Source organism: Tursiops truncatus, chromosome 8 (genome assembly GCF_011762595.2).
Source record: "Tursiops truncatus isolate mTurTru1 chromosome 8, mTurTru1.mat.Y, whole genome shotgun sequence".
Classification (NCBI taxonomy): Eukaryota; Metazoa; Chordata; class Mammalia; order Artiodactyla; family Delphinidae; genus Tursiops; species Tursiops truncatus.
The window spans coordinates 39,112,080-39,591,224 of NC_047041.1; the positions used below are offsets into that span (position 1 = coordinate 39,112,080).

Consider the following 479,145-nt stretch of genomic DNA (forward strand, 5'->3'; position numbering starts at 1 on the left):
TTCAGAGTCTCCAGGAAGGTGGAATAAATGCACATTCCCAGGTCCTACCTCAGAGATAGGACTGATTCAGTGGGTCTGTGGAGAGGCCCAGGAATCTGCCTTTTTTTCTTTTTCTTCTTTTTCATATTGTATTTTGTCCAGTTTATCGAGCTATAATTGACATATAACATTGTATTCGTCCAAGGCACACAACATAATAGTTGATATATGTATACACTGTGAAATGATTGGCACAAGTTTAGTTAATATCAATCACTCACGTAGTTACAAAAATTTTTTCTTGCGATGAAAACTTTTAAGATGTACTGTCTTAGCGACTTTCAAATATGCAATACAGTGCTGTTGACTGTAGCTACCATGCTGTACATTTACATCCCCAGAGGTTATTTATCTTATGACTGGAAGCTTTTACCTTTTGACCACCTTCACCCATTTCCCTCACCCCTCACCCCCTGCCTCTGGCAACTGCCAATCTGTTCTCTGTTTCTATGAGTTTGGTTTTAATAGATGAAATGTATAAGTGAGATCGTACAGTATCTGGCTTTCCCTGGCTGACTTATTCCCTTAGCATAACGCCCTTAAGGTCCATCCATAGTGTCACAATGGCAGGATTTCATTCTTTTTTATGGCTGAATAATATTCAATTTATCTGTCAATGAACACTTAGGTTGTTTCTATATCTTGGCTATTGTAAGTAATACTGCAATGAACAACCCAAGTGTCCATCAACAAATAAATGGATAAACAAAATGTGATATATCCATGTAATGGAATATTATTCAGCCATAAAAAGGAACAGAGTTGTGATATATGCTACAATATGGATGAAGCTTGAAAGCATTATGCTAACTGAAATAAGCCCGACACAGAAGGACAAATAGTGTATTATTTCACTTATATGAAATATCTAGAATAGGCAAATTCATAGAAACAGAGAGTCGATTAGAGCTTACCAGGAGCTAGGTGGAGAGGATGTGGAATGGGGCGTTATTGCTTAATAGGTACATATTTTATGTTTGGGGTGACAAAAAAAAGCTCTGGAAATAGATACCGGTAATGGTTGCACAGCATCGTGAAAGTAATTGACACTTCTTAATTGTATACTTAACAATGGTTAAATTACATATTTATGTTATATGTGTTTTATGGCAAATGCAATAATTTTTTTTTTTTTCTTTTTTGCGGTACGCGGGCCTCTCACTGTTGTGGCCTCTCTTGTTGCGGAGCACAGGCTCCGGACGCGCAGGTTCAGCGGCCATGGCTCACGGGCCCAGCCGCTCCGCGGCATGTGGGATCTTCCCAGACCGGGGCACGAACCCGTGTCCCCTGCATCAGCAGGCGGACTCTCAACCACTGCGCCACCAGGGAAGCCCAAGTTTGCTTTTTGTACTGAAATCCATGGAGAGTCCCAAGGGATTTAGAAGTGGTGGGGCTGGGGTGGTGATGAGGGTTGGCATTATCAGATCTGCTTCCCATGAAGGCCACTGAATGCAGAAGAGGCGTTAGACACAGAAGGACCATTAGAGGAATTCAGGGAAGCAGTGACAAGAGCCTGAAAAACAGTGTTGGGAACGAGCGCTTCAGAAGGGTGCGGGGTAGGTTAAACCATAGGCTCGGAAACAGAGAGGCTGGGATTTAGGATGACTTCCCTGGCAGGCAAGACACTAAGGTGGCCCCCGTGATTCCCTGATGTTCACGTCCTGTGTAATCTCCTCCCCGAGTGGGGCAGCACCTGTGATTCGCCTCTAGGCAGCAGAACAAGGCAAAGGAGGAGGGATTTTGCAGATGAAATGCAGCTGCAAAGCAGTTCATTTTGAGTTCATCAAGGGGGAGAGGCTTCATCAGGTCAAAACCCTTAAGAGGGACCAGGCCCTTCCTTTTGTGAGAGACAGTCCTATGGGCTTGACTTACGCAGTCATGTTAGAGAAACTCACATGCCAGGACCTGTGGGTGGCCTCCGGCGAACGGTCAGAGAAAGCAGTCAGACAATCGCAAGGGAAATGAATTCTGCCAACAACCGGAGGGAGCTTGGAAGCGGCTCCTTCCCCAGGGTCGCCTCCGGATGAGAACGCTGCCCACCCACACCTTGACTGCAGCCTTGTCAGACGCTGGGGAGGGGACCCAGCTCAGCCATGTCCAGACTTCTAACCTAGAAAACTTCCAGATAACAAATATGTGTTGCTTTAAGCTGTCGTGATTATAGTAAAGAGTTATGGAACAAGAGGCAACTAATACAACCTCCAAGGTTCCTTGTGGGGGGCACCCTAGGAAACAGTGGGGGAGCTAGAGGAGGTGATGACAGTCGCAGCTAGTACTTACGGAGTACTCACTATGCGGCAGGCACTGTATTAAGATTTCATGCAGCATTTATTACCCACAACAGTCAATTGTGTTAATTGACCATTGTACAAGGAAGTCCCCTTCTTAAGAGAGGGAGGCAGGCCAACCCATGTTTGGCAGTAGACAGCCTCTATTCCTTGCTCTCCAACCCCAGGCAAACAATTCCCAATCAGAAAGCATCTGATTTCTGCTTTAGAAATTCCAGAATCTGTGGGCCCTTCATCAAGGACTTTCTTCCTTTAGTTACTGACAAATGGATTTTAATATGTGCCATGAAGCCTACTGAATGTTGTGTATCCAGCAGAGAGGAATGAGCCTCAAGACATTTCAGAACTGAGCTTCTGCTACATCTTCCCTGAAGAGAAGGTGAGAAATATTAAGACACATTTTTCATTAGAAAAGAAGTTTTATTTAGGTAGACAGGCCAGTGCAGAACAAAAACACTGTTTCGCTTGTATGTATAGACACAGCAGCCTTGATTTTCAGTCTTTCAACTCTCCTTACACAGAAGTCAGCGTGGTCAGAATGTAGGACGTGGACAGGTGACATATGTGGAAATATGAAATATAACAGGGATAACCACCCAAATGCAGAGCTTTCAAGGTTCTTGGTTTTTTTAAAAGGTCATCTTCTAAGACCGTAATTTGTTCCCATCCTTCAACCTCTGTGGAATAGAAACCAATCATTCTTACCAAATGACACAGCAGAAAGAACGTACTTATTTTTCATTAGAAGTTTTGAAGAAATGCAGTCATTAGAAAGAATTTACGCCTAGCACCACATTATAGAATACCATCAAATTGTCATTCTGGTGCTTTAAAAAGAGCCAACTTGTTAAAGAGGAGCAGATGGCTTCAGTTTTTGTAGGAAACGCTTGTGACATTGTGGAATTCTTTCTTCCTCTTCTGGTGGGGCAGGGGGAGGCACTCAAGGCATAAGAAACTTTTATAAATTTCAGGAACTTGAAGAACAATGACTGATCAAACCGCATGCTGTAACTGACAAAGTATTTTTACAGCTAAAATGAGAACCCAGAAACAATACATTTCATCTAAAGCAGGCAGGACAAATCAATCACAGACTCATATCTATTATATTCCACAAACCACACAATATCATCTTTGCCAACCTTTTTCGAAGGTTTCACTTTACTTGTGAAAAATAGGGCAAAAATGCCAATGACTGCCCAGAAGGAGCCATTTCATCCCAGTGCCATCAGATGAAACCTCAGTTACTCACAATTGCACATTTCAACATCCCTTTTCAAGAGGTTATTTTGGGAAATTACAGAGACAAGGACCTTTATAATTTCAATTGCCTTAATCACTGGGAGGCAACACTGAACTTGTATTGAACTTGGAAAGTGATCACAACTTACTCCACAATAAAAAGCTAAAAATCGTCACTACTTACATGCAGAAACCTATTCATTTGCAGAACTACTCCTCTCTCCACCAAGAGGCCAAATGACCCCCCCCTCCCTTGCAGAGGACCATTTGCCTTTTAAAAACAAATTACAGTTGCCCACAAACTAGGATTTATTATAACGATGTGTTCATTTATTCAAATATTTACAGAATGCCTACTACACGCCAGCCACTGTTTTTCAGGAGCTTGTGATATAGCAATGGGTAAAAACTCCCACCCTCCTAGATCTTCGATTTATCCCGGAGATAAGCAAAAGAAACCAACACGGACGCATTTTAAATGCTGTGCAACAATCCGCTTCTAAGAGCTGAACGGTTCTCACAGGGCCAATGCCCACGGTGCCCTGCCATCCCACCTTAGCTCATTTTTGGAAAGGAGAGGGTACTCGGAACAGGACAAAGCTTCCACACATGAAACGCAAACATGCAACCAGACCCGCCATACAATGGGACGTTTCTCGCGTTCTCCCAGGACGACTACAAAGTAGGACAAAGCACCTTACAGGTCAGGTGTATGCCCTCTCTCCCCACATTCCAGTGAGGCTGGCTGCACAGGGACGATGACTTGGGCTTGGAATAAGATCACTTCTGGTGGCCAGAGAGACAATCGCAGTCCATGCCAGCTCCCTGATCACTCCAAGCTACTGCCCCCACCCCACCGCCTCTTTTAATTGACTTTTTCAGTCTGACTCTAGGAAATGATGTCAGTTACTCAAAGGGGACGACAGTTCATTCAAAAGTGTGCAAATGTGGTTTCACTAAGTAAATGTACAGCTGAGACTTACTGTCGAAAGCAGACGCTTTCCACAAGGGTCACGGGAGCCTCCCTGCCATGCGGCTCGGTCCCCAGGCGTTACAGCACAGCTTCTTCACCTGGGGTGCGTGGACCACCATGACCCTTGAAGGTGTATGTAGTGTTGTGTGTATATCTGAGGAGCGGGTCCACAGCTTTAAAGAATATACTTACAAGGGGGGCTTGTAACCTCCCAAAAGTTTAAGAGCCTCCATGTTAGAGGGTCTCTGCCTGTCCCTTGGTGAAATTAAGTGTGGAGCTGGACACGGCTGTCAGAACAATCAGTCCCAGCCCCCGCTGTAATGCTGGTGTTACAAGTCTGGTTTGGAGGCCTCGTGGTGGTTTGTTAGGAAGATACAGGCCAGAAACAAGGTCAGCTACTACTGGCGGTGGTCACTGAGGGTCTGTTTGCCCCCTTTTGTAAAGCAATGATGACTCCTCATCCTTGGAAATCTGCCACCTCAAACGGAGTCCTCCCTCTAAGCCAGCAGTGGATGGAGGAGTTAACTTTCCTAATAACACTTTTTCTCAAGCCAAAATTTGTGACCAGACATCCACACCAGACTCTTAGTGCCATGACTCTTCATGGACAGCATCATGTACCCCAAGGCCTGGGTTCCCCAGACCCTGCAAGTAAGGTACAAAAGGTGACTGGAGCACTTTCTGTTCAAAATCAGTCTGTGTTATTGTTTTGTTTAAGCTTCAGCCTGGGGGATACGTGGCTCAAGAACCTCTGGGAAGAACTGTAACTAGACTCTCGAAACCATCAGCTACAGAAATGATGGGAAAGAGAAGAACAATATGGTGTCTCCTGAGAACACAGAGCATTTGCTGGGAGTTTTCTGGAAGGGCCTTCAGTGTAGCCACTCTTCCTCTAGATACCTGCCTCTGTCTTCACTGCCTTTTATTAGTCTCTAAACTCCTCAAAGATGAGGACCTGCCTTATTCACATCCTTATAGCCGGTCACTAGAGTGATGTCCGGGACATCACAGATGTTATTGGAACTCAGAGAGTAGGGATGGGGGGATGCAGAGGTTAGGGGCTCTAATTAAAGAATTACATGTGACAGGGCTTAGAGAGTCCCTGGTCCCCTAAAATAATGTACCTACTTTTACCACTTCAAACTATAAATTAGGGGCTATCTATAAAGAAGTTGAGGCTTTTTGAAAAAAAAAAAGGATAGCACAGAAAAATATATTTCAGAAAATTTTCAAATTATAAAAAGAAACCAGTGTAGAGAACTGCGATATAATATCTCAGATATAGTGATATAAAAATGCAGCAAATTGATGATTTAGGTTACTGACATTTCTAAGTCACACTATTATTCAATGGTAATAAATATTATGTAGTAAGAATAATTTAAAACACTGATTGCATCCTGGATGTTTATCATTAGCTTTCCATCTCAGAAACCATCACAGAAGCATAAATAAAATCTGCTTTTGTGAATATTCTGAAAGGTGGAGAGCAGCTTATGTAATTAGATCAGGTAAACAACTGTCCCTAAGAGCCATCCATAAACTTTGAAGCTCCTGAGGATTATTCACTAGCAATGTATTAACTTTCTAAGAATAAAAACAGGGAGGTCCACAGATGTCTTTTTTTTTTTGGCGGTACGCGGGCCTCTCACTGTTGGGGCCTCTCCCGTTGCGGAGCACAGGCTCTGGACGCGCAGGCTCAGCGGCCATGGCTCACGGGCGCAGCCGCTCCGCGGCATGTGGGATCTTCCCGGACCAGGGCACAAACCCGTGTCCTCTGCATCGGCAGGCGGACTCTCAACCACTGCACCACCAGGGAAGCCCCACAGATGTCATTTTTAAGAATTTTGTATAAAATGTAAACATAGTTAGGATCTATTTACATGATCAGAATTGGAAAAAGGGTTTTCATATTCTGGGTCAGCCTTAAATGTTTATGAAACAATGCTTGGGTGATACACTATATACCCATTTGTAACATTTATTCTATAATTCCCCATCAATGCTAGAATGTTCTTCCCAAATGCCTTCAATTTTGACATCACACGATTCTAAATTTAAATGAATTTTTAAAAGATGTTCTTAAATATAAATAAACTGCGAAGTTGTTCTGGCTCCAAGCACACCCATGTGGCAGATGTCATTTATACGTTCTGATCGTAATAGGCGAAACGTCCCTCACTTTAAGCCTTCTGTGTTCTGTGAATTTGTTTAAGTAACATCCTGTCTCAAATGCTTTTGACCATAGAGGACTTCCCTGCAGACAACCTCTTCCAAAGTGATTGGATCCCAAAGTCCTTGCTTTCCAGTAGCTCTGAGGCTCGTTGCACTATCTGTACATAAAGGTGTTTTTCTCTGAGGCACTAAAAGGTCTCTTACTCTTACTAGGATTAGTCTTTCCACCTTCCGTCTGATGATGACGTACACATCTACGTTTGCTGTGGCTTACTTGTCTCCACGTTGTCTCGTAGGAAGCTCACGAACCATCCTCCACAACGTTTTGTTAACCATCGTTTTCACCAGGGACTCAGTAAGACATACCCAGTATCTCTGCTGAGAACCATCTACTGCGAACCAGCTGGGTACCTGCCAGAGGTTCTTCAGCCAAAATGAATCCCATGTTGCCCAGGTCGCTGATCTGAAGTTCACGGGAAAAAAATCGTCAGCAAGAAGTATCCAGAAGCCTCTGTCGAGCATTCTGCTCTCCGTTATTTATTTTCGTTCCACTGTGTCCATTCAAATCTGTCAAAATGGAAAACAAGCATTTATGACGGAAGTCCCTCGGCAGGACCCATTGGCGCTAATGAACTTCTGCTATAAATCTACCTCCTGGTCTTTGCCTTACCCAGTTAATCTTAGCCTCGTTGCAGAGCAGCAGAAGTTGGGTCAGGGCGACAGTTAAATCAATAAACTGTCAGTCCCTTTTGTAAGCGTTGGAGAGTGACAGACAAGACGATCGGCAGTATAGGGAGAAAAGCCGGTAAAACAAGACAAAAATTAGCAAGAATGACATCAGAGAAGAATGCTTGAGCAAGAGATGGAGTATGAGAAAGACAGAGAATGAGGAGAAGGAAGACAGCACAGCCCAGAGAAAGCACAGATGCTTTCCTTTGGAAATCTGGGGCAGCACCAATGCTTTCCCCTCTCTCTCCCAGCACTGAGGGGTTTCACCTAAAACCACACCAGGAAAACGGTTTAACAACGGCGGGCAGGGGTAAAGACTGTCGGTCATTCATAAAAGGCGGCTGCAGAGGTGCTCCGTGGGCTTCCGCAGCTTCCACCCTGAGAGCTAAGCCTACCTTTGAGATCTGCCGTCTGGTCCCCCTGCTCCTCTGCCATCATCTGCACGGGCTCAGGATTTTTGCCATCAACCACGTCCATCTTGATCATGCCGAGGTTTGTCAGGAGAAGCATGGGGTCAATGCCCTGACAACTGCTTTTAATATTCTCCAGAACCTTAAGACACTTGTACGACTTGAGTTCACTAATATTCTCCTCCAAGAAAAGAATGTAGAGGCTCAAGTCGTTGTACCCTTCCGACTTGAAATGCAGAACATCAAAAGTGGGCAGGATTTCATACACTTTGAGAACATCCGTCTTCTGTCGGAATGGAACAAACAGCGTGTAGACCACCAGAGGAGCCAGCAAGACGTACACCACGAGGTTGATGAAACTGAGCAACTGGAAGATGCCGACGGCAATGAGTTTGCACTGGAATCGATCGGGGACAGTGCTGTCATTTTTCAGGATGCCAGATTTGATGTTGCAGATGAACTCATCCGAGAGGGAGGAGAGGCTAAAGTAATAGCCCAGGTAGACGCCTGCTAACAGTATAATGCTGAGTGACAGCACCCGACAGCTGATGTACTTGACAATTAAATTTTTGGAGTTTTTCTTTGTCTTTAAGTACTGCTCCACAATTGGGTACTTGAAGTGGCTTTCCGATATCTCCCACAAACTGAAAAGAAACAAATAAAAATAATTTAAACCCTTAACCAAGACTGTCAAATAGAAACACATTCAACAGTATCACACCGAAAATCTCCAATGCCTTCCCTCCCGTACTTCTCTACCTGTAACTTCACTAGAGTACCAGGGAATAAAATCAGGTTGTTTTTTTTTAAAAAAAAAAAAAAAAGGAAAAGCAATAATAAATCACTTTCCCCCGCTTAATTTTTTTTTTTTTTTTTGCGGTACGCAGGCCTCTCACTGCTGTGGCCTCTCCCACTGCAGAGCACAGGCTCCGGACGCGCAGGCTCAGTGGCCATGGCTCACGGGTCCAGCTGCTCCGCGGCATGTGGGATCTTCCCGGACCGGGGCACGAACCCATGTCCCCTGCATCGGCAGGCGGACTCTCAACCACTGCGCCACCAGGGAAGCCCCAAGGGAAGAACTCTTGATGTGACGACAGGTGCTGGGGCAGACAGGTGAGGGTGAGATTTGGGGCAGTGGGCCTTCCTGGCTCTCAAAGGGGGTCACCAGGTGGATGACAGCTCCCCATGTACTGGTAGTGAGAACCCTAAGCCCAGATGGGCAAGAGCAGGGCTGCTAACTCATACTCCCAAATCCTGATGGGCCAGCGGCTGGGGGCTAAGTTACCTTTGCCCCAGGTTCTCATTAACTTCTTGAGCTGGGCAGGCACCGTCTCTCAAGTCAAGGTCACGCACGCTCTTTGCAGCTCTAATTGCACGGTTGTAAACTTTGTCAAGTTCTTCCATGATAAATTTCAAATCTGAGCAAAGATGAGGAACAGCTGCGAAACGCCAGAACAGGGAGGGAAGGTACAGCAGGATCGCCACCAGTAACAGGATGTAGGGGAAAAACTGAAAAATAAGAGAGCGAATCACGGGATCAACAGACCACCCCCTGAAGTAACCATGTTAAGCACTGCTAGCGGTTTTCTCCAACAACTACTTCTTATGGCTAAATTCACCTGTCCAGGTAATACGTGACACTGGTAACTACCTTTCCCCTCCACTTCGATAGACTTTAATTTGAAATCGTTGGCAGCTACATGGTGACACATGGTGTCTCCTCCCTAATTATAGAAGGAAACAAAAAAATAAAATTATTTCCCTGTCCTTTAGAATAATCCCTTGACAAAAGCGCAATTAAGGAACATGTAAATGTCACAGTGGCCTCTGGGTTCTTCTTCTTCTTTTTTTTTTTTAATTGCTATGGTTTTAGGAGGTCACCAAGGCTTTTAGAACTCTGTTGTTTTCCTCTCTGGAATTTGGGAGAATGACAGAAATGCATAACGTTGCTCAAAACAAATTAGAAAAATGTTGGCTTCAGTGATCCTGTAATCACCCCCATGAAACAGCTGAAATAAGCAGGTAAAATTCACAAAATGCAGAACAGACTTCCATAGTGGACAGACCGTGAGGACCACCCAACATCCTCATTTTACAGCCAGATAATCTCAAGCCTGGAGAAGCCAACCACAATGGGTGACAGTCATGAGGGGAGCAACCCGATCTCGATGTACATTCAGAACAAATGAGAGGGGATTCAGAAGTCAGAGAGAGCGCAGTGCCTCCAGTAACCAGGTCCGCGGGGCGGTAAGGAAAGGCTTAGCCTCAGAGAAGACCAGGAAGCTGCAGCCAGAACAGATCTGAGACTAAACTCAGCTGAGCGGTCTTCGCAGAGAGGTTGCTGAGCCTCTGACCTCAGTTTCCCCATCTATCAAATGGTCGCGTAATACAGGTGTTATAAAGATTAAATTAGATAATTTATGAAAAATGCTTTGCATGGTGCCTGGCACATCGTAGGCACTAAAACACAGCAGCTAAAACCAACGGAAAGGCTAGTGAGTGAGCACGTTATCTTCAGTCCTCACAGTGACCCTGGCAAAGCCGTTGCCGATGGCCTCACTCTGCAAAGAAGACGCCCAGAGCAGTTTCTGGCCACAGAGCACAAAGCTGGTGATAGAGACAGAATATGAAGCTTGACCTTTCTGATCCCAGAACCATGCCTCTTTCACCATAATACACTGCAAATTATTTTACTTCTCTGGAAAACTCCTCCCTACCTTTGGATTGGTCTCTCTCCACAGCTGCTCAGAGCTGTCACAGGAAGAGGCTACGATGGCCTTGAGTTGACACAAAACTCCCACCCCGACCTCTCTGGGAGCCGGCAGCAGACCAAGTAAGAGTGTGACTCTCACTATAGATCAGATGTACAGAAAAGTTGCAAAGATGGTCCAGCGCGTTCTCGAATAACCGTCATCCAGTTTTCCCCTCTGTTGACATCGGACATCTCCATGGCGCACTTGTCAAGACGAAGGAACCATCGTTGGCACATTACCACTAGCTACATTTCAGGCTTTTATTTGGATTTCTCCAGTGTTCTCATTATTGTCTTCTTTCTGTTTCAAGACTCCATCCAGGGTATGCATTGCATTTTGTTGTCACGTCTCCCTAGACACCTTGGTTCTGTGACAGCTCCTCAGTCTTTCCTTGTTTTTCGTGAAGAATAACGTTTTTAAATGCATAAAAGAACACATAAATTCGCAAAGGAAATGGATGATGTTGACATACAGCTGTCACAACATTAAAAGACAAATTTGTATGTGCGTCATTGTCAACACATTTAACGGGATCTAACAGATGGTCCAACAACACAGTAACTCTGAAGTGATGAAGAGTAAAAAATACTCTAAGATAGCTGCGATTTCTGTTGGTGACAGTCACACATGGAACTAATACCACTATAGATTCTTGCCTACTTACATACATATTTTTTAATGTTAAGTTTTAGCTTGAGGTACATAAAAAATAAAGCTGCCCTGTGTTTTCTTATCCTAGTTCGTGGACTTCCTGATGCTATCATGGAGCCCACTTTAGGAATCCCTGCCCCAAGGGCAAGAGAAATAGCACAAATGGCTCAGAAACTCCGCAAAGCCCTCACCAACGCAGCTGCTTCCCTTTGGGGTTCTGGCATGGGATGGGGTCCTCAAAACTATTAATCCGGGCTTCCCTGGTGGCGCAGTGGTTGAGAGTCTGCCTGCCGATGCAGGGGACACGGGTTCGTGCCCCGGTCCGGGAAGATCCCACATGCCGCGGAGTGGCTGGGCCCGTGAGCCATGGCCGCTGAGCCTGCGCGTCCAGAGCCTGTGCTCCGCAACGGGAGAGGCCCCAACAGTGAGAGGCCCGCGTACCGCAAAAACAAACAAACAAAAAAAACCAAACAACTATTAATCCAATTTGCAAAGAGCTGCTACACAATGACACACACAACAGGCTGTGATTAGCTGCATTTTGGCTACATAACTCATAGTTGGCTACACTGAAACGCAGTGTTCCTTCAATCCTAGTCACTCTGAAGGGTGCTCATTAGTATAAACATTTAACTGCGTGACGTAGAGTTTGTGCTGCTTCCATAACGGAAAGAACCAGACACTTCCTTTGGGAACCACAGAGGGAAAACTATTCCTAACTGGGGACTGTGGAATATGTGTATAAGTCACTTTTGGTTCAAAGCTATTTGAATAATAGTATTTTATCTCGAACTGTTCTTGTGAAGTAGGAAGTGACTGTTTACAGTCTGTAGCAATTTTTCTAACATGCCAACACGGTGTAATAATTAGCACCAATGAACAGTTCAACACAGCTCATTGAAATCTGATAAATGAATGTTTAAAGGTATTACATGAATGTTTAAAGGTGTTTGCTTTCTTCTAAAATATCCTTGCACCTTGATCGCCTCTAGGGGAATGTAGTTGAATGCCCCGTTTCTTAGTTTTTCTCCAGAGTTAAACCTCTTTTTTCTTTTTCATCAAAAATAAAAAGGTGATTTGCAGTGAATCTGCAGCAAGATGGCTTTAAAATGAATTCAAATGAAATCAGAATCCAAAAAAAAGCATTAAATTATAGTCTTTAAAATCCTTTGTCCAAATAAGGAACATGGAAAAACTACCGAGCCTTACGAGTACATCTGCTGGATGGGAACGGCTCTGTTTCTAAGCTCTGTCTACGCCCAATGAGTTCTGAGACGCTTGGCATCTTTCAAAGCTATGACTGCATGATTCTGTACGATGCCCATGTTAGTTAGTGCTGAGCTATTCCAAAGTTGGTGAAGTTTCTCACAGCAAGGTGAAACCAAGAACTTGGTACACTTTTCAGTCTCTGGAAAGAGACTGAAAAGTCTCTTATTTTATCTGCCTTAAAATCTTGTTTTGTTTCTGGAAAGAGTTGTAGTTAGAACAACAGACCCTCCAGATGGCAGGGACCTTGGAGGGGATCCGCCCCAGCCTCCCTCCATGTTCAAATCCCCTCTAGCTCATCTAAGGCAAAGGAACATCCAATTAGGACGGAGCAACTCCTCCCGTGAAATGGATGCGATCACACGTCTTATGGGATTAAATGCAGATGGGTAAATTCATTCAAAAACATCTCCTGGGCACTTGCCAGGTACTAGGCAGTGGGCTGGGAGCATGGCCCCAAAGAGGAAGTGCACAGTTTGCCCCAGGACCACACAGGTCAGGTGGGAATACCAGCTAATAATTAAATAATCAAAACGTAAAAGTGATGATCACAAAATATGTAGTACTGAGGGAATAGAGATGTCCTTGGGGAGGTGAGGCAAGGCTTTGTAAAAGAGGTAACATCTGAGCTATGTCTTAAAGTACAGTGAGGCAAAACAACAACAACAAACAACCCATAAAGCACTATTATGGGGAATTCCCTGGTGGCGCAGTGGTTAAGAATCCGCCTGCCATTGCACGCGACACGGGTTCGAGCCCTGGTCAGGGAAGATCCCACATGCCGCTGAGCAACTAAGCCCATGCACCACAACTACTGAGCCTGGGCTCTAGAACCTGCGAGCCACAACTACTGAGCCCATGTGCCACAATTACTGAAGCCCGCAGACCTAGAGCCCACACTCCACAACAAGAGAAGTCACTGCAATGAGAAGCCCGCACACCACAACGAAGAGTAGCCCCTGCTCGCCGCAACTAGAGAAAGCCCATGCACAGCAACAAAGACCCAATGAAGCCAAAAAAGAAAGCACTATTATGTTAACACTCAGCTCTCTGTGGCCCTTCAGATATCCTCTTTCCTCTGTCTAGAATTCTTTCTCCTTGTCTACCTGGTGAATTCTCACCCATCCCGGGCACCAAAGGAAATGAGCAAGCCCACAGCTGAGGAAGTAGTAAGAGCTGAGGGTGGAAGGGTGTGTAGTAGGTTGAAACACTCATGTCCACCCCGAACCTCAGAATACGACACTGTTTGGACATAGAGTTTTTGCAGATGTAACTAGCAAAGATGAGGTCATACTTACTTAAGGTGGACCCTAATCCAGTGACTGGTATCCCTCTAAGCACACAGAGACACACAGGGGAGACGCCACGTGAAGACAGAGGCAGAGACTGGAGCGATGCTTCTACAAGGCAAGGAACGCCAAGGACTGCCGGCCACCACCAGAAACTAGCAGAGAGGCATGCAATGGACCCTCCCCTCTGAGCCCCATAGAAGGAACCGACTGCTGACACCCTGATTTCCAAATCTAGGAGAGAAGACATTTCTGTTCTTTCAAGCTACTGAGTTTGTGGTCATTTGTCACGGCAGTCCTAGGAAACTCATACAAAGGGGAAGCAGGGACCTTATTATGAAGCTCCCACAGTACGGGAAGCCGCCGGTGGAGGGCATGATGGGAATTTATTTTAGAAAGATTATTACAGCCGTGGAGAAAGGAAGACACTGGAGAGGAGAGACGAGGCAGGAGCATCCTGCAGCAAAGAGGGGGTAAGTGATAAGCATTAACTAAGGCAGCAGCAGTGGGGAGAGGAAGACAGACTTGAGACTACACAGAGGGGGAACATACCTTCCAGTGCCCAGTTGGAAGTGATGGATGGAAAAGGGGAAGAACTAAGGCTAATCCTGGGTTTCTGGCTTACATGAGGGCATGGGTGGTGGTACCAGTAGTTGAAATAAAGAAACAAGGAGGAAAAGATTCACAGCAGAGGGGAGTGAGGCAGACCTGAGAAGATGAGAGTCTGAACGCGAGATACCTGTAGTTAAGGCAGGGGTGGTGGAGGTGTAGTTAAGGCACTGCCCTGGTGGAGGTGTGTCTACATAACTAAAAAAAAGAAGACAACCTGGCCATCCTCGCAAGGATTTTGTAGGTTATAGATGGTCAAAGCCAAGAACATGGCTGGGATCGTCCAAGGAGAACACGGAGAAGAAGACAAGAGAACCAGGGAGGACATGAGACCCTAACGTTTAAGGGTCAGTTAGCGGGAAGCAGGTAAACCAAGAACAAATTCCATAGGGGAAGCGACATATAAGGATTCGTGAAAGATGTGGGTTCTTGAATGCATGTTGTTTGGATAGTGGTGCATTTCAAGATAACCTCAATTGTGGGAAGTCCAATGAGTGAAGAGCTCCCCAGAAAGGCTGATGCATTCCATGGGCAGTTTACAGAGGAGAGAGAATTAAGGGGGTATGTCATTCTATTCTGCACTCAAGGGAAGACACCCAAGGCAGCAGGCTTCGTGCTGGGTGACATGCTGGAACGGACCTAACAGGAGGAGAGACCTGTCAAAGAGAAGATGGCAAGCAGAGCATTTGTGTGTGAAAGAAGAAAAGACTCCTGTCAAGAGAATTAGAACCAAGTTACAAGGAAGCAAGGAAAAACCTTCCTAAAGATCTGTACGAACATGATACGGACTGTCGTATGAGGCAGGGAGTTCTCTTTCACTGGATCATCTGGGAGGGCTTCAGAGCTCTAGATCAGGGATGGGCAAACCTTTTCCCGCAAAGGGCCAGACGGGACATGCCTGTGAGCCATAGGGCCTCAGTCACAACTAGGCACCTCAGTCATAGTATAAAAGCAGACACAGGTAATAATGTGTAAATGAATGGGCATGGCTGTATTCCAATAAAACTATCTGCAGAAACGGGTGATGGGCTGGATTTGGCCGGAGCGTGTATGTCAGTTTGCCAGCCCCTGCCCTGGACCTTTGCTTTGCAAAGAGTGGTCCACAGACAGGCACCCTCAGTATCACCTGGGAGCTTGTCAGAAATGCAGAATGCAGGCCCCCATCAGACCTGCTGAATCTGAGTCTATATTTCAGTAAGATCTCCAGGTGATCTGCGTGCACACGGAGTTTGGGAAACCCTGGTTTAGATGAGTGGTGTCTACACTGGAACCCAAGCTGGCCCAGCAGAAGCAGACTCTCCTAAAAAGTAGATAAAAAACCACATTCCTGGCCTTAACCCCACAGGTTCCAACTTGTGTTCTGGATGGGGCCTAGGACACTGTGTTTTCACACAGATGATGCTAAGGTTTGAAAAACTCTGGTCTGGAAGCCTCAGAGAACCCCTGCAACTAAGTTTCTGTGAATCCACTTAAAGGAAATACAGCAAGATTTGACAACTCTGTTCATTTTATTTTCTTGTTGTTTTAAGTTTTTGTTTTTGAGTCAAAAACTGGCTTTTCTGTTTCAGGAAGAAATCTTGCCTAACAGTTGCTTACTTTATGAACTTGAACAAAGAGACCAGAACACCCAAAAAAGGCTGGTTGTCAAACAGTCCTAGAGTGCCACCTGCTGGCCCCGTGAATGCACCCATATTTCCACCGGAGACGACTCCTCAGAGATACTAGAGGCTACTAGAAATAAAGGGAGCGGGAGAGAAAGGGAGGAGAAACAGGACAGGAGAAATGAAAGAAGGAGGTGGGGAGGGATGACAGCATGAATTTTACCACTGCCATAAACTACACCAATACCTACTTCAATATTACACCGAGAAACTTCTTTGGGGAGGGGAATTTGGGTCTCCTGGTTTTAACTCTGGCATCGGAAGTGCGCTGAGAAGTGTTCACATAAACCCTGTGCCTCTAACCCCCTCATGGTGAGCACCAGTCAGAATGCTCCTAGAGACCTAAGTCTGGCTCAGATCATGACCTGCAAGCTGCCTCATTCCTCTCCTCCCTTCCATATGTGTGTCCTGATCGCCCACTGTGGACTGTGCATTGCTTTCGGGGTACAGTGATGAACAAGACACATCATGGTCTCCGCCTGCGTGGAACTTAGAGTCTTGGAAATAAAGAATCAATTAAGGAGAATTAAGGCAAGTAAGGACCATATCCCAGGGTGATTCCAGGAAAAGTGCAGGCTGCTCTGGGAATACACACCCACGCAACACAGACCAGCGTGGAGTGCAGTTGATATTCTGCTTGGCCAGTGGCCCATTTCTAGGATCTGAATGTCTGAGGCAGGGCATGCAGTCTACGGTCTACACAGCAGGCCCACAGTTTTATTCCTGGACGCTTCACATTGGCCCACCTGGCCCTTGAAGCAGTCTGAACTGGCAACAACCCTCAGTCTAGAGGTTTAGAGGAAGCTTCTAGGTGGAAATGATATTTAAGCTGAGACTGGGAAAATGCATTGGGAGTTCACCGGATTTGGAAGTGAGGCTGCGGCGGTTCACAAGGGCCAGAGGGAGACTGAACCTTGTCAGCCAGAATAGTTTTGTTTTGTTTTGTTTTTTTAAAGAAATAAAGACATTTCATAGGGACACTGGAGGGTTTTGTTTAGGGAAATGACAGTCAGGCAAAAAAGAACACCTGTGATTATGTGGAAAGGGGTAGAAGGAGAGTAGGAATGACAGCGGCAAGATGGGCAAGAGGACGGCCGCTGCCCTAGGGGCTGGAAAGAAGGATGAAGAGTTTAAGAGCTCCTTATGAAGACAGACCCGATGGGGCCACTTTCTCCATCCCCACATGACTGACAGGATGTGGGGGTGGAGAATGAGTCAGAATGGCCCTCAGGCTTCGGGCTGATGTAACAGGGTGGCTGGTGGTGTCATTAATTGAGCTAGAGGTCACAGTGGGGACAGGCAGGAAACAGAAGTTCAGCTCTGGACAAGCTGTGCCGGAGTCGCGTGCCAGACCTTCAAGTGTTCAAGTTCAGGGTTCAGCTGGGTGTGTGGATCTGGAGCTCAAGAGAGAAGGCTGGGGGCTTCCCTGGTGGCGCAGTCGTTGAGAGTCCGCCTGCTGATGCAAGGGACACGGGTTCGTGCCTCGGTCCGGGAGGTTCCCACATGCCGCGGAGCGGCTGGGCCCGTGAGCCATGGCCGCTGAGCCTGTGCGTCCGGAGCCTGTGCTCCGCAACGGGAGAGGCCACAACAGTGAGAGGCCCGCATACCGCAAAAAAAAAAAAAAGAGGGAGAGAGAGAAGGCTGGGTTGGAGACAAAGACCTGGCTGTGAACAGCCCATGGAAAGAAATTGAAACCAGGGACATGGAATGGTCCAGGGAGGGGGTGCAGAGGAGGTGGCCTAGGACAGACCTCCAACTTCTCAGAGATGGACAAAGGGAGACTCTAACCGGAGAGTCAAGAGAGCATCTGCAGGAGGGCGTGGTCCACCAGACTGGATGTCAGAGAGAAGCCAAGTAGCACAAGCCCCTGAGAGTGAGAATTAACTTAGCAACAGGGAGGTCGTAGGTGACCCTGGGCAAGACCAGTTTGGTGGAGACGGACATGCTAAAACGTCAGTGGGAAGAGAGCCTGCGAGAAGGGACGGGTTGAGGATGCAGAGGGGAAAGGTGGGGAGGGGGATCCAGAGCACAGTGGGTCACACAGGAGAGCAGCTTCGCTCGGGAGAAGGGGCCTCATCCATTCACCAAAAGGACAGAGAAGGCTGGTGCTGCATGGGGACAGCAGGGACGTGTGATGGCAGGGAGCTGAGGGTGTTCTCGTGTCCGAGCTTCTGTCTGCTCTGAAGGGGGTGGCGGAGGGCCTTGGAGGGCAGGAGGTGGCAGTAGGGAGTGGGATGTCCTAACGTAGCTCCAGGTAATGAGGCACACAGAGCGAGGCAGCCGCCGGAACGGTGACAAGTGGCAAGGGGGTGAAAGTCCTCGGAGACAGAGAATGGTGCATCAGATGTGTATCTGGGAGGACGCACCCTAGGGTAATGAACTCTCACCAAAGTCCTGAATGAATGAGGGGGTGGGGATGATGTAGCTCGGTGTCGAGAACAAAGAACTAATCTAAGGAGGCGGGTTTTTACATGACGGAAGCACAGACAGAGTGAGGAGTAAAGATATGGGAAGACGACACACATCTCCACGTCCACCCTGAATTAAGGACCTCCTGGGTCAACAGTGGGCTCCCCCACTGGACAGCTCTTCTGCTGGGAAGACCCTCCTGGTGCCGAGCTGAAGTTCACCAACTGGTAACTTTCACTAACAGGTGAGAGTCTAGATTTCTGAAGCCGCACAAATCAAACCTGTACCTTTTCACATGTGAAAAACACCTGAAATCTGACAGAGGCCATGTGCTCAACCCGTCTGGCCATGGGACTCTGGACAAGGACTTTGGACAATTGCCTGCCGTTGTCCTCTGCATCCGCTCTGTGAAATGAGGAGCCTGGAGGAGATGGTCCCAGCCAGCTGAAGATTCATGAGTCCATTGAGTGTGGAGAGGCCAAAAGAAAACCAACAGGAAAAGCTTTCTAAACTTGAAAAAGAATCCAACAACCCAACATTTGGGCATGTACTCAAAAGAACCGAAAGGAGGGACTCGAACAGATATCTATCCACCCATGATCACAGCAGCATTATTCACAAAAGCCAGGAGGTGGAAGCAACTCAGGTATCCACTGATGGATGAATGGCTAAACAAAATGTGGCGTATACATACAATGGAATATTATTCAGCCTTTAAAAGGGAGAGGATTCCGACGCATCATGCTACAACACGGGGGAAACTTGAAAACATTATGCTAAGTGAAATAAGCCAGACACAACCGAACAAATATTATTTGATTCCACTTATATGAGGTACCTAGAGTAGGCAGACTCAAAAAGACAGAGAGCAGAGTGGTGGTTGCCAGGGTCGGGGAAGGGGAGACAGGGGGTTAGTGTTTAATGAGTACAGAATGTCAGTTTGGGAAGACGAAAAGGTTCAGATGGATGGTGACGATGGCTGCACAACAATGTGAACGTACTTAATGCCACTGAACTGCACACGTAAAAATGGCTAACACGGTGAATCTTAACGATGTGTGTACTTTCTCACATACACACACCACTTGAAAAGGCATCAATGTGAAAATAAGGCAGCTGTGATTACAGAATCTGGCCTGGCTAAGAAAGTCACACGTATCCAGGTAAGGTCCTCCTACCTTATCTGGATCTCCTGTGGGTCTGTTTCTAGTTCTGGGTTTTCTCTCGTGCTCTGGTTATTTTTGATTGAGTGCTGAACATCACAGGTGAAAAACCGGAGCGAGAATCTGAGGCTCTGGATGAAGTTACTTCCTCCAGGGAGGACTGGCTTGTTTCTGCTTCTGGCTGGCAGGTGGACTAGAGACACTGACAATCCCAAATCTTCTTCATTCAATCGATACTGAAATGCTCTGAACCAAGACTCTAGACCCTATGAGGGCTGGCTGAACTCTGGATCACCCCTCACTCCTCAGCGATGGCCTTTCAAGCCTACGGTGTTGACCAGGGTCCTTCCGACTTGGGCTATTCAATCTTTGTCTCCAGCCCTGTGAACCTGGCAAGAACTCTGCTCAGATCCTCAGTCAAACTTCCACCAAAACAAGCTAGACTACCATCACCAGAAAGAGAGCTCCTTCGTCTTTCACTAACATCGAAAACTTAAGCTTGACTACCCGCGCTGCTCTACAAGACTTCCCCTCTATCCTGCAGGGGCAGTGGGAGCCCAGAGACCTGATTCTCATCTTATAGCCAGCAACTAGTCCTGTGACTCCTGGGCGTGACCTCTCAAGGTGTCCTTATCCTCACGTGTGAAATGCATTCGTGGATCACAATCTTTGAATTTCTTCCTGCTCTAAAGGTTTTGCAGTCTCTAACGTCCCTGTCAACTCTTACATTGGACAATCCCAGAATATACGTTCTTCTTCCGTGGATCCATCAATCTCCAGCCCGGCCACTGATTACAACTTTCCATTCTCAGAAGACCATTAAAACCAACAGATTTAAACTACAACAGCATGCATTTAGATTTGCAAACAAAGATGTTCAGTTTCTAGAACTGTGCCCATTCATACAGAAGATCCTTATTACTCGCTGCCTGGGCTACTACGTCATGCAAAGTTGATGAGGACCCAACTGACGCTAAGGCCGAAAGTCAAAGAGAAAAGCCCAACCCCAAAGAAGAAAGGAGTCAGTGTAGGGCATCATTGTGCCAAATGGCACGCAATACATAAACATGAGGGAAACAAGCCTGAGTCAGTTTAAGCAAAGGACTTAAACTGTTCTTTTTAAAAAAGAAGTATGCTGACTGTTCAGCAACAGGTCGAGGCAGGAGAGAGTCAAACAAACATCAGTCTTTGGCTTTTTAGAAGCTAACACACCGGGACTTCCTGGGTGGCGCAGTGGTTAAGAATCCGCCTGCCCATGCAGGGGACACGGGTTTGAGCCCTGGTCTGGGAAGATCCCACACGCCGCAGAGCAACTAAGCCCACGCGCCACAACTACTGAGCCCATGTGCCACATCTACTGAAGCCCGCATGCCTAGAGCCCGCTCTGGAACAAGAGAAGCCACTGCAATGAGAAGCCCACGCGCCACAACAAAGAATAGCCCCCGCTCGCCACAACTAGAGAAAGCCTGCACGCAGCAACGAAGACCCAACGCAGCCAAAAATAAATAAATAAATAAATAAATAAATAAAAAAGCTAACATTCCATGCTTTCCTTGGTGGACGCTGAAGATGCACAAACATTCTATTCATTTGCATGATGAACAAAAGAACCAGTGGCTGAAAGTAATGACAGGCTGAAACAAAGTCCTACTTTCACAAGTATGGAGAAGACCCAGCGGAGCTGCCTCATTACGCAGAGAACGTCCTGCTGCACAAACCTGCCAAATCTGGCCCAAGTTCCACACGGCCCAGCCTTTGTGAGCCCTGCCTCCACAATCCCCCGACCACGGAGCTGCTGACCTGCTCCTCTTCTCTGCAGGACATTGGTGTCTCCCAGGTAGCATCTCCCCTTCCTTGCAGCATGTGGACCCATCAGAAAGCAAAGGCATGTATTCCAAAAGCTGTGCTGCGATCAATACCCCCAGATGGAATCATCCCTGGGCTTCTCGATGCTGCAGTAACACATGCGCTGGAAGCTACTGACCTCTACGTTGGTCCTTACTTTCTCCAAGAGACCCTGTGTGTGGTGGAATAGGAGCTGGCCGAAGCTCTGAGTCCCAACTCTGCTGTTCTCTAACAAAGCTCACTGAGGCATAAAAAATGTACTGAGAGCCTCGTATGGTTCAGACACCGCTGGGCATCAAGGGTAGAAAGGCCACCGAGACACATGAGGTGCCGGCCACTATGGAGCTAAAATCAAGGAGCGCCTCAGTTTCCCATCTCCTCAAGGAAGGCGCTGGACCAAGTAATCTCTGAGGTTCCTTCTGATTTTAACGTGCTACAGTTTTACGATCTGAGTTACAGCCCTGGTTGGCCACATGCATCCCTGTGGCTTTGGACTGGTGCAGCCTCTCTGGGCCTCAGTTCCCGCGTCTATAAAGCAAACAGGTGAGATTCGCAATGTCCCCAGTTACCTTATGCAGACACAATGGAAGGTTTCCAGAGTCACCCTGCAAGGAGTCCTTCTGCTGGACGGCTGCCCAGCAATAAGAGTCCACGAAGGAGGCCTGACGCCACGAGAAAGAACTGGGGGAGAAGCAGCTTATTTGGGTACCTGAGAAGCAAGAACAGATTGTTCCAAGTAAATCAAAGTGCAGGTGTCTGGACCCCTCCTGCCCCACCCATAATCCCTCCCTCCCTGCCTCAGACTTTCAGGTGTTTGCTAAGTCACCAAACACCACTACAGGAGCGAGGCCAGCACCAAAACCAAACCCCCAAGTCTGCAGTAAAGCAGAATATTTGCGAGCTTTCTGGACAACACTGGTCGTGACAGCAGCTTGGGCTCAGGTGGGGAAAAACCCTTGAAAGAAGTGAAACCATCATAAAGGAAAAGTGCAGAGGAAACACGCTGAGTTGGTTTAATTTGGGGTGAGGATTGAGAGAAAGGAAAGGGTTATAGGGCAGGGAGTAGGAAGCGAGGAGGAGAGTCAATGCAGAAAATTGAACCAGAAAAGGAGTCCTTTTTAGAGCAAAGAAACAAAGGACATTCAGCCTGAGGACGAGAATGCTGATGGAACATTTGGTAATACACCACTGGACGGCAAATCGACCGTTTTCCAACTCCTCTAAGAAAAAAGAAGGCACAGGCCCAAACTGCAGTCCAAGTGGTTTCCATTCAGAAGGCAGATGCTCCAAACTGCGAGCCTGCAGGCAGGGAGATGGGCGCAGGATGGGAAACCAGGACAGCTGGGTCCCACTCGAGGCTCTGCCGTTAACTTGCTCTTCTGGGAAGGAGCTCTGGACCTCGGTTTTCTCCTCTGCAAACTGAGAACTACATCGCTCTGCAAACGCTACCGTTACTACCTGGAAGATTCTTCATGCCCCTGAGTGCCTCCCGACTCACATGGGCCACCGTGGAAAACAGGCCAGTAGGACTTGCAGGGTGCAGGGCTGAAGCCGTGTCTCCCCTCCTTGCCGGTACGCAGAGGGCCTGGCGCTGAGCCTGTCCTGACAGCCCTGAGCCCAGCCCCACTCCCCTGCCCCACCAAGCAGGTACAGGAACATGTGTCCCTTCCAGGCACAGGGACCAGCTGCTGGGGGACAGCTGACACACTCTCTTCCACAGCCTGCACAGCGGGAGAGTGCCAAGTGCCTGGGCTCTGATGTTAGCTGCATCTAAACCTAACTCTGACCCTCACAGCCGGGTGACCTCAGGTCACTTACTTACAAAGCCAGGGAGCTCCAAATGGGGATGACGTTAATGTCTAGATTCTGAGTAGTGTTACCTGGTTCCCGGCAGTTGCACACGGGACATCCTTCTGTACCAAGTGGCTAGCAGATTCTGTTACAGCTTCAGAGATGGGGGAGGGGGTGCCCACCATTCTCCCTCCCACCCTGCAGAGAGGACAGGACAGTAGGAAGACACTGAGCTGGACTTCCCTGGTCCCTTTATGAGGGACATAAAAAGCCTCAAAGGGTCGCCCTCCTCTGGTGAGGGGTCGGCCTTTATACTTGTGACCGGAGAGGGTAGTGATGGGTATGTTGTCTAGAGAGTAGATTCTTGTGGTGAAGGGGGTGCAACAGGCCAGGTTCTGAGCACCCCCTCTTCTTCATCAGGTGCCTTTATGCCCACAGACGTCAAGAAGGGACTTCTCAGAGCCCTTGGAGACGACTGTGAAAAGTCACACACTTTCTGAAAGCATCCTCTAATAGGGTAACTTCTTGCCAACCAGGAATGGTTTAAATATGAGTTGGGGGTGGGAAAGACATTTAAGGTCCCTTCCAACTCTTATCCCATTAAACTTGAGTTCCTACGTTTTATAAAAAATAGAGCAATCAGAATAGCACAGGACCCCGGGGCTAGCCTCACTCTGCTCTTGCATCAGTATTCCTCTGTCAAATGCTTCTGATGAGGTCCAGACACCAAGGCTTACTGGGCATAAAACAGCAGATACTGTAAGAAGGACAGACAGGCCCCAGGTTATAGATGGATGGTTTCTGGCAAGCTGCTGTCCAAACACATTCTCCTGAAAAGGGACAATGCTGTTAGGATTTCATGGAAACCCTTCCGGCCTGCAGTCCTCGTGCGTGTAGCCAGCATCTAGTAACCTTCTTTCCATAGGAAAAGTACTTCGAGTTGTCCTGGGACGTCAGGGGCCTCCCCCAGGGCAGTGATGGAAACTGCTGGAGCATAAATAACTCAATTTTTTCACACCAAAGCTTTTGCAAACGAAGAAGAAAGGAAATTTAACAGAGTCTACAGACAGAGGTTGAGCACACATTGAGCTCCTAAGTAAATATTCTTCATCTGGAATGGAAGATGAGAAGAAAAGACAACCGATATTCACAGGACACCACGCCACCTTTAAATCATTACATTACCTCATTTAAACCTCACAACCAAATCGAGGGAGGGGAATAGACAGATAGATGGGTCTTATCTTCATTTTACCCTGGAGGAAACCGAAGCTCACAGTAATTCAGCGATCCCTCACCCAAGGAAGTCAGTGGTAGCATCAGAATTTGAATGTGTGTCTAACTCTCAGTCTCTTAAAATGCTCCTCTCTGGACCAGTCACTCCAACAAGGCCGAGCTGGAGGAGGTCCCAAGAGCCTGGTGGAGCAGGGTGGTTTGAACACTCGGTTACTCCAACTAACCAGCATGGGCAGAGCTTCCTAGCAAGGGTCAAGGTCAAATCGGAGAAAAGGAGCAGATCAGGCCCCGGGTATTGGATATTCCCAGGCCAGAAGCGGGAAACAAAGGAAGTCAAGAACCAGGCAGGGGCAGGAGTAAAGGGAGGGACCTGCAGGAGATCCAAGCGGGAGGGTGCCGGGACCTGCCCGAGCTGGGCTGTGCAGCCCTACACCTTCACCCAGGGCCTGACAGCCTAGCCTGGCCTAAAAGCACATGTCAGGAGGCTCAGCTGCAGCCATGCGGCTAGGATGTTCGGGACCTGGACCATCGTGATTCATCTCCAAATGTGAACTCCACATCCTTTATCTCATTTACTCTTCAAAATGATATTGGGGGGTGATGATTTTGTGATGGATAAAAATGTTGAAATCGCCATGTTGCGCACCAGGGATTGTACTTCACAAACAAACTCATAGAAAAAGAGATCCGATTTGTGGTTACCAGAGGTGGAAGATGGGGGGCGGGGGAACCGGATGAAGGCTGTCAAATGTACAAACTTCCGGTTAGAAGGTAAATAAGTGTTAGGGACGTAACGTGCAACGTGACACATAGAATGAACACTGCTGTACGTTCTATATGAAAGTGGTGAAGAGAGCAAATCCTAAGAGTTCTCATCACAAAGAAAAATTGTTTTTCCTTTTATTTTGTATCTGTATGAGACAATGGGTGTTCACTAAACTTACTGTGGTGATCATTTCAGGATGCATGTAAGTCCAATCATTACCCTGTGCACCTTAAACTTATACAGTGCTGTCTGTTAATGATACCTCAGTAAAACTGGAAGAAAAAAACCAATAATTTTGGGAGGCAAACAGGTGTTTTATATATTTTCCTAGCAGTCTTCCAGTAAGGAGAGCTTCTGGTCTCCTTCGTCCACCTTTTTAAACTGTTGCCAGATCACTGACCCTCAAGCTCAGTTCTGATCTTGACACTCCCTTGACTCAACGTTTTTTCATTGGTTCCCCGCCACCCAGAAGACAAATCCAAACCGATGCTCCAGTCCAACCCAATTATTGCTGTGGCTTGCACAGGCCCCATCTGCTCCTAAATCTGTGCCTTTCCTCACATCAATCCCTCTGCCCGGGGGGCCCTCTCTCCAATACTTGTTAAAGTCAATGTCCCTCCATGTCCACCTCCATGGCCCATCCTTCAAAGCCCAGCTCAGATATCACCCTCTGCATGAAACTGTCCCCACTCAACTCCCAGAGCCCTTTAAAGCCATCAGAGACAGAGAATCACCTTCAACCATGTTGTACAGACATGCACGTCTTATCTCCTCTAGTAATATCTCAACTCTTGACTAGCAGAGTGAACACACACACACACACACACACACTCCCTCTCTCTCTCTCTCTCTCTCTCCCTCCGTCCCTCCTTCCCTCCCTCTCAACTTCATAGAGCACCCTGTATCAAATAAATAACACCTGTCTGAGTGCTTTAACCGTTCCCAAGTACTATGATAAGTAGTATCTCAATTAACAGTCAAGCTCTCCCTGTCAGATACCACTATCCCAGCTGAGGAAACAAGAGTCCCTAATCCACAGTGATCCTCCAGCCTGGGTCCCACGCCCTTTCCACTCCGCTCTGCCGCATGTTGGCTGAAGGAGGGCACTCATTTCTCTCTAGGGAGTAGCTTTAAGTGAGATCTGCATCGCCTTTCACAACTGTACAGAAACCAAGAAATAAGTTTTGGCTTTACACCAAGAACAATACCACCACTTCTGTCCAGCTGAGAGTGCAGACCGAGCTGTGGGCTTTCCATATGTGTCTGGCCGGATAGAATGAAAGATGGGCAGGAAACATGTGCTCCGGGGGCTCCATGGCAGCAGCTGCAACATCTGCTAACAAGTGACCCACGTCACAGACATCCCTCCACCCACTCTCCGGGCCCCGGTCTGGAGCCTAGGGCACGGGTCACCCCTTCTCCTAAGTGTCAGCCCAGCTAAAACCTGTTCCTGTACCACAGACGCAGCTGGTGGAGAACCAGAGGGTAACACAGCCTGAGGGGAGACAGGACGGGAGCCAGGGAGGTGGGCCAGCCCAGCAGCTTCTCCGTGGCACCAACACTAGCTAGTGCAAGGCTAGTGCAAGGCTCTCTGTTCCTGGTCCGACCCATCCAGAGGGGCTTTGGCCTCGTTTTGCTGTCCCTCTTTTTTTGATAAGCTTTCTTTTCATTCTTCTCATTATTATCACCCAGTTGGTTAGGAGGGCCCACATCTGAAGGGCTGTGAGTTCTGAGCCAGCCCCTAGCATCTTCTGACAAACATATGCATCCTCCCTCCCCGGGTGTTGTGTGGGAATAGGTTATCTGCGTTGCTTCTGCATTTAAATGCTACATGCAACTGTGAGGGTAGCGCAGGAATCAGGCTTCCTGAGAAGTTAATGCAACTCACCAAAATCGCAAGTTTAACAACACACCAATAGAAAGATCTAGTTAACTGCCTGGGAGGACATTAGAGGAATTTTCAAACGGAAGAGATTCTAACCTGGTAACCAGCACAGTGAAGAGAGTGAAGGGGCAGCAGAAGCAAGAAAAGGGAACCACCCCTTGCTGTGTACTCTGACCCCATTTTAAAATGGGGAAAGTGAGGATTTCGTGACTAGTGCGTTATAGAGATGGGGTATCAACCCAGGTTTCCATCTTTACCTTCCAAACACGAGGAAGAGGAGGCAAGAAGCACAGGTTATTGAAGAAAGTTGGGTCAGAGAAGGTCGAAAGAGAAGGAGGGAGACAGGAAAGTTTCTTTGAACAAAACAGTAAGCCCTGGGCTTGCTGTTTCTGGGAGGCAGAAAGGGAACACAGCAGTCATTACTATCGATAGAATATTTTAAAAGTTTGCAAAATGTTTTTATTTTGCAAAACTGAAACTCAGTTCTATTTCACTTTAATGTAAATGATACCATTCACACATATATATACACCATTCACACATATATATACACATACCCAGGGGATCCAGGTAGGTCATAATACAACCTATGAAGCACTGAATTTGAAAGTTCTTGCTATATTTTAAGGTTGCCAAAAAAACTGAAAACAACTGTATTATAAACTCTCAAGTTCAATGGGAATAATCACATAGAAAGGGACCCTGATTGTGTGGTAGAGAAAGAGATGGGTAGTGGTCAGCGCTTAAAAATAAACGTGAAATAGTAACAAGAACTCATAAGGATGAAACAGGCCTGAATCTGTTTCAAGCACCTTCGACACCAACATAAGACCAAATGAAGTCTGTCCCAAAGGATCGCTTCTTGCCATATACTCAGAGAGCCCAACCCTGATAAAATAGAGTAAAATTCCAAGAATCTCAGGACTACTTCTCTCTCTAAAACAGAAACAAATTCCTCCCCTTTCACCTCTCCAGGCGACTTCAAACCAACCTCTAGCTTCAAACACAAGCAAATAAATAAAGTTCCAAATGGTCCATTCTTGCCTTCACTTTTGCTTTGCGGGAACTGACCCCAGGGCACAGGTGTTTTAAACCAGTGTGAAAATATATAAGTACTCTCTGTAGCCCAAACTGAAAAAACTGAATTGGAATGATAGTTTTCTTTTCCTTTAAACCAAGTTAATTCACCAGTTCTCTTTTTTCCCACAGCTAAGCCTGGCTTTTAAAGACAACCCAACCAGAGCTAATATCTGCTCCTTGATAAAATGGGCATAATCTAGTGTTATCTTCTAAATGAGTGCCAAGGAGTCCCCAGATACTTCACTACCCATCCCAAACAATAAACTGTTTGGCATTTCTGCATTAATAGTTTTCTGCTTTAGACAAAGGCCCATCAGTGCACAGTGCTCTCACGTATGGAGGGGAATAACAGCCTGGACCACGTGGTCCAGGACTTGTGACTACAGGGCAGAAAGCCAAGGGAACATAGGTTAAGGTGGCGAGCCTCCGATGGAAACTGCAGGGCTCCTTTAATTCAGTCAAGAATGATGGCATAAACAATATAATATTACACAGCCTGCTAAGTGCAAGAGCGGAAGTGAAAAGGGAGCTAGACAGAGACCGCTGCTTGAAGGAACCACGAGGCCAGCACTATACCCAGAAGAACAGACTAGACAACTAAGCGGCAGTCTGAAGTGTCGCTCTCCTGAGGTGGAGAATCCAGTCCCTTAGTACATCCAGAACGTCTAGACCACACAAAAGAAGAACTTGTATTAATCCAATGTAGAATCTGACAACTGTCCAGTGAATAAAGTTTCGATGACCCGGCTACCAGGGAAAAAAGATATGAGAACTTAATGTTCTAGTAAAGATGCAAAAAAAAGTACTCAATGTATTTAAATATTATTTCTTTTTAAATTTTGATCATCTGAGATTAACTAGCTCAAACATACAGAAAATTACAGAAAATAATACAACAGATACGTAGGGGTTTAAAACAATATTGACATTTTGCTTTGTTTACCTCATCTCTTCTTTAAAATTAAACATTTTATTTTGAATTATTTTCAGACCTATAGAAAAGTTACAAGAATATTACAGCGATATTCAGCTATAAAAAAGAAGGAAATCCTGCAATTTGTGTCAACATGGATGGACCTTGAGGGCATTATGTTTAGTGAAATAAATTAGACAGAGAAAGACAAATACTTCTGATCTTATTTATATGTGTTATCTAATAGAACTGAACTCACTGAGACAGAAAACAGATTGGTAGTTGACAGAGGCCAGGCATGGTGGGGTGAGGGAAATGGGTAAAGGTGGCCAAAAGGTAAAAACTTCCAGTTATAAGATATATAAATTCTGGGATGTAATGTCAGCACAGTGCCTATAGTTAACCATACCGTATGGTATATTTGAAAGCTAAGCAAGTAGATCTTTAAAGTTCTCATCATAAGAAAAAAAAATATAACTATCTGAGGTGATGATATTAATGAAATTTACTGTGGTGACCATTTCACAATAGGTACATATATCAATTCATTATGTTGCACACCTTAAACTTATGCAGTGTTATGTGTCAATTACAGCTCAATAAAACTGGAAAAAATAAATAAAATTTGTAAACATATAAAATACAGCATCACCATAAAAATAATATTACAATGAAATACCACATTGTCAACATTCTGCCACACATCCTCCTTTTATACACATGTATGTATAATATATACCTTTTTTCTGAACCACTTGCAGAGGTTATGACCCTTTCCTCTCAAAGTGTGTATCTTCTAAAATAAGATATTCTCTTACATAACCCAGTCCAATTACCAAATTAAAAGCAGCAACAAAAAAACGAAAACACTACTGCTATCTATATTCAGATTTCCCGAACTATCCTTTACGGCAATTTTTTTTTTCCCCTCTACTCAGGATCCAATCCCGCACCACACACAGTGCATTCAGATGTCACATCTCTCTAGTTGCTTTATCCTGGGAGGGTTCCACAGCCCTTCTCTGTCATTCAAGACCCTAACGTGTGAAGAGCACTGGCCCTCTGTTTTGTGCGACACCCCTTCATTTGTGTTTGTTCATTGTTTCTCCATACTCTGATCTAGGTTCTGCATTATTGGCAGGGATCCCAATAAGGGAAGGGTTGTTGGTCATCCACAGGACACCCCCGGAGGCGCCTGACAACAGTTTCCCCCATGACAGGTAATGTCACCTATGATGGTCACTTGGTTAAGGTGCCTTCTGCCAGGGCTCTGCTGTAAAAGTGGCTTTTTCCCTTGAGAAATAAGTGGTCTATGGGGAGACGACCCTCCTAGACTGTAAGTATTCTGTTCCCCAACAAGCTTTCATCCAGTGGTGAATCAAATACTTCAACTGTGGTTGCAAAGTGAAGATTTTCCAACTTTATTCTTCCCTCTACATTTATTAGCTGGCATTTTACTACAAAAAGGAACTTCACCTTCCCCACATTTTTTTCTTTTTTAGCATAAACATGGACTCAGGTAGTCTTTTGTTTTTCAATATTTTATAATCCGTTACTTTTATTTATTTTGATGCTTAAATTGTTTCAAACTAGCTCCTGTACCTAATATGTTCCCTTTGGTTTTGAGCACTTCCATACTTCCTGGCACAAAATGTTCTGGGCTTATCTTGTACTTTCCCTGCCCCAGCCCTACAATTGGCCATTTCTCCAACGAACCTTCAGTTCCTTTAGTCGGTAATAAAAAAAAAAAAAAATTTTAATAAATTTAATTTTTGGCTGCACTGGGTCCTCGTTGTTGCGCGCGGGCTTTCTCTAGTTGTGGCAAGTGGGGGGCTACTCTTCGTTGCAGTGTGCAGGCTTCTCATGCGGTGGCTTCTCTTGTTGCGGAGCACAGGCTCTAGCCTCGCCGGCTTCAGTAGTTGCAGCACGCAGGCTCAGTAGTTGTGGCTCATAGGCTCTAGAGCGCAGGCTCAGTAGTCGTGGTGCATGGGCTTAGTTGCTCCGCAGCATGTGGGATCTTCCCGGACCAGGGCTCGAACCCGTGTCCCGTGTCCCTTGCATTGGCAGGCGGTTTCTTAACCACTGCGCCACCAGGGAAGTCCCGGTAATAAAATTTTAAAACGAAGATTTGGATGCTAGCTGTGCTCACTGCTACTGAGATGTCATTGCTCCCAGGCCCTTTCGACAGACACAGATAGGAAATCTATTTGTGTGTGTCTGTGTGTGTGTGTGTGAGTTTATGATGAGACTTCTAATTCCAATCCAACACCACTGGGATCTTCCTTGTCTTCCCTCATTCCATGTTTGTATCCTTCTTTCATTTAGACCCTTAGCTCCCAAATACATCAACATAGTTACTCATTGGCTCAATCCTAAAAATCCACACAAAATAATTTCAGAACTTTTAGGGACTTCCTTGGTGGCACAGTCGTTAGGAATCCGCCTGCCAATGCAGGGGACACAGGTTCGACCTCTGGTCCGGGAAGATCCCACATGCTGCAGAGCAACTAAGCCCGTGCACCAGGACTACTGAGCCCGCACGCCTCAACTACTGAAGCCCCACGCTCTGGGCCCTGTGTGCTGCAACTACTAAAACCTGCGCACCTAGAGCCTGTGCTCCACAACAAGAGAAGCTACCGCAAGGAGAAGCCTGTGCACCACAACGAAGAGTAGCACCCCCCGCTGTAACTAGAGAAAGCCTGCACGCAGCAACGAAGACCCAATGCAGCCAAAAATATAAATAAATAATAATAATAATTTCAGAATTTTAAAAGCAAAGACATCTTCTGGTATTCATTTTAAAAGGTTCACGCTGGATGCTATGTCAAAAACTGGCCATTCAGGGTCAAGAACCGAAGTACAGACCAGTCAGGAATCTATTGCAATAGTCCAAGTGACGTAAAAAAGAATGAAATAATGCCATTTGCAGCGACATGGATGGACCTAGAGATTGTCATACTGAGTGAAGTAAGTCAGACAGAGAAAGACAAATATGATACCGCTTACATGTGGAATCTAAAAACATTTATAAAACAGAAGTAGAGTCACAGATGTAGAAAACAAATTTATGGTTACCAAGGGGGAAGGGGGGGAGGGATAAATTGGGAGATTGGGACTGACATATACACACTACTATATATCAAACAGATAACTAGTAAGAACCTACTGTATAGTACAGGGAACTCTACTCAGTACTCTGTAATGACCTATATGGGAACAGAATCTATATATCAAATAGATACTAATAAGAACCTACCGTATAGTACAGGGAACTGTACTCAATACTCTGTAATGACCTATATGGGAATAGCATCTAAAAAAGAGTGTGTATGTGTATATGCATAGCTGAGTCACTTTGCTGTATAGCAGAAACTAACACAACATTGTAAATCAACTATACTCTAATAAGAATTAATTTAAAAATAATAAAAATAACGATAACACAAATAAAAAAAAATAGTCCAGATGAGAGAGAGTATGAAGAAATAGTCACAGCACACGTCTGCCTGAAGTCTCTTCCATCACCTCTAGGTCCTAGCCTGGTCCAGGGCAAAGGTTTTGCTTCTATAAAATGAAGATTAACACAAAAGGTAGACGAAAGGTAAAAAGGGAAATTAATACAAACATCTCTGCAATAATACAATTTGTGTATTTAAAAAAAAAGTAGTATTCTGCAAAATCACTAAAATAACAGAGCTATGGAGTATATAGGATTGAGGCAGATCACTCCAAGTCTCTGCAGATTTTGTACCTTGAGCACTAATCAAACAGCAACAATCCTGATTAAAAACACAGTAGTGTGGGCTTCCCTGGTGGCGCAGTGGTTGAGAGTCCGCCTACCAATGCAGGGGACACGGGTTCGTGCCCCGGTCCGGGAAGATCCCACATGCAGCGGAGCGGCTGGGCCCGTGAGCCGTGGCCGCTGAGCCTGCGCGTCCGGAGCCCGTGCTCCGCAACGGGAGAGGCCACAACAGTGAGAGGCCCGCGTACCGCAAAAAAACAAAAAACACAGTAGTGTGATGGAGGGTGTGTAAGAAAGGCTGCTGAGTTATGCACCCAAGTAAAAAAGTGAAACACACAAGGACCAGACAGAACCGCCTGATAGCACCTCCGGAACAGGGCATTTAACCAACGTGCAGCCAAGAGGAAGAGCGTGGGGTTAATGGGCATCATGTGCGCCATATTCCTCTGAAGCTTGCTTCATCCAGATCTTCTTTGGTGGCACAAATCACTCACATGCTGAAAAAACGTATGGGAACCAATGTGACTCACACATGATGCTGGTATTCCCTATACGCTAATCACACATAAGCTACTTTCCATCACAGAATCACCAAGGACAGATGTCATTTACTAAATACTACGAGTAGATAGGAACTAGATGCTCTCACTCAATCGAATAAAAGAACTGTGAACTAGTTATCATTTAGTGTCATTTGTCAGATGTGGAAACAGAGGCTCAGAGGGGTTAAGCAACTTCCAGAGGCAGACAGCTAATACTTGGTGTAGGTTCCAATCAATCCCAAGTGTGTGGCCCTCCTCTTTCCCCAATATGATGACACCCTGAGAACAAGTGACCAGGGGAAAGAGAAGGTGGAGGGGGGGGCGGAGTGGAGAAGGACAGGCGCTGTGGACAGCAAGGCCAGCCAGTAACACAAGCAGAGCAGGAAAGGGCCAGAGGCCTAATTTGTGTGAAACAACATGGAAGTCCAGTTAGGAGTGGGGAAGGGATTTTAGCCTAAAGGGAAAAAATTAGGTACATCTATAAGAAGAGGTTCTAGAATCTTTATTTCCTGAATATTGCTTTAAGATCCCATTATATCCAATAGTTATTAAGTTTTCTCTTTTACTTGCTAGTAAGTTACTTAACCTCTCTGAACCTAATATTTCTTGTTTGCAAAACCTCATAGAATTCCTATAAAGATTAATGAAATATCTACCACAGTGCAAGCAGATAGTAAGAACTCAATAAATGGTAGCTGTTTTTATTTCTATGCAGCGGGCGCACCATGGTAAGCTCTGGAGATACAAAGGTATACGGTTCCTTTGTCACATCCTGTATTATTTTCTTCAGTGCACTTATAATTATTTGAATTTCACCGTTCTTACTGGTTTACCTGTTTGTCTTATCTTCTATAAATCTTGAACATATGCATTGTGAAAGCAGGCCTTGGATAATCGGGATTTGAGATTTAACGGGGCCCCAGCCTGAAACTAGACCCAACTTTGTTAAGCCCTTTTGTATCACCTCTCCCTCAAAGTTGCCTTTTAAGAGCTAGATCTTGTAGTTCCTGCAACAAAGAAATCCTATTGTGTTGTAGAAGGCCTTGAGTGTCTAAATTTGCTATTTAACGTCACAGAGCTTTTGTGCCAGCAGCGTACCAAAAAAAAGCCAAGGACCTTGCTCTCCCCAAGGGCTGTTCCTTCTGTTTCTCTTATGGTACAACAGAGCACAGCTGTTCTCCCGAAGGTATGCAGGCCTCGATGGCGTTGCACTCCACCCAAGAAGCATTTATTGGGCATGACACCACGGGGGATTCAAAGACAAAGAAAGCGTGGTCCCTGTCCTCCAAGAGCTTGCAGTGCAGGAGGAGGCCAAGAATATGAACCACTAACGATAACAAACAAAAAAATTGCGTAAGGTAATGGCTGAGTCATGGCAGACTTTCATACTTGAAGGGAGGAGAGGAGAAAACCCAGGCTGGGAAAGAGCAGGAGAAAGGCTCGGAGTCTTTAAAGTTCACCGCATATTATGAAGGGGAGCACAGCACTGTGCCTGGAACAGAGTCCAGCTGGGAATCAGATAAAGGACGTCCTGGGATGACATGCTGCAAAGTCTAGACTTGATGCTATGATAATGGCAAGGAGGTGTGGCAGGATGGGTGGAGGGACTGTGTTTTAATATCCTTAGGGCTGTAATTCATGCACCCATGGTCCTGATGCCCTGCTGAGGCTGCAGTGCTGGCCATGATTCTAACAGAGAAGGCACCCTCCCCAGCAAGAAAGCCAGGAGTGGGGAAGATGGTCCCGAGAGTGGGGAGGATGATCCCGTGGCAGTAGGGCCGAGACTCAGAACAAACTAGTAGCTTCTGTGCTGGGTACAAGCTCGTTCTGCTTTCAGTGCACTCCTCCTCATGCACAGGACAGGGAGAGGGCAGAGGACACAGCAGTGCCCGAGAATTCAGGCTTCAGAATCAAAGCTACAGTCCCGCTCTGCTCTGTGTGCCCTTGAGCACGTTATCTGGCCTCTATTGGCCTCAGTTCCTCATCTGTCAGAGTCATACAGTACTGGGGCGTGTTTAGCAGCTAACCTTTACTGTAAGGTTACTATGTCCCAGATATGGTTCTAGGGCTCACGTGTGTTAATGCATTTAATTCTCACCACCCTGTGAGATAGGTTTTACTATTACCCCATTTATTGATGAGGAAACTGGGGCACAGAGAAATTATGGAACTTGCCCAGTGTGTCACAGTGTATGTGTGATGCACCAGGATTGGAACCCAGGCAGTCTGTCTCCAGACTCACATCTTAACCAATATTCCACAGTCTCCCCAGAATTAAAATATACACCTGTTTTGAAGAATTTCTGCTGGGAAAAATATCATGCTAGAAGGACCTAGCACACAGGCAGCGTCAATATATGGTGGCTTCATGTGATAAAGGACTGTTATTAAATATATACAAAGAATTCCTTGGATATAGAAGATGTGGTGTATATATACATAATAGAATATTACTCAGCCATAGAAAAGAATGAAATAATGTCATTTGTAGCAACATGGATGGACCTAGAGATTACCATACTAAGTGAAGTAAGTCAGACAGAGCAAGACAAATTTCATATAATATCACTTACATGTGGAATCTAAAAAAATGATACAAATGAACTTATCTATAAAACAGAAACAGACTCATATACAGAGAAAACAAACTTATGGTTACCAAAGGGGAGCATGGTGGGGTGGGGGGGAGGATGAATTAGGAGTTTGGGATTAGCACATACAAACTACTATATATATAATAGATAAACAACAAGGTCCTCCTGTATATTCAATATCTTGTAGTAAATTATAATGGAAAAGAATCTGAAAAAGAATATATATATCGCTGAATCACTTTGCTGTGCACCAGAAATGAACACGACATTGTAAATCAACTATACCTCAAATAAAAAATACATATACAAAAAATTCTTAAAACTCAACAATAAGAAGCAAACAACTCAAAACATGGGCCAAAGATCTTAACAGACACCTCACCCAAGAAGGTATGCAGATAGAAAATAAGCACATGGAACAACAAGATACCAGTACACACCTATCAGAAGGGCCAAAATCTGGAACACGGACAACACCAAGTGCTGGCAAGGATGTGGAGCAATAGGAACTTTCATTAACTGCTGGTCAGACTGCAAAGTAGTACAGCCACTTTGGAAGACAGTTTGGTAGCTTCTTACAAAACTGAACGTACTTTTACAGCAAATGTCCTCCTTGGTATTTACCCAAAGGACCTGAAAACTCATGTCCACACAAAAACCTGCCCATGGATGTTTATTACAGCTTTGGTCGTAACTGCCAAAACTTGGAAGCAACCAAAGACGTCCTTTAGTAGGTGAATGGAAAAATAAACTGTGGTACATCCAGACAATGGAATATTATTCAGTGTTAAAAAGAAACAGCTACCAAGCCATGAAAAGACATGGAGGAATCTTAAATGCATGTTACTAAGTGAAAGAAGCCACTCTGAAAAGGCTACGTACTGCATGATTCCAACTGTATGAAATTGTAGAAAAGGCAAAACTATAGAGACTGTAAAAAAGCCAGTGGTTGCCAAGGGTTATACAGGAGAGGGCTGAACAGGTAGAGCACAGAGGATTTTGAGGGCAGTGAAAATACTCCATATAATACCATAATGATGGATAATTATACACTTTTCCAAACCCACAGAATGTACGACTCTGGTGGGGAATGTTGATAACAGAGAAGGCTGTGCATGTGTGGGAGCAGGGAGTATATGGCAAATCTCTGTACCTTCCCCTCAATTTTGCTGTGAAACTAAAACTGCTCTAAAAAAGTAAAGTCTTAATGAAAACGTACGCGTGTGTGTGCACGTACACGCAGCAGCTATTAACATCGCTCCTAAGGACAGCAGGGGAAGGAAGGCATTAGAAGCAACTGCCTAAGTGCAGAGGGGAGAGGCAACATTTCCCTCTGGACACCAACCCCTCTGGCTGGTCACCTGCAGGGCCCCGGCCAGGCCCTTCCAGAGCTGCAGCTTCTCCCAGGCCCTCAGCGGACAGGGCTTCCTGCTGTGCCAGGCGATGAGAGCCGGCTGCTGGGGTCTACCCTGGACCAGGCTTCTGCATGGACCCGGCCCACCCCTGCCAGGCACAGCCTTCCTGACAGTCCACTGCTCCAGGCCAGGCTTCCACGAGACCGTGGAGCCCCAGAGCAGAACCGCTGAATGCAGCCAGCTTGGGGCCTTCCTAAATCAGCTCCAACATCCCAGAACAACGGGAGGTATCGGGTGTGCCCGCAGAGCTCCCAGCAATGGCTCCCGATAAACTTTTATAAACTATCTGCCCCATACAAAGCACCATGGTGGGGCTTCCCTGGTGGCGCAGTGGTTGAGAGTCCGCCTGCCGATGCAGGGGACATGGGTTCGTGCCCCGGTCCGGGAGGATCCCACATGCCGCGGTGCGGCTGGGCCCGTGAGCCATGGCTGCTGAGCCTGCGCGTCCGGAGCCTGTGCTCCGCAACGGGAGAGGCCACAACAGTGACAGGCCCGCGTACCGCAAAAACAACAACAACAACAACAACAACAAAAAACAGTGAGGTGACACCTCTGTACTGACACAGAAGGCTTCCCACACCTTTCCACACAGTGTGCTTTCCATACTAAGCAGGAAAATGCAAACCACTATGATGTGACTCAGTTTGGTTAAAAAAAAAATGTGTATACGTTATATTAATGCAGAGAAAGGGGATTTTATGTCTGTCCAGTGTCCACGGTGTTCACCTATACACATAGTGAAGGAGGTTTATGAATCCTTTACCATGAGAAGGTATTTAGGTACTATCTGTACAATAAAATACCAAAAAAAAAATTAACAAAGAAAAACACGTATGTATCAGTAGCCTCTCTGGATAGCAGGCATCTTTCTGGAAAGGGACCAGGAGGCTCCCTTGGTGCTTTGCCTTTAAACGTGAGCTGAGGATGTGCTGTTTTGGGACCTTTGCCCTGAGACCCTAAGTATTAGCCCATTGTTATAAGACACCCCTGAAGAGAAGAATCAGCTTTGCCACCTGGTACATGCTGAAGGGCAGCCTGAACACATTTCCCAAGATGTGCCTACAGCGGCCACGACAGAGCAGATGACTTAAGCCACCTGGCTGCTAACTCGGAGGAAACAAGAGGGGAACTGGGAACTGACAGCATTGGAAGCAGCTGCAGCTCTCTCTGTCCCCTGGCTCACTGGGGCTGGCCCAGCGCCTGCCCTGTAATGACAGCAGCAGAGCAGAGCTAACCCTAAGGGACCAAGTCCCTCTGTCCAGAACTACAGCTGCCTGCTGGGAGGGCAGCAGGGAGAGAAGGCTCCCTGGGCGGACCAGACACCCTTCCCCAGGGGTCCAGTGGCTGCCCCTGCTGCTCATCTGGTCCAGCCACCCTGGCACCGGGCATGAAGCATCCTGGTGGGACATAGGAGCTCTGCTCTCCCAGCGTCTCCTAAGACACCAGGCTAGGGCACCAGAGAGTCAAAGCAGTCCCTGAGAGAGGACATCTCGGTCCCAGGTCCTGAGTAGCCCTAAGCCAAGGGTACTGCTGACCCATCAAAAGACCCCAAGAATAAGAATCCCATTCAGAGTCTGGTCTGTTGAAAAGTAGCACGCTTAGGGAATTAGTTTCTTCAACAATTTAGATAAATACTCCTAGAATTTCAGAGTCTGCAGGCCATGTAGCCTAATTATGCTTGTATTCTACACAGAGTTGTCACTCAGCTATTTCCTAAACTAACTCACTAGCTCTCTCTCCATATAGATGCACCTCCAGGGGAAAGGGGCTGCACCTCTAGAGGCATCTGGGGACAGGTGTGGTAGAAATGAAGGTCCTTCTGTGGCACAGAACTCTGACCTCCTGCACCTACCATATGGCGACATTCATGTGGTCCATGCAGCCACATGGAATGACACTCATCCACCTTCCACTGAGCCTTTCAACATTTCAAACACAGCTTCTTCCTTGCCATAAAAATACCGCGAAAGGAAATGACTGCAAAAGGAAATTTGAGGTACTTGCAATACAACCTATGCTTATAAGTCAAGTGGGGCAACTGAACGGGGCTCATCATGAACGGTAACCAGTCCTCCCTCCTGGCATCAGATGGCTGCTCCCCCATGACAGGGTTCATGGCTCCCTGACTCCTGGGTCCTCAGTGCCCAGCACTGGGTCAGCCCACAGCTGGTACTCAAGAAACATTTGCTGAAGGGAAAGATTATCTCCAGGACCCATGCTACTTGGTGGTTTTCCTTCCAACCGGAAGCCTCAACTCCCGGCCATCTGGAAGGCGGAGGGAAAGCCTTGACTATATCTATGCCTGCCCAATGACAAGGAAAACTGAAGACTACCTTCCAAAATGAATTTGGCGGCTTCCTGCCAAGTTGAACAACTTAGTGGTGTGGATCACAAAATCAAGCTCACTGCAACCTTTTTCTAACCAACTCTTCCTTCAACGTCACCATTTCCATCAATATCATTCTCCAATCACCCAGACCTGCAGCCTTTCTGATACCTCTGATCAGTCTCGGCCCTTTGTGGCCGATGAAAAGCTAGGGGCCCAAGAGTGGATTATTACTCCTTGATCTTGGAAATTTCCCATCCTTTCCCTTCTAGTCTTGGCACCCACCCTCGCACAAGACCTCAACTGATGCCTCATCTTTATGGCATCCTCCCTAGCTCCAACTCCCCTCTTTCACAGACCCTACATGTACCCTCAGGTTATCACTTATGAAGAGCTGTTTTCAACCAGTCCAGCCTCTGCTCAAATAATAACTTTGTACTTTTTATTTATTTATTTTGCGGTACGTGGGCCTCTCACTGTTGTGGCCTCTCCCGTTGCGGAGCACAGGCTCCGGACGCGCAGGCTCAGCGGCCATGGCTCACGGGCCTAGCCGCTCCGCGGCATGTGGGATCTTCCCGAACCGGGGCACGAACCTGTGTCCCCTGCATCGGCAGGCGGACTCTCAACCACTGCGCCACCAGGGAAGCCCAACTTTGCACTTTTTAAACCATCAAGTCTGTACTCCTCTGTTCTCACTAACCCAGGCCCTTATTCACTCTCATATTCCAGGAACCCTGACTAATCCTCCTGCCTCAGTTAGGACACTCCTCACTGTTTCTCTCCTTCCAGGAACAGGTACCATTCTTTGACATCCCAAAATCTTGGCAAAGGTCTCACCTCTGCTTATCCAAATCCCACCCACGGGCAGGGGCTCAGGGCCAGCCCAATCTTTCACATAAGCTTTCCCCATTGTCCAGCCCCACCGGCCTCCGTCCCCACAGAGCTGTGTCTAGCCTCATACACGGCCTTCCTCTTGACTCACAGACACTCTCTCCTGCACTCAAAGTCAGAAGAGATGATGAGCAAGACCAGCGGCTTATTAGCCACGTGATCCTGACCAAACCACCCGACTCTCTGAATCTCACAGAAATGTTATTAGGATAAAGGAGAGTTTACAAGAAGGGGCTCGTTCATCTCACATTCAAAATAAGGCCGTCCAGGTAGAGGATTTGGGTATCCCTTCTAATACTGGCCAAGAGCAGTTATTTCCCATCACTCACAACCCTGCAGAGCTAAAGTCTCAGTACACATCAACTAAATGTAAGATAAGGGAGAAAGCACTTTTCATGGGCTACTTTTCTTCACGTCCTCCGATTAGCCACTCGGGAGCTTCTCTGATACAAATTTGGGGTGACCGCAGAAATGTGTGGGAGGGAAAAGAGAGGCAAATCTGGTGACAACGGCGCCGGTCTTAAGAGTGGGACTTGAACACTAAGCCAGAGCCGGGATCAGTGGGCAGCAGGGAACAGAAATGGGTAGCAGGGATGCGAGAAGGGTCCACAGCAAGGGGGGGGCGGGGAAGGGAGCACGCGAACAAAGAATGCTTCGGCCCATCAACTCGGGCTACCTTCCTTCCCAACGTTCACGCCCATGACAACGGCGGGCACCGCCAGGGACGCGCGGTTAAATCACTTCTCGCCAGAGACCCGGGCACCTCTGATAACGCCGGCCCAGCCCGCCCCGGTGCCGCTGTCCCCGAGCCTTACCTATCGAGATTTCCTGTGCGAAGGCCAGCGAGATGAGCAGCAGCGGCAACCCCACGGCGATGCACGTGACCATCTTGTCCACGGCCAGCTCCAGCCGCAGCCCCTTGAACTTGGGCTCCGAGGGCTCCTTCAGCAAAAAGTCTGAGAAGACGTACTCGGTGGCCAGGTGAGCAATGGCCATGGCTGCGGCGCACGGGGCTGGGCCAGGAAGGCTCGCAAGGGCAGGCCCGGGTACCGCCGGCGTCGGGAGGGCGGCGCGGTGCCTTCACCCGGTTACTGACTGGGCCCGCGGCTTTCGCTTTCCCTTTGCCGGCTCCCCGTTTGCTTCCACATCCCACTGGTCTTTGTGTCTCGAAGCGCCGCAGCTGTCTTCTCTGGGGGCCTGGCCTGGCGGGTCCCGGGATTGCTTCGGGCGCACGGGATCGCGCCTGCTCCTCCGCCGCGGGCCTGGGGCAGAGCCGCACCCGCAGGTCCCCGGGATGCGCGCGCCCGAGGGCGCGAGACTCAACCGCGGAACAAAGCGCTAGCCTCGCCGCGGCTCTGCCGCTGCGCCCTGGCGACTTGGAGTTTCCGGAAGCTGAGGCGACGCGGGGCGGGTGGGCGCGGCAGCATCCCGCGACACTGGGATCCACCCCCAGCAAAGGGAACTTCCCGGCGAGCGGTACCTCGTCAAATCCTCGCGCCTCTCCCAACCTCATTCTCTCCACTTCCTGGCACCCGGGATTTTTGAAATCATTTCTGAAAGCGACCTGTTACCCAGTGGACAGGATGGCCCCCTTTTACGCCTCACCCCCAACATTTCTACGTGGCGGAATCAGGTTAAAAGGAGGTGCAAACGCTTCAAAGAGCAACGGGGCCCTAAAGGGCTATCGAGCGGGTTAGACCAAGCCGGTGCGGAAGAGGGAACGCTGGACTCTTCCAGAAGCACTGCGGGACTGGGAGGCGCGGGGTCAGTGGTGGTGAGCCCTGCGTCTGACTAGGTCTCAGGTGTCTGTGCTTAGCCTCCTGCTTTCCCCGTGGGAGCCTCGGTCTGGGAGCCAGCAGTGGGTGTCTGCGGGAAGCGGGTGTTGGGGGAGAGCTACTTCTGAACGACTTTCAGGTAGTGGATGCTGAGAAATAGTCAAGAGACGCTCTAAACAGCAACATTTGGGGCAGACAGCACCTTTGAACGTGAGGGCTCCTTGGGGCTGGGCTGCGCTTTCTGCTCTTTGTACATGGGCAGGTCCGTGCACGCAAGCCTCTTCTTTGTGCCCTCAACTGCCATATGTACATCTCCACCCTGCCCTGCCCTCTGAACCCTCATCCAATGGCCTGCACCACTCTCCACTTAGATGACTCACAAGACCAGGACCACACAATGGCCAGGACCGCAATCCTTATGCTTGTCTCAACCTGAACTCCAGTCTTCCCCATCTTGCTCAGTGCGCCGCCATCCACCGGGATGCCCAAAGCAGAAAACTGGAGGGCCCTGTGGAACATTGCAGTCTCTCCCCAGGTGCCATAACCAATTTCCAAATGCTGCGGCGTCTCTCTCCTAAATGTAGAAAATCTCATAGTTTTTCTCCACCTGCGCTGCCAACGCTCCTTGCCGCCATCCTGTCTCCTAACCGCATACAGGTTATGTACCCTGCAGGCCCGCAAGCCATTCTCCCCCATGGCTGCCAGAGGGAGCTTTTAAAAGCTCCCGTCTGATCCTTTCACTCCCCTACTTAAAGTGTACATTGTTTTTAGGATAAGATCCAAATTTCTTACCATGGCCACTGCCTGCCTTATCAGCTTCACTACTTTCCAGTCAGTTCTTCAAGTTAGCCAGCCCCATGCCTCCTCCAGACCTTCCCCTGCCCAAAACACTTCCACGGTAGCCTCTTTGCCTGGCCAACTCAGATTCACCCTCCTGATTTCTACTGGTTGTCACTTCCCAGGAGAGTCTTCCCTGAAAATGCTAAACTAGATTAGGTCCCTTTGTTAAATATTCTTGTAATACTAGCTGTGGGCCTTGGGAAAGTTACTTGCCCCTCCTGTACCTCAGTTTTTTCATCTGTAAAGTGTTTATACTGCTTAGGATTGAGATAAAGATCAAAAGAATTAATATAGGGCTTCCCTGGTGGCACAGTGGTTGGGAGTCCGCCTGCCGATGAAGGGGACACGGGTTCGTGCCCCGGTCCGGGAAGATCCCACATGCCGCGGAGCGGCTGGGCCCGTGAGCCATGGCCGCTGAGCCTGTGCGTCTGGAGCCTGTGCTCCGCAACGGGAGGGGCCACGGCAGTGAGAGGCCCGCGTACCGCAAAAAAAAAAAAAAAAGAGTTAATATATGTAAAGCGCCTAGGACATTGCCCGGCAATTGATGAGTGCTATGTAAATGTTATCCATTCCTGTTGCCTTCTATTTTTCCTTCTTAATGAAAATCACAATTATAATTCAACAAATATGTGTTTGTCCATTTATTTAACGTTTGTCTCCCCCTTTATATGGTAAGCTTCATGAGGGCAGGTCTGCACCCATGTATACCAACCACTCTCATCTCCAGCACTTAGCACAAATGCCTGACACATAGTAGGTATTTTAATAAAGGTTTATTAAATGAAGGAAGATGAAAATCTTTCACTTTGAAAATTGTTTAAAAACAGGTGGCCCAACTTGCATTCATTTTGCCATACATTCAAGGCATGTATTAGAGGGTAGGGATGGGCCAGGTGTGGGCTCGATGGATGGGGAAGCAAAGATGAAGTGACGCATTCCATTTCCTTAAAGATCTCATGGCTTAGTAAGAGAAATAAGGTATGTGCACAATTAACTATGATACAGGTTAGAAAGTGTAAGTAATATTGAGAAATGTGGGGTATGCCGAGGGGTGTGCATAAAAAGATGGGGCCTGGTGGGATGCGTCCGTTTGTGGCAGGCAGAGCTGGCATAGGAACTTTCTAGGAGGGAGTGAAAGTGGGAAATGGGAAGTGGAGACCTTCCCATTAGGAAATGGGAAGTGGAGACCTCTGACACTGGTATAGGGAAGAGGAAGGTGAGGGAGACAAAAGTGAAGGGGTTGGGGCCGGAGAAGTTAGCCTGGAATTTTTTTTTTTTTCAGTAGGCATTAGAGAGGTTTTGGACGGGAGTAATATACAGAGAGCTGCGCTTTAAAAAGATGTCTTCCAGCCACATGTAGAGTGGAGTGCAATGCAGAGTGGAGGTGGAGAGGCCAGGTAAGAGGCTGCTGAGATTTTGCACATGAGAAGTAATCAGAGCCCAAACTGGCCCCTTGTCTTTGAGAACAGATATGAATGGCACAGAAAAGAGTGGTGGTCCGCCCCCAGCCTCCTGTCCGCATGCTGTGGGGCTCAGCACCTCTCCCACCCGGTGCCCCAGATGGCATCGTCAGGGCACTGGCTGGGCAGGGGCTGACCATGACCCTAGTGGAGCCCCTGGCCAGAAAGGCCTGGAGCCGCCCCTCTCCCCTACATCAGGTGCTCAGCTGAGAGAAGAAGAATTTATTTTTCTGGTTGATTTTGTCTTGGGCCTGGGATGCTGGCCTGTGAAGGGCCTGGGGGGTGGCAGGACAACTCAGGAGGGAGCTGGGGGTGGTGGTGAGATAGCCCTGGGACCTGGGACCCTTTGCTGCAGTGCTGCAAAGCTTGCAGGTGGACACACCTCTCCTCAAGCTACAAAATACAAAGAAACTCTATGGGACTAAAAATAACTGTGTGCATGCACAGTTGAGGCAAATTCTGGACCAAAAGATACAAAAGACAAAAACAAAAACAACTCAGCTGCCACTTCTGAAGAGCAGGGAACAAAAACAGGGTGTTGGGAGCAAAAGCAGGGTACTGCGCATGCCTCCTGCACACAGCACCACCTAAGGGATGGGCAAGCCACCCAAGCCACCCCTCTGGCCTGACCCCTGGACACACCCCTGCCCTCACCCCATATAAGAGCAAGCAAGCAAGGGAACCTGTGGTTTGCTCTCACTTCCCCCTGCTACAGCAGCGGCCGCAATAAAGCCTTCCTGAATTTCTTGTCTGGCCTCTAGTCAATTTCTATCGATTGGGGAAGGCCAAGAACTCTGGTCGGTATCAGTGGAATAACCAGGTCTCCTCGAAGCCAACCCCACCCCCCACCCCCAGGGCCTGGGCCAGCGCTGGGCGGGGCTCTCCCCATTACCTCAGCCACAGCGACAACGTGACCGTATTAACAAGGTACCGCCGAGCATATCAATAAAGATTATCCTGATTAAAAAAAAAAAAAAGTGGTGGTTAAAGGAGCCATTTTTCCTACTGCAAAAATCAGATCAAATAATCCAATGTGTGCCAAGTTTCTCTGGCAGGAAATGAGAAAGTAAGGGCCTGGGTTCAACTCCTGGACTGGCTACATACTTGCTATGTGACCAAAGGTATATCACTGAGAATCTCTAAGTCTCAATGTCCTCATTTGCCAACTAAGGGTAAGACCGCCTACCTCATTGGGTTGTTCTAAGGATTACATGTGATCATATATGTAACAGTGCCTGCCACATCATGGCAGTTTTTTTTTTTAACTTCTTTATTGGAGTATAATTGCTTTACATCGTTGTGTTAGTTTCTGCTGTATAACAAAGTGAATCAGCTATACGTATACATATATCCCCATATGCCCTCCCTCTTGCATTCCCCTCCCACCCACCCTATCCCACCCCTTTAGGTGGTCACAAAGCACTGAGCTGATATCCCTGTGCTATGCGGCTGCTTCCCACTAGCTATCTATTTTACATTTGGTAGTGTATATGTGTCCATGCCACTCTCTCACGTTCTCCCAGTTTACCCTTCCCCCTCCCCAAGGCACTTAGCTTTTAATAGCTGTCACTACCAATCTCAGGAGTTTAAGGTGTCACATGACAGTATGTATAATGTTGCTTTTTTAAAAAATAAACTTTAATTTTTGGAACAGTTGCAGATTTACAGAAAAATTGAGTAGATGGTACAAGACACCTGTAGTGGTTTCCCCTATACGGTACATTTGGTACAATTAACAAACCAATATTGATAAATTTATATTAATTAAAGTCTAGTTTATTGAGATTTCCTTAATTTTTACCTACTAACCTTCTTCTGTTCTAGGATCCCATACAGGGATACCATATTATTTTTCATTGTCTTGTCTCATTAGCTCCCCTTAGCCGTGAAAATTTCTTAGGATTTCCTTATTTTTGATGACATTGCTTTTTATAATTATAACATGCATTTAGGGATTAAATAACACATCCTCCTCCAAATCCTCCCTTCCCCCACTCCTTGTCCCAGTGTCAGTAGTTAGAAGGCCAAAGCAGCTGTGGGCTTCACAGCTATGGTGCCAGAACTGTTTTTTGTTTGCTTGGTATCCTCGACAATTGACATTTGAATATGAGATCTTTCGTGACCAAAATAGTCAAAGTCAAGATAGTTAAGCCCTGTTCTGCCTGTTCAGTTTATATATTCATTTATTCATTCAAGTAATATTTGCTGAGCAACTATTATGTATCTACACTATGGTCTGTGCTGGGGATGCAGCAGTGAGCAAAACAGGTCTGGGGTCCTTGCTTCCATGGAGCCTACATTTCAGTCAAAGAAGCAGACAAAAATCAAACTAACGAGTAAAATGGATATGTCCCGTGATATGTGCTACAAAGGAAAATAATGGAAATTGGAAATAACACTTTAGAAAGGGCAGTCTGGGGAGCTCACATCTGAAGTAGGAAAGGCAGGAAAGGGGATGAGGGTGCTAGAGAGAAAGCATTCCAGGCACAGAAAGCGGTAGGTGCAAAGGCTCTGAGGCAAGAAGGAACTAGCAGGCACAGGAACTGATAAAAGCTGGAGCAGAGAGGAGCCAGAGATAAAGTTGGAGAGGTGGACATGTTGGGCAGCCAAATCGGTCTGAGTCTTACTGACGAAGGTAAGGAGTGCAGATATTATTGAAAGTGAAGTGGAAAGACAGTAAAGGAGATTCACCAGGGAAGTGATGTGATCAGATGTGGAAGAACACTGCTGCAGCTGTGTGGACTGTGGCTGGAACGGACAGGAGTGACAAAGGGAGAGACTGGTTAGGGGACTGCTACCGTGATCTGCTTGAATAGGACTTGTAGTTTGCAACCCAAGGAGGAACACATTTTGAATTTATCAGCATAAAGATGGTTTTCAGATCCATGAGGATGAGTGAAATAACCTATGGAGAGGGTGTAACAAATTACCACAAACTTCGTGGCACACATTTATCCTCTAACGGTTCTGGAAATCTGAAGTCTGAAATCAGTTTCAATGGAATAAAATCAAGGTGCCAGCAGGACAAAGCTCCCTCCGGAGGCTCTAGTGGGGAATGCATTCCCATGCCTTTTCCAGCTTTTTTTTTTTTTTAACATCTTTATTGGAGTATAATTGCTTTACAATGGTGTGTTAGTTTCTGCTTTATAACAGAGTGAATCAGTTATACATATACATATGTTCCCTCTTGCATCTCCCTCCCTCCCACCCTCCCTATCCCACCCCGCTAGGTGGTCACAAAGCACCGAGCTGATCTCCCTGTGCCATGCGGCTGCTTCCCACTAGCTATCTATTTTACGTTTGGTAGTGTATATATGTCCAGCTTTTAGAGCAGCATTCCTCCATCTCCAAAGCTAGCAGCTCAGCATCTTACTTCAGTTGTCACAAAGCCTCCTTCTGTAGTCAAATCTCCCTCTGTCTCTATCTTATAAGAACATTTGTGATTACATTTAGGGCCAATCTAGGTAATCCAGTATAAACTTCCCATCTCAAGATTTTTAACTTAGTCATAGCTACAAAGTCTTTTTGCTATATAAGATAACATTCACAGGTTCAGGGACATGGAATCTATGGAGATATTATTCAGCACACCCCAGAGGGCAAAAGGGAGTAAAGGGCCCAGTTCAAGCCTTGGGTCATGCTAACATTTAAGTCAGAGGGAGAAGAAGGACCTAGCAAGAGACTGAGAGGGAGTAGCCACTGAGGAAGAAGCAAGGCTGGCAGGTCATGTTGGAGCCAAGGAACTAGAGGGGATCTAAAAGCAAGGAGCTGCCAATGGTTACTGAGATGTCAAGTAAAATAAAGATGGGGAAGAAGCCACAGGAAACGGAATCATTTCCATTATGATTATTACGGTTCTTATGGTTTTGATAACAGCAGATTGGGACGCAAAGTCGGGGTAGGGCAGGGCCCTCTGGATGGGAAGCCATTGGAATGGGTGGAGGGATGCATAGGGTGAGGTGATATAGACAATGTGTGGGCAGTACTTTCAGTTCTGCTATCAAGGGCCCAGAGAAGCTGGGTTGGAGGAGGTTATGGAGTTAAAGGCAATGGCTCTTTGTTTGTTTTCTATTTTTAATGAAGGGTATTTTTGATGACTTCATGCAGGAGGGAAAACTGAAAAGTGAGGGAATGAAGTTCTTGGGAAAACAAGAAGGGATGAGGTCCAGAGTTAAGGGAGAGCTTGGCCCTGCTAGGAGCAGGGACACTTCTTCTGTTGTAACAGGAGGAAAAGATGTGTATAAATGTGGTTGATTAGAATGAAGAAATGTGGTACATTTGAGGAAACAATGTTTGGGGAGAGTGTGTTATCTGTAGAGATATATTGTTACTTTGTTTCATTTCTTCTAACGAGTATAACTAGGATAGTTGCTAAATATCTAAAAGATAATTCTCCTTTAACTAAACACCTGCTCCAGGTAAAATAAATTACCTATCACTGTACCTGGGGTAGGGGGTTGGAAAAAAAACATGCAAATAGCCATCTTTATGATATGTGAAACTTTATTAAAAAGAGAAACGGTATAATCAAACTACTTTGTGATTTCATTTTCATTAAAAAAATAACCTAAGAGAAAAGGAAAAAACTTATAACTAAATAATTTGTTGTCTAGGTGAGTTATAAGTCTGTCATTTATCATGATTATTATTATGAAATTATACAGCCTACATATGTCTGAAAACTGTAGAGCACGTACTACAAAATCTCATTATCAGTGGTTAGCAGGCTGGAATTCAAAATCCTTGGGTGCCATGTTTGATATGACATTCAAGCAGATTATGAACAGAACTATTAGCATTCGCATCCTGTTTTATGTAAGACTGTAGCCTCTATCAAAATACCTGTTTCCCCTCACCAAGATGAAGATGAGAAGGTATGAAAAGTCCCTCCACCAGAGTATTTTTTAGGTCCTACTTGTTCACCTGGACAGCCAAATGATCCACTGTTAAGGCAGATGGACTAGTATCACTCATCTGGCAGCAGCGTGGGCTAAAGGCAATTTCTCAGTCTAGTAATAAATGTTGCTTTTATCAATCTTACACCTAAAGCTTAGGCATGCATATAGAGAGTATGGATTGCCTCGTAATGGGTTGAGTTTAGTTGTTCAATATTTTATTTTGTATTTGAGACTTGAAAACTGTAATACATATCTCAGAGCTGACTTGTTGGTTTGAAAAATTGCCACCAGGACAATTTTGCCTTTTCTTTTCTCTCCTCTTCCCATCAGAGGCTATGTTTTTAAGAGGCATGGACTCGAGGATTTTGTGAGATCCCTTCTCCTCCCAGCCAGTCAGCTGCATCGACTAATTCTTCCTGGTGTTTTTTTACGTGATGAGACTGTCTTTATTCCATAAAAGATGGAGACCGGGGAAGATCCTCCTAACTGAATGAAAAATCAGACTCAAGATTCAAGGTCAGACTTGCCTCCTGCAAAGTCCTCCCTCCCCTTAGAAGCTCCCACTAAACTCTCAGGGAGTGTCTTGACTCACAGTGGGAGAACTAGCCTGCTATTTCAGATCCCAGCCCTCCACATTCTGAAATACAAATACAAATTCTCCAGCTGATTTTTGAAAATACAAGCATTGCCACAGAAACATCTTGTAAAAATGTGTAACATGAAGTGAGTCGTAAACATTTAAGTATCTCTACAGGTTTGCATCTCTACAGGCAGAATTTTAAAAAATGCATATAACTCTGCCTTTTATAGCAAACAGTGCACAAGCTATTTATATGAAAGAGGAAAATGCCAGAGGAGCTGGCTAAAACCTCCAAAAATTTCATTTGGTCAAATTCTATCAGCAGATACTGATTTAGACATTTTCATGAAATCCTCAGAAAGTTATTTTTCCTGGAACCACTAAGGGAAGCATGTTACATAACAACGTTGAAAAATCAGCACCAGTCAAGTTAGATGTCTGACGCAGTGTAACTCTTTCCCGAAATTGTCCATCTAGAGAATTTGACGGTTTGTTAAGGAAGCACTATCTAATCTAAGAATTATGAAAGAAAGAAAACAAAGATATCTTTCAGAGGGTCTTCCCACTTCAGCGAATTCATTCAGAGAACAGACTGGGTCAGTTTTCTCAGTCATGCCCACTCTTCCTTTTCTCTGTTTTATCCTGAGGATTATTCACAGCCCCTTTAAAATAAATAAATAAAAGCAAATTGCTTTGAACGTGTTCCAGAGGATCAGAGCCTGATCCAGGAACAGAGTCAGACTTCCTTGGTGAACGAGACCCTGGTCCATTTTCCCTACTGAGGAAGACGAGCAGGTCACAGAGCATCCGTGGGGAGCGCACAGGACTGGACTTCCTGATATGCCACCCGCTTCCTTGCAGAGCACAGTGTAAGGGAGAGAATCACCGTGACAACCAGAAGGAGGAGTCCGATGATGAAAAGGATGACCAAGGCTGCTTTGGCTCCTCTGGGACCCAGATTCTTGCCGAAGAAGTAGAGCTGCTCCTTGCCAGGTTCTTCTGCACAAAAGAAAAGTAAGGTGTCAGGCCTCTGCCTTTCCCTGGGGAGTGAATACTGACCATTCACGTGCAGGATTGGGGGAGGGTATCAGTACCATTAGAGGGAGCTGTGGCCGGGTGGGACGCTCCTCCAGAAGGAGGCTTGGTGGAGTAAGGAATCCTGTTGTCTGGACAAAGAAGACAATTTGATGGTTTACAAACAATAGGAGTAGATTCTTTTCATGACATGAGTTGTTTCAGGAGTTATGTCATTTCACCAACAAAGACGTTATCCCACCAGTATCTGTAAGTCTTTGTTGGATACTCACTGTGCTACTTCATGCCAGTACACATGCTGTTCATACCCCATCCACATTGCAAGCTTCTGCTCACCTGTTAAGATTCATCTATGGAACCTTGGCTCATGTGTCCAAACTGTTAATCATTGCCTCCTGCTGCTGTCACTGAACCCTGCACTCTGCACTCTATCTTGGCATATGTCATATTCTATTATGGTTAAATGTCTGTCTCTCTTACTTGACTCTGAGCTCCTTGGGGAGCTCATGCCTCCTATGTTCTCATGCCTCCTATTTTCAGGGTCTACAGGAAGCCTGGTGCTATCTAAGTCAGCATCACCGACAGATAACAGTACCGATGTTTCGAAGGACGGTGTAGGTTGTCTCCATGCCAGCATGGATGTGGTCAGATACATGACAATGTAATAACCACGTCCCTGGGTGATCCACAAACAGTTCAATGGTTTGGAATGTCCCGGGAAAGAGGTCATATACATCTTCTCGGTAAGATTTATCTATCTGTGGAAAGAAGGGAATAATAAGGATAAGAGCAGAAATCAATAAAATCAAGAATAGGAACATAATAAAGATAAATCAAAGAAACCAAAAGCTGGTTCTTTGAACAGATCGATAAAATTGTTAAACCCTGTGGAAGCCAGCTTGTGATGGCCCCCAAGGATCCCTGCCTCCTGAAACTCATAACCTTTGTAGTCACCTCCTACATTGTCTGAGGGTTGGTCCTTGTAAGCAATAGCATATGGCAGAAGGCATGGCATTCTACTTCCAAGAGTCTTAGACCCTCTCTCTCACTCTCTCCCCTTGGATCATTCACTCTGGGGAAAGCCAGCTCCCATGTCATACCCACATGGTGAGGAACTGAAGCCTCTGGTCAATAGTCCTATGAGTGAGCTTGGAAGTGGATCATCCAGCCTCAGTCCAACCTGATGACTGTAGTTCCAGCTGACATCTTGACTGTAGCCTGATGAGAGGTGCTGATTCAGAACCAACTAACTAAACTATTTCCAGCCTAATCCAGAGAAATTGTGAGATAATAAGAGTGTGTTGTTTTAGGCCACTATGTTTTGGGGTGATGTGCTACGCAGCAATAGATAACTAATACAAACCTCTAGACAAACTGACCAAGGAAAACTTTAAAAAACACAAATTACAAATATCAGAGATGAAAGAGGAGATATCACTAAGACTTTATAGACATTAAAAAGGATAATAAAGGAATGTTATGAACAACTGTTTTGTCCATGAATTCTACAACTTAGATGGTATGGACAAGTTGCTTAAGATGAAAACTACCAAAGTTCACTCAAGAAGAAATAGATGACCTGAATAGATTATCTATTCAGATTAGATCTATTCAGGTTATCTGTTAAAGAAACTGAAATTATATCTATTAAAGAAACTGAAATTGTATTAAGACCTTCCAACAGATTAAACTCCAGGTCCAGATTGCTTCATTGGCAAATTCTACCAAACATTTAGAGAAAAAAATAATACCATTTCTAAAAAACTCTTCCAGAAAACAGAAGAGGACAGAACACTCCCAACTCATTTTATGAGGCCAGCATTAGCCCAGTTCTAAAACCAGACATATAATTTACAAGAGAAGAAAGCCATAACCGATATTCTTTATGAACATATATGCAAAAATCCTTAACAAAACACTAGCAAACTAAATCCAGCAATATATAAAAAAGGATAGTGCATCATGACAAAGTAAGGTTTAGCGGGGAATGAAAAGCTGGTTCAACATTTGAAAATCAGTCAATGTAATTCACCAATAGACTAAAGAAAATAAAATATGATCATTGCAATAGATGCAGAAAAAATAGGATTTAACATCTGTTCATGATTAAAACCCTCAGCAAACCGAGAATAGAAGGAAACTTCTTCAACCTGGTAATGGGGTCTACAAAAACCTACAGCTCACTTTATACTCAATGGTGAGTGACTGAATGCTTTCCCCCTAAGATTAAGAATAAGGCAGGGATCTCTACTTTTGCCACTAATATTCAACATTTTACTGGAGATCCTGGCTAGTGCAAGAACACCAAAAAGGAGCGGGGGTGGGGTGCATACAGATTGAAAATAAAGAAATAAAACCATCTCTATTCACAGACAACATGATTTGCCATGTAGGAACCCCCGCCCCAAAAAAATAACCGTCTACAAAAAGAAAATCTACAAAAGCTACTAGAATTTGTCAGCAAAGTTGCAGGATACAAGGTCAATTATACAAAAATCAGTTATATTTCTATATACTGGCATGACAATTAGAAATTGAAATAAAAAGAATACCATTTACACTATCACCAAAACCCATGATATTGGTAATAATCTAACAAAATATATGCAAGATCTGTGTGATGACAACTACAAAACATTGATGAAAAAAATCAAAGAAGTTCTAAACAAATAGAGAGATATGCCATGTTTGTGGATTGAAAGTCTCAATATTGTTAAGATATCAATTCTCTCCAAATCAGTGTACCGATTCAATGCAATCTCAATCAAAATCCCAGCACAATTTTAAAAGCTGATTCTAAAATTTATATGGCAAAGATCTAGAACAGCCCAAACAATCACCATCTGATTTCAAGACTTTTTATTACACTAAAGCAATCAAGACAGTGTGGCATTTAAGAAAGGACAGGCATATAAATCAATGTAATAGAACAGAGAGCCCAGAAATAACCCACATGTATATGATCGATATGATTTTGACACAGAGGGAGAAAGGATAGTCTTTTTGCTGAAAGGTGATGGAAGAATTGGACGTCTAGGGACTTCCCTGGTGGTCCAGTGGTTAAGACTCCATGCTTCCAATGCAGGGGGCATGGGTTTGATCCCTGCTTGGGGAACTAAGATCCCACATGCCGTGGTGCAGACAAAAAAAAAAAAGAAAGAAAGAAAGAAAAAAAAGAAAACTTGGATGTCTCTATGCAAAAAATAAACCTTGAACCACATATAAAAATTAAGATGGACCAGAGACCTAAATATAAAACCTAAAACCATAAAACTTCTAGAAGAAAATCTTTGTGACCTTGAGTTAAACAAAGATTTCTTAGACATGACACCAAAAGCATGATCCATGAAAGAAAAAAAATGATAATTTGGACTATATCAAAATTAAGGATTTCTGCTCTTTGATAGATAATGTTAAGGGAATGAAAAGATAAGCCACAGACTAGGAGCAAATATTTACAGATCATATAGATAGAAAGGATTTGTATCCAGAATATATACAGCCCTCAAACTCACCAATAAGGAAACAAACAATCCAATTTAAAAATGGGCATAAAATTTGGACATCTCACCAAAGATTTACAGATGGCAGGTGGTAGAAAAGATAATCAGTATCATAGCCATTAGGAAAATTCAAATAAAAAACGAGATACCAGAATATACTTAAATGTTTGGCTAAGAAAAAATAAAGTAAGAATGGAAGATACCAAGTGCTGATGTGGATGTAGTTGTGGTCAGGTGGTACTCTCATCTATTTCTGGTAGGCGTGCAAAATGTACTGCCTCTGTGAAAAACAATTTGGCAGGTTTCATGAAGTTAAGCATCTACTTACCACGTGGCCTAGCAATCCAACCCCTAGATATTTTCTCAAGGAAAATGAAAACTTATGTTCCCACAAAAGCTTGTACACAAAGGTTTATAATGACTTTATTTTTAGTAACCCCAAACTGGAAACAACCCAAATGTCCCTCCGTGGGGGATCGGATAAACAAACTGCAATACATCCATACGATGGAATATTGCTCAAAGATCGAATGGAAAAAATTGCCGTTACAACAAGGTGGATGCAATTCAAATGCCAATACAAAATGAAACAAGTCAGATTCATAATGCTACAGACGGTATGATTTCATTTGTATGACATTTCAGAAAAGGCAAAACTATAGAGACAAAAAACAGTTCAGTGGTTGCCAGGGGTTAAACATAGGGAAGTAGACGACGCTAGAGGGTGCAAAGGGGACATTTTAGGGGGTTGATAGAGGTGTTCCGTATTTTGATTAGTGTTGGTTACACCACTGTATGTGTTTATCACAACAGAACTGTACACTAAGTAGCGTGCATTTTACTCAGTGTAAACTATAGCGTAATTTAAAATATTTGTGGGGGCTTCCCTGGTGGCGCAGTGGTTGAGAGTCTGCCTGCCAATGCAGGGGACATAGGTTCGAGTCCTGGTCTGGGAGGATCCTACATGCCGCGGAGCAACTGGGCCCGTGAGCCACAGCTACTGAGCCTGCACGTCTGGAGCCTGTGCTCCGCAACGAGGGGCCACGATACTGAGAGGCCCGTGCACCGCAATGAAGAGTGGTCCCTGCTCGCCGCAACTGGAGAAAGCCCTCGCACAGAAACGAAGACCCAACACAGCCAAAAATAATAAATAAATAAATAAATAAAATATTTATGTATGTATGTAAAATAATTTTTATATGTATGTAAAATAATTGTATGATTTTATAAATTTTACTAAATTTTATATATTTTTAATATAATTTTAAAAATGCGGATTGAAAAAGCCAAGTTCTGAAAAGCAGCATAGCCATTTAATATGCGAAACTAAAATCATTGTAGGTTTAAGATACTTGGGATCTTAAACTGTGTTGAATGAATATACAGAGGGGAGAGGATAGTAGATGTTTCATTAGTCGCTGATCATTCCTGTATAATTGGAAAAGGAGCAGCGCAGGTTTTCCCTGCAGATTAGATGTGATTATTCTTTTCTATTCTACTTCCTTGTAGACTGCACAGCTCTTGAGATGACAGAATATTTGGACCTTATCCCTGAGATTCTGATTCATCAGGTCTGGGGTGGGGCCTGGCAATCTGCTTCTTCAATGGCTCCCCACGTGATTCAGCACAGCCAGCACCACCCATACGGTATAGCTTGATGCTCGAAAGGCAGAAAGCCACACATGGTCCAGCCCAGCCCACGAGGGCAAAAGTCAAGGTAAAATTTTGGGCCCAAGCCAAAGCTTGAAATATCTCCTTTACTAGAGAGGATTATTCTGTTGGCTAATCACATAGAAAAGAAATGGAAAAAGGGAAGGGAAAGAGAAAAGAGAAAAGAAAAAAATAAAATAAAAGAGGAAAAGGGACAAAATACTATGGGTACTTTCATATACGATACTCCAGGTCAGAATTATCCCCATATAACTGATGAGAAAACTCATCTGAAACTCAGAGGTTTTTTTACTGTTGTGGCCTCTCCCGTTGCGGAGCACAGGCTCTGGATGCGCGGGCTCAGCGGCCATGGCTCACGGGCCCAGCTGCTCCGCGGCATGTGGGATCTTCCCGGACCGGGGCACGAACCCGTGTCCCCTGCATCGGCAGGTGGACTCTCAACCACTGAGCCACCAGGGAAGCCCTCAGGGTTTTTTTTTTTTTTTTAACAAGCATAATAAAATACATATTAAGAAATATCTACCAGTGGAAGGACACAATCATATTTTTCTGTTCCATTCTCTAATATTCACTAACACCCCTCACAAGCCTTATTGCCAAATAACTCTCTTTTCACAATGGAAATATATTGAATCTGTTAGTAAGTCTTCCTCAAAACACTTTTCTTACACTTACCTTGAAAAGAAAGCTCTCAGCATGATAATGAATGGTGTGTATGTCCACTTCACTTCCTATTCCTAATAGATACCAGTTTGTCATTGTATTTTCATTCATGATGAGGCCATGGAGATTCCCAAAAATCTTTCCATTAATAGCTAAGAAGGTAAAAAGAGAACAGCCTTTGATTAGTGATGATTACTTAATCTGGTTTTAGAACTGATTCAAGAAGATCTTTAGGTCACCCATATTTTCGTCTGCCTGGTAAACATGTAATAATCTCACTCACACTTGCCAATGTCCCCACCATCTAAGACCCTAAATTCAGAGTACTAAGAAATCCCTATAAAAGATAGCCAGAAAAGAGAAATAGTAGTTTGCTTTTAAAAGCTATCTCTTGGGTAGCAGTACATGTTGGTTGGAACATGCCAAATAGGCACATTCCCTTTATGGGGTGGATTACCGCCTCATGTGTGAGGTCGCCAGATTTATACCGTTCTACAGTTGAGTGGACAAAAGCCAGTGAATTAAGTTTATATAAGTCAAAACTGAAGCAATTAAAAGGTATTTCCTTAATATTTCACTTTCTGAGAACTAGTTTGGGGCAAGTTCCTAAACCTGGCTGAATCTCCAAAAAAAGGAAAACTTCATATGGGCTGAACCCATGATCTGACAATTACTAAAGCAAGCTCAAGTTGGGCTGACATGGCGGGGACGTTCACTCCTCCGTTTTCTACTAACTTTTTATTCTTTGCATCATGACACAACCAAATGAGTTACATTCATTAAAAAGAGAGAGCCTACTAAGAAACCTTTGGGAGAGGGAGGCAAAATTGTAGGGGAAAGAGTAGCTGAATCAGAGATCAGGCTACTATATTCTAATCAATGTTAGCAATTAACTAGCTTTGTTATCTTGGGCAAGACCTATGTTTTTGCACACTTTTGGCCAAAGGTAGATCTCGGTGAGAGAGGATAGGTATGTCAATTAGAACACATTACTTACACTTAAAAAAAAGAAGTACCTTAAATTTCAAAGAATTAAATAACATAGACACATTAAAACAGAAATTTGGTGATGGTGTTTCATGTTCCAGAGACAGTTAAACCAGCCCCTCAAATTTGATCAACTAGAAGTTATCCTGTATTCTTACAGAAATATACCAAAAAGTGATAATTCATTTCCTAGGAATTACTTTACAGTCTGATAGTTTAGGGATCCCAGCATTCAGAGATACAGCTCCCTAAACAGTTGGTCCAAAACCTCATTGGATCTTGCGGGCAGCCAATAAATGGCTTGTCTGGTTCCCTCTGAAGGAAGGCTTTAGAGGACTTTCTTCAGTCCAGGTGCCCCTGGGAATAAAGAAGGGCTCAGAGAGGGAGGCTGGGACCTTGCACAGATTTCTATGAGCTTGTCTCCTTTTTAAACCTGTGATATACCATGCATTTTGTTGCTCTCCTCAAAATCATCAGAGGGTTTAAAATCTTGTGGATCTTTATTAAGATACTTCTTAATATTGTCATCCAGATACCAGGATTCATTCTCATTAAATACCAAAAACAAGAGAACAAATTCAGAGTCAACGTCGCTTCTTCTTCCCTTTTCATTCAACACTCCTTCCCTGCATGTAATCAGAGGACCCATCAAACCACTATAGGTATCCTGAAAGAAAAATAAACTGAATTAGAAGAGCCTTTGAATAATTTAATAACACTGATTATTTGCTTTTAAGAAAGTCATTGTAAAAATACTAAAAGACTATTGACCAAGGAATAAGTACTAAGAAATCCTGAAGAATAGGGTGATCTTTGTGAAAATTTAGGACTATTTCTAAAAATTTGCTAACAGTGAGCGCTTTTTTTTTTTTTTTTTTTTGCCGTACGCGGGCCTCTCGCTGTTGTGGCCTCTCCCGTTGCGGAGCACAGGCTCCGGATGCGCAGGCCCAGGGACCATGGCTCACGGGCCCAGCTGCTCCGCGGCATGGGGGATCTTCCCGGGCCGGGGCACGAACTCGTGTCCCCTGCATCGGCAGGCGGACTCTCAACCACTGCGCCACCAGGGAAGCCCAAGAGTGAGCTTTTTGAGGGCTGAGGCTGTGTCCTTCACTCATAGCTGAGTCTCCAGAGCAGAGCCCAATGTCTACTACATAGAAGGTGTTAAATAAATATTTCTTGAATAAACAAATGCTTATTTTTATTTTCCTGTGTGCTTTTCAAGTGAGACTGTATTTTTTTATAGAAGTGTAGTTCATTTACAATGTTGTGTTAGTTTCAGGTGTACAGCACAGTGATTCAGTTATGCATATATACATATATATATATAAATATATAATATTCTTTTTCAGATTTTTTCCATTATAGGTTATTACAAGATGTTGAATATAGTTCTCTGTGCTATACATTAGGTGCTTGTTTATCTATTTTATATGTAGTGTGTATCTGTTAATCCCAAACTCCTAATTTATCCCCCACCCCCGCTTTCCCCTTCGGTAACCATAAGTTTGTTTGCTATGTCTGTGAGTCTATTTCTGTTTTGTAAATATGTTCATTTGTATCATTTTTTTTAGATTCCACATACAAGTGATACCGTATGATATTTGTCTTTGTCTGTCTGGCTTACTTCACTTAGTATGATCATCTCTAGTTCCACCCATGTTGCTGCAAATGATGTTATTTCATTCTTTTTAATTACTGAGTAATATTCCATTGTGTGTGTGTGTGTGTGTGTGTGTGTGTGTGTGTGTGTGTGTGTGTGTGTGTATATATATATATATATATATATATATATACATACTACATCTTCTTTATCCATTCATCTGTTGATAGACATTTAGGTTGCTTCCATGTCTTGGCTATTGTAAATAGTGCTACTATGAACATTGGGGTGCATGTATCTTTTTGAATTAGAGTTTTTATCTTTTCTGGATATATACCCAATAGTGGGATTGCTGGGTCATATGGTAGCTCTATTTTTAGTTTTTTAAGGAACCTCCATACTGTTCTCCATAGTGGCTGCACCAATTCACATTCCCACCAACAGTGTAGGAGGGTTCCCTTTTCTCCACACCCTCTCCAGCATTTATTATTTGTAGACTTTTTGATGATGGCCATTTTGACTGGTGTGAGGTGAAACCCAAGTGAGACTGTATTTATAGGTATATACAGATGCTTATATTCCACATCGTATGGGTAAAAGTTAGCTGGATGATTTAGGAATTGATATGAGCCCATGGATGACTTCCATGTCAACTTACTCAGCCCTGAGATTTCTTTTGATGGAAAACTCCCACATTTTCAACTGCATATTAGCTATTCTACCTGGATGTACCTCTTGTAATAATTCAATCTGCTATACCTGGAGTGTGTTTTCTTTCCTGAGCCCTTTTTCACACATCAAAAACCATGGTATAAATTAAATTAAAATATATTTATTTATTTATGATTATCTATTTTACATATCCACTCTTGCTTCAAACTACCTTGTAAGTTCTAAATTTGGTAATTGAAACATTGAGATTTTATTTTTCCCCCTTATACTTTAGATCAAGTGTCGGCAAACTTTGTTTTTGTAAAGCACCAGATAGCAAGTATTTTTTACTGTGTGACCCATACCATTTCCATCACAACTACTCAACTTCATCATCAATAATGCAAACAAACGGGCATGGCCATAGTTTGAGACCCCTGCTCTAAACCAATACATCTCTTCACATATACCCACCATAGTTGTGATAACTTGAAGAGTCAGCTTAAAGCCACATCACTTTGAGCAATTTGGTGGCTCTCTCCACCTTACCTTCACAAAGTTTACTGTTGAATAGTAAACCCATGGAATACAATTTGGGTCAGACGGCCCTGGACCGGACCTTTTAGGGACATTCCATCTGTAAGTTTTTATTTCTCCTGAAACAAATGAGAAGAAATAGAAAAAATTTTTGTTCACGTTACCTCTGTTCCAGACAATTTATCTGAAGAACTACAAAGAGATTCTTCGTATATTTTGGTTAAAGTTTATTGCTGAGTAGAATTGCCCATTCATTAGAAATGTTCCCATTAAATTCACATCTTGATTTTATGCAGGTTCAAAATGATAGATTTTCATTTCAGACTATAGCCTTCCATCTTAGTTTGCCTTTTCTATTATCAACTGATGTTTATTCAGGAAATGAAGACTTATTTTACACCTCAATGTTTCTTTCCTCAAATTTTGTACGTTTTTCCTAAGAGTTATGCTTGAGCATGCTTGAGTTACTATGGGCCTCAGCCTTGGCTTCTTGTGGAATCAGCAGGGAGCTTTGTAAACTCTCACTGCTCAGGCCTTATCCCAAACCAATGAAATTAGAGTATCTGGGATCTGGTACTAGGGTACCAGTATATTCCTTAAGCTTCTCAGGTGATTCTAATGTGCAGGCAGGTGAGATCTAGTTGGAACCAGAGAGAACCAGAGAGGCCTAGTTTCAAATCCCAACCCTAATGACTTGTTTTCACTCAACCTTGACAAGCTACTTAATCTCACTGACTTTTAGTTTCCTTATTTGTAAAGTGGATTAGTTATGCCAGTTTTCAAATTGTTGTGAGGATTAAATGAAATAAAATACCTAGAATAGTGCCTCACATTGAAGGAGGTCAATAATTGCTAATTTGTATGTATACTAATAACAAATACATGCACTCCCTCTTGTGAGGCCCCATATCTGTGCATCCCCTGGGGCTGACCCAGAGCCTTGCAAAGGAGTCATAAACATATTCATGAATTATCAAGATAATCACATTGTAAAAGGCTCATTTAAATTGTTATCTCCTTTTGAACTGTGTCCCTTCCCCACCCTATCAGGACAAGCAACCTACAGCTGAATGTGAGCCACAAAGCAAAACAAAAGTAATGCTTACATGAAACTTTGCTCCAGGTTTGCTCATGCACCAGTTGGTTAGCGATATAATTTTAGGTCTAGTTTCCATGATTTTCATTATAGCCCCTATGTCTTGGTAATCACAAGATAAACAACTGATATTTAGCTTTCTAAATGCAAGTGACTACAGGGATGGTGTTAAAGTTGAAACAATCCATCGTCTACCCCAGCTGGGAGCCCAGCTCTCAACAAAAAGAGGATGCTAAGTAAATGTTTGTTGAGTGATTTAATAAAAAGGAGAAGAAGAGGAAGAAGAGGAAGGAGGAGAAGAAGGAGGAGAGGAAGAGGAAGGAGGAGAAGAAGAAAGAGAAGAAGAAGGAGGAGGAGGAAAGGAGAAGGGGAAAGGGAGGAGGAGGAGAAAGTGGGGGAAGAGGAGGGAGGGGGAGGGGAGGGGGAGGAGGAGGGGAGGGGGAGGGGAGGGGAGGGGAGGGGAGGGGTGGGGAGGGGAGTGGAGGGGAGGGGAGGGGGAGGGGGAGGGGAGGGGGAGGGGGAGGGGAGGGGGGGGAGGGGAGGGGAGGGGGAGGGGAGGGGAGGGGAGGGGGGGAGGGGAGGGGAGGGGGGAGGGGGAGGGGGAGGGGGAGGAGAAAACTGATAGGGGCTTACTTTTCTTAAAATGCTAGTTTGCTCTCTTCATCGCATGCATGCCCTGATTAAACTTTCTTCTCCAAGTTGCCTGGACTTCCTGCACAAGGTTAGTTTATTGCTCCTACATCTAATCTCTGGGTTCTTCCAAATCTTTCTGCCTTATTAGAGACCCTTGTGGGGACTGAATCCCTCTGAGTTCCAGTAAAAAAATAGTAAGAATTTCTCCTTTGCCATGCTCTAAACATTTTTCTCCCTACTCTCATAACCCTCACATCTAGGACTCTTGGAAGGCCAGTCAGCATAGAGAAGTTGTGTCCCTTGCCACTCCTCACCACCAGGGCACAACAGCCTGGGAGGGGTCACACCAGCTTGCCCACAGCCCTACCAGAGCTCCCCACTCCCCATAGCTAATAGGCACCTTTCTTCCTCCCTCTAGAGTTGCTTTCAACCATCAAAAATAAACATATTTAATAGCTTTTTTGATCCATTTTAAACCATTTCCCTCTTCATCAAAGCAAGACACATCCATTAGAGAAAACCTAGAAGGTATAAAAAATGTCCACCACAAAGATAAAACCATTATTAACATTTTGGCTTATTTCCCTTCTGGTCTTTCTTCTATGCTTGTATTTTGCTTAACAAGTCTTTCCCATGTTATTAAAACTTTCTTAAATGTCATTTAATGATTGTACAATGGTCCATTCTAAGAATATTCCAAAATTGACTATCTCTCTGTAGATAGGCATTTAGATGTTCATGAGAAGTTTCTTGAAGCAGCTTCTGATACTGGGAGTAGGGAGTGGCAGAAGTTGGAATAGTAGCCAATAATGATTTTCCTTCCCACAAGCCAACCTTGAATAGATACCTTGCTAACCTTTTCTCGTGATGCATTAGATTGTTTTCTTTTCTTTATACCTATTTAAATTTTTTAAAATTTATATGACCTTTATTGCAGTTATATAGGATTATTATAATGCTATTATGTATTCATCAGAGGTAAAATGGAATATAACTCCCCTGTAATTATACCTATGGTTGCTATCAATTTCATAACTGAAGGTCACAGGGGCTCTTGACATTTATCACAAGCACACTTTAACTGTGTAAATATTATGGAAGCTCCTTAAATTGTGAGCTCTTCTCTCCCTTCAATGCATCTTTTAAAAGCCAGCTGGAGTTCTATCTCCTTTATAAAGCCTTCCCTAATTGTTCCTAATTAGACAATCAGTCTTCACGGGTTTTCCTTCTCTGAAATTTTATCAACACTCTCAGATATATTCTTGAAATTCTTCAGCACTTAGAATTTCATCTTGCGTAATCTGCACTCTTGCTGAAATGATTCATCTTTTTTTCTATCAAACTCATTTTAAACATCTTGAGAGAAATGTGTGGTTAAGAGCTCAGGTCCTGAAGTCAAACAAACTGAGTTCCGCTATTACTAACGTCTGACGTGGTTAAGTTCTTTACTCCTCTTTGCTTCAGTCACCTGTTAAATGGGCATAACTACCATACTTCATCAATTACAGGATGCACATTTTTCACAATTTAGCACATCTGATGTCAGGATGCATCTTTCAATCAGTGGCATGTTAAAGTTTAATTGGCAGCATGTTTTTTCTTTTCTTTCTTTAGTAACAGGTAAAGTAATCATGGCCATTACAATTGATGGTATCAGGTTAAATGAAATATGTTAGTGTCTACCTCCCCGGGTTATTTTAAGGATAAATGAGTTTAAAAAATTTTGTTTTAAATGTAAAAGCTGGCACAGTGTTAACACTGAATATGTGTTAGCTGTTATGTCTTAATACCCTTTAAGGTTCCTAATGGAGCTGTAGGAACTCCATAAGCACTTGGTCATTGGGTGAATGGTGATTTCATATTGGGGTAATGGTTGGAACACATTGACATTACAATGAGCTCTCCAAAACCCTTCAGAGTTCAGAAAAGATCAGAGAAGAGTTGAGTCTGCAGTATTCATCAGGATGGAGCAGATCTGTGGGGTAAGTTACCTGGCTTTGTGACAGGCACTGGGAGTCCCTTCCCACTCTCCATGTCCTCCACTCCGTGAGCTGAGATGGAGTAGGGCCGACTGGCCTTGTTCATAAATATGATCAGGATGGAGTCGCCCACCTCAGCATGAATCATTGGGCCTGAAGGCAAAACACAGACCTGTGAGCATTGTCGTTGCTCTTTTCAACATTGGTGTAATTTACATGTAGGTAGTATTTGACAAAATAAACGAAGGTTAGCACTGTTATTAGTGTATTTCCTCTAGAGGGAGACATTGATAGCATTAAATATCACGTCATGTTTGGCGATTGCACCAGCCTGGGTTCAAATCCTGCCTCCTTTACTTACTTATTGGAGAGGTCTTGAGTAAGTTAAGTGACCTGAGTCAACTTCCTTATCTGTAACATGAGTTTAATAACACCTTTCTCAGAGGGTTACAGTAAGGATTGAAGCACAGTAAATACTCAATAAATGCTTAAACTTTTATATTGCTGAGACATACTCTCCAGGAAAAGCTATAGCCACAGGACATGGTGACTTTTTTTGTTTGTTTGTTTGTTTTTATTTCAGAAACAAGTGCCCGTTTTGTTATCATTAAGGGATTGGAAACCAAATGACTATGAAAATATAATGTCAATTTAAAAATTTTAAATTAAAATATATGTATATTTTATATATATAATTCCATGCATACTAATGATGTAGGATATGGTGACTTTCAGTTGTAATCCCTCTGTGTGTAACCTTTGGTAAGCCTAAAACTACTCATTATCTGGTTAATGGATATGATAGTGAGGATGCAATGAAATGATGTGTATAAAAGGGATTGCTAAGATAACAAAATTAAAACATATGTATTGATGTATGACCAATACAGGGATTTCACTAATGCATGTCCAAATGTCCAATGCTGTTTCTCAGTATTTGGATACCTGCATGAGACATGTGCTTTTCAGCACCTCATGTGTACACATTTCTGTTACAAGCAACCAGCCTGAGTGCCAGTGGAAATAGGCCCACACACCTCTGAAGAGGCCTGCACCCACGTTACTGTGGGATGACCCTCACCTATGACAGGTGCCTCTTGGTGCCCAGAATGTGCCACAAACCTAGTTTGCTCAGCCACACTGACAAAGTATCATACACAAAGGGGTCTGCACAAGGCATTGCCTGAGAGAGGTGGAAACAGACTTCCATCTTGGAAGCACATCAGACCCAATCTCAGTGGTTCTCAATATGTATTTGCATTCTACATTCATAGGGAGATATACCACGGTTGAGAGTCAGACCACACCCATCCATTCTTCACTGGTTCAAACCATGGTTTTAATTGCTCTTCTGAGAAATGTAGTTGGCTGTCCGTATGAGTGGATGCAGAGTCCATGAATACGGAGGGCCGACAGCACTAAGCCATTTAATATAAGAGACTTGAGCATCTGGGTACCCATGGAGGTCCTGGAACAAATCCCCTGTGGATACCAAGGGATAACCTTACTGATGAAAGGCCTAAATAAATCTAAAATTTGTTGGACTATTATTGTCTTCAGAAGAAATATTTAGTATGAATCAGAAAGTGTCTGAAAAGCACTCTTTTAATGATAAATCTAGAAAAGAAAAATCTAGGCATGTTTTTAAGCAGTAGTCTGGGGTAGAGTTACAGATGGGGCATGTGCATACATATGTTAAGATCACTATTTATGTATACACGACCATGTAAATTGCACATGCCTTGCTGGATTGGTGAGAGGGAGCAGATGCTTTCTGATTTACCGCCTGGTGGGTCACAGGGAACAGTAATGACCAGAGGCGGGCCTGTCCTGTGCCCTTTGCAGCTTCAGGAATGCAGACCTCTCCCTGAGCTGCAGAAAATGAATAGATGGGCCTCCCGCTCCACTGGCTGAAGTGCTGCTGGGCTTGCCTCTGATGAAGTCGCTGGTTTGTGTCATTTTACTGAGCAAACCAAACCGGGGCTCTTGGGGGGTGGGGGTGCAGCCCAGCCGCCTCCGCAAGATCAGCACCCTTTCTTCAGAGATCTGTCCACACACAGGGCTCAAAAGAAGGAATGTTCCCGTGGGAGATTACTCATTTGGTATGACAAACAAGCTTGGGAGCTGATGTTAATAGATGGTGAAGATGGACGGGCTGTCTCATAATTTATGAATCTAGTAACCTCGTGGTGCCTTATTTTAATAATAAAACACATTACAGCCTTACTATTTATATAAGTTGCCTTGTACTTTTAAAAATGGGGACGGATTTCTAAAAGTCCTCTAGATTAGCCCTCTGCTTTAAGATGGCATCTTCGTAATGGAGTCAGGTTTGGTGATGCTCAGGTGAAGAAAAGTGGGGAAGGTTAGCAGGAAGAGCTTATCTGATCTCCAGGTCAGGTAGCCCAGGGCATCAGACAGGCAGAGTCGGTTCTGAGAAGGCCAGGAGTTAGGGCCACTGGAACTGAATCTAGGCCGTTCACCCAAGCACCTCTCTTAAGTAAGGGGTTCCTCTTTTGTCAGAATGATTTTCATGGTGTGTTGGTAAGGCGCTGTGCATGGATGATTGAGAACTTTGGTGAAGTTATGCAAACACTCTGCCTGCTGTTCTGAGGCATCAGCTTGTTTCAGATGAAAATTTCCTGGCTCAGCAGAGGGGTGGCAAAGGAACTTCAGGGCAACAGGTACTGGTTAGACTGATGATATGAATTCCTGTTTGCGCATCATCTGGTAATCTTCTTACGGCTACTGTCTGTATGAGCTGATCATGCAGCACACTCCCTGATAATGGGAGAGCGGGAAGTTGTCCTACTTGGATGAATGCAGTCAGGCTGCTCTGTTCCTTCCATCCCTTCTTGGGCAGAAGTCTAACCAGACGTGTGTGTGTGTGTGTGTGTGTGTGTGTGCTGGCAGTGCACGGCTGCGATCTGTGCCATACCCAGGAGTGCCAAGTGTTCCTCTTGTGGCGGTTGGGCTTTGATCTCCACAAATTCTCCATTGGTGTATTCCCTGTAAACCACTTTCTTGTACTGAGAGCCAATCCAGTTTTCAGTGTGGTTCATAAATATATCTCCATGTCTGCAAATCAGAAGCAACAGGAATTAAAGTTGTTAGAGGGTAAGAAAATCCTTGAGTGCTTCTGCATGATTCGGGGGTGCACTGGAGCAGTGCTTCCCAAATTTGGCAGCAATCAGGATCTCTGTGGGGAGCTGGTTTTTTGCACCAGGCTCTCGGGGAGTGGGACCAGGATTCTGCATTTGAAAGCATCTCTGGGTGCTCAGATGTAGGCAGTCCGGCACTGGACTATGGTCCACTCTTGGGAACCATTGCTCTAAAGCCCTACTGGCACTCAATCCCCGACCAGCTTTAGTTAGAGACTCATAAGAGCCCTTTGAGGTTGCACTTCTCTTCTTGGAACTAACTAACCTCACCCACATGCTCACCCATGCACATACACACACATTCTACCACCCTGCATTCCTCCAGATTTTATATGTCTCATTCTGTACCTTGTTATGCTTTTCCATTTTAAAGAGCTCAAGAAAGTCTGTGGGTTGTGTATTGTGCATATACATACAAATAGATACATATATTTTGGCCACGTTGCACGGCTTGCAGGATCTTAGTTCCCTGATCAGGGATTGAACCTGGACCCCAACTGTGAGAGTGCAGAGTCCTAATCACTGGACCATCAGGGAATTCCCTAAATAGAGATACAGTTGATTCTTGTTATTCACAGTAGTTACATTCTAGAGAGTCACCCCAAACACTGAATGAACAAATACTGAACCATTTTTCCTAGGGGAAACACCGGGTTAGTTTCCTTCGAACCTCGGGTCACAATATTTTCATCAACAGATCAATATATAACCTTGTTTGATGTGTGTTTCTGTTTAAAGACATCTTATGCAATAGATATTGCTGATCCATAAATACTGAACTCATGGCCAATAGTACTATGACTCATGCCTGAATGAAGCTTATCTAGCACCTGTATTTACTCTGTAAGGGCACATTACAGCCTTCCCGTGCTAAGGGACCCTAGACAGCACTTCAGCCCCAAGCTGGGGGAGCCATTTTAAACAGCTAAATCACCAACAGAAAGCACAAAGAAGAAAAAAAAAGTGGCACTAAATAGACGACCAAGAGGACACTTGTTTCTGTAGGAGAGCTGAAACAAGAAGGCAGAAGGATGCATTGTTGGTTTGACCTCTGCTGGGAATGTGAACATCAAGGGACATACATTTTTTACTGCTTTATTCATATCTGCAAGTGACCACAAAAGCACCACAAGCATTGACTTGGGGGTTACAGATAAATTTCAGCGAGTAGGCAAATTCACACACATGGAATCTGCAAATAATGAGGATCAACGATATATTTTATCTAGCACCAAGCTAGATCATCACAGAAGATAGAAACAAATCTATGGACTTTATCTCCAAATATAGTGTGTCTCATATCCTTCCATTTCCCTACTATTAAACTGCCGACACTCTAAGCCACCTACCTAATCTAATCACTTACCTGTATTAACTGGAATCGTTCCTAGCCATGTTCTCGGCCTCCAGTGCTCCTTTCCTCTCTCTATTCTCTACTCCAGGGGTCCCCAACCCCTGGGCCACAGACCGGTACGGTACTGGTCCGCGACCTGTTAGGAACCGGGCCACAGAGCAGGAGGTGAGCGGCAGGCGAGCAAGCGAAGCTTCATCTGCCGCTCCCCATCGCTTGCATTACTGCCTGAACTATCCACCCGCCTTCCCCCTTCCGTGGAAAAATTATCTTCCACGAAACCGGTCCTTGGTGCCGAAAAGGTTGGGGACCGCTGCTCCACATTGCAGGCAGAGTGATCCTAAGCCACAAATTTGAACATGTTGGTCGGTCCTTGTGGAAAAGCTTTTTAAGGCTTCCCACTGGCAGACTCCTCAATTTAGCTCTCATACCCTTTCCCTATCTGCCTCTGCCAACCTCCCAAACCTGGTTTCCTATCATTGCCCCCCACATGCCCTATGCTCATGCCATTCTAAACATTCACTCTCTTGAGCTCCACGTGCCCTCCACTCCTCCAGGCACCCACTTGCTGCCTTCCTGTGCTGAGAGCACACTTCCACCTCTTCAACTGACCCTCTCTTCGTGTCCCAGCTCAAAGACTACTTCTTCCCAGAAGCTTTCCCTGATCACCTACCCTCTCCCCACCCTTTCCCCCAAGACGGGGCTTCCCTCCCCACAGTGACTGCATGACTCAGTGTGCTTGTTCTAGTGTCTGCCCCATGGACCATGAATTCTGTATGAAAAGGACCTTGTGTGCCCTTCTCAGCACTTTGCACAATGCCTAGCACACAGTAGGTAGTTAACAAATGCATGTATATCTTCTACCCACCACTGTGTGCTTTCCAAGAGAAGAGAATTTTTCTCCTACTTTTATTTTTTCCAGGAGTCCTAGTAACGTGTGGTGGTGACAAGCACAGACTCTCGAGCCACCTCTGCTGTTTTCCAGCTTCCCTTCTCTGCAAAATGACGTGATGATAATTCATCTACCTCCCAGGACTGGTGTGAGGATCATATAAGTTAAGACCCGTAAAGCTGTGTCTGTGCCAGACACCTATTAAGAAACACATAAGCGCTTGCTCTATCATCTCACTAGGATGTCACATGATTATGCTGGGCCAGAGCTGATGGAATGGGTCAAGTGTGTGGCGAGGGTCATATCAGATAGGGTTTGTAAAAGGCCTAGTAAAATGCCTCGCTCATGGGGGGTGCTCAATAGATGGCGAGTCTTTTATATATATAGATATATATAGATATATATATAGCTCTTTATTGGACTATAATTGCTTTACAATGTTGTGTTAGTTTCTGTTGTACAACAAAGTGAATCAGCTATATGTATACATATATCCCCATATCCCCTCCCTCTTGCATCTCCCTCCCACCCTCCCTGTCCCACCCCTCTACGTAGTCACAAAGCACCGAGCTGATCTCCCTGTGCTATGCGGCTGCTTCCCACCAGCTATCTATTTTATGTTTGGTAGTGTATATATGTCCATGCTACTCTCTCACTTCGTCCCAACTTCCCCTTCCCCCCCGTGTCCTTAAGTCCGTTTTCTACGTCCACGTCTTTATTCCTGCCCTGTCCCTGGGTTCATCAGTACTGTTATTGTAGATTCCATATATGTGCATTAGCACACGGTATTTGTTTCTCTCTTTCTGACTTATTTCACTCTGTATGACAGACTCTAGGTAGATGGCGAGTCTTGTCTGGAATCCCAGGTTAGTTAAATTACATGCATATCAGTCCACAAGCTCAGGAGTGCTAGGTATAACTTTATTTCTCTATAGCAACCTACTCTCTATTTTCAAACTCCTTCTCATTGCACAGACCCTGGCATTGTGCCAATGGTCCCATTTGTTGCCTTTCTGGGAAAGACTTCCAGGTTCCAAGTTGAAGCAGAGGGTCTGTGCTGACCAGGACAATAAATGTCTCAGGGAAAACACATACTGAGGGGTAGTCTGAAAACTAGAGGTGTCCTATGATATGGCCTTGGGTCAAACGGCAGAGGCATAGCAACTGGGGTGCAGAGGGGCATTCGTTCCTGGGCTCTGATCTACAGGGGTGCCACAGATTGCCACTGGGATGACTTGGCATTTCATTTCTGTCCTGCACTTTTATCTACAGATCTGTTGTATTTTTAATAGGTGAAAATGCTCTCATCTCACTTTGTTTTTATTTATTTATGGGCACAATCCACAGTGGCAGGGGCAGGGTGCAGACACACTCAGCACCCTCTGTCTATCTCTCTATGCAGCTTGGGAGACAATCTCAGAAGACCAAAGCTAGCTCTTCCTGCCAGCCCGGAGGGATGGGGCTGAGAACAGAAATTACACTGAGTTTCAAGAAAATAAATTTCTTACACACTCATGGGCTAAGATTGTACACGTGACAAAATTATTATACGATGATTTCTTCAGTGATGGCAGCCTGTTAATGAAATAATCATTTTATAAAAAGCAAAATTAATATTCATTTCATTTTCTACTGCAGTATCAGTGTTTAACTTGTATTGGCGGCACTGGTTTAGCAGGAGGGGTGTCTGGTTCAGCAAACTGGGTTGGTGAATCATTGAATGAATTTTAAACTGTCCTGTCCTTGAGGCAAATCTTTTAAAAATGGAGAGTCATTGTGTTTCTTCATTTGTCCATAAGGTGGCACCATTACATGCTTTGCATTAGCCTGAACCCTCAAAACCGGCCAAGTAAGAAAAACAAAACAGGTTAATACTCGGAACAGCTGGGTGTGGGAGAGTTGGTGGGGGGACATAACCACAGAGGATTAGTTCGAGGGCTAGGGAGGGGAGGGCAAGGGAAGTGTGATAATAAATATCAAAGAGGAAGAAGGGTGTGAAAGTCAGCTTGTATTGAGAACAGGATTTGTCCTTCAAAAGGTCTATGCTCAACTCCAACTCTGCCAGTGACTAGTTGGACCACTTAACTGGGCCGAGTCTCCTCGTCCGTATATGGGACAGTGATACCCAAGCAGAGGGTGTTAACTTTGGGGGAAAGGTCTGCAGGTCTGTGCCTGAGATGCTTCTATTCCTTTCCTCCTTGGCTCTACCCGGCGGCCCTGGTGGGCTCAGGGCAGTAGAGACCAAGTGCTCATCAGCCTGCAGGGGGCTTGCAGCCAGGTGAGGGAAGGGGTCTTGGGCTATGCCCCTTAACCCTTGGGTGTCTGGCATGATACGCCCGTTTTCTTTCTTTTTTTAAATTTATTTATTTTTAAAATTTTTGGCTGTGTTGGGTCTTCGTTGCTGCGCGCGGGCCTTCGCTAGTTGTGGTGAGCGGGGGCTACTGTTTGTTGCGGTGCGGTGACTTCTCTTGTTGCAGAGCACGGGCTCTAGGCGCATGGGCTTCAGTAGTGGTGGCTTGCAGGCTCTAGAGTGCAGGCTCAGTAGTTGTGGCACACGGGCTTAGTTGCTCCACGGCATGTGGGATCTGCCCGGACCAGGGCTCGAACTCATGTCCGTTGCATTGGCAGGTAGATTCCCAACCACTGCGCCACCAGGGAAGCCCTGTGCTGTGGTTCTTAATCTAGAATCTGCTATTCGAATTATTTGGGGAGCTTTTAAAAATACCAATGCCGGGCTTCCCTGGTGGCGCAGTGGTTGAGAGTCCGCCTGCCGATGCAGGGGACACGGGTTCGTGTCCCGGTCCGGGAAGATCCCACGTGCCGCGGAGCGGCTGGGCCCGTGAGCCATGGCCGCTGAGTCTGCGCGTCCGGAGCCTGTGCTCCGCAATGGGAGAGGCCACAACAGTGAGAGGCCCGCGTACCGGAAAAAAAAAAAAAAAAAAAAAAAAAAAAAAAAAAAAAACCCAATGCCTGGGTGTTACCCCAGCATCTCATTGCCTCCGCTCATTCATTGGTGCTTAGCATTGGCCGACAGTCCTGCCCAGGAGGGTCAATCTGGCGGACTTTCTGGGTACCAGGTCATCCAAAGAGAACTGCTTTTCCTGTCTCAACTCGGGGATCTCTGCCAATGCCTCCTACGTGCTCCCTGGTTGTCCCCCACGGTCAGCGCTCGGCCAACGGCCCCCGCGGTCCTCAATCTACAGCTGCCCATCCTCTCACCCCAGATCTACGCACCATCTCTGCCTCCCTCTGCATCCTTTTGTCCTCCCAGGATCACTGTGAGATGGGCCTCTTTGCCTAAACCCTTTCAGTCCAGACGCTCACTCAAAGCCACATTCGCTGGTTCGACAGCCACCCTTGAAACTAGCCAGCGGATGTGGACGGAGCCCGCCGCGGGAGCGCCCTTAAAATGACTTCAGACCCTTTCCCGGGACGCAGAGGGCAGTTTCCCTAAGCTTTCGTGCCCCTGAATAAAATCTCTTGTCTGCCAGAACTGGGCAGACAAAACCAGGGCATTTTTAGTTTCCACATTTGACAAACGTCCACGGAGCATGTGAGACCCCACCCGAGAGACTCCGCGGCGGCTTCGCCTGTGGTACCTTTCCCATCCTCCGTCCGAGTGCTGCTTTTCGAACTCCCAGTTTTTGTTAGGGGCATAATCCCATTCTACCTCTTCAGCGGCGATGTAAAAGGTTCTTATCATCCCGTACGGCTGTTCAGAAGGGTCCTTGTTGCCACAGCTGCTGACCTCATATATTTGATTCATGCCTCTCTGGAAGTGGTACAGGGTGGAGCAAAACACCCTGAAGATGCCTGGAAGAGAAATAGCTTGGCGTTGTGTGTGATGCTCGAGAATTTGATTTTGGTTTGCTAGCAAACCTATGTAATTTATTTCAAAATGACTGATAAGGTGGATTTTTAAAATATCATCTTTATATAGTATTTAAAAATCAGACACCAAGGGGAATAAATTACTCTGAATATATTTACTTATGGGGAAAAAATACCATCTGAAATTCATTTGTCATGGACAAATAAAACTTGCAAAGTCGTTGCCAACAGATGATTTCTCTGGGTCTTCCCTATTGTACACACCTATTAGAAGATGGTCACTCCTAGAAAATCACTGATAGGTGATGATTATCTTCGCCCCACCCAGTTTAAAAGGAACTCATTATCCGTAAGATGAATATTCTAGACAAAATTCAAATTAGGTCACGTTGCTGAAGTCATGACTTTTGCCCTAAAGGTGTTCATAAGCTGTAAAGTACAATACACAAGTAAGGTATTATAATTAAAACCAAATGTATTTCTTCATTAAGCCCTTGAGCAGAGGATGGTCTTGTTTCCAATGGTAAGTCTACGTGATGCCAGATGAAGAGAAAAACCAACACTCATGTCTGACTGAGAACAATATAATTTTTAAGCTGAATTTTCTAGATGCCTTGGCATCAGGTACACATATCTTAACTGAATTCACCATAAAATCATATAAAACCGAATTATTGGCAAGTATCAACTTTCAGTGAAATTATTGGATCAATAAATCTTCCCTTCCTCTAGTAGACTGTTCTCAGAGGTGAGTGAGAGTGCGGGTCTCGTTAACTACCTACAAAGCACAGAGATAGCTTCTATCATGCTACACATGTCTAAATACTGACAAGTTACCCCTTCAGGATGAGCCCAAACCACTGGTTCATGGGGTACCCTAGCACCCCGTGGTGACCGTCATGAGGAAGGGTCTCTATAAAACCAGAGAGAGGATACCTCGGAAGACAGACATGGTGAGAGCTTCCTCTGCCTATGTGGGTCTCCAGGCAGCTCATTATTGATGTGTTCATCATTCCTTCAACAGATGAGGAATTATCTTCTCTAAGAGGAGCTTAAGGCCTTGATTGTGGTGATGTTTTCACAGATGCATACTTCTCTCCAAACTCATCAATTTACATATATTAAATATACAGCTTTTTGTGTATCAGTCATACATCAAAAAAGTGGTTTAAAAAAAAAAGATTCAAAGAGAAAACGTTTGACTTGCAACTGACAGGCTCCTCTACCCATGTTTTGGGCACTCCTTTTGGCTTAGAGATATGGGACAGGAATTGGTGAAATAACTAAGCTTTTCAGCAATAACCGATTTATACTCACCACCAAATATAAACTGGAAAACATCGTCATGTAGCTCTTTAGAAGCCTGTAGGGCACATGAGTAAGTAGCCAAAACCCTAAAATTATTCCAGCCATCTCTAGTTTTGAATGCCTCTTTCTACGGGTTAAACCTATTTGGCTGTTTTCCTCCTCTTCCCTCTTTGGTCTTGAAGAGTGCATTAAAAAAAAGATCATTGTTCCCAAGGCGTCCCTTGGCATGATTCATAATTGATCAATTGTATTAATATAGAAATGTTGAATACTAGAAGTTTACAAGGCAAGGATTATGCAGCTCCTACTCTGAGACAGTTCTTAGGCAAAAGTTTTGAAGCTCAAACCTCAAGTTCTTAACCAGTGACACGGAGAGGCATCTAAACTGCAGTTCTAGTGTGGAGTAAAGGAGCAAATACCCATTCATAAAGGAGACAGAGCTGGCAAGTACTCATCTTGGGTAGAATATTGGTTTCTTCTTAAGACTAATGAAAAAGTTGGGTTGGAGAAACATGTTGAACACCCGTAGCACTTGCTATTCTTATTTTTCATGAGACAGCATATGCTGCCATATATTGTTCTATATCTTTTATTAAAATGCCCCCGTTATATAATTAGCTTGGGAATCTCTAAGAGAAGGGACAGGTACTGGTATTTCAATGGGCTCTCCATGAACTTAAGACCCAATGCAGCTTGCTTTCTGGGTGCCCAAGAGAATGAAAATAGGGAAGTCCCCATCTGGGACTCATCAAGAGACCACCATCAGTCACTAAAGAAGGCAGACAAGTTCATGTCCATAACCTGGAAGCAACCACTGGGCTGCTCATGCCTGGTTGATGCTTCAGAGCAGTAACTAAAATGATGTTTGTGCTTAAAGAGAACAACAACAAAAATTCCTCTTTCTTGGCCTGAATTGCTCACGGATATAAATCAAGAGCATTCTTCTAGGATTTGTGAGGCGAGGTCATTTGGAGTACTCCCACTTCTGCTTTGTGGATGTTATTTTAGACACCTTTCCTTTGTCCTTTACACTATATATTTGAAATAAAATAGTCAGGATTCTCTGATTCTAATCAGGACTATACCTCTTTCTGTACACCCAGTAGCGCCCTAATTCAAACAATTTCTTCTGGGGGAGGGGGAAGGGTAAGCTGGGACAAAGTGAGAGAGTGGTATGGACTTAAATATACACTACCAAATGTAAAATAGATAGCTAGTGGGAAGCAGCTGCATAGCACAGGGAGATCAGCTCAGTGCTCTGTGACCACCTAGAGGGGTGGGAAGCAGCTGCATAGCACAGGGAGATCAGCTCGGTGCTCTGTGACCACCTAGAGGGGTGGGATAGGGAGGGTGGGAGGGAGACACAAGAGAGAGGGGATATGGGGATATATGTATATGTAATAGCTGATTCACTTTGTTATAAAGCAGAAACTAACACACCATTGTAAAGAAATTATACTCCAATAAAGATGTTAAAAAAAAAGAGTATATGCCTGAAGATAGGAATTTGATCACCTGAGCTGGCCCTCAGTTTACCTGCATGGTCCGGCTGCATGAATGCTGTTGTGGAGACGTGGGGAAACAGGGCCAGGGAGTCGCGGTGAGTCCCTCGTAGGTGGATGGTGTTCCCTTGAAAATAAACTCCATGCATGTCAGTGTCGGTGCCCATTCCAATCATATGCCAGGAAACTCTATCCTTTTTGCACATGGTTAGGCCTGGCTGGTTGCCATACATATAGCCGTTAATAGCTAAATGGAAGGAAAAAGATAGCAGAGCCCACTATAATTCTGTAGATGTACTGAAAACACATCATCTTAGTGAAAGATTATCAGTGTGTGTAGGGGCAGTGGTGTTCAAGTTCAAACTATTTACAGAAGATCCTTATTATCAGAGAATAAATAGTCCTGGGGAAAAGTCACGTGGTGAATCAAACTTAAATGGAGAGTGAAATTAACAATGAATAATGAAAATACGCTAAAACTGTGAATCTGTTCTATTTAATAATGTATACACAGGGCTTTAATTCTAAGAATCAATAAGAAATAAACCAGGTTGTTTTCTGGAGTAATTTCTTCTGACAAAATTGTTTGATAGTATAATATGATATCCTTCATTTCACATTTTAGGTTTGCAGATTATAAAGAGTATCATCCTTGCAAAAATATTTACAGACTTCGTTAATTTTCTCGAAGTCTTTTTTAAAGGTCTTGATATGAAAATCATTTTCTTTTGAGGTTCTTATCCTGTCATCTCCCTTGTTAAGTGTCTTTTCCTCAGTTATTTATTTAATTTTGTCAGATCCTCATTTGCAAATGGCTTTGCATTTGATTCTAGAAGTTATCACACATCTCTTCACTGATTTCATGGATCTTGCATCATTTGAAAAAATTGCAGTTGATTGACATTATACTTGCATGTCTAGTCAGTGGAGAGGGATTTTGCGGTGGGGGGAAGGGACACTAAGTTATAAGAGGTTGGCCCTTGAGTAAATAATTTGGCCTTATGATAACTTTGATTTCCATTTACCAATAAAATAACTGACAGAACTTTGAATAATGATCACTTAGATATGAAAACATTTTGTATCTCCAGAAATGCAAATTGTTTTTCTCTTTTACATCAACCTCAATCCATCAATAGTGGTTACCTGGAGCAGTGCCTTGAGAAGAATTGAGAAACCACATTCCCACTCTGGCGGATGAAGGCCGTGATTGAATAGCACTGAAGGGTTACTGCACCTAATTATGTCTCATGCTTGGTGGCCCTTAGAGAGATATTCCCACTCCCACTCCTTCTAATGCCCATTCATCATGTACATGAATGATCTGTTACAATCTCATTGTCAAATAAAATTACTTTTTGTTTCTTTATCTGCAGAATGAGGGGTGCTTGGTAATTTTACTCAAATATCTGGAATTATTAGTAGAAATTCCAAGAAGCCCTGGGGCTGCTGAGAAGAATATCACGTTTTCTGAAAAAAATCTTTGATAATGCTCTTGCAAATAAACTAAGTCTTGTCTGTTGAATGTTAAAGAGATATCGTTGTAGATTGTGATGCTAATAATTTAGTCCTTGGCTGGCTGGTAGAGAATCCTCTGTTGCCTTGGAGCTCTAGTTTAAAGCCTCTCTTTCCCGGGAATTCCCTTGTGGTCCACTGGTTAGGACTCGGTGCTCTCACTGCCAAGGGCCTGAGGGCCTGGGTCAGGGAACTAAGATCCCACAAGCCAAACAGCATGCCCCCCAACACCCCCCAAAAGCCTCTCTTTCTGGAACATTCATTCAGACATTCAACAAACAGCGTTGAATATAGACTATATAATACGAGCAATGCAAAGAATTGTATGCCATATAAGGCATTTTCTCTTTGGTATTGTTGCCAACTTTCTTTCTCCCACTCATGCAGGCAAGACTGGAGACAAAATTTAATTTATAATTAATGTGAAATTTAAAGTAAAACACGTAATTTTCCTTGAATTTTGCTTGAAAAATGACATATTCTACATGTTCAAAATATACAAATATATTTCAAATTGCCAAACCAGGATGGGACTGGATTTGACATGGTCCATTAGATTGTTTTTTGTTTTCTATATACAGGCCTCTCATGATAAATTTCTTTTGCAACCTAGCTTCTCCACTAAGGAATTGTTATGTTTCCTAATTTATAGTTGAGTTTACCTTTTCTATTGGCTACTAGAGAGGTAGGAACTACATTTTGTATTCAGTTATAACAAAATTTTTCGTAGAAGATGATATTGAAGGTGCACTATTCCATGGTTTCCATTGGTCCAAGAGGGGACTCTGTTGGAACAGAACATCCAGGACCACAGGAGTCTGAGCTGGTGCTGTGCATCACTTGGAACCTTGAACAGTTTTTGGACTTCCTTGGGAGAGAGGGAAAGTGCTATTTCATTATTTTCCTATAATGTTTCCCATAATGTTTAATAAACATTTATTTATTGTTTCCCAATAATCAGATGTTATGCTTGGTCCTAAGACAAGGCCTGTTATCTCGCCATGCTTGCTTTAAGCACTGAAGAAAATTTTTATTGAAGTATATTTAATTTACAATATTATACTAGTTTTAGGTGTACAACATAGTGATTCAATATTTTTATACATTATACTACATTTAAAGTTATTACAAAATAATGGCGATATTTCCCTGTGTTGTACAATATATCCTTATAGCTTATTTATTTTATTCATAGTAGTTATTTTCTCTTAATCCCATAGCCCTATCTTGCCCCTTCACCCTTCCCTCTCCCCACTGGTAACCCCTAGTTTATTCTCTATGTCTGAGTCTGTTTCTATTTTGTTATATACATTCATTTGTTTTACTTTTTAGATTCCACATATAAGTGAAACATACAGTATTTGTATTTCTCTGTCTGACTTATTTCAGTAAGCATAATACTCTCTAGGACCATCCACATAGTAGCAAATGGCAGAATTTCATTCCTTTTTATTGAGTTTTATTTCCTCCTATATATATATATATATATATATATATATATATATATACCATGTCTTTATCCATTTTATCTCTTCAGGGACACTTAGGTTGCTTCCATATCTTGGCAATTGTAAATAATGTTGCTATGAACATTGGAGTGCATGTATCTTTTCTTTTTTTAAATTTTTTGACTACGCCATGTGGCGTGCAGGATCTTAGTTACCCTTCCAGGGATCGAAGCTGGGCCCCCTGCATTGGAAGTGCGGAGTCTTAACCACTGGACCACCAGGGAAGTCCTGAATGTATCTTTTCGAATTAGTGGTTTGGGGTTTTTTTGTTTGTTTGTTTGGATATATATATACCCAGGAGTGGAATAGCTGGGTCATATGGTAGTTCTGTTTTTAGTTTTTTGAGACACTTCCATACTGTTTTCCACAGTGGCTGTACCAATTTACATTCCCACCAACTGTGTAGGAGGGTTCCCTTTTCTCCACATCCCCGCCAACATTTGCTATTTGTGTTCTTTTTGATAATAGCTGTTCTGACAGGTGTGAGATGATATCTCATTGTGGTTTTGATTTGCATTTCTCAGATGACTAGCAACATTGAACATCTTTTCACGTGCCTGTTGGCCATCTGCATTTCCTCGTTGGAAAAGTGTCTACTCAGTTCTTCTGCCCATTTTTAATCAGGTTGTTTGCTTCTTTGATTTTGAGTTGTAAAAGCTGTTTATATATGTTGGCTATTAATCCCTTATCAGGCATATCATTTGCAAATATTTTCTCCTATTCAGTAGGTTGTCTTTCCATTTTATTGATGGTTTCCTTTGCTGTGCAAAAGCTTTTACATTTAGTTGGATCCAATTTGTTTAGTTTAGCTTTTATTTCCTTTAATTTAGGAGGCAGATCCAAAAAACTATTGTTGGGATTTATGTCAAAGAGTGTTCTGCGAATGTTTTTCTCTAGGAGTTTCATTGTATCCAGTCTTACATTTAGATCTTTAATCTATCTTAATTTTATTTTCATATATGGTGTTATAGAATGTTCTAATTTCATTCCTTTACATGTAGCTTTCCAGTTTTCCCAGAACCACTTATTGAAGAGACTGTCTTCTCTCCGTTGTATACTCTTGCCCCCTTTGTCATAGAGTAATTGACCATAAGTGCGTGGGTGCATTTCTGGGCTCACTATTCTCTTCTGTGGATCTATGTGTCTGTTTATGTGCCAGTACCAAACTGTTTTGATTCCTATAGCTTTGTATATTGTCTGATGTCAGGGAGCATGAATCCTCCAGTTCTGTTCTTTCTTGAGATTTGGGGTCTTTTGTGTTCCCATATAAATTTAAAAATTATTTGTTCTATGCTCAACATCACTAATTATTAGAGAAATGCAAATAAAAACTACAATGAGATATCACCTCACACTGGTCAGAATGGCCATCATCAAAAAAATCTACGAATAATAAATGCTGGAGAGGGTGTAAAGAAAAGGGAACCCTCCTACACTGTTGGTGGAAATGTAAATTGGTACAGCCACTATGGAGAACAGTATGGAGGTTCCTTAAAAAACTAAAAATAGAGCTACCATATGACCCAGCAATGTGACTCCTGGGCATATATCTGGAGAAAACCATAATTCAAAAAGTTACATGCACCCCAAAGCTCATTGCAGCACTATTTACAACAGCCAGGTCATGGAAACAACTTAAATGTCCATTGACAGGTGAATAGATAAAGAAGATGTGGTACATATATACAATAGAATATTACTCATCCATAAAACAGAAGGAAATAATGCCATTTGCAGTGACATGGATGGAACTAGATATTGTCATACTGAGTGAAGTATGTCAGACAAAGACAAATATATGATTTCGCTTATATGTGGAATCTAAAAATATGGTACAAATGAACCTATTTACAAAACAGAAATAGAGTCACAGATGTAGAAAACAAACTCATGGTTACCAAGGTGGAAAGGGAGGAAGGGATAAATTGGGAGATTGGGATTGACATATACAACTACTATAAATAAAATAGATAACTAATAAAAACGTACTGTGTAGCGCAAGGAACTCTACTCAATACTCTGTAATGACCTATATGGGAATGGAATCTAAAAATAGTGGGTATATGTATAATTTATTCACTTTGCTGGACAGCAGAAACTAACACATTATAAATCAGCTATACTCTAATAAAAATTAATTTTTTAATGTGATTAATTAAACTGGAATAAAAGAAAAAACAATAAAATTATTTGTTCTAGTTCTGTGAAAAATACCCTTCGTATTTTTATAGGGATTGCATTGAATCTGTAGATTGCCTTGAGTAGAATGGTCATTTTAACATATTGATTCTTACTATCCAAGAACACAGTATCTTTCCATCTGTTTTTGTTGTCTTCAATTTCTTTCACCAGTGTCATAGTTTTCTGAGTACAGGTCCTTTACCTCCTGGGGTAGGTTCATTCCTAGGTATTTTATTATTTTTGATGTGATGGTAAGTGAGATTGTTTCCTTGATTTCTTTTTCTTATAATGCATTGTTAGTGTGTATAAATACAACAGATTTCTATATATTAATTTTATATTCTGCAACTTTACTGAATTCATTGATGAGCTCTAGTAGTTTTCTGGTAATGTCTTTAGGATTTTCTAAGTATAGTATCATGCCATCTGCAAACAATGACATTTTGACTTCTTCCTTTCCAATTTGAATGCCTTTTATTTCTTTTTCTTCTCTGATTGCTGTGGCTAGGACTTCCAATATTTTATTGAATAAAAGTGGTGAGAGTGGGCATCATTGTCTTGTTCCTGATCTTAGAGGAAATGCTTTCAGTTTTTCACAACTGAGTATGATGTTAGCTGTGGAGCTGTCATATATGGCCTTAATTATGTTGAGGTATGTTCCCTCTATGCCAACTTTCTGGAGAATTTTTATCATAAATGAGTGTTGAGTTTTGTCAAAAGCTTTTTCTGCATCTATTGAGGTGATCATATAGTTTTTACTCTTCAGTTTCTTAATGTGGTACATCACATCAATCTAGTAGTTCTGCGTCTTTATTCCCATCTTGCCCCTAGCTTCTTCATGACCATTTTTTGTTTGTTTGTTTAAGATTCCATATATATGTGTTAGCATACAGTATTTGTTTTTCTCTTTCTGACTTACTTCGCTCTGTATGACAGACTCTAGATCCATCCACCTCACTACAAATAACGCAATTTCCTTTCTTTTTATGGCTCAGTAATATTCTGTTGTATATATGTGTCACATCTTCTTCATCCATTCATCTGTTGATGGACACTTAGGTTGCTTCCATGTCCTGGCTATTGTAAATAGAGCTGCAATGAACATTGTGGTACATGACTCTTTTTTTTTTTTTTAATTCTTTTTTTTTTTTTTTTTCGGTACGCGGGCCTCTCACTGTTGTGGCCTCTCCTGTTGCGGAGGACAGGCTCCGGATGCCCAGGCTCAGCGGCCATGGCTCATGGGCCCAGCTGCTCCGCAGCATGTGGGATCTTCCCGGACTGGGGCACGAACCCGAGTCCCCTGCATCGGCAGGCGGACTCTCAACCACTGCGCCACCAGGGAAGCCCCATGACTCTTTTTGAACTATGGTTTTCTCAGGGTATATGCCCAGTAGTGGGATTGCTGGGTCGTATGGTAGTTCTATTTTTAGCTTTTTAAGGAACCTCCATACGGTTCTCCATAGTGGCTGTATCAGTTTACATTCCCACCAACAGTGCAAGAGGGCTCACTTTTCTCCACAGCCTCTCCAGCATTTATTGTTTGTAGATTTTTTGATGATGCCCCTTCTGATCAGTGTGAGATGATATCTCATTGTAGTTTTGACTTGCATTTCTCTAACGATTAATGATACTGAGCATTCTTTCATGTGTTTGCTGGCAACCTGCATATCTTCTTTGGAGAAATGTCTAGGTCTTCTGCCCATTTTTGGATTGGGTTGTTTGTTTTTTTCATATTGAGCTGCATAAGCTGCTTGTAAATTGTGGAGATTAATCCTTTGTCAGTTGCTTCATTAGCAAATATTTTCTCCCATTCTGAGGGTTGTCTTTTCATCTTGTTTATGGTTTCCTTTGCTGTGCAAAAGCTATTAAGTTTCATCAGGTCACATTTGTTTATTTTTGTTTTTATTTCCATTTCTCTAGGAAGTGGGTGAAAAAGGATCTTGCTGTGATTTATGTCATAGAGTGTCCTGCCTATGTTTTCCTCTAAGAGTATGATAGTGTCTGGCCTTACACTTAGGTCTTTAATCCATTTTGAGTTTATTTTTGTGTATGGTGTTAGGGAGTGTTCTAATTTCATTCTTATAGATGTAGCTGTCCAGTTTTCCCAGCACCACTTATTGAAGAGGCTGTTTTTTCTCCACTGTAAAGTCTTGCCTCCTTTATCAAAGATAAGGTGACCATATGTACGTGGGTTTGTCTCTGGGATTTCTATCCTGTTCCATTGATTTATATTTCTGTTTTTGTGCCAGTACTATACTGGCTTGATTACTGTAGCTTTGTAGTATAATCTGAAGTCAGGGAGCCTGATTCCTCCAGCTCTGTTTTTCTTTCTCAAGACTGCTTTTGCTATTTGGGGTCTTTTGTGTTTCCATACATATTGTGAAATTTTTTGTTCTAGTTCTGTGAAAAATGCCAGTGGTAGTTTGACAGGGATTGCACTGAATCTGTAGATTGCTTGGGGTAGTATAGTCAATTTCACAATGTTGATTCTTCCAATCCAAGAACATGGTATATCTCTCCATCTGTTGGTATCATCTTTAATTTCTTTCATCAGTGTCTTATAAGTTTCTGCATACAGGTCTTTTGTCTCCTTAGGTAGGTTTATTCCTAGATATTTTATTCTTTTTGTTGCAATTGTAAAGGGGAGTGTTTTCTTAATTTCACTTTCAGATTTTTCATCATTAGTGTATAGGAATACAAGAGATTTCTGTGCATTAATTTTGTATCCTGCTACTTTACCAAATTCATTGATTAACTCTAGTAGTTTTCTGGTAGCATCTTTAGGATACTCTATGTATAATATCATGTCATCTGCAAACAGTGACAGCTTTATTTCTTCTTTTCCAATTTGTATTCCTTTTATTTCTTTTTCTTCTCTGATTGCTCTGGCTAAAACTTCCAAAACTATAATAGTGGTGAGAGTGGGCAACCTTGTCTTGTTCCTGATCTTAGTGGAAATGGTTTCAGTTTTTCACCATTGAGGAGGATTTTGGCTGTGGGTTTGTTATATATGGCCTTTATTGTGTTGAGGTAAGTTCCCTCTATGACTAGTTTCTGGAGGATTTTTATCATAATTGGGTGTTGAATTTTGTCAAAAGCTTTTTCTGCATCTATTGAGATGATCATATTGTTTTCCTCCTTCAATTTGTTAATATGGTGTATCACATTGACTGATTTGAGCATATTGAAGAAGTCTTGCATTCCTGGGATAAACCCCACTTGATCATGGTGTATGATCCTTTTAATGTGCTGTTGGATTCTGTTTGCTAGTATTTTGTTGAGGAGTTTTACATCTATGTTCATCAGTGATAATGGCCTGTAGTTTTCTTTCTTTGTGACATCTCTGTCTGGTTTTGGTGTCAGGCTGACGGTGGCCTCGTAGAATGAGTTTGGGAGCGTTCCTCCCTCTGCTATATTTTGGAAGAGTTTGAGAAGGATAGATGTTAGCTCTTCTCTAAATGTTTGATAGAAGTCGCCTGTGAAGTTATCTGGTCCTGGGCTTTTGTTTGTTGGAAGATTTTTAACCACAGTTTCAATTTCAGTGCTTGTGATTTGTCTGTTCATATTTTCTATTTCTTCCTGGTTCAGTCTTGGCACGTTGTGCATTTCTAAGAAATTGTCCATTTCTTCCAGGTTGTCCATTTTATTGGCATAGAGTTGCTTGTAGTAATCTCTCATGATCCTTTGTATTTCTGCAGTGTCACTTGTTACTTCTCCTTTTTCTTTTCTAATTCTATTGATTTGAGTCTTCTCCTTTTTTTTCTTGATGAGTCTGGTGAATGGTTTATCAATTTTGTTTATCTTCTCAAAGAACCAGCTTTTAGTTTTGTTGATCTTTGCTCTCGTTTCCTTCATTTCTTTTTCATTTATTTCTGATCTGATTTTTATCATTCCTTTCCTTCTGCTAACTTTGGGGTTGTTCTTCTTTCTCTAATTGCTTTAGGTGCAAGGTTAGGTTGTTTATTTGAGATGTTTCCTGTTTCTTACGGTAGGATTGTATTGCTATAAACTTCCCTGTTAGAACTGCTTTTGCTGCATCCCATAGGTTATGGGTCGTCGTGTTTTCATTGTCATTTGTTTCTAGGTATTTTTTGATTTCCTTTTTGATTTCTTCAGTGATCTCTTGGTTATTAAGCAGTGTATTGTTTAGCTTCCATGTGTTTGTATTTTTTACAGTTTTTTCCTGTAATTGATACCTAGTCTCATAGCGTTGGGGTCAGAAAAGATACTTGATACAATTTCAATTTTCTTAAATTTACCAAGGCTTGATTTGTGACCCAAGGTATGATCTATCCTGGAGAATGTTCCACGAGCACTTGAGAAAAATGTGCATTCTGTTGTTTTTGAATGGAATGTCCTATAAATATCAATTAAGTCCATCTTGTTTAATGTATCATTTAAAGCTTGTGTTTCCTTCTTTATTTTCATTTTGGATGATGTGTCCATTGGTGAAAGTGGGGTGTTAAAGTCCCCTACTATGCTTGTGTTACTGTCGATTTCCCCTTTTATGGCTGTTAGTATTTGCCTTATGTATTGAGGTTCTTCTATGTTGGGTACATAAATATTTACAATTGCTATATCTTCTTCTTGGATCGATCCCTTGATCATTATGTAGTGTCCTTCTTTGTCTCTTGTAATAGTCTTTATTTTAAAGTCTATTTTGTCTGATATGAGAATTGCTACCCCAGCTTTCTTCTGATTTCCATTTTCATGGAATATCTTTTTGCATTCCCTCACTTTCAGTCTGTATGTGTCCCTAGGTCTGAAGTTGGTCTCTTGTAGACAGCATATATACCAGTTTTGTTTTTGTATACATTCAGCCAGTCTATGCCTTTCAGTTGGAGCACTTAATCCATTTACATTTAAGTGTTTATCAATATGTATGTTCCTATTATGTTTTGGGTTTGTGATTGTAGGTCTTTCCCTTCTCTTGTGTTTCCTGCCTGGTGAAGTTCCTTTAGCATTTGTTGTAAAGCTGGTTTGGTGGTGCTGAATTCTCTTAGCTTTTGCTTGTCTATATGGGTTTTAATTTCTCTGTCAAATCTGAATGAGATCCTTGTTGGGTAGAGTAATCTTTGTTGTAGGTTTTTCCCCTTCATCGCTTTAGATATGTCCTTCTCCTCCCTTCTGGCTTACAGAGTTTCTGCTGAACAATCAGCTGTTAACCTTATGGGTATTCCCTTGTATGTTATTTGTTGTTTTTCCCTTGTTGCTTTTAATACTTTTTCTTTGTATTTAATTTTTGATAGTTTGATTAATATGTGTCTTGGTGTGTTTCTCCTTGGATTTATCCTATATAGGACTCTCTGTGCTTCCTGGACTTGATTAACTATTTCCTTTCCCATATTATGGAAGTTTTCAACTATAATCTCTTCAAATATTTTCTCAGTTCTTTTTCTCTTCTTCTTCTGAGACTCCTATAATTCGAATGTTGGTGTGTTTAATGTTGTCCCAGAGGTCTCTGAGACTGTTCTCAACTCTTTTCATTCTTTGTTCTTTATTCTGCTCTGCAGTAGTTATTTCCACTATTTTATCTTCCAGGTCACTTATTCATTCTCCTGTCTGAGTTATTCTGCTCTTGATCCCTTCTAGAGAATTTTTAATTACATTTATTGTGCTGTTCATCACTGTTTGTTTGCTCTTTTGTTCTTCTAGTTCCTTGTTAAACGTTTCTTGTATTTTCTCCATTCTATTTCCAAGATTTTGGATCATCTTTACTATCATTATTCTGAATTTTTTTCAGGTAGACTGCCTATTTCCTCTTCATTTGTTAGGTCTGGTGGGTTTTTACCTTGCTCCTTCATCTGCTCTTAGTTTCTCTTTCTTCTCATTTTGCTTAACTTACTGTGTTTGGGGTCTCCTTTTCACAGGCTGCAGGTTCGTAGTTCCCACTGTTTTTTGTATCTGCCCCCAATGGCTAAAGTTGGTTCACTGTGTTGTGTAGGCTTCCTGGTGGAGGGGGCTAGTGCCTGTGTTCTGGTAAATGAGACTGGATCTTGTCTTTCCGGTGGGCAGGTCCACGTCTGGTGCTGTGTTTTGGGGTGTCTGTGGGCTTATTATGATTTTAGGTAGCCTCTCTGCTAATGGGTAGTGTTGTGTTCCTGTCTTGTTAGTTGTTTGGCATAGGGTGTCCAGCAGTGTAGCTTGCTGGTTGTTGAGTGGAGCTGGGTCTTGGCATTGAGATGGAGATCTCTGGGAGATTTTCACCATTTGATATTATGTGGAGCTGGGAGGTCTCTTGTGGACCAATGTCCTGAACTTGGCTCTCCCACCCCAGAGGCACAGCCCTAATGCCTGGCTCGGGCACCAAGAGCCTGTCCTCCACACAGCTCAGAATAAAAGGGAGAAAAAAAAGAAAGAAAGGAAGAAGAACATAAAATAAAATAAAATATTTACTAAAATAAAAAATAATTATTAAAAATAATTTTTTTAAGTAATTTAAAAAAAGAAAGAAAGCAGAGAGCAACCAAACCAAAAACAAGTCCACCAATGATAACCAGTGCTAAAAACTATACTAAAAAAACCAAAAAGACGGATAGACAGAACCCTAGGAGAAATGGTAAATGCAAAGCTATACAGACAAAATCACACACAGAAACTTACACAAACACACTCACAGAAGGAGAAAAAGGAAAAAATACATATATATATCATTGCTCCTAAAGTCCACCTCCTCAATTTGGGATGTTTCGTTGTCTATTCAGGTATTCCACAGATGCAGGTACATCAAGTTGATTGTGGAGATTTAATCTGCTGCTCCTGAGGCTGCTGGGAGAGATTTCCCTTTCTCTTCTTTGTTTGCACAGCTCCTGGGGTCCAGCTTTGGATTTGGACCTGCCTCTGCGTGTAGGTTGCCTGAGGGCATCTGTTCTTCGTTCAGGATGGGGTTAAAGGAGCAGCTGATTGGGGGGCTCTGGCTCGCTCAGGCCAGGGGGACAGAGGGGGATGGAGTGTGGGACAAGCCTGCGGCAGCAGAGGCCAGCGTGACATTGCACCAGCCTGTGGCGCGCCGTGCGTTCTCCCGGGGAAGTTGTCCCTGGATCACGGGACTCTGGCAGTGGCGGGCTGCACAGGCTCCTGGGAGGGGAGTTGTGTATAGTGCCCTGTGCTCGCACACACACTTCTTGGTGGCAGCAGCAGCAGCAGCCTTAGCGTCTGATGCCCGTCTCTGGGGTCCACGCTGTTAGCCGCGGCTCGCGCCCATCTCTGGAGCTCCTTTAAGCAGCGCTCTTAATCCCCTCTCTTCGCGCAACAGGAAACAAAGAGGGAAGAAAAATTCTCCTGTGTCTTCGGCAGCTCCAGACATTTTCCTGGACTCCCTCCCGGCTAGCTGTGGCGCATTAGTCCCTTCAGGGTGTGTTCACGCAGCCAACCCCAGTCCTCTCCCTGGGATCTGTCCTCCGAAGCCCGAGCGTCAACTCCCAGCCCCCGTCCGTCCCGGCAGGTGAGCAGACAAGCCTCTTGGGCTGGTGAGTGCTGGTCTGCACCGATCCTCTGTGCGGGAATCTCTCCGCTTTGCCCTCCGCACCCCTGTTGCTGCGCTCTCCTCCATGGCTCCGAAGCTTCCCCCTCCGCCACCCGCAGTCTCCGCCCGGGGGGGCTTCCTAGTGTGTGGAAACCTTTCCTCCTTCACAGCTCCCTCCCACTGGTGCAGGTCCCGTCCCTATTCTTTTGTCTCTGTTTTTTCTTTTGCCCTACCCAGTTACGTGGGGAGTTTCTTGCCTTCTGGGAGGTCCGAGGTCTTCTGCCAGCGTTCAGTAGGTGTTCTGTAGGAGTTGTTTCACGTGTAGATGTATTTCTGATGTATCTGTGGGGAGGAAGGTGATCTCCGCGTCTTACTCTTCTGCCATCTTCCTCTGTACCCTGTAGATGTGTTTTTGATGTGTTTGTGGGAGGAGATGAGTTCCACATTCTCTTACTCCACCACCTTGATCTCTTCCCTCTAGGCATTTTTGTTGACTCCACACTCTGGTGGCCATTTGAGTTTGGACTCTTGTGCATTACTCTGCCACCTTGGGTAATCTCTCCAAGACTCACAAGAATCCCATGTTACACCAATTACAATGTGGGTTTGCTATTGTTAACAACTGATATAAAAGAGACAGAGAAGGATAATTAACTAATTTCTCCTACATGAAGATCTTGATAGGAATGGCTAATGTTTTACAAATTAACACTTTAGATAGTTATACATACAACTTGGTAAGAGATGCCTTGCTGGATAATAATTATCTCCAACTATCAGCTGGATTATCAGACTTAATGACATTATTGCAAACCCAAGGGAGGGCATTTTGTCAGTAATTTTCTACATTTATGATGTACTGTGATCTTTGCTAGTTCAAATTTTGTATTGCTTTATCTAAGGCTTTAGATGTATTAATTAAGTTTCACATCTCTAGAGACAGGGAGGTTTCACCATACCTTGTGCGTCTGAAGCCACAAAATATTTTACTCATGACCAAGAACAATACCCAAGAAACCAAACTTAAGATAAAGCATTCCAAACATTTTCACTTCAAATGCAATTATGACTTTCCTTTACAGGAGGGAAAAACATTTTTCATACCATGCATTCGGTTGGACTTCACAAACTCTTTGTCCTCCTTGTCAACACTGAAGGGACGCCAGGTAAACTTCTGAATATTTTCATCAAGATATCTGCTCAGATTCTCATCAAAGACTGTGAATAATAGGTAAAATTCCTTGTCTATTCCTTTCTACAGAGAAGAAAGAAATGAATGTATTAAAGTACAGCTTGGAGGACTTCTTAGCTCTACTTCTCTTTCAAAATTAACACAAACTGACTCTTTATTAATATTTATTCTCTAGCCATATTACTGATCTCTCTCACATACAACCCTGAGAAAAACTTGGTGACCTTTGATGGCCTACCTGTGTCCCATCAGCATTGAGAATGCCCTTCTTACAGACTAGCAAAGGCCCTACAAGGCCAGAGCTGGTGTCGTTGATTGGCTCAACAGCTGAGAAGTAAAGATAGGTCAGACAGGGGGGATCATCAGCTGTTGGGCTTATGCTTTCAGGCATCGTCCACCTGTATGTGAAAGTTTCACCTGGCTTAACGTGTGCCCCTGGCTTCAGAAATCCTGAGAAGATAAATGAAACAGTTATTCAAAGCAACAGCCAAGAACACTAAACTTGTCACACTGGGTCTTCCAGCCCTGGTATGTCTCTCTCTGATGATATACTTTGTGGAAGGACAGTTATTTTCACTGTATCCTACCAGGGAGGTCACTGCCACAATCTGCTGTTTCATGAGATAGAAGCTTATATCAAAAGATTATCTTCTTCACAGATTACATTTAAGATCTTCACAGATATTACTTCTTACTCAATTACCAGGTTTAGCAAATGTTAGAAGAGCGATAACTGCCCATTTATATATTAATATATAAATGTAAATTCATAAAATATCATTGAGTACCTTCCATGTGGAATATATTATACTTGGCCTTGCAGAGGATACCCCAATAAGTTAAACAAGAGACATATCTTTAAAGAGTTTGAAGTCTAGAAGGTTGAACTAGGAATAACCCAAATAACTACAAGTTAGAGGAGGTAAGCGAAGGCCCAAGGTAACAAAGCTGATAAATGGCAGGTCTGGGATTCAAATTCAGGGCTGTCTGATTCCAAAGACTTTGCACTTAGCCCTTACATTATATTGCCAGATGAACACATTGAATCTCTCCAACTAGACTGGGGCCAGAGACTTTCTGTATCTTGTCCAGAGCCTGGCAAAAAGGTGCCCAGTAAGTTTTCTAAATTAAACAATAGAAAATGTGGACATTTGTGCTGTCACTAGTGTTCTTCCTGCACACACACAAAAGTCATTGTGAGCATTTTGACCAAGGAAGAGACTGCAGGCACAGGAAATGTTGCTGCAGCAGGGGGAGGAGAGGGTGGGTGTAGAGAGGGGGAATACTCCCTCCATTCCTTCCTTCTCTGTCCCCTCCCCATCACCTGCTCTGGACTGTGACTGGCCTCATACTTGGGCATGAAGAAGTAAGTATCCCAGGAGTCATGATGTCTGTTGTAGTGATGGGGAAGGCTTCCAACGCAACCAGGAGTTTCCCAAAAGCAGTATAATGAATGGAAGGATAATTCCTGCAGCCACTGGGTAGAAGATGCCTTTATTACATGTAGAGAGCCTGTGCTACATACTCTGTGATTGGGAGAGGCCGTGTATGATGGTAAGCACATAATACTGGTTTTAAATAAATATTTGTCGATAGGGACAAAGCAAAGACCATGTGTAAGATTTTGATTTCAACAAAACATTGGAAATCAGAGTTCCCTTTCAGCCTTCAGCCACAGATTCCATCCAAATGTAGCAGAAAATCTCTCCATCTTAGAGAAGTGGGGGCGACTGTGAAAGTAGATCACTTTGAGATTTATTACATTACTGAGGGAAAAGGAAAGGCATTAACACTTCCTAAGTACCTACTGTGGGCCAGACCCTGTCCTAAATTCTCTCCATCCTTTCCCAAAGCCCTATGAAGTGAGTGTCATTATCTGCATTTGATAGGTGAGAAGAATAAGGTTCAGAAAGTTGAAATAGCTGCTCAAGCTCACAGGGCTGGTAAGTAAAGGGACCAGGATTTGAACCAGGTCTGTCCGGTTCTAAGTCCTTTGCTCACTCATCCTGTTTCCTACCAAGGCTGAGGCTGGGACTTACCATCTACATTTGGGGCTGCATCAGAGGCCTTGTCATAGATCACACCGTGAGGCAAAATACTGTAGACCTTGTCGGCTTTGTTAGCAAAGGTCACTAACAGAGTATCACCCACCTCTGCCTTGATGATGGGACCTAAGAAATATTAAGAGAAGGAGAGGTAAGAGGATGAAAAGAGGGAAGTGGATAGGAGCAGGAGAAGAGTCATTCCATGTTAGGTGTGCATGTCCTACTAAAACATTTCCCCTGTTCAAAACATGACAGATGGTTTCACTGTACCAAGAATTCCAAGGTGGGCTTCTGCCTCAGAGAGTCTTTTTCTTCGAGTAAAAGTTGCATCAACATACTCTATATACTGAGCCTTCCAATATTTTCCTCCTATTCTGTTGTCCCCTTGTGTGAAGTAGAGCTCAGAGTCACTGTGGAAAGAATAGGAAGTTGGCTGAGAGTACACCTCTGCATATCCACCAAGTGCCGTAATTATGGAACTTTATTGTACTGCCTTTAGCCCATTTATCCACCCTTATCTCCAGAAAAGATAGCACAGTCTTCAACAAAGTTCCCAGGAATAGTCAACCAGCCTTAAAAGTCTTCAGAAGCTGTTTGATGCTCAAGCTCATTTCTCTCTTAGCCATTGTACTTTCTTCCCCAGAGGTCCAGCTACTGAAGAAGGCACAGGCAAACTCCTTCATTATCAATATTGGTGTCCCAGAATGGTGTCCTACAAAGTAACCAAGAGCTAACTGGTTTCTTTGCAGAATAAGCATCCCTCTATCTCTTGCTGATGTCAATATGAATAGACTCTGCATAGAGTATGCTCTGATATCTGGCATGATTAAGGAATGGAGCGTCTAGTTAATCAAATAATTTAATCAATGGAATTACCATACAAACTATATACATGAAATACCAAATTTCAAAGTTGTGAAATACGATGATATAACATCCAATTAGTACTATCTCTATTCTATTTCTGTCAATCGTGCCGTCACTCTTGCAGATGTGCAGGCTTTGTCTTCTTTTTCTGCCTCAACTCCTTATCCTGTTCATCCTGACTTTGCAACCTTTTATTTTGCACCCTTCCTTTTCTTCACCTTCATTTCTCCATCTTTTCCTTTCCTTTCTTGCCACGGTCACAACCCCAGTACCTGCATGTCCTCCTCACCTTGTGCTTGGACCATTATATAAACCTCCTAACTGTGCACGCAGCATCCTCTATCTCACATTGGCTCACTCTTTTTTTACCTTTTTTAAAATTGCATTATTTGCATTTTTTTTTATATAGCAGGTTCTAATTAGCTATCTATTTTACACATATTAGTGTATATATGTCAGTCCCAATCTCCCAATTCATCCCACCCCCGCCCCCCGCAGCTTTCCCCCCTTGGTGTCCATACATTCAATTTTTTTCTCAGCATACACACCACTACTACATTAATCTTCAAAATAGTAATTTTTATTGTCATTTTACTTGCTCCAAAATCTTCATTTGCTTCCAATTGCCCATCAAGTAAAGTTCAAATGATTGGAGGACCTCTGCAATGGATATCCAGTTTACCCCAATTCTCTCTGCATTGCTCTATGTGAGTGCCCGTTCCCCATGCAAATCCCCCACACCAGGCATTCACTCTCTGATCTAATCACTCTGCTTTATGGCAGATGCTTTGCATTAACCCCTGCATCTAAAATTTCCCTCTCTTTACAATTCACTTATATAAATTCTACCATTCTTTAAGACCCTACTTAAGTTCCACTTCCTCTGTGAAATCTTTCTGGTTATCGTAGCTCTCTCTGAATGTGCAAAGAACTCACTGTCTGGACAACTCATCTAAATCTTATTTGTAACTTGCAAAATCACTTGTCTTCTCCTGTGCATTCAGCATCTTTCTCTACCTGAGATTGGGAACATTGTCTTAGACCTCCCTGGATCCCTTATGTCACTTAGTACATTGTGCTGTCCCATATTACATTAAATATTGATTGAATATAGCTTAATATTTCATATTTTATAAGGAGCTTCTGAATTCTGGAAGGCTTCTCAGAAATAATTTTCAATGTTAATTTTCATTATTTTGTTTAAGGAGAAATACTGGTCAATAGAGGATGTTCATATCAAAGAGTTTTTCATATATGGTTCACACAAATTCTTTAGGCAAGCCTCAAGTGCATTGGTTTGGTGGAAGAATGAATGAATGAATGAAATTTACAATGAAAGAAACAAAGGGTATCTTACTGACCACAAAGACAATTTTTAAAACACTCCCTCAAACATTAAAAGGATTATAGGATAGATTCTCGCTGGGGATGCGGGCCCAGATGGCCGCAGGAAGCCAAGGATACAGCATTACATTCAGTCTTCATGTCTCCATAGGCTCCTCTTGGCTGTGACAATTTCTCATACTTCCCTCATTTTTGGTGACCTTGACAATGTTGAGGACTACTGCGCTGTTCTAAACCCTCAGAGTCTTCTGCTTCCATTGGCAGAAAGGGAAAAAGACAGTGGAGGAGCCACTTCAGATTCATAAAAACCCCAGCTTAGAGGAAGTAATATCTTGGAAAATTTTGAACATTAAATAATACATGCTACTGGATTGTGAGGGAAAGAGTGAATTTAAAGAGAAACCTTGGGGGAGACCTTCAAGATGTCGGAGGAGTAAGACGTGGAGATCACCTTCCTCCCCACAAATATATCAGAAACATCTACATGTGGAACAACTCCGACAGAACACCTACTGAATCCTGGCAGAAGACCTCAGACTTCCCAAAAGGGTCTTCGTGCTCCAGTCGGGTGTCAGGCCTGTGCCTCTGAGGTGGGAGAGCTTAGTTCAGGACATTGGTCCACCAGAGACCTCCTGGCTCCACATAATATCAAATGGTCCACCAGAGACCTCCTGGCTCCACATAATATCAAATGGCAAAAGTTCTCCCATAGATCTCCATCTCAGTGCTAAGACCCAGCTACACTCAATGACCAGCAAGCTACAATGCTGGACATCCTATGCCAAACAACTAGCAAGACAGGAACACAACCACACCCATTAGCAGAGAGGCTGCCTAAAATCATACTAAGGTCACAGACACCCCAAAACACACCACCAGATGTGGTCCTGCCCACCAGAAAGACAAGATCCAGCCTCATCCTCCAGAACACAGTCATTAGTCCCCTCCACTAGGAAGCTTACACAACTCACTGAGCCAACCTTAGCCACTGGGGGCAGACACCAAAAACAATGAGAACTATGAACTTGCAGCCTGTGAAAAGGAGACCCCAAACACAGTAAGTCAAGCAAAATGAGAAGACAGAGAAACACACAGCAGATGAAGGAGCAAGGTAAAAACCCACCAGACCAAAGAAATGAAGAGGAAATAGGCAGTCTACCTGAAAAAGAATTCAGAGTAATGAGAGCAAAGATAATCCAAAATCTTGGAAATAGAAAGGAGAAAATACAAGAAATGTTTAACAAGGACCTAGAAAAACTAAAGAGCAAACAAACAATGATGAACAACACAACAAACGAAATTAAAATTCTCTAGAAGGAATCAATAGCAGAATAACTGAGGCAGAAGAACAGACAAGTGACCCAGAAGATAAAATAGTGGAAATAACTACTGCAGAGCAGAATAAAGAAAAAAGAATGAAAAGAATTGAGGACAGTCTCAGAGACCTCTGGGACAACATTAAACACACGAACATTCGAATTATAGGGCTCGCAGAAGAAGAAGAGAAGACAAAGGGACTGAGAAAATATTTGAAGAGATTATAGCTGACAACTTCCCTAATATGGGAAAGGAAATAGTTAATCAAGTCCAAGAAGTGCAGAGAGTCCCATACAGGATAAATCCAAGGAGAAACATGCGAAGACACATATTAATCAAACAATCAAAAATTAAATACAAAGAAAAAATATTAAAAGCAGCAAGGGAAAAACAACAGATAACAGACAAGGGAATCCCCATAAGGTCAACAGCTGATCTTCCAGCAGAAACACTGCAAGCCAGAAGGGAGTGGCAGGACATATTTAAAGTGATGAAAGGGGAAAACCTACAACCAAGTTTACTCTACCCAGCAAGGATCTCATTCAGATTCAATGGAGAAATTAAAAACTTTACAGACAAGCAAAAGCTAAGAGAATTCAGCACTATCAAACCAGCTTTATAACAAATGCTAAAGGAACTTCTCTAGGCAGGAAACACAAGAGAAGGAAAAGACCTACAATAACAAACCCAAAACAATTAAGAAAATGGTAATAGGAACATACATATCGATGACTACCTTAAATGTAAATGGATTAACTGTTCCCACCAAAAGACATAGACTGGCTGAATAGATACAAAAACAAGACCCATATATATGCTGTCTACAAGAGACCCATTTCAGACCTAGTGACACATACAAAGTGAAAGTGAGGGGATAGAAAAAGATATTCCATGCAAATGGAAATCAAAAGAAAGCTGGAGTAGCAATTCTCATATCAGACAAAATAGACTTTAAAATAAAGACTATTACAAGAGACAAAGAAGGACACTACATAATGATCAAGGGATCGATCCAAGAAGAAGATATAACAATTGTAAATATTTATGCACCCAACATAGGAGCACCTCAATACATAAGGCAAAGGCTAACAGCCATAAAAGGGGAAATCAACAGTAACACAATTATCGCAGGAGACTTTAACACCCCACGTTCACCAATGGACACATCATCCAAAATGAAAATAAAGAAGGAAACAGAAGCTTTAAATGATACATTAAACAAGATGGACTTAATTGATATTTATAGGACATTCCATCCAAAAACAACAGAATACACCTTCTTCTCACGTGATCATGGAACATTCTCCAGGATAGATATCTTGGGTCACAAATCAAGCCTTGGTAAATTTAAGAAAAGTGAAATCATATCAAGTATCTTTTCTGATCACAATGCTATGAGACTAAATATCAATAACAGGAAAAAATCTGTAAAAAATACAAATACATGGAGGCTAAACAGTACACTACTTAATAACCAAGAGATAACTGAAGAAATCAAAAAGTACCTAGAAACAAAGGACAATGAAAACACGACGACCCAAAATCTATGGGATGCAGCAAAAGCAGTTCTAAGAGGGAAGATTATAGCGATACAATCCTACCTCAAGAAACAAGAAACATCTCAAATAGACAACCTAACCTTACACATAAAGTAATTAGAGAAAGAACAGAAAAACCCCAAAGTTAGCAGAAGGAAAGAAATCATAAAGATCAGATCAGAAATAAATGAAAAAGAAATGTAGGAAACAATAGCAAAGATCAATAAAACTAAAAGTTCGTTCTTTGAGGAGATAAACAAAGTTGATAAACCATTCACCAGACTCATCAAGGTAAAAAGGGAGAAGACTCAAATCAATAGAATTAGAAATGAAAAAGGAGAAGTAACAAGTGACACTGCAGAAATACAAAAGATCATTAGAGATTACTACAAGCAACTCTATGCCAATAAAATGGACAACCTGGAAGAAATGGACAAATACTTAGAAAAGCACAACTTCTGAGACTAAACCAGGAAGAAATAGAAAATATAAACAGAAAAATCACAAGCACTGAATTTGAGACTGGGATTAAAAATCTTCCAACAAACAAAAGCCCAGGACCAGATAACTTCACAGGCGAATTCTATCAAGCATTTAGAGAAAAGCTAACACCTATCCTTCTCAAACTCTTCCAAAATATAGCAAAGGGAGGAACACTCCCAAACTCATTCTACAAGGCCACCATCAGCCTGATACCAAAGCCAGACAAAATCTCACAAAGAGAGAAAACTACAGGTCAATATCACTGATATGAACACATATGCAAAAATCCTCAACAAAATACTAGCAAACAGAATCCAAAAGCACATTAAAAGGATTATACACCATGATCAAGTGGGGTTTATACAAGAAATGCAAGGATTCTTCAATATGCGCAAATCAATCAATCTGATACACCATATTAACAAATTGAAGGAGAAAACCCATATGATCATCTCAATAGATGCAGAAAAAGCTTTTGACAAAATTCAACATCCATTTATGATAAAAACCCTCCAGAAAGTAGGCATACAGGGAACTTACCTCAACATAATAAAGGTCATATATGAGAAACCCACAGCCAACATTGTTCTCAATGGTGAAAAACTGCAAGCATTTCCACTAAGATCAGGAACAAGGCAAGGCTGCCCACTCTTACCACTATTATTCAACATAGTTTTGGAAATTTTAGCCACAGCAATCAGAGAATTAAAATAAATAAAAGGAATCTAAAGCAGAAAGGAAGAAGTAAAGCTGTCACTGTTTGCAGATGACATGATACTATACATAGAGAATCCTAAAGATGCCACCAGAAAACTACTAGAGCTAATCGATGAATTTGGTAAAGTTGTAGGATACAAAATTAATGCACAGAAATCTCTTGCATTCCTACATACTAACGACGAAAAATCTGAAAGAGAAATTAAGGAAAGACTCCCATTTACCATTGCAACAAAAAGAATAAAATACCTAGGAATAAACCTACCGAAGGAGACAAAAGACCTGTATGCGGAAAACCATAACACACTGATGAAAGAAATTAAAGATGATACAAACAGATGGAGAGATATACCATTTTCTTAGATTAGAACTGGAACAAAAAATTTCACAATATGTATGGAAACACAAAAGACCCCCAAATAGCCAAAGCAATCTTGAGAAAGTAAAATGGAGCTGGAGGAATCAGGCTCCCTGATTTCAGACTATACTACAAAGCTACAGTAATCAAGACGGTCTGGTACTGGCACAAAAACAGAAATATACATCAATGGAACAGGATAGAAAGCTCAGAGATAAACCATGCACATCTGGTCACCTTATTTTTGATAAAGGAGTCATAAACATACAATGGAGAAAAGACAGCCTCTTCAATAAGTGATGCTGGGAAAACTAGATAGCTACATGTAAAAGAATGAAATTAGAACACTCCCTAACACCATACACAAAAATAAACTCAAAATGAATTAAAGACCTAAGTGTAAGGCCAGACACTCTAAAACTCTTAGAGGAAAACATAGGCAGAATACTCTATGACATAAATCACAGCAAGATCCTTTTTCACCCACCTCCTAGAGAAATGGAAATAAAAACAAAAATAAACAAATGGGACCTAATGAAACTTAATAGCTTTTGCATATCAAAGGAAACCATAAACAAGATAAAAGGCAAACCTCAAAATGGGAGAAAACATTTGCAAATGAACCAACTGACAAATGATTAATCTCCAAAATTTGCAAACAGCTCATGCAGCTCAATATCAATAAAAACAAACAACCCAATCAAAAATGGGCAGAAGACCTAAATAGACATTCCTCCAAAGAAGAGATACAGATTGCCAACAAACACATGAAAGGATGCTCAACATCACTAGTCATTAGAGAAATGCAAATCAAAACTACAATGAGGTATCACCTCACACCAGTCAGAATGGCCATCATCAAAAAATCTACAAACAATAAATGCTGGAAAGGGTGTGGAGAAAGGGAGCCCTGTTGCACTGTTGGTGGTAATGTAAGTTGATACAGCCATTATGGAGACCAGTATGAAGGTTCCTTAAAATACTAAAATAGAACTACCATATGACTCTGCAATCCCACTACTGGGCATATACCCTGAGATAACCATAATTCCCAAAGAGTCATGTACCACAGTGTTCATTGCAGCTCTATTTACAATAGTCAGGACATGGAAGCAACCTATGTGTCCATCAACAGATGATTGGATAAAGAAGATATGGCTCATATATACAATGGAATATTACTGAGCCATAAAAAGAAACGAAATTGAGTTATTTGTAGTGAGGTGGATGGACCTAGAGTCTGTCATACACAGTGAAGTAAGTCAAAAAGAGAAAAACAAATACCGTATGCTAACACATATATATGGGATCTAAAAAAAAAAGAAAAAAAAGGTTCTGAAGAACCTAGGGGCAGGACAGGAATAAAGACATGGACGTAGAGAATGGACTTGAGGACATGGGGAGGGGGAAGGGTAAGCTGGGACGAAATGAGAGAGTGCCATGGACATATATACACTACCAAATGTAAAATAGATAGGTAGTGGGAAGCAGCTACATAGCACAGGGAGATCAGCTCGGTGCTTTGTGACCACCTGGAGGAGTGGGATAGGGAGGGTGGGAGGGAGACACAAGAGGGAGGAGATATGGGGATATATGTATAGCAGATTCACTTTGTTATAAAGCAGAAACTAACACACCACTGTAAAGCAATTATATTCCAATAAAGATGTTAAAAAAAAAGGATTATAGGATAATAGCAATACTTGTTGGTATCACACTGTACATTTTATAATGCTTTCACAGACATCTTTGCATATGATTCTACAATAAGAAGTCACAGGAGTCTGCATCCACTTAATGAATTGTTCGATTCAATTTGAAAAAATACTATATGCTGCAGGAGCCAAGAGAAAATTATTCAGGTGTCAGGGGAGGCTTTACTTAAGAGGTGACATTAGAATTAGAATTTGAAGGAAAAAATGGCATTATACTGGACAGGGAGAAAAAGGAATTCTGCGTAGAGGGGGCTTAAGTTATATCAGGCTGTCCTTGAGCCAAAAAGGTTAACCTTCCTTGACTAGTTCATCTCCAATGAAAGAGAGTCCTGCTGGGACTTCCCTGGTGGTCCAGTAGTTAAGACCCTGTGTTTCCATGTAGGAGGCACGGGTTGGACCCCTGGTCAGGGAACTAAGATCCCACATGCTGCGTGGTGGCCAAAACAAAACAAAACAAAAAGAGAGAGTCCTGCCACATTCCCTTTTCAAAACTGTCTTCTTCATATGTGCAAGCACCTTACTCTCTTCTCTGTCAGCTTAGTATTTCTCATGGCATTTAAAGCTGCAGCTTGCACAGAGCAGATGCTCATAAAATGTTTGATGAATGAATGAATCTAGTGCTTTGATTTAGCCAGCAAATCATGAAGCAATAAATACTCCTCCATGTCTCAGCCGTACACATTACAGGGCTCAGAGCTCCTTAAGTGAAGCCATTATGCTATCTATGCAGTATATGCTCATAAGAGCAGTGCCTAGCCTACAAATGAGATCACAGAGAAAAGCCTAATAGATGCCTCTCTTATGAGAGACTTAGCAACACCAGCAAAGAGAGCTTACCTGCCAGAGGCATTTAGGGGAAGACCACTGAATTTGTTATAGCCTTGAGGACCATAATCCCAAAGAATTTTTTCAGCTGCTATAAAATAGCGCCTCTGTTGACCCTTCATCTTGGGGTGAAAAATACCACTTTTGCAGTTACCAACATTGTATTGCCCCAGCATGCCAGCTGCAGAAGACAGGAAAACCATGAGCCAAGGTATAAATGCTCCGAAAGAAATCATACAGGAAAAGAATGATAGATTTGACTTCATGAACATTTAAAACTTTTGTACGGAAAACAGGACCATAAACAAAGTTAAAAGTAAAAAATAAACAGTGGGTAGGGGGGTATTTTAGCACATATGACAAAAGATTAATATGTAAATACCTTTGATAAATAAGAAAGAAAAAAGTAAATATCCCAATAGAAAATGTGCAAGGGACATTTATAGGTTATTCACAGAAGAAATACTACTGACCCATGAACAAATGAAGAAAAAAGAAAAGTTCAACCTTAATAGTAATCAAGTGATACTGTTGTTCATTTATGAGATTGGTAAAGACTAGAAAGACTAGTAATTATCAGTGTTGTCAGATGAACAGGGAAAAGGGAATGCTTACACACTATGAGTGAAGAGTAACAATTTCTAAAGGAGAATTCGGCAATATATGTCCATAGCTTAAAAAAAATTAAACTCTTCAACCCAGGAATTCTAAATCTAGTAGTTTTCCCAAGGAAATGTCAGACAAAGTACAAACATTTCTATAAATTGATGTTTATGAGTGTTTAGCAAAAAATAGGGAAAATATAAGTGTTAATAAAGACTGTTGGTTAAGTAAATTGTAATCTCCTTACAAAGGACACTGGAAGGATTAACAACGATGTAGTAGATCTATATTCACTGACATATAAATTTATTTCTGGTATATTAAAAAGTGGAAAAGGGCAGCATTAATAGATTGACTTCATTTTATATATAACATAAGCATTTATATATTAAGGTCTAGAAAATAGGAAGGATATTCATCAAAATGTGACACCATTATCTCTAGAGGTAATTACTAATTTTAAAATTGAATTATACGTATCTTCTAATTTTTAAACATTTTTTTCTGAGACTATGGACAACTTAGGAAACATTGTATTTCAGTAACGTATTCCAGCTTATGTCCACAACTACTGACCACATTTAGCAATCTTACTAATCTCAAATGGCTGCTAATGCCTTGATTAGTTTCTTCTCAGATTTAGGGATCGTGTGTGGAGAACATTTACGATTTACCCTTTTAGGGAGTTTCAGGTATACCACACAGTATTGTTGACTGTAGTCACCACGGGGTATATTAGATCTCCAGAACCCATTCATCTTGCATAACTGAAACTCTGTATTCTTTGAGCTCTCAAGTGTTCTCACCACCATCACTACAAAAATGTTTAACTACATGAGGTAATAGATATATTAATTGCTTGAGTGTAAGGTAATCACACCTTACAAGTATAGCAAAACGTCAAGTTGTACCTCTTAAATATATACAAATCCTATTTGTCAATTATACCTCAATAAAGCTGGGGGTAGGAGCAGGGAAGAATAGTAACTTTGTCTTGTTCATCTTTGTCTTCCCAGGAGAGTGTCTTATACATATTAACTGAGCAGCTCAACATTTGCTGAATTGAATTTAACTGGAATAACCCAGTGGACAAATGTGAGGTTTGCTTAAGGTTTTTGGGAACAAAAATGTGTTATGAAAGCAGCCCTGAAGAGCTGCATCCCTGACCTCATAGTGACTGTGTGTAGTTAGTCAGTATCCAAGTGGAATCACACATTATTTCTTCTATGTTTATCCCGTTGACACATTTTCTTTTTATATTCTTGTTTTTACCATGTTAGGCCAAACTTTTAATATGTCATAACTCTAATGTTGCCAATGCTTCTTAACTGGCATCCAGTAGCCAGAGTCTCTCCATTGTGTCCTTTCTGCACACAGACATCATATTTATCTTCCTAAACCACTGCACTGATTATGTCACTAGTGTGCCTAAGGATCTAGAAGCACTTACTCTTGCCTTCTAGACAATCCTTAGTCTTGCCATTCAAAGATGCTTTCCTGGGGCCCATGCTGCCTCTCTAAGGCTTCTCCTTCATCACTCCTCTGACATGAGCCTAAGGTCCAGCTAAGTAAAGACCTATTCCCAAGGAACCTGAACCAAATCATTCAACAGGTATTTGTCAACAAATGTTTATCATTCATCTTTCATAGGATTTTGTACCTATCATTGCATTGTGTCTCAATATAAGGAAGAATGTTCTCACAGAGCAGCCCAGAGATGAAACAAGCTGCTACAATTACTAGGTTGGGATTAACATATACACACTACTATATATAAAAGAGGTAATCAACAAGGACCTACTGTATAGCACAGGGAACTATACTCAATACTCTGTAATAACCTATATAGGAAAAGAATCTGAAAAAGAATAGATATAAGAATATGTATAACTTACTTTGCTGTACACCTGAAACTAACACATTGTAAATCAAATATACTCCAATATAAAATAAAATAAAAATTTAAAAAAGAGATGTCCAAAAGAGAATTCAAGAATTGGATGGGGGATTGGTCCAGATTATCTATAAATTCCTTTTCAGTGCTAAAAATTTATTATTCTATTTACAATTGCCCATGTGTTTTTCCCAGCTCATGTTGCTTCCTCTGCCTGGAAAACCTTTTTCCCCTTCTTCATCTATCAAATTCCTAACATTTAGAGGCTCAGATTAGGGACCACCTCCTCAGGAAGCCTCTCTGCTCCAGCAAAGTGATAGAGCACTTAAAGAGCATTTATCATTCTGCCTCAGGTTTTATTCATTTTGTAAATGTCTAACTATATTTAACTACTAGATTCCAGGTTCATAGAAGGTCTTATCATTTCTTTCAATCACCTCTTACCTGGTTCATAGGGATGTGATTAATAAATACCTGTTGATAAGATGCCAAATAGACATTATACATTTTTCCTATGTTTAATATTTAATTAAATATAACACGTACAAGACTCTATTCAACAGCAGGCACTGAATGAGCACCATTGATTGCGTGGTTTAATTGTACCATTGTAAGCATCTCTACACTGGTCTCTGTCCTTTTTACCTTGAAAGTGATCACTGACTTGGCAGGTTATCATCCACTTCCCAGGATTCTCAACTATCATTTCTGTTGTCAGGAAGGTGGCTGGGAAGAGGTTGACGACATCAGTCCGATGGCCTCTGCTGATGAAGGTGTTACCATAAAAATAGATGGAATGGATGTCTATCTCATTCCCCATTCCAAATAGGTGCCAGGACACCGATTCACCAACACACATATCAGGCTCGGGGAAGTTTCCAAAGAGGTATCCATTGAGCGCTGAAAAACAGAAACACTAGTGGAAGAGATTCCCCTGCAGAGGCGAGCAGATCCAGAAGAAATGGTAACACATGCTCTAGCACAGTTGAAAATTAGCACAGATTATTGCTTGCAATGTTTTTGTGCAGAAAGGCATGATTTCTTTGGTAAAATACAGTCCCCGAAAGGAATGAAAAGCATTAGTCTTTTCAAGAGAAAAGCACTCAATAAAAGTGATCAGCAACATGCAAACAGCCTTCGAGCTGTTATGTGAACACAATGAGATCAGGAGCAAACAAAAGCACTGTTCATACTTCCAGGACGGCTTGGCCACCTCTTACCTCCATCTCTATTTACATATTTACCTTCCCCAGCAGATCTGTTCCTTGTAATTAGAAACCCTGTCTTACCTCACAGCGGGACAGCTGACACATAGTAGCTACTTAAATGACAAAAGCATGCAGCAAGAAGAAAAGGAAAAGAACTGATTAGAAGGGACTTATGAGACATGTTACTTTTTTTTGCCATTTCTCCCATCCCCATCCCCTGCCTCTTTAACCACCAATTTGTTCTCTGGATCTATGAACTTGGTTTTGGGGGTTTTGTTTGTTTGTTTGCTTAGATTCCACATATAAAAGAGGTCTTACAATATTTGCCCTCAGTGTCTGACTTATTTCACTTAGCATAATGCCCTAAAAGTCCACCATGCTGTTGCAAATGGCAAGATTTCATTCTTTTTTATGGTTGAATAATATTCTATTATTATATACCACAATTTCTTTATCCATTCATCCATCAACGGACACTTGGGCTGTTTCCATATATTGGCTATTGTAAATAATGCTGCAATGATCATGGGGGGTGCATATATCTTTTTGAATTAGTGTTTTCATTTACTTCAGATAAATACCCAGGAGCAGAATTTCTGGATCATATGATAAGCTTATTTTTAGTTTGTTTAAGGAAACTCCATACTGGTTCTCATAGTGGTTGTACCAATTTACACTTGTTATTTCTTCTCTTTTTGATAATAGCCATTCTAACAGGTATGAGGTGATATCTTGTGGGGGTTTTTTGTTTGTTTGTTTTTAATATTTATTTATTTATTTGGCTGTGCCAGGTCTTAGTTGCAATGTGTGGGATCTTTTTTTTTTTTCTTTCTTTTTCCTTAGTTGCAGTATGCATGTGGGATCTAGTTCCCTGACCAGGGATTGAACCCAGGCCCCCTGCATTGGGAGCTTGGAGTCTTAACCACTGGACCACAGGGAAGTCCCTCTCACTGTGGTTTTGATTTGCATTTCCTGATGAGTAATGATGTTGAGCATCTTTTCACATACCTATTGGCCATCTCTATTTCTTCTTTAGAAATATATCTATTCAGATCTTCTGCTCATTTTTAAAAAATAAGATCGCTTGGCTTTTTGCTATTGAGTTGTATGAGTTCTTTATATATTTGGTTAGTTTCTTATCAGATATACAATTTACAAATATTTTCTCACATTCAGTCAGCTTTCTTTTCATTTCGTTGATGGTTTCCTTTGCTGTGCAGAAGTTTTTAGTTTGATGTAGTCCTACTTGTTTATTTTTGCTTTTGTTGCTTTTGCTTTTGGTGTCAGATTTAAAAAATCATTACCTAGACCTATGTCAAGGAGCTCACCACCTATGTTTTCTTCTAGGAGTTCTACAATTTCAGATCTTATACTCAAGTCTTTAATCCAATTTGAGTTAATATTTGTGTATGTGTGTAAGACAGCGGTCCAGCTTCATTCTTTTGTGTATGACTGTTCAATTTTCCCAACACCAATTATTGAAGAGACTGTCCTTTTCCACCTGTATATTCTTACATGGGTTTATTTCAGGGCTCTCTATTCTGTTCCATTGATCTCTGTGTCTGTTTTTATGCCAATATCATACTGTGTTAATTACTATGGTTTTGTAATATCATTTAAAATCAAGGATCACAATGCCTCTAGCTTTGTTCTTTCTCAAGATTGCTTTGGCTATTAAGGGTCTTTTGTGGTTCCATACAAATTTTTGGATTGTTCTATTTCTGTAAAAAATACCATTGGGATTTTAATAGAGATTGCATTGTGACTATAGATTGTTTTGGGTAGTATGAACATTTTAACAATATTAATTCATTCAATCCATGGATACATAATATCTTTCCATTTATTTGTGTCTTCTTAAATTTTTTTATTAATGTCATAATTTTCAATATATGTTTTTTTCACCTCCTTGGTTAAATTTATTCCTAGGTATTTTATTCCTTTTGAGGCAGTTGTAAGTGAGATTGTTTTCATAATTTCTCTTTCTGATAATTCATTATTAGTGTAAAGAACTGCAACAGATTTTTGTGTATTGATTTTATATCCCTCAAATTTACTTACCTTATTCGTTCTAACAGTTTTTTGGAGTCTTTAAGGTTTTCTATATGTAGTATCATGTCATCTGCAAATAATGACAGTTACTTCTTCCTTTCGGATTTGGATGAATTTATTTCTTTTCCTTCCCTAATTGCTCTGGCTTGGACTTCCAATGCTATGTTGAATAAAAGTGGCAACAGTGCACATCCTTCTCTTGTTCCTGATATTAGAGGTTTAGCTTTCAGCTTTTCACCATTGAGTATAACGTTAGCTGTGGGCTTATCATATATGGTCTTTATTATGTTGAGGTATGTTTCCTTTATACTCTCTTTGTTAAGAGTTTTTATTATAAATGGATGTTGAATTTTGTCAAATGCTTTCTTTGTGTCTATTGTGATGATCATACGATTTTTATCCTTCATTTTTTACTGTGGTATATCACCTTAATGGATTTGTGGAAGCTGAACCATACTTTCATGGTTAAAACCCCATGGATTAATAAATCCCACTTAATCACAGTGTATGAACCTTTTAATGTATTGTTGAATTTGGCTTGCTGATATTTTGTTGAGGACTTTTGCATCTGTGTTCATCAGGAATATTGGCCTGTATTTTTTCTTTTTCTGTGTGGCATCCTTGTCCACTTTTGGTACCAGCATGATGCTGGCTTCATAAAACATGTTTGGAAGAGTTTCTCCCTCTTCTATTTTTTAGAAGATTTTGAGAAGAATTGGTATTAATTCTTCTTTGAATGTTTGGTGGAATTAACCAGTGAAGCCATCTGTTTCCTGGACTTTTGTTTGTCAGAAGGTTTTTGATTACTGATTCAATCTCCTTGCTAGTATCAGTCTGTCAGATTCTATTTCATCCTGATTCAGTCTTGGTAGGTTGTATGGTCCTTATCCATTTCTTATAGGTTATCCAATTTGTTGGCATACACTTGTTCATAGTAGTCTCTTATGATCCTTCTTATTTCTGTGGTGTCAGTTATAATATCTCATCTTTCATCTCTGATGTTATTTATTTGAGAACTTTCTCTTTTTTTCTTAGTGAGTCTAGTTAAATGTTTGTTAATTTTGTTGATCTTCTCAAGAACCAGATCTTAGTTTTATTGATTTTTTTATTGTCTTTTTAGTATCTATTTCGCTTATTTCTGCTCTAATCTTTGCTATTTCCTTCCTTCTAGTAACTTGGGCTTAATTTGTTCTTTTTCTAGTTCTTTGAGGTGTACAGTTAGGTTGCTTACTTGAAACATTTTTTGTTTCTTGAGGTAGGCATTTATCACTATGAACTTCCCTCTTAGAACTGCTTTTGCTGCATCCCATAAATTTTGATATATTACATTTCCATTTTCATTTGTTTCAAGTTTTTAAAAAATTTCTCTTTTGATTTCTTCTTCAATATGTTGTTTGTTCAGTAACATGCTGTTTAATCTCCACATGTTTGTTTAAACAGTTAAACAGTTTTTAAACAGTTTTCTTCATGTAATTTCTAGTTTCACATCATTGTGGTCTGAAAAGATGCTTGATATAATTTCAATCCTCTTAAATTTATTTATTAAGACTTGTTTTATGGCCTAACATATCTATCTTGGAAAATGTTCCATGTGCACTTGAGAACAATGTGTATCCTGTTGTTTTTGGATGGAATGTTCTATAAGTATCTGCTAAGTCCATCTGATCTAACATATTGTTTAGGGCTAAAGTTTCCTAACTGATTTTCTTTCTGGATACTTACATTGATATAAGTGGGGTATTAAAGTACTTTACTATTATTGTATTGCTGTCTATTTCTCCCTTTATGTTTGTTAATATTTGCTTTATATATTTAAGCACTTCTGTGTTGGGTGCACAAATATTTTAAATGTTATATATTCTTGTTGGATTGGCCATTATGTAACACCCTTCTTATTATAGTCTTTGTTTTAAAGTCAATTTCAAGTCTGATATAAGTGTAGCTACTCCAACTTTCTTTTGTTTTCCATTTGCATGGAATAGTTTTTTCCATCCCTTCAGTGTCAGTCTACATGTGTCCTTACAACTAAAGTTTGTCTCTTGTACATAGTATATAGATGGGTTTTTGTTTTTTTGCTGTTGTTTTTTTTTTAACCCATTCAGCCCCTTTATGTCTTTTGAATGGAGAATTTAGTCCATTTACATTTAAAGTTATTATTGATAAGTATGTGCTTATTTCCATTTGTTAATTTCTGTCCATTTTTGTAGTTCCTCTCTGTTCCTTTCGTCTTCTCTTGCTCTCTTTCTTTGTTTTAGGTTCTGACAGGGATTATGTTTCATCGCTTTCTTATTATTCTCATTACGAAGTTATAAATCTTGGAAAACTAGGTTTAATATTTCTGTGTGTTCTGTATCCCGTGTAGTGCCAGATACACAAAAGGCAGTCAGTATGTACTTGATAACATGAGAGGCACTCACCGTGCATTTTGTTACTCTTCTGGAAAACAGCATCTTCTTTGTCAACTGAATCGGGGTCAGTGCAGAAATGTCTGATATTTTCCTCAAGGTACCAGCTTTGATTCTCATCCACAACAGTAAACATTATAACAAACTCTTGATTCACATCAGTCCTTGTCGCTGAATATTTATGCAGGATACCTATCAGGCACATTCAAAAGAGTAAGAAAAAAATTCACAGTGGACTAAATCAAGATGAGCTTTTCTTCCCGCCAATGGTATCAGGTAAGTTTGAAAGACCTACATGTACAAGAGTAACCCACAACATAAAATCAGTGAAAGGCTTTGATGGAAATGATAGAACCATAGAAAACTCATAAAACAGAAATCCTCACAACCACAGACTTGGAAACCTGGCTGTCCTTAAAGGAAATATACTTTATTGACAGAGCACAGATACACTATATCAATTAATAGGGAATAAAATAACAAAGTGATTATGTGGGTTAAATAATAAAGCAAAAGCATTCCTAGTCATTTGACTACATTTTACACTTTCCTATGTGTGGTGTCAGTGTGTATTTTTTTTAAAGCACGTAAGTTTCAGAATGCTATGATTTTTTTAGGCAGAAGCCTTAATTATTGTCCCTGTCATAGATCTTCTATGTTAGAAGAATTTCTTTAATCTTACAGAAAGTTTGGAAGAAGAGGCACACTCTGTGTAAAGCAAGGGAGGTAGGCAAGACGACCTGAAGATTATATACACTTTTCAACACACCTGGGAATAGGCTCCTAGGGACAGAGAGGGTGGGGAAGAGATGTCTTACCCTCTTTGCACACCAGCAGTGGGCCAATTAGTCCAGAGCAGATGTCCTTAGGGGCATCGATGTGCGAATGGTACACCCAGGTCAGGCAATTTGCATCTGCTGGGGCAGGAGCATATTCTTCTCTCACTGGCCAGACATAGGTATAGTTTTTGCCAGGAGGAACATTGTCATCATCCTTGTTCCTTCCATATGTTCCATCTGGGTACAGGGCTCCTTCCAAGAAAATATAAAACATAGTTAAAATGCAGAGATCACACACTATAGTGGAAAGAGCTAGAGCTTTGAAATCAAACACACATGAATTAAAATTTATTTGCTATGGGACTTGAGGCTAGTTACTTAAATTCTCACTGCCTTGGTTTTCTACCAGTAAAGCTGGAATGTTTATATCTACCCCCACTACATGAGGCAGTGTATATGAAGTGTCCTGCACAGAGCCAGATGTTTAATAAATATTCATGAAGACCCCTTCTGACAGGCCTCCCGTACCAATCAGGAAGACATCAATCTACTTCACTTAACATCAACTGAAGAAGGAAAGGAGAAGCAGCAGAAGAAATAACAAACACTTCTTGGGCACTTACTACACATTCAGCACCTAAATTTGAGACATGAGAGATTTTGGGTCTCATGAAAAAGATCTGCTGACCTCAAAGCTAAGCAGGTATAGAGATGAACACTCAGCACCCAGGCTTAAAAATAAAAACAAGGAAAAAAAAGAGCAGAAACCTTAGTGGCCAACACACTATAAGGAATACAGATTTCACAGGTTTCACCTGGACAGGTTACTAAACAGAAAAACAAGTAACATAAACAAACTTGGATGATGGTGGGATCAGAATCCAGAATCCAAAGTTGCTACAGTATATTCTCAATAATTTCCAGTTTTCAACAAGAAGAACAACAGCCACAGCAAAATGAGACATGCAAAGAAATAAGAAAGTGTGATCCATACTCAAGGGAAAAAAAGCAGCCAACAGAAACTATCTCTAAGTGCTTCTAGGTGTTGAATTCAGCAGATAAAGACTTTAAAGCAGTTATTATAAATATATTCAAGCAACTGAAAGAAGCTATGTTTAAATAATTAAAGGAAAGTAGGACAAATTATTCAACAAATAGAGAATCTCAATAAGGAGGTAAAATTTATACATTAAAAAAAAGAACCAAGTTGGAGTTTTGGCACTGAAACATACAATAAATGAAATAAAATATTCACTAGAGTGGCTTAGCAACAGATTCAAGATGGCAAGAGAGTCAGTGAACTTGAAGAGACATTGAGAGAATTACGCTATCTGAAAAAGAGAGGGTTAAAAAAAGATTGAAGAAAATAAACAGAACCTCAGAGACCTATGGGACTAAATCAAGTATATTAACATGTGTGTAATGTAGTCTGCCAAAGGAGAGGAGAAAGAAATGGGGGCAGAAAAAAATATGTGAAGAAATGATTGCAGAAATTTTTACCAAATTTGATGAAAAACATTAACTTACTTACACATCAAAGGAGCACAACAAACCACAAGTAGAATAAATACAAAGAATTCATATACAAATATATTGTTGTCAAGCTGTTGGGGAGGAAAAAAGGCAAAGAGAAATGATCACATACTAAGGAGCCCCAACGTGATTAACAGTTGACTTCCCATTTAAATATTTGATATGAGAAGACAGTGGGATGACATACTAAAAGTGCTAGAGGAAAAATACCAACCAAGAATAATACATCCAGCAAAACTAGCCCTCAAAACAATAAGGCAAAATAAAGATGCTCTAGATAAGCAAAGATAAGTGAGTTTGTTGCTAGCAGACCTGTCTTACAAGCAATACTAAAAGAGTTTTTCAGACTAAAAGGAAATAACACCAGAGAATGTGAATCCACAGAAAGAAGTGAAAAGCACCAAAAATAGGAAAAATGGGAGTTAATATAAAAGATTCTATAAATATATTTTTCCTTTTTTATCCTAACTTCTTTAAAATTCATAAGATAATATACAGTTCCAAGTATAACATCACATTGTTGGGTTTACAGAGAGAGAGATGTAATGACAATATAACAATAATAACAAAAAAGAGGTGGGTGAGAATGATGCTCTGTTGGAGTAAAGCTTTTATATATTTCCAGAATTAAGTAGGTAAAAAAGAAGAAGTATATTGTGATATGTTAAAATGCATATTACAATCCATAGGCCAACCAATAAGAAATGAACTCAAAATATATAGTTGAAAAATCAACAGAGAAATATAAATAGTAGATTTTAAAATATTGTTTCACACCAAAGAAGACAGTAAAGGAAGAACAGGGGAATAAAAAAGACAAAATGCATATAGAAAATAATTAGCAAAATAAGTGTAGCTCAAACCAATCAATAATTACATTAAATGTGATGGTCTAAACACTCCAATCAATATGCAGAGATTGTCAAATTGGACAAAGAAGTAACATCCAACTATATGCAGTCTATATTTTAGATTCAAAACACAAATAGATTGAAAGCAAAAGAATGCAAATAGCAACAATATGAGAGCTGAAGTGGCTCTCAATAACAGACAAACTAGATTTTAAGACAAGAAATGTAACGAGAGACAAAGATAGATATTTCATAATGATAAAAGAGTCAATATATCAGGAAGATAAAACAAATATAAAGCTGTTCATACCTAACAAGAGTCTCAAAACACATAAAGCAAAAACTGACATAACTGAAAGGAGAAATACACAACTGAACAGTAATTGTTAGAGATTTCAATACCCTTCTCTAAATAACTGGTAGAAAAACTAGGCAGAACATCAGCAAGGATACAGAAGACTTCAACAATGCTGTCAAACAACTCAACCTAACTGATACCTATAGAACATTCCACCCAATGACTGCAGAATACACCTTCTTTACAAGGGCACATGGAACATTCTTCAGGATAGAAAGTAAGCTACACATTAAATAAATCTCAATAATTTAAAAGGAATAATACTTCCATCCAAAAACAACAGAATACACTTTCTGCTCAAGTGCACATGGAACATTCTCCAGGATAGAGCACATCTTGGGTCACAAATCAAGCCTAGGTAAATTTAAGAAAATTAAAATCACATCAAGCATCTTTTCCAACCACAATGCTATGAGACTAGATATCAATTCCAGGAAAAAACTAAAAAATACAAACACATGGAGGCTAAACAATATGCTACTAGACAACCAAGAGATCACTGAAGAAGTCAAAGAGGAAATAAAAAAATACTTAAAACAAAATGACAATGAAAATATGACGAACCAAAACCTATGGGATGCAACAGAAGCAGTTCTAAGAGGGTAGTTTATAGCAATACAATCCTACCTCAAGAAAAAAGAAAAATCTCAAATAAACAGCCTAACCTTACACCTAAAGCAATTAGAGAAAGAAGAACAAAAATCCCCAAAGTTAGCAAAAGGAAAGAAAATAAAAATCAGATCAGAAATAAAGGAAAAATAAATGAAGGCAACAATAGCAAAGATCAATAAAACTAAAAGCCAGTTCTTTGAGAAGATAAACAAAACTCATAAACCATTAGACTCATCAAGAAAAAAAGGAGAATACTCAAATCAACAGAATTAGAAATGAAAAAGGAGAAGTAACAACTGACACTGCAGAATTACAAAGGATCATGAGAGATTACTACAAGCAACTCTTTGCCAATAAAATGGACAACCTGGAAGAAATGGACAATTTCTTAGAAAAGTACAGCCTTCCAAGACTGAACCAGGAAAAATAGAAAACATGAACAGACCAATCACAAGCACTGAGATTGAAACTGTGATTAAAAATCTTCCAACAAACAAAAGCCCAGAGCCAGATGGCTTCACAGGTGAATTCTATCAAACATTTAGAGAAGAGCTAACACCAATCATTCCAGACTCTTCCAAAATATAGCAGAGGGAGGAACACTCCCAAACTCATTCTACGAGGTCACCATCACCCTGACACCAAAACCAAAGATGTCACAAAAAAGAAAAGTACAGGCCAATATCATTGATGAACATAGATACAAAAATCTCAACAAAATACTAGCAAACAGAATCCAACAGCACATTAAAAGGATCATACACCATGATCAAGTGGGGTTTATCCCAAGAATGCAAGGATTCTTCAATATATGCAAATCAATCAATGTGATACACCATATTAACCAATTGAAGGATAAAAATCATATGATAATCTCAAAAGATGCAGAAAAAGCTTTTGACAAAATTCAACACCCATTTATGATAAATGGGTGAGCATAGAGGGAACCTACCTCAACATAATATAAGCCATATATGACAAACCCACAGCCAACACCATTCTCAATGGTGAAAAACTGAAAGCATTTCCTCTAAGATCAGAGACAAGACAAGGATGTCCACTCTCACCACTGTTATTCAACATAGTTTTGGAAGTTTTAGCCACAGCAATCAGAGAAGAAAAGGAAGTGAAAGGAAACCAAATTGGAAAAGAAGAAGTAAACTGTCGCTGATGCAGATGACATGACACTATACATAGAGAATCCTAAAAATGCTACCAGAAAACTACTAGAGCTAATCAATGAATTTGGTAAAGTTGCAGGATAGAAGATTAATGCACAGAAATCTCTTGCATTCCTATACACTAATGATGAAAAATCTGAAAGAGAAATTAAGGAAACACTCCCATTTACCATTGCAACAAAAAGAATAAAATACCAGGAATAAACCTACCTTAGGAGGCAAAAGACCTGTATGCAGAAAACTATAAGACACTGATGAAAGAAATCAAAGATGATACAAACAGATGGAAAGATATACCACGTTCTTGGATTGGAAGAATCAAAATTGTAAAATTACTATACTACCTAAAGGAATCTACAGATTCAATGCAATCTGTATCAAATTACCAATGGCATTTTTCACAGGACTAGAAAAAAAAATTTTACAATTTGTATGTAAAAGTCTTTACAAAAGACCCCGAATAGCCAAAGCAATCTTGAGAAAGAAAAACAAAGCTGGAGGAATCAGGCTCCCTGACTTCAGATTATACTACAAATCTACAGTAATCAAGACAGTATGGTACTGGCACAAAAATAGAAATATAGATCAATGGAACAGGATAGAAAACCCAGAGATAAACCCACACACCTAGGGTCATCTTTGACAAAAGAGGTAAGAATAAACAATGGAGAAAAGATAGCCTCTTCAATAAGTGGTGCTGGGAAAACTAGACAGCTACATGTAAAAGAATGAATTTAGAAGACTTTCTAACACTATACACAAAAATAAACTTAGAATGGATAAAAGACCTAAACGTAAGGCCAGACACTATAAAACTCTTAGAGGAAAACATAGGTAAAACACTCTATGACATAAATCACAGCAAGATCTTTTTTGACCCACCTCCTAGAGTAATGGAAATAAAGTAAAAAACAAACAAACGGGACCTAATGAAACTTAAAAGGTTTTGCACAGCAAAGGAAGCCATACACAAAACAAAAAAAACAACCCACAGAATGGGAGAAATTATTTGCAAATGAAGAGACCCACAAGGGATTAATCTCTAAAATATACAAACAGCTTATGCAGCTCAATATCAAAAAACCCAAACAATCCAATCAAAGAATGGGAAGAAGATCTAAATAGACATTTCTCCAAAGAAGACATATGGATGGCCAAAAAACACATGAAAAGATGCTCAGCATTACTAATTATTAGAGAAATGCAAATTGAAACTACAGTGAGGTGTCACCTCACACCAGTCAGAATGGCCATGATCAAAATGTCTACAAACAATAAATGCTAGAGAGGGTGTGGAGAAAAGGGACCATCCTACACTATTGGTGGCAATGTACATTGGTGTAGCCACTGTGGAGAAGAGTATGGAGTTTTCTTTAAAAACTAAATATAGAACTACCATATGATCCAGGAATCCCACTCCTGGGCATATATCCAGAGCAAACTATAATTTGAAAAGATACATGCACTCCAATGTTCATTGCAGCACTATTTACAATAGCCAGGACATGGAAGCAACCTAAATGTCCATAGACACAGGAATGGATAAAGAAGATGTTGTACATATATACAATGGAATATTACTCAACCATAAAAAGAATGAAATAATGCCATTTGCAGCAACATGGATGGACCTAGAGATTATCATACTAAGTGAAGTAAGTCAGACGAAGACAAATATCATAAGATATCACTTATATGTGGAATCTAAAGAAAATGGTAGAAAATTTGAAACTTGTTTACAAACCAGAAACAGACTCACAGACTTCAAAAACAAACATATTGTCACTAAAGGGGAAATGTGGAGGGGGGGTAAATAATGAGTTTGGGATTAACACATACACACTACTATAGATAAAATAGATAGTCAACAAGGACCTACTATATAGCACAGGGAATTTTACTCAGTATTCTGTAATAACCTATATGGGAAAATAATCTGAAAAAGAATGGATATATGTGTACGTATAACTGAATCACTTAGCTGCACACCTGAAACTAACATAATATTGTAAATCAACTACACCCCAATATAAAATAAAGATTAAATTTTTAAAAATCCAGTACTTATCAAATTAAAAACTCTCAAACTAGGAATAGACGGGAACTTCCTTCTAAGAATAATCCACATCTAACATCATGCTTAATGGGAGGGAGACTGCATGCTTTCTTCCTATGACTAGGAACAGGGCAAGAATGTTTGCTCTTGCCACTGTTATTAAATACTGTCCTGAAAGTTCTAGCCAGTGCAATAAGCCAAAGAAAAAGCTAAGTTATACCCATTGGTAAGGAAGAAATAAAACGTTATATTCATAGTGACGTGATTCTGTATTTAGAAAATTCCAAGGAACCCTTTAAACATCTACTAATAAACAAGTTTAACAAGATAGTAGGATTCAAGATAAATATATAAAACTCAATTGTAGTTCTACACACTAGTAACAAACAATCAAAAATAAAATTAAGAAAACTATTCCATTTATAACAGTATCAGAAAGAATAAGATATTTCTGAATAAATTTAACAAAAGAAATGCAAATCTTGTACACTAAAAACTAGACATTGTTTAGAGACAATAGAAGTCTAAATTCCATGTTCAGATTGAAAGACTCAATATTGTCAAGATGGCAATTCATCTTTTAAATGCAGGTGACAATTTCTCCCCAACTGATTGATAAAACTCAATGCAATCCTAATCAAAACCCGGCTGATGTTCTGTGGGGTTTTTTTGGTAAAAATTAATGAGTTCATCTGATATTTATATGGAAATGCAAAGGACTTAGAGTAGCTAAAAAGTCTTGAGAAGAGCAAAGTTGGAGAATTTATGCTACCCAATTTCAAAACTTACTATAAATTCGTAGTAATCAAGACAGTGTGGTGTTTGTGCAAGGGTAAGCACATAGATCAGGGGAACAGAATTGAGAGCCCTGAAATAAACCCTTATACTTATAGTTATTGATTTTCAACTATAGCCTATGAATCATTTATCTTCTATTCCCAGGACCCACAGTCAGTCTCTGGCACCTGGTGGGCACTCAGTGGAAGTATCATGAAGGTAATGAATTTTACGTGCTGACCTTCACCTACTCAGAACTAACCAAATCTGGGACCGAGAGGTTTGCTGCACTTCAGATGGAGGAAAAGCACCAAGAACAAAGGGCACTCCTAATCTTGTGTCCATCATCAGAGGTGTCTCCTCTGGCTGCTTAGACAGACCTGTCTATGGCAACTTCCAGGCAAGTTTTGTTGCCTTAGGACAATATTTAATAGCCAGAAGCTCGTCCTTGGTGGTAAAGTAAGCTGCATCAGAGTTAGTGGTGCTGTTCCTGGCATGTTCCTCAGAGCCAGTAGTGTAGCAGGTTTAACATCATTTGACACATTCCACCTGGTCACGAGCAAGAATAAAATGAGAGATGTGAAAAATACTTCTGAAGACGGAGAAATACTTCCATCTCAAAAGCCTAAGAATGTTGCTTTTAAAAAAAATTTAACTTTAGGGAGTACTCAGGAAACTGTGCTATTGAAGCTATTTAAGTACAAACAAGAAGATACGGATGGGGGACTTCCCTGGTGGCGCAGTGGTTAAGAATCTGCCTGCCAATGCATGGGACACAGGTTCGAGCCCTGGTCCAGGAAGATCCAACATGCCGCGGAGCAACTAAGCCTGTGTGCCTCAACTACTGAGCCTGCACTCTAGAGCCCTCGAGCCACAACTACTGAGTCCATGTGCCTAGAGCCCGAGCTCCACAACAAGAGAAGCCACCGCAACGAGAAGCCCATGCACTGCAATGAAGAGTAGCCCCCGCTTGCCACAACTAGAGAAAGCCCACGCGCATCAATGAAGACCCAGCGCAGCCTAAATAAATAAACAAACAAACAAATAAATCAAATTAAAAAAAAACAAACCAAAAAAAGAAGGCAGGGATGCTTCAGAAAGGAAGCACCAAAGACAGTAGCCTTAAGCAGGGAAGTTGAGGTCCATGTGAACTGAGACACCCTCCCCATAGCTGAGGCTGTTACTGGTGATAGGACACAGGAATCCGTTGTGCACTCTGCCCCTTATCCAACATGGGACCCAGTCAAGACTGACTGACAGGAAGGTTAGTGTGTTTCTGGGGCCGCGGTGGAGCATGTGTCAAGGGACGCCAACACCCAGTTCTGTAGCAACATAAAGAAAAGTGAGAAAGAAGAGAGGAAGGAAATAGGGTAAGAAAAAGAGAAATAAAAGGTGGGGACAGATGGAGATGGGATGAGGGGGAGGGGGGGAGGGAGAAGACAAAAGAATACGTGTAATCTTAGAATGTGTTCTTAGAATCCTGTTCATTGCAACTGACAGTTGTCTTACTTAAGAAGGAGAGAGAAGACACCAATAATATAGGATTGATATTTACCTTCTGAATCTTTGTTGTAGAAAACGCCATGTGGATGCAAGGAGTAGGGTCGGGAAGCAAAGTTCTTTAAATGGATGACAATCACATCACCCACTTCAGCTCTCAAGATAGGGCCCAAGAATCCAAGCCAGGGAGGTTTGGGGATCTCCGTGGAATAAGTCTCATCTGTGTAGTGTCTGTAAACAGCCTTTTTGTAAATACCGCCTATCCTGTTGGGTCCTCTTTTGAGAAATAAGGTTGCAAGTCTAAAAGTAAGAAGGAAAATATTTTATAATTGAAATTAAAAGAGAAATCCTAATAGCGTACTTTAATAGTCCACAAAGTACTTGTAAGCATGATTTCTCATTTGGTGTTCACCAAAACCCTTCAGCCTCTGTAAAGTTGGTAAGATTATCCTCAATTTATTAGTGAGGAAATGGAGTCTTAGAGTTAAGTGACAAGCCAGAAACAAATAGTATTCACAACCAAACTAAAACAAAACCAAAATATTCTAAAGTCACACTGTCCATTTGCCCCTTTTCATTCAACAAACACTTATTATGCACTTACCGCATTCTCAGTAGGAGTCTATGATCTAATAATGAAAGAATTAAGTAACTACTCAGAGCAATATATGATTAAGTAAGTACCAATTGAGTGGTTGATGCAATGGATATTGGCTCAGTTTTTCTAGGAATATATTTGTTCACAGAAGGAAAAGATTGCTGTGAGTGAAAGAGGTCAGAAAAACCTCATATAAAATGCAGAAATTAAGGAGAAGTAGGATTGGATAACAAAGTGGAAAAGTTGAGGACACTAAGCAGGGACAGAGCATGAGCAACAAGGAGGAAGAAGTATGGGTGATGTGGGAGGAAAGCAAGTTATAGGCTGGGGCAGAGTTCTGGAAGGTGAGTAGTGAGAAGTATGGATGCGTGTAAATTCTGGGGAAAGACTGATAATGAACTTTATCATATGGTTATCATAGGTTGAAGAATTTAGAATTTAGAATTGATCTTGGAAGAACTGAGGACTCACTGAGGTTTTTCATAAAATGGGTGACATGATAATCAGTATTTAGGAATGATCCTTATGGCAGTGGTGTGAAAGTTTTAGAGGAGTCAGGCAAAGGGGATAGCAAAGATGGGGGGCAGGGAGGTTGTCAGGAGATTAGAAGGGTGTGATGCAATAGGAAAAAGAGGGATGGATGTGAAAAAAACAGGATTCTAGGACTTAATATGACCAGATGCCCTCCTGGGGTGAGAGGGAGACTCAGCCCAGGGTTTGGGAGCCTGAGACGATAGCAACACTGGTGACACTATTTTGCAGGTGGTCATACCATCTTCCCCTGGGAGATGGAACCCCCTTCCCCACTCTCAATCTATGTGGTTAGTGCTCCAATCCCAGAAGTATTGGCTTCTGCTTGAGCAATAGCTCCTGGGTGCAGCCATTCCAATGAAGCTGAGTCAACAGACAACTCCCACTCTGGCACACCCTCCTGCACACGTGCATGCATTACTTCTCAGTCACTCAACAAACTGTAAGTATCTCAAGCCCTGTACTCAGTCCTGGGGATACAGAGAAAAAATTCAAAGACTTGAAGGAGCTCTCATTCTAGAAGGAAGAGTTATTGAAACCAAGCAGGACTCTATGGGGACTTACCAGTGACAGACCCCTGGTGTCCCCCACCTCTTGTTTGTAGAAAAGCTTTAGCCTCCTGGGCCTTCCCCAACTTCCAAAGAGCAAATTTATTCAGAGAAGTGAGAAAATGCAGAAACAAAGGAAAACAGTCAAGCAAGACAAAAGAATAGTTTAGCCATAAAACAAAGTCAAGGACTTTTAGTTCCTCACCGGGTGCTATAGAAAATACCCTGAGCCATATCCTTGAGTTGTTTTGCAGATACTAAAACCCCCACCAGGAGGAAGAAGTTAACTACATGCTGACCACCAGCACGTCAACCCCAGACCAGCTGGAACCAGGAGGGTGATGATGTAGACTCCCGAAACACCACCATTACCTCACCATCAACCAATCAGAAGGACATACACAAGCTGATCACACATCCCTCCACCTCACCTTTAAAAACCCTTCCCTGAAAACCACTGGGGAATTTGGGTCTTTTGAGCATGAGCTGCCTGTTCTCTTTGCTTGGCCCCATGTTGAGTGCCTTGCAATAAATGCTGTACTTTCCATCACCACAACCGGTATTAGTAGATTGGCTTTGCTGCACACTGGGTACGTGGATCCATGTTCGGTGCGGTAACATGAGAACACAGGCATATAATCTTGAGTGTAAGACAGATCAGATGAGGTTTCCTAGATGAACTAATGCCTAAATGTGGTCTCAAAGAGCAAAGAAGTGTTACCCAAGCAAAGAAGATGGAAAGGGCTGATAGAGCAGACATTTTGCCAACTCCGCACCCACACTACATTCTTTGGTCTAAGAGGACACCTTTCCCATTCTCATTCTATATATGCTTTGGGTGGGGCACCACACCCACCTCCAGCAATGGAGCAAGTGACTCACCCTAAACTATTAGCACACTAAGCCCCCTCATATATTGGTGGAGGGAGGGCTTGTGATCCAGGCCTGGACAAATTGGTGTAATTCTTCCCCCAACCAAGCCACCCTGGACCCCAGTGATTAGTTCAGGGACAGCTATAGAGTGGCTGATTGCTTCAACCCGAGGGAAACTAGGGCAACTCCAGACTCCCAGCTTCCTCCAGAGTGCCCTGAACCAATTCTTCCCCTGCCTCACCCCTCCCAGTATAAGGCACACTTTCCCCCTTTGATTCCTCTCCCTCATCTGAGTCAGAACCCTAGGCAGATGCCATGATTCAGGTATCCTTGTCCTGTCCCAGGTCCCAGCCTCAGACATCAGTACGCAGAGCTATAAACCCTTAGATAGTTGGGGTTCAGTCTGTAGCTGGACCCAAGCCACATTCCCATTCTGTCCAGAGACAGACCCAGGAACAGTGGTCCTGCTGAGGTAGACATATTTCCTGGACCAGAATATATAAAGTTTATACCCATGTATGACTGTCTCCCCATGATAGGACAAGCACTTGACAATTTACATGACTACTGTGGATAGAGATCAAAAGGAAGACCCTCCCTGCCCCTGCAATAGGGTCTGTCTATCCCATCAGTGCACGTCACACCTTTGAGAACTCTCCCAGAGTTCTCACATGCATCTCCCCTATTTCAGTCCTGTGATGAGCTTGAAAACTGTTCTGCTGACTTTCAACAAGTACAGATTGAGGACCTAAAGCATGTGAGGTGCAGGGTTAGGTGTTGCTTAGATAAAAATATGAACAGGACCCAAGGGACAAAGACAGTATTGGCTGCACAAGAGAGATGAATAAGAATTATAAGAGGAGAATAAAATGCCCTGAGAATTTAGGAGAGAGGGAGAGACGATGAGCTCTCCAAGTGGAAGGGATGGCTTGAGCAAGGGGGTAGGGGGGCGGGAGAGAAATTAGAAGTCAGTACTCAATGGGAGTGAAATTGTAGTGAACTGTGAATGTTGGATTAAGGCATTAGTATATATTATATCTACAATTAATAGCCCCTGAAGATTCTTGAGCAGGAAATTTGACCATATACTTGTTTGGGGAAGACAATTTTGGTAGAACCCCATATCTGACTTCTCTTCATTGTACCCACCTATCTGATTTTGCCCACCTGCTTCTGCTCACTTGATCAAACTCCTTCCTGAGCTTCCACCTCTGAATACCAAGCCTACATAGCTGACCAAGGCTCTGTTTACCTTCACGGTTGATTTGGGAGATTTTCTTCCTTGGTGTCTGACCTCAGCTGACCTGACCTCAACTTAGCTAAGCCTCCCTTTCCCAGTGGCCCAGGTATGGCATCTGCTTGCCCTGTCTGATCTGGTTCTTTCTCTGGCCAACATGGGAAGTTTCATTGTCTCTCTTTACTTCAACATCATGTTTTCCCAACTTTCCTCCCCTCCTCTTTCCTCTTTCTGGGTCCTATCTCAGCAGAGAATTCCTTTTTTTTTTTTGGCTGCACGCTCTTCGGCTTGCGGGATCTTAGTTCCCTGAACAGGGATTGAACCTGGGCCATGGCAGTGGAAGTGCTGAGTCCTAACCACTGGACTGCCAGGGAATGCCCTAGAATTCCTTTGTTGATGAAGCCATACCAGGTCTGATAGTCTCTGTATCAGCAATGGATTTCTGTTAGCTTCATTAAGCACGACAGATCAAAAAGCAAAATAACAGGTATTTTCAAGGCTTCATGTTCATCTCCTTGAAGACATTATCAAATGATCGTATACCAGTGACTCAGATACAAGCTCCCAAGCAGTTCCTGCAACAGAGCTCCCAGCAGTCTCTAGTATGAATGGTAGTTTTGCCCACCCTGCAGACTTTTCAGGTTGATGGAGCCAGAGGTCAATGTGCTCCTCTCCTCTGCACACAGCCTTTCCTACAAATAAGGGTTGAACAAATGTTTTTGCAGGTATCAGTTGAAGGAGTCCCAAATTATTTATCTGCCCAGAACACCAGATTACTAGCCTGCCCAGGCACGCTCATGTGTCGACCCCACCCTGCCCTTTGTGTGGAGTCGGTATGGGGGGAGGTTCCTGGGACAAAGGAGGAAGCCATGGTTCAGGCCCCCACGGAGAAGCCAGGGATGGGCCTGACCAGAGAAAAGCCAGTGCTCCAGGAATCACAGGGCCAGTCCTCCCAGAGGCAGCAAAGCTCTCTCTCCCCTAGATGCCAGGCTCAGCTTCCAATGCAGATAATGGAACTGAGAACACAGGAATCCGGACAAAAGGGTCAGAGAATTATAACAATGATCTTGGTAGCAAAAGCCTGGAAAGACAAATTTCTTCAGCTGGTGACTGGGAAAATAAATTAGGGCACAGTCATACCATTTAGCCATACAAAAGAATTAGGTGTTTCTACAAGTAGCAAGATGGCATGATCACCAAGATGCTAAATGGTAAGAGCAAATTGCAGAACAGCATGTAAAGTATGATCCCATTTGTGTGTGTGTGTGTTTTTAACAATGTACATATACATGCAAAGAAAACATTTGGAAATACGTCCAGGAAAACCATGAAGTGTAGCTTCTGGGATGTGGGACTGAGGCCACAGACAGGAGCAAGAAGGGACGAGAAGTTTACTATTACTCACCCTCTACCGTACTGTGGGAATGTTTTACTCTGTACCATTGTACTTACTTTCATAATAAAAACAAGCTCACATTTTATTTAGACATTAGGGTCCCGGCTGTTTGGCTACTGAGGGGTCAAACTTCTCTTCTTGTGTGCCTTCTACCTCTGAAAACACAGCTGCCACCACAAAGTGTGCTGTGAGGGTGAGAGCTCCTTCCCCACAGGGGAGATTGGCATCTTGACCAGGGAGCACAGCACCTGCTCAGCCTCTGGTTTGACAAATCCAAGTCTACTATCTAAGCATCAGGACTGAGGTCTTGGGGACACTTGGGTCTGTGCACATGAGGTCTTCTGCCTCTGTGTATCCACTGAGCCTACATGTGTCTGCCCAGGAGCAGGAGTTCACTTCTGCTCTACAAGGCAGAAGCCTACATTTCCATGTGCAAGGGAATGGTATAAAAAGTCTGGATACCTGACAATGGAGCTTTATGATAGAGGCTCTTGTGTTTCCCAGCCTCACTTGCAGCTTGCATGGTCATGTGACATAGTTCTAGCCAATGAGATGTAAGCATATATCACTCCCTGGTACTTCTCTGGACTCAGCTGGTAGAGACCCTTTCTGTCCTTCGCTCTTCCCATTATCCATGCCCAAAATGAAGACATGACCACTGGAGCTTTAGCAGCCATCTTGAGAGAATGAGGAAGAAGGTCACACCCTAGGGATGGTCAAGTGGAAAGCCAAAAGAACCTGGGACCCTGAAGTTGCCAACCTCTGGACTTCTTTTGTGTAAGTCAATAAATAGACTTAAGCCAGTGATTTTTGGGCTTAAGAAAACAGTGTTTTTCTGTTAACTAGCAGCTGAATACTAGTCCTAATTGAACGGAGTGTTCAGAAGAAGAAGGAAGAAGAGCAGAGGGAGAACTGAGTCATCCTCAGGCTGGCTAATTAGTCCCAGAGTAGGCATAGTTGCCTGGCTTTATACTGGTCACCCAGTAAGTCAATGACAGAGCAAGGATTAGATTCAGAATCTCTGGTGTCCTCTCTAGGTTCAGCCTGAAGGGTAAAAAGCTATAATGAGATTATTCATAAGAGCTTGTCATTCCAACAGGCTCTGTGGGAAAGATGGACATCTGAGCCTCCTCACTTCTCTACTTCAGGTTCCCAGCATGTGTGACCATGCCTGCACACACATATACCTACATGGAAATGTGTGCTGAGCAAGAGTTCCTTACCATGAGTTGTCTGGCAAAGCCACCTTAACAACAGGCAAGCATATCACAGGGAGGGGAAGTGTTCGCTGCCTTCCTACAACGCATTGCATATACTGCATATTTTAGTACTGAGTTATATATCAATTTGTTTTGTGTATTCATGGATGTGTGTCATTCTTATCACCTAAACAGCCAATGGTCACTCCAAGAGAGAATTAGGTTTTCTATCATAGTTGTTCCTAAATGTCCACCCATGTACGAACAATATCAGAATTATCTGGGACATTTCCCAAAAATGTCACGCCCCATTTCAGGGCAATTGAATCAGACTTTCTGCTGGCAGGACCTGTGATATCTTTATTTTTCCTCACCAAACAGTTCCTACAACAGGGCATTCTAGTGCTTGCCCATTCTGATTTTTCTCTCCTCCCATGAAAAGGGGAGATTAAAGAGCTTTCACAGTTAGGTGGGGCTATGGGATTTTGGCAAACAGGCTATGAGTGGAAGTAATATGTGTCACTTCTGAACCAGGGCATTTAACTGCCATTGCAAGACTCCTCACTTCCTCTGCTGTAGGGGAAGCCTCCAATGAAGATAGTAAGATCTCAAGATCCAAGCAGCCTGGCTGCTAGTTTGTTTGGGGAGGACAGCTGTCCTGGAGTCATTGGTCCTCTGTGAACCAGAGTGGATGAGAAATACACCTCTGTGATATCAAGCTCCTGAGATTTGGGGCTTGTTTGTTTCTGTAGCACAACCTGACCTATTCTGACTAATACAATTCCAATGTGCATACAAGTTTGGAAATCACATTTCTGTAGTACTTAGCATAAAACCCATAGTAACTATTTGAAACCATAGGAACTGTTTAAATCCATAGGAACGATAGAAAATGGAAAAGGTAGGGGAGAGAAGCAAGAAGAACTACAAATCTGCAGCCTGTGGAACAAAAACCACATTCATAGAAAGATAGGCAAGATGAAAAGGCAGAGGGCTGTGTACCAGATGAAGGAAAAAGAGAAGACCCCAGAAAAACAACTAACTGAAGTGGAGATAGGCAACCTTCCAGAAAAAGAATTCAGAATAATGACAGTGAAGATGATCCAGGACCTCAGAAAAAGAAAGGAGGCAGAGAGCGAGAAGATGCAAGAAATGTTTAACAAAGACCTAGAGGAATTAAAGAACAAACAAACAGAGATGAACAATACAATAATAGAAATGAAAAATACACTAGAAGGAATCAATAGCAGAATAACTGAGGCAGAAGAATGGATAAGTGACCTGGAAGACAGAATGGTGGAATTCACCACTGCAGAACAGAATAAAGAAAAAAGAATGAAAAGAAATGGAGACAGTGTAAGAGAACTCTGGGACAACACTAAACACAACAATGTTCGCATTATGGGGGTCCCAGAAGGAGACGAGAGAGAGAAAGGACCCAAGAAAATATTTGAAGAGATTATAGTTGAAAATTTCCCTAACATTGGAAAGGAAATAGCCACCCAAGTCCAGGAAGAACAGAGAGTACAATACAGGATGAACCAAGGAGAAACATGTCAAGACACATAGTAATCAAATTGGCAAAAATTAAAAACAAAGAAAAATTATTGAAAGCAGCAAGGGAAAAATGACAAATAACATACAAGGGAAATCCCATAAGGTTAACAGCTAATTTCTCAGCAGAAACTCTACAAGCCAGAAGGGAGTGGCATGATATACTTAAAGTGATGAAAGGCAAAAACCTACAACCAAGATTACTCTGCCCAAAAAGAATCTCATTCAGATTCGATGGAGAAATCAAAAGCTTTACAGACAAGCAAAAGCTAAGAGAATTCAGCACCACCAAACCAGCTCTACAACAAATGCTAAAGGAACTTCTCTAAGTGGGAAACACAAGAGAAGAAAAGGACCTACAAAAACAAATGCAAAACGATTAAGAAAATGATAATAGGACATACATCTCGATAATTACCTTAACCGTGAATGGAGTAAATGCTCCAACCAAAAGACACAGGCTTGCTGAATGGATACAAAAGCAAAACCCATATATATGCTGTCTACAAGAGACCCACTTCAGACCTAGGGACACATACAGACTGAAAGTGAGGGGATGGAAAAAGATATTCCATGCAAATAGAAATCAAAAGAAAGCTGGAGTAGAAATAATCATATTAGATAAAATATACTTTAAAATAAAGAATGTTACAAGAGACAAGGAAGGACACTACATAATGATCAAGGGATCAATCCAAGAAGAAGACATAACAATTATAAATATATATGCACCCAACATAGGAGCACCTCAATTACTAAGGCAACTGCTATGAAAGAGGAAATTGACAGTGACACAGAAATAGTGGGGGACTCTAACACCTCACTTACACCAATGGACAGATCATCCAAACTGAAAATTAATAGGAAACACAAGGGTTAAATGACACAATAGACCTGATAGATTTAATTGATATTTATAGGACATTCCATCGAAAAACAGATTACACTTTCTTCTCAAGTGTGCACAGAATATTCTCCAGGATACATCACATCTTGGGTCACAAATCAAGTCTCAGTAAATTTAAGAAAATTGAAATCATATCAAGCATCTTTTCTGACCACAACTCTATGAGATTAGAAATCAATTACAGGGAAAAAACCTAAAAAACACAAACACATGGAGGCTAAACAATACATTACTAAATAACCAGGAGATCACTGAAGAAATCAATAGGAAATCAAAATTACCTAGAGACAAATGACAATGAAAACACGACAATCCAAAACCTATGGGATGCAGCAAAAGCAGTTCTAACAGGGAAGTTTATAGCTATACAAGCCTATCTCAAGAAACAAGAAAAATCTCAAATAAACAATCTAAACTTACACCTAAAGGAACTAGAGAAAGAAGAACAAACAAAACCCAAAGTTAGCAGAAGGAAAGAAATCATAAAGATCAAAGCAGAAATAAATGAAATAGAAACAAATAAAACAATAGCAAAGATCAATAAAACTAAAAGCTGGTTCTTTGAGAAGATAAACAAAATTGATAAACCATTAGCCAGACTCATCAAGAAAGAGAGGGAGAGGATTCTAATCAAAAAAATCAGAAATGAAAAAGGAAAAGTTACAACAGACACTGCAGAAATACAAAGCATCCTAAGAGACTACTACAAGCAACTCTATGCCAATAAAATGGACAACCTGGAAGAAATGGACAAATTCTTAGAATGGTATAACCTCCCAAGACTGAACCAGGAAGAAGTAGAAAATATGAACAGACCAATCACTAGTAATGAAATTGAAACTGTGATTAAAAATCTTCCAACAAAAAAAAGTCCAGGACCAGATGGCTTCACAGGTGAATTCTATCAAGCATTTAGAGAAGAGCTAACACCCAGCCTTCTCAAACTCTTCCAGAAACTTGCAGAGGAAGGAACACTCCTAAATTCATTCTGTGAGGCCACATCACCCTGATGCCAAAACCAGACAAAGATACTACAAAAAAAGAAAATTACAGACCAGTATCACTGATGATTATAGTTGCAAAAACCCTCAACAAAATACTAGCAAACAGAACCAACAACACATTAAAAGGATCATACACCTTAACCAAGTGGGATTTATCCCAAGGATGCAAGGATTCTTCAATATATGCAAATCAATCAATGTGATACACCATATTAACAAATTGAAGAATAAACACCATATGATCTTCTCAATAGATGCAGAAAAAGCTTTTGACAAAATTCAACACCGATTTATGATAAAAGCTCTCCAGAAAGTGGGCATAGAGAGATCCTACCTCAACATAATAAAAGCCATAAACGACAAACCCACAGCAAACATCATTCTCAATGGTGAAAAACTGAAAGCATTTCCTCTAAGAGCAGGAACAAGACAAGGATGTCCACTCTCACCATTATTATCCAACATAGTTGTGGAAGTCTTAGCCATGGCAATCAGAGAAGAAAAAGGAATAAAAGCAATCCAAACTGGAAAAGAAGAAGTAAAACGGTCACTGTTTGCAGATGACATGATACTATACATAGAGAATCCTAAAGATGCCACCAGAAAACTGCTGGAACTAATCAATGAATTTGGTAAAGTTGCAGGATAGAAAATTAATGCACAGAAATCTCTTGCATTCCTATACACTAATGATGAAAAATCTGAAAGAGAAATTAAGGAAACACTCCCATTTACCATTTCAACAAAAAGAATAAAATACCTAGGAATAAACCTACCTAGGGAGACAAAAGACCTGTATGCAGAAAACTATAAGACACTGATGAAAGAAATTAAAGATGATACCAACAGATGGAGAGATATACCATGTTCTTTGATTGGAAGAATCAATATTGTGAAAATGACTATACTACCCACAGCAGTCTACAGATTTAATGCAATCCCTATCAAATTACCAATGGCATTATCTATGGAACTAAAACAAAAAATCTTAAAATTTGTTTGGAGACACAAAGACCCCGCATAGCAAAAGCAGTCTTGAGGGAAAAAAACGGAGGTGGAGGAATCAGACTCCCTAACTTCAGACTATACTACAAAGCTACAGTAATCAAGACAATATGGTACTGGCACAAAAACAGAAACATAGATCAATGGAACAAGATAGAAAGCCCAGAAATAAACCCATGCACCTATGGCCAACTAATCTATGACAAAGGAGTCAAGGATATACAATGGAGAAAAGACAGTCTGTTCAATAAGTGGTGCTGGGAAAACTGGACAGCTACATGCAAAGAATGAAATTAGAACACTCCCTAACACCATACACAAAAATAAATTCAAAATGGATTAGAGACCTATGTAAAACCAAACACTAAAAAACTCTTAGAGGACATAAATCACAGCAAGATCTTTTTTGATCCACCTCCTAGAGTAATGGAAATAAAAATAAACAAATGGGACCTAATGAAACTTCAAAGCTTTTGCACAGCAAAGGAAACCATAAACTAGACGAAAAGACAACCCTCAGAATCGGAGAAAATATTTGCAAACGAATCAACGGACAAAGGATTAATCTCCAAAATATATAAACAGCTCATGCAGCTCAATATTAAAGAAACAAACAACCCAATCCAAAAATGGGCAGAAGACCTAAATAGACATTTCTCCAAAGAAGACATACAGATGGCCAAGAAGCACACAAAAAGCTGCTCAACATCACTAATCATTAGAGAAATGCAAATCAAAACTACAATGAGGTATCACCTCACACCAGTTAGATTGGGCATCATCAGAAAATCCACAAACAACAAATGCTGGAGAGGGTGTGGAAAAAAGGGGACCCTCTTGCACTGTTGGTGGGAATGTAAATTGAAACAGACACTATGGAGAACAGTATGGAGGTTCCTTAAAAAACTAAAAATAGAATTACCATATGACCCAGCAGTCCCACTATTGGGCATATACCCAGAAAAAAAACGTAATTCAAAAAGACACATGCATCCCAATTTTTATTGCAAGACTATTTACAATAACCAGGTTATGGAAGCAACCTAAATGCTCTTTGACAGATGAATGGATAAAGAAGATGTGGTACATATATACAATGGAATATTACTCAGCCATAAAAAGGAACGAAACTGGGTCATTTGTAGAGATGTGGATGGACCTAGAGACTGTCATACAGAATGAAGTAAGTCAGAAACAGAAAAACAAATAATGTATAACACAAATATGTGGAACCTAGAAAAATGGTACAGATGAACCAGTTTGCAGGGCAGAAATAGAGACACAGATGTAGAGAACAAATGTATGGACACCAAGGGGGGTAAGCGGTGGGGGATGGGGGGTGGTGATGTGAAAAAAAAAAAGGTAGGGGAGGGGTGGAAGTAAGAGAAAGTCTTTCCAGTGTCTATGCAGCAAACCACCCCTAACAATACATAATACATATGTAACAATAGGATAGAAGCTCCAGCTCTTATGAGTCTTAGAAGATGCAATTCATGCCCAAGGAACAAAGCAGGTGGGTGACTTCAAGGGGCCATCCACAGGAAGCAGCCTCCGGTTTAGCTTGAGTGCACTCATTAGAATGCCCAAGTTGTTGGGTCGTATATTGTATTTTTAGTGTATCTTCAGGGTGACCCCACTCTGAGTGACTGAGTAATCACCACGCCTCAGATTCATCCTCAACCTACATTCCAACATTTTGACTCAAGCTGAGGATGTGTCTATTTCCTGCTGTGAAGGAATCCAGTGGGGTTGGGAAGTGTCCCATTAACTACTGCTTTAAAGACAAAACGTTTACATTGCCAAGGCCAGGGGCAATACCGTGAAGGGAGACACCTTCCATAGGCAGGTGAGATCAATCATTGTCAGAACGAACCTCCCTGTGGAAATCCTCTAACCAGTGCAAAGGTGGGATGCCAGTTTAGATTCCGAGGGGTTTGTAGCTCACTGGGGCTGTGCAGCTCACCAGCATCTCTGTCCCCCACAACCTGGATCTTTTAGTGGGATTTTTTTTTCCCTTCCATTCAACCATCGAGCAGTTGTTGAACCTCTACTGTATATGGGACATTAAATTAGAAACTGGAGTCAAGATGTATAATTCTCAGTCCTTGTATTCAAGAGATTTCCCATCTGGTTGGGAAGACAAAACATAGGCATTGGTGAATGAATAGCAACACCGAGTTTTCTATATTAAGGGACAACTAACCGTATAGAGCCCAAATGTCTGAGTGTGTGTTGGGGGGATGCAGGATGAAGACGAGCTGCAAAGTAACATCAGCAGAGGGTGTGGTCAGAGCAAACATGTGAGATCACGTAGTCACAATAAGGACAAATGGTGCTGTCTGAGCTTGAGATGGACTGAGGTTCACCAATGAGAAAACAGGACTAGATTGGGACAAGTGCCACGTGGCAAAAGGAAGGGTGAAGATGGCAGTTTCGAGTTGCAGCTCGGGCACAGCCACGACCTTAATCAGATTAGTAGTTTTTGAAGCTATCCCATCCAGTGATGCGCTCCTCTACACCTTGCTCACCCTGGTTTCCCCCTGGCATCCCCTAAGTCTTGAGTTCCCCCTTCTCCCACTTCATTTCCACAGAAGCCCCCCAGGCACCAAATACACACAGTAAAGGGAAAAGAGAATGAGCTTGAATTCCAATGCCTGCCTTGATGTTGTGAGGTCTTGGGGAAGTGACTTAACTTCTCTGAACCCCAGTTTCCTCAGCTGTAAACCGCTGACCATGGCAGAGCCACTGCGAGGGGTAAATGAGATGTGGAGCCCCATGCACAGTGTCTGGGAGAGTTAGCGCTCCATCAGTGGGAGTCAGGGGAGTTATGATCGTTTCTGGCAGAACTCTAACTAGAAAAGAGGAAAATGTGACCACCTGAGGTCCCTTTCCCATGGATATCCTGCTCTCCAGAGAACCCCTCAAGACAGGAGGGCTACCATGAAGACAAACATTTCCTGAGCGCTAACCCAGTGCCCGGCACCATATCTGAGCATTTACATATCTCCTGATACCCACCCTGTGGTGGGCTGATGATGGCTTCCAAAGATAAATTGACATCCTAATCCCGTTATTTGGAGAAAGAGTCCTTGCCGATGTAATTAAGTTAAGGATTTTGAGATGAGGAGATGATCCTGGATAATCCAGGTGAGTCTGAAATGCCAGCAAAAGTGTTCTCATAAGGAGGAGATAAGACACACACAGAGCAGAAGGTGATATGAAGACGGAGGCAGAGATTGGAGTGATGCCACCACAAGCCAAGAATTGTCAGCAGTCCCCAGAAGCTGAAAGAGGCAATGAGTGGATTCTCCCTTAGAGCCTCCAGAGGGAGTGTGGCCCTGCCAACATCTTCATTTCAGACTTCTGATCTCCAGGACTGGGTGAGAATAAATTTCTCTTCTTTTAAGCCACCTAGTTTTGTGATAATCTGTTCCAGCAGCCACAGGGGATGAATATACCTTCCCCCTCATGCAAGGACTGTCATTATCCCCATCTCACTAATGAGAAAATTGAGGAAGGAGAAGGAGAAGGAGAAGGAGAAGGAGAAGGAGAAGAAGAAGAAGAAGACTCAACTACTTGCCTAGTAAATGGAGCAAGAATTCTAAGCTTCTCAGTTGATGCCAGAGCCCCACACTCGCCAGGAGGCAAGGCTGCCTTGGCATCTTGTTAGACCACTTGGACTACACTTGGCTAAGGAAAACTTCCCTGGGCCTCCTGGTCCCCCTGACCAGGGCAGGAGATCTGTCACCCCTATACATGGCAGGGAAAGCTTTAATGACAATCCCTGGAATATAGTAAGGACTCAAGGACAGCTATTGTATTGTCTTTGAGTTCTCTCAAACCCCACAGACCTTGGTGTCCCACTACCCAGAGGTGAGAAAGGGAAGAAGGGGACTAAGATGGTGTTCATGAAGGATGGGGAAAAGGGAGAATTAGGGAGGGGAAGGTGGCAGGGACTGCCAGCTGCCTTATATTCTCGCTCCCTTTCTTAGTAACAGAATCAAACCCTGCTTTTATTCAGGCCCAAAAAAGCACAAAACTAAAAGACTATATTTCCAAGTCCTCTTTGTGTCTTTGAGTATCCAATGAGATGTAAGTAGAATTGGTTGGGTGGGGTTTTCATGAGAGCCCTTTAAAGGGCTGATGCAGCAGAAACTATGGCCCTTCTACCTTTCCCCTTTCTCTCTTCCTTCTTGGATAACAGGCATGAGGGCTGAGTCCTAGCAGCCATTTTGTGACCATAAGCTTCCTTGAGGAGTAAAGTCGCATGCTAAGGATAGTGGGTCAGAAATATAGAAGGCCTCTGAAATCCTATCATGCCACCTGTCCCACCAGCCTTAGACTGGCCACCTCTGCATTTCTTTCATAAGAGTATATCAAACCCTAATTTATTTAAGCCACTCTAGTCTTGTCTCTACTGGCAGCCAAAAGCAATCACTAACTGATATAGCAACCCCAAGAGATTCACAAGGCATCAGGCCCAACACATGATTTTTTCTGCTGATAAGATAGAAGTTGAGATTTGAAAGTCATCATCTGTCTAAGACCAAGCGCTAATGAGGTGAGATCCTTCTCTTTATTTCAAAGCGTATAAAAGCCTTTCTCTTCCTCTACCTGCTTCCCTTCAGTTGGCTCTTCTTTCAGGTAAACATACAGGGACTTCCCCATCCTAGGGCCTGCTCATAGGGGGTGTTCAAAAGCCTTTACCGTCAACTGGGCTGCCACAGTGATATGGCTGGGTAAACTCCCTTAACAGACCCTAACTTGGGGTTTGAGTAGTCATCAGTTTCACTCGTGCCCAAGTATGGGTCTGCCCGTGAGTTAGCACCCACGAAGACCCCTGCATTTCACTGGGAAGAAAAACAACCTGCTTGTGTGTTGGTGGCCTAAGGAGATCTTGGTGAGAATTGTAACTTTAAATAAGGTGATCCACTCTGGTTCCATTAAAGACCAGGCTTTACCACTGAAGCACAGTCACACCTTAATTAAGCACTTTATGAGCAGGACTGGCAAGAGTGAATCAAATGCTAACACCATCCCCAGGCAAGTCAAAGGAGCCCTGTGTCCCCATTAAGCCCAATGGTGAAGAGGAGGAATATATTCATCAGGAGAAAAATTTTCTAAATAGAATGTAACTCCTAAATCCTATATTTTCTAGGAAACATCCATGCTTATAGTCTCAATTATGTTTTTGACCCCTATGATCAAGAAAAGGTACCAAGTGGAAAGTTCAATGGCACCATCTGATGGCTATCATACCTTGGTGAAATGATTTCAATTTATTTCTTATCTCATCCTTGTGAATCAGGATTTATTAGGCTCTTGGCACTGCCTAATTTTGGTTTCCAAGATTTTTTACATCACTGAAACTTTGGCACTCACCTTTCTTTCCCCCGAATTTTTGCCCATTCCCCTTATTCAAAGATAAAGCAACCAGAACAACTAAATTGACAGTGATTAGTTCTTACTTTTTGTGTGTGTGTGTGTGATCAGTAAATAGCAATTTTTTTAACATCTTTATTGGAGTATAATTGCTTTACAATGGTGTGCTAGTTTCTGCTTTATAACAAAGGGAATCAGTTATTCATATACACATGTTCCCATATCTCTTCCCTCCTGCATCTCCCTCCCTCCCACCTTCCTTATCCCACCCCTCTAGGCAGTCACAAACCACCTAGCTGATCTCCCTGTGCTATGCTGCTACTTCCCACTAGCTATCCACTTTACGCTTGGTAGTGTATATATGTCCATGCCACTCTCTCACCTCGTCACAGCCTACCCCTCCCCCTCCCCATATCCTCAAGTTCATGCTCTAGTAGGTCTGTGTTTTTATTCCCGTCTTACTCCTAGGTTCTTCATGACTTTTTTTTTTCTTAGATTCCATATATATGTGTTAGCATACAGTATTTGTTTTTCTCTTTCTGACTTACTTTGCTCTGTATGACACACTCTAGGTCCATCCACCTCACCACAAATAACTCAATTTCATTTTCTTTTTATGGCTGAGTAATATTCCATTGTATATATGTGCCACATCTTCTTTATCCATTCATCTGTTGATGGACACTTAGGTTGCTTCCATGTCCTGGCTATTGCAAATAGAGCTGCAATGAACATTTTGGTACATGACTCTTTTTGAATTATGGTTTTCTCAGACTATATGCCCAGTAATGGGATTGCTGGGTCATATGGTAGTTCTATTTGTAGTTTTTTAAGGAACTTCTGATTCCAAATGACCGGCCTTTCTCAGTCCTCCATGGGTCACTGTCACTGACAAACTCTGTGTAGGGAAGAGGGGTTATTTTACATATGCTGGGCCTTCCTCTCCACCAACAGAGCACTCATCCTCCAGCTGCAGAGGTGACTGGTGTACATCAAACCACTAGAGAGCAAAGCAGAGAGAAGGAAACACTGTGTCCAAGGCCAGATAAAGACACCAGATAAAGCTCCATGAGGGGTTGGGAAGGAAGCTGATCAGAATAAGCCAGGGCTGTGGGGAAAAACTCTGTGGGTGAAGTGAAGAATTGGAGACTGTTCTTAAAGAATAGGGAAAAAAATGAATGGGTCAATAAAAATATAGAATACTTCCAAAATTGTCACATATCCCCACTCTCAGGCTTTCTTCAACTCTGATTTCTAGGCTGAACATTTGCAAATCATCTCTCTCCTTGCACTGCAAAAGATCTTTCTAGAACTGTCAAGTAAGGTAAGATGTTTTTCATTTGGTTTTGAAAGTTATGTCTAATGCCTTAGAATTATACTTCTCAAGTGACTTTAAGGATTGTGTTTCAACTCCCTTGTTATACAAAGTAAGGAAACTGATGTTCAGAGAGATTATGTGACATGTTCAAGGTTACACAGCAGGTTGGGGGAAGAGTAAGGACTAGAAGTCAGGGCTCCTGGTTTCTAGTCTAGGCTCTTTCCACTCGTAATGGAATACTAGGCACCTGGCTGTCATGAACTTCTAAATATTGGGCACTTTCTGGGTGTGAATATCTAACCAGCAGAGAGTCCTCAGAAGTGCTGTCTACTCATCCTGCAGAAGCTAAGAGGCATGGTCACATCACCCAAGATGATTCGTTGCTCTGGGGGAAATGGCACAATGCAGAGCACACATAGTGAACTCCATACTTGTCCCATAATCATGACATCTTCACATATGTCACCTGTGGCACCCATGACACTTGTGAACCATGGCACCTGAGACATGTGTCCTGTGGTCTTCAAGCAAGAGTCAGCAGCCAACCACAACTGTACCTTCTTAGAAACTTGCCCTGAGCCACTGGCCACATGAGTAGCACTTCCTGGCATGATTGTTGCTAAAAGCCAGCACGCATCACATCCTCACTCAGGCTCCCTTTTAAGAGTCAGGAGTCTGTCCCGCATAAACATTGCTCCTTGACACACCAGAAGGGAACCCTTGGGGACCTTGGCATCCCATGTATGACATCTAGTATGCCAGCTTCTCCTAAAGGGCAGGAGTACTCCTCTATGGAACCACGGCATTGTTAAACCACCTTACTCTGATCTGATGACAAACTGTGTTTTAGTCATGCCTATTCTCTTTTTTTTTTCTTTTCTTTTTCACCATAACTATTTTCATACATTTTATTGTAATTTCTTCAAAGCACCATCTTCTGGCTGAAATGATCTACAGAGATCCCTTAACTTCTTCCTGCACCCAGCCTTGTGAAAATGGCATTTTAGTATTTGAGTATTTAAAGTACTCTGGGTTTTTAAACAGACTCCCAGACATAGAAAACAAACTTATGGGTACCAAAGGGGAAAGGTGGGGCAGAGGGAGGGATAAATTGGGAGTTTGGGATTAATATATACACTGTATACACACTACTATATTTAAAATAGATAACCAACAAGGACCTACTGTATAGCACAGGGAACTCTGCTCAATTCTCTGTAATAACCTAAATGGGAAAAGAATTTGAAAAAGAATAGACATCTGTATATGTATAACTGAATCACCTTGCTATACACCTGAAACTAACACAACATTGTAAATCAACTATAGTCCAATATAAAATAAAAATTAAAAAAAATAAAGTACTTTGGGTTTTTGAATGAACCCAGGTAATTGGTTTGGTCACTGACACCAGTGGTCATTTTCAATGTCTTTCTGGAAAGAGTGACAAGTGAGACTAAACCTGCCCTTGGTAAAGAATTGGGTCTTTCTAGAAAGTTCTTATTAATGGAATCCCTGACTTCCCTCAAAGTTGAGTTTAATTCAATGGGAAAGGATCACCTTTGCCAGGAAAAGGTTGCATCGTGAAAAAATATTGGCTCTGAAGTCAAAGCAATGTGAGTTTGGTGCTGCCTTTTACATTATAAACAAGTACTTAACTTCAGAGCCTCAGTTCCTTGTTTGTAGAGTGGGAATAATAACATCTGCGAGCAGTAATGAATTAAAAGTCTCTGGTGCAATCACTGGGTCAGAGTAAATGCTACCAAACAGCTATACTGGCACGGGCAGTTCAGGAGAAAGATAGAATTCTGTGCATATGGAAATGTGTCCAACATCACATTGCGCTTAAAGACTACACTCACTACCCTCAATGCACACATCTTGAATATTTTCCCGTCCAATAGCTGCTCACAGTGATCATTTTTCTATTGATGCCTTTTTGAGGACAGCAGAGCTCTATTTTCAGGGAAAGCCCCTGGCAGTTAGGAGAGTCTTTCAACCCCATATCCATGTGTCACAGTACAAACTACAACCATCAATTGTCAGCAGATGTGAGATTGAAAGAAGTCAAGAGCATTCTCTGGAAATAGCCCCTGGACATTAAATTTCCTGGTACAAATCTTAAGGAAAAGTCTTTCTTGGTAGCCTGGCTGGCAGGAGCATCATCCTTTTTGAATAAACAAAACATGACTATGCCTCTTTTGTGTTGTTAGAAAACCTGGAAGCCGTGTGTCCAAGCCAACTGGGTCTTTGTTCTTTCCCCAGGGCAGGGGGACCTGGCATTTAAAGACCTGCTGGCAGACCCCATGAATCTTAGCAACTAACCTCATCTTTAAAAAGTGGAACTTGGATTTGAATGCACTGGGCTCTGCCTATCAAGAAAGGAACAAGCATCCGAATATATGACTATTTGCCAAAACATCTCAAAAGATGTTCTAAGAACTACAACGTTGAAAATATGCACGACAGTTCTGTAGCCAGCAGGTGATTTCAGAGGGAACTCCAGGGAGCAAATGAGAGATTTAAGACACAGCACTCTGGGAGGAAGAGGGGTAACAAGTGTTATTTTCTGCAAAAATAAAAAGTCAGGGACATAGAAGACTGCAGCATCATCTCACCCAGCTATGCCCTGGGCTCTGGAGATAAATACTGCCCTCAGATTGAATGAGCTGGGGCTGGAACAAACCTCTCACCAGCAAAATAAAGCCATTTCTAAGTGGATTCAAGGAAACTCTTAAAATACCAGCCAAATCTATTATAACTGTCCCCCTTTTTTAAACGTTACAAAACAAAATGTAACTACCTAGAGCATACTTATCTCTAATTATGACGTTTCATTCCAAAAATAAAAACTAAGAAAACATTATGTGTTTTAACAGTGAAGAATTCTTGAAATTCCTCAAATTTTTATCCCAAGTTTTAAGTTTTTTTTTTAACACAGTGAGTCCAGAACCCCTGGAAGTTCTTAGTGGTACCTAGTGAAACTTGTCCATATAGAGAGTAAGCCATTATTCAAAACACATGGTTTTGTACATGGCTCTTCACAGACGAGGCTGTGAATAGATGGAGCTAAGAATGTCTCTTCCAAATTACACACTCGCCCATGCAAGGGCTCTCCAAGCAAACACAAAACCCCTCCTGTTGATTTAGGTCAACTCACCCCCACTGTAGCCACCCAAGGTACACAACCTTCCCCAAGCAGATTCAAAAAGGAGCCAAACCTGGGAGTCTATGGGGACCCCAATTTCACTCACTTGTCTTCGGCGAAACTTTTCCCAGTAATAACGTTCTTTCCTTGGGGTACATAGTTCCAGTATTCCTCCACAATCCCAATGTGGTATGTTCTGGTAACTGCGCCAACCATCCCAGACAGACCCAGGAATGTAAGGAGAAGGATGCAGCCAGCTGGCCGCTTCCGAGGCATTTGTGGATGTAACTCAGGCAAGCAGCCTGCACAGGAGACAACACTGCCTGTCCCTCCCCCTCACTCAGAGCTAGTTATAAATAAGGAATGGACAAGGTTCAGCTCCTCCTACTTAGGTAGTTTGGGGTTGGGACAGAGGCTGACAACTTGTATAAGCAAAGCAAGCTCCATGGGGTAGCTGCTATGATGACCAAACTTTTGCCAGCCATCCTAGTAATGTAACTGGCTTATTTATTTACTCTCCAAACCAAGCAGACTTGTTTCTGTAAGGTTTTGTGCTCTGCTCTGACATTAGTCTTTCATCTTTGCCAGGAATGTCAGTACAACAAGTTGGGCTGATGGCTTCCCCCTGCTTTCTCTTTTTTTCTCTACACCTATTACAAGAACATATTAAAATTGGAAAACTGGGTGGGTCTGCGTGAAGCATCAGGAAATAATCCCAAGCATTAAAGAAGACTTCATCTCTGTCGAAAAGGCAGAGGGAGTGATGTAATCATCCTCCACCTTCTCCAACTTTCATGAGGCTTTCATGTTTCATGAGGCTACACGAAACAATCAACTCACATCATACAGTTTATAACAACATTGTAAAACCTCACTAATTCTCCATTGCTCGTGCACCATCTTCCCCAGAGGCTCTCAAATCCCATCAGCAAAAATGAGGCACTCAATCGCCCAGCTCAGCCAAAATTTTAGAGGCCATCACCCCCAAGGGCAGAGAGCTGCCTTTCTTAGAATGAATGAAAATAATAAGGAAGAAGTACCCTTCAGGCACATGAAGAAAAAATTCAGTAGCAGGTCTTAGGGTCAAAAAGGTGAAGGGATGCTCATTCTTCTATTGATTCTAATCTGTGACCTAGAATCTCCGTGTTGAAAGAGACCTCATCCAACCCTGGAAGAGAGCCAATCTGATTCCCATGCAGAGTTACTCTTGAGGCAGCAGCCATGGAATGAAGGAGACAGCCTCCTGGCTGGGCTTTGAGGTTAGACAGACCTGTGTCTGAATCTAGTCCTACCAGTTACTAATTTAGTGGCACTGAAGAATAACTTGACCTCACTAAGTCTGGGTTTGTAAAATGGGGATGGAGGGATTGTTAAGAAAATTTAAAGGATGATATAGGAGCAAATCTAGATGAGTTTGGGCTTGATAATTTTTTAGATAAAACAGCAAAGACATGATCCATGAAAGACATAATTGATAAGCTGGACTTCAAAACTAAATTTCTGCTCTGTGAGAGTGAAAAGAATGAGAAGAAAAGCCACAGACTGGGAGAAAATACTTGCAAAATACACATCTGATAAAGAACTGTTATCCAAAATATACAAGTAACTCTTAAACCTCAGCAATGAGAAAACAAACAACCTGATTAAAAAATGGGCAAAAGACCTCGACAGACGCCTGGTCAAAGAAGATATACGGTTGGAAAATAAACATATGAAAAGATGCTCCACATCACATGTCATTAGGGAATTAAAATGACAATTAAAATGACAATGAGATGCTACTTCACACCTATCACAATGGCCAAAATCTGGAACACTGAAAACACCGAACGCTGGTGAGAATGTGGAGCAATAGGAACGCTCATTCATTGTTGGTAGGAATGCAAAACGGTACAGCCATGTCAGGACACAGATTGCCAGTTTATCATAAAACTAAACGTACAGTGCACATTAAATACCCTACAATTTTGTTTGTCAACTGTACCTCAGTAAAACTTTTTTAAAATCCCTAAAATTTTGCCATCTGATAGCAATCACATTCTTTGGTATTTACACAAAGGACTTGAAAACTTATGTCTAGACAAAAACCTGCACAAAATAAATGAACAGTAGTTTATTTATTCCAGATAACGGAATATTATTCAACAAAGAAATGAGCTATCAAGCAATGAAAAGACATGGAAGGACCTCAAATGCATATTACTAAATGAAAGAAGCCAATCTCAAAATCTACATATTGTATGATTCCAACTAGATGACACATGGGCAAAGACAAAACTATGGAGACAGTAAAAAGATCAGGGATTATCAGAGGTTTGTGAGGAGGCAGGGATGAATAGGCAGAGCACAGAGGATTTTTAGGGCAGTGAAACTACTCTGTATAATACTACAGTATGTGGTGGATACAGTCACTATACATTTGTCCAAACCCACAGAATATAGAACACCAAGAGTGAACCCTAAAGTGAACTCGTTATCATTGGGTGATAATGATGTATCACTGAAGGTTCATCGATTGTAATAAATGTACCACTCTGGTGGGGATGCTGATAATAGGGGCGCTCAGCATGCGTGGGGGAAGGAGGTGTGTGAGAAAACTGCAGCTCAGTATTGCCGTGAACCTAAAACTTCTCTATAAGAGTCAAATCTGTTTTTTTAAAAGAAGATCTGTAAAGATGATGTCTGCAAAGTGCCTACCATACCCACAGAATAGGTTTGCAATAAATGTTGACGTCCTTATTCCTCATCTACACCCTCTAAGAGAGCCTCTGCCTCAGCCCGTGTTATAACAGATGCATTTTCACCAACATTCTTCTGTTTTCTTTCCCAGAGTCCCATCCACCACACCTCCCACTAGCCTCAAGTAAGAGAGTTCTTTCTCTTTAAATTGTAGGTGTGCTATAGATATACCATAGCGTGGGTTTTGAGTTGACATCCATCTTAGCTAATAAAATACATGCTGAGTATCTTGTTTCATAGCCAAGCTCTTACTAACTTTGATTTATTGATTTGCTTTTATGTCAGGACACTTGTACAATAGAATAATTTCCATAGCACATTACCCTTTAACTCAGATCTACTCTTTAGTATAAGTTTGGAAGCTTTGTGTGAGTTCGTCGCTTTAATATCCACTACAGAGGAAGGATTCACAGGGCGAACCTGAGCACGACCTCAGAAGAAGTAGGGCTTCAGGAGTTCTTGGAATTTGGAAATGTCCCAGAACAAATAGCTTTTTGTTTATACCCCGGAGAAGCAGACTATTTTGGGCCAAACAGGCTTGACGTGGTATCAAAACCTTCATTAGGACATATTGCACACCATTCTTGTAGACGGGAGAACCAGGTATAAATGACACAAATCAAAAACACACAGTTAACTTTTCTACTCCGGATACTGAATGCATATAATGAAGACCCTGAGGAAGGCATCACCTAACTTCTGATTCAAAACGAGGCCCACAGAGAAGACCCAGAGCACGGGAGGCGTTGTAGCCAATAAGATGAGTGCACTCAATCCATTTGAAGCAGAGAACGTGGTTCCTGAGGGGCAAAAGAGCCAGGGAAAGTTTACTAAAAGTGATGAAATAAAGTTCTAGAAATTTCTCTGACTTTCTTCCTTATTCTAGGACAATAGCATCTGAATTACCTAAGAGCTGAGGAGCAGAAAAGAAAGGTGTGTGAGTGAATGAATTGTTCCTGTAACACTCATTTCTGAAAACCCACTGCTGATTACAAGGCGTCATGGACAATGTTGAGAGTTTGATTAGGAAGTCTGTGAGTAATAATGTGAACAAATACTTTAAACTCCATTGGACACTCTTCAGACATAAATAAAGCAGAGAAATGCAACATTTATAAAGCAGCTACTATGTGAGATGGACAGTCCAGGTATTCACTCCCTGATTTCCTCAGTATACTCACCAGGTTTAAGACATGGTAAATCTGATGCCATGCAACAATAGGACCATATTATATTTCTCTGAAACATACTACAGGATACTTAGAGAATAAAACTTTTAGTGGGAGAAGCCAATTCAGATAAATAGTATTCCAGCTAGCCTTAGCTGAGGTGTCATTTTAAGTAATAAATAAACTGTGAATGACAAAATTGGCTGTCCCATTCTTTAGACTTTTTGCGTGTGTTAAGAGAAATATTAAATACTCCTTAAGAGATTTTCGATATTCCAAACTCCGACCAAAAGCTTTCACTGGTCTAGCCCTCTCACTGCCCTGCCACAGTAGATCATGGCTCTTCAACCTCCTTGGGTCCCGTAGTTTCTTTTTTTTTTTTTCGGTCCCGTAGTTTCTTGATGGGATCTTTTTATTTCTCACCTGGAGGAACCTTAGACCTTTCTAGTTGCTCTCACAGGACCCAGAGTGATCATCCTGAATGTAGATGGGACCAGGTTTCTCCACTGCCTGAGATTTTTCAGTAGCTCCCCATGGCCTTCAGGATAAGGGCTGATAGCTTTGACTTGACTTTCAAGACTGGTCCTGATCTGGCTCCTAGGGACTGAAGCCCTCTCCTCAACATTTAGCCCAGGCTCTCATCATCATCATCATCATCATCATCACGGCAACCAGTTTGCCCTTCATCTGTGCTCCCATCATCACTTTGTGTGTGTCTTTGCCATAGCATTTATCACACTCACATAGCGCAGTAATCATCTGTTTGTCTGCCCTCCCACACAACACTCATCAGAGGCTTCTTATGGGCAGGGACTGAGCCTTGTTCATCCCTGTGTCCCCGGTGTCTGATGTTAAATGGCGAACCAACGCATGCGCAAATGAATGAATGAATATATTAGATGCTACCAGTATGTACCACATGTGTGTTATGTGGTGGTTTCTATGCTAAGCCCTTTACGTGTATTATCTCATTTAATTATAACAACATCTCCATCAGGTGTGCACCATTTTATCCGTTTTACAGATGAGGAAACTGAAGTTTAGAGGGGTTCCATAATTTTCTCAGCACCCCACACTGGTAAGCGGTAGAGTTTGTGAGACTCCAACACCAGCATTTCTACCCAGACAAAGGAGAAGGGGGACGTCAGAGCTTATGGCTTCCTGCTTTATACTACTGAGTGGGACCCGCTCTCCGTAAAGAAATATGAACCAGGACTGTTCAAGGACCTGTCCATTGAAGGAGGATCCCCAAATGCCACCCCACCAGCCCAGTTCATGCACCCCTGACAGCCAGGGAAAGTCCTAATTATTACAGAACACCCAAACATGCCATTCTGCTTCATCCCTCCTGTTCTGACCCTCCACCCACTCCACGTCTCACCCGCACTAAATTCCTCACCGTCCTCCTGAACCTTCCTAGGCTCTTCCTCTGGGAAGCCTTCCTTGTTTCCTGCTACACCCACCACACCTTCCCTCCCATGTGTCCCTCCTCTGTGCTTCTTCTGGACTTTGCATACATGCTTATCCTTGTTTATACAATCATTTGCTTACATGTCAGTCTTCCTTACTAGGCTCTAAACTCCTTGAGAACAGGGTCTGACCAGCCCTCAACACCTCCCTCCTGCTATGCCTGAAGTCCTAAGGCTTTACTAAAAGAACTCACTGCTCAGGGCCTGCTTCAGCCTCCACTTGCCACCCCTGGGTCCCCCATCTCAAAACTCTTGCTCTCCTGAGACTCTCACCTGCCCATTCTTTTTGCACCATCCACTCACCTGGGATGGGGTTTTGCCCTCCCTCCTCCCCTCCCTTCCTCCTTCCCACCATCCTATCTTCCACTCATGCCTCTGCTCCAAACTCTGAGGTCTGAGAACCAGTCCTGCCTCATCCCTACATCCAGTTCTGTGCTCAGGCCCCTTCATATGTGGATTGGGAGATTTGAAAGGCATCCTGTTCATCTCTGCATCCTCAGTGGTAAGCACAGAACCAGTGGTTAGCAGTATGCACTGAGGAAAAAAAGGGAATAACAACTGTAGCATTTACAACACGCCACGCAAGGTACTAAATGTTTTTCATACATCATTTCTTATTCCTTACCACCACAATACTCTATGAGGTAGATATTTTTGTTCTTGTATTGCAGGTGGGAAAACTAAGGTTTGGGAAGATTAATAACTTGCCCACATCACACAGCTAGAAAATAGTAGAGCCAGGATTCAAACCACGGTCTGTCTGATACAGGAGCCTACACTCCAGACCACCACACTGGACTAAATGAAAGCCAAGGCCAGTTCAGGAGACCATTCCAAGAAAGGAAACATGAGCAGTATACAGAAATTTCTCCAAACATAAACATGACCTACAATTTTTAAAGAAGCAGAATGTAGAATGCACATGGACAACCACTCCACCAAACAAAGGTCCAGTGATGAAATCATTCATTCCACTATTTGAAAATATTTGCTGAGCACCTACTTTGTTAACTGTTCTAGTCAACTGAGAATGAGACAGGCCCTGCCCTCAAAGAGTTTATGTTCTAGTGAGGGAGACAGACTGTCGATAATAAACAAGTACTAAAGTATTTATTTAAAAATATTAACCAAATATCATGATGAGTTCAGTGAAGTTCAAGTAAAATCCAGAGTGAATGGTGTGGGGAGAACGTCAGGGCTGTACCCAGGAGGTGTCTGAGATGTTTGGGGAGGTGGCCCAGCAGCTTGCTCTGAGCATGCTGGTATTTTATAGAGTGGAATATAGCATATTAGAGTCCCATCCCTAAAGCCTCACCCACTGCCATCATCAAAAAGGAAGGAAGGAAGGAAGGAAGGGGGAAAGAAAGAGAGAGAGAGGAAGAGAAAGAAAGAAAGAAAGAGGAAGAGAAAGAAAGAAAGGGAGAGAGAGAGAAAGAGGGAGGGAGTGAGGGGGGGAAGACGGAGGGAGGTAGGAAGGACGGAAGGAAGGACGGAAGAGAGAGGAAGAGAAAGAAACAAAGAAAGAAAGAAAGAAACAAACAAACAAAGAAAATAGAGCTGCAATGAACATATTGGTACATGACTCTTTTTGAATTATGGTTTTCTCAGGGTATATGCCCAGTAGTGGGATTACTGGGTCATATGGAATTCTATTTTTAGTTTTTTAAGGAACCTCCATACTGTTCTCCATAGTGGCTGTATCAATTTGCATTCCCACCAACAGTGCAAGAGTGTTCCCTTTTCTCCACACCCTCTCCAGCATTTACTGTTTCTAGATTTTTTGATGATGGTCATTCTGAGTGGTGTAAGGTGATACCTCATTGTAGTTTTGATTTGCATTTCTCTAATGATTAGTAATGTTGAGCATTCTTTCATGTGTTTGTTGGCAATCTGTATATCTTCTTTGGAGAAATGTCTATTTAGGTCTTCTGCCCATTTTTGGATTGGGTTGTTTTTTTTTTTGTTATTGAGCTGCTTGTAAATTTTGGAGACTAATTCTTTGTCAGCTCTATTTACAATAGCCAGGACATGGAAGCAACCTAAGTGTCCATCAACAGTTGAATGGATAAAGAAGATGTGGCACATGTATACAATGGAATATTACTCAGCCATAAAAAGAAACGAAATTGAGTTATTTGTAGTGAGGTGGATGGACCTAGAGTGTGTCATACAGAATGAAGTAAGGCAGAAAGAGAAAAACAAATACCGTATGCTAACACATATATACGGAATCTAAGGGAAAAAAAAGTCATGAAGAACCTAGGGGTAAGACGGGAATAAAGACACAGACCTACTAGAGAATGGACTTGAGGATATGGGGAGGGGGAAGGGTAAGCTGTGACAAAGTGAGAGAGTGGCACGGACATATATACACTACCAAATGTAAAATAGATAGCTAGTGGGAAGCAGCCGCATAGCACAGGGAGGTCAGCTAGGTGGTTTGTGACCACCTAGAGGGAGGGGGGAAGGGAGGGAGACACAAGAGGGCAGAGATGTGGGAACATATGTATATGTATAACTGATTCACTTTGTTATAAAGCAGAAACTAACACGCCATTGTAAAGCAATTATACTCCAATAAAGATGTTTAAAAAAAAAAAAAGTAGTTCCCTTCAGGCTCGAGGGACTTTCTGTGGGTGACAAGCAGCGTGGTGGAGCCCGAGTGCCCAGAATGTAACTCTGGTGGAAGAGCTCAAGATCAGAAGGTAATCTCAGTACCACAGGAAGAGCACAAAAATGAGAACCACGAATTCTCTCTTGGTTTCCCTGACCTGAGGCAGGTCACATCTTCTCTGATCCTGTTTCTCCATTTGAATAATGAGGAAAAAATAATATCGTCCTGACAGCCCCCTGAGGCTGCTGACAGAGCAGCCTAGGCACAGCATAGCAAAGCACTTTGCTGCCAAGGTGGGTTACCAATTACGATACAGTTAGGCTTTGGGAGGCAGGTATCTGATCATAGAATCACTTGGTTCTTTCTCAGAGGTTTCACAGCACCCTGGGTGTCACTGTATAGGAAAAATAAAACTTGGGAGATGACCAAAGGGAAATGTGCTCTCATGGGCAGGAAGGAGTGGCAGCAAAAGACCAAAGACAAAGAGGGCTTTCTCCTGCAGCCACGCTGCTCACCGACTGGGAAAGCCGAGATGGAGGCCAAGCAGCGCCATTTGGGGCTCATCCCACTGGGCAACTGGGTAACCAGATTCCTGGCCCTGAGCCCCACACGGTTACACTTCCTCCATCTCTTGCAGCATCAATTTCACAGCGTCAGGGGCTGGAGGGATGGGTGAGAAGCGGGAGGGGGCCCACTTGAGAATCCATTTCCTTTCCTTGGCTGGCTGGGGCATCAGGTCTGGCTGGAAGACCAAAGCACGGCCAGGGAGCCGCACTGCACATCTATGTGAGACGCCATTAGCTGACAGCTTGGGGTCTGGAGCAGGGGAGCTGGAAGTTGAAGAGGTGGCGAGGCCCTGCTGCAACCCTCCCCGCTCAGTAACTGGGACCTTCCCCATGCGTGTTCACGCAGGGCTGGTGGGCCCTCCCTGCCCACCCACATCCCCTCCCCTCCTGCATCTCAGCTGGGTGGAAACACATCCGCCAGGGAAACTTTTCAGAGGTTATCAGAAATGACCCGGAGGGAGGGGCGGAGCACAGTAAGTGCACACGCCTTTGTGGCTGGGTGGCTGAGCCCTTCCCCTGGGGACGTCTGGCAAGGGAGGAAGTGCTGGCTCTTACTGGGGGAATTTGAGCCACTTTGCCGAGACTGGGGGAGAGCAAGAGAGACGTGGGTCCAGACAGGAAGAGGGGAGCCCTCTGCCCCTCAGAGCTCAGCGTGCTGTCATGCTGAGGGGCCTCAGAAGGACCTGGAAAGGCCTTCAGACTCTAAAGAGACAAGAGACCTCCTCACAGGGGGCCTTCAGGCAAGAGAAGATGACAGCTGTGATTAGATGCATAAATTGTCCTGGTGCCTGGGACCTATTGCTCCCCAACACCTATTAAGTGTTCACTTTGAGCCTCCTGAAAAGTGGAAGGATCCAGGGCTCACCCAGAAACTTCCAGCGGCTGAGCTAGATTCTCTGGAACTGCAACACTGCTGCTGGCCTGGCCGGGCCGGGGTGCCTTGCCCAGGGGAGGCTGCCCACTGGGCCTGTGCCCAACCCCCACTGACCAGGTACTGGGTGGACGGGTATGTCTGTGTGTTTCTGCTTGAGACTGGGCAGGATTGGTGTTGAAAGCCGGTCCCCACAGCCTGGAGCTGCACAGCTGGTCTAAAACCTCAGTGCAGCAACCATGCTGAACAAACCCAAACTTAGGGTGTCATTGTCTGACACGTATGAATATGATGATACAGGGAGCATGAGGCAGATTATTTGATGTGAAGTCTGTGATCAAGGAACTCAAGGGCTTGTGACTGTCCCACCTGTTGAGGCCACAAGCTATGGGGACCGGACAACCTCAGAAGACGAGCTGCCCCGTTACAAGCTCCTGGGTTCTTGGAGCCTCAGAATGTCCAGCAGCAAATGAATAAATGAATAAAATAGGCATAATCATGATGTTTCTGTCACTGAACTATGAAAGGATCGAGTGAGAGCGTGCCTGTGAACAGGAATGTGACTATTTTTGCTGTGATTTCCAACTATCTAGCTATATAACCTTGAACAAGTTATTTCAACTCTCTAGGGCTATGCTGCCCAGAAAAGGAAGGGACTAAATTTCCACGAGTCCTTAGCAACTCTAACATTCTCAGCCCAAGAGAATGACTGGCTTCTCACAGTTTTAATTAGGTGCTGTCAGCTGAAAAAAACGCACAGCCTAAATTTGAGAGTTATGTTGTATTCAGCGGACAAAACTGAGGACTTAAGCCCAGGAACAGCATCTCAGATAACTCTGAGGGACCACTCGGAAGAGGTAAGGGGGGGAGCCAGGATACAGAGGAGTTTTTGCAACAAAGACCAGGTAGTCAGAACATCAAAAGATTACTGTTAATGAAAGAAAACCAGACATCTCAAGTTAAGGAATTTAGCGCTTTTCTAAGTATGGGAAGATGCAAAGTCTGGGCTCATTTAAACCATTCTTTTAATATGCACCTCAGCTATCTGGGGCCAGTATCCTGTGCTTCTCATCCTGAGTCTCCTCAGGGCCCATCTTCAAGGGTGGCTACAGTGGCTGACGGCTAGATGGGGGGCAAATCCTGCCTCCATCCTCGGTTCCCTCAGGGCTCACCGTCAGGGTGGCTATAATGTGATGGCTTGATGGCTGCAACATCCTTTGTTTACTGATACAGCAAGTGGCATTTTTAGTTCACGGTGCCAGCCAACCTTGGGTGTTGCGTGGTTCCCCTTTCCAAATGTGGCCACAGTCTCAACCCCTACTCCCTTCCGTCCTAAGAAGATCTGCAGTTTTCCAGGAGGGTGAGGACTATTGTATTTGTTATTGGAAGAGCTGGGACATCTAGGTGTCAAGGAGCAACAGGGGCTGTTGGCTTTGTATCCTTTTACAGGGTGTAAGAAGGCTCAACAGCACTGGATTCCCAGCGCTCCCAGTTGTTAAGCATCTGCCTTCACTGGGAATAACTAGAAGTGGACACGAGCAGACCTACATTTGAGGACCGGCATTGACATTTACGGGCTGGGAGACCCTGCAATCTTGTTTAACTTCTATAAGCCTGTTTCCTCTCAGAGCTAGGGAGCTATTACCTCATGGGGCTGTTTGAGGATTAAATGAAATGATGCATACCGTGTGTCTGGACAAGTGGCAGTAGCTGTGTGTTATTGTTGCTCTTCTTACAGTATGGGATCCCCGTAAGTGTTAAATTTTCATTACCGCTACTCTCGGTGATCACAATGCGAGTGAGGTCAGCAGTTTCAACCTCCCTCATCCAAACAGAGGTGGCGCCCCATTCAGGCATCAGCTTTCTGTAGCCCTGAACTTGGATATCAGATAGAAATAAGACCCCAGGCATTACCACCCTGCCTAACCCATTGTGCATTAATACCTTTGACTCTTCTGGGGGAGTAGAAAGCTAAGGCTGGACATTTCTCAATTTGGTCCCTGAAAAGAGGTCCCTGGCTCTACAAATTGTTCCAGGTCCCTCTGCTCCCCACCCACCGCCCACCGTGGGAAGGGCCATTCGTGGCACCAGGCCTCTGTGTCTGGGAGCCGGGTAGTGAAGGAGCTGCTATTCAGGAGTCAGTTAACAATCTCAGCGTGAATCTGAGTCAAGAATGGGCACAAAGGGCTGTTGGGAGAGCGCCACCTAACACAAAACAAGAACCCTTCCCTGGGTCTCAGAGGAACATTCTGGAGCCCCCGGACCTCGGCGCAGAGCACCAGGGCTCACGCTGCTCAGGCAGCCTTCACCCGGCAAACAGGATACTGGGTTTACTCCAAACTCACTTATGCCCAGGAGAAAAAAAAATGCACCATTATGCAAAGATGCAAAACCTTTCCCTCTTTCCCTCTTTCCATCTGCCTCCAGCCTGGCTTCTCAGAAATCTCCAGGCTCAATAATCTCAATTGACAAAGACATAAATCAAAGGAGAGGCCAAGATGATTCAGATTTGCCTTTAGTTCTTTCTTCTCCAGCTACCACACATTGACAGCCTTGTAGGAGAACATTTTGAAAATATTATTTTCATACCCTCAACAATTCCATAATGTGAGTGCTATTGTCAGTCCCATTTTGCAGATGAAGAAATTGAGGTGAGAGATGTAAAACAACTTGCCCAGGGTCACACAGCTGCTAAGTGATGGAGCCACAGGGTTTGGATCAGGATCTAGTTCATAATCACTAGGGGAATTCCTCTGGGAGTGGATGAAAGAACCCGAACAGGGTAACAGCAAGTTCCTAAACATCACCCGATTGCCCCAACCCTTTAAAGAAACCCTATTGAACATCTGCTAGAGCCAGGTGCTGTCATGTTGGTTTTACCTTCTTTAGTCCACGCACCGCCATCTGTAAAGTCAATGTTTTCTCTGCTTTACCGAGGAAACTGAGGCTCAGAGCGGTGAGGTGCTGGCTCCCCAGGTCACACCGCTTACCAGTGGCAGAGCTGGACTCGCCATCTTGCTCTTGGGGCTCTGAGGCTGACGCACCCTCTCCTGACTCTGCAGTGCCTGGAGCAGGCAGCTTCCTGGTGTTGGTTGTTTCTTTCTCCCTTCCAGGGAGGATCCACCATGTGTTCTGAGACGGGCTCCAGGTACACGGGGCTGCTGCTCTTGGCCTTGGCCATCGCCGCCATCATCGCCAACCTCCTGCTGTACTTTCCCAGCGGACAGGTGCTGGAGCCTGCCAAGATCACAGACTTCGTCTGGTTTTTCCACGGCTTTCTTGGAGCTGGACTCTTGGTAAGAATGAGGTTTAACTACCTTACCTCCTCCAGGTGAATGATGCCCCTAAACAACCTTCAAGTCACAGTGCAATTCATCTCCTCATGGGGCCACGCTCCTAGGGCCCCCAGAGCGTGGCCGGCTGCTCCTCCTCTGTACCCCACAACATGTGATACATAAACACCCTCCACACTGGCACCTCGTACTGCAAACATCTCTTTATGTGTCTGCCTCCCCCATTAGCTGTGAGCTCCTTAAGAATACAGTCCAAGTCGCATTCACCGTGGCCTCGAAATTACCTACCTAGCGAAGTGCCGGCTTCGCCTAGAGCTTAGTATGTGGTTGTTATGAAAGATATGCATTAAGAAAAGCACAACAGCAGAGCATTTGTCAGGTCATCAGTTTTCAAGATGGTCATCTCGAAAAATAAATTGTGTAGCTCCCATCAAGGCTTCTCTCGGCTAGATTATGGGGTTGGCAAGTTTTTTCTGTAAAAGGCCAGAGAGTGACTATTTCCAGCTTTGCAGGCCATACGGTCTCTTGTTTCAACTACTCAACTCTGCCGTCCTAGGGCAAAAAGCAGCCATTGACGATATGTAAACAAATGGGCGGAACTGTGTTCCAATAAAACTTTATTTATAAAAACAGGCAACCTGCTGGATTTAGCCCACAAGTTGTAATCCGTTGCCCCTAAGGTAGACATTGAGTGTTTTTCCTTCCTTTCCACCTTTATTTTCATCTGGCTCCTCCTTTCCCAGGCATCCAGGGTCCCTTAGGAAAAGATCATGGGTTAATGTGAGACCCCAGTGCTGGGCACTGAACTCAGCAAATGGAAGGATGAATGTATGAAGGATAAAGAACCCTCAGAAAAAGGTGACCACCGCCCTTCCTGTTTCTCCTCCCCACGCAGTAGTAGACGCAGTGATGTCTCAAGTTTCATCCAGTGGCCACCTGCCCCTCCCATCCTAGCAGAGCTGGGCCTTCTCTTCCTGTCCAAGAGAACCTCTAAATCAGCAATGCCTCAGCAAAGGTTGTCTGTTTCTCAGCTCAGAGCCCTACCTAAGAGGCAGTACAGACCTAGTTGTCAGGACAGGTTTGCATTTCTCAGTTCCACCGCCAAGCAAATCATTAAACTCCCCTTAGCTTCACTCTCCTCATCTGTAGAATGTATAGGTCCATCGGCACCCAACTTCTCTCAAGACATAGATGAGCAAATACAGTGACTATTGAAAGGCGTTGAGTAGCTTGAGGGAATTTAGGCTTCCTATTTGCAGAGTCTTAGAATGTTCACTGAAAGAGAGTGACCCAGAGAGGACACTCCCTGGTCCTGGGGAAAGCAGAGTGGAGCCTGGCTCAGGCAGGGACCAGATACCCTGTCTGCATAGCATCCCTCAATACCAGCCAGCTGTCCAACCCTCGCTCCAATTTTCCAACACAACCTCCCAGGATTTCCGAAAAAGATGCTTACACTTGTATATTCACAGCGAAATGGGGATAAAATAAACAGGACCAAACTAGTCCATGCAGTTGGATAAAGTAAAAACCAATGAGCTATCCCCTTTTCTCTTCTTTCTTTCCTTTTCCTTTTTCCTCCTTTTTCCTTTTCTTTGTTCAGTCCACTTTAGTGTCTACTCTATGCCTTCACTCATGCCTGGCTCTAAGACCAGCTAAGGCAGTGGCCATGAGGTTGGAGAGAGGGAGGTGCATTTGAAAGGTGGAGTTGGCAGGATCTGAAGAGTGATGGAGGTAAGGGGGCATAAGGAGAAGTCAGGGTGGCTCTGGCATTCTCGCCTGAGCAGCTGGGGAGATGGTGAAGGCGTTCCCTGGGGCAGGGACCTCGGGGGGAGGGCAGAGGTTGAGCTTTGTTCCACATTCCCCCTGAAGGAGCAGAGGATGGTTGGGCTGGGACTGGAGACCTGGGGAGAGGCAACCTTGAGAACCACCATGGAGAGGTGATGTAGAACCCCAGGGGACAGCGGGTTTGCCCAGGGCTTGTGAACTGAGAGGAGAAAGAAGCCCAGGTCGAAACCCCAGGGAACCTTGCAAATTGAGAGTATGCAAAGGGAGGGGAGGGGAGGAAGGAGACTGAGAAAAACAGCTAGAAAGTTTCAGGCAAAGCGAAAAAGTAGAAAGTGAGAAAAGACGGAAAAAAGAAGAGAGAAAGTTTCTAGAAGAAGAGAGGAATCCCAGTGTCAACTGCAGCAGAAGGGACATAGCTGGGACGTGAAAAGCATCTGGTACCCAGCAAGGTGCTGATGGCTCTTGGCTGGAGCGGTCCTGAGGGAGGATGGGGACCCCAGACTGCAGAGGGCTGAGGAAGGTGTGGAGGTGAGGAGCTGGGCTCTGAACGGAGGAAGAGAAGCCAATAAGCAGAGCTGCCTTCCTGATAACAAAATAAAAGGCCAGAAAGATCTCAAAAGCCACAAGGGACACTGCAGGCAATGACAAGCACACTATCCATTTATCATCAGCTCCATGCCAAACACTGTGTAAGATATGGAAGGGAGAAATCCTGAATTCACAGTTCCTGCCCTTTAATAATCATTGTAACAGGCGTTTGCACAAAGGTTTCGAGTGTATCAAATGCTTGCACACACGTTATTTCATTTGTGAGGTGGGATCATCACCTCCATCCTATGGGTAGGGAAATGAGGCCCAAGCAGATTAAGTCATCTGACTGCGGCCACGCGGAGGGAGCCCAGCAGAATTAGGACTTAAAACACTCAGCTGAGCCCAAAGCCCATAATCTCTCCGTTTCTCCCATTTGATGCACACGTGCGCTTGCAACACGGGACACAGAGAAAAAGATGGCACGTGTGAAGCTAAGTCAGCAGAGCCCTGATGAAACAAGACAGGAAAGTGCCTGTGGGGGGCTACTCTAGACAGTGCTGCTTTCCAGATGAGAGAGAAAAACCGGACCACATGAGTCACTGTCTCCCCACCCTCCCTGCCAGGAGGTCAGCCACTCGGGGGCTGAGTTTATACACACAGGGCTCACGGCCATGGTGTGTAAAGTCACATCCAGCAGTATGTCATCTCCTAGTCCCCATATGATTGCTGGAAGGCAGCCTCGGGACCTCAGCAGGGTAGTTGTCTCAGCAAAGCCACGGCCAAGAATCACAGCTCTCTGTTCTCATGAGGCCACAGGCCAACCCAGAACGCCTGGCAGGCTTCTGTGGTTAAAACAGGGCACCTGGGACAAGCATGACATAAACCGAATTGGTTGCTCTAGGGACTGAGATGCAGGGCCCCAGTTTCTTCCCATAGGTAACTAATGGCTGTTTTCCAGCAATATTATTTGCAGACTTGGCAAGACCATTAGGAGGGAGAGGTTAGAACTAGTCCGTGGTGTGGTTTGGGATCACTTGAGGCCTGATTGGAGGTGGAAGGTCTGCAACAGGTGGGGGTCTGCCTGACCCAGCAGAGATGGTCCCTAGGTTCCTTCACCAAGGGAGATGGGAAAACACACAACTAATTCAGCCCAGTGGGGTGAGTACCTGCCACAGTGGAGGCCTGGAGTCTGCAGGAGAGGGAACAATCAACTCTACCTCTGGGAACCAAGAGAGGCATACCAGAGAAACAGGTATCTGAGCTGTACTGTATAGAGTTACAGAATTAGTAGGTATTTGCCAGGCAGAGAAGGGAGGAGCGTGTTCCAAGCAGAGGAAGCAGTTTGTGTAAAGACAGAGGAGCATCACAGAGTACGATGCATTCATGGACACTGTGCAGTTTGGTGTGACTGGAGCAAGGGCTGCTTACGTGAAGAAGGGATAGGAAGCGGTGCTGAAATGCAGACTTAGGCAACATTCCATTTGACCTTGCATCCCATGCTGATGAGCCAGTCCCTTACCCTTGAGTAGCTGACCCACAAATATTCACTGAGCATCTACTATGTGCTAGCACTGTTCTGGGTATTAGCGATACAGTGGAGAAAAAAAAAGCAAACAAAATTCCTACTCTCCTAGGGCTTACGTTCTAGTAGAGAAGAGAAAGATCATAAATAATCCACTATGTGGTGATGTCAGGTGGTGAGAGCACTAGGAAGAAAATAGAGTAAAGGAATAGATAGACAGCGAGATACTGCCTGAGGAGGTGGTGTTTGAGAAGCCACTTGAATGAGGGAAGAATAGCCACGCTGATATTTGGGGGAGGAGCATTCCAAACAGAGGGATTGGCACGTTCTAAGGCCCTGAGCTGGGGATGGGCTGAATAATTCCTAGATCCGCAAGAAAACCAGTGTAGCTAGAACCACGTGAAAAAGATTTGGAAGAGAGGGTAGGAAATGAGGTCAGGGGAGGAACGAGCATCCACTAGAACGTTTAAGCAGGAGAGAAGCACGCCCAGGTGCCGTCAAGCTATGACAGTTCTGACTTGAATCCATCGCTTCATCCTGACCCCCGTGTTGGAGCCTGGTTTGCTGGAAACGCCAAGCTATGCTCCCCAGAAGGTGCTTGGAAACACTCTCAGCACCTACCTCCTCCAGGGTGGTTCCAAAAGGTCTCATTTGTCAGGCCCAACCTTGTACCCTTGCCACACAATCTCCAGTTGACCCTCCCATTTGACTCAAGGGAGCTTTGGGTCTCCCAAAGGCCCAGCATAAGACAGAAGAATCAGTAATTCCTGTTGCCAGAGAATCACCAGAACTAGGAAAAGAAACTCAAAGAAGGGAGAGCATTACCTCATCTCCAGGTTATGAGTGTACAGCGACCTGAGGCTCAAAGCTGCCCTCAGCCATCCCCCAGGGAAGCCAGGAGTCCCGGCCCATCTCTTCCTACCTGGGAGGTTCCCATCAGCTCTATATCCCAGCACAGAGTTACCACGAGATAACTGAGAATCTGAGATTTTTGTGAAATGGGTCACCTTGGTGAGAAGTAGGGATTTCCCAGATGCCTGCATCAGCAAACACGTTTACCAACTATCTCTCAGGGTGAGGTGATTTTTTTCATAAAGTTAAGTTCATCCATTATGTATTTATTTCTTGCTCCTGACCCATGGCCCTATCATGCCCCTACCTTCCTGCTACCCCACAGTGCCAGAAGAAACATGGCGAAATGTCATCATAGATTTCACCACCATACCACTGGGTCCTGATTCCATGTTGGGCACCGTGGGAGACGCTGCTGAACCAGCACTCAGAACCCAGTGGTAAAAGGAGAATGAGCACGCTCAGTGCGACAGGATGGAGTGACTGGAAGGAAGGAACCATTCATGTTGCCGGGGGTGGATGAGGGGGTCACTGAACAGTACAAAGAGGAGATGTCTTGGTTTCCCATAGCTGCTATAATAACTTACCACAAACGTAGTGGCTTAAAACATCAGAAATGTATTCTCTCACAGTTCTGGAGGCCAGAAGCTCTCAGTAGATGTGTTGGCGGGGCCCCCTGTTCTCAGCTGTAAGGGAAAATCATTCCTTGCCTCTTGCAGCTTCTGGTGGCTGTTGGCATTCTTTGGCTTGTAAAGACATTACTCCAGTCTCTGTCTCCATATCCCCTTCTCCTCTGTGTGTCTCTCAGAACCCCTTCTGCTTCTCTCTTGTAGGGATACATGTGATTGCATTTAGGGCTCACCCAGATAATCCAGGATAAACTCCTCCTGTTAAGATTCCCAACTCAGGGACTTCCCTGGTGGTGCAGTGGTTAAGAATCCGCCTGCCAATGCAGGGGACACGGGTTCGAGCCCTGGTCTGGGAAGATCCCACATGCCGCGGAGCAACTAAGCCCGTGCGCCACAACTACTGAGCCTGCGCTCTGCAACAAGAGAAGCCACCGCAATGAAAAGCCCACACACCACAACGAAGACTCAAGGCAGTCAAAAATAAGTAAATAAATAGATAATAAAGATCCCAACTCAATCATATCTTTTGTCATATAAGGTAATATTCACAGGTCCCAGGATTCAGAAGTGAATATATCTTTGGCAGGGCGGGGGCGGGGGGAGCCTTTTTATTCAGCCTAGTACAAAAGATAACATTTGAACTGACCCTTTGCAGGTGAATAGGAGTTTATCTGATGGCAAAGGGTGAAGGGCATATTCAAAAGCCCAGAGGCAGGAAGGTCCCGGGTGTCTCCTGGGGGACCATAAGGTGGTGTGTCAAGAGGTCTCTATGGAGGAGAGGTGAGGCTCTGGTGGCAGGTCAGGAGCAGGGCATGAGGGCTCACGTACAACGTCCAGGACCTGTGTTGTGTCCTACAGGCAATGAGGAATCATTAGACAATTTTAAATAGCTTGAGTTTTGGAACTTTGCTCCAAAATGGTAACATTCCCTTCATTACAAGAGCATCTTCTTTGCCACAGGTTATGGTGCCAGCACTGATAATGTTGAGGGGAGGTGGAGAGGACTGCTGTGCTCACAGATGCGGGGTAAGTACTGTGGGGTCTACAGAATGTTTCGACACCCACCCATACCCCCAAAAGGGCTTACTTCCCAGGCTGCAAGCTTCCTCTCTTCTGAAGGCCAGACTATTAACCCATTGACCATAGTCTAGTACTTCTAATACCCTCCTTTCATTTATTTAGTTTTATTGAAGTATAGTTGATTTACAATATTGTGTTAGTTTCAGGTGTGGAGCATAGTGATTCAGTATTTTTGCAGATTATACTCCATTACAGGTTATTACAAGATCATGGGTATAATTCCTTGTGCTATATAGTACATCTTTGTTGGTTATCTATTTTATACATAATAGTTTGTATCTGTTAATCCCATATGCCTAATTTGTCCCACTCCCCTTCCCTCTCCCCTTTGGTAACCATGAGTTTGTTTTCTGTATCTGTGAGTCTGTTTCTGTTCTCCATATACACCCACTTGTATTATTTTTTCCACATCTGAATGACAAATACTTCCTTTTAAAGTACAGTGATATTATGCAGGGCTCTCTCCAACAGTGATGAGGGTTATTGCATGAGATCCCAGGAAGAATGAGCCTGGAGAGGGTATAAAGAGAGCCGTTAACGCACAAAGCCTGTGAGCTCTGGTGGACCAGCCTGCCAGGGTTTGGTTGGTTGTTTCTATCAGTCTGTCTGTCTGTGGGAAGGTCGAGGACCCTCCATCCTCTGGCTTTCTTATTTCCCTAACAGCCAGTAGATTAACACATCCTAGAACTGGGATTTGAGCAAGAAGGGAATTGGAGATTTTACTGTCAAAAACTCTTTCACAGATACTCTCTTACAGTCGCCCCATGAAGAACAGAAGGCTGACACTCTGTAAGTGTATCCATTATGTATTTGTGTCTTGTTCCTGACATGTGGCCCTCTTATACCACTGCCCTTTCCACTGCCCAACACTGCTGGAAGAAACCAATGGAACTGTCACCACAAAGTTTGCAAACTTGTCTACATTTGATGAATAGGAAAGGAAATGCCCAGAGAGGCTGAGTGGCCTGCCCAGATTCGCATGGCTGTAATCTCAGAGCTGGAATGGGCATATAGGACTATTTACGCAACTCCAGGAAGAATATAAGCTGCTTTCTTCAAGGCAAGGTCCACAGTTATCATCTACATACTCCCAGATGCCTGACACACGGTCGGCTCTCAAGACACACCCAGTGAAGGCAGGTCTGGCTGAGCTGGGACTCGTCTTGTTCTCCTGACCCCCAAGATCGTGCTCTTTCCCACATACAAACCTGCTTACCAAGGTCCCTGCTCACAGCGAGCTGTTCACTGTTCTTATATTCCTAGTTCATACACTGTCTCACTTCTTTTCTACTCCCAGAGTCCCCTCTCCCAACCCTTGCAGTCCCCAGTCAGACCCTCCACAGAGACCTTGGTCACCAGGTCATTTGAGGACCATCTCCAAGAGGCTCCCTGAGTCATTCCATTCAACTCCAGCCAGCCCCTCCCTCCCTTCCTGTGGTAAGAAAGACACAACATGGACGTGTCAGGAATAAGAGTTCATGTTTTGAAGCAAACGAGTCCCTCAGCTTTGCCCCAATTTAATGCGCTAATATGCCAGGAGGTCGCCTGTCCCAGACACTTGCCTCGCTGTCACACTCATTCACCCATCCAGTCAACACGTTTATGGAGTTTGTACACAGTACAAGGCCCTGTGTTGATTGCTGACTCAGGCATTAGAAAAATGATTATTCATTTATTCATCCAATCATACAATACTTACTGAACATCCACCACCAGGATGGCGAGTAGGTTTCATTTAGGTTTCAAACAAAGCCAGTACCAATAGGTCAGTTGCTCTGTTTTGAGGACTGTGGCGCTTTTTCTTCTAGGGGAAGAGTACTGAGATCAATAACTGATGTCTGCTGTGAGTGCAGACTAGGAGACTGGAAGCACACCTATATTACGTGCCAGGCAGTGTGTAGGCTCTAAGAGTTCAGTGATAAATAAGTTACATTTCCGCTCACAATTTTGTAGTGTGTGATTTCATTCATTACAATTGCAAATGGAACACCCATTTATGATAAAAACCCTGTAGAAAGTAGGCATAGAGAGAACCTACCTCAACATAATAAAGGCCATATACGACAAACCCACAGCCAACATCGTCCTCAATGGTGAAAAACTGAAACCATTTCCTCTAAGATCAGGAACGAGACAATGATGTCCACTCTCACCACTAGTATTCAACAAAGTTTTGGAAGTCCTAGCCACGGCAATCAGAGAAGAAAAAGAAATAAAAGGAATCCAAACTAGAAAAGAAGAAGTAAAGCTGTCATTGTTTGCAGATGACATGGTACTATACATAGAGGATCCTAAAAATGCTACCAGAAAACTACTAGAGCTAATCAATGAACTTGGTAAAGCAGCAGGACACAAAATTAATGCACAGAAATCTCTTGCATTCCTATACACTAATGATGAAAAACCTGAAAGAGAAATTATGGAAACATTCCCATTTACCATTGCAACAAAAAGAATAAAATACCTAGGAATAAACCTACCTAGGGAGACAAAAGACCTGTATACAGAAAAACTATAAGACACTGATGAAAGAAATTAAAGACAATACAAACAGATGGAGAGATATACCATGTTCTTGGATTGGAAGAAGCAACATTGTGAAAATGCCTATAATACCCAAGGCAACCTACAGATTCAATGCAATCCCTATCAAATTACCAATGGCATTTTTTACAGAACTAGAACAAATCATCTTAAAATTTGTATGGAGACACAAAAGACCCCGAATAGCCAAAGCAGTCTTGAGGGAAAAAAATGGAGCTGGAGGAATCAGACTCCCTGACTTCAGACTATACTACAAAGCTACAGTAATCAAGACAATATGGTACTGGCACAAAAACAGAAACATAGATCAATGGAACAAGACAGAAAGCCCAGAGATAAACCCACGCACCTTTAGTCAACTAATCTATGACAAAGGAGGCAAAGATATACAATGGAGAAAAGACAGTCTGTTCAATAAGTGGTGCTGGGAAAACTGGACAGCTACATGTAAAAGAATGAAATTAGAACACTTCCTAACACCATACACAAAAATAAACTCAAAATGGATTCGAGACCTAAATGTAAGATCGAACACTATAATACTCTTAGAGGAAAACATAGGAAGAACACTCTTTGACATAAATCACAGCAAGATCTTTTTTGATCCACCTCCTAGAGTAATGGAAATAAAAACAAAAATAAACAAATGGGACCTAATGAAACTTCCAAGCTTTTGCACAGCAAAGGAAACCATAAACAAGACCAAAAGACAACCCTCAAAATGGGAGAAAATATTTGCAAACGAATCGACAGACAAAGGATTAATCTCCAAAATATACAAGCAGCTCATGCAGCTCAATATTCAAAACAACAAACAACCCAATCCAAAAATGGGCAGAACACCTAAATAGACATTTCTCCAAAGAAGATATACAGACTGCCAACAAACACATGACAGGATGCTCAACATCACTAATCATCAGAGAAATGCAAATCAAAACTACAATGAGGGGCTTCCCTGGCGGCGCAGTGGTTGAGAGTCTGCCTGCCGATGCAGGGGACGTGGGTTTGTGCCCCGGTCCAGGAAGATCCTACATGCCGCGGAGCCGCTGGGCCTGTGAGCCATAGCCGCTGAGCCTGCGCGTCCGCAGCCTGTGCTCCGCAACGGGAGAGGCCACAACAGTGAGAGGTCCGTGTACCACACAAAAAAACAAACAAACAAACAAAAAAAACTACAATGAGGTATCACCTCAGACTGGTCAGAATGGCCATCGTCAAAAAATCTACAAACAATAAATGCTGGAGAGGGTATGGAGAAAAGGGAACCCTCTTGCACTGTTGGTGGGAATGTAAATTGATACAGCCACTATGGAGAACAGTATGGAGGTTCCTTAAAAAACTAAAAATAGAATTGCCATATGACCCTGTAATCCCACTACTGGGTATATACCCTGAGAAAAGCATAATTCAAAAAGAGTCATGTACCACAATGTTCATGCAGCACTATTTACAATAGCCAGGACATGGAAACAACCTAAGTGTCCATCGACAGATGAATGGATGAAGAACATGTGACACATATATACAATGGAATATTACTCAGCCATAAAAAGAAATGAAATTTGAGGGCTTCCCTGGTGGCTCAGTGGTTGAGAGTCCGCCTGCCGATGCAGGGGACACGGGTTCGTGCCCCGATCCAGGAGGATCCCACATGCTGCGGAGCGGATAGGCCCATGAGCCATGGCCGCTGGGCCTGTGCGTCCGGAGCCTGTGGTCCGCAACGGGAGAGGCCACATCAGTGAGAGGTCCGCATACCGCAAAAAAAAAAAAAAAAAAAAAAAAAAGAAATGAAATTTGAGTTATTTGTAGTGAGGTGGATGGACCTAGAGTCTGTTATACAGAGTGAAGTAAGTCAGAAAGAGAAAAACAAATACCATATACTAACACATATATATGGAATCTAAAAAAAAAAAAAAAAAAGAAGGTTCTGAAGAACCCAGGGGCAGGATAGGAATAAAGACTCAGACGTAGAGAATGCACCTGAGGACAAGTCCTCAAGTACCCTTAAGGGGAAAGGGTAAGCTGGGGCGAAGTGAGAGAGTGACATTGATATATATGCACTACCAAATGTAAAATAGATAGCTAGGGGGAAGCAGCCGCATAGCACAGGGAGATCAGCTCCATGCTTTGTGACCACCTTGAGGGGTGGGATAGGGAGGCTGGGAGGGAAACGCAAGAGGAAGGGGATATGGGGATATATGTATATGTATAGCTGATTCACTTTGTTATACAGCAGAAACTAACACAACATTGTAAAGCAATTATACTCCAATAAAGATGTTTTAAAAAATAATAATTGCAAATGGAGCAGATGAATGGACATAGGTCTTCTCAGCTCTAGTGCCCCCATTTTTTGTGTGCATTTGGGAAGCAAAACAAGGATGCCCACCAGATCAATTCCCCTCTTCAATTTGCCAGGAAACTCAGGATGGATCTTTCAAAAGGACCACCTTTTGAAAAGGTGCTGCACTGCTGCACTGAATTTCTGATTCTGTTCCATTGCAGATGCTGTTCCCTGTGCTCCTGGCCATACAGGGCACTGTGGGCGCCGTGTACTGTGTGGTCATTTCTTCACTGGGTTTGCTCAGTGGCCCCCTCTGTGACACAGGCAGTGGAAACTACACCTACCCGTTCAGGAATTACTCCCTGGAGTGAGTAGCATTTATGGCCTTGGGTCCCTGTCTAACATCTAAAGATGATACCGTGATGACAACAAAGAGTGTGTGCTCTGAGAATTGACTATGCAGTAGTGGGGCCAGGTACCTCCATTCATACTTGGTGTCTTGCTCCTCTCTCTGTACCAGATTGACACATTTATTCCCAAATCACCAATCTCTAGAGGTGACTGGCCAAGGCAAGGTGTGCCCATGAATTAAGCAGTTCACCCAAGGTATTCAGTACAATACCTTGACTTCATTTTCCCCCATTATTAAACACAGGTGAGCCCGTGCTGAGGGCTTGCTTAGTACTGACTAGGCGCTGTGATAAGAGAAGGGATTCCAAAAGAGGGATAAGACCACTTGCCTATTTACACCTTGCCTGTTCACAGTCTAATTGGGGAGACAATAGTCAAATTTGGGGTTTGTTTTGTGACGACCTCAGCCTATCCATAAGCAGTGCTGTGGCTGGACCAGTCCTTATGGTTCTTATTATGATTGCAAGACGCCCTTTAGCAATAACCACCAAGAAACTTTGAAAAAATAAAGATTTCTTACATACAGGACCTGGAAATTACACAGCACACCTGGGGTCACACCGCAAAGTCGGGGGGAGGGGAGGTGGCGGGGTAGGGAGCGCAAGTGCATGGGCCTGGGGTTCTGCTTTTATTGGGTTTGAGGCTGGGGGTCTAGGGTTTCACAGGCTCACTCTTTACTGATGAACTTACAACATAAAAGCATAGAAAAAGTAAGTGGCCCAAAAGGTCGGTTACTGAAATCAACCAAGATCGCTAAAACAAAGGAGCCTCAGTCAGGCTTTTACCTAGGTGTGAAGCTGGCACTGTGTTTATCTGAGATAGCCCTCTTTGAAGCGGATGCCTCACAATCAAAGCTTAAATCAGGCACTTGCATTACAAAAAGAAAAACCAACTGTCAGGGTTTACGCTGCAGGGTTGCACAGATTATCCTTAAATGGCAGGCCCTGTGACGCCCACTGATTTTCCTAAAGGAATAAGGAAAGAAACCCAGCACCAATGATTGAGAAAGACACTGCTTCTCCTCTCATTTCACGTTCTCTCCCTGGTAGAGCTCATCCGTCCCCATGGCTTTCCGAACCCTCCATCTACCCATATAAATAATCCCCGAATGTCTATCTCTAGCCCAGATCTTTCTTCTGAATTCCTGACTCAGAGACCAAATCACCTCTTTGAAATTTCCTCTTGCGAATTTCAGATCACTTCAATATTTATATGTCCAAACCCTTGATGTTCCGTTGCCAGTTTCCTGTCTGTCATCCCCAGCCCGTTAGACGGCACCCAAAACCTGTGAGTCACTGATTATTCTCCCTTCTGCACCGCAAGTTCAATCCACCACCAAATCCTGTGAGTTCTACCTCACCAGTGCACCTTGAATCTGGCCGCTGCGCTTCGCCTAGTCTGTCATCACCCTGTTCCAAATCTGCAATACCCTTTGCTTCCGTGTCTACGCCAGCCCTCCAGCAAGCATCCCAGCTCCATTTTCCGCTTCAATCCTTTCGCTGTAGATGAGCCAGAGGGGCTTTGTAAAATGTAAAAGTACTCATTAAGGCCAAGAAATCTTTACATCTAAGGAACTTGCAATCTCACTGAGAACTCAATAGACGAGAATGGACATGGGTGAAGGCGGAGATTTAAAGGCAGAGATACCGAATAGTATATAACTATGAAACAGGGCCTGAAAACCTATTCCATTTTCTCTTTGTCCAGCTAGAACCCTCTGATTCCAAATATTCCTTAGAGTGTTTGTTTGCCTGCTGTTTCCTCTTATAATGCACTGGCTGCTGCCTCCTTCGAGGCCAGGTGACTCCATCCTTCCCTCACAAAACCCTGTCCAGCTACTCTAAACCTCTAGACCTCCCCGTTTTATGATAATAATGATAAATATATTGCCCACAGTGCCTACTGCATGGCAGACACTGGGCTAATATCTAATCCTCCCAACCCACTCGATGGTACTGATGTTATTTTTTAGCCCCATTTTACATATAAGGAAGCTGATATACAGAAACACTTAGGCAACTATTGGGGCCAGGGAAGGCTGTACATTGACACATATATCAATCAATGGTATATTGATTATTTTGAGTGAAGGTTGCTTAAGAAAGAGATGATGCAAGAAGCCCATTCTGACCCTCCTCTCTTGTCTCCCTGAAAGCAGGAAATAAATCTCATGTGAAAGGTGCACTCCCTACATCGGGGGCTAAAAGGACACCCTTACTGCCAGAGATAGAGCGTTCAGGGCCAAGGAGTCTATATGAACAGGCCTTGTTACTTCCTTAATTTACTACCAAGCTCGAACTGTTTAGATTCTTTACTAATTAAGCACCCAAACCTAGGTTTCTTTGTCCTGTCGATTCCTCACCAATGTATTGTTTCTTTGTCTGAAGAGTGTAAAAGCTGCCTCCTTTGGGGAATTCCCTGGTGGTCCAGTGGTTAGGACTCTGCGCTCTCACTGCTGAGGGCCCGGGTTCAATCCCTGGCTGGAGAACTAAAGTCCCACAAGCTGCGTGGGGTGTGGGCAAAAAAAAGGCTGCCTCCTTTGGCCACTACTTTAGGTCTCATTTCTACGAGACCTCCAGGGGCATGCATTAAATTTTGTTTCTCTTTCTCCTGTTAATCTGTGTTGTGTCAATTTTATTATTAGTCCAGCCACAAGAACTCAAGATATGTAGAGGGGGACATTTTATCCCTCCCTGACAAAGCTTATCAAGAACTTCCTAGTGAAGAAGCTGGAGTTAGGATCTGGGTCTGTGGGACTTCAGAGCCCGAGCTCTTAACCAATCCTTACCACCCCTGAGATCTTTCGAGCAGTTCAAATCTTGCACCACACAATTTCCCGCTTCTTCCTCTGCTCCCTTGTGTGGCTATGTCGGTACCCACAATGCCTTGCTCAGATGCTGTGCTGTTACAGGGAAAGATGGTGTGTTCGACCCTCGACCAATGGGCAGTCATGAATGTACTATCCTTATGAAGATGAGAGCGATGTGATAGACTAGTGCCTCTCACATGCTGGTAAATGGCAGCTCTCTACCTTTCCTGGCTCTCAAACCAGGCTAATTGTCTCCCCTGTCCTGGCAGGAACAGCTACTTACTCAACCAACCCACCTGGGCTAACTGCCAAGAGCCTGAGCACATCGTCCTCTGGAACGTGGTCTTGTTCTCCATCCTGCTGGGGATCGGCGTGGTAGAAGCTGTCCTTTGCCTCAGCCAAGTCGTCAGTGGACTCTGTGATATCTTCTGTGGTACATGCGTCCGAAAAGGACAGGTTGGTGCTTCTAGAACCCAGGAATGTTCAAGTCATTTCCTCTGACCTGTTTCTCACATCTCCCTCCCGCCCCAGGCTCACACTCCCAGAGGTAATCCAGTAACCAGGAAATGCCTTTTGAAATGTCGAACTTCATTTGCCACTTGGGGCTTAATTTTCTTTCAGGTGACCATAACTGGCTTATGACCAGCCTAAGAGGACACAACCGATTGGCAGAGTTCCCCGGCTTCAGAAGGACTGGATCCGGTGACTATCAATCCCCAGAGTTCTGAGAAGCTGAGGAAAAGCCCCTGATTTGTACAAAAGTCAACAGTTTTGATCTTCTTTGCTAGAATCAAGATTGTCGTTTCCCCCAAATGATCTCTAAGGATAATATAAGAAGTCATAGGGATGTAAATAATAAAAAAATTTTAATAATAATATAATAATAGATACTTAACTGTATTCAGTTGTTACTATATCCCAGGCCTGGTGCTAAACACTTTATGTACGTTATTTCAGTTAATCCTACGAAGCAAGAAGCGTGATAATGCCATCTTACGGATGAGGAACTCAGGCTCAGAGAGGTTCAGTTACTTGTCCGAAGTCAGCAAATCTAAGTTTTGAACTTGAGTCTGATTGAAAGATTTATATTCTTGACCACTCTCTCCAGTGGCACTCAAACCACTGGACTAGTTCTGTGGATTGTAATAGGTGTCATTACACCCCAAAAAAGGGGTGGGGGAGACTCTGTGGTCAAGTTAATTTGAGATACACTGGATTAAACAAAGTGTAATCGGTTTCTCTACTGCAGGACTTGTCAGAACCTCTACAAAGCCAGTGTGTATAGCTAATTTCGAGGAAGAGAATAGCAAATGCACAATTTCCCAGAAGTCTTATTTGACCACAAAACCCTCTTCTCCTGGAACAATTTTTAACGGGGTTAATATTCCATGGAGCCCACTTTGAAAAGGAATGCATCACTTAGTGATGAGGTAGAACCTACCTCACTTAACCCATGAGAATCCAAGAGACTTTTCCAAACCACCAGAGAAGCAGAAAAAACATGGGATGAAACAGGTTAAGGACGACTCACCTGTGTTGAAAAGAAAAAAATGTTTTGCTACAATTGCTGGAATCAGAAGTTTTCTTTTCAGGCTTCCTTACTGTCATTGCAGCAGACATTTATTTTTATTTTTTTAAATTTCTATTGAAGTATAGTTGATTTACAATGTTGTGTTAGTTTCAGGTATACAGCAAAGTGATTCAGTTATACATATACATATATCTATTCTTTTTCAGATTCTTTTCCATTATAGGTTATTATAAGATATTGAATATAGTTTCCTGTGCTATACAGTAGGTCTTTGTTGTTTATCTATTTTATAGATAGTATTGTATATCTGTTAATCCCAAACTCCTAATTTATCCCTCCCCTTTGATAACCATAAGATTGTTTTCTCTGTCTGTGAGTCTGTTTCTGTTTTGTAAATAAGTCCATTTGTATCATTTTTTTAGATTCCACAAACAAGTGATATCATATGGTATTTGTCTTTCTTGAAACAAACACTTTTAAGAACTTAATCTACCATACAAGCCATGGCAGTTCCCAAAGAGGCATCAGATAGGGTTTCTGCTTCGGGAAGCTTGCAAACTAATAGATCTTGCATAGCTGACTGCTTCCACAAATGATATCCAACTTTGTACAAATAAGAAAATAAGCAAATGTTATAGCTTGGTAAGTAAATAGAGCCAATGGCAAATTTTTAAAAGGTGACTTCTCCTCCAGGTTGATGCCCATTTGGGGTGGAATCATGTTCCCCCCAGAATTCATATTTAACAGGAACCTCAGAAGTGACCTTATTTGGAAATAGGGTATTTGTTGATGTGATTAATTAAAATGAGGTCATACTAGATTAGGGTGGACTTTAAATCTAATATGACCAGTGTCCTTGTAAGAAGAGAAGAAACACGCACAGAGAAGGCCACATGAAGATGGAGGCAGAAATGGGAGTTATGCTGCCACAAACCAAGTGATGCCAAAGATTGCTGGCAACCATCAGAAGCTAAGAGAGACACATGGTGCAGATTCTCCCTCTGAGACTCCAGGACCAGCCGCATCTCGATTTCAGACTTCTAGCCTCCAGAACTATGAGTGGATACATTTCTGGGGTCGTTTGTTTGTCTGTTTGTTTGTTTTGGCCATGCCATGCAGCTTGCAGGATCTTAGTTCCACGACCAGGGATTGAACCCCTGCCCTCAGCAGTGAAAGCACAGAGTCCTAACCAATGGACCACAAGGGAATTCCCAAGTTTCTGTTGTTTTAAGACACCCAGTTAGTCGTAGTTTGTTACAGCAGCCCTCAGACACCCATACACAGTCCCACACGAGGGCGCACGCGAGCCGGGCACAGGCTGGATCTCAGACCCCCCACTCAGGCTGGACCACTGCCTTGTACAGAAACATTTATCCTACTCAAATGAAGGTGGCCCTGCTGATGTCACAAATGCCCGGCTGCCCTGCTACCCCAGGCTGTTCCTTCAGCTTCCCTTTAGCCCTCCCACTGACACGAAGCAGATACACAACCCCCAGAAAGAGAAGTATCCAGAACCCTGCAATGAGCCCAGAACTGAACTGGCCCCCGAGACAAGCCCTGGCAATGCTGAGGTTGTCATCCCTGTAAGAAAACTGGGCTTATGGAGGGGAAGTCTTTAAAACGGTTGGTCCATCAGATTGAATGGCTCTATATGGCCCAAATACCGTCTCCCTGGGAGGGAAAAAATCCAAAGCGAAAAGTTTTATTAGCTTTTTCCCATTAAAGCACCCTCTGTGTAAAGTGATAGATTTGAAGCAAGGGAGGAGAAAGGTTTTCTGCCTCTGGCAAAAGTCCCTCTTGTGGTTCTTCCTTTGGTGAGTAAAAGGAATTTGGAGTTAAAGACACCAAACTACAAACATTATGTGGCTAATAAAGTGGACCCCAGCTCATAAAGGCAACAGAGTTCGGCTAATGTGCTCCATCAAGGGCTTTGGAGGGCGGAAAGAGCGTCACCAACATCTTAAACGTAGGGCCAGCTATAAAATGAGTCATGATTAATCCACTGAAAAGTGTTTATTGCCAAATGAAAAATAAATTAAAATAAATCTGAAATTAAATAGAAACAGTTGATTTTTGAGGCTGACTTAGGTCTACTTCAGCTACATGTCAATTATTTCCTGAGTTCCTACAATGTGCAAAGCAAAGTGCCTGGAGAAAGGAGGGATGGACAGGGCTCTCAGTTCTGAAAGAAGGGGTTTAAGCGGAGGGAATTTTTTTCAGCGCACAACTACCCAGATGTAAGGCAGAAGAAGCAGGGGAGGTGGTAATTTCCACTTCAATCTCTGTGTCTTCAAGCATATCTCATCTTTTTAAGTTCCTTACTTTCTCAAGAGAAACCACGTTTTCCAGATCAGAGTTGACTGACATTGCTTTTTCCAAACCCATATTCTGGATGTTTCCAGTGTTTATATAACATGGTACATCTGTTACTGGAAATATGAAGAAAATAGCTCTTCATGGTGAGTTTAGAGATTCTTTACTCTTTACACTTTGCTACAGTATAAAAATGTCCACATTTTCCAGAATGAGCACTTAGCCTTTTATAATTATAAAACATGTGAAAAAAGAGATTTTTCCATTTTATGAAAATCATCTAGAACACTTATCTGTCTGCCATGTCTGGTGAAAAGCTCTTATAGTTATGACACTGACTTGAGAGAAACGTCATGGTTCAAAGGCTCATTGACAAGCCAACATCCAGTATTTCTCCCAAGTCAAATGGGAAGAAATCATTTAAAAGGAGGGAGATGCCCTATAGGGAGTGGGGGGAAGAAAATGAAACTAACCTAAATAGCTTTGGAAATTTTGGAAACCTTGATTTGACTAGAAACCATAAGGCTAAGGACAAAGGGAATTGTATATAAACACTGTACTCTAAAACTGCTTCTCACAGGGGTATGAGTTACCAATTATGAAACAGCTATGCATATATAATGGAGCTGAATGGTGGATGGTGGGAGCCAGGTTTCTCACTGTCATAGGGATAATTCTCACAGATAAGCAAAGAGGGAAGGCTAGAATAATCCATGTAGTACTGGATTAGAGTCAAGGACATCAATATAAACTCATGTTCGGCTTAACATAGATACAGATGGATAAATACAGAAATATGTGTGTATGCATGGGTTATTATACATATATATTTCCTGCTGAGAGAGCTAGAAGCAGTGACAGCCCAGTAGCAATGAGCACACCCAGTGCCAAGGTCTTGGTTTCTAATGCCATTCTCTACTGAAAGCAACTAGGGCTCCTTGAAGAAATGACTGATTCTAGGGGTGAGAATGAAGAATAAAGATGAGCGTGGAGCATATTGCTGTGCCAGAAAGCAAGGAAGTGCTCAAAAAGCAAAAAGCAGGACATGAAAATAAACAAACCAAGGGGACACAGAAGCCAACCTGAAATGGCTCCCAAGGGCCAAAGCAGAAACAAATTGAGCAACAAAATAAATAACATAGTATTAGGTTATAGCCCAAATATAAAATAAATATCTATGAGTCAACGCTGATATAAATAAATGATTAAATAAATAGGGAGAAAGAGACAAATCTTCCTTAGAGAAAAATTTCAAATAATTTATATAGATACTCCTGTCTCTTTGAAATGGAGTTCTGTATCCCACCCCTTTTAGTGTGGACTGTGCTTCCAAAAAATAGAGTACGGAAGGTGGGGGAAAAGTAATTTTAGAGTGGAGAAAACTAGAAAATACCACTTTGGCCAGGAGACATTTTAATTGATATTAACATCACCAGTGATAAATCATGTTGATAGCAAGTACTCCTGATATTACATGATAAGGGCACTTCAGCTGTGTGACCTCCCCAAACCCATAAACCCATTCTAACTATGAGAAAAATATCAGACAAACAAACAAATGAGGGGCATTCTACAAAATATCTGACCACCACTCCTCAAAATGGTCAAGGTCATCAAAAACAAGGAAAATCTAAGAAACTGTCACAGCCAAGAGGAGCCCAAGGAGGCATGACAACTAAGTGTAATATCAGATCCTAGGTGGGGTCCTGGAACAGAAAAAGGACAGGGCTGCCCTGGTGGTGCAGTGGTTGAGAGTCCACCTGCCGATGCAGGGGACGCGGGTTCGAGCCCTGGTCCAGGAAGATCCCACATGCCGCGGAGCAACTAAGCCCACGTGTCACAACTACTGAAGCCCGTGCGCCTAGAGCTCATGCTCCACAGCAAGAGAAGCCACCGCAGTGAGAAGCCCGCACACCGATACGAAGAGTAGCCCCCGCTCGCCACAACTAGAGAAAGCCCGTGCGCAGTAACGAAGACCCAACACAGCCAAACTAAATAAATTAATTAATTTAATTAAATATTTTTTAAATCTTTAACTATGTCATTTAAAGTATATCATTAATTTGAAATAATTTATTCAACTAGGCCCTTCCTAGTAAGATAATATGGTTGACCAATAACAAGTAAACCTCCTCTCCACTACCTGGGTCTTAGGAAGGAAGAAGGCAATGAGAGATAAGCCTCTGGATTCCAAGATAACAAGCTGGCAGAGGGGCAAATGCAGAGCTCATTCTGCTCTAATGGACAGAAACTGGGGAGAAGCACTATCAAAAGAGTTACCTCCGGGCTTCCCTGGTGGCGCAGTGGTTGAGAGTCCGCCTGCCGATGCAGGGGACGCGGGTTCGTGCCCCGGTCTGGGAAGATCCCACATGCCGCGCAGCGGCTGGGCCCGTGAGCCATGGCCGCTGAGCCTGCGCGTCCGGAGCCTGTGCTCCGCAACGGGAGAGGCCACAACAGTGAGAGGCCCGCGTACCACAAAACAAAAAAACAAAAAAAAAACAAAAGAGTTACCTCCTTGTGACAGACTGTTGTAAGTGGGCATAACCCCGTCCTGTTGGCATGACACCCTGAATCCCAATATCATTTCTCCAGCTTTCCTGGGAGATAAAGTATGGTAACCCATCCAACCAAAACACTGTTCAGAAGAAGCCGTTAATACCACAAACCACATCCAGTCCAAAGGGAAGCATGAGAAAGCCCATCGGAACCTTCCATCTAAGGACCAGGGTGGGCAAACAGAAGCTGGCCAATTGACAACATCCATATACTTTCCCCTTTGTCCATGCCCCCAGTAAATGCCCTTCCTGTCCTTTTTAAGCTGGTGTTGAGTTTAGGAAAAGATTATTTAGGTTAAACTTGCAAATGGGCCAGAGGAGAATTGAAACAGGCGAGGTGAGCATTCCTAGAGCTAGGCAGGGTCTATGCTAAGCACTGGACTGCACTAGTGAACAAGCTGACCCAGGTCCTTGCCCTTGTGTTGGTTACAATCCAGTGATGTTCAAACACTCTAATGCTTGGAATCGCTGGCCTCAGAGCTCTTGTTCTCCAGTGGATTCTCAGGATCCATACAAGGCATTTAGTTTGGTGATGTAGGCATGAGACTCGGAGCGAATGAGACCCGAGTTCAAACTCCAGCACTTCCTACCTTGAACAAATGTCTTAACCCCCCTGAGTCTTACTTTCTCATCTGCAAGGTATAGATGGTAATCTCATCAGCTACGTGGAGTTGTTGGAAGAACTAAATGAGATGATGTATGCAGAGTATTTTTTTTTTTTTGCGGTACGCAGTCCTGTCACTGTTGTGGCTTCTCCCGTTGCGGAGCACAGGCTCCGGACGCACAGGCTCAGCGGCCATGGCTCACGGGCCCAGCCGCTCCGCGGCATGTGGGATCTTCCCGGACCGGGGCACGAACCCGTGTCCCCTGCATCGGCAGGCGGACTCTCAACCACTGCGCCACCAGGGAAGCCCCCAGAGTATTTTATATGGCACTTGCCACATGATAGCTGTAAATAAATGGTAGCTATTATTGTTAATAAGAATAATTTTGATCCCCCAACCATGAATCTCTTTAGAAAAAAAGTAAAGCCCAGCAGAAGGCACACACTTAGGTGTCAGGGAGTCCCAAGTTTGGTCTCCATCTGCATCTTCAGATGTGTCCCAATCTTACTACCTCAGTCTTACCAGACAGAGAATGGGAATAACACTCACTACCTCCTAGGGCTGTTGTAAGGAAATATTAATTACTTTTTGCAGGGCCCTTTGAAGTTGAAATTGCTGAGTAAATATCCCAAAATAGAAAATTAAAATGTATATCAATTGTACCAAGGCAAAACATCAAACTGGTACCTGACCCTTTGTTACCAGGGATATGGCCCCTGCAGCACCATCTTCCCGTCTTTGACTAATGCTAAGTGAGATCAGTTCAAATAACATGACAGTAGATGTCACACTGCCACCCATCACTCACCTCCAGCCCAGAAAGGGAATGAGCATTTCAGAAAACATTTTTTGACAAAACGTGCTTTCAAATTTTTGACCATAATAAGAGATTACACGTGCATCCTAAGATGTCCGTGGCCACATTCCAAGGAGCTTTGTATTAAGTCAGGGTACTCCAGAGAAATGGGACCAACAGGGATGCATAAAGAGAGAGAATTGGCTCACGTGATTATGGAGGCTTGGTAAGTCCAAAATCTGCAGGGTAGGCTGGTAGGCTGGAGATCAAAGAAGAGTTACAGGTCAAGCCTGGAGGCCATCTGCTGGCAGAATCCCCCTTCTCTCAGAAAGATCCATCTTTTTCTATTAAGGTTTTCAGCTTAGAAGAGTCTCTCCCACATTATGGAGGGTAATCTGCTTTACTTAAAGTCTACCGATTTAAATGTTAATATCATCTGAGAAAAAGCTCTTCAGATGCTCTAGGATGGTGCCCAGCAACCTGCTTTTAAAAAGCCCTTCAGGGGATTCTGACAGGTACTGAAGTTTAGGGACCACTGGCTTAAGAGCAGAACAAGTCCAACAGGTGCTGTAGGAAACCAGCTCTTGGGACCCCAGTTTTTCTTCTTTTTCTCAATACACTTTGAAACCGTTCAGTGAATGCCTTCCATTTGTGATATTTCAGGGTTGGTTTCTCAGCAAGCCAGAGTTTTTGAAAATGTGAATCCCATCTGCTATATACCAGGCACTCTTCTAAAGTGCTTTAATGACATGCATTTGATTTCATTTAAAATGATGTTTTTTCCCTAAGTTTGTAGCATGTATTCTGAAGACAATATGGCTTAAAATTGCACTAAGACATTTGGAACATCCCCTAACAACTCATCCTTACAACAGTCCCATAAACCAAGTACTATGATTATTGTCACCATTTTACAGATCAGGACACTGAGAAGCAAAGAAATGAAGTCATTTTCCAGGGAACCTGGCTCCACAGTCACATCTCCAACCACCCTACTGCCTGTGTGGCACCCTTCTCTTAACTTACAAACTGCTTGCACCTCAGTCCTGAAGGCTGATTGGACACACAGTGGACTGAGGTGTCCTCCAATGTCCACATCTAACCCCAATGGCCTCCACTGGCTGTGGCTTGCTGGGTGCACTTGTTTCCAGAGCATTCCCCCAAGGGCCTGTGTGCCCTCAGAGGTATGTTGCCAGCATCACTAAACCAAGTAATTTGGTCAAACTATTTCAGCAGCTCCCACCTCCACTGACCAAAGTGGTCAAGGGGATTGTAGATTGCTAGAAAGAGTTTGCATTGGCCCGACTTCCCCACTTTGTAGGGCACAGTACAGTAGCTTAATACAAAATATCAATATTAAGTATTAAGCTAATATTTAGTAGTATTTATTACAAAGCAGAAGCGATCGCCAAGGACTCTTCCCACTAAGCAAACATTCTGGTTACTGGAAAGTTGCCATATGTTCTATCCAAGGATTGTTAAATTAGACAAATTCTAGAATCATAAAGCATATATTTTGGAAATTTGAAAAAGACCTTCTGATTTAAGTCAACACCCCTTCCCAGTGCCTGGGTCCTCTGATCACAGTCTTTGGCAATTATTCACTCAGACATTGATTGATGGGAATCTATCCCCAAGGCCATCCATGCCACATTGGGCAGCCAGATTCTAGAAAGATCTTCACTCTAACGGGCCAAGGGCTATCTCTCTGCAGCCTCAGAGTTTGACCCCTGTGTTTAATCTGTCCTTCACTTCATCCTCAGATGCTTGAAAACAGTGATCATATCTTCCCCAAGCCTTCCTTCCCTCCAGCTCTCAGCTCTGCAATTCCTTCTACCAGCTGAGCGTCATCTCCAAACTCACCCGGATTTTGTCCTGTCCCTCATCAAGTGCGGTATCCAGAACCGAGCCCCATACTCCAGGACATGTTCTGATCGAGAAAAAGAAGCACAAAGCAATCCCCTCCCAGTTGACGGACTGGGATACAAATATAGCTGATGCCATCTTGATGTGTTTTTATAGGCACAGATACAGAGTTCATTTCGGATTACATGCATAGAAAAAAATTTTAAATACTAGGAGTCTGGTAAACGACAAAAAGCATTTTTAAATACTCGAAAAATTTTAAACAATTTAAAAACACATGGTTGATCCTCACCCCTCCCGCGCTCCTCTGTGCCTTCCCTTTCAATTAATGTCATGAGCGTGACAGCAGTTGGTTGGAAGATTCTGGAATTTCAGAGGATCTAAGAGCCACTACAGGAGCTGCCCCAGGTCCTCCTACCTGCATATGGAGATGTTCCTCCCCCGCCCCCTGAGTTACTGGGTCGGGAGGCAGAACCTGCCTCACTTTGTGATTCATAGTCATGAGCTTACGTAGATGAAGCTGCAATAGGACCCACCCACTCCTGGGAGCCAGCCCTGTGGTCGGACATCCTGGGCATTTGCTCAGCCGCTTTACAAAAGCAGATTCAGGCCTCTTCAGCCACTGAGGGCAAGGGAAGGAAAAAGTGTTGAGCACGATTATGTGCCAGGCACTATGGCGTTTCAATGCCTTCCATCTCCTAGTCCCCTCACCGCCTTCTGAGTGATGTGTGTTGTCCTCAAGGAGCAGAGAGTGGGTGTGTAACCTGCCCGAGGCCCTGCAGCTGGTTAGAAGCATGTGGGATGAGAACAGTTGCCCAGGGTGACGCGTCCCTCTGACAGGCCCTCCAGGGAGGCCAGATGGGTCACCACTCTCCAATGCAGCCTGCAGTGAACATCGTGCTCTGTGCGATGAGGCTGGAGGGGCCTGGTGGGAACCACCAAGGAGGCCCCTTCTCAGGAGCAGAGACCCCGAATCCCAGGAACCCCAGGACCCAACAGGGTCTTAGCCCTGCCCCATAATAAGTCACTTTGCTACCCACCTTGGGAAATGGGTCCTTGGCTGGCTCACAGATGTTTGGGTTTTCTCTGTGGTCTGGGAAAATCTTGGGCCACTGCTAAGTTAATCAGTGCAAATTAATTAACAACGATGAGCATTTTTCTCCCCTCCCTTCACACTTAGTGAAATGCCTTGGGTTAAGCAGATTATTCATGATACATAAAACTGCCACTTTTGGGCTTCCCTGGTGGCGCAGTGGTTGAGAGTCCGCCTGCCAATGCAGGGGACACGGGTTCGTGCCCCGGTCTGGGAAGATCCCACATGCCGTGGAGTGGCTGGGCCCGTGAGCCATGGCCGCTGAGCCTGCACGTCCGGAGCCTGTGCTCCGCAATGGGAGAGGCCACAGCAGTGAGAGGCCCGCGTACCGCAAAAAAAAACAACCTGCCACTTTTCAAGTCAGATCATTCTGGGGGTATGTCAGAGGAAGGTGGATAAGAGAGATTCAAGTCACATGTAGGATGTCTGTAGATTCCCAAGGCATTAAAGGTTTCTAGTGTGGCCAGCCTGGAGGTTGTAATGTCTCTTGTCTGGATGGGGAGCTGTGATGCAGTTAAATAACTTAAGAGGGCCATCTCCCAGTGTGTTTGAAGAAAAAAATACCATTAATCCTAATGATGGGTACTTACATGGGCCTTTCATCTGTGCCTTTCAAAGTATCTTTAATCACCATTAATTATACCTCCCAACATACCTCTGAGGCAGATGAAAACCATCATACCCATTTTACAGGTGAATAAAGGACTACCAGGGAGGGGAGGAGGAGTGAATTATCTGGGGCCACACATAAACCAGTGGCAGAACAAGCAATTCCAGCCCCCTGGTCAGAGCCTGAGCTGCCCTGTTCTTGTTGGTTCTTCCCTCTGAAGGACCGGGCTCTGGGAGAGAATCAAAGATGCTATTGTGATGCCGCTTCTAAGGGCCAATGGAATTGATCACTCTAAGCCTTACAAAAGAAAAGTGGCCTCTTTATGGAAAGCATAGAAGCAGAATATTCTCATGCTTTGGGCATTGTCCCTTATGCTAAAGGTGGCCAGTGATTATCGGGATGTTTGGGACACATCTTAGACTATGACTCAGCGGCTCTGGGCCCTGACCAAGATGCTCCTTTCAATGGAGTCACAGAATCGGGTGTCAGAGTCAATCTGAACAAGAAGATGTTCTGTGCAGCAGCTCCTCCTTACGTCCAGGGCTTCATCTTCTCCCAGTGTCTTCCCCTTTGCTTCTAGGCTTTGGTTCCCATCCTCACACCATAGGAGCACATAACACTGATGTCTGACCTAATCTTGGAGACTCAGGGAGAGCCCAAAAGAAGAGCACGAGGGCTTCCCTGGTGGCGCAGTGGTTGAGAGTCCGCCTGCCGATGCAGGGGACACGGGTTCGTGCCCCAGTCTGGGAAGATCCCACATGCCGCGGAGCGGCTGGGCCCGTGAGCCATGGCCGCTGAGCCTGCGCATCTGGAGCCTATGCTCTGCCACAGGAGAGGCCACAACAGTGAGAGGCCGGGGTACCGCAAAAAAAAAAAAAAAAAAAGAAGAGTACGAAAAAAAAAAGAAGAAGAGCACGAGTAAGCTGGCAGAGGGATGGGGTCTAGAGATGAGAGAGCACTAGCACAAGGGACGCAAGGAGTTCTTCAGAGAAGATACCCAATGCGCATGAAGGAAGAGTGAGTGGTAGGATCCAAAATAAGGAATTTTACAGAAGGGCGTCCTTAGAGAGTGGTGAGCTGTGTAAAAACACAACCAAGTCTGCATGTTTGGAATAGTTTGTATATTGGAAGCTCAGGAGGAGGCCCAGGTGTGGGTGGAGAGCTGAGCTCATTGGCTCATGCTAACTCTCAGAGCACCCAAGTGCAGACAGCTGGTGGGCTTCAGGTCCAGAGGTCCAGAGAGTTGAACTACGGATAGAGACTTGGGGTCATTAGCTATCACTGATCCTCAGGTGAAGATGGGATCACCAAAAGAGGATGTTACAGTGAGAAATGAGAGGCCTGAGGATGCAACCCTGAGGTCAACCAACATAAAAGAAATCTATTCAAAAGCAGGCTTCCTTAGAGAGAGAACCATATAAACTGTGTCCTTGCAAAAGGACCAGCAAGCACGGTGCCTGGCATGTAAATGTTTGCGGAAGGAAGCAGGGACAAAGGTGGGAAGGAATGAAGGGAGGGAGGGAGGGAGGGAGAGAGGGAGGAAAGAATAATTTCTACGGAGCTCCTTATCAGAAACTATAATCCAAAAGGCAGCATTGCACGGTGGTTAAGAGAATCAGAGGACCTAGATTTAATCCCAACTCTGTCACTGACTCGCTCTGTGGCCTTCAGCCAGTTACTTAATCTCTCTCTCTCTCATTTTCCTCGTCCATGAGTAACAGTAATTCCTACCTCGGAAGTTGTTGTGGGAAGTAAATGATGTAAGACAAACCTGTTTTTCTCACAGTTTTCCCCATCTCATGAAATGACAATTCCATCTTTCCAGTTTCTCAGCCCAAAAGCTTAAAACCACCCTGGACTTCACATTGTTTTCCCTCACACCCTACATCCAAGGGATCAACCATTCACGCTGACACTGTCTGCAAATCATCTCTAGAATCTGACCACTTCTCACTACCTCTGCTGTTACCACCCTGGGCCAACTCACTATCTCTTTCCTGGATTTTGGTCACAGCCTCCTAACTGGTCTCCCACCTTTTGTCCTTGCCCCTTTACGATCTGTTCTCAGTGGACAGCCAGAGGGCTCCTGCTAAAACAGAAGTCAGACCACTTTGCTCCTCTGCTGGAAACCTCCCAGCAGCCCCCATCTCACTAGCAGTGCAAGCTGGAGCCCTCGACTGGGCTATGAGGCTCTACCTGATCCGGCCCACCTCCTCTCTGCCCTCACCTCCCACCCTTCTTCCCCTCATTCAGCCTTCTGGCTACTCACCTCTCAAGCAAGCCCTGCTCCCATCTCAGGACATCTGCCCTTCTGTTTCCTCCACCTGTAAGCTCTTGCCGCAGCTGGCCACATGGCCTGCTCTCTCACCTCTTCAAAGCCTTTGCTTAAAGTCACCTTCGCATCAGACATTCTCAATCACCTGTTGAAAACTGCAGCTTCCTCTCCTGCCCAAATGCCAACCCACCTTAGCCAGCTTCATCTATCCCCCCCAACCAGCCCCATCCTCATAGCTCTCGATGGCTTTAGTCTCACAAATCATTTGAAACTCCCTGGATAGCTCTAAAATATAAGCTAAATGAAAGCAGGGATTTTTTACCAGTTGTGTTCTCTATAGTGGAACAGATCCTAGTACATACTAGGTGATCAATGAATATTTATTGAATAAATCACTTCAACAGTGCCTTGTGCATGGAACATATTCAACTTTAGCTAATTAAAATTGATCCACAAAAAAGGTATAAAGGTCATTATTGGAACGAGTAGGAAATTTTGAATATGGATTATATGTTGTATAATATTACTGTACCAATATTAAATTTCTTGAATGTAATTATGTAAGTTATGGAAGAGAATGTCCTTGTTCTTAAGAGATACAGACTGAAGTATTTAGAGGAAAAATGTCAACAAACCTACAACTTACCTTCCAATGTTTCAGCAACATACATAAATATTGAGAGGTGAATAGAGGAAAACAATTAATGAGTCTAGATGAAAGGCATACTGGTGTTCATCGTACTGCATTTTAAAAATCATCTTCAGTTTGAAATTCTTCAAAATAAGAAGTCGATGCGGTTGTTTTGTAATGTGTCAGCTTGGCTCGGCTGAACTACATTTCCCAGAATTCCTTTTCCTGTATGATTCCAGTACCGATGGGCCACAAGGGAGACTCTGGTGCAAGATGTGGAGGGTGGAAGTGGAGCAGCAGCCAATATGCAGCTCACACGCCTTCTCACTCATCTGCTAGGTCACCTCATTGGCATGAGGAAGCCGTTTCAACTGCTACCAAGCCTGGGACTCCTTTAAGAGTCTCTGACTCCCAGGCCAGGTGTGTGTGTGTTTTCAGCCCCAGCTGCTGCAGGATACCCATTCCATCAAGATCAAAAGCAACAGGTACTCCTGGGCTTCACTCCATCCTTATGGGCTCCAGCTCGCTCTGTGGGTGCCAGCTTGTTCTTGTCTTCCTCCCCTTTAAATCCATCTGCCTGTCCCAACTGCCTCCCAAGCATCAGCATCAAATGAAAAGGAAAAGGATGGTAATCATCCTTACAGAGACTGCTTAACTAGCTCCCACAATTGCATAAGATCATGTTCTTCTAACAGATCCCCTTACACACACACAGATCCAGAATTTGGTATCAGGAGTGGGGTTTACTCACAAATCTCTTTGAGATGAGCCCTCCTCTACCTTGGCCTCCTACTGAGACCCCTAAGGAACAACATTCTTAAGCTTCCTGGAAGCCCTATTATTTGGTTGAGAGGAGCTGTAAGGCACACGCTTAGTCTTTCTAGAGGGTCTTTTGCTTGATGAAATGGTACTGTGAGGCGAAATATCTTTGATATTTCTAAGACCTTAACAAAAGGTTTACAGTCACGCCCTTGGCTTCATCTTCAGGTTTTCCTGGCAGTGTCCTGGATTTGATCTCTGCTTAGAAGCCATTTCTTAGTTTTAGCACCATTTGCCATCTGGAGAGGCTGAGAATCCTCCAAACCATCAAGTCCCAGCTTCTTTTTGCTTAACAGTCCTTCCCTTGATTTTTCCCTCTCCCCTCACATTTTACAATAAGCAGCCAGGAGAAATCGGGAGGCACCTTCCACTCTTTACCTGGAAATCTCATTAAATAGATCACTTCATTAAGCATATTTTCTACTTTCAACCTTGCTGCAGGCAACAGTGTTCCTAATGATTTCTGCTGCTACGTAATGAAGATCTCCTTTCTTCTTTGAATTTCCAATAAGACTTTCCTTACTTTAAGCCCTCAGCAGCAGCCTCTTCAAAGTCCAAAATTCTACAAGCCACGTGTACCTAATGCTTTCACTAACATTCTCTTCAAAACCCACAGCCTGGGCTTCCCTGGTGGCGCAGTGGTTGAGAATCTGCCTGCTAATGCAGGGGACACAGGTTAAAGCCCTGGTCTGGGAGGATCCCACATGCCGCGGGGCAACTAGGCCACAACTACTGAGCCTGCGCGTCTGGAGCCTGTGCTCCGCAACAAGAGAGGCCGCGATAGTGAGAGGCCGACGCACCGCGATGAAGAGTGGCCCCCGCTTGCCACAACTAGAGAAAGCCCTCGCACAGAAACGAAGACCCAACACAGCAAAAATAAATACATTAATTAATAAATTCCTACCCCAACATCTTCAAAAAAAAAGAAAACCATAGCTTTAAAACAAAAAAACAAAAAAACCCCACAGCCTGCTTCCAAAGGCACACCCACATTTTAGGGTTTTGTTATGGCCGCTCACCACCTCCAGGAACTGTAATCTGCATCTGTTATCTACCGCTTTAGAACAAATTACTCTAAAACTTAGCACATTAAACAATAAAAATTTATTATCTCACACAGTTTCTGATTGTCAGGAATCTGGAAGCAGCTTAGGGTCTCTCACAAGAAGCTAGTTAAAGTGAAAGCCAGGGCTACTGTCACCCCTAGGATTGGCTGGAACTGAAGATTCTGCTTCCAAGCTCATTCTCGTGGTTGTTGGCAAACCTCAGTTCCTCATTGGCTACTGGCTGGAGACTTGAGTTCCTTGCCATGTGGGTTGCTCCACAGAGTAGCTCTCAGCATGGCAGCTGGCTTTGCCCAGAGTGAGAGATTCAAGAACATGAGAGAGAAAGAGAGAGAGAGAGAGAGAGAGATGGCCCTCAGAGTTCCTCCCCTCCAGCTAGTTTAAGTGGAAAGGGATTTGTTATGGAATGACTTAGAGTTATTTCTGGGAGACACAGAACTAAGCTTGACTGCTACAAATTCAGGACAAGTCATCCAAGAGATACACACAACCACACCATGAGACTATTCTAGTAGAAACCCCACCGCTGCTGCTGTCCGCACTTCCCGTCTATGGAGCAGGGACCAGAGAACAGATGCTCCACCACAGCATGCAGGAAGATCCAGTCTCTCCACACGGCCACCACCTACATTCCTCACTTCTGTCATCCAAGTCTCAGAAAGCACATCTCGGTCACATGCAGAACCCAAACTGTGGAGAAGTCTGGAAAGTATTATTAGCAATATCATTCCTGCTACACTGAGAACCTGTGTCTGAAGAGGTGTAAGATGATGAGAGACTTCAACAGGCTCATTCCCCAATGACTACGGGTATCTGAGGCCTTGTAATATTCCAGATAGAACACCTGAGGGCCATAAGGTAAAGAGACCCTGGCATGAAACAATAGAAGGTGATAGAAAACATTGGGAAACTGGAAGAATGCAACGCTTTAAAACAGAAAAAGAACTAAAAACTCTTTATACAGTCTTAGGATGGCCCATTTATAGAAAAAACAGTAAAACTAGAATGTTCTCAATCCTTCCCAATTTCAAATAATCTCTCTCATAGTCGACGTATGTACACATACTTTTGACAGACATTGGGTTGTAGTTGTTTTAATACTATGTTTATGCCCCCCAATTTCTACATGGTAGCCCTGCCACTACCATGTCTTTGGAGGACTCTCTCCTTTGGCCTCTTCAGAGCATAAATCTCCTATCTTCTGCCTCACTTTGTGGGTGGAGGAGGGCATCTGGAGTCTAACACCTACTTAAACAGACTTGTAGCCAATCCTCCAACGTTTAGCCTCACCTTTACCCCTCCTTCCAGAAGGACTTGGTGCCACGAATGTCTGAGTCTGTGGAGGGTCTTGTGGCATTAAATGGGTCCTTGGCTCTTCCCCAGAATTTCTCTTCTGCTGACCCAGAATTAGCTCCATTCCTTTCCATCTTCCAAAGCTTTGTTTCTATCATCTCTTTTCTCTTCTATTAATCCTTAAGAGTGTGTGTCTTTTTTTTTTAAAGTCCTCTTCCCATTCTTAATTTAGAGAGATTTCAAGAGGGAGTAGATATGAATGGATGTGTTCAACCTGCCTCCTTCAGTCAGAAGTCCAGACCCTGGGTTTTGGTCCCCATTAAGTTAGCTTCAATTACATTATCACTTTGGGTTGAGCATTCTTTTCCTTAAACCTGTCCTGGAATCTTTCATATTCGAGACCTGGGTCTGGGAGCAGAATGGATGGTGTTCATCATCTGAGAAATGTGACACTTGTCTCCACTACTTTCCACGAGGATTTCAGATGTTACCCCAGAAAGGACTTGCCTTTAATGGCACACACTTTGGAAAGATCCCTTTTAGCCTAAGTATCTCTCATATCCATGTTTAATCACATCATTTACCAATCAAATGAATGGATTGGATGAGCAGTTAAGAGTGGGACTCAGTGATTTTTCTATGGGGAGATGTCTAATGCAGAGACTCCCAAACATCTGTCCACAGGCGTCTCCACCAATCCACAATAAACTGAGAAAAATAGGACGTTGTATTAATGTTCATTCAGCCAAATGCATTCAATGTATAAGGCTATTTTGTGATTAATCCTTCCCACCTTGGTGTTAAATTTTTTAATGCCATGCTAGAAAGAGTGGATTTTGGTTAGGGTTTATTGCTTTGCTGATTTTTGTTCTTTCTCAGCAAAATAAAATGTTGTCGGCCTTATTTTAGCTAATTTTTTAAAATTTTGCAGTTCCATGAAATTCATAAGCCTGGGAGCTGTGGGTGTAATAAGAGTTCTCAGTGGAGAGGACTTTCTGAGTCATGGAGGGGGCATGAATGGGGCCGGCAGCGGATAAAACAGTGGCGTCAGCCTGCTGTGGTTTTCATGCCTTCCCACAGCCGCCCATTTCACTCTTCCTCCTCCCTCCCATGAAGCCTTTCTGGGGTCACACCCAGCTCTGAATGCCTCCCTTAATGGCCGCACTGTCCAGACTTGAGAACTGCCTGTCTCCTGTGACTGCTGTTGCATGTTGAGAGGTGTTCAGGGAAAGAGGCTGGAGGAGCCTCACTCATCACTGTGTGTCAGGTTTTATTACCTTGTCTCTCACTGGGGTATTTCTACCTCATCTTGGCCCCATATTCTGGGACTTCCTTTCTATATATACAACTTGACACATTCTTGCTGTGAAAACAATGTGATGCAAGAGAAAGAACACTGGACTCAGAGCCAGAGCCTGGACACCATTTTCCAGCTGTGTGATTGGGATAACCTCTCTGAACCACAATTTCCTCATCCCCAAAATAATGATGCCACCTTCATGGTGTTGTTGTAGGAATTAAAATTTTTTTAAATGTATGTTTTAGTCTGTTTGGGCTGCTATAAAAGAAGTACCATAGGCTGGCTTAAACAACAAACATTTATTTATCACAGTTCTGGAGGCTGGTTAAGTCCAAGATCAAGGCATCACATATTCTGTGTCTGGTGAGAGCCCCCGTCCTGGTTCATAGACAGCTGCCTTCTCTCTATGTCCGCACATGGCGGAAGGGGGCAAGGGGACTCTCTGGGGTCTCTTTTATAAGGGCACTAATCCCATTTGTGAGGGCCCACTCTCATGACCTCATCACCCACCTCCTAATACCATCCCATTGGGGGTCAGGATTTAACATAGGAATTTGGAGGGGACACATGCACTCAGTCTACAGCAGGATGTGAAAGCAGGCATGGTCTCTGGCATCTCAAAAGTGCTCAGCAAACATTATTTGAATCTGATGGTAAGAATACAAGAGCTGGGACTTCCCTGGCTATCCAGTGGTTAAGACTCCATGCTTCCACTTCAAGGGGCACGGGTTTGATCCCTGGTTGGGGAACTAAGATCCCACATGTTGCAAGGCATGGCCCAAAAAAAAAAGAATATAAGAGCTGAGAGCAGTTCTTCCCCCATACTCCATTTCCCTTTTCACACAGGATGAAATGCTGAAACAGAAGTAGCTAATGGTGGAGTTGCAAATGTGGATGACAGGTTACGAGGGAGCTGTGAAGCAGATCCTGACTCCTCAGCTCAAGCCCTTCAGCCAGCCCTTGTCTTCCCACTGTCTGCTCACAACCTCCTCACACTTGAGTCCCCTCAGTCACTGACTCGCTTGGCTTCCCTCTTAACTCTAATCCTCATGTTGTAACACCTGGGATTTAATAACTGGGGCAAGAACCTGGCCTGAAAACCTACTGGGCTCCACTTCCATTGTTCCCAAAATTCATGGGTATCACACATCTACTCTGCCCTCACCCAGACCTCCCCTCTGCTCCCCTCACACAGCCGATGGGGGAAGCCAAACCACAAAAAGAATGACAGTGTAACACGAGAAACCAGAATCACCAGGCTTTTGGTGGGCCTTCCTGCCACTGTGCCCAGCAAAGCCCTTCTTTTAGGGTCAAGCAGGGCCCATCCCTAGCAGGTACAGGTGGCTATATCAGAGGGCATTGCCTGCCCAGGTATGTTTGGTCTGATTCCTTAGTCTAAACTTGAGTTACCACAACTAGCTGGTGAGGAGGAGATATCAGTTATAGGAACTAAAAAGCCATGTTTTCTTAGCACATCTCAGTGTAGCATGAAAATGTTGACCCTACCTCAAAGAGAGGGTGGGTTATTCATTTAACAGCTGTCTCTCCTACTGGACCTTGCTGGTTTTACTCACTATTGCATTCCCAGAGCCCAGCATGTAGTAATAATTAAAATTTTTTTGAAGAATGAGTAAATAAATGAACAAAGGAAAGAATGAAAGTGTGGGTGGACAGAATCACCTTGGCCGAAAGAAAAGATAACTCTTCTAGCATCACGGGAGGAGAGCAGAGGGAGGATAGATGGGAATATGAGTGATGAGCAGATTCAAAGGTGCAGAGTTAGGAAGCTGAGTGAATCTCCACAAGATGTCTTTTTCTTTATCTGTGAATTGGAGGGGATGGGGGGCGAGGGGTTATCTCCTGAAAGGAGGGGTGGTAAGGAACAGGAGGAAGGATTGAGGACAAAACCGAAGATCTGAAACAGTTACTGTGGGGAATAGGACTAACTGTCCACCAGAGACTCATGAAGGGATTGCTGAACAGAAGGGTGGCCCAGAGGATCCAACCGTGATACCAGGGCAGCAGATGCCAGCAGCCCAGAGAGGGAACAGAGGGGGATGAAGCCTAATTCAGGGAAGAGTTATAGGGGTTCAGACTTGCAGACAGAGCTAGTCATCTCAGATCAAGAATTTGTCAGGCTCCGGGAATAAAGACACAGACCTACTAGAGAATGGACTTGAGGATATGGGGAGGGGGAAGGGTAAGCTGTGACAAAGTGAGAGAGTGGCATGGACATATATATACACTACCAAATGTAAAATGGATACCTAGTGGGAAGCAGCCGCATAGCCCAGGGAGATCAGCTCGGTGATTTGTGACCACCTAGAAGGGTGGGATAGGGAGGGAGACGCAAGAGGGAAGAGGTATGGGGACATATGTATATATATAACTGATTCACTTTGTTATAAAGCAGAAACTAACACACCATTGTAAAGCAATTATACTCCAATAAAGATGTTAAAAAAAAATTTGTCAGGTTCCTACTGTGTGCTGGACCTGCTCACTGAGTACAAAGAAAAATCGGAGAGCCCTGACTTGGAGGAGCTAGAAAATGCATCAAGTATGAGGGAGTCAAAAATGCCTAAATATTAAAAAAAAAAAAAAAAAGAAGCCTAAATAAAACCACAGGAGGTGTCAGACTATGGCTCAACTGTGAATGCAAAGGATGCCAAGACCAAAGGTGTTTTCTCTTCTTTCTCTCCATTCTCCTTTCAAACCAAAAATCACATCCTTGTCTCCGTGTCCAGAATTCTTTCTCAGCAAGTACGACTGACACTAGGCAGTCTTGGAACGCCACCTGGTGGGTCTTCAAGATATTACATATTTAGCTTCCATGCGAAAGGGTTCTAGATTATAAGAACAGGAGAAAAATGCATTCATTCAGCAATATTTATTCCCTAAAACTCTGTAACAGTCCAGAAATACAGAGATACCCTCAAGTTTCTTCCAAATTAATAAGAAAAAATTTAATTGTTTATTAGAACTTATACTAATTTAGTAATTGAAAGTATATATGAATTCAAATGTAAGAATTAAGATCTGTTGACTGAATTATGGTTCCTCATAGAAGAGAACATAGTATCCACTGTTAAATAGAAAATAGAAAGTCTAGTCCATCTATGTAAGCTGTTTGTTTGTTTGTTTGTTTTTCTGAGCCTACTCTCATCTCTAGCTTCCCAAATTTTACTCTGACCAGATACTACAAAACACCATATCTTCAAAGGTGTCAACAGGGGGGTAGGGGAAAGAGAACCAGACTGAAGTAAACAGTCCTGAAGTTGAGCTAAATAAAGCCAGATGAACTTGAGCAAGTCTTTTTATGTTTCTGAGCTTGTATCCTCACTAGAGAAATGAAAATTAAAATATTTACCTTTCAGGATGGTTACAAGCATTAAATAAGATAATAAGGTAGGGGGACTTCCCTGGTGGTCCGGTGGGTAAGACTGCGCTCCCAATGCAGGGGGCCCGGGTTCGATCCCTGGTCAGGGAACTAGATCCCACATGCATGCTGCAACTAAGAGTCCGCATGCCACACTTAAAAGCCCACATGCCACAACTAAGATCCTTTGTGCCGCAACGAAAATCCCGCATGCCACAACTAAGACCCAGTGCAGTCAAAAATAAAATAAATAATAAATAAATAAATATTAAAAGATAATAAGGTAGGAAACACATTTCAAAGTGCTGATCAAATTTTGGTTATTACTGTTGTAAGTCCATAGAAGGGTACCTTCCATAAAGGAAAAACACATCCCTTTCTCACTGATGAGCCATCACTGACCCCGGTAAATGAGGAAAAGGTGAGGTGAATGCCATGAACATCTTTTCATTCATTCATTTTTCATTTCACAAAAAATCGAAACTACATAGAAAAATTATCTGTATCTATGGCAGACAGATTCTACCTTTTATAAGCACATCAAAAAATATGAAGTACATAGGAATAAATAAACCAAAAGTTGTGCAAGATTTTAACAAAGAAAATTACCAAACTTATTGAGAGACGTTAAAGATAACTGAATTAAATTAAGAGATAGACCATGTTCATGGACTGGAAGACTCTATATTACAAGATATCAATTCTTTCAAATCAATTCTAGAGTCAATGCAATTCCAGTTAAAATTCCAACAGGTTTTTTAGTAACATTTGACAAGTTAATTCCCATCTTATGTGAAGATGCAAAGGGAAAGGAACAGCCAAGATGTGCTACAAGAAGAAGAGGAAGGAGGATGGGGGGGTGGGAGGAGGAGGAGAAGAACCAGAAGGAGAAAAATGGAGGACTTGTACTACCAAATATCAAGATTTGTCATGAAGCTATAATATTTAAAACAGTATGGATTGGTACATGGGTCAACAAACAGACCCATACAATAAAGTCCAGAAGAACTTTGTATTATATAAGCACTTGATACCTGATAGAGGCAGGCAAAGGACAGTTTTTTAGTGAGTGCCACTGGGACAATTAGCTACCCGTATAAGTTAAACAGAAATCAACTCCAGATGTATCCAAGTCCTTAAGGTAAAAGGCAAAATTATAAAGCTTTCAGAAGATAAAATGGGAGAATATCTCCATGACTTTAGAGAAGAAAGCGTTCTTAAACAATTATAAGATGTACTAATTGTTAAAGAAAACACTGATAAAATTTGACTACATTAAAGTTAAGAAGTTCTGTTCATCAAAAGATACCATTAAGAGAGTGAAAAGGCAAGCCACATAATCAGGACATACATAACTGATGAAACGATTTGTATCCAAAACATATAAAGTAGGGACTTCCCTGGTGGTGCAGTGGTTAAGAATCCACCTGCCAATGCAGGGAACACGGGTTGGAGCCCTGGTCCTGGAAGATCCCACATGCCACAGAGCAACTAAGCCCGTGCGCCGCAACTACTGAGCCTGTGCGCCTAGAGCCTGTGCTCCTCAACAGGAGAGGCCACCGCAATGAGAAGCCCGCGCACTGCAACAAAGAGTAGCCCCCACTCGCCGCAACTAGAGAAAGCCCGTTGAGCAGCAACGAAGACCCAATGCAGCCAAAAATAAGTAAATTTATTTAAAAAAAAAAATATATATATATATATATATAAAGTACTCCTTCAAATCAGTGAGAAAAAACAGACAATCCCATAGAAAAATAGGAAATATATTGGAATGGAATCAGTATTTCGCCAAAAAAAGGAAAAAAAATATATGTCCAATAAACTTCATTTATAGAGAAATACTAGATTACAATGATAATGATACAACACTACAGACCCACCAAATAGGTAAAAAATTTTTAAGCTGGTATTATTAAGTGTTGGGGATGTAGAGCTACTGGAATTCTCAGACACTGCTGTCGGGAATATAATTGGTACAACCACTTTGGAACACTGGAGTTATCTACTAAATTTGAATGTGTGTATATTTTCACTCTTAGATACCTTCCTTAGAGAAACATATGTACATCTGTACCAGAAAACATGTACAAGAATATTCATAGCAGCGTTTGTCAGGAGCCAAAACACTGTAGACCACTCAAATACCCCTCAAGAATGTAACAGAAAAGTAAATGATGGTATATTCATATACAGCTGGGGTCAGGAAACGTTTCCTGTGAAGGGCCAGAGAATAAATACTTTAGGCTTTGCGGGTCTCTGTCTCAAAATCTTAGTTGTTTTTTCTTCCCCAACTTTATAAATATAAAAAGCATTCTTAGCTCATGGGCCAAACAAAAACATGGCCCATGGGCCATAGTTTGCCAACCCCTGATGTAGGAGAAAACTATACAGCATTGAAAATGAATGAACTACAGCTACCTGCAACCCTGTGAATGATTATTACAAACATGACATTGAGCTAAAGAAGCGACACAAATACACATACATATATACAAATCACATATAGAAAAATCATAAATAAAAACCATAGGAATATAATTCCATTTATATAAAACAGGCACAATGACACTATAGGATTTAGAAATGTACAGATAGGCCTTAAAGCCACAAAGAAAAGCAAGAAAATAGTTACCATACAAATCAGGATCATGGATACTTATATGAGAGGGAGGGGGTTGTGACCTGAAAGGGACCTCTGGGCGTCTGGCAGTATTTAATTTCTCGACCTGGATGATGGTAACAGAGGTGTTGGCTTTATCACTATTTGTTAATTTGTGTTTGTGTTTGTTATTTGTCAAGTTGTGTGTTTATGTTTTATGCATCTTCCTATGGGTATTGTGTTTGGATGGATCATCACCTAAGGTCGACAAAGACAACAGTACAGGAGAGAGTTGAAGACAAACGTCTGGGCAGATGGCATACCACTCAAGTAACATGGGAGGGCGTCTGAAGGGAAGAGGATGATGTCCCTAAGAATAGAGGAGGCTGGTAATGTCCAAATATATGGACTTCAAAGGCGGAGACGCTATTGAACCAGAAGGAGAAGCCCTGGTTAGAAAGCAGCTTTGGGCAGTGGGGAGAGGGCTGCCTGATTTTTCTGGTCCCAGTTGGGGGCTGGTACTGGAAAGTCATTCTACACATTTCACCAGAGCATAGACACTGGATGGGCTGGAAGGACCATCAGGAGAAAAGAACAGGGCTGACAGGGCGTGGCAGGGCAGTTTGGGGCAGGCCTGAACAGTGTAAGATGATAGCAGTTTGTGCCCTCTCTGATGCCTCAGCCCCCAAACACTCCTTCATGGGCACAGGGAAGCAGGCAGAAGAGCTGTGTGCAAAGGGAAGAGATAGAGATTTTTTTTTTTACAGTACGCGGGCCTCTCACTGTTGTGGCTTCTCCCGTTGCGGAGCACAGGCTCCGGACGCGCAGGCTCAGCAGCCATGGCTCACGGGCCCAGCCGCCCCATGGCATTGTGGAATCTTCCCGGACTGGGGTACGAACCCGTGTCCCCTGCATCGGCAGGCGGACTCTCAACCACTGCGCCACCAGGGAAGCCCCAAGATGGAGATATTTTAAATACATATTTCTTAATCTCTATTTTACAGATCAAGAAATTGAGAATCAGGGAGGTTAAAGGATGTGTCCAGGGTCACAGATTAGTAAATGATGCCTGGGACCCCAACTGGTAGATGTAGTAGTCAGGGTTCCCAAGAAAAACAGAATAAATAGGGGAAGGAGAGAGAGAAAGAGACAAAGACAGAGAGACCCAGAGAGAAAGAGAGATTGATTTTAAGGGATTGGCTCACACCATTGGCAAGTCTGAACTCAGCAGAGCAGGCCAGTGGGCTGGAAACTCAAGGAGGATTTCTATGTTTCAGTCTTGAAGCAGAACTGCTTCTTTCAGAAAATCTCAGTCTTTTGCTCTTAACACATTTAACTGAGTGGCTGAGGCCCACCCACATTGTGGAGCGTAATCACCTTGACTTAAAGTCAACGGAATAAATCATAGAAACCTTCACAGCAACATCTAGATTAGGGTTTGACCAAACAAGTCAGCATCATAGCCTAGTCAAGTTGACACATAAAATTAACCATCATAGCTGGATATAAGCACCCAGTATCGACGGACTCCGGCCTAACACACGGTGATCGAGTAAACTTAAGCAGGTATCTCAGGTAGGGAGCACGGCCACATATGTGTTCCCACCATACAGTGAGGAAAGTGAGGCAAGGCCGTATTAACTGACCTGCCTGGGCCTCCCAAGTAATTAGCGTCAAGGCTGGGTCTGGCTCCCAGTCTCCAGCCTCCAAACGCCCTGCTCGCTCCTCCCAGCCATGCCACTGTCTGTGGCTGCTCCTCACTTTCCCTCTGCTCTGGAGCAGCTCAGGTGCTAAGCCCAAGCCTGCCAGGCCTGGGCCTTGCAGTGCTGTCCTGTTTCACCCTCCTAATGAGAACATTGAACTGTGCTTGGAAATTCATTTCTTTTTTTCTAGACTATTCAGCAGAACTATATGAGGGATGCTTAATGCAAACTCCTGTGTCAGGAATGGCCTCCCTTCTCTCTGGGCACAAAACAATCACTAGCCATCCTGTGGCTCAAGGGTCCACGGAGGTCCAGGCCTTCTCTCTCCCTCTCTTCTCACAGGACCTGGTGGCCCAGGTTCAAGAACAATTCCATCAGGTCAGAGACTCTCTCTGGACCACTTGGTGGGGCACAGTACTCATCAACCAAGGATCCCCAAAGGAAGCAGACCACTCCTGAATTTCAAAAATCAACCAACTTCCCGTGAAAGAGTGACCCTTGCTTAGCAAAGCAAAGCCACACCCACTTGCGGGTTCGGACCTAGCGAGCATGTTTGGGCAACTGTTGGCCAGGAGCCAGTTTTACATCAGGAACAAGTAGCATCTTGGCAAATCATTTATCCTAATAGAAGAGTCCCTCATATTTGAAGGGGTCAGCGACATTGGAGGAGAGGCGTGAATCTCAACGCTGGGTGATGTCTACCTCTCAGATTGTACATTAGGAGCTATAATGAGGAGTGAGGACCAAGAAGCGAAGGAGTGGTTTGCCTGCTACCTCTGCAGGACATGTGCTCTGTGGCTTGTGCAGGAAACACTGTGCAACACCAGTGGGAGTGAAATGTACTTTCCCCTCTTGGAGTGAGGGCTGCAGCTCTTAGGGGCATGAAAGAGAAATGGTGGGGGATTGTCTCTTCCAGAGAGAGATGGCTAGAAAAGCTTAGTGGATCATAGGTCAGTTCAGATCAGATCAATTCCCCTCGATGTGCCAGGGCCAGAGATGAACAGATGAACAAGACACAGCCCTTGTCTTCCCAGAACAGACCAACCGGTGGGGGAAATAGACAGATAATATCAATAAGATATAGTATCAGAGAGACATACCCAGGGTGCCATGGGAGCCTGGTGGAGGGACACCTCATCACGAAAAGGGCTTGGGCTACGTGAAAGAAATGACACTTGGGCTGAGTCTTTAAGTATGAACAAGAACTTACTCATGGAAGAAAGTGAGAAGAGCACTCGGGCAGGAACAACAGTGTAAGCAAAGGCCCAGAAGCATGACCAGCATGGGTGAGTTAAGGAAACGAGCTGAGAGTTCATAGGTCAGAAAGTAGGAAGGTAGGAGGGCAGGGAGCTAAGGCCGTTAGTGAGGGAGGGGCCAGGCTCTGTATGCCAAACTAATAAACAGGTTAGACTTTATTCTATAGGCTATAAGGAGGCCCAACAGGCTTTAAATAGGGGTAGGACCCATTTACAGAGTTCCAAATTGCAGTAGGTGCCATTGATTTCTGTATGCCCACCTTCAGACTATCAGGTTCCAGAGTGATCTTTCTAATGCACAAATCCAATGATATTGCATGAGTGAATCAAAAGAGTTACTCAGGAACAAAGAGAAAGGTTGTCAAGCTGCACTGAGGATCCCGCGGAGATGAGAAATCATGAATTTGCAGAGCCGCCAACTTGCACTGCTGTGTCATGTTCTCCATGATGGAGACAGTCAGAATTTTGCCATGTCAGACTCGAGAGTGAAGAGTGCTGGTGAGAGACCAATTTTGATAACTCACCACAGTGGTGAAGGTTGGGTAAGAAGGAGCACAGAGACGGCCCAGCACCTGAGTCCTGGCCTTGCTCTTTCCTCACGGGACAAACAACATGAGCTTCAGTGCCCAGTCCACCTTCTCCAACTACCGGTCCCTGGGCTCCGCGCATCACCGGGCCACCGGGTCCGACTGGTCACCAGCGCTGCCAGCGTCTATGCAGGCGCCGGGGGCTCGGGCTCCCGGATCTTTGTGTCCCACTCCACCAGCGTCCAGGGCGGCTGGGGATCCAGGAACATGGGCACCGGGATGGCCAGGGGTCTGGTGGGTATAGGGGGCATCCAGGGCGAAAAGGAGACCATGCAAGACCTGAATGACCGCCTGGCCTCTTACCTGGAGAGGGTGAAGAGCTGGAGGCCGATAATAGGAGACTGGAGTGCAAAATCAGGGAACACCTGGAGAAGAAGAGACCCTAGGTCAGAGACTGGGGGCATTACTTGAAGACCATCGAGGACCTCAGGGCTCAGATTTTTGCAAGTTCTGTGGACAATGCCTGTCTTACTGCTGATGACTTTAGAGTCAAGTATGAGATGGAGCTGGCCATGTGCAAGTCTGTGGAGAGTGACATCCACAGGCTCCACAAGGTCACTGATGACACCAGTGTCACCTGGCTGCAGCTAGAGCCTGAGACCGAGGCTCTCAAGGAGGGAGGAGCTGCTCTTCATGAAGAAGAACCACGAGGAGGAAGTAAAGGGTCTGCAAAACCAGACTGCCAACTCCGGGTTGACCGTGGAGTTGGATGCCCCCAAACCTCAGGACCTCAGCAAGATCATGGTAGACATCCGGGCCCAGTATGACAAGCTGGCTCAGAAGAACCGAGAGGAGCTGGGCAAGTACTGGTCCCAGCAGACTGAGGAGAGCACCACAGTGGTCACCTCGCAGACCGCTGAGATAGGAGCTGCTGAGATGACACTCACGGAGCTGAGACACACCGTCCAGTCCCTGGAGATCGACCTGGACTCCATGAGAAATCTGAAGGCCAGCTTGGAGAACAGCCTGAGGGAAGTGGAGGCCCGCTATGCCATGCAGATGAAACAGCTCAGTGGGGTCCTCCTGAACCTGGAGTCGGAGCTGGCCCAGACCTGAGCAGAGGGGCAACGCCAGACCTAGGAGTACGAGGCCCTGCTGAACATCAAGGTCAAGCTGGAGGCTGAGTTCAACACCTATCACAGCCTGCTGGAAGATGGGGAGGACTTCAGTCTTGGTGACGCCGTGGACAGCAGCAACTCCATGCAAACCATCCAGAAGACCACCACCCTCAGGCTTGTAGACGGCAAAGTGGTATCTGAGACCTCAGGCACCAAAGTTCTGAGGCATCGAGTTAGCAGAAGCAGGAGGCCAATAAAAGTTGAGACGTTACTGCAAAAAAAAAAAAAAAAAAAAAAAATAAGGAGCATAGCACAGTGCCTGGTACATGGTGGGTGCTCAGTACATTTTTGTTGAATGATGAGAAGATGGGAAGATGGGTATGACAGTTACCAATTTTACTCACTGGTGAGTGTGTGTCGTCCCGTCCCCACCCCACCCCACCCCACCCCACCCCTGGTCTTCTAGTAAGATGCACCCACTTTCCTGACATGTGATCCAGGGCTGGCCAATCAGAGTACTCCACTCCTCTCCCACAACCACGATAGGCCCCAAGATGGTCATGTGACCCACAGCAGGCCAATTAGTGCTCTTCCCAACACTGCAACTGGGACTAGCTGGAAGCCAGCCTTTTGCCTGTAGAATTATACTGGAAGGATGAAACTCTAGGGCTCACCACAACCATCTTCACCACACAGAGGAGCCCTCTCTACAACAGTGGGGAATGACAGAGCAGAGCTGAGAGATGAAAGCACTGTGCTATGCTCCTTCTTACGCAACCTTCACCACTGTGGTGAGTCATCAGAATTACTCTCTCACCAGCACCCTTCACCCTCGAGTCTGACATGGCAAAATTCTGACTCTGTCTCCATCTTACACATCTGTCTTTTCTGCTGGTCTGTTGCTGGAGAACATGACACAGCAGTGCAAGCTGGCGGCTCTGCAAATTCATGATTTCTCATCTCAGCTGGATCCTCAGTGCAGCTTGACAACCTTTCTCTTTGCTCCTGAATAACTCTTTTGATTCATTCATTCATTCATGCAATATCATTGGATTTGTACATTAGAAAGACCACTCTGGAACCTGATAGTCTGAAGGTGGGCATACAGAAATCAGTGACACCTATTGCAATTTGGAACTCTATGAATGGGTCATACCCCTACTTAAAGCCTGTTGGGCCTCCTTATAGAAATGAAAACGCTGGCTAGGGTCATCCCAGCCTATATAACACCTTTGTGTGAATTACGGAAAAGCACCTTTGCCTCAAGTTAAAAAAGCTCTGTGTTAATATATCAGGGTACAGGGAATTCCCTGGCAGTCCAGTGGTTAGGACTCAGCGCTTTCACTGCTGTGAGCCCAGGTTCAATCCCTGGTCAGGGAACTAAGATCCTGCATGCTGCACAGCACTCGGCAAAAAAAAAAGAAAAAATATATGTATGTGTGAGTGTGTGTGTGTGTGTGTGTGTGTGTGTGTATACACACACACACACACACATCCATCTATATACACATATATATCATTATATATTCCATATATATCCCATATATACATATATATCAGAGTACAACCTGAACAACCCTAAATCATGGGCCCTGGAAATAGAAACAGAGGCGGCTATGCCCTCTGCCATGTTCAGTAACCCTGAAGGGACGTTCTAGCCCCAGTGGCCATCCTGCCCTCTGAGGAAGGCTGGAGTTGGAAGGCAGGGGGACAGGAACGTGTCTCTGAGAGCCACGGGTGAGAGAAGCAGTCTTAGGGGAGGCAGGAAGTGGTTGGGACATGCACGGTTGCACCTGTGTGAACATATCTCCTGAGCCTGTTTAGGGCTTCGTATGCCAACGTGGCTTTATTAAAGAGGGGATTCTCCCTCACTGCTCCAGGGCTTAGCTGAAACTGTCCCACCTACCTCATGTGGTAGGTGAGCTCTGACCTCATTCACATTGTATGTGAATGGCATGTATTTCACATACAATGCCATGGGAATGGCCACCCCTTAGATGTGGTGCCCTTGTGCAGTATACAAGCTGAACAGTTGTACAGGGACCCTGAGTCTGACAAGCTCCTCTGACCCTAGATATCGTACCCCTGTCCTTCCCAGTTAAAAAGCCAGCAAAACTCTTTCTCTCTGAGCAAGTGTAAAATGGGTACCTACCATTTGCCACTGGAAAAGCCCTGACTGTTAATACACACTGACAAACAGAATGAAGTGTAACAGACAGGTCAGGGCCCAGACCCCAGGCTCTGGAGGTTTCTGTAAGTATTAAAATGGGAGTGGGAAGGAGACGATAAGAAAGCCGTTTAAGATATCTGAGGTAGAGTTGCTCTTGGTAACAGCAGAGTTGGAGATGGGTCCTGGGGGTGGGGACTGAAGCAGATGGAGGGAAGGGGAGAAAGTTGAGCGGAGAGGCTGGGCCACCCTCACAGGCACTGAAATTCCCCAGGCTGGTTGCAGGCAGGACGTAATCTACCTCAGAGAATTATGGGTAATTTCCTTTCCCCTCAAACCCTTCCCCTCCTCTGTCCCACTTAAACTTGATTGGTTGGTTTGTGCCTAAATTTGCAAGGAAGCCCAGCTACCCCAGCTAATGAGGACTGTTTACTCTTTCTATCGCTGGAGCGGGGAACGGGGGAGCCAAATAAAATCCAGTGTGTTCATCCCACAGGGAGGAAATCCCAAAGTGCCCCTGAGGCCTGGAGACGCACAATTTGCACCCTTCGATTCCCACCCCATGCCAGAGGAACTGTAATTTGCTGAAGAGTCTCAGAAACTTCGATGTTATCACTTTGCTCATCTCTTTCCAAAATCACCTCGAGTAACCATGATGCAGTGGAAAAAATGTGAACTTCAAAGTACAACAGATCTAGTTTGAATTCCAGTTCTGACCTTGGACAAGTTACTTGATATTTCTGAACCTATATTTCCTTAAGTCTAAAAAAAGGGGGAGTGGGGCACTGCGGAATTCCCTGGTCCAGTGGTTAGGACTCAGCGCATTCACTGTGGTGGCCCAGGTTCAATCCCTGGTAGGGAAACTAGGATCCTGCAAGCCACGTGCTGTGCTCAGCCATAAATAAATTAATTAAATAACAATTCCCATCTCATAAGGCTGTTGTGATAGTTACATGAAATCATTTCCATAGAGCCACTCCCTTAGTGCCAGCACAGAGTTCCCACTTCTACCACTATAATCCTTCCCCCCAAAGCCCCAGTGGCATCAGACCTCCCCTTCCATTAGCTGTACTGAACATGAGGATGGCCACACGGAGTGGAGAAAGAGAACTGGCTGAGGTATTAGGAGCCCTGCACTCCAGATGTGGCTTTAGGACTTCAACGGGCAACGCCCAGCCTGTCTGGTCCTCGACTTCTTCATCTGTAAATGCAGGTGGTGATTCCAGCCGTGCTCAACTCACAGAATGGATACGAGTTTTAAGGGAGCTAATGTGATTTGTAAATATCAGCAAAAATGGACATATTAAAGTACTAGTGAGTGACAGCAGTTTAGAGTGCTGCTTTCCTGAGAAGTATCGCATTTTCCCCTGCAGTAAAATGGAACCAGCCATTCATTTAATAAAGCTGAATTGGGGCATCCATCATGTGTCCAATCCTGTGCAAAGGATTAGCTCATCAATAACCCTTCTTCCAGGCTTCCCTGGTGGCGCAGTGGTTGGGAATCCGCCTGCCGATGCAGGGGATACGGGTTCGTGCCCCAGTCCGAGAGGATCCCACATGCCGCGGAGCGGCTGGGCCCGTGAGCCATGGCCTCTGAGCCTGCACGTCCGGAGCCTGTGCTCCGCAACAGGAGAGGCCACAACAGTGAGAGGCCAGCGTACCACAAAAAATAAAAAAATAACCCTTCTTCCTCGGTGCTACTGGATACATGGGTTGAACATCCATTTATTCATTAAATAAATAAATCTTTACTGAGCTTTTGAGACTTGAAAGGAGTTACTACCATATTTATCTCTTATAGGACATATTTAAGTCTTAATAATTTCATTGACTGTCACCTCTTTCTGACTAGACTGTGAGCTAGTTGAGGACAGGTGAGATTTGGGCAAGATTCAGTTTCTGTTAACTGACCAAATGTACCCACAGGACTGACTCAAATGACACGGTTGCCATGAGCTGCTTCTCTCTGACCGTTAACTATACTCATGGGGGCTGCTTGTCACCCTAGTCAGACCCAGGAGAGGGAACTGGACTCACCACGTTTCCATCACTCCAAAGGAACTACTGTTTGCCTTCCAGATGACTCAGAAGTCTCAAGGCCCTGGCCTGGCATCAGACCCCAGGTTAGCCCAGGGTAGTATCCTCTCTGTGAGCACAGCTTGGCATCTGCCCAACCAACATGTAAGCTCTCTGGTCCCTCTGCGGCTCACGAGGCTCAGGGGCCATTAAAGCTGGCTGGGGCCTCTGATATTAATGAGGGATGCTCTCAGCACAACTCAGCGCTGCTTCCTGGGCATCAGCCCACCAGGAGCAGAGACAGATCTCGCTGGCAAATGAGCTTCCCTCCAGGGCTGGGACAGTCCAAGGCAGCCCACTGGATGGGTGGTGTGGGAAAGATTTTGCTTCTCTTTTTCCCTTTGTCTCCTCCCTTCCTCCATCTCCCATCTCCATCCTCCCTTCCCTTCCTTGTCTCGCTTCACTTTCTTTTTTTGTCCCCTCCCCTCATGCACACTTCTTCTTACTCTCTTTCCTTATCACTTTTCCTGCTGTCCCATTGTCCCCCTCCTCCTTTATCTGGTGCCTACCTCCTTTCCTTTGCTCTTCATTTTTCTCACCTTTGTCTAATCCCATCTCTCTGCCACCTTGCCTCTTTCTGTCTTTTGTATACGTCTGCCTCTGTCTCTCTTTCCCTGTTTTCCTCTTTCTCCACTCCCTCTACATTTCTAACCCTCTCGCCCTCAATCTTGCAACCACTACAGAGGCACGAAAGCATGGTTTAGGGCACAAGAAAAGTCCAATTCTAATAGGACACAGAACACATAGAGGGGGTAAGCAGAAGAGCCTGGGATGGTATTTGAAATTATCTATGAGACAACCTTGAAACCAGGTTAAAGAGGGTTTTCTCCTTCCAAAATAAAACACAATATCATTTCGCACGCACAAGACTGGATAAAAATTTGACTTGACCAGTTGTTGGCAAGGATGTACAAACAATGGAACTTTCATACGCTGCTGGTGGAAATAAAATGTAAAATGGTGCAACCACCTTGGAAAACTATCTTTTTCTTTTCTCATAAAGTGCAATGTATATCTGCTCTATGACCCAGCAATTGCACTCTTTGGTATAAACCCAAGAGAAGTGAAAAACTATGATCACATAAAGACAAAACATAATCATAGCAAACTGATTCACAGTAGCCAAAATCTGGAAAATACCCAAATGTCCATCAATAAGAAAGTGGATAAATAATCATGGTACATTCATACAATGGAATACTACTCAGCAATAAAAAGGAACAAACACGTAACATAATGACAAATCTCTAAAACGTTATGTTGAGTGAAAGAAGCCAAACACAAAAGAATATGATTCCATTTATATGAAATTAAAAAATAGACAAATTGCTCCAGTTGATTTTGATTGCAACTTTGTGAGACTCTGAAGGAGAGGGCAGAGGTTTTTTTCATGTCATTAAAACTAACCTACTGTGATAAAAATGAGGAGGGTGGTGGCGTAGTACTGACAAGAGGGCAAGGGCAGAAGGGAGATTAACTGGAGAAGGAACCTTCTCAGATAATGGAAATGTTCTCTCATTTACATTTATACAAGTGTATACAGTTATCAAAATTTATTGAACTGGACACTTAATATTCTATTGTACGTAAACTATGTTCGTTTTTAAAATCACCCATAATTACATAATCCACAAAAAAATACTGCTATATTTTCTTTTTTTTCTATTCATATACAAATATATTTTCATAACTGAGGTTAAATGATATATACATCATTTTAACATCATTTTGTGCATTTTCCCACATCTTTAAAATTTGTTGAAAAGCATCCCTTTTAATGAATATAATAGATCATCCTAGAGATGTACCATAATTTGTGCCACCAGTTCCCTATTATTGGACAGGTATGTTGTTTCCATTTTTTCACTACTCTTAATGGCAATGTCATGACAAACATAAACGGAAATGTGTAGGTACTGAAGACTTTTTTACATTAAATTAGTGGTTTAAGAGCAGACCAGTTAAGTTTGACTCTCAGTTCCACCATTTACTAGTTGTGGGACCCAGGCAGGTTACTTAACCTTTCTCTGCTTCAATTTCCTCAGTGGAAATGATGGAGATGTTAATAGTAATTTACCTCTAGGGTTGTGGTGAGGTTTAATGGGGTAATAAATATAAAGCACTTAGACACGTGCCTTGCATTTAGTAAGTCCTCGAGAGGTATTAGCTATCGTATACAGTATTAGGAGGAAAGAAATACAACTGGGCTTAGAACGATTGATGTTGCAAACAAGTTAAAAAAAAATTATTGTTGTTGGAGGACTGGGGGAGACTGGAGAGAGTTTTTAGATTACCCCCAAAGTCTATATTTGGGTTGGCAGAGTGTAGACTAGGGATGGCATAGTCCACATTTGCCACATCCCTTGACCTTGGCAGATGTTACTATTCAACTACCACACCGCTCCCATGGAGCCCAGATATAGCCTCATAATCACTTTCATCACTCTAGATTCACGACTCTTTAATCAAGCTGAGATAAGGGGTGGGCTTCTTTACATCCTTGTTCTAGAGCAATGGTTCTCAACCCTGGTACATATTGGAATCATCTGGGTGGTGGGGTGGGCAGCCTTCCAAAATAGCCCCCAGTGATCCCCACCTCCTGCTAGGCAGGCACGTCCTTGTGTACTTCTCCCCTTTTTGAGTGCCGGCTGGACCCAGTGGCTTGTTTCTAATGAATAGAACATGGCAAAAGTAAGATGTAAGCTATTATATATAGAGTGGATAAACAACAAGGTCCTACTGTATAGCACAGGAAACTATAATCAATATCCTATGATAAACCATAATGGAAAAGGATATTTAAAAAAAGAATTTGTTATATATGTATAACTGAATCACTTTGCTGTACAGCAGAAATTAACACAACATTGTAAATCAACTATATTTCAATAAAAAAAGAATAGGGCAGGGCTTCCCTGGTGGCGCAGTGGTTGAGAGTCCGCCAGCCAATACAGGGGACGCGGGTTCGTGCCCCGGTCCGGGAAGATCCCACATGCCGCGGAGCGGCTGGGCCCGTGAGCCATGGCCGCTAAGCCTGCGCGTCCGGAGCCTGTGCTCCGCAATGGGAGAGGCCACAGCAGTGAGAGGCCCGCGTACCGCAAAAAAAAACCAAAAAAAAAACGTACAAACTTCTCATCATAAGACAAGTAAGTGCTAGAGATGAAACGTACAACATCATTAATATAATTAACTGCTTTATGTTATGTATGAAAGTTGTTAAGAGAGGAAATCCTAAGAGTTCTCATCACAAGGAAAAAATATTTTTTTCTTTAATTTTATATCTATATGAAATGATGGATGTTCACTAAACTTATTATGGTAATCATTTCATGGATGTATATTAGTCAAATCATTATGCTGTACACTTTAAACTTATACTGTGCTGTATGTCAATTATATGTCAATAAAACTGGAAGAAAGGAAAAAAAAGAAAATAGCTGTTCCCTCCCTGAGGCTTGGCACTGGCTCCTGGCTGATCATTTAACATTGACTGGTTTCCTGTGGTTCTTTGTGAATTGCTTACGATGCTAACCTGGATACCCTCAGGATCAGACCCCACTCTCAGGCCAGCTCCCAGATTGCCTTAAAAGGGCCTAGAGAGTCTCCTTCTGGGCCAAATTATGAACAAAAATTCACAATCAATGTACTGGAAAAATATGTAATCAAACTGATCTACTTAACAAACTTATTATCCTTCCCAGTACTTAAATCATGTCTCAATACAAGAAACGAAAATGTCAAGAGGATGAAAATAATGCAGTGTATCACAGTCTACAAAATTCTATTGAATTCTACCTGCTGCAATTTTGCACATATGGTCCTGAAATGATAGGTAAATGGTGGGATGTTTGGCATCTTGCTCTGTGACTTTATACCTAAGGAAGAAGGAAACAAATATTTACTGTGAAGGTATTATGTGTCAGGTACTGTGCTGGGCAATTCACATGTTATCTGGTTTACTAGCCTAGAGAAGCAGAGTAACAGCGATGGGGAGAACAGTCTCATAAGCTAAACAGCTGGGTACAAGTGAAGCTCTGCTCTTACTAACTCCTGCCTCCATTTTCTTATCTGTGAAATGGTCAGAATGATAATAATAGTACTTTCCTCATGGGGTAGATGAACTGATTAACGAATTACATGAATTACTACTCATAAGACACTTAGGACAGCACTGACTTTCCATGTTTAATAATCTACCTTTAGGGCTTCCCTGGTGGTGCAGGGGTTAAGAATCTGCCTGCCAATGCAGGGTACACGGGTTTGAGCCCTGGTCCGGGAAGATCCCACAGGCCGCAGAGCAACTAAGCCCATGCGTCACAACTACTGAGCCTGCGCTCTAGAGCCCGCGAGCCACCACTACTGAAGCCTGCCCACCTAGAGCCCGTGCTTTGCAACAAGAGAAGCCACCGCAATAAGAAGTTCGTGCACTGCAACGAAGAGTAGCCCCCGCTCGCCACAACTAGAGAAAGCCCGCGCTCAGCAAGGAAGACCCAACGCTGCCAAAAATAAATAAATTAAATAAATTTATTTGAAAAAATAATAATAAATCTACTTTTATGTTCACAGCATACTTGTGAGATAGTATGACAATGCTCAATTTACAGATGAAGTAACTGAAATTCAGAGATGTGAGGCAATTTGCCAAGGTCACAAAGTTAATAGTGCAGGAGGTATTTGAACTCAGGAATGCTCCAAGTACAGCCCAACATTAAATTCCTGGCATTATTCAATCCTGAGCTCCCATGATGTGTCAGGCACTGCAGAGAAAGCGATGAACTAGAAGATGAGGTCCTGTTTGTTTTAGGGAAAAGAGGGGAGCCCAAAACAACCAAACAGATGAAGAAAATTTCAGACAGTGACAATGCAATGAAGACAATGAAACAGACTGACGTCAATAGGCAAAAACGGAAAATGACCCAAATGTTCATCAACAGGAGAATGAACACACAAACGGCAGTAACGTATCCATACAATGGAATAGCAGGGAATGAAATTCTGATACACGTAACAACGTGGATGAATCTCAAAATCATTATGCTGGGCGAAAAAAAGCACATGCAAAATACTACATGCCATATGATTCTATTTACATCATTCTAGAGAATGCAAATGAATCTATATTGACAAAAAACGATCCAGTGGCTGCCTAGGGCTTAGGGCAGAGAGAAGGATGGGCTGACTGCCCAGAGGAAACTTCTGGAGTGAAGGAAATACTCTGTTTCCTGATGGTGGTGGCTGTTTCATGGGTGTATACATATAACGAAAGCCATCAAACTGCACATTTTAAATGGATACAGTTTCCTGCACATTAATTAAGCCCCAGTCAAGTTGATTTTAAAACATGGAATAGTGACTGTGCAGGTTGGTAGGGCAGGGCTACTTTAGGTCTCTCGAACAGAATGAAATTTGTGCTGAGAATGTAATGATGTTCAAGCGGTAAGAGATCTAGTCCAAGGGCACCCAAATATTCTCAACCCACGGCAAGCCCAGGGCAGGGGGCATCTGGTCCCTGATGCAATGAGGAGGTGCAGTGTCTAAAAAGAACTTAAAAATAAGAGTAAGACCCACTTAAGAAATTTCATTACCACCATGCACCGGCAATTGTAAACAATGTCAGTGACAGAATACTCTTCCCTGCTCAAGCAGACCACTCCTACAACCAGTGTTTTCAGAAATGGTCCATGGGATCAGAAAATTCTGTGTGGCACAGAGTTAACCTTAATTGTTTTTGAGTACAGTGGTAAACCGTGATTTTAAAATATGTCTCATAAGGCTTTCCTGGTGGCGCAGTGGTTAAGAATCCACCTGCCAATGCAAGGGACACGGGTTCGGGCCCTGATCTGGGAAGATCCCACATGCCGCCGAGCAACTAAGGTCGTGCGCCACGACTACTGAGCCTGCGCGCTAGAGCCCGGGAGCCATAACTACGGAGCCCGCGTGCCACAACTACTGAAGGCCGCGCGCCTAGAGCCTGTGCTCCGCAACAAGAGAAGCCACCGCAATGAGAAGCCCGCGCACCGCAACGAAGAGTAGCCCCCGCTCACCGCAACTAGAGAAAGCCCGCGCTAGAGAAAGCCCGCGCGCAGCAACGAAGACCCAAAGCAGCCAAAAATAAATAAATAAAATTAATTAATTAATTTTAAAAAATATGTCTCATAAGCTTTTATCGTACCTATTACAATTTCCTTCACAGTGCCCTGCCTTTGCGACTTTTTCATTGACTTTTATTGAAATTAGACTTGAATAGCTCAATTCCCATCTTGTACATGGGATACCCAGCCCATCTGGGTCCCTAATGGTCATGTCAGATCCTGCTGGCCAACCTGCTCACAAATGCCAGCGAATTCAGGAAAACTGTTATTTGTTTTTCTAATTTTTATTTTAGTTTTGTTGCGTTTGACTGAAAATCTCCTGCAGACCATATTCTGGGATCAAGCACCTGGCATCTGCTCCAAACCATGCATTCAGTGCCTAACTCCTCATTTTTACCAATGAAGAAACGGAGACCCAGAGATATTAAATCATTTCCATAATGGAACAGCTGAGACCAGGATTCAGGTTAGACTTTTGCCATCCACCACACTGCCCCCACTGCATATTTACTGAACACCTTCTACATGCCGGGCACTGTGCAGGAAGAGACAGCCCATAGAAGATCTGAAAGAAATGGTCTCTGCCCTTTAGAAGTGTAGTCTTAGCGTCCAAGACTAAAAAGGCATGAATCCACCAGGGAAATGTATTCAATTGCTGCGCACCTATTATAGAAGACGCTGAGCTGGACGCTGTGATAATAACTGACGTGGATCAGGGGTTCCCGTGCAACCATCCCACTTCACACCTGTGTCTTATTTGACCCTCCCAGCAGCATTACTAAGTAGTAATATCAGAATCCCACTTTTCAGAGAAAAAACTGCTGTAAAGGAATGTTAAGTAGCTTGCCTAAGGTCACACAGCTAGGAGTGGAAGCGCTGGGCTTTTCCTGGGTCTGTCAGACTCCAGAGCCAGAGCTCTTATCCAATGTTCTGCCCAGAATCACTATTATCATGCAGAAGGGATATTAAGAGAATAGCACCTGCACTTACCCTTAAGGTAACCGTAGGCTAGTAGGGGATAAGGCTTGCCTGCTTCATCACCACAACTCCTGCTCACAGAGGCTACACCCAGGCTGCGCGGTACAGGCAGTTTGGACCAGCCAAGTCCAAGGTAGAAAGAGAATTGCCATTTTGGATCTCCCCCTTAGCAGGCTTGGCCTCCATATGGTCCCAGAGTGACATGGGGAACACACACCAGCTCAGCTTAAGAGACTTAGGGCACTGTATGGCATCATAAAAGCCTGGCTCAAAGGAACCAATTTTAACAAAGATTTGTATAGGTCTTTCATACTGTAACATTCAACACAATCCCCTCCCACTTCAACCACCTGTCTGGCACCCTAATACCATACACACACACATAATAAACTACAAGCATATTTTCAAGGGAGACAAAAAAAAAAGCCCAAGAACTTAACAGGTTATCTAAATGTGGTCATCAATTTTGCCAAACTGAACACCAAGATATACGGTCTCACTGGAAGAGCATATTTAAAATCAGGGCTGTCCTTGAACATGAGAATTATATGGGGATATATATGGCTGTCATAAAGCTAGATCGCTATAAACACACATCATTTTCTTCTTCTGGAAGTGAAGAATGGCTCCTAAGGTTTTGAGAAAATAAACACCGGTGGATGTTTTTTTTTTAACCAAGTGGTTGATTGCTCAGAATAGGTACCAAATATCTGAGGGCGAAAGTTTATGTCAAAGACTTCAAAGGAGAAGCCTACATTTCATACTAAGTATGAATCTTGAATTATACCCTTATAGCAAAAACAAGCATCCTCAGTATCAGTATACAGACCCCTCAAATCTTAGTCCCAACATGCTTTTCTAGTTTTTCTCCCTATTCCTCCCTCTCTGCCTCAACCAGACTACTGCCATGCCTGGGATCTTGTAGGCACTTAACTAAAAGTTGTAGGAAGAAAAGAAGGAAGGAAGGGAAGGGAAGGGAAGGAGGGAGGAAGGTAGGAGAGAATGAACAAATGAAATAGTAAATATAATCAGGGCTTAAATGAACTCATGCTATCTCCCTCCTCCCCTCTATGAAATCCTACTCTATATAAAGGCTCCCATAAACTCAGATCAAAGTATCATTTGAATATGACACAAGAAGCTTCTAACTAGCCCAGAGCAGTGTTTTTCCATTGTGGCAGCACATTAGAATTATCCAGTGAGCTTTCAAAAAACAATAATGCCAGGGCCCCACCCCAGAAAATATGATTTAGTTGAACTGGAGTGAGGCCCAGGCCGCGGTGCTTTTTTTCTAATGTGCAGACAGGGTTGAGCATTTCTGATACAGCCCAACCCCCTCAGAGATCCAGAGAGTTGATGTTACTTCTCCAAGGCCAGAGAGCTGGTGGGTGACAGAGGCAGGACAGGAACTCAGAGCATCACTGAGTCACTTTAGCCTTTATCAGCTCTTGATCTCTTGAAATTCTTCCTGCTCTCTTACATCTCTCAGACTACAGTTTTTCTAATTCATGTGCCAGGTGCCAGGTACATGGCAGTGAGCAAAACAGCCAGTTTGCTCTCATCTCGGCCTCAGCAGGAAGAGCCCATATACCTGGAGGCCTTTCTCAATCTGGATCATGCTGTCTACTTTGTGAGTTTCTTGGTACCAGGAGCCATGAGTTAGTTATTCATCTTTGGAGCTGCAGGGCCTAGCATGTAGCCTGGTACGGGGTCAGATGTTATGACAGTTTGATGAATAAATAAATGAATGCAAGTGATTCCTGAATCCCCTTACATGGAATAAAAAAAAAAAAAGAAAACTGTCAAGAAGACCCCTTGTATGCGTCAGGACTTTCTCAATTTTATGTCAGAGAAATCCAACTTTTTAATTTTTTGAGGCAAAAGAGGGTATTTATTTGCTCATAACTGGCAAAGGCTAGTGTGCAGAATCCCAGACCTCAATCCGTGTCATGAGGGCTCTATCTCTCTTCTCCGCTCCCAGCTTAGTTTGTACCATCTTGGCTTCATGCTTAATTCAGGGCCTTTCCAATATTCCCAGTATTCCCAGGTTCATATCCTCTCATTTTAGCAATCCCAACAATGACCACATATCATTCCCAGGGAAGACTCTCAGGGCCCTGTCCAACCATCCCTGAACCAAACACTTTGGCTGGTGAAAAGTGTTCTCTGATTGGTCGGCCTGGCTCACAAGCTCACCCAGGGGCGGTCGGCAGGGTACCACTACTGTCAACCTCACCAAGAACACACGAAATTGGCAAGGAGTCCCCCTTAGGAACCAGAAGAAGGAGACAGGAAAATGTGCCGGACTGCCATGGTCTTCTATCTTTCCATCTTTCTGCTCCATCATCCTACTTGGCATGATGGCTTTCGTCCTCATCCATGTAACTTCATGGATACAAGATAGGTGCCACAGACCTAAACGTTATGATGTCTTCAAGGCAGGAAGAAAGGGAGAGGGGCAGCCCTAGCCTTATCTGTCACTTTTATCAAGAAAGCAGGGACTTTTCTGGTGGCACAATGGTTAAGAATCCACCTACCAATGCAGGGGACATGGGTTCGAGCCCTGGTCTGGGAAGATCCCACATGCCACGGAGCAACTAAGCCCGTGCACCACAACTACTGAGCCTGTGCTCTAGAGCCCGCGAGCCACAACTACTGAGCCCACGTGCCACAACTACTGAAGCCCGTGCACCTAGAGCCCATGCTCCTCAATAAGAGAAGCCACTGCAATGAGAAGCCTGCCCACTGCAACGAGTAGCCCCCGCTTGCCACAACTAGAGAAAGCCCGCGTGCAGCAACGAAGACCCAATGCAGCCAAAAATAAAAATAATTTAATTAATTAATTAATTAAAATAAAAGAAAGCAAAAACTTTCCCAGAAACACCCCAAGAAGACTTCCCTTAACATCACTGGCCAGCACTGGACAACTCTGCTACCCCCAGCTGCAAAGAAGGCTAGAAAATCTAGTTTTAACAAACTGGAGTTGAATTTCATGACTAGCTGGGATCAATACTAATTTCTCCTCCACCCTGTACTCTCCCTCCCCAGGGTTAATTACTCTTGCCCTGAGTCCCCATAGCATACCGGGCCTCCCTTATCAAAGAGACATATGCACTGTACAGCAATTGCTTGTTTTTCCAGCCCTACCCCTCGCTAGGATTTTTAAAGACTTCTATCTTATTCATAGGTGTATCCCCAACCTTTAGCACAGTGCCCAGCTTCAATCCACCAATATTTTATGACTGTCTACCACGTGTCAGGCCCTGTGCAGATAAGTAGGCTCTCAGTGAACACATCTTGTATGCATGGATGAATGGAGGTGTGGATGGGGGGTGGGTAGATAGTGGATGGAAGAATGGTGGATGGTAGATGGATAGATGGGTGGATGGATGGTGGATGGATGTATAGATGGATGGATGGTTGGGTGGGTGGATGCATGGACGGGTGGATGGATGGTGTTTAGATGGCTGGATGGTACATGGTGGATAGCTATCATCACTGTCCAGTGGCTCCACCCCGAGCAGCCTGAGGCTCCCTTGTCCTCTTCTCACCCCTCTCACCCTAGGCTGTCATTTCACCTACCTGAAAGCCTTCTCATTTCACATGGAGCCATTAGATGGTCCCTCTTGGTCCTCAGGCAACAGCTAATACCTTCCCTTCCTTCTGCCACCCAGCATCCAGCTGAATCTTGAATCAACACCAGTCAAGTGGGTGTGAACGGAAGGAGACTACTCATTTTTTGCTATTATTTACCTCTGAGTGTGTGCATTCCAACTGCTTCCTCTCTCTCTCTCTCTCTCTACCTCCCTCCCTCCCGCCCGTCTCCTCTTCCTTCTCCACTTCTTGGGAACTGGTTCAACCAGAGTACACCAGCTCATCTGCATCTGGTCTCACAGGACAGGCAGGAGGCAGCGGCGGAGGAGGAGCGGGCGGGCGGGCGGCCAGGAGCTGCAGCGGCTGCCACGTGAGCGCACAGCCGGGGCTGCGCCGCGCCGCGCCGCCCGGGACGCCAATGCCGGGCCGGCGGCGCGCGGGGCTTGCTCATGAGGCCTCTGCCGAGCCGGAGGAGGAAGAGCCACGGCCTCTCGCTGGGAGTCTTCGCCCTCTGCTTGGCTGCTGCCCGCTGTCTGCAGAGTAAGCAAGGGCCGGACCGGGCGGGGGGCGGGGGGCGCGGGGCGAGCCACAGCTTTCCGCGGGGCTGGGCGCGGCCTGGAGCGGGGACCCGGCCCGGCGAGGATCCCCCAGACCGGCTCCCGGGTCACTCTGGGTACGCGCCCCGCCCCGGGCGTTATCAGAGCCGGAAGGCGCCCGGAAGATAACCGGCGCGGCCCGGTGGCTGCCTCCTCTGCAGCATTTTTTATTTCTTTTTCCTGGAATAACCAGACTGCAGCCCAGGCATCCGCGACCCCCAGGGCACACGGGCCCCGCCCCCTACTGCGGGGACCCTCCCTCTCTCTTTCCCGCGCCTTCCCCGGTCCCCGGCGCTGGTCCCTGGTGCTGTAGGCCTCCCCACCTCTCAGAGGAACCCCCAGCAGACTGTCTCGAAGAGGAGGGGTTGTAGAGGTTTGGGTTGGGTGTTGGGGCCAGAATCCCTCAGGCCGGCGGTGGTCCTCACTCCTCTGCCCGGAGCGGAGGGTTTGGATGGGCTGTCCCCGGAATCCCCCGGCTTGGTGAGTCTGCAGGTAACGCACAGCCCCACAGACTACCATGGACCCAAACCACAGATTTGAATGCAGTTCTGCTTTCTCATTTAATCGTGATCCTTATGACCATTCTCATTTTACAGATTAGTCATCTGAAGTGTGGAGACTGACCAGTGCAGGGCCACTGGCGGTGGGAGGGTCTATAGTAAGGGGCGGTGCTTACTAAGCACGTTTGCGCTCACTGCCCCCGGGGCTTGACAACACTTCTTTCATTGAATCCTCGGAGCAACCCTACGAAAAAAGTGCCACTCTCATCCCTGTTTCACAAGTGAGGAAACTGATGCACAGCCGTCACCAGCTAGGCCGTGGTGGAGTTAGGATTTAAACCTGGGCAATCTAGCACGCTTGACCTTTACGCCTCTCTAGCTAGAGCCCAGCTGCAGATCTCAGAAACCCAAAAGGACTGGGAGGGGGGCATGTGCCTCTGGCTGTCTGTGGAGCAAGGAATAGCCAGCTTGTCCATCAGGTGGGTGGGTGTGTTTGGCCTTGCAGTGACCTTTTCTATCATTTTTCAACCCTTCAACATGTGTTTCCAGTCAGGCATTCTCATGCAACATCTGTACAGCTGTCCCAGGCATTCAAGGACCAACGATTCACCACAGTGTATACTTCATCTATTCACTCACTCATTCGTGGCACCCTCTGCTTCCAGGAAGCAGGCCACAGTCGTACTGGGGATACCATGGTTCACAGTCCTGTCCTCAGATGAGCAGACAAGAGTGCCGGCTTGGAGCGGCGCGTCCTGAGAGGCAGGAAGTGCCAAAGTTCTGGAAGCCCTAGAGGCTCAGGGGAATGAGGCCAAGCCTCCCAAAGGGAGCTGCACCTACCCACTGACAGATGGACAGGAGCAGCCAGGGGAAGAGGCAGAGGGAACACAGCGCGTCCTAGGTAAAGAGGGAGCACATGCAAAACCAGGAGGAAGGGTCAAAGTTTTGCAGTTCTCCATTGAATAGTGACTCCTGCAAAGCTGTAAACTCCAGGAAGACAGATTCCCAGCGCTTGTCCAGTGCCAGCCAGAGTCTACCCCTTAAGGATAGTGAATGGGTGTGCACCTGCCTGATGGGGGCCTGTGCTTCCGCGCCAGCACTGATGATGTAGAGGGGGCCTCCTCCCCGTCACCAGCTCCCTTCATTCTCTGCCTCTTCAGGCTCTGCCCAAAGCTTCCACCCAGAAATTCAGATATTCATCATTTACACTGAAGTCTGTGTGAAAGCGTGCTCCACAAACACAAACACACAAACACCCTGCATTTGAGGCCTTTTCTCTATAAACGGGACTGTTATGGACTGAATGTTTGTGTCCCCCTGAAATTCACATGTTGAAACCTCAGCCCCCAATGTGATGCTGTTTGGAGGTGGAGGCTTTGGAAGGCAGTTGGGTTTAGAGGAGGTCATGATGGTGGGGCCTCCACGATGGGGGTAGTGTCCTTATAAGAAGAGGAAGAGACACCAGAGATCCCTCTCTCTATCTCTTTCTGCCACGTGAGGACGAAGCAAGATGGCAGCTCTCTGCAAGCCAGGAAGAGAGTCCTCCAAGTCTGCCGTCACCTTGATCTTGATGTCCCAGCTTCCAGAACTATGCTGTTTAAGGCACCCAGTCTGTGGTATTCTGTGATAGCAGCCCAAGCTAAGACAGAAATTGGTACCGAGAAGTAAAGTGCTGCTGTAACCAATACCCAGAAATGTGGAAGCAGCTTTGGGACTGAGTAATGGGTAGAAGCGGAAGAGTTTTGAAGTACATGCTAGAAATATGGACTCTAAGGGCCATTCTGGTCAGGTTTCAGATGGAAATGAGGAACATGTTACTGCACAATAGAGAAAAGGTGATCCTTGTTAGAAAGTGGCAAAGAACTTGGCTGAGCTGTGTTCATGTTCTAGTGTTCTGTGGAAGGTAGAGCTTGGGAGTGATGAGAAATTAGATATTTAGCTGAGGAGATATTAAGCAGTGTCAAAGGAGCAACTTGGTCCCTCCTGTCTGCTTATAGTAAAATGCAAGAAGAGAGAAATGACTTGAAGGAGGAATTCTTAAGCAAAAAGGAACTAGAACTTAAAGATGTGGAAAATTCTCAGCCTATCTGTGTTACGAAAAAAGAGAGCGTGTTCAGAAGAGGAGACGTAGATTGCGGCCAAACACTGATAAGATTAGCCTGGGTGTGAACCACGGGCCTAATCAGCCACTCCAGCAGAAACAACTTCGGTGAAACTGAAGAGGGTGAAGACAGAATGGAATGAGGGAAGGCTGTCAGATTTGATAGACCCTACAGGGCTGACTGTATTATCGCTGTTTAGCTGTGTACACTATTTTTCAGGCTAAGAAAAGAATGACTCTGAGGACAATTCAGCCAGCATCAGAGCTGTCTCCTCGGTTTCAAAAGACGGGGGTGGGGCATTGCCTTAGTTTCAACAGGCAAGATGGAGGCCTTGCAGAGTCTCCCGGGGACATGGAAATGCCCAGCAGAGCTGCAGGGGTGAGGGTGCACCCCTGTCTCAGTGGGTCCTAAAGGCAGAGCATCGAACCAAGGAGCTAACGGCATTTACCTTGCTAGGTTTTGGGCTCACTTGGGACCCGTCACTCCTTCTGATTTCTTCTTTTTGCAGTGGGAATGTCTATCCCATGCTTGTCGCACCACTGCATTTTGGAAGTACATAACTTACCTGGTTTCACAGGTTCACAGCTGGAGAGTAATTTTCTTTTAAGATGAATCATACCCCAAGTCTCTGAAAGGAGTTAAGACTTTTGGAGCTGTTGGGATGGAATGAATGTATTTTGCATGCAAGAATTCATTGCATGAATTTTTGAGGGCCAGGGGCAGGATGTTATGGACTGAATGTTTGTGTCCCCCAGAAATTCATATGTTGAAGGCCTAACTCCCAATATAATGGTACTTGGAGGTGGGTGGGACCTTTGGGAGGCAATTAAGTTGAGATGAGGTCATGAGGGTGGGTCTTCCATGAGGGGATTAGTGTCTTTATAATAAGAGGAAGAGACCAGCGCTCCCTCTCTCTACATGTGAGGATACAGCAGGAAGGTGGCCATCTGCAAGACGGGAAGAGGGGAAGAGGGTCCTCACCGAGAACTGAGTCTGTTGGCACTTTGACCTTGGACTTTGCAGCCTCCACAGCTGTGAGAAGTAAAGGTCTGTTGTTTAGGCCCCCCAGTTTTTGGTATTTTGTTATAACAGCTCAAGCTGAATAAGACAGGGACTTAAAGGCATATCCCCTCTGAAAGCTGGCAGGCCTCTCGCACCTGGCCAAGGTGGAGCACTTTTCTAGGACCCTTGTTCATTTCTTTTCTCAGCTCTCAACATGGGAAGTTATCCATCAGGCCTCCTCCTCATCAGTGCGCCCGCTCATTTGGAAGCAGATGATCCAAGACTCAAGCAGGAAAGTTTTGGGTTTTTTTGTTGTTGGTTTTTTTGTTTGTTTGTTTTTAATTGCAGTATAGTTGATTTACAATGTTGTGTTCATTTCTGCCATACAGCAAAGCGATTCATATATATATATATTCTTTTTTAAGTATTCTTTTCCATTCGGGTTTATCATAGGATATTGAGTATATTTCCCTGTGCTATACAGTAGGACCTATTGTTAAGTAGGAAAGTTTAGCTAATGGCCCGGGCCAAGTCAGCTTGCTTCCTGTGCTCCAACCCCAGCTTCTAAAAAGCAGCCCACTCCCCCAGCATGCGCACACAGCCACACATGTGCACACACACGAGTGCCCTTTAACATCCCCACCTTACCAGGGTGGAGCCAGGGATGGAGGAGCTAGCCCCACTGAGTCACTCATGGCCCAGTGCCCAGTAGCACAGAGGAGCAGCATGGGGGCTGAGCCTCGGTCTGGGGAGGGAGTTGATAGGCCAAAGCGGCCACAGCCAGATGGAGCTATGGGTTCTGGCTTAGCTGGAGCTGCCATGGGAGGGGAGGGAGAGCCGGTGTTGGAGGTATCCCCTGGAGACCCCGGGGAGACACCGGGATCCATCATGCCAGGACAAGGCCCCACTGGTCACCTATGCGGCCGTCCACAGTTACTAAGCAGTTATGATGTATCGGGCTCTGCACTGGCCCAGGTGAAACAAATGAGGCGTGGTCTCTCTCTGCACTGTCCTCTCTGATTTATAGACAATGGTCTTGCATACCTATAAAGGTACCCACCCAAAAGAGTGGTGCTTGGGTGTGCTTTTAAAAATGCAATAAAAAAAAAAATGCAGTCATGCTGTGCTTGTTACTCAGCAACTTACTTTTTACAGCAATTTATTTATTTATTTATTTTTGGCCATGCCACACCGTTTGTGGGATCTTAGGTCCCTGACCAGGGATTGAACCCAGGCCTTTGTCAGCGAGAGCGCCGAGTCCTAACCGCTGGACCGCCAGAGAATTCCCTTCTTACAGCAGTTTTTGATCTCTGTCCATGTTGATAGCCTAGATCTTGCTCCTTCCTCTCAACTGCTATCCGTATGTCATTGTATCCACCTGCTGCTTCTTCCTTAGCTAGCCCCCTTCTGACGGACATGTCAGCATTCAGATTTTAGCCCTCCCTGCGGGGAGAACAGAGCCCTAATACAGGGTGCGGAGTGCAGTGCTATTGATATGCACATCGTATGGAGGATGAGGAAGGCCAGGGGCCACCTCCAGGCTGACAGGTACCCCCTGCACACACACCTCCTCCCCTTGGGGGTAGTGCTCAAAAAATGCCTGGGGGATTACACTGAAGCTATTGAGGGAGGGGCAGAATCAACCAGAAAGTCACCCAAATTTCTTCATTTCTGGTCTCCAAGGGAGTCCTGAGTATATTCTCTGCTGGTCTGGGAAGGGGCTGCAGTCAGGAGACTCTCCTTTCTCCGTTGTCCCCAGGACTTAAGGACACCTATTTATTTCATCTGCTCTAAGACTTTTTTTTTTACTTTTAATATTCCGATATATCTAAAGTCAAGATGCATGTTATAAATAAATAACTTTGCTGTAATCTCTGTCAGCCTGGACTGAAATTGAGTCCTTCCCGAATGTGTGTTGCTTCTGTCAGTCACCGTCACTGGGAAGCATCCTCCTACCTGGGGAACGGGAATGAAGAAGGTGAGGTTGAGTCTTGAAAGATGAGTAAGGGTATACAGCAGGACAGGGTGGAGAAGAGAGCTTTAGGCATACAGCAAGCGCTCAAAAACTAGGTTCAGGACTTCCCTGGTGGTGCAGTGGTTAAGAATCCGCCTGCCAATGCAGGGGACACAGGTTCGAGCCCTGGTCTGGGAGGATCCCACATGCCGTGGAGCAGCTAGGCCCGTGCGCCACAGCTACTGAGCCTGCGCTCTAGAGCCCGTGAGCCACAACTGCTGAGCCCGTGTGCCACAACCACTGAAGCCCGTGCGCCTAGAGGCTGTGCTCTGCAGCAAGAGAGGCCACCGCAGTGAGAAGCCCCCGTACCGCAACCAGAGAAAGCCTGCGCGCAGCAACAAAACCCCATCCAAAAAAAAAAAAAGTAAAAAAAAAACCCTAGGTTCATGCATCCTCTTGGGGCCTGGCAGGGTCTGGGTGTGCTAAGCGAAGGAAGAGGAAGTGGGGAAGTGGGAGAGTTGCCTTGGTAGGCACCTACTGGAAACTTAACTGGTCCCCCACTCAGAGACCCCACTGACACTGCACCCCCGTAGCCTGTGCTCTCAAACACTGGGCTGCCTGCACCTGGGTTTTCCCTGGAACACAGTCTCAGGGTCAGAAAGTATTTACTTACCTAGCAGAAACTGGAGTGGGAGAGAGGCATCATTGGCAAGTATGAATTTGGGCAATGATTTTCTCCCGTAACTGGTTTGCTGGGCTGGGAAGGCACCAGTCAGCCCTGTGGGCAAAGGGGAAAGGACACACTGGACTGTAAAGCGAGCACAGAACATTCCTGCTGTTTACTGTGGTCCAGGGAGCACAGTGGCCTTTCCCCTGCTGAGGCACATCCCTAGGGGCAGCTCAGGCCAGTGACATGCTAATCCCAGAGGAGCCCCGTTGCTCTGGGGCTTCCTGGGGAGTCCCCAGCTGGGAAGGGGCAGGGCCTGAGGGGCTGGTTCCAGTCCCGTGCTGGCAGTAAGCCCTGTATATGGGGTCACCTTCATTCTCTCAGAGCACAGGGCCAGGAGGGTGGGCTGTTTAGTGGTTCTCAGCCAAGGCTGCACATGAGAACCTCCTGGAGGGCTTGTAAGACCTACAGATGCCCACACCCTACCCCAGATGGTTACATCCGTCTCTTTGAGGGCAGGACCTAACACTGTTTCGTTTCAAGTTAGGCTCCTGGGATGACTCTAATGTGTGGCCAGGCAGAGAGTTCCCGGACTAGACCATTTCCATGTCCCCTCCATTCATCTTATCTTAAGGAAAGAGCTGGGCATGAACAGTGCACCTTTCTCCCATCTTCTGTTCTCAGAACGCCCACCATTGTATGCAGACGAGTCTCGCTTATGCCTTATTAGTAGTTTAATCCTGACAAACCCATGATACTCTGCCACCGGGCTTAGGTCAAGAGAGAAGGCTGCTTTGCTCTGAAGTTTGGTTTGGTTCAGTAAATGGTTCCTGAGCACCTACTGTGTTGGGAGCACCATGCCAGGAGCCAGGGGTACTCAGCACGGTCCCTGCAGTGGGGGGAATCACATGTCCCAGAGGGGAGGTCAGATCCTACCCAGATGATTTGAGGTCAGATGCCCAGGGAGTACTGAGAAAAGCATTTAGCTCAGCTGAGAGTTAGAAGGAGTCTTCTCAAAGAAGAAGCCTCGAAGGCAAAGTAGGAGGAAGCCAGGTGAGCCGGGAGGAGGAGGAAGGTTCTGAGCGACAGGAAATAATGAGCACAGACACCGCACCGCCACCTTCTCGCTCTTGGGGCCAGTAGTGGGTGACAATTCTTTAGTCAAGTCAGGTTTTTCAGCTCTGGTCAATTTCTTCATATTCAATCTGATAAGTTGTCTTAACAGTTAAAGGACTGGGGCTTGGGAAGGTCTTGGGTCTTAAGTGCTGGAATATTTCCTCTGATAGACTCTTACACTAGTGCCAGGGGATCAGGAGGGAGATGTGGGTCCCTCGGCACCAGACGCTGGCCAGGGGACCTAACGTGAGCCTTCTCTGGCTGTTTGCCCTTCTGTCCGATTGCAGTATCCCCACCCCAGGCTCACTGTGGGACTGGAGCACATTCCTTTTGGAGGCCAATGCCCCAAAGCAGAACACCAGACCCGCTCTTCCCTCTTGCCATCAAGCAGGCCTTCTGCATACTCTGGGATGGGAGTTCAGGAGTCCTTGAACCAGAGCTTGTTATGTCAGGTAGACTGTCGATTCAGTTTGACAGCCCCAGTTTGAATGAGCCATCCGTCATGTCACACACTGCTGGGGTGCTGGCGGTTCGCACCTAAGTGTGTGCTCGCCTGCTCCTTCTAGCGGGGGAGATGGGCAGTCACTCATCCAACACGAACGCAAAGCCAGCTGTGGGAGCCGAGTGGGGCCTGGCAGAGGAGTGACATTTAAGGTGGGCCTTTAGGAGTGAGCAGAAGGCTGAGAATGGGGATGGGTGATCTGAGCTGAGCTAGAGGGAGTAAGCCACAGTGGGGAGTGGTCCACAGTTTGGTGCAACTGGAATTGGGGGATGGCAAGGAGTCTTGGGAGATGGGGAAGGAAAAGAAGGTTGAGGCGAGACTTTTTAGGTCTTTCAGAACCAGGAGAGACCCAGCAAGATGTGTAGTTTAGAAAGATCACTAATAATAGCCTCTAGCCAACTGAAGAGAAGAAAAGCCAGTACCTCCTTTTATAATTGTTGATAACAATGACAAGGCAATAATATCTGTGACTGTTTATTGAGCACCACATACTTTGTGCCAAGCACTGTAACAGCTGCTTTTCCATGCAACTTCACAGTAATCCTGCAAATAGGTATTATTAGGCCCCATTTTATAGATGGGGAAACTGAGACTCAGAGAGGTTGAGAGACTTGCCTAAAGACATTCATTCTTTCATCAGGTGTTTATGGGAAGCCCAAAGTGCCAGGCACTGTGCCAGGCCTGGGGGAGTCAATGAAGAACAAGATAGACCAGCCCCTGTGTTTAGAGCTGAAAGTTGATCTGGGACGATGGAGCATTAATTGAGAGAAATTACAATGGACAGGGATAAGTTGATAGAGAGGGACAGAGAGCCATGGGAACCCAGAGCTGGGACCCCTAACCTGGTGTTGAGGGACTAAGGAAGGCTTCCTGGAAGAAGTGATGTTTAAACTAAGACCTGTAGGATGAAGAGGGATTGGCCCTTTAGTCTCGTTGAAGGAGGAGCTTTGTACTCTAACTGTGGTACCCAGTCACATGTGTGCCCGAATTATCTTTTGATCACTCGACACCCCTCTTCCAAGAGCCTTCAGGCATCCTGTAAAAAGAATTGTTGGGAGGTCAGCCACCTCATTTCCTCCTTCATCCTCCTGTTCCACACAGTGGAACAGCTGTTGATCCAGGGTGATCTCCTGTTCCACACAGAAGTGGAACATTTCCACAGAAGTTTCTGAGGAGCACCCCACCTCCTGGTTCCCCAGGCTGGCCACTGACTCAGGCCCACCATAAGTCCTGCAGCCCAGATCTGCAGAGGGAAAACCCAGCAGCACCCCATCCCCCAAGCTTGGGCAGGGCCAGGCAGCCACCTTTGCCATACCTGGCTTCCTTGACATCCGAGTAGAAACACAGCAGTGACTTGACCATAGCCTGTGACCATTCAGAAAAGTGTTTGGCTTTCTAGCAAGGGTGGCTCTTGCTTAAGTCAGAAAGATTCCGGAAGGAATTCCACAGGGAGGAGTTTTGGGTTACCCAATCTCTTGCCACACCTCCACAAGTGGATCACAGATTTACAAACGCTGATTCAAGTTCTATATGTATTATGTAATTTGGGTTGGAAGAACGAGCGTCCTTCACTCAACACTCCAGCTCCCAGTCTCAGATCTACTGCTTCAGTCCCTGGTACAACTCCAGCTTCTGCTTACACACCCATGAGGATGGGGAGCTCACTACCTCAATAAGCAGCTCAGTGCAACTTCAAAGAATTCTCGTTCTTTGAAGAATAATCTTTCAATAATGATTGAATGGGCACCAAGTGTTAGGAACTGTGATAAGCTCCTTATATGTCTTGCCTCCCTTAAACTTCATTCTGCTGCCGGAGGTGGGCACAACCCTATTATAGTATACTTATTTCATTGGTACGGTAACAGAGAGTGAAAGAAACAAATTTACCCCACGTCACACAGCTGGTATTGGCAGACTTAAACGTTGAGGATAAGTCTGCCTGACTCCAGGTCTATGAATGCACGCGTTATACACACACGCTCTCAGTTCTCTTCACCGGAACCCATCTTCTTTCGATCTTTACACACTGGTCCTCGTTCTGGCAATGATTGGGTGTCTCAAGTCTTCCCTTCTCCAAGATGAGAAGTTCTGCAGCAGAGGCTCTTCCCCTGGCTGGCAGAAGTGGTATGAACTGTACTCGGGAAGGAGAGGAGGGGCCGGCTTTCAGGGATCCTAGCAGCATCCTCAGTGCCCCCTTTGCCCAAAGTTCTAAGGGCGTTGTCCTGGGACCAGCAGCAGCATTACCTAGGAACTTGTTAGCGATGCAAACTCTGGGGCCTCACCCCAGAGCTGCTGAATGAGAGACTAGGGATGGGGCCCAGCAATTGTTTCAGTAAGCCCTCCAGGTGATTCTGATGCAACTAAATGTTGAGAACCATTGCCTTAATAACATTGCAGAGAGTAGAGGAGGCAAAGGGAAATACTTAGGTCTCTCGTTCTTCCTCCCTAACCCAAAAGCATCTCTAGAAATAGGACCAGATGTAATAAAATTTGAGGGATGCCAGAAAGAGCCCATTTCCCCCAAATATCTTGCTGAAAGGCTGTCACAGGGCCTCAAACATTCCTTTTTCACACAATGGCCCTTCATTCCTTTGGTTTAGGTGTTGTTAAATGCCCCTAGGAAGTGGGTCTGGGCTTCAGCTGCTAACGCCTTAGTGCGGGTTCGTTCAGTGGTTTTCAGTCTTGGCTGTACGCTAGAATCATGTGGGGAATTTTAAAAATCACAGAGGCTTTGGTCTCACCCCCAAAGATTCTAAACTCACAGTCCAGGGTAGGATTTTTAAAAGCTTCCCCAAATGGTCTAATATTCAAAGATTGACAATAACTAGATTAGATCAGGTGGTTCCCCTTGGTCCGGTCTGCTGGCTGGGGAGGTGGGTTTGCCGGGCCTTCTCTGCGGGGCTCTGAGAAGAGATTGGGTGGAGCTGATCAGATGCCAAAGGAGCTAATTACGGATTTGCATGTAGCGTGTGTGACTCCGGGCTGGTGCTCCATCAGTGTCAGTCCCCTTGACTTACTTTCCCAAATGCTTGTTGAATGGGGAGAGACTGGATTGAGTCTGGGTGAAAAATCAGAGAAGGGAGGGCCTGTGCCCCCTGGAATTGTTCCTGGCCGTCAAGCTCTCTCACCTACATTTTTTTTTTTTTTTTGGTACGCGGGTCTCTCACTGTTGCGGCCCCTCCCATTGCGGAGCACAGGCTCCGGACGCGCAGACCCAGTGGCCATGGCTCAAGGACCCAGACGCTCCACGGCATGTGGGATCTTCCCGGACCGGGGCACGAACCCGTGTCCCCTGCATCGGCAGGCGGACTCTCAACCACTGCGCCACCAGGGAAGCCCTACATTTTTTTTTTTTTTTAATTGAATCTTTAACAGCCAAGCCATGATAATCCTTAATTACAAATGAGGAAATAGTGGCTCAGAGAGGGGAGGGGATTTGCGCAGTTGTTCAGCTAGGGCCTGGCGCAGCTGAAACAGTACCTGGGTCTTCGGATTCCAGGGCTTCCGCAGCCGGCATCTTGCCCTCCTCTGCCACCCTCTGTCCCCACAGGCAGGTGTGCCTTCCCGGCATCTGGGGAGAAGGGCGGCGTTTCCTCTCTGCCGGCAGAAAAGGAGCTGAGGAGAACATCGGGTGAGTGTGGTGGCCCGGGAGCCACAGGGCGTTGCAAGCAGGAGACGGTGCTCAGTGGTGTCCCAGGAGGACGAGGTCATCTGCTGGGAATGAGGAGGAATTTGGAGGTCAAAGAGATTGGAGGGACATAATAACCATGGAGAAAGGAAGAGTGAATTTATGTGAACAATACATTAAGATGGGCAGTCCAGAGGGCCCTCTCGAATGTGCACCGGAAACCGTGTGCGCTGTTGTTCCGGAGAGTGTTGGCCGTGGGATGTTCTCCTGCCCTGCTGACTGCTCAGGTCTCAGGTCTGGGCAGAGACGAAGTGAAGAGCTGTTGATCCAGGGTGAGGGTTTTGCTAGTAGATGTGATTAAAAGACAGAGGCCACTGGAGTTTGAAGAATCTTGGCAAGAGTGTTTGGGATATGATGGGCTATGGAACCCAGGCTGGAGAGGGAGGGATGTGAGAATGATGGATTGGGAAAGGTAGAGAGAGTTGGAGTGGAAGGACTGAGGAGGCCAGTGGGAGATGTTGAACAGTAAACAGGAAGGAGAGAAGGTTGTGGTCAGTGCAGCCTGCTCTACTGGAGACTGAGGTAGAGGGAGAATCTTCTTGTAGATGTTAGGAGAATAGAATTAGGAGACTCTCCTAATGCCAGAGGTATGTAGGATGACGCCACACTTTGCAGTAGAGTTGCTAACGTGTTTGAAGAGTGAAGAGGAGACTGGGGGAACAGAGCACTCACAATGACGAGGAGGCGAGAGGGTGAAACAAACTCAAGGGAAGAGGATTTTCCTGAAGCGGGTGGAGGAGTGATGGTTTAAACCAATGGTATCCAATAGAAATATAATGTGAGTCACACATGCAAGACATGTATATAATTCTAAATTTTCTAGTGGTCACATTAAAAAAGAAACAGGCACAGTTAATTTTAATATATTTGGTTTTACCCAATATGTCTAAAATATTATTTCTACACATATATTCAATATAAAAAATTATTAATGAGATATTTTACATTCTGTTTAACATGCTAAGTACCAAGTCTTCAAAATCTGGTGTGTATTTTACATGTAGAGCACATCTCAATTCGGACTAGCTAATTTCAAGTGCTCGGTAGCTACTGCAGCTTGCAGCTACCATATGGGAAAGCCCAGGTCTAGACTCTTGCTTCTTGTCACATCTGTCTCCCAAGTCCTTACCAGCACTGAGTGATGTGCTATTTTGGGAAACATAAAAGAAGTGAAAAACTCCACCTCTATACTCAAATTGCCTTATCTTATTAGAGGCAGCTGTGGAGCAGTGAAACGAGAGTTGGGTTCCAGTCTCAGCTCTGATTTTCTACTTGTCAGGGATTTGGACACTTAGAGTGTGACTCAGCCCCAGTTTCCTCATTTTTTTTAATGAATAAATATACTGCTGGCTTAATAAGATTTTGATTATAAAACATTCTGATCACCAACTATCTTTTTTTTAAACTGAAGTATAGTTGATTTACAGTATTAGTTTCAGGTATATAACATTCAAAAATTTTATTGATTATAATCCAGTTATAGTTTAAAATATTGGCTCTATTCCCTGTGCTGTACAATATATCCTTGTAGCTTATTTATTTTATATACAGTACTTTGTATCTCTTAATCCCCTACCCCTATTTTGCCCCTCCCCGTTCCCTCTTCCCGCTGGTAACCACTAGTTTGTTCTCTGTATTTGTGAGTGTTTCTGTGTTGTTATATTCACTAGTTTTATTTTTTAGATTCCACTTATAAGTGATACCATACAGTATTTGTCTTTCTCTATCTGACTTATTTCACTGAGCATAATACCCTCTAAGTCCATCCATGTTGTTGCAAGTGGCAAAATTTCATTCTTTTTTAGGGCTAATGTTCAATATAAACTATGTATTTACACCACATTTTCTTTATCCATTCATCTGTTGATGGACACTTAGGTTGCTTCCATATCTTGGCTATTATAAATAATGCTGCTATGAACATTGGGTGCATATAACCTTTTCAAGTTATTGTTATTGTTTTCTTTGGATATATACCCAGGAGTGAAATTTCTGGATCATATGGTAGTTCTATTTTTAGTTTTTTGAGGAACCTCCATAGTGTTTTCCACAGTGGCTGCACCACTTGATGTTCCTGCCAACAGTGTCCAACAGTTCCCTTTTCTCCACATCCTCACCAACATTTGTTATTTGTAGTTTTTGATGATGGCCATTTGACAGGTGTGAGGTGATAGCTCATTGTGGGTTTTTTTTTAATATATATATATTTATATTTATGTATTATTGTTTCTTTTAATTAATTTATTTATTTTTGTCTGCGTTGGGTCTTCGCTGCTGCACGCAGGCTTTCTCTAGTTGCGGCGAGCGGGGGCTCCTCTTTGTTGCAGTGCGTGAGCTTCTCATTGCGGAGGCTTCTCTTGTTGCAGAGCATGAGCTCTAGGAACCTGGGCTTCAGTAGTTGTGGCACGTGGGCTCAGTAGTTGTGGCTCACGGGCTCTAGAGCACAGGCTCAGTAGTTGTGGCGCATGGGCTTAGTTGCTCCGCAGCATGTGGGATCTTCCCAGACCAGGGCTCAAACCCGTGTCCCCTGCATCGGCAGGCGGATTCTTATCCACTGTGCCACCAGGGAAGTCCTCATTGTGGTTTTGATTTACATTTCCCTGATTAGCCATGTTGAGCATATTTTCATGGGCCTATTGGCCTTCTGTGTGTCTTCTTTGGAGAAATGTCTATTTAAGTCTTCTGCCCATTTCTTAATTTGGTTGTTTGGGGTTTTTTTATAGTGAGTTGTATGAGCTGTTTATATATTTTGAATATTAACCCCTATTGGTTATATCATTTGCAAATATTTTCTCCCATTCAGGTGTTTGTGTGTTTTTTGCTTGTTTTTTTTTTTTGTCAATGGTTTCCTTTGCTGTGCAAAAGCTATTAAGTTTACTTAGATCCTATTTGTTTATTTTTGCTTTTGTTTCTTTTACCTTAGAAGACAGATCAAAGAAATGTTGCTATGTTTTATGTCAAATAGTGTTCTGCCTATGTTTTCTTCCAGGAGTTTTACAGTTTCAGGTCTTACATTTAGGTCTTTAATCCATTTTGAGTTTATTTTTGTGTATGGTGTAAGAAAATGTTCTGATTTCATTCTTTTACATGTAACTGTTCAGTTTTCCCAGCACCGTTTATTGAAGAGACTGTCTTTCCTCCACTGTGTATACTTGCCTCCTTTATCATAGATTAATTGACCATAGGTGCATGGGTTTATTTCTGAGCTCTCTATTCAGTTCCATTCATCTTTGCGTCTGTTTTTGTGCCAGTACAACGCTGTTTTGATTACTGTAGCTTTGTAGTATAGTCTGAAGTCAGGGAGCATGATACCTCCAGTTTTGTTCTTCTTTCTCAAGATTGTTTTGGCTATTTGGGGTCTTTTGTATTTCCATACAAATTTTAAAATTATTTGTTATAGTTCTGAGAAAATTGCCATTGTTTTGATAGGGATGCATTGAATCTGTAGATAACCTTAGCTACTTTGGACATTTTAACAGTATTAATTCTTTCAATCCATCTTACCATGGTATATCTTCCCCTCTGTTTGGGTTGTCTTCAGTTTCATTGAAGACAACAGTGTCTTATAGTTTTCTGAGTACAGATGTTTTACCTCCTTAGGTAGGTTTATTCCTAGGTATTTTATTCTTTTTGATGTGATGGCAAATGGGATTGTTTCCTTAATTTTTCTACCAGATAGTTTGTTTTAGTGTATAGAAATGCAATAGATTTCTGTATATTAATTTTGTATCCTGCAACTTTACCAAATTAATTAATGAGCTTTATAGGTTTTTGCTGGTATCTTTAGGATTTTCTTTGTATATTATCATGCATAGTATCATGCAAGCAGTGACAATTTTATTTCTTCCTTTCCAATTTGGATGCCTTTTATTTCTTTTTCTTCTCTGATTGCTGTTGCTAGGACTTACAATACTATGTTGAATAAACGTGGCAAGAGTGGGAATCCTTGTCTTGTTCCTGATCTTAGAGGAAATGCTTTTAGCTTTTCACCATTGACTATGATGTTAGCTGTAGGTTCGTTATATATGACCTTTATTTTGTTGAGGTATGTTCCCTCTATGCCCACTTTCTGGAGTTTTATAATAAATGGATGTTGAATTTTGTCAAAAGCTTTTTCTGCATCTGTTGAGATGAGCATATGGTTTTTATTCTTCAGTTTATTAATGTGACATATCATATTGATTTTCTAATGTTGAACTGTTCTTGCATCCCTGGTATAAATCACACTTGATCACGGTGTATGATTGTTTTAATGTATTGTTGGATTCGGTTTGCTAGTATTTTTAAAAATTTATTTATTTTTATTTTTTTGGCTGCATTGGGTCTTCATTGCTGCATGCGGGCCTTCTCCAGTTGCGGCAAGTGGGAGCTACTCTTTGTTGTGGTGTGCAGGCTTCTCATTGTGGTGGCTTCTCTTGTTGAGGAGCCCGGGCTGTAGGTGTGCAGTCTTCAGTAGCTGTGGCTCATGGGCTGTAGAGTGCAGGCTCAGTAGTTGTGACACATAGACTTAGTTGCTCTGTGGCTTGTGGGATCTTCCTGGACCAGGGCTCAAACCCATGTCCCCTGCATTGGCAGGTGGATTCTTCACCACTGTGCCACCAGGGAAGCCCCTGTTTGCTAGTATTTTGTTGAGGATTTTACCTCTATGTTCATCAGTGATATTGGCCTGTGTTTTCTTTTTTTGTGATATCTTTGCCTGGTTTTGGTATCAGGGTGATGCTAGCCTAGTAGATGAGTTTGGAAGAGTTCCTTCATCTGCAATTTTTTGGAATAGTTTCAGAAGGATAGGTGTTAATTCTTCTCTAAATGTGTGGCAGAACTCACCTGTGAAGCCATCTGATCCTGGAATTTTGTTTGTTGGGAGTTTTTAAAATTACTGATTCAACTTCATTACTGTTAATTACTCTGTGGATATATTTCTTCTTGCTTCATTCTTGGGAGATTGTATGTTTCTAAGAATTTGTCCATTTCTTCTAGGTTGTCCATTTTATTGGTATAAAGTTATTAGTAGTAATCTCTTATGAGCCTTTGTATTTCTGTAGTGTCAATTGTAACTTCTTTTTCATTTCTGACCTTATTGATTTGGGCCCTTTCTGTTTTTTTCTTGATGAGTCTATCTAATGGTTTATCAATTTTGTTTATCTTTTCAAAGAACCAGCTCTTAGTTTCATTGATTTTTTTTCTATTTTTTTAAATCTCTATTTATTTCTGCTCTGATCTTCATGATTTCTTTCCTTCTAATTTTGGTTTTTTTGTTGTTCTTCTTTTTCTAGTTCCTTTAGGTATAAGGTTAGGTTGTTATTTGAGTTTTGTTTTGTTTGTTTCCTGAGGTAAGTTTGTATTGCTATAAACTTCCCTCTTAGAACTGCCTTTGCTGCAACCCATAGATTTTGGATCACTGTGTTTTCTTTGTCTCCAAGTATTTTTTTTATTTCTTCTTTGATTTCTTTACTGACCCATTGTTTGTTTCATAGCACATTGCTTAGCCTCCATGTTTTCGTGGTTTTTGCAGTGTTTTTCCCTTATAGTTGATTTCTAGTCTCATAGCATTGTAGCCAGAAAAGATGGTTGACATGATTTCACTTTTCTTAAATTTACTGAGACTTGTTTTGTGGCCTAGCATGTGATCTATCCTGGAGAATGTTCCATGTGCACTTAAAAAGAATGTGTATTCTGATACTTTGGGGTGGAATATTCTTTATATATCTATTAAGTGCCTCTGGTCTAATGTGTCATTTAAGGCCAGTATTTCCTTATTGATTTTCTGTCTGGATGATCTGTCCATTGATGTAGTGGGGTGTTAAAGTCCCCTACTCTTATTGTGGTACTGTCAATTTATGCCTTTATGTCTGTTAATATTTGTTTTATGTATTTAGGTGCTCCTATGTTGGGTGCATATATTTAGTGATCAAATAAGTAAGTACCTGTGAAGCAAAAAGCATGGGTCCTTAACCCCAGTCCCCTGCCTGTCTCACAGGTTGAGATAGTGCCTGTGAAGTACTTTGTCAATTGTGTATATGTGAATTACTAACATTATCAAATGTGAAAAATCTGGGACTCTGACCCAGTCTTGGCATTCATTTTATTTGTTGTTTTCCTTTAAGTAATTCAAAACTCACTAAAATATTCTAACTGATCAAAAGGATATAAAATGAAATGTAAAGCTTTCTTCCACCCCAGACACACAGTCCCCTCCCCAAAGACAACCATGGCACCTGATTTTTAGAATACCCTTTGGGAGATGTTCTGTGCATTTTATGGATAAATGTGCAGATCTCTGTGTGTGTGCGCACACGCATATATACATATCATTAGTTTATTCAAATGGAAACAGTCTCTGCACACTGTTCCGCTCTGTGCTTTTTCATTATTTTTGAGATCATCTAATATCAATGCATATAGATCTACCTCATTTTAAAAGTGCTGCTGTAGTATTCCCAAGTGTGAATATTGATAATTTATTTAACCAGTTCTGACTTAATAAGAGATATATATTTGATCTCTGCTCCTGATTCCTGACACAGAGCTCCTAAAAAACCTAGTAATTTCCTGGGTGATAGCAGCAATAGGACCATCTTTTGTTATAATATTTGGTCTTAGTCCCTGGTTCCAGACACATAAGCTTCTAAGACCCTTGGATTCTCCAGAGTGATGAGTGGGTTTTTTTGGGGGGTTTTTTGGTTTTTTTTTTGCAGTACACGGGCCTCTCACTGTTGTGGCCTCTCCCATTGAGGAGCACAGGCTCCGGACACACAGGCTCAGTGGCCATGGCTCACGGGCCCAGCCACTCCGCGGCATGTGGGATCTTCCCAGACCGGGGCACGAACCCGTGTCCCCTGCATTGGCAGGCGGACGCTCAACCACTGCGCCACCAGGGAAGCCCAATGAGTGTTTTTTCGATTGTTAATGATGTGACTCTTAGAAGATGAGGGCTCGTTTGCAGAGAAACCAACCATGTGATTAGAAAGTTGTAATTTTAGCCCCATCCCAGGAAGGGAGAAGGGCTGGGGATTGAGTTAATCACCAATTGCCAATGATTTAATCATGCCTATGTCATGGGATCTCCCCAAAAAACCCTAACTGAAGGGAGTTGGGAGAGCTTCTGGGCTGCTGAACACATGGAGGTGTTGGGAGGGCAGTGTGGCCCAAGAGGACATGGGGGCTCCACGCTCCTTCCAACATACCTTGCCCTGTGGCATCTCTTCCATGTGGCTGTTCCTGAGTTGTATCCCTTATAATAAAGTGCTCATAGTAAGTAAAGTGCTTTCCTGAGTTCTGTGAACTGTTCTAGCAAATTATCAAACCTGAAGAGGGTGTCATGGGAACCTCCAATTTATACCCAGTTGGTCAGAAGTATAGGAAGCCTGGACTTGTGATTGGTGTCTGAAATGGGGAGCAGTCTTGTGAGACTGAGCCCTTAACCTGTGGAGTCTGCACTAGCTTCAGGTAGTAAGTGTCAGAAGTGTTCCTTGTGGAGTAAGAAACAGCTTTCCTTTACCTATGAACACATAGGTCGTCACCAGTCTTTTGCTACTGCAATTGACTATGCTGTGCTTCAGTGACAATATGTACACTTATAACTTTGCATCTATGTGCCCTTATTACTTGTAGGATAAGTTCCTAAAAGTAGCATTTCTAGGTCAAGAGGTATGTGCTATTTAATATTTCTATAGGTTTCAACATGTTGCCCTTCAAGCAGAATATACCCATTTATAATCCCCACGGTAATGATTGGGTATAACTTCTGCACACTCGTGGCAACATAATGTTATCAAACTTTCTCATTGTTCCCTGTCTGATAGCAGCCAAGTCATTCAGCTTTCCCAGCCCGGGTTTCACTGAGCTGTGATGAATGTGTATGACAGCTAGTGCTTAACAAGTGTTACCAGTAGAAACGGTGTCTCTTGCTATTTTGCAGTGATTTTTCTGGTTGGGGTACAAGTACAGGAACCCGATGAAGGAAAGCAGCCTGCCAGCCTCGATCTAAACCTGCGTCTGTCCATTTTGTTTGGGTTTGGCTGATATCTGGGTGACTTCCCAAGGCCATTATATGGCAATATGGGGGAGGGGGAGGAGCTCCCTCAGGGAGGAGCTGAGCTCTTTGATCTCTGAGTAACCAGGCACCAAGAGGGGGAATTACTACCTGAGCTAACAGGAGAGACAGGTACCCTGTAAATTGTATGCAAGTGTCGGTCATCAACACTAGTCATGGCATCTAAACCTGAAAGCCATTATTTGGGGTTTCTGTGTTGGCCCCTCATGAAGCTGTGTGTCTGAAATTCCAGGCTCGCTTGTTTCAGGAATGGCAGAAGTTAGGCAGGGACATGGATATATTAGTTGCAGCTTAAAACCATCCCATTTCTCCTCCTAGCTATTTGACTCTCAGCAAACTTGGGGCTGGGAAAGGGGTCTTGCCAGCTCTCCCTCAGCCAGACCTGTTGTCCCCTCAACTCAGTACAGATCCAACCCCTTACTTTCCTGATCTCTCCAAATGGGCAGCAGTTCAACAGGCAGGACATGCATATTTGTTTATTTTATTTATTTTATTTATGAAAGGAATTTTGCCTTTTTTAAAATTATTTATTTATTTATTTATGGCTGTGTTGGATCTTCGTTTCTGTGCGAGGGCTTTCTCTAGTTGCGGCAAGCAGGGGCCACTCCTCATCGCGGTACACGGGCCTCTCACTATCGCGGCCTCTCTTGTTGCGGAGCACAGGCTCCAGACGCGCAGGCTCAGTAATTGTGGCTCACGGGGCTAGGTGCTCCGCGGGATGTGGGATCCTCCCAGACCAGGGCTTTAACCTGTGTCCCCTGCATTGGCAGGCAGGTTCTCAACCACTGCGCCACCAGGGAAGCCCTGTTTGTTTTTTATTCATTCTTTCATACAGGCATATCGTGAGCACCTACGAAGTGCCAGACCTGTGCTGGACACTGGTGTTTCTGAGACGAATCGGAAACGAGTTCTCCCAGCAAAGATCTCACAGTCTAGGGCAGATCTGCCACGCACCTGTGTGCTTCCTGCTGCTCCCACCACCCCGTCTCCCCAGTCCAGGCCAGAGACTGGCCCAGGTCTGGCCACACTCAGCACCTTAGGCTGTTCCCACCTGTTTGGGCTCCAGCCATGAGCTCTCCTAAAGGTGCATAGGACAAGCACATGCGGTGAGCCCAGGGCCGTGCAGGTGAGGTGTGTAGATGATAAAACTGTGAATTCTGCTGCCAGATTGCCCTTCCTGAAGCCCAGTTTAGAGCATGCCATGCTTCTACTTGAATGCCATCCTAGGGCCTCACTGCCCGCGGATAATTCCTTCGGTTGATCCCCAGCCTGTGACAGATTCCTCATGGTATAGCCCATCTTTGTTTCTTACTCACCAGGTCCCAAACATGAGGATCCATCATGCTCCTCTAGGTGGGCTCATTTCTTTCTTAGCTGGGATTGCCCTTCCTCCCTTTCAAAATCTTATTCTTCGGGCTTCTCTGGTGGCGCAGTGGTTGAGAGTCCGCCTGCTGATGCAGGGGACACGGGTTCGTGCCCCGGTCCGGGAAGATCCCACGTGCCACGGAGCGGCTGGGCCCGTGAGCCATGGCCGCTGAGCCTGCGCATCTGGAGCCTGTGCTCCGCAACGGGAGAGGCCACAACAGTGAGAGGCCCGCGTACCGCAAAAAAAAAAAAAAAATCTTATTCTTCAAGCCTTAACTGTAATGATGTCTTCCCCATTCCCCAGCTCCTGCAAACATCCTGGCTTATTATCGGGACAGTTGAAGAATACCCCGATTTCCATCTCTACTCAGCCACTTACTGTGACATTGCACGAACTACCTAACCTCAGTGGCTTGACCTTGCTCCTCTCTAAAACGGGGGTGATGATATACTCTTCACCAGGCCAGTGCCCACGAGCCTGTGCCCTGCCATGGAGGAAGCGTGGCGAGTGTGGGGCTGGGCTCAATCACTGGTGGGCGGTCCCCACTAAAAAGGGGATGCGGTGAGATTGCTGACTCATACGAGATGTGTTCGGAAGCCAAAGGGTTAAAGGAAGAAGGGCTTTTGTCCTCTCTGTCTACCCAGAGCTGGCTGTCTCTACACCCCCACTGTGGAGCCCCCTTGGGTGCCTCAGAAATCAGCTGTTGTCTACCTTAGCGTTTTCTCTTTGCTCTTCAACGTTTCTTTGAGTCTCAGATGGGGTGACCAGCTGTCCTGTTTTGCCCATGACTGTCCTGATTTTAGCACTGAAACTCTTGAATCCTGGGAAGACTCTCAGCCCTGGGCAAACCCTGAGGGTTGGTCACCTGAGGCTGGTGACACACTGACGGAGAGGGGTGAGCAGTGGGGACTGCAGCTCCTGGACGGGTACCTTGTGCTCAGCCCCGCTGGGCCTTACATGTGTTGTGTCACCTCATCCTCACAGCCCTCCTCCTGAGGTTTCCCAGTCCTCATTCCACCGCGGAGGAAGCCGGGGCTCTCAGCAGTGAAGGCGCTGTCTCTAGGTCTCGACAGCTAAGAGGTCCCCAGGGTGAACCTGTGTGGATCCTCCCACATCAGGTATCTCCACCACACCTCACCGCACCTGGAATAACCCTTTTGTGATGTGACTCATCACTTCACCAACCTGCTCCAGTACTTCTGAATTAGGACCCCTAAACTAGGCTTTCTGACTTCTAGTTTAGTTGCCTACGGTCTCGATAAGGATGCTGATGACTGACGATGATGCTTGTTTCCTGGTTCTCATCTGATGATCACACTGGCTGGATAAGTGGCTTTCCAGATAAGTGAGATGAAAATGAGTTGTCCTGGGGCTTCCCAGGTGACGCAGTGGTGAAGAATCTGCCTGCCAATGCAGGGGACACGGGTTCGAGCCCTGGTCGGGGAAGATCCCACATGCCGCAGAGCAACTAAGCCCGTGCGCCACAATTACTGAAGCCTGCACACCTAGAGCCCGTGCTCCGCAACAAGAGAAGCCACCGCAACGAGAAGCCTGCGCACCGCAACAAAGAGTAGCCCCCGCTCGCCGCAACTAGAGAAAGCCCGCGCAGCAACGAAGACCCAACGCAACCAAAAAATAATAATAATAATTAATTAATTAATTTTTAAAAAATGAGTTGTCTTGATTAAGGTGTATCCTCCATGGCAGGCAATATCTGTCTCCCCTTTAATTGATGCTGTTGTCCCCCCAAATTGTGGTGTGAACAGTATTAACCTTTATTGTGATTTCAGGAAATATATCCTTCTTAAATAATACATTTTTAAAAGCAGCAAAGTGCTACCTCTGTAATTTACTTGTAAGAAAAGGAGTAAGGATTACTCCTTTTAGATTAGAGTAGAGTATTAGATTCCAGCCTGTTGCTCAGTAGCTGGCTTCACCTGCCTGGTACTTTCTCTTTGAATAGTTCCCAAGGGGTGTCACCAGCTCTAGGAAATCAGGCTTTCCAGAAGCCCCTTGGTTCAGGTTCCAGTGACTTCTGCCCTGCTAATGTCTTCAGTTACGTGACCTCTTCCTTAAAGGAAGCATTTACATCTTTCTGGGAAATTGATAGAATTTCGTTTTTCTCTTCTTTCCACATAGAATTCAAGTAAAGATGAAAAGCAAGATAAACTTTTAAACTTTAAACTTTGCTTACCAGATATCTTGGTCTAATCAGGAGAACTTTAAATGATTTTTAAAACATTGTCTTATTATCAATTTAATCAATGTGAAAATGCAAAATGATATAAATGTATAACTTGGAAAATTTCTGGTGCCGTCCAATCTCTAACGGATAATCCCTGTTAATATAGAATATATTACTCCAACACTTTTCCATACTAAATATATACATATTAGCACATAGTTACACAAATGTAAGTAAGATCATAGCATATTGTTTTATTTTTTATTTTTTTTATTTTTCTTGCGATACGCAGGCCTCTCACTGTTGTGGCTTCTCCCGTTGCGGAGCACAGGCTCCGGACGCGCAGGCTCAGCGGCCATGGCTCACGGGCCCAGCCGCTCTGCGGCATGTGGGATCTTCCCAGACCGGGGCACGAACCCGTGTCCCCTGCATTGGCAGGCGGACTCTCAACCACTGCGCTACCAGGGAAGCTCTATAAATTTATGTTTTAACTGAGTAACATGTCACAGACATCTTCCCTTGTCTGCACAAAGTTCATTCTTGTTCATGGCCGCCTGGCATCCACTGTACACGTAAAATCTGATTTATTGCACCAACCTCCTTGAGTAGAACACTTGAGCCAGGTCTGACTATTGGCCTAGCCACTAAGTTTCTCTGGACTTGTTCGGGAATGATTTTAGCATGAGGTGCAGGAGTGGTTACTCATTAATTCAACTTTTTAAACAGTTGACAAGCAGTTTGCCTTTAAACTCTTGGAACTGTTCATGTTCCATCTTTGCCACAGACCATTTATTCCAACTTCTATGTGTCAGGAAGAAGAGGAACTCTTTGTGCCTAAAACCTAGTTAAATGCCTGATTAATTTGTCAGATTAGGAAGAGGGTTTTCTAGTCAAAAGAAAATATAGAAGCTAACAAGGACCAGTTGGCCAGCTTCCAGCTGTGTCAGCATCTGAGAAACTTGGGCATGTTATTTTTTTTTTCAGTTTTGCCATTTCTTGGGACAAGATAACTGAAAGGCTCAAAATGGAGGTCCCTAAGGCTATTAAAAGGGCTGCTACTCTCCCAGGAGACTGGTCTGTCAGTAACCTTGACTAACACGGTTAACACAGGATGTACATGTAATACAAATAGTTGATGATCGAGATTTGTCATTAGTTCTAAGTATGGTTTTCCAAATCTGACGGTAATCATAATCCCAGCTGCTCATATGTGAGGTCAGGGAAATCAGAAAATATAGATAAATAGATGATAGATCAGTAGTCACCAAGTAGAGTGGAAAAACTGTGGGTTTTGAAACAGACAGAACTGCATGCAAATCCCACCTTTGCCATTTCCTAGCTACATGGGCATGTTGCTGACTCCTGTAAAAAATAAAAGAGAAGGATTTTAAAATACATAATAAATAGATAATAAAGCAATGGACACATAAAGCCTTAAGTAAATTACAGTTCTCTTTGCTACGTGTGTATAAGCTTTTAGATGTGCCTAATTTTTCAAACCACCCAAGCAGCAACATTTCTATCAGATCGGCTCGCCTTCTTGCTGCTATAATTAGTCATTCACTTATTCATTCAACAAACGTTTATTGGCCAGGCATTGTGCTGGGTACAGGGAACACTGAGATGAAGAAAGCACCTAATTCCTGCCCTCCAAGAGCTGACCTGGAACTTGACCTCTGTTTTCTACCTGAGAGAGAGAGAGAGAAAAAGCAAATGCGACAAAATGTTAATAATTGGTGAGTTTAGGAGAGGGTATATAGATGTTAATTGTACTTGGCTTTCAATCTTTCTGTGAGTTTAACATTTTTTAAAATAGGGTTGGGGACAAAATATTTTTCTGTTACGTGGCAGCTGTAATTTTTTTTTTTTTTTTTTTTTTGGCTGTGACGGTTCTTAGCTGCAGCATGCGGGATCTTCATTGCGGCATTCAGGATCTTTCGTTGAGGCGCACAGGCTTCTCTCTAGTTGTGCTGTGCAGGCTCAGCAGTTGCGGCACACGGGCTGTCTAGTTGTGACGTGTGGGCTCCAGAGTGAGTGGGCTCGGTAGTTGTGGCGCACAGGCTTAGTTGCCCCATGGCATATGGACCTTAGTTCCCCGACCAGGGATTGAACCTGTGTCCCTTGCATTGCAAGGCAGAGTCTTAACCATTGGACCACCAGGGAAGTTCCGGCAGCTATAACTCTTGAAAGCCATTATTACCTCCCAGTTTTTCAGCATGGAACTTATCGGATTATCTCCAGCCACTTAGCCGAGCCTTAGGAGAGGGATGGTAATGGGATATCCTGGGGATGGGAGAGGACAATGAGAAAAGTCTGGAAAAGTAACAGGCATGGTTACCTGGAGCCACACAGCAGGGGCCCAGGGGCAACTGGGCATCCAAAGGGTGAGGGGCTAAACAGGAAGTAGAAGTGGAAACAGAGGCATGGGCTCCAGCTTGAATCCTGCCCTATTCACTATCCAGTCTCCAGCCAGCCCTGACGGTTCTCTGTGTGGGGAGGGTGGAGGTGGAGGGAATCTGTCACATTCTGTACCCTTAACTGCCAACCACTGACCTTTGACTTGAGCATAGAGGTTAAATATCTGACCCTTGGAGTCAGCAGCCCTTGTGTGGATCTCAGCCTTGCAGAGTCAACCTGGACAAGCTACTTAACCCTGTTGACACTGAAGTTTCTTATATCCTTGATGGAATTGTAGTGGGTTGTGTGACACTTTAATGACGTGGCGTGTGTAAAGCAGTTGGCACAGGGCCTGTGCATGGTACCTACTTAATAAAATATTTCATGACATATATTATCTTAGCCAGTGGCTCTACTGTTCATCTACACACTCGTGCAGAAATCTCGGCTTCATGCCTCTTTGCCTCGCCCACTGCCACAGCTAGTTATCAGCACGTTCTGTCATCTTTACTTCCAAATGCATCCTAAATCAGACCACCTTTCACTGTCTCCAAGGCTATGTCTCCATCTCCTATCTAGTCTCTGAGGCAGCCACCTGACTGTTCTTCCTGCCTCCACTGTGGCCCCCTCACCCCCAGATGCTCTCCACAGCGGACTTTCTCAAGCTTAATGGAGAATGTCACCTTCCCACCTAAGCCTTCCTATGGCTTCCCATCGCCCTTGAGTAAAACCCACTCCTGACTCTCACGTCTTGACCCAAGTCCTGCCTAGCTCTCCAGCCTTGTCTCCTGAACTCGCCCCATGGCTCCCTGCATCCTGAGTTTTGGCCTTCTTTCTGTCCCTCAGACATACCAGTTCACTCTCACCTCACTCTCTGTAGTTGTTCCCTCTGCCTGAAACGTGTGTCTTCGCGTGGCTACCTCCTCGACCTCCCTGTCGTTTGGGTCCCGGTTCATTTCCTCAGCGAGGTCTTCTCTGACCATCCTGTCTCATGCTGTGTACCACCTCCATCCCCACCCACCACTAGTACCCTATTTTATTATCTTTAAAGCAGTTGTTATCTAAAATGATCCCATGTGTTTATTTAACCCTTGTGTGTCTCCCTTATACAATGGAAACTCTAGGGAAGAGTGAATAGTAACCATGTGTTTTGTTCACTGTCCTAGCTTGGGCTGCCATAACAAAATACTACAGACTGGGGGCCTTAAGCAACAGAAATTTATTTTCGCACAGTTTGGGGGCTGGAAAGTCCAAGATCAAGGTTCTGGCAGGGTTTGGTTTCCGAGGAGAACTCTCTTCCTGGCTTGTAGACAGCTGCTTTCTCACTGTGACCTCAAATGGTCCTTTCTCCATATGAGCCCATGGAGAGAGAATGAGAGAGAGAGAGACTTTTCTTATGAAGACATCAATCCAGGGAACTTCCCTGGCTGTCCAGTGGTTAAGACTCCACGCTTCCAATGAAGGGGACTCAGGTTTGATCCCTGGTTGAGGAACTAAGATCCCGCATGCCATTCGGCAGGGCAGGAAAAAAAAAAAAGACATCCAACTGGAGCAGGGCCCCACCCTTATGACGTCATTTAACCCTAATTACTTCCTTAGAGACCCATCTCCAAATACAGCCACACTGGGGGGTTAGGGCTTCAACATAGAAAATGGGGGGGGGGATACAAACATTCAGTCCATGACATTCACCATTGTAGCATCAGCATTGGAACCTAGAAGAGAGCCTGGCATGTGACAGGCACTCAGTAAATACGTGCTAAATAAATGAATGTGTTACAGAAGTTTACTCCACTGTGAGTCCATGTGAGTGGTGCCAAGTCTAGCACTCCATCCCGCAGGTCAGGGCGTGTCCCTGTACATTCCCCAGGCAGCCATCAATGCCACGGTGGAAGAGGACATCCTGCTGTCGGTTGCATACTCCTGCCACGGCATCCCCACTATCGAATGGAAGTATACGTCCAACTGGGGAGTGCAGAAGATCGTGGAGTGGAAGCCAGGGACTCAGGCCAACATCTCCCAAAGCCACAAGGACAGGGTCTGCACCTTCGACAACGGCTCCATCCAGCTCTTCAGTGTGGGTGTGAGGGATTCCGGCTACTACGTCATCACGGTGACCGAGCGCCTGGGGAGCAGTCAGTTTGGCACCATCGTGCTGCACGTGTCGGGTAAGACACCCACAGGGGCCCCGGCGCCTCTCAGAACTGTGAGTGTGCGGAGGCCGACTTCACGATATTAAAAGAGACGTTATCTCCCCCTCCCCTCCCCCCGCCCCGTAGAGATCCTCTATGAAGACCTCCACTTTGTCGCTGTCTTCCTTGTTCTTCTCGCTGCCGTGGCTGCAGTGTTAATCAGCCTCATGTGGGTTTGTAATAAGTGTGCGTATAAATTCCAGAGGAAGAGAAGACACAAGCTCAAAGGTAATTCTCTGGGCCTTGTGATAATCGATTCATGGCTTGGATGGCCAAAGGTGGCCCTTGTCATCTTGTTCTCACCAAGAAACCACCCCCGGCCGATTGGCAACTCATGGATGTGTCTTTTGCTTTGCAGAAAGCACAACGGAGGAGATCGAGCTGCAAGATGTGGAGTGTTAGCCAAGGCTGGGCCCAGTTACATTCTTACCTCAAGAGGAAAACGTTATCTCCCAACGAAAGGAGCAAACACGGCCAGTCCACCCCGAGCCTCTTGTGCCACACACTGGTTCCTGATGGGACAGCTGGATGTTGGCAAGGTTGACCGCCTGAGCTGGACTCTGGATTGGACGAAGGCAGTTCCAGTGGCATGGAGTTCAAAGAGGAGAGGGGTGGAGGCTCTGAGCCAGAGCTGTGCTTGGCCGCGGCTCCCGGGCCATGCGGACGCATCAGCGGTGACCCCGTGCAGGCCCTGGCTGCTTCCTCACTACGCTCTGCTCTGGCGGGGTGATGGCCATTGGAGGGGTCCCCGTACCAGAGGCCAGAGTATTTCCGGATCACGTGTGCAGCCAGCACCACAACAAGCTCTCTGTGCTCCAGTCTTCTCTGCCTGTGGCCTCCTCCAGCCGGTTGCTGTGGGAGCTACTGTGAGAGCTGAGGCATTAGAGCACCTGCTCAGAGCAGGGGAAGGACCCCCCACCCCCCACTCCGTGGCCTGGAGCTTTAGGGAAAAGAGTTTAATTTGTTCCTCGGGGACCAGCATTGGGAACAAGGAATAGGGAGAAAATTATCTTTCTCGTTCTCTCTTACTCCAATGTTCATTAGATTTTCCCCTTCTACGGCCCCAGCGTAGGCCAGTGTGAGGAACAGTTCATCTCCACCATGGGCAGAGTCTGGCTTCCAAATGGCCTCCTGACAAGCTGGGTGACACTACCTGTGTGAAGGCTGGGCCTGCACGGTGGGAGGGACAACTGGAAAGTCAGCGCGGGCTTCGAATCTGTCCCCCTCAGCCACTCACACTTCCTGTCAAGTCAGAGCCTTGCTTGCTGCCAACTGGGCTGAGGAACACTTGACCCTCACCTACCTCACCCTCAGCGTATCAAGTGAGGCCCACAGTAGCACAGAGCACTCCGAGCAACGGAAGGAAAGCACGAGGACTCTTCCAGAGCCTAGAAAGCAATAAGCACTATGTTGAGTCCTGGAAAATGTAAGATACCCTGGGGTATTGGGGCTCCAGGTGAAAGTGGGGACTGGATCACAGCCGGCCTTGGTCGTTATTCTCTGAAGTTGTTGGCCACCGCGTTTGCCCGAGTTTCTCCATCCCAGCTTCCTTTCGGCAAGCTCTAAAGCAGGCGTGAATTTATCTTCCATTCTCTTTTCCCTCTCCAACATTCTTAGCTACAGATCAAAGGTACCATCCCGATTATTGGTGGAATTTGAGCTTAGTAGCTGTGTCCCCAGCCCTCAGCTGCAAATTTACCCACACAAACATGGAGAGCCAGAACATTCTCTTCTCCCTCTCTTCAAGTCCCCAATGTCCACATCTTTTCCAGAAGTTACCTGGAGGCGTTAGTATGAGGCTTTTTTTCCCTGAATACTGAATCCGGGGTTACAGGAAGGGATCTTTTGGGGCTATCAGTGATCTAGAGCAGAGCTCCAAAGGCACTACTTGACTCAGAAGGTGAGAGAGCAGTTGATCTACACGACCGATTTGTAGCCTAAGTATGTGACACACAGAAGGGTCTCACCTCAGGCCACCTCCTGGACACGTGTGTAAACACACACACCTGCACCCTTTTCCCTGGACAGCAATCAGAGGAACCAGACCTATGCCACGAAGGATGGGTTTCTTATACTGGTCTCCAGTGCCGGGAAGAAGCAGGATAGGTGCCAGAGAGGGTCAAGGATAATCTGATCATTTCTTCGTCCTTTATCACACAGCACACCCATCAGCAGGAAACCGGACTGCATCTGGGTAGCTGCTAGAGCCTCTGTCCTCTTGACACTACCTGCTTTCCAGAACTCTACCTCTCAGCTTATGAGAAGTCAGGGGTGGTCATCTTTGGAATAAAAGGAGAAATGGAAAAGAACACCCAGCGAGAGGCACAAACCCAGATGTAAATTAAATCTGTGCCCCGCCCCGCCCCAAATCTTCATGGAAGTTTATTCGCTCAGCTTTCCGTGTCTTTATTTTGCACTTTTAAGCTCCCCCCATCTTGAATATTCCTGTGGAAAGTTCTTGATTCTTGAGCCTGGGGGTTTTGTCTATTTAAAAAAAAAAGAAAATGTTAAATCCTAGAGGTTTAGCCACTGAACATGTTAAACTATAAGTTATGTTTCAAGCTGTGAGGAGGGAAAAAAAAAAAAGTTTTAAAGACTGAAATAAAGCCTGCAAACAAAGCTCTGGCCCTTTGTGTGTGAGCCCATCCCTGCGGAGAACTCAGAGGCCCTGGGAGAGGTTTCCATCAGCTGTAGACAGAAGCAAAACCCTCAGCCACAGCCAGGGACCTGACAGGTTTTTTTCATGACAATGGAATTAATCACATTGATTCTAGCCATAAACATTCTTCAGCAAAAGCCACACTTCATTAGCGCCATTATTCTTCCCTGTATTGTAACCAGAAGACTAATTTGAAGTTTTTCCTTCCGGAATGTGACTTGTGATTTAATAGAGTCCTTCCTGCTTCTAGAAGGGGCTGAAACGAGGATGCGGCAGTTGTTATCACCTCATTCAACGGATGCCAGAACTTTCGTGCTTTGTCGACAGAATGTCCTTTCAGAGATTGTGATCTAAGAAACCCAAAAGGGACACACAGTTCTTTCTCATTTCATGGTGTTCCAGGTATGCAAGGATTGCTGCAACAGAGCACCCCTGTCCTCTGGAGCCCGCATGAGATGCTAAATACTCCACAAGACTTCACGCTTGCTCTGATTTGAAATGGTACCACACAAAGCTGAGGAGCTAAGGCAGTGAGAGATAAGAAGGTTACCAGGATATCTGGCTCAGTGCAGGGATGTAGAGACAAGCCCTGAGAGAGGATAGGGTTTGGAAAGGCTAGATAACTGTAACGAGGGCAGAGAAGACGTGGCAGAATAGAATGTTAGGAGATGGAACCAAGAGGAACCAAATGTGATGGGGTGAAACCCCAGGGCCCAGATGCAAATACAGCCCCCTTTGACAACAGGGGAGGGGAGACTGGGGGAAGGGAAACCCTCTCTCTGTCATCAGCCTTTATATATCCGGCATGTTTCTTCGCCCAGTTTCCAGGGAAGCCTCAGACGCCTCTAGTTTACTGAAAGCAGAGCAGATTCCTGTGGTAGTTGATAGTGTGTCGATCCAGAGCTCAGCTTCTATTAAGGGACAGTGCAAGTCTCCAGCACATGCACCTCTCTGCACACCCATAACCCATCCCCACTGTCAACTTTTCCAAACCCTGAGAACATGGGTACTGAGTCCACTATTTCCACTGCCTTTTATTTTATTTTAATTTTTTTATTAAATTTTTTTATTGGAGTGTAATTGATTTACAATGTTGTGTTATTTTCAGGTGTACAGCAAAGTGAATGTTATATATCAGTTATATATATATATATATCTCCATTGTTTTTCAGATTCTTTTCCCATATAGGTTATTAGAGAATACTGAGTAGTGTTCCCTGTGCTAGACAGTAGATCCTTATTAGTTATCTATTTTATATATAGTAGTGTGTATATGTTAATCCCAATCTCCTAATTTATCCCTTCCCCCCATGTTTCCCCTTTGGTAACCAGAAGTTTGATTTTGAGATCTGTGAGTCTGTTTCTCTTTTGTAAATAAGTTCATTTGTGTCATTTTTAAATTAGATTCCACATGTAAGTGATATCTCCACTGCCTTTATTTATTTTAAAAAATATTTATTTATTTATTTATTTGGCTACGCCAGGTCTTAGCTGCAGCACGCGGGATTTTTATTTGCAGCAGGCAAACTCTTAGTTGCGGCACGTGGGATCTAGTTGCTCCCTGACCAGGGATCCAACCCGGGCCCCCTGCATTGGGAGTCTTAGCCACTGGACCACCAGGGAAGTCCTTCCACTTCCTTTTCAACATTAGGAGGGTGTTTGGTTTAATTACAAAGGGGATGAATTGTTCTTTAAAATTAAAATGATATTGGAGTCCGTATATAAAGTAAAAAGTAAAAGTTCTCTCTCCTTTTTTCCTATGCAATAGTTAAATTCGGGTGTATCCTTCTAGACTTGCTCACGCATATATGGAAATATCTGTCTATATATACATGGACCACAATATACAGATTTAATCTATTTTCTTTTTAGGCAAATGGGATTCTATTATACACATTACCCTACAACTTGCTTGTTCTCCCTTAATGTTTCTTGGGCATTATTTCATGTCTCTGCCTATTCCTAAATATTCTTATTGCCTCCACAATGCAATTCATAGCATGGATACATTGTAATTGTTCACTGAAAAATTTTATTTCAAATGGTATATACAAAAATAAATATCTTGGGCAATCTTCCTGTCACATCAGACTTGTTCCTTCAGCCAAGATGGCTTCCACTTGTTAACTAAGGTGCTCAACTCCATTGCCTATGAATCTCTTCCTCTTTCAGGAAATTCAATGCTTTATAATATTAAAAAAATTTTTTTGAAATATAGTTGATTTACAATGTTGTGTTAGTTTCAAGTGTACAGCAAAGTGATTCAGTTATGCACATATATATTCTTCAGATTCTTTTCCGCAATAGGTTATTACAAGATATTGAATATAGTTCCTTGTGCTATACAGTAGGTCCTTGTTGTTTACCTATTTTATATATAGTAGTGTGTATATGGTTTTTTTCTTCTTTGTTTTTGCTGTGCTGCACAGCTTGTGGGAGCTTAGTTCCCCAATCAGGGACTGAACCCATACCTGCTGCAGTGGAAGCGTGGAGCCCTAACCACTGGACTGCCAGGGAATTCCCAGTAGTGTGTATATGCTAATCCCAAACTCCTAATTTATCAACCCCTCTCCCCGCCTTCCCTTTTGGTAACCATAAAATTGTTTTCTATGTCTGAAGTCTGTTTCTGCTTTGTAAATAAGTTCATTTGTATCATATTTTTAGATTTCACAAATAAGTGATATCATGATATTTGTCTTTCTCTGAGTTACTTCACTTAGTATGATAATCTCTAGGTCCTTTCATGTTGCTTCAAATGGCATTATTTCATTCTTTTTTTATGGCTGAGTAATATTCCATTGTGTGTATATGTGTGTGTGTGTGTGTGTATATATATATATATATATATATATATATATACACCATATCTTCTTTATCCATTCATCTATTGATGGACAATTAGGTTGCTTTCATGTCTTGGCTATTGTAAATAGTGCTGCAATGAACATTGGGGTGCATGTATATTTTTGAATTTTGGTTTTCTTCAGGTATATGCCCAGGAGTGGGATTGCTGGATCATATGGTAGCTCTAATTTTAGTTTTTTAAAGAACCTCCATACTGTTCTCCATAGTGGCTGTATTAATTTACATTCCCATCAACAGTGTAGGAGGGTTTCCTTTTCTCCACACCCTCTCCAGCATTTATTATTTGTAGACTTTTTGATAATGGCCCTTCTAACAGGTGTGAGGTGATACGTCATTGTAGTTTTCATTTGCATTTCTCTAATAATTAGCGATGTTAAGTACCTTTTCATGTGCCTGTTGGCCATTGGTATGTTTTCTTTAAAGAAATTTATTTAGGTCTTCAGCCCATTTTTTGATTGGGTTGTTTGTTTTTTTGAATGTTTTATAATATTGGTGGGTTTTATGTAAAGTTTAGCAAAGACTGAATGTTGGGAGAGGGAGAAAGAGCACTACTAATGTACAATCAAAAGATTTAGCTTGGGCTTCCCTGGTGGTGCAGTGGTTGCGAGTCTGCCTGCCGATGCAGGGGACACGGGTTCGTGCCCCGGTCCGGGAAGATCCCACATGCCGCGGAGCGGCTGGGCCCGTGAGCCATGGCCACTGAGCCTGTGCGTGCGGAGCCTGTGCTCCGCAACGGGAGAGGCCACAACAGTGAGAGGCCCGCGTACTGAAAAGAAAAAAAAAAAAAAAAAAAAAAAAAGATTTAGCTTCAGATTTGACCTTATCAAGTGCACCCACAGGTAGGTTAAATTCTTTTTTTTTTTTTTTTTTTGCGGTACGCGGGCCTCTCACTGTCGTGGCCTCTCCCGTTGCGGAGCACAGGCTCCGGACGTGCAGGCTCAGCGGCCATGGCTCACGGGCCCAGCCGCTCCGCGGCATGTGGGATCTTCCCGGACCGGGGCACGAACCCGCGTCCCGTGCATCGGCAAGCGGACTCTCAACCACTGCACCACCAGGGAAGCCCAGGTTAAATTCTTTTGATGCAAGACTCCTGGTTGTTCAGGCAGTTCTGTCCCTAAATATGCTAGGAAGTACTTTTCCCTCAGGTACCTCACGGTTTGAAAAGACTTTTTCTTACTAAACAAAGTGAACTTATTAAATAATAATTAAGTTTCCTGTTTTTATTCAATAACAATGCATAAATGCCAGTTAGAATTCCCGGTTAACATGGGATTATCAGGAATACCACTTTGATTTCATGGTGTTCTGGCAAAGAAATCTGATGGTGAAGTTTTAAAGGATAAATATATGATTTCTGTGAGGCTTGTTACCACAGATCAGAGCTCTCTCTTACTGCCTCTTTGGGTCTCAAGGGGATCGGGATGGGACTACATGTAAAGAAGGTTAAAAGAGAAGCCATGAATAGAATGGAGGAAGAGATTCTGCCACTGGCCTAATCTCCTTGGTATACTCACTAAGTTATCAGGAAGTTTTCCAGATTATACGTTACTTTTCTATCTCAAACTTCTCCCTCATCTACCAAATTTCAGGCCAAGTATAGTCTGTTCTACAAAGCTCACAATCAGTAAATAGGGAAACGAGGACAGTATAACACGGAAGTTTTTCTGGTGCGTAAGCTAGGAAGCCGGAATACCGGGAGTAGAAAAACTCCTCAGCCATTTGAGCTCAACGTTTAGAGAAGTAAAAATGAGTGCCTGCGTCTGGGACCTCTCTGGCATAATTTTAGTCATTCTTTCAGATGTTTAGATTGGTCTCAGTTTTTCACTTTTACAGACCTCCCTGATAATCCTTACACAATGATCTTTGTGAAGTATGTCTATAGGATAAATTTCTGGAAGTGAACTTGCAGATAGGAAATAGCAAACTTTAAAGCAAAGACCCAGCTCTGGTCACTGACTTTTTTTTTTTTTTTTTTTTTTTTTGCGGTACGCGGGCCTCTCACTCTTGTGGCCTCTCCCATTGAGGAGCACAGGCTCCGGACGCGCAGGCTCAGCGGCCATGGCTCACAGGCCCAGCCACTCCGCGGCATGTGCAATCTTCCCGGACCGGGGCACGAACCCGCGTCCCCTGCATCGGCAGGCGGACTCTCAACCACTGCACCACCAGGGAAGCCCTGGTCACTGATTTCTGAGTAGCACTTGTGTCACTGTGTTTGCAACTTTGAAGAGACAGGGTTTCTCCATGGTGAACTTCGTCTTAGTTCCCATCCTAAAGTGAGATTCAGAGACTTGAATGTAGCTCCAAGTATTTAAGGTATCAACAAAGAACAGGAGTAGGAAAGTAAAAGTGAATGAAAGACCAAGAGAGAGGGTGTAGAGAGAGGTCAACCACAGAGAGTGGCTTTAAAAATAAACTGGAGAAAACAAATCTTCCACCCACAAATGCGCTACCTGTCTTTACCATTTGTGAATTTGAATATAGGACATGCTAAAACATTTTCTCCTAATGATAAATAAACATAAAGCTGATGTCTTAACCATTTTTCCAACTTCTAATTAGCTCAACTTTTAGAAAACAGTTGCTTAATGCTTTATATTCACACAACACTTTAGAATTTAACATCCATTACCAACCATATTGAAACATTTGAACCACCGCTACGGTTACCAGAGGCACCCTTGTCCCCATTTTATATTCATGGAAACAGCTTCAGAGAGGGTAACCCTGCCAAACAGACACAGCTGAGCAGATGTAGAGCCAACATTCCAACACAGCTCCTTTGCCAGCCTATTAAATACTTGGTGAGGGACTAATTGGTTTTCTTCCAGCCTCTCTCCCAAATTCCACAGCACATCCTTCCAACTCCTGGTAATTCAGGTTGAAACATTAAGCTGGAAAATGTAGAGTTGCTGCCACAGCAACTGAGCTGCCTGCCATTTCCCCAATATTTACTTTAGTTTTCACTATTCTTCAAGTGGGAAGTTGCTATTCTCTAAACAGTGACTTAAGATAATGGGGACAGGAAGGCACTTGGAGATCTTCTTGGTCTTAAGTTATCCCGGTCCACTCAGATGAAGTGTAAATGAGCAGGTGGTAATGTCTATGCGTGTATTCTCATCAGCTCTACTCAAAGTGTGGTCCTTTTACTGGTTTATAACAAGATAATCATAGAAACAGAAAATAAAACATTCAAACGTTTTTATATTTGACAGCCATTTTATGTCTATTATAATAAATGGGGCTTTTATTTTGTATCTCAAAATTTTTCTAGTAATTAATTTTTATTGTGTTTTACCAAAGTATCAATTTGCAATGGATGGAAATTTAAAAACAAAAACAAAACCAAAAAACAGTCCTTTGGTGAAAGCTTGAGAATCACTGTACTGCAGTGTGAGCCTTCTTAAAAGACTCCTTATGTGAGTAGAAATGTACAGATTAGCTTAATAAAATTAGCTAAGGCAACTTTTGGTCCACCATAACTTATGAAGCACAGAAATTTTTAAAATGACTGCAGATTCATACCAATCTTTCAATTTCCATGGGTAGAAAGATGTAGTACCTTAATCAGGAGGGAAAAAAGCAAACAGAGACAGAACGGTGTTAGGTATTTTATGGCTTACAAGCTCTATTTATCTTTTAAAAGAAAAAAATGTAGAGAAATACAAAGGGCTTTTTAAAAGTTACTTCAGTCATAAATTATTAGAAAGGTATCTTTTAAAAATTGAAAGCTACAGATTACTTATAGATCGTTTATAGTGGCACCAAAAGGCCCATAAGGCTAAATCTCTTATTGAAACAAGAGGGAAGGGGACAAGGCACAACGATGAGAAGAATGACATGGCCATAGGCATGACAAAAACTAGTTAGAACTCACTAGATCCAAGATGGCGGGAGATTCGAGTTCCAATGGACCTTGAGCCTCATTATATGCTCATTGTAATATATTAGCATACTAAATGACACACCCACCAGCACCATGACAGTTCTGAGGCTAACCATAAAAGGCCATAAAAGACCAAAACGTGGGCAGTGGCCCAATTCCTGGAAACCTCTGCCCCTTTTCCCCAAATAATTGGAATAATCCTCCCACTCATTAGCCTATGAAATTACCCAGCCCATAAAAACTAACCACACCATATTTGGGGACCCTTTCTCGCCTCCTGAGATGGCCCTCGCTCTGTCTGTGGAGTGTGTTTCTCCCAAGGCCTCTCATCTTCTGAGATGGTCCACACTCCACTTCTTACCTATCACTTCATCTCCAAATTCTTTTAGAACGAAGCAAGAACCTCAGATTCACTGGGAACATATTGGTGAGCTAGGCAGGAGAATTCGGTAAGCCTCAGCCTCTCGCCTCCCTTGCGCTTGAGAGGGACGACTTTATTTCCCACCATTACTCTCCCATTCTCTCCTACTCTCTCCCTTACTCTCTCTCTTTTGCTTTCTTACTCTCTGTCGCCTTTTTGGACTGAGCCTCTCACCTCCCTTGGGCTTGAGAGGCACAGCCTTACTGCCAGTCATCCTCACAGGCATCTAGGGACCTGAACCACAGGATCTTTGCCTTCTGGGTTTGCCTCATCCACCATTTAATTAACTGTTAACAGGTCCAATTGTGTAAAAATATGGAATACAACCTTACTTAGAGTTTGTGCCATGGTTACAGCAGCTGCAATCCCTTTGGGAGCTCCCTGAAGCAGTAGGCTGTCTGTGCGCATACCCCTGGGTATTAGGAGGGGGATGGTTCCTCCCCACCATGGTGGTGGGACCATCGTTCACCACCTGCCTCCTGGCGTTTGTCCGGCCCCCTCCAGGGTCCACCCTGACCCCACTGCCACCACACCCTGTTAGGGCGGGGCAGGCGACTCAAACTGCATGACCACGCCCCAGGGATACATGCCTGAGCAATGACCCGCATCTGCCGTGCTTACCTCCCTGAGGTCACGTGATTGGGCGTGTTCTTCTAGGGTTGCGGGGGCCCTCCATCCCTCTAACGACAGTCACGGTGCCTCTGCCTCGGCTGCCATGTCAGCCCCTGCACCCAGCCCCACTGCCCGCTGGCCAGAGCATGTGTGGGAGGGGGTGAGGGGGAGGATGGCACCAAGGTCCCAGGGGTGCTGCCCACAAAAGGGAAGGGAAAAGAGAAGTTTTTTCTTTCTCACAAACCATCTGCCTTAATGGCCAGTGCCTGTTTTCTGAAACTTACCACCTTTTTAGGGAAAAAGGTTGGGACTTAAGTAAGTCTTAGAGCCATGAGGATGTCCATTCCAGGGGAACATATCCCAGAACACAGGAATTAATCTATAGACTGTATAGAGAAACCTTCGGGAAGGTCACTCATCCTGGGTACCACAGACGCCAGGATAGGATACAGGCCCCAGGACTTTGGGGCCAACAGGACCGCCACATGGGGGCGTAGCTAACCCCCATTGTGGATAAAGTCAACAGGACTAGGTGGATGGGAATGCCTGGAACCGGTCCTGTCTTAGAGAGTCCCCATGGGACCTCCCAACCCTAGTGCTCCTGTCTGGTACAGGAGCATCCTCCCCATGAAGGAACCATGGGAAACACCTCCTCCATCCCCAAGGACTCACCCCTTGGTTGCAATCTGAGTCACTGGGACAAGTTTTCTCTAGATTCTTTGAAACGAAAAAGCTCATTTTCTTTTGTAATGAAGCCTGGTCCCAGTATAAACCTGAGGCCGATGAGGCCTGGCCAGCAAATGAAAGCCTCAACTATAGTACCAGTCCTACAGTTAGACATCTTCTGCAAAAGGCAGGGGAAATGGGACAGAAGTTCCTTACGTACAGGCTCTTATGGCCCTGAGAGAAAACCCGGAGCTTCGCAAGTCCTGGGTTAGGGAACCTGGCCGGCTGGGACCCATTTAGGCTACACAAAAGCCCTCTGTAGTGGCACACCTGGACGAACAGGAGCCCCAGGCAGAAGACCCGAGCCCCAACACTCTTCCACCATCTTCAGCCTCTCCCCCGCCCTATAAGCCTCTTCACCCTTCCGTACCAGAAATGCAGCCAGAGCCTGTTTGCCCCCTTCAGGAAGTAGTAGGTGGGCCTCAGGGAATTACCAGAATCCACACCCCGTTTTCCTTGTCTGACCTTAACCAATGCCACACCTGCTTAGGCAGATTCTTGAAGGACCCTGGCCAGTTCACCGAAGAATTCCAGGCACTGACTCTCTCCTTTGACCTTACCTGGAAGGATGAAAATATTGTCCTTTCCCACTGCTGCACTAGTGAACAAAAGGCCCGTATTTGGGCACAGGTTCAAATATATGCTGATCAATTACATGTTGCCCAACCACATCGATATCCTTTGGGCCTGACAGCAGTGCCTCTAATGGATCCCAGCTGGGACTATCAACCAGGCCAGCCTGGTATCACTAGTAGGGATCACATGATCCTTCACCTCATTGAAGGGATGAAATGATGCGTAATTAAACCTGTTAACTATGTTAAGGTTAAAGAGATCACCCAAGGCCAAGATGAAAATCCAGCCCTATTTCAGCCCCGATTGGTAGATGCCCTCAGAAAATATACGAATATAGACCCAAATATTTCCAAGGGACACATTGTATTTGCAACACACTTCATTAGCCAATCAACCCTGTCGGAAGCTTCAAAAGCTTGCCATGGGGCCCTAAACCCCTCTCAACCTTCTTATTGACACAGCCTTCAGTGTTTTTAACAATAGAGATCAAGCTGAGGAGGAAAAGAAGGAACAGCATGATTTAAGGAAGGAACAACAGCAAGCCAGGCTTTTGGCAGCTGTCATGACGAGACCTAAGCCACCTCCTTCCTGGTCACCCTAAAAGTACCCCTAGAAGACCTCCACCAGGGAAAGGAGACAGTTTCAGCTGTGGGAGTCCTGAACACTGGAGCAAGGAATGCTCAGGAAACAGGTCCCAGCCTACACCCAAAACGCCATGCCCACTCTGCAAGAAGATGGGCCACTGGAAGAAGGACTGCCCCCAGCTCCAAAGGGAGTGAGGGTATTCCCCCATGCCAGTCATGGCAGTGGTTGATTGACAGGACCTGGGACCTCCCAAGGCTCCTGAGGAGACAGTCATCATACACGGGAGGAACTGTGGGTGACCACTGATGTGGCAGGTAAGCTTGTCCAATTTCTAGTGCACACAGGAGCCACTTAATTCTGTCCTGACTTCTCGTGCTGGGCCCCTTGCCCCTTGCCCCTGCTCTATTGTTGGGGTTGAAGGAAAGCCAAAATTAAAACATTCCACCACCCCTCTAACTTGTACCTGGGGAAAGAGTCTGAAAACTCACAAGCTCCTTGTCATGCCTGAATGCCCCAGCCCATTATTGGGAAGGGATTTTCTCAGTCTTGGGGGCAACTCTTACTCTCCCTGAAGACCAAAGCCAAGGAGTGTTTTCGGCTGGACTATGTATTATACGAGACATGGACAGTCCAACCCAAAATATCCCCCCCCAGAAATTGAAAAACTTACAGATCCACAGGTCTGGGATCAGGGAATCCCAGGGAAAACAAATTTGTCACTCCTATAAAAATCACCTTACAGGAAACTAATTACTTCCCTTCCGGGCGCCAATACCCCATAAAACCAGAGGCTCAAAGAGGCCTCCAACCCCCCTAATCTCAAAATTCATTAATTATGGGCTTTTGGTGCCATGCCAATCTCCCTGTACTACTCCAATCCTACCTGGTCTTCTCAGGAATCCTTATCTCTGCCACCTTTTTAAAATGCAAGTTTTGAAAGAGGGTAAAGGTCTTCTCAGGAACCCTTATCTCTGCCATCTTTTTAAAATGCAGATTTTGAAAGAAGGTAAAGTAATTTTGAACTTGACTTGTCAAGGATCAATAGAAATCCTAAGTGTCTTTTCTGTAAATATTAGTAAAAAAGGTTTAGCCATCTAGACAGGTGACCTGGATTTGTTCCATCTGCCAGAAGCCCAATTTGAATCCAACTCCTTGTAAATGACGGGTTTTATATTACTGTACCTGACTCGGGGGCTGAAATTTTGAAATGGGAACTATGAGGTGTCTGTGTTTGTGTGTTCGTATGTATCTATGTGTGTTGTAGATGTATGCTATTACCAAAATTAATTCATAAAAGAGCTCTATTTCATTGGCTTAAAGGAAATTAAGTCCTTATAGCTTATATAAATACTCAGAAATATAAAACTGGCCAGAATGAATTTCAGGCTCACGTCTTCTGGGAAATATTCAATACTAGACTGATATCTGGTATTAAAGGTGGCTTAAGCTGGTTGGTCTGATTAATATAGACATGTCTTTAGAGTCATCAATGTTAAGTATAGTACTTCTGTTGTACCCAGGTTTACTAGAGGTCAAATAAGACCTTATTCCGTTACGGATTTGTCAACAAGAAAAGTAACTCGATGTGAAAAAAACATTTAAGTAGATTGTTGCGTGTTTTCAGTAAAGAGTGAGGAATGGAATTGCATTTAATTAAGGGAAAAGAAAGTCTGTCTTCTGGTTGTTTCTGGATGGAAAAAAATTAAGTGATGGATATAGGTGATAAAAGGTTTGTGGAAAGTGGACCCTGAGAAAAGGGTTTTCTGCATGGTCAGGATTGACTAAGTTTAGAATAAATTTAATTGAGTAAATGAATTTTAAAAGTAAGCTGGTGCAACACTTGAATTTGGCCTTTCTCTCTCTTAAAAGGACAAGACTGTCTTTGGTAACAGGTTTTAAGTTCTTTACCTTTTAAGTGATCTGTTCTGTATTTGTGCTTGAAATGTTTTATTGTCACTTTGGCTAAGTAACTATTGTCTCACAACTATGATCTTATTTGACCAAGTGTTTTAAATCTTTTTGACAAACTTCCCAAATACCAAATTTTAATTAAAGTTCTTTTGATTTCCAGATAACTTTGGGATATTTTAGAGGGCCCCTGAGGTATCTCAAAGAGAAGTATTTAACTAGGATTATTTTGTATGTTAAATTAAATGTAATCAGAGGTTTAATCAAGCCTTTTAAGTCTTTTGTCATTTATAGATATTTTTTGTACTCTGACACTGTTACAAAATGTGCTTCATCATCAAGAAGATTCATAGGAAGGCTAAGGAAACAGTTACAACAGTTCCACATCAAGATGACGGCCCATACAGACTTAAAACAAGCTGTCCTGCCCTTGTGGCCCCTAGATCAGGCATCTAGAGATTATTTACTCCCTGACAGGCAGGGTCGACGCCCCTACTCAGCCCTGAAGCAGTTGTAGAAGACAGACCATCACCCCTCTGCTTCCCGTAAGAATATGGGAGTAAAATCTCTGAGGGGGGAACGAAACAGGAGGGAAGGAGAAATGGCACAACCTTTAAAAGAATGACACGGCCATAGGACATGACAAAAACTGGTTAGAACTCACTAGATCCAAGATGGCAGAAGATTCGACTTCCAGTGGGCCTTGAGACTCATTATACACTCACTGTAATATATTAGCATGCTAAATGACACACCTACCAGCACCATGACAGTTCTGAGGCTAAGCATAAAAGGTCAAAAAGTGGGTGATGGCCCACTTCCTGGAAATCTCCACCCCTCCCCCCAAAAAACTGGAATAATCCTCCCACTCATTAGCCTATGAAATTACCCAGCCCATAAAAATGAACCATGCCAGGCTTCCCTGGTGGTGCAGTGGTTGAGAGTCCGCCTGCCGATGCAGCGGACACGGGTTCGTGCCCCGGTCCGGGAGGATCCCACATGCCGCGGAGCGGCTGGACCCGTGAGCCATGGCCGCTGGGCCTGCGCGTCCGGAGCCTGTGCTCCGCAAGAGGACAGGCCCGCGTACCGCAAAAGGGAAAAAAAAAAAATTAACCATGCCATATTTCAGGGCACTCTCTCGCCTTCTGAGATGGTCCACATGTTTGAGTGTATTTCTATCTAAATAAATCCACTTCTTACCTATCACTTTGTCTCCAAATTCTTTCTCGACAAAGCAAGAACCTCAAATTCACTGGGAACATTATTAAGTGAAGTTCCTCAGACATATTTTAGGACTGGGGCACTATTTCCAAGAAGTTCATGTTATTTATTCTTTGCAAAATGTATACCATTACTCCATTTGTATTTTCCCTGGGAAAATGCAGAGAGCTAATGGAGTAAGACAGGACAAATCTTTAGTCGGAAGAAGCAATCCAGGGTTGCTGGCTGAAGCTGAGGGCTGCCAGGGGCAGGGCCAGGCAGGAGCAGGTGCCTAGTGGGGCAAGGCAAATGAGGTCTTTCAAGTGGGAAAACAGACCAAGGAGGGACCTGAGGAAACACTAAAGATACAGTCTGCCTTCCAGGCCTTCAGCTGGAACTCTCCAAGGAATTTCTCAAAGTAGTAGAGCCAGGCATGCATAACAAAGACAATCAGAGGAAGAGGTACTTTATCCACTAATACAAGAGCTCGCTTTAATAGCTCTGGTAGGGAGTGGAGAACAGGCTCCTTTGGCTGGAGAGTACTCTGTTGCACTTCAGGGAAAGGATCTGCTTCTCTCAACTGGAGGGAATTCCTGTATGAAAGCTGGGTCTTAAGAGTGTTTAAATACTCTTAAGCAATAAATAGTGGAATGAAACAAGTCAATTAAAGACACAATTCACTGAGGTTGAGTTCAGAGTGTCTGGAATTTAACCATATGCTTTATTTGATGTCAACATCAAAGGAATATTTTTTTTTTTTTTTTTTTTTTTTGCGGTACGCGGGCCTCTCACTGTTGTGGCCTCTCCCATTATGGAGCACAGGCTCCGGACGCTCAGGCTCAGTGGCCATGGCTCACAGGCCCAGCTGCTCCACGGCATGTGGGATCTTCCCAGACCGGGGCACGAACCCACGTCCCCTGCATTGGCAGGCGGACTCTCAACCACTGCGCCACCAGGGAAGCCCCAAAGGAATATTTTAAAAAGCAAATTCAAATCCATAAGTTAGTAACAGTTCAAGTTAACTGCATTAAAAAAAAAAAGTATTTACATCTATCCATACTTGTATACCCTATAACTGTAAATAAACTTTTGCATTTCAAAGCACTTGTCACTTATAAAGTGAAAGTTTTCAAAATGCTAGGTAAACTTTTGCTAATTATGACTTTTTAAAAACAATACTCCTTTGGAAGATTCTTTTTCCTTGTGCTTATAGTTGATCTGCAAACATTTCTCAAAGTTTCTGGAAACTTCTCTGGAAAAAAATATCTGGAAACTGGTCTGGAAGAAAATCATAGTAGACAAGGGCTAAGTGCAGACATAAGCAGCTCCATTTTGTAAACAAAGTTCCGGCCTTCCATTTTATTCCACTGAACTTCTTTGAACGGTCCACGAAGATGATTCCATTTGCTATCTTGTAAAACATCACTTTTTGGAAGGTCTTTACACTGGTTACGGGGAAACTGAACCATAATCTTGCTGCCACTTTCAGGGCCATTACGAACTGTGGAACAAAACCAAAAATTCAATATACTCATTTTCCAAGCTAGAGACAACAAAGATCACACAACTTCATTTTCCATGAGTATAAAAACCTTGTTTGTCTATCAACTTGAAAGTGCTCATGTAAAAGTGCTTTTCAGGTTCAATATGCTGAAAGAAAATTTACTGATTTATAGATACTAGGCTGGTATAAATACTCATGAATTACCATTTGCACTATAAAAATGTGGCAAGATGAATGTTGGTTTAGGAAAGTCAAATGTCCTATATACATTTTCAGAACATCATTATTTTTTTCTAAAATACTTGACAACTCAATCATTCAATGACTTGGTTAATATATACCTACTATGTGATAAACTCAAATGTTCAAAATCAGAACTGGAAAGGATGGAGGAAAGATTATTCCAAATATAAACTTTAGGTTTTAATGAGGCTTTATAACCCAGGAAAGAAGAAAAGAAATTATCAGTAAGGGCCTAGCAATGATCAAGCCTGCAGATTCACAAGCTCTGATCCTGTGGGGAAGAATTTCTGATTATCCATTCTTTCAAATATTTAGAGCAGGTATTAGAAAAGATCACACTAAAACCATATATAATTTTCAACTAGACAGTATGTATACATGCCTATCAAAGTGCCCCACTCATAGAAGGTGTTTCATAAAACACCTCTCTGTTCCATCCCTTGACCATCTTTAGGATCAAATATTATTCTTGCATATTTGCAGCAGTATAGATATTTTATCTATGTATCTATCTATTTTTGGCCATGTGGCTTGTGGGATCTTAGTTCCCTGACCACGGATTGAACCTGGGTCCATGGCAGTGAAACCATGGAGTGAAAGCACCGAGTCCTAACCACTGGACCACCAGGGAACTCCCCAGCAGTGTTTTTTTTTTTTTTTTTTGCGGTACGTGGGCCTCTCACTGTTATGGCCTCTCCCGTTTCGGAGCACAGGCTCTGGACACGCAGGCTCAGCGGCCATGTGGGATCTTCCCAGACCGGGGCACGAACCCATGTCCCCTGCATCGGCAGGCGGACTCTCAACCACTGCGCCACCAGGGAAGCCCCCCAGCAGTGTATTTTTAAAAAGCATTTATCCATTAAAAGTTTTGGCATTTTTCAGGTAATCTCTTAGGAAAATGTGTTACCAAGCAAGACATTTTTTATAACTACTAGAAAAGAGAAGTAATAATCTGTTGCTCTGAATAACAGCTATGATGAGATAAATGCTCAGTATAATTACTGCATGAACTCACCTACTGCAGAGATAAATTACTATTAAGTAGAGTAACTGTTAAAGCTAAATGTTAAGGCCAAACTCCCAAAGGTCTCTTCACATTCAGAGAAGCAGAAAGTACCTGAAATAGCATAGTCACCATTCGGGGAGGCCACTGTGATGGCAGAGGCATTGCCAATGCTCTCTATGGGCCCAAGGCCCACGTGATTACTGAAGCTCAGGACCTGCCAGCCCATAACCTTGGCTAGCTGCTGAACTGCATGCACCTGATGCTGTGACATCTGTGAATGAAAAAGGAAACTTCATTGACAATCAGCGTGGGTATTTACTTTGCAGTGACTTGACATCGTGACTGTAAAATAACCTTCTGTTGGGGTTTTCAGTGCCTAGCACAGGAACCCTGTCTTATGTTTGAGGAATCCTCCTGTGTGACCCCTGAGGGAAGCGAACAGCACCCCACCTTCTACTGCAGAAGCTGAAACAGCCTAATACTCGCTTTCCTGTCCACTGGCAGCTGGAAGACAGGCATACAACCTGAACTTGGCCAACTGGAACCTCCCACCTGGATCACTGATTATGAAGCAACAATTAAGTAGTAGCAGGGTGTGCAGCTGAGTATCTTCCATTAACCCCCTCAAGTCCACTCTCCACCCTGCTCTGTCCTGGGAGGCTGATCCATATGGCTACACTACCAGCTTTTATAACTAGGTCCTTAGCAAACAGACACTCTTGAAATTATCCTGAATGTGCCACTTATTTCCGGTTAAGACCCTGACTGGTACACGGGGCAATTCAAGAGTGCATTCTGTCCCAGCGATGAAGACAGTAGTGCTGGGATGGCATCAGTAGTGGCACTGCCCTGGCTGTGGTTCTATCTAGCTTCCTTTGATCCTGATCCATTTGCAAGTCTTATTCTCTAGACTTCTCATCAGTTCTGGAAGCTATTCAGTAGGCTTTCAATATGTTTCTGCGTGTATGCGTAAGCCGACCAAAGCCATTTTAGGTGCAATCAACCGAGAGCTGCCATACCTCACGAATGCATTTTTTTCCCTTGGTACCACGTAAGCAATCAGTATAAAAGATTATTGCTTCTAGGATGAAGAGTGTCAGTATTTTCAAAAAATTTTATGTGAAACATAAATATGTGTTTTATGTGAAAGATTCATTAGCATTTCAAAACCTACCCTTTCTCCCATAACTCATATTTCAATGGGTCATCACAACTCCATGAAGAAGGTAGGAAAAATACTGTTCTTACTTTACAGACGAAGAAAGAAAGGTCCAGAAAATTGTCCAGTGTCACAAAGAAGGTTTGTGACAGCACTCTCCATACTGTCCCTTAATAAGAGGAACACTTGCTTAGGGCTCAAGAGGAAAACATTCCACTTATCATTATGGAGAATGGACACTATAGCTTCGTATCTGATCTCCCTTTCTCTGGTTTTCTTGGGTTAGTAATTCTAAACTTTCACGTGGTCCTGGAGGGGTGGTATATCTTGGCTAACAAGAGAAATGAAAAAAGTCTGATAGTCTCAGAACTGGTCCTGCATCTTAAATACAAACTAAGAGTAGAAACAAATCTAGGATAGTTTGTCAACACTTTCAATTAGCCCGTAGGTTGTAAAATGTGCACTAGACATTAGGTGGCAGGAAAAAATGGCTTTTTAAAAATAACTGTACTTCTTCCCCACTTTGTTCGTTCACTAGTTATGAGTGGAAGGGGCTCAAGACCTGTAGCTGTAACTGTTACCTGAGACAGAAGGAAGTCCTGCAGCTCCTGCTCCTGATGAGACAGAGTGATGACTCTTCCATCTCTGTGTACGACTCGGATCTGCTCAACTCCAATATTCAACTGCAGCTGAATGGACCTTTAGAGACACATATACTAAACATCAGAAATGTTGCAAATTACCTTACACAATGCCAAAAACCTTAACGTCAAAGAAAAAGAATATAACAGACAGTTTTGATAACCTACACCAACACCCACGGGGGAGAGTTTTCTTAGGTTCAATGGAAACCATCAGACTCTCTCTAAACTACTGTAGGCCACGAAGCAGCAGTCTACTCAGAAGGATACGGTGGGGGAAGCACAGCGTGCCAGCAGGCCAACAGCCCTTGCTCCTCTTCTACGGCAGGCCTTCCAGCTGTCAACACTGCAGCAATACACCATTGCTGCAATGAAATGAGATCCACGTTGAGAATACGTGGGACCTGCCCTGACGCAACAACCTGGTTCCTCACAGGAGCCACGCACCCTTAACAGCTCCACAGGCATGGTTTCCAGGGTGCCCACCAGAGACACTGCCCACTGTTAGAAGTCACGCCATCCTGGGAAATCCAAAGCTGTCCCCATCAGGGATTTATAATTTCTCCCAGTCCAGAACCATTTTACCAATTTGGGATCATTTCTGCCATAAGCAGTGTTGCCTAGTAACACACATGGCATCTTTCCCTATCAAGTTACTAGGAGACTAGAGCGAGAGTTAACCAAAGGTCGAATTCTCATACAGAAAGGAAAATAGGGTTTGTTAACGTCACTCTCTCCTGAAGTAATCAGCAAACAAGTCAAAATACGTACGCTCTATAAACTAAGCTAAGGTCAAACAAAGAAACTCGTAAAATAGCCAATGAATATATACGCAGATCACAAAACTCTTCCAAGCTAATTTATAAATTTTTAGCATATGACACGTACATGAAACACAAAACTCTCCAAATCAAATAACCTAGATGAACAAATGTGGAAAAAAATAGCATTATTTCTTTCCACATTTGACAGTACCTCTTTTTTTCTAACTTTGTTTTACAGCAAATATTTAAGAATAAAGCATTTTGGCAACTACCTATATAAAACTGTAATCTTGATGAAGTTTACATATTTCTTTCCAAGAAAAAACACAAAAATTCAGAAGGCTTAAAGGAAAAGACTTATAAATCTAACGAAATTTTAAAATTCTCCTTTTTTAAACAAAAAGAGGAAGAGGGATTTGTAACCACTTTGAAAAGCAAATTGGTAACATTAATCAAAATTTTAAATGTCCTTATCTTTTGACACAGCAGTTACACTTGGAGGGGTTTATCCTATAGATATGCTTACATATGTACAAATTATTTTGCTGGCATCCAACTAAAATGGTCAACAACAGAAAGTTGGGGAGCTTTAAGAAAGAGAATTACTTTCAATTTTAAATAGCATAAGATGATCCCACCAGCTACAGAAGATGGGGAAAAGGGCATTCTACACTTCCTTCTACTTCCTCTCCTGTCCTGATTCTATCAAGGCTACATTATCACAAACCTTTCTTCACAGAAGTTTAGAACGTTTACACTGGATTCTATAACCATAATCCCATAGTTGTTTGGTCTTAGTTCTAGATGTAAATAATTCAATGCTGATCAATTTTTTCTTTTCCTCTCCTTTGTGCTCACTAAGTTTTTATTATGGAAAATTTTAAACACACACAAAAGTATAGTATAATGAAAGCCGATGACCCCGTCACCTAGCCTTAACAGTTAAAAACGTACACTAACTTTGTTTCATATATTCAACACTTCCTCTCCCACCACACCCCCAAGGCACCCCAATTATTTCATTATTTCTTTAGGTAGGGGGGAAGAAAGCCATGATCCACTCCACCAACCTTTTCCAAGAAGTTTCAAGACTGATTTCCTTTGCATTGTATACTCTTATCCCTTCTCTATTTGATCTTTAAATCATGTTCGTCTACTATCTTTCATTTTTATAAAAAAAGAGAATTAAAACATCCCTATTAAAATATAGTGTTATTATACTATACATTATTATAGTATATATTATTATATTCCCCGACTCCTGAGGGTGGTGATTTCGTTTCCAGTTGTGTTTTGCTCACTGAGAGACCACTGTGGCTAGTTACGTCGGCCTGAAATAAAGCAACTAAAGCTTGAAATATAAAACATACAGACCCTGATAAACATACTCACTCTCTCAGACTGACCTGGAGGAGGGGACTCAGCTCCATCTTTCTAGTTGTTAATTTTCAAAGAGGCTGAAATGGAAGCCCAAAATGTCTTTCATGGCCACCAGCTAATTATATTAACAGTTTTACTGCCCACAGTTTTACTGATATAATTGACAATGTCATTGTATTCGTTTAAGGTGTACAACATACTGGTTTGATATTTGTATATATGGCAAAATGATCACCACCATAAGTTTTTTTAGCATCCATCACCTCACATAGTTGTTAATTTTCTTTTTCTTGTGATTATAACTTTTAAGATTACTCTCTTATCAACTTTCAAATATATAATAGAGTATTATTAACTATAGGTTCCATGCTGTATATTACTTCCCCAGAACTTAATTTATCTTATAACTGGAATTTTGTACCTTTTGACCACCTTCACCAACTCCCCACCACTGCAACCACCAATCTACTATCTGTATATTAACTTGTGATTTATGAATATAAATCAAGTAGACTGCTCCTCCAGGAATGCTGGGGACAAAAGTCATTAAGGGCATAATCATGAACTGGATTAAGACACAGGGGTTGTTTTAGGCACGCTATGGAAAGGATAGGCTCTAATATAAACGGCCCTCCTCACCTCAAATACCCCAGACTAGCCACAGCCTCTAGGCAAGAACTGAAGCCGATCGGAGTCTGAAGAAGCGTGGCAGCTTTCCGCTCAAAGCTGGGGTTCCTTCCTTACCACAGCTCAAATATGTGACATTTACCTAACAGAGACTATTTTAGACATTCTTACATCTTTTTTTTTTTGGTTTATTTGTTTTTCTCCTGTGTATTTTGGCCGCACCACGCGGCATGTGAGATCTTAGTTCCCCAACCAGGGATAGAATCAACGCCCCCTGCAATGGAAGCGCGGACTCTTAACCACTGGACTGCTAGCGAAGTCCTTACCTTTCATTCTTAAAAACACTCTACAGCTGACATAATTTACTTGCATGTTATGCCACCCTGGCAAATAAAAACCAAAATCTTGATATAATCACTCAGCAAACATCAATACATAAAAAGCAACTTAACATATTAAACAACTTCTTTTTGATACTTACTTGCATATTTGTTCATAGCCTTGTGATGTGATTAAGACTTTCACACTAGATTCATAAACATCATTAATATTTGACCAGTGAGCCTGTATCTGAGGATCTTCAATGCGACTTGCTAAGCTGTCAATGGTTGCAGCAGTTCTTTTAAAGAAAATAAGTTAAAATTTTTATAAAGTTACCATATAAAATAATAAGATGATAAATCACTTATCAGTTTTACGATTATTTGAAAAACAGATGACTACTTTTTGAAAATACCATCATTTGAAAAGCAAAGATTTGAAAGAAAGGTCAGATGTAGCTCTGATGTGCTGGTTCTCAGTTTCACATCACGGCACATTCTCACGCCACGTTGATTTCCTTTTAACTCCATTTGTTTTCTGCCACTCAGAAAATCTTACCAGAACACAAGTGAGAAGTATACTTCCAGGGTACTAACCTCAGCTCTGTAAAGAATATAAATTACTCATAATTTACTCATAATTACTCACAATCAATATCAGTACTTGATTCCTGGTAACAAGTGACTTGGGACATACCCGCACCCGGAATTATAATTCCATTACTGTCATGGAATTATAATCATTTTCAAGAGAACCTAGAGAGACTTATTGCACAATTAAAACCTATACTCCAGGAAAGATAAATATGGTAAGCATAAATGAAAAATAAGACCCTTCAAGTGATAAAAGATAAATATGGTAAATATAAATGAAAAATAAGATCCATACAGCGATAATTATGTACCAACTGCTATAATAAGTGCTTTCATGAATTATTTTAACCTTACTAACAATAGTAGACACTACTATCATTACCTCCATTTTTCAGAAGGAACAAAAGCAGTTTAGCAATGTTTAGTAACTTGCCCAAAGTTTGTAACTGTTTGGGGCACAAAACCTGAAAGTCTAACTCCAGAGCCAATAATCTTTCCTTTATATTTTATACACACTAATGAAAAGCCACTGCCTAGAACCAAAGCATCAAATATGTAAGTTAACCAAATTACTGAGATCCTCAGTTTCTAAAATGTGATTCTAGCACTTCACTGGAAAGAGAAGGAAAAGCCAGAAGGAAATGGAAGAAATGAGAACAGCCCCTGAGGACAAGGGGTTTTTACACCAACAGGCTTGGGCTTTGCTCTTTTATCCTGCTTCTGCTCTAGTACTGGTTTCTTTCAATCCATTTTTAACTTTACCTTCTTTTTCTGTGATTTGTTTCCCTGGCAGTGCTTCAAAAATTTTTACAGCAGATAAATATGTATGTGAGAGTTTTGATCTCAGTATTATATCTATCAACAAACTGGGAATAAAAAAGTATCTAGCAATTGAGAATTGTTAAACGAAATCATGGATTAGTCACACAATGGGCTATTACACAGCTATTAAAATATCTCTGAAGGCAGGGTATAAAACTTTATGATACCAGATTTATTAAAAAATAAAAAAGATACACATGCCCTGACACATATACTGTTGACCCATGAACAATGGGTTTGAAATGCACCTGTCCACTTATAAGAGAATTTTTTTCACTAAATAATTACTACAATATGCACAATCTTTGGTTGGCTGAATCCACGAATGCAAAACCTGGGAGAAGGAGGAACTGCCTATTTGGTGGCCGACTGTAAGTTCAACTGTATAGAGAGGGTGGCACCCCTAACCCTTGTGTTGCTCAAGGCTCAAATGTATGTAAAAATATATGAACATGTTAATTGTATGGAATTATACAGATGGGTTGATACATTTGGAACATTATTTCTATATATAAGGGGAGAAAAGGGAATATTTTTAAAACTTTGCTGCTTCCAAGATTACAACTACTATTCAGAAATTTATAAGCGTTCTAAAGATAACTTTTTCCATGCCCTTCATTTATTTCAGGGAATATTTAACTTTATGGTTAATCAGAAATTTGCAAGATTAACAATATACTCAAAATAATAGCTTTTATAATGGAAAGTAACAACAATAATCTAACATATAATATTCTTACTGCTTATAAGGAACTTCTGTATATACTGTTCAATTTGATCCTAAGACCAGACTCGTATACCCCCAGTTGCCAGAGAAATAGAGGGCCACAGATATTAACTAACTTGCCCAAAGTTACTTAGCAAGTCATTGAGCCCTGGCTTAAATGCATCTTTTACCCTAAACTCCTTACTCCTTTCACTGTATCATGCTGTCGTCTCTAACATGTCTTCCTAATTCATTTTACTAAGTTTCCATTCTGAGACCGAAGACTAATATGCTAATAAAACCATGACTGTATTAACAGGAAAAAAACAAAAATCAAAAATCAAATGTCATTCACAAAAACAGTGTGCCCACACCTGTTGAGTACCACCAAGGCGCAATCGTGAATGAAGTAAAAACAGACCTCTTCGCTAAGCGCCCAATAATAAAATAGAAGAGCACCCTTTAGCATTTGGAAGTGAGACATTCATTTAGGTCCAATCATGCAAGTTTTTTTTGTAAATGATGTGTATGGAAGAAAGAAAATGAGCTTTGGGGTTACATAAACGTGGGCATAAATCCTGATTTTGCTAACCTTTTAGCTGTGTAACCTTCAGCATGTTGCACAACTTCTCTGAACCCCAATCTTCTCATCAGTAGAAATGGGTTAACATGATCTGCCCCAGAGCTAAGGATTAAATAAGTCAACATATAGGAAAGTGCCGTCCCAAGTCCTGAAATGTGTGACAACCAAAAAATAGGGAAAGCTTCAAAAAAGGTTTAAATCAGTTCAGGAAGAGCATCCCATGGACGGGTTACTGAAGAAAGTTTGGTGTCCCACGGCAGGTCCCCTAGTCAGTCACCTTTGGAAACATTAGTGCCAGTGTTAGAAACAATATATTAAGTTACATGGGCAATGGCGCTAACTAAGTCTTCCCCAAACTTGACAGGACCATCTACGACCATAAACTCTTCTACCATAGCCACTTCCATCTCCCCGGAAAAAAAATTAAAGCATGCCAAAAATAATGTAACTAATAAAGATAACTAACAAAGGAAAAAGGACTGCAATTTCAAAGAAAAATAGTAACTCTGTCCTTACCTACTCCTCAGAAATATATGCTTTGCTTGTTTAATTATTTTTTCCAGGAGCCCTTCACTTGACTGTATTGAATTAATTTCATTTTTATCAAAAGCTTGAGGACCCGAAAGTCTCATTCTCTTGTGGCCGAAAGGTGCACTTGCTGGATGCGGCATCATGATGGAACTCAAGGTCTGTTTATGAAACTGTAACAAGAACAGCCGTTTTAAACAGCCAATACCCACATATTAACTACACAATGTTCGATCAAAACATGGCTCACATTTTGGAAACATGAAAGCAATGGATCTGAACCACACATAAAGGCAGTCTTGGCACACAGATAAATGTTAACATCTACTAGGCCACATTTAATGTGAGTTTGTAAAGAGAAGGGTCCCTCTCAAGCTGAAATCAATAGATAATTATTCCACCATACCCTAGATTAGAGGTTCCCAAACCTGGCTACAACAGAACCATCTGAGGAACATAAAAAAATACTGATTCTTGCACCACCACAAACGACTGAACCAGATTTTGGGGTGAGGCAGAGAAGGCTGGAATATGTACTTCTATTAAAAGATTTTCAGGGGAGTCTTTTGAAATTATCCTAAACTGTGAACCAGCACTCTGGAAACATAGTTCTAGATGATGTGTAAGTAGAATACATCCTGAAATAACTCAAGTAATCCTTTTCACGGGCTCTGGCAAGATATTTTCCCTGATTACCCAATCAGAATACCCTCTAGCATGCATTTCTTACACCTCTCTATAAAACCTGTGGTGTACTTCTGCCACTAGAAGCTATGCTTGGAGACAGAGACTGTATTCTGATTATCTCTGTATTCCCTGAGCCCATAGCAAGGATCTTTCACAGCACAGCTACTGAATGTCATCGCTATATGAATAATGAGGACTCAGCAGAGGGGAATGTGTGTACATTCACTGCTGTGGATACTCTTACCACAATGCAAGGAAAAACATTTACTTCATTACCTCTCTAATCAGTAGATGCAAATTATGCTCTAGGACATAAAGATGGTCCTCTGGACTTTGCTTCTCAGTAGCAGATTTTTGGGATTTCTTATCATTTGAAGAATGGCACAGAGAAATAGATAACTGCAAGCCTATTTATAAAAATAAGGACAGATATAAATAACCTATAATATGGAAAGGCACAAACTGTTTTCATAAAGTATAATCACAGCCCATTCTCAAAAGATACATTCTGAACTTTAAAAGGACGCTTTCGTGATCAACATTTTTACACCAAAATGACTACTCATGAATATAATAAACTACCATATATTTTAACAATTCAAATTCTGTTCACCTACAATGTGGCTGCTGACTTTGAGCTGTGGCTAAAGACAGGTGAACGGAAACTATATGTTAATTTATTTCTTCTAGATGTTAAATTAAAAACGAAATGAAACACAGAGTTAACATCTGGTCTTACTGACTAGAAGACATATCGTTCCCTGTTCCCATGAGAATCAGGATGAAATTTTTCACTCCTAATACCTATTCCCTTGACAAGATCTAAGAAGATACTCAGAATTTATGTAAAAAACAAGTGCAGCTAATTACAAATTGATCTCTAGGTAAGTCTAACTGCTTTTGAATAATATTTTAAATTCAATCTCTACAAATTTAGGAATATTATGGATATTTAATTATGCATTTTCTAAACAGAAACACTAATTGGAAAACATACATGCACCCCAATGTTCATAGCAGCATTATTTACCATTGCCAAGATATGGAAGCAAAGTAAGTGTCCATCAACAGATGAATGGATAAAGAAAATGTGGTGTATATACAATGGAATACTACTTAGCCATAAAAAAAAAGAATGAAATTTTGTCCTCTGCAACATGGGTGGAGTTTGAGAGTATTATGTTAAGTGAAATTAGTCACAGAAAGACAAACACTGTGTATCACTTATATATGGAATCTAAAAAATAAAACAAACTAGTGAATATAACAAAAAATAAACAGACACACAGATAGAGAGAACCTAGTGGTTACTAGTGGGGAGAAGGAGGCAGGAGGGGCAATGTAGGGACAGGGGATTAAGAGGTACAAACCACTATGTATAAAATAAATAAGTTACAAGGGTATATTGTACAACACAGGGAATATAGCCAATATTTTATAACAACTATCAATGGAATATAACCTTTAAAAATTGTGACTCACTACGTTGTACACCTGAAACTTATATAATATTATACATTAACTATACCTCAATAAAAAAATAAAAACTAGGGACTTCCCTGGTGGCAAAGACTCCACGGTCCCAATGCCAGGGGCCTGAGTTCGATCCCTGGTCAGGGAACTAGATCCCACATGCATTCCGCAACTAAGAGTTCGCATGCCACAAATAAGCCACAACTGAGGAGCCCGCCTGCTGCAACTAAGACCCAGCGCAAATAACCAAATAAAAAAATAAATAAAATATTTAAAAAAATAAATAATTAAAATAAAAAAATTTTTTTTAAACTAAGCATTTTCTAATTGACAGCTCATTTAGACAATAAGACAGGATCCCTGAGAAATCTTCCACAAATGGTGCTGGCACAGACACCTCAAAGCAATTGTTACTCAATAACAGCCTTGCTAGGACAAACTTTAACTTATATTGTTTAAAGCCCAGGAGTGACACTACTGAGGACCCAGAACAGAGTCAGCAGTGCAGACTGTGTTGTATACTTCATTGGCTGTTATTACGGACCTCACACTACCTCTTTGCTCTAACTGTTCCTTCAGCACACCCAAATAGCTACCCACTCTGTCCTGTTCCCCAAACCACAAAGTCTTAATTATAAATCTCAAAAGGGTAGGCTGCACTTACTTGGAAAGGGCTGAGAGATAATCTGGTTTTTCACCACAATGTGAGGGATCTGTGATTTAATTTGAACAGCTTCCCGAGAGAGCTGTGCAAAAATTTCTTTACATAAGAGAACATTTTGTGCTGCTTCTAATTTCGTCTGCCAATGTGGGGAACCTGAAAGACAGGGACATACGTATATATTAATTAACTAATTATATTAGGTATTAACTAGCTTAAATGATGATTTGGATACATATGACAAAAGTTTAGAAAACAGTGCGTTATGGCATATAAAACATTTTACTTCTTTTACACAGAGAAAACTGGTAAATAAGTTCAATCTTTAAAAAAAGATCACACAGCTATTCACTAATGGTTAATTAACAAATTATAAATACTTACATTTCCAATTGCTCTTATTCCTAAGTACCTATTTTTCCTATCTATGTTTATCTTCAGTTCATTTGTAAATATAAGCTTAGATAAGACCAGAAGTCAGAGGATAGAACATAACTATACCTGGTTTGGATTTAGGCAAAGGTCGTTTGAAGAGGTTAACTGTGCCAAGATCACCTATGTCCGGAGCCTGTTTTTGAATTGAAACCTATGTGATGATAATAACATGAAAAAATGTTAGCACATCAGCTTCTGGGCTATTAGTAAGAAATTACTTGAAAAATACTTTGACAAATACCTTGATATATGCAGACCCCTCTAAATCACTAGGAATCTGGACATCAAGGGGACAGTAATCTTCAGGTATTTTCTTGTCCAGATCAATATCTGTATTCTTTATTACTTCAAATGTACCATGATGGGGAAACAGAGATCCTAAAGGCGTATTAAAAATAGCAAAATGAAAACCAGTTAACATGTTAATTTAACACGAATTATTAAGTGTATAATAATATTTCACATACACATCACTGAAGCATAAATTAAGTTCCTATGAAAAACGTGTGTTTTGGGGGAAGGGAGAGGCATGGTAAACAAAAGGAAGTAAGGAAGCAGGAGAAAAGAGTTATTTACCTTAAAAAAATAACATGCCTTAGTCTAATGGTATCATAATAATATGAACTCTACAGGCCATCCAAACTGTTTTATTCAAATGGAGTTCTGACAAAATGAATATAATTCTAGAAGATACTTCCATAAATTTAAACTTTGGAGATTAAAAACTTCTGGAGCTCAGTCTCTGTAATACGGTTGCAATTAAAGGGTTCTGAATTCAGTAAGAGAAGGACAAAAGGAAAGGGTGTATACCACCGTTTTTTCAACCAATTCCTAGACTTTCATGTGATATCTTTTTATGTAGGGCATAAGTTTGGGATAGTTGTTTTGGGCTGCTGAATTACCAGAGGAGTGGGTAGATAAATGTAACTGCTGTTTTATAACAGGGGAAGATGTTCAAGATTTTCTTGCAGTTAAAACCAGAATGTAATCAAATCCTTTTATAACACAGGTGACTATCCCATAGAGAGAAATTAGGTAAAGTTCTTGCACATAATTATTTGTTGGGAAGAGCTTACAGTGTTCAAAGCCAGATAGCACTGCTTCTACAGACTACCTAATGTAAAAATGTCTTTGTCATCTCGAATTCATCTTTGTGATAGAACTTTACCTTCAGAATTCAAAATTTCCCAATTCACATCAACGTTAAGGCATGTAGGTCCTCCAGTACTTAACTACCACAATTTACCTTCCTTTAATTTTGGGATAATGATGGCTTGCTCTGACAAATGAATCCTTTTAAAATATCACTCTACTATTGTTACCCCAGTGATCACAGCCAGGGCTCCTTGCTTTTTTATCCCTTGACATTCAAAGTTTTTACCCCATTGAACTGTGACTCATAAACTTTTCCTGTATCCTCTGAATATACTTCAGCAGCTTGAAGACAGTACCATAATTACCTCGAAAAACCTGCTATTATATATCATAGCTCAACAACAAAGAATGTATACCAAAAGATATTCAAGATTAAACTCTGATATACTTCAACAAAGTATATTCCTTAAGTTAGTGTTGCAACCCTGGCTGAATAGAAAAAGGAAGGCGAAGTGTTTTCACCACTGTTTCTCCTCACCCAGGATATGAAAACAGCTTAGCAGACTTTAGGGAGAAAAACAGAATAAGGAAGAATAGAGAAGTTTCTTTTCTCCATTTATGCCCAGTTTTTGAGGGTTACTGGTAAGCCTGTGATTGAGAACTCTAACCCTACCTCCTTATTTCTGACTTAAATGTCAATTATGGTTCAGGGTATATGAGCACATAAACCCTATCTCTAAACTTTCAATTAAATGTATCTAAAGTGTTTCCAAATTGAATATAAACTATTTATACATATATTTACATAGGTTGTGATAAGGGTAATTTTAGCTTTTTCAGGCTTATGGGCACAGAAATTAAAACTTCAAAACGTAACATGTAACTGAGAAATAATATTATTACAGAAGAATATGTGGGAGTTCCCTGGCAGTCCAGTGGTTAGGACTCGGCACTTTCACTGCCAAGGGCCCAGGTTCAGTCCCTGATCCAGGAACTAAGATCCCACAAGCCATGCGGTGCGGCCCCGCTTCCCATCCAAAAAGGTAACATTACAACCTACCATTTATAGTTTTTGAAAAACTATATTTTAAACAACAATCTATACCTGCACTTCTGTAGCTCAGATCTCCAAGAATTTTATCTCCAACTTTTCTAAGTTTCCAGTGTTGCCGCAGTCTCAAAAGCTCAGAGTTGAAGTCTCTTTGTAGCTTATTTTCTTGGTTTTCAGTGACTGATTTAGTCAGTCTTTCTGCCCCCTTCAGTAGGATTTGTGCTGCTCCCGCAAGTGACTTCTTTTTAGATATCAACTGCAACGTCTGAGGATTCTATCAAAAACAATCCAAAAGTGTAGCTCTGTATTATTTTTTAAATGATTTTAAAATGATACACTTTTCTCAACAATAAAATACCTACTCAAGGGAAAATTTAAAAATTAAAGAAAAGCACGGAGAAGGGCGAAAAGCACATATAATAATTTTTTTTTTTTTTAAAATAACCGCAACCTATTTCTTTGGTCAACTCAAATAAAGATTTGTGTTAAACCAAATCACCACAGTGGACTATAAATCAGAACTTAACACTGCATCAACCTGGCCCAGCCTAGGTTAGGTTCCACTCTCTGTACTGCCATTCCTCTCCTATGTATGCCACTCTCCCCCCAACCCACACATACACTCTTTCGAGGCACTCAGTACACTTCAGATCAAAGTCCATAACTGGAAAACTGATGAGAAATCAAAATCTATGTATTATATATATCCACAATCACTACCAATTCATGGAGACATACTTCCAAAAAGCCAAGTTTAATAAAAGTTTTCTGGCTGCTGTATAAGAGTCAAAATAATAAAGTTTCATAAAAATGTCACAATTTTTTGATAATATTACAGTACCGGATTTTGAGTTTTTGGAGAACTCGAGAGTTAATCTTTAAATCTTCATCTGGACTTAATTTTGCATTTAAGGAAAAGGAAACAATGGGCACACAGTCTAAAAGATGGTCCTGGGACTTACGAAAATTGCACCATTATTCATTCAAATCCCACAAATACCTGTTTTGGAGGAAGTGCATCCTGAGAGACAGGATCAAGAGTCATAAATTTTTTATCCCTAACAATACTGAGAACGTCATAGAGAACACACATCTCTGTCAGGGCACTTCTCAAATTGTTCCTCACTGAATCCCAAGGCCAAAGGGAAGGTTGAAATTTCACCAACCCTAAAAAGAGAAAGAAAAAAAGAGAAATACACAGGTATTAGTTATAGAAGGCTCATTTAGAGGTTTAAAAGTACTAAAAGAAGAAATAATGAATTCTATTTTAAATTGTTCCCTATTTTATCTCATTCTCTCCACCCTTTCTTGAATCTTGGTTAACATTTAAGTTAGTATTCCTACAATGTCAAAACAAATATGATATCTAATTTCCTAAGTTAACTCTAACATTACAACATGATAGGCTTTCAACCTGTAAAATTTATGCAAGCCTTCTTAATAACTTTTTTTTCTTCCAGCTTTCAAAACCTGAAAAAGTAATTGTTGAGTTTCCAATACACAGAAAAGTACAAAAATAAAAATGACCTATAATGGCAGCATTCAGATAGTAAACACTAGTAACACATCTTCCAACCTCTTAATCACTTTTAAAAATTAAATTTCATGAATACAGGCTCATTGTACAGAGTTCAAACAATAGAGTTATAGAGTAAAAAGTGAAAGTTTCCCTTTATTCCCCACCCCTAATTCTCTCCCCTCCTGACAGGCAGTCACCATTAACAGTTGGGGCGTACCCGTCCAAATGTTCTCCTATGCATTTACATACATATACTCCCATTTTTCTGTTGCTTGCTTCTCCCCGCCACCCCACCAAGTTAATATGTCCTAGAGACACTTCCAGATCTACTTCATCCTTTTAACACTGTATGATATTCTGGAACATCGGTGTACAGTAAGTTTACTCATTTCTGTTTAATTGTCATGGAGATTGGTTGCAACAACGCTAACAGTGGTAAACATCTTGAACACACATCTGTGTATACGTCAACTTTTTCTGTAGGTTAAATCATTAGCCATGATATTAGTGGTTCAAAAGAGATACACACTGGCAGTTCCCTGGTGGCCTAATGGTTCGGATTCCAGCTTTCACTACCATGGCCCGGGTTCAATCCCTGGTGAGGGAACTGATATCCCACAAGCCGTGAGGCGTGGCCAAAAACAAACAAAAACAAGCAAACAAACAAAAGAGATGCACATTTAAAGATTCTGATACATACTGAACTGCCAAACTGTCACCCAAAAAGGCTCTAAAGGGCTTCCCTGGTGGCGCAGTGGTTGAGAGTCCGCCTGCTGATGCAGGGCACACGGGTTCGTGCCCCGGTCCGGGAAGATCCCACATGCCGCGGAGCGGCTGGGCCCGTGAGCCATGGCCGCTGAGCCTGCGCTTCCGGAGCCTGTGCTCCGCAACGGGAGAGGCCACAACAGTGAGAGGTCCGCGTACCACAAAAAAAAAAAAAAAAAAAAAGGCTCTAAAAATTCACATTCCCAATACGAGATATTAACAATCTTTTTAAATTGCTACTAATCTTATGCATGAAAATAGTATCTTAATGATATTTTCATTTGCTTCTCCCTACTAGTGTGAGATCTGAAGTCTTTCCTCTGTGAGCAAACTGTTTATATCTTTGGCCTATTTTTCCAATGAATTGCCTTTTTCTTTTCAGTTTCAAGGGACTCTTTGAACATAAGGGGTGTCAACCACTTGTGTGTCATATGTGTTGCATATACTTTTCCCAGTCTGTCATTTATCTTTTTACTTTGTTTATGGCATATTTTTCCATTATTATTTTAAAATTTTATGTAATTAATATACCTATTATTATACCTATCTTTTCCTTTATAATGTCTGTGTTTCCTATCTTGCTTAAGAAGATCTCTCCTAATCCCGAAGTTATATGATTATAACTTCTTTCCAATATTTTGTTTTATTCTCTTCACTTGCATTTCAATCCTTGCGGAAATACTTCTGTGTGAGGTCTGAGGTAGTATTTACCTTTTATTCCCAAACGGATCCCTAATTGTCCTAACACGACTGGCTTGAAATGCCATCTTTAAATGCCCATTTACACAGGGTTTCTTCACATAACTAATTCAAGAACTGTTAATGTTTTTTTATTCTTGACAATAAGAATACAAAAACCACACATACTTCTATAATTCTCTCCTAACTAGTTTTATTTTCCTTATAATCCATTTACTATATAGCATCCAGAGTGATCTTTTGTAAACAAAATCATCTGTCTACTTAAAATCCTTCAAACTTTCAGCTGTCGTTCTAATAAAAAGCAAATGCTTATCCTGGCCTACTGGCTCTATATGATTTGGCCTCTGCCTACCTCTTAGATCTTATCACATATTCCAGTCAATACAAATCTCCTTTCAGTAGGTGTTACTATAATCATCCACCTTGCACAGGGAAACAAAGTAACTAGTCCAAGGTCCCATAGCTAATACGTATCACAGCCGAGATGTGAACTACAGGGCTCTGAACCAGGGTGTGCCACACTACAGACGCTCTATTAAAAACGTAAACACTTCACCAGTGACAGTGTCCCTCAAGCGCTCCCACTCAAGGAAACCTGCAGAAAAATAAGGAGTATTAAGAGTCATGCAGTGGCCTAAATTGTCCAGGTGACGAAGAGCACAATTAATGTTTCGCGTACCTGCGTTCGAAGTACTTCCACGCACAGCATCTCACCTGGCGCAGGAGAGGCAGAGTGACATTACCTGGGCGGGTACCGGGACCCCCAGACCCGCCCAGCAGACTCGAGCAAAAGACACGGGCCTTACCTTCCTCGTCGTCCTGATCCGCGCTGGACCCGGCGCCCGCCCAGTCCTGCGCGTCGCCATCTGCCCCCGTCGCCTCCTCCTCCTCGGAGCCCGAACCCTGGCTGAAGTCGATCCGCTGGGCCAGACGCGCCAGATTCTGGGACATGGACAGCGGCTGCAGGTACGTCTCAGTGCCATCCAGGCCCACCTCCTGGACCTGCTTCTCGCAGGCAGACTCAATGCTGATCCGCACAGCGCGCACCCCAGACATGCTGGCGGCGTTGGCAGGACCCCAGCGCCAGCCGAAAACCGAGGAAGTATGTGCGCCTCTGTGGGGAGCCGGGAACCCGGGAACCGCACCTTGGAAGAGCTTTTGGGAAACCAAACGCTGCTCTAGAGCCGGAAACAAAGACGAGAGCGCTGAGACTTCCCCAGAATGCACTGCAGGCCCCTTCGCGGTCCCCCCTTCCCCCCTCGTTGGAGTCTCGCGGAAGGAAACCGGCGGACACGGGAACTCTGCACTTCCGGACGGGCGCTTCCGGTGAATCCCACTACGTCGTCCGGAGAAGCTTCCTGGTCTGTAAGAGGCGTGGCTGGCGGTGGGAGGGTGGGATTCGGGTGCAGAGAGCTTGGGGAGGCGGGTCCCTGGTGTCCACCTCTGTTTTAAGTGTTGCTTGTTGGAAGGTGATGTTGGATAGAAGGATGAAGACGACCGAAAAGAGGCAGGGAAAAGGAGATGAATGGGCCCCTGGATCCTAGCTACGAGAGGCCCTCTGAGAATGCTGAGATTTGAGGGCTTACACCTGGGGTAGAAACAACATGTCTGAAGAGTTAGAAAATAAGGGCGTAGTTTGAGGAAAACAATTAATTGTGCTTATCACTACTTAAAATTATACTGCATAATTAGTTTGTTATCTGAACTCCCGTTAGTGGTAAACTCCATGACGGAGACTATCTGTGACGTGTAATATGCGCATATTTCTTTCATGCCTGAGTTAAAATAATATTTATAAGATTAAGAAGCACTGATGTGGGCGTGGGGGTGGTGGGATGAATTGGGAGATTGGGATTGACATATATATATACACTAATATGTGTAAGATAGATAACTAATAAGAACCTGCTGTATAAAAAAAATAAAATTCAGAAAAAATATTTTTAAAAAAAAGAAGCACTGTTGAGTCCCTGAGAAAGTATTTCATCAGTAGTAATTCCACAGGGGAAGATGAATTCTTTTATGTTACAAAACTCTACTTAATTTAAGGAATTATGTATATCATTTATCATGAGTCTCTCCAAGTTTTGTGCTAAGGTATATTTAAGTTTTTCAACTTCTTTTCTAAGGTATTCAGGAAAATACAGTTGTCATGGTGTCAGTCTCTACCTAAACAATACATGTGGGGTGTTTGTTGGGGGTGTGTGTGAATTTTCGAGGGAGGAAGCTCAACGTTGGCAAGCTCAACAGATTCTGCTGGACAGTCATGTTTGAGAACTACTGTACTTTATGCATAAGTTTGTAAAAGATTTTAATACCTTATTTCAAAATTTGATTAATATTTATCTTGGGCTCTATTTGTGCCAGTCACTGTGCTAAGTGTTTTAAACATATTTCTCCTTTAATCTTTATAAGGTGCTCATACTTATGCAGTTTGGCTGGGGCGTCTGCTGTCTCAGCTGGGCTTGACCTGAGGGTCAGCTGATCTAGGCTGGGCTCAGCTGGTTGCTTCTACTTCAAGTTATAGGTCTACAGGCCATTTAGAAGACTGTGCCATGTGTGTCTCATTCTTCTTGTACTAGCAGGCTGGTCAGGGTATGTCCTTCTCATGGAGATGGTAGAGGTACAAGATGTAAGCCTTGCCTGCATTACATGTCTAAAATCCACAAGTCCCATGGCCAAACCCAAAAGTCAAGGGTGGGAGAGGGGTTACACTCAGCTTTTTCAGTTGCAGAAACTGCAGAGTTACATAGAAAGGGGTGTGGATGATGGGAGGAGCAGGGCCAACCATCAGTCACTTATGGAAAATAATCCAGTTGCATTCCCTTATCTCACATCCTAAATAAAAATAAATTCCAAATGGAGTAAAGATCTAAGTGTAAAAAACAGTGAAGTCGTCTGCGGACTAAGATACACATAAGGTATATACATACCTAAGTCCTGCTTAGAGGGAAGTGTTCTATAAAAAATATTTGTCAGGGGGCTTCCCAGGTGGCGCAGTGGTTGAGAGTCCGTCTGCCGATGCAGGGGACACGGGTTCGTGCCCTGCTCCGGGAAGATCCCACATGCCGCGCAGCGGCTGGGTCCGTGAGCCATGGCTGCTGAGCCTGCGCGTCCGGAGCCTGTGCTCCGCAACGGGAGAGGCCACAACAGTGATAGGCCCGCGTACCGCAAAAAAAAAAAAAAATTTTGTCAGATTTTGAGGGTTCATGGAGCTCAAATCTACGAAAGGGAAGAACTGAACCCCACACCATCTTTCAGGATTGAGGAGGCAGAGATCTGCCAGGCTCTGAATTAAAATCCCGGAAGTAACAGAGTAACAGACTCTAGGTAGAAGTGGCCTGAGTTTTATTTAAAATGCAACCGATCCCCAACCCAGCTCCTTCTCTGATTACAATGAGCTAATCAGTCTCACACTTCATCTGCCTAACAAAAGAAAGGTGGAAATCCTCACTGGTGAAAGATACCATCTTAGCAGTAGTAAGGGGTAGGAAAGAGTGACTGATAAAACATAAGCAAAAACAAATAATAGGAACTAATTCATGAATGATCAAAACATTGGTGATGGAAGACAAGGACTTTAACAGATTAGTATGTTAAAAAAAAAATAGAGGACTTTTCTGGTAGTCCAGTGGTTAAGACTCCGTGCTTCCCATGCAGGGGGCATGGGTTCAATCCCTGGTCAGGGAAGTTCTGCATGCTGCACGGCCAAAAAAAAAAGGAAAATGGACAAAATGGATGAAAAGATGGGCAGTTTCAACAGAAAAATTTCAGTCTATAAAAAAAAAAGATCAAATGTACATTCTAGACTAAAAACTAGATGCAATTAATAACCCAAGGTTTACTAAGAGATTTGACACAGCACAGAAAAGTATTAGTGAACTCAAAGATTGGACAATGGAAAAGTCCAAAACACAGAACGGAGTGTAAGATAATTTGGGATATACATTCAAAATTCTTACAGACATTAATAAGCTAATAAGGGAATACTGTGAATATCACCCCTTTTCCTGCTTCCTCTGGCCACAAATACCAGTTTTTCTTAGTTTTAGTGCCCTACACCCCAGACTGTAATGTAGTTCTTCACAGCTGGGGCCACCCTCCAGATGAAGCACCAAGAGAAAAGAGAGAAAAATGGGACCACAAGAAACCCATTTCCTGATTCCTCTGGAATCATTTTTCCTTGGTGTTTTAGGTAACAGCTACCCTGATACCACTGGTACAGCAGTGCAGCTCTGACTGCACTGGGACTAGCCTCTGGGCAGAGCCAAGACATAAAAAAGAAACAAGAAAAAAATGGAGACTTTCACACTGTGGCCTGCTGAGGCTCCCTTTCCTGGTTCTCTGGCCAAAAAGAACTGTCTCTTGGGAGTTTTTGCTGTCCATGCCCATTGCGTAGTTCTGTGACCCAGACTGCCTCGGATAAAAGAGGAAAGAAAAATCAGGAAACTCATCATCAGTATTGTTCATTCTTCAAGTTTTGACTTCCCTCTTCAACCATTCAGTCAAAATGGTTTAATTTTCAACAGTGTTCTGGGAGTTGCTTTTTGTATTTTATCCAAGTTTTGTATTTTGGAATTGTGGAAGAAATAGCCTGTTGTGGGCTTATTCCATCTTGGCCAGTACCAGAAATTCATGTGTTCTTTAGTAAATTTATTTTTGTGTTTGTGATATGAAGTGTCCTCTAATGTACAATACCTTACAGGGTAATACTGATAGGACTTATCCTTTTTTATTTTAATTGTTTGTTCATATGTCAGTCAGTGTCCCCGCTGACTGGGGTAGGCCTGGTACAATGCTTGGCACATTGATGGTGTTCAGTAAATTGTCCTGGAATGAATGGTAGAACAAGCCACACGGAGGCATCACAGAGAAACTGAAAGGAAGCTGGGCTTTTAAAACCAAAAGCAAATGAGAGTCTGCTTTTATTTTTTTTAATATTTATTTATTTATTTGGCTGCACCAGGTCTTAGTTGCAGCACACGGGATCTAGTTCCCTAACCAGGGATCGAACCTGGGCCCCCTGCATTGCGAGTGCAGAGTCTTAACCACTGGACCACCAAGGAAGTCCCCCTATCCCAAATATATATATATATATATTTTTTTTCTTTCAGTACGTGGGCCTCTCACTGCTGCGGCCTCTCCCACTGCGGAGCACAGGCTCCGGATGCGCAGGTTCAGCAGCCATGGCTCACGGGCCCAGCCACTCTGCGGCATGTGGGATCCTCCCGGACCGGGGCATGAACCCGTGTCCCCTGCATCAGCAGGCGGACTCTCAACCACTGCGCCACCAGGGAGGCCCAATCCCATATATTTTAAAATGAACTGGTGAGGCTCTATAAAAGCCCTACTGGGATTAGACTGATGTTGAATTGAATTTATAGGTTTGAGAATTGATACTTCTGTGAGATTGCATCTTCCTGGATGTACGTTTATTTTGATTTCTTTGAGTTTTCAACAGTTTTATAATTTTCTCCATAAAGGTTATATATAATTTTTGTTAAATAAAAATACTGCTGTGTACTTTTGGTAACATTGTAATTGGTATCCTTTTTTTTTTGGTTTTGACCATGCCACCGAGGCTTGCAGGATCGTAGTTCCCCAGTTAGGGATCTAATCCCAGTCCTTGGCCCCAAGAGCACGGAGTCCTAACCACTGGACCGCCAGGGAATTCCTGCCAGATTTACATTTTTAACCTATTTTTTGTTGGTATGCAGAAATACAACTCATTATTGTATATTGATTTTACATTTAGCAACTTTTTTTTTCCCTTGTTGAAGTATAGTTACAATATTGTGTTTCATGTGTACAGCAAAGTGGTTCAGTTATATATATTTTTTTCTCAGATTATTTTCCATTATAGATTATTACAAGCTATTGAATATAGTTCCCTGTGTTATACAGGAAATCCTTGTTTCTTATCTATTTTACGTATAGTAGTGTGTATCTGTTAATTCCACACTCCTAATTTATCCCTCCCCCACCCGCTTCCCCTTTGGTAACAGTAAGTTTGTTTTCTATGTCGAGTCTGTTCCTGTTTTGTATATAGATTCATTTGTATTATTTTTTAGTATATGCGCTGCCGAAGCGAGCACATTTGTATTTTTTAGATTACACATTTAGGTGAAATCATACATTTGTCTTTGTCTGACTTACTTAGTATGATATTCTATAGGTCTATCCATGTTGCTATAAATGGCAGTATTTCATTCTTTTTCTATGGCTGAGTAATATTTATATTTAGGAACCTCTTTGAACTCAGTCTGATAATTTAACTATAGAGTCTCTTGGGTTTTCCAAGAAGTCAATCATGTTTTCTGCTGAAAAAATTATTTTTTCCTTCCTTTTCAGTTGTTATACCTATTCTGTCTTTGTCTTCTTTTCCTAGTTGAAACTCCAGTAGTTAATGATATTGGGCATCCTTGTCACATTCCTAAAGTGAATATGGTATTAACATAATTTTGCAAATATCTAGCTAGCTAGCTAGCATTTTAAAAATTGCTTCTCGCAATATGCGCTAGATGTTAGCTTCATGGAGTTCAGGTGATCCTATTTTGTTTACAATGGCCTCTGCCATTTTTTGAAAATACCAAGTCCTCTTCTGCCTCTGAGCCTTTAAATCTGCTAGAAAAGATGTTCCTCCAAATAACTTCATAATAATGGCTCACTCTCTCAGTTTTTTCAGGCCTTTGTTCAAATGTCTCTTTATCAGAGGCTATCCCCGATCTCTCTCTATAAAATGTGTCATAGAGTCTGAGTCCACCTTTGATGTTTGACTGCCGACAGCTGTTAAGCCTTACCCCACTCCTTCCTCCCCTTCTGCCCCACGTTTGTGCAGTAAAGCCTGGCTGCTTCTTGCTTTGCCACCTGTGGGAAATTCAAACTGCATGCAGAACTGTCACCCTGGCCCTACCCCGTAACCACCATAAAACCCCCAAACCAGTCTCCTCTCTCTGTTCTCTCAGGCCATTTTTGGACTTTCTTGGGAGCTGCCCTGCTTTCCCCAGAAAGCCTTATTATGGGAATAATAAAGTCTGTCATACACCCTTGGTATGTGTGTGACTTCATCAGTCTCAACATCTGAGCTGAATTTTGGGTGGGAGTCCACCTTTTCTCAGTGTGGATGCCCACAACAAAATAACATCCTCCTTCACAGTCCATCTTCTGCTTTATTTTTTCTTCATAGCACTAGTACCACCTGACATAATATGTATTTGCCTTCCCCTACTATATAAATGACTGAATGATAGATCCCAGCATCTAGTGAAGTATCTGTCATAATCATTCATTCAACAAATACTTGAGTGCCCACTTTGGCCAGGTTCTCTTAAAGGCAATAGTGCTATAGTGGTGATCAAAGCCCTTGCCATGGAGCTTACATTCCAGAGGGCAGGGTAGGTGTTCATTCAGTATGTATTTGTTAAATGAATGAATACTAATATTATTTTTGTCTGGAGGTAGGATATTAAAAAGAAACACAATATCATATTATGAATGTAAAATTTTTATTCATTTCTTTTGGTGCAAACTAGTGTTTATTAAAAAATAATATTTAGGAATTTATACTCACTGGACATGTTATAGTTAACATCCAAAGACAAAAAATATTTGTTATAGTTAACATCCAAAGACAATTTATTATATGCTTAGTACTAAAAAGCTCCTAAATCAGTGTTGGCATTACAAGATTAGAGAGTTGTTTTTGGCTCATGATTATTATAGAAAAACACTGAGGAAAACTTCAGTCATTACAATTGGTAAAGGTATAATTTTACATTTCATGAAGGATAGTAGTCATATTTGGTAATAGCCTCATTTATAAATTAAAGTATACTCACTTCGAGGTTGTATTTTGATGCTGTTTCTTTTCACTTCTCGCAAATAACCAACAAGGCACAAACTGCTTCCAATTGACAGTCCAAACAAAGGAGGAATCATGGCTAACCATCTGGTTGCTAATATTTGTTAAAGGCAAATTACAAACTTCAGAGTATGGTTCAACATCACCAAAAGGAGTAAAGTTGCTCCCTCTGACCACCTTATTCCATGAAAAAAGTGTACTTTGACTTCTAAAATGGATTTTAAAAATTCAGTAGAAAGATTTAACAACTATCAACATTTCCAGCACTGATTTTTCTAATACCCAGAAACATCCACTTAGCAGTTGTAAGACTAACTTGAAAAACTGAATATACAAATGTAAATTATTGCCATTAGCTAGTAGGAATCATCACTTGATTCTTAATCCTGTTTATATTTAATTATAAACATAAGACTGATTTTTGTGTGTGTGTGTGGTATGCGGGCCTCTCACTGTTGTGGCCTCTCCCGTTGCGGAGCACAGGCTCCGGACGTGTAGGCTCAGCGGCCATGGCCTACGGGCCCAGCCGCTCCACGGCATGTGGGATCTTCCCGGACCAGGGCACGAACCTGTCTCCCCTGCATCGGCAGGCGGACTGTCAACCACTGTGCCACCAGGGAAGCCCAAGACTGATTTTTAGAATAAAAAGAATGAAGAACATCTCCATCATGTGTCTTTGTTCCCAATAATCCCTTTCAGATAGATCTGTGAAGCAATACAGAGCACAGTGTCGACATACCTTTCATTTCAAAGGCCGAAAAAAATAGGGCTTATTAAGTAGTGAGATCATTTCTATTAGGCTTTATATTAGTATCAATTAATGAGTTAATCAGTCAAACGAGTATCAGTTGATTTAATCTCGCCCAAATGAATGGGTCTCTGTTGGTTGATCAATGCGATAGAGAAACTCTGCAGGTAAGAAGTATCCAAGATATTCCACTATATCTGGGGTGGTGTCATAATGGTAGTGTCCACCTTCTCCATGATGACTAAAACAATGAGTGTGCTCCAACCGCAAATCAAACCCCTAGGACAACAGAGAAGCTATCTGTTAGTATTCCAATTATTTTGCATAGAACTTGTTTAAGGGGATGGGAGACCTTTTTAATTTATGTTACAATAATTTTTATTTTATTTTTTTTAGTAGGTAATACAGTCACATGATTCAAAATTCAGAGGGTGCAAAAGCATATACTCAGTAAAATGTATCTTTCCATTTCCTGCCCTCACTTCCTTTCCTAGAAGGCAACCAAAGTAAGCAGCTTCTTCTATATCCTTCCAAAAGGATTATTTTTAATTTATTACTTGTATGGTAGTACTCTGCACCTACTGTGCTGTATGTTGCTCTTCTTCATTTAACAGTATAGCTTTCAGATCTTTGTATATCAGAACATAAAAGAGCTTCCTAATTCTTTTATATCTATGGTATTCTATTGTATGCGCATACCACTTTCCAACTGACATTAGATTATTTCCAGTTCTTCTGCTATTACAGCAGTGCTGTCATGAATAACCCTTTTAACTAGTCATTTTATGCACATAGCCATATATTTAACGATAAATTCCTAGACATGTAATCACTGGATCAAAAGATATAGTCAGTATTTTCGTAGATATTTGCTTTAAATTAGTCTATATTATTTTTCTAGGGTACAATATTAGAATATAATGAACAGTATATAGAACAGCAAATAAGATGATAGGACACCTGAATCCTGTTCTGATTCTACTATTTAATAATGTGACTTTGGGTGTTATTTAAAATGCCTGTGCCTTCAATTCTCCAAAGGTAAAATCTGCTCTGCCAAATCATAGGTGGTCAGATATTTGCTCCCTTACCTTTTAAGACAATTCTACAGACTACACTAGTTCTTAAATAAGAACACAAAAAGTGCCTAATTCTAAAAGAATATTCTAAAAATTAAGCATTATTGCAATGTAAAAGACAGACATAGACTTACTGGGTCTCTGGAGATAAAAACTGGCAGACAAACCAAAGGAGCCTTCATCTCATAAAAACGTAACCATTTATTCACGTCTTCATCAGAGTTCAATGGGCAGGAAGAAAATTCTGCTGGCTACAATAAAAGGACATTAAACAAGTAAACATCGAATATTATTGAGCTAAAAATTTATATATAATTTCATTGTTAAAACCTTTAAGCCTTCTTATACATTCTATTGCTATTTTTGGCACCAAGAGAAGTTATATACCCTAGTTTTCAAAAGGACCACCAATCAATGTGTACACACTAAAAGATATGAATGAATAAATAAAGGAGTTTCTCAGTTTTCCTATGAGTATATCCTCATCCCAGTCTTAAATGTCATTATTGATACTGGTAAATGAAAAAAAAGGAAGGCATTGAAAGTGGGGTAGAAGCATCAAACAGAATAAAATACTTAGAAATAAACTTAAGGAGGCAAAAGACTTGTACACTGAAAAGTACAAAGCATTGCTGAAACGAATTTTAAAAGACTCCAGTAAGTGGAAAGACATCTTGTGTTCATGGATTGGACAACTTAATATTGTTAACATGTCAGTACTATCAAAAGCAATCTAAAGATTCACTGCATTCCCTGTCAAAATCCCAATGACGTTTTTGCAGAAATAGAAAAATCCACCCTAAAATTCATATGGAATCTCAAGGGACCCCAAACAGCCAAAACGATCTTGAAAAAGAAGAAGGAAGTTGGAGGTCTCACACTTATTGATATCAGGCTTGCTACAAAACTATAGTAATCGAAATAGTGTGATACTAGCATAACGACAGGCATACAGATCAATGGAATAGAATAGAGATCCCAGAAGTAAACCCTTGCATATATGGTCAAATGGTTTCTGACAAGGATGCCATGACCATTCAATGGAGAAACGGCTGTCTTTTTAACAAATAGTGCTGGGAAAACTGGATATCCACATGTAAAAAAATAAAGTTAGACCCTTACTTTATATCATATACAAAAATTAACTAAAAATGGATCCGACACCTAAATATAATAGCTAAAACTGCAAAGACTCTTAGAAGAAAACAGGAGGGAAGTTTCATGACATTAAATTTGACTTTTTGGATATGACATCAAAAGTACAGGTAGTAAAAGGAAAAATAAACAGGTGGACTACGTCAAACTAAAAAGCTTCTGCACAGTAAAGGCAACAGTCAACAAAATGAAAAAGGCAGCCTATGGAATGAGAGAAAATATTTGCAAACCATATATCTGATAAGGGGTTAATATCCAAAATATATAAGGAATTCAATAGGAAAAAAAAAGCCCAATTAAAAAATGATCAAAGGACTGAATTAGACATTTTTCCAAAGAAGACATACAAACGGCCAACAGGTATATGAAAAAGCACTCAACATCACTATTCATCAGGTAAATGCAAATCAAAGCCATGAGATATCACTCACTCTAGTGCAGATGGCTGTTCTCAAAAAGGCAAGAGATGAAAAGTGTTGGTGAGGATGTGGAGAAAATAGAACACTTGTACACTGCTAGTGGGAATGTAAACCGGCATGACCATTACGGAGCTTCCTCAAAAAATTAAAAATAAAACCACCATATGATCCAGCAATTCTGCTGGGTATATATCCAAAGGAAATGAAATCACTACCTTGAAGAGATATCCGCACTCCTATGTTCACTGTGGCATTATTCACGTTAGTCAAGATTGGGAAACAACCTAAGTGTCCATCAACAGATGAATGGATAAAGAAATTGTTATCTGTATCTTTTTAGTTGTGATATGTATATGAAATATTATTCAGGCTTAAAAGAAGGAGGAAATCCTGCCATTTGTAACAATATAGTTGAACTTGGAGGACATTATACAACACTAAGTGAAATAAGCCAGTCACAGTCAAATACTGCATGATATCACTTATATGTGGAATCTAAAGAAGTCCAACTTAGAGAAACAGTATAATGGTGGTTGCCAGAGGATGAGGGGGTGGGGGAAAATGGGGAAATGTTGATCAAAGGGTACAAACTTCCAGTTATAAGGTGAGTGAGTTCTAGAGAGCTAATGCACATCATGGTAACTATAGTTAATAATAAAGTATTGTTTACTTGAATTTTAAGAAATCCTATAATCCTTTGGTATTTACAAATAGATTTCTCTATAATTTTGTCGTAAATTGGAAAAGTAAGTAGTTTCACAAATGTGTCTTCCTATGCAGAATCAGCTGGTTTGCCATTTAAAATTATCAGGATAAAAAACATCAAAACAATATGTTTTCTAATGGCTTCATTGTTAAAACAAAAAGGACATTAAGTTATAACACTTTTACACTTCATTCATTTATTCGTTCACTCACCTACCAAAAATTATTTTAAAAATCCTAGATGACCTGGTCTGTCTTCATATAGTATTCCGTCATTAATGCCTTATAAACTTATTATAGTCAGCCCATAAGATTATCATTTTCATGAGTTCTTTCCCTAAAACCACAACCATCGTAATAGCAAAGTCTATATAGGGATTCTAGCAATGAAAATAATCAGTTTCTAAGGCTTATACTCACATCTATCTCAATCTTTAATACAAACAAATTGAGAAGAAAGTTCTATTATATTAATATGGAAAAAGGACTCCAGCTGGACATTATCATACAAGTTGCTTTACAGTATTGTCTGTCATTTAAATTTGATCACAGTAAAAGGGTTTGTTCAGGGTGTCTTTAAAAGTTAAATTCTCAGGTCTTCCCTAGTGGTCCAGTGGGTAAGACTCCGTGCTCCCAATGCAGGAGGCCTAAGTTCAATCCCTGGTCAGGGAACTAGATCCTGTATGCATGTTGCAACTAAGAGTTCGCATGCTGCAACTAAGAAGTCCACTAAGAAGCTGGCATACCGCAACTAAAGACCCTACATGATGCAACGAAGATCCCACGTGCCACAACTAAGACCCAATGCAACCAAAAATAAATAAATAAATATTTTTAAAAAAGGTTAAATTCTCAATGTATATTAAAAAAATCCTACGATCTTAAGCACGTGCGCGCGCGCACACACACACACACACAGGCCTTTACCATAATATGAGTCTTCACTTTTCCCTTCTGAATCACGAAAGTACCTCCCATTCCTACAGGCTTATCTCCATAATGTTTTTCAAGAGTCTGTCTCATACAAGTCACAAAGTTAAGTTTTCCAGTTCTTCTTTTGGCTTTCACCTCAATGACCTAGAGAGGACATAAATACACATACCATTGTTCTAAGCTGCAAAATATTATGTAAATAACTACCCAAGTGAAACATATAATTCAGTGCCATCAAGCAAATATTCACTTGTTTGCTTCGAGCACCCAGATATGAGCAGAAGTGTCTCAATCCTCTAAGTCTTAATAATATATATAGTATTATATATATATATATAAATTATATATCATTTACTCTAATAATGTCGTATTTGTGCTTTCTTGGACTGAGAGAGTTATAGCTAAATTTTATAAATTTATAGCCAAATTCTACACTGAACTCTAGAGATTCTTATATGTCAAGGTGGTGAAAGACTGAGAATTCTTTGGTTTAAAGGGATTAACTTCTGATAACTGGAGGGAGGAGAAATGATTATGTTTTCTCATTTCCTTTAAAAATCTGGACTTCTGTTACCTCCACTTTATTAGGTATTTTTGCTTCACTATCTCATTTCCCAAAGTGGCTGAAGTAGTTATCTCTACAAGATCTGGGAGTTCTCACAACAGCTAAAACTGAAATAATCTTTAAAAAAAAAAATAACAGCTTTATGGGGGATATAATTCACATACCATACAATCCACCTATTTCAAGTATACAATTCAATGGGTTTCAGTATACGTATAGAGTTGTGCGACCATCATTACAATTTTGGAACATGAAATCATCCTTTTTTTTGTACTAACAGGAAGTAAATATGAAGTGAGGCATTAATTCTTCTCACGTCTTCTATAATTTTTTGCTCCCATCATTTCTATCTCAATCAATGTCTGATCAGTCTGAAATGAGTAAGTTACATATATACCAACTATATAGGTAGACATTATCTACTTCAGCTGCATGGTTCATCTATTTGACTAACTCACTCCCCACAGGAACATCCTATTTTAGTTCCTTGGAAAAAAAGCTATTGCTTACTAAGTATTATTTTTTTTTCTTTTTAAAATTTTTGTTTGCGTGTGTCTTTGTTGCTGCGTGCAGGCTTCCTCTAGTTGAGGAGAGCGGAGGCTGCTCTTCATTGCGGTGCTAGGCCTTCTCATTGCGATCGCTTCCTTGTTGCAGAGCGTGGGCTGTAGGCGTGCTGGCTTCAGTAGTTGTGCCGCATGGGCTTAGTTGTTCCGTGGCATGTGGGATCTTCCCAGACCAGGGCTCGAACCCGTGTCCTCTGCATTGGCAGGTGGGTTCTTAACCACTGTGCCACCAGGGAAGCCCAAACTATTTTCACTATGCCTGTAGTACTTTCTGAATCTTTCATAACTGTGTTATTTAAAGAGGTTTGGGACTTAGGTAGCTTTGGATTTCCTTAAGAAAACTACAGTAGTAGCAATAAGCATGCAAATTTTTAGCTATCTGAGAACTCTTGGAGAATACTGCATTTTTAGAACAAAATCACCTTTCCAGGCTGGCCTTCACTGGCAAAAAGATTAGCCAGTAATGCAAACCCAAAATCATGATATTTCTCACTGTATTTCTCAAGTAGGCACCCTCCATCTGCAGAGTTAACATGAGCAAAGTAACTTCCATTCACAGGAGGTTTGTGTTCACTTTCTGTTTGAACAACTGGCATAAACTGAAAAGAAAAGTAAATAAGGTAATTAGTCAAGCCTAGTATCTCTATGCAAAGAGAAGATCTTGAATAATGTAACAAAATATTTTGTCCTAGACTTTAAGACATTTTATTTCAAGATCTAATAATAAAACATGAAAAATAAAATATTTAATGTCAGATTCAAAATGTTAAAGATTTACAAATATCAAAAAAACTGAAAAAAAATTTTAGAAAATGTTTACAGTATTATAGTGTTTCTATAAGATTGTGACATTTGCATCAAAATTTCTCATTTTATTACTTACTTATTTACTTACTTACCTACCTACTTACCTACTTACTTACTTAGTTCCCTGACCAGGGATCGAACCCGGGCCCTTGGCAGTGAAAGTGCCGCGCCGCGTCCTAACCACTGGACCGCCAGAGACGTCCTTAAAATTTCTCACTTAAATTTTAAACTTTTTCTGTCTTGAACACTAGGCAAATTATATTAATGTTTCTATAAAAGGACTTGTATGATTATTGACTAACAGTCATAGATGTAAGAGGCTGTGAGAGAATGGGCAGACTGAGCAGGTTATTCTCCTGTTCGTGAGATGTGAAGAAACAGTGATGTTTTTATGTTGGAAATGTGTTAACATACATAGTGATAGATACTACCTTTTGTAAACAATAATCATACTACTGGGGTAGGTCCCTGCAATTTGGTCTGAAAGAGGGATTTGATTAGATAATTAAATATTTCATTCATCTTCTGATTGCAAGCTGCCCTTACACCAGCAAAGATCATAGAGAAGTTAGGAATCCTCTGATGTGTAAGGACTGAAATCTTTCACAGTCCAGAGTCCTCAGCAAATCACAGTAGGACCTTCGATGGACTCCTCGAATACTGAGCATGTGCCATAAGAAAATCTAAATTAGAGATGAGTGCTCCATTTCAGTTGGACTAATTGGAGCATGTGCTATACTCCAAATCTGTATCAACAGTAACAAATCTGTAGAGAGGTATGACATCAACCACTTACAATTCATTCAGAAGACAAGATTTCTGATAGGGCAGTAAAAGGAAAAAGGCAAACTAAGTGTCAAATCAATAAAGTAAAGTAATTATATATATGCTGACCTCAGAATTGAATCCAAGAGTCTGAAATGGGCCTGCTCCTGCTCCAAGAACAAAAGCTCCAGGAAGCTGGATTTCTTTTGCGATTTTATTTAGATCATAAACCTATACAAGAGGAAACGCATATTATTTAAATCTTACTTATATAAATTCCCAGATTTACTTTTTATTACTACATCCATTAACATTTCCTTGTCACATTGGTCAGTGGACCTTCTAATAATAAAAATAGGAATCAACCCGATTTTCATAATCTCCATGTGAATGTGAAAAGTAAAAGAAACTTACTTTTTTTTTATTTGTAAGAGGCAATAAGTAAGGTACACCTCCTACTTCTGCAATTCTAGTTTTCCCACAGATACCTAAAAAAAACAAATAAAACAAGCCATCTTAAAAATAGGCAAACATCTAAATTTAAGTATAAAATGCCAGAAGACACTAATTTATTAAGAGTATATAACTTTTCAGTTCATAGTTTTACAAATAGCAGGGGTTGGAAAATGTAAGTAGCTAGGATCCCTGTCCTATGCTAACTTCCTGTGTTTCTAATAGTGTCATAACCAAGCATGACTTGATATAGTTAGTAGCATAAAGGCAATCGAAAGTTGATGATACATAACACTGTAAAGCAACTATACTCCAGTAAAAATTAATAATATAAAAAAAGAAAGTTGATGATAGGGCAAGGGCTAGAACTGGAGCCAATGTTTGGATGAGGTTTCTAGAATTAGTCTATAATGACTTATTCCTTTAAAAATCTTTCTTTTGGGGGAGGGAGGGTTTTAGCTAAAATTATATTTTAATTTAAAATATTTTGGTAAAATATTACTTCTTTTAAAAATCCATATTGAGAAGTCCTCTTGTTAGAGTTGTTTGTTCCAAGGTTGTTTATAAAAATGACAAGTAATTTTAGGTAACTTCAGATGCTAGGAACTTTCTACTTACATTTTTAATTAAACGTCACAGGTACAGCTAGACACTGTTTGGGAAAAGATCCCCCAGTGTTCTCCTTACTTGCTGCAAGTGACAATAAGTCCTTCCTTCTCTAGTGCTTTGGTTGTGTCTATTGGCTCAACACCCACCAAGAGGTGAACCTGGTTTTCGGGTAAAACGACGAAATAATACTAGTAAACACGCCAAGATCACTAGTGACAAGACCAGTTCATGTAGAAAGTACCTAAATATGTTTATGAAAGATCATATATGTAACATGCATACATATCTGGCTTCCTTAGTATGTAATTTAAAGACTCACAAATTATTGACAAGAACCTAGAAAACTCTTTTTCAAACCAACCCTTTGGGTGACAAAATTAAGAGTAACTATTTTTCCTGTACTCTTCTGTGTTTTCTGGTTTTTATTTGAATTATTTAATCAATTATTTATTTTGGGGTAAAATATATTACCCTTATAATCGGAAGAAACAGAGCTATAAAAAAGTATTATGATAGGGACTTCCCTGGCAGTCCGGTGGTTAAGACTTCGCCTTCCAATGCAGGGGGTGCGGGTTCAATCCCTGGTGGGGGAGCTAAGAGCCCACATGCCTCAGGGCCAAAAAACCAAAACATAAAACAACAAAAAAAGTATTATGATAAATGCTTTTAAGGTGTGAAGAGATATTGCCATCTGGTACATAAAACTTCTAGAATTTACAGGTCTACTTAAAATCGAAGACTGTTTGAACTAGAAAGACCCAAAAAGAACATTTAACCCAAATCTCACTCCCCCCCACCCCCATTTTAATGTATCTGAAGCCCAGATACATTAATTGGCTTACCCAGGGTAATGAAACCTTAAGTGGCAGAGAAAGAACTAGAGTCCAGGATTTCTACGTAAAACTGCTTTTTAACAAAGATGTCAATTACATAATAAAAGAGTGAGTAAGTGTGACTGTTTCCAAATTCCTCATTACAGTAGGGTATAATGAGAGAATGTTGGACTTTGGAAGCAGACAGATCTGGATTTGAATCCTGATTATGATTCCCACTGAGATTACTTAGCCTCTCTTCAGCTTCAGTTTTTTCATCTATAAACTGGGGCTAGTACTCACCTTGCAGTGTTAGTATAAAAATTAAGACATCAAATATAGATATCCATCATACTGTCTGACAAATTATATTTACTTAATATTGAAACTGAATGGTACAGATGAACCGGTTTGCAGGGCAGAAATAGAGACACAGATGTAGAGCACAAACGTATGTACACCAAGGAGGGGAAAGTGGCAGGGGTGTGTGTGGCAGGGGGGGCGGGTGGGGGGCAGTGGTGGTGGTGGTGGTGGGATGAATTGGGAGATTGGGATTGACATATATACACTAATATGTATAAAATGGATAACTAATAAGAACCTGCTGTATAAAAAAATAAATAAAATTAAAAAAAAAAAAAGAAACCGAGCAGGACCCTGTGGGGCTCCTGGGCACAAAAGTCTTTTCGTGTCCCCTGTTTTTTTGTTGGTAAGAAATAGGCTTCATTCGGCTTCGGTGACCTTCCCTGAGTTCCACAGGGCAGGTTCAAACAGTTGCTAATCAGGGAAGGGAGGGGATGAAGAGACAAGCAGTCAAGAAACAATAGTGTAGCCTTGGGGCAGGGTCCTGGTTCCTCCTCACTGGATATACATAACTATATCTTTGAGCTCTTGTGCAGAACTAAAACCCCTACCACATGGAAGATGTTAACTACTTGATGAAACATTCTTCATTCCAGAGAGAAGGTTACAGTTCAATAACATAGAGAACCATAGATCACGGGACCACCTGAGATGATCCTTAGACTGAAGGAATGCAGGCCTTGCAAGCACTCTGATCCTAATGAGAAGCCCCTCCCCTTGACTGTAAGACTCCCCACACCTGCCCCCCCACTGAGTTTGGGACAGTTTTGAGGGCATTAGGCCTCTGTGGCCCCCTTTGCCTGGCAAAGCAATAAAAGTATTCTTTTCTACTTCACCCAAAACTCTCGTCTCTGAGATTCAATTTGGCAGTGCTGCACAGAGGCTGAGTTTCAGCATCAATATTAATTTCCCTTCTCACTTTAAACACTGGCTGGATAATCACTTGACAAATTTGTTGAAGGGATATTAGTATTTAATGGATGATTCAAATAAATACAAGGCTTTTAAGATCCCTTCTGGTCTTGAATGAATGAATAATAAATAAATTAATAAATAAATAAAAATTACAGTAAGTTTCCATAACAGTCACTTGAATGATTAAAAACAAAACTCTCATGTGATATTCAGGATTCTAGCCTGTTGAATATCTATTATATAACCTGTGAAAGTTACAAAAGTACATAAAACACCATATTTTTCTACAAGGGTATAAAATGAAATTTGACCAATATTAGAAAACACAGAAATTAAGCACAATTTAATCTAAAAGTTGGGTCAATATCCTTTGCAGATATTGCTTACCTTTTACGGGAAAGGTAAATGGCTCCTTGGTCAAATTAGGGCAATCAACTACAGAGACCTGGACATCAGCAAAGTTATCCGTTAGCCCCTTCTGCAGAACTAATAAAGACAAGGAAAAGGGTTAAACATTAGGTAGAAATTTGTCATCACATATCAAGTCTTCCCTCAACTGTTTTGTGTGTCATACTTCCAAACTAAACTTGTGTAATTTACTACTTTTTTTCTTTTATTTTTTGGATGCGCCACATGGCATGTGGAATCTTAGTTCCCTGACCAGGGACAGAACCTGCGCCCCCTGCAGTGGAAGCATGGAGTCTTAACTGCTGGACCGCCAGGGAAGTCCCTAAACTTGTGTAACTTAAAAGGAGGGGGATAAGTGACTTCCTTGGTGGTCCAGCAGTTAAGACTCAGCACTTCCACTGCAGGGGGTGCTCCCCACATGCTGTGCAGCGCAGCCAAACAAACAAAAGGAGGGGGAAATGGTCTTATTAATGAATACAATCAGAAACTGGACACATAATTAATCACAAGATACATATATTAAGGTACATAAATACTTCCATAAATAACACTGTAAACTGTAGTGATTAGAAACCACTGAAGATAAACACTGCACTCAGGTGAGGACTACGTTTCTTTTAGGGAGAGGATTCCAAGTATTGAAATGTAAGTATTTAAACCGCAAGAAAGTAAGCAATTACATGCAACACCTTCATTAATGCTTATAGAAAAAATGTTGAGCAAAAGAAGTAAGACATGGGGCTTCCCTGGTGGCGCAGTGGTTGAGAGTCCGCCTGCCGATGCAGGGGACACGGGTTTGTGCCCCGGTCTGGGAAGATCCCACATGCCGCGGAGCGGCTGGGCCCATGAGCCATGGCCGCTGAGCCTGAACGTCCGGAGCCTGTGCTCCGCAACGGGAGAGGCCGCAACAGTGAGAGGCCCGCATACCGCACACACAAAAAAGTAAGACATGAAAGTATGTGTTATATGACTCATATGTATTTCAAAGACAGGCAGCTAATTTAAGGTTCTAACAGGTCAGAACAGTTCAGAACAGTGGTCACCTCTTGGGCAGCTGGGGGAGGGGAAGGGATCCCACACGCGAAGGGGGAAATTGGGGAACCACTGGGAGGGCAGAGGATCAAAAGGGAGCATGGCCAGGTTTCCCCTGCCCACTTGGACCCCCAGGAACCTGTTGAGATCCAGGGCCTGATCCTCTGCCCACCTAGGCCCCCTCCAGCCGTGTGGGTCCTGAGGGAGCGAGAGGGAGGGAAGGGGGAGCAAAAGTAAAGGCTGGATCTATGGCACCGGCACCCCTGAGGGGTGGCCAGGGGAGGGAAGGAGTTACTACGCCCAGTGGGACCCAGTCATGGTTAGGGTTCCAGCAGTGATGGGGGAGACCCTGGGGGAGACAGTGGGGGAGGGGCACAAACGAACGGAAGGGGACGGGGCCACTGCTTTCCCTGTCCTCTTAGGCACCAGGGAGCCTGTTGGGCTCCAGGGCCTAATCCTCTGCCCTTGGAGCCTCTCTCCTGCCATGCAGAGCCTAAGCCTCACCCCTACACCCCCACCCAGGGCCCCACCTCTACACTCGAAGACCCCCTCTGAGACCCCCTCCAATGTGCTGGGCATAAACCCCACCCACACACCCTCACTCAGGGCCCTGCCTCCAAACTCCGGAACTCCACACTCCAGGGGCCCTCCTTTCAACGTGCTACCTCTCCCTTTCTGCGCAGGTCCTAAGCAGAGGCCCCGCCCCATGCTCCAACATCACCCTGCCTAGGCCCTGCCCCATGCTCAAATGTCACACCCCCACCCGCCTAGGTCCGACCCCACCCAAAACCCCACCTCTGCCTAAGTTCCACCCCCTGCCTAAACTCTACCCCTATAGCCAAGACTTTTTTTTTTTCTTTTTTCTTCTTTTAGATTGGGGCTCTGTTTTACCTTGTAGATTCATTGTTGTCGATTCTTTTATATTTTTATTTTTTCCTAATCTTTTATTTTTCTAATTTTATTTTATTCTTTATACTTTGTTAGTGATCTCTCCTTTTGGCTTGTTCCCCCACACCTTTATTTATTTTTCTTTTTTCTGTTATTTTACCTTGTTGCAGTTGTTTCAATTATAATTTTATTTTTCTAACATATTTTTTATCTTTCTAATTTTATTTTATATTCTTTCATATTGTACTGCTCCATTTTTTCTTTCTTTCTTCCCCTCCCTTTTTTTTTTCACTGTGCCATGAAGCTTGCAGGATCTTGGTTCCCAGGCTGGAGGTCGGGCCCGAACTCCTTTGGTGGGAGCTCTGAGTCCAAACCGCTGGACTAACACAGAACCTCAGACCCCATGGAATATCAATTGGAGTGACACCTCCAGGAAATCTTCATATCAGCATCAAGACCCAGCTCTATCCAACTGCATGCAAACTCCAGTGCTGGACATCTCAGGCCAAACAACCAGTAAGACAGGAATACAGCACCACCCATCAAAAAAAAAAAAAAAAAATGAAACGACAAAAAAATTTGTTACAGATGAAGGAGCAAGGTAAAAACCTACAAGACCAAATAAATGAAGATGAAATAGGCAAGCTACCTGAAAAAGAATTCAGAGTAATGATAGTAAAGATGATTCAAAATCTCAGAAACAGGATGGAGAAAATACAAGAAACATTTCACAAGGATCTAGAAGAACTAAAGAGCAAACAAACAGTGATGAACCACACAATAACTGAAATTTAAAATACTCTAGAAGGAATCAACAGCAGAATAACTGAGGCAGAAGAACGAATAAGTGAGCTGGAAGATAAAATGGTGGAAATAATTACCAGGGAGCAGAATAAAGAAAAAAGAAAGAAAAGAATTGAGAACAGTCTCAGAGACCTCTGGGACAACATTAAATGCACCAACATTCTAATTATAGGGGTTCCAGAAGAAGAAGAGAAAAAGAAAGGGTCTGAGAAAATATTTGAAGAGATTATCATCAAAAACTTCCCTAACATGGGGAAGGAAATAGTGAATCAAGTCCAGGAAGAACAGAGGGTACCATACAGGGTAAACTCAAAGAGAAGCATGCCGAGACACATATTAATCAAACTATCAAAAATTAAATACAAAGAAAAAATATTGAAATCAGCAAGGGAAAAGCAACAGATAACATACACGGGAATCCCCATAAGGTTAACAGCTGATTTTTCAGCAGAAACTGCAAGCCAGCAGGGAGTGGCAGGACATATTTAAAGTGATGAGAAGAAAAAACTATAACCAAGATTACTCTGCCCAGCAAGGATCTCATTCAGATTTGACAGAGAAATTAAAATCTTTACAGATGAGCAAAAGTTAAGAGAATTCAGCACCACCAAACCAGCTTTACAACAAATGCTAAAGGAACTTCTCTAGGCAGGAAACACAAGAGAAGGAGAAGACCTACAAAAACAAACCCAAAACAATTCAGAAAATGGTAATAGGAACATACATATTGATAATTACCTTAAATGTAAATGGATTAAATGCTCCAACCAAAAGACATAGACTGGCTAAATGGATACAAATGCAAGACCTGTACATATGCTGCCTACAAGAGACCCACTTCAGACCTAGCGACACATACAGACTGAAAGTGAGGGGATGGAAAAAGATATTCCATGCAAATGGAAATCAAAAGAAAGCTGGAGTAGCAATTCTCATATCTGACAAAATAGACTTTAAAATAATGACTATTACAAGAGACAAAGAAGGACACTTACATAATGATCAAGGGATCAATCCAACAAGAAGATATAACAATTGTAAATATTTATGCACCCAACATAGGAGCACCTCAATACATAAGGCAAATACTAACAGCCATAAAAGGGGAAATCGCCAGTAACACAATCATAATAGGGAAATTTAACACCCTACTTTCACCAATGGACAGATCATCCAAAATGAATATAAATAGGGAAACACAAGCTTTAAATGATACATTAAACAAGATGGACTTAACTGATATTTATAGGACATTCCATCCAAAAACAACAGAATACACTTTCTTCTCAAGCGCCCATGAAACATTCTCTAGGATACACCATATCTTGGGTCACAAATCAAGCCTTGGTAAATTTAAGAAAATTGAAATCATATCAAGTATCTTTTCCGACCATAATGCTATTAGACTAGATATCAATTACAGGAAAAAAACTGTAAAAAATACAAACACGTGGAGGCTAAACAATATACTACCAAATAACCAAGAGATCACTGAAGAAATCAAAGAGGAAATCAAAAAATACCTAGAAACAAATGACAAAACACAATGATCCAAAACCTATGCGATGCAGCAAAAACAGTTCTAAGAGGGAAGTTTATAGGAAGACAATCCTACCTCAGGAAACAAGAAAAATCTCAAATAAACAACCTAACCTTACACCTAAAGCAATAGAGACAGAACAAAAAACACCCAAAGTTAGCAGAAGGAAAGAAATTATAAAGATCAGATCAGAAATAAATGAAAAAGAAATGAAGGAAATGATAGCAAAGATCAATAAAACTAAAAGCTGGTTCTTTGACAAGATAAATAAAATTGACTCATCAAGAAAAAAGAGAGAGAAGACTCAAATCAACAGAATTAGAAATGAAAAAGAAGAAGTAACAACTGACACTTCAGAAATACAAAGGATTATAAGAGATTACTACAAGCAACTATATGCCAATAAAATGGACAACCTGTAAGAAATGGACAAATTCTTAGAAAAGCACAACCTTCTGAATATGAACCAGGAAGAAATAGAAAATATAAACAGACCAATCACAAGCATTGAAATTGAAACTGTGATTAAAAATCTTCCAACAAACAAGAGCCCAGGACCAGATGGCTTCACAGGCGAATTCTATCAAACATTTAGAGAAGAGCTAACACCTATCCTTCTCAAACTCTTCCAAAATATAGCAGAGGGAGGAACACTCCCAAACTCATTCTACAAGGCCACCATCACCCTGATAACAAAACCAGATAAAGATGTCACAACAAAAGAAATTACAGGCCAAATATCTCTGATGAACATAGATGCAAGAATCCTCAACAAAATACTAGCAAACAGAATCCAACAGCACATTAAAAGGATTATACACCATGATCACGTGGGGTTTGTCCCAGGAATGCAAGGATTCTTCAATATACACAAATCAATCAATGTGATACACCATATTAACAAATTGAAGGATAAAAACCATATGATCATCTCAATATATGCAGAAAAAGCTTTTGACAAAATTCAACACCCATTTATGATAAAAACTCTCCAGAAAGTAGGCATAGAAGGAACCTACCTCAACATAATAAAGGCCGTATATGACAAAGCCACAGCCAACATCGTTTTCAATGGTGAAACCATGGTTTCTGGAAACTGAAACCATTTCCTCTAAGATCAGGAACAAGACAAGTTTGCCCACTCTCACCAGTATTATTCAACATAGTTTTGGAAGTTTTAGCTACAGCAATCAGAGAAGAAAAGAAATAAAAGGAATCCAAATCAGAAAAGAAGAAATAAAAAAAAAAAAAAAAGAAGAAGTAAAACTGTCACTGTTTGCAGATGACATGATACTATACATAGAGAATCCTAAAGATGCTACCAGAAAACTACTAGAGCTAATCAATGAATTTGGTTAAGTAGCAGGGTACAAAATTAATGCACAGAAATCTCTTTCATTCCTATACACTAATGATGAAAACTCTGAAATAGAAATTAAAGAAACACTCCCATTTACCACTGCAACAAAAAGAATAAAATACCTAGGAATAAACCTACCTAAGGAAACAAAAGACCTGTATACAGAAAACTATAAGACACTGATGAAAGAAATTAAAGATGATACAAACAGATGGAGAGATATACTATGTTCTTGGATTGGAAGAATAACATTGTGAAAATGTCTCTACTACCCAAAGCAATCTACAGATTCAATGCAATCCCTATCAAACTACCAATGGCATTTTTCACAGAAGTAGAACAAAAAAATTCACAATTTGTATGGAAATATAATGGACCCCGAAAAAAATAAAATAAAATAAAATAAAAGACCCCGAATAGCCAAAGCAAGATTGAGAAAGAAAAACGGAGCTGGAGGAATCATGCTCCCTGACTTCAGACTATACTACAAAGCTACAGTAATCAAGATAATATGGTAGTGGCACAAAAACAGAAATATACATCAATGGAACCAGATAGAAAGCCCAGCGACAAACCCATGCATATATGGTCACCTTATCTTTGATAAAGGAGCCAAGAGTATACAATGGAGAAAAGACAGTCTCTTCAATAAGTGGTGCTGGGAAAACTGGACAGCTACATGTAAAAAATGAAATTAGAACACTCCCTAACACCATACACAAAAATAAATTCAAAATGGATTAGAGACCTAAATGTAAGGCCAGACAGCATAAAACTCTTAGAGGAAAACATAGGCAGAACAGTCTATGACATAAATTACAGCAAGATCCCTTTTGACCCACCTCCTAAAGAAATGGAAATAAAAACAAATATAAACAAATGGGATCTAATGAAAGTTATAAGCTTTTGCACAGCAAAGGAAACAATAAAAAAAGATGAAAAGAACACTCAGAATCAGAGAAAGTACTTGCAAACAAAGCAACTGACCAAAGATTAATCTCCAAAATATACAAGCAGCTCATGCAGCTTAATATCAAAAAAACAAACAACCCAATCCAAAAATGGGCAAAAGACCTAAACAGACATTTCTCCAAAGAAGATGTACAGATTGCCAACAAATACATGAAAGGATGCTCAACATCACTAATCATTAGAGAAATGTATATCAAAACTACAATGAGGTATCACCTCACACCAGTCAGAATGGCCATCATCAAAAAATCTACAAACAATAAATGCTGGAGAGGTTGTGGAGAAAAGGAAACCCTCTTGCACTATTGGTGGGAATGTAAATTGGTACAGTCACTATGGAGAACATTATGGAGGTTCCTTAAAAAACTAAAAATAGAACTACCATATGACTCAGCAATCCCACTACTGGGCATACCATGACAAAACTATAATTCAGAAAGAGTCATGTACCACAATGTTCACTGCAGCACTATTTACAATAGCCAGGACATGGAGGCAACCTAAGTGTCCATCGACAGATGAATGGATAAAGAAGATGTGGCACATATATACAATGGAATATTACTCAGCCATAAAAAGAAATGAAATTGAGTATTTGTAGTGAGGTGGATGGACCTAGAGACTGTCATACAGAGTGAAGTAAGTCAGAAAGAGAAAAACAAATACCATATGCTAACACATATATATGGAATCTTAAAAAAAAAAAAAAAAAGGTTCTAAAGAACCTAGGGGCAGGACAGGAATAAAGACGCAGATGTAGAGAATGGACTTGAGGATACGGGGAGGGGGAAGGGTAAGCTGGGACGAAGTAAAACAGCAGCATTGACATATATACAGGACCAGATGTTAAATAGATACCTAATGGGAAGCAGCTGCATGGCACAGGGAGATTAGCTTGGTGTTTTGCGAGCACCTAGAGGGGTGGGATAAGGTGGGTGGGAGGGAGACGCAAAAGGGAAGGGATATGGGGATATATGTTTGCATATAGCTGATTCAGTTGGTATACAGCAGAAACTAACACAACACTGTAAAGCAATTATACTCCAATAAAGATGTTAAAAAAAAAGTTAATAAAGCAATATTGTACAACTTTTGGGCACCACACATATTTAAATCATGGATTACCATATTCATTTTCATTCTGTAAAGTTCGTATCTCATCAAGAATCTGAATCGTGAATTTAGATTTTTTTTGAGGGGCAGAGTTTTGGACTCTGTCAATAAAAACAGTACAGAACAAATACAGAAAAGGAAAATTAGTTCTGTATTGAAAGTACTGTTGCATAAAGCTTATCTTAGAATGTTTTTATTTAAAAATTTTTTTCCGGGCTTCCCTGGTGGCGCAGTGGTTGAGAGTCTGCCTGCCGGTGCGGGGGACACGGGTTCGTGCCCCGGTCTGGGAGGATCCCACATGCTGCGGAGCGGCTGGGCCCGTGAGCCATGGCCGCTGGGCCTGTGCGTCCGGAGCCTGTGCTCCGCAGCGGAAGAGGCCACAACAGTGAGAGGCCCGCGTACCACAAAAAAAAAAAAAAAAAAAAAAAAAAAATTTTTTTCCTTAGGATAGTTAAAAAACTCAGTATTGCATTTACCTCCAACAAGCTCCTCTAGACTTGGCACATGAAAAGAATACTCAGCACAAGACATCTTCTTTCTGAAACAGGAAGGGGGCAGGACACAACCTTTAAAAGAATGACAGAGCTGTTGGGGGACACAAAAATTAGAACCAGCTAGGTCCAAGATGGCAGACTTCCAGTAGAACTTGAGCCTCATTATATGCTCATTGTAATGCATTAGCATCTAAATGACACACCCACAGGTGCCATGACCATAAATGGCCAAAAGTGGGCAGTGGCCCAATTCCTGGAATTCTCTGCCCCTTCCCCCAAATAGCTGGAATAATCCTCCCACTTGTTAGCCTATGAAATTACCCAGTCCATAAAAACTACCCCATATTTTGGGGCCTCTCACCTTCTGAGATGTTCCACACTCTGTGGAGTGTGTTTCTCCCAAGGTCATCTCACCTTTTGAGATGGACCGCATTCTGTCTATGGAGTGTGTCTCTCTAAAAAAATCCACTTCTTACCTATCACTTTGTCTCTCAATGAATTCTTTCTGTGATGAGACATAAAGAACCTGAGCTTCGTTAAGTCCTGAGTGTGTGATCTCAAAGTACAGTGTGTTCAAGTCCCAATCTGAGTTTTGGCTGGGGTCAAGTCTCAGCCCATGGGCTCAAGTCCCAATCTGAGTTTTGAGGTTTCACGAGGATGTACAAAATAAAGCAATTGTAGGCTAATTATTGCAGTGCACCAAGCATGAACAGCTGCTGCTCTGGAAATGAAAGAGTTCAGTTATATAAAGAGGGCAAAAGGGCATTTAGGTGTCCTCACAGAAAGGCAACCATAACTTCTTGTATTTCATATTCCAAGTGAGAAATGTCCAAGTAACCTATTTTAATACTAGTACCTTAAATAGCTGACATTTAAAATAGACAAGAGGAATACCAAACCAAGAGGGCACATGATTCATTTTCTTCAGTCATGTATCTGGATTGAACATGCAGCTTTCTAATGGTTGATTTAAGGAATATAGATCCTGAAGCAAAGGTAGTTATTAAGGTTTATGAATAACTGTTTAAATGGTTGTAGATAACAGTACAGGATGCTCAGGTACTTCTATAATAGATCATTTATTTGTGTTTTCTATTCTATATTTGACATTTAGGCTAAAAGTTAAACAAGTTTCTTAGACTATCACTTTTACAAGAGAAAATTTAAATTACTAAGAGAAATGGAAACTCCTACAAATTATTAGCTTTTGAAATTCAAATTATTTCATTTACAAATAAACATTTTCTTGGTAAACAGCTTCAATGTCCAATTATTCTGATAACCTAACCAATTATCATTTGATTTTTAAAAATATATGCTAAATATATTTTACAATAAGTAGACATATATGCAGAGATTAGTATCTTACCTCAAGTGTACAGGTGATGAGGTGTGCAAGCAGAGAGAGTTAAATAAAATGCAGGCAAAAAAACCCAAACAAACGAAAGTAATATGAGTTGGGCGGGGAATCCCACTGGAGGCCAGTCACAACAAGGAATAAAGACAAAACTCTTAAGGCTGTTTCTAAGAACACTGTTGGAGTTCTCATTAAAATTGTTAATGAAATACCTCGTTAATGTGAATAATCTCTGATATACCATTACTTAGTAAGCGAAAGATGGTCCTTCAACATCACTTGAAATACTCTTCCAAAAAAAATTTTTTTTTAATTTTCCAAAGATTCAGTTTTCTTAGAAACTGGATTTCTAATTTTGGTGATATCAAATAACACATCCTCCACAAACATACATTTAAGACCCGACATTTCTTTAGTACTTTATCAGATAATACTTTATTACCCTTTATTTACTTAATATGCATAATTTGGTCTCCCAAAGAAAATGTGAAGTGTTGATAATGGGCCCCAAACCCTATATAATCATAGTTAGATGATCTCAAATATATTTTATTTTTTTTTGGCCATGCATTGCGGCTTGCAGGATATTAGTTCCCTGACCAGGGATCAAACCCTGGCCCTCGGCAGTGAAAGCGAAGCACAGACTCCTAACCATTGGACAGCCAGGGAATTCCCGAAAATATATTTTCGAATTGAATAAGCTATAATTGTTTAGGAATGAGCCATTTTAACTTTATTGAAATAATTTCAGATGGACAGAAAATACGTACAAATAATCTCATATATGCTTCACCTAGATTTTCTAAATGTTGACATCTTATATTTTCTTTCTTTCTTTTTCTTCTTTTTTTTTTTTTGTCTGCTCTGCGAGGCATGCAGAATCCTAGTTCCCAGACCAGGAGTGGAACCCGTGCCCCCAGCAGTGGAAGCATGGAGTGTTAACCACTGGACCACAAGGGAAGGCCCATCATCTTATATTTTCTTTATTAGAAACCAGCAAGTACTAATTAAGAACTTGTGAAAATCTGCTCAGTGAATACATGTTTACTTAAAATGAAGATAATAAAAGCACTCTAGATATTTCTACTTACAGTAGGAATAATAAAGACTCAAGTTTAAATTAAATACAATCCTAATGATCTCAGGTGGCCTCGGCCTGCAGGGGCTTGAAGCAAGATCTCGTTCCCCAGCGAAGTCAGGCCATGGCAGTGAGAGCACTGAATCTTAGCCCCTACACCACGAGGGCCAGTGGCTAGTGACAAGGCCCCTGGCTTGTCTTATTTGTAAAAGTTAATTTCAACAAAGAGACTGAAAGTAGTGAAACAAGCAAAGTGTTTATTAGGAGGGAAAAAAGTACATGTGAATAGACACACATGGGTGGACTAAGAGAGTTGCGTCTTCGTGGTAGTTTAAATCACTTACATGGGGCATTTCTTGGGGGTTTCCTCTGGCAAATGTCTTGCTTTGCCTGGCTCTGAGGCCGTATTTGGTATAACTCAGGGTTCTCCCCTGTATGTGCGCACATCTCTTAATGCAGAGACCTATGGGAAGGTTGACATCACCTACTATGGGGTGGTGCCCCCTCCCTTCCTTACACCCCCAGCCTTTCTGTACCTGTATAGTTGGGAAGAACTCCTTGACCTTGAGAATGAGAAATCTGTGGTCTCTTTATCTTTTTTCTGGGTGGGACTGAGCTCCTCCCAGCTCCTGGCATTATATTATCTTGGAGTAGCTGCCCACACAGGACAGATTTCAGCTGCTCAGCCTGCAGCCCATCTACATCTCCTCATCACTAATTTTACACCCTTTACTATCTTTCAAAGGTCAGGTTTTTGTTTTCTTTCCCCACCAAAACAGAAACAAATTCCAACCCTAGGAGGCTACAGTCTGAATAACTGGTTTAGAAATGCAAGCCAAAAGCCCAGAAGGCAGCGTGGTAGTGTGTATAAGTGTGTTTCTGTGTGAGTGAGAGATAGGGAAGAGGAGGTTGGAGTTGGAGTGATGAGAGAAAAGGGTTAGAAAAGTTCTAATACAAATCCAGAGTGGCTCTAGGAGGACAGCTTTGGGCCACATGGAGGCAAACAACATTTACTCTCCAGATTCCACTGCTGGGAGTCAGTGGCCCAGAAGTAGGGTCTAGAGAAGGGAAGAATGGAAGATAGGAGGCAGAAGGATAAATGGAGCTGCAGAGGCAATGCCTAAAGGGGTAGACCAACTATGGCCGATAACTATTGACAAACTGCATTCTGTAAACCAGACAGTATGTTAGACACTTTACAGACATTCCTTCAAAACCTCACACAACGACATATTATCCTTCTCATTTTACAAGAGGAAATAGGCCAGAGAGAATATATTATTTACTCCAGATCACTCAGCTATTAAGTGGCAGAAACAGAATTCAAAACCAAATCTAGCCCACTGTAAACCCAGAACTCATCACATTATACCTTGCCATTAACTGGTGAGGGAATGATACAATTCAGCTCACAATAAGGGAAAGTTTGTATAGAGCAACCTTATAGCACTCAGTATACCTCTGGTCATCTGTTTGCTTTGTTTCTGTCCCTTAGACTGTGATCTCTTTGAAGATAGGACTGTATTTCTCATATTTGTCTTCCAAGTACCTAGCATACAATGGATACCAGTTCAGCCTTAGTTTTTTTTATTGAACATTTATGATATTCCAGACTCATAAGGCTCTGGGACACGGCTGGCTCCATGGATGTGCAACTAGTGAAGTTACACAGGACCATGTGTTCAGAATAGCACGTGGTTTATGCTCCATTGCCACCATCTTTAAATTCTTAACTTTAGGGACTTCCCTGGTGATCCAGTGGTTAAGACTGCAGGCTCCCAATGCAGGGGGCCCAGGTTCAATCCCTGGTCAGGGAACTAGATCCCGCATGCCATAACTAAGAGCCTGCATGCCACAATGAAGACCCCGTATGCCACAACTAAGACCTGGTGCAGACAAATAAATAAATAAAATAAATATTTAAAAAAATTCTTAACTTTATATTTTAACTTTTAAGATGGATAGGACAATGGAACATGCTTGGGATCAGAGGAGAGAGGGTCTATGTGCATGTCCACCACCACTCCTTGCTTCCCATTCACAAAAAGCATTTAAGTCCTGTGAGCGTAGAATGCTGGTGGATGCACAGTCCAAGGGAGTTCATTGAGACTCAAATTCCCTGGATTCCGTGTCGGTAGAATGTGCACGCATGGAGAAGTAAAATAAATACAGGGGTGCTAGTTTTGTGCAGTATCCAGTGTTCTAGTAAGAACAAAATACATATGCCTACATAGTATGAATTGTGAAATTTCAGTTAATTCTGCGTACAAGCTAAATGTTCTTTTGTTTGTACTTAAAACTGGTATTGCAGAATATAGAGTGGTAAATCTCATGCTAATGAGTTAAACTCAATTTTTCTTTACTTAGAGTGACAATAAATAGCAAATTAATGCTATTAATTAATAATAGTATAGTTAGTGATTAATAATAAATCAATAAAATAGAATGTCATTAATAATTAATAATAGCAAATTAATGCTATTAATTAAAACATCATGACAAGTGGAAAGAGGTACTACAGAAGAAAGGAGACCGCTTATATTTTAGTACCTTTAATGGCACTTTCTCCCTGCGTTTTGAACAAGGGGCCCTGCATTTTCATTTCGTACTGAGACTCACAAATTACATAGGCAGGCATGTTATGGAACATGGCAGTGAATAAGACATGCAATCCCTGTTCTGCAGCTAACGGTACTTCATAATGCCTAGAAGACTAGACTGTCTGTGCCTGGAATTGTTCAACATTTAGAGCAAAATTGAGTAAAGAGGCTAGATTACCCTCCAGGTCTGTCCAATCCGAAGATGACACTAACCATAGATTAAGACTAGACGGCTTTCCTGGTTTTTTCATATGATACAAGAGGTCTGAAAGTGGACAAATCAAGCCAGCTCATTCCTTTTTGTAACTACTGTGGGGAAAAAAACCCCCAAAATACCAAAACTAAACTAGTTAAACTTTTATCTTAACATTCATTAATCATTCAGGGAACTAAGGGAGAAAACAAACAAAAAAATTCGCCGCTGGTATCTCTTGTGGTATGTTAACCAACCCCTGGGAGGCTGACACTTAGCTCTGAGTGAAAGAGTAGTTAACAAAAGTCCGAAGGGGAGAGGGGACCTGGATGTACTACGGGTAACACTGGCTTCCAGTACAAAGATTACACATTTTGAGTCTCGGTCAAAGCACGATCGTCTTACAATTTAACGCAGAGGAGATTTCTGAAGGCAAAAGTAGACATAATATGACGAAACACACCTGGCACCGTACACACACGCACACCCCCACACACACTCGAGATCAGATTTTGGGAAGTCAAAGGACAGCTCAGCCAAGGCGAGACCACTGGAAGCAAAGCAGGTGGAGTGCCTGTTTCCTTGCAGCTCACAGTCATTCCGTTCACCTGACCCCACAATTTATTTCTTGTAGTTTACCGAAACATTCTTGTTTACTCCACTTACCTAATCCGTGAGGGAAGCCTACACCTAAAACCCGATCTTGCCTCAGTCAACTCCGCCTCCTCTGGATACAGGAGATCAGACCCTGCCCACTCGAAATCGCTCCTCCTCTCACGGAGATCAAAATGGTGCCCCGCGGGTCGCCACTTCCCACCTCTCACTCTCTTCCTGGAGTCAAATTGTTATCGCGAGACTTCGGTCTCCCTATTAGCTGGGGCACGCAGCCCGCCCATCCTTTTCTCCAGCGCGGTAATGGGGGTAGGTGGTTCCTAAGTTGTTGGAGTGAGGGGGGATTCAGGAGGTTGCTGAATGCGGACTTCCTAGGGAGGGGTGGCGGGTATCTGGTACGCAGCTGAGGCCCATGCCGAGCCGGCGCTGGTTGGTGCAAGCTGTCTGCCTTCTCGACAGGTAGGAAAGAGGACGGGGGCTTCCGGGCCTTGTGGGCGGGGGAGGGTTTCCTCTTGTAGCTTTTCCCAGGCCCCTGCGTGGCATATCGGGGTCCAGCCGCGGAAGTCAGTCCCCGAAGGCGGAGGGCTCGTGGTTTTTGTGGACTTCGGGCCTAGTGGCTTTACTGCGGCCCACAGTACACGATTATAGCATGGGCGTGGTCCGTTGTCTGGCATGTAGATGTTAAAATGTGGTACATACAATACACATTTTCTGAATTAATAGGGGTTAAGTGCGAGGTAACCATTGCTGACGCCGTTCTTTTTGTACGAGGTTAGGCGCTTCCTGGAGACGCTCGCCCCAAAATCGCACAAAGTGCTGAAGGGGAATTGTTAGAGCCAGTGAAGGGCACTATTGCCATGTGCTCCTCGCAGAATCTCGGAATAGGAAGCCACACTTCGTAGGAATGCTTTCTAGTTTCCGAAAAAGAGGTTTTGAGTCAACTTTAATTTTGATAATACGCTCTGATTTTTTTTTTTTTTTAATCTCAAGTATACTATCAGTGCCATTGGATCCACTTGTTGAATTTCTTTTTGGGCAGTTATTTCGTGACTTATTTCTTAGATTTTGCATTTTAGAAAACTACGATAAAACATCGTGAAATTACCAGGAGTCCGTTGGGTATTTTGCGAATCTGAGAGCTCTGTGACCTTATTGGCTTCCTATGTTCGAAGTATATTGTTCTTGTAGGATTTCTTTCATCGTTGCTCATTTGTCATTGCCAAGAACGCTAAAGACTAAGAACAATATACAAATAGGAAGAATGATGGCATCCCCGATAAGGGAGATGGAAAAGTAAAATTAGACATTATCTTTTTTTTAAATTTTGTCCAAACTATTGTATCTAAGGAGATTACAACAGTGCCCTTTGTCTTTTTTTTTTTTTATTATTTGTAAGCCTTTCATCGAAAAGTTTGAGAATTCAGAACTTTTGTATTAGTACCCATTAACAGCAAATTCCAGACCAGGAGTTTGGATAGAGGTAGTTAAGTCCTGCTGATTATTTTCCCGGGTATACTGAGGCCATACTCCACCTTCTGGCTTTGTATGCAAAAGATTTTCATACTAGTTCCCAACTGATGTTGAAAAATGGCTTTTTGGCCGTTGTATGGCTAAGGGTAAAATTACATTTTTTACTGTTGTGGAAAGCTGTATGATACTTTCGTTGGAAATTACAATACTCTTCTGGAATCTAACATTGGATAGATTAAGGAGGCAAAACTGAAAGAGAACTTGTGAATAAAATCTCTAGATTTTAGGATAGACCTGAAATGACAGTTCCTACATGAAAATATTAAAAGCCTTGTATGTGATTTTTGCCTTAATTTATGTGTAATTAATTTACATAATTGTCACAATGACATCAACATTTTCATTACTCTGATACTAGCTGTTTGCATTTATTCAGGGAAACAACATCACATTTACTGAATTTTGTATGGTCAGAAATCTGTTTAAATCAAAGGACAATTGACAACAAATTTGAGAGGGGCTTGGAAAACACATACCAGGAATGGATTCTATCAACTATGTAACGGCATCTGACTCAGCTGTGGAAATTGAGAATCAAAGGTAAGTGCTTTCTTTTTTTTAAATAACAATCACCAGATTTTTCTGGAAAAGAGACTAGATGGTAATTTTACTGTATTTGAATTACTGGGAAAGCATAAATCATTGTAGATAATGAGTGGTGGTAATGGTAATTTTCATGCATTAGAACAGAAAAGGAAAACCTGGTTTGCACAGGCCTTTGAAGTTTTAACTACTTATAATCGTGGGACACATGGTTAACTCAGGGAAACAGGAGTATATTCTCCGGGCCAAACTGCTATCTTCCTCATTAAATCATCCTCATTTTATAAGAAGAAAATGGATATCAGTAGGGAATCTTGTTTTAAAATCAACTTGTTCCTATATTCCACGTTATCAGGGATGCTGGCTTATGTATATGATGAGAGGTATGTAGTCCTAATTGTTGTTGATCTCACTGGGAAAACAAATGAGCATTTCTAGTATACTCACTACATCTCTCCGCTAGGATACTCTTGTTTTATTTAGAGGAGGCTTTGTCTTAGTTTAGCCTCTAGCAGTGAACAAGGCTGCCTTTGTGGAACTTACATAAAGGAAGATGATTTTTTGGCTAAGTGCTATGGCACATGGCATTATGGGCCACTTGTGGTAGAGTGGTCAGAGCTAAGTGATTGGCTAGTACTGAGCCCATCTTTTAAAAAATTACTTTGAACATGTTTTTCTGCTTTGATTTGTAAAAGAAAAGTATATTACTGGTAATAAACAGTAATATAAGAGGCTACAATTACTCTTTCCCTGTTTTCTAGTGATAACTCTTCCTCTGGTAGCAGCTTATTTAAAACTCAGTGTGTTCCTATCCCACCTAAAAGGAGGCAAAGAAACCCTATTAGAAAATTTGTTCACACACCTGAAAGTACTCAAGCAAGAGATTCATCTAGTGACTCATCTATAGAGCCAAGACCATTGACTTTAAAAGCTATTTTTGAAAGATTCAAAAAAAAGAAACGTAAAAAGAGGAAATACAAGCCAACGGGAAGATCAAGGGGAAGACCAAAAGGAAGGAGAAACACTAGAAGCTCACAAATAAATAAGAAACAATTTAAAGACAAAGGATCTGGCTTCCCATTTTTAGAATCAGAAAATGGAAGAAAACCATTACCTTGGAGAAAAATTTTAACCTTTGAGGTGAGTCTTTATATATGCTGATGCACATAGCTTAAAATGTCTGAAATGAGTTGTTGGTCGCTTTTAGGATTCAGATGTACTTGGAACATACAGTCTTCAACTTTTATAATACTTCTCTATACTGACTATACTGCTGCTTAAATGCCATCCCCCTCCTTCAGCTCAAAGTTCACTTGGACTTCTGGGTGGAATCTTGCACTGGTAACACAGGGTGAATGTACCTGTATATGAAGTGCTCTAAGGCTGATTTTATACCTTGATCTTATCATGTCAGGGCTGTAAACACCATTCCTAAAACTCAAATGCCCAGTTGTTTTATAGTAACCGAAGTGAAACCCACACCTGCCTTTCATGTTCAGTGGCTTTAGGATTTCATTTTGTTCAGATATTTCAATTTCTGACAGAATTACCAGACAAATAACGCCAGTACTTAGCAGTAGACTCTGAAATATTTGAGATAAGTGATTGCATAATTTGTAGTCACTTGTTCTAGAATCTGATTTATTGGAAAGGATTAATACTCATTAACCTCTTTATGTTTTAAGGTGATTAGACAGTTCTCTGCATTAAAAAATATCTTAAGTAATGCCCAAACGATACAAGATTTATGCTTGTTTTTCTTGGTACTAACTTTGATAACTTGTTAGGTAGAACAGTGAATTGATACACGTGATCTCCATATGGCAGAGTAGTTAAATCAAGATCACTAAGGACCTTGTTATGGGGATCCTTGTCATTTAGGAACATAGGCATTTGCTGAGTGGAAGAAATTTTTTTTAAGTCCTTGACTTAAAATATGGTGTTTTTGGTACATAGCAAGCAGTGGCAAGAGGATTTTTTAACTACCTTGAAAAACTCAAGTATGAATACCATCTCAAGGAATCCTTGAAACAAATGAACGTTGGTGAAGATTTAGAAAAAGAAGACTTTGATAGTCGTAGATACAGATACTTGGATGATGATGGATCTATCTCTCCTATTGAAGAGTCAGCGTAAGTTCTATCATGGATTGGAATAATTTTGGACATAGGTTTTATAAGATTAAGTGCTTTTAAATTTTAATGTTGGTCCATATGCTATCAGTTCGTTTATACTTTGATTTAATAGTGATGTGAACACAGATAAAATATTAATAGACTAAACTGGTATTGCTGTTTCAGTTGTGTGTCACGACAGTATACTACTCATTGGGTTATAAAAGATTTGTCATCTGAGTGATACACTTTTTTTTAAACTATTGGAATATAATTGCTTTACATGGTATGTTAGTTTCTGCTTTATAACAAAATTGAATCAGTTATATATATACATTGAGTGATATGCTTTTAATATTGCAGAGCAGAGGAGGAGATTGCAACAAATCTTGAACATGATGAATGTGATATTAAATTGGTGGTAAGTGACAATTTTATCCCACTTCATTTTGGGAGGACAGCTGTTGACAAAGGGAGAATTTTATCCTGTTGTGTTACTATCTGTATTTAAGTTTTGAAAGGTTCAGTGCCCTTGGTACAGGAAATGCAAGAATAAAAATAAGAATTTTATGGATAATTGGTGAGAACATGAATTATCAATACTATATCAGTAAAAACAATACTATTGTAAGTTTTCATGTGTGGTGTTGCTACTAGGATATCAGATGAGAAAAGCAGCAGAAGTTAATTTGGATTTTTAACATCCAGATGTAGTATCCAGGTTATTTTAAGTAACCTAGAGTTTAGTTATATGTAATTACTAACGCGGTAAAGTTTCAGTTATTGCTTAGTATTGTTATTTCTTATGCAGGAGGATAATTATTTCATAATAAGTTCTGAAATACCAAAGAAGAAGAATGTATATTTGGAACAAGAGGAATATACTGAAGAAGCTGCATTGCCTAAAAAGAGAGCATCAAAATCCAAAAAACACTGGACAGAGGACAGAATGGCCTGAAAATAGATAGGATTATGACTACCAGACAAGGTAAACAGAACAGAGAAAAAGGAACTTTATAGAAAGAAAAGATGATAAATGTGAATACATATGCCAGCCTTATGATAAAAAAGAACCTTGTAAGAAAATAAAAAGAATAAACAAATTTATAAAACTCCTGAAGTAGTAATTATAAGAAAAATAATTAAAACAGTGAGATTATGTAGAAAAAACATTGAGGCTGTTACAGCAGATATAATCACTTCCCCCAAAAATAAACAACGTCCTACTGTTTTTGCATATGGTGGTGTATTTCTGGGTAAGAGAACTTCAAGGTGCCATTTGAGCTTTGAATCAAAGAAATAAGATTGTAATCCTGAAAAGAAAATCTTAGTTGCAATAACCACTAATGATTGACAGCAATAACCACTAATGATAATTCTCCTTAGAGTACCTGCAACTCCATTTTTATTTTTTTCAGAGAAATTTAGTGTGAAATGCCTATTAATGTAATAAGAACTTAATATTTTCTTTTCCTAAAAACTACCTATAATATTTGAACTATCATTTTCATCACCACTGTATGTTGCAGATTATGCCACTCTATATATATACTTCATTTTACCATAGCACTTGTGTTTGTTTTTGTTTAATTTGTGGACAAAGACTTCTAGACAGGTGCACAAATAAATCCTCTTTTGCAACCCAGAGCTCATCGTTCAGTATGAGTTTTGATACAGATAAGAAGGAACATGATACCTAAGAGAGTCAAGTGATGGGGGTGTATTGATAAACATAAAGATTGCTTCCAGGACTATAGAGCTGATAATTTCCCTCATATCTTAAGCTTTTAAATTATCAGCTGTATTGATTTAGTACTCTAATTTTAACGTTGACATGAAACAAAGATGGCTTCTTTTTTTAGGCTTTTTTATCTTGATCAGAGTGTCTGGATAATCTAAAAAGGTATGTCTTATGCTTTAGGTGAGTTTGGGTCCAATTTGTGTAAATGTGATAAATTGTCAGAATTTAAAACCTCCATAGGTTTCATTATTGAAAGGCATTTTTGCCAATTTTAAATTTCTGTTCATAATGTAATTTCAGAAAATGAATCTCAGGATTGACATGCTTTATAGTGACATTGTGCCAGTTTCACTTCGCTTGAATGAAATGGTCCCAGAACTATAAATTAGGCAGTTGTAGTCAGAATCTTGGATATTCCTGCTTCAAGCATACACAACATATTTTTAATCTCCCCGCACCCCTATACAATATTTTTTAAAAGTTTATTGAAGTATAGTTGATCTACAATATTAGTTTCTGCTGTGCAACAGAGACTCAGTTATACATATATTTCTATTAACGATTTATCACAGGATATTGAATATAGTTCCCTGTGTTATGTAGTAAGACCTTGTTTATCTGTACTTATATATATAAGTAGTTTGCATCTGCTAATCCCAGACTCCCAGTTCATCCTTCCCCCACATCCCCCTCCTTGGCAAACACAAGTCTGTTCTCTATGAGGCTGTTTCATAGATGTGTTCATTTCTGTGGTTTTAGATTCCACAAAGAAGTGATATCCTATGGTATTTGTATTTCTATTTTTGATTTACTTTGCTTAGTATGATAATCTCTAGGTCCATCCATGTTGCTGCAGATGGCATTATTTCATGCTTTTTCATGGCTGAGTACTAATCCATTTGTGTGTGTGTGTGTGTGTGTGTACGTACGTGTACCACATCTTGCCGAGTAATAATCCACTGTGTGTGTGTGTGTGTGTGTGTGTGTATGTACATACGTACGTACCACATCTTTATCCATCTCTTGATGGACATGTAGGTTGCTTCCACGTCCTGGCTACTGTAAACGGCGTTGCAATGCATGTATCCTCTCAAACCATGTTTTTCTCTGGATATATGCCCAGGAGTGGGATTGCTAGATCATATGGTAGCTCTATTTTCAGTTTGAGGAACTGCCGTACTGTTTTCCATACTGGCTGTACCAGTTTACATTCCCACCAACAGTGTAGGGGGGTGTTCCTTTTTCTCCAACACCCTCTCCAGCATGTATTATTTGTAGACTTTTTGATGATGGCCATTCTTACTGGTGTGAGGTAGTACTTCATTATATTTACATTTCTAATAATTGGTAATGATGAGCATCTTTTTATGTGCCTATGTGTATGCTTTCTTTGGAGAAATGTCTATTTAGGTCTTCTGCCAATTTTTTGATTGGGTGGTTTTTTTGTTATGGAATTGTACTATCCAATAGTTTTATTTTTATTTTTTAAATTTTCTGGCCATGGTGCTACTCTTTATATACTTAATTACATATGGACTGAACATGTTTACTAAACACGTCGTATGTTTTCAAGTTCTTCTTCCCTTCAAATTTTGGTTTACCAAAATTTATGTTCTGTTATTAATTCACCCTCACGTGATGTGAAGAATCCCCAAATAACTTTTTTCTTAAAAACCTCATGGCCTAAATGAGATGAAATGTTGCTCCTAAAGATTATTTTATTTAATGTTATGCATGTTAATATGCTGAATGATTTAATAATTATAATTTTGATTTAATCTGACCTTTGTTATTTAGATTTGCAAAAGGGATATATTTTTCATACACTTGTTTGGCCAGTGCATTCTTTTATTTTTGGCTGCACCGAGTGGATTGCAGATCTTAGTTCCCAGACCAGGGATCGAACCCATGCCACCTGCAGTGGAAGCATTGGAGTCCTAACCACTGTACGCCAGGGAAGTCCCTACAGTGTTTTTAATGAATGCATAATCTAAAATGAGGTAGAAGATTTAAAAGTATAATGCTAGAAATGACTACACAGGACACAAAATTTCATGAATCTGAATGATATAAAGTTTAATTAAATACACCCAATTTGTCTTCAACGATTCCCCAATCGTCAGAACATCAGCCACATTAACATTTTTCTGTATTTTTATAATTGATATCAACTAATGAGAAAATGCTTTATATAGTTCTTAAATTAAGGCAAAAATTCAAAGTAAAAATTTTGCAGTAATCTGGGAATTGCATAGGCAAAATACATTGCAGTAATGAAGTTCTTAAAATCAAGCTTAAATTTATATGTGGAACTCTTCGTTTGGTTCATGTATAATAGCTAATAAGTACTTTGCATATTTTTACCTGTTAATATAATGCTATCTTTTCTAAGCATTGTAAAAATACCTACCATGTGACTAATTCATGGGATGATTTCCTTAAATTTCTTAAAACATCCTTTGTGATGTCTGTTACTGCACAGTTTTGAACATATCTAAGAGACTGGAGCTCTTTCAAATAATTGTTCTCTTGTGGACTTGTTTATATTTTTTAAAACGCAAGCAGTGGTTGAGGTCTATCCCGATGGGGCTTTTTCTGTAAACCTACATCGTTGGAAACGCCTCATAGATTAACTGTGTGGTTTCCTTTACTCATAGAACTACCTGTTAGATCTGTGGGAAAGAACTACAAGACAGAGCTGCCAAGTAAACTATGAAAAACCTAACGAACTTTTTATCTTAGGTATTGGCATATCCCAATGATCTGTACTGTTCTAGGGTGTGATGGCTTAGGTAAGTTTTAATCAGTGACAGTGTAATTTGTGCGGGGGTAGTGGGGGGACCATTCCAGTTCAGATGATGAATTTAACCGTTCAACTGCTGAATGATACAGACATGAACTAAAACTTAATTCTGATAGAGCTGAGTATGCTTAATATCTAAATATTTTAAGATATATTGAGGTTTTAATTTTTAATCACATGAGTATGGTATCCATCTTTATTTGATATTTTATTTGCAGGAGTGAATATGATTTGAACCTAATACATTTTTAGAGGTAAGTGGAATATTTAATTTCTATTCAAATTAAGGATTCAGAAGTTCTGAAAAGAATGTAAATTTTGAGTATAGCATTCCATTACTGTTGTGACTGCTAGTTAATTAGGTATAAAACAATTATCAGGATTTCGGCCAAAAATACTGCTGTAATATTTGTGTTTACAGAATTGGAAAAAATGAAGAGACAGCACTGACACGTAAATATGTATAATAGGATAGTTTCCTATATAAGTTCTATAGGTATAGAGAGGGTAAAGGTAGCAATGGCTAGGTTTATAGTTTAAAATGGAGTTAATGGAGTTGTCTCATTGGAATGACAAACACGTTATAAGAACTTAAATTTTTAGAGATGTGTGAAGATATTTCTCAGATAGTAACATTACAAACTTGAGGTTGAGGGTTTTTTCTGGTTCAGTCATAATTGCACTGCATGGTATCTGCATTCAGCAGTTTGTTCCTGCTGAGTGTTCAAAGGACAGTGCAATATAAATTCAGTATTTGGCATCGTTGGTTTTCTTGGCTTTGTGCATGTTAGACCTGGTATTTCTACTGATACAGTATTCCTATAGTTTCTCATACTGTTCAGTTTGACAGTCTTCAGTAGTAACTAATACTATTTTTCTAGGATGTCAAATTCAGAACCAGGCAGCTCCATCTCCTGACCCTAAACATGTAAGGATTTCTATTTCTGTTGCTTCTAGTAGCTTTCCTTCATTGATAGCATTGTTAGCAAAACAGCAGAACTTCTACACAAGTGCAGAAGCCTTTTGCACAGTGTATATATAAGCTTGAGAGAAATGTTTATAAAGCCTCATACAGTTGAAAATGGGCACTGTTGTTCATGGTGCCCGTAAATTGTTAATGTGGCTACATTGAGAACACAGGTTTTGCTTCCATCACTGTAATTTCATTGCGGTGGTGACAATGAGACCTGCAACATTTTTTTTTTTTTTTGCTAGGCTCATGAGTAAAAATTGGATATAACATGTCTTTTCAGTATTAGAAAAGATGAAGGGATAAATAGCAACATACTTGCTATACTTAATTTCTAGGGTCCTAAAGTAAATCACTTGAGGAAATTGGATCCCAAAGATTACAGGTATGATTTTAATTTCATTTTTTCCCCTTGTATTTAATGAAAAAGACTATGACGTTAAAAAGGCCATTAGTTGTTTTACTATTTACCAGTAATGTATGATGTCATGATGATGGCAAAATGTTCAACTGCTCTGAATGGGCTGAATGAAAATAGCCTTTCTGAACATCCATCTTAAATAAAGCTGTGTTTTAAAATGAAAGCTCTAAGATAAAAGTTGCCTGAAACGTGCATGTTTGGAACCTAATCAGTCCCAGTTGCCATTACAATCTTTTTCTGTAGGTGGGGAATTTTGAAGTGTGTCCATATTTCATTGGAGATCAAAGAAGCCTAACTAAAAGAATTGTGGTAAGTAATTATTTTTATTTTACCACACCAAATTATTTGTCAGGCTTTAATGGTCATTACCAAGGCTTTTAGAATGCAGTTTCTCATTTGCTGTGGACATGACCATAAAAAAAGTTTCCCACTAGGTTTTATTTCTGCTACTTTGTAGCATTCAGCCTGTTGGGAACATTTTATTATTATTTACTTGTATTTCCATTGCCTAGGTCAGCACTGTTCCGGTATAAATAGAACACAAGCCATTTTTTTCTAATTGGATTTTACAATACTGATACATGGGTAGTGACTATTATATTGAACAAGTTGTGCCTAGATTGCTGGAGTTCTTTGTTTAATCCTGGGCTTTTAGTTTATTACATTACAGGTTGCCTGGTTACTAAAGGAGGGGAGGCTGGCTTACATGAGCACCTCTGAAAATGGACCCTTATCTTTATATTTGTTATACAGGGCTGACTCATATGATAACTTCTTTTTGAAAGGTATGTACACATTAAAGAAAATAATTTTATAGGTCATTTCAAAGAGGGCTGATGGGACCACATCCAGGAGCTCTTTACGCTGTGACCAAAGACTGAGTTCTCCACTGGATATAATAGTAACTTGATAGTGCTATGTTTTCCAGATGGAGATACAAGCCACTCATACCCATGATTAGTGATGTGGGAAAGTAATTTAAATATCTTCCAACTTTAACCAGTGTCTACTCTCTTCTTTAGGGCTATTTTATGTTGAAGATTTATGAGTTTGGGGGAACTAAGGTGATTGGCAGTGGAAAGAATCAGAACGTGTGGAATTCCTTAAAAATTTATTGACTTAAATAACTTTGTGTTACACATAATAAAAAAAAACCCTTTACACTTTGTGTGGAAAGTCAGCATATATTTTTGGCTCGAAGTTTCTCTAATGTTTTCTGTGGAGGGAATAATAACGTTTATCAGTTGTAGTTCTGATGTGCCTTAGACATGAAAAATTGGCAGGGGGGGGAGTGGCTGCTCACCTTATGAAATTCTTTTGCCCTTGCTCTGTTTTGGGCATATGCGTCTTGCTTTGCTTTCTCTTCCTTTTGCTTTTTCACTTCAGGTAACTGATGGTATAATCTGCAAGAAATTTATATGGAATTAAAGACAGACACTTAAGCTATGTGAATTCATAGATCTTCATATATCCACATACATACCTTAGAGCCCTTTGGTGCATATGGGCTTGTGCAGTCTTTCTGTCTTCAGGAAGAGACACTCTAACCTTGTTCACACCCTTTAGGTGACTGACCAATGAACCTGAGCGGAGAACAAGTCATTTAATATATATGTAATGCCAGATTCTCTTTGAAAACTGATGTGGAGAGTATACCTGTGGGTTTCTCCTTTACTATTTTGGTTTGAGAACTTCCAGAGACACGAATTTTATTCCTTATTTCTTTCTGTCTCTGTGAGGATCTCTCCATAAATGCTTTTTTTCTTTTCATAAATGCTTCTTGTAAGCTCCCTGGAGTAGCTGTAAACTTTGAAAGGGTTTCTGTTTAAAAAAAAAAAAATCGAGGCTATATGTCAGCAATATGCAGATATGTGGGGTTTCTGCTCAAGTAGGGGGAACCCCACTGGCCCCTGGGCTCACTAATCTGATGCTCGGGGCATACATACCTGCACACACAGCTGGTTTCTCCACAGGATGTTCTGATGCAGCTGGACAATCTGAGTTTTGCGTTTCTGACAGAAGAGGCAGAAATTCACTCACCTAATTGTGAGAAAGTCACAGACTTTACCACTTTACCTCACTGTACAGATTCACAGCAAAGGTTCTAAACTTTACCCATTCTAAACCCTAGGTCTTTTGGAACTGCCTTTCTAGAAAGTTCAATTGTCAGCTTGTCCACTGTGAGCACATTCATACACGATTCTAATGTAAGAAATGCCATGTAGAAAGCTAAGTAAAACTATCCTTTTCTATTCCCTAATCCTCAACTATGGGTTGCTGTATAAAATGAGAGCTATGAAATTTACCTGAAAACAGCTCTTTGCCTCATTTTCTCTCTTTTCTTCTAGAGTTAAGTTTGCAAAATCCATTTCAGCAATACTGATATCACTGTTGCTTATCAATGTAAGTTCTGGTTCTTCCATTATACCATGGCCACATTCTGTCTCCTGTACAGTAAAATTAAAAGGGAAACAGTATTCAAAAATCATAGCCTCAAGAACACTCAGAATGTGAAAAATATGTACATTATGGAAGAAGAAGAACAGGTTCTTCAACTAAGGATAATGGAGAAGACAAACTACTCCGTGGGTTACAGAGCCAAGTGCCTGCTGACTGGGGGCTGTGCAGAACAGTGTGTGTATCCCCTACCTATCTGAATGGACCACCAGGGAAGTCCCTAGACCACACTTTATTAAGGAAAAACCCTTTCAATACTGAACAAGAATTTACAAAAAAAAAAAATCCAAAAGCTGCCAAGTCAGTCAGCTTGTTTTTTGCTTATCTGTGGAGGGACAAACAGTACTAGAAGGTAAGCTGAAACCAAGTAGATTAATCCAGTGCAGCACAGTGAAGTTCAACACTATGTGCTGAAGCATAGGCTGAGCCGCCATTTTTCAGGAAAGCTGGAGAAAAGAAATGCGAACTGGGAAGATCTGTAAAATTCAGAGGAAGATCAAATTTTAAAAATTTGCTTTCTCATTTCATTGGAGATTTCTAATGATTATGAGGTTGACTATATCTCATATAGTAGCTCTGTTGCATCTCTTGCAATTTTGTTTAAAAAGTCTGAAAATGAAACCAAAAATTACATACAACACAGATTTCACTTACCCAGATTGGAATAGAGTTCTGTAGTGAAAAGGATCCAGAGCTTACAAAGAGCGTTGACTGTGCTTGTTGAGTTTGGTTTCCTATGATTGTTGGAGTTTCTGCAGTAGTTGAATCCTCAAGACATTTTTCATTCTGAACAGTGACTGAATGTGGTGTCTGAATTGAAGTTCTTACGCATAATTGTGGATTTATATTTAAAACGCCACAGGTTTCTTTATCATCAGTGAGCCCTTGACCTTGTAACACTGTACCAACTCCTCTTTCTGATAGTTCTTCAAAGCCCAGTCTTTCTTTTACTGAGCACTCACTAGAGGCAGAACCACATGGAGTGCTATGCTGTAGATTTAACTGATGAAATACATTAGCCTCACCAGATGAACTGAAGACTGAACTTTGCAAATTTCCTACAGACAGCTGGAAATGAACACTTTTTTGCTTGTTTTGTAATATTTCATTCTGTTCAGAGGAAGAGTATTGATTTTCCGCCCCTTGGGAAGAATCTCTTGCTTCAATGCTGCTAAAAATACTTGGTAAGTCAGCATGCTGGCTTCCTTCTTGTGAAGAAAATTCTGGCAGAAGTTGTTGAAAAGATTGTTCAGACCCTATAAGAAGTCAGTTGATCATAATTATATGTTGTAAAAACTTCGATAGAGATCTCTTAATAGTTGCTGAGAACATTGCAAATAATAAAGTCAGGTTACTTAAAATTTTAGGAATGAAAACTGATATACATAGACGTGAATAGAAAGTTAAAGGATGTCACAGAGATATTCGAATAACTACTGCTCACACCATGTATTTTCTCCTATAATAGTTAACAAAGGAACTATGACTGTTAAACACAAGGGCTTTCCCCCCCATAACAGAATACTGACTTTATAACAGAAAGACTTAAACATGCATGTGCATCTCATATATGTTGTGATGTGTGCATATATATAAAATTTGTATAAAAAGTTTTAGAAGGATACTTAAACTGATAACTGTAAGGGTTGAGGTAGGGAAGTTGAGCAAGAGGCAGCACTTTTTATTTTATCAAAATAAAATGCAAACACTATATATTACTCCTGTTATTTAAATAAATATACAGAGAAACTGGTGAGGAGTGGAGACAAACCAAGAGCTACTAGGTACAATTTCCAAGGAAAATTGATAAAAATAAACAACCATGAAAAACTACTGAGCTTTATTTAACTTTTTTGAACTTCTACATACCTTCAATAACATTTTCTGTAGCAAAACTCTGAGCTTCCTCATGAGCCCAGTTAGGGTCAGGCTGCTGGTTCACGCTGGTGTTAAGAGAAGAATGCAGGCTGGTCCTCAGTGCTGTAAAAGAAGCTGTACTTTTGGGTGACAGACTAGAACGGAGGCTTTCACAGGAGGAATGTGACCTCTGATGGAAGACAACCGGGAAAGGCTGAAATATTAGTATTTACTATGTTGAATCAATCTTTTATGTTTCTTTGATATTATTCTTCCTTAATTACCACTTTACTACCACATAAACCACTTGCTTATTCAAACCCAATTCTTTCACTTTAGTAAATATGAAACAGACTTTTTGTTTAGAAAACAAATTGTGAATTAACAAGACAGAGTTCAGAATATGTTCAGAATATATCATTTTCTGATAAGCAGGAACTATGCAGAGCTGCCTGGAAATAGAAAGACCCAGGTTTGAATCTTAGCTCCTTTATTGTATAGGAAGAGACTTTAAATTTTGCAAAATTCTGTTTACCTGACTGTTTAAGACTGAATTCCATTAAGGTAACCCCACCCCCCGAAACCCTGAAGACAAGTTTTTTTTTGTCTTTTTGTGTTTTTTTTTGCGGGCCTCTCACTGTTGTGGCCTCTCCCGTGGCGGAGCACAGGCTCCGGATGTGCAGGCTCAGCGGCCATGGCTCATGGGCCCAGCCGCTCTGCGGCACGTGGGATCCTCCCGGACCGGGGCGCAAACCCGTGTCCCCTGCATCGGCAGGCGGACTCTCAATCACTGCGCCACCAGGGAAGCCCGACAAGTTTTTATGGGTCATCATAGCTGGAGATAAAACTATTGGGACAAAATTCTAATGCACCTGTTTTCAATCTTGGTTCTGCATTATAATCACTGTATCTGACCATTCCTAGGGATTCTGATTTAATTGGTCTGAGGTACAGTCTGGGCACTGGTATCTAAAAGCTTACCAGATGATTTTAATTGGCAGCCAAGGCTAAGAAGCATTGTTCTGTTCTAACAGAAGAAAAGACAGTTTTTGGAAATTCACTGCAAAGAAGCATCTACTTTATTATACCTGGTAAAAGTCTTTGCTGTCTTGAGAAATCCCAGAGAAAGATGATGAATCAAAATCTGGATGTGGTTCTAAGGGTTTAAACAGCTGACGATGCAAATTTGGAAAACTGTGCTCCAGTTCTGGAAAGTCAAAGTCAACTGTTGGAATTTTAAGGAAAAAGGACACTTATTTTAAAAATGAAGCCTAGAAAAGTAGTACTAAGAACATACTCATAAAGGTTATTTTAAGATAACTCCAATTCAACAAAATTACTTGCATTTTTTTCATTACCTGCAGGTGCTTTCAAATTAAGTCCTGCCGTTATCTCTCATGTACAAAAGGGGCAGGTGGTGGCAGTGGTTTGACCAGAACCTTTGACAAATGCAAGTTTCCATTTCTACTAGCCTCAAGGTCTTTATGGGGTTAGTTAGGAGTAAGATGCCATCATGGTCACTGCTTTGTTACAGTAAGCTTTGTTATTCTCAATTAGCTCATTTCAGGATCAATGATTTGAAAAAAAGAAGAAAAGCTCACTGTACCGAGTGTTGCCACAGGCCAGACACTGCACTTTATCTGCATTATCCCAAACACCCCTCCTTCCACTAGAGACAAAAGAGTAAGCTGCCTGTGGTTTCACAGTTAGGAAAGGTCAAGAGGTCTGATTTCTGAGTTCTTGTGCTCAGTATTGGCAATACTGAGCTACTGTAGTTAACTTTGCAAAGGTGAAGGAAGATCTGCTCATCTCTTCTACACTGTCTCAGTCAGTTTCCAAAGCCCCTCTCTCACTAAGTGCTCTCCTCAGCGTTTTCCATGTTATAACTGCTACAGCAAGCCATCAAAACACAAAGCTCAAACAATCACTACTTTCAACTAAAAAGGATGAAAGGTTAAAAGTTAAAAACACTTAGTTTACGTGAAAGTATTTGTTCACAAATAATTTTACCCCGCAAGTCTGTTTTTTCAGTCATCAAAATTGCTTCATTTATGTACTTGTCTATCATCTGCTGAATGTGTGTCTGACCAGATGTAAATGTTTCCAATGCAGGTAAAAGAGGTTTAAGGGAGTCCTGAGGGTCCTGTCTTTGATAAATAACTTGTGTTGAAGGAACTACAGAACTTAAAACATTTGTTTCCTCTTCTTTACTGGTGGGAGATTCTTGTTCCCTCTGGTCCACAACCTCTGAAAACGACTCTGAAAATTGGGTTTAATGAAAATATTTAGTGTCTGGGTACTTCCTTTGAGACAGATTTTAGCAGAGAGGCATAGCAATACACATCCACAAGGAATCAGTGCAGCCAAGAAATGTGCTCCGTAGATTCCCACCAACATTAGCAGACCGTCAACGTGCTACTGGAGGTCGGCAGAGTGTCTCTGCGTCTGCAGCCCCGTGACTTCAATCACGATTAGAATGTCATACTGTCCAATATTCTAAAGGCATGATTACTTTTGAGATTTAAAGAACAATCCCTCTCAGCACCTTGTGAAAAGCAATGTTGGCTCTCACCGCTGTACTGCAGTGCAACTGGTGCTTCTCTTTCAATTTATTTATAAACATTCTGATATTCTTACCTGTAAGGCTCAAATCTGTGTTTTCATAACTTAAAAAGCTCCCAGTAGAAACAGTTATTGAAGATAATGGCTCATGATAAATTTCTTGTGTTTCAGCCTAAAAATTAAGGAGAACATTAGGCCACAATGTAGGAAGTAATATCTAGAAAAAACCCAAATCACCAACATTAGCAGTTATTTATTCTGAGCTCAGATCAAGTGTAGAAACCTTCATAGTTATAAAGGTCCGTAGTAAAACCTTTTCATCATTGCTCAGAACTGATCAGCCTTTCATACACACCCCCCCAGCCCACTCTCACTCCCCCATCAATAAGTCCTCAGTTATCCACTGTCACCTTTACACACACACACACACACACACACACACACACACACCCCTTATTGTTTTAAATTATTCTTTTGCTTCTCAGAACTATAGAGATCATGCATCAGGTAGACTAAGAGGTCTTCTGATGCTCAGATTTGGCTGTTTTCATCACTGATCCACTCCAGTAAGAGCAGATCTCAGAGAACATGGACTTTAATATTCCACAACTTCTGTAAACTAAAAAGACAACAGGAAGCCAAGCAACTCTAACAATGCAGTACACATCAAGACATGACTAACCTTATCATCTGGCTTCACATTTGGACCCAGGTACGTATGGTCTTCTTCCTCCGCAGCGTAACTTAATACTGCATGACTCTCAACCACAGCCTCACTGACCTTGACTAAAATGAGGAAGGAGGGGGAAGGTCTGGATTATGACAAATCAAATTTTTAGCACCAGAGGGCATAATTTCCTGCTTTCCTACAATTTTCTTTCATATTTTGCTTTGTAGAGCTGCCTTATCTTAGACCAAAAAGAAAAAAAAAAAACTCATATTATTATTCATTAAAAGCATTTAGGACTTCCCTGGTGGCACAGTGGTTAAGAATCCACCTGCCAATGCAGGGGACACGGGTTCGAGCCCTGGTCTGGGAAGATCCCACATGCCTCGGAGCAACTAAGCCCGTGTGCCACAACTACTGAGCCTGCGCTCTAGAGCCCATGAGCCACAACTACCGAAGCCCGTGCGCCTAGAGCCCGTGCTCTGCAACAAGAGAAACCACCGTGATGAAAAGCCCGCACACTGCAACGAAGAGTAGCCCCCACTCGCCGCAACTAGAGAAAGCCCGCGCGCAGCAACGAAGACCCAATGCAGCCAAAAATAAACAAAATAAATTAACTAATTAAAAAAAATTTATAGTTAGCACAATATAATTTTTCATGGAAAACTGTAGTTGTCATTATTATTCTATGAATAAAACCCTTTAGAAAAGAGCCAGTATAATGGGAAACGCTTTTGTCATTTAATTTTAACTGAAGAAGGAAGAATAATAAGTACAGTGTGATCTCAAAGGTGAGACAAATGCACATAAAAAAGACAAAAACACCAAGTGCAACCAGTGGTTGCTTGAGAATGGTAGGACAAGGAGGAATTCTGCTTCTTTATAACTTGCAGTGCTGTCTAAAATCACAATGAGCATACACTGCTTTTATTATGAATTATCATTCCTAATTACACTTGACATATTAAAAATACATAAAAATTATATTTTCTGTCTCACTATTAGTAATCTGGGTATTCTGAGTTAGTTTTTCTCTTACTCCCAATAGTCAACATTTGTGAGAAAGCCGGCCAAGGCATATGGTCGTCTGTGGCTCTGAAATAGAATAAAATTAAAACTGCTCTGCCAAATATAAACTAAAATTTCTGTCTCATTATCCCCATGATATTATTAAAAGAGATCATGAACGTTAAAAGTATGTTTCTTAGATGTTTGTGTAAGAAATATTTTCTAAGAGGTAACCCAGGACACATACACATGCACACATATGTATCTGTATATGTGTGTAGATACATATATTTATTCATAAAATGATACCTATATTATGGATAATAAAGTAAAAACAGCAAATATCAAATATTATATTTAAATATAATTTGTTTTTAAATACAATTTTTTACCCTCTCCTAGTTCAATTAAAAATATATTACTGTGATACAACTGATTTAACCATTAAACTGTTTTTTTGTTTGGTTTTTTTTTGCGGTACATGGGCCTCTCACTGTCGTGGCCTCTCTCGTTGCAGAGCACAGGCTCCGGATGTGCAGGCTCAGCGGCCATGGCTCACGGGCCTAGCCGCTCCGCGGCATGTGGGATCTTCCCAGACCGGGGCACGAACCCGTGTCCCCTCCATCGGCAGGTGGACTCTCAACCACTGCGCCACCAGGGAAGCCCTAAACTGTTATTTGGTTGCTTCTTTACACACTAAAATTTTAAGTGAAGAAAGTAAGAGATGGTGAAACTTTATAGTGAGTTTTTATTTTTTCTTAAGCAGCTCATTTCAAAAGCTAGTTGTGAGATGAGAAATTACGGGTTTACCATTTCGTAATCACAGTCCTATAACTGTTATTATCTGTAACAAACCAAAGAAGATTCCCCCAGAGGAGGGTGACCAGGAGGTGACCAGTAGCACTTGGGTAGTGATAAGAATTGAAAAATAAAAATAAGGGAAAGAAGCAAGGTCAGAGTTAAATAAACTTCAGTGAAACTGCAGTTTTGTGAAGGTGTTAAATGAGGGGAGAAAAGTCTGAACATGTCTGAACATAGACAAAACCATGAATACCGTCCAAACCACTAAAATGACCTATCGAAGGGCTTCCCTGGTGGCGCAGTGGTTGAGAGTCCACCTGCTGATGCAGGGGACACGGGTTCGTGCCCCGGTCCGGGAGGATCCCACATGCTGCGGAGCAGCTGGGCCCGTGAGCCATGGCCACTGAGCCTGCGCGTCCGGAGCCTGTGCTCCGCAACTGGAGAGGCCACAACAGTGAGAAGCCCGCGTACCGGAAAAAAAAAAAAAAAAAATGACCTATCATCTCCTTATCCTGGCTAACATGAGTGACTGCTGCTTAATCAAGTACAGCTTTACTTAGCCTAACTCCATTATTCCTACCTCCTAGGGAAGAATTTTGTAGGTATCCAGTAACAGAATCACCCTGGCTTCCTGATAATATCCAATACTAACAAACAAAGCCCTATTTCAAAATACTTAAACCCTCCTCAAAATCACCTAATAAAGCCCAAATCTTATAGTAAGTCCCTTCTAATACCCTCTCACTAATTCATTGGCCTCATGGTTCCCCATGGTGTGCATTCTCCCTCACTACAAGTCAAAGCACCCAGCTTTCTTCAATTACATGTGTGTTCTTGGTAGTCTTTGGCTAGAGGACATTGACAGGTAGAATAAAAAGGAATGCAAGTATTCACTGGCTAAATCTAAAACAATGGTAATGGTTTTTATTTTAAAATGTCAAAAACTACAATTCATTGGAAATTATATTTTGTAGTTATTTCAATCTCCAATCAAAAAAGGAGAAGCTAAAGTCAATTTTTCTACAAACCCTCAAAAAGAAAATAGGTCTTGCTCATCTCTCATTGTATTAAACTCTAGATACAACTAAGATAACAATTATCCAAGTATATGTGACAGCTAAAATAAAAAGAAATCTGGTTAGAAAAGGCAACTACTTAAAAGGTGCTTTAGAACTAATGAAGCAGTACTGGAACTATGCTTTGCAGGGTCAATATTATACATATAAAATAGCTTGTTATAAATATGCACAAATTCAAAAGCGAGAAAATTAACATCAGTTGTCTGGGTGGCAGAATTAAGTGATTTAAAGTTTTTTCCTTGTAACTTGTTCCTTAATACTTTCCAAATATTTAAAACTAAACATAAAACAGCTCGTTTAGAATGCCACAGATAGAATTTTTAAAAGATAATACTCAGTAGTATTTAATTAAATGTGGATTGTTACAAATAGGCTTAAACACAAAATGTGTAGTTTGCCAACTGTAAAAACCTCATACCCTTACATACCTCCTACTAACATTTACTTATTTAGTGAAACAATTTAAAAGTGTCATTAATTATTCTCTAAATAAACTTCACTTCCCTCATTCAACTTTTTGTGTACAGAAATAATATAGGCTTCTTATGGAAAAATAATTTCACATTATGTAAACATATGAAATAGAAGTGTGAAACCCAACCTCCAACAAAGATTAACCCATACCTAAACTTTGGTGATTCTTATTCCAGACAGTTTTCAAATGCATGAACACAGACTTTTCTCCCCTCACTTTTAACACCTTCACAAAACTGCAGTTTCACTGAAGTTATTTACCATTTTTCATTACAAATAACACTACAATAACTATCTTTTGTCCACATATTCTTATGCACAGCAATTCCAGTTTCAACTTCTTTCTCTCTTACCTGCTTTATCAGAGTCATCACCACAGATGCTCTCCTGGGCAACTGGGTGAAGATGACCAAATGGATCACAGTCCAGGGGGCTCCCAAGAAAACTCTGTTCTCGGCTTACTGAGACCCTAAGTGGGTCTCTGTCTTGGTAAAAGTCTGGTTTACCTGGGAGGGAAAAAAAAATTGACTCACTGGATTTCCACTTACGTTTCTAGTTAGAACTAAAATGGCAATTTAGATTAGGGGTAAAAACCTAAACTCTTAAAGACTTAATCAGTGTAGCAAGAAAATAGTAACTGCTTGACTTTCACACAGCCTTTAATTATTTCAATTCAATTTTACTAAGTTTTTAACGAAACTCCTACTTCCTAATGATAGAAAATGCTTCAGTACTGACTAATCACAGGAAAAATGCCTGGAAAAATTATTAACCATTAAGTTTTATAAGGAATAATATGCATTCATAACATAAAGTTCAAAAACAGCTACAGCTAATCTGTGGTATTAGAGATCAAGATAGGGGTTTACCCTGGGGAGAAGAGGAGGAAGAGTAATTGCGAGAGTACGAGGGAAGAGTTTATGGAGTTCTCTAACATTCCAGTTCCTGACCTGGATGGTGTTTACCTGAGGGTGATTATCAAAGTAATAATCACTGAAATAAACACTTATGACTGAAATAAACACTCATGAAACAAAGAAAGGAGTGGGAGACACTCAGAAGTAGAAGCTAATTTACTGTGCAGAACCCCAGAAAAACTTGGGAATTAAAGGCAAGAGGTATTACAAAAGGAAGGTGTGAATCAGGGAACTGAAAACAGGAGAATGTTTAAAAACATGTACATGGAAAAGATCCCTCCCATCACCTGAGATTCCTATCTCTCAACATCATCCCCAGAGAAGACTAAAGGTTTATCCTCTAGAGAAACTGAATCCTATACACTCTGCAATCAAATTTATAGCAGACTCTCAAACTGGTAAAGTGTCAAAGGATTACCTTTCTAAGGGGAAAGGTGCAGTAGTTGACAGGATTTGGACCTGTGTGGGGAAACCCCAATGGATTTCTAGTCTATCGTCTTAACCACTTGGCCACAACTACATGAATCCAATACACTCTGAATTTAGGGGGATCAGGCACTGAAAGGGGCAAGTGTGGAGGGAAGAAAAAGAATGCCATAAGGAAATCAGAGGTACTAAAAGAAAGTTTGCACCCTCGACTCAGATCCCCCCAGGTCTGGCTCCATAAGAGCAACAGCCAGGCTTGTATCAAACTTGGAGGATCTTTCTTTGGAGAAACTAAACTGTAAATTGCTCAGGGGAAAGAACCACAGATACTAAGCTGAGGGTCCTCAAGGAAAAGCCACATTTTCCAGTGAAATCCAGAAGTAAATAAGGTCCCCACCTATAGAATTTCCAATTAGCCATTCAGTGTTCCGCTCAAATATGCAAGATATTAGAGAAAAGCCTCTAAAATTTCAGACAGAAAAAAAAAAGGAAGAACCCAGACAAACAGAGAAAATACAGGACCCCAAACAAGCAAAAACCTATAAATATTCAAAGTAGGCAGTATTTTGCATCCATGAAACAAGAGCAGGATGCTACAAAAAGAAAATACCAGAAAGGAGGGCAAGCTTTTAGAAACTATACTTTGAGAGCCAAATAAAAATTCCTAAGAAATGTTACAAGAAAAAGCTGAGAAAATTCTCCCAGAAAGTAAAGCCTAAAGAAATAAGACTATAGGGAAGAAATAAGACTACAGGGACTTCCCTAGTGGTCCAGTGGGTAGGACTCCATGCTCCCAATGCAGGGGGTCTGGGTTAGATCTCTGATCAGGGAACTAGATCCTGCATGCATGCCACAACTAAGAGTTCGCATGCTGCAACTAAGGAGTCCACAGGCCACAACTAAAAAAAAAAAGATTAAGACCCAGCGAAGCCAAAAAAAAATAAGTAGAATACAGAGAAGAAAATTGGAATATTATAGCTCAGTGTTTCTCAATATTAACTTTATCATCACCCACCTAAGGAACCCTTTCAAGACTTTTTTCCTAATTGCCTCCTAACTCCATGAAACTTAATAACTATATATACTGTATATCTTTTTTTTTTAATACTGTATATCTTTTTATGTACATTTGTGCTTTGGTACATAAAGAGTAAGACTTTTTCATCTCCCTGCGAAGCAATTTTCATCCCCTTTGGGGACAACAATAACCTTGTTAAGAATGTATCATCCAATATCGCACTAAAAGATGTTCTCACAAACAGAGAAAATGATGTGATCTCAAATTATTTTAGCAGTGTTTAATATTTGGCTTAATTTTTGCTAAAATCCATTGCCAACTACAGAAGTAAATACAAGAAGAAACACCTAGGAGACTTGAAAAGTGACTGTGTCTGGTGAGTAGCATCAAGGGGTGGGGGGGGGGTGTAGGGGCAGAAAGAAATGCTGTTTCATGTTGTAACCTTTTAGCACTATTTGCCTATAATATTTTGACTAAAAGTATTACCCAAAGAAGTGTGATGAAGGCTATGATGAAAGCTCCCAAAGAGCACATGAGAGGGATGCCTGACAGCTCATGGAAAGTTTATGCCACACAAGTGGCACTTACCTCACCCCTGAAGGGAGGGAGTGAGACCATGAAGGGCCTTGTGGGTGAAGCTAGGGACTTAACACTTCATTTAGACTTATTCCTCCAGTCAAAGGGAAACGAATGAAGAATTTAAACATGGAGCAATAGAGGCAGATTACTCTGAGTACACCATGGGAAAATGAATGAGAGTAATGCTAGACTGGAAACAGGGAGACATGGGGAGTTGTAGCAGCCCTTCAAGAAAGAAATGACAGCCTGAATTAAAAGAGTGGTAGTGGGAATAGAAACAAATGGAGAGATTCCAGAGTTGATCAACTAGAACTGAGAAGAACTGGTACTCTGTAGGTGTCGCAGAGGTATAGACAAGGAAATTCCTTGTCAAGACTTACATCTGGGTTCCTTGTCAAGACTTACATCTGGGTTCTTTTCATTGAAAAAAGCCTGAAGGATAAGGAGGTGGAGGTGAGGGAATATATAGCTTTCCCTTTTAGATAGGCTATTTTTGCAGTCTCATACACAACTCATTAAATTATAGGAATCAATGGTCGGAATTTCCCAATGCTCATTCTGAGTTAGGGAAAGCACCAATCAATTCCTGAACAGTTGTGTTTACCAAATAGTGCAAAATGAAGAAAAGCTTCCAAAGCCTAGTAATAAATAGAATCATTACTTTGTTATAATTTCCATAAGACATAAGGAGAAAGTAAAAAGGGGAATGATTCTTAAGAGTTATTCTGAATCTCTACTTTCTTAAACTCTTTTAGCCCGAAACAAAGGTACAATATTTTATGGCTTTAAGACCAAAATAGCTAATATTAACATTACATTTCTAAGTACCTTTCTACTGACAAAGTTATTTTCCCCCTTAAAAAAGAATTTGCTTTGGGCTTCCCTGGTGGCACAGTGGTTGGGAGTCCACCTGCCAATGCGGGGGATGCAGGTTCGTGCCCCGGTCCGGGAGGATCCCGCATGCCGTGGAGCGGCTGGGCCTGTGGGCCATGACCGCTGGGCCTGCGCATCCGGAGCCTGTGCTCCGCAATGGAAGAGGCCACGGCAGTGAGAGGCCCGTGTACCGCAAAAAAAAAAAAAAGAATTTGCTTTGATAGATTTGATCAAGAGAATTATCTGGTTGAGTCTGAAATCTAGAAATAATTATAAAATGAAAATAGGGCTATTTAGTAAGGATCGCAGGGAGGAATTTTTCTAGATAATTGAATCTAGGAAGAAGTACAGTGAAGAAACATACATGTTACAACTGCTCTTAAAGCCAGGGTCTTAAGCACCATGATTATCCTGTGAAAGATACAGGAAAAGAGCAGTGAAGGTACTGAAGTGAAAGAGCAGCAAGGCAGAAGAGAAAAAACTGGGTTATATCCTAGAGAAACTGGTTTAGAAAGGAAGCAGAGGGAAGCAAAAGTGTCAGAATAATGGATAGCAAAGAATTTTTGTCTACTATCAATTGCTTTTCCTCATATATAAAGAAACTAGTTACCTAATGACACATTTCTTTAAGTCCACATTTTAAATACTGTTTGTAGAAACCATTTTTTCCCCTTCATGAGTACTCATAGTCTAAGTTTCCTCAACAACAAAATATTTAGCATCCTGAAAAAACTGTAGAAAACTGGCAAATATTAAAAAATCATATTTTATCAAACCATCTGTTTACCTAGTATAGAAGTTCTGCCACTTGCTGGTGATTCTACCTCTTGTATGGCACTAAGTTCATGTTGGTTCAAGTCCAATCCACCTTTAACTTTTGCTACAGGTGGTTTTGAGGATTTCCCACCCAGTTCTTTGTCCTGATGCTCCCCTATCAAGTCAAAGACAAAGTTAGGCACAATACAAATCTGTTAACGAAACAAACTTCTTCAACCGGCAAGTTGCAGGAGGTTAAAATAAAGAATCATCATCAGGATAATCAGTACAATAAAATGCAATTATCTTACCACTTTGCTGGGCATTACTATCTTCTGAAAGGAGCTGATTATCATCACAGTTTCTCCTGCCTGCAGTACCAATGTTTTCCTGATTGTCTTTGGCTAGATCTTGGAGATGAACAAGGCATTCTCTGAGCTTCTTAGTTTCAAAATCATTTTCAACTGTGGGCTTACTTGTCTGAAAAAGTAGACAGACAAGGGTGGGGATGACATAAAATGAAGATCATGTGAAGAAGTCATTAGATTTATATCTCTGTTCTTCAGTTAGAACATCAACCACATTATTACAATTTTATCTATAGATAAAAAATGAGAAGTACTTCTAATATTGAAAGGGTAATAATTCCATTGAAAAGTACAACCAGTCACAGCCTCGGACCTTACAAACAGCCTCCACTGCACCTTTCAATAAGAGATTATACTTGAGTATCCCTCTCTGCTTTTCTTTTCCCATTCCTTTTCCTTAAAATGACCAGTAAATCCCCAGAACTCAAGTTCTCATGAACGCAACTCAAGCTTCTCCTGAGCATCAAAGGACTGTAGAATTCTGTTTAGGCTAACTCATAAATTTAGGAAGTGGCCTTTTAAAATAAAATGGACACATTCATATATAGGAGAATATACTGTCTCCCATATAGAGAAGCTATGAATAGTCATCTGAGTGACCACATCAGAGTCCTCTCAACAATTCAGTCACAAGCAGCCGGTCCGGCGGTCCATCAGCCTAAAATCACACCACTTTTATAACAGATGTTAATATTGTCACTTATGGAAAAAGATGGTACTGATTTTGATTCTACACAAATGTCAACGAAGTGCTATACAGAAAGCACAGAGTCTGCCATTTGCCTAAGACAAATTCTGCTAACTAGTTATTTTACAATTTAATCATCTTGTGGTAAGCTCAAAATCCTTCATAACAAAACTTCAAAAGGCAACCTACATTTTCCATGATGTTTGAGTTTGGTTGTATCAAACCAGTGGCTGAAATTAGTTGGGCTTCAAATAACTATCAACTTCATAAACGCCATGCAAGGTGGATCAATTTTTACCTTTTAATTTCCACGTTCTTTAAGGTAGAAAATTAAAGGTCAAACCACTTATTCTCAGTAACTAAGAACTTATTTTGACCTAGGATTGAAACAAATATTTAGCTTGGCCGAGTTGGGTTATTGTCGATGTTTAATTCTTAGATATTCAAGATTAATACATACCTGACTGTCTTTAAAGAAATCCTTCAAGGTCTCCTGATGTTTCTGAATGTGCTGCTGCAATGCTGTTTGTCTCTGTACAAGCAATTCTTCTTGGGCTTTTTGGCCATAATGCAGAATTTCTTTTTGTAGCTCCATCTGCTTCTGAAGTCCCAAATTATCTTGCTGAGCTAAGAGAGGTTGTGAAAAACTCAAAAATCTATCTTGAAGTCTTGGGCTCATAGAAGCACTTGAAGGAGCTGCATGTTCATTCTTGGCTGAATACAATTCACAAACGTTTTTAGATTTTACTTCAGCAAAAGGTAGTGGAATAAATGAATGCTCTCTTTCCTTGGGTAGAAACATAGAAGGAACAGGCTGCTCAGAAGAGTCACCTGCAATCAGCTCTGCTTGCTTGTTTAAAAGCAGTTCTTCCTGAGCTTTTTCATTAAAACGCAGCACTTCTCTCTGTAAGCCCAACTGTGCTGACACATGATCTTGCTGAGGCAGAAAAGCCTGGGATAAACTCAAAAGCCTATCCTGAGACCCTGGAATCTCAGGATGACTTGAGGAAACAGTATTGTCACTTCTGGTTGGAAGAGATTTTTGGATTCTTTCAGAGTCAGCAACAGGCAGTGCTATGTGGGATAAGGATGAAGAGGTGCTGGTCTGCTCAGGTGAGACCCTTTTCTCCAATTTACTTAGTCTTTGCAAAAGCAATTCTTCTCGGACTTCCTGTCTAGAATGAGTGGCTTTCCTCTGTATGTCTAACTGCTCTTGAAGTGCCTTCAAATCACCATGGAGAGGTTGGATAAAATGCTCAGATGACTTTTCCTCAAATTTATATTGTCTGGGCAAAACCAACTCTTTCTGGGTTTTCTCGCTACATGGAAGGGGACCTGTCTGTGTATACACGTGTTCCTGTTGAAATGTAATCGGATAATCTTGTTGAGGTAAAACAGGCTGTGGTAAACCCAAAAGCCTATCAGGCAACCTTGGTATCTCAGAATGACGAGGGGAGACTATATTATCACCCTTAGTTGAACAAGGTTCTTGGATTCTACCAGCTTCACTAAGAGGTAATGGAGCAAAAGGCCGCTGTACAACTAGGGGCAGGAAGGAAGAGGTGCCAACCTGCTCGGGAGATATTCTTCCCTTCCACTCACTCTGTTTATGCAGAAGTAATTCTTGCTGAGCTTCCTGTCTAGACTGAATGATGGCTTCCCTCTGCGTAGCTAACTGTTCTTGAAGTGCCTTCAAATTATCTTGTTGAGGCTGGATAAGCTGTGATATCTTCAAAAGTCTATCCTGCAATTCTGGGATCTGAAAATGGCTTGAAGGAATTCTACTCTCACTCTCTGCTGAAAGAGGTTCCCGAGTTGTAAGAGATTCAGCAGAAGGCAATGAAGGAAAGGAAAGCTGTTCTAACTGGGGTGTGAAGGAGGGGCCAGTTTGTTCAGAAGATACATTCCCTTGGGTCTTCTGGCTAAACTGAAGGGCCTCCTCTTCTGTGTCTAACCATTCTTGGTGTCCTTCCAAATTATCTTGTAGAGGTTGTATATGTCGAGAAAACCCCAGAAGTCTTTCTTGAAATCTTGGGATCTTCCAATGGCTTAAGGGAACTGTACTGTCACTCCTGAATGACATATAGTCCTGGAATTTTTCAGATTCAGCTCCCTGAGACAGAGATAAAGAGGTGCCAGTCTGTTCAGAAGGAATTTTTGTTTCTAATTCACTTTGTTTGTGTACAAATTCCTGAGTTTCTTGTTTAGCACCAAGTATTACCCTCTGAATGTGCGACTGACCTTCGAGTGTTGTTAGATTTTCCTGCTGTGGCAGGCTATGCTGTGGAAAACTAAGAGGCTCATCCTGAAATGCTGGCATTACCAAATGACTTGAGGGAGTAACACTCCCCTTCTCAGAGAAATAAAAGTTCTGAATTCTTCTAGGCTCAGTTTTAGAAGCAGCTTGTGAAGCAACTGAATGTTGAGTGACCACTGGCAGGAATGAAGAACTCATCTGCACAGACTTAGAGTCTTCCAAATCCCTTTGTCTATGTAAAAGTAATTCTGCCTGGGCTTCATGCCTGGCCTGAAGAGCATCCCTCTGTGCAGTCAGCTGTTCTTGGAGCAACTTCAAACTATCATGCAAAGGGTGGAACTGCTGTAGGAAACTTGAAGACCCATCCTGAAATTTGGGGATTTCAGATTGGATTGAGAGAATTTCCTTCTCACTCTTAGATGAATACTGGTCCTGGATTTTTCCAGATTGAGTACCAGCAGAAGGTAGTGAAGTAAATGCATGCTGAGCTCCTTGAGATGGGACAGAAGGGGGCTCAGTCTGTTCAGCCCATACTCTTCCATCCAATTCACTCTGTTTATGTACACATAATACTTCCTGGGCTTCCCGTCTAGCCTGAAAGCGGTCCCTCTGAATATTTAACTGTTCTTGGAGAAATTTAAAATTAAGCCTATCCTGAAGTTGTGGGACCCCAGGATGGCCTGAGGAAACTGTAGTCTCTTTCTTGGTTGGAGAAGATTCCTGGATTCTCCCTGACTCAGCTTTGGCAGAAGGCAGTGAAGCAAACGAATCCAGAGGTACCAATGGAAGGAATACAGAAAGGCCAGTTTGCCCTTCCAATTCTTTCTGTTTGCACAAAAGCAATTGTTCCTGAGCTTCCTGTCTTAACCGAAGAACTTCTTTCTGTAGGTCTAACTGTTTTTGGAGAGCCTTCAAATTACTTTGCTGGGCTATGATATTCTCTGAGAATGGCAAAGACTTATCCTGCATTTGGCCAACTACAGAATGGCTTACAGAAACTACACTTTTGCTCCCAGTTGAAAAGCATTCCTGGATTTTTCCAGACTCAACTTCAGTAGGCAGAGAACTAAAAGAATGCTCAGCTACCAATGGTAGGAATGAAGAAGGTTCAATTAACTTAGACGATATACTTTCATTGTTCTCTGAGAACATTTGCTGGGAGTCTAAAGTTTGAAAAGTTGTTGCCCCAGATGTTTCAGCTCTTTCTCTGGCATCCTGTACTATCAGTGGCTTATCATGTGACAAAGCCCTTGAAAGTGTATGAGAGTCTTTAGGGACCAATTTATAGTCTCTCTGTTGTGTTTCAGTCTGTGAGAGTTGCTTTGGCTGTTCCTGTGATTCCAAAGCTTGCTCGGCTAAAACATCTGAAGTAACTAATGTTTTGGTTGTTTCTACCTGTCTTTGTGGAAAGCGATGTTGTCTTGGAACCTGAAAATCTTGCTCTAATTTGGAGATCTGTACGGGTTGCATAGGTTGTTTGTTAGGACTCAACTTGGGTCTCTGACCTTGATCCTCATGTTCTGATGTAACAGCGGATCTTTCAGATTTCTGTGGTGGTACTGATGTAACAGAACCAGGTATCAATGGTGCAGCTGACATGGATAGGTACTTTCCTTTTAACATAGTCTGATAGTCGAGTAATCGTTTCCTGGCTGTTTCAACAGACTGTTTGTGAAGCCTACCCAAAACAAACAAGCATTATTCTTTTTGATTAAAAAAAATGCCCCACATTCTTAAGTGTTTATACATTAAATTCAATCTAGGGGTGGCCATAATCAAGGCAGAAATGGAACAATGTTATTAACATTGCTCTTTGAGAAATCTACATGCCATAGTTCTAAAGGGAATCCTGATAAGACCTTCATATAAACCAAATAAGAAATCCTGAAAATGTAGCCACACACTATCACATATAAATTGTACCCTAGCTAATACCTGTTTTGCTGTAATAGCTGTTGTTGATAGTTATAAATCATCTGCCTGTGATTATCTTCATCAGAACTTATGGTGCATGATGCTGGCGCAGTGCCAACCTAATAAAAGACAAAGATACTAACTAAAAGGCAAATCCAGAAATAAGTACTAAAGTACTTTACATAAACTGATGTTCTATAATTGTAAACTTCCATATAGCTTTATTTTTCATAAAAAAGACTGGCATTTCCATTGTTAAGAAATGAAGTAATCTACCACTCTCCTTTAGTGTCAAGCCCAAGAGCTCAACATACACATTACATACAAGTCATGGTCACATATATTAGCACCCTGTAGAAACTGAAAGATGAAAGTCATTAGGTTTGTATAAAGTTATTTTTACATATACATTATTTTTTTAAAAAATTATCAAATACAAATTAGAATTGCACTTTACTTTTCTGAATGCTAAGATTGCCCACACTTCTTTATCCCCCAACAATCTATGTAGGGATTAGATTTCCTGCATCGTACCCCAGTCTGTTGAGTTTTTTTTCTTTTTTCTTCTTCCAGCTGAGCTCTGAAGCAATCAGTTTCTAATGTTAATTTCTGTTGTTCAATTTGTTCAAGTAATTCCAACTGTTTTTGCTTTTGTTCTTCTATTTCCATTATCTAAATAACAAAAATACTATTGATTTATTAACAACAAACTCATGCCAAAGAAAAGTTTATATGCATTACAATGAAAAGAAACAGGTCTCATCACCAAGAGTACCAATTACCCAAGAAGAAAGTGGTGACGTTTTATCTGTTATTGCCACTACCAGAGGGAGGACGGAAGCAAGAGACAGGAAAAGGGGAAAGGAGGAAAAGGGAGAGAAGTAAAAATAAACATATTAACTATTTCTATTTCCTGGGAGCACAGGGAAACCTTGATCACCACTGAAGCATCACCTCCAGAGAAGTAGCAAATTCTGTGTTCACATCTTTAATTTTACCTTGTTCTCAGTAAGAATAATGCCTAAGAAATTAAATATCGAGAATGCTCACAACACTTTGATTTCTCAGGCATACTCATAAAAGGGTGCCGTTATCTACAAGCTAAATAAAAGTACAGTGAGCAACATTCAGTCCTTACTGTCAGGCATTAAAGAGATGGAAAATAATGGCAGAGTGATGACAAATAAACTCAAAATTATACCAACACATACACACATAAATCCAAGAACTAAAAACATGTGTTAAAGTAACTGTAAGATTCCTGAGGACAGGGACTAGTCTGTCTGGTTGCCTGTTAAATCCAACACCTAGTAGTCCTTGAAACATATATAAGACACATATACTGAATAAATAGAAAAGGGAATGTATGTGAAGTTTTATTAAGAGAAATACGTCTACTAGAGATAATGAAAAATGATCTTGTTTTCAAAATTAAAGATGTCTCAATATGGTATTACCTATTCTTAATCAGGCAATAGTGGCTATAGCTTAGTTCCTATCTTCACCTTCCTTTCCTTCACTCATAGGAGCCACGGAATTTAAACCATTTACAGTTTTGTAGTAACTCTAGAACTGCACTATCAATATAGTAGTCACTAGCTACATGTGACTATTAAAATTTACATCAACCCAAAACAAATAAAATTTAAAATTCAGTTTCTCAGTTGCACTACTCATACTTCAAGTATTCAACAGCCCATGTAGGTAGCAGCTACCATACTGAACATAGATATGGAATGTTTCCATTACTGTAGAAAATCTACTGGACAATACTGCTTTAGAATATTGATTAGAAAGCATTTATCTGAGACTTAAAATATTGGCTCATAGAATTGTCATCCCTCAGCTGCATTTTTATAAAAACTATGACTATAAACTGACTGGCTTAGTAACAATTAGCCTCTTTCGAGGTAATCTGTGTTAAGAAAATCTTTCATTAAAGTAGAAGGGACAAATATTACAGTTACGGAAGTTGAATTTAAAATTTTTCTTTGAAACACAGTTTTTCAAAAAAACTTTTGGGATTACAAAGCCCAGATCAATGTTTAATATTATGACAGGGACTCATTTATTCAACAAATATTTATTGAGTACTTACTATGTGTAAAGCATTGTACAAGAAACTATGTAGGATAAATTGACTTTTTAAAAAAGACAGTCTCGGACTTCCCTGGTGGTCCAGTGGCTAAGACTCCATGCTTCCACTACAGGGGGCATGGGTCGATCCCTGGTCGGGGAAGTTCCACATGCCCATGGTGTGGAAAAAAAAAAAAAAAAAAAAAAAGATAGTCTCTGCCTTTAAAAAACTGATAAATTTTATAGGGAAGATAAGATACATACCAGAGTATAAAATACAAAGCAGAATGCAATAAGGGTCAAATGAGTAGTACAAGTAAAGATGAAGTAAGTACCTTCTATCAAATGAATGTGTAAGACAAGGCAGAAGAAATGGTATCAAAAGTAGCCAGATGTTAAGACAAATTTCACCGGTCAAATAAAACTATAGTACATAGGGGAAGAAAGAAACCTTTAAAAATAAAATTTCAGGGACTTCCCTGGTGGTCCAGTGGTTAAGACTCCACACTCCCAATGCAGGGGGCCTGAGTTCGATCCCTGGTTAGGGAACTAAGATCCCACTTACCTCAACAAAGCCTGAACACTGCAACTACTGAGCCTGCGCACTCTAGGACCTGCTCACCACAACTAGAGAAGCCCATGCGCCGCAACGAAGACCCAGTGCAGCCAAAATGAATATAAAAATAAAATAAAAATTTCAAATTACCTGTTTCTGCCTTGCTGCCATTCTAATTCTGGCTGCTTCTTCCTGAGGATGAAGTAGAACTGAACTCTGAGCTACTGCTGTGATAGGCTGAGTCTCTTTCATTTCTAAGAGAATCCCCAAAGCAATAATTAGTTTCAATACTTTAGAATTTGATACCACTGTAATATCTTTTGTTCATTACATGTAATTTTATTAGGAAAAAGATGTGAAGAATCAAGCAAGTTTAATTTGAGAATATGATAAAAGAAATACCTTGTTCCTTTTCAGAGTCTGTATTGAATGAAAGTGGTTTATCTTCACTAGTAAGTGGTCCAGAGTCAACTGTTAGCGTGTCACTTTCAACATCTGGAATAGATACACCATTATGAACATATTTTCACTGTCAAAACTTAAATCTGACAAATGTAACAAAAATCTACATTCAGATTAACATTGGTCCACCTGAGTGTCTTATTTAGTTAAGATCCAGCCACCTTCCAGAGACCACATATTTTATCCAATAAATTCTAGCCTAATACAAAAAGACCTAAGACTAAAATTATAAACAAGAAAGAAAAAACGAAGAACTGACTTAAAAGGTAGGCTGACAGAGTTTCAAACACAATGGGAAGCATAGAAAGAGCAGAGTAAGCAAGGCACCAACGTGTAAAAAGAGAAGAAATTTAAGTGTATCTTTGACATACTTAGGTATTAGGATTTTTATTATTTATGAATCCAGAGCAGAGAAGGAAGTTAAAGCAGTATATTTTGATCACATCAGGGTAGCCAGAAACTGAACGGAGCATTCAGTCACCTCATTCGTTCAGCACCTACTTATGTGCTGTATGCAAATTTACCATGGTCAACAAGAAAAGGCCTCAAAGGAGGTACATGGGGGACAGAACATTATATAATTATCCTAGAAAAAATTATAAAATTAGAAACGGTGCCAGTACTATATAAGAAAAAAGGGGGGTTACACAATAGAGTATTTCACAGGAATCTGAATTAGACTAGGAACTCAGATGAGATTTCTCTTAGGAAATGGCATTTAAGTGGACAGTTGAAAGGTAAGGAGGAATCAAGCAGGTAAAGATTGTGGGGATGTACAGGAGACCTTTCCAGACAGATCAGCAGGTATTAAGATCCTGTGAGGAGTGAAAAACTTGGCTCAGACAAGGGGAAGAATGAAGCCAGATGAGGCTAGAGAAAGCCTACTCACACAGGGCCTTTTCCAAAATAACTTGGTTATGGATTAAAGATGAAAGTGTCCCTTTGTATTAAATGCCAACACCATACTCTCTCTCCTTCTTCTCACTCCCTTTTCCTGCCTTTGCTGCTTGCCCCTTCTCTAGCCATCTTCTAAATGATGCAGTCCCTTCAGATGGTCTTTTAAGACCTTTTCTCACTGAATTCCTTCCCCTAAAGAATTCTTCCATGCCCATGTGCTTGAATATCATATGTATATCTGACTTCCAAACTTACCTCTCTTTGCTTTAGGCTAGTCAATTAATTCAACAAATATTAACTGAGCACCTTTTATGTATAAGGCACTAGACTAGTCTAGGCTCTGGGGATACAGCAATGAACAAAATCAAGCCCTATATTCCAGGACTGGAGGGTGAGGAAGGTGGAGAGGGGTAGGTGTCAAGACAAGAAGCAAATAAGCAAGAAAGTAAATTTATGGTCCAACAGATGTTAAGAGCTATGGAGTAGAGGTGATAGGGAGTGAAGATTATGGGGGTGGGGGAAGGCACAGAAGTTTGTTGTTTTACATAGAGTGGTTTGAGAAGGCGTTATTGAGAAAGCAGTATCTGAGCAAATATCTGAAGGCAGTGAGACAGTGAACCATAAAAATATCCAAGAGCATTCCTCCCTCCCCAACCAAGACCAGCACTTGCAAAGACCATATGATTCGTATCTGCTGTGTTGGAAAAATAGCCAGGAAGTCGGTGTCTACGGTGCAGTGATTGGGGAGAAAATGAAGTCAGAGAGAGAAGTAGTGGGGAGGGGTGTGTGCACAGATCATGTAAAGCTTTGATGCCACTGTAAGCAAAATGGTTTTCCTGAGGGAAATGGGTAGTTGTTGGAGGGCTTCTCCCAGAGGAATGATAAGCTGATGTGTTTTAACAGGATGTCTCTGGAAACAGATTATTGCAGGAAGGTGCAAAAGCTGTGGATAGAAGACCAGTTAGGAGGCCACCAGTTAATACAGGCAAGAATCTACACTAGAGAATGAACATCACTTAAACTAGGAATAGTAGGTGGTGAGAAACAGTTGGACTCTGGATATATTTTGAGGGTAGGACCGACAGGATTTGATGATGGTTTGGATGTAGGATATAGGAGAGCAGAACCAGAATGGCAAGCTTTTTGGCTTAAGCAAGAGAATTTTTTGCCACTTACTGAAATATGTAAGATGAGATATATATATATATATAATTCTACTACACTTAAAGTGCTCTGGAAGGAGATTCACTAAGGTTTCTAACATTTATTGCCTTTAAGTGGCAGCACTATGGGCTTTAAAATATTTTCTTCCTTTTGACCTCTATTCTTCGGTTTTTCAGAAATGAGCATATTTTTGAACAACTTAGAAAGGTAAAATGAGATGACTGGAGAGAACTACCTTGTTTCTGCCCAGAGGATAATGGTCTGTCTTCACTCACAGCTGCTCCTGATTCAACTGTCAGGGCTTTACTTTCAGTTTCACTAACAGTTGTAATCATTTCGCTTTCATCCTCAGACATGGATTTAATTGTCCAGAGAGACTTTTGGTTTCGGATCTTATTTAATAATTTTTTAAAAAGAATTTTTGAAGGAATCTGGTGGGTCTTCATTGCCAAGGGAACTAAAAGAAAAGAAAAAAAATTTATTCAGCATCTGTTACAAACCAGGTAAATTATTCTATCTTTATACTTAGTTACTATAACAACCACTGGTTAAAACAAAAGCACAACTTTATTTTCCTCAATATTTATAATTTAACACAATTTTATAACCAGGAATAATTTTTTCAACTTAAATTTAAATAAGGACACCAAAATTCAACTATAGTTCACCCTTGAACAACATGCACTTGAACTGCACAGGTCCACTTATTTGAGGATTTTTTCCAATAAATACATACTACAGGACTACATGATCCAGGGTTGGTTGAATCTGCAGATGTGGAACATTGGATACAGAGGGCCGACTCTAAGTTATATGTAGAGTTTTCGACTGCATGGAGGGTCGGCGCCCCTAACCCTTTGCTGTTCATAGGTCAACTATTTTTCAACAGTAGGCAGCAACATAAATTTCAAGCATAAAAATGTATCAGGAAGATGTTTATTCTGCTTGCTAAATGAGGACAGAATGCATATCTCTTAATCTGTAAGACTAGCATTCAAAATATGTGCTGTAAGGTTCCCAAGAAAATAAAAGATTCTGCAGAGGCCAGAAATGAAGTTTCAAGGGGAATTCACGGCAATTGAGCCCTAAACCCATCTTCTGAAGTTTATGCCAAACCACAGGAAGCTTACACTTTGTTTGGACAGCAGTGTGGGCACAGGAGACAGGGATAAAGCTTAGAGCCCTCACCCAAGGAGTCTAAGAGGAGACCCACATAAAACTGGAACCCCAAGGACTACCTATCCACAGTATAGGGTGAAGATGAAAAGAAAGCCAGAGTGGTTTTGAACCAAGGCGATACTCATAGGTATGGGGAGAAAAGAAGTCAAAAGGAAGAGGATTTGGTCTCTAAGAAGATGTGGAGTAAGAGACACCTTTATCTTTTTAGAGGTACCTCTCATGTCTCTGGCTTGGATTACTGCAGACTGTGATATCATCACTAACGTGAGGAAGGCAGGAAGACAAGGTTTCAGTAGGCAAGAGAAGATGATAAATTTATTGTCAGACACCAAGTTCTAAGTACCTGTGCAACAGCCACGTGAAAAAGTTCAGAATGGTGGAGATAGAGATGAAGTTTAGAAGAGAGGCCAAAGTTTGTGCTGATCATCATTATGCATGAAGTGCCTAGCAGTAATTAATATGGTAGGATTTCTGGTGATTTGATCAAAGTCTTAAAAAAAAAATGCTGACCTTTCAAATGAATTCAAAATTGATCATCTAACTTAAATAACCTAGAAATCTTTAGACTATATGTACATATAAATAAAATAACATTCCTCCTATGTATATGAAAAGGATCTTTAGTGATGGAAATCTGAAGTTTCCTCCTTCCATCACTCCCATGAGTATTAGTTACTGTTTGCACTTAAAACAGACCAGACTTTCCTAACTGTTGGCAAATGATTAGCATTTTTTTCCTACGAAATACTGCAATATTCAGCTCAGAAGTTTTTACCGTCTGCTTCACTAGAATGTATTGTTTCAGCTTCTGTCACTGGAATGTTTTCAGTCTCCCCTGAAATTTCTTGTTCCATTGAAAGGTCCAGTTCTTCATCTTGGATCTGATCAGTCACAGTGGGCAGAGGCTCTGGTTCAAGGTGCAAAATCAGGTTTCCTTTCACCTCTCAATAAAGAAATACAGAGACATGTTTCCATTCCAAAATGACTAAGAACTTGAGCATAAAATTTTAAAGACCATCATAGTTTAAAGTCTAAAATATGAGAGCCTCTTTCAAACTGAGAACTTATTTCAAAATAAAAACTGCTTCAAGACAAATGTATTTTCCCACCAAAACGTTTCAAAGCATTGTTGAAAGTTTACTGAAAATATCTTACTCCTGTCTGCATTGTACATGTCTTCAAAGGCAAATTCTAGCTCTCTCTGCCAATCATCTTTCATTTCACTGCGTTTGTATGGAAGTTCAACTAGTTGTGGTGGCATCCGTGCTACCATCTGTCTCCTGCGTGCCAGGTCCTCTTGTTGTAGCTGTTTGAGTTCTTTCATTAGTTTCTCCTGATTCTTCAAGAATAAAGAGAATTAATTAACAACTGAGTAACACACTTTGGACAGTGGATAGTAACGTGAATAGTGAGGGAAAAGTGGAGAAATCATGAAGACAGGGACTTTAGTACCCTCCCCTCCTCTACCATTTATTCAAACACAAAGACACTAATTAAGAGTTGGCCCTCCATACCCGCGGTTCCTCCACATCCACAGATTCAACCAACCATGGACCATGCAATACCACAGTATTTACTATGGAAAAATATGTGGGTATAAGTGGACCCATACAGGGCCAGGGTCAACCGTATGATGTTAGTAAGTACTATGAGAAGATGGCTCTGGTTAGGCCACAGGGCTTCAAAGTGACTGCCAGGCACAGGTCTTCTTCCTCAGGACAGTTATGAAGCTACATTCTAACTAAGCTGCCACCGCTCCTGCAGTGTACTTTGTTTCAGCTCTCCACACAGCCAGCAGCAGCGGCCAGTCTCAGGTGAGCACCAAGACCCAGCCAGGGTAACTGTGGCTTAACAGATATTTCTTGTTACTCCACACTCTATGAGTCCTCAAGATTAAAGGGGACTTGTACATACCTCTTTTAAGTCTAAAGAGTCTGGCAAATATGAAAGTTTAAGCACAATGTTTTAGTGAAGCCATCTAACTTAATTTTGGTGGTGGAGGATAAGGAGGGGGGGATAAGGGAAAACCTCTCACCCCCAGGATGAGGATTTAGCCAGATATAAGTGGGTGAAGGAGGAGGAGTACAAGTAAGAAATAACAACTCCAGCATGGAATTATGCAGATGAAGGCATGGGCAGTCAGGGAGAGTACAATGTTCATTATAGATAGGGTATGGAGGGCAGGGATGGTTAAGGATGAAAGATGAAGTTGGAGAGGCACGTAGAGGCCAAACACACTATAGCAGGAAGATCCCAGGGCACAGCAGGGTCTGCAGCAAAAAGGTTCAAACAGGGGAAAGGAAATTCTCTGTATGTATTGCAGACCATTCTTGTGTAAGAGATACAGTCTAGAAAAAGGTAGAGAGCCTGTATAACAACGTTTTTGTTAAGTGATTACACACTACTTATTTGTAAATATTTTGTCATTTGGAGATGAGTTTTCTTTGCCCGACCTTGAAAAGAATCAAATTATGACCAAATTCATTTTTTATATTAAGATTCAAACCATATCATTAAATTAACTTCAAAGTTATTTGAATAAGCATACTATTTCTGGCTCACTGAAAGTGTGGCATAGTACTCTACTTGAATTATTTATAACAACTACTATGACCACTGACACTGTGAGCTTATGAAATTCTAGGCACAATTCTAAGGGCTTTGCTAAACTCGTTTAACCCTCATAAAACACATGATGAAACAGAACTCGGAGAGGTTAGGTAACCTGCCTGTGATCAAACAGCTAAGCAGTGAAGAAGGGAGGAAAATCCAGGAAAGGACTGACCACGGAGTCCACTTTCTTAACCACTAAACACTTCTGATTTATGGAAGAATGTGCTCTGCTTGCCAACTGCTTTATTCATGTTTTTTTTTTTTCCTATAGGTTTAAATCTTAGATGAAAATTATGGGTAATAATTCAGACATTCAGTTATTTTACATTCAGTAAGTAACTGAATGTCTGAATTACTACCCATAATTTTCATCTTTTAGTTTTTATAAACTAGGGGTAAGTTATGATAATCATAACTTACCCTTAGTTTATAAGAACTAAAAATTTAAGGGAGAAGGTCATAATTCAGTTCAAACCATACAAAAGAATTTTAAGGCATTTAATTCCCATAGAAGTACTTAAAAACTCATTCTTCAGATGAATGTTTAAAACATCTAAATGCATTAGTCAAATTCAGACTTCATAAAAAAGATGAATCATTTTTATGCTGTTTCAAGAATAAACACTGAACAATAAGCAAGACAGATGTAAAGCTGTGACTACAAAGCCAGTTTGCACGATACATATTTTACAGCTCCTTGACAGCAAGGATCATGATTCTACCTTTGAATCAATATTCTGCAAAGCCAACAAGTGCTTTGCTCAATAAATATTTAATGAATCGAATCTTAAAATTTGCAGAGCACAAATGCAATTCAAATAATTAAATTAGAAAAGTGATTAATTTCTTCTTGGGCTATTTTTAGACTGATTAAAATATTAAACTTTTAATACATTCATCAGTAAAAATTTTAGAAGAGAAATGAGAACAGCTTCACCCAACGTGAATTTGAAACAGGAGGTAAAAGCAAGTTGGGCAGCTTGAAATGACACGAATCAGAGAGAATATTTTCCCATTCTTCACAACTCTGTCCTCTGAGCCTGTTCACTATCAGTTAAGTTTTACAGTGCCATCTCTAAGGCCATCAGTAGTGGTCACAGCCAGAATTTAATTCTTACTTGGGCCAAATGGATCTTTTTCATTGCCTGGAAACCCCGTGCATGTGCCTTCTCACACTGCTCCATTCTCTCTTCTGCCGCTTGTTTCTGTAGTTCTTCCAATCTTTTAGCCTCTTCTTTAGCAGCCAAATGAGGATCTGGCTAGCAGTCAATCAGTAACATTTTAGATAATTCAATAAAGTGTGAAACAAAGTGATAACTAAAAAACAAAACAACCTTAAAATCATGTTTTTCTACTTATATTGAATTAAATGATAACAAGTTATAGTTTTAAATGCCTACAATTATCAACAGCATGTACCTATGAAAAAAGTCAAATTGTTAGTGTAAAGTTTTACAAGTTGTTCATTTTAAAGCAGAGTAAACTATACTCATCCAAATACATTCTTCCACCATTTTTTTAAGAAATTCTATTAAAACAACAGTGTTGAAAGGTAAACACATGCAAAGCTAGTAGTTAAGAAACCACAAACGCTGAAGGTCATGTAAGCCATCTGGGGAAGCACTAAGATTTGTCTTTGGTTTTTAGCCAAAATGTACAGCTTGGCTTCAGCCTCAGGAAAGCCAAATCACCAAAACACCTACTTTAATATAATTTCTGGCTTCCTAGAACTTGTGCATAATCAATGATTATGTGGTTGCACAGTGAGCCATCATCTCATTGATGTAACAATAATATCAGATGTGGGAGGAGATACAACGTGTATTACACATAAACATTCACTTTGTAAAAAATCTTATATATTTTATATGTTGACAATTAGTCAAGTGAAACAATAATGACCATGAAAGCTGTTAACTATATATCTAAAATTATTTATAACTCTCAAACTGTGAGATAAATAGGTAAAGAGACAGTTAACGTATTCAGAAAGAGTAGGAACTTCCCTGGTGGTCCAGTGGTTAAGACTCCACATTTCCACTGCAGGGGGTGTGAGTGGAGAACTAAGATCCCCACATGCCGCTTGGTGCGGCCAAAAAAAAAAGAGTGCACTGGCCAAACAAGTGTATGAAAAATATTAAATACCTTTGGAGCTAATAAATATTTACGCAAATCTAAATAAACACAGGTCAGATTGCATTAATGCATAACATTAAATAAAATAATCTTTAGGAGCAACATTTCATTTAGGCCATGAGGTTTTCAAAAAAAAGTTATTTGGGAATTCTTCACATCATGTGGGGGTGAATTAAAAGCAGAATGTCAATTTTGGTAAACCAAAATTTAAAGGGAAGGAAAAACTTCAAAACATACAATGTGTATAATAAACATGTTCAGTCCAGATATAATGAGGTACATAAAGAATATCAAGTAAATAAAGGGTTAGAGAAAAATTAGGTACCCCAAACAAGTTTTAATCTGACTGCCCAATGTCAAAACAAGATTTTACAAGAATGTTTTAGAAAGACAATCCCTTAAAAATTTGTGTCAATACAATTAAAACTTTAAACAAAAATCTGGTTGAAATAATAGATTCCATTTTTAGCAGTTGAACTCAAAAGATATGTGAAATTTGCAAAAACTGTGAATCCCAAGCAAAAAATTCTTTCTAGAAAACATGTTTCTGAAAATCTTTTCTGTGAACTGTAATCTGCAGTGCACAAAACAACAAGTGATTACTAAATATGCTACTTCTGCATCTTCTACATCAGACTTATCTTAAGTATGATGGTAAATTGAATTTATGTGTTTCTGCTTGTCTGCTGACATTTCTGGGCCTCACAACAAATAATACAATGGATCTGATTGGAAAAATATTTCTAGGATGAAAAATCCATTTTAACAAGTGCTGTGTTAACTGTTGCTGACAAAGGAACAAACAGGATGAGGGGCACGAGTAATTCAGAAATTTCAAGCATACGAAGTTTTGTTTAACTGTGTGCATAGAATGTAAATGTAGCATAAAACAAAATTTAGAGAATAACTGGCTCTATGTAGGAATAGAGCAGGTCAAATTCATCACTCTTCTTCAAAGACAAATTTTATAACATACAAGATATTTTAGAACCACTTTATCAAGATATTCAAACAAAAAATGATAGCAACTCTTACATGCTAAAAGGCTGACTGAAGAAAAAGGAACTAGCTTATTTAGAGGAAGCAGCTGAAGGAATAACTAAAATGTATGCCAAGAGTGCAAGTATTTTTTATATAATACCTGCTGTAAAAATCCTATTATTCTACTCCAAGAAAGATTCTAAATTATTGTGCATGTGAAATAAGCTTAGATGCAGATGAAAATGCAGAGATTTCTTATATGGAAAACCAAGTACACTGCTCCACTGTCCCATTTTAAACCCAAGGTTTAAGGACAGATTTTTCCTAAGTGATGGTGTGAGGAAGTAAATAAAAGAAAATACCGGAATACTTTAGCTTGTGTGACTGTTTTTATAAAACTGCATTATAACTACTGATATAATCTTCAAGTCCAGAAATTGAAGAGAAGGTACATCTTTTAGCTACTGTTAAACAGGAAAGTTTAATAACCTACTGTGATACCATCAGCGGCACCCTGTATTAGAGCTAGAAGAAAAATGTCTTTCTTCATCAATCTTAGTATTAAACATCTATTTAATACTGTAAAAACATATGTAAAAACAATGTTTTAGTGAAGTGGACAAACATATAGGACAAAAGCAAGTTAGCAATAGATGGAAGTTATTATTTCTGTATTATAAAATACTAACCTTGTAATAATATTTTAAACAAGTTTCAAGATTTTCTCTTATTTCCTAGAAGTTAATTCTATGATGACATGCACAGAAAGACAGACAAGATGAAAAGGCAGAGGGCTATGTACCACATGAAGGAACAAGATAAAACCCCAGAAAAACAACTAAATGAAGTGGAGATACGCAACCTTCCAGAAAAACAACTCAGTATAATGACAGTGAAGATGATCCAGGACCTCGGAAAAAGAATGGAGGCAAAGATCGAGAAGATGCAAGAAACATTTAACAAAGACCTAGAAGAATTAAAGAAGAAACAAACAGAGATGAACAATGCAATAATGAAAAGAAAAATACACTAGAAGGAAAAAATAGCAGAATAACTGACGAAGAAGAACAGATAAGTGACCTGGAAGACAGAATGGTGGAATTCACTGCTGTGGAACAGAAAAAAGAAAAAAGAATGAAAAGAAATGGAGACAGCCTAAGAGACCTCTGGGACAACATTAAACACAACAACATTCGCATTACAGGGGTCCCAGAAGGAGAAGAGAGAGAGAGACAGGACGCAAGAAAATATTTGAAGAGATTTTTTTCAAAAACATCCATAACATGGGAAAGGAAATAGCCACCCAAGTCCAGGAAGTGCAGAGAGTCCCAGGCAGGATAAACACAAGGAAAAACACACCAAGACACATAGTAATCAAATTGGCAAAAATTAAAGACAAAGAAAAATTATTTAAAGCAACATGTGAAAAATAACAAATAACATACAAGGGAACTCCCATAAGGTTAACAGCTGATTGCTCAGCAGAAACTCTACAAACCAGAAGGGAGTGGCATGACATATTTAAAGTGATGAAAGGGAAGAATCTACAACCAAGATTACTCTACCCAGCAAGGATCTCATTCAGATTTGATGAAGAAATCAAAAGCATTACAGACAAGCAAAAGGTAAGAGAATTCAGCACCACCAAACTAGCTCTACAACAAATGCTAAAGAAACTTCTCTAAGTGGGAAACACAAGAGAAGAAAAGGACCTACAAAAAAAAAACCCAAAAGAATTTAAAAAAATGGTAAGAGGAACATACATATTGATAATTACCTTAAATGTGAATGGATTAAATGCTCCAACCAAAAGACACAGGCTCGCTGAATAGATTCAAAAACCAGACCCATATATATGCTGTCTACAAGAGACCCATTTCAGACCTAGGGACACATACAGACTGAAAGTGAGGGGATGGAAAAAGATATTCCATGCAAATGGAAATCAAAAGAAAGCTGGAGTAGCAATACTCATATCAGATAAAATAGACTTTAAAATAGAGAATGTTACAAGAGAAAAGGAAAGACACTACATAATGATAAAGAGATCAATCTAAGAAGAAGATATAACAACTATAAATATATACGCAGCCAACATAGGAGCACCTCAATACATAAGGCAAATGCTAACAACTATAAAAGAGGAAATCGACAGTAACACTATAAGAGTGGGGGACTTTAACACCTCACTTACACCAACGGACAGATAATCCAAACAGGTAATTAAGGAAAACACAAGCATTAAATGACACAGTAGACCAGATAGATTTAATTGATATTTATAGGACATTTCATCCAAAACCAAAAGATTACACTTTCTTCTCAAGTGCTCATGGAACATTCTCCAGGATAGATCACATCTTGGGTCACAAATCAAGCCTCAGTATATTTAAGAAAATTAAAATCTTATCAAGCATCTTTTCTGACTACAACGCTATGAGATTAGAAATCAATTACAAGGAAAAAAACTTAAAAAACACAAACACATGGAGGCTAAACAATACGTTACTAAATAAGCAAGAGATCACTGAAGAAATCAAAGAGGAAATCAAAAAATACCTAGAGACAAATGACAATGAAAACACGACAATCCAAAACCTATGGGATGCAGCAAAAGCAGTTCTAAGAGGGAAGTTTATAGCAATACAATCCTACCTCAAGAAACAACAAACATCTCAAATAAACAATCTAACCTTACACCTAAAGTAACTAGAGAATGAAGAAGAAACAAAACCCAAAGTTGGTAGAAGGAATGAAATCATAAAGATCAGAGCAGAAATAAATGAAAAAGAAACAAAGAAAACAATAGCAGAGATCAATAAAACTAAAATCTGGTTCTTTGAGAGGATAAACAAATTTGATAAACCATTAGCCAGACTCATTAAGAAAAAGAGGGACAGGACTCAAATCAATAAAATGAGAAATGAAAAAGGAGAAGTTACAACAGACACCGCAGAAATACAAAGCATCCTAAGAGACTACTACAAGCAACTCTATGCCAATATAATGGACAACCAGGAAGAAATGGACAAATTCTTAGAAAGGTATAACCTTCCAACACTGAACCAGGAAGAAATAAGAAATATGAACAGACCAATCACAAGTAATGAAATTGAAACTGTGATTAAAAATCTTCCAACAAACAAAAGTCCAGGACCAGATGGCTTCACAGGTGAATTCTATCAAACATTTAGAGAATAGAGAACAGCTAACACCCATCTTTCTCAAACTCTTCCAAAAACTTGCAGAGGAAGGGACACTCCCAAACTCATTCTATGAGGCCACCATCACCCTGATACCAAAACTGGACAAAGATACTACAAGAAAAGAAAATTACAGACCAATATCACTCATGAATATAGATGCAAAAACCGTCAACAAAATACTAGCAAACAGAATCCAACAACACATTAAAAGGATCATACACCGCGATTAAGTGGGATTTATCCCAGGGATGCAAGGATTCTTCATTATATGCAAATTAATCAATGTGATACACCATATTAACAAATTGAAGGATGAAAACCATATGATCATCTTAACAGATGCAGAAAAAGCATTTGACAAAATTCAACACCCATTTATGATAAAAACTCTCCAGAAAGTGGGCACAGAGGGAACCTACCTAAACATAACAAAGGCCATATACAACAAACCCACAGCAAACATCATTCTCAATGGTGAAAAACTGAAAGCATTTCCTCTAAGATTAGGAACAAGACAAGGATGTCCACTCTGACACTATTATTCAACATAGTTTTGGAAGTCCTAGCCATGGCAATCAGAGAAGAAAAAGAAATAAAAGGAATACAAATTGGAAAAGAAGTAAAATTGTCACTGTTTGCAGATGACATGACACTATACATAGAGAATCCTAAAGATGCCACCAGAAAACTACTAGAGCTAATCAATGAATTTGGTAAAGTTGCAGGATACAAAATTAATGCACAGAAATTTCTTGCATTCCTATATACTAATGATGAAAAATCTGAAAGAGAAATTAAGGAAACACTCCCATTTACCACTGCAACAAAAAGAATAAAATACCTAGGAATAAACCTACCTATGGAGACAAAAGACCTGCATGCAGAAAACTGTAAGACACTAAATTAAAGATGATACAAACAGATGGAGAGACATACCATGTTCCTGGATTGGAAGAATCAATATTGTGAAAATGAGTATACTACCCAAAGCAATCTACAGATTCAATGCAATCCCTATCAAATTACCAATGGCATTTTTTACAGAACTAGAACAAAAAATCTTAAAATTTGTATGGAGACACAAAAGATCCCAAATAGCCAAAGCGGTCTTGAGGAAAAAAAACAGAGCTGGAGGAATCAGGCTCCCTGACTTCAGACTATACTATAAAGCTACCGTAATCAAGACAATATGGTACTGGCACAAAAACAGAGATATAGATCAGTGGAACAGGATACAAAGCCCAGAGATAAACTCATGCCAACTATGGTCAACTAATCTATGACAAAGGAGGCAAGGATATACAATGGAGAAAAGACAGTCTCTTCCGTAAGTTTTGCTGGGAAAACTGGACAACTACATGTAAAAGAATGAAATTAGAACACTCCCTAACACCATATACAAAAATAAGCTCAAAATGGATGAGAGACTTAAATGTAAGACTGGACACTATAAAACTCTTAGAGGAAAACATAGGAAGAACACTCTTTGACATAAATCACAACAAGATCTTTTCTGATACACCTCCTAGAATAATGGAAATAAAAAGAAAAATAAAGAAATAGGCCCTAATGAAACTTAAAAGCTTTTGCACAGCAAAGGAAACTACAAAGAAGAAGAAAAAATAACCCTCAGAATGGAAAATATTTGCAAATGAATCAATGGACAAAGGATTAATCTCCAAAATATATAAACAGCACATGCAGCTCAATATTAAAAAAACAAACAACCCAATCCAAAAATGTGCAGAAGACCTAAATAGACATTTTTCCAAAGACATACAGATGGCCAAGAAGCAGATGAAAAGCTGCTCAACATCATTAATTATTAGAGAAATACAAATCAAAACTACAATGAGGTATTATCTCACACCAGTCAGAATGGCCATCATCAGAAAATCTACAAACAACAAATGTTGGAGAGGGCGTGGAGAAAAGGGAACCCTCTTGCACTGTTGGTGGGAATGTAAATTGTTACAGCCACTATGGAGAACAGTATGGAGGTTCCTTAAAAAACTAAAAATAGAATTACCATATGACCCAGCAATCCCACTACTGGGCATATACCCTGAGAAAACCATAATTCAAAAAGACACATGCACCTCAATGTTCACTGCAGCACTATTTACAATAGCCAGATCATGGAAGCAAACTAAATGCCCATTGACAGACGAATGGATAAAGAAGATGTGGTACATATATACAATGGAACATTACTCAGCCATAAAAAGGAATGAAACTGGGTTATCTGTAGAGACGTGGATGGATCTAGAGACTGTCATACAGAGTGAAGTAAGTCAGAAAGAGAAAAACAAATATCGTATATTAACGCATATATGTGGAACCTAGAAAAATGGTACAGATGAACCGGTTTGCAGGGCAGAAATTGAGACACAGATGTAGAGAACAAACATATGGACACCACAGGGGTAAAGTGGCGGGCGGGTGGGGGTGGTGGGATGAACTGGGAGATTGACATATGTACGCTAATACGTATAAAATGGATAACTAATAAGAACCTGCTATATAAAAACATAAATAAAATTCAAGAATTAAAAAAAAAAAGAAGTTAATTCTATGATAATACTCATCTCATGTCTTGACCGAATACTGACCTGCTATTACGGAATTTGTTGAATTCTAACCTCCACATGAATGCTATACTATGAAAGTTTACTTTTCTAGTAGACAGATATATCTAATACGAAAAAAGTGAAAACCCACTGTTACAAAGAAATAGCAATTATAATAAGGAGTGATAATCATTTGTCACTCTTAAGACTGACAATAACTTTTAAACCACAACATTTCATACAGACAAGGGTATGATAAAATGGCCATTTTCATATGTTGTTGATGCTATTTAAAAGGCAATTTAATGATCTGTATTAAATATCTGTTATCAAATGTTATATAGTTTGGAACCTATAATTTCTCTCTAGGAATCTATTCTAAACATACAGTCAGAGCTGTAGACAAAATGTGCAAGATGATTATGTTTGCATTTATGAAGCAAAAAAAAACCACAATAGAATGGTTAAATAAATTCTATAATGAAATATTAAGTAGCTATTAAAAATCATGTTTTGAAAAGTGTGTATATATGTTTATACATGAACACTATAACAAATCCATTAATGTATTAACTGCATTAGTTTTTGGTGATGGAATCATGGGTGTTTTTCCTAGTTTGCGCCTATGTGTATAGTTTCAAATTTTCACAGAGTATGTATTATTTTTATGTCAAAAAAAGTTTTATGGTAAAAAAAATATATTTTAAAATATAACTGTTTAAGTAGCCAACTCTCTTCTTTCATGTTAAATCAGCATTCATAATAAACATGACATCGTAAGTCAAAGCATATTTAATAGTTTTTTTTTTTATCACTATTACCCTAATATGGTTGGTAGAGCTTTTCAAATTTTGACATCTGAGAACAATAAACGTAGAACAAAGGTGTAACTCAATTCAATGAACAGAGAAATAATAAAGTGAGCGTCATGAAAAAACAGTTAATCACCTGTTTTGTGTCCACCTCTCTATTAACAAAAGTATAAAGATGATGGTAGGTAGAACTATTGGTTTTCACATTGGAAGTTTTCTTTACTTCAATGTTCTGAAAAATGAAACAGAAAATAGACTGTTAGGTTAAAAGTATTAATTTTCATTTAAAGCAGGATCCAATGAAAAATTAATTTTGTATTTTAATCAATTATTCATTTTTTTCATGAGATCATGCACTGTATTTCCATTAAGCTGGAATTTAGGTTTAAAAGCCAGATTATATTTCTTTTGTTTTTTAAAATAAAATTATTTTATTTATTTTTATTTTTGGCTGCACTGGGTCTTTGCTGCTGCGTGCGGGCTTTCTCTGATTGCAGCAAGCAGGGGCTAGTCTTCATTGCAGTGCGCAGGTTTCTCATTGTGGTGGCTTCTCTTTTTGGGAGCATGGGCTCTAGGCATGTGGGCTTCAGTAGTTGTGGCACATGGGCTCAGTAGCTGTGGCTCGCGGGCTCTAGAGCGCAAGCTCAGTATTTGTGGTGCACGGGCTTAGTTGCTCCGTGGCATGTGGGATCTTCCCGGACCAGGGCTTGAACCTGTGTCTCCTGCATTGGCTTAACCACTGTACCACCACTGTACCACCAGGGAAGCCCCAGATTATATTTCAACAAGAATACTGAATAGGTGATGCTATACAGTTTACTACATGATATTAGGAGGCACATAATGTCAAGGTGCTCTGCTATTATTGATTCTAAGTTTGATCGTTTGGTTATGGTGGTTCATAATCACTGATAAGAGAAAGTTCTCTCTTCTTTTGTCTAACAGAAGTAGGCCAATGAATAAATGTAGAAGGGTGATAGATACCTATTTGGTGCCAAAGTATCATTTCCCAGATTACTTGGCAATTGAAAAGAGAAAAATATACCTTTATAATGGAGATCTCTTGTAGTCACATAACCACATCAGACAAATACAGAATATAAGAAACTAGTCTCGTCTATTCAAAAAGTCTGAAATAAAATGTTGGCTAGGGTTGGGGGAGATAATTTTTCACATTGAGAGAGACCAAGAGACAAAGCAAGCAGAAGCAACAGGTAAACCTTGACTGGATCCTGGTACATTTTCTTAGTGTGATGTTGTGGTTGCATAAGAGAATGTCCTTATTCTAGCAGAGGCATGCTGAAGTATACAGGGTGAAATGCAATCTCTACAATCTATATTCAAATGTATATATTTATTCACTCAAATGTATACACAACCATTTGAAATCTACACACAATGCAAAGAGCTGTTCCTTTGTACTCTTCTTTTAACTTCTCTGTATTTTGAAAATTTTCGTAATAAAAAGTTGGGGGAAAAAAGCACAACCACACTTTTACATATAATGCATATTTGCCAAATCATTCACACAGACAATATTTTGCTTGCTTTAAAATTCTGACCTTGGCTTGTTAGGAACATTAGGAATTATGACAAAAGTAATCAAAAAAACATGGATAAAATACTGCCTGCCTTTTAACAAGGTACTGAGGGAGTGGCTAAAATTTGCCTTTCCACTTGGATCTTGCTGGATCAAATGTCACATGGCAGATGGCTCAACATAAAAGCAGGAAGGCTGACAAAACCAGAGGCTTAAGACAAGAACATCTGGTACTTAGGCTGATCATACATATATAAAATACACTTGTCTATACAACTAAATTAGATATCCCTGTATGTGTATTTTTTTTTTTACTTCTACTTAACTTTTTTGATAAAAATAACTATGTAATTTTGATAATCATCCAAACTAGCCATTTTAATAACCATAACAAGATAATCTGAACGAGAGGCAAGACCTTTCAAAATTAATTTCTGCTTAATAAGTTAAATGTTTTTTAAAAAAAATAAGCTCCAAATCACAAAATCAAACATTTTACTCCCATAAAGAAACAGGCCTCTCTTATCACTTTACATAATCTTGTGTAAATTTATTAACTTATCTGAACCTAATTTCTTTATCTATAAAATGGTAACTATTTACAATAGTCAAATCTTGAATGTAGGAAAGTCTTTAGGGCAAATAATCCTTTTCTTTCCCAATAAAATAAAAAACATTACAGTTTTTCAAACAACAAAAGAAATTTTTGAGACAACTGGGGAAAACTGAACACAGACTGGGTATCGGATTATATTGAGAAAAATATTATATTAGTATTGTGCTTTTTAAAAAGTCCTTAAACATCAGAGATACATACTAAAGTATTCATAGGTAAAATGATATCTAGGATTATTTTTAAATATTCCAGATATGTGTTACCTGTACAGTTAAAAATTAATACAAATGGTATTTTGACCTACACTGAATTCTAATAGTAAAGAAGAATTATTATAACCTAGCTCGAATACTCAAAGTAATTCACCTCAAAAAGAGTTGGAGGAGGAGGTGGCAGACTTGTAATTTTGGCAGATCTCTCTTTTTCCGCAAGCAGTGCTTCTTTTCGAGCTTTTATATGCCTTAAAAAACACAAGATGTCATAAATTAATCTTTCAGATAATATTACAGTACAACTCTTAGGGTTAAGAATATAAAAGCCATTACAATCTCAAGAAATCCTCCAGTCTGATCCCACAGGCTCAATATGCTGTTTAATAAAGAGTCTATACACAATGAACAGGTAAAAAGATGTTTACCAAGTGAAAGAGGTATATCTAAAGATATAAAGCTCCACAATGGGGAGTGACCCAACAAACACCTAATGTTCTTTAGTTGAGAATAATTTAGAGTAAAAAAACTAGAAATTATCGATAAAGATGGGCCACTGTATAAAATGACTACTGCTGACTAGTAACATGCTCTTTCATTTTTACAACATGCAAAAATCTCATCAATGACTTGCAGAGTCAACAACCTCTTTTAATGTTCATAATTGCACTGATTTTTTTCTTTTTATATCGGAGGCAGACAGATTTTGGTTGACTTGCATTCTAAACTAGTAATACATTTCTCCAGAAACTTAGTAATTGCCACTACAGTCAGACTAGAAGAGAAAGCTCATTTGTTAGTATGTTCATCTAAGCAACCACTCCCCCACTGCATTATTTTAAACCAAGTTTAACAAACACAATGGATATACTGACTTTTAAAAAGTATCCAATGTACCCTTTACTTCCAGCCACATCAGTTTCAGTGGAGAATATGGTAAAAATCACTATTACTTTACCAGGTTTTTTGTTTCATTAACATTTCTTTTTGATTTTTCTGTACTTTCAGGGCCTCTTTATGCCTCATTTCTGCTTTTTTTTTTCTTTCTGCTGCCCGGTGTGCCAGAGCATTTAAATCAGGCTCCTAAAAACAAATATTACTTAAAATGTCATGTTAAACAGGATTAAAATGTCAAATATATGATAATATGGGTGGTACCCAGTAAGGGCAAAAATCATGACGGTGTATTCAAATGAAACACTGCACTAAAGCACAAAATTAATGATGGCATAAATAAAGCTACAAAAATCTGATGTCAGAACTTATGGCTATTACTAAAAAACACAAACTAAAACCAGGGACCAAGAATATTTTGATTGCCACATTCTTTAAAGAGTTCTCTTCTTCCCTAAAAGTTTGGTAACAAAGACGTGCCTTCTTTGGAACCCAGCTTGTTTATTTTGTGTGACTACCTCTGGGACCACAATCTAGCATTTTCCAACCATAAAGCACAATAAACAACAAAATAAGGTCAGAGAGCAGTCTTAAATACTGAGTTAAGTTCTACTTTGCCTTTGTGAAAGTCATCAAAGAATTTTTACTGTCTGTGAATGAACTCAAGTGTATACACACTCCACTACCCGTTTTGGAGGTACGAGGAATAATGAATGATAATGAAAATGAAACCAGAAATCTGAATTCACTCCACTGAATCTGTCCAAAATCCTTGAAATGAATAACAACTTCTAATTCTGAAGGTTATTATTTTATTTACACAGACAGTTAAGGACTGGAAGAGAATAATGTTTTTTTTTTTAATTGAAGTATAGTTGATTTACAATGTTGTGTTAGTTTCAGGTATACAGTACAGTGATTCAGTTATATACATATATATATTCTTGTTCAGATTCTTTTCCTTTATAGGTTATTACAAAATACTGAGTATAGTTTCCTGTGCCATCCACTAGGTCATTGTTGGTTATCTATTTTATATATAGTACTGTGTATATATTAATCCCAACTTCCTAATTTATCCCCCCCACCTTCCCTCTCTGGTAACCATAAATTTGTTAGAGAATAATGTTAACTTAAACATCACTGGAAACAGATTATTCTTGACATGACTCTTACTAGGAAATGAACCTAGCAGAATTCTTAAATTATATTAAATTTACAAAAAAGTTCAGGCTGCCCACAGCAAATTCTATACATGAAAACATTTTTGTAAGTGTCTAACAACTGTAATCTGCTTTTAACAAGTATCACTACCACAGGAAGGTAGTCAAATAAGTGCTCACTTACATTTTCTTTGGCTTGTTGATGCCCCTCTCCCATATTTCTTAAACTTGCCAAATACAGTTTTTCCAAGTTCTTTATTTTCTGAGTTTGTGATTCCTCCCATTCTGTCCTTAGTTCTTCTGCCAAACGAGTGAGTTGCTGATTTCTCCTCTGTTTTATATCTTCTCTTATTTGTAAAGCAATATCTCTTTCTTGTTCTCGAACCTGAAGGATGAGTATTTAACACATTTTATGAAAAGAGGCTTCCTGCAACTTTTTTGAAAAGCTATTTGGAAACAGGAACTTAAATGAATTCTCTTTAGGTATTAGCTACATCAATTCTCCTGAATATTCATATTATATTAGATAAGGCCTATTTAAAGCAGAAAATCCAAGTGATGGAGGAAAAATTAAAATCTCAAGACTACTTCTAAAGTTCCATGATTAGCAATTATGTTCCCTCCCCAGAGATCTAATCGGACTGCCATTATCATTCTAATACCATACAAGAGGCTAAATTGGTAAGCATGATTCAATAAAATTTATAGCCCAGACAAGTACAGAAAGATCTAGATGAGAATTCCGTATCTGTAATACATCATCCCCAATTCTAGACAGAACGGCACCTAAAATGTTTCACAAAGACTTAACTACGTAACTCTAAAAAGACTCCTAGAGACGAAGAATAGACAACTTCTGAATAAATTTATTTCAGTAGCTAATTATCTTTGAAGAAGTAAATCTTCTTCAAAGTCATTCAAATATTCTTGCTCGAATCTTCATCAGTTACATATGATTTTTAAAATGAACTGTTTTCAGCAATGGGGTTGGGATGTTGGCCTATGTTTTTGTATTGATTCATAGGTTTTTTTGTTTGGGTTTTTTTTGTTTTTTGGGTTTTTTTTTTTTGCCTTTATGTCAGATGATGTATTCTGCAAATTTATTGGGGGAACATCTTGGGAAATAAGTATTGCATATATACGTTATATATATATATACACACACACACACACACACATACATATATATAAAGAAAAAAGAAAAGAAAAATGTTGCTAAATATTTAATAATCTCAAAAAATGAACTATTTCCTAATAATTACTGAGTCAGTCCTTATCCTCAAACTCTTCTTCAGTTTATTTACTGTTTCATCATACTTTTCAAATGTTCCAAAACTTGTTAATACGTAAGAACCAGGGCTCTTGTACAGCCAGAAAAGACTGTTAAATGCGACATTTTATTTAAAACACTCTAATGTAAAAAATACTGATAATTTGGGGAAGACAAAGAATTTGACACTATGTTCCAAATAAATCTTACCTGTAGCAATCTTAGTTTTCGTCTTCTTTCATAATCTTCCTTTAAAATGAAGGCTTCCTCATTAGGACTCAATCTCAGCTTGCCGGCGGCATTCACCACCTTTCTCTTCATTTTCATGTAGTACTTTAAATATGAAGGTTCTGATTTTTAAAAAATATATATCTATTAAAGTAGGGCAGCAAAGATTAGAATAATTTTTAAAATTCATATTAATATTTTTTACCATTTAAAGGGCTGTGTACTTGCAAATAAAATAGTTTGGGTAAACTAAGTTCAACTTATTTACAAATAGCAATTTGTTTGTTGGCTGCATCAGGTCTTAGTTGCAGCACATGGGATATTTCGTTGCAGTGTGAGGGCTCTTTGTTGTGCCGTGCGGGCTTATCTCTAGTTGTGGTGCACAGGCTCCAGAGAGTGAGGGCTCAGCAGGTGTCGTGCAAGGGCTCTGTAGTTGTGGCGCGCAGGCTCAGTAATTGCAGCACGTGGGCTTGTTGCACTGCAGCATGTGGGATCTTAGTTTCCTGACCAGGGATCGAACCTGGGCCCCCCTGCAATGGAAGTGCAGAGTCCTAACCACTGGACCACCAGGGAATTCCCTTTCCGAAGCTTAAGCACCACTTCTCCTTGAAGCTGCCCCCCAGTGATTCTTGTTCCACCCACCTACCACTCATTCCTGACTTGCCCACCTGTAATGAATATTACCTTCACATTCATATGGGGACTAACCTTATGCTATCTTGGTATCACCTTCCTCTGGTTTTTCATCAATTACAGCTTGCCCTTTCTAGTTAGATTCCTAACAATTAAAGGACCGAGGCTCTAGGTTTTTTTTAGTTTTAGTATTCAAATTAAAATAATAACAATGAATAACAACTACCAGGCATTATTTCACACGCTGTGGATAGATACTGCTTTCACTCAGGTGTAAAAACAGCAGCCAGAAGAAGCTGGGGTTATCTAATAGCAACTAATACTTTCTCAATGAATTCTCCACCAAAATGTAAGCTCAATGAGGGCAGGAATGATCTTATTCATGGTTTTATGTGCATAGCCTAAAAACAGTGCCTTGCATGTAAGCAGGTCCTTCAGTGTGTTGACTGAATGAATGAATGAATGACTCATTCAATGAGTTAATTCATGTAAAGTGCTACATACATATATGTGGTCACTGTTACAATCTGATGCCAAAAAAGGAGTAATCTTTTCCAGTGCATCCCACTCAGCTGATACTCACAAGGCTTTGGTAATGTACGCACGAAACTTTGGAAAAGTGCCAATTGTTCTCTTTATTTTAGACAAGAAGAAACAAAGGCCTCTTAAGTTAAAGGACTTGACCCAAGTGACAATATCTACTGGCAGAACCAAGGGAAGAATCCCATTTTCTTACTCCATATGGCTCCTAACTTTCTGAAATGCTAAAATATATAGAGTGAGGAAAATTCTGTTTAAGCCAGTATATTTTGCGAGTGGGGACTGAAAAACAGGTAAGAACTAAACAAAGAAGAAAAAATTGAACAAGATTAAATTGTCTTCACAATGCATCTTTATTCATTTGTCTGAAGGTCTCTGAAAAATCACTCATATCCAAACTATTAAAACTAATTTCTGATAAGTCCCACAGACATAGTACCAAAGGAGAAAAAAGCAAAAAAGAGACATATTATAAAATTCCATTTACATGAAATTCAAAAACAAGGAAGACCAATCCATGATGAAAGAGGTTAAAATAGGGGTCAGTCATCTTTCTGAGACTACTGAGAAGGAGGGGGCACAAAGGAGCCTGCTGGAGTACTAGAAATATTCCATATTTTAATCCGTATGATGATTTTACACAAGTGTAACAGGTGTATACATATGTAAGGATTCCTCAAACAGTACACTTAAGTTTGTGTATTTAATTCTAAGTTAAACCTCAACGAAAAAGAAAAAAACTTAACTTTTCAGTGTTTTGAGTATCCATCCATTTCATTTCCTAGAGGATTACAGGAAAACATAATACACTTGTTATTTTTATCTCCTAACGTGATAGAATAACTGTTTTCTTTTGTATATCATTTTCTTAATTTTTGAACTTATTTGGAAATAATCTGTCTTAGAATTCCCAGCTTCTCTAAATGTCAACCATAGTACAATGACCAAAACCAGGAAATTAACACTAGCACAATACTTTTAACTAATCTACAGACAGTATTCAAATTTCGTCAATTATCCCACTAAGGTCCATTTTCTGGACCAGGACCCAAGCCAAGGGAAACATATCCTTTGACTGTTGTGTTACTCTGGGTCCTGCAAGATGCCAAGATAGGATTAAACCCACAAAGATTTTATTAGGGGAAATTCTGTGTGAGGGAAAATGGGGAGGGAGCTGGTAAAAGATGGGAGCATTTCAGACTTCCATGAAAGTCAGACACTGAGTGAAGGAGGAAGGGAAAGTTGGATAGATGCCTCTTAGACTGCCATGCAGTCTAAGGAAGGTTCAGCAAGACTTCTGGGGAGTCCTTAAGCCAGAATCCCTTTTGTCTTAGGAACGGGCCTGCCTTCACATCCACACCAGGCTCAGTCATTAACTAGGAGCAGTCCGTAGAAGGCATCCATGCAAACAGACTTCAGAACACCGGGGCTGAGGGTCTATGAATTACGTTCTAATGGCTGCCAAGGTTGTTTTGCCTCCTTCAACTCCTCTAATCTGAGACCTTCCTCAGTCTGTTTTTTTTTTCCCCCTCAAGATCTTGACATTTTTAAAAGATGCCAGTTATTTTGCAGACTGTCCCTCAATGTGGATGTGTTTAATCCCTTCTTGTGTTTGGACTAAGGTTATGCATTTTTGCCAAGACCACTGCAGAAGTCACTAGGCACCCTTCTCAGTGCATCACACCAGGAGGTAAGTGATGTTAACATGATGCAAATTTTGATCACTTGATTAAGGAGGTGTCTAACAGGTTTATCCACTGTAGATACTACTTTTCCTTTTTAAGTATTTGGTGGAGATAGTTGAGGCTATATAAATATCATGTTCCTCACCATACTTCTATCAACTGAGTTCAGTATCCATTGATGACTGCCTGAAACAATTACTAAGGCATTTGTCAAAAGGTATTCTCTATTTCCATTATTCCTTCTACACTTACCAACTGGAATCCTACTGTAAGAAAGAGTTTCCCCCATTCCCTCACTTTAGTATTTATTCATATCAATATGGATTTTCAAATTGTATGTATTCTAACTGACAAATAATAAAGGTGATGCTACTTATCTTGCAAGACTTTGTCCTGAGGATTAAATGGCAGCTGGCACATCGTAATCACATATACCAGACTTAGAAGATCTGGGTTCAAGGCCCAACACTACCACTTTAAAGAAGAAAGACCCTTAAGTCACTTTGGTCTCGTTTCCTTAAACTATATAAGGGGAATCACAATATCGTGTCCAACAGGTTGTTCTGATGATTATGTGACTTAACGAATATAAACTGCCAAATATTTTCTAAATATTAAAGATTCAAAACTCCCCACTGTTGTAAAAGCTCGGGTTTGTGGCAGGACTTAATATCTAAGAAATTAAAGGTGAGAGACACCGAGAAAGAGTACGCTCTCCGCATGAAACAATTCCAGGCAGTGCTCTTAAACGGCTACCAGGATTGAGGCCACTCCGCAGGTGACCGGGGGGCAGGGTGGGCAGGACGCTGCCAGAAGCGTTCACAGTAGCGACCGCGAAGGCCCTCCCGGCCGCCCTGACTTGGAAGCTCAGGGACCCCGCGAGACCCGATCCCGGGAGGACGCGCAAAGCCACCCGCGCCAAAGGCCCCAGAGTGACCTGTCGCACGAAGCAGGCGGGTCTGGGTCGGGACGCGCGTGCCCGCTGCGCCGGCGCTCCTCCCGGCCGCCTGCCCGACCCCAGCCCGACCCCAGCCGGGGCCCGCGGCCCGCCGAGGCCGAAGAACCGCGGGCCGTGCTGCGTGCGCGGCACCCCCTTCATCCAAAGCACACTCCCGGTTCCCGGCCTCGGGGAGTCGTGCACGCCCACGGCCGCGGGGGAGCCGGCGCGGCCGTCACTCACCCGGGAAACGGGACCCCGGACTCAGGAACCGCGGCACAGACAGAGAAGATCTCGGCGGCCGCCTCACACCAGCCTCCCAACAGCCGTTTGTGCGCCTGCGTGGCGGCCATCGCCGAGCTCCCGTCACTTCCGTCATTCAAACCGCCCGCCAATGGCGCGGCGGAACCGCGGGAACCCGCCTCGTCCCGCCTCCTCCGGGGGCCGCCGGGACGGCCGCGCCGGAAAGCCCGCTCCCTGCGCACGCGCACGCGCAGGCCCTCCATCAGCCCGGTAATTTCTCACACCGGGGGCGGCTCACGGGTTTTACCTCGCCTCTCACAACGTGCTCATTTTGCAGATCGCGAACAGAGGTCCGGAAAGGGGAACACGTTTACCCAGAGCCATGAGGGTGACGTTAGTCTTTAGTGCCATCATGAAGATTCCTTGGGATATGCATCCTTTTGTGTACTGGCTGTGCAATTCATGTGGTACTATTACGGTGCAGTTATTTATTTTTTTAAATTTTATTGAACTATGGTTGATTTACAATGTGTTAATTTCTTCTGTACAGCAAAGTGACTCAGTTATTCACATATATTCTTTGTCGTATTGTTTTTCGTTATGCTTTGTCACAGGATGTTGAATATAGTTCCCTGTGCTATACAGTAGGACCTGTTGTTTATCCATCCTATATATAATAGTTTGTCTCTGCTAATCCCAGATTTCCATTCATTCCCTCCCCTACCCTGCCCCCCCCAACCACTAGTCTGTTCTCTATGTCTGTGAGTCTGTTTTTGTTTAGTAGATACGTTGATTTTGCAGTTATTTTCTGATAGCTTTCAACTCGTGCAACAGTGAACCGTATCATGATACTCTGTGCCTCCAGAGGTCTGCCACACCTAGAACATGTCAAGGATTTATCTGCTGTAAATAACGGAGAGTCAGAAAGGGGCATGAGCACGGGTTCATATTTATTGAGCACCTATTCTGTGCCAAGTACAGTGTGCTAGGTGCAGGGGAGACAAGGGTGAATGGATTATGACCCCATCCTAGATTTTGTAGTCTAGAGGGTGAAACATGCCAGGAATCAAAGAATTGGAAAATGGGGAGTGGGGGAGAGGGAAGTTGCTGATATGATCAGATCTGGCTTCATTGTGGAGAAGAAGTCAGAGGAAGTTAAGACTGAAGCCAAGGCAGGGAAGCCAGTTAGGATTCTGCTGCAGGAAGTGAAAGATGATCACAATAAGAATGGATAAGTGGATAGATTTAAGAGACAAATAGGAGGTCAGACATCGGGAGTTGATGGTTATCTGGTTATGGAAGGCAAAAAAGAGGGAGAAATCAATGGTGATGCCCAAGTTCCATATTTAGCAACTGAGTGGATGGGGATAACATTCTCCTAGAACACACAGGAAGACGATCAGGTTTGGGAAGGGAAAATGAGTTAAGTTTTGAACATTTTAAATTTGAGCCGTTTCTGGGATATCTTGAAAAAAGAATGAATTCCAGAAATATTTAGGTGGCAAAATAAGCAGTACTTGACAAACAATTGCTTGTGAGTTTAAAGGAAAAGGGAGAGTGAAATTAACTTCACGGTCATTGGCTTGAGGAGCACTATTATGGTGCCACCAGTAACCAAGGGAGGAGTCAGAAGTGGGAGTCAGTTTAGTGGTCAAGGTGATGAGCTCAGCTCTGGACATGTTGGGCTTCATGTGCCTGTGGAATGACATGCAGCAAGAAGAGGAATACAATGGTAGACAGCCCACAAAACTGGGCTAGCGTATAGACTCAGGTTTCATTTCCATATGAGTTATAACCAAAGCTATAAAAGTGGATGAGATCATTTAGGGAGAATTTGCAGAATGAGAAGAGCACAATGAACTAAGGACCAAACTCTGAGGAACACCAAGACTTAAAGGAATTGGAGAAAGGAACTGTCAAGTACACAAAGAAGAAATAGTGTGGGGACTTCCGTTGTGGCACAGTGGATAAGACTCTGCTCTCCCAATGCAGGGGGCCCAGGTTCGATCCCTGGTCAGGGAACTAGATCCCACAAGCATGTTGCAACTAAGAGTTCGTATGCCACAACTAAGGACTCCATGTGCTGCAACTAAGGAGCCTCCCTGCCACAACTAAGACCCAGTGCAACCAAATAAATAAAATTTTTAAAATATCAAGAAAGAAGAGAAACCATTATGTTAAAAAAAAGAGGAAGAAGATGAAGAAGAAATAGTGTGATCCAACTTGGTTTTACAGACAAGGAAGCTGAGTTACAGAGAAATTCAGTGACCTGGCCAAGAGCACATATAAGGGAAGGGTACAACCAAGACTAGAGTTCATGTATTTATCCCAAATACTGGGGTTCTTCCTCCCTGCTCCCCTATCCGTTTCCTGTCACATTTATCTTAATGAATAGCTGTATTTATTCTAAACATACCTCTTCAACATCCTCAACACAGATTCATAGATACTCTCCCACACCCAACAAAAGTTGTGCCCATTATTTCATGTCTTGGGCTAGTTTTAGTGCCCACCATGTTTTCCAGGAGCACCCTGCACATTCCCCATCATGGCACTTATCAATTCTTATTGAAATGACCTGTTTATTAGGCACTCTGTTGATTAGACTCTGAATTCTTCAAGAACCAGGAGTGCATTTTGTTCAGTTGCCTGCCACATAGAGCTTCTCAAATGTTGGTTAAATGAATGAATAAATGAATGAATTATGTGCATCACTTCCTCTACCTCCATCCTGGGCAGAAATCTTACAATTGAAGGTTTTGAATTACGACTTGTTATGGTTTTAATAGGAGGCACTGAGGAATCCAAGAAAGCCCAGTGGGCCTAGAGTCAGAGTGTTTGGTTTAGCATCATAACTCTGAGACTTTCCAGCTGTAGGACACTAAGCCAATGAGCCTTAGTTTCTAGTTTGATTCTCTACTGTTGCCAACCAAGCCAACCCAGAATGTCCAGAATGGCTCACTCATTATGACTAGCAGTTGATCCTGATTGTCATTTGAAAGCTTAGCTGCAACTGTTGACTGAAGTGCCTTCATGAGCCCCTTCCATGTGGATTGGACTTCTTACTAGCTGAGTTTCAAGAGGGTGTCCAAAGAATAAGTATTTCCAGGGCAAGAAAGTGAAAACTGCGAGTCCTTTTAAAGGCAAGGCTGAGAAATAGTTATAGTAAGTTTTGCCACAGTGTACTGATTAAATTTCATAGGGCCAGCCCAAATTCAAGTGAAGGGGAAACGAAAGCCATCTCTCAATGAAGTGACAAAAAAATCTGCGGTCATCTTTAATTCACCACCGTTTCCTTAGTAATACTTGACCAGCCCTCTTCACAGGCTGGTTGTGAGACTCAAAGGCATGAATCAAAGAGAGCACTTATAGGGTTTCCCTGGTGGCGCAGTGGTTGAGAGTCCCCCTGCCGATGAAGGGGACACGGGTTCGTGCCCCGGTCCGGGAAGATCCCTACATGCCGCGGAGCGGCTGGGCCTGTGAGCCACGGCGGCAGAGCCTGCGCGTCTGGAGCCTGTGCTCCGCAACGGGAGAAGCCACAACAGTGAGAGGCCCGCGTACAGCAAAAAAGAAAAAAAAAAAAAGAGCACTTACAAACTCCAAAACCATGTTAGATACATTAGCAGCTATTTTATATATAGGAAACTTCCTCTCCTGTTCTCATACAGACCCAGCCCTCCAGGCCACAGGGGTAGGCATGTGACCCAGACTGGGCAAATCACAGTTCTCTATCTCCCTTGCCATTGAGATTGACCCAAGGATAGGAACATAATCTAAATTGGGTCAATCAGAGTCTTTCACAGGAATTTTCTTACTGGAGTCAGCAGGATGAATATTTAACTCTCTGAGCTCATGTTATGATATGAAGCTGGAGATTCCCCAGCAAGATTTCCCACCATGTGGTCACCCACAAGCTGGTCTGAAAGAATAAGTTTGACAGTCAGCCAGGAACACAGAGAGAGAATCCTGACAGTTGTCAAGTGCCTGGATCCAGCCATCCCTGATGTGAGCTCTTTCTAAAGCTTACTGGTAGGAGCCATTAAGTTCTCCCTGACCTTTTACTTAAGCTGCTTTGAATGGGAGTTTCTCTTATTTTTGAAAATTGAAAGAGGCTGTAGGTTTACATTTAAATTCTCACAGGCAAATGACATCTGGGCATCTTGGGAAATAGCATAGAATCATAGTTAAGATATTGGACCTACAGTCCAACTGCCTGGGCTTAAATTTCTGGCTTAGCAACTCTGTGACCTTGAGTTAGTTCCTCAACCTCCTGAGAAGTCAGTTTTCTCATCTTTAAAAGGGATGTAGTAAAAGTACTCAAAAGGTTGTGAGGTTTAAAACTCCTAAGACAATGCTTAGCACAAAGCATGCCATAAATGTTCTTTTGTGGCTTTTATTTTAATACATTCATCTCAGACTGCAGGAGGCAAAACCAAAACCAAACCAAACCAAACAAAAAAACCTTTGAAATGTGTTTATTAGTGTTTGGGGTTTAATTTTTTTCCTATATATATACATATATATATTTATTACAGTCGCATTATCCAACTTAGGTTGTTTCCAATCTTTGCTGTTGTAAGTAATGTTGGAATGAACATGGGTGCAGATATCTTTTCACATTCCTGTTTTTGTTTCCTAGGTTATTACAAGATATTGAATATAGTCAGGGTTTAATTTTTAATTAGGTCCTTTTGTATTTTGTTGGCTTAGGGATAGGTATATAGGTTTAGCTTCTAGTGTTGTTACCCCACTAGGAATGAACATTAATAAGCAATGATCAAGAGGAAGAGTTTCCCCTAGGCAGTAACAACATTAGTGTGACTGGTCGCTATGCAGTGCTGCCCCTTAAAAAGCAATGGAAGCCGTTCAGGATTGGAGCAGTTTAAGATGTTTCTCTGATGGTAACAGTTTCACTGTTTTCTTTTTTTTCCAAATACTGTTTACTTCACTGAAACCTGGAGACAGGGAAAAGGTACGTGAAGTCTGGGCCACCAAGCCTAGGATTGCACGTTGACAACAGCGACATACAGGGCCAGGGTGCTGAGGGCCAGCAGCTCCGTCACCACCGCTCGGTCCAGAAGTGCCATCCAGCTGTCCAGGGAACACAGATGGATGAAGGTCTCCATGACGAAGGCCTTGTAGACGCTAAGGAAGGAACATCAGTAGGAGGACTGCTGGCCGGAAAGTGTGGTACAGGTCGTAGCGTGTTATCATCCACACCTGGGCAGATGCGACGATGTAATGGACCAGACTGATGTTGGAGTCAATGCTCATCTGGATGTATTTCCAGTCAAACTCAATGCCCCGAGCTCCAACCCAGAGAGGGATGCAGCGGGACATAATGAGCTCGACGGTGGCCCAACCCAGGGCAGCAACCATGATCTTGTATTCCCCCTTGCCGGCATTCCGGGACATGACAAGGTTTAGGCCCATCAGGTCTGCCACATCCACGCTGGCCTTCATGAACTCCCCAATGAAGTCATAGATGCCGCCTTCCCAGGTGGGAAAGAAAGTGGCCAGGAACAGCATCTTGCACAGCTGCACGAAGAGGTAGGTGACCCCGGCCTGGACGCACTTCCAGAAGGCGTTGTACTCGGACAGGCCGCTGCACTTGTAGGTGATGAAGTAGGGGAGGTAGGCCACGGCAAAGCAGTTACCGAAGTGGAACAGCGTCATGGCGCCGGCCGCCCGGCTCGCCGGAGCGCGCCTCTCTGCCTCGGCGTCCTGGCGCCCGAGCCCAGGCCTGGCGCCCACCGGCCAGTTCCACTGTTTTCTGAGTTCCTTTCATCTTTATCCACATTCAATATGGGAGATTGGCATTAAAGTTGGGGTGGGGGGGCCCTCAATAATTCTCATGTATAAAGTCCAGAAGAAAGGGAATCACTGCAAGGAGAGAAGTAATCAAACTTCCATCTGACCATCTGCCAACTAGCCTTTCTCTCTCTCTGGCATAAACACCACAAGAGCTTAACAAGTGATAATATCTCAGAATAATTTACAGCCAGTAACAGAAGTGAGATTAAGAGTGCTCAGCAGGAGATGAAAGATGGGCTGGGAAAGGCTTTTAAAATCTATAAATATTTTTTAAAAAATGTGTGTGGGTAGATCCGGAGGTGGGAGGAATTGGGCCATTTATTTAAGGAGAGTGAGAATTGAGAGGAAAGAATAGGGAAATTAATTTTGTTTCATCTTTTAAATCTTTTTCAGCTAATATGATTTTTATTAATATTACTAATATTTATTAAGCCATGAGGGTGTAAACCATGAGTTACATACTTAAAAAAAAGACAGGGAAGTCTGAATGAAAAGCGGGAAAAAAGGAAATTGTTTACAACCCAGACATGTACACAGCAGTTGAGGAGGATTAGGTGGGCTGGGGAAGAGCTTTGCAGCTGGAGTCAGAAGATGTAGGTTTGGACATCTGCTTGACCAACAGTTAACCTCTCTGAGGCTCCATCTTTATCTATAAAATGGGGATGAAAATACCCAACATTTATTGGGCACTCCATGTGCCAGGGACGCTAATACCTTTCCTATCTTATAGAACAGTTGTAAAGACTACATTTTAAAAAGTTAAGTTATAAAAACCAACTAGGAAAGGTTGTAAATATCCTACATAAAAACATATACATAACTATAAAAGATCATACTACAATTTGACCACCTGTGCAGACTCCGGGCAGGCAATGTCCACTTTGCAGTTTGTTTGTTACTGCCATTTGACCTGCTTTAACTGATCCAGCCTTTATACAACAAGAATCAGCATTATTTGGTCATAGTGCTCTTCATCCAAAATGATTTCCATTTCCCAATGAATATAACAATAATCTACACCCTTGCCACACAAAGTGTGATCCAAGGACCAGAAGCATTGGCATCACCTGGGAGCTTGTCAGAAATGCAGCCTCTCAGGCTCCATCCCAGGTATGCTGAGGCAGAATCTGCATTTTTACTAGATTTGCAGGCAGTTTATACACACATTAAAGTTTGAGAAACACTGCTTGACACAAAGCCCCATGTGGGGCAAATTTAGGACAGAGTAATTTATTGCCAAATAGGAATAGAAAAGGGGAAATAAATGAATCATAATATGAATAAGTAACAGAGGCAGACCAGGACACTATCTAAAATAGGGGAAGAGAGCCAAAGAAGAAAAAAGGAACAAAAATGATTACAAAAACAACCCAAAAGCAATTAAGAATATGGCAATACATAGATATCTATCAATAATTACTTTAAATATAAGTGGACCAAATGCTACAATCAAAAGATGTAGACTGGCTGAATGGATACAAAACCAGACCCAAATATATGCTGCCTACAAGAGACTCACTTCAGATCTAAAGACACACACAGGCTAAAAGTGAGGGAATGGGAAAAATATACTACCCCCTAGATCAGGGGTTCCCAACCCCTGGGCCATGGACTGGTACTGGTCCATGGCCTGTTAGGAACTGGGCTGCACAGCAGGAGGTGAGTGGTGGGCGAGTGAGGGAAGTTACATCTGCCGCTCCCCATTGCTCACATTACCACCTAAACCAGACCCCACCCCGTCCGTGGAAATATTGTCTTCCACGAAACTGGTCCCTGGTGCCAAAATGGTTGGGGACAACTGCCCTACATTTTACTAATACAGACCATGGCCACTTTGTTGTATAGGTTTATGGTGTGGTTGAAAGAGTATACTGGATTTGGAGTTCTTATTCCAGCTCTGCCACTTACGAATTTAGAATATCAGTCACTCTGAGACTCAATTGCCTTACCTATAAAATGGGGATTATAATATCTATAATTTACATGAAGCATTGAGCACAGAACTGAGAAACCATTGTTCCTTTCATCTCCCTTGATGGAGCATGTCCAGGAGGGTAATAATAGGATGGGTTGGTGTTATCTTTATGATGGATTAGCTCTCACCCAGAAACTTGGGAATGTATCTACATAGTGGGCATCTTAATAAGATGGTAATTGGGAATTCCCTGGTAGTCCAATGGTTAGGACTTGGCGCTTTCACTGCTGTGGCCTGAGTTCAATCACTGGTCAGGGAACTAAGATCCCGCAAGTTGCATGGCGTGCTTCCCCCCAAAGACGGTAATTATCCACTTATAAGCATTTTGGCTATGTTGTATTCATTCATTCATTGACTATTCATTGAGCAACTACTAAGTGCCAACCAAGTACTTTGACTGAGGATACAGTGATGAACCAGATATTGAGGATATAACAAATGCACAGGACAGATATGATCCTACCCTTGAAAAGGCAGTGCAGACATGTGAACAGCCTCTCACAATACCTCATATTAAGTGCAACAGCCTGCACGTTCCTTGCTGGCTTTTATTCCCAGCTAGTGCCCTGTTTGAGTCTAAAGTGTGGTTGCCACATAAGTGGTGAGCTAGTGAGGTGGCCATCAGAAGTCTGTGGGCTTCCTGAGGGCTTAAATTAGCAGAAAGAAGGAAGAAATGACTATTGAGGAGACGATTCATGTGTCTGCTACCCCAGAGATCCAACACATATGGTAAACCCGTTACACTTTCCAGAAAGGAGGAACCCCAGCTATAAATCTTTGGCACCAGGAAGAAGACAGGTGGGGATCTAAGATATTCTAGCAATTTTAAAGGGAACAGAGTATTGATAATATAATGCATATGGTGTCACTGTGTGTAGATGGAGTAAAATATTTATTTACATGCTTGTAATGTGTTGAAACAGGCATATTGAGGAGAATTCTGCACTTCTATAATACAGCCAAGCACAGCTGAGAGAATTAATTTATGCTTATTGCAATCTCTGTATGGTTAGACTTGTATTTTTCCTCAGCATTCCAGAAAGTGATGACATGGGACAATCTTTCAGCCAGACAGACCTTTATAAGCATTCCTGCCCTGCCTAAAACTTACAGTGGTTCTCTTTACATAATACATCAACCCTAATGTCTCTCTCTTTTTTTAATTTAATTTTATTTATTTTTTTATACAGCAGGTTCTTATTTGTTATCCATTTTATATATATTAGTGTATATATGTGAATCCCAATCTCCCAATTTATCCCACCACCACCCTGGCTCCCCCGCTGCTTTCACCCCTTGATGTCCATACGTTTGTTCTCTACATCTGTGTCTCAATTTCTGACCTGCAAACCGGTTCATCTGTACCATTTTTCTAGGTTCCACATATATGCTTTAATATACGATATTTGTTTTTCTCTTTCTGACTTACTTCACTCTGTATGACAGTCTCTACGTCCATCCACGTCTCTACAAATGACCCAGTTTCGTTCCTCTTTGTGGCTGAGTAATATTCCATTGTATATATGTACCACATCTTCTTTATCCATTCGTCTGTCAATGGGCATTTAGTTTGCTTCCATGACCTGGCTCTTGTAAATAGTGCTGTAATGAACAGTGGGGTGCATGTATCTTTTTGAATTATGGTTTTCTCAGGGTATATATGCAGTAGTGGGATTGCTGGGTCATATGGTAATTCTATTTTTAGTTTTTTAAGGAACCTCCATACTGTTCTCCATAGTGACTGTATCAATTTACATTCCCACCAACAGTGCAACAGGGTTCCCCTTTCTCCACACCCTCTCCAGCATTTGTTGTTTGTAGATTTTCTGATGATGTCCATTCTAACTGGTGTGAGGTGATACCTTATTGTAGTTTTGATTTTCATTTCTCTAATAATTAGTGATGTTGAGCAGCTTTTCATGAGCTTCTTGGTCATCTGAATGTCTTCTTTGGAGAAATGTCTATTTAGGCCTTATGCCCATTTTTGGATTGGGTTGTTTGTTTTTTTTAAATTGAGCTGCATGTGCTGTTTATATATTTTGGAGATTAATCCTTTGTCCGTTGATTCACTTGCAAATATTATCTCCCATTCTGAGGGTTATTTTTTCGTCTTGTTTGTAGTTTCCTTTGCTGTGCAAAAGCTTTTACGTTTCATTAGGGCCTATTTCTTTATTTTTCTTTTTATTTCCATTATTCTAGGAGGTGTATCAGAAAAGATCTTGCTGTGATTTATGTCAAAGAGTGTTCTTCCTATGTTTTCCTCTAAGAGTTTTATAGTGTCCAGTCTTACATTTAGGTCTCTCATCCATTTTGAGCTTATTTTTGTATATGGTGTTAGGGAGTGTTCTAATTTCATTCTTTTACATGTAGTTGTCCAGTTTTCCCAGCAAAACTTACTGAAGAGACTGTCTTTTCTCCATTGTATATCCTTGCCTCCTTTGTCATAGATTAGTTGACCATAGTTGGCATGAGTTTATCTCTGGGCTTTGTATCCTGTTCCACTGATCTATATCTCTGTTTTTGTGCCAGTACCATATTGTCTTGATTACGGTAGCTTTATAGTATAGTCTGAAGTCAGGGAGCCTGATTCCTCCAGCTCTGTTTTTTTCCCTCAAGACTGCTTTGGCTATTCGGGGTCTTTTGTGTCTCCATACAAATTTTAAGATTTTTTGTTCTAGTTCTGTAAAAAATGTCATTGGTAATATGATAGGGATTGCATTGAATCTGTAGATTGCTTTGGTTAGTACCGTCATTTTCACAATACTGATTCTTCCAATCCAAGAACATGGTATGTCTCTCCATCTGTTTATATCATCTGTAATTTATTTCATCAGTGTCTTATAGTTTTCTGCATACAGGTCTTTTGTCTCCTTAGGTAGGTTTATTCCTAGGTATTTTATTCTTTTGTTGCAATGGTAAATGGGAGTGTTTCCTTAATTTCTCTTTCAGATTTTTCATCATTAGTGTATATGAATGCAGAGATCTCTGTGCATTATTTTGTATCCTGCAACTTTACCAAATCCATTGATTAACTCTAGTAGTTTTCTGGTAGCATCTTTAGGATTTTCTATGTATAGTATCATGTCATCTGCAAACAGTGACAGTTTTACTTCTTCTTTTCCCATCTGTATTCCCTTTATTTCTTTTTCTTCTCTGATTGCCATGGATAGGACTTCCAAAGCTATGTTGAGTAACAGTGGCGAGAGTGGACATCCGTGTCTTGTTCCTAATCTTAGAGGAAATGCTTTCAGTTTTTCACCATTGAGAGTGATGTTTGCCGTGCGTTTGTCATATATGGCCTTTGTTATGTTTAGGTAGGTTCCCTCTATGCCCACTTTCTGGAGAGTCTTTATCATAGATGGGTGTTGAATTTTGTCAAAAGCTTTTTCTGCATCTATTGAGATGATCATATGGTTTTTATTCTTCAATTTGTTAATATGGTGTATCACATTGATTGATGTATATTGAAGAATCCTTGCATCCCAGGGATAAATCCCTCTTGATCATGGTGTATGATCCCTTTAATGTGTTGTTGGATTTCGTTTGCTAGTATTTTGTTCAGGGTTTTTGCATCTATATTCATGAGTGATATTGGTCTGTAATTTTCTTTTCTTGTAGTATCTTTATCTGGTTTTGGTATCAGGGTGATGGTGGCCTCATAGAATGAGTTTGGGAGTATCCCTTCCTCTGAAAGTTTTTGGAAGAGTTTCAGAAAGATGGGTGTTAGCTCTTCTCTAAATGTTTGATAGAATTCACCTGTGAAGCCATCTGGTCCTGGACTTTTGTTTATTGGAAGATTTTTAATCACAATTTCAACTTAATTCCTTGTGATTGGTCTGTTCATATTTTCTGTTTCTTCCTGGTTCAGTCTTGGAAGGTTGTATTTTTCTAAGAATTTGTCCATTTCTTCCTTGTTGTCCATTTTATTGGCATAGAGTTGCTTGTAGTCGTCTCTTAGTATGCTTTGTATTTCTGTGGTGTCTTTTTTAACTTGTCCTTTTTCATTTCTAATTTTATTGATTTGAGTCCTCTCCCTCTTTTTCTTGATGAGTCTGGCTAATAGTTTATCAATTTTGTTTATCCTCTCCAAGAACCAGGTTTTAGTTTTATTGATCTTTGCTATTGTTTTCTTTGTTTCTATTTCATTTATTTCTGCTCTGATCTTTATGATTTCTTTCTTTCTACTAACTTTGGGTTTTGTTTGTTCTTCATTCTCTAGTTCCTTTAGGTGTGAGGTTAGATTGTTTATTTGAGATTTTTCTTGTTTCTTGAGGTAGGCTTGTATTGCTATAAACTTCCCTCTTAGAACTGCTTTTGCTGCATCCCCACATTTTGGATCATCATGTTTTCATTGTTGTCTGTTTCTAGGTATTTTTTGATTTTCTCTTTGATTTCTTCAGTGATCTCTTGCTTATTTAGTAACACAGTGTTTAGCTCCATGTGTTTGTGTTTTTTATGTTTTTTTCCCCCTGTAATTGATTTCTAATCTCATAGCATTGTGGTCAGAAAAGATGCTTGATATGATTTCAATTTTCTTAAATTACTGAGGCTTGATTTGTGACCCAAGGTATCATCTGTCCTGGAGAATGTTCCATGTGCACTTGAGAAGTAAGTGTAATCTGCTGTTTTTGGATGGAATGTCCTATAAATATCAATTAAATCTGTCTGGTCTATTGTGTCATTTAAAGCTTGTGTTTCCTTATTAATTTTCTGTTGGATGATTTGTCCATTGGTGTAAGTGAGATGTTAAAGTCCCCCACTATTATTGTGTTACTGTCTATTTCCTCTTTTATAGCTGTTAGCAGTTGCCTTATGTATTGAGGTGCTCCTATGTTGGATGCTTATATATTTATAATTGCTATATCTTCTTCTTGGATTGATCCCTTGATCATTATGTAGTGTCCTTCCTTGTCTCTTGTAACATTCTTTATTTTAAAGTCTATTTTATGTGATATGAGTATTGCTACTCCAGCTTTCTTTTGATTTCCATTTGCATGGAATATCTTTTTCCATCCCCTCACTTTCAGTCTGCACGTGTACCTAACTCTGAAGTGGGTTTCTTATAGACAGCATATATATGGTCTTGTTTTTGTATCCATTCAGCGAGCCTGTGTCTTTTGGTTGTAGCATTTGTATCCATTCATACAGCATATATATGGTCTTGTTTTTGTATCCATTCAGTGAGCCTGTATCTTTTGGTTGTAGCATTTGATCCATTCATGTTTAAGGTAATTATCGATATGTATATTCCTATTACCATTTTCTTAATTATTTTGTGTTTGTTTTTGTAGGTCCTTTTCTTCTCTTGTGTTTCCCACTTAGAGAAGTTTCTTTAGCATTTATTGTAGAGCTGGTTTGATGGTGCTGAATTCTCTTAGCTTTTGCTTGTCTGTAAAGCTTTTGATTTCTCCATCAAATCTGATTAAGATCCTTGCCGGGTAGAGTAATCTTGGTTGTAGGTCCTTCCCTTTCATCACTTTAAATATATCATGCCACTGCCTTCTGGCTTGCAGAGTGTCTTCTGAGAAATCAGCTGTTAACCTTACGGGAGTTCCCTTGTATATTATTTGTCATTTTTCACTTGTTGCTTTCAATAATTTTTATTTGTCTTTAATTTTTGTCAGTTTGATTACTATGTGTCTCGGCATGTTTTTCCTTGTGTTTATCCTGCCTGGGACTCTCTGTGCTTCCTGGACTTGGGTGGCTATTTCCTGTCCCATGTTAGGGAAGTTTTTAACTATAATCTCTTCAAATATTTTCTCTGATCCTTTCTCTCTCTCTTTCCGCTCTGGGACCCCTATCATGCGAATGTTGTTGCATTTAATGTTGTCCCAGAGGTCTCTTAGGCGGTCTTCATTTCCTTTCATTCTTTTATCTTTATTCTGTGCCACAGCAGTGAATTGCACCATTCTGTCTTCCAGGTCACTTATCCGTTCTTCAACTTCAATTATTCTGCTATTGATTCCTTCTAGTGTATTCTTCATTTCAGTTATTGTATTGTTCATCTCTGTTTGTTTGTCCTTTAATTCTGCTAGGTCTTTGTTAAAAATTTCTTGCATCTTCTCGATCTTCGCCTCCATTCTTTTTCCGAGGTCCTGGATCATCTTCACTATCATTATTCTGAATTCTTTTTCTGGAAGGTTGCCTATCTCCAGTTCATTTAGTTGTTTTTCTGGGGTTTTATCTTGTTCCTTCATCTGGTACATAGCCCTGCCTTTTCATCTTGTTTATCTTTCAGTGAATGTGGTTTTTGTTCCACAGGCTGCAGGATTGTAGTTCTTCTTGCTTCTGCTGTCTGCCCTCTGGTGGATGAGGCTATCTAAGAGGCTTGTACAAGCTTCCTGATGGGAGGGACTGGTGGTGGGTAGAGCTGAGTGTTGCTCTGGTGGGCAGAGCTCAGTAAAGCTTTAATCAGCTTGGTTGCTGATGGGTGGGTCTGGGTTCCCTCCCTGTTCATTGTTTGGCCTGAGGCAACCCAACACTGGAGCCACCTGGGCTCTTTGGTAGGGCTAATGGCGGACTCTGGGAGGGCTCATGTCAAGGAGCACTTCGCAGAACTTCTGCTACGAGTGTCCTTGACCTCACGGTGAGACACAGCCACCCTCTGCCTCTGTAGGAGACCCTCCAACACTAGCAGGTAAGTCTGGTTCAGTCTCCTATGGGGTCACTGCTCCTTCCTCTGGGTCCCGATGTGCACACTACTTTGTGTGTGCCCTCCAAGAGTGGAGTCTCTGTTTTCCCCTGTCCTGTCGAAGTCCTGTGATCAAATCCCCCTAGCCTTCAAAGTCTGATTCTCTAGGCATTCCTCCTCCCATTGCTGGACCCCCTGGTTGGGAAGACTGACGTGGGGCTCAGAACCTTCACTCCAGTGGGTGGACTTCTGTGGTATAAGTGTTTTCCAGTTTGTGAGTCACCCACCCAGCAGTTATGGGATTTGATTTTATTGTGATTGTGCCCCTCCTACCATCTCATTGTGGCTTCTCCTTTATCTTTGGATGTGGAGTATCTTTTTTGCTGAGTTCCAATGTCTTCCTTTAGGTGATTGTTCAGCAGTTAGTTGTTATTCCGGTGCTCTCACGAGAGAGGGATAGCACGTCCTTCTACTCCACCATCTTGAGCCAATCTCCCCCTAGTGTCTCTTAATAGCTTTCCAGAACCTCCAAAATATGGCACTAAAAAGAGCAGAGCTCAGGGTTTGAGTTTGTCACTAATAGCTTTGAGCCTTAGTTCCTTTATTTGTAAAAAAGGAATAATAATATCCACCATGCCAAACTCACAGGAATGTGTTAGAGTTGACCAAACTGATGCGTCTGACAGCACTTTGCAAAACACCAACACAATGTTAGTAAGCAAATGTGATTATTATTATGATGGTGCTCTTATCCATCCAAACTTATTTCATGACACCCTTCACACTGCTCTTCAGCTGGACAACGATGTGCTGTGACCACTCCCGTCTCTGATTTGGGGCTCATACCAGTCCCCAGCACAGTGGGGAAGAGAGCCCACCCTGAGGCCAGACTGGCTGCATCTGGATGATAACAGTACTTGCCCTCAAGGCTGTAGTGAGGATTAAATGGGTTCCTGGGGGTAAAGCCCCTAGAATGTGCTTGGCGTGTCACATCACTCCTGGCACTGTTGTAGCAAGTGCTTTTCATACCATACCATGTCTTCCAGTTCTAGTTCATGTCCTGCCTCATCCATGAAGTCTTATCCCTTGGTTTTCTCCTGCCTATAAAATGTTATACGTAGAGCTATGTCACATGGGTTAACTATTTGTTTATTATTTCATGAGATGATTGTCCTACCTCGTTAGATGCATTAATTCAACATTTAATGAACACCTGTAATGACCAGGTTCCTTATTAGACCATGAGAATAAAGAGATACAAGACGCAGAGCCCTCTTTGTAGGGATGATGATCACTTCCCCATCTGTGGTCAGATGACCAAGCAGACAATTCAGGTATAGACTGAATGTTTGTCTCCCCCCCAAATTCATATATTAAGTCCTAACGTCTACTGTGGTGGTGTTTGGAGGTGGAGCCTTTGGGAGGTGATTAGGTCATGAGGGTGGGTTCCACATTTGGGCTCCTGTTGACTCTTCTCCTTTAGAAAAATCCCGTCTTATTTCTGTGAGTTAAATCTCTTATCTTCAATAGCCCTTCTCAGGTTTCAAGTTTCTGTGCTCTTTTTTCCCCCTTTTCTTTCCCTCCCCTTCCATCTTTGCTCCTAAGACTTCACTGTTAGAACTCCACAACTGAAATTTCCCTCAAACCTTCCAGTAGGGATCTACTCATCCTGTGCTCTCTCTCCACAGCTTTTACTACAGAGCCTAATGACTTTATAATCCATTCCCTGATGTCCTAAAGCCCAGCTCAGGTGAGGGGTGTCTTGTTTTAAGTACATGCCCCTCTTTCACCTTCAACACCAGTCCCAATATACCGTGTTCAGAGAGACTTAAAATAACAAAACTGTTACATGATCTATGGCTTAGCAAGCATTTCACTGAGAGCAGAATTATCACCATCATGCCTGTGCTACAGATGGGAAAGCTCATGCTCAGAGAGACTAAATAGTGTGCCTGGTATTACACATCTTGTCTTCTGCTCTTTACATCTGGAATAGCCAGGGGACCCCTTTATGGCTCACTTTTTGGCTGACTTCCCATGGAATTTCCTGACTCATCCCACTGAGTCTCATTCCTCAGGCTGGCTACATTCAAGCTAAAGGATTCTCAGGCAGACCACTCCTCCTAGGCATAGGCATAGGCACAGGTGTGTGTTTTCAGAAGGACCGTCAAAACCTTAATACAAGGAAGTGAGCAATGGGCTAGTTTTAGGCACTGTCCTCTCTTTACATGGTGGTGGCAGAACCAGTAGTGGGAGGTGAGGCGAGCACCTCAGATGCTGTCCTTTATGCCTTTATGGGCATTTTCTATTTCAACTCCAGTTGGGGGAAAAGTGGTAGAAATTATTATGTTTACCGCTAGAGGGCAGATTAGTCAAATTTTAAAATGTCTGCTGGCCATTGAGAAGTCGTGGGAATGTGTTTTGTTTCACATCCCCTCCACCCTCTGCCCCGCCCCACCATTAGACAAGAGAAGAGAGACAAAGTTCACCAGAAATAGGAAAAAGCAAAGGCAGTGCCACTGCTGTTGATAAGAGCGGGTCCTCCTCATCTTCTCTACGTGTGTACAACATGCTAGACCTGCCCTAGGGAAGCAAACAGGGAGTACATCCGGGTAATAACAGCTTAGTATTTAGGGCCTGTTATATGCGAGGCACCTTACTAGGCATTTTACCTACAATATCTTCTCTGATCCTCACAACAGCCTTCTGAGGCAAATTTTTAAAATCATTACTTTACAGGTGAAGAGACACGCTTGTTAAAGTTAAATATATTGCTCAAAAGCAAGTGACTAAGTGGCGGATGTGGGGTTTGAGTTGATGTTTATGAAGGAGGGGGTTGATAGGAAAGGGGGAGTCTTGAAAGGGCCTGAAATTAAGTGGTAAATTACAATTCAAAGCCTCCAAGAGGGCTTCTGGGCTGAACACTGTCTTATGGTAGCCGCTCTAAGTGGAGAAAATACCTTTAAGCAAATTTTGTATATTCACTGTAAAAAAACCCCAAAATCAACACAGAATATCTAAAGAGGAAAGTAAAAACTATCTTCAAATCTTATCATCTAGGTAAAGCGTGTTTAGCCATTTTTAGTCAGGCTCCTACGATACTGTTTTTATTTTGCTTTGTTTTTTTATGAATGGTTTGTTTTTTGTGGATCCATGTCACTACATGAATACATTACCATGTAGGTAAATACAGAATCTTCACTATCAATTTTAATGATTGTGTTTTAATCTATTGCACTTAGATCCCTAAAATCCCTTATCCAGTTTCTGTTGATAAACTTTTCATCAATTTCTGGTTTCTTTTTTTGCCATTAAAACAATTGTGTAACAAATTCTTTGTATCTGCTTCTATCCAAATCATCCTCCTCTTTTGTTAACTAGATCCCATCTCATCTCCCTAAATTCCTTTGCTATTTTTTCCTTTCTGCTATACCATTTCTTTAGCAAACAGGTATCAGATAATAGCTCCCATCTTAAAAAAAAAATCTTCCCTGATGTCACTCTACCTCCAGCTGTAGCCCATTTTCTTTGTTTCTCCAGACACCTAAAATTCTTGAAAAGTTGCTTAGACTTGCCAGTCTCACTTTCTCCACTTCTGCTTTCTCTCCAATCAGATTTTCACCCATGGTCCTCCACAGACAGTTCTTGTCAAGGTCACTGTGACTGTCACGATGTCAAACTCAATGGTCATCCTCCATCTTCATCTTTCTTGCAGCCTTTGACGTATTGGCCATTCCTTTCTTTTTTTGGGATTCTTCACTTGCCTTCCAGGAAACCACTTTCTTGGGTTTTCTCCTGTTTCATTGGCCACAGTCCGCTTTGCCTGTTTCTCCTTGTCTTCCTGACCTCCAAATTTTGGAGCATCCCAGGATTCAGATCTCAAACCTCTTCTCTTTTCTATCTACACTCCTCTGGTCTCAGGACTAAGAACTATCTATATGCCAGACTTCTCCCTGAACTCCAGATTCATATCCAAGCGCCTTCCTGACAGCTCTACTTTGATGTCTAACAGACATCTCAAACGTGGCAAGTTGAAAGCCGCGATCTGTCTGACCTCACCTCACCCTCTTCCTACAGACTTCCTCACTTCAATAAATATCATACTTCTTAGCCCCAAGTCTCAGTCATCCTTGGCTTCTTTATTTCTCTTACAACTCACATCTGCTCTGTCAGGAAATCCTGTTGGCTCTACCTTCAAAACATGTCTAGAACTCAGCCACTTTCAACCACATCACTGTCCCCCTTCCCCATCAGATCTCATGTAGATGATTGTAATCTCACCCTAAGTGGTCTTCCTGCTCACGCTGTTGCCCACTTCCAGCCTACTCTCCACCCAGCGGTCAGAGAGTATTTACCAACTCAAGTCATCGATCATCACTGCTCTGCTCAAAGCCCTCCAATTCTGCCTGTTTCACTGATGGTCAAACCCAGCGGCTTTATCATAGATTGACAAGGCCCTGTGTGGTCTCAGAGCACCACGCCCTGGGCTTTTACCACTTAACCCCACCCCTCATTCTGCTCAGTCTCACTGCTCTCCTCCCTGACCCCACTTTTCACCTGCTCATCCCTTTGCCTGGAATCATCTTTCCGCAGGTATCCCTAGGCCCTGCTTCCCTACTTCCTTCAAGTCCCTGCTCAGTGTCTTTATCAGAGAGGCTTTCCTAATCACCTTGCTAAGAACAGCACATTCCATTTTCTATTGCCCTTACCCCCCTGCTTTATTTTTCTTACCATTATCACCACACAGACACACAGACACAGACACACACACAGACACAGACACACACACACACACACTCTATATTTGTCTTTTGTCTCCCATGACTATAATGTATGCTCTTGTGAAGGCAGGCATTTTACTTGTTTTGTTCTTGGCAGTACCTGTAACTCCTAATCTAATGCCTGACACCTATAAGGGCTCAATACATATCTGTTGAACGAATGAACATGCATCTTCTAGTGCAATGATTTCCTTCGGGTAGATTTCTAGGAGCGGGATTACTGACTCCCAGGTTATGAATTTTAAAGACATATTTGACCAATTTATATTCCTGTCAGCAGAGTACATGACAGTGCCATTGACTCAATGCTCACCAAAAAGCGTTTTGTCAATACTTTTCATCTTTAGTAATCTTACAGGCAAAAAATTTTCTTTTCATTTGCATTTTGGGATTATTTGCATGTTTTTATGTATAGATTTATTGACCATTTGTACATGCATTATTTGTGCAAATTCCTAGATTGTGTTCCTTGTCTACTTCTCTATTATGGTTATTTCCCTTATTGATTTGTTCTTTGTGTATTAAATCTTTGTTTAAATTGCCAATATCTTTTTTCCAGTTTTTCATCTGTCTTTCAACCTTGTTTTTGGTGTTTTTGCCAAAAAGAAGTTAACAATGTATTATGCAGTCAAATTTATTCATTTTCCCCTGGTGATTGTTTATTTCTCCAATAAGAATATAGTTATATGAATGAATACTAGAATATTGAGCTTGCTCAGGCTTTCTTAGAAATGTTTACTAAGTATATTCTTTTCTTGTGGATAAATTTCCTGCTAAAGTATTATATTATGGGTCCAGGTAGAAGGAAGTGGTATAGTACTACCTAACCCATCAAATGTATAGTCCCAGGAATCTGGGGGGGGTGGTGTAGGAATGTTATATACCAAGGCAAAATGCCATGAACCCAATTCTCTGGGAAGTTCACGGAAGGGCGAGCTGACTACAGCTGCTAAACACCTAACCATAGAGCAGGTGCAAGAGAGGGAACATTGTGTAGCTCCTGGAAACTGTGTGCTCACATTGTTCTGCTCCAGGGAGAGACACACAAAGGAACAGAGCTACAGAGTTCCAGAGAATCAGAAAGGTTTACCATGACAGGTTTCCCTGCTTTCAGAACTATATAATCACCAGCTATTTCCCTTCCCTTGTCAGCGGTATTGGCTGACATATACCTCACCACAAAGTGGTATATTTATGCACAGAGGCAGATGTCTTCCCATCCACCCTGACACCATGTGCATCAGGCACTGAAGATGTCCCCAGGTCTAGAAACAACACCGTCTGGTCTCAATATATATGATGAGTTCACTCAAATTAATATGCGTGAGGATAGCACTTCCCATCCATTGTGCCACGGATGTGTGGAGGTGTCCTAAGATATTTATTCCTCCCTGGCCCTCTGGGCTGCTGGTAGAGGACCTGGGGGTCCTGAATCCCCAACTCTTATGCCTCAAATTAGTGTCCATAGACGAACAGCATCTTTTGGGAGCTTGTTAGAAATGCAGAATTTTAGTCCTCATCTCAGAATCTGCATTTTCACAAGATGCCCAGGTGATTGTCTGCTCATTTAAGTTTCATAAGCAGTGCCCATAACATTGGACTCTGGTCTTGAACAAGCCCATCCTGTTGTAAACATTGTTATTTGTTTTTTGATTGTGAAAACCTTTGGAGAGCACTGATTATTATAAACAGAGCTAGAAAGAATGTCAACTAATGTTGCTGCTGCTGCTGTTGTGTTTTTTAATGGAAAAGTGTGGACACTACTTAGCACCTGATTTTGTTGGCTTTGTCGCCATATCTAATTGTTCATGTACAATACAAGTCTTGCTCCTTTCCAGTGAGACTGTAGGATCCTAAATGACAAGGGTTATTTCACCCTTATAACACTTACCTACAATTTTTTTTTAGTGCCATAAAGCAGTGTTTTGCAAACTTTGCATAGGAATCACTGAGTGGATGGTGGCGGGAGTGGGGGTGTCGTTAAAAGGCAGATTCTTATTCAGTGGCTCTGAGATTCTACATTTCAAACAAGCTCTCAGGTGGTGCTGATACTGCTGGTCCATGGACCACACTTTGAGTATCAAGGTTTTAGAGTGTTCATCTGACTCTCATAACAAGCTTATAAGGTAAGTGGGCTAGATGTTATCCCCATTTTATAGATGAGGCTTTTGAGAAGCAGGGAGTTACAGTACCATGCCTGTGATCCCACAGCTACTAAGTGATGGAGTTGGGTCCCCTACAGTGTTTGCCTCTTGAAACCCTTCTTCCTTTGTGCAATAAGATACAGAACAGCAGTTGAGACTGGCCCCATAATGAATGGTTAGAGCAGTCTAGGGGCTAAGACCAGAGTATTCTCTCACTCTCTCTTTTCCTTTTTTGATGACCATGACTTAGGCAGTACACTTTAGTCCGTTCAGGATGCTATAACAAAATACCATAGACTAGGAGGCTTACAAACAATAGACATTTACTTCTCACAGTTCTAGAGGCTGAGAAGTCCAAGATCAAGGTGCCAGCAGACTTGGTATCCAGTGAGGCCCCTCTTCTGCTTCACAAATGGCTGTCTTTCTGCTGTGTCCTCACATTGTGAAAAGGGCAAAGGAGCTCTTTGGGGCCTCTTCGTATAAGGGCACTAATCCCATTCATGAGGGCTCCACCCTCATGACTCAGTTACCTCCCAAAGGTTCCACTTCCAAATAACTTGGGGATTAGGATTTCAACATATGAATTTTGGGGAGACACAAACATTTATTCACTAGCAATGGTAAGTAAGAATTTCGTACTAGGGGGCCATTTTGACATTTCTTAGTGGCTACAAAATAAATTTCATCCAAGATACTAATTACTTTATATCCAATGGCTCTCAATCCTACCTCACTTGTGGAACTTTAAAAACATAAATTCCTGAGCTTCACTATAAAGACACTAAAGTCAGAATCTTCGGACATGGGAGCTCAGTCCATCTACATTTTTGAAGCACCATAGGTGATTATAATGAATGATTGGGATTTTAAAAAACGATTACTCTCTCTATCTTTCCATCCTTGTCAAGTCAGTTTTTTTTTTTTTTTTTTTTGCGGTACGCGGGCCTCTCACTGCTGTGGCCTCTCCCGTTGCGGAGCACAGGCTCCGGACACGCAGGCTCAGTGGCCGTGGCTCACGGGCCCAGCTGCTCCACGGCACGTGGGATCTTCCTGGACCGGGACATGAACCCGTGTCCCCTGCATCGGCAGGCGGACTCTCAACCACTGTGCCACGAGGGAAGCCCTCAAGTCAGTTTTTTTTTTAATTGAGTTGTAATTGACATACAGCACTGTGTGAGTTAAAGCACTGTATAAAGTGTACAGCATAATGATTTGACTTACATACATCACGAAATAATTATCACAGTAAATTTAGTGAATATTCGTCACCTCATATAGAAACAAAATTAAAGAAATAGAAGAAAATATATATTCTCCCTTGTAAGGAGAACTCTTAGGATTTGCTCTCTTGACAACTTTCATATATAACATACAGCAGTGTTAATTATATTTATCACGTTGTACATTATATCCCTAGTACTTATTTATATTATAACTGGAAATTTGTACCTTTTGACTGCCTCCATCCAATTTCCCCTCCCCCTGCACCCCATCTCTGGTAACCACAAATCTGATCTATTTTTCTATGAGTTTGTTTGTTTTTTTATTGGGGTATAGTTGCTTTACAATGTTATCTTAGTTTCTGCTGTAAAATGAAGTGAATCAGCCATACGTATACATATATCTCCTCCCTCTTGGACCTCCCTCCCACCCACCCCCATCCATCAAGGTCACCACAGAGCACTGAACTGAGCTCCCTGCACTATACAGCAGGTTCCCACTAGTTATCTATTTTAAACATGGCAGTGCACACACGTCCATCCCAAACTCCCAATTCACCCCCATCCCTGTGCCCACACATCCATTCCCTACATCTGTGTCTCTATTTCTGCCCTGCAAACCGGTTCATCTGTACCATTTTTCTAGATTCCACATACATGTGTTAATATACGATATTTGTTTTTCTCTTTCTGACTTACTTCACTCTGTATGACAGACTCTAAGTCCGTCCACGTCTTAACAAATGACACAATTTCGTTCTTTTTTATGGCTGAGTAATATTCCATTGTATATATGTATCACATCTTCTTTATCCATTCATCTGTCGATGGACACTTAGGTTGCTTCCAAGTCCTGGCTATTGTAAATAGTGCTGCAATGAACATTGTGGTACATGTCTCTTTTTGAATTATGGTTTTCTCAGGGTATATGCCCACTAGTGGGATTGCTGGGTCATATGGTAGTTCTACTTTTAGTTTTTTGTTGTTTTTTTTTTTGCGGTACACTGGCCTCTCACTGTTGTGGCCTCTCCCGTTGTGGAGCACAGGCTCTGGACGCACAGGCTCAGCGACCATGGCTCACGGGCCTAGCCACTCCGTGGCATGTGGGATCCTCCCAGAATGGGGTACTTTTAGTTTTTTAAGGAAACTCCTTATTGTTCTCCATAGTAGCTGTATCAATTTTACATTTCCACCAACAGTACAAGAGGGTTCCCTTTCCTCCACATGCTCTCCAGCATTTATTATTTGTAGATTTTTTGATGATGGTCATTCTGACCAGTGTGAGGTGATACCTCATTGTAGTTTTGATCTGCATTTCTCTAATTAGTGATGTTGAGCATCTTTTCATGTGATTGTTGGCCATCTGTATGTCTTCTTCGGAGAAATGTCTATTTAGGTCTTGTGCCCATTTTTTGACTGGGTTGTTTGTTCTTTTGATATTGAGATTCATGAGCTGTTTGTATATTTTGGAAATTAATCCCTTGTCAGTTGCTTCATTTGCAAATATTTTCTCCCATTCTGAGGGTTATCTTTTTGTCTTATTTATGGTTTTCTTTGCTGTGCAAAAGCTTTTAAGTTTCATTAGGTCCCATATGTTTATTTTAAGTTTCATTACTCTAGGAGGTGGATTAAAAATGATCTTGCTGGGCTTCCCTGGTGGCGCAGTGGTTGAGAGTCCACCTGCCAATGCAGGGGACACAGGTTTGTGCCCCGGTCCGGGAAGATCCCACATACTGTGGAGCGGCTGGGCCCGTGAGCCATGGCCGCTGAGCCTGCGTGTCCAGAGCCTGTGCTCCGCAACGGGAGAGGCCACAACAGTGAGAGGCCCCGCGTACCGCAAAAGAAAAAAAAAAAAAACCTTGCTGTTATTTATGTCAAAGTGTGTTCCTCCTATGTTTTCCTCTAAGAGTTTTATAGTGTCCGGTCTTACATTTAGGTCTTTAATCCATTTTGAGTTTATTTTTGTGTATGGTGTTAGGGAGCGCTCTAATTTAATTCTTTTACATGTAGCTGTCCAGTTTTCTCAGCACCACTTACTGAAGAGGCTGTCTTTTCTCCATTGTATATTCTCACCTCCTTTGTCATAGATTAGGTGACCATAGGTGCGTGGGTTTATCTCTGGGCTTTCTATCCTGTTCCACTGATCTATATTTCTGACTTTGTGTGAGTACCATACTGTCTTGATTTCTGTAGCTTTGTAGTATAGTTTGAAGTCAGGGGGCCTGATTCCTCCAGCTCCATTTTCCTTTCTCAAGATTGCTTTGGCTATTCGGGTCTTTTGTGTTTCCATACAAATTGTAAAAATTTTGTTCTAATTCTGTGGAAAATGCCACTGGTAATTTGATAGGGATTGCATTGAATCTGTAGATTGCTTTGGGCAGTATAGTCATTTTCACAATATTGTGAAAATCCAAGAACATGGTATATCTCTCCAAATGTTTGTGTTGTCTTTGACTTCTTTCATCAGTGCCTTATAGTTTTCTGAGTACATGTCTTTTACCTCCTTAGGTAGGTTTATTCCTAGGTATTTTATTCTTTTCATTGCAATGGTAAATGGGATTGTTTCCTTAATTTCTCTTTTTGATCTTTCATTGTTAATGTATAGGAATGCAAGAGATTTCTGTGCATTAATTTTGTATCCTGCAACTTTACCACATTCATTGATTAGCTCTAGTAGTTTTCTGGTGACATCTTTTGAATTTTCTATGTGTGGTATCATGTCATCTGCAAACAGTGACAGTTTTACTTCTTCTCTTCCGAGTTAGATTCCTTTTATTTCCTTTTCTTCACTGATTGCCATGGCTAGGACTTCCAAAACTATGTTGAATAATAGTGCAAGAGTGGATATCCAGATGAATGGATAAAGAAGATGTGGCACATATATACAATGGAATATCATTCAGCCATAAAAAGAAATGAAATTGAGTCATTTGTAGTGAAGTGGATGGACCTAGAGACTGTCATACAGAGTGAAGTAAGTCAGAAAGAGAAAAACAAATAATGTATGCTAACACATATATATGGAATCTAAAAATAAAAAATGGTTCTGATGAACTTAGGGGCAGGACAGGAATAACGATACAGATGTAGAGAATGGACTTGAGGACACGGGGAGGGGGAAGGGTAAGCTGGGGCGAAGTGAGAGAGTGCCATGGACATATATACACTACCAAATGTAAAATAGATAGCTAGTGAGAAGCAGCTACATAGCACAGGGAGATCAGGTCAGTGCTTTGTGACCACCTAGAGGGGTGGGATAGGGAGCGTGGGAGGGAGACACGCAAGAGGGAGGAGATATGGGGATATATGTATATGTATAGCTGATTCACTTTGTTATAAAGCAGAAACTAACACACCATTGTAAAGCAATTGTACGCCAATAAAGATGTTAAAAAAAATGAAAATGAAACAGGAAAGTAAAATCCAAATAAATAAATAAAATTAATTTAAAAAAATAAAAAATATCCTAGAAAAAATAACAATAAAAATGAATCAGCAACAAAAACAGAACCACAACAGCAAAAAACAGAAGTATAAAGTAAAATAAAAACAATAAAAAAAATTAAAATTAAAAGAAGTTCTCTGGTGCTCCTCTATCAGTGTTCTTGCCCTCACAGTGAGCTACAGCAGACACCTGCCTCCCCAGTAGGTCTCCAAGGCCTCTAGGTAGTTCTCTAGACCTCCTGTGCCAGCTCCACCCTTGTGTGTGTTCTCTCACCAGCGTCTGTTCCTGGAGCTGGTCCGGAGCACACGTGTCCATGCAGGCCAGCTGGGGCCCAGGCCAGTGCCTGCAGGGGCCAGCGCAGCAGGAGGAGGCCTTGGAGTGGGCCAGTGCTTGGCTGCACGGATCCACTTGGCCAGAGGAGGCCCTGTCAGGCGTGGCACTCATGCTGCCAGGACTCGTGGGGAGGCTTTGGCGGGTTCAGGGCTTGGGCCCAGTGACCCATTTGGCGGGAAGAGGGCCTGGTTGGGGGGTCGGCTCAGGCCCGGGGACCCACGAGGCCAGAAGAAGCCCGACGCGGGTGAGAGGGTTCAGGCCCAGGACCCCAGCAGGCTTGCTGGGACCTGAACAGTTGGGGGAGGCTCTGGCTACGTTTCCCTCTGATCCCCAGCCCTTGAAGGTCTCTCTCTGTCCCCGCTGATCCCCTGCCACCCACCGCCAGTGGGCCACTCCAAGCCTGGGAACCTCTCCCCTCCCCCAGCCTCCCCTAAGGGGCGCTGGTCCCATCCTGCCTCCACTCTTCTTCCCTCCCTCCTTCCCTCCCACATCCTAACTGGTTGAGTGGGGGTTCCTCCCATCTCCCTAGGCACCCAAGGACCCCCTTCCAGCTCCCAGTAGGTGCCTCAGCTGCGAGGAGACATGAACCCCACACCCTCCTACTCTGCCGTCTTCTGTTTGTTTTTGAAGTATGATTGACCTACAGTGATGTGTTAGCTCGTGTTACACAGCATAGTGATTCAGTATTTGTATGCATTTCAAAATGATCGCCATGGTAAGTCTAGTTACAATCTGTCACTATTCAAAGATATTATACAGTTATTGACTATATTTCCCATACTGTACACTTAATACCTGTGGCTCATTTATTTTGCAACTGGAAATTTGTACCTCTTAATCTCCCTCACCTATTTCTTTCCTTCCCCTTCACCCCTCCCCTCCGGCAACCACCTGTTTGTTCTCTGTATTTATGACTCTGTTTCTGTTTTGTTATGTTTGTTCATTTGTCTTGTTTATTAGAATCCATATATAAATGAAATCATACAGTATTTGTCTTTCTCTGACTTATTTTACTTAGCATAATACTCTCTAGGCTCATCCATGTTGTTGCAAATGGCAAGATTTCATTCCTTTTATGGTTATTATTCCATTGTATATATATATATATATATATATATATATATACCACATCTTCTTTATCCACTCAACTATTGATGGGCACTTAGGTTGCTTCCATATCTTGGCTATTGTAAATAATTCTGCAATGACCATAGGGGTACATATATCTTTCTGAATTAGTATTTTCGTTCTCTTTGGGTAAATACCCAGGAGTTGAATTGTTGGATCGTATGGTAGTTCTATTTTTAATTTTTTGAGGAACTTCCATACTGTTTTCCATAGTACCTGCACCAATTTCTATTCTTGCCAAGAGTGCACCAGGGCTCCCTTTTCTCCTCACCCTCCTCAACACTCGTTATTTGTTGTCTTTGATAATAGCCATTCTGACAGGTGTGAAGTGATATCTCTTTGGGATTTTGATTTGCATTTCCCTAATGATTAGCAGTGTTGAGCATCTTTTCATGTGTCTCTTGGCCATCTGTATGTCTTCTTTGGAAAAATGCCTATTCAGATCCTCTGCCCATATTTTTACTTGGGTGTTTTTTTTTAATGTTGAGTTGTATGGTCCAGCCGATGTTTTTAATTGACTAGATAACATTTATTCAGAATTTGCTAAGTGTGGACAGGGGAACAACAGCATTGACTTTGCCAGGGATCTTGCTAGAAAAAGAATCTCAGGCTCCAACCCACATCCACTGATTCAGAATTTCCATTTTACCAGGATCTCCAGGTGATTTCTATGCACATGGAGCTTGAGAAACAGTCTTTACATGCATAATCTCGTTTCCTGTTATCTGTCCAACACACTGTGGGTTAGTTTTTCACATGTGTGGGTATTGAGGTCTAGGGAAGTAACTTGCCTAAGGTCACACAGCTAGTAAGAATTCAGACTAGATCCCATCTGACTAGAACCCATGCTCTTAATGGGTATACTAGTGATTCTCACAGTTTCATATGTGGAAGATTTTTCCTGAGGAGCTTATTAAAAATACTGTTTCTTGTGCTTCCTTCCTGAAATTCGGATCCAACCCATCTAGGGCAAGGCCTAGAAATCAGCTTTTTTTTTTTTTTTTGCGGTAGGCGGGCCTCTCACCGTTGTGGCCTCTCCCATTGCGGAGCACAGGCTCCGGACGCGCAGGCCCAGCGGCCATGGCTCACGGGCCCAGCCGCTCCGCGGCATGTGGGATCTTCCCGGCCCGGGGCACGAACCCGCGTCCCCTGCATCGGCAGCGGACTCTCAACCACTGCGCCACCAGGGAAGCCCCAGAAATCAGCATTTTAACCCACCCATCCTGGGGATTTTGAGGCAAGTGGTTACAATTTGCAAAGTACTAGCACTTTACTATACTTTCTGAATGTACTGTTGGGGGAGAAAACTACCCTACATTTCCAAACCACTTCCAAATGAGGGCTTGGTTGATAGTAATAAAGACTTTCCCCACCTTGATGGACCCAGATCCCCTGGCAGCCTCTGGAAACCATTCCAAGCTTTGGGAGAGAGCATGGAGGAGCTCCACCACAGCTGAATAAGGGTTGATTGAGTACCAGACAGACACTACGGCCAGGTAAAGGAAAGATCCAGGGTCCATTTAAGAACAAAACCAAAAGCTTGTTATTTTTCACAGTCTACAAAATTGAACGCAGGCAGGGATGTTGGTTACCTTTTAAAATTTTTATTATGATTTCATGTATAATTTAGATCACTGGATGGCTGTAACTCCTGCTAATAAATTGTGTACACCCTGAACACAATAAAAATCAACCAGCACAGCAGAATCGGTCTGTTCATTGTTGAACCCCTTGGGGCATGGCAGAGTTAAAGAACGATGAGCAATAGCTAGCCACAAAGGGGCCGGAGCTCTCCTCTCCTGTTTATTTCAACAGAGTTCATTTTTGAATATATGTATGTTTTTGACATACACTCTCCTTCCAAAGAGCTCAGGGTGTAACACATACACACAAGCATACTCACATTCCCTTTATTTGATGATTGCTACAAATGAACCTAGGATTGATGTATGAACAGAAGGGGAACTAAGGGGAAAGAACTGGAAAGAATAAATAGTAGTGAATTATTTGTAACACTCCTCATTTAAAAAATTTTTTTAATTTAATTTTTATTTTATATTGGAGTGTAGTTGATTTAAAATGTTGTGTTAGTTTCAGGTGTATAGCAAAGTGATTCAGTTATACATGTTCATATATCCATGCTTTTTCAGATTCTTTTCCCATATAGGTTATTACAGGATATCGGGTAGAGTTCCCTGTGCTTTACAGTAGGTCCTTGTTGGTTATCTTTTTTATATATAGTAGTGTGTATATATTAATCCCAAACTCCTAATTTATCCCTCCCCTGCACCATTCCCCTTTGGTAACCATAAGTTTGTTTTCGAAGTCTGTGTCTGTTTTGTAAATAAGTTCATTTGTATCATTTTTTTAGATTCCACATATAAGTGATGTCATATGATATTTGTCTTTGTCTGACTCCCCATTTTGAATCCGTTCATTCATTATTTTATTTAATAGCCTGTACTGAACATTTATCACACACCGGGCCATTTGGTAGATACTTGATTCTATCATGGCTTCTACCCTCAAGTTACCACAGTCTCCTGGAGGAGTGGGGGGAGAATAGGAGGGAAAACAGAAATACACAATTTTATCACATTAACTTAATGAAGGAAATGCCTCCCCCCAAATATATCTGCCTGGAATATATCTGTTATCAATAAGGAAGAAATCCAGGCCTTGGGAAATGTGATAACAGAGAGTAAGCCGTGATTTGGGGAAGGGCTACTTACTCATGTCAGACACTCCTCTCAGCAGTGCCATCTCTGCATAGTTATCTCCGATGTATAGACAAGGAGGGGAAGCTCCGGGATGGTAAGAATATTCCCCAGGTTACACTGGGGGAACATGGCATAATCAGGACCTGCGTTTGTCAGACCCCAGAGCAGAGCTTTTTTGAACTTACCACCTTATTTCCATAGTTGAGAATGTGATAAAGAGAAAAAAGGAAAATCCACATGTGAAGAAAATTTAACTTAGAAAGTAACACCTCTAATGATGACTGCTGAGGTTTTAGAAATTCAATTCTGTGGTATCGGATAGAGGTTAATGATTTTCAGGATGAGTAGATGGCCTGGTCAAGGCCAGATGGGTGATTTCCTCTTACAAGGCCTGAAAGAGACCCTGTAATGAGATTCCACCCCAGCCTTCTCAAATGCTAATGTTTAGTTTACCCAAAGGGGACCCTGGTATCATATAGGATGCTAGATTTTGGTATGAGATTTTGTTAAGAGCCTTAAACCCAGAAACACAGATGAAATCCAGGGACTCAGATTACACACTTCTATCCAGGTGTTGAGTTGTCATAGAATACCTGAGTATGTGAGTATGTCATAGAATACCTGAGTATGCTTCCATAGTACCTGAGTATGTCATAGAATACCTGAGTATGTGGCTTCTCCCTGGCTGGTGTGTCTATTCTCCCACTCTGAACATCATGGTAAGTTGGGGCTGGAGTTAAGTTTAACAGTCTGTCTGTCTGTCTGTCTGAAGTTGCCAGAAGTGGTAGGAATCCAAGGATGTGTGAATCAGTTATGCTGCAGTAACAAATAAGACTCCCAAATCTCAATGTTTATGATAATAAGGGTATATTTCTCACTCTTTTGTCCCACAAAGGCTCAGCTGCTACTCTGTTCCGTATCTCCATACTGAAACCAAGCTGATGGAGTAGCCTCTTCTGGGAACATTTCCTGTCATTGAGACAGAGGGAAAGAAAGATGGGAAACCATGTTCTTAGTGTCACTTCTGCCCACTTTTCATTGGCCAAGTGAGCGCATAGCTACTCTGGAGTTCAGCAGTGCAGGCTTTTATAATCCTCTCACAGGGAGGAGGATCAGAACATTTGGTGATGAGTAAATCAATCTACTACGATGAGTCAAGGGTTCTGAGGAATGAATTTGGGATCTAAACTCAGAAGTCAAGTACAATGGATGAAAGCGGAGGCTGAATTGGAAAGGAAGATCAGTGAGGCTAGAATCTACCAGAACTGAAGGAATGCAGGGATTCAGAGCAAGAGTGGGCTCAAGGGTGGACACCCTGAGTGGTTTTCATCCACTGACCTGTGACAGGCTGGGACACAGATGAACTGGATGGTTTAAAGGTTCATGAATGTTCAGGCTTGGGGAACAGAACTCATTAGGGTCCATCAGAGTGGTGTGAGTTATCCATTTTGTTAGACTGGATCAGAGTTGCCTTCACATTATCTTGTCTTCAGCTCAGTAGAGCCTGATCACCCTGGAGAAACTGAGGCAGCAGGCTGCTACACCAGTGATGGGTTCTAGAACACTTCCCATGTTTACAGCCTTAGAAGATCCTTTTTAGGACCCTTGAATGCTTTTCTCTTAAACGAAGTAACTTGTACAAAACTCTTCCAACTCACTTTAAAGGACTTTTGATAACAAGTTGGTGAAGTTAGGAGAGCCTTGCAGATAGCAACTTGTCTGGGATAAATAATGATTTACAATGAGCAATAGTCAATATTGTTAAGTTAGCTTGGTTTGTTTTCCCATTACCTGGAGCAATCGAAAGGTACATTCTGCTACAAAGAAGAAAAGGCAAAGGGATAGTCAGATCAGGCAAAGGAATCCAATTCTTGTCCTTTTAGACCTTGAGAAAAAGTAGAAAGTGAATTTGGTTCAGCACTTTCTTTCTTTTTTAAAAATTCATTCATTCATTCATTATTTCTGTTATACATGTATTTATTCTTTTTCAAATTCTTTTCCCATTTAGGTTGCTACATAATATTGAGCAGAGTTCCATGTGCTCTACAGTCAACACTTTCTACCATTCCTTTATTTAGTGTTCATCTCACTAGTCTGGGGCGTTTACCTCTCCCCCAACACGCCGTCCTGCCCCCACCCCACCCCCAGCAGTGCCCTCTTGCATCTTCCTGCAGCACCCTACCCAGCTCTGCCACTCAAGTTAGAGTCTCAGTCTCCAAAATTCTCTTTTCTCCACTATCAAAATTTCCATTCAATTCCCTTGGTTGGGGACTTTGCTTAACAGCAATACCCGATGAATCTGTAGATAGGCTAATTCAGACAAAAGTGTGAGAGACTGGTAACCAGTCAATATGTTAACCTTTCCTAGGAATATTTGCATTTCAGAGCTTTCCCAGGACAACGCTTCGACTAAGCACATACTGCCATAATAGTGGAATATGAAGCAGTGTGGCTTGCCAGTGGGGGAGCTCTTTTGTTAGGGGGACTTTTCTGGATTATTCCCAGTCCCTTCTAAACAACCTGTATTTATCATACCCTCCAGTATTTGCTGGTACCCAGCTTGACACACCATTCAAGCAGCTGGGAAGCTGATGGCTTCTGCAGAGTACTGGGCTACTTTCAGCCAGATAGTGTGAATTTCAAGTGCCTATGCCGGCATGGCCAGGAAGAAGCTAGTAATTATAACACCATACATATCATCAGGCTTCACGACGAGAAAATCATGAGCTCCTAAGCACTTTCATATGGATTAACAGAGTTAATCCTTAAAATGTCCATGATGGGGGCAGGCCAGGCTTGTTACCCCCATTTTACGGATGTGGGAACTGAGATTCAGAGACGTTAAGTGACTTATCTAAGTCACACAGCTAGTTAGTCTCCGCATACATATTCCAGTGCATTTCCTTCATGTAGTGCTGCTGCTTCATCCTCTGGAACTGCCTGGACTGTGGGCACTTGGGGTTTGGACCAGGCAGGGCAAAAGTAGAAGTTGGTAGCGGGCAATGTCATCAGTCAAAGCCCCGGATATTCAGCCCCACCCCCGCCAGGCCAGTGTTTTGCAGCTGGGCATCACCTCAGCAATGGGGGTGGGGTGGGGGAACAGGGCCAGGGCCTTGTTTTCTATATTGGTATTCTGCATCTGTATGGGTATTGATTTCCTTCTCAAAGGGTTCCATCTGCCTTTTATCTAATTATGTCACTAATCTTCATCCCAGCCCTTTGAGGATTTTTATCCCTGTTCCGTAGAGGTGCAGGTTTCCAGGGTTACCAGAAATCCATAGATTGAAGCCTTTCTCTGGCTTTCTTGTTAAAGTCCTTATCAGTGGAAATCTTACTTTCCTCCACCTTTGTTTTCTGGATGGTGTGTCTCTCACAACTTTCCTGTTTTATTTCTTCTTGCAGTTAATTTGTTAAGAATAATCCTTGAGAACTGATGAGGATGATTATAATTTTTGTGACTTTCTGTTTGAATAAAAGAAAAGAAAAAAGAATAATCCTTGAGAAGCTGCTTGGTGCAGAAGAGGCTGTAGAATAAATTACAGACCCTGTGTCCTCAGTGACAGTTAAAATAAACCCAAGAACCTCTACAGCAAGGTCAATGTCTTGGGGGGTGCGGGTAGCGCTATTCTCTTGGAATCAGCAGAGCCTGGATGGGTCTCTGACGATAATTAGCTGTGTGGTCCTGATCTAGTCATGTAATTGCTCCCATCTGAGTCTCGGCTGCTTCCTCCCTGAGACGGGGACATAATAAGGGCTGCTTTGATTTGGGAGGATTCGATATGATTTGTCAGATGGGGCTTCTCAGACTTTAATGTGCATAGGAATCACCTGTGGGAAATGCAGATTAAAGTGCAGATTCTAAATCATTAAGTCTGAAGTGGGGCCTGAGAATCTGATTTCTACCAAACTCTCCAATGATGGGACCAAGGTTGAGAACCACCATCTAAAGAAATGTTGCAACAGCACGTGGCCACAGCCACCCACGAGTGTCTGAACGCTGAAGGGAGAGGGAATCAGAGCAGCATTTGTAAAGCTTCCCCAATTCATATTTAAGACCTGCTACAAAGTAGTGTTTAAATGCAACATTTATTTTTTATATTTTCTTATTACAGAAATGATGAGTGGTATTTGTGGACACAAGGCTAACTCACATCCTAACACTTTGGCTGACATTCACACTGATTTACAGTGCCAGGGGCTAAAGGTTTGATAATATCCCAGCATCCTGCTGCACAAACAGCTAAATTAAACTCAATACCCAAGACCTGTGTGATTAGAATAATGAACTATTTCAATCTACCTCGAAGACCTGTCAGTGGGGGGGAGTATCGTAGGAGCAGGAAGAAAACAAATTTGGGAAGCAGAAACTATTTCAAAAATAAGTCCTACCAACTGTTTACATATCAGATAAATTGTTGTTTGGGATGGTGAGAAATTTGCTGTTTCAATTTGCCTTAAAGTTTGATGGATTTTTGCCCTAGAGGAAAACTTTCTCTTTTCTCATTTGGAGAAACTGGGCAAAATCTTGTTATAGTCAACACCATATTCCTTTGTATTCCCATGTCCAAATTCTCCATCCCACCCCCAGGCACTGGACAATCTTGGGAAGGGTTGTGGACCAACAATGCTGCCAACCCCAGACTTTGTCATCTTCAGAATGATAAGCTAAGATTGCACAGTGCTTTATGGTTTAGAAAGCAATTTCACTTATATTATCTTATTTGATCCTTATGACTCTCCTTTAAGCCAGATAATATTATCTCCATTATCAGTTTTGGAGAATTTATATGATGTGTCCAGGGTCATACTGAAAGTGGCAGAGCTCGAAGGCAAAACCATCTTTTGACCAGTTATTTATTGCTCTTTCCACAAAAATATATCTGACCTTATCCTAGAAAGGTATCTTTTCAATCCTGGACTCACATTAGAAGCTTTTAAAAAATACTGATGCCCAGGTCCTATCCCAGGTCAATTAAATCAGAATCTTTGGGATGGAGACAAAATTCATCTGCATTAAAAAAAAATTCTGAGAGTGATTCTAACATGCCTCCAAAAGTGAGAAATCACTTCTCGGGAAGACGTTGTGGGAACTGCTAGAGGAAATTTTTTTTTTTTTTTTTTTTTTCCAAAAGGAAGGTATCTGTTTATGTAGGGCTAGATATTGTCGTAGTACTTGGGTCTTTTTTTTTTTTTTTTTTTTTTTTTTTTGCGGTATGTGGACCTCTCACCCCTGTGGCCTCTCCCGTTACGGAGCACAGGCTCCAGGCGCGCAGGCTCAGCGGCCATGGCTCACGGGCCCAGCCGCCCCGCGGCACGTGGGATCCTCCCGGACCGGGGCACGAACCCGTGTCCCCTGCATCAGCAGGCGGACTCTCAACCACTGCGCCACCAGGGAAACATGTACTTGGTTCTTTGTATGTGTGATTTCTGGCACCTCTCTCAAGGTCTGGCAGAGTGTGGGGATGAAACGAAAGTTCCATCATCCCTATTATGGGTCAGGTGCTGTGTTGGTCATTTAACTGCCCTACACCTCAGTGAGATTGGTATTACTACCTCATTTGACAGAGGAGGGCACTGAGACATACCAAAGTTAAGTAATTCTTTCAAAATCATGCCACTTGTAAGTATCAGGGTTGGGATTTAACCTACATCTGTCAATGCCAAAGCCTAAGTGTGTCCCACCATGCCGCTGGTTCTAAACCCTGGCTGACATTTGCAGCAACATGGATGGACCCAGCGATTATCATACTACGTGAACCAAGTCAGACAAAGAAAGACAAATATCACATGATATCATTTATACGTGGAATCTAAAATACGACACAAATGAACTTATTTATGAAACAGAAACAGATTTATGGACATAGAAAACAGACTTATGGTTTCCAAATGGGAAAGGGGGAGGGAGGAATAAATTAGGAGTTTGGGATTAGATAAAACAAACTACTGTGTACAAAGTAGATAAGCAACAAGGTCCTACTGTATGGCATAGGGAACTATATTCAATATCCTGTAATAAACCATAAGGGAAAAGAATATGAAACAAACAAACAAACAAAAAACCCCTGCTGAGAGTCTGATTACCTGGACTGGAGTAAGGGCAAGACATTAGTATATTTCAAAAGCCTCCCAGGTGACCCTAATTGGTAGTCAAGGCTGAGAATCACTGCCCCGCACTATTCCGCCTTTGCAAAGTGCTTAGAGTACATTTGTTGAACTTGAAAGATATTGGGGAAGGGCTACGTCAATCCCCATCCCTCCACCCCAAGTTAGGAGGGATAAAGACTTTCATTCCACTGAGAACACTTTTTTTTTTTTGCGGTACGCTGGCCTCTCACTGTTGTGGCCTCTCTCCCGTTGCGGAGCACAGGCTCCGGACGCGCAGGCTCAGCGGCCATGGCTCACGGGCCCAGCCGCTCCGCGGCATGTGGGATCCTCCAGGACCGGGGCATGAACCGGCGCCCCCTGCATCGGCAGGTGGACTCCCAGCCACTGCGCCACCAGGGAAGCCCAGAGAACACTTTTTAGAATAGGAAATAGAATAGGAAATCTAGTCACATTAATTGTCAAGACTTTCTTGAGAATTTGTGCCCAAGGGCCTGGGTACCTCAAGGGTGGCTGGGCAGAGGGAGGTGGCACAGAGGGGGTAGGGGAAAGTGCAGAAGATTGAGCTGGGGGTCACAAAGACAAACTTGGACATCTTTACAGTTTTCCCTGGAGTCAGTCTACTCTAGGAAGCAGCCAAGTCTTGCTAAGCAGATGTGATAATTTAGACCAAACTGTATAGGGAATAGCCCTGTGACTGGGAGATCATTAAGGGGTTTAGGAAACACCTTATTAACTCCCTGAATCCTGGCATGATCTCTGGGAGAATGGATTTGGATATTGAGGGAAATACAGCAGATTTTCCCCTTGGATTGGGTGCTGGCTCCACTAAACTTCAGTGAGCCCCACGTGCACAAGCAACACTGCATGGGTTTCAGTCTCAGGGAAAGTGATTCTCAGGCACTGCCACTGCTTCCAAAAGCCATAGCCAAGTCATCATTGTTATTTAAGATTACAATTAAGTGCTTCAGAATTACCCCTGTGAGGGGTGGGGTGGGAGAGACTTGCATCTCTCCGCTAGTATTCCGACCATGTTAGAAGAAAACACAGTATAAATTTCTACATCAATGTTTGAAATTTGTCCAAAGGCAAAATTCTTTTTATTTATTTTAGTTTTGGTTGCATTGGGTCTTCGTTGCCGGACGCAGGCTTTTTCTAGTTGCAGCGAGCGGACTTCTCATTGCGGTGGCTTCTCTTGCTGAGGAGCACAGGCTCTAGGCGCATGGGCTTCAGTAGTTGTGGCACACGGGCTCAGTAGTTGTGGCTCGCGGGCTCTAGAGCGCAGGCCTAGCAGCTGTGGCACATGGGCTTAGTTGCTACACGGCATGTGGGATCTTCCCAGACCAGGGATGGAAACTGTGTCTCCTGCATTGGCAGGCGGATTCTTAACCACTGCGCCACCAGGGAAGTCCCCAAAGGCAAAATTCTTAGTCAATTGCCTTCAACTGGTTGCTCTCAACCTTCATTGAACCTGAGACTCCAGCCTTTCAATAACAGACTGAGGGTCACAGCTGAGTGACGCCAACCTGGAGAAAGGAAACCTTAAGATCTAGATTAGACTGGGTCCAAATGAATTTGTTTTGGGCCAAAGATTATATGCTGCTTAAGCAGAAGATGAATCATTGCTTCAGTTAAACATTGTGAGTCTCCTAAGCCAACATTTCAGGAAGGTCCTCTAACCTCTGTTAATGATGTTTGAATGGAATCCAAGAAGTGTTAATTGAAGGAATATTGAACTAGAAGATTCCAAGTGTAGTAAAGCAGAGTCCTCACCATGTGTTCATCAAACATTAATCAACCTGTTACTATGTGCCCGGTTCTGGCCTAAACATGGGGGTATGAAGATAAGTAAGCTGCTGCCTCCATCCAACAGGCCCACGATATTTCCTCAGCCTCGCCAGAACAGTAGGAGCAGTATTTCCACATCCGGCGTACAGATCAAGAGAAAGAGAAGAGAGGCAACTGGCGTGGGCTGTCCACTGTGTTAGCTCTCCACTGCTCCCTCTTCCTGCAGACACAAGACACACAAGGAAGCAGATTGTAATAAACCCAGCCTATGGGTACCTCCTGACAACGAGAGGGTTTAGCCACAGCACTGTTTGGAGCTCTTGAAGGTAGTGATAATACTTGCCGACTTCTTCTGTGCAGTTCTGCAGTTCACTTTTTTTTTTTTAATTTTTATGGGAGTAGAGTTGCTTTACAATATTGTGTTAGTTTCTGCTGTACAGCAAAGTGAATCAACTATATGTATACATATATCCCCTCTTTTTTGGATTTTCTTCCCATTTAGGTCACCACAGAGCATTGAGTAGAGTTCCCTGTGCTATCAGTAGTTATCTCTTAGTTATCTCTTTTATACATAGTATCAATAGTGTTTATATGTCAATTCCAATCTCCCAATTTACACCCCCCCAACTTTCCCCCATGGTATCCATACGTTTTTTCTCTATGTCTGTGTCTCTCTTTCTGCTTTGTAAATTTTTTCAGATTCCACAGATATGTGTTAATATATGATATTTGTTTTTCTCTTTCTGACTTACTTCGCTTCTTAAGGAGGAAGGGGAAGAGGCTCACTCTGATATAAGGACCCCTTATTTGGTCTCTTAAAACCACAGAGACCTTTTTACGGATCCTAAGCCTTACAGGCACTGGTTGGGTCGTTTCACCTAGATGAGGATAATACATTATAGCAAGAGGAAATCTACCACTTTCCCTTTTTTCCATCATTATAACATAACTCACTTAACTGGGGCAAGAATGCTGGGTCTTGACCTTCCACTCAACAAGACACAGAGTAGGACTCCATCAGGCCAAAGGGAGGGTAAAGTAGGAAATATTTGGGGCCTGGGCATTAACCAGATCACTAGTTGGGGGTGAGCCAAAGACCCATGACAGTGGGATATCAGTGGACAGGAACAGACAGAAGTCAGGTGACTCAAAAGTCTAGGCAAGAACCAAGGAGTGAATGGGTGAATTTTCTGGTCAGAAATAGACTAAAAGCAAGAGGGCTGGGGAATCACTAAGAGCCAAGTCACTCCTAGCTGTCAAGGTCAGGGTCAGACTAGGAGTTCTGAGAGGTGAGGAATCTTGGCAGGAGTAAGGTCAACGTTTGGGTGGGTATATGTGCACAGATGGGAGCCAAGAGGTGAGAAAGGAAGGTAGCTGGTTAGGGCAGAGGAAAGTAGAGGCTATAGGTTCTTAGGAAGCTGTTTCTATTCATTAAAGCAGAATTAATCCTTCCGTACATATTCTTAGCCTTATTGTTGGATTTATGTGTGTTTGTATATATATATATATTTATATATATAAATGTTGCTTTCCCAGCAGACTTTGAGGCTTCCAGGGCAGGCGCTGCAAACTTGCTTACATAGGTTTGGCACACAGTAGGTGTTATTGGCTTTACGTGATTCCTAATGCAAGTTTCTTTACTGACCCTCTGAGGTTTCCACGTGGATGCTCAAACATATAGAAATGACATCTCTACAATTACCCAGGTCCTTTTTGCCACCGTGTCTCTGACACAAGGGTCATACTGGCTTGCAAAACAGTGGCATAATGTTCCATCAAAATATCCTAATGACGTAATATTTATCGAGAACTGCGGCAGCCTTGGCTTTGTGCTTATGGTGCTAACCTTAGTCAAAGTTACCATCAGTGCAGCTGATTTTGTAAAACCAGCCCCAAAGATGCATCTCTTCTCATCCCACTGGTTATGAGCTGTTCTCTGGTAGCTCCCGGCATTCTGCTCCAGTTCTCTTATTTGAGTTTTTTTTCTGGGCTGTCAATCTTCTAAAGAGACATGACATTTATTCTTCCTAATTCCCCAAACACTGTGATACAGTGAAAGCACTCTTATTGGCTGTTCTGTCTTTATAGTTTTTGTGAAGAAGGGAAAAAAGAGTGGGAGGGTAGAAAAAAGGAAACGATCAGGGGCACATCAAGGGAGAAAAGCAAAAGAAAAAAATAGAAGGGTGAGGGAAAATAAGAAAAAAAATAATATAAATTTGTTGACAGTTTGAGTTTTGCCTTATTCAGAAAGCAGTTTAATCCTTCAGTTTCTCTTTCAAGCTAGTCCCCTGTCAGAACTTGAAACAACATCTTTTCTGCCTGGGATACAAGCTGTAGGAAACTGAAAAGACACAAAGACACCTACCTAGATTCTTTTCCTACTTAGGGTGTATGTGTGTGTGTGTGTGTGTGTGTCTGTCTGTCTCTCTGTCCCTTAGTAGGGCTATGGCAACCACTTCTGAGTTTGGAAACCAAAGATGAATTCTCTCTTCTCTTCCCGAAACACAGGCTCTGCTTGTAGTTTGTTTTTTCACTGTGATGGCTTAGTGGATGGTACAGAGGACAGTAATTCAGCTATTTATTTTCAGGCCATTGATCAGCCAGGGGGCGAGGGAAGGGAGATGTTTAACTTTCTTATTTCTCTGATTGCTTTGGAATTTTGAAGAAAGAAAAAACATTGTCCTTTTTCCTCTCTATCCTCCTGAACTCCCGGGATCCCGTCTTCTCCTTTTTCTGCTTTCTGCCTATGAGTGGCTGGCCTTTGTGTCCCAATTCCATGCCCTGTTCCACTAGGAATTGTGCCTCCCCACAGGACGAAGCCTTCTTTTCTGTTGACTCAACAGGCACCACCAGGCAGGTCTTTCTAGCATCCTTTTCAGTGAGTCTTTTAGTGATGCTCCTGACAAAAGATGAAATAAAAAGCTGAAACCTCAGGGCCTAGGAAGAAAAGAAGCAAACTTCTCAACAGTGGGATCTATAGCTGTCAGAGCATTAGTGTCTGTGTTTATGAGTGTGTGTGTGTGTGTGTGTGTGTGTGTGTGTGTGTGTGTGTGTGTGTGTGTGTTGGGGGAGGATGTGGTGACAGAGAATGAGAAGGAGGCCGAGCTTGGATTTTCCTGAGGCTTATTATTTTCCCCGGTGGTTTAAATTCTGCCTCCCTGCCCACACCTGGAGTGGCCGTCTAACCTTCCCTACCTGCCCTTCCTAGCTTCCTTCCCTCGCTCCACGATGAAGGTGAGGTAAGGGGAGGCTACAAATACTATGTCACATGGAAAACTCTTCAGTGGATGTTGAGGTGACAGGAGGTGACACAGGGAGAAAGCAGAGGGAGAAGGGAGGGTTGGGATGGGATTACGAGTGTAGGTTTCAGACCCAAGCCTAGATCTGAATGCCAAGGTTAGCACACAATAGCCATGTAGTCACTTAGCTTCTCTTATTGCAGCATTGACGTCTGTAAATGGGAATATAATAGATTACGTATCCAGAGCAGTTAGAACGCTGTATATTTAATAAAAGCTCAATAAATATAGATATTATTAGCATTTACTGCCTGGAGGGCAAAAGCTTTGAAGGAGTGGTTTTTATTTGAAGACCCATGAGCAATGTTTCAAAGGAGTATGACGTACACTAGCCACATGTGCCCTTCACTCTTCTACCACTTCTGTGCGCAAACGAAGGAATAGGCGGATGGGTCGCTTCCCTGTGAGAGGACTTCAGGGAGGTCTAGGGGAGAGGCAGATAAACAGTCGTCAAGGATTCCTTTAAAAAAAATCATGCCTTTATCTCACCTTCAACTAGATGACCCTCTAGGTCCTCTAAAACCTAGTTAATCTACAAATAAATGCTGGGAAGGGTGCAGAGAAAAGGGAACCCTCCTACACTGTGGGTGGGAATGTTAATTGGTACAGACACTATGGAGAAGAGTATGGAGGTTCCTTAAAAAACTAAAAATAGGGCTTCCCTGGTGGCGCAGTGGTTGAGAATCTGCCTGCTAATGCAGGGGACACGGGTTCGAGCCCTGGTCTGGGAGGATCCCACATACCGCGGGGCAACTAGGCCCGTGAGCCACAACTACTGAGCCTGCGCGTCTGGAGCCTGTGCTCCGCAACAAGAGAGGCCGCGATAGTGAGAGATGTGCACACCGCAATGAAGAGTGGCCCCCACTTGCCACAACTAGAGAAAGCCCTCGCCCAGAAACGAAGACCCAACACAGCCAAAATTAATAAATTAATTAATAAACTCCTACCCCCAACATCTTCAAAAAAAAAAAAACTAAAAATAGAACTACCATATGATCCAGCAATCCCACTCCTGGGCATATAAGCTGGAGAAAACTCTAATTTGAAAATATATGCACCCCTATGTTCATAGCAGCACTATTTACAATAGCCAAGACATGGAAGTAACCTAGTGTCTATCAACAGATGAATGGATAAAGAAGATGTGGTATATTTATACCATGGAATATTACTCAGCCATAAATAGAATATCATGCCATTGGCAGCAACATGGATGGACTGAAGGTTATTACACTAAGTGAAGTAAGTCAGACAGAGAAAGACAAATATCATATGATATCACTTATATGTGGAATCTCAAAAATGATACAAATGAACTTATTTAAAATACAGAAACAGACTCACAGACATAGAAAACAAATTTATGGTTACCAAAGGGGAAAGGGGGTGGGGGAGGGATAAATTAGGAGTTTGGAATTAGCAGATACACACTACTATCTATAAAATAGATAAACAACAAAGGCCTACTGTATAGCACAGGGAACTCCAGTATCTTGTAACAAGCTACAGTGGAAAAGAATCTGAAAAAGAATGTGTGTGTGTGTGTGTGTGTGTGTGTGTGTAACTGAATCACTTTGCTGTACACCTGAAACTAACACAGCGTTGTAAATCAACTATACTTTAATAAAAAAAGAAAAATATATCTATATGAAAGTGAGGGTGGGTGAGGGGATGTTAGCACTGAACTAGCCTATTGGCACTGGGATCCTACCCTACGCCATTGTGAATACACTTTATCACATCCCCAAACAATTCCTCTTCCTCACAGAGAGGACCAGCCAGAGGTGATTAGGATCGAGGGAAATGGGAAGAGGATGGGTGGGAGAAGGAGGTGAGACCCTGAATTGTGTTCACCACCCACAGCATAAAACTTTGAAGCCTATGGGCCTTAAATCAGTTGTTCTTCTACCCAGAGTTTCCTCATTAACCTGATGCTTTCCTCCTTGGAAGAAACCAAGACAGCTAGTTTAAGTTTTATGATTAATTTTATTCTGTCAATAGCAGTATCTCATATAGTGGAGGTTGCCGAGGACACGCTTCATTTCTTGCTGGCCTTCACTGCTGAACTTGGCCGCAGAGGCTGTCTTCTCCTCCACCGCCTTGATGACTCCAGTGGCCACTGTTTGCCTCATGTCCTGCAGAGCAAAACAGCCTGGAGGAGGAAGGAAGAATGGGGTTTCTGTAAAGTGACACTGAAGGAGAAAGCCTCCTTGGCCTCAGTCAGAGGTGCTTTCCTTCCCAGGACTCAGCAGCCACCAGTCCCTGGCTCACCCAGAGGTGGGTACTCAGAGAAGGTCTCCACACACATGGCCTCGCTGGGGACCATCTGCACTATGGCTGCGTCAGGGCCTTGGGGTTGTCCTCCAGCTTCTTGCCTGAGTGCCGGTCAATCTTTTCCCTCAGTTCAGCAAGCTTGCAGGAGACGTGGGCCATGTGGCAGTCCAGCACCGGCATGGATCTGTCCCGGGTGATTCAAGACTATACCCTGGCGGGGAAGGAGGATGGAATTAGAAGAGATCGGATGGCACCTGTGATCTGGGGCCAACCCTCAACCAACCTGGGGCTTCCGCTGAACTGGGACTAATTTCTAAGAAGCATTTCCATCACCACCAAGCACCAAGGCCCTTGGCTTCCTGGGCACCTACCTGCACCACAAAGCTGCTGGCCTCTATGGGGGGTTCGTTCTTGCTGTCTCTGACCACGTTGCCGTGTCAGATGTCCTTCATGGACACATTCTTCACGTTGAAGCCCACTTTGTCACTGGGCAGGGCCTCGGGCAGGGCCTCGTGGTGCATCTCCATAGACTTGACCTCAGTGGTGACGTTGCTGGGGGCAACGGTGACCACCATGCCAGGTTTCAGGAAGCCGGTCTCCACATGGCCCAAGGGCACAGTGTCAATGCCTGTCCAATGGGAAGAAGGGCAGTCAGAAAGATTCTAGATCCACCCAGTGAGAACTGGCTTCTGGGGGAGTCCCTTGGTCCTGGGGCTCAAGGACCAAGGCCACCTACAGGACTGGTTGTTTCTTCTGTGTCAGATAATTTGGAAACGCTGGGGGCTTTACACTTTATCACAGCTCAGAAGTCAGGATCTGAACCCTGGCAAGTCAGACACCAGACCTCATTCTCAGCTCCTTCATTCCTCAAGAAGCCCTGTCACCTCGCCTCCAATCTTGTACACGTCTTGCAGAGGCAGCCTCAGGGGCTTGTTGACAGGGCTAGTGGGCAGGAGGATGGAGTCCAGAGCTTCCAGCAGTGTCACCTGGGTGGCGTTTCCCTCCTTTCGCTCAACCTTCCAGCCCTTGAACCAGGGCATCTGCGGGAGGATGCAGAACGTAGTGGAGGTGAGCCTGGGGCATGACTCCCAGTGCGCCCACCCCAGTAACAGGACCGGGACCGGGACCAAGACCCGCGACACGCACCTGCAGACCTGGTCTGCACTCACGTTGCTGCTGGGCTCTAGCATGTTGTCGCTGTGCCAGCCCGAGATGGGCACGAAGGCCAGGGATGCAGGGTTGTAGCCAATCTTCTGATGTAGGCACTCACTTCCTCCGTGATCTCCGGGAAGGCGGGCTCGGTCGAGTCCATCTTGTTGATGGCCACGATCAGCTGCTTCATGCCCAAGGTGAAGGCCAGAAGCGTGCGCTCGCGGGTCTGCCCGTTCTTGGAGATGCCCGCCTCGAACTCGCCCACGCCGCCGGCCACGATAAGCACTGCATAGTCGGCCTGCAGGACACAGACACCACGGGGTCAAGGGCTTAGTTAGGGGAGCGGGCGCCGGCCGGGCTGGGAAGCCTGCTAGAGTTTCGGGCAGTCCCGGGTCCCTTGGGAAAGCTCGGGGACGGGATGCTCCCCAGAAGTTGATAAGTTCGTGGGTCCCTTGGTTACTATTGTGCACAGAGGTCCTGCCTCCCAGTCAAACTCTCACCTAGTCCCATAAATGAGCTTGTAGTTCCTTCCTCCCAGACGGACCCCAAGTGATCTACTCGTCTAGGTGTCAGAAAACCTGGTCCCTGCCCCAGCCTGAAAGGGGGCCCGTATCTGAGCCTCACAGAGTCTGTCCTCCTCTGGTTCTTTCAGAATTGATGATTGGCATGGATGAGGAAAACCTTCTGAGGCTTATGATACCCTCCTTCCCAGAGTCCCAGAAGTAAAGCCTGAGTTTCCTCCCTTCCTCTGCGCCTGCCCCGCCCCCATCCGAAAGGGAGGGCCCTGGGAACAAGGGCTGCTTTACCTGGGAGGTGCCCATGATCATGTTCATGGGGCATCGATGATGGTGATGTAGTACTTGCTGGTTTCAAACTTCCGCAGGGAGATGTGCATGGTAATGCCACGCTCTCTCTCTGCCTTCAGTTTGTCCAACACCCGGGCGTACTTGAAGGAGCCCTTACCCATCTGGGGAGGGGTGGGGAGTGAGTAGAGCACATCAATGGCCAGCAGACTGACCTATCCCAGGGAATTCTGTGTTGCCTTAGACCTCACAGCGCACCCTGCTGTCTGCGCTGGACCCACCGAGAAGCAGGACATCCATCCCCCCCACCCCAGCACCTAGAGGCCAACATCGCACGTGGGTGCCTTACCTGGGCTGCCTCCTTCTCAGACTTCTTGATGGTCCTCTTGTGGATCCCCCCACACTCGTAGATGAGATGCCCGGTGGTAGTGGACTTGCCAGAGTCCACGTGGCCAATGACAACGATATTGATACGGGTCTTACCTTTGCCCATGGCGGTGGGTTCCTTCCTTCAGTCACTGCTAGAGGGGAACACGGGGCAGGTGAGGCCACAGCGTTCCAGGCCTGCCTCTCTCCTCCCCTCCCCTCCACTCTGCTCCTGCCCAGCACCCCCCTCCCCACTTCACAGCCTAGCCCGGAGCCTGGGACATGGTAGCGTCAACTGAAAAGTAAAATACTTGCCAGTCTCACGCCCTGGCAAGAGTCACAATCCCAGGGCCATAGCTGGTACTTCCCAGCAGTCCTGGCCCATTCATCCTTTCTCCTGTGCAAGACTCCCCAGAACATGTTGGGCATTCCCCGTCCCTCCCATCCCTCCACCCCACCGCACTCCCCAGCCCCGGCCCACTTCTTTTACAAGAAACCCTGACACTGTGTAATTTGCAGTTTGTCCCCTGCCCCCTGCAAGTCCCTACCTCCAGAGAAAAAGGAACTAAGTCGATCCAGCAAGAGCTGCAGCAGCTGTGATCATAGTCAACAGCTGTCTTGCCTCCTGCTTTTATAAACCTAGCACTGGACCTTCCAAAGCTGACACCAGAGCTGCAACTGGTTTAGGAAATGCTACTCCCTCCCCCAAACTCAGTTTCACAGACTTCTTCTCCGACCGATTGGATATTCGGATGAAGAGATGGTGGGTGACTAATGTTCAAAGAGCCCTATTTACACTAGCCAAGACATGGAAGCAACCTAAATGTCCATCGACAGATGAATGGATAAAAAAGATGTGGTACAATACAATGGAATATTACTCAGCCGTAAAAAATAATGAAAAAGCGCCATTTGCAGCAACATGGATGGACTTTGAGAGTATCACATTAAGTGAAGTAAGTCAGACAAAGACAAATATCATATGACATCACTTATATGTGGAATCTAAAAAAATGATACAAATGAACTTATTTGCAATACAGAAACAGACTCACAGACATAGAAAGCAAGCTTATGGTTACCAGAGGGGAAGGGTGGGGGAGGGATAAATTAGGAGTTTGGGAATAACAGGTACACACTACTACCTATAAAATAGATGAACAACAAGGTTGATATGGCACAGGGAACTATATTCAATATCTTGTAATAACCTATAATGGAAAAGAATCTGAAAATAATATGTATAACTGAATCACTTTGCTGTACATCTGAAACTAACACAACATTGTAAATCAACCGTACTTCAATTTTAAAAAAGCCTGTTTAAAAAATGTGATACAAAATCCAAAATGTGTAAGAGGATTTATACATCCCCATCCCAGTCTCTCAGTTCCTCTCCCCAGAGACCACCACCACAACCATTTTCTTATATATTCACATGTATTCTAAATGTTTTAGCCTCCAAAACCCCATTTCAGAATATCCCCTTGTCCTTTAAGACTGCATTAAAAACTAACTTTACATATGCTCTTTTATACTTTTTTTTTTTTTTTTTTTGCGGTACGCGGGCCTCTCACTGTTGTGGCCTCTCCCGTTGCGGAGCACAGGCTCCGGACGCGCAGGCTCAGTGGCCATGGCTCATGGGCCCATCTGCTCCATGGCATGGGGGATCTTCCCGGACCGGGGCACGAACCCGTGTCCCCTGCATCGGTAGGCGGACTCTCAACAACTGCGCCACCAGGGAAGCCCTCTTTTATACTTTTGGGGGGAGAACTTCCAGGGCTGTCATATCCAATGTGAAAACCTGGAGCTGCAAGCCAGGGGTGGGGGGTGGGGTGAAGCAGCAGAGCGTCCCCCTCCCCTCCCCCTCATCCCCTCTCCCTCCCCTCCCCCTCCCCTCCCCCCTCCCCCCCCACCCCACTCCCCACCCCCCACCCCGCTCCGCCCCCCACCATGCTCTAGAATGGCCTTGCTCACTTGCTCTCCCTTAGGGGACATTTGCTTTCCACATCAGATCCCCGCCCTCCCTGTAGCGCAGACCACAGTGAAACAAGATAATGCTGAATTACACTAATACAGTGTGATTACCAGAAGAGAGAGAAGAGCATACACGCTCAGGAGTTAATGACAGAGAAACGGACGGAATGTTTCCTTCTGTTTAAGAGCCTGGAGAAAAGGCCTGTAAGGCCAGGAGGAAACGCTCAACTAGAAAGTAAAAGAGTACCAGGGGACAGTGGGTCACCCACATTGGTGACCACAAAACTGAAAAAGTAAGTGCTTTTTCCTCTTCTGTTGCTCCCAAACTATCTACTGATCTTATATTCTTGCCAAAAGCAACTTCATTCCTTCTGCGTTCCACGTGACGTTGTCCTGGTCCGATAGTACAGCCTTTGTTGTCGATTGTTGACTTTGCAGAGAAGCCCTCACAGGGCTGCCCAGCCCCAGTTTTTATGGTGTGGTCTGATTTCACTGATTTTATAAGGTCAACTCATTACAGGCAAGTTGGGGTGCCCCAGAACAGACAAGTAGTCTGCTAAGCCATTCACTTAAAATGACAGTAATAAAAATTTTAATAAAATATCAATATTTGCACCATGGTTTATGATCGCTTTTAATAAGCAATTCTGCGGTGATCTTCAAATGATTTTCTTTAATAGATGACCTCCCTGTTGTCAGATTTGATCTTGACTCAATGTGATTATGCTCCCCCATCACATGTGTGCTGGAGTTAAAAAGCCTCTTGGCCGAGTTCCACAACTGAACTCAAGAATCAGACTCCTGGGACTTCCTTGGTGGTGCAGTGGTTACGAATCCACCTGCCAATGCAGGGGACACGAGTTCGAGCCCTGGCCCAGGAAGATCCCACATGCCGCGAAGCAACTGAGCCTGTGTGCCACAACTACTGAGCCTGCACTCTTGAGCCCGCGAGCCACAACTACTGAAGCCCACGCGCCTAGAGGCCATGCTCCACAACAAGAGAAGCCACCGCAATGAGAAGCCCATGCTGAGAAGCCCATGCACCACAACGAAGAGTAGCCCCCACTCGCTGCAACTAGAGAAAGGCTGCGCGCAGCAATGAAGACCCAACACAGCCAAAAAAATAAATTAAATAAATAAATTAATTAAAAAAAAATCAGACTCCTTATGGATTTTTATAAGTGGTGGTCACTTCTCTGCATGAGTTGGGATGGAAGTTGTGGGTGATTTAAATTGTAGAATTAAAACCCACTTAAGTAAATGACCAATTTAGGTCCTCCAAAATCTATTTCCAGGCCAGAATTACCTAGATTCTGGACAACTGGACAACTGGACAACTACTGAGTAATTACTCAGTATACTTTCAACTTTATATTCTGCTCTTTAGACATTAACTTATTAAGCCACAAAAAGTTCTTATAAACGGGTTGTGTTAGGTAATCAAAAGGCTTTATTCACTCTTCAAGACTCAGTTTCTTCATCTGTAAGATGGGGGTGATAATAACTTATTTCTCAGAGTTATATACAAGGCACGTGTATATGTTTGTGCGTATGTATATGTACCTTATTTAAAGAAGATCTTGTATACTAAGTGCCTAGCATAGTGGTGTCTGATGTGTGAGCTATTATTATAATTGCCAAACAGCAGCCCCCTCTAAGATTTTCCCGAAGTTCCTCAGTCTGATGTGTAAAAACAGTAGGCTCGGTTTGGTGCTTCCCTATTTTGACGTATCTTTTGCACACTTTACAGGAACCTGCAGATCATGCAGGCAGCATTTACTCAGATTGCGTCTACCATTAAATGATGTTCCCCATGGAGTTCCTTTGTGGAAGTTCCTTTTTTTTTCAGTTCTTCTTTACTTATCAATACTCATTGACATGAATCTTTTACAGAAAGGGCTTAGATGGGGAATGGAATGTTCTGTTTACTAGAAGATTAACTTAAAATTAACTCTGAAGCCTCTTTTGTCCAGATCTTGTTGAAAATATTTCCAAATGAACAAATTCCTTTTTCTGCCCTCAGTTCCATGAACATACAAAGTTCATCTTTCTGTGATGATAGGAACTCTTGGGGTGCCTGGGTTGTCACTCTGAATGCTGGCTTTTATCATGCAGGCCTGAAAAGGTAGAAGCTGAAAAGCAAGTGCTGGTCACCTTTGCCCTGTGCCAAAGTTGGTACCAAGAGTAACTTTTCACTGGGTTTACGAGAACTGTGTCTTATACGGTTTTATATTGTAGACACTCGATAAATGTTTGTTACATAAATGATAATTGCATCTTTGTTCCCTCAAATCCTCAGTCCCTCCCGCCACCTCTCTTTTCCATCTTTCCACAAAATATTTAAGGTAGCTTATGAGGACTCCTAAAACATAAAGAATGGAGGAAGCATCACTTAGGGATAAATCAGTCTCAGCCACTTCTTCCCTTTCCTCTTGCTGCGGCCTAGTTTGTGCTGTGGTGGACCCGGTTCTGCTGCCACTGCCGACTGGACCAGGAATTGGGGAGTGGGGTGGGCAAAGTATTGCCTGGACAGAGCTAATCAGACTCTCTCCTGGGAGAGAGACTATTCTCAGCGTCAGTGTGATGGTATTTTCTTCCAGACACCCTCCCTTCTTGGTTTAGTTAGTTTGAGTAGATTCTGTTTCATCTATTTAATGGATGAATGAATGCATTTATTTGTATATAAAACAAATTTTTTAGTGGTTTCTGTTCTTAACAACAACAAATCCCTGACTAAAGCTGACCCACAGCTTGGCTGCAAGCTTTCTACAGGATGTTCAAAGTCAGGAAACGTAGAGCAAGCTTATTTTTAGACAATAGATCAGTTACTTTTTCAAATCATATGCTTCCCCTCCGGACATCTTTGCAAGTAAAGTACCTCTAAATTTTAAGCAGTGGGTCTAATGGTTAATCTGAAAAACGTACAATAAATATAAAACAGAGTGGCAAAAATAAAAGTTTCAAAACACAGGGAAGATATTGTATTTGTTCTTTTTTCGGATTAACAATCTGAAATTCCGTGGTGCATTTATTTTGGACACATCCATATTAGTCAGCATATTAGTCAATTAGTTAAAAGTAACTCACACGCTGTTTAAAAATAAGTTATCCTACATTCCCAGACTTTTCAGACATCCTGTGGTACCCAATGCGAACACAAAAACTTCACCACTATATAGGTGAGAGTGTCACGATATAAAACAGAATGTAACCGCGTGAGTAGTGATAATCTACTCTAAGGCAGATTTATCCTAGATTTTATCCTAAATATAAAATCTGGATTTATCCTAAATATCCTCATAAAAATCTCACCGTTTAACAGAGTGAACAACACCCTCAGCTGCATCTTTACAACAGCGGAACGCAAATTTTATGGTTATCGTTTCTTGTAATATCTTCCAATACTGGCAGATGGTGTTACCTCCAAGTGCAATTCAGGAAAAACGCACTTTGAGGGCAGAGGAGACAGTGGGCACCAATCACCCTTTTTGGCCTTGCTTCAGCCCAGCTTGCCATCTTTTGTTCAATTCGTTTCAAGACATATGTATTGAATACCTATTATGTATACTGTGTAAATTGGAAAAACCTACAATTTTCCCTTCTCCTGTGAGTCTTCGTTACTTTCACACAGCTGACACTTCTGGTCACCAAATGTATGGGGTTTCCACCTCAACAAGTAATTCTCTGTAGGACACCAGCAGGGTGTTCTATACAATTTAACTCAATATTTAACCCTATCCCTCTGGAGATGGTGTCAGATCCCACAGGCTGAGGGCTCAGTCCCACAAGAATGTTCCCATCCTCCTTCAGATGCCGAACACAAATAGCAGGTCCCCACGTTATCCACAACTTCTGTCTTGGCTACTAATTGGAGGTTCCCACGCCCCCCTCCTCAGGTTCAATTACTTTGCTAGAGCATCTCAGAACTAAGGGAAACACATTTACCAGTTTATTAAAGGATATGATAAAGGATACAGTTGAACAGCTAGATGAAGAGGTACAAAGGGTAAGGTCTGGGAGGGTCCTGAGCACAGGAGTTTCTGTCCCCATGAAGCTGGGGTGTGTCAGCCTCCTGGTATGGATGTGTTCACCAGCCTGGAAGCTCTCTGCATCCTATGCAATTGGGATTTCAATGAAACTTCCCCACGTAGATACGACCTATTATTGACTCCATTTCCAGCCCCTCTGCCCTCCTTGGAGAAAGAGGAAGGGGCTAAAAATTCCAAGCTTCTAATTATGACTTGACCTTTCTAGTGCCCAGTGCCCAGCCAGGAGTCACCTCATTAGAACAAAACATAGTCCAAGTGCTCTGCTCTTATCACTTAGGAATTTACATGGGATTTAGGAGCCCTATGTCAGGACAGGGTCAAACACCAAATGTTAGAACAAAAGATGCTCCTAGGGTTCTTATCATTTAGGAAATTACAAGGTTTCAGGAGTCCTGGGTCAGGAGCCAGGGAAGAGACACCAATATATATTTTTATTATCTCAGGCTGTGCTAATTGCTAGGGATGCGTATGTTAATGAGGTAGAGTCACTGCCCACATGGAGTTTACCATCTGGCAGCGATTAGAGACTGATTGCAACTGTGACAAATAAAACGCACCTCTTAGGTGCCAGGCCTTCTCCTGGACACTTTGCATCCATTATCTCTATTAAGTAGATCTTGTTATGCCCAGTTTAGGGTACTGCTGCTTAGGGAATTTGGGACATTCAGATTTGGGATTTGAATTCAAGTTTGCATGATTTGATAGTCTAGAATCTTATGCTATCCAACATGGCAGCCACTAGTCAGTCATGTGTGGGTATTTAAATTTAAAGCAATATATATTAGATGAAATTTAAACAGTTCCTCAGTCACACTGGCCACATCTCAAGTGCTCAATAACCACATGTGGTTAGTGGCCACTGTATGGGACGGTGCAGATATAGGACATCTCCACTAGAACTCACAGAAAGTTCCCTTGGGCAGCACTGGTCTAGACTCTTAAAAGTCTAGATGCAAGCTCAACTTCAAGATCCTATGCCCAGAACAGATTTCCAAACCCCAGGAGTCACTACAATCAGCATTACTTCTTTTCCCTGAGCCATCAGTAGAGAAGCTTCTGAATAGGGACTTACCCTGGCACACTTTTCCAATGTTGCTGTCCTGGACATGACCTTGATTTGGAGGTGGATCAGAGGTTCTGTTTGTAATGGGAAGTGTGCAGAATTTAATGAGATAATAAATCATACCCTTCAATGTGAAGCCTGGAACATAGTAGGCACTAATATGATATTAAAGAGTGTGGAATGTGGAGTCACAATACTGGATTTGAGGCCCAGTTGATCACTTTCCAACCGTGTGGCCTGTACAAATCAATCAGTTTCTCTGAACCCTAATTTCCTTAATTATAACATGGAGATAATATCTGACCTTGGAGACTGTGAAGACCATGAGCTATCAGATATGAAAACACTCTGGTAAGTAAAGACTTTGTAAAGTAAGGTATTATTTTTGCCCTCCTTTGTGCCCTGAAAAAAATGATTAAAATAATAAATTCCTAATCACAGCTTGTTTACCTGTGCTTTGCCTCTTTTTCCTGAAAATGGAGGACAGAAAAGATATGGTTTATTGAGGGCCAGAATTACATGAGACTACTCAGGCTTCACTGCAGTAGAAAGAAGAAAGAAAGAATAGGGCAACAGCATGAGTCAGCATAAATCTTCACTAATTCCCTGATGGTCAGGGTTGCAGGCATTGCCCACGTGTCTGTGGAGCAGATGCTCTCCTGTGTCTTGCATTAGTGAGTCCAGGTAAGCCTCAGACAAGGGCTCCAAGTGGACCCTATTGACCACCTGTGACTGCCCAAGCGTTCATGCACAAGTCCTGGGGAGCAACGTGCCTCCGGGGCCTCTGTCCTCTCCCAAACAGAGCTGCGTCCTGAGAATGTCCAGGTGGCAGACTGCCAGACATGCAGGAGAAACAATCTACCTTAAATCCAGCTCTTTCCATCTTTCCATTCAGGGACTGAGGGTTCCGAGGAAGTTTTAGCCCCCGTTTGAAAAGGCTTGTTAGGGCAATTCCTTTTTCTCCCATATCTGCCACCCATACTTATAATCCCAAAGTCAAGATCCTCCCTGAAGGTCCCTGAGTCACCGAGATCATCATTTCCATGCTGCCCATGCTTCATCACCACTTCCCAGCTCTCACTTGGTTCTCTGCCTGCCCGCCAGGGCACAGGGCTCCCAGTAGGAAGTTGCCCCTTTGTGGGGCATCAGTGGAGGGGTACAAGTGGGTAGTGCACACACCCCCTTTACTGTCCAAACCCTTTGCTTCCCACAACATCATCACCCAAGAGTCAATGAATGGGTGTGTCAGACTTTACCAAACAGCTAGCTTAACTAGAGGGAATGATAATAAATGGGGGTGAGGGGAAAGGGTCTTAAAGAAAAACCAAATGGCTGTCCTCAAAGTCAATGGTAAAGCATGTGCAGAATTCACCCTTCAGAGGGGAACCCTGGGCTGGGGGGACACACCCCAATTCCCAGCCAGGATCTCCATCCTCAGGTAGAGCATTCTTCTTCAAAGCTCAGAGCGTACAGAACCATCACCCTTTAATGGAAATCCTGCTGCCCACCCTTAGGAGTATTAAATAACAAAAATTCAACTGAGTAAATTTGAAGATTGAATTGGTTTTATTCAACGATTGATGAGTCAGGCAACATTCCATCTAGCAATAAAAAAGAAGCTCCAATGAGTTGTAGAAAAGGAAGGTGGAGAGGGGCAGAAAAGGGAAACTGTTAGCCAAAAATGCATTGTTTTAGGCAGGCTCGACCTCCTAAGGGGAACGGAAGGGACCTATTGGGTGCTAACCAGGTAATTCCAGGTGGAATGGTTAAAGGTTACAATCTGGGGGGAGGTTGTAGCTGTAGTTAGGTTGGGTATGTTTTGGTTTGCTGACTTGGGACCTTAACACAAGTGACTTCATTTTGGGCCTGTTGTTTCTTTCTTTCTTTCTTTTTTTTTTTTTGCGGTATGCAGGCCTCTCACTGTTGTGGCCTCTCCCGTTGTGGAGCACAGGCTCCGGACGTGCAGGCTCAGCGGCCATGGCTCACAGGCCCAGCCGCTCCGCGGCATGTGGGATCTTCCCGGACCGGGGCACAAACCCGTGTCTCCTGCATTGGCAGGCGGACTCTCAACCACTGCGCCACCAGGGAAGCCCCTGTTGTTTCTTTTTAACAGGAGTTTTTCTGGCCCTAAGCGCTGGGAACACAGAAATCGCATCAGTACATTTCACAAAGTCTCTGAGTTGTACCAACAAGTCTCAAATGTAACAGAATAGTTTAGGATCGGCTTAACTTGTCCTCTTCAAAGTCTCTTAGTTGAGGAGAGGTGCACATGGGCCTCTTCAGCTTTCTGGGTGATCCTAGATATAACTGTTAGGGCACTTGGACACACTGGCACACTAACAACACACACACACACACACACACGCACAATACAATCTAAATCCATATTGAGGAAACGAAACGTATTTCTAATCCGCAACAGGATCCACTGAAGTACTCTGGCCCATCGGTGAAATAAAATTATTTTGAAGGCAGGACTAGAAAATTTTTAAACATAAAATTCTCTCTCTGCTCGTTTGGGGTACTCCTCCTCTTTGATGTGCACTGTGCGTCTGATTTATACCTAACCAGACCTCCTTAGAAAACACAGGAATGCCTGCTTGACTGAAAAGAGCAATTTTCTCCTGGTGCAAGAAAGGTAACTCCTTAGGAGATAACACTCCTTTCTCAAACCTGTAAGGGGTCACGATGGCCCACTACCCACCTTGTACATGCAGATCTGGACTATATAAACTGTCAGTATGTTACTTTGATGTATAATCCTTTGTCTCGAAAATGTATATGACTGTTTTGACCTCTAATGGGTGAAACGGTCCTCAGAACTTTCTGAAAGACTGTCTCCCAGGTTATAATCCTCAGGTTGGCTCAATTAAGTTCTCTGTTTCTTTCTTAGATTGACTGTTAATTGATTTTTCGTTGGCACCGTAATAGAAGTAGAACATTACATTATTATGCAGAGTTTTGTCCATCTCTGTACGTTCCTTTTGCCATGCCTTCTTGGTGTAGGGAAAACTGTCCCATTTGGGGATGTGTTAGTTGGCTAGGGTGGCTATAACAAAGTACCACAGGCAGGGTGACTTAAACAACGGAAATTTATTTTCTCACAATCTGGACTCCGGAAGTCTGAAATCAAGGTGTCAGCAGGATTGGTTTCCTCTGAGGTATGTTTCCTTGGCTTGTAGATTGCTGTCTTCTTCTGGGTATTCACATTGTCTTCTCTCTCTGTGTACATGTAAGCAGCTCTTTGCAACCCCATGCTCTACTCATCTCCAGCCCTAGCACACCTTTCAAATCTTTTAATCACACAATACTTTGCCTAACTTGTCGGTTCTTTCTGTAGATCAAAGAAGTAGAAATGAAGAATAAGTAATCAACAGATAACCAGATCTCTTCCCTAGCTTCCCCTTCAGTAATCTGGTGAACAAACTGTATGACCAAACTGTGAACAAGATAACATCTAGAGGAAGATCACGAGGAATCGACCAGCCTGCACACCGTGGGGGATGTCACCGACTCTGACTCCCTATCCCAATGATTAACTGAGATCACTTCGCTGTTTCCCTTCAAAAGCTTTCATGACCAAGTAGAATCTTCGGAGGTGGTTTTTGGGGGATGCTGAGTCCACCGTCTCCCCAGATAGCTGGCATTCTGATTAAAGGCACCTTCCCTTTCTACCATTTGTGAGTATTGATTCTGTAAGCGGTGAGCATCGCGGCCTGATTCGATAACATACCCATATCCTAATCTCTTCTTACAAGGACACCAGCCAGCCCTATTGGATCGTGGCCCACTCAAATGACCACGTTGTTACTGAATTTGCTCTTTAAAGACCCCCATCTCCAAATACCGTTGCATTCTGAGGTTACTGGGGGTTAGGTTTTCAACATATGAATTCTGGGCAGGGAGTGGGTGGTAGAGGTAGAGCCACAATCCTGCTCATAACAGGGGATGAGATTCAATTCTCCGGCTGAGTGTTTTTCAGCATGTTCTGAAATCTTTGTATTCTGAAGGAAGGCAGCAGGAGGTGCTGTCATCCCCCAGTCCTAGAGACCCCCAGGGGCACAGGTGGGTTGGAAAGGAGGTGGGATTTCTCCGGTGTCTACACAAACAGCGAATTCATTCTACACAGCGCTGCAGGTCTACCCCTTGTTGTTACAGCAGCATACCACTGCATGCCTATTCTCAGAGAATGCCGGAAGATTCACCATGACCTCTAACATCAATTTAAACTCGGATAATGAGTTTTCCTCTCCTTTTTTTTTTCTGAAACAATGCTCTGCATACTATGACTCCTTAATAAAAAGTCTTGAACAGAAGCTATTGTGATAAGGCTTCGGAATCAAAAGGACCTGCCCCATGCAGAAGCTCCACCCCTCACTGTGTTCTCAGGCGCCATTCACTCAGCTCATTCCAGAACCAATTACTAAGCACAGACCATACCCCAGGCATGGTGCTAAGTCTGAGAGCCACAGAGATAAATAAGATCAAATTCCTCCCTCCAGGAGTCTAGTAGAGGCTGAGGGAAAGTAAACAAATGATTAGCACACAGCATATAATAAGGGTCATAAGAGCAGGCTGCAGTGGGAGTTCAGAGCCCTGGGGAGGGGGGTCAGGAGGGGAGGCCAGGGAAAGGTTCTCAGAGGCAATGACTGAGTGATCCCAAAGGAGAAAGAGAAGGTAACCAGATGGTGAGGGAGGGGAGCGTTCCAGTTGGAGGTGTGGTAACCATTCATAACATGGGGAGAGGACCACCTAACTCAGAGAGCTCTTGTCAGAATGGATGGTGAAGAGTCGTATGTATAAGGTGTCCAGCCCAGTCCGTGATAGGTGCTGACCAAAGGTAGTTCAGGGGGCCCATTCTGCCCTTTGAACTCTTGTATTCTCTCCCCTCGTTTCTTCTTTGTGGCAAGGCCGATCTGGGACTTAGCAAGATCTCCCCAAGATCCGTGTGAATTTAGGGTCTGGCGAAAATCATCCTTTCTCTGCTATGTCAAAATCACCCATAGTTTATGCATCTTAATTCCAGAAGTTGCAAGGGGATTCAGCCACCTTCTCGATGGAAAATAAGGGAGTCCAGGAATGCACAAAAAGAAGCACAGTGGAATGGTTTGAGAGTGCCGGTGCATGCCCCGAATTCTCCTCTGCGCGATCATTTCTATCACGGTAAATAGACTCTGTAATTAAAAATCACTAATGTTTCATGACAGCCTGCAACTGGATTTGGGGTACAAAGGCAAAGGTTGGGGGTGCGCTGATATGGGATGGGGACACCAAACACACAGATACTGTGCTGGGAAATGGTGTCATTCACTACAGGGCCATTCACTAACAAAAATTCTTCTCATTTATATACAGAAATAATGAGGCAAAGGAGCAGCTTTTAAAAAATAAAAAAGACAGAGAAGATAAGCAAAAAAATGAGGGATCATTTAGAAAGCCACAGTAACTTACCTGCCTGCTTTCCTTTTCTGGGAAGATTTTTATCTCTGCCTGCATTGTTGTAAATTACTTAGTAAAGCTGAAGTCAAAATTGGTTTTCAGTTTCTTCCACCTCTGTTTGACCCCTGTGTAAACAAGAAACCACATGGGTTTCTTCATATTGTTAGCTGTGTAACAGCCCCCAAGAAACCAGGATTTCTGTTTCCAATTGACCGTGACCATGGGGCTAACAGATCAGCGATGGCAGGGAATCAAAAGTAGGTTCCTGGTGCTGCCACGGAGGGGAGGGATTCTCCAGGCTTCCTGAGAGCAGGGCACCTGCTGGGTTAAGCAGAGCCTGTCCTTGGTACCCTTGCAAAGTGGCCAGAAGGAAGGGAACCTTGGAAGAAATCTAGTTCCATTCTCACCCTTGTAGGAAAGGGATGTTTTCCTCCAGCCTCTGAGAAGGTCTACATCTTGCGAAAATAAATTAGGCAGAAAATTACTTTTTGACAAACTTGACTGAGGCTGTGAAAGTCGTTCTAAGTTTGAAGAGTGATTGGAACTGAAGGGTTTTTTTTTTTTTTTAATGATTCTTTCTCTCTCCTTTCTTTTTTAAAAAACAGATTGCCCCAGGGGAAAGAATAGGAATTCAGGTAGATGGTGAGTCCTTTTCTAGTGTGTCTGATTCTGATGGGGAGTTCTTATCTTCATTTGCATGTCAATACTCAGGGCCCTCTTAGATTTTCTAGGTATACTGGATCAGTCTGTCAAATTTTCTATTATTTCTCATTGCACGTGTATCATGTTTATGGATTAAGCAGGCTTTCCTACTAGTCTTGGGGGAATACGACCATCATATTTAAGCTGTTGTGTCTAAATGATTTGTTATCTATTGCTGGGTAACAAAGCACCCTAAAGCTTAGCATCTTAACACAACCAAGATTTATTGTTTTCCTCAATTCTGTGGGCTGACTGGGCAGTTCTTCAGTCCCACATGGGTCACGGAGACGACTGCGTTCAGCTGGCGGATGGGCTGGGCTGGAAGGTCCATGAAGGACTCTCTCTCATGTCTGGGGTCTGGGCGCTGACAGTCAGCTGAGATAGCTCTGCTTTCCTCCACGTGGTCTGTCTCTGCACACGGTCTCATCCTCCAGCAGGATAGCTTGGACTTCCTTACAACATGCTGCTGGCTTCCAAGAGCATGAAATCAGAGTGCCAGACCCCTTGAGCGCTTAAGAGAAAGGCCCAGAACTGGGTACAGTGTCATTTCCACCATATTCTGTTGGTCAAAGCAAGTGACAAAGCCAGCTCCGAATCAAGGGAAAGGAAAACTGATTCTACCTCTTGGTGGGAGAAGCAGCAAGGACCATTAGGGGAAGAGTTATTTGTAGCCGTCTTTGGAGACATCTACCGCAATGGTAAAATGCGTCCTAAACTGATGCTTAAAAACGTATTCTGGGGCTTCCCTGGTGGCGCAGTGGTTGAGAGTCCGCCTGCCGATGCAAGGGACACAGGTTCGTGCCCCGGTCCGGGAAGATCCCACGTGCCGCGGAGCCGCTAGGCCCGTGAGCTATGGCCGCTGAACCTGCGCGTCCGGAGCCTGTGCTCCGCAACGGGAGAGGCCACAACGGTGAGAGGCCTGCGTACCGCAAAAAAAAACAAAAAAAACCCCATATTCTGGGAAATTGGGGATTGTCAGTATTGCTGAGGGGGTGCTGGATAGACTGATGGTAATTAATAATGATAAAACTTATAGCTGCTATTCATTAAGCACCTCCTTAATGTATGCTAGGCAGGGTCTTAGGTGCATTATCTCTGTCTTCTAGAAAACAACTCTGAAAGGGTGGTATTATTATATCCATGTTACATATTAGGAAACTGGGGCTGGAGATTCTATGACACAGGGGTCCCCTGTAGCAAGCTGTGAAAGATGCTGCATGGGGCCTGCTGCCTCTTTGCCATCCTCCCTCCCCCTGTCTCTCCAGAATGCCCCACCTTGGCTCTTCACCAGCCTGGGCCATACCAGTCAGACACCCTGCCTCCTTCCCCTGTCTGAAGGTCTGTTATGAATAGACTCTATCCAAACTTGCTTTCTGCTCAGTGACAAAAAGTGCTAAAGGGTTTTTAGTTAAACGTATTCCATTAAATATGTTATTCTTTTAAGTTGTCAGCCTTGACTCACCCAGTTTTTCTTTTTTTTTTTCTTTTTTCTTAAAAAGGTACTTAGCCCAGAAAAGTCAAGAGAATTTTGAAGAATTTAGAAAGGCACTTGCTCTACAGCTATTAAGACTTATTATGAAGCTATATTCACTTAACAATGTGGTATTAGTGCCAAAGTAGACAGCTGGGACAGAATACAGAGCTGAAGCTCCACCCCAACCCACATAGAGAATCCCATGGAGAAGAACGGTTCCACCAACAAGGGTGGAGTATGAGTCAATGGAGAAGAAGTGGACCTTTCAAAGAAGGGTTCTGGGTAACCAGCCATTCATACGGAAAAGTACAAAATTAGATCCCTACTTCACAACACACACAAAAATAAATTTCAGGTGGATTAAAGGCCTACGTGTAAACAGGTGAAGAAAATATGCAACTATTTCTGGAAACTTAAGTGTAGAAAAGGATTTCTTGAATAAGACACTAAAGTTCAAACCATATTGAGGAAAATGGTTAACTCAAATGACATTAAACTGTAGAATGTCTGTGAAATTGAAGATGCCTATACCCCATAACCCAACTATTGGGTTTACAGGTAGATCTAGAGAAACTCTCCTATGTAGGTGTGAGGAGGAATACAAGGTTGTTTACTGAAGCACCACGACGTAAAAAATTAGAAAGAACCTAATTGCTCCTCAGCAGGGGAGTAGAAAAATAAATTGTGGTTTATTCATATAATTTAATAATATTAGCAGTTAAAATGAATAAACTAGATTTATATGTAGCAACATGGATACATCTCAAAATCATGGTGAGTGAAAAAAACAAGTGTGAAAAATTTGTATGGAATGACGCCTTTTATGAAAAATCTTAAATGTAGGAGATGATATTGAACATTTGAAAATATAGCTACTTGCATATGTAGAAAAACATAAAACACACACAGGAAGATACACACCAAGTTGAAAACAATGGGAAGGAGGAAGGAAACTAAGATGGTACATAGGGGGCTTCATATGTACCTTTATGGTTGGTTTCTTAAAAATAATATGGACTAAATATGGTGAAATATTAATATGGGTTAAATCTAGGTAGGGGTAATGTGAGCTTTTATTCAATTACTATCTTTCTTCTTATGTTTTAAAAAGTTAATGTTTTTAGAGCCCTTAAAGAATGATAGCAAAGTTGTGAGGTCCAGGTCGGCATGAGAGAGACAATTGGGAGGATTAGATTGCCTGGGAGGCTGGTGAAGTACCTATTGGCTGGTCAGCTTTCCATCCCAGGACCATATCCTTCAGACTCAGCCCTGGTCCAGCCAAAGTTCCAGGCTCCTTCCACTGCTGCTTTCTTCTGACCCAGTCTCCAAGCTGCCTTTGGGGATACCCGCCCCCAATGCAAGTGGAAAACAAGTTAAGTCTTTGCTTGTCTCTACTCACCAATTCCAGTTACCCAAGTTCATTCCTATTCTCCGTTTCATCGTTAGGCATTTGAATACCAGAGATAAATAATGATGATGCTGTTGAAGAAGGAGAGGAAGTCCAGAAGGCCTTACTTCTTGAAAAATCTTTATGTTTTTCAAGGCTGTGTCATCTCTACTGTTTCAGTGGCTTTTCACATCAAGCCTATAGACAGAGCAGGTGTTTTTATTCCCATATTACTGTTAAAGAAACTGAGTCATTGAAGAGCTTGAAAACGTGGCTAGGCCATCAAAATGATTAGTGAGATGGTTGGCACTAGAAAGTGTTCTGAAGGCCCAGCTTAAGGCTCTTTCCAATATAATGAGCTGAGTGTGGTATGTGGTATTGTAATACCATGGGTCCCCAAGGGAGCAATCGGAGGGGTCCATCACTGTAGTGGGTTGAATTGCATCCCCCTGAAAGATATGTCCAGGTCCTAAGCCCCAGTACTTGTGACTGTGACCTTATTTGGAAATAGGGTCTCTGCGTATGGAATCAAGTTAAGATGAGGTCATACGAGATTAGGGTGGGCCCTAAATCCAATGGCTGGTGTCCATACAAGAAGGAGAGAAGAGACACAGCCACACACACAGGAAAGAAGGGCATGTAAAGACAGAAGCAGAGACTGGAGTGATACAGCTATAGCCAGGGAACACCGAGGATTGCCAGGAGCAGCCGAAAGCTAGGGGAGAGGCCTGGGGGACGGGAGAGGGCCTCTTCAGAACCTTCTAGAAGAACCAGTGGAGAATCCACTGCCCCCACGGACATCCTGATTTTGGACTTCTGGCCTCTTGAACTGTGAGAAAATAAATTTATGTTGGTTTAAGCCACTCAGTTTGTGATAATTTGCTATGGCTGCCCTAGGAAACAAATACAACCTACAGGCTTGGGGTGATTCCAGTGGAGGTGACGTCTCAGCTGAGAACTGAAGGGCTAGAATAAGGATGGTGCTGGGAAGGCGTTCAGCTGCAAATAACAAAAATCCCATCCAAGGTGGCTGAAACAAATAAGGTTCCTTTGTTTTCACATAACAAGAGGTTCAGAGATAAGCAGTCAGGGCTTCTGTAATTGCCCATGCCATAGGGGACCCAGGCCCTTCCATATTTTTACTCTACCACCTCTAACTTGTTGGCATCTTTTGTCCTCATGCTTGTTGCTTCATGGTTGAAGCTGGCCCCTGAGCCACTCGGCCACACATCTGCGTTCTAGGCAGAAAGAGGATGGAGGAAAAAGGAAGAGCCTTTTTCAAAAATCACCAGCAGAATTCTACTTAGATTTCTATGGCCAGAACTGGCTTACATTTCATATGACCATCCCAGCTGCAAGGAAGGGACATAGATCTTTGTATTTTTAGCTTTCCAGCCTCTAAAATAGAATGTAATAGAAGGGCACATGTGAGAAGAAGTTGATAATTGGTGTTGAGTAAGCAATTCTACAATACCTCTAAAATACCATTGTTTTAGATCAAATTTTAGGACTGGCAGCATGCATTGAGAAAATCAAAATAATAGTAGTTTAAACACATAAGAGTCTGGATGTAGGCAATCAAGGGCTGGTACAGAGGCTCCACAATCATCGAGAGGAAAGATTTCTTCTATCTTTCTTTTCCTTTATCCTTAGTGTTAGCTTCCATCTTCATTGTGGACTCATAGACCAAATGGCTGCTGAAGTTCCAGTCATCACAGTTTCATTCCAGAAAGCAGGAAGGATGAAGGGGGATGGCAAAATAGCATACTCTAGACACTTGTCCTTCTTTGGGAGAGTCTTCCAACCAATATCTCCCATTCTACCTCACTGATCAGTATAAGAGAGAAGAGAGGGTGAAAGAAATTGCTTTTATTGAATAAAAACAGGGCTGTCTCAGTAAGGAAGAAGAAGATATGTATTTGGGTATGCAATAAGCAGCTTCTGCTTCATAGGGCAAGTTAGTTTCAACTCAAGTGGCGATTTTAACTTATTTGTAGTGATTTCCCAGAGCACTGTGTTAAGAAATATTCTGAGGCAAGGATCTGGGCTCAGCGTGTAGAGTGCAATGGCTGATTATGGATCTTGATCATGGTCATGAGAGTGGGGGGTAATGATCTGTATATATGTGTCTTGAATTTGCTATTCCTGGATATGATAGCCAGTGAACACTGGGGTTTAAGAAAAAAAAAAAAAAAAAGAATCTGCCTTATATCCTTCCCTTCCCTTCCCTGGGTAGCTCCTGTGCTGGCACAATGCCTGATGCCTTACCGGCCCCTGCACAACAACCGGTTGTTGAATGGATTCCTCTTCCCTTGGAAAGGGTGGGAGAAGCTCATCTGCTGGTGACAAGGGTGACTGTGGGAAGATGTATTAGTTTGCTGGGGCTGCCATAACAAAGTACCGCAGACTGGATGGCTTAATAGAAGCAATTTATTTTCTTATGGTTCTGGAGGCTAGGAGTCTGAGATCAGGGTGTCCGCAGGGTTGATTCCTACCGAAAGCTGTGAGGGAAGGATCTGTTTCAGGCCTCTGTCCTTGACTTGTAGATGGCCATCTTCTCCCTGTGTCTTCACATGGTCATCCCTCTGTGCCAGGGCCCATATCTTCCTCTTCTTATAAGGACACTAGTCATATTGGATCAGGCCCATCCTAGGGACCTCATTTTAAGTTAATTACTTATTTAAAGGCTCTGTCTCCAGGTACAGGCACATCCTGAGGTACTGGGTGTTAGGACTTCAACATATGAATTCTGGCGAGGGGTCGGGGTAGGGTTTGTCCCATTACAGCCCATGACAGAAGATGTTCTTTCCCCCCCGACTGTGTCAACCTGCCAAGCAGCCCAGGGATTTAATAACATTGACATCCAATTACCAATCCGTTATGCTTCAGTTTAAATCAAAGTAATACATGCGTGTGCTTTAAGAAAAAATCCAATTGTTCTGAAGAGCTTATGCTGGAGGATGGCAGTCGCCTGTCCAGCCCCTCCCTCACCCAGCCCATCACGTATGGACCGCTTGCTTTAGTTCACATGCTGACTCCTGCCCTTTTCTAAAAAATAGATCTTTTTTTTTTTTTTTTGCGGTACGTGGGCCTCTCACTGTTGTGGCCTCTCCCGTTGCGGAGCACAGGCTCCGGACGTGCAGACTCAGCGGCCATGTCTCACAGGCCCAGCCGCTCCGCGGCATGTGGGATCTTCCTGGACTCCCTGCATCAGCAGGCGGACTCTCAACCACTGTGCCACCAGGGAAGCCCTGTTAATTTATTTATTTAAAAATAAACAGACATGGCCCTACCAATCATGGGGACTATTAGGTGGGGTCATTTATAATACACCCTATGCCATTCCCCTGTCCTCAGAGACTGGTCCATGTAGAGTCATGTAGCTCAAACTAAGCCAACCAGAGCTCTTCCCTGGAATTTTTCAAACACATCTGAGAGAGAGTCCTCCTTCCCTTAGATCATTAAACCTGAAGGCTGTAAGCCCAGACCAGCCTGTGCCATGTCCCTTGCCATGTGGAGAAAATCCACTTGCAATAAAATAAATGAAGCCAAAGTACAAAAATGAGCAGAGCAGATTAGAGAGACAGAGTTCTCCATAGCATTTGAGTCCCTGCTTCTGGGGCTCCCTAACACCAGCTGCATCCATGACTGTGGATTCCGACACATCTCCCAGTTTGGGGTGGTAGAATCGGGCATCTGTCATTGGCAAAGAATCCAGATAATTCCCCGGTAGATGGAACATAAACACATTCAGCAAACTTTCTATCTAATCCATAGGATCACTAATCACAGGCCCAAAACTTTCATTTCTAGGTTTGTTTCTTGGGGGCGCTTTTCAATTTATGGGTCCCCGATTTTTAGCAAGGCTATTTAGAGCACTAGCTAGCCTATAGCTATGGGCTGGTGGTTCCCAGAGGAAAATATCATACCTTTCACTGAGAAGATGTTTCAGGATACAGAAAAGGGGATAATATTAATATTAATTCATACAGGAACTATGATTATGTAAGCACCATTTACATATTTCTCTTTAAAGTAACTTTTATATTGAACCTTTTTTCTATATACAGATGTGGAGTTCCTCTGATGGGCTCCTAACAGTGTCTAACTCATAAATTCCCTTCGTGAAAAGACAAATACCATATGCTAACACATATATATGGAATTTAAGAAAAAAAAATGTCATGAAGAACCTAGGGGTAAGACAGGAATAAAGACACAGACCTACTGGAGAACGGACTTGAGGATATGGGGAGGGGAAGGGTAAGCTGTGACAAAGCGAGAGTGAGGCATGGACATATATACACTAACAAACGTAAGGTAGATAGCTAGTGGGAAGCAGCCGCATGGCACAGGGATATCAGCTGGGTGCTTTGTGACCGCCTGGAGGGGTGGGATAGGGAGGGTGGGAGGGAGGGAGACGCAAGAGGGAAGAGATATGGGAACATATGTATATGTATAACTGATTCACTTTGTTATAAAGCAGAAACTAACACACCATTGTAAAGCAATTATACCCCAATAAAGATGTTAAAAAAACAAATAAATAAATAAATTCCCTTCTTGCTTTCAACTATATGATATGTAAAACACTTACAAGGCATTTACATTTGAGTGCTGGTTAGTATATAGATATGATGGCCAGATTATATTTTCAATGAAGCATCCCATCTAAATGAACGCTTATATCTCTGCTCCCAACAATATTTATAAGAAAACTTCATATTGTGACAAAACATATACATTCCATTCTGGTGAGGTGACATTGCTAATAGCAGAGAATAGTGGCCTGACAAGTCTATTTTTTCACTGGAGATACATAGAAACACTTGCCATTGAGGTTTTGTTTGCCCTTTAATGAATTGCATAATCTAATAATAACTAAGTATACCTTCCTTCTGTCATAAAGCTCTTAAAGCACTTCACAATCAATTAGCAGCTCAGGGACATCATTATTATCAGACATTTTGCAATACGATTGTATTCAGAGTTAGTACAGAGTAAACTTGACTTGGTAACCAGTAAAAGTGGGGTGAGGTAGTAAGCCAAACCAGCGGGCTTTGAAGTTTCTGAGGAAAGCTTTCTTTTTCTTTTTTTTAAAAATTAATTAATTAATTAATTTTTGGTTGCATTAGGTCTTCGTTGTTGCGTGTGGTCTTTCTCTAGTTGCGGCAAGCCGGGGGCTACTCTTCATTGCAGTGCGTAGGCTTCTCATTGCCATCGCTTCTCTTGTTGCGGCGCATGGGCTTTAGGTGCACGGGCTTCAGGAGTTGTGGCACGCGGGCTCAGTAGTTGTGGCTCTCGGGCTCTAGAGCGCAGGCTCAGTAGTTGTGGCACACGGGCTTAGTTGCTCCGGGGCATGTGGGATCTTCCTGGACAGGGTTCAAACCCGTGTCCCCTGCATTGGCAGGCAGATTCTTAACCACTGTGCCACCAGGGAAGTCTCGAGGAAAGTTTTCAATGTCTCACCAGCTTACTGGCAAAGCTTCTTGGTCCCTCGCTTTTATTTTTCTCTTATTGCTTTTCTCATTATTTATGCATCGTCCATTAAATTCAGCACTGGAGCCAAGGTCTGGTGCTTCTGCTTTTCCAAGTTGCATTGCTGCACTGCTGCTCTTGCTTAGATAAGTTAAATGTGTGTACCCAACTGAGACAATGTCCAGTACTGCATAATTATCCAGTGTATTTGGTTGGCGCAGGTCAGCAAGCTGGGTGATTTAGGTCAGAGTGGATTTTAGGTTAAGGTCATGCTAGAAACTATTCAAGACTCAAATCTAAAATTCAAATGCCACCAACCTCTGATCCAGCCCTTGAAAGGCTGTTGAAGCCCTGTCCAATGAACTATTTGCTCATAACAATGGGTGACCTGAAAGACGGTAAAATAATATGGTACAGTTACATACAGTGTTAGATATAAACACTGCCCATGACATTTTTAGTTTACATGGTAAGTTTGTTTGAATCAAACATAGGCCACATTTAAATAGCTCTTTATGGATCCTCCTAAAGGGAATTTAAGGTAGTTTGAAAAACCTCCTACAATTTACTTCCACTCTCTGGAGGTTCTCAACGTAACTGAAATCTGAGTATTCTGTCTTATTTGCTAGTTTAAATCAGAGAGGGCCCTAGGAGCCTGGGATGACCTGTAAGATGTCCCAAGCTGGAATGGACTACTCAGCTCTTTTTTCTTAGCTAACCCCTGCCTTCAAGTGAGAGACAAGTCATGTTTTAGCAATCAGTAACAGTGTGGTAGGCTGAGTAATGGCCCCCCAAAAGATATTCCTTGTTTTAATCTGTGGAGCCTATGAATATTGCCTTATATGGCACAAAGGAAAAAAAGAAAGAAAGAACTTTGGATAGGATAAAATGAAGATAGGATAGGATAAAATTAAGGATCTTGAAATGGGGAGATTATCCAGGATTATCTGGGTGAGCACTAAATGTAATCATTTATATCCTTATATGAGGGAGGCAGAGGAAGATTTGACACAGATAAGAGGAGAAGGCAAGGTGGCCACAGGGCCAGAGATTACAGTGATGTGGCCACAAGCCAAGGAATGCCAGCAGTCACCAGAAGCTGGACAAGCAAGGAATGAATCCTCCCTGAGAGCCTCTGGAGGGAGCATAGCCCTGTCAACACCTTGATTTTGGACTTCTAGCCTCCAGAACTACGAGAGAACAAAGTTCTACTGTTTTTAGACATCAATTTGTGGTAATTTGGTATAGCAGCCCTAGGAAACTAATACAAACAGTGAAGTGAAGTGATATAAGGGCACAGAAAGGAGGATTCACAGCTGTCCCAGGATCTGCCTCAAATTAGGAAGTCTAAGGGCTCCAAAAGACAAACCGAGACTAATTGTTTGTGTCCAATAATGTTAATTGCTAAAGAAATTAAGGCGAGTTTGAGACTGGTGGTAGAAATCTGGGGACTTCCCCAAACTTGGATTACACCCTGCACCACAGACTGTACAGTGTCTCAAATCTGTGTTGTGTGTGTGTAAACACGTTAGATGCTAATAGTCTGTGGAAGTTTTCCTTTTTCTCAGCTTTGTCTTGATCTAATGGAACTTCATTCTGAGAGTTATTTTCTCTGGTTCACTTACCTCTGTTTGTGGCAGGAGACTTTTTACAGGATGGCTCCTCACATGGTACAACTGCACTATGCAAATCTTTTTGAAACCCAGTATCTTGGTGGTTCTTTCAGGCAAAAAGGAAAGTCTGGCATCTTGGGGGCTCTGCCTGCTGGGAGTGGACATACTGCCCCCATCAGGCTGGGAAGTGTCAGAGCTTGTGGGGCACTGGAAAAGTGAGCCTGGAGCTGGGTGGAGGGGAACTGCTGCGCTATCCCGGGCTATCCGAGTTTGGCTGAGAAATAACATGTCTGTTGCAGTAGGGCTCTCACTTCTGACCAGAAGCCCCTGGGGGAAAGCACACACTGGGTGTGCTGCTCACTCTTAGGGGCTGGAAGAAATTTGGCTGAATAGAACAAAGTGATTCTGAGGACAAAATGGCTCAATCAAGTGAAAAGTGATTTCAGAGCTGACATCAGCCTGACGTTAACAACCAGGTTCTTATTATTATCTGCTTTTGAACCTCAGTAGGAGAACTTGCCTACCTTTGATACTATAAGCACAATGCTTCATGTTTAAAGATTAAAGCAGCTTTCTGGCGCGTTGGAAGGAAATCACATGGGAATGGTTTTCACAGCGAGAAGCCAGGCTCCCTCAAAAGGATGTCACTCTGCAGCAAGATTACCGTCTCCTCCCATGAATATCAAAAAAGCCCATGATTAATTCTTTCCATTAGGAGCCCCATCTCCTGCTACTGTTACGTTTAAGACTGAAACAATATAGTCTGATTACCATTGTCCTGTGCAGTTTCGATTGCAAGGGCAAAATGTGAAATGTAGGAATTTTTTTTTTTTTTAACGTCTTGTCACTCCAGATGCAGATATACTTTGGAAATGGAATTAGAAACAATGCAACGGTAATTAAAGACTGGTGTCTTCCCTGGCACTAAAACACAGCCCGTAATGCCAAGAGTTTGATTGGCAGTATGTAATTAAAAGCTGCTTTAAATGGTTATACTAAACATAACCAGCTTCAAAAAGGTGACAGAGGGGAACAATTTTAATATAGAAGTTTTTAAAAAAGTTAGACACATTTAGAATGTGTGTAAAACACCTGATTAAACACTTAAAAGGAAATCCCTAGGGTGCACTGAAAGGGTTATATTCCACAGTTTTTGCTTTCTTATTTACATGAAGTGATAATTTAGTGCACACTGTATTTGCAAAAATTGCCAGTTAATGTGTATAAATTTTAGAGAAAAGGAGAAGTTTGAAACAACAAAATGATGGAATTTTAGAAGATAAATTTCAATATGCCTGAATTTATCCCTTTTCATTGATACAATTTAATATCATTCAAATAGAATTTAATACTTTTAAAATTTCAATTTTTGGCTTTACTGTATATAAATTATACCTCAAGTATAAATATTAATTGTTGGTCAATTTGAGTACAATATCTTGGTGGGGGAGGAGGAAACATTTAAGAGAAAGAAAAGGAGGAAGCAGGAAATGCTTCTTCCTGCTCCCTAAGCAATACTTACATGAAGGCCCATTTATTTGCAGAACCATTGGAGTTGCAATGTCACTAGGGAGTTACCAAAATGCAGAGAAAAGCTTGTTTTAAAGATAGAAAAAAAATTAACTTGATTTAATATACATATTTATGCGTTTAAAATGGTTCACATGCATTTTGTTAGTGTGAGTTTTATTTGCTTTTGCTGAGAACACTACCCCTGACGCTCAAGCCTGAGGCTACCTGGTTATTCATATCCAGGCCCACAGCTGGGAAGAGGCACTGACAGAATCAGAGAGCATGCATCCAGGTCCGACAGGCCTTCCACGGTCCCCTTAGATGACTGGTGGTTTTCTCACCACTGCACTTACAGTGCAGCAGACCCTGTTACTTACTCATGTAACCAGCCCTGAACTTTCTTCTTTTAGAGTTTAAGGAAGAGATGGAACTCAGCTGACCACAAGTAAACAGGCGCAGGAAGTCCTGATTAGCATTATTAACCTTCCCTAAAGAGAAGCACAGCAGGGCCCTTGAAAATGGCAAGTTGAGAGCTTTTGACAAATCGGAACAGCCCAAGAGAAAAATGCTGCTAAATGGGTTCAGAGCCAGCCCCTTCCCTCCCTACCTTCCGCTGTAAATTGCTTTGTGACAGCAGGAGAGGTGGAGAGGACCTTTACTTCCGTTGGAGCAGCGTGGGCTCTTTGTCAGGACTCGGTTCCATCCTGACTCTCAGATCAAGTATGATGACAATTCAGATAACTATCCGCAAGGGACCTGCTGTCTTCTTCAGCATTGGCAGTAACCGCTATTGTCTCATTAAGTGGCCCAATCACACATGGGAAAGTCTAGAACTGCTGGTAGGTGTTGTGGGGGTAACAAAGGTGTAAGGTGAAATCCATCGGGGAGCACTGAGTCTGCGTGGGAAAGTCACACACACACACACACACACACACACACACACACACACACACAGTGTTTATTTGCCACCAAAAGAAGGAAGGGAAGAAGGATGGATGGAAGGACGGAAGGACGGAAGGAAGGAAGGAAGGAAGGGTGGAGGGACGGAAGGACGGAAGGAAGGGTGGAAGGAGGGAAGGAAGGAAGGACAGAAGGAAGGAAGGAAGGAAGGAGGGGAAAAAGGAGGTAATTTTATTTTATTTTTAACATTTTATTTTATATTAGAGTATAGCTGATTAACAATGTTGTTTTGGTTTCAGGTGTACGGCAAAGTGATTCCGTTATACATATACATGTATCTATTCTTTTTCAAATTCTTTTCCCATTTAGGTTGTTACAGAATATTGAGCAGAGTTCCCTGTGGTCTACAGTAGGTCCTTGTTGGTTAGCCGTTTTAAATACAGCAGTGTGTACATGTCAATCCCACACTCCCTAACTATCCCTCCCCACCCTCCCCTCCGTAACCATAAATTTGTTCTCTAAGTCTGTGAATCTGTTTCTGTTTTGTAAATGAGCTCATCTGTATCAAAAAAGAGGTAATTTTAAAACAAAACCCCTTGCTTTCCAAGTGATCCCTGCTCATTATTTTTAAACTGAATTATTTAAGATTAATTTATTAGAGGTTCAATGCTTAATTTTTTTAAAGACTAATTGACTTCTTAGCATTAAAAAAAAAACCCAGCATTTAATTCCTAGTAATGTGGGTTCAGACATTACACTACCTATGTCTTGCTACCTATTTTGCTCACAACAAAACAAACAGAAAAGTACTTCCCTGGAAAAGCTCTGCTTTTCACTGTGTTCTCATCCTTATTGTTTGTAATAGCAGTGAAGTAACATTCTTGCAGTATCCAGGAATCCTTGAGTTTCCGAGAAGTGAAAAAGAAACTTCTCCACTTCTCCACAGACCCAGGAGAAGGGGGTAAGAGCCCAGGAGAGATTGCGTTTGGTTACACGGGATCACAAACGGCGATTTATGCATTCCTATCTTTCCTTTAGTATTTCTCCAACTCTGGGGGATGTGAAAGGGGCTGAACTCCCATCAGACCCAGCAGCAAAAGAGGGGAGCCACAGCCTGACTTAAAAGCATTTGAGGGGCTTCCCTGGTGGCGCAGTGGTTGAGAGTCTGCCTGCCGATGCAGGGGACACGGGTTCGTGCCCCGGTGCGGGGAGATCCCACATGCCGCGGGGCGGCTGGGCCCGTGAGCCATGGCCGCTGAGCCTGCGCGTCCGGAGCCTGTGCTCCGCAGCGGGAGAGGCCACAGCAGTGAGAGGCCCGCGTACCGGAAAAAAAAAAAAAAAAAAAAAAGCATTTGATTAAAATACAATTCTTTAATATTTTGGGGGGAAATAATTACAAATTTACAGAAAAGTGGCCCAGATAGTAAAAGAACGACTATATAGCCTCCACCCTGTTCCCTAATCCCAAATTCCCTAATGTGGTATTAACAGTTTACCACATTGGCCTTGTCCTTTGCTCTCTTTCCGTATTTTTTTTTACATACAGGGTTTTTTTTTGAACCTTTGAGAATCAATTGCAGATATGATGCCTCATTACTCTCTAATAGTTCACTGTACATGTCCTAAAAACAAGGACATTTTCCTACATGACCACAGTACAGTCATCAAAATCAGGAAATGAACACTCATACACTACTCCCATCTAGCCCTCAGAGCCCACGTCGATTTCTGTGGTCATCCCCGTCATGTCCTTTTCTGTCCCAGGATCAAACCCAGGATCACATGTTGCATTACTTGTCATGACTCCTTTGTCCCCTTCAATCGGGAACAGTTCCAGGCTGTGCTGCTAAACTGGCTCACTGGGAGAAAAAAGAAGCCCTAATTTGTAGTGGTTGCCAGTTTTTATGGGGTACATATTCCCATTCTAGCCAATTTCAAGTTACCGACTTGATATCACTGTCATTGAGCAGCAGTGTTAGGAAGAGATGCACGCAATTGATTTTCTAAAGTGGGTCTGAGCCAATACCAGCTGGCTCCCATACACTGCTGACTTCCTCTGTCTTTTTGTATTTCATGACTACGGTATGATTTTTTTAAAAGAGTACAGGCCAGTTACTTTTTAGGATGTCCTTCATTTGAAGTTCGTCTGATACTTGTTCACGTTTAGATTCAGTTTATCCACATTGTGGCAGGAATCTCACAGAAGTGATGCTGTATTCTTCTCAGTGCATTATACCAGGAGGCACATGATGGTGATTTGTCCCATCACTAGAGATGATAAAAGAGATGTTCCATTCTGTTATTATGTGGTAAAACAGTATCTAACCAGATTTCTCCTGTAAAGGTAAACTGTAAGCATTTTACACCTTATACAATAAGTCATCAATAAGCATTTTATAGGGAGATACTTCTAGACTTAAATGTCCTCCTGAAAATTTTACCTACTAGTTTTAGCATCCATTGATGAATCTTGCTGGATCAATTGTTCCTATTATAATCACCAAATTGTTCAGTTCCATGAACCCTTTACAATTATCAGTTGTCATTCTACAATAGGTCGATCCTTCCCTTTCCCTCAATTTCTTTATTTTTATTTTGTGGATTCATGGATCTCTATTTTATTTCATGAGTTATAATTTGTTACTATCATTATTTATTTTGATACTGAAATATTGCAGATTTGGCCAGGATGAGCCCTTTTAAGACGGTGCCTATGTTCTTCTGACAGACTGTCATCATTCTTGGATCAATTTCTTACTTTATGGCACAAAATGTTCCAGGTATATCTTATACTTTCCCTGCATCAGCCGTGGAATTAGCCATGTTCTGAGTAGTCTTGGTTCCTTTGAGAGAATGGATTTCATTGCTCCTAGGCCTTCTCAGAGATCCAGGAAATCTATGTACACACCCACATGCATGCACACACACACACATATGCATTGTGGTAGACATGAAAATGTACCACTCAGATCCGCCTACAAGGAAGGACTTGTTGCGGAGAAATGTCTTGCCCAGTATCACCCCTCTCCTGGGCAGCCAGCCCGCATCTAATGACTGATTGAAGAAAGGGATACAGATTGGTCATTTTGGTGCAGTGAGAAAAAATCTGACAGGCCATGTGTGCTCCAGAGTGGAGGTGACCAAGACTGCCCTGGGCCGGCATCACAGTTCAACGTCTTCTTCTGCCCAAGCTGTTTCCTTCCACATGTTTTGATCCCTAGTAAATATCCTATACTCCAATCTTCATCTTAGTGTTTGCTTCCAGAGAACCCAATCTGCAACACATACACACACACACACACACACACACACACACACACACCCCTATTTCTACATTTGTAAATATATAAGTTCAGACCAATATTTCCAATTCTAACCGAACACCATGGGTTTATTCCAGTCTTCCCCTCCCCCACCATCACCAATATATTCACTTATTTCTCCATCCCTCCCTCTGTAAGCAGTCTCCTAACCAGGCAGGATGCCTCTTCATCCATAGCCCCAACACCAGGACCACGCTGGCCCTGCGGACGCCCCTGACTGTGTTAGCTGCATCCTCATCACTGAACAAGGGGAAGGGGAATCCAATTCACTTTATAAGATAGGGGTTTAAAAAACTCCATATGGAAATACACTGTAGTCCATTCTCTACATCTGCATCTTTATTCCTGTCCTGCCTAGAGGTTCATCAGAACCAGGACACTGTGGGGGTGGGGCGGGGGAGGGTAAGCTGACAAAAGTGAGAGAGTGGCATGGACATATATACACTACCAAACATAAAATATATAACTAGGGCTTCCCTGGTGGCGCAGTGGTTGAGAGTCTGCCTGCCGATGCAGGGGACACGGGTTCGTGCCCCGGTCTGGGAAAATCCCACATGCCGTGGAGCGGCTGGGCCCGTGAGCCATGGCCGCTGAGCCTGCGCTCTGCAACGGGAGAGGCCACAGCAGTGAGAGGCCCGCGTACCGCAAAAAAACAAAAACAAAAAAAATAAATAAATAAAATATATAACCAGAAGCAGCCACATCGCACAGGGAGATCAGCTCGGTGCTTTGTGTCCACCTAGAGGGGTGGGATAGGGAGGGTGGGAGGGAGGGAGACGCAAGAGGGAGGTGATATGGGGATATATGTATACGTATAGCTGATTCACTTTGTTATGAAGCAGAAACTAACACACCATTGTAAAGCAATTATACTGTAATAAAGATGTTGAAGAAATACATTTGATTTGATTTGAGTGTACGTTTCAACAGTATATACTTACTTCCATTTTACTGGTGACTGAGGTCTATTAAAAATGAAATTCTTGGGCTTCCCTGGTGGCGCGGTGGTTGAGAGTCCGCCTGCCGAGTCAGGGGACGCGGGTTCGTGTCCTGGTCCGGCAGGATCCCGCATGCCGCAGAGCGGCTGGGCCCGTGAGCCAGGGCCGCTGGGCCTGCGCGTCCAGAACCTGTGCTCTGCAACGGGAGAGGCCATAGCGGTGGGGGGCCCGCGTACCGCAAAAAAAAAAAAATTCTTTCTTAGAATTTCATCTTGTGTCAAATGGAGAAAGGGTTATCAAAATCAACATTCTGGCACATATGATAGAAGAGAAGTGTCAAGAGACAGCCCTAATTACTTTAGGAAGTTGCTCAGTAGAAATAGCAATCTTTACCAGCTAAGTCTTCACAGAGGCAGTGGGGCTTTGAACTGGCTTCTCTAGGATGTATTGGATTTGAATAAATGGATCAGAAATGGATCAGGAAAACAGAAAGATGGGACGTGGTGCCAAGAATAGGTAGAATGAGTAAAAACAAGGAGTACTGAGGGGAAGTGAGTAGATCAATTTGGCAAAAGAGAAAAATTCATGCAGGGGGAATGAGGAACATAAACTTGGAAACTTAGCTTGTGGAGAGGATCCTGATGATGCTTCAGATTTTATTTATTTATTTTTTGTGGTACGTGGGCCTCTCGCTGCTGTGGCCTCTCCCGTTGCGGAGCACAGGCTCCGGACGCACAGGCTCAGCGGCCATGGCTCACGGGCCCAGCCGCTCCGCGGCATGTGGGATCTTCCCAGACCGGAGCACGAACCCGTGTCCCCTGCATCGGCAGGCGGACTCTCAACCATTGTGCCACCAGGAAAGCCGCAGATTTTATTTTATAGGCAATGGAGAGCTACCTTTCATCCTTGGAGTGTAAAGATAAAGATGTATAGCAGCAATGGTCAAGATGCGTTGGTGGGAGAGAAAGCAGTTAGGCCATTATTGCTGTGGTTTGAGTTTTGATGATAAAGGCACCGGTGGGTTGCTGGATCAGTCAGGGTTCAATCAGGAAAGCAGGTGCACTCTGAGTATATGGAATAAGGATTTGTTATAGATACAGACCTTAAGTATCATGAGAGAAGCCATGGAAGTAAGCGTCTGAAAGGGGGAGTTGGAACATTTGAGAAAAGTCCACTTACTAGTCTCCCTGAAGCACTGGCACAGGTGGAAAAGTTGGGGCTTCAGTTTGGAGGATAGGTATGTGTAGCCTCCAGGGTGGGACCACAAAGGAGAGGTGGTAGAAATCTCTATGGGAAGTTGCATCTCTGTGTAGCTACTGTTTCTGTAGGTTTCCAGCCATGTGTCTGGTAGTGAGCCCAGGCTACTGTTAGTCATAAGGGCCAACAGCTGGGAAACAGAGCCAATCATGAAGTAGATGAGAGCAAGACAGCCAGATGAGAAAGAACCCCCCTCCAAAAGACCACCTCTGCATCTGTCTGTCTTCACTTCTCATCATTATGACCTTCAGAGAGCAGTGGCTGCTAATTCACCTCACCTTTCAAAACTTGCTCAGATTCTTTGAATTACTCTAGGTCCTCTGGGAAGTAGAAGCCAAAGTGGGGTTAACAATGCAAGAGACTTTTTTTTTTTTTTTCCTGGCTGTGTTGGGTCTTCGTTGTTGCACGCGGGCTTTCTCTAGCTGCGTCGAGTGGGGGCTACTCTTCCTTCCGGTACGCGGGCTTCTCATTGCAGTGGTTTCTCCTGTTGCGGAGCACAGGCTCTAGGTGCGCAGGCTTCAGTAGTTGTGGCACGCGGGCTCAGCAGTTGTGGTACGCGGGCCCCAGAGTGCAGGCTCAGTAGTTGTGGTACATGGGCTTAGCTGCTCTGCGGCATGTGGGATCTTCCTGGACTAGGGATCGAACCCGTGCCCCTTGTATTGGCTGACAGATTCTTAACCACTGTGCCACCAGAGAAGTCCCTGCAAGAGACTTTTTAAGGGAACCATCTGTGAAGGAAAATGGAGAGAGAGCCAGGGTAGGAGGGAGGCTGAAAGAACCATCAGACCATGAAGCAGGTCTGGCCCTGGGTGAAGGAGAGAGGGAAGAAAGGAAGGTTGGGTGGATCAGTATAGTTCTAAGAGAGTTTGGCAAAGCCACTGGGGAGTCCTTAAACAAAATCAGAGGAAAGTCCATCAGAGGAATGTTCCATCTCACAGTACAAGCCTGCTTTAGTATCCCTGCCATGCTCAGTCATTGTCTGAGAGTGGCCCATGGGAAGTGTGACTTGGGTGCTTCATGGTGACGGATTTGAGAGTCCAGCATCTGGGGCCAGTCAGTTGCCCTCCCTCTAGCTAGAAATCCAAGAATCTTATTCTCATGGCCACCACATTCTTCTCTTGATCAAGTCTCACCTGGAACCCTATAGGGAATGGATTAAGTTCCAGCTTAACCAAACTGGCCACCGTTGGTAATAGTAGGGATAAGCAGAGGACTTGGGAAATGCCTCATTAAGGCAGAAAATGACAGGATGGTGACTGGATGGATGAAGGGGCCCAATAGAAGACTAAGGTCAAAATGTGTCTTGTCTAGGCTGCGGGGGATCCTTAAGAGAAAGAGAGAAGGAAATTAGAAGCAAGAGCTGACAAATCCAATTCTAGACGAACTGGAGGTCCCAGAAGGAGATGCAAGTAGAAATATCTAACAAGCATCTGGAAACACTAGACTGGCTCTTGGGCAAAAGTGCAGGGAGAAAGATTGGATGGCCCTGCATGTAGAAGAATTTGTGGAAGGCATGAGAATACGTGGGTTCTGAGAGAGTGGAGAAAGGAGAGAGGACTTAATCCAGGCTTGTGCCCACAACTAGGGGGACTCAGAGAGTAAAGGGACAGAAGGATCATTCCAAGATAGAAAGGAATTGAGAACCAAGATCACAGGCTGCCACCAGGGCCAGAGAAAGTAGAGTCTCAGGGAGGAAACACCAGCAACGTCAATGCTCCAAAGAGGCCAGGAGATGGAGGACACACCACAGCTGCCATGAGATTTGGGATTAGAAGCTCATTTGTGGTTTTGCATAGTGTAATTTCCAAGGAGAGGTAGAGGCAAATGCAGATCTCTGGACATGAAGAAATGAGCCGCGGGTTACAGAAATGAGGGATGTGAATGTAGGTTAGTGGAGCCGTCTGACCCGCATGGAGAACCAATGAAAGTTTCTCCAGCCAAGGCAGATTTGACCAGAGTTGTACACAGAGAAGGAGGAGCCAGTGGAAAAAAGAGAGACTGACAATATTAAAAAGGACAAAATCCTGAAAGAGCCTGGAAAGGTGGAATCAAGAGCTCAGGGGAAGGAGAGGTTAATGTCAGAAAGAAGACACGTGTATTCTTTTCACACATACATATCCCCTCCCCTGCTCCCAGCAGAGGAAATCCTGGCTCCTTCTCTAGAGGTCATGCCCATCACCCTCAGACTAATTAGCATCATGCATTTTTACTACTAACAATAGCTCATAAGCCGATCGTACATTCACAAAGTAAAAATGTAAGTCGCTTGGCTTTTGCTTATGAAAACTAACTGCATGGAACAATTAATAAAGAGAAATATCTTGCAACTCACTAGAGAAGAATCCTCCATAGACGTCAGGGTTCTGGTATTTTATTCCTACATTAAATTTAAGGATGTGGGGGCTTGTTAAACTGGCTTTCTATTTGGAGATTTGTGGAGTTAGCGTATTCCGAATGTCTTTGGCAAGATAATTTAGGTAAGAAAGTTTGTGCATATCTTTTAGTGCAGGTGACAACATTCCAATAACGTATTTTACAGAGAGCAGAACACAGTCATTAATAACGCAACATCCTCACCAGTCATGCATATTTCTTTTTTGTAACAAGCATCTTGTTTGGTAATGGCAGGACAGCAGAGTGGCTATCCTGCCACACTGACATTCATGAAGTCCAATCCATTTTAAGAAATGCACATATAGAGACTTTCTGCTCGACTCTTTCTAAACTGCTGTCTCTATTCTTACGACTTAGGGATTTGGGAAATACCCTCCTGGTAAAATACTTTAAAATGCATCTCCCCTGCTGTATATCCATTATGTCAATTGAACTACGTAAGAAATTCTTAAAATATAGCCTGCTTTATTTATTTATTTTTTAAAAACTTTATTGGAGTATAATTGCTTTACAATGGTGTGTTAGTTTCTGCTTTATAACAAAGCGAATCAGTTATACATATACATATGTTCCCATATCTCTTCCCTCTTGCGTCTCCCTCCCTCCCACCCTCCCTATCCCACCCCTCCAGGCGGTCACAAAGCACCGAGCTGATCTCCCTGTGCTATGCAGCTGCTTCCCACTAGCTATCAACCTTATGTTTGGTAGTGTGTATATGTCCATGCCTCACTCTCGCTTTGTCACAGCTTACCCTTCCCCCTCCCCATATCCTCAAGTCCATTCTCTAGTAGGTCTGTGTCTTTATTCCTGTCTTACCCCTAGGTTCTTCATGACAATTTTCTTTCTTAAATTCCATATATATGTGTTAGCATACGGTATTTGTCTTTCTCTTTCTGACTTACTTCACTCTGTATGACAGACTCTAGGTCTAACCACCTCATCACAAATAGCTCAATTTCATTTCTTTTTATGGCTGAGTAATATTCCATTGTATATATGTGCCATGTCTTCTTTATCCATTCATCCGATGATGGACAGTTAGGTGGCTTCCATGTCCTGGCTATTGTAAATAGAGCTGCAATGAACATTTGAGTACATGACTCTTTTTGAATTGTGGTTTTCTCAGGGTATATACCCAGTAGTGGAATTGCTGGGTCATATGGTAGTTCTATTTGTAGTTTTTTAAGGAACCTCCATACTGTTCTCCACAGTGGCTGTATCAATTCACATTCCCACCAGCAGTGCAAGAGTGTTCCCTTTTCTCCACATCCTCTCCAGCATTTATTGTTTCTAGATTTTTGGAGGATGGCCATTCTGACTGGTGTGAGATGATATCTCGGTGTAGTTTTTTTTTTTTTTTTTTTGCGGTACGCGGGCCTCTCACGGCCGCGGCCTCTCGCGTTGCGGAGCACAGGCTCCGGACGCACAGGCTCAGTGGCCATGGCTCATGGGCCCAGCCACTCCGCGGCATGTGGGATCGTCCCGGACCGGGGCACGAACCCGTGTCCCCCACATCAGCAGGCGGACTCCCAACCACTGCGCCACCAGGGAAGCCCCATTGTAGTTTTGATTTGCATTTCTCTAATGATTAATGATGTTGAGCATTCTTTCATGTGTTTGTTGGCAGTCTGAATAATTTCTTTGGATAAATGTCTATTTAGGTCTTCTGCCCATTTTTGGATTGGGTTGTTTGTCTTTTTTTCATTGAGCTGCATGAGCAGCTTGTAAATTTTGGAGATTAATCCTTTGTCAGTTGCTTCATTTGCAAATATTTTCTCCCATTCTGAGGGTTGTCTTTTGGTCTTGTTTACGGTTTCCTTTGCTGTGCAAAAGCTTTGAAGTTTCATTAGGTCCCATTTGTTTATTTTTTTTTATTTCCATTTCTCTATGAAGTGGGTCAAAAAGGATCTTGCTGTGATTTATGTCATAGAGTGTTCTGCCTATGTTTTCCTCTAAGAGTTTGATAGTTTCTGGCCTTACATTTACGTCTTTAATCCATTTTGAGCTTATTTTTGTGTATGGTGTTAGGGAGTGATCTAATCTCATACTTTTACATGTACCTGTCCAGTTTTCCCACCACCACTTATTGAAGAGGCTGTCCTTTCTCCACTGTACATTTCTGCCTCCTTTATCGAAGATAAGGTGACCATATGTGCATGGGTTTATCTCTGGGCTTTCTATCCTGTTGTTGGAAGATTTTTAATCACAGTTTCAATTTCAGTGCTTGTGATTGGTCTGTTCATATTTTCTATTTCTTCCTGATTCAGCCTTGGCACATTGTGCATTTCTAAGAATTTGTCCATTTCTTCAAGGTTGTCCATTTTATTGGCATAGAGTTGCTTGTAGTAATCTCTCATGATCCTTTGTATTTCTGCAGTGTCAGCTGTTATTTCTGCTTTTTCATTTCTAATTCTATTGATTTGAGTCTTCTCCCTTTTTTTCTCGATGAGTCTGGCTATTGGTTTATCAATTTCGTTTATCTTCTCAAAGAACCAGCTTTTAGTTTTATTGATCTTTGCTATCATTTCCTTCATTTCTTTTTCAGTTATTTCTGATCTGATCTTTATGATTTCTTTCCTTCTGCTAATTTTGGGGTTTTTTTGCTCTTCCTTCTCTAATTGCTTTAGGTGCAAGATTAGGTTGTTTATTCGAGATGTTTCGTGTGTCTTAAGGTAGGATTGTATTGCTATAAACTTCCCTCTTAGAAATGCTTTTGCTGCATCCCAAAGGATTTAGGTCGTCGTGTCTCCATTGTCATTTGTTTCTAGGTTTGTTTTTTGGTTTTTTTTTTGCGGTACGCGGGCCTCTCACTGTTGCGGTCTCTCCCATTGCGGAGCGTAGGCTCCGGACGCGCCGGCCCAGTGGCCATGGCTCACGGGCCCAGCCGCTCCGCAGCATGTGAGATCTTCCTGGACCGGGGCATAAACCCGTGTCCCCTGAATCGGCAGGCGGACTCTCAACCACTGCGCCACCAGGGAAGCCCTCTAGGTAGTTTTTGATTTCCTCTTTGATTTCTTCAGTGATCACTTCGTTATGAAGTAGTGTATTGTTTAGCCTCCATGTGTTTGTATTTTTTACAGATCTTTTCCTGTAATTGATATCTAATCTCATAGCATTGTGGTCGGAAAAGATACTTGATACAATTTCAATTTTCTTAAATTTACCAAAGCTTGATTTGTGACCCAAGATATGATCTATCCTGGAGAATGTTCCATGAGCACTTGAGAAAAATGTGTATTCTGTTGTTTTTGGATGGAATGTCCTATAAATATCAATTAAGTCCATCTTGTTTAATGTACCATTTAAAGCTTGTGTTTCCTTATTTATTTTCATTTTGGATGATCTGTCCATTGGTGAAAGTGGGGTGTTAAAGTCCCCTACTATGATTGTGTTACTGTCGATTTCCCCTTTTATGGCTGTTAGTATTTGCCTTATGTATTGAGGTGCTCCTATGTTGGGTGCATAAATATTTACAATTGTTATATCTTCTTCTTGGATGGATCCCTTGATCATTATGTAGTGTCCTTCTTTGTCTCTTGTAATAGTCTTTATTTTAAAGTCTATTTTGTCTGATATGAGAATTGCTACTCCAGCTTCCTTTCGATTTCCATTTGCATGGAGTATCTTTTTCCATCCCCTCAGTTTCAGTCTGTATGTGTCCCTAGGTCTGAAGTGGGTCTCGTGTAGACAGCATATATAAGGGTCTTGTTTCTGTATCATTCAGCCAGTCTGTATCTTTTGGTGGGAGCATTTAATCCATTTACATTTAAGGTAATTATCGATATGTATGTTCTTATTACCATTTTCTTAATTGTTTTGGGTTTGTTATTGTAGGTCTTTTCCTTCTCTTGTGTTTCATGCCTAGAGAAGTTCCTTTAGCATGTGTTGTAAAGCTGTTTCGGTGGTGCTGAACTTTCTCAGCTTTTCCTTGTCTGTAAAGGTTTTAATTTCTCCATCAAATCTGAATGAGATCCTTGCTGGGTAGAGTAATCTTGGTTGTAGGTTTTTCTCTTTCATCACTTTAAATATGTCCTGCCACTCCCTTCTGGCTTGCAGAGTTTCTGCTGAAAGATCAGCTGTTAACCTGATGGGGATTCCCTTATGTGATATTTGTTGTTTTTCCCTTGCTGCTTTTAATATGTTTTCTTTGTATTTAATTTTTGACAGTTTGATTAATATGTGTCTTGGTGTGTTTATCCTTGGATTTATCCTGTATGGGACTCTCTGTGCTTCCTGGACTTGATTAACTATTTCCTTTCCCATATTAGGGAAGTTTTCAACTATAATCTCTTCAAATATTTTCTCAATCCCTTTCTTTTTCTCTTCTTCTTCTGGGACCCCTATAATTCGAATGTTGGTGCATTTAATGTTGTCCCAGAGGTCTCTGAGACTGTCCTCAGTTCTTATCATTCTTTTTTCTTTATTCTGCTCTGCAGTAACTATTTCCACTATTTTATCTTCCAGGTCACTTATCCATTCTTCTGCCTCAGTTATTCTGTTATTGATCGCTTCTAGAGTATTTTTAATTTCATTTATTGTGTTGTTCATTGTTGCTTGTTTCCTCTTTAGTTCTTCTAGGTCCTTGTTAAATGTTTCTTGCATTTTCTCTATTCTATTTCCAAGACCTTGAATCATCTTTACTATCATTATTCTGAATTCTTTATCAGGTAGACTGCCTATTTCCTCTTCATTTGTTAAGTCTGGTGGGTTTTTATCTTGCTCCTTCATCTGCTGTGTGTTTTTCTGTCTTCTCAGTTTGCTTATCTTACTGTGTTTGGGGTCTCCTTTTTGCAGGCTGCAGGTTTTTAGTTCCCGTTGTTTTTGGTGTCTGCCCCCAGTGGCTAAGGTTGTTTCAGTGGGTTGTGTAGGCTTCCTGGTGGAGGGGACTAGTGCCTGTGTTCTGGTGGATGAGGTTGGATCTTGTCTTTCTGGTGGGCAGGTCCACATCTGGTGGTGTGTTTTGGGGTGTCTGTGGACTTATTATGATTTTAGGCAGCCTCTCTGCTAATGGGTGGGGGTGTGTTCCTGTCTTGCTAGTTGTTTGGCATAGGGTGTCTAGCACTGTAGCTTGCTGGTCATTGAGTGAAGCTGGGTGTTGGTGTTAAGATGGAGATCTCTGGGAGATTTTCGCCGTTTGATATTACATGGTGCTGTGAGGTCTCTTGTGGACCAGTGTCCTGAAGTTGGCTCTCCCACCTCAGAGGGACAGCACTGACTCCTGGCTGCAGCACCAAGAGCCTTTCATCCACACGGCTCAGAATAAAAGGGAGAAAAATTAGAAAGAAAGAAAGAAAAAGGATAAAATAAAATAAAGATAAAATAAAGTTATTAAAATAAAAAATAATTATTAAGAAAAAAATTTTTTTTAAAGTGAAAAAAAACCGGACAGACAGAACCCTAGGACAAATGGCGAAAGCAAAGCTATACAGACAAACTCTCACACAGAAGCATACACATACACACTCACAAAAAGAGGAAAAGGGGAAAAAATCATAAATCTTGCTCTCAAAGTCCACCTCCTTAATTCGGGATGATTGGTTGTCTATTAATGTATTCCACAGATGCAGGGTACATCAAGTTGATTGTGGAGCTTTAATCCGCTGCTTCTGAGGCTGCCAAGAGAAATTTCCCTTTCTCTTCTTTGTTCTCACAGCTCCCGGGGTTCAGCTTTGGATTTGGCCCCGCCTCTGCGTGTATGTCGCCTGAGGGCTTCTGCTGTTCGCTCAGACAGAACGGGGTTAAAGGAGCAGGTGCTTCGGGGACTCTGGCTCACGCAGGCCGCGGGAAGGGAGGGGCACGATGCGGGGCGGGCCTGCGGTGGCAGAGGCCGGCGTGACGTTGCACCAGCCTGAGGCGCGCCGTGCGTTCTCCCGGGGAAGTTGTCCCTGGATCACAGGACTCTGGCAGTGGTGGGCTGCACAGGCTCCCGGGAGGGGAGGTGTGGAGAGTGACCTGTGCTCACACACAGGCTTCTTGGTGGCGGCAGCAGCAGCCTTAGCGTCTCATGCCCGTCTCTGTGGTCCGCGCTTATAGCCGCGGCTTGTGCCCGTCTCTGGAGCTCCTTTAAGGGGCGCTCTTAATCCCCTCTCCTCACGAACCAGGAAACCTAGCCTGCTTTATTTATATAAGGATAATTATTTTTGGAGGATGCCATGCTTAGAAGGAGTAGGGGGAAGAACTAATCGCTGTATTGGAGGACCATCCTGGGACTCAGCATCTTTGGAAGAGCAGCTAGGAGACCATTCAAAAATATTGGTTTGGCCAAAAACCTCGTTCGGGTTTTTCTATAACATCTTACACGGAAAAAACCTGAACGAACTTTTTGGCCCACCGAATACATCAAGCAAATCAAGATCAGCGTTCCTCTCCTTTTGTAAATGAAAGGGAACAATGAAGAAAGCGCATGCTCAGCATCGCTCTGGTTAAATTCCCTCCGGTGGGCTGACCTTCCAAACCTGGCTTATTGAGACTAACTGGAGAGAAGTGTCTGATTTATAGAATGTTTTATAAGAAATGCACTTAGTAACTCAAACCTAAATGCAAATGGTAACTCAAACCGGGTACAAATTTTGCCAGGCGGGTGTCCTGGAAGCACCAGTTCCCAGACTGGAGCCGACAATGCTTTGTAATTAGCATAGCGACTGTGTGTGCAGTACATCGATGCTCCTAAAGGGCTGTCTTTAAGCCCATTTCTTAATCTTCAGTATTCTCCCTGCAACTTTGTTTACCCTAGTAAACTTTTGGAAATAAACTTTAGTCATGTCCCTGTTCCATGAACTCAAATTTAGTGGGACCTCAATTAAGGAGGATTTATTTGTGTGTGTTTGTGTGTGTGTGTGTGTGTGCACGTGCACATCTGTATGCATGTTTTTAGCCATTTTATTTTTAACCCAGGAAGGAGAAAAAGAAAACACCAAGACATCACCAAGTTATAGGCCACAATGCCATATATGTTCTGCACATGGTGATAAGGGCATGGTCCTCAAGGGAGGTGAATTGATATTTTTTGAATGTATGCCAAGTTCCAGACCCTGAATTAGGTGATTTTATATTAGAATCTAGGATTTATAAATCTCAGCCCAGGGATTCTTGTAATATAATATTCTAGTCATCTAATTCTTGTAATATCAAAATACGCTCCCTTGAAAAGACGCAAAGAAGCTCAGGAGATAGCAGAGTAATCAGGGGTCACTTAGGTAGCAGCCTCAACTCGCTGAAAAAAGTAGATGACCTAGAATAAAGACAAAGAAGAAAAAACAACCAGAAAACGTGTGTCCCTCAAAACAAGACAACAAAAAACTCTGAAGCAAATCAAATACAGAGCAAGTAAAACAAACGGACTCAAATCAGCAAACTTGAACTCATGCACTTTTCTTATAGTAGAGCTTCACGACTTCACTGAGAATCAATATATTCTTATACTGGACCCAATTTTAAGTTGCTTGAATGAGTGCTGTCTTAGCCAGCTGGAGATTAGAAGCAACCTGTTCCATTAAGGTGCTGTTGGTGGCAGCTCTAATTCTAACTGAAGGAAGAGCTATCGTCCTCTATGTCTAGCAGATGTCCAAACTCAACACCTGCCAATCTAGGATCTCTGATGTAGAGGATGAAGTGCTTCAATAATCCCCACATGTATTTCTGTATTATAACACAGAGAACTATGACCCACATTTAAATTTTATTTTACTTTTAAAATTTTTATTGAAATACAGTTGATTTACAATGTTGTGTTAGTTTCAGGTGTACAGCAAAGTGATTCAGTTATATATATATATATATATATATGTGTGTGTGTGTGTGTGTGTGTGTGTGTGTGTGTGTGTGTTCTGTTTTACATTCTCTTCCATTATAGATTATTACAAGATATTGAGTATAGTTCCCTGTGCTATATAGTAGGTCCTTGTTGCTTATCTATTTTATATATAGTAGTGTGTATATGTTAATCCCAAATTCCCAATTTATCCCTTCTCCCCTTAAATTTTATTGATGAAGAATATTTCATTTGTGACGGAGATGGAAAAACACTATTTTTTCTTTTACTTTCATTCATTCTTTTCCTCAATCATTTACTTGCTCATTATTTTCATCCACTCAACAAAATCTGATGTGGCTGAGGTGTTTCTATATTAAGACGTTAAGGAAATACTGTATTTTCAGGTGGTCTGACTTCCGATTGATCTTAAATCACTTACACAGATCTAGCAACTTTTAGGATCCAAATGCAATCTGGGGAAATGTTTCCCTGATGAAAGGGAAATGAAGAACCCTGGAGTAGCCATGAGAACGAAACCACAATCCAAGGCAGTTCTTTTGAGAAAATTTTAATTGTGAGTGAATGAATGCTCTTTGTCATTAATATAGATCTTGTCCATATAAACAGAGAAAACCCACTAAGGCAATGTTATAGATTTAAAAGAATAAAAGGGAAAAGGAACAGAAGAGAAACAAAGAAGAAAGAAAAGGAAGAAAACATTAAATAAAACAAGAGGAGGTCCCACTCTGAGCAATGCGAATACGCATTAAGCTACTTCTCAGCTCAGGATAAAATAAACTCTTCAACTGCACCAAAATAATGTACCGACCCAATAGGTACAGAGAACCAGCCTGAACTATGTCCTAAGGCAAAGTTTACCTTTGCTTGAAAACTCTCTTTCAGAATTCGGTTCCATTTATATATTCAGTTCTGTTTAGCTAATTTCTCAGACATTTATTGAGTCTTAAAATAGGGTAGGCCTATTCAATCTATGCACACTGTTAAAACTGTCTCTTACCAATTAGTTCCAAAAATATTTGGAGACACACACACACACAAACACACACACACGCCTACATTTTTATTACTTTTAAATAACCCTAATCAAGCGTGCCACTTCCTTGTGATTACTGTCTTTTCTTTTCCTAAACGATTGGAAACCAGAGATGTCAAGTCTTACACAAACAGCTAAAAGTAACTATAATAAAACTGATTCAATAAATCTGTGAAACTGGCTAACTTGATTTTCTTTGCTTTTATGACTTGCCTTTCCTGTAACATCATTTAATTTCCTCATTATTGAGCACTTACTGTCAGGCATTAATAAACCTTTTCTCAGAAAATATTTTGATATCAGTTATTTATTTACTTATTTATTTGTTTATTTACTTACAAATGAATATCTATCCATCTGAAACAGGAGGGAAGGGGACAGGGCACAACCTTTAAAAGAATGACATAGCCATAGGACATGACAAAAACTGGTTAGAACCAACTAGGTCCAAGATGGTAGAAGACTGACTTCCAGTAGACCTTGAGCCTCATTATACACACATTGTAATACATTAGCATCTACATGACACACCCACCAGCACCATGACAGTTCTGAGGACAACCATAAAAGGCCAAAAAGTGGGCAGTGGCCCAGTTCCTGGAAATCTCCACCCCTCCCCAAATAATTGCAATAATCCTCCCACTCATTAGCCTATGAAATTACCGAGCCCATAAAAACTAGCTCTCTCTCACCTTCTGAGATGACCCACACTCTGTGGAGTGTGTTTCTCTCTAAATAAATCCACTTCTTACCTATAACTTTGTCTCTCACTGAATTCTTTCTGTGATAAGACATCAAGAACCTCAAATTCACCGGGAACATTATCTATCTATCTATCTATCTATCTATCTATCTATCTATCTATCTCTTCTTTTAAGTGCCAGGCTAGGTACTGGTGTTTCACCAATAAACAAGATAAATATATTTACAGTCCAAGAGTATGGTCTGTAAATCAATGTGCTGTCTTCCCCAGGGTATCTGCTTTTAAACGCTCTCAGATTGCAGAATAAAAGGCTTCGAGCTGTAAAAAATCGGAGTAAAAAACTATTTCCCTACCCTCTTATCGTGTGTCTGAGGCCTGAGAATTAAACTGAAAAAAGACAGACTAAGAGAAGAAAAGTCATACACATTTTATTTGATGTTAATATTTAAATTTTTAGCGCATAGAGACCTTCGCAGAAAAGAAATGAAGACCCAAAGAGGTGGTTAGACCTGGGGGCTTATATACCATTTTAACAAAGGGCGATATATTTATAGAAAAATGACAAGACAAAGGAAAAGGGGTTTGGGCTTCTGGGAGCAGTAAATTGTGGGAAGGTAAATATATGGGGAAAACTAATGGAAGATAAGTGTTATTTTATTAAGACTTGTTTGTGCAGACCCATCTCAGGGCTGACTTTCTATCTCCAGTGGTAAGGGTTGTTCTCCACCTTGTACGAGAGAGAGGAAGGAGAAAATGTTCCCAAAGGAAACTTTTTAATCTGCTTTTAGGCAGATAGGGGGAGGGCAAAGAGCTCCTTCTGTGTTTGCTGCTTCTTAATTTCTTCAGCTCAAAAGTAATCCTTATGCCAAAGTGGCATATTTTGGAGTGGCATATTCTGACCCCTTTCAGTACCTTATTAAAGGACTCGTTATAGTCAAGGGGTGGGGTATTGGGGCCTGGAGACTGAATGGATGGGGACCACATCCCCATCTGGATGAAGGCATTAGGAAGGTGGAGGCTTTCTTTCTGGAACAAGTTACTGGTTATCTGCACAGCATACTCTCCAGTAAACCTTCTGCGATGGTTTCTTCTAAGCTGTTGAACTTGCCTTCTTCTCTTAATCAGGCTTTAATTTGGGCTTCTATTCACTGAACTCCCTGGTTCCACCCCAGTGTTACACTCTTCCATTTCCCCTGTCTTCCCCACACTCCACCCCCCTGACCTGGTGGAGCTAATTTCCTTGGGCTGTGAGCTTTCCTATTGGTTATGAATGTAGGTGAAAAGAGGGCCTTGGAGACAGAAAATCAACACTCCTTAGTCTATAACTCAGTGACCTTGGGCAACTTACCTAATTTTCTAAACCTAGTTGCTTCAGCTGCAAAAGGCGGTGTTAATAACTTCTGCCCCAATGTCTCTGTGAGAATTATATGTATGAGAAACTCTCAACTAATAATAGCTAGTGTTTATTGCATACTATGGAATGCCAGGGACTTTTCTAAATACGTGAAGTGTATTTATCTCAGTAAATCATTAACAAAAATTGTATAAGTAGAAATCATTCTTTTCAATCTCCTTTTTTAGAGGAGGAAATTGGGGGCAGAGGGGAAGCAGAGACACCTGAGGTCATATGGTTATTTAGTTGCTAGAGCTGGGTTTGCGATCCAATCTGTCGGTCTCCAGAGCTCTGTTTGTAACCCCTATCTTATTGGCAGCCAGCACAGCCTAATTTTCTCTCATTTCTTTGAGTGTTTCCAATGCTTGCCTACCAGCCTCCTGGTCCTCACTGCGGACCCGTACTGGACACCAACACAACAGCACCAGTAGTCCCTTGGGCCACCGAGGGCTCCCTTTCATTAAAGCTTGTGGCAGATGAAACCTGGCAGGAACCTTCTCCTCAGGGATCCCCCTCTCCCTGCCCTATTGCATCACACCAGCAATAGCCAGTCTCTGCCCACAGGTCTAACCAGCTGCAGAAACCCTGAGTCTCTGGAAGGCAAACACGAAAGCTCACAGGGTCTGGCGTTCAGATCCTTCTCTTCCAGTTTTGACCCAACTCCCCAGAACAGTCACTTAGACATAGTGCAGCGAAACTGGTTTGATGAGTGATTTCCAGACTTCGGTTTGTTCTCTCTCCTGATAGCTGTTCTCACGTAACTGAAGGCCCGTGGACTGGAAGAATAAGAAACTCTCTTTGCGGAGCCCAATGAGAAGAAACTACCAGAGGTCAATTTCAGCTCCACGCAGAGGAGACATTTTTTGTTTTTCTTCAACAATTGAGCTTGTTTCCATCTATAGAAAGGGCTCTCAGAAGGATGGACTCTCTGCCTGTGGAAGTGTTCAGGCCCAAGGAGGACTCCTAGTCCAAGGCACTGGAACGTCATGGTTCCCAGTAAAAGCAACGTGGACTTTGAAATCAAGCTGAGCTGGGATCCCAGCAACACAACTTTCTCGTGCATTGAATGAGTCACTTAATCTTGCTGAGTTTCCTTGTGTATGAAACGGAGTAAGGGCTGGTGAGAGGGTTGAATGATAAGACACCTTGACTGGTGCCACCCTTAGAGGGCACTCAACAGATGGTGTTTATTTATTTAACTGACACTCGTAGAGGCCTTATTATGTGTCAGACATTATTCCAATTGCCTTGCAAATATTAACTTATTGATTCTCATGATAATCTTATGAGGTAGTACTCTTTATTATATCTGGGTGGAATATTGGATGCAGTGATTTCTAAAGTCCTTTGCAACTCTGAGAGTCTATGACCAGGATCCTGTCATGGTGATGCTAATAACAGATCCAGCCGGGCAGCTCTTGGTGAACAGAACTGCTTCTCGAAGGACTGTTTGATTATATTAGCTACTAGCTTTCCTGATCCTAAGGGTCAGGCATTTAGATGGATGCACTCCTCAACTCTCATACAGCTCAGGGCCCATGAAAATACCTCCCAATCAAGCATTTTCTCCCTTACAGTCAAGTCCATTAACAAAATTTTCCAGTGTCTTTGAAAGCATACTCTGCCTGCCTGGAAAAATGTTCTCCTTTTCCCCCTTCTCTCCCTTCTCTGCCTTCTTTTGCTTCTTATAATTAATTGCTACCATGTACTTAATACTTATGTGTGCCAAGATCCATGTTAAACTATACACATGTATGTGCATATCTATCCACATACCTATATACGTACATACACACATTTTTGAGTGATGTGAAACAGTTGTGTTTTGGTAAATGCTTAAATATGGTCCAGTCTGATTTCATTCAGGTCCTTCGCTTATTTACATAGCTGCTTTATGTGCCTGGGATCTATTCCTGTCCCCGAAGATCCCTTCCTCCCTGTCTGGGAGCCCCTGCTCCAGCTAAGCAAATAGCAAAACTCAGGTTTCCCCTGACAACAACTTTCTCATTATTTAGAAGAAAGGAAAAGTGCTTTATAATGAAAGGTGATCAAAACAAGATTGAGGTAAAAGACAAGGCAATCAGAAGGTAGAAAATGAACATGGCCTCTGAAGAACTGCATAAGGCCGTGAGAGACCAGGCCAGTACAAGCTGGTAATTATGTGTTGAGACTGAAGCATTACTCACAAGCTAACATTTTGCATGATGGATTTTCTGTGAGTAAATGCACGGGTCGTTTTCTTGTTGTTGTTGCTCTTATAGATTTTTTTTAAACCAGAAACATAGCCTAGAAGGAGGGAGGAATAAAAGGAGAATCATTCCTTCATTATTGATATAACTATTCAGTAGTCATAGATGAAGTTTTTATTTTGGCTAGTTTGGGGTCCCCTTGTATGGGAAGTATTGGAAAACTATAAAAGCAAACAAATTGATAAAAGGGTAAAAAAATGGGCTTTGCTAAAAGGTGAACAATGGTTATCCATTCAAGAAAAAATATGGAAATTTACCAGTCAGTGCCTTTAATTATAGGAGAGGTTATAATAAACAATAATGGTCAATAATTTTTCTTTGCCAGGTGGAAAAAATAAGAAGAAATAGGTCTCAGCTACAGCAAGGAGAGTTGAGAGGCTATAATGGAATCTCATTATAGAATTATTAAGAGTCCGTGTGACTGGGCTGTGTTAGCACAGCGCATGGCTGTGAGATAAGGACCTTCTCACTCTACTTTCTGTTGGTCTCATTACTCACTACACCCACACACCCTCAATCTCAGTTCCAGTGGGACAGATTGTTGGAGCTGCTCCTGCCACCTGCCTAATCGGCATTGCTGGGCGGCCTCTGCTGTGTCTGATTTGACTCCCAACATCACACCTCCCAGGCTCCAGCTGGGGCAGGGGACAGGGCAGCAAGCCCAGCATTAGGGGACCTGGCTGACAGGTCCTGCTCCCCAGGTTGCTTTCCTTCTTTGGACCTCCGTTTTCTCATCTATAAAATAAGCAAGTTGGTCTTAATGCTAGTAGTTCTCCAACTTCGGTGTAGTGAAATCTTTACAATTACTGGATTTTTTTTTTTTTTGAGACAGTGCTTGTTTAAAATTTAGAATTCTACCTGTTTCTCCACATAAATTTTTATTTAGTTAGTCTGGAGTGAGGCACAGGACCCAAGATCCTGTGTATTAATAAGCATCTGATATGAGGGATCCTGGGCTAGGGTATTGGTTTGCTTGGGTTCCCATAACGAAGTACCACAGACTGGGTGACTTAAACAACAGAAATATATCTTCTCACAGCTCTGCAGGGTAGAAGTCCAAGATGGAGCTGTTGGCAGCTGTGGTTTCTCCCGAGACCTCTGCCCTTGGCTTGCAAATGGCACCTTCTTGCTGTGTGTTCCATGGTCCTTTTCCCTGGTGTCTCTGTGTGTGTCCTAGACTCCTCTTAGAGGGACAGTCAGATGGGATGAGGGCCCGCTCTTGTGACCTCATTTTAACTTAATCACCTCTTTAAGGGCCCTATCTGCAAATATAGTCACATTCTGAGGTGTTGAGGGTTCGGGGTTCAACAAATGAATTTGGGAGGGGGACACAATTCAGCCCCTACCAGCTAGATAATCTCTAAAATTCTATGACTGATGACAGCTAGTTCATACCTCTTTCCACGCTCAGCTTCCTTACAAGTCTTCTTATAGAACTATCATGGAATAGCGAGATGCCTATTTTTATAGTCTCTCCACTTCTCCAGCCAGAGTTCCCAGCATTACTTTGGTGACATCTAGCCTTAATCTCCTGGCCCTAATTGCTATTACCACCCAATCTAAGGTGCCTGCCACCCCGCCCCCCCAACTCCTGCACTGATCTGAGGTCTATTATTGCTTTATTAATTTGTTTCCTTATTTCCTATCTTTCTCCCCTGCTAGACTGTAAATTCCACAGATCAGCCTATCTGTATAGTGTGTTTTGTCCCTAGTACCACACACAGTGCCTAGCATACTGTAGGCAGTCACTAAATATTGATGCATGAATCAATGACTGAAAAACTGATCTGAGTTGCGATGACCTTAAGGTCCAGTCAACCACAGATTTACCTTTTCCTCTTTATTCTTTCACAGGGACAACGTTTAAGAGACTTCTCCTCAGCCAGAGGGAATAAAATCTTTGGAATACTATCCACCATATCTATGTAGACGCCTGGGAGAGGTGAAAATTATGCTCACTTATCATTCTACTAATGTCTTAGTCACCAAAGTCCTCATAGTGCCCTGGATCTAATGTACCCGGACTGTACTACCCTGAGACAGGTCAGGGACAGAGGGAGGCAGCTCATGAGCCAGGAACAAACGCCACACACCACCCGTGATGTCTAAAGTCCTGCACGGATGAGTCTGCATGTGAGACAGGCTGGGACCTGGGACACTCTACCAGAGTGCTCGCACCTGGACAAAGTCTCCTCAAGCAACAGAATACAAAGAAACCATAAAGGCCTAAAGGTAACTGCACGCAGGCATGGCTGGGGCAATGATGAACAATAGGATACCAAAAGGCCACAAACCAACGGCCATTTCTGAGGTGCTGGGAGCAAAAGCAGGGTATTACGCGTGATCCCTGAACACAGCACCACCATGGGGGTGGGCAGACCACCTAAGCCACACCTCCTGCCCAACCCACCCATCCCCCCCACCCTCTCCCCATTTAAGGGACCAGCTCCCCCCTGCCCCTGGTTGGGGAGCAAGCAAGAACACCTGCTTCTTGTTTTTGCTCCCTTGTGCTGCAGCATAGCCCCTATAAAGCCTTGCCTGAAATTCTCATCTGGCCTTATTAATTTCTACTGATTAGAGAGTTCAAGAGCCTGGGGTGGTAACACATGGGTCCCGAACTGGAATCTAGATGTGATGATCCGTCTTCTTGCAGATGGCCAAAAGCTCTTTTTTTTATAAACTTTGGGCCTGAGACATTTGCTAGGAAAACAATTAAGCTTTTTATCGCCTGTCATTCTTTTAGCTTGATGGAGTAGATGCTGGATTATATCAATAAAAGCAATACTATTAATGTGATAAAACTAAAAATAAATTAAAAAACAAAGATATCAACAATAGTTTAAAACAGAGACAGTCTGCGGCACACTGAAGATAGGTGAATTTTAATCTCAGATTGGGTTGGATCTACATAAATGAAAGTGGGATCATATCTTCGAGCTACAAGGAGGCAATATGTTTAGATAGCGCTCATATGTATCTTCACTGAAGGCCTCAACTCCACATTGAGTTGATTGCTTCTTCCTTATATTTATTAAATTTGAGAGCAAATATTTGTTTCCATGCCTATTTCCTCTACTATACCAGTGGTTCCTAGAGAGAAATAATCACATCTTATTTATTTCTGCATCTCCTACACCTGCTACATGGCCTCAAAAATTGAATGAATAACAAGGAGATTTAAATATTATTGACTAGTAGATATTGCCAAAATGTTTTATGGCAGATTAGACTGAGACACATTAATTATTGCCATGATCATTCTAACAACCCACTCCCAATAATTCTATTTACAGAATTAAAAAAAAAACCTGGTTTTAGTCTAAGGCTAAAATTCCTTAGAATGGAGAATGCCATGCATGTTTGGGGGAAGAAAGAAGCCAGAAGAAGGATGCCTGCATGGCCCACCTCTGGGACTGCAAAATGATTTTCAAATTATCCCAAGTCAGACGTAATCAAAAAAGTAAATGTATTGGAGCGGAGTCAAATATCTGTAGCACAATGCAAAGCATTTAAAAAACCATCTTGTGCTCCAAATTCTACACAGTGTCATGCCGCTCAATAATGTACATAATAGTGAATTAACTCTAATTATTAATACCAATAGTCCCATTCACTGAGAAATCAGTTTATAATAAAGAGTTATTTAGTTTCCAAGCTCCCGGGGCCATAGCCAAGTACCTACCTGCCAGAGAGGCAGTCATGGGGGATCACTATTAATTATCTGTCTTATTATTCCTCTTTCCCTAAGAAAGAGCAACAATATATGCTCCACATCTAACGAGGGCACGAAGGGTCCATCCGTGCCCACCTCTCTATTTCAGGGTCCTTCTATCAGGGAGATTGGCCTGCGTTGGCACCTAGGACCACTCAGCAGGTAACACAGCTCCTTAAGAAGCCTTTAGAGCTGCACAGAAATTCCCTTTTATTTTTTTTTAAGAAAACATCTTTAATCTTACAGTACAGTACCTTGAAAAGTACAGTAGTACGGTACAACAGCTGGCATACGGGGCTGGCATCGAGTGAACAGGCAAGAAGAGTTACTAACTGGAGGAGGGAGAGGAGGTGGGAGATGGTAGAGCTGAAGGATCGTCAGCAACAGGAGATGGAGGCCAGACTGTAATTTCACTTACGCCTGACGTTGATGGTACAGGTTCTGGTTCCTTGCTGGATTCGATTCTGTCTACCCTCTTGAAAAAAAAAAAAAAAAAAGATCCAGTAATGTCTGGGTAATAGCTCTTTTTTTCTCGTCATAGACGACACGGTAGCCCTGTATTGCATTCTGAATGGCTGCTGCAACCTTCGTGTTCCATTCTATGTTCAAGAAATTCCCTTCTTGAGCTAATCTTTCTCACTGTGCTCCCAACCAAACTGTTTTTTTCTTGGTGGGGAGATTATAAAAGAGCCATGAATCATCCTTAAGTTGAACAAGGCTTTTACAACTGTCTTTTATTTATTTATTTATTTATTTATTTATTTATTTATTTATTTATTTATTTATTTATTTTGCGGTACGCGGGCTTCTCACTGTTGTGGCCTCTCCCGTTGCGGAGCACAGGCTCCGGACGCGCAGGCTCAGCGGCCATGGCTCACGGGCCCAGCCGCTCCGTGGCACGTGGGATCTTCCCGGACTGGGGCACGAACACGTGTCCCCTGCATCAGCAGGCAGACTCTCAACCACTGCGCCACCAGGGAAGCCCTGAACAAGACTTTTAAAAAAAATTATGGTAAAATACATATAAAATGTATCATTTTAACCATTTCAAAGTGTACAGTTTAATAGCATTCAGTTCATTCACGATGCTGGGCAAGCATCACCACTACCCAAGTCCTGAAGATTTTCATCAGCCCAAAAGGAAACTCCGTCACCATTAAGTAGTCACTCCCCATTCCCTCTTCCCCCACACGTGGCAACCACTAGTCTGCTTGTTCTCTCTATGGGTTTGCCTACTCTGAATATTTCATATTCAGTCTGTGGCCTTTTGTGACTAGCTGCCTTCACTTAGCTAGGTTCATCCACTTTGTGGCATGTATTAGTACTTCATTTTTTTAATGACTGAATAGTATTCCATTGTGTCACATTTTGTTCTTTAGTTGATGAACATTGGGTTGTTTCCATCAACCAAACTTTTTTTTCTTTTTAAAAATTTTTTATACAATTTTTAAAGATTACTTTCCATTTATAGGTATTACAGAATATTGGCTCTATTCCCTGTTCATCAACCAGACTTTTTAAGGAAAGCCACTATGCATTATCTCCACCTCCTTAATCTAGTGGGGTCTGGCTTCTGCCCTAACAAGAATAACAGCCAGTATCGACAACAGCCGATGGTTATGGAGAACTTGCTCTGTTCCAAGCATTGTGCACAGTGGTTTACGAGTATAACCCCACTTAATCCTCATAGGGCAAAAGCTTGTGCAGGTTAGTCTTATACCAGGCAGCCTAGCAGAGGGGCTGGGGACTGAAATCCAGCCGAGACTCCACTGGCTGTGTCCATCCTGTGGGAGAGGCACTGGGCTCCCCAGTGTGCACAAAAGCAACTGTGTCAACAGTACTTTGGGTAAATATTATCATTATTCCCAACCTATACTTAAGGAAAGTGAGAATTAGAGAGTTTCCATAATATTCAAGATTATACAAAGATCTAACAAAGAGGAAGACACCAGGGCTTAAACCCAGAGGCAACTGAGTCCATATCCTCTGCTACCATCCTGTACCAGGATAACGTTGGAAAGGACTTCTGTGGTCTCTCTTCTTCTTCCAAGATTTTCTTCTACCATAATCCAAAGTAAAATATGTATTTTACACTGTGACCCAGTACCTAATGCACATATATAACAAAATAAATTTCATGAAACTACAATTAACCTTAGTAACTGCAATGCACTTTTCCATTCTATTCCATTAAAAAAAATACTGGTGAAGCTCCACTAAATTGACTTCTAACAGACAGTCACCCACACTTTAAAAACCATGGCTGAAAACTCAACCATCCATTTTTTCAGTCTTTTTTCACTTGAACTTGTGACATTTGACACTGTTAGATGGACCTCTACTTCTTGAAATTCAACCTGTTTTTGGATCACTCCCTCCTGAGCTTGAGAACACTGTTTCCAGCTCTTTCCCCACAGCTCCTAATCTCAGTTAATGCCTTCTCTACCTTTCCAATCTCTCAAGGTATATATACAACCAAAATATATATTTTGGTTGTATATAAAGAGCTCTTACAACCAAAAGATAGAACAGACGCTTCAAAAAAGCATATATACAAATGAACAAGCACATGAAAAAAATGCTCAACGTCATTAGCCGTCAAATAAATGAAAATTAAAACCACCATAAAATACCACTATATATCCACAAGAATGTCTAAAATTGAAAAGATCAACAATGCAAGTGTTGGCAAGGACATGGAGCAATGTATATTGCTGGTGGGAATACAAAATGGTGCAAACACTTTGGAGAATTGTTTGGCAGTTTCTTGTAAAGTTAAGTTTACATTTACCATGTGCTCTAGCAATTCACTCCTAGTTATTTCCCTGATGAGAAATAAAAACATATTCCACACAGAGACTTGTACAGAAATGTACATAACAGCTTCATTTGTAGTAGCCCCAAATGGAAACCAACAGAAACATCCATCAACAGGTGATCATCGGTACATATAAACAAATAGAATTTGGTACATCCACTCAACAGAATACTATTCAGCAAAACAAAGGCACAAACTACTGACACAGACAGTATTCTATATGAATTTCAAAAATATTATGCTGAGTGAAAGAAACCACACACAAAAAAGAGTGCATACTGTAAGATTCTACCTATATGGAATTTTAGAAAAGAAAAAACTAAGTTCTAGGGACAGAAAACATATCAGCGTTTATCTGGGTTGGGTGGTGTAGGGGACTTGTTTACTGACTGTCGAGGGCATAAGAGAACTTTTGAGATAATGAAAATACTTCATGTCTTGGTTGTGTATATATTATATATGTATTATATTATATATTATGTATATATTATATATATATTATATATGTGTATATGGGTATATATATTTGTCAAAACATCAAAACTATATACTTAAAATTGGCACATTTTAATTTTATGTAAAGCATACCTTTATAAAGTTAATTTAAGCAGTCAACTGGAATTTTTTAAAAAGTGTTCAACCTCTTCCTTCTCTTCCTTTTTGTCACCTCCTACAACTAATCAGTTATTCAATTGTCCTGCCTCAACTTCAAACATTTCTCTCAAATGAGTCTCTCCTCTCAGTCTCTATTGCCTGGTCTTAGTTCGGGTCCTCAATATCTCTCTCCTGCACCGAGGTGAAAGCATTCCATTTTCCCCCACTCCCTCTCCCCTCAACTCCAGCCAATGCTTTCCTTCTCATCCATCTAATCATATCCTGTCACTCCCTTTATGAAAAGCTTCCATTGGCTACACTTTGTCTACAGGTTGAGATACACTTTCATACTTTCCTCTCTCCCTCTCTTCGTCCCACAAATAATTATTGGCAAGAGGCATTCAGTGTACCATGCAGAAGCATTCACAAACTAGACTCTCTCCAGGCTCACCTTTAGTCACCTGGAACTTTCACAACTCCATATCTTAATACATTCTGTACCTGTCACCTGTTTTTTGCTCTTCCCTCTCGCTCTTCTTATCTTTTTCTATGTCTTAGAGATTCCCCTTCTGTGAAGCTTTCCCCCACCTACCCAGGCAGATATAGGTGTCTCGAAACCTTTTACTTAACCCTAACATAACATTGCCTTGTTATCATTTCACGGTCTATGAAGTCTGTTCCCTTTTTATTTTCTTTTAAATTTTTTAAAATTAATTTTTATTGGAGTATAGTTGCTTTACAATATTGTGTTAGTTTCTACTGTACAGCAAAGTGAATCAGCTATATGTATATATATATATATCCCCTTTTTTTGGATTTTCTTCCCATTTAGTTCACCACAGAGCATTGAGTAGAGTTCCCTGAGCTATACAGTAGGTTCTCATTAGTTACCTATTTTATACATAGTATCAAGAGCATATATATGTCAATCCCAATCTCCCAATTCATCCTGTTCCCTCTTTCCCCCTTGGCGTCCATACGTCTGTGTCTCTATTTCTGCTTTGCAAATAAGATCATCTATACCATTTTTCTAGATTCCACATATATGCGTTAATATGTGATATTCATTTTTCTCTTTCTGACTTCACTCTGTGTGACAGCCTCTAGGTCCATTGTTCCCTTTTCAGACAGTATGATTTGTTGGTACAGACTGCTGTATTCATACCTGTGCCTCTAACAACTAACATGATGGTGCTTAATAAATGTTTATTGAATTAGAAGAACCAGGCACATACATTGGCTATATTTCTGTTGATGATGAAGTTAGTTAGCAACATAAATTCTCCTGTTAAAATTAATCTTTCCTTCTCCTGTCCTCCCATAATCTTTTGTCAATGTCTCTCCTGTATCACTTATTATTTCCTCACTTGATTGTGAACTTTAAAAAAGTTTAGAAATATTTTAAGCACCTCAGAAAGTGTAGAGTGAATAATAAAATAAACTCCCAGGTACCCATTCTTGTCAAATCTTAGCACTTTTGCTCTATTTGCTTCAGATGTGTTAAAAAGTTAAAAATAACTTTTATAGATACAGTTGAAGGTTCCTAGGACCCTTTCCCAATGTCTTTCCCTTTCCTTCCCCTCAAAGGCAATCGCTGGGCTTCCCTGGTGGCACAGTGGTTGAGAGTCCGCCGGCTGATGCAGGGGACACGGGTTCGTGCCCCGGTCCGGGAAGATCCCATATGCCACGGAGCAGCTGGGCCTGTGAGCCATGGCCGCTGAGCCTGCGCGTCCGGAGCCTGTGCTCCGCGACGGGAGAGGCCACAACAGTGAGAGGCCCGCATACCGCAAAAAAACAAAACAAAAAGGCAATCATTCTCTTAAATTTGATGTTTATCATTTCTTTGCATATTTTTATACCATGTACGTACAAATTCACAAACAATGCATGGTGTTTTTACATATTTAAAAAATTTATATAAATAAATATAATACTGCACATATTATTCTGCAAGTTGTTTTGTCTTAACATTATATGATGATTTGTCCATGTTGATACCTGTAACTCTAATTTAAATGAGTGAGATAAAAAATATATGGCAGGGAATTCCCTGGCGGTCCAGTGGTTAAGACTCTGCACTTCCACTGCAGGGGGTCCGGGTTCCATCCCTGGTCGGCGAACTAAGATCCCACGTGCTGCATGGCGCGGACAATAAATAAATAAATAAATAAACTTACACATTAAAAAATATATATATGCTAGCATAAATGTTCAACGAGGTGTAATCTAACTTTGTGTAAGCAGAGAACGTGTTATATTGTGCAGTCATGATTCTCATAATTTGCCAGCTACAATATGTGACTTACCAATCATTAGCCTGCCTTCTGCTGACTGCCGTACTGGAGACCATGTCACAGTATAGTACAGATATCTCTGAAGACACATTACATTAAGAATCAGGACTGGACAGCATCTTTCATAAACTATAGAGATGGACTAAATCTACAGGTTTGAAATTTATCAAGGACAAGTGTAAGGTGCTGCTTTGGGGTAAAAAAAAATCCAATGGCACAAATATAAGAGGGGAAGATGTGGCTTAGAAGCAGAACATGAGCAGAAAATGGTTTTTTTTTTTTAATTGACAAATAAGAAAGGCTGTGAAAGGCAGCTCCAGTGGGGAACCGCTGAGCTGGAGTCTGGAATGAGGAAGTTGGGCAATGGAGGGCTGCTTGGACCTTACCGGAAGGCAGGCTTCAGTTTCTGAATGTGGAGCTTGTGCAGAAGAAACTAACGAGAATGGTTGAAGGAAAAGGTAATGTTTTCAAGAAAAGAGGTTGAGCCCCATGGGGCTCTTGATGTATGATTTCCATGATGGAAAGGGAGTTCCGTGTGGCCCTGAGAGAGGCCTGGGCCAGTCCTGTTCCTCTTTCTGAATTGCTACCTCGGCACCACCACCTGCCCTATCACAGAAGCTGGAAACCTGGGAAGCGTCCTCAGCTCTCCCTCACATCCTGCCTTCCTACCTACCTGACCATCATTTTACCTAATCATTCAGCAGCTTTGGATATTGGGACCAGTCTTCCTGCATGAAACACTATCTTCTGTTGGTTTTGTGGGTCGCCTGTATTCCTAAATTTCCTCCTACCTCTAAGAACGCCAGAGGTGCAACTGGATTTTGTGGAGCCGGAAGGAGTTTCAATTTGGGGGTCTTTCTTTAAAAGAATACCAAATTATTAGTAAAAGGCCTTGAATGGGGCCCATACAAGAGAGAGAATTATTTTTCAGCAAATCCATCTCAGGCCTTTTTACACTAATCTTCTTTCAAGCCACATGGTAAAATTCCTGAAGACACACCCAAACCCTTTTCTCTTCTAATGCTGTACACTTTCCTGGTTTGGAGGAATTCGTATCTTAAATGTCCATGACTACCTGGTGACTCCCAAGATTATGTCTCCAGCTCTGGCCTTTCTGTCTCCAGTCCCATGCTCAGACTTAGTCATCCTGACTAAGCTATCTCACAGACACTGCACATTTCCTGTGGCTGAAACTGAAAGGTGGCCTTCTCCCTCACCACCTGGTCCTTTTATAGGGTCCCCATCTCATCAAATGGCACCAGCATCTACCCAGCTCTGAAAGCTAGATGCCCAGGCACCATCCTGAACACCTCCTTCTCCCTCAACTTATATACAGTCACAGTTAACTTTATCTCTTTTCTCTCTCTATCTACATTACCACCTTCCCAGCCAAGACACCATCAGGTCTTGGCTGGACCACCACAATGGTCTCCTGACTCATCTTCCTACATTACTATCTGACATCGTCCCCCACCCCTTCTCTCCTCTACACAGCTGCTGCGGTATCTTTCCAAAAGGCCTTTCTGATCAGATATGAACCTGATCTTAGAATGTTTTGAACGCATCTATTACATTTAGGATAAAGATCAAATCCTTAACTAGGCCCTAAAGGCCCTGCCTGGTCTAGTCCTGCCCAGCTCTCAGCTCCCCTCCCACCAACCTGCCTCTGCTCTTCCATCTCTCAGGCCCTCCGGCATCCTAGCCTTTGCCTGGAAATCTCTTCCTCAGCCTCCCACTCCTGACTCCTCAATCTAGGTCAGGTTCCCTGGTTACTCTCTCTTAAAGAGCATCATTTCACTCCCGAGTCTATGGACTCAGTATTACACATTCACTAGTGTGATTGATTTGATTGATTTAATGTCTGGCTTTCAACGAGACTCGGCTCCATGCAGGCTTAGACCATGCATGTCTCTGTTTGCTTTTCCATGTGTCTAGACCTTGCTCATAGCAAGTCCTTCGATACATAATTGTTAAAGAGTGAATAGACCCCTGGGAAGTGGATAAAACAAAATAAAATAGGATGATGCAAGCCTAGCTTCTAGGTCTTGGGCCAGAGAATCTTTAACTTTGAACAAACAAGATTCAAGGACACTATAAGTTGTGGAGGCATGTGCCCTGCTACGCCAGAAAATATATTCCTCTCCAAAGGTTAGGATTTGGCAATTCCCAAAGTCCAAGGACACGGCTTTGCTGTCAGGGCCATCTGTCTGCATGCCTGTAGCTTTAATAGACTGTTTTCCAAGTATGCATTGACGTCAGCGGGAGTTCCTTGGGCTCAGAGCACCTGACTCAGCCTCTGCAGTGCAATTTGGAGAGAAGGATTTGTCCTGAAGACATTTCACCTGCTACCTCTTTGGGGCTTAAAGTGAAATTTAGCTTTTATATGTTTTTTTTTTTGCCGTGGTGTAATTTAATCTTCAGTTGCTCTTTGTATTTCCTATTTCATTATTTACAGACTATTAAATAAAAATCTAAATGGGGAGCTGGGGCTGGGAGAGGGGAGCAGAATCAAATTCTTTTTGGTCTTTTGCCAAAGTTCCAAACTGGCACAGTTAAAGGTACAAGGAGAAATGTTTTGACACTTTAGGGCACGATAGAGGCTGCAGGATTTTAAGTGTTCCATGCCTTTTTTATTATTAAAAAAAAATCAAAAAAAAATCACCTTCAACCTTCAAAATAAAATGGGATCCCAGAAAACCCTCGCCAAAGGACTAATCAGGGCAACATATTATAATACAAGAAATATGCATGTAGGGTTTCCCTGGTGGCGCAGTGGTTGAGAATCTGCCTGCTAATGCAGGGGACACGGGTTTGAGCCCTGGTCTGGGAGCATCCCACATGCCGCGGAGCAACTAGGCCCGTGAGCCACAACTACTGAGCCTGTGCATCTGGAGCCTGTGCTCCGCAACAAGAGAGGCCGCGATAGTGAGAGGCCCGCGCACCGCGATGAAGAGTGGCCCCCGCTTGCCACAACTAGAGAAAGCCCTCGCACAGAAACGAAGACCCAACACAGCAAAAATAAGTAAATAAATTAATAAACTCCTACCCCCAACATCTTCTTTAAAAAAAAAAAAAAGAAATATGCTTGTAATGAAACAGATATCCTGTCAACTGTTCATAAAAAGTAGTCACATGAAACCTTACATTTCATACGGGCTTCTTTAAAATACAATATAGCAAGATACTACAATATTGTCAGAAATGTTTGCAAAGGCCTCAAAATAAAATTCTCCTTCATTAGTGCTCTCAAAGTGTCTTGGACGCACCTTCATATAGTGCCTCTCACGGCACTGTGATAAGTTGTTTGAGTCTCCTTGTTGAGACTGGGAACCCCCTGAGGCTGGAGCACATTTTTTAGCTATTTGTGATAGGCCTAGCTTCAGGGTGTCTGGCACATGGCAGGTGCAAAGAGAACAGGAATCAGATTCAGAGAATTCTGTGCTCCAATCCTGCTCTCATATTTTCAGACTCTATGACCTTGGCAAATTCCTAAACTCCTCAAGTTCCATCATTCTGTAAAATGGGGAATCACATTTCCTCACAGAGCAGCTATGAGAATGAAATGTGTGTGTCCTGTATGTGTGTCCTGCATGCAGTAGGTACTCAATAAATGTTATTATTAAGGACTTAAGAACTAGGATTCTGGGCTCTGCCTTTTGCTAGCTCTGTGACCTTGGGCAGTCCCATAACCACTCTGAGCCTTGGCTTCTCCATTGCAAAATGGGAATAATAATATCTACCCATCAGAATTGCAGTGAGGAACAGATTTTAGACTATTGGATTCAAAGGACCAAAAACAGTCTAGTGACTAATACACGGTTGTCAATCATTTATTTTTTCATGTAGGAATGTTCCAAAAAATAAACGATCATCTACCCTCACCATAAAATAAAGAGTATTTTAACACCAAAAGAATAGGAAGAATTAATTTCTTTAAATGAAGATATCTTTAAAGAAAAATGTTTTCCAATGGCTTTATTTTAGACTGATGACAACTTTAGTCTTGTGCCAGCACTAGTCCACATCCAGCCTTTGGAAACCATTCACTATGAGGATTAAATGAGATGATGTGTGTTAAATAGCTGAGCATAGAGCCCAGCACACAGGAAACACTAAATAAGTTTAACTTCTCCTATTTAATATTATTTTATCATCATCATAAATTAAAATACATAACTCTTTCATTAAAAAGACTGATAACTGAATGAACAAATGCCTGTTATGTTTGTAATCAGTGGAGCTAAAGAAGGAAAAGAGGTAATGATACGAATGACTGGTCAGAGGCTTTGGGAAGAAGAATATTATCGGTAAACATTCACTGAGGACTTCCTACGTTTCAGGTACTCCTCTTAAGTAATTTACACGTATGATCTCATCTGTGCTTCATAAAAGCCCCACTTTTACAGATAAGGCAACAGAGAGGTTACAGAACTTGGTCCAGGTTACCCGTTAGGAAGTGGTGAGGCTGAGATTCCAACCCAGACAGACTCCATCACCATAATCTTCTGCCTCCCTCTAATAAACATAAATATAAATTCCAATGTAAATGATACGTTGAAAAAAATAGAGAAAAGAAGTAAAACACAATTGAGAGGGAGAGCAGCAGACTGTGTCATTGAACTAGATGCTGGGCAGCAAAGAAAAGCATTAGAAGATGGGCACGTTGCCCCATAATCATACCTAGTTTTATGTAAAAATGTCATGCTCTGGAAACGTGTCAGATACCATTTTCAGTGCAGTTCTGAAGAATTTCATGTGTCAAGGGCTTGACACATCATCTTTATTTTCTGCTGTGCTTCTCCCTCTGGGTTTTCTGAAGTGTGTCATACCTTTGATAGTGATGCTTGGAAGGGGTTAGGGGTGAGAGTGAGGGGGAAGCATGCCCCTTTGGCTCTGAGTCTTGTTGAAGTGTTTTCAATCCTCGGTATTGCCAAGACCACTAGGGGAAAGTGCTGGGAGGGCACCATGTTCCAGCTGGGGTAGGGGTGAGAGGCCAAGTGGGCAGGGGTAGCCTCCTTGGCACCGGTCACCTGCGTAGAACCCAGGCTGGTGAATCAAACTGCCTGAGAAGTAGCCACTGCTTCATTGCTCTCCACCAGCTCCATGACGGGGGCCGAAAGCCCGCTCCGGAGACAGGCCCGTGCAGAATAGAATGAAACAAGAGGTCACATTTTCCCAGAGCCTCACTGTCAACACGTGGCCAGCGCCTAGCTAAAATTGGCAGCCGTGGCCACCCAAACCTCCCTCCAGCCCAAAGCAGAGAGACTGGCTTCTTGGAGATGGTTCAGTCACAGCCATGCCCCGGATCGTTCCCAAGCTGATGCTCCACAGGGACCCGTGGAGGACCCAGCCAAGGTCCCAGTGTCTTGGAGGGGGCTGCCAACGCCAGTTGCTCTTTTGAAGACCGGATACCTCTGTGTGGGTTGAGATCAAGGTTCTGGGGTTCACGGGATGCCAAATCACACATGCTTTCTGCCGTCTCATTATCAATCTTGTTTCTTATTAACCCAAACAAACGCTTTAGCCTTGACATCTGTGTTAGTCAGCACAAAAAATTATCCCCTCTTTGAGGTTTAAATTGATAGCATTTTCTGTGTTCCAGGCACTGAACCAAGCACTTTATGTGGATTATCTACTTCTCCCAGCCACCCTTCGCAGAAAGTGATGGGAAAGCACAGAGAGGTGTAGTAACTCACCAAGGGGCACACAGCAAGTGTGCTTAGAGACCAGATTAACTCCAAAATCTAAGAGCTTTAACCACACATCAGCATCTCTCTCCCGTGAGGGTTGCAAAAAGAACGATTATTTAAGTGTTCAAGTCTCTATTTCTTCCTGAATGAATTACAAGCTCCTTGAGGGGAGGGACCATTTCTTACCAAGGTGCTTCCATAATGTCTCCGTCATCTTGTATTGCTGTAAAAAATGCGACAGGCTGGGTGGTTTAAATAACGGGCATTTATTTCTCAGGCTGGAGGTTGGAGATCAGGGTGGTGCCAGCCTGGTCAGGTCCTTGTTGAGGGCCCTCTTCCTGGTCATGTCCTCACATGGCTTTCCTTGGGGAGTGCATGCAGAGAGAGACCGTTTCCCCCTCTTATAAGGGCACAGATCCCATCCATAAGGGATGAGACCTAATCATGACATAATCATCTCCCAAGGGCCCTGCCTCCTAATACCATCATGTTGGGGGTTAGGATTTCTACATACAAATTGGGAAGGGGACGCAGACATTCAGTCCATAATACATAGTATTCATCGGTGCATTTGGGAAACATTTATCAAGGACCTATTATGTACTAGGGACTGTGCTAAGCATTCGCCAAAGCAAAGATAAAAAATCATCAGGTCTGTTCTTCGGAAGCTAACAGTCCTATGAGGGTAATACCCAGGGAAGTCGATGAGTTATTACAAAATAACCAAGTCTACCTGGCATGACATATGCCATGCTAGCAGATCTGCGCAGTTTTTTACAGACTATTAACATATTTTACCTTAGATGCAATAAACCAGAGTGTTATGATCAGATAAAATCCTTAAATTAGTCCAGTGGTGGGTGTAGCATAATCAGAAATATATATTTGGTCTTTATTTCCAGTTCCTGACACAGAGCTCCTAAATCCTTTTGGAATTTCCTGAGTGATAAGGATGCTAGGATATTTTTTGTTCTAATGAGGTACTCTCGGTGGGGCCCCCAGATAGCTTCAGGATGGGGGCATGTTGCCAGAAAGACCAAATCTTGATTAGAAGCCTGTAAATTTCAGCCTCATTCCCCAGCCTCTGAGGAGGGGAGAGGGGCTAGAGATTGAGTCAATAACCCATCATGCCTACATGATGAATCATCCAGGAAAAAAAACCCCCCAAATAACAAGGTTTGGAGAGCTTCTGGTTCGGGGAACAGATCGAGGTACTGGGAGGATGGCACCCCCAGAGAGGACAGGAAAGCTACGTGCACTACCTTCACTTTCAGGCCCTCTTCATCTTGTCCCTTTGGCTGTTCCTGAGTTCTAGCCTTTATAATAAGTTGATAATATAGCAAATGAACTGTCTTCCTGAGTTCTGTGAGCCGTTTTAGCAAAGTATCAAACCTGAGGGGGTGGTGGTGGGAACTCCCAACTTCTAGCTGGTCTGTCAGAAGTACAGATGCCTCAGGACTTGTGACTGGCCTCTGAAGTGAGGGCAGTCTTGTGCAACTGAACCCTTTAACTTGTGGGATCTGATGCTAACTCCAGGTTGGTAGTGTCAGAATTTAATTTACTGGTAGGACACCCAGGTGGTGCCTGGAGAATCAGAATTGGTCGTTGGTGTTGGAAAGCACCTCAGTGGCATTCTTGAGAGAACAACATAAATTTGTTCATCATTAAACGCGATGAACATCAGAAGACACAAACTTTTCTGTCAAAAGTGGGTAGTCAACTCGAAAGCACATACAATTTTATTTTTTAAAAAAATAAATAAATTTATTTATTTATTTTTGGCTGTGTTGGGTCTTCGTTGCTGCGCGTGGGCTTTCTCTAGTTGTGGCGAGCAGGGGCTACTCTTCGTTGTGGTGTGCGGGCTTCTCACTGCAGTGGCTTCTCTTTGTTGCGGAGCATGGGCTCTAGGCGTGCAGGCTTCAGTAGTTGTGGCACACGGGTTCAATAGTTGTGGCTTTCCGGCTCTAGAGCTCAGGCTCAGTAGTTGTGGTGCACGGGCTTAGTTGCTCTGTGGCGTGTGGGATCTTCCTGGACCAGGGATCAAACCCATGTCGCCTGCATTGGCAGGCGGATTCTCAACCACTGAGCCACCAGGGAAGTCCCACAATTTCATTTTTTATGAATTGTATTGAGATCAAAATAAGAGATGGGTGTTCAGACATTTTACCTTGTGTAACCTCGTGTCCAGATTCTTAAAATGCCCTCCTAACTCATCTCCCTGCTTCCACTCTTGTCCTGCTCTAATCTTTCTTCACTGAGCAGCCTGGGGATATTTTTGTTTTGTTTTGTTTTGTTTTGTTTTTGCGGTACGCGGGCCTCTCACTGTTGTGGCCTCTCCCGTTGCGGAGCACGGGCTCCGGACGCGCAGGCTCAGCGGCCACGGCTCACGGGCCCAGCCGCTCCGCTGCATGTGGGATCTTCCCGGACCGGGGCACGAACCCGTGTCCCCTGCATCGGCAGGTGGACTCTCAACCACTGTGCCACCAGGGAAGCCCCCGGGGATATTTTTAAAACAATAAATCAGACCATGTCACTTGATGTGCAAACTCCTCATCAATGACTTGCAGTTCTTTTTAGATTAAAACACAGATTTCCTACCACGGGCTGCAGTGACCTGCATGATCTACCTCCTAACTCTACAAACTCATATGATGATGATGATTGATAGACAGATAGCACTTATTGAGCATCTACTATGTACTCTACACCCTTTGTCTCACTGAATCATTTCGACAGCCCTAGCTCTCCTGCTCTGAAATTTACAAAGCAGCCACACTCTGCTCCTTTCTATTCCAAATACCCACAGAGCCCTGTCCCACCTCTGGACCTCAGCATTTTCTCTTGGTCCCAGAGGCTCTTGTTCCAGTTCTCATGGCTGGCTCATGTGCATCCAATCAGGAGTCTGTGCAAACGTCACCTCTTCAGAGAGACCGTCCTTGACTTAATCTAAGCAGCTCCCTCCCATTGTGAAATCCTTTCCTGTGATGACTTCTTGCTGATGAGGACTTATTGGAGCCTGCCATGGCTACGTTTATTTCTTTTCTTGTGTTCATTTGTTTTTCCACCTAGAACATTTGTTTTTTCTCTAACAGCTCTTTTTTTTTTTTTAATTAATTAACTTATTTATTTATTTATTTATTTTTGGCTGTGTTGGGTCTTCGTTTCTGTGCGAGGGCTTTCTCCAGTTGTGGCAAGTGGGGCCTACTCTTCATCGCGGTGCGCGGGCCTCTCACTATCGTGGCCTCTCTCGTTGCGGAGCACAAGCTCCAGACGCGCAGGCTCAGTAGTTGTGGCTCACGGGCCTAGTCGCTCCGCGGCATGTGGGATCCTCCCAGACCAGGGCTCGAACCTGTGTCCCCTGCATTGGCAGGCAGACTCTCAACCACTGAGCCACCAGGGAGGCCCTCTAACAGCTCTTGATTTTAATACTGTTACTGGTTTTTCAACATAATGAATACATTTAAAAATTCATAGCAAAATCCATACACCTGTGGTCAATTAATGACGACAATGGAGGCAATAATATATTAATACAATGGAGAAAAGACAGTCTCCTCAACAAGTGGTGGTGGGAAAACTGGACAGCCATATGAAAATCAATATGAACACTCCGTCACACCATACACAAAAAAACTTCAAAATAGCTTAAATACCCAAGTATAAGACATGACACCACAAAACTCCCAGAAAATAACATAGGCAAAACACTCTCAGACATAAACTGTAGCAAAATGTTTTCTTAGATTAGTGTCCCAAGGCAAAAGAGATATATAAGCAAAAATGAACAAATGGGACCTGACCTAAAAAAACTTAAAAGCTTTTGCACGGCAAAGGAAACCACAAACAAAACGAAAAGGCAACCTAAAGAATGGGAGAAAATATCCGCAAATGATGTGACCCACAAGGGGTTAATAACCAAAATATACAAACAGCTCATACAACTCAATAAAACAAACAACCCAATCAAAAAATGGGCAGAAGACCCAAACAGACACCCCTCCAAAGATGACACACAGATGGCCAACAGGCACCTGGAAAGATCCTCAACATCAATAACCATTAGAGAAATGCAAATCAAAACCATCACGAGATATCACCCCACACCAGTCAAAATGGCCACCA

General features: G+C 42.2%; 7 protein-coding genes, 13 non-coding genes and 2 pseudogenes across 39 annotated transcripts; 10 read left to right on the forward strand and 12 right to left on the reverse strand.

Annotated features, from left to right (window-relative positions):
• Nucleotides 1-2,726: 2,726 nt before the first annotated feature.
• On the reverse strand, nt 2,727-42,077 carry PANX1 (pannexin 1). The gene is made up of 5 exons (XM_004327437.4): nt 41,499-42,077; nt 22,072-22,211; nt 9,142-9,365; nt 7,842-8,500; nt 2,727-7,284 (listed from the first exon to the last, which is right to left on the reverse strand). The coding sequence occupies exons 1-5, from the start codon at nt 41,677-41,679 to the stop codon at nt 7,205-7,207; spliced, it is 1,284 nt and encodes a 427-aa protein (XP_004327485.3). The 5' UTR covers nt 41,680-42,077; the 3' UTR covers nt 2,727-7,204.
• An 8,955-nt stretch (nt 42,078-51,032) lies between these two features.
• HEPHL1 (hephaestin like 1) lies at nt 51,033-211,774 on the reverse strand. The gene is made up of 22 exons (XM_073808310.1): nt 211,612-211,774; nt 196,546-196,987; nt 195,962-196,023; nt 119,571-119,815; nt 110,687-110,899; nt 109,881-110,060; nt 104,849-105,103; nt 101,719-101,887; nt 92,813-92,952; nt 92,537-92,668; nt 90,736-90,947; nt 90,410-90,560; nt 76,671-76,883; nt 73,595-73,808; nt 67,530-67,669; nt 64,604-64,744; nt 60,896-61,002; nt 58,540-58,762; nt 57,121-57,260; nt 51,867-52,029; nt 51,331-51,402; nt 51,033-51,235 (listed from the first exon to the last, which is right to left on the reverse strand). Exons 2-22 carry the CDS (start codon nt 196,591-196,593, stop codon nt 51,033-51,035), a joined length of 3,423 nt encoding a protein of 1,140 aa, XP_073664411.1. The 5' UTR covers nt 196,594-196,987; nt 211,612-211,774.
• An 86-nt stretch (nt 211,775-211,860) lies between these two features.
• On the forward strand, nt 211,861-244,677 carry VSTM5 (V-set and transmembrane domain containing 5). Of its 3 annotated transcripts, XM_073808315.1 has the most exons (5): nt 211,865-212,163; nt 223,613-223,693; nt 239,593-239,919; nt 240,031-240,171; nt 240,302-244,677. In XM_073808315.1, exons 1-5 carry the CDS (start codon nt 212,073-212,075, stop codon nt 240,343-240,345), a joined length of 684 nt encoding a protein of 227 aa, XP_073664416.1. In that variant the 5' UTR covers nt 211,865-212,072; the 3' UTR covers nt 240,346-244,677. The 3 variants fall into 3 exon arrangements, with proteins under 3 accessions (XP_073664417.1, XP_073664416.1, XP_033718028.1); XM_073808316.1 differs by lacking the exon at nt 240,031-240,171 and having other exon boundaries at nt 211,861-212,163; XM_033862137.2 differs by lacking the exon at nt 223,613-223,693 and having other exon boundaries at nt 211,867-212,163.
• A 4,385-nt stretch (nt 244,678-249,062) lies between these two features.
• MED17 (mediator complex subunit 17) lies at nt 249,063-275,849 on the reverse strand. The gene is made up of 12 exons (XM_004313614.4): nt 275,450-275,849; nt 272,658-272,824; nt 271,712-271,931; nt 269,753-269,889; nt 269,578-269,662; nt 269,080-269,232; nt 267,219-267,349; nt 266,244-266,428; nt 263,184-263,321; nt 259,872-259,989; nt 258,243-258,402; nt 249,063-256,879 (listed from the first exon to the last, which is right to left on the reverse strand). Exons 1-12 carry the CDS (start codon nt 275,697-275,699, stop codon nt 256,668-256,670), a joined length of 1,956 nt encoding a protein of 651 aa, XP_004313662.1. The 5' UTR covers nt 275,700-275,849; the 3' UTR covers nt 249,063-256,667.
• A 3,787-nt stretch (nt 275,850-279,636) lies between these two features.
• On the reverse strand, nt 279,637-279,709 carry TRNAG-CCC (transfer RNA glycine (anticodon CCC)). Its single transcript has one exon. It is a non-coding gene; the product is annotated as a tRNA-Ala (tRNA).
• Nucleotides 279,710-283,357: 3,648 nt separating this feature from the next.
• Nucleotides 283,358-308,162, reverse strand: C8H11orf54 (chromosome 8 C11orf54 homolog). Of its 3 annotated transcripts, none has more exons than XM_073808313.1 (8): nt 307,901-308,162; nt 301,989-302,050; nt 293,783-293,881; nt 290,658-290,731; nt 290,373-290,474; nt 289,094-289,270; nt 284,466-284,582; nt 283,358-283,531 (listed from the first exon to the last, which is right to left on the reverse strand). In XM_073808313.1, exons 2-8 carry the CDS (start codon nt 302,041-302,043, stop codon nt 283,358-283,360), a joined length of 798 nt encoding a protein of 265 aa, XP_073664414.1. In that variant the 5' UTR covers nt 302,044-302,050; nt 307,901-308,162. The 3 variants fall into 3 exon arrangements, with proteins under 3 accessions (XP_073664414.1, XP_019779313.2, XP_073664413.1); XM_019923754.3 differs by lacking the exon at nt 307,901-308,162 and adding an exon at nt 287,538-287,687 and having other exon boundaries at nt 301,989-307,866; XM_073808312.1 differs by lacking the exon at nt 307,901-308,162 and having other exon boundaries at nt 301,989-307,864.
• A 4-nt stretch (nt 308,163-308,166) lies between these two features.
• On the forward strand, nt 308,167-319,148 carry TAF1D (TATA-box binding protein associated factor, RNA polymerase I subunit D). The gene is given in 9 exon segments (XM_073808314.1): nt 308,167-308,305; nt 309,753-309,916; nt 310,681-311,059; nt 311,876-312,051; nt 312,397-312,454; nt 312,845-312,961; nt 312,964-313,021; nt 316,796-316,831; nt 317,886-319,148. Coding segments are annotated over 7 exon segments (864 nt in total). The 5' UTR covers nt 308,167-308,305; nt 309,753-309,857; the 3' UTR covers nt 316,813-316,831; nt 317,886-319,148.
• LOC117313455 (small nucleolar RNA SNORA40) lies at nt 313,599-313,725 on the forward strand. Its single transcript, XR_004527963.1, has one exon. It is a non-coding gene; the product is annotated as a small nucleolar RNA SNORA40 (small nucleolar RNA).
• On the forward strand, nt 316,342-316,472 carry LOC117313450 (small nucleolar RNA SNORA18). Its single transcript, XR_004527958.1, has one exon. It is a non-coding gene; the product is annotated as a small nucleolar RNA SNORA18 (small nucleolar RNA).
• Nucleotides 316,624-316,695, forward strand: LOC117313463 (small nucleolar RNA SNORD5). The gene has a single exon (XR_004527971.1). It is a non-coding gene; the product is annotated as a small nucleolar RNA SNORD5 (small nucleolar RNA).
• Nucleotides 317,256-317,393, forward strand: LOC117313440 (small nucleolar RNA SNORA8). Its single transcript, XR_004527948.1, has one exon. It is a non-coding gene; the product is annotated as a small nucleolar RNA SNORA8 (small nucleolar RNA).
• LOC117313445 (small nucleolar RNA SNORA1) lies at nt 317,641-317,775 on the forward strand. Its single transcript, XR_004527953.1, has one exon. It is a non-coding gene; the product is annotated as a small nucleolar RNA SNORA1 (small nucleolar RNA).
• On the forward strand, nt 318,029-318,100 carry LOC117313439 (small nucleolar RNA Z40). The gene has a single exon (XR_004527947.1). It is a non-coding gene; the product is annotated as a small nucleolar RNA Z40 (small nucleolar RNA).
• On the forward strand, nt 318,328-318,448 carry LOC117313449 (small nucleolar RNA SNORA32). The gene has a single exon (XR_004527957.1). It is a non-coding gene; the product is annotated as a small nucleolar RNA SNORA32 (small nucleolar RNA).
• On the forward strand, nt 318,784-318,910 carry LOC117313444 (small nucleolar RNA SNORA25). The gene has a single exon (XR_004527952.1). It is a non-coding gene; the product is annotated as a small nucleolar RNA SNORA25 (small nucleolar RNA).
• On the reverse strand, nt 319,063-367,401 carry CEP295 (centrosomal protein 295). 16 transcript variants are annotated; one of them, XM_073808305.1, is made up of 31 exons: nt 367,280-367,385; nt 365,161-365,195; nt 363,224-363,363; nt 361,928-362,128; nt 360,645-360,769; nt 359,844-359,937; nt 357,458-357,553; nt 348,735-348,875; nt 346,159-346,342; nt 345,779-345,946; nt 344,060-344,281; nt 341,704-341,796; nt 341,452-341,555; nt 339,204-339,341; nt 338,691-338,788; nt 334,959-338,433; nt 333,754-333,922; nt 333,474-333,617; nt 329,227-329,379; nt 325,527-325,630; nt 324,920-325,016; nt 324,293-324,541; nt 323,371-323,507; nt 322,295-322,496; nt 321,080-321,681; nt 320,275-320,415; nt 319,915-320,008; nt 319,625-319,789; nt 319,452-319,551; nt 319,272-319,371; nt 319,063-319,184 (listed from the first exon to the last, which is right to left on the reverse strand). In XM_073808305.1, exons 3-31 carry the CDS (start codon nt 363,338-363,340, stop codon nt 319,146-319,148), a joined length of 7,752 nt encoding a protein of 2,583 aa, XP_073664406.1. In that variant the 5' UTR covers nt 363,341-363,363; nt 365,161-365,195; nt 367,280-367,385; the 3' UTR covers nt 319,063-319,145. The 16 variants fall into 16 exon arrangements, 15 of the variants coding, with proteins under 15 accessions (XP_073664406.1, XP_019779310.2, XP_073664405.1 ...); XM_019923751.3 differs by lacking the exon at nt 365,161-365,195 and having other exon boundaries at nt 367,280-367,401; XM_073808304.1 differs by lacking the exons at nt 365,161-365,195; nt 367,280-367,385 and adding an exon at nt 363,447-365,136.
• On the reverse strand, nt 325,104-325,173 carry LOC117313452 (small nucleolar RNA U2-30). Its single transcript, XR_004527960.1, has one exon. It is a non-coding gene; the product is annotated as a small nucleolar RNA U2-30 (small nucleolar RNA).
• Nucleotides 325,324-325,403, reverse strand: LOC117313453 (small nucleolar RNA U2-19). The gene has a single exon (XR_004527961.1). It is a non-coding gene; the product is annotated as a small nucleolar RNA U2-19 (small nucleolar RNA).
• On the reverse strand, nt 330,229-330,310 carry TRNAS-AGA (transfer RNA serine (anticodon AGA)). Its single transcript has one exon. It is a non-coding gene; the product is annotated as a tRNA-Ser (tRNA).
• TRNAG-UCC (transfer RNA glycine (anticodon UCC)) lies at nt 363,741-363,814 on the reverse strand. The gene has a single exon. It is a non-coding gene; the product is annotated as a tRNA-Gly (tRNA).
• A 4,839-nt stretch (nt 367,402-372,240) lies between the features above and the next one.
• LOC117313295 (BOS complex subunit TMEM147 pseudogene) lies at nt 372,241-372,981 on the reverse strand (annotated as a pseudogene).
• A 38,392-nt stretch (nt 372,982-411,373) lies between these two features.
• Nucleotides 411,374-412,921, reverse strand: LOC101331604 (elongation factor 1-alpha, oocyte form-like; annotated as a pseudogene).
• Nucleotides 412,922-479,145: the final 66,224 nt, after the last annotated feature.

Excerpts from the sequence above, each read along its gene's own strand:
- HEPHL1 (XM_073808310.1), bottom strand. The coding sequence starts at position 196,593 with ATGGAGTCCAGGTCGATCTCCAGGGACTGGACGGTGTGTCTCAGCTCC. Across the intron at positions 90,948-92,536 it reads TGCAGCCCCAAATGTAGATG|GATTTCTGAAGCCAGGGGCA; the intron begins GTAAGTCCCAGC and ends TTATCTTCTCAG. Across the intron at positions 61,003-64,603 it reads AGTGCCTGTCACAAAGCCAG|GAGAAATAAAAACTTACAGA; the intron begins GTAACTTACCCC and ends CATTTGTTTCAG.
- VSTM5 (XM_073808315.1), top strand. The coding sequence starts at position 212,073 with ATGAGGCCTCTGCCGAGCCGGAGGAGGAAGAGCCACGGCCTCTCGCTG. Across the intron at positions 223,694-239,592 it reads GGAGCTGAGGAGAACATCGG|GTCAGGGCGTGTCCCTGTAC; the intron begins GTGAGTGTGGTG and ends TCCATCCCGCAG. Across the intron at positions 240,172-240,301 it reads GAGAAGACACAAGCTCAAAG|AAAGCACAACGGAGGAGATC; the intron begins GTAATTCTCTGG and ends TTTGCTTTGCAG.
- C8H11orf54 (XM_019923754.3), bottom strand. The coding sequence starts at position 302,196 with ATGCTAATGCATTACAATGAGCATATAATGAGGCTCAAGTTCTACTGG. Across the intron at positions 287,688-289,093 it reads GTGAAGGCCAGCCTGGAAAG|GTCATTGAGGTGAAAGCCAA; the intron begins GTGATTTTGTTC and ends TGTCCTCTCTAG. Across the intron at positions 283,532-284,465 it reads TTTTTATCTCCAGAGACCCA|GGGTTTGATTTGCGGTTGGA; the intron begins GTAAGTCTATGT and ends CTGTTGTCCTAG.
- PANX1 (XM_004327437.4), bottom strand. The coding sequence starts at position 41,679 with ATGGCCATTGCTCACCTGGCCACCGAGTACGTCTTCTCAGACTTTTTG. Across the intron at positions 22,212-41,498 it reads CGCACAGGAAATCTCGATAG|GTACCCAAATAAGCTGCTTC; the intron begins GTAAGGCTCGGG and ends CTTGCTTCTCAG. Across the intron at positions 8,501-9,141 it reads AATGAGAACCTGGGGCAAAG|TTTGTGGGAGATATCGGAAA; the intron begins GTAACTTAGCCC and ends GTTTCTTTTCAG.
- CEP295 (XM_019923751.3), bottom strand. The coding sequence starts at position 363,340 with ATGAAAATGAAGAGAAAGGTGGTGAATGCCGCCGGCAAGCTGAGATTG. Across the intron at positions 348,876-357,457 it reads GAGAGGTGGACACAAAACAG|CCAGATCCTCATTTGGCTGC; the intron begins GTGATTAACTGT and ends ATTGACTGCTAG. Across the intron at positions 320,009-320,274 it reads AGGCAAAGAGCTGTTTTCAG|GTGAGTGAATTTCTGCCTCT; the intron begins GTAAATTTCATA and ends TCTCACAATTAG.
- MED17 (XM_004313614.4), bottom strand. The coding sequence starts at position 275,699 with ATGTCTGGGGTGCGCGCTGTGCGGATCAGCATTGAGTCTGCCTGCGAG. Across the intron at positions 269,233-269,577 it reads TTTGCCTAAATCCAAACCAG|GTTCCCCACATTGGCAGACG; the intron begins GTATAGTTATGT and ends CCTGTCTTTCAG. Across the intron at positions 259,990-263,183 it reads GGCTATGAACAAATATGCAA|GTCCATTCAGCTGCAGTTGA; the intron begins GTAAGTATCAAA and ends GTGTCTCTAAAG.